This window comes from Mustela putorius, unplaced genomic scaffold, assembly GCF_011764305.1.
Source record: "Mustela putorius furo isolate JIRA1106 unplaced genomic scaffold, ASM1176430v1.1 tig00000450_pilon_pilon_pilon, whole genome shotgun sequence".
NCBI classification, from domain to species: Eukaryota; Metazoa; Chordata; class Mammalia; order Carnivora; family Mustelidae; genus Mustela; species Mustela putorius.
The window spans coordinates 9,572,171-10,000,000 of record NW_025421385.1 but is presented as its reverse complement, the minus strand read 5'-3'; the positions used below and the strand labels follow the sequence as shown (position 1 = coordinate 10,000,000).

The 427,830-nt window shown below is 47.5% G+C and overlaps 5 protein-coding genes and 1 pseudogene across 25 annotated transcripts in view; 3 read left to right on the top strand and 3 right to left on the bottom strand.

Annotated features, from left to right (window-relative positions):
- The window catches only part of ARID1B (AT-rich interaction domain 1B), a 439,186-nt gene extending 427,651 nt beyond the window's left edge, over window positions 1–11,535 (top strand). For all 10 annotated transcript variants that reach the window (XM_045080143.1, XM_045080141.1, XM_045080135.1 and 7 more), the window contains 4 exons: window positions 35–131; window positions 1,705–2,488; window positions 4,485–4,615; window positions 6,906–11,535. In XM_045080143.1, coding sequence (XP_044936078.1) covers window positions 35–131; window positions 1,705–2,488; window positions 4,485–4,615; window positions 6,906–8,630 — 2,737 coding nt within the window. In that variant the 3' untranslated portion in view covers window positions 8,631–11,535. The remainder of the gene's footprint in view (window positions 1–34; window positions 132–1,704; window positions 2,489–4,484; window positions 4,616–6,905) is intronic.
- A 65,880-nt stretch (window positions 11,536–77,415) lies between these two features.
- Window positions 77,416–106,335, bottom strand: TMEM242 (transmembrane protein 242). The gene is made up of 4 exons (XM_004770895.3): window positions 106,182–106,335; window positions 105,495–105,595; window positions 99,963–100,100; window positions 77,416–79,476 (listed from the first exon to the last, which is right to left on the bottom strand). Exons 1-4 carry the CDS (start codon window positions 106,267–106,269, stop codon window positions 79,378–79,380), a joined length of 426 nt encoding a protein of 141 aa, XP_004770952.1. The 5' UTR covers window positions 106,270–106,335; the 3' UTR covers window positions 77,416–79,377.
- LOC101686916 (L-lactate dehydrogenase A-like 6A) lies at window positions 84,718–95,265 on the bottom strand. The gene has a single exon (XM_013044968.2). It carries the CDS (start codon window positions 87,079–87,081, stop codon window positions 85,954–85,956), a length of 1,128 nt encoding a protein of 375 aa, XP_012900422.1. The 5' UTR covers window positions 87,082–95,265; the 3' UTR covers window positions 84,718–85,953.
- A 36,793-nt stretch (window positions 106,336–143,128) lies between the features above and the next one.
- LOC101686625 lies at window positions 143,129–144,050 on the top strand (annotated as a pseudogene).
- Window positions 144,051–145,157: 1,107 nt separating this feature from the next.
- LOC106003611 (translation initiation factor IF-2-like) lies at window positions 145,158–148,706 on the bottom strand (the record flags this gene model as incomplete). The annotated part of the gene is given in 1 exon segment (XM_013044928.2): window positions 145,158–148,706. A coding segment is annotated over 1 exon segment (942 nt), but the record flags the coding sequence as incomplete, so codon positions are not given.
- A 1,250-nt stretch (window positions 148,707–149,956) lies between these two features.
- On the top strand, window positions 149,957–425,969 carry ZDHHC14 (zinc finger DHHC-type palmitoyltransferase 14). 12 transcript variants are annotated; one of them, XM_045080128.1, is made up of 11 exons: window positions 150,185–150,302; window positions 214,236–214,372; window positions 307,183–307,343; window positions 345,831–345,989; window positions 371,171–371,296; window positions 376,469–376,606; window positions 379,889–379,937; window positions 391,015–391,117; window positions 392,195–392,304; window positions 398,080–398,182; window positions 413,997–419,367. In XM_045080128.1, exons 3-11 carry the CDS (start codon window positions 307,253–307,255, stop codon window positions 414,393–414,395), a joined length of 1,278 nt encoding a protein of 425 aa, XP_044936063.1. In that variant the 5' UTR covers window positions 150,185–150,302; window positions 214,236–214,372; window positions 307,183–307,252; the 3' UTR covers window positions 414,396–419,367. The 12 variants fall into 12 exon arrangements, with proteins under 12 accessions (XP_044936067.1, XP_044936061.1, XP_044936059.1 ...); XM_045080131.1 differs by lacking the exon at window positions 214,236–214,372 and adding an exon at window positions 224,594–226,527 and having other exon boundaries at window positions 150,222–150,302; XM_045080129.1 differs by lacking the exon at window positions 150,185–150,302 and adding an exon at window positions 191,585–192,032.
- The last annotated feature ends 1,861 nt before the right edge of the window (window positions 425,970–427,830 follow it).

Here is a 427,830-nt window from a genome sequence, read left to right as displayed (position 1 = left end):
GACAATGAAGTGTTCTTTGAATGCCTCATTCTAGGCATGAACCTTACGGGCAGCAGTACCCAGGCCAAGGCCCTCCCTCAGGACAGCCGCCATATGGAGGACACCAGCCCGGCCTGTATCCGCAGCAGCCGGTGAGTTGGCGAGCGGACACTCATCTCCGTGCTTTCGGTTTAAAACCCAAACTTGTGTTACTTCTGAAGAGTTTCAGGGAGGGGAAGAGAAAGGAGTAGCGCCAGGATCTCCTTGCTTATGCTAGAAAATAGGATTGGGATTTTGAAGTCAGCAAATTTTAAAAAGCTCTGGTGGTATGGTATCCTGAAAGAAATGTAACGTGTTGTAGGAAGTAAAGGACATTCAGCCTTGTCAAGACTAACCAGTCCGAGTAACGAATATCAGATATAACGAATATAGCATGTTCTGTCATGTGTATTGTCTATCAAATGCCTTTTTTTAGAACAGAAATTTGTTCATGTTTTACAGACAATGTGTAGATAAAAACAACTTAAAATATTAAATACCAAGAATGAAAGTTAATCGGTTTTTTAAAAATGAGATACTAACGACCACATATTTTGCCCACCAGGGATGGTTGATGCTGGTTTACACGGCCATAGATCTTGAATTGTATAAGATAACCTTATAGTTGTCACCACTGATGCAGAGACTTGCATGTCGTGCTGGGCTGTTCAGACACAGAAATTTGCTATTTCTTTTTCTTTTTTTTTTCTATTAAGGTTTTATTTATTTGAGAGAGAGAGAGAGAGAGAGAGTGCGTGCACATGCAAGCAGGGGCGGGGCAGAGGGAGAGGGAGGAAGCAGACGGCCCTCTGAGTGTGGAGCCCGATGCAGGGCTCAGTCCCACAACCCCGAGATCATGATCTGAGCTGCAACCAAAGAGTCAGACACTCAACTGACTGAGCCACCCGGGCGCCCGAAGAATTTGCTATTTCTAAACAACTTTTCCAGTGTAAGACCTCTGGTAGCATAGAGGGGGTTTTAAACATTTAAAGTGACTGGAACATGTACATACAGTAAATTCTGTTACTAAACCAGCTGACCTTAAGCAATTTCCGCGGAAGGTAAAAGAGCACTAAATACCACATCCGCATCTTTCTCCCATCAGGAGGATCCCACTCGGATTGGGTGCTGGTACCCGGGGGGTCCACAGGGGGAACCTTGTACACAGGCGATGCGGGCCCTGCTGTCAGAGGCTGGGGCCGGCGGGGCTTTCACTGGAAGTTGAGGTGGGGGCCGGGGTCCGTAGGGTGTCAGGACAGCGGGTCCAGTCTGAGGAGCTGGATGCTGTGTGGAGACACTTCCAGAAAGGTAAGCCTGAGGAATCTCTTGCTGCAGGCCCCTGGCCGGCAGAGCCCATGCAGGGCTCACCAGAGCCTGTGCCCCCTGTACCGCAGCCCTAGGAAATACCAAGGCAGGGGCTACCAGGATAAAGAGAGAGGAAGCCTTTCTTTCCCCACAGAAAATACCAAAGCACGGGCAAACTTCGGGAACCCTCTTCGGAGTACGTGCCACGGCCCTTATAATCCCGAGCGGGGGCCTAGATGGTTAGTCCCAGTTGTTTAGGGAGCTGCCCCTATTCGTTTTGAAATGAGCATCCGGCCAGGTAATAACTGTTTTGCCTAATTTACGTGTGTGATTATACCTGTAAAAGCACATCAGTATGATTTGTCTTGGTGCGAATTTCAGAATTACAAACGCCATATGGACGGCATGTACGGGCCTCCAGCCAAGCGGCACGAGGGAGACGTGTACAACATGCAGTACGGCAGCCAGCAGCAGGAGCTGTACAACCAGTACGGGGGCTCCTACTCGGGCCCGGACAGGAGGCCCATGCAGGGCCAGTATCCGTACCCCTACAACAGGGAGCGGATGCAGGGCCCGGCGCAGATGCAGCCGCACGCCATCCCGCCGCAGATGATGGGCGGCCCGATGCAGTCGTCCTCCAGCGAGGGGCCGCAGCAGAGCATGTGGGCGACGCGCAACGACCTGCCTTACCCCTACCAGAGCCGGCAGGGCCCCGGCGGCCCCGGCCAGGCGCCGCCCTACCCAGGCATGAACCGCACGGATGATATGATGGTACCCGATCAAAGGATCAACCACGAGAGCCAGTGGCCTTCTCACGTCAGCCAACGTCAGCCTTATATGTCCTCTCCCGCCTCCATGCAGCCCATCACGCGCCCGCCTCAGTCATCCTACCAGACGCCGCCGTCACTGCCAAACCACGTCTCCAGAGCCCCCAGCCCCGCCTCCTTCCAGCGCTCCCTGGAGAGCCGCATGTCCCCCAGCAAGTCTCCCTTTCTGCCTTCTCTGAAGATGCAGAAGGTCCTGCCCACCGTCCCCACGGCCCAGGTCACAGGGCCGCCCCCCCAGCCACCCCCCATCCGAAGGGAGATCACCTTTCCCCCTGGCTCCGTCGAGGCATCACAGCCAGTCTTGAAACAAAGGCGAAAGATTACCTCAAAAGATATCGGTAAGCACCCCGGGCCTTGTCCTGAAACGAACCCCCGTTGTGATCTAGAACCGTAGTCATAGTTCTGATGCAGCTCCTGTCCGTCTCCCCGGGGATGAACATCTTGGGCCCACAGGCTGTCAGGACATGTGTCTGCAGAGCCCTGATCTGAGCGAAGAAACAGGGCCGGAGAGGAGCGTGAGCTAAACGGGGATTTTCACCCGTGGGCCTTATTACTCGTGAGAGAATAGGGCTCCAAGCGAGACTGGGGGTCCTTGGTAACCGTGTCCAGTGCCACATGCTGAGCCAACAGGCACTTGGCCTCTGCAGCGAGCCTCTGAGGAGGCTGAGACGCTAATGACATGCTCAGGTGGCCTGAGAAGACTTGAAGGCGAGCCCCTCTGTAATTTGGGGAACCCCAGACAGTGGGCTTCCCTGGGAAGAAGTGGAAGCCTACGTATGATATGTGGATGATTATTAGTATCATACGCGGAGTCCGATACAATGTGATGTGTAGACTTAACGTAAGCCCTGTAGCGGGGGTAGATACAGGCCAACGAACGATTTCGGATGGATGCTGATGTTTGCGCATTCTCTCTGGGATGTTCTGAATACTAACCCCAGATCTGGGATATCTAGGAGGACACGCAGTATTTTTGCATTCTTTTTGACGTACTTGTAATGTAGCAAAGGAAATTACGGACCGTGGTTATATAAAAAACAATTTTTTTCAAAAAACCTCAGAATCACTTGACTTGAAATCATTTACTATAGTGAGTAGGATATCAAAGATATTAAAAGTTTTTTTTTTCAACCCTTGGAATTAAGGACCTACACAGGCAGAGAGGGGGAAGGAAGTAAGGACTTGCAGAGAGGGGTGCTGGAGGTCAGGAGATACAGACACTGAGCACCGTTTATATGCAGAAATATGTATGGAAAAATATGCACGTGTGTTTGTGTGTTTATGTGTGTGCATATGTTTAAATAAATGTATTTAAAGTTTTATAAAATTTCTTTGCACATATTAGATCTGCGTTTGTCCTCAGCCTGGGGAAATTTATGCTCCTTATTTTAAAAAAGAAAGTTTGCTTTTTCTATTACAAAAGTGTAGTATGCCTTTTAGAAAATATGGGAAGTAGATGAAATTACAGTAGAGGTGGACACCCATGGCCCCCTCCAGCGCGTGCAACTGCTGCTGGTGTCCGGTGTGGGCTGCTGTTCTGGTGAGTTCTGATTGCCCGGGCCCGTTCCCGCCAGGTGCTTCTGCCAGTTTGCTGAGATGGAAGTCTCAGACATATAATGGGCCTCTTCTAGCCGCATCTTATGGCAAATCTTGCAAATGTTTGATCTCATCCTTGTGTCTTCTTCAGTAACGGGAAGGGGGAAGAGAAGAGTGCAGCCCTTCTGTTTCCCATCCCCTGGCTCAGACCAAGCTACTGAAATATCTGAACCTCCCACGTGCTAATAATTGTCAACAGCATGTTCTGAGGGCAGGAGCTCAGAGAGAAGGGGACAGCAAGGGAATACCAAGACTGTCTGTCCCAGAATGCGCTGTTTGTGAGTTGACTTTTGCCTGTTTTCTGCGTATTTGCCGACCTTCCAAGGATGCCGCCCTGAGACAGTTGTGAATCGAGCGGGCAAAAGAAGACAAACGCCATTTTTGGTTTGACTCCGTTATTAACACTTCGCTGCGTCATCACGGAGTCTTTTAGGAGCTAAGGGAAAGCAGCCAGGGCTGAGAAAGGGCCGTGGTGCTCAGCACCACCACCTCGAGAAGCGCTTTTGGCTTCTGTTTAACCAACAAAGCCAAGGGAATCTTAAACAGCGGGAAGTGTCTTAGGAAGCCGTCCCCGCCATTTAAAATCTGGAAACGATCATGTTTAAGCATGCCTCAGGACATTTGTTTGAAATCCGTATTTAACTCAACACTCGACTTTTTTCTTACTCTTGTGATATTTTCCTTCCTTTCCTGCACAGACCTGATATTAATTATACCTCATTCTTTCCCCCGTTTTAGTTACTCCTGAGGCCTGGCGTGTGATGATGTCCCTTAAGTCAGGTCTTCTGGCTGAAAGTACTTGGGCTCTGGACACTATTAACATCCTCCTATACGATGACAGCACCGTCGCCACCTTCAGTCTCTCCCAGGTAAGCCGGCACCCGACCCGCCAGGGACCCAGGGAGCGGAGGAACGTTGAGGCGTGTGCAGCGCGGGGGCTAGTGTCGGGGTGACCGCATCCATTGGGCGTGGCCGCCCTTGTGGTTGTTACGGAGGGAGAGCTGAGATTGAGTCGGGAGTAGTAACTCACTTCAGGCTCCAGTGTGCATGCGTGCACGCCTCTGTGTGTGTGTGTGTGTGTGGAACAGATAGTAAAAGTAAGTTGCTGTTGAGAAGGAATGTCAGCAACCGGTAGAGGTGACCGAAATACAACATCGAGCCGGGCCCGTGGTCAGTGTTGGGTCTGCAGGAGCTGGGGGTGGGACATACCCTCCTTTCCAGGGAGACCGAACTGCTTTCTTTCTGTCTTTTTTTTTTTTTAAGATTTTATTTATTTATTTGACAGAGATCCCAAGTAGGCAGAGAGGCAGGCAGAGAGAGAGGAAGGGAAGCAGGCTCCCCGCAGAGCAGAGAGCCCGATGTGGGCCTCGATCCCAGGACCCTGGGATCATGACCCGAGCCGAAGGCAGAGGCTTTAACCCACTGAGCCACCCGGCCGCCTGAGCTTTCTTTTGATTAGAAAGAAACCTTACGGTATAGAAAATGTACACGGGAGAAAGAGGTAGAGAGACCCGTTTAATGAACCCCCATAGCCCCATCATCGGCTGAGATACTGTGACCTCATGGCCAGACTTGGTTCTCGGTCTGTTTCCTTCCTTGCTACCTCTCTCCACCTTATTTTGGAGCAGTCGTTGGAAAGCCTCCGACTTGCGTAATAGAGCTTCAAGCTCTCCTTTGTCCGGCAGTCGGCCTCAAGGGGCCCCCGCGTAATTGCTGGAGGACAGAAGGGAAGCAGAGCATTAGGGAAAATGCCCCAGAGTCAACTGAGCTGCAAACTTTTAAAGAAATATTTAGAAACAAAAATGAAGAGAGGTAATTCTCCCTGCTGTGTATGAACAATTCTCTGCTTTGGGTGAAAAAAGCCAAAACATCTAATTACCTTGCTTCTGCTGAAATCGGATCAGAATCTTCCACTTTGTCTTCTCACATTTAAGTCCTTGTTATAGCCCTGAAAGGCAATTTTTCACTTGATAGGACGCGTATTAATAAGGTTATAAACATCGTGTAAAGCCCATTGTAACAGAAAATACTAAAAAACGTGTAGTGCCCTTTCTAGAATGCCTGCCTTCCATCCTTAGGTGAGCAGGTGAGCGGGCGTTGCTCACACATTTTCATACCAGAATCGCTTTAGTAACTTGCCGCTTTCCCCTACCCTGGGGATAAAAGTTAACTTTAAATCGGGGGACAGACACGCAAGTCTTCACGTGAAAAATTGTGCCTCAATCCCCTAAAAGCGAGTCCTTTAAGGTCCTACTTGATTGGCCCCTTACTTCCTAATAATCGTTCACACCCACTTTCAGGAAACCGATAGGATATGAAAATACGATTGATTTCCAAAACACCTGTCGTTAAAGAATCCTCCAGTCCCTCCTTATCCTCCGTCATCCCTACGTGTGGTGGCGCGGGCACTGGGGGAGGGGCGCTGGGCAGTTGCTAATCATGGACTGTGTCGGCGTTCTCAGCGCAAACTTGGAAGGAAACAAAACTGGTTCTCAGGTGGCTTTTGTCTTTCAGCGGGAGCTGTGGTAGCTGAAATGTAAAAGTGCATTCTCTGAGACACTCTAATTCATTTATCAGGGGCTAAATTGATTTGTTTTTAATTTTCTGTGTTTATGAGCTACTACATTGCTGAAATTATCTTCTCCTGAAGATATACGGGGAATGTAAATTAGAGTAACCTATGGCACCTGAGACAAAAATAACCATAAAATCCCTAAGAATAATAACCGTAAAAATCCAGGCAAGCCCATCGCAGACAAATAGTGGAGGAGAACAGACTCGCTTTGGGTGAAGGAGTCCGTAAGTTCACGTTCCCACTCTGCCCGTACGGAGTGCGGTGGGTCTGAGTCAGAGCAACAGACAAAAGGCAAAGAACTTGATAATATTAAAAAGAAGAAAATACCGGGGAAGTTTCCATATTGACGGAGTAGGAAAGTCAGCAGGAAGGGAGAACACAGTGCGTGTTGATTTATTTAGTTAACGTAAAAGTCAGGAAGCCGCCTCTGAGATGGAGTTTCTCTCTCTGGGCCTGACCGAAAAGGAATCCGAGCTTGAGAAGATCACCCCGACACCGTCTCCGTAGCTCTCGGGGCGGCTGCCCTTCTCCGCCCGGTCCGAGGTTCTGACGTTGTTCCGTTCTTGTTCTTGTCCCCTCTCTAGTTGTCCGGATTTCTCGAACTTTTAGTAGAGTACTTTAGAAAATGCCTAATTGACATTTTTGGGATTCTTATGGAATATGAGGTGGGCGACCCCAGCCAAAAAGCCCTTGACCACAATGCGGTGAAGAGAGACGCCAGCCAGTCGTGGGCCGACGATTCCGGGCAAGAGGAGGAAGAGGCCGCGTGTGTCGAGGAGGAGGAGGCCGACGAGGAGGACGAGGAGGACGACAGCGGGAAGACCGAGACGGAGGAGGAGAGCGGCGCGGCTCTGGCCTCTCCCGGCGCCCCCGCAGACGCCGAGGAGAAGCCCAGGCAAGCGAGTAAGTTCGACAAGCTGCCGATAAAGATCGTCAAGAAGAACAACCTGTTCGTGGTCGACCGGTCCGACAAGCTGGGCCGCGTGCAGGAGTTCAGCAGCGGGCTCCTGCACTGGCAGCTCGGCGGGGGCGACACCACCGAGCACATCCAGACTCACTTTGAGAGCAAGATGGAAATCCCTCCTCGGCGGCGTCCGCCGCCCCCCGGGAGCTCCACGGGCAGGAAGAAGGAGCAGGAAGGCAGAGGCGAGGCTGACGAGCAGCAGGAGAAGAGCATCATCGCGACCATCGACGACGTCCTGTCCGCTCGGCCGGGGGCGCTGCCGGAAGACGCGCACCCCGGTGCCCAGACCGAGAGCAGCAAGTTCCCCTTCGGGATCCACCAAGCCAAAAGTCACCGGAACATCAAGCTGCTGGAGGACGAGCCACGGAGCCGAGACGAGACTCCTCTCTGCACCGTCGCGCACTGGCAGGATTCTCTGGCCAAGCGCTGTATCTGCGTGTCGAATATTGTCCGTAGCTTGTCTTTTGTGCCTGGCAACGACGCCGAAATGTCCAAACATCCAGGCTTGGTGCTGATCCTGGGGAAGCTGATCCTTCTTCACCACGAGCATCCGGAGAGAAAGCGAGCGCCGCAGACCTACGAGAAAGAGGAAGACGAGGACAAGGGGGCGGCCTGCAGCAAGGCTGAGTGGTGGTGGGACTGCCTGGAGGTCTTGAGGGACAACACGCTCGTCACGTTGGCCAACATTTCCGGGCAGCTGGACTTGTCTGCTTACACAGAAAGCATCTGCTTGCCGATTTTGGATGGCTTGCTGCACTGGATGGTTTGCCCGTCGGCAGAGGCACAAGACCCCTTTCCCACGGTGGGACCCAACTCTGTCCTGTCGCCTCAGAGACTCGTGCTGGAGACCCTCTGCAAACTCAGCATCCAGGACAATAACGTGGACCTGATCTTGGCCACGCCTCCATTTAGTCGTCAGGAGAAATTCTATGCTACGTTAGTTAGGTACGTGGGAGATCGCAAAAACCCAGTCTGTCGAGAAATGTCCACGGCGCTCTTATCGAACCTGGCCCAAGGGGACGCGCTGGCAGCACGGGCAATAGCTGTGCAGAAGGGGAGCATTGGAAACTTGATAAGCTTCCTAGAGGACGGGGTCACCATGGCCCAGTACCAGCAGAGCCAGCACAACCTCCTGCACATGCAGCCCCCGCCTCTAGAACCGCCGAGCGTGGACATGATGTGCAGGGCGGCCAAGGCTCTGCTGGCCATGGCCAGGGTGGACGAGAACCGCTCGGAGTTCCTCCTGCACGAGGGCCGGTTGCTGGACATCTCGATATCCGCCGTCCTGAACTCTCTGGTCGCGTCTGTCATCTGTGACGTACTGTTTCAGATCGGGCAGTTATGACACCCGTGAGAAGGCAGCATGTGTGCGTGAAGACTGGAGGCTCCCGTGTAACTGGCTGTTTTCTGTTCTTGTTTATCCGGCGTAGGAAGAAGGAAAAGAAAAGCTCTGCTCCTCTGCCCCATTCACTATTTACCAATTGGGAATTAAAGAAATAATTAATTCGAACAGTTATGAAATTAATATTTGCTGTCTGTGTGTAATAGTACCTCCTTTTGGGGTTTTTTATTTTGGTTTTTGTTTTTTGTTTTTTTTTTTAACCAAAGTTGCTGTCTAATGCATTCAAAGGTCACTTTTTGTTTTTCACAGATTTTCCTTTTAATGTTCTTTTCCATGTTGTATTGCATATTTTCTTTTTTTTTTTTTCCTTTTTTTTGGGGAAGCAAATTGACTTTAATGAAAAAAGTGGCAAAAGATGCTAAGGATGAGAAAATTTCACCACACTGAGGCAAAAAGGTGAAAAATTATCAACTTCCTAGGCATGTTATTCTTCAGATGATGGAAAAAACAAACTGTATCCCATCGCCCAAAGCTCTGTGCAATAGAAACTTCTAGAGATGTAGGGATAGGGGCTCACGGAGGTGTGTCAGTCAGTAGTCAGACTATGAAATGATACTGGTTTCTCCACAGGAAAATGGTTCCATTAGGCTAGGAGCAAAAACAATTTTTTTTTTTTTAAGTTAAGAATGAAAATACATACCTGACAACGATCAGTGGAAACTGCTTCCTCACCACTACCGTCATGTCTGCTGTCTGTCGTCTGACCTTCCACATGACAGTTCTTCACAATTCCTTTAATCATTTTTTAAATATTTTTTTTTTACTGCCTATGGGCTGTGATGTATATAGAAGTTGTACATGAAACATACCCTCATTTTTTCTTTTCTTTTCTCTCTTTTTTTGTTTTTTGGTTTTTTTTGGTTTTTTTTGGTTTTTGTTTTTGTTTTTAGTACAAATTTTTTAGTTTCTTTTTCATGATGTGGTAACTACGAAGTGATGGTAGATTTAAATAATTTTTTATTTTTATTTTATATATTTTTTCATTAGGGCCATATCTCCAAAAAAAAAAAAGAAAAAATACAAAAAACAAAAACAAACAAAAAAAAAAACAAAAAAAGAGGGTAATGTACAAGTTTCTGTATGTATAAAGTCATGCTCTATTTCGGGAGAGCAGCTGATCACAATTTGCTTCATGAATCAAGGTGTGGAAATGGTTGCATATGGATTGATTTAGACTATGGTTACCAGTACAGACAAAAAAGAAACAAATACAACTAAAAAGAAGAAACACAACTTGAAAGATTTTTCAGTGACGAGAATCCACATTTGTATTTCAAGATAATGTAGTTTAAAAAAAAAAAAAAAGAAAAAACTTGATGTAAATTCCTCCTTTTCCTCTGGCTTAATGAATATCATTTATTCAGTATAAAATCTTTATATGTTCCACATGTTAAGAATAAATGTACATTAAATCTTGTTAAGCACTGTGATGAGTGTTCTTGAATACTGTCCTGGTTTCCTTACAGTGGTTTCACAGTAACCAACTTCTTCCCAAGAAATAAGGGAAAGCCCAGCGTGTACTAACTGCGTCCTCATCCTGAAGCCCCGAGGTCTGGAGGGACCTTTAGGGACTACCTGCCTACTTCAGAGTGGGCAGCAACACTTTGATTTTCTCAGATCATTTAGGTAATGAGTCTTTGTTTAAAGCAATCAACCCTAACAACACTGAGGTATGAGAATTTCCGGTGTGTATGGGAGGCGGCGGCTAAGCCCCGGAGCCCGCTGGCCTGATGATGTACACTCTGCCTTTTCCTAACCCTATCTTGATTTGACTCCGTTCAGTCTCGTCCGTGTCTCTTCTGCGTGCCTCGGAGGTATTTTGCATTTAGTTTACTCTGCTGTGTATAACCTTTATATTGTGCAATGTTAAAAAGACGATGTTCTATTATATGTGGTGTACATAGTGCAAAGTGATTATTTCTATTTCAGGGCATATTAATAATCTCGTGTTCCTTCCTACCTGGTGCACAGTAGCTTTTTAAAACCAGTCACTTCAAATTTGAACTTTTTCTTCCTGGGTCTTTGACTGTTCTCGTGTAACACTCCATTTCTTTGAAACTGCTGCAGAATTAAGGTGTTAGCGGACTCCCTTCTGTCGCTACCTCTCCACCACCACCCCGCCAGCCCCGGCCCTCTCGACCCCCCCAGTCCTCTCACCAGACCCGTTGCCCCAGGGGTCGCACCCGGAAGAGTTAGACAAGAGCACACGGCTGCGACCAGCATGTGAAACATGACTCTAATGTCACGCTAAACAGATTTGTCTGCGAGCAGTGCCCTCCTCTGTCAGCCTCACCTTCCTTAGTCCCGCGGTCTTCGTACTTAACAATGCAGCCAAAAAGATGTTGAATTAAAAACCCACGTATAAGTCTACTTTGAGTACATCTGCGTGCTAAGAACAGATTTTAGCGCTCTGAGCTTCAAATGCGAAGATTTGTATGAGGGAACTCGATAGGAATCTTAACCACTCTCTTAACCAGAGCGTGAATAAAAGGTGTACCCAGACCTGAAAGTCCTCTAACATCCCCATTCCTTTGTCACTCGAAAAAGTAAAATCATTACAAAAGACTATTGTTTTCATGGTTTGTGTTGTAATCAGTACCTAGAGTCTGAGCATTGCGCCACAAGTTTTTACATGCTGATATGCAACCTGAATAATCCAGGAAGACTTTAGCATCCTTTCTCCAGTCACCCCAGACCCAAGACCACAGCAGCCCACGAAGAGCGTCCAGCCTGCCTGAGATCAACCTGCCTACAAACTGAGTCATTGCTTTGTCTTAAACATTAGTTGGTTTTTTTCCCCCCATGAGGCTTTTCAGAAATTGACAGGATGCCCGTACTTTAAACGTGTTTTTAAAGGTGCCCCCCATGAGGCTTTCGGCTCAGAATCTCAGGGTCCTGGGACAGGATGCCCGTACTGCTTAAACGTGTACAAAAAAACCTAAAAAATAAATAAATAAAATCTTTAAAAAAAAAAAAAAAAAAAAAAAAAAAATAAAGGTGCAAAGAAAGTTTAGTATTTTGGAATGGTGCTATAAAGTGGAATCTGTTGGTATTTGAGTGCAATTTTTTATTGTCACATAAGAGCTATCGGGTGGCGTGTACCCAGAAATAACTATTCACGTGTTTTGTTTGAGGTTGAGAATGACAGAGAATCCATTTTCATTGGCAAATGTGGCCTCTTCAGAAACTAGTTTCACTGTTTTTGAAAAGTTATAATAGAGAATGGCTTTTTAAGGGGGGGGATGAGCAGTCGGAGGGTACAGTGCGAGCTATTAACTACCTCTTTTATGGAAAGAACCTGGCCTTTGCCCTGAAATCCATCCATTTAAAAACTGTTGGAAATCTTTCATTTCCTGTCAAACCCCATGGACCGATTCCCATTATCTGTTCACCTGCGCGGAAGCAGAGAAGGTATTATAAATGAGCCACAAATGACAATCCAAACAACCCGTTTTCTTCTTGCTGAGCTGTGTTTCACTTCTTTCTCGAAGAGCGAGAAGGCCAGCTGCCCGACGGCCCTGCCCTCCGCCCCGCCCCCGTCAGCCCCACGGAGAAGCTCCTAGTCTGGCGAGCTTTCAGAAATGCCGAGAAATGTCTCTGGTGACAGTGTGTAACACGCTAAGATGTCCCCTTATTCATCAACTCAGCAGAGAGGCGTCGAGCACACGCGGGGCGCCCAGCCCTGTTCTAGGCTCCTAGGAGTCACTTGTGAACAGAGACCCTGTCACAGGACAGGCTTTGGGGTCAGACGGTGACAGAGGGTGACACTGGGTGCATTTTTGTTGACTAAAAATCTAAGGCTCTCACTGTAGCACCTCCGAGTGCGGTGAGAAGAGCTCTGGACTGAAAGTCAAGGGGACCGAGGCGAGGCTCAGCGCCGGGCTGGCCTGCAAACACCAGGAAAACTGGTCTCCAAGGCCCCTCCGGCTCCGGAATGTGAGTCTACAGCCCAGGCCCTTCCCTGCTCACGCTCACGTCAGGTCGTGTGTGTGTTCTGGAGTGGGGGCCACAAAGCCACCACGGGACCCTGGGGTCCAAGGACACCAGGCCGCTGGGTGAGCCCTTGGCAATGTAGGAATCGACCAAAACTCGTGGAAGAACTTATCGAGGCCTTTTTTGTCCTTAAGTCCCGCAGACCCTCCCGCGTGCCCGGGCCCATCTGTCTCCCGTTGCCGCGCTCCCTGCTTCTGTCCCGACTCCCCTGTCCTGCTTTGTTTGATGACACTCCAGGCCTTCCAGAGCACAGCAGTCCCCATTACCGCGTTAATTCACTCTGGGAGGTAAACATGGGAGACCCTGAGGGGAGGCTGGGCGAGACCAGCCGCCACGTTCTTCCCGAGTCTGATTTCAGGGACTTGAAGTTTTACCCCAGCTTCTTCGAGGCATACTCTAAGAAACAGAAGAGCGATCCCAAAAAACAAAAACCACCAAAAACTCCTTACATGTTCCCCTCCGGGCCATCTGTGCTCTGTATGATCGTGGTTAAGACTGAGAAATCCTGCCGAAGGGAAGCCTGTTTTATCCCAAACATTTCCTGACTTAATTAACCTTGGAACCTTCTTTTTTTCCCAATGAACTTGGCCGCTTTGGTAGATTAATCGCGTTCGCCGAAGAGCCCGCCTCCCTCCCCAGGCTCCCGCAGGACGCTATCCCTTACACTGAACTTGCAGGGTCCTCGCTGGGGGAGCTCGTGAAGCCTTCTCTTGCTGTCTTGCTTCTCTTGCTGCCTGGTGTCCTTGAGCAAGGTCCTTAAATTCTTTGAGCCTCCGTTTCCTGACCCATAATACGGGGTAATGCCGACCTCAGGACTGGTGAGGATTGAAGGAGATAATTCTACAAAGAACTGATAACCTGCGTGATCGCTGTGTGTTCACCCTGAATGCACACTCACATTCACACACACACACACACACACACACACACACACTTCCTTTGGTGGGTGCTCTCAAGCATGTTTCACAAAAGTTGAAAATCTCCCCTGAGAGGATGTCTTCCTGTCTTCATACCAGCCACACGGTTTGTGTGACTTTTTTGGTTTCGGTTTTCTCGAAAAACCATAAAGGCTTAGTCGGTCGACAGCCTGTGCCTAGCGGGCAAGGTGATGGTGCTACATTTCTCTAACGCAGGTCAGTTTGGGGTCTCGGACGTCCAGAGGCGGCGGCAGGCCTCACCGGTGGCGTCCCAGGCCCCAGGGGCGGGGAGGCGTATTCGGAGGACAGATGTCCTTTCCTGCCTTCCTCGAATCCGACGGCGGCTAGGACACCTGCCCTCCTCGAATCCGACAGCGGCTAGGAACATCTTCCAGAGGCCGGACGTGGCAGGTGACCAACTGCAACTTTTCTGTTTGCTTTGCTGTTCCTTTTCCTCTGGCGAGGAGGGCTTTTCTCTACAAAAGGAACTTAGTCTTCCCACAGAGCTGGAGACAGGCCAGTTTCTGGGGGCTACCAAAAAGGAATTCGGGACGCTCGTCCTTTCCACGCGGGCTTCAGGTCCCGTCAATAAATGAACCTTGAGCTTTGATCTGCATGAATTTGGCATTCGGATGGCCCAGGATCCGCATGTTCTACACACTGTAGCTCTCTCCAAAGGCTTAAGGAGCCTAAACTTGGATTCAGCCTCTTGAAGATATCCTTGTCCAAACAAAAGCAGTTTCTTAAGGCAAAAACCGGCAGCATTTATAACACCGCTTCCAGGAAGCGGTGATCATTTCACATTTGGATGTTTCTTGCGCTTGAGAGAATGTCGTGGCTATTAGCTGTCTTCACAGAAGCCTTGGTGTAGAACATGAGAACATCCATTCTCCAGAAACAGAAGCATAGGCTGGCGTGCAAAGTAGCTGGAACCAAGCTGAGACCTCCCCTTTCCAAGAACGCGAGTTTGCCCAAGAAACGCTTGCAGCTCTACACAAAATCCAGGGGATCCAGGGACTTCCAAAACAGAAGCCATGTGTACATTGGCCACAGATTAGAAGGGGGGGAGGGGGGGTCCTCTCGTAAAACCTCATCATCAAGACGTGAGGTCAGATGCGCAGTCCACACCTGTTAAAAGGAACATAGGCCAGATTTCAAGCAAAGTCTGGGCAGTCTGGCCAGCGCTCTGTCCTTGTAGGGAACATCTTTCCACGAGTCTCTCCTTCCTGCGGCCTTCGTGATCCGCAAGCCCTTCATCGACAGGTTTTGTGTCGAGAGGCTGGTGTCACTTTCACCCACTGCCACATGTAAGAGCCCGTGGTACAGGCCTCTGACCTCTGGGGCTTTCCTGGGCCTCCCTCCTCATCCTCGCGCCCAAGGGCTCTGTGAATTCCTGCACGCGGCTTCTGATCCCACGCCCGCTGGGAACAAGATATCTACCAAAGCCTAAGATTCCCAGGAGATGTCAGATTTTCTACCCTTCTGGACCTTCAGAGATACTACCAAACTTGTACCGGGATTTAATTCTTCCGAAAGTACCATTGGGCCCATGGGCCTTCACAGATGAGCCTCGGTGAGAGATTGGAATGACGCGAACCCCAGCTAGCTTTTAAAGTTGAAATTCCCAGTCACCCCAGCAAGGGGCCTTTCCAGTAGGAATTGGCATGACCGTCAGCCCCGTTCCCTCAGATGCTCTTGGAAGCTTCCCTGGCTTGGTGGTGGTTAGAAGATTCTGCCTCCCAAATGACCTCGTCGGTGCCCGCGCCAGACATCGTTTCGGATTTTCATTGCATCATCTCTTCTTCCCTGGTTCCCTTTTCCTTCCACTGGGGCGCAGAAGACCCCTGAGGAATGGAAAGTGAGAAGGGGCATCTGGGGAGGACACCAGTCGCCTGTGTTTGGATCATGGCTCCAAAAACGCTGGTCTAAACCGAGAGGCTATTTGTTCCCATGGGGGAAGAAATGACATATCTTCTACACATTAAGGATGAATATACTTTTAGCTTGATTAAAAAAAAAAAAAAGTACCCATAAGTGCAATGCTTGTTTTGTTGGTTCCGTATATTTTTCACCAAATGGTGCGAACATATGGCCAGTGCTTCTCTTGGCCATAAGCTCTGAAGGGAGAAGACTCCTGATGGCGAGAAGCCACAGTGATTTATCGAGATGAGTTTCGATTCCAGAGGGAGCTTCGAGTGAAGGCCTCTCTCAGCCAACTTCTCATGTGCGGGTCCCTCTCCCCACGTGTAACATTTGATGTCTGCTCTGGTGGGTAATCGTAGATCGGGATGCATCTGGGAAAAAAAGCTTGGGTTTTATTAATTAGTGGAATTGCATCTTGGTGGGCCTTGTTTTCAAAAATGTAATTTGATATTCGTGTGGGGGCTCAGAGCTCCGAGCAGTCAGGTCTTGACGTGAGCTGGCATCTCTTCCCGTCCACCCAGAATCTGTCTTTAAGGCCGTTGTTAAATGGTGAGATTTTTAAGTGCCTGTAAATCATGTTCCACGTCTCATGTTCATCTGGGGTATTGAACTTACATTTTTGGAGCCCACTCCTCAAAGCCTCCTGTCTGGCATCTCTTACGGGGACTGGAGGAGCAGTCTGTTTTCTATTTTCTCAAAAGCACTTGGGAAACCCCACTGAGGCGGAGCCCTGATGGGAGGCTTCCCAGCGCTCCCCCTGTCCCTGGGAGAGGCCTGTGATCCTGACTCACAGCAGACCTGCCACCACGTCTATGGCTCACCAGCCGCCCTCACCTCCAGGGCAGAGAGCTTCTGACCCTCCCACCCTGCCCGGGCACGGGGGCATGCCTCACTCCTGTACCTGTCACGGGGGAGAAAGAGCCAGCCTTTTGAGGAGGAGGTTTCTGGGGTTTCCCCAGGACCCATCTAGAGACCCTACCTTTCAGTTTGCACTTCTCCATGCCTCGCCTGTGTCATTCCCATCAGCATAACAGTAGGCAAAAGAGTCTACCATACAATGGGCATTTAATAAACAATGACAATCTCATTCCAAAAACATATGGAGCATCTCATCACACGCCTAAGTGTGGCCACACACCTTGGCAGGTAAGGACCATTCAGTCTGATGCATGTTGCAGAGGATACAGGAGAGGAACCCAGCCCAGGTTGGAAGGGGCACCCTGGGAAGCCTTCCTGTAGGAGACTGCATGAGTGAGACTTAGAAAAGTCCTTCTTTCCCAGACATAGTGCTCATCATATGGGAGAGTTATGAAAAGATCTCCGGGCATTCTGGGACCGAAAAGAAATCTAGAATTGTTCAAGTGCAGGTTTTGAAGTGGTTGTAGGTAGGAGTTGGGGTGGGGGGTGCCAAGAGGAGACTGGGGAGGTAAGCAAGGACAAGACCACAGGAGTCCTGCCTCCACCGAGGAAAGCTGGCCTCGGTGGCTACTTGAACAGTAGTGAGATCCCTAGTTAGAACTGGATGGGAACCTAAGGAGTGAAAGTAGCGGAGAAAAATCATCGGGGATTCAAAGGATTCAGGTAAGGGGTGCTGAGGGCCAAGTGAGAGTCATGGCTGTTGGCTAAGAAGGGTGAGCAATCTTTAAAACATGGGACAGTCCCAATCTTTAAAACTTGGGGACGTGAGGCCTGGTGTTTGTGTGGCCCGAAGAGACGGAAGGGAAAGGCACTTCCTGGTGTGGGTCACTCCCAATGGGGTCTCTAGTCCTCGAGCAGGGGGACCAGCTGGAAGCCTCTGGTATGCGATCTGGGTGCAGAACAGTGGTCTCCAGAGATGTCCAGACTCTCGATGTGGGGGGCTGCAGGCACCGGGGCATCAAGGTTGTCACCAGCTGAACCCGGGGCAAGGAGATAATCTTGGTTCATCCAGGTGGACCCAAGGTAAATGCAAAGGTTTTTTAAAAAACGAAGGAGGAGGCAGAAGAGGATTTGAAGGTGCCACACAGAGGGTCAGGGGGTGCGAGGACCCTGGCCTTGCAGGTGGAGGAAGGGGCCACGGGCAGCCTCCAGAAGCTGGAAAAGGCCAGGACGCTCCCCAGAGCCTTCAGTAGGGAACACAGCCCTGTGCCGCCCGGATTTTAGCCCAAGGAAGACCCCTGTTGGCTCTCCAGCCCACAGGCCTGTCAGATGTTGCCTGACGCACAGTATGTGTGTTGTTTTAAGCCGCTGAGTTTGAGGTGCTTGGTTTCAGCTGCTACGGGAGGCGAGTGCAGGGGCTTTATGAGTTTACGGTGCTGTGGGACACGCAAGGGTGGCCGGTTAGTGGCGGTGGAGCGCGGGGGTGTGCTGGAGGGAGAATCGGGGTGTCTGCGAGGAGGTGGTTCACGAGAAGGGGCCTGAGGGCTCTGCCGGCACGCAGAACGAGGCTGTGGATGGCAGGAGCAGGATCCAGGGGTGAGGGACCCCCGCAGGCGCGCGGTGAGGGCCAAGAGCAGGAAGGACAGAGGCTGCTGGCCCCGCCGTGGCTCTGGGCCCGTCAGGAGGAGACAGAGCACAGAGGGGACAGCTTCATCGTGTGGGGCAGGGTGGCCTCCACCACCTGCAGACCGCTGAGACCCCCCCCCCAGGATGCCGGCCCCTCAGAGGAAATGCTGGGGCCAGATCTCAGCTCGCGGGTCCCCAGCGCACATGCTCCCTGGCAGGCCAGTGTCCTGCCTCTTTGCGTGCAGGCAACACACATCCTACCTGGCTCCAAAAATCCCTGCCCTGGGGAAACGACATTCGCCAGTATTCCGAGTTTTCACCGTCGGAGTTCTCTGGTGGCACATCTGTGTCTGCGTCCTGGACGGGGACATCAGCTGCTCGGATCTTCGAGCACAGGGAGCTGACGGGAGAGCATGGACTACGCGCGGGTCTCGGCGCCCTGGCCATTGGGAGAAGAATGGGGATGCCGGCCCCACCCCATTTGCTCAGGGCGTCCGGTGCCCAGCTGGGAAGCTGACCTTGAACCACAAGCTCCAGCCTTAGGTGAACAGGGCTTCAGACAGATCCCCAGTGGCTGGTGTCCTGCCGCACCCCGCACTCAGGCTGGGGTTCTGGAACCATCGATGGCCTTTCGAGCTGCCGTGGCTGGTGGCCAGTTCATGGTCCATTGGACCCTTAAGGCCAGCTCCCGAGGGAAGCAAGAAGAGGGCCACCCCTCAGTCTCCTTTGTCCTGCCAACTTCCTTCCTGGTGTCTCCATTTCTCTGTAATTACATCTCTTCTGGTCACTGGTGCCTCAAGACCAGCCTTTTCAAGCGATCAGAACAGCCCAAAGTGAGCACCTGGGTCTGCCGTGCCCCTTGTTCGCTCTACATGTGACAGCCACAGCGGGGACAGGGGCCTCGGGCATGGCCTATGGGCCCCCCACAGACAGGCCAAGGCAGGGTCCTGGGGCCCGTGCCCGGCCGTCCACCGCTGGGTTCACCCAAGTTCCTACGAGGATGGACGAAATCGGCTTCCCTCCACTTCCTCCCTCCAGTCCACTGTGTTCTTTATTTTCCAACTCCTACATCGAAACACTTATTTTCATTTGTTTAATTTTGTAAAACACATTCAAGCGCTCGGCTGTGGCTCACGTGGCCTCCGCGCCTCCTTCCGAGAGCTCGGAGAGCTGCGGGAGGCCGTGGTCGCTTGGCTCTCGGTGCCGGCCGGCGCACTGTCCCCGCGTCTGCGGAGCGGAGACACAGTGGGTCGTGCATGTGTCATTTCTACACACGATCCTGTGATCGTTTCCCAGACGCAGGGCTGTCCATGGCTGTCCCCCCGGCCCAGGGTGTCTGCCGATGCCACCACACAGTGGCGGTGACCCCACAGAGGTCCTGCCTCACGGGGTGACCTCAGGCCCTCAGACGTGTCCCGGGGATGAGAAGCCTTATGGGCTGTCCGGGTGCTGGCGGCTGGTCTCTTCTCGGGGGCCCCGCGGCCCACTTGCCGGCAGCCCTCGAGCTCAGGGTGCCGGGACACGGGGGGTAGTGGCTGTGTCAGACGCAGGCGTCGGGGACACGAGTCCATGACACTTTCCCTCCGGAGAGGGCGGCCGCTGGCCCAGACTCCTTGATGAGAGCTGGCAAGTCCGTGTGCCAGACAACCGGGGACAGCGGGTCACCCCGCCCCTGAACCAAGGGCGCCACTTGCCCTCTTTGTGCCCGACGGAAAGGGGGCCCGTGCGGTTCCATCCCCTCAGCAGGGGACCGGTGCCTCCTCGGCGAGATCTACCGACACCTGTAAATGGCAGCTGCTGGCCCTGAAAAGTGGGTCCGTCCCGCAGGGAAAGCCCCTCCCTCCTTCCCAGCCCTGCCCCTGCACGGGGCGCCCTTGACCTGTAGCTGGCGGCCCTCGGGCCCTGGGCCTCGCCCGCCCTGTCGGCCTCGCAGCTCAGGAAACGCAGGAAACGCAGCCACGCTTCCAGCTCGGGGACGGCGACCTCCGTCGTGCTCCGTCCGTCCGTCCCGGGGCCCGCGCTCCTGCGCTCTCTCGGGGCTGGGGGACGCCCGGCTTCGGGCCTGAAACCCGCCCGTCGCCGCGTGTCGCAGCGTCTCTTACCTGAACCGCTTATTCCGCGGCCGGTGGCTCCCTCCGCACGGCCGCCCACCGGCCCATTCTCCCCGCCGGGTCCGGCCCCCACACAGCCGGAGCGCAGGGTCTCCGGGGGCCCCGGGCCTCTCGCCGGCTCGGGTGAGGCCATCAGGGGGCCCGGCCCCTTCTTACCTCTCCCGCGCCCGCAAGGACAGCCCGCAGCCGCCGTCGGAGGGGGCCTCCAGCCACACAGTGACCTGCCGGCTGCCTGTCCCCAGACCCGAGTGAGGAGGGTCCCTGGGAGTCGCAGGTCCCCCTCGGGGGAAACTTGCCAAAAGGAATGTAGGGAAGTGGCTGAGAAAAGGCGGGGCCGCGCTGTAAGACTTTCTCATGAGCTCGTTGCTCCCTATCACCCCCATTCCAGAGCGGGAGAAGCAGTGCTGCTTCTCACCTCCCTGGCATCGTAGGCCCGTCGGTGAGGTGCGGGCTCCCTGCTTCCCCCCAGAACAAGGAGCCTCCTTCCCCGTCCCGCTCAGAGTAGGCGGAAGCACAGGCCGGTCACTGGGAGGACCCCTGGGGGACACCCCCATGGAGAGCCAACGGGGAGCCTAGAGGACGGTCTGAAGTGACCCACGGGAGTGAGCGCCCCTGTGAGGAAGGGTCACTGCCGCATGGAGGGGTGACAGGTGCATCTTTGGGCCATGCACGTAGGACCCCGTCGGCCTTCCAGGACACGTGAGTCTTCAGTCACCCAAACCCACCAGGAGCGTTAACCACCTAATGGTGGGGAGTGCTCGCCCCAGGCCAGCGAAGTTTCCAGAAGCCGTGGGAGGAGCTTCGGTTCCAGCCAGGGCCCTTGGTTGCCACCACAGAACCCAGCGCGGGCTCAGTTGAGCAGGAACAGCATTTATTAGAAGGAGATCGTGTGGCTCACAGAATCAGCAAAAAAAGAAAACAGGCTCGTGAAGTGGGCAGGGACCTGGGGAGGGAGGTGGCCGACGGCACCCCAGCTGGGACTGTCCCCATCTAGACCTTCCTCCTGGAAGCTCACTGAGACCATCGCCATTGAGGACACTGGCCGGCAGATGCAGCTGCTGGGGTGTCGGAGTGGACCGAACGCTGTCCTCTGTGGCTCGCTGTGGCTTCCGCAGCTCAGTGGACGGCGGGTAGTAAGGGGACACGTGTTACAAGTGAGGCCGGAGGGAATTCTCTCTCTGGGGGGTTTCCCACAGCTCCTGGAGTTAGTGCGGCTTCTGGGGGCACTGATGCCTCGTTGGGGAGCAGAGTGGGTGGTAATGGGGTGCAGGGGTGCTCCTGGATGGGATCCGGGACTCTAGGTAGGTGCAGACTGTGTGGAGGACAGAAAACGACAGGGTCCCCTAATAAGGGAGAGAAAGCAAGTTGTCTGGGGAAGGACACGGGTGGGGGGGGGTCCCACAGAAGGGGAGCGCTCTGGCAGGGAGCGAGGACATCACCTGAAGGGCGTGCGGGACAGACAGGTGTTGGATGTCGTGCAAGAATGAGCATGTTGTTTCTGACAAAGTGAGGCAAACACGCAGGCAGTCATTAGAGCAGGTGATGGGCTTGTCACTGCGTTCCCTGACAGCCTTGCCAACTTCTCATTTTCCTGCCCCCCCCCACCAGTCACCTTTGGGGAACAAGCTTGTCCTCATGGCCCAGACTTTCCAGCCCTCAGAACTATGGGAAGACGCGAGATCTCTGATTTTCAGTGTCTCCAAGAGAAGGCTGATGAAAGCCATGAGAATTTTCCGGAAAGGCCTGGACAACAGCAGGTCAGGCCTCAAGGATGAGGACGGAGGCGGGTGCACGCTCAGGAGGAGCCAGGAGGGGACCCCAGTTCCAGCGGGAGGACCTGGTGGAGGCAGGAACCAGCCCTTCCCACTGGGCGCCGGGGGAGGCGGCAGAGCTGCGGTCCCAGGTCGCAGGGACACGTTGGTCTGGTAGTGTCCGGGGCAGGGCGCCCCACACCCTCCGGGCCCACCAGGCTCCCCGAGGGCCTTCAGCTGCCAGAGCCAGGGCCGCAGTCCCCGGGGCAGGAGGGAGGAGGCAGCGCAGGTCTGGCCCCCGCGCATTTCCTGCCTTTGCGGAGCGGGGACTGATACATCGCGTACCTGAAATCAAAGCGAAGAGGAACCTGTTTTAGAGGCGGGAGAGAGCACTCCGAGGAGAGGCCAAAGCCCTGAGCGCGGGGGACATATGGCGTTTGTCAATCAAACACAGCGCAACCTTCAAAAAGCCATTAGAAGGCAGCCCCATGCTGTCTGGGCCATTTGTGCCGGCGGCTGGCTCCCCTGTCCCCAGGCCCACAGACGCTCTGTTTCGGGGACTAATTAGCCTTCCAGAGGGCAATCAAGGGCCTCTGCTGGGGCTTTCGTAGGGACTGAGCCTTTCGATGGCTTCAAACGGACCCCACTGGAAACGGGCAGACGGAGCAGCGGCTCCCACCGCCCCTGGCCGGGGCTGTCCCCGAGCCCGGAGATGCCGCCACCATCTCTCAAAGGCGTTGTCTCCTCCTGCAGCATCCTCCAAATCCTGCCTTCCTCCTCACTGCCGTGTGGAACCTGGAACCAGCATTTCTGTCGGGAATCGTCCTCAGAGCTCCCCGAGGGCACGAACCGGCCTGTCCCGCTCACGGCCGGGTCTTCCCGAGGCTGGGAGGCCGCCGGGCTCGGAACACATTGTTCATGTGGCCAAAAGTGTGTGTTTTGTCCCAGCTGAACTAACTAAGGGGTTTCCTCTGAAGAACAGACTTCTAGTAGGGCAGATGTATGTGTTTCCTCTTGTTTTTAAAGTGATTTAGATTCAGGGAGAATTGGCCCCTGAATTTTCCTTCTCTAAATCTTTTCCGTGTGGTCTTCACCAAAACCTCTAGGAATGGCATCAAAGCGGGTCCATTGGAAACGCCAGCTGCTGCCAAGGCCCAGGCTGCCTGTGTGTGCCTGACCTCACAGGTGCCCTGGGGGTTGTCTACTTCCTACCTGCTTCTGCACTGCTATCTTGCAGATAACAGTGGGGGGCCGTGGGTACCCACCTGGCCCTGGGGGGCCCTGGGGGGCGCCCCCAAGGACAGCAGCTGCCTAGCCCCTGACCCTGCAATTAGGGGCTGACGACGGAAACCAGAGTGAGAAAGTCATCCCACAAATGCTCATTCCGTCCCCCCGGACCATCCCTTCCTCCTTCCAACCTCCTTCCTGGGTCCGCGTCTCACAGTGAGAGGTTGAAGATGGGTCCCTTTGCAGAAATGTTTGGAGGGGATGGAAGCGCAGAGATAAAAATGAAAAATAAAAGTTACCTAGAATCGTGGCACCCAGAAATATCTCTCATAAAGGGTTCGATTTTATAAGCAAATCCTAACATGTATTATATCACGAGCCTTTTCGTGTCATTAATTTTTCCGAAATTTGAATCTTAGTGGCTGCCTCGGGCTCCATTTATCCCACTGATCCCTATGGTCGGACATTTATGACTTCTCCAAATTTGCACCATCATAAAAAATGCTGCAGTGAACATCCTAGGAGGTAAATCTTGGTGACTGGCTCTAATTAATTCATTAAGATAAATTCCTGGGATAAATTCCTGTAAAAACAATGTGTCAAGTGGGATGAGTCTATTTAAAGCTCTTCGGACATGTCACCCGGGGACACCCTGGGGAAGTCAGGTCGCCAGGAACCTCGATGGAAGGGCACAAGAGGACCCAGCCCCTTGAGGCCGGCCAGCAATGGGTGTCCACTCCCCCTCAAATCTGATAGACCAAAAAAAAATTTAGTGTTTTGTTTTCACTTCTTTGTCATCAAAATAGGCCTCTTGAAAAGTACGCTGTTATCTCATCATATTTTGTGTTTTAGAAGATTTCTGTTTATACTCCTTGTTGACTTTTCCACCAGAATATTAGTTTTTCATAAAAATTGAATCTGTTGGAGTTATAGTCACAAGAAAAAAAAAAAAAAAAACCTTGTGTCACTTTTTTTCCCTTTTTCCTCCCTTAGTTTTGTGTTTCTGCCCTCAGTCTCTGTCTGCAAAGGGAATTGCGTGGACCAAATAACCTCTTGACTCCTAAGGTCATGTCAAAAAGCTCAGACCTTCCTCTCTATTGTCACCCTCCCCTTCTTAACAGCCGGCTGGGTCCCCAATCTCATTAGCATAGCTTGGGGGACAAAACTTGAGTTTCAAATGTCTGCCTGGGTGGGCTGTGACGGTTAATAATCCAGGTAGGTCAGTAACGACTCAGGCCCCCGGCTGGGTGAGGAAGCCAGGCACCCCCGTTCCCCGGGAAGGGTCCAGGCTGGGGTGTCCGGTTTGCGCCTGCAGCCTGGGTGTGAGCCGACCGCACCTGGCACAGAGCCGTCATGAAGGCCAAGTCCCCTTGCCACCACCAAGGAAATACTACGGCCGCACAACGGACTCGGATGCTTTGTGACGTGGAAGAATTTCTTTTTCAAGGAGAAAAGTAGATTCCAGAGCAATAAAAGCCCTTTCTCTCTCTCTCTCTCTCTCACACACACACACAAACACACACACATCCATGTACGCACAGAGGTCCGTGTGAGTCCCTGTCCTCGAGCAGCCGCACCTGTCCCCCCGTCTCTCCCTCTCCTTCAGAGGCTGCCTGCGGACACCCTGCTCTGTGACCCACTGGAGTCACGGCCGCTGCCCGCATGTCACTGCCCTCCGGCAGGTTGGGGGAAACCTCGTCACGCTGGCGGCAGGTCGTGTCGGGCCTGTGGGCCCCAGAGCCTGTCTGCAGAGGCACAGGTGCTGCGCGTGGAATGCGGTTTCTTCGGGAGGAATTTCCCCTGTTGGCCGTCTTGTGGATCCGTGGGCCTGGGCTCAGGACGTGCTCAAGTGGGGCTTCGCAAGGGCGCGGGAGCCAGGGTCGCGGCCCTGCTCTTCCAGACGTCGCTCCTCGACCAACAGAAAACGTGGCCTAGGAATTGCACGCGTATCCTGTCCTGACAAACGCCGCGCACACGCGTGTGCACATGCACACTTGTCGCCGCCGAGGGCACGCTGTCTCGGGCCCGGGCCCTGCTCGCTGGCTCCTGCAGCTGGGCTTTGCTGAGGACGCGAGAACAGCTGTTTTGCTGTGACAGGTGAGGCCCAGGCTGCAGCCGAGGTGTCTGGGGGGAAAGAGAAGACGCTGGACCTTCCCGCGGCGCTGTCCTTTGTCTGACACGCCCGGAGCTGCAGCGGGGAGCTGGCTGGAAGGAATGAGCGCCGGCCTGTTTCCGGCTGAAGATGTGGGGACCGCCGTCCTCGGTAATTAAATGCATCAAGGGCTCACAAGCCTGGGCCTGCCGGAGACCAGCCAGGCCACCACCAGCTGCAGGCCCCTCCCTGGGCCCGGGGCCCACCGCAGCCCGGCTCTGGCTGCCTCCATCCCCAGATGAGCTTCCTTCATGCAGGGCCCAAAGTCAGATGCTTCGTGTCAGGCTCAGGGACTGGGTCAAATTCCCCTTCCACATGCCAAGAGGTAGTTCCCTAAATTCCAGAGTGTGGGAGGAAGTGGATCCTTCTGGAGAGAGGCAGGCTCAGGCTGGGGGACCAGGGAGAGCCAGGGCCTCTGGGGAAGGGCCAGGAGCACGGGCGTGGAGGTAGATCTATCCCAGAATGACGGTTCGTTTTACAGACGCATTATCATCAAGGTTCAGAATTGTCGGTTTGGGGATGGCTCTTTTTAATAATTCTTCACATTTAAGAACACGTAGTTTTCCCAGTTTCACATGTGGATAAATGGGAGGGGGGTGGATGCTTTGGAGTCAGAAAGACCTCGAGCAAATGAAACTTTCACCCCCAGGACTCTCCGCCGTGAATGGGAACTCTATAAAGGTCTCGGATTAAATGAAGTGATGTTCTCGAGGCCCTCGGCTCAGGGCCCAGAATGAGAGCGCGGTCACCAGTCCCTCTCTCGTCCCGGGGCCTGCGCACCAGGACCTGGGATGCGCCCCCTGGCATCACCCCCAGGGGTGAGGACAGGTCACCAGGATGGGACAGGACACCTGCCAGGGCCAGCCCCCTGGCGGTGGGCACACAGAGTGGAAGGTTAGCTCCTGGTCTAGTGGGAGAGAATTCAATAAGAAATAGGGCAATTCGTCAAATAATTACAATCATGACAAAATACGATTAGAGACATCCAGGCAAAGTGATCCGGGAGTCCAAGGAGGGAGTCAGCTGTTTATTCATACATTTATAGTGTGTATCTTACAGGTATGACATATTATATAGATATGCCTACACATTGGACTATGTATTATAATAAAGGAAAATATCTCAGTCAACCCAACAGAGAATAACGGGAGGTTCCCATGTTGGTGTATCAGAGAGGGCTTCTCTGAGAAGGGGACCTGGTCAAGCCACCATGGGAAGAGTTGGGGCGTGGTCAGTGGGAGCCGTGAGGTGGGGAAGAGCCAGTCGGGGTGGGGGGGACTGTGGGAGGCGGGCAGACGCCCCGGAGGCTATGAGCCCAGCACCCATTCCTGGAGACTGTTGTGTGTGTCGGGAGAGGCCACCCCCAGAAGATCTAGCTCAGATGCCCCCCAACATGGATCTCAACCCTCTCTGAGCTCCCCCGTCCCCTGGATCCCAGCTGCTGGGCTCCTGGCATGCGGTTCTTCTCCTTCCTCACGGTATGTCTCCTGTGGCTGTCCAGGAGCTCCTCTGCACCCCGAGTCTTCATTCCGCAGCCTTACAGGTGCTCAACTCTCTCACTGTCCTTGATCATCCACCCCTAAGACCCCTTTGTTTCTGCCTCCGTGGGCCGGTTCACCCAGCTGTCTGGTCTCCACGGCAATGAGCACCTCTAATGGATGCCTGGGTCCTCTGAGGTCATGTGCGCTTTCTCTTGTCACCTCCCAGCCTGCACAGACCTCTCTTTCACATACAGTCTCTTCTGCCCCCAAGTCACCAACGCACACGCATGGTCTCGTTTCCCCACTGCTTGTGTCTCCTGATTTCCCGCCCAGGTTTAAGGGCATCAGAGATAGCTTATGTGAACCTGTGCTGATCTGCTCTGGAACCTGGTCTGTTGACAGTGGGGATTGAGGAGGGCCTGGGGTTCTGATCCCCTGTGCATGGGTGCTATGGCCTGACTGGGGACCGTGCTGTCCCATGCGCTATGTGGAGGGGCCCAGCGTGGCACTGAGATCTCTGTGCAGACACTTTCTAGGTGTGTTCAGTCACCCGCTGTGAGCCAGGCCCTGGGAATGCATTGCTGGACCCCACAGTCTCTTTCTTCCTGTGGCTTTTAGCTGGGGGGGAACAGGGTTGCCACATTAAGCAAATAAGCATCCAGGATGCCCAGGTAAGTGTGAATTTCAGATAAAAAACTATTTTTAATGCAAATGTTAATATTTGTTGTTTGTCTGAAATTCACATTTAACTGGGCGTCCTGTATTTTATCTGACAACCCAAAGTGGGAGAGAAGAAAACAAACAAGGAAAATATGAGAATAACATAATTCCAGGATTCTGGTGGGTGCCAGGAAGAAAAAGCCAGCGCTCTGCAAGAGCATTCCAAGGTGCTGACTGGATGGTTAGGGATGGGTTCCCGGAGTCCTGGGGGATGGCAAGAAGCCTCCATATCCAAAGCCCAGGGGGCAGCATTTCAGGCACCCACAATAGCACGTGTAAAGGCCCTGAGGTAGGAAAGAGTCTAATGTGATCCTCAGCTAAAGAGGCTAGTGTGACGGGATGTAGGGGCCAGCAAGCTGGTGTATGCCTCATGAATTGATGACATAACAGACCTGGCCACAAGGAGCAGGTGTTCCATAAATTGTTGCTATTATGTACTGCCATTCATAATTATGGTTTTGAAAATCCAGGCCAAATATGACTTCCAGACATCATGTGAAACACTTCTTCCATCACTCAACTGCCATATTTATCCTGTCTATGAAGAGGCCATTTCAGCACATATGCTGCTGAGTTCCAGCCAGCCATTCCAGTGCAATGTTTGCCTATACATCCAAAACTTATCTGAGAAGAGATAAGATCCAGAATGTTGTCTGTAATTCCTATTTCTCATCATAAGGTGTTAAAATGCCAACCAGAGGGGCACCTGGGTGGCTCAGTCATTAAGCATCTGCCTTCAGCTCAGGTCAGAATCCCCGGTTCCTGGGATCGAACCCCACATTGGGCTCCCTGCTTGATGGGGAGCCTGCTTCTCTCTCTCCCTCTGCCTGCTACTTGTATTTCTGCTCTCGCTGTCTCTCTCTCTGTCACATAAATAAATACAATCTTTTTTTTAAAATGTCAACCAGAAACCCCCAGCCCTGAGTGTCACTGGGAAAGTTGTAGAACACGGGTGTCGGTCCACAGAGACCTTGGGCATCCGCTCCCCCCTTCGCCCTTCCCATTTCTGCTGCGTGATTTGGAGCCTGTCACTCAACTTCTCTGAAAACCAGTCACCCATCTGCAAAGCAGGGGTGGTAATAATATGCAGAGGATCCAGGGAAATAATGTCTAGGAGTGTGGGAGGCACCGGGGGCCGAATGAAGGAAGCAGGTCTGACGGCAGTTTCTATCCTCGGCGTCCCAGGGACCACCTTCCTCACCAGAAAGCTGAGGAAAAGGGGGCCCAGGGTTCCAAGCTGTTCAGGAAAGTCCTCTCCCTGCTTCCTTTTCCCCGGCAGGCTGCTTGCAGCCTGCCGAGGCGGGGCGAGATGATTTAACAAAACCAGTCACAAGCACTGTAGTCAGATTCAGTGCAGGGACAGGTGTCAGGCGAAATGTCAGCAGACAGTGTTGCAGCGAGCCATGACTCACTCCTCACGTGGGGCCAGGCTTGTGTCACAGTGGCCCAGCAACAGGGACAGGGGGTGGCGGGGGTGGGCATCTGTCTCCTGCAGAACCTGCTCGGTGGGACCTGGCAGGCAGCAGCCCAGGGGCTTCCCATCTCCACCCCACCTCCACGGAGTCTCGGCAGAGCCCGCCCGGCACAGTGCAAGGAGCCACTTTCAGCCGTAGCCCAGGGTCAGGTCAACACCAGGCTCAGGCCATCTGCCTTTTGGGGGAAGGGCCGGGCATGACACCAGGATCCCTGAGGGTGAGTGTCTGTGTGCAGCTGGCCACCATCGAGCCCATGTATCTGTGCCATGGCCACGAGTTCCCGATCCCACGGGATCCCCACAGGTGCCCGAGGCCCCAGATCCTTTCTTTCCGAGCTGCAGATGCCTGCCAGTCCAGGTCAGCCGCTCAGTCCTTCGGGCCGTGCTTCTGTCTCTGGTCTTGCCATGGAGCCCCACCGGCTGGAGGCTGGGCCCCCACGAGGACCCCGCCCGCGAGGTGGGGGAGAGCAGCCACTTGCAATTTGAGGTGCAGCCACTCTAGCGGGGAGAGGTAGCCACCCCAGGGAAGGGGGCCACCTCCTATTTTCCCTGCACCTCCACAGAAAACTCTACATTTTAAATTAAGAGCATGCCCACCGCCAGTATTTGTGGTTTCTACCTGTAACGTAAATCTCTTTTAGAGATGTGTGGGAACAGCATACATAATGAAGTATCAACATGTAACTTGATTTAAAGTGGCTTTTCATTAATATAACAAATGAAGTGTACCAAAATTTGAAAGTATATTCCTTTGGGCCTAATTAAAATACTGAACAAAATACATGTATATGTATATTTTAAATGAAGACATTCGGCAGCCAGAATTAGCTACAAAAATGAATTCAAATCGAAAAGTGCACCGTGAGTACACTGTTATTATTAACAGAGCCAGTCCTCCTCCCCGAGAGAGCTCAAATAATGTGGCCCTGATTTAGGGCCCGCATGGGGTGACAAGTGGGCTTTGCTTGAAAAACACCCCATTCCCTGCAGTGGCTTGTCCCGAGGGTGCCATAACGGCGCAGCCTTCTGGTCGGAGAAGTTTCCGTGCCCTTTGGAAGGCAGCCGGGAGCCAGGATCGCCTCCAACCCTGGACAGCTTCCTTGGCCCAACGTCTGCACGCCCGCGGCGGTTGGCCTTTGCCCGGGAAGGAGCAGGCGCTCTTCGGATGGGGACCAGCCCTGGCGGGAACCCCAGCTGTGGTCCAGAAACAGGTCCCCTGAGGGTGCCCTGAGGGGAGGCTGCAGCAGAGCGGTGAGAGGACAGGAGCGGAGGACAAAGTTGTGGCTGGTGGCCGGCGTGGACCAGTTCCTCCGCTGAGCCCACGGGAGAGAGCCACGGCAGCCTGTGCCACGACCCTCATGCCCAGCTCTTTGGTGGCAGTAAACTAAGGGAAACCCAGGGCAGGGGCGCCCCGGGCTCCAGATGGGACTCCAGGAGCTTGGGTGGGGAGTGGCTCCCCTGCTGACAAGTGGAGCTAATGGCAGAGGACACCCCAGAGGCCGGTCACTGGCCAGAGAGACCCCCTTGTCCGTGCACATGACTCCTCAGCTGTGTGGGACAGGGTCTTGTTTCTAGGCCTGGAACAGGACTTTGTACCGTGACCCTCTCGATGTGGAGGGGCCTCTGCGCTTGACAGGAAATCCCTCCTGGCTCATCGAGGGGACCCCAGGACAGGAAGCGGCCAAGTGTGCGTGTGTTAGCACACGCGTGTGAGAAGGAAGCTGGAGAAGGTGGATGTTCCCCAGACAGTGACTGCGTCGATGCTGGTTGACTGGCAACCTTGAACTCCACTGGTGTCGGCCCCTCTGTTGTTGACCTCTACGTGGGGACATCGTGGGGACATCAGTGGTATGTCTTCTCTTAGGACTGATGAGAATGGAATTAAACACCCTGTATGCAGGATTAGTCTTCCGAAGTACTTCATACTCTTACCTCATTATCCTCGTTATTGGGTAAGTTTCTGGCTCAAACCGTGGTCCCCAGGGGGTGGCGGGGGGGGGTGGGGGACATGAAGTACTGTTAACCATAACTGATGGCACAGCTGTGTCCGCTACACCTTACTGTTGCACATCTCATCTCCTGGAAACGTGCAACGACACAGGCCGGGCCCCGGCGCATCATCCCCCCTTAACTGAGGGAACGGGCTCATGGGGTACAGACCTGCCCAGCCCCACGGAGCCACCATTGGACCTTACAAGTCCAATCTGAGTACCTGCGTCTGAAGCCCTCCACCCGGGCGTGGGAGAGGAAGCCCCTCGTGGACTCCAGAGAAAGATCGCTAGAACATCTAGAACTTTCCAGGCTTCATTTCACAGACCGGGGAAGAAGAAACTAGGCCAGGTGGGGCAGGCGCAGATCCCAGGGCCCAGCCTGGCCATGACTGTCTCCTAAAAACACTTAGATTGGGTCAGCAACTGGCTTCTTTAGACTTTTATTTATTTGACACAGAGAGAGCTCATGTGCACGTATACACACAAGTGAGCGGAGCAGCAGAGGGCAAGGGAGAAGCAGGCGCCCTGCTGAGCAAGGAGCCTGATGTGGGACTCAAACCCAGGACCCTAGGGCCATGACCTGAGCCAAAGGCAGACGCTTAACCAACCGAGCCACCCAGGCACCCTAGCTACTGACTTTAATTCCAAGTAGCAACCCCTGTTTGCATGGTGATGGGAGGACCCCAGCCCCCAGGTCAGATGTCTCCATTTCTAGGTGATTTGTTGGAAGGCTGGTGGCTTCCATCAAAAGCTCTTAAAATATTCCACTGGAAGCCTAGTAACAGGCACAGAGTAAGGACTTCTGAGTTCACGGGACTTTTTAGATCTCTAGTTGTCATGCATGGCCTTTTGCATTTGAAGATGCTGCGTCATTTCCCGGGAGCACGAGCCTCGGTAAAAACAGGCTGGCTCCAAGAAGAGGCCTTGCAGGGTGCGGTCGGCCAAGTTCACGGACTTCGCTGGCCGGCTACTGCTTTATTCAACTAACATAAGTGTTCTCCATGAAGAGGCCTAGAGAGCGGTCCTCTCCCGCCTGGCAGCCGTCCCACCTCCCAGCTCAGCAGCGCTCGGGAACACCCCGTGGCTCCAGGAGCACAGTCCCCGAGGAGGCAAGGTCCAGAGATGGGTTCAGATGGGCAACTGGGGTGGGGGACGGAAGGGACAGGAATCTTCCTATCCAAGGAGATTTTGAGGAGATGTCGAAGGTGGAAAACGTTGACTGGGCCCCTTCTGTCCTGAAACAGGGGCCTGATCCCAGCTTTCACAGGCTGGGAGGCACGTGGGGACTAGACTCTGTTCCGCTGTGTGCACAGCAAGTCCCGCTCGCCCCTGGTCAGGGACTTTAGAAGCTCATTTCTCCCCAAGAAGTCGAGGAAACCAAAGACAGAACTGGATGGCAGGGCTCTCAGATCCGCTTCCTGACCCACGAGAGGGCGTGTCCAAAAGGCAGAGGGCCGGAAGGGGTGTGTTGGCTTCTAAATGGCCCGAGGGAAAGGACAGGGAGCCCCCCAGCAGGGGCCTCCAACACCCACGGGTTCCCAACTGTGGGTGCTCTCGCAGCCCCTTGCCTCTGCGTCTGCTGTCCCCTCGCCTAGAGCACCCGTTCCTCTTGCTTGGGGCCTCCAAGACGCAACTTTCTATGAACATAATGTGGATCTGAGTGACACTTCAAGGAGAAGACTGGCAGGACTTGGCTCAGCCCGAATTTGGTGTTGAGAGAGCAAGAAAAAGAAAGATGCCACCCGGGACATCTTTCCAGATGTTTTCACCATCGAAGTGCTTGGGGTTGTAGCTCTTGTAAGTGGTGTGGGTGCCGGAAAGGGGGGTGGGTCTGTGAAGGGGGAGATACACTCCTTTCTTTGTCAACAGGGTACATTTTCCTGTCAGCAATACTCAGTCACGGAAGATGACTGATGTCACCAGGAAAGGACACTCTGTAGACTCAGGCCTGGGGCGAGGACCTGGACGTCACTCCAGGCGCTGGGGCCAGACCCAGGCGGAAGGTGGAGACACTCAGGGTGGGGAAGCAGCTGAGGAGGAAGAAGCAGGCCCCCTGGCCTCTGGCGGTTTCAACCTGGTCACATCAACTCTAGCTTTCTTTACTGCTCTGGAAGGGAACCCAAAGCTCTAGAATTCAAAATCTCATGCCACTGTTCAAATTCAACAGCGGAGGGGGAAAAGGATTGCTTAGCATTTGGAACTTGCTAGTTGATGGCTCTAGGTAGAGCCCAAGAGAGGTGCTGGGATGTGCAGGACGCCGCCGGGCAGGAGGGGAGGGGGTAGGGGAGCGGGGAGGGGGGTGTGGGGCCGGGAGGCCAGCTTGCCGTGACCGGCACAAAACAGGATTCGGCCGAGAACCGAGGCCGGGCTGAGGCCCCGTCTGCCTTAGGCCGCAGCCCGCACTACAGGCCCCACGGATCACCCTTAATCCCGGAGTCCCGGCCGCCTTGAGCGGGGTTACCCGCTGCTCCGAAGCAGGGCGGAAGGCGGGAGAAGGAGTAAAATGCCCCCTTCCCCGGGGTATAAAAGCGGGCAGGGCTGGGGGCGCCGCACAGCAGGGACAGAAGGAGGGAGGCGGAGGCACAGGGTCCGGAGCTGCGGGGAAGCCAGACCTGCGGGGATCGGGAGGGGTCGGGGCGCCGGAGGCGCGACGCTGGGTGCTCCCGGGTCGCTGCGGTGGGTGGCCTGGGGACGACAGACGCGGGCCGGGAGCCCTCTAGCGGGTCCGAGGGTGGTCGGGCTCGGCACCCCCGTCGGGGCGCGGTGGGCGCGGCCGGGGCCCAGCGGAGCGCAGCGGGGCCTCGCGTGGAGCGCGCGTCCCCAGGTCGCCTGCGGGCGAAGAGGCGGCGGCGGAGGGCGAACCCCGCGGCAGGCACGAGGGCTCGTCCCCTCCCGGGGCCCGCGCGCGACTCCGACCTCCGCCCGAGACTGAGCGCGGCGGGTCAGCGGCCCTAAGCAACGCACGCCTCCCGCCCACCGCCCCCCAAGTCCGCGGCTCGCGGCGCAGCGACCCCAGAGCCGCGACCCCGCGGGGTGGCCGCGCGCCTCCGCGCCAAGGACCACGACGGGCGTCCCCGCGCTTCCCTTCCCTCCTCCCTGCGGTCGGCTCTGCGCGGGCCCGGCCCGGACGGCAGGCGACGGACCCAGGCCCTCTCCAATGCGGGTCCCCCGGGTTCAGGGAGCCCAGGCACCACCCGGGTACAGACGCGTCGGGGGAACTCCCGGTCTCCAGCAGAATCGCGGCCGCCCGGGGGCCCAGCACTCGACCACCAGGGGAGCCGCGGGAGGAACGCGCCTTTCAAACCCGCGCCCCCCGCCCCGCGCCCCGCGCCCCGCGCCCTGCCCCCCTCCCCTCACCCACCCCCCGCTCCTCCTCCCGCGCCACAGGCTGGAAATTGGGCGGCGCTGGTTCCACAGGCTGGCGCCCTGTCCTTGGCGCTTTGGTGCACTTTGGAAAAGGTGCCCCTGTGACTGTCACGTCCCAGCGCGGCTGCTGGCGGGCGCCAGGCCCCGTTCGTGGAGCCTCCGCTGGTGCCGGCTGAGCAATGACACTCGGCGGCGTGCAGGGGCGCAGCAAGGTGGGAGCCGTCCCTGGCGGCCTGCGGTCCTAATTGGAAGTGGATGTTAAAGATGAGAAATTCAGTTTTATAAAGTGAAATGTCATGGATTTAGAGTCTCAAGCCCACCCCTAGCCTTTGGTATTTGACTATCTTTATCCTTGGCAGTGTGTGATTCCCATGTTTCAAAGAAAGAACTTTAAAGGTTCATAAAGCTCCAAAGATTTCAAATAGCTCTTTTAAAAGCACTTTGATGGTTTAAATGCAGACACATGAATTACATATCTCTTAAATTACACAGGGTTTTAAATCTAAGGGAAAATGTCTTAGGCAAGATGGATTAGAGTTTTGTCTTGGGCGGGGAGGTTTTTTAAAAAGATGTTCCTAGCATTCAGGTTGATGGTGGGAAGAAGAGAGACAGGGGGTGCCGCGTGGAGGAGGCCCCCAGACTTCCTGTCACTTGGCGCCCATGGAAGATCTCAGCCTTCTTGTTCCGGGCAGGGGCAAGGACCTGCGGCTGGAGGGCCACGGAGGAGCTCCCCCCAGGGAGAGACTGCTCTACCCCTTCACACCCTTCTCCACCCAGCTCAGTGGTGAACAGTGAATGAATGAGTGGGTGATACAAAGAACAAACGGATGTGGTGATCATATCTCCATTCTTGCCACATCAGCAGCTCGCCCATAACCTAAAGGGATTGTTTCAATGTCCCCAGGTCAAGCCTTCAAGAAACCACTAGGAACGGGAGGCCCTAACCTAGGAGAGGAGATAGTCTGGTATACGGTGAGCTCAGGCTATGAAGTGAGGCTGCGGAGACTTGAGTCCTGCTCTGTCCCTTATTATCTGGGTGACCTCTTTAATCTTCAGTGTGCTCGTCTATCAGATGAGATCGTAAGGGCCCTTCCGTCGGTGGGTTGTTGTGAGGATTAGTTTAGATACATGCAAAGCCTTTCGCAAATGGCCTGGCTCACAGGCACCGTTAAGAATGAATGCTAATGGGTGATGGTGATGGTGGTGGTGGTGGTGATGGCGAGGATAGTGGGGATGGTGGTAGTGATGACGGTGGTGGTGACAGTACCAGATGAAGACGGTGGTGATGGTGGGGATGGTGGTGGCAGTGATGGTGGTGGCGATGGTACTGGTGCTGGGGATGGTGGCGGTGGTGATGGTGGCGGTGATGGTGGTGATAGTGAAGATGATGACGGCGGTGACGGCGGTGACGGTGGTGATGGTGGTGATGGCAGTCACCCCTCACTCTCTCTCACCCATACAGCTATGGCAGCTGATAGTCTTGCAGGGTGGTGGGATTACCTCTCTCCCAACCCCAAGAGCCTCCCCTTCTTCCAGGCCTGGGAGATCCCTCTGCTGATGAAGGGGATGGGCAGAGAGAGGCAGACCTTCCTGTCCTGAGTGTGGAAATTCACTGGAGTTTCTACAGCTGCCAAGGAGTCTGGGAACAGACTTGGCCTTGGGCATGTAGGAGAGATGGAAGAAAAGATGAGAGTTCCTGGAACTGTTTCCTAGGACAATAAACTTAGCTGTGAGACTTCCTTAGAACAGAGCGTTTTTGGAAGACAGCTTCTAGAGAGGTCTTCCAGAGAGGCAAAAAATATGGCGAACCGGCCTGGCGGGTGGACCGTGTCTACCCGGCACGTCCTGAAGCCCTTCGCACAGAAAGCAAAGTCCCCTTGAGCACAGCTCACTCCCTCCCGAGAAGTTCTTCTTGGTCACTCTTCCGCACCCTCACGTGACAAGGTGCTTGTTCTTGTGTATTTGGTGCGTGTACCCGCTCCAGATTCTGTTCATTCCTCTCGCTCTTGTGCCCTGCTTGCGGCTGGGATTATAAGGCTCCAGAGGACAAGGTCCCTGATTTGCTTCCTCAGATGTCTCACAAAGCCCGTAGTAGACAGCAGAGGGACCCCCTCACCCCCATATTCAGCATCTCCCACACGCCTAGCACCGTGCAGGGCACACACTGGGCGTTGGCTCCTGCCCACTGAGCAGACAGAAGGCCAGTGACAGAGGAGAGGGTGCGTCTTTTCTTCCAAAGACAAGCTCTGTCCTTGTCCCTCCCCACTCAAGTGGTGCCAGATGCCGTGTGCTCCAGGCCATAGCTACGTCAAGGTGGGACCATCGGAAGCCACCGCACCGCGTGAGGTCCCTCTGGAGGTGGCCCTGCCAGCCACTCCGCCCTTGCTCCCAGAGGTCCTGCCTCCTCCTGCTCACTGAGAAACTGTGTGATTTTAAGCTAATCGATACGATTAGGTTTTTCAAAATGAATCCCTCATGCCGTCAATTTTCATTCCAAGCTGAGAAACACTTCAGCTCTCCAAACCCTCCACATCAGAAGGTGCCGTTCCAAGTGCGAACCCCTGCTTTTCCCACGTGGTTCACCACTGGTTCAGGGCTGCGGGGGTGGGCACGGAGCCAGACGGTCTCCTACAGAGCCACCACCATCACCCTAATATCTCTCCATTACAGAAAGGGATGGCAAGTCGGGCATTACCGCGCCCATAAATCAGTGTTGTGTTCTGGATAATCTAATACATTTTTCAAGGGTTGTTCTCTCGCCAGTTAGCATGCACGGAACTGCTCAGTTGGCACAAAGTTTGCCATCGATCTCTCCTGCCTGCTCCCCACACGGCCTCGCCACCTCCTCTGAACCTCCCTAATATTTTATACATAAACCAGTTTGGGTTCACGGGGCATTCCAGCTAGTAAATGCTCCGAAGATTCATCTTTATGGACCAGCAGCCCAGCCTTGTAGCGTCTCGGCTTCTCAAGATGAAAAGGAATTTTATTTGGTGTGTCACACCACGCGGGGAACGGCTGCTGGCGGGTGGCTGGGTTCTATTATTACCGTGTGTGCGCGCTTCTCCGGGGAGGATGAGACCAGGCCTGAGGGAAGGCCTCCCGGGTGGGGCCCTCGGAAAAATGACGCTTTTCATCCTGGACGCTTCCGGCAGGGCGGCAGGGCCCCCCTGAAAGGCCCCCCAGGATCCGGGGTGACGGGGATGGTGAGCACTGAGCCAGCAGCCTGCAGCTCCGCTGGTCACATGACGCATCCCCGCACCGTGGGAAGAGGGACCAGGGATCCACTAGGTTACCAAACCTTGTGGGGGAGGGGTGAGGCCCCCCAGAGGGAAAGAAAATAGTGCAGTTCCATTTGCTTTCAAGCACAGCCTCATAATAAATGTGTGCAGCGAATGTGCTGAGCAAACAGCTCCGCGTTCATCAATATGCGGGGGCTGTTTATTGCCTCATAAACTTGGAAGCAAGGGATATTGTCTCTTAAATCAATGGTTCTGTGGACAGCCTTGGCGTTCCAGGAGAACAGGACATCCAGGCCACGTGGCGCTTAAATTAATGGCTGAAGCAGTGATGGAAAGATGCTTAGTCACTGCCTGGGGATTAGGAGCCAGTCCAGGGGACACAGGGCATCCTGAGCTCGTATCTGCATCAGGCTGATGGGTCCTGCACCTGGCGTGCCATGGGCAGCCTCCCCTGTGAGCTGAGCTGCCAGAGGGGGCCTGGAAGGGGAGCTGATGACCCCAACCTGGGGGAGGGGGAGAGCCCCTTCTTCTGCCTCTCCAGACTGTGGGTCCTCAAGGGCTGCTCTAGGGCCCTTCCATTCCCGATCCCTGGCACCGGCCTCAGGCCCCGTCTGGGGTAAAGGGTGGAGGAAGAGGGTGGGAGAGAAGGAAGCCAGGCCACCCGGTTTCTAAAGGAGACACAGGACGTGTCCACTGGGGGACGGGCTGCAGCAGAGATAATTCAGGAATGGCCTTGCCACTCCAGGGAGGCACCACTTCCAAGGCTGGGTGGGAACCATGACACCTGCTGCTGAAGAAGACTGGTACTTACGAAGCTGTGGCCTGGTTGAGAGACACCCACCGGACCTTACCAATGGGCCAGGCCCGGGAGGCCTGCTCCCCCAGCCCCCTGCAGGGCCCTGAACGGTGGTCCCCCGAAGAAGAGTCTGTGTCCTACTCTCTGGGACCTGTGAATGCGATCTTATTTGGGAAAAGAGTCTTTGCATATATAATTAGAGGTGACAAGAGTATCCTGAGTCATCCAAAGACAAGTGACTCTGTAAGAGAGAGGCAGAGAGATCCAAGATAAGCCGGAAGCGGTGAAGAGATGCGGGGACAGGAAGGCAACGTGACGCAGGAAGCAGAGATGGGACCATGGGGCAAGCAGCCACGGGACGCCAAGGACTGAAAGCAGACGTCCTAAGTTAGGGGAGAAGCAGGAGCGGATTCCTGTCCCCAGCCCCCAGCCTTGATTGCAGACTTCCGGCCTCCAGACCGTGGGAGAATTCCCTTCTGTCGTTTTGGTCGTTAGTAGCAGCAGCCATAGAGACGAAAGGGCTCCTCTCCCCCAGACTTGGGCTCAGGGTGCAAACCCGGGCAGCAGCAAAGCTCCTGCATGCTGGCGGGTAACTGGTTCTGGCCAGGCGAGCCAGACCCGCAGGGCCAGCGCAGGCCAGCGGCGTGCTGGACAAACTCAGGACCCTTGCTTTCCTTCCCTCGGTCTCCGCAGGTGTCCCCGTAGTAGCACCATTCCAAGCACGGCCGGCTTTGTATGCTCTGTGAACCCGCTCAGGTGTTCCCAAGCTCTGGCCAGGTGAAAGAGTCCATTACAGCAGCAGTCACCCCGAGAACTTTACTGAGATCACAGTCTGGCTCGGAGCCTTTGATGTCAGGCCTGTGGTTTGTGACCTGGTCGCCTTGGGTGGTTTCCACCACCCACCCTCGGATGCTGTTGTCGCCTTGGGTGGTTTCTTTGTCTGGACCCCAGCCACCTTCAAGTTCAGTGTTTCTTCTCACACTCACCCTCAGGAGTGCACATGGACTTTTCTCCTTGGTTTTCCCGGCATCGCCCAACAGCGCTGACCCAACCCCTTCCGCCTGGGAAGAGTGGGCAGTGTCTAAGCCCCGGCAAAGTCATAATTCTGTCATTTTACAAGGGATTGAGTTAATCGACCTACCGATACGGTAGAACTTTATATGGAGGCTGATTCCTTGGGAGAAATTAAAGAAGGGGCCATGGAGGGAAATCTGATATTCTCTCAAGAGCCTTCTATGATGACCTTGATAATTTTCCATGTGGTCTGAAGTTAAACGCTCTACCTGAAAGGATCAGAAATCCCAAATCGTTCACACCCAGAGACAAAGTCCTTCCTACTCATAGTCTCACGGGGGACAGTTATGGGCTCCAGGATGACAATTTATTAATCTACCATGAGAAATAGGCTCGACTATGTGAAATTGCCAATATTCAAATGCTGTTGAACTACAAGAGCGGCAATTTCATCTGATCCGACATTAATATCACCATGGGGATCTGAGAGACTCAGACCTCTCTGCCCACAATTGTCCCCTCCAGGCCCCCTACATGAGACGCCCAATTATCACCAAAGAGGTTCTTGGTGAGTGATGAACTAGAGCGAGGATTCTGGGGCTAGATGGTGAGACACAAAAAAAGCAGGGCCTGGCACTGGCAGCTCGGCCGTGGTGTTCTTTCATTGAACCAACACAAATTTGCTGAATACCAACATCGAACAAGGTCACTCTGTGACCAGGATGGAGAGAGACAAAAACAAGGCCACTCCTGTAATCATGTGTGAACACAGACAAAAAATAAAATAAAATAAACCCCAAGCATACTGTTTCAATGACAAAGTGACTGCATGTCCCTGCCTCCCACCTGGTGTGAAAGACGGCCACTTCTTTGCCAATCACAACCTTAGCCTTCCTCATTCCTCCACCTCCTGGAGAAAATCAGCCATGCCTGGTCATACCCAGGGTCAGTGTTCGGATACCCCACCCAGAGCAGCAGCCCCCAACCTCATCTAACACAAGCCCAAATTCGATAGAAGCTTCCCTCTCCACCTCCTTACTATGATACCCCAAGTTTCCCCATAGTGTGCAATCTCCCTTGGGGTAACAAGTACCAAGAAACGCAACTTTGTTCAACTGCCTGTGTGTTCCTGGTGTCTTTGGCTAGTGCGCACTGATAATGGCATGAGACTCTGCCAGCCAGACCTAGCTAACTCTGCACTGAGGCTAGGTCCACCAAGACCACCACCACCATCATAATCACTCCCACCATTACCAGGAGCCCCATCACTCCCACCACCACCACCATCCATCATAGTCACTCCCACCATTACCATTCCAGTCACCACCACCCCCCTGCTAAGTGATTTATACACGTTTTATCACTATATCCTTCTTCAACACCACAGGGTATGTATTGTTCTCTCCATTTACCCAAATAAGGCTGTTGGGGCTCAGAGAGGTTAACGGCTCAAAGAGACTCAAGCTCACACAGCCAGTAAATGGCAGAGCCGTCGGCCAGGGAGCCTCTGCTGATCCCCACAAGGCAGAACACTGCGGGGCTCGGCCCCGAGGTGTCCTGTGACCTCCCAGCCTGCCCTGCGCGCCGCAGCTCCTCCTTCCCCTGCACTTGGATGGGCGCTGCCGGCAGCTGCTTCCGTGACTCTCCCTGCACTGACCTTCCCCGGACTTCCCAATCGTTCTGTTTCTGGAAGGTGGCTGTGCTCACGCTTGCTCCGGTCTCTTACGTGTGGATTTCATTTCACTTTTCCAGAAAGATCTTCTTTCCCTCATATCCAGGTTCCTGAATCTCTCTCCCTGTTGCCTCCCTGCGCCAAACGCAGGGAATACATAAATTCTTTCCAGAGCCAAGAATAGAAACTAAGATTTATGAGTCCCCATCTATTTCTGTAGCCAGCAGGATCACTTACTCCCCATATCCTTTATTTCATGACCATATTTTTCTTCATAAATGGCACCTTTTTAAGATGTTACATAAAGAGACCCAATTCAAAGTTTTAAATTCAAATTATTTGGGCTGTCCATGCACATACTAAGCATCTGAACTAAGGATGGAAAATACCCTTTTTACATGCTTGAATAAGTCCAAAACAGCTTAGAGGATTTTCTTCAATTTACGGGAGAAAAAAAAAAAAAGAATTCACTTCTGGACTGAGGGGAAAAAATATGATAAATTTCTACACAAAAGCAATGCCTTGAGAGAGAAATAGTTTATGTGGCTGTGACAATCAGAGGCAACCCAGCCTACAAGCAAAGCTTCCTCGCGCTCCTAATGCAGACGTCAAGGGCATTCCAGAGAACCCAGCTCAGGTGGATTTCGGGGCTGTCTGAATTCTGAGATTTCCTCTTCAGATGTGTGTGTGGTGGGGAGAGGGCGAAACGCCTACCCAGGACAAAGATCAGAAGCTGAAATTGGCCTTGCCATACAGAGTTTTAAGTTTTTTCTGATGTTACTGACTGGGAACTGCTCCGGAGGGACAAGTCGAGTCTCAGCTTGGCAAAATCCACACTCATCACAGCGAAGCCCCAGATGCCACGGGGAATTCCCCCTTTCCTTTCTGCTAAGGCTGTGCAGAAGCAACTTCCAAAAATCCTCGAAAGACCCATCACTGCCCCCGGGGGCTGCTCACTTGCTAAGCTCTGCAGAGCACTCCTGGGTCACGGCCATAAACTTGCATGTCTAGCACACGCTGTCTGTGTCCCTGGCACGCCTGTGGCCCTGGCAGGTCTACAGGTGTGCAGCTCCCCAGGTAAGCCAGAGGGAGGGCGACCCTGCTCTCCGGGCTCTGGGTCCCCTCCAGGCTCGCAGACAAGAGGGGTCACCCTGCTTACTAACAACCACGCAGCAAGGGACGCTGTGCCTATGTCTTCCTTGAGAAAAACCTTTCAACCAGATTGGAGGCTTCTCTAATCGTGTGAGCACCTGTTCCTTTTTCTCTTTCCTTCATGCAACATTTTCAAAAGAGAAAAAAGTGTTAAAGTCTCCACAGAACATTCCTCTTACCTGCTTTGCTCACAAACAGTCCCCCTCCTATGCAACAAAACACAAAAACAAACAACAACCAACAACCCATCTCCCCAAAGACCATGGGCAGCCGCCAGCAGAGACCTGCTTTTCAACCATGCCCGGGAGATGATGTTCTGTCGTTTAGTTTTAGTATCTCACAGCGATGAATCCAGCCAGAAAAAAAGGGCTTTACAAGGCGCCCTGTCTCACCGGGGATCAGTGTCACCCTTGATATGGGATCTGGACCCCCCCTCCCCCAACAAAGTGGCAGATTGTCAGCAGTGATCTGCATTTTCCACAGCACGGTCGGAACCTCCAAGCCCCAGGCTGGGGAGCACCAGCCCGCACCTCTCTGCATCTCCCTCTGCCCCATGTGCCCTGAACTTGCACCCTGTGTCCTCCTAGGCAACCCCCACCTCTCCCCTGCCGGCCCTGGCCTATAGGGGACTCGTCCCAGCAGGTGGGAAGAGCCAGGGAGGCATCTGTGGCCCCGGCCCCACAAAGCCAAGGGGCTCCTCTCTGCCGCCGGCCTCCTCTGGCTGCCCGGGAGTGGCGGGGCCAAGTCGGATCAGTGCCTCTGCAGTCGCCCCAGAAATACATTGATTTTGTTACAGCCATGAGGCCCATCCAATTAAAAATAATCACTGGCATGTTCCAAGTCTTTCTTCCTGCCAAGTGCGTTGACTGCTGCTCGCGCACGGAACAATGCTGTTTGTCAAACATGACCTCATCTTCAAAGCTGATCAGAGAAGTCTTGAAGCACGCCTCCCCTGCCCCACCCCCCTCCCCCCCACCCCTCCACCCTCCCCACCCCCCCCACCCCCCACCCCCGCCCGTTAAGGAAGAAGCTCGAGAGGTTTTCCGAGGTGGTGATACTCCATACTGAGGCCGTAAGGGGGCGTGAGGGCAGCTTTCCTCTTCTGGAGTGGATTTAGGTTTTAGGCTTTTTCTCTAGGGTTAGTGCAACAGGCCAAGCTGCTGGAGGAGGGGCAGGCAGTGGGGAGAGGAAGAGCCAACCCCCAGGAAGTATTTAGAAATTGTGGCTGGGGTGGAGCAATGACCACGTAGCCATCAGAGGCTCTGGAACAAACATAAAGGATGAAAGACATAATGACGGAGTCCAAGACGCAGACCTGGGTTTCAGCCCTGGCTCTGCCACTTCCCAGCTATGTGGCCCGGGATGAGTTACTGAGCTCTCTGAAGGCCAGTTGAATCACCTCTAAAATCTGGCTATTCATACCTTCCTTCGGAAACTCAATAACATTATCATTTAAAAAAAAAAAAAAGAACCTCTCTAGGAGTAGGTAAATACTAAGATCTATTCTAAGAGCAGGTAAATATTGGCAAATACTAGGTGATTTATAAACCACTCTCTGCAACTTTTGGCAGTCTTCCTAAGGTCCACACGCACAAATCTTGGAAGTTTATCAAGACTCTGTATTTCACTTTTTCTATTCTGGTTGAGGGTAAGAAAGAAAGAGAAATTACAAGGAAAAAAAAAAAGATTCATCAAAACATCCCTTTTTTTCTTCCTAGAGATACTCTTTATGTTTCCAAACTTTTCAAACATTTTTTATCCAAAATTTCTGTATAGTGAGTGCCTGTACTGATACAGGGATACCAGCTGTGTAGGGGACGGGGGGGGGGGTCATCTTCTTTGTATTGACCCAGGACACTTTTAGATTCCTGATGTCAAATTAACCATTATTCTGTAATACCACACTCTTCCAAAATAACTATTTCTAGAAAGTAACTACATTATTTCTGATTCATGGTCAAGATCCCATTGTTCTGTGTCCTCACCAGAACTTGATATGGTCAGTCTTTTTAACTCAGCCATTTCAATAAGGCTGTAGTGGTATCTCACCATGGTTTTCCTTTGTGTCTCCCTAGCGATGCATTTTTTGAGCATCTTTCATGTGATCATTTGCCATCCATGTATCTTCTTTGGTGTTCTCTGACAATTGGGCAAATTGTTTAGATCGTCTGTCTAGTTTTTAATTGTGTTGTTTATTTTCTTTGTTAGGGGGGTTTGAGAGTTATAACTGGGTATAAGTCCTTTATCCAATAGGTATTTTTCAAATATTTTCTCCCAGTCTATGGCGTGTCTTCATTCTCTTAACATTCTCTTTTGGAGAGCAAAAGTTTTTAATCTTAATGAAATCCAACTTATCTTCTTTATTTCCTCTTATGAGTCCTGCATTCGGTGTTGTTGCTAAGAAATCTTTGCCTAAACCAAGGTCACAGAATTTGTACCTATGTTTTCTTCTGGAAGTTTTATAGCTTTAGGCTTTACATTGAGATCTCTGTCCATTTTCTGAGAATGGTGCTTGGTATAAGGTGTGAGGTTGGATGGAGGTTCATGGTTTGCTTGCGGATAGCCAATTATGCCAACCTCATCTACGGAGAAGACCGTCCCTTCTATGCCCATGGAGTTGCCTTTGCACCTTTGTTGAAAATCAGTTGACCCTCTCTGTGTGGGTCTGTCCTGGAGAGGATCTTGATGCCCATTGGAGGGTCCTCCATTGAAATTCTCGGCTGCCATGATACTTTCCACAAGCAGTGCACACTGGTGGATTCCCACCACAGGCAGACACAGAAGACCACCCTCTTCTACAACCTTGAAGCTTCTTGAGTCTTGCCCTAGCGGGGGCTGGCTTCAGAAGAAAGCACAGATCTCCCAGAAGGCAGGAGTAGGGAACCCTACACCACATTTTCCAGGAAGCCTCTATTGCAAAAGTGCACTCCCCACTCTGGAACATAGCTCTGGGTGCCCAAGAGGGTCTGAAACCCTGGCCAAGCTGGAGGACCCAGCACTCCCCCACATCCTCCCCCTCCCTACCCCAGTACACCCCCCCCCCGCCACCTCCTCGCCTTCTCTTAATTCCCATCAGGCTAGAGAAACTTCAAGAGAAGGATTGATTAGAAGTCCCATCTGCCTTTCCAAAACATGGAAGGTTAACTCCTTGGCAGCCCATCTTGGCCGCCTGTCCTCCCGCAGCTGCATGGGGCGGGCCGCACCAAGAGGGAGGAACAGCAGAAGAGTCCCGCGCTGATTTCCCCAGCAGTTAGGAATTAGATGAAGTCATAACCAGCTCTACACTTGGCAAAGCACCTGGACACAATAGTATGCTTAATGAAATGATTAAATGTCTCTGCAGCGGAGCCCCATTTCATTTATTTAACTTTTATTGACCTCTAATGAATGTCTGCCAAAATCCTAGCATAGCATGGAAAAGCACGAGCGAAGCATGTGCTACCAGGCAACGTTTAGACTGACCTTGGGGTCCCCTGCTTCTTCCCCAGACCAGAGAACTCCATGCCATTGTCCTCAATCTTTAATCCACATCCCCTGTAGACAACTGAATGGGTACTGAACTGAAAAAACAAAAGAAAAAAAAAAACCCCAAACCCCCAAAACAAAAAAACCCCACACACAATAAAAATGTTTCTTTTTCAAAGAAAACTGGTCTTGGCCTAGCAGAAATGCAGAGGACTGTTTTCCTCAACCTTCCCACCTCTCTCAAGGATGAGGCACTGCCTTGAGGACATTCGGCTGGATGAAAACATGTGGTTTGTATCTAGGACAAAACATATTTCCAGAGACTTCTTCCCAAGTATCACACACACACACACACACACACACACACAATTCTTAAAAGGGTGAGTTCTGATGGTAAAATTTGTTTGAGACCCTCATCTGCTTTATCCCTCCTGCAAGATCATATTAAGGGCTTTGAGAAGCCCAGATGCAAATTTACCAAACTTAATGTTAAGAACACTTTTTTTTTTTTTTTCACCGAATACCTATCAACACCAGGGAACTCGGCTGAGAAAAGTTGTTTCCCAAAATGCTATTAGATGTTCTGTGTCTGCTGCCTTAGTCTCTTCTGCTAACTTAGAATCAGTGAAGGGTGAAGACAGTGGGGGTTTTCCGGCGCTCCCTGCCTGCTTCTCCCTGGAGCCCGGCTTGGGCTGTGGGAAGAAGCAGTGACATCTTCCAGCCACGCTGGTGTGCATGGGGTGGGGGTGGGGCTGAGGGAGATGGGTTACAGAAACCCCAACCAGAGCTCTACCAGGGACTAGTTGATTAAGATGGCCAGACACCCCTAGATCAGAAGAGCCCATCTCCCCAAAGTTAGCAGGTATTGACCTATGATGATACAGCTTTTCTAGCACATTGTTTTTCTTCTTTCCTATCACTAGTTTGCCACAGATTTACTTTTTCCAATTATCTCAATTGAATTAAAAACGTGTTTTTTTTTCTTTTTAAGTTTATTTGAGAGAGAGAGAGAGCTCATGCACAAGCAGGGGGAGGGGCAGATGGGGAGGGAGACGGGCGACTCCCCGCTGATCATGGAGCCCCACTTGGGACTCCAACCCACGACCCTCTCTCCCGCCCAGTTCATGACCTGAACCATAATCAAGAGTCGGATACTTAACCAACAGCCACCCAGGCGCCCCTAAAAATATTTTTTCTACCCCCCCTCCACTTCTGCACCACATCCCTATCCTTCTCCAGACTCGTGTTTGGGACTGGGAGGCAGCTGTGGAAAACTGCCAATCTGTCATCTGAGGGCCGTCAGCCACCAAAAAATGGGACGTCTGGAGGAGAGTGGCTTTCCCTCCTTCGCTCAGTGCCTCCGCCCGCACTTGGCGTGGAACTAGATGAAGCGCTGACGGTCCTCGCGCTGCGCTCTGGTCGCGGTCGGGGAAACAGAAACCCCGAGTCAGCAGCGCAGACTCCCGTCCGCCCCCGCCGCCCCGCGCGGGCGCCGCGCCGCCCTCTGGACGTGGGCGCTCGTTCCAATTCTTTATGCCTTGTTATTCTGTCAATGTCTGAATCTATTTATGCTGACTTTATTTTTAGTGTGCCTATTGTGACAGCAAATCCTGAAATTGCCTTGGTTGTTTTCTGGAAATGGCCGTTACCAAACCATAACGCAGACCCCGACTAAAATAATGTCAGCCCCGGGCGGTCTCCGGCGGCCGCGGCAGCCGCTCTGGGAGCCGCGCATCAGTCCCCCTCGGAGGGGCGCGCCCGGGCGCGGCTCGGCAGCGACGCCGTGTCACACTGACATGCGCGGCTCTGGGCCCCGTGAAAACGCTCGCTTGCTCCCCTGTTGGAGAATTTCTTCGAACATTAATAAATTCCCTCCCCTCTCCCGGTCTTTTGTTGGCAAACTATAAAAAATGCAAATGATGCAGAAACCAATTAATTTTTAGACGGTGGCAGCTGTTTTGCTGTCTTCACGAGACATGGTGGCACGTTCGGGGTGTGGGTCTGCGAAAGCACACGCGTGTGGAAGGCGCGACCGCTCATCGCGGGCGCAGCGGGGCTCCGGATGCCCACGAGCCCTGCGGCAGCCTCGTCTACGCGGACAGGATCCGTTTCAAAGTGCATTCGGCATCCAAAGAATCGGGAATTGCTAAGGGGCACGCAGAGACCAGAAAGCAGCCACAAGAGGTTTCCCCGGTCACACAGTAAAGCTTCAATTCCTGGGACCGAGGAAAGGCTCCTGCGGAGGCAGCGGTGCCCGCACCCGCTTTCTTCAGGGCAGCCTGGGGCCCGGCCACCTCCCAAGCCCGGGCGCCACTGTCTTAAGGCCCAGGGACTTTCAGGTCACTAGCTGCTGACCACCCCCATCACCACCCCCAACACCGTGGAACCTGGTTAGATTCTGAGCTCAGAACTCTGAATCAAGTATCTGAGTCTTTTCTGATGATTCTCCGAAGGCCAAAACCCTATTCCTGCTGGAGAACAGCGCCAGTTGCCCTCGACCTTCCACGGCGCCCTCCTGTGCTGCACTCTGCCAGCCTAGAGCCACCCCACCCCCGCTTTTCTTATTTCTCCCCACCAGGAGCAGCTGGATTTAACACTTTTTGTGTGCGGACCTGACGCTGGTGACTTGGCAGTGTCCTGTGACCTTGAGGCGGCAGGTCTGGGATGGGGGGTGGGGCACTGGGAAGCCATAGAGCACCTGCACCCAGCCTGAAACACCCCCGGCCCCCAGGTCCGGACTCCTAGCCCCATGGAATAATGACCTCTCGTCACTGCTCTGTCAGGTGTTCTGTGACTTGTGCTCAGAAGCTATCTGGCTGAAATGAGCTCCTCCAGGTGGAAAGAGACCGCACAGCTCTGTTATCTGGGATCACGGCCATGGGCTGCTTGGCTTCCTGCTCTAACGTGCCCACTGGGGGATCCTCTAAACTGCGCTTAAACAAGCAAAGACAAGGACCTGCATTCTCCAGGAGCTCTTGCGTCACACTGGGCGCCTCTGCCGGGAGCCAGAATCCAGTTTGCTCATGTTCTGGAGGGAGTGGCGCTGGAGAGACGGGCATGGGGGCTGCTCCCACAAGAGATGCTGGGAGGGGGTGCTGAGCCTTTCCATGAAGGGCAGGGGTGATGTCAGGCTTATTGAGATATAATTCACACACCGCACAACTCAACCATTTAAATGCACGATTCAGTGTTGTTTAGTTCATTCAGAGATGTGTGCCACCATTACGAGTCAATTTTAGACAATTTTCATCACTTGAGAAGAAACTCTGTGCCCTTTAGGGTTTGCTCCTCTAGTCTCTACCGCCCCTCCCTCCCCCAGCCCTAAGCAACCACTCATCTTTCTGTCTCTACAGATTTCCCTATTCTGGACATTTTCTAAATCAGAATCCTACAATATATCATCTTTGTGGCTGGTTTCTTTCACTCTGCATCATGTTTTCAAGGTTCATCTATGTTGTAGTATCAGTACTTCATTTCTTTTTATGGCCCCAGACTATTTAGTGGCATAGATATCCAGCCTTGTTATTTTTGGTAGTTAACATTCCATAAAGATATCGCGATCATCAAATTAGCAAACACTGGGCCGTTGCTGCTGGCAGGAATACGGGGTTACGTTTCTGCAAGCCACTGGTCACAACATTTTCATCGATCAATCAATACATAACCTCGTTTTATATGTGTTTCTGCCTAAAGACACCTTATTTCATATATATTATTGGTTCATTAGCATTGATCTCACGGCCAACAACGCTATGACTGAAGAAGTGGGAGATGGGGAGGGGCGGTTGCAGAGAGAACTCTTAGCATAGACACACCTGGGTCCACCCAAAGTCGGCCCTGACAAGGAGGACCAAGGGTCCTGGTGGAACTTTCAGGACTAAGACCAGATAGCCTGGGCAAAGCAGGATGGTCGATTCACGCCACCTGCCTCCCTTCTTCTGTGCATTACAGGTTTTACTCATACCCTTCGGAATGACACAAACAGAGATGAATCTCTCTTTTCACGAGAAGCCCCTTCCGTCCTTTAAAGACACATTTTGGATCCTACAAAGTCTTTTCAGGCTTGATATCCTCGGTTTCTTAGACCTTCTTCTTTTATTTATTTATTTTTTAAAGATTTATTTATTTATTTTAGAGAGAGAGAAAAAAGAGAGCCTGGGTGGGGAGGGGCAGAGGGAAAGGGAAAGACCATCTCAAGCAGACGCCCCTCTGAGCGCAGAGCCGGATGTGGGGCTCAATCTCACAGCCCGAGATCACGACCCAAGCTGAAATCAAGAGCTGGACGCCTCACCCACTGAGCCATCCAGGCGCCCCATCCTGGACGTTCTTCACGCTGTGCACCGTAGCAGAGGTTGCTGGCTGAGGATCGAGCTTCTCTTCTGGTCTCGTAGCCAGGCTGCAGGTCCCACGCTCCCTTGAAGGTCGCTATGGTCATGGGATGCATGGAGCGGAGAGCATGTGGTCACTTCCACACCTGACCCGCACCTACCTTCACAGGCTCCACGCTCTTCACGCAGGCAGGCACCCTGCTCTGCTGCTGGAGGAGGGCTGGCCCCCACTGGGGAACATCTGTTAGGTGAGCAAGTACTAAGCTGTTGTCATCACTAGCGTCGCTTCGATCCACATGCTTCCGAGCCTCTGTATTCCCAGCTCCTGCTCTGCACACATCCCTGCCTGTCTACACTCCTTTTACAGTGGGCACCCCAAATTGGCGCGGGTGTATTTTGTCTGTGTGGGCGAAGGCTAGAGTCCTCCCTCTTCTAATCACCCATATCTAGGGACACAGGGTGAGATGACATAAGCTTTTTTGGGAGGGGAGCCCCTCCGGGGGTTGACTTCTAGGTAACTGACTACTGAGCCATCCCCCAGGTCATTTCTCCCCATACCACTGAGAGACTGTGTCTTTCTCATCCTGCACAGCTGGGGCCTTAGGGACATAACAATCAGCTTCACTGTCAAATTCACCCAACACCGTGACTCAGTGAGACATTCCAGATCCTGTTCCGTCACCCCCAATGCCCCAGCTCCTTGTTACTAACCACCAGGAGAGCTGTGTTAATAACAGCCAACACCCAGATGGTAAATTCTAGATGCTTTGCGAGTCTTGACTCTTAATATGCTCAGTAATTCTAAAGGCAAAATGATCATGATTCCCATTATACAGCTGAGTAAACTGAGGCCCAGAGGAGTTATATGACCTGCCCCACCCAGGACAATTAGCTTGGAGCTAAGCTGGACTTCATTTGCCCCAGCAGTTTGGGACCAGCCCGGATTCTTAACTCCTAGGCTAGTATGTTTCCTATGCCCTGGTCATGTCTGAATCCAGGCGTTACACACGCACAGAACAAGGAGGTGCCAGACAGCGGGGGCCCTCCCCCATCTGCTTCTGGGGCACCTTTTAGAGGCAGTTGTTCAACTAGCTGCTCAGCCTTGAGGTCACAGTTGCCTCCAGCCTGTGTGTCTTATCCATAGGGATTTCGAAGGAGAAAAGGATCTTTGCCCAGAAGAAAAGAAGAATGGACTGAGTTCTGCAAGCTTGCAGCCCCCTGAGCACAGCGGCCCAGACTCCTTAAGGGCTTGCAGCCAAAAGTCAAGGGTACGACCTTGAAGATGGAGGAAAGAGCGAGCTGGCCTTCCTGGGACCAGGACTGTTGAAAGAGGCTGGGCTCAGAGCTACAGAGCTAGAACAGGTTCAGCTCCGAGAGCCTGGCTGTTATTCCAACGGTGTCAAACTGGAAAGAAGTATTTGGAGTGTGTGCTAATAATTTATCTGACGGTATATGGTGAGGACTCAGAAACGTATACTCCCGTAGAAGGATCTATGTTGCTCTCTAAATCACTTACCAAGGGTGTTCTACACTGAGCACCGGCTCAGCTGAGCGGCATGGAGCGATCATTTCCCAGCTTTATGCAAAGTAATAGGCCAAGCATTATACAAAGAAGTATAATCCACAAGCTTGACCCTTGTCGAAATTATTTTCTTATCACTGTAGAGCTTGAGTGTTGGAGAAAGATGAAAGGAAACTGAGAACCTGCTTCTGCCAGTGGCGACGGCAGAGGCCACCAGTGGTGGGACAGTGAGGGGGTTACACTGCCGCCCTGAGCCCGCCGGCCACACGCAGCTCCTGCTGGTTCCTGCGGGCGGTGCCCTCAGCAGGCAAAGGCTGAGGCTGGCCTGAAAGTGGTTGCAGAGCCGGAACACCCATGGGAAAGCTCTTCTTAAAGCTTCCTGACCTTTCTGCTTATCCCAACCTATCCAGCCACGAGCCAGGCAGCCGAGGGCCCGGGGCCTGGCAGGACTGGCCGGGAATCGACCTCAGGGAGGGGCAGTGAGTGAAGGAGTCTCTACCAGGTCAAGGACAGGTTTCAGTAACTGATCGCTTGCAAAGAACAGCAAATCCCACAAAAGAGCCTGGAAATCCAGCAGACTCCCTTGGCATGTTCGGTCCTGGAGTCTGGAGGTGTCAGCGGGCCTCTTCTGAGGGCTGCAGGGGAAAACCTCTTCCAGGCCTTTCTCCTGGGCTGGGAGATGCCAGCTTCTGTCCACATTATGGTCTCCTTGTGTGTGTGTGTGTGTGTGTCTGGGTCTGGACTTCCCTTTTTATAAGGACACCAGTCAGAGTGGCCTGGGGCTCTTCCTACTGAACTCGTGCTAATGCTGTCCCCTCTGTAAAGCCTCAGTCTCCAAATGCAATCACATTCTGAGGTACAAGGGATTAGGACTTCATCATATGAATTTTGGGGTGACACAATTCAACCCCTAACACCCCTTTCCCCACCTCAACATCCTCTTCCCTTTTTTGGGGGGGCTTGCTTTACTTTATTTGAAGCATCTGTTAGTACCTGCAGTCATTTCATTTATGTGGTTGGAAAGTATCTTTCTCACTTGAATGGAACGTCCCTGGGAACAGGGTCGTTTTCTCCCCTGGGGGCCTGGGTCATTTGTGCAGTAAGTCAATCTGGCTCTCTCCGGGCCTCTCGGTGGCCCACTTCGCCTTTTAGTGACCACAGCGGCATCCAACCCACATCGTCCAGGGGAGAGCAGCAGCAGCTGCCTAAGGCTCCAGGAAACCCGCTAGGGATGGAGAGGTGAGGCCTGCACCTGCCCCAGAAGGCCCAGGAGGCGACGAGGGACGAAGGCCTTTGTCTTTCCTCATTAGCACCTCATCATTTCTCGGGTCTTGGCCCCCTGCCAGAAACAACAAGGTGGAAAGTCTATCACACAGCTCATTTTAATCCGCCTTTCTCTGTGATGTCTTCATTGATGATTATTTTCCATAATAATATCATTAATATTTTTGAGGAGTTACCGTCTGTGTTTGCCAGCCAAAATGCCAGAAGCAGGTAAATGCCCGAGAGCCACTGGAGCTGGGGGCCAGCTGCTGTGTGATCAGCCTGAAATCAGGGAAGCGCTGCTCGGGCTGTAAGCCTGAGGCTCTCTGTAGCACCAAGGTCTTTCTGGAAGCAAGTTCTCCTTCTGCGGATGAGCCAGGAGCTCAGGAGTGACCCTGAGCAGCCAGGGTTCTAACCAGTGCCTCAGAGAATTGCCATCACTACCACCATTGTCACCACCATCACTACCACCATCCCCACCACTACCCTTATCACTACCATCAGCCTCATCACCACCATCACCATCCCCACCGCTACCCGCATCACACCACCGTCATCACCATCTCCACCACCATCATCATCTCCATCACTACCACTACCCTCATCACCACCACTACCATTATCGCCGTCACCACCGTCATCACCATCTCCACCATTACCCTCATCACCATCACCACCATCACCATCATCTCCATCACCACCATCAACACCACCACTACCATCAGCAGCAGCAGCCCCACTACCACCATCATCATCATCATCGCCAGCACCAGTGTCACCATCATCATCACTCTATTTACCAAGTGTCTACTCCATACCACGTCCTCTGTGAAGTGCTTTCCCCATAAGATCTAGAGATAGCACTCTAAGGCCAATACAATTCTTTTGTCAAAGAGGGGATAAACCAGTACAAGTTATGAAATACAGGTGCAAACAGAGCACCTAGGATGCTCACGGCCGCGCATGTAGCCAATAGCCCAGAACCTCGGTGACCCCTGATGAGCATGACACTTATAAGCTCAGGGTCTGCACGTGGCTTGGAGTCGCTGCTCTAGGCTGGGCGTGGCTGGGAGCCTCCGCTTCTCCCTGCAGAGCTCGGGGATGACTCTGCTCCAGGGGTGTGCACCCTGGGCCCAGGCTCAAGTGGGAGCGGGTGCTCCGAAGAAGCTTTTTCTCCCAGCAATGGCAGAAGGGCAAGAAATCAAATGGGACAGACTTCTCCTCAGAACCATCACGTGGGACTCTCCCCAGATGCCTGCTTGCCTGAGTGAGTCGCGTGGGACTCTCCCCAGATGCCTGCTTGCCTGAGTGAGTCATGTGGCCAACACGACGCCCGCGGAGCAGGGCTGTCTAGCTCATCATCAGGTGCCACTGAGGACCTTGGCGATTTGTGACACAGTGAGTGCGGCAATGCCACCTGACCTCCCACTCCAACCCTCTTCCTCTACCAGGCGGTGGAGGCCTCCTACGTTCCAGCTCCTGCACAGCGAAGCCAGGTCAGGGGGGCACCAGCTTCGGCCTGCAGGGATCCTGGGCCGTGCGTCCCCACAGAGTCTTGGGAGGAAGGGCAGATCTCAGGGTCTCCCCTGCAGAGCCAGGAAACCAACCTGGCGGAACAGCAGGCCCATCTCTAACCAATCACTGACAGGGGGATGAGCTCGGCCTTGGGCCTGGGCCAATCAGGATGCAGCGCTGGTGCGGGGGGGGGGGGGTGTCCGGAAGGAAAGTGGCAGGGTTGGGGGTCTCCAGGGTGCCCCTGGCGCCGCACAGGGTACCACGGAGTTGTCAGGGCACATGGTTGGGCTGCCGACCCCCTTGTTCAAGGTCAAGCCCCCGGAGCTGTAGGTGTAATTGGGTTTCCCAGCAACCTGGGGAAGTTTTCAGGATGTGAAAACAAAATGGTGGCAGAGACTGTGGGACCCCAATACTGTTAGCCCAGACCCATGGTTCTCTGCACCCAGCTGGCGTTTATTCCCAGGCTTGGGGCCACGGCTGGGGATGGAGAGGTTGGGCATCAGAGGTGGGCCGAGGGAGAGGTGGATCTCAGACCTGGAGGCTCTGGGGTCCCAATTGGCAGGGAAACCCGGGCTGGTCTGGTTCATCTGTAAACCGGTAGGACATCTTCAGTGTGTGCCACTGTGTAACCACCCTTCACAGACCCCTGTGCCAGTGTGGGACGGTGCCAATGCCCCTTCTCCCTAGATATCAGTCACCTTCTCAGGGCTTCTCCAGCACCTAAGCTCCCTTTCTGTCCAGCCTGGGCAGTCTTCATTAAGGGGCATGTGGTGCTCTGACTCCTCTCCCCTTCTCAGCATCCGGTCTGTGGCTCACATGTGTCACTGGCTCCCATCAGAGCTTCGTCTCTCAAATTCCAAATGCGAAACTCTTGCTTTCAAGACAGCTGTCTCTGTGATGAGATTCAAGAACTAGTTTTCGGTCTGAAAAACCAAGAACTCGACACTCTCTACCCACTAACCCTGCTCTGGGTTCTTCTGGGTTCTTTTATTTTCTTGGGCGGGATGTGCTGCTGAATTCATGGGAAGAGGGTGATAACTTGACCCAAGGGGACATGCATGAAAGAAACCTCAGTTAATGACATCAAAGTTTATCCTGTCAGAATGTGGTTAAATTGAGAATTTCTTCTTGATTTGAGATGAGTGGCCAGTCATAGTTTGAGATAAGTTGATAAAGAGTTTGTGTGGAGAGTAAGGAAAAGATACTTGGCTGAGAGCAGCATTCTGGTCTGGGGGCCTCAGGGCAAGTCTTAGCCTCTCATAGGCTCCATATCACCGTCTGTAATATGAGGGTGGACCAGGTGATTGTTCTGGTGTGTTCCAGCTCTGCAGTTCGGTGATGCTAGGATTCATGCCAAGAGTAATGGAGGTCAGAAACGAGATTTCTGATCTTGCTGAATGGACCACCACTCCTTCTTTCCAGTTTCTAAATCTGATTGTTTCTGTAATCGTCAGGCATTAGGTTAACGATGGGCAGTGGAGGACAGCTGGACCCTCACGTAAGCATCGGAGTGTAACAGGAGAAAGCTGATGGGCTTTGAAGTGAGACCAGCCCGGGATTTATGTTAGGAGGTATTCAACTGAGTGACAGTGACTTCAACCATGAAGACATTTCCTGCTTACTCAACAAGAAGTCTGGACACAGGAGGTCCTAGGGTTGGTTTGACAGGCCGGTCACGCATTCCAGACTTTCACTTTGCATCGTCAGGCTTCATGCCTGTCACCTCATGGATCTTAAAAGGCTGCCCGAGCCCACTCACCCGACCTTCCCATAACAAGCCCACAGGCAGGAAGTAGAGGTAGAAGAGTCAATGGGTATTTGTTCAGGCCTTTCTATCAGGGAGAAGCTCTTTCCCAGGAGCTCCTGATCCCATAGCTTTCTCTCCCATCTCATTTGGCCAGAAAGGGTCTCATGCTCAGTCCCAAACCAACCGCTGGCAGAGGACATCAGGATTCTGGTGACCGGCAAAGACCTATTATAATGCTCACAGGATCCGCCAGTTGGTTTTTTAAATTTGGGCTTCATTGAAGGGTCTGTGTGACCATGAACAGGTCGCTCAGCCCCTCTGTGCCCCGTTTTCAGCATCTGGAAAATAGGGGCTGTGGGAAGGACTGAGACAGTGTGTGGAAGGGCTCTGGGGCGTCTGAGCGTCCCACATGAGTGCCGGCGGCTCCGGAAATGTGACTCTTGCGCTTCTTAACCCCGCTTTGGACGACAGTCAGAGCGGGTGGCCTTGCAGAGCTGCCTTGTCCCAGTTTTCAGTTTCGATAAACTCTCTTTCTACGACAAGACACGCGTGAGCTGCCAAAGTCAACATGTCGGCCTCCCGTGTTTACCGCTGCGGCACCTGCTGCTCCAACCGGCTCTGCGCAGTTTGGTACATATTGGTTTTGGGCAGTGGCTGCTGCACGTTTTGTCTTCAGATTTCTTGTGGGGGAGATTTAGCATCTGGCAGCATGGCCTCCGACCGTGACGAGCCTCTGGCAAGCACTGTCGCTGGGCGGGAGCCGGGATGAGGCTTCTGTGAGGAGAGAGGAAGGGCAACCGCAGGAGAGGCGCTGCTTCCCCGCGGTCGGGGGGCACCGGCCGTGGTCCCGCAGGCCTGGTGGGGGCACCTTGCACTGCAGGTCAGGCAGGATTGTGGGGCTTCCGACCCCTCGCTGCCTGCCGCCCATCCCTCTACAATCCGCCCTCCTCTCGCCACCTCTGCTCATCTGGTCCTGGGCCCAGCCGCACCCCTGGACCCCCTGCACCTGCCTGCGCCCCTCAGCCTAGGCTCCTCCCAGCAGCCAGGCCGTGGTTTGAGGACGGGCCCCATGTCACGTCTTGCCCCAGCTTGGCCCTTCCTGTGGCTTCCGCTGCAGGTGGAAGAAAATCCAAAATACCAAGGTCTGGCCCTGCACACGTCTCATTGCCTGCCGTCCTCGCTCAGGGCCTGCTTCATGGAGCCCCGTCTCAAGCACGCAGGGCCCCAGGCTTGCTATTTACCCTGCTGTCACCGTCTGGAAGCTCTTAATAATTTCTGAGCAAGGGTCTACCTTTTCATTTTGCATGAATTATGTCTGGTCCCCACCATCTGCCACACTCAGCTCTCTTGTCCCTAGAACAGCCAGGTGTCCTCGTCCTCCTGGGCCCTGGGGGTTCCGCCAGCGCTCTGTGTGGTCCCTGCGCCCTCAGTGACCAGCCTCAGAGGGGCCCACCCACTCTCCCCGGTAGCCCGCCGTTGTGTTTTCCACCCAGCACCCAGCCTCCCATCAGACCACCTTCTGGGGCTGAGGCCTCCAGGCCCTTCCATGACGTTTGATGCTCAGCTTGTCTCTTTTACACCGGGGTCCCACGACGGTGCCTGGCAGGGAGGGAGCACTCGAGACACATGTGTGCATCTGCTCACTATGTATGTTCATCAGAAGCACTGAGACATGTGTGCGTCTGCTCACTACGTATGTTCATCAGAAGCACTGAGACACATGTGTGCGTCTGCTCACTACGTATGTTCATCAGAAGCACTGAGACATGTGTGCATCTGCTCACTACGTACGTTCATCAGAAGCACTGAGCATGAAACATCATGTGATGACAGAGCCTCGGTTCTGTCTGTGGCTTGGAGGAAGCAAGTAGGGAGTTAAAAAGTGTTGTTCACAGAAAGTGTTAGCTGTTCGATGATGACTTGGGACAGGGTCATCTGAAGGACAGGATCAGTGCCACTGTCCCTTTGGAGGTACCGGCCCCAGCTTCTGCCATGAAGATCTGTGATGATGTAATAAAACTAGGAACTAAAGTGAAGGACAATGCCCGGAAGAAGAGCACCACACACACTCACACACACTCACACACACACTCACACACACTCACACACACTCACACACTCACACACACTCACACACCCACACGTGCATGAACACGCACATAAACACACACATATGGACACACCCCGCATATGCACACATGTATATATGCACGCCATACACACAAACATGCACACACATATAAACAAAGACACGCACAGACACAGAAACATGTACCCCCCATACATGCACACACACACACAGACACATACCCCTGTATGTGCATGCAAACACACAGACACATGTCCCCACACATGCACACACACACGGGCATGTACCCCCATACATGTACACACACAGACATGTACCCCCATATATAACACACACACGTGCACATGTACCCCCATACATGCATGCACACATGGACACGTACCCACTGTGCATGCATGTACACACACAGACATGTACCCCCATACATGCACACGCACCCACAGACACTTATCGTCCACACACACACACACACACGCACACAGTATGCACACATAATTTAAGGCAGTGTGCGTCTCTTTGGGCAGTTGTGAGGTCTCTGCCTGCAGCTGGGTGGTGGACTGAACAAAGGTTCAGAGATCTGATGGGGCTGCCAGGGCAGTGGGCCCTGGGGAGGTACACAGCCCTCCCCAGAAGCCCAGGGCTCCAGCCACGTGCATCCTTGGACCCAGCAGCTTAGGCTGGGGTGCAGATGACCCAGGGATATCCAGTTTGCTCCACACAGCCCAAGGAGCACCTTTGGGAGCCTGGGTAGCTCCAGGGTCCATCTTGGGGTTTCAGTCCCTTCTAGAGAAGATCTGGAGTGCATTTTAGGTTTGAAGACTAAAAATTACTGTCTCCCTTGAAGAGACCCATCACTGGCCCCACATGGCTTGGCCTGAGACTGACACATGAGGCAGCTTGACTCTTGGAAATCAGCAGCTTGTGTCCCCAGGGGATTGTGAGCCTCGGTGGAAAGGTGCCGTCAAGTGCCCAGTGGGAGGTCCTGGCACACAGAGAATACCTGGTAAGTGGTGGCTTATCACTCATTTGGCCCCACGGTGAAGAACAGAAGGCACCTGGGCCAGTTTAAGCTGAAAGGGCATGGTTAGTTGTTGGCTAGCCCATAGAAGCCTCGAGAGGGCGGGCCAAACAGAGCAAGACTGGCCTTCCAACATCGGCACCCAAAGTCCCTGCTCACACCAGATGTCAGGAGCTCAGCCCCACTGCCATCTTGGCTGCCACCTGCTGCCACATCTGCCCTGGGAACCGGGCCTGGTGGCTCAGGGTGGGCTCAGCAGCCCCAGCCACCGTCTTCACCAGAACCCCGGGCATATCAGCCTCGCCAGGACCAGCAAAACAGGAGCCCCCACATGGTTTACCTCTGAATTGAGGTCTTGCATGGTCCTGTCTGATGGGTGGGGCAGGAAACAGGTCCTCCTAGCTGCTGGGGAAGCTGGGAATCGAATCGAGACTCTCAGCATGAAGATTTCCTCCAGTATAGACAAGGGAGTCAGACAACACAGTAGCCACAGGGGAGAGAGATCGCCGCTGCTGGGAGCGTGGGTACCAAAAGCAAAGGAGACTCCAAAAAACAGACTTCACCTAAGCCAAGGTCTCGGTTCCTCTGTCCCAGACCCATTTGGCATCAGTCTTTGTGGCAGCGCTAACATAGTGTCCCGTGGGGAAAGACTGTGGCAGGACTGTGTGATGGCACTGGTCACGTGGACAGCCTCTCCTGCCCAGTGAGGTCTGGGGCTGGGGTCATACTGGGCAAATGTCCCAGTTACCAGGCTTTGAACCCCAATCGAAGTATTAGTGGCGCAATTTCTCCAACAGGCTAGCAGGTCAGTGCATGCCACCCAAAGGAATAGTAATAAAAATGGTCGTCGTCATAATATGCATCATGCCGGGGACGGAACCAAGCACTTTAAATCTCTCATCTGTGTATACTCCCAGTATCTCTGCGAGGGAGGTTTATTACTATCCCCACTTGACAAGTGAAAACACTGATGTGCAGAGAGGCTAAGTAAGTCTCCCAGCCCATATGCAGAAGAGCTGGGATTCGAACCCAGGCTTTCAGCCACTGTGTGGCACTGTCACTTTACAGGCTGTGGATGGGAATTCTCGAAGTCTCACTCCCCACCTAGCCACACAAACTACCACATAAAGACCACAGTGGGTCACATGAATTATTCACAAGGTCCAGAAGTGGTTGTTCTCCAAAGGATGGGGCTATCCCCTTAGGACTCCATGGTGTTCCTCCCACATAGGGGGAGTTGGAAGTGAGGGCAGGCTCCTTAAATCCAAATTGTCTGAGGAAGAGGGTGAACCCCTCCTCTCTCTAAGGACAATTCCTTCCAGAGCTGAATAGGGCCAGAAAGCAACTCTTTCCAACCAGGAGGCCCAGAGGCTTGACATATCAAGTGCAAGGCCCCTTTGGTGGGGGGTGGGGGTGGGTAAGGCAGGTCTCCAGAAAGAGGGCTTGGCCCAAACTGCAGTTTCTGAAGATGGAAAGGCTGCGGTTGATTGTTTTAGCTCAACCAGAACCAGAGCTTGCCTGGTGAACTGGGTCAGCTCCTGGCTGAAGCTCCAAGTGTTTGTTTGTCCATTCATGCTCTGACTTGTTTTTAGAGAAGAATTTGTTGGGGCGCCTGGTTGGTGCAGTCGGTTAAGTGTGGGACTTTTGATCTCAGCTCAGGTCATGATCTCAGGGTCCTGAGTTCAAGCCTTGCCTTGAGCTCCACACTGGGTGTGGAGCCTGTATTAAAAATAAAAAAAGAAAATGAAAAAAAAAAAAGAATTTGCAGTAGAATATAAGAAAACGAAACATAAAATTATATGTATTTAAAAGACCTAGGAGCATAATAAAAACAAAACAAAACAAAACAAAAAACCAAACAAACAGAAAAACAATCCTCAAGACGAAGATAAAATTGGAGCGCAAATATGCAAGCCGGGGGGGGTCGGCCTACGGAGCTCGGTGGTCGGTGGTCGGTGGGGGTTCCCGGATGCCTGCCGGCAGGGGTGAAGAGCCACCTGGCACACACGTTCCCTCCCCGCTCCTGCCGGTGTCTTTCCAGGTCAGAAGTCCTGTTTTTAGTCGGTTCTCACGGGGAACCTTACTCTCGCTCTCTCCCTTTCTGACCTCATTTTCTCGCCCTTCTCTGGGTTTATTTTCAGCCGCGTCGTTTTCCTGAAGCTGCAGGGGCTGCACAAGGGAGAGCCGACTCCTGCCCTCCGGCTCCTCCCGGCCAGGCCTTCGCGGGCTCAGCCCCGCCCCGCGCCCGTGGCCTCGGCCCCAGCGGGCCTCGGGGTCTGGAAGCCCGAGCGGAAGGAGACCCGCACCTCGAAGCGGCGGGCGCGGGACGCAGCGAGCTCCGGCTTCTCCTTCAGAGCTCAGGGACCGCTCTGACCTCCCTCGTTACTCCTGGCTCGTTTATAATCAGCTTTTCCATTATCTTGCAGCGAAGCCCTCCCAGAATCACATTAATTGCCTATAACTACAGCTGGGTGGTTCATTTATTCTTTCTAATTTGGAAGATCCAAATGGTTTAACCCCTATTTTTATTTTAAAAGCTTTAGGGGGTTTGTAAACTTCGGAGGCCCTCCAGCCAAGGCGGCGGGTGCGGGCCCATGTAAGTGCAAGCGCGTGTGCGCCGTCACACCCCGCGGCGCACGCCGGATGCACGCGCGGCGCACCTGCTGGGGAAGGAGAGGGCGGCGGGCAGTGCGACCCGAGGGCCGGCGTGTAAGCAGCCCAGCGCCGTCATCGCCCACACCAAGGACGCCGACAACGCCGACACCTCCTTCCTCCGCCTTCATCATCACCATCATCACCTCCACCAGCAGCCCCACCACGAATACCAACACCACGTTCATTGCCACCACCTGTGTCACCTCACAGCCATCATCACCGTCGCCTCCATGGCCCCGCCACTGGCCCTGGTGCCTGACATTCCACCGCCGCAGCTGTATTCCTCTGACTTCATTCTCGCTTTCCTTCCGCCATCTCTGAAACCATGACCTTGGTGTCAAGCAGGGAGACTCAGACCTGCTTTTCTCAATGGCTAAATATCCCCAGGAGCAGAGCCAGGGGCCGAGGGGGAGGCCTCCCCAGATCCGAGGAGAGTTGGAATGAGTGTGTGCACACACGCGCACATGCACGGGCACATGTATGCCTCTTATCCATTAAAGCATGAACAAAGAAATCTGAAAAAAGACACTACTGACCCCTCTCCAAGGACATCAGAGCTCTTACTATTTACCTATTCGTGTCTTAAGAGACCCCATAGTAAGCTTCTGTCTTAAGCAGATCCTAAAAAAACTGGATTACACGGAGGATCAGTGGGTTCTGTTACAACCGAGACTGCCAGTCCCCCCCCCCCACCCCGCCCCCAGCGTTGCCTGTTCAGTAGATCTGGGGTCAGGCTTGATGATTTGCGTTTCTAACAGGTTCTGAAACCTGTTAGCTGCTGGTTCTGGAACCACACTCGAGAATCAGTGGTTAAAACACACCCATGCTCCCACGGTTCCCACGGGCGCACACACACTGCAAACACACACAGAAACACTTGCATAACGGAGCAATCCTTTTTTATGCCAAAATGCCTGTCAACATAGAGCTTGGAATGTAAGGAAATAAAAATACAATAGACGGACGAGATAGACATATTAAAATCGCTTTAGCCAGCCGAGAAGAGTGTACTAATACTGGCCCAGAGATGTGAATTTGGGGCTTCCACAGAAAATATGAAGGTTTGTTAAAGGAAACAAACTGCCCGAGGAGGGGGATGGAAAATTCTAGAACACCTGGAGCATGGAGGCCAAACGGGCTGGCGGGCAGTGGGCGGGTAGAGGCCGAGGGCAGGAAGGGGCTCCTGCCCAAGTAGGAGGTGTGGAGGGCTGAGCTGCAGGGGTGCAGACCAGGTTGGCCGCGGTACAATACGTTGAACCCGAGGTCAGGCACAAGAAGCACCCCAGGGTTGTGGGTGGACAGGACTACAACTGAGTCAGCAGCCTTCCTGGGGGGCCTCTATTGGCCTGGGCTCCAGCTGCCTCCAGGGTGTTGCCAGGATTAAGTGAGATGACTCAGCTCCCTGTGTCGCGTTAAAGTGCTCTCCTGCTTGAAGGGCAGAAATGCAGATGTCCACAGGTCCAGGGAGGAATAGGCCACTTAAAGTCATATGTAACTGTGTGTTCTGTGGCCCAGACTTGAAAGAAGAGGTGTGGGAGGGCTAGGAGGTCGAAGCCCCTGCCCTACCCAAGTCATCCACCCCCACCCCGCCCCAGCACCTGGGATGCCCCTTCTGGCACACTGTTCATCTGAGGGCCTTTCCATTTCCAGACCTTCTGCTAAAGGTACAAGTGTCCGCAATGCATCGGTAAATGTTGGCCTGTGGCTCCGGGGCCTGTGTCCCCCTGGTGCCCACACCAATCTGTGATGTTGGGGTTAGCCCCCAGCCCGGTGAGCCAGGAGTAGTATTTAAGCTGTTAAATCAACCCTCCAGACATCCAGAGAGCGGCCAGAAAATACAGGTCTCCAAAAAGACCATATTTGGGGACCGCAGTATTCAGATGGAAGGAAACTTCATTCGAAGCCAATCCTAATGTTTCTAGACACACAGAATAGAGGCTTTTACCAAGAAGATATCCTAAAACCTCAACATTTCATGAAACAGACCCTTCCTTGCCCTGACATCATGTCCAGGATGTTAACCCAGGTTAATAACATGGGTTATGGGTCAGAAGGCGTCTGCTTGAGTGGGTTCCATACACCTGCTGCACCTGGACCCCCCACCCCACCCTAGGGAAGGGTTTGAAAATCTCAGTGCCCAGAATGCGTCCCAGACCAATGAAATCAGATCTCTGAGGGGTGACCTGGGCACGTGCATTGCCAAATGCCCCAGATGATTCTAACGGGCAGCCAAATTTGAGAGCCAGAGGCCTGGTCTCGTTCAGGGTGGGAGAACCTTGCTGGGCTTCCCCTTCTCCCCGCTGGCTCTGCAGCTTCCAGGAAGCCATGCGGCTCAGCGCCCTCCCCTGGGAAGTCACGCTTCCATCACAGGTTTGTCGTGGGCCGTGCAGGGAATGTGTGAACGTGCCTGAGGCACAGGTGGTACCTGGCGAAAGGGAGATGCTATTTTTTGTAAATTAAGAAACGGAGCACAGGGGCTTTGTGTACACCTGCGTCTGGGTCCCGTTTCCCGTGTGGAAAGTGAAATGGTTGGATGAGAAAAATGCCTCCAGTTCCTTAGAGCTTCAACACTCTGGGATTCTGCGTCAAAAGGGCTGAAATGAGTCATGTCTTCCTCCCCGCAGCCCGCCCCAAAAAGAGAAAAGGAAAAAAAAAGAAAAAAAAAAAAAGAAAAACAACCCTGAGAAAACAATCTGAATCCTTGCTCAGCAAAATAAAACAAAACAGAGGCGCCTGGGTGGCTCAGTTGTTAAGCGTCTGCCTTTAGCTGAGGTCATGATCCTACAGTCCCTGGATCCCAGGGTCCTAGGATTCAGCACCACATCAGGCTTCCTGCCGAGCAGGGAGCAGCCTGCTTCTCCCTCTCCCACTCCCCCTGCTTGTGTTCCCTTTCTCGCTGTGTCTCTCTTTGTCAAGTAAAAAAATAAAATCTTTAAAAAAAAAAAAAAAAAGCAAAACAGGGCACATTGGCTACCGAGTGATTCTCCCCGCCACCTCCCCGAGTGCTCCGGGCCCGTCACTTCCGTTGTCTCTCCACCTTCCCACCTTGGGGTGAAATGGACAGGGCCTAGGAGTGACCAGTCAAGGCCATGGCCCCTCAGGTAATGTTGCAGGCAGACCAAGGCTGGGAGGCTCTTGGACCCCAAGTGAGGGTGCTGACCAGCATCTGAAGCAGGTGGCTTGGACCTCTGCGCTGTTGACCTTTGCTGTGGCTAATTACTTCGGGGGGCTGTCCTGGGCATCGCAGGTAGTTCAGCAGCATCTCTGCAGACTAGCATCTCTGCACCGGATGCCAGGAGCAATACCTCCTCATGACAATTAAAAATGTCTCTAGACATTGCCAAATGTCCCCCCAGGGGGCAGAAGCACCCCCACCCCCACCCCACCCCCTTCCACGCGGCTGATCTGGAGGCCCATCTTTCCTGTCCCACATGCAGAAAGAATGATGTTCCTTCCCGTGTCAATAAGATTCATTTTGTGTTGCTCATAGTTAAAGTAGCACACAAAGGGCAGAATTGTTTCAACTCAAGGTGGGGGCAGGGAAGACAAGAGCAAAGGTACAGGAATGGGGTGTTCTTCAGAGTGCTCTTGAAAGGGACAGAATGAAGCCTTGGGGGCTGCTGTGGGGAGACCTCGCCAACACAGAGGACCGAGAGTGTGAGCAATGCTGCCCTTGGGGGCCCATGAACCTCCTGCTTCCAGAAACTTACCAGTGAGAGCCCTCAGCTGCACAGGCCTATGCACTCCTGAGTGTGTTTTCCATGGCAGCCCCCTCGTGGAGAGATGTCCCCCCTGCGTTGGGTGGAAAAGCAGGTGACAGGGGCGTCTGGGTGGCTGAGCTGGTTAAGCCCCCGACTCTTCCTGTCAGCTCAGGTCAGGATCTTGGGGTCCTGGGATGGAGCCCCCTGACCGGCTCTGGGCTCAGTGTGGAGTCTGCTAGTTCTTCTCCCACTGCTCCTCCCCCTACGTGTTCTGTCCCTCACTCAAATAAAAAAATAAATAAAAATTAAAAAAAAAAAAGATGACAGGTCAGGGAGAGGATGTGATTCCTATTTTGGAAAAACAATATGCATCTCTGTCCACACACACACACACACACACACACAAGCAGAAGGTGAAATGCGGCAGTACATCCCCCAGTGGGGATAGGGGCAGAGGCTGGGACTTCGGGGTTTTTTTTTTTTTTTTTTCCACTCATTCGCTTGTCTGTCATTTTTCTACATTGAACACTGTAGTAACTGGTCGGAGGCAAAACAATCTCTAAAAGCAGTTGGAAAAAGGCACGTGAAAACCCAAAAGGCCCGAAACACCTCTTGGGACACTAAGAGGGGTCGGCCTGCCCCCTGCAGCTAGGGCCCCTCAAAGCGGAGGCAGCGCGGGGTGCCGCCCCTGCAGGGGTTTGGGGTAGGGGCTGCGGGGGGGGGGAGGTCTGGGGAGGGAGAGTCGGGAGCGGGTCTGAGGGCGCGGAGCGCAGTGTGCTGGGTCGTGTGGTCCCAGGAGCCTTTGGGGGCCACAAGGACCCTGCGCACCTCCGGGGCCTCCATCCCGGCCTCGGGGGGCGGCCGAGGCCTTGCTCTCGTTCCGGCCCATTTCGCGGAGGACCCGGCGGAGACCAGGGCGACAGCGGGGCTCCCCATTCCCCCCACCCCTCCCCAGACTGCGAGGAGCGGCCGCCGGGGCCGCGGAGTCGGAAGAAGCGCGGCCACGCCCCGCCCCGCCCCCCGACGGCGCCGCGGGACAGCCTCACGCAGCGGCCGCGGGGCCCGGGCTCGGCCGCCCTCTGCTGGACGAAGCGCGCAGGGCAGCCTCCCGTCCGTCCCGCGCGCCCCGCACCCGGCGGGCTCCCGAGGGCTGGGAACGCGGAAACGTGGCAAGACGGTGCCTGGGGCTGGGGGCCGGAGCTGGGGGCCGGGGGCCGGGGCCGGGGGGGGGGGTGGTGGAAGTGTGCACCGGTCTGAGAAGGAAAGGGCCTCGCGGTGCATCAGAGGAGGGCAGGAGAGGCTGACCTCGGCGTCCCCAGGGTCCCCCGACAGGAGGACGTTTGCTCAGCCTCCACTGCTTGCAAAGTGCTGAGTGCGTGGGGGTTGCGGGGAGACAAGGAGAGCGTCGTGGACCCCCCTCCTCCGGGAGCTGGCGCACGGCGAGCGGGACGGCCAGGCAAACCCGCTCAGTGGGATGCGGTGGGTAGCGCTGGTGGCTGCACGGAGCGGGCTCTGGGTCAGCCGGTGGGCGTGGAGCCCACGGGGCGTTGCAGCCGCTTCAGCAATGGAAATGCACTTCCTCAAGGAGAAACGGATTCTGGAGGCCGGAAGTCCAATATCAAATTGCCGGCAGGGCCACACTCTCTCTGAGGTCTGCAGGGGGACTCTGTTCCATGCCTTTCTCTTAGCGACGGTGTTCCCAGAAATCCCTGATGTCCAGTGACTTGAAGACTCATCTCCCCCATCTCGGTCTCCAGCCTCATGTGGACGCTTCCTCCTGTGTGCCTGTCTCTTGCCCTCTTAGCACAGCAGTCATACCTGATAACATCGGTGCAGTCTGTTTTTCCTGGGTGTCCAGGAATGTCCAGAGAGAAGCTCTGGGCTCCACTCCAGAGGCAGAGAAAACAGGGAAAGCCAGATGATCTCATCTAATCTGAGCGTTCCTGGTAGTCAGGACTCACAGGGGACACGCTTCCAGCAGGTGGAGGCTACAATTCTGGAAGGAGGCAGTTGGGGTCTGTCTCCTTCCCCAGGAGGGATTGGACTTGGGGACTGTTTGGGGTTTAGATCAACAATATACTCTAGGCAATATTTTATTCTCAAAATAAAATTTAAAAAAAGGTTAATCACCTGTTCTAGTCGGAAGAGTGATCCATGCTCACAGGGGGAAAAAAAATATCAAACAGTACAAAGAGTATGCAGAAGGCTTTAAAAATCACCCAAAGCTCCGCACCCAGTGGCAACTGTATGGAAATAGACAGCACTTTTCACACTGAGAAGAATGCCACTGGCCAGTCTTGCTGGGGCTGCAGCTTTTGCCAGCACTGAATAAATCTGGTTTTGTAGGTTCTTTTTCAGACTATGCTTCTCTCAAAATCTGACCAACAATTAGGACTTGCTTCTGAAGGGGCAAAGTGCTTTGCTCATATAGTCCAGAATATGAGGAGCATACCGTCTTTCCCGGCGAGCCTCGGTGAGATCAGTGGAAGGAGGACCCCGGGGCCAGGAGGCCAGGGACAGAAACAGGAGATACCACCAGCGTGAATAATCAGGGTTATGGCCAGAAAAACCAGTCTGCGACTGAGAGAGAGGGTCCCACTTCAAGTTCAGAGTGTCGAGAGGGGACAGGGATGGTGACAGAGACCCCAGGGTCTAGAGGGTTCGAGCAGGGCCAAATTGGGTGTGGACAGGAGTTGAGGCAAGAAGGTCAGAACCAGGCTCGTGAAAGAATTGTCAGTGGCAAGCTTCCCGCACACACGCACACTTACTACTTCTTTTTAACAACTTTCTATTCTGTGCTATTTTATCATATTTTATGCTGTGCTGCTCTATTCCATTTCATTTCATTATTGCTTCCTGTTACAACTGTGAAATACTGATAACGTAAAATGGTCAAATATCGAATCTCACAGGCTAAGATTTCAAAAACTAAAGCCTGTAACCAAGGCCTATCTGTCCCTCTCTCACTTTCCCCAGACTTAGGTCAGAAGGTGCCTTTGTCCTGACCCTGGGTAGCTCAGAGGTCTCTCCTCAGTCAGAACCGGACGTCCTGTTAACCGGACGTCCCTCCTTCCTTGGGTCCCTCTCAGGGTGGCAGAAAGAGAAGGAATGACATCGAAATCTCTCTGCTACAGTATAAATTCCCCAAACGCTTCCTCTCCGACCAGAAGTGACTCTAGGCTACACCCCTCCTTCAGCCATTCCCAGCTCATTAATAATGATCCCCAAATTTTAAACAATACTTATTAAGATTTAGTTGAGGTGTTGCAAACAGCCACTGCTAAAAGTGACAATGTTTATAAACAGCTTTCCCGTGAAAAATTTTCAGTTGTGAGTCCAGGATGATGGCAACCTAGGGTCTCCTGCAGAAACAGAAATTTTGAAAACGTGTTGGTGGATAAAAGGTTTTACGTTGAATTGATCACAAACGCCATGTCAGGCCTTCAGATAACTCCAGAAGTAAGAAAGCGACAATGGGAAGATTTCAGCTGTATTTATTTTTTATTTATAATTTATACCCTGTCAGCTTCTAAAAAGGATTTGAGGCAGCGTCCAATAAAAGACATGTGCACAACCAGGTTGCTAAAATGAGACTAGAAAATGGAAAAGTCACACGGAAGGAGGAGGAAGTGGGGAAGGTGATAAAATTGCTGTGACCCGGGGCTCCTGGGTGGCTCAGTTGGTGAAGCCACTGCCTTTGGCTCAGGGCATAATCCCAGGTCCTGGGATCCAGCCCCACATCGGGCTCCCTGCTCCTCGGAGAGCCTGCTCTTCCCTCGACCTCTGCCCCTGCCTGCCGCTCTACCTACTTGTGCTCTCTCTCTCTCTTTCTGTCAAATAAATAAATAAAATCCTAAAAAAAATATAATAAAAAATAATAAAATTTTGCTGTGACTCGCGGTTCAGCATCCCACCGAGCTTTCTGGCAGCTAAAGCAAGGATGGAAACATGAAGCCTTTTGTCAGCTTCCTCATCTGAGTAAAGAAAAGAAGGTTGCAAGCGGTGCATTAGCCCTCCGACGGACATCAGCGTCTCCGGTACTGTGTTCGCTTGGTGACAATTACAGGGGCCTGGGAGGGACGTGCCCGGAGGGTCCAGCTGTCACAGCGAGGGGCTGGAGGGGACAGGGTCATGCACGCACAGTGCAAAGCTGAGGGGGGGCCTGGGCTCGGCTGGGGCGCAGGGGACCGCAAGCGGCAACCAGCCCAGCCCTGGGCCCATCTTCTCCCGGAGGCCTCCCCGCAGGTATTCATAGCCCCACGTCAGACGTGAGGGTGGCAGGTGGGGCGCCGGGGGCGCTTGGACGATAGGCTGGGGGTCCACATGCGCATGCGGGTAAGGTGCTGGCATTGAAGGCGTGGATCCGGGACTGGGTAGGGGTCGGGTCCCCGCCCCCTCGAGAATTCTGCATTGGAGCCTGGTTTCCCTACGGCTGTGAAGCTGTGTTTATCCAGCAGAGACTAAATGCATTTCACTTAGCAACTTTCTAGCTTGATTTCTGCTTTCCCGACTGCCTTTACGAAGGCCCCGGGCTCGGTGGACTGGGGATCGCTGGCCTCCTAGTGCCCTGTCCCCAGTCTTTCCCTGCTGGGTGGCCGCCAGGGGAAGGGGAGAGGGGGCTTTGCAGGTCTCACACGCGGTGTAATCCTACCTGTGGCGTCAATTAGATGTGTGACCTTGGGCGGGTTATTTCTCCTGGCTTGACCTCCAGCCTGCGACCCTGGGAACAGTTCCGTCCTCCCAAGGCCCCAGTTTCCTCTCCATCTCCCGGGGCGTTTCTGAGAGTGAAATGAGCTTATACATGCGCGTCTTCAGAACAGTCCCCCCCACACACCCCGTAAATGTCACGCAAGTGCCATGGTTCTCACTATTTGGATCCGTGGCTGTCCCTCCCTGTGGGACCCCGGAGTAGGGAACCGGACCCCATGCTCAGCGGCAGGAACATGCTGGACGGGCGTGCGGCGCCACCGCCTGCGGGACCAGACCCCACCCTCCATGGGCCCCCGGGGAACTCAGACACCTCACCCCAGAGAGACGCAGGGTCCCGCTCGGGTACAGCTCTGCCCGGTGCTCTCACCTTCTCTTTAAAAAGAAGAGTGTTAGGGACACCTGGGTGGCTCAGTGGGTTACAGCCTCTGCCTTCGGCTCAGGTCATGATCCCAGAGTCCTGGGATCGAATCGAGTCCCGTCTCGCGCTCTCTGCTCAGCAGGTAGCCTGCTTCCACCACCCCCACCCACCGCCTCCTTGTGATCTGTCAAATAAATAAATAAAATCTTTTAAAAATAATAAAATAAAAAGAGGAGTGTTAGTGCCAATGAGACCTGTTAACGTGCAGCCCTCAGCCCACACCCGGCCCGGCCCCAGCCCCGGGACTCAGCGGTGTCTCCGGACCCTGGCGCCTCCTGCCGGCCGCCTGGGGGAGGTGCCTCCCGGGTGCGGGCCACAGCTGGCATCCAGTCCAATCTTTTTTTTTTTTTTTTTAAGATTTTATTTATTTATTTGACAGAGAGAAATCACAAGTTAATGGAGAGGCAGGCAGAGAGAGAGAGAGAGAGGGAAGCAGGCTCCCTGCCGAGCAGAAAGCCCGATGCGGGACTCGATCCCATGACCCTGAGATCATGACCTGAGCTGGAGGCAGCGGCTTAACCCACTGAGCCACCCAGGCACCCCCAGTCCAATCTTAAAGGAGAGCCTCTAAACGTGATTATGTCCCCACCCAGCACCCGCCAGCCGCTTAGTAATTGCGCTTTAAGTGAGTTGCATGAATGAATGAGTGGAAGGAAGGAAATGCCAGTTTCCTAACATCACCCGCTCAGGAAATGTCACGGACTTCTCGTTGCTTAGAGGCAAAACCCAAACTTCTCATCTGGTAGTCCAGGCCTTGGGTAAACTGACTCACTTCCCAGGCTCGGGTTCCCGCACCGCAGACCCGCCGGGGCCCGCGTCCTGCAAAGCTCTCTTCCCTCTGCAGCCAGCTCCAAGGCCCTCCCTCCCCTGCCCTCTCCAGGTCCTCCTCCCTGACCAGGCCTGGGGGAAGGGCTCTCCTCCTTCCTGCCCCTTCCCCTTGGGGCTCTCATACCCGTCTCGGCTAGTTGTTCCTTCCCGTGAGCCTGTCTCCTTTCCCAGTTAAAATGGGAATAGTCGGGGACTGAAAATGGTCAGCTGCCAGCTCATTTCCCACGACCCCTGAGCCTGTCCAGGGGTCCGCGTTGCCTGTAATGATGGCTCGCCCGAGGGCAGGGAGTGGAGGAGCCCATGGCACAGGGCGGCTGGAGGACAGTGAGACTCCTGCCAGGCTGCCCAGGAGAGCGATTCTAAGGTGATGAGGGAGGGAAGGGACAGGGACAGGGTTGGGAGGGTGACAGCCACCCGTGTGTTGCAGGCAGGTGGCAGCGGAATCAGGAGGGTGGGACGAGCTGTAGCTTTCGCAGGAGCTTGGGAAGGTGGCCTGTGGATACAAGCGAGGGATTAGCAAAGGTGCTTTCCCGAGGCACCTCTTCTGCCTAGCACGGACCTGAGAGAAAGACAGAATGGGGCCTTGGTTCTCACTGTGGTGCCTGAACCAGCAGGTCAGTGTCCCCTGGAACTAGTTACAGATGCAAGCTCCCAAGCCCCGCCCAGACCACTGAATTGGAGGTTTGGGGGTGGGGCCAGGACCTGGGTTTTCACAAGGACTTGGAGGGAGGTTTGAGGATGTGGGTGTAGGCAGAGTCACGAAGGAGCCCCGAGCCCTTCTTTCCCCAGTCCCAGTCTTTCCCTGCTCCCCCTGTGGCTGCCCAGCGGTCCCTGAGGGCTCAGGGGACGTTCCAGGCTGGAGGGCGGACTCTCTCCTCATGGTGCCTGGTTCACCAGCAGGTGCGGCCCCGGAAGCCCAGGCCCGAGAGGGCTCCCGCCCTCCTCCCGTGGGTGAGATCTGGAGGCAGAGCAGTGGGACAGTGGGGTGAACAAGAGTATCCTGCGGGAGGAGTCCCAGGCTGTCACTGAGGGTCAGATCAAGTGCCCCTGTGACACAGGCTGGCTGCTTTGTGAAGCGCTCCCAGAACACGTGATGTGGACGTGCTTCTGGAACCCATTTTAGAGATGGAGACACTGAGCCTGCGTGGGTCATTTGCCCAAAGTCATCCCAGGTGTAAGTTGGGCTTGGGGTTAAGGTTGGGAGGCTGGAGGAGGGTTGGAGGGGTTTGGAGGGTAGAGTCAGGTGGGGGAGGACCCCACCAGCTCCTGGAGACCCCCTTCAGGGAGGACAGCCTGGTGACTTGGGTACTCCGTGAAGAATTTTTTAAATGTTTATACTGGCATTGATCACAAAGGAGTTTTAGCTGCGGAGAAAATGTTTACTGGCCTATCACTACTGTGACCCTTAGTAACTCACTGTGAACAAGGATGAGGTTCGGGGAGTGACTCCCCAAGACGGGGAAGACCGCGCTAGCTGAGGAAGGGCTCTGGGAGGTGCTCATGGGCCACCCGGGGGATCCCACAATATGAGCCTCCAAAGAGGTTTGCAAAATCTCTCATCCACATCAACCGATCCTTGTTCTGAAAGAAAAAAGGAAAAGAAACACAGGGCAGAGGCTATTTTAACCTGCCAACATGCGGCTCACTTGTCTCCTTTCGGAGAGCTGGGGCTGATCCTGGGGTTGGATCCACCAGAAGCAGCCCCCGAGAAGACAGACGTGAACAGGTCTCCGCAGGGGGTGGTGCAGGACACCTGGGCAACATGAGCAGGGATCCAAAACCCAAGGACTCTGACCACCCCGCCCCTGGCCTTGACCTTGTGCCAGGTGAGGCATTGGGAAGGCTTCCCCAGGCTGGAGTTAATGTTCCTCCGCTTGTGCACAGGATCAGCTCCAGTCTTGTTCCCCAGGTGCTCGTGCAGGGGTGGAGGGGCGCCTGGAAGACAATGGACAGTCCGGGGGAGGCAGCGGACGGTCCGGGGGAGGCAGCATCTTCTTGGCCAACGCCTTGCGGCTGACCAGCCCGGGGGCGAGCACTGACCCGCTGCGCGCACCTCGCTCCTGGGCCAACGGCTGCTCTGAGGGTGACGTCCGCGTCCGGAGCCACCGCGGATCCAGTCACCGCACCGGGTCAGGACGGTGCGGACCCGCTGGGACTCTCGGCTCTCACGTATCTGAGATGCTACTGATTTCCACTGCGGCAGCCACGTCACGCGTGGCGACCCGGAGCGGGGGTACTAGCCTGCCAGCCCGCGCTTGTCTGGTAGTGATCGCGGCCTCCGGGCAGGGGCAACCCAGAGCCGCTGACCCGCGGGGCTGTCACGCGGGGTCATTCGCATGTGACCGACTTAGCGACTGGCTGAGCAGAGAGGGGGCCGCGGGAGCTTACCCCGAAGGCACAAATTGGGTGGATTAGGGAGAATTATTAGACTTCTTGCTAAGTGGGGTTGGGGTCCCGGGGAGGTGGTCTCGGTCTCATTTCTCCGGGGGGCGGGGGTGGGGGGGCAGCCCGCGGGGCGCGTGCGCGTCCTGGGGACTCGGAGCCAAACTTCAGCTCGGGCTCCGGCTACAAAATAAACCTCCTCCGCCCAGAGGTGAGGGGGAGCCTTATGTCTAGAGGCTGTTGCTAGAGAGTGAAGTCTCTAAAATGAAGTGAGAAGCACCAGGAATTTTTCTTTCTTTCTTTCTTTCTTTCCTTTTCTTTATCTTTAGTGTTCAAGGAACGTTCCACTGTCATTACTTCTGGGAGCCCGACTGGGTTCTGCCGGGCCACCCCTGCGGCCCCACACGGGCTCATCCTGAGTAATACTCGTCCTCCGGCTCATCTTCTATTTCTTCTTGCTCCGTGACTCGGAGAAATGCATTAGGATTTTGCTTTTGATTTTTAATTTTTGGACCGTCTGGTCCTGAGACTGGGAATGAGCAACCGCTGTCAGGTCCCAGGACCCGGTGCCGATGCTACTCCTTCCTCATTCTGACGTGACTTTTCTTGTTCTCGAGATTTGGTGGCTGAGGTCGATGTGGTCAGCATGGGTGAGAAGGGGACGGTCATCGGTCCGCTTGGCCAGGAGCTGGACGTGTGGTCTTGGACGTAGGGACCCTCTTCCCAGTGAGGACGTCCCTCCCTCCCCACGCCGGGCCTTTCCTCCTCCGCCTCCTTCCTCTTTTCTTCCTTCCTCCCGCGCTCCCTCACATGCGAGCTCCTGAGGGCCTATTATGGCCTCGGTCGTGCCCCGAAGAGACCATGCAAGGATGACACCCACTTCCTTGTCGTGGAGCAAGTGCTTCTCTAAGGTCTCAAAGAGCCTGTTTTGGTTTTTTTGTTTGTTTGTTTGTTTAAATATTTTACTTATTTAAAAGAGAGATCACAAGTAGGCAGAGAGGCAGGCAGAGAGAGGGGGGAAGCAGGTTCCCCGCTGAGCAGAGAGCCCTACGCAGGGCTCGATCCAAGGACCCCAAGATCATGACCTGAGCTGAAGGCAGAGGCTTAACCCACTGAGCCACCAGGCACCCCCGGGCCTATGTTTTTAACCTCGCCCTTCACCCCCTGCTTCTTCAGTAGCATGTGGGATACTGAGGAATTAAAGCAAAGGTACTCCTGTGATGAATGTGGATCCGTGAAGAATGCGGACCATTCCCATGGGAACGTCTCTGGGAGAGACACCCGGGAAAACACGGGGGAACCGCTCCACATGTTGATCTGTGGAGGGAGACAAAGGCCATTTGCCTCCAACTCTGGGTCAGCCCGGACAAGGCCGGGGCCATATCTCCAGGACCGCTAGGGACTTGCATAAAAAGTCGTCCTCTTAGATGAGGATGTGCTAGGCTTGCTGACATGACGGTCCCACACTTGACTACGATCTTCTGTAATAAATCTATGAGAAGAGAGTTGGGGCTGGCCCACAAGCTAGCTTCAGAGCAAAGGGTTTCCTCAATCATTCGGATCTTTCAATGAGAGCTCTCACATTAGCTTGGCATGAGATTTACCACGCTAGACTTTTCTTAGCTTTGTAACCTCTGTCCCAACGGAGCGACCTCCAAGTCAGTGTGGCCACTTGTGCTCTCTCCGAACAACAGGCCCAGGCTCGCTGGAGCCCCAAGTCTGTGGTCAGGAGCCCCGAGTTCGTGGCACTGGAGGGCCATCTGTCGGGCTGCACACCCGGACTCCTGTGCTAAGCCGGAGGCACCAGGCAGGGGCAGGAGGAAGATGGATTTTGGAGCGTTTTCAGACGAGTGAGTGGGTAGTAGGTGTTGCATCCATGCGCCAAGCTACCTCAGTGTGCCTTCCTAAGAGAGCCCCTTACGAATGGTCTTTACGGGCTCCTGGAAGGCTCCGTCGGTTAAGCCTTTGCCTTCTGCTCAGGTCATGACCTCAGGATCCTGGGATCTAGGCCCACATCAGGGTCCCTGCTCAGTAGGGAATCTCCTTCCCTCTCTGACCCCTCAACCCCCACCCCTACTCATGCTTGCTCCTACTAACAAAATAAAATCTTAAGAAAAAAATGGCCTTTACCCTTCATCTTTGAGAACATTTACATAATCTCTTGCCTGTGTTCACTATTGTTTTGTTTTTTATCACCAAATGATAATGAGGCAAGCTTGTTTGAGAAATGCAAATTAGGTCCTGAGTCACTCCACTGCTTGGGCAGGAAAGTTGAGCTCTATGTGCTTCTTGGTCTAATTTTCTCCCAAACTGAGTTACCTGCCTTCAGACAAAATTTGCTAACAGCCTCACTCATTATTACAGATGAATGTCACTGCCTCCAAGAGATGCTCACTTTCCCCTTATATAAGCGCCGCCTTTGATAATTAATCCTGATAACACCAATATAGAGACCCCTATCCTTGACATATTATTCAATGACTCTTGGCAGAAAGGAAAAGCATCTCACTGGAATATGATAATATACTATAAAAATCTGTATTTTACTGCCTTTCGTGAGAAATTTAACTATTTGGAGAAATAATTTTATAGTTTACCTGGTTGATTTTACTTTACACTTAACTGTTTGCTCTATTTTTAAAGAAGATACATGAAAATTGGTGACAATATACAACATTCTTCATGAACCAAACCTAGGAGAGATTAAATTTTGCCCCCAGTGAGATAGCTAAATTCAGTGGATTTTAATTACTTTTGTCCCCATGGGCTTTTTTTTTTTTCCTTCTTAATTTCTTACATTTTCCCCTTAGGTTGCACGATTAATTTGCAAGTTGAGTCCCATACTGTCCATGAAACAAAGCAATGTATGACAGATGAGGTGATCAGATGCCACCTTTGGACTGAGCACCGAGCGAGGTTTTTCTCATGTCGCCTGAGTCGGTGCGACGGAGCGAGGGTCACCTGCAGTCACGCCTTTGCGCTGCCAGGTCGCACAGTGGTTCATCCCCAACTCCGGATCATCAGAATCCCCGTTTCTTATAGAGAAAGGCAGCTCAGCATCGCATGAGGCCCTTTCCGTGCCTTGTTTTTCATTCTGGGGTTATTTAGAAATCGTATTTTCTTGACTCTGAAGGTAACAGCAGCCCATGGATACATTTTTACAGGGTAGCAATAACCTCTTGGAATACAAGTTGGTTGTTTTTTTTTTTTTTTTTTTCCTGTGAATGAATCCCGAGGCCTGGGAAGTTGCCCCTCCCTGCCCATCACATTTTCTCTATATTGCTTTCTCTAATAGCTCTTTTGGTGCTGAGATTCTAAACGTAAAGCTTAACACTCAACCAGGGTAAGCAACATTCTTAGGGAAAGCCGCCTTAATGTGGGCTTACGCATGAAATGGAAATGGCTTGTGTTATCCGTCCTTTAAAAAATTTCTAGTGCTCAGCCTCCATGAAATGGATTGCTTATGGGGAGATAATGTCTGTTCTATTCCTTTTTAAGTCTGTGAAAAATGTCATCCTGGTTAATAGGGTGATTAAAACTCTTTATGCTCCAGGAGATAAATGTGATTATGTTTGTCATACTCTACCCAAGATAAAGACAGCAAAGAAGGCAAACTTGAAATTCCATAACATTTCCTCTCTTCCATATCCAGGAACGTTCAGAACTCAATACACAGATGGTACTTCACATAAAGAATAACATTATCTGTTCAACATTTTTCCTTTCCATTAACCAATTTAACAATATGCCTCTGGTATAAAAGGAATAGACAAATGACTAAATCTTCTGATATCGGAGTTCTGACTATAGAAAAATACTTCGATCACACTGCTTGTTTTCCTTTCAACTCTCAGTTTCGTTACTCCATTTTTGCTTTTCAAATATGACTGGAGCCTATGCCTGGTGTCTCCTAGGGAGTCTGTCCCCATGTCAACGCTCCCTCAGCAGGTGATTCACGATCATTCTTATGGGGCCGCCCTGCCATGCCTCAAGAACAAAAGACGTACGGAAAGGGTTTGTAAACACGAGTCATGCCTCAGAAGTATGTGTCCAAACATTCATTCCTCAGGCCTCCCATGTGCCAGGACATGGGGGAACAGAGCACACCCACCCTGCTCCTAGACTCAGGCCAGTAACAGGAACACAAACTGTTCAGTTTGGTTCTGTCCTTCCTTCAGCCCATTCAGAGGCTAGGAATCTTTTCTTAGCAGAGATTTAGTTAAAAATGAAAGCTGGGCAAAGAGTTTTTGCTACTCCATACGCCCTGATAAATTCCACGGTTCTTTCCTTTTAGTCCTGGATTTTTAACAGGTTACATATGATCTCAGATGCTGCTTACACCTGTTTAATTAACAATACAGCAACTTTAACAGGGTAACGTGGTCCAGAGAAAAATGTTACATTATGCACTTGACATTTCATTTAAAAATTTTCCTTAGCACTAAAAGGTTTCATTATAACAGAAAAATTTCAAATGTACTTTATTAAACCTGATTGCTAATTAAAGCCTAATTAATTACAAAGAAATTGCACTACTGATCTCCAACCATATTTTTTGGGATATACTGACATATTAAAGTACTTTCTTTAAAAAATGTTCATCTCCAGTAAAAATAATTGCACGTAGACATTTTCCTCTGTTTTCTCTGAGAGGTCAGGAGGACAGGAAAGGGCTGGGCCTGTGTGTAGGAATCCGTCAGGAGGCAGTACTTAATACTGAGACTCAATACCTCAGTAACTTTCTGGTTAAAAATATTTGTTAAGCTAGGTGATAACTGGCCTATTTTTACATGAACAATTGAGGTGAAACTACAAACTATTAGTCAATGTTTAGGAACACAGAACCAACTCCTCAAAAAAGCACAATTTATATCCACAATTATTATTTTAGCATGACTGTCTCTGTGGGTTATCATAATCTGTTCCTGGCTTCTTCTCTATGTCTGAGAATTTCCAGGGTCTTGGGGTGAGCTCATCAGCTAACTGGCAAGCAGGAGCAAACCCAGGGCTGTGTTCCAGACGACGGAGCCACATCCGCTGCCTGACAGACAGGGTTTCCCTGTGAACCTGTCACTGTGGAGTGGGCCTAATAGCAGCAAGCCTTCCATGCCCTGACAATTACATCCAACAAGGAAGGCTGTGGAAACTCATTTAATTAGACACAGTGAAGTACTAGTGCTGTTAGGAGTCTGTCTATAAAGATTTTCCATCATCTGTTACTACACGTTTATTCTTCCCCCAGGTACAAAACTTGGTTTTAGCCCTTGTAAACAGAAGGATTTCCCTTGGGATCTTCTCCACCGAGAGGTTATCCATGTAATTATTTTGCAAGAATCTTCCTAATTTTGGGAAAACCTTCACACACACACACACACACACACACACACACACACACACACACTAAAGTAAAGCACACAGAATATAGGCCTCCTGTGCAGCACTGAACGCCATCCATCCCATGGGTTCGGTCAGCAATGCACATGTCCCTGATGATAAATCAGGGGAGTCCCTTTGCTTCTGTGACATCTCCAAAGCCACCCTTCTCCATGACGTTTGTTTTAGACTTTTCCCACCATGCTCATCTCATTTGGATTTCAATGCTTCCTCCCACTCAAGAGGCGATTCCGAGTTCTTGGGAATTGCTGGAAATATTGACTGCATTTTACTTCGAAAGTCTTTCATCTGAAAGAAGGAAAAGAAATCAGTTATCAAAATTAAAAGAAGGGGAAAGGAGCCAAAGCAATGAGAGAGACCCTGTTGCTGCCCCAATGATACTGCATTGCTTGTGGGTACAATAAAAGGTAAGGACTGTTCTTGCTACCTTAAAAGGAAATGAGAAACCTCTTTTCTTCTTCCTTTAAATAACATAAAATGCCATTCTAAATCTGGAAGGCAACATAATTTAAATTGTCAACTCTCCATAATATTTATTTCCTACCAGAAGAATGCTATGTGTTGTTGGCTTTCATATATAAAGATACAGCTAAGAATGGGAGTTCTGGGTTTTTGCGGGCGGGGGGGGGGGAGGGAGTTCTGTTTATCTTAACTACACCAAGAATTCTGGAGCCAAAAGGAAGAAATGAAGAGAAGAGACTCGGCAGGGTGCTCCATGGATGGAGGGCGCTGCTCTAAGGGAGGGCAGCACTCACTACGGGAGCTCGATCATCTTTCCACTAGATAGTCCGAGCTATACACGGTTTGGTTCATTATTTAATCTATCTGGGCCTGCTGTGAATTCATAGCTTCAGCTCTACAGCATGGCATGGCCTTACGGTATTCTCATCAACCACATCCGAACTGCGTTTCTCAAGGATAAAGACCCCCTGAGAGCTGTGAAGCACCTTGCACTCCTTGACAGCACCAAGTCATCTCTGGGTGGGTTGTTCTGAGAGTCGGCTGATGTTTTCTTACTTCACTTGGTTTTGAAGCTGGTTCCTTCCCTTGTCTCTAAATTTAGCCAGTGTGTCGTGTTCAGGCCTCGTCAAGTGCTAGGCATGCGCTCCAGTCCCTGCAGCACAGACTCTGGTACTGGCTAGACTTCTCTGTTCAAATCCTAACTCCACTACCTGGGGAAACTGCTTCCTGTCTCTAAGCGGTAGATCCCACGTGTATAGAACGGAGATCATCACCTGCTTACACGGTGGTGAGGATGCAAGCACAGCACCGAGCACGTGGTGTTTGGTGATCTACTAGCTATTGTCATGGCAGCATCATCAGTGCTGGGCTGCAAGAACACAGTTCACATGCATAGATATAATATGACAGATCTGTTGAAAACATTATAGTTCAGTGTCATTTTGGTCTAAGTATTCTAACATTGGGAGATCCAGGAGGTTACCTATTCTATGTAGTCTGTAGGAGGTCCGTGCCAACCATCTCAATGCTTGGGTCCCAGACACCAGGACCCAAGACACACACGTCCATGGCAGGTGTGCCTCTCCCTAGCCCAGTCTTCCACGCAACTCTCCAGCTTGTACTGTGGCGCATCCTCCATGAGAGGTTGTCAACCAGAGGTAGTACTGGGGAGGGACTGGAACTGTAGTTCCCAACAGCAGTTCTCAAATCCTGTCATGCCACTTTGGTTGCCAAAACCACAGGGAACTGCTGTTTGCATTGGGGTTGGGGGAAGATTCTAAATAGCTAACGTACTGCTTTGGGGGCACCTAGAGTGCTCAGTCCATTAAGCATGTGCCTTTGGCTCTGATCATGATCCCAGGGTTCTGGGATTGAGCCCTACGTGGAGCTCCCTGCTCAGGGGAGAGCCTGCTTCTCCCTCTCCCTCTCTCTCGAGCTCTCTCTAAAATAAATTAATAAAATCTTCAAAAAAAAATTGCTTTGTCCAAAATACCAACATGGCCCCACTGAGGAATCTTTTGCATACACTTTCTCAGTTCAAAGACATCTCTGGTCAGGGTCTACGATGTGCTGCCTAGTTCTTTCCCTTCGCCGTCACTGGTTGTAACATCTGTCACAACTAAACCTAATGAGTTTTCAAATGGGGTGTCAGAGAGCGAGGACATGAATCATTTACCATTTCACCTTCTCAGGGATGTGGGACATGGGCAGTTGTTGAGAAGGGAGGAGTCGGGGGGAAGCAGCTGAGGTCTGGGGAGGAGTAAAGGTTGGGCGTTCTACTTCAGCATGGGGGCCTGTGTTCCCATTTCCTCCTCTTGGACTGATTTTTTTTCCCCTTGCCTTTAATTTCCCAAGTATTGTATCATTTACTTGCTCCCAGGGTCATAAATGAGTTACTGAGCCACTGCAAGGAATCATTTGAAGAAAGAGCCAATTAGGAATAGACAGGCTTCAAAGAGATATAAAGGAAGAGAGACAAGTGGACCATTCAGGCCTCTTCTTTAATTTTACAGCCGTGGAAATGGAAACCCAGAGTCCACATTTAAGTTATAAACAGGGCCTTATGTTGCTTTAAGCAAGGGTTTCACAGCAGGTTTTAAAGTTCTTACTATTTTTGTTATATGGATAGTAAATGAAAACCTTCAGGGTTTTTGTTGTTGTTGTTATTGCTTTTTTTTTTTATCCTCTGTCAATTTCTGATGCAGTTTAGAGGTGTGGGTCTATCAGTAATACACTATCACAGGCTAACAGAACCTTCTGCTTAAAAATGTGCTTGAAAAACAAAAGGATAAAAAAATGTGCTTGAAAAGATTTAGAGGTTAAATTTTTTTTTTTTAAGATTTTATTTATTTGGCAGAGAGAGAGATCACAAGTAGGCAGAGAGGCAGGCAGAGAGAGAGAGAGAGGAGGAAGCAGGCTCCCTGCTGAGCAGAGAGCCCGACGTGGGGCTCGATCCCAGGACCCTGGGATCACGACCTGAGCCGAAGGCAGCGGCTTAACCCACTGAGCCACCCAGGTGCCCCGGGGTTGAGTTAATTTAAGCAAATTTGATTATAACACCAATGTACTAGATTCCACAATAACATTGACAGCTACTGGCATAAACCCATTCCCTACCCTACATCCCAACAGTCTGGTGAGGCCAGGGCATGCTAGGAACTAGTCTCCATCCAGCAACTCAGTTTTACTCTGCAGCACTTTGCAAACTCTGGGATCTCTTCCCTCTTTCCTCGGACCAGGAAGAATTTGACCTTGGCTAGGGGTCACAGGGCTACCCTTCTAAGCAGGGCCACTGCTCTCCACAAAGACTAAGACAGGAATGGCACCCCCTGGGCAACATGTCCACTGCTCAAGAACCTCATCCTTAAGTTCCAGTGTTTGTGTCCAGCAGTGATGGGTTGTCATATTATTGGAAAGTACAACTTCCTAAAGGCAGTTCTCAAATACAATGTCATGACAATTGGGAAACCTATTGTAAGTACTTCGTCATAATATGGACATTCTAAAGACTGAGTATGAGCAACTTTTCAGACATCAGAACAGATTCAAGATTGTGCCTCTGACAGTGTTACTGTCGTTCACACTGCAACAGCTTTGTAAAGGGCCATAAAGCCAGGATGCCAGCAGGAGACCTGGGACATGGCTGCGCATTCATTATGCGTGTCTTGGCAGGCAAAAAAAAAAAAGACTTTTGGTCATATATGGTGTGCTGAAAAACTCCTTAAAAGCTGCTATCTACCCAATTAATTTTAGAAAATCCTTATAGCATCTATTCTTAAAAAAATAATCAGTTATTGGAATAAAAAGCTCAAGCTGTAAAATGTCTTTGCCATTCACCAGCTCCTTTACTTCAATTACCTCTTGCAGGATGTCAATGCTGGACGTAGCATGACAAAAGCTTTTTAGGAACAAGTGATGAGAAAGCCTTCAGATAGGTCAATAATTATGGTACCAAGAGTAATTCTGAAGAACCTGGAAATTCAGCTTCTCCATAAAATAGAGTAAGACTCTGTTTCTTGAACAGGAATAAAAATGTCTGCCATTTGAGATGACCTGGACGCCAGGCACTGAACCAAGTACGGGGCTATTACTTAGTCTTTACAATTCCATGCAGCAGAAATGAGAGCCGGCACTTTGCATATGAGAAACCAGAGGTCAGAGAGGTTAAACCAGCCATGGTGACATGTTTTCTAAGTACAACTGACTGACGCCCTGGGCTCTTTCACCACAGCCACGCTGGTCCCGTGACCTGGAAAACTTGGTACCTCTAGAACCTCTAATCACATACCAGCTTTCACTAAGAAGGATTTCAAAAGCATACATACTCCTACAATGGCTACCACTTTATTTAAAATGGCATGGCAGGTTATTAGCAATGTTCCCTGATAACCAGAAGTCGTGGACTTCTAGACACAGGGGGTTCAACTTCTCCACCCTCTTGAAGTTAGGTAACCATGTGACTAGTTCTGGCAGAAGAAATGGGCATCACATCCAGGGTGATGCATTTAACCGCAGCTGTTTCCAGGCCACTCTTACCTTGCCACGGAAAAAAGGAAACCTGTGTTACTACAGAGGTGCCTCAAGATCAAAACTGTCCTTGTGTAGGACAGTTCCCTTAGAGAGACACACCTAAACCCACACTGGATTTTACAAGAGAAATAAACCTTTGTTGTTTTAAACCACACATTTGGAGACTGTTTTTCACTGTAGCATAACCCAGCCTATCCTGACTGACATAGTGAAGAGAATTACAAAACAGACCTAGGGCATCCTCTGATCCCCTTCAAAATTATGTTAAACTTGGCTGAAACATGGTTGAATGAAAACTCAAGCACGGGGCTAAGGAGAAGAGGAACTCTGTGCAGTTAAGCTTAAATGGCTCTTAGAATCAGCTGGAACAACCAAACCACCATTCTTCCTACTTTCCAAAAGCCTGGTACATCAATTTGTCCCACTCTATGTACTACTTCCTGGGTAATCAGAACATTTCTAGATGTTTCCAATAAAATAGTATGGGAGCTCTGATCACTAGGGTAAAGGGTCATTTTGGGGGGCAGACTGCTGTCCTAGATCTTCTCGATAAAATTCAACTAAGGAGAACTGGCTTTATTTTTTAAATTTATGTCAGAGAGAGATAGAACAAGCAGGGGGAAGAGTAGGCAGGCTCTCCGCTGAGCAAGCAGCCCAATGCAGGACTCGATCCAGGATCTTAGGATCATGACCTGAGCTGAAGGCAGACGCTTAAGGGAATGAGCCTCCCAGGCCTTCCAGGACTGGCTTTAGAGAGTATTTGCTGGTACCGTTCAATTTTGATTACCCCTGCTGATAGCCACATGGATCTTGAAATATGTTTAAAGACACCGTATTATTTATTTAATATTCAATTGCATTAGGAAGGCTGACATGAATTTAAAAATCTTTCTCAGGGTGCCTGGGTGGCACAGTTGGTTAAGTATCTGACCCTTGGCTTTAGCTCAGGTCGTGATCTCAAGGTCTTGAGGTGGAACCCTGCATCGGGCTCTGTGCTCAGCAGAGTTGGCTTGAGGTCCTCTCTCCCTCTCCCCCTCCTGTGTGCTCGCTCTCTCTAAAATAAAGATATTAACAAAAATTTTTTTTTAATTTTCTAAGTTATTACATCATTTAGGTAAAGGCCTGACAAGCACCTTCACTTTCTCCTAAACCCTCACTGTTATCAGATGCATAAAGTTTAGCACCTATAGTAAAGTCCATTGATCAAGGAATGAAAAGTGAATGTGTAACTTCCTGAGAAATACAATCCTTGAAGTACTCATTAAAATAACCAATTTCTAGGACACTAACAGGGCAAAATTGAAACACAAAAGCTTCCTGCTAGTGAAGTGAACTAGCAGCAGGGACGAGGCGAGCATCTTGGGGTCAGGGCCCAATCTGCTGGTAAGACCCGACCCAACAAGGACAGTCTGTAACACACTTCCTGATTTAACTTGCTAACAGGTCAGGTTCTCAGAGGCAGTTCTAAAATAACGTTAGTCAGGCTTGGTTTTTAACAACTCCAAAATCTAAGTGTATCTCCTTTCCCTGCTGACTAAGTGACAGAAACACTTGCCATCTCTGTTAGGCCTCTTTCTAAAGGCTTTGTATTTTACTGCATTAAACACTTTGTAACAACTGCCAACCAGATCACTCCTCTTTTCACATTTTAACCTAATGATCCTGCTTCCCTGGCATCCATACAAGAGTACGTGTGTGCATGTGCCTCTCTGCCCCCAAATAAACAGGACCTACTTGCAGCTCCCGTTTTATAATGCCTTTTTTTTAAGGCCCAGGTGACAGACTGTCACAGTGGAATGAAGACAGCTCATGGCTTCATTACACAAAGTACTTCTGTAGGTACATTTATTTTTACATTGTAAAGGAAGTTACAACATCTTAAAAATGGTAAATAAACATAGTAAGTATAAGCCATCCAGAATGAAAGAACATGTACTTAATGAAAACTATCATTTCTATAACACAAATGCCTATATCCTAATCCTTTTTGGACCAAAGAGCAAACACACACACACACACACACACAGCACGTGCTGGTACATCTGTGGTACAGAACACCTTCGATGAGGTCACTTAGGAACTACAGGGGGAAAAAGCATCCTGACATCTAGATGCTAAAAAAAAAAGCTTGGGGGCAACTCACTCTACTTCCTTTCCTGTTTCCAACTTGTAGAAATTCAAGCTTATAAAAAAAAAATTTTTTTTTTTTTTGACAAACAAAACCCTGTAACTACTATCCCTTCAGTAACTTCAGAAAGGTAGTTTCCAACAACTTTAAAGCTTGAGCTCCTTCTGAATTTCCCAAAGCGTTTCTGCACTCTTCTTCAGACAAGCCTCTTCTTCTGTGGTCAGCTTTATCTTTATAAGGTCTGTAATACCATTCTCTCCCAAGATACACGGAACACTGAGGAATACTTCTTCATTTATTCCATAGAGACCCTTAACTAATGTGGAAACTGGATGCACTCTTCTAAGATTCTTCAAAATACTTTCTGTTAAATCAGCTACAGATAGGCCAATGGCCCAAGAAGTATAATCTTTCATTCTAATAATCTCATAGGCACTAGCGACCACATCTTTGTGGACATTCTTCCACTGCTCAGGATCTTGATCAGTTCCTATGGCTGAGTTCAGGTTCTTCAGAGGGACACCAGCGACGTTCACTCCACTCCACACAGGCACACTCGAGTCTCCATGCTCTCCCAGGACCCACCCATGACAGCTTTCAGCGTGGATACCGAGCTTCTGCCCAATCAAGAAACGGAAACGGGCCGTGTCCAGACTACAACCACTTCCAGTAACACGGTTTGGGGGAAATTCGCTCAACTTCCAGGCCACGTAAGTTAGTATATCCACTGGGTTGGAAACAACGATCATTTTGCAGCGAGGGCTATACTGGGTAATACTGGAAATCATTAATTTAAAGATGTCCACATTTCGATGGACTAAATTCAGCCGTGTTTCCCCTTTTTCCTGGCGCGCCCCTGCGGTGATGATCACGAGGCTGGAGTTTGCAGTGACGAGGTAATCTGTGCTGGACACAATAGTTGGCATTTTCACGAAGGGGCTGCCATGCTGAAGATCCATCGTCTCCCCCTTCAGTTTGTCTTCATGAACATCCACAAGGGCAAGTTCATCGGTCAAGCCCCTTAACAGGATGCTGATAGCACAGGCCATGCCAACCGATCCGGTTCCGATGATGGAGACCTTGTTGTGAGGCACGGCCTCCTCGGAAGCGAAGTTCTTGAGAAGCTCGCACCTGACGGTTGCCATCTTGCACACGCGGGGGACCGCCCAGGCGCCCGTGAGAGGGAGGCCCGCCGCCCGGCGGGGACACAGCCAATTCACTCTCCCGGCGCCCACTCTCGGGCCGGCCCGCAGGACTCCCACGGCCCGACTCATGGCCACTCACTCGAGAAGTGGAGGGAGAAAGGAGGGAAGCGCCAGACAAGCTCCCAGGCGGGACGGAAAATTGCAGGTGACCCTTAAACGTGCCCTCCTCCTGCAACTGCGGCTGTGCAAGCCCGTGGCGGTTGGGAGCCCCCGCAGTCCACTACAGCGGCTGCGCAAGCCCGTAGCGGTTGGGAGCCCCCGCAGTCCACTACTGCGGCTGCGCAAGGCCGGGGTGTCGGCGGGCCCCGCGGCCCACTACCGCGGCTGCGCAAGGCGGCCGGGCCCCCGGGAATCGCCAGGGCCTCCGGGGAAATTTCTGCGTTGGACTCGGGTGGGAAAAGGACTTCTCTAGCAGATGAATTCTGAAGTGAAAGTTTTATAAACATGAAGTCTCTGCAACTTTTAACGAGAATAATGGACCAACCAAGACCCCCGGGATTACTGATTTTTGCTACAGATGCCAAGTAAAAAAATTCCAATATGTACAGATAAAAATAGGGTTATCTTCTGAAGTGTATCCCTGCCGGGACGAATAAGGTGTGTGCGCCGTCTCCAAATGGCCGCCTTCACCGTTTCTCTGCGTAGGAGAGGTGGGGCTCCTGACTTCGGCTGTACCCCACTTGAGAGCTTTCTATTTGGAAAGGTGCCACTGCCTTCATACAGCCACGACCAGGACCCACCACTGCTGGGAAGTCACAGCAGCGACGACAAGGGGAAGTGGCCGACTGCGCGGGGTCCGGCGCGAAAACTCACGCGGACGCTGTTACTTCCTTCTCACGCCAAAGGCAAGGCTGGGATTCCGAGTCCTGATTAAAAACGACTTCTCGAGTCGAAAGGTGGGGAGATAGCCTTCTATTAAATATTTCATATTTAGGACTGGGAAAGCTATTCTTACCCTTTCTGCCACGGAAATGCAGTCTAGAAAGACAGGAATAATCAGAGGAGGTGGTGAGCGGAGGAAAAGTGTGGCTATTAATGGGGTTCCTGCCATCCTGTTTCGGTGTGATTTAGCACTCTAGCAGGGACCAGACCCCCATGTGGAACGTATGCGGTCACAAGCCCCATGACACACACAACGGTGAGAGCACCACATACCTAAGTTCCATCCACAATAGTGGTCAGATTTATGGTAACCATTTCTCAAAATCAAATTGAAAACTGGAATTGCTCAAATGATCATCTTTATTTAATGGTGGCTAACATCTTCGAGGGATCCTTTTAAAGGACCAACTTTTGATAGTTTCTTTTATCCCAGTCGTAATTGAAATGTTTTAACCTGATGCCTGTTCCCACCTTCTTCCTATAATGATTCCTTTGACCAGTCAAGTCATTTTCCAAGATAAGTGTTCTTGAGGATGAAATTCAAGCACATAAAGACTCGTAGCTAAATGACTTCTTTCTAAAGTAATTTTCTTTCTAGAGTTTGAACCTCTTCAGAAATAAAATCTCTGACAGCTGCCTCTTCAGTTTTTCCCCTTAGCCACAACTAAATCAATTTTGAGAAAATAACACTCTCCAAAATAAAAATACCTCAAACAAAGCAGCTTTTTATTTACAGTAAGTCTTGAGGTAAGAAGGGAATAACTAAGACAAAGAGACGTACATGACCCCCGGAGCAGATTTAGGTCTACTCAAAGATGTGCAAAGCCAAATACAGCCAGATAGCTCCCTAATGATCTGTCTTCAGTGGCTCTTTATTCCTTTTGAATGGAAAACCTAACTCAAATTATCTGTTCAAAATACAGCATAATACAGCTGATGGCAGGATTATGCTGATTATGCTTGACGACATCACTTAGGAGGGAGAAAGCAAGAAATGAAGATGACCAGCAAGTCTTCTGGACCAGCAATGGTTCCAAGTAAGTCATTCTCTTCCTTCTGCCTAGACTCTTCCCGCAGGTCCCCTGCCCTTTTTCTAGCTAGGGGTGCAGTTCAAATATTCCACCCTCTCAGTCTCTACAATCCCCCAAGCAGAAGTGACTTTTAAGAATCCTACGCCACCAATGTCTTTTGTACCTCTCTCCATTGTGGGATTTATCACACACTATTAAATGTAATTACTTAGGAACTTGTCTCTCCAAAGAGATCACCTTTTATTTAGAGCATATCACGACCCTTTAGAACAGAGCTCGGTAAGTGAATTCAGTAAATATTCATGGTAGGAAAGGAGTAAAGAACCCAGTGAAGTTAAGGCCAGAGCGCTGAAAGGTGAGAGAAACAGAAAGGCACAACTGGAGAATCCACCTGGTGCCAAAGTTTTAAATTAAGGGGTGGGTAAAATGTGTAGGTACCTGTTTGCGGTTTCTTAGCAAAGCTGATGTATACAAGTCAGATAAAGATATGGATAAGCTAAAAGATTTCTTAGCCATTTTCAAAGCCAAAGCCAATACCTACCAAGTCAGAACATACAAAAAAGAAATTCTGCAGCACTAGACACACAGTAAAACAAATGCTCAATGGCAGAGAGAATATTTTCATCCTATAAAAAAATGTTTCATTCTTTGGAAAGCTTTTATAAAATAACCACTGCACAAAACCCTTGATATGAGAAAGAGAGAGAAGCTGTGATGAAAGTACTATTAATTAATATTATAAGCTATAAACTTATCAGCAAGTAGAGCATTATATAAACATAATTATTTTAAAAATCTTCTTTCTGATTTAAAAATCATAAATTGCAAATTATAGTTTTAAAACAAATTAGTGGGCTGTGATTCTATTGCTCATATACTAAAATCTATATTTACAAATACCAGCACCTTAGAGCATTTTCCTTTGTCGGTGATATGGGAATGCTGGGGAGGGACAAAAGTAGGGCCACAAAGCTTTTCTCCTAATAAAACAAGGGCAGACTAGACGTCAAGTCAAAACACTGCAATCAACTTGCATTGATGGTATTCAAATATCGTTAACAGGAATTGGCAAGGTCATCTAATAAAGAATCCAAATCTCAATTGTGTTCTTTAAGGGCATTATCGACACATAATTTTTGATGCACTTAGAAGAGCCACATGCATTTATCTTTCAAAAGTGAAATATTTTAACGGAGCACAAATCACGAAAAACAAAGAAACTAAAATTCACTAATAGGTGCTTAAATTTCCCAATTTGTAGCTAAAAACTGACAAAGCTTAATTTTATGGATTTAGGCTCTAAATAGATGTGTTTTTATTAATTCACTGCAATTATTCTCTGTGGTTGGATTAATAGAAATAATACTGTAGTCCCCGATAGCAGTTCTATTCATCTAAAAAAAAAAAAAAATGACATGAAGAATATGTTTGTACATGGAAGTTACCTTCAATTTAGGTAAGAACTTAAATTTACCTAAAACTTAAATTCCACCCAAAGGTGGAAACTTAAGTTATTTTTTACAGTCTCAAAACTGCCAGAATAGATGAACTCCTTATTTGCCTCAAGACCCCATCCAGGCGAAGAACAGAGTCAGCAGCAGAAACAGAAGAGAGGAAGGAATGTTCAGTGGCGACATTAGCAAGGTCAAGGCTCAGAGGCTAGAAGGACATGGCCTTTCAGCAAGGCTAGAACTCTGAGTGCAATAAAGAGAGAACCAGCCAGAGTCTTGAGCGATGCGTTGTGAACATTTGCATCAGATCCTTTTTTCTGGGGCCAGTCCCGTGCAGTGCAGGCCACCGAGTTGCACCCCTGGCCTCTATCCATGGAATGCCAGAACACCTCCACTGTCATGATAATCAGAACTGTCTGTGGATGTTGCCAAGTATCTTTCTTCTGTGGGGAGGGGAAGTCAAAATGCCCCCATTAAGAACCAGTGGATTAAAAATGAGTAGGAGCGAGACCAGAGAGCAACCAAACCATTTCAAGGAACTTGGATTTTATTCTCCAGGGAAGAGTGGGCCATTGAAATGGCAGAAACAGTGATCAGGTTTCATCCAACAGATGTCTCCTGGACACATTCTCCATGCTAGGTACTCTATCAGGTGCTGAGGTTACAACAGTGAACAAGACAAATGAGGTCTCTATCCTCTTAAAATTTACATTCTGTGAGGACAGATAAGACAAGTAAATGGTCAAAAGAACTTCATTTTGCAACAGTGCTGTGAAAAGAAGAAAACAGGATGCCATCCGAGAGGGACTGATGGTCTGGGGAAGCTTCTCGGGGGAGACGAACGCAAACAGGGTTGAAACTCTACAAGCCAACACAGAGCCGCCAGGCCAGCACCTGGGCAAGGAGTCTGCTGGACCAGCAGGAGGAAGGCTGGCGTGCGGTGGGGGGCAGGGGGGTGTCTGCGGGTGGGAGGGGTGACTGGGTGGTCCAAGAGGAGGCCGGCTGGCACGTGGGGCTACATCCCACAAGACTTCTTCACGGGGAGCCTCTGAAGCGTTGTTCAGAGTGACGTCATCTGACACTTTACAAATCTCCAGCTGCTGTGTGGAAGGAGAGTTCGGTGGCGGGGGGGGGGGGGGGGGGGGGTGTAAAGAAGAGGCCGGAAAACTCTGCGAGGCAAAAGATGAATGTAATGGCGAGAGATGAAAGGGGCCAGGCCGTGTCTGGCAGCACAGCCAACAAGCAGGACTTGCCCGTGGATGACATGAAGGGAATGAAGGGAAATGAGAGAAGCCGAGATGATGAGTCTCTGCTGGTTTCCGGGCTTGGGCAGCTGGAGGCACGGGAGGGACGCAGCCCGCACGGGAGCGACGAGAGGCGGTGAGGAGACCGAGAGCTCTGAGTGAGACCCAGGCTGCTGCGTGCCTCTGGGCCACACCACTGCTGATGTGCAACAGGCACGTGCAGGGCAAACCCGACGGCCGACTGCGCAGACTGTGTTCAGATGCCGAGGACCACAGCTGGGGCTGACGGACCAAAGGAGTAGTTGGAGAAAGATGGGGAACATCAAGAGAGAATCTGCAGAGGCGGGAGGAGCTGTACACACAGCTGTACACACAGCAGCGGGGGACTGACAATCAGCAAAGGCTGGGGTACTCCTGGGAGCGAGGTCCTCCGACAGATGGACGTGATGGACCTATGCCCGCGGCACGGACACCTCGCCCACGGTGACATGAAGAAAGGCAGAGTGAGTGGTACAGATGCAGGATGAACCCCGGGGAAGATGAAGGCCAGAGCCCTCTCGCGGTGTGGAGAAAGGACTATGGAGAGACCGGGTGGGAGGCAGGGAGGAGAGGTCCGTCGTGACCATCCTGGGGCAGGGACAGTGGCAGTGGGAGTGTGGAGAAGCAAGACGTGCTGAGTGATTAGATACAGCGGTGAGAAAGAGTGTGGTCATGATGAGAATCCAGCTTTTCCCGGATGACACGGCCACTCACCGTGAGTGACCCAGGAGTAGGATGCTGCGTGGGGACGGGGGCAGGGCAGTAAATAACATTCATGTGGGAACACACGTGAGACCTGCAGGACATGCGAGCATTGGTGTCTAGCAAGTGGGTCCATGAGCAAGGAGCTCAGAAGTCGACTAGAGACGCAGACCTGGCCGCCTTCTGTGTGTGGATGAAGCTAGAGCAGAGGGACCCTCGGAGCAGCAAATTTAAAGGCAAAGTAAGGAACCTAGCATAAAATGTATAAAATAGGCAGCAGCATTTCAGAAGGAAATGGAATAGTGGGAAGGAAAAAATAAGAGCCAAACTAGGATTGAGAAAAATTACAAAAAGAATGAAGAACTATAAAAGGCCAGGATCCATTAGCACAAGAAACAAACAATAACTGATATATATCCGATATATAGATTTGGTTCACCAAAAATTATAGAAATTATGTTCAGCACAGTCTACACTGTGGAAAGATACACAGCACATTAAAAAAAGATTTCTTCTTAGAATCATTTCGGTCAGGAGAATTCAATTTGAGAGACCACTTCATTATCAGATATACTGGGAAACGAAAAGTAATATATAAAAATATATCAACATATACATATAAAAATGTTTTATAGATTCCTAGGTATTTCTAAGTGACCAACCAATAATAGGTACCTTTTAAAACAAAGCGTAAGGAGAAGCATAGGCTATTGGGTCTTCGTTCCACAGTGCCTTATTTAGAGAGATCTGCTCATCTGAGTCCAATTTTCTATGCTCCATATTGAAATAAGGACAAAGAAAAAGAAAACCCAAATGAAATCAAGGATATTTTTCCTCCAGTGGAATAAGGCCAGGAACATTCCTGAGGTGATTAAGCCTGATTTGTGTCAGGCTTTGGAACAAGAAGGCTTTTATGGCAGAGCTTATCTTTTCTAATAATTGTTGCACATTCCCACTTTATAAAATGCTTGGGTCCTATTTTACTTATAAAAGGAAACTGGTGGGTTTTTAGAAGAGGTATTTTGGCAATATGCCAATAAAAAAAGCTGTGGGTTTTTTTTTTTCTTTTCCTGCTCCCTTGGCTTAGGGGGGAAAAAAACCCACCTCAGAAAACAAAATACAACATTGGTCATTATCTCCCATTTTAAACTGAGCAAGTGCCTGTGATTCGGTCTCTCTGTCACCAAATTCCTTTCCACATTACATCGAGTGCCTCTTACCACCGGATGCCAAGCCCATTAGAGCGGCAGTGAGTGGGAAATAAGGGTTATAGAGATGTTCTTGTCACCTCAGACCTAAATTTAAGTGATGCACAGTGCCACTTCCAATTAATTTAAAAATGATTCCAGGAATATATTCCTCAATGCTTACATTGTTTGAAGGCCTTCAGCTTGACAGACAGAACTGCCTGTGTCAGATCATGATGACTCTGTGTTCTAGGCATTCTAGGAAGATCCATCAGGAAGTGGAAGTGAAGCTGTGTGTGCTGATGTTATGGTAATCAGAGTCAGGAACTGAAGTTTGCTTCCTGGGGACAGAAGCTGGTAAAGATGTTCGGAAGCTCTCAAATTAGATTAAGCAAGGATGCAGAAGGGACATATTTTAGTCACTCCTCTGACTTCCCCTGCAGATCCCTCAGAAGTGGTCACCATTAAACAATTTGCCAGGAAATGGATTTGTTTTTAACCTCTGACCGGAACCAAAGCAAAGTACAAAGCATACAGTCTATTTCCTTCTTAAATATCTTAGATATTAAAAACCTCTAAGCTTTTTCATAGTTTTATTTATATATGTGGTCCTAGCGTTCACCTACAATGTTGCTTCATTTGAGACAAATAACTTAAAAATGGTTCAGAATAAACATATTTAATATAAGATCTACCAGATACTGAAATCAGCAAAAAGGCAAAAGAAAGAGATTTTACTGTAATTAGCAAAAGCCCTCAAAGCTGGTCATAAGGCCATTAAGAAATGAGCGTAAACATTAACATTAAAAAGTATACTTAGCAGCAGCTACTAAAAAGAGCTGGAGAAAATACATTTTATTAGAATGAATCCAATATTGTCCTAGAAGAAAGATATTATTACCTCTCTTAAAGAATCTTTCTTAGAATAGGAAAGACAGATGCCAATTTCTGGAGAAATAATTAAGACATGTTTTACTTTTTGATTTTAAGGAAAAGGAAGCCTGGGCTCTTGAGAAAGAAATAAGCTATATCAGATCAAGAGGAAATATGGGGGCTGGAGAGATGTGTAAGACTTCAATCACAGATTATTTGCATAAAAGCCTTTAGAGCAGCGGGACTTTGGAGAGAAACAGTAAAGGAAGAAAGAGATTATTTTCCATTTATCAGATTGGCAAACATTTCAAAGTAATAGAAGCCACTAATGGCGAGGGAGCTAGGAAACCTGTATGCACTGTCAGCATCTTCTAAATGTATCAACTTTGTACTTTGGACATCAAAAACATTTTTAAATGCCCCTGGATTCAACAATAACATTAGTTATCTTTAGGACAAATTTCCTGACTGAGAAAAGTATAAAAAGATGCACACCTACAGAGGTTCACTATGGTGTTTAATAGTGAAAAATTACAGTATAAGTGCTATTGGCAGGAGACTGATTACATAAATTATAATATAATGGAACACCAGGTAGCCATTAAAAGTGATGGAGATTTACACAGTCTATTATGCAAAGATGTTCTTGTGGCTATTCAGTGAGAAAAGGCTCTAGAATAGAACAGTAAAACACTTACATACAATTATATTCACAGACATACAGAAAGTCTGAAGGGATGTTTTTACTGTAATAAGTGATCACAACTAAATAGGATTTCTGGTGATTTTTGTTTCCCTTTTTGTACTTTTCCACCCTTTTTTTTTTTTAAATGGGTACATAATTTTATAAAATAAACACAATATAAAACACAAAATAAACATAAAATATCTGTTTTAAAAAAGATAAGTCCTAAACATGTTTTTCTTTAAAAATAAGCAATATATGTAAATAAAAACAAATACTTCTTATTACCTGGTAAAAGACAAACTAAATGAAAAATTTCCTTTATTTACAAGTTAATTTTTAAATTTAAGTCTCTGGATGATTTAATGTATTCACAATAACTAAAAATGTTTTCATTTGTGGTTTTATTACTATTGAGATTTTAGCTCCTCTGAGGGCAACGACTGTAAATTATCTGTGAATCTAACTACACCAGGTATCATGAATGTATTAACTACAAGGCACAGTAAATGTTAGCAGTGGTGATTCCGACTGGTACTGAGACAGCCTCAAGTCCAACAAATGTTGGAAGAGAAGAGAAGAGTCCAGGCAAAAAAAGCCCCAGGTTTCCCAGTCGTATCAATCAGGAATTATTTATACATCCAACATTTTTCCTTCTAAGGGGAGGGGAAAAGAAGGCAGAATAGTCTAATCGTAATTATGCTCAATCTTTTCAGAAATCCTTTCAAGTATCAATACTTAATATAAATAGGAAAAGGTACAAAAGTGAAGTCTTTGTGCTTGAGTCACAGGTGAATAATTTTAAGTGGCATGGTATTTTTAAGTTTTTTTATTTGTTTGAGAGAGTGTGAGCGAGACAGAGTGAAAGAGAGAGAGAGAGAGAGAGAGCACGCACGTACAAGCAGTGGGGAGGGAATGAGGGAGAGGGAGAAGCAGGCTCCTGGCTGAGCAGGGAGCCCGATGCGGGGCTCCTTCCCAGGACCCTGGGATCATGACCTGACCCGAAGGCGGGCAGTTCACCTACTGAGCCACCCAGGCGCCCTGGCTTGCTTCTTTTGATAACTGGGGAATTACTAGTTGGTATCTCGAGACATCCTTATTTATTCACTGACAAGCATTTATTTCAACTACTCTAAACTTAAAATAATAAAAAGCATCTAATCATACTGCCACAGGGTGAACCTGGCCTGAACATGGCAGTCTCCCAGGATCCTTTGGGATCCTTTGGGATCACTGGGTGCATTAGGAGACCACAGACCCACAGTAAATGTTCATTGTTTCAACAATTAAGTTACTGTTAAAAAGTGAAGGCTGCCTCAATCATAATCAGATGATAAAATGCCGTAATTCAAAGTAATGGATGAATCTATACTGAGCAATGAGGCCTTGCCTGCTGGCCCACGATGCTGTTCATGGCCAGAACAGGTGAGAGGTTCCCAGACTGAATCTGGACTGGCTCAGACATGGAGGGAGGGAAGCTCCCACCTTAAATCCTGGACACACCTACTGGCTTCAGTCCGCTGACAAGATAGCCTCCACTACCTCTGCTTTTGTTAGAATCTCTAATTAATTGATAACACTATTGAGTAAAATGTAAATTTATATCTGATGTATTATACATTTTTTATGTGAAATAAATTCCATAACAACTACGAATAAACTAAGTGTAAATCCAAAATATTTCTAAGAAACTGAAGAGCTTAGCTTCAAGCATTTCAGCATGTCCTGGTTTAGACCAGCAGATGTAGCTGTGAATTAAAACAGGGAATGTGCACTGCTCTCCTTCAGCCAGTAGATGGCACCCTTCTTTTTTTTGAACTGGGTTTATAACGATTTAATAGGATTCAAGGTTGCTACCAACCATTAATTATTTGACAAAGGGACTGATTCTGATTTACCTAATTTACCCAGAATAATCATATCAATTATTTATTGAGTGCATAGATCTGGACCATTTCTGTCCAGCATTTTCTAAGATTTGTTTTCTTTAGTCGTGGAAAGATAAGAGTTCTCAGGAGTTGGGGCAATCTCACAATTATCCTCCAAACTCTCTGAGAACTGAAATGTAGTACTGCTGTCCGCAAGATGCAGAATGGGTCATATAATAAGAATTTGCTTAGAGAGTCTTAAAACCGAAGCCTTCCACAGTAATGGTCTGCTGGGAGCCCTGTCTTGGCATAGTGCCTGGCTCAGGGTAGACCCACAAATGTCTTTTGAATGAACAAATTCATAAACACTACTGCTTTTTAAAAGGTGTGCCCTTGAAAAACTATCAGTGGTTCATTTTTCTGTGAGACTTCTCAGATATGGATAGCAATCTGATATTCCTATTGGTCTATAGGTAGGGGGACAGTACACTCGTATTCTCACGTTTTAAAGACATGAAGATATAAAAAGATTCCAAGGGTCCTTGTATTCAGCAGTGCCAATCAGAAAACAATTTTTCTTGCCCAACCATCTTCTTTAGGCCATAATCCTCCTACAGTTGCCATAAAACAAAGAAGTTCACATTCTAGAAACTAGAATAGCACCAGATAGCCCATAAAGCCCAAGTTCTTGAGCATATAACTTAAACTAAATATCTTAACTTTGTTGGCCTATGAAAGTTTGGATGGATTCATTATGACTCTTCTTGTTCAAAGGTTATTTATATTTTAAAATTTCTTAAAACTTTATTATTCAGCTTATGACCCACATTACTAAGTTCTGGAAACATCCCCTGACAATTCCATCAAGTCAATTTAAAGTGCTAAAAGACCATCATTTTTATAGAAACTACAAGCTTAATAACCTTACTATTAAGTATCCCATTCCCTCAAGTATATTTCACACATGGTCAAAGAAGTTCTGTGAACTTCTAAGCAACTGTGTTTCATTTCTAGCATAAATTAATAAAAATTTAAATGGCAGTATTACTGTTAAAGTAATACATATTTAAGGGACATGCAGAAAAGTGAAATAAAAAAATCGACTCCCACACCCATAACTCATCCACACATTTCTACTGCACATATTTCCCCCCAGTTTTTTCCACTTGTTTTCAAGTAACTGCTCTCATATTATATATACAAATGAATCCTGCTTTACCATTATACCCTAAGCATTTTTCTACTGCAGATGAAGGCTAAAAGGAGGCCTTCTCTTTTATGAGGAAAGAATGGCCCAGTCCTCTACCTAACTGACATTAATTAGAAAGCCGGGAGATGAGGCCCACATTGAAGATACCCAGGAAAACCAGTGAAGTCATCACGAATGTGTGGATCACAGCACAATTAAAACCAAATTTACTCCTTCCCCCTCACTCTGGCCCCTTTCAACTACATCTCTATTTTCCTATCTTAGCTAGGGGAGGTAACATCGGAAAAAAAACCTAGGTTCTAAAGACTATCAGACTTGGATCCAAATCTTGACTCTGTCAGTTATAAGCTGTGTGATCTTGGACAAGTGACTTAACCTCTCTGAGTCCCAATTTCCTCACTTATAAAATGGGGGATATTACTATCTGCTTCATAGTTACTGTGAAGATTAAATAACCCGCTATGTCTAAAAGTCTGGTACGATGCCTGCAACGGAAGGAGAGACTTTATACTGGCCAAAAGCAAAACTGCGGCTGACAACAAAAATCATCCCAAATATTCAGTCATTGGTTTTCTAACTTTTCCGTGTAAACACAACTTAAACAATTACTAGCCAGCAGAGTTACTTTAAAAATAAAGGTTAGTCAGACTAAAAAGCAGCATCTATCTGTCCATCAGTATACTCTAAGTAAAACGTACAATAATGCCTACGTTCAGTTATGATTAAACCAAATGGGAAACCTTCGGTAATGCCTATAGCAGTATTATCACTTAGCACTCCCCCTCCTTGCAATTTCTCCCCCTTTCCGGAATCGCTCCGGTCAGCATACTCACATGCTGACAATTCTCCCAACTTAAACAAAAAACAAAAAACGCCTCTCTTGATCTCAGTCCCCCTTCCAGCTACGACCCCATCTCTTTCTTTACCCGTAGAGCAGAATTTAAGACGTGTCTATACAGACAGTCTCTCTTCTCCGTTCTTTCGGACCCCCTCCACCCAGGCTTTACTCACCAAGGACCGCCACACCGCTGCCTCGGCGAACTGCCGAGTCTCATCTTACATGATTTCACGCCACTATACACCTTCTTCACCTGGCATCCAAGTCACTGTTCTCCCGGGTTTTCTCCTTTGCTAATTTCCTCCATATTTCCCAACCTCTAAACCTTGGGAGTGCCCAGAGCTCTTTCCTTGGACCTCTTTTCTCTCTCTGTTCAGTGCCTTGGTGAGCTCATCTCATCTGGTCTCCTGGCTTTGACTACTATCCACACACTGAAGACTCTCAAACTTACATCTTGACCTTGTACCTCTCCTCTGAACTCCAAACTTCTATATCTAACTGCTTGACTCTCCACTTTGCTATCTAACGGATTATTTCAAACTCACAGGCCCTGTGAGTGACGGGAGCTTCCGACGTTATCCCTGAACATCTGCTCCTCTCACGCTATCCCCATCCATCTTCCAGCTGCTTAGGCCAAAAGCCTTGGAGATCCTTGACTTCATTTTTTCTCTCACCTCTCACATTCGACGTGAAACAAGTCCTAGTTACTCTACCTTCAAAATATATCCAGAACCTCTTCTCTTCAACTCCCTTGCTGCCACCTATACCAAGTCACCGTCAGTTCTCACCTGTCACACACGGCCTGGTCCACATGTGCGTGCACGCGCGCGCGCACACACACACACACACACACACACACACTTCTTGGAAATCAGGCATAGTTAGTCACAGAAAGTAGAATAAACATTCAGACAGCAATTACAGGACCGCAGTTACTTACACTGTGAACTCCTAAAGCTTTCCAGACTGCGAAGCTGATCACACCAACCCCACACCATGCATAAAGTGAGCCCCAGCCCAGGGCTCGCAAGGCAAGGGAAGACCCGCTCTCTGGTAAGGCGGCTGTGGCCATACTTCCCTGCAAAGGAGAAAGAAAGGAAAAAGCATCAGTTCAGAAAGTATAATTATTTTGGGAATGTTTGATGCTCACGACTCTCAGAATGTCACCGTAATTTTGGGATGCCAGACGAACCCAAGTTCAAAAAGCAGCTTTGTTACTTAATAACTACAAGACTTAGGTCACAACTTCTCTGACTGACGGATATTTGAGTAGGCAGGGCATTGCCAGGAGCTGCAGCTGGGTACTAGAGAGAAAAAGACAAATAGAGTAACTTCTTTCTGACTAAAAATTTCGGTCACTGGTGCGGGGGCTGGGGGCTGGACACAGACACATAAAAGTTAACTGTGATCTAAATGGAATGTGCAACAAAAGAACTATACCCAGGGCACCACAGTCCCAGAGGAGGATACATTATCTACTGCTGCAATTAGAGGAAGCTTTAAGGAGGGGTTCCTCAAAGAGGTGAACTATAGAAGTCACTGTGAAGACTTTCTCACATTGAGGTCTTTCATCCATTTTGAGTCTGTTTTTGTGTGTGACTTGTAAATGTATATGCAAAATGTGTGGCACACAGTAGAAACCCAACTTGTGGCGAAACCCAACTTGTGGCAGCTAGTCATGAGAAAGTAGGAAATAAACAATGACTCTCCTTTTGGGTTTTAAGGCCTCTTATTACGGTAAAAAAAAATCTATAACCATAATAACTGAACAACTTTCAGCCTACAGCACACGAACTTGAGAGAAGACTAGGAATGCAATGCATGCTTCAAAAGCATATAACCATCCCATCACTGAAAGCACTGGTTACTGATTATTTTTTTCCAAAACTTTTCTTTGCTCTTTTTGCCTATTAATTATCCCAGAAAAGCCCTAAAACATTCTGTCAGGTTCTCTCTGGGTTCTGTTCACTGGCATCTTCATTAAAATGCCATCAAACTGATCAGCTAATGTAATAAGATAGCAAATTTGTAATGTTTGGTCTTCCTTCTGGAAACAAATTTCCATTTACTTGGGGGAAAAAAGCCCTTCTTCTTAAGAACAACTTCCTTTATATTGCTCAACCCACTGAATTATCAAGGTTTGTATCACGTGCTGTGGTTACGAATGTTATTGGTGGCACATAGAAAAGCTGGGCTTACCTGTATCTTCAGGTCTCACACCGTGCCCTGACCTATTTGTTGACTTACCACTTGTCTGTAATACACCTGAGACCCAACCAGATTTTCAGGAGATGTTTCTTTATTTTCTGTGATCAAATCACTCTCCTCTCCCTTTACTCATGTTGCTGTGATTTCAGACCAGTTCATTTCAGATCAGTTCACCACAGATATCATGTAAATTCACTAACTTCTAACTAGCCTGAATTTTCATCCAAAAGCAATACCATTAACCAAATATTATTAGAAGAGGGTCAATTTAAGTGCCTAAATTTTATTTTAGAAACTTAAGTTAAAAACTCCTTATTTCCTTGGGAAGGACGGAAATTATCTATGTATTATGTATGTATGTGCATGTGTTTTTTAAAAGGGACCTTAGCTTATACCTTCCTCTGTTTATTCAGTAAAGGACAAAGAAAAATCAATGTTCATTCGTTCAGCATTTACTACTCCCTTTCCACTAGTGTGAGACTCAGCTAAGATACTGCGGTTAAGACTTTAAAGAAATGATGACCATCTTCCTGAAATAATAGCAGTGTAGGCTGTCCCCAACTAAAGCTGGTCATTTTTAGAGTCCTGAGTTGCAATCTGTATCTGTATTATAATGAATGCTTCGATTCCAGGCTAGCACACAGAAGGCTATTTAAGTAAAAAATTGCTAAAAATAGTATAATTTCCTCACCAAGAATAAGATGGAAAGAGCGCCATGGTGAGCAAGTTGTTTAATCTGTCTGTGCCTCAGTTTAATGGGGACAGCCTAATAACAGTGTCTCATGGGGCTGTGGTGGGGGTTCAAGGAACAGCAGCAGCCAGCACGTGGTAAAACTCAAATGCTCGATATTATCTTTACTACTAATGTCAGGGAAAACTGCCAGGCGGCGACTCTGAAATAAACTGCCTAAGTGGGATTCTTAAACCGGCACTTGCTAAGTGTAAATGCATTACCTGCTTCAGAACCTCTGAGCCTCTCAGACACAGTCTGGATCAATGGTAATGCTCTAATTCAGATGCTCCCCCAGAGGAGAGGCAGAACTTTACACAACATATTTAACCAGCCAGAACAGTAGTTCTCAAACTTTCCGGTCTCAGGATCCATTTCTACTTGGATCCCAAAGACTTCTGCTTGTGTGGATTATACTTACAAATATTTAATATATTAAAAATTAAAACTAAGAAATTCTTAAATTTTAAGTATTAATTTAAAAATTTTAATTTAAATTTAAAGTATTCATTGAAAAGTATTCATTTAAGTATTCATTTAAAAATCAACCCAGTAGGGGCGCCTGGGTGGCTCAGTGGGTTAAAGCCTCTGCCTTCGGCTCAGGTCATGATCTCAGGGTCCTGAGATCGAGTCCCACGTGGGGCTCTCTGCTCAGCAGGGAGCCTGCCTCCCCCTCTCTCTCTGCCTGCCTCTCTGTGTACTTGTGATCTCTCTCTGTCAAATAAATAAATAAAATCTTAAAAAAAAAAATCAACCCAGTATAGGTGAATAGAAACCTATTCTTATGAAAACAACTGCCTTATAAAACAAAAGAATTTAGTGCCAAGAAGCAATGTTTTACGTTTTGATTAATCTTCTAAATGTTTGGCTTAATAAAGGACAGATGAATTTTCATAAATGCTTCTGTATTCAATCTGTTGCAATATGTTTTTTGATGGAAGAATGTGAATAAAATCCAGTCTTCCAGAGATCTGTGGCTGGAAAAGGGACAAGTATTTTAACAGCCTCCTTTCTCTGACACTCCACCGAAACTTCCCGAATAGCTGCCTGTACTCTGGAATTGGAAGTCAGACCGTTGAGTTTTTTGCACTTTGTTATATTAAAATCCATTTATCTCTTTTGTATTTCGAATGGGCCTTTTATTCATGCATTAGGATCATTCAGGAAATACTGATTTACCAATTTATGCAGATCTTTCCGAGGCTGACACCATTTATTAAATATTTAAAATATCACATTATTATTACCAGCAATCTCATCAGGAGAGCCTTACGTATCGAGCACCTATCATGCTCCCAATGGCACGTTTCCCAAGATCTAATTTTCACTTGCAAGCTTCAATTTTTTTCATTGACAATAAATACCGACAAATGCTTGCTTGAGAGATGACAGGCTCATTTTGTTCATTTTGAAGATAATATCTGCCAAATACCTACTTCTGAATAACTATAGTTTGTCAGTTGCTCTTTCAAATACAATATGATATTACATGAAAAAAAGCAGCTGGTTCAGCATGCAACTTAATCATACAATTGCTTTTCCTAGAGAAAAACGTCTCTGGTATAGATCAGAAGGGCTTTATGATACTTCCCATTTCTTCATGTGGAATAGTAATCAAGTGTTAAGATTTAATAAAATCAACACTTTTACTGCTATAACAAGGACATTCTCATGCAACGAGGTTTTTTTTTTGTTTTGTTTCATTTTGTTTTTGAAACTACAGAGGCATGGTAACAGAGAACACAATGACTGCTAGTACAGTTTGGTGCCACGGCCTTGATTACACTAATGCACCAGCAGTTTTACCCCCGCAAATGACTTGGGATTATTATGAAAATAGTTTTTTTACAGACCCTCAAAAGAGTCTCAAGGATCCTAGGGCTCTGTGGACCACAGCTTGACAACCACATTTGATAGGGCATGTGTGATAATCAAATCTTAGAACCACAAAATAGAATACCAAGTTGTAATTGTGCGTATGTAGTTTTTTTCCCTAAAAATCCGTAACTTTCATGAGATTCTCAGAAAGGTCTGTGACCCAAAAGTTAACTGGTAATTTTGGCTTAGAAATCTATGCAAATTGTACTGTTAAAACTTTGCTATCAGTTAGGCCTTACTGATTCCTTCTACAAGATGTATTTCTGCACGGAAAATATTCTGTAATACAGGGGGAAATGACCACAGTTTCATCACAGTGATTTCTGTAGTTCCATTTAAGTCTCGAGTATGCAGATGGGAAGCAAAAGCATCTTAAATGTGGTCTTTTTCCTTTACGGTATTTGCACTGCTTAAGCATGATATCCAATTATTAACACTGTTCTTCCAAGCAAACATCAAATTATAATTATATAGTTAATTGTGTCAATATTTAGTATCTGTCTCCTGCACCAGATGCTAGCTTCCTGAAAGGCAGATGTTTTGTACATTCTTCTTTCTCCTATACCTAGCTAGCACAGTGCCTGATACATAAAAGATCCCAAGTTAACATCTGAAGCAATGAAATGATGGATAAAGAAGTCATACGGGACGAAGAGGGCAGACAGGACACGTGCAAACAAGTAATGACAAGTCAATGAGAAGAAAAATCCTCCAACTGGGGTATGACCACATGAGTGATTACTTAGTCTTGCTCAGAGAGTAAGAATTTTCTGCCTTAAGTAGCTTGTGGTCATTCACCCCAAACTGAGCCCTTATGTGTCAGGGACTTTTCTGGGGAACGGGGCTGCAGCAGCACAAAGCATGTGTGATCTCTGGGCTCAAGGAGCTGACCCATGTTTTTCATTGATGGTAAGATGCACTTTATTTCAACAATTGAACATTTCTGAAACAGAAATGCCTCTGGTGGGGTGCCTGGCTGGCTTAGTCAGTAGAATATGAGACTCCTGGTCTTGGGATCATATTAAGCCCCAGGCCGGGTGTAAAGCTTAAATAAATAAGTAAATAGAAATGCTTCTGGGAATCAGTATTGTGTCAAGAATTTAACTGGCATCATTTTTTCCCCCAGAGGTGTATAAAATACTGGGCCTCTTACAACTGATAGGGAATTACCCCAATTTAGACTTAGTCATGTTGTGAACAGGAAATGTACTGGATAGCTTTCCAAGTCTTGTGCTGCTAAAATTTAAGAAAAAGAAATCACATAACTAAGTACTTCTCTTTTCTTTTCTTTTTAAATAAAGATTTCATTTATGATTGAGAGAGAGAGAAGGCACAGAGGGAGGAGAAGCAGGCTCTCCACTGGGAAGAGAGCCAGCCCCACATGGGGCTCTTGATCCCAGGACTCCAAGATCATGACCCCAGTTGAAGGCAGACACTTAACCAACTGAACCCCCCCGGGTCTCCCTAAATACTTCTTTCTAAATGAAAATAAAGACCATTGGTTAATTTGTACACTTCTTGAATCTAGGTATATAGGTTTACTTCTTAAAACAACATGAAAGTCCACCAACATTTTCTTTACTTCTCCCATGCAAAACAGCTGCCAATTATGTGTAAACAATAACAATGCTATGAATGGATTTCCGGGTCACAAACCTTGTTGAACCATTCAGGGCTTTTCTTTTTAGCCAATGATAATGTTGTAACAAATCCCGCTAGCATTCCTGCCGCAGCCACTGTACCAAGGAAAACTCCACCTGCCAAGAGTTTTGGGGGTAAGGCGAGGAGAGATATTAAAGAGAAAGAGAGAAAGAGGAAAAAAAACCACCTTAAGAAGATGTACCCAAGTTAAGTTCAGACACTATTTCAATTTTAAGTCACTTTGAAATGTGAGAACGAAAGCTAGTTGGCTCTGGCCAAAGGTAAACCAGAGGGGTGCGAAACCTGCGTGACCTCACGACCTCTGGTTCCTGAGATCATTCTGCGGGGTCGTTTCCAAGTGCTGGGAAGTGGCCCAGGGTCCCTTTCCCTCTTCCCAGGGACGGTTTGGGAGTTTCTCCCGGGGAGGAAAACAAGCTAGTGGAAGGTAGGACAAGGGACGGGAGAAACTGCAGAGCGGATGGGGAAAATGCAGCACACAGGACACCTCACGGGCCCAGCCCCCCAGCCCAGGGGAGTCTCCACCCTGCACCGCGCACGACCCCTGACCGGCCGATCCCCACCGGCTAAACTCAGGGGCAACCCAAGGTTAGGTCTCCCAGGGCGGGGTGTGTGTGGGAATGGCGGCTCCAGCGCAGGCCCGGGAGGAGCTCGCCCCGACACCAGCACCTCACCACACCACACCTTTCACCAGGAAAAGCCGATCGTCTGTGGAACCCCGAGCCTCGAGGCCTGAGGACGGCGGCCCATGCTCAGCACCTGCCGTCTCCATGTTCGTAAGACTCCACGGCTGGGTCCGACGCCAACTGAGGTCGGGGGGAAGCGCGAGCGAAGCGGAGGAGAAAGGTTCCGCTACCGGCTCTCCCTGTGCGTTCAGAATACCGGTCCGGGGACCGGCCGAGGGTCCCAAACCCTCTCACCTCTCCCCGCGGCGTGGTGGCTGCACGTGGTGTCCCCACCCCAACCTCGGGGTCGGGGCGGAGGGGCGCGGGCCGCCTCCAGCTCGGGCCTTTAGCCCGAAAGCCGCACTTGAACAGGACAGCGTCTTACCGGCCGCAGTGCTCGGCTCGGGCTCTGGGAGGCAGTGAGCGGTCGCAGATGGCGCGGCGCGCCCAGGGCCGGCGGGTTCGAGACCCTGGAGCTCCGTCTCCCGGATCGGCCTTCGTTCCACCCAGGGATTTAACCAGCGCTAATATTTCACGATTCTAAAAAGCAGGTCTATGTCTTCTCTTTGTATTTTTCCGGGAAATTTCGTAGCAGTGCTCACGTGAGGTGTAAGGGGCAGGTTTTATCGCTGGAAGAGAGCCAGCCCCAGCTCCGCTGCGATCACCTCCGTCCCGTGCTTTGATTGATGGACCTACCGAGCAGGGCGGGCGGCTGTCCTGCTGAACTGGCGTTAGACAAGCCAACGGGGACAGCAGAGGACCACCCTGAGAACTTGCTAACGCAGATGTCCAGGTTGCACCAGAGCCCTTCTTGCGGGGCGACACTGGTGCTGGCCGCCCCCAGATGGGCTTGGGCTTCTGTCTAGGAGGCTGATCTGCAACGGTTGTGGATTCTATAAATGGTCACCGAGAGGAAGAGGCTGGAAGTCGTAGAAAATCTCTTCAGCCTCTCAAACACCGACGCATGACATCATCTTTTAAAATGAGACAATCTGTCATTTGTTCATTCTGAACACTCGCACAAAGGCCATGAACTTCTTCAGGATGGGGATGGAGATTTTTATTCAATTTTAGATTCCCTGGCTCTCAACTCCTTACCTGGTTACACATAATAAATTCTGGATGAATGAGTAAATGAATGCATTAGTTAATTACAATTAGTAGCTCAAATCTGGGCTCAGGTCCTAAGTCACTTCTCTGTTAGGTGAACTTGGCTGAGTTATTTAGGCTCTTTGCCTCAGTTTCCTCATATATAAAAGAAACTGACATTACCTGCCTTAGAAGTTGCTGTGAGAATTAAAGGAAGCAATAAAAATAAAGAAGTTAGCGTAGTGCCTGGCACAGATAGATACTCAATACATGTTAACGCTAGCTATCATAACTTTCAATTCCCACAGCTATTTCACAGCATTACCTATGGAAATTTTTAAATTATAGATGCCCAGGGCCTACTGCTGAAGATGATTGCTCTGAAGGTCCATGCAGGGCAGTTTAAAAGCTCCACTGGGGGCTCTCTCTACCGCTCTAAAAAAAAATTTAAAAATAAATAAATAAATTTTAAAAATTAGGGGTGCCTGCTCAGTCAGTTAGGGGTCTGACTCTTGATTTCTGCTCAGGTCATGATTTCATGGTCCTGAGATTGTGCCCCGCCCCATGCAGAGCCTGCTTAGGATTCTCCCTCTCCCTCTGGCCCTCTCCCCCCAAAATAAAAAAAAATATTTTTTATAAAAGCCCATGGGGTTTCAGATGATCAGTCGGGTTGAGAACTACGGCTCTGTTGGTGCCTTGGAAATACAAGGCCAGAGTCTGAAAGTCCCCTTTAAACTGGTAAATACTGGGCTCACTTGTTGAAGGTATTAAGGACTCATCTTTTCTCCTTTCCCTCATACAAAAAGGTGATCCCAGCAGCTAATATTTATTGAGTGCTTTCTATATGCCTGGCTTTGTGCTAAGTGCTTCAAATATGTTATCTCATTTAATTTTCTTCATAAACTCAGACCAATTAACTTGCTCAACTCACACAGCTGTTAAAAAGCCGAGCCAGGAAGCAGCTCTATTTTTAAAAGCAACAAAAGCAAAAGAAATAAGTGGGACTATCACAGGCCCAAAAGCTTCTGCACGGTAGAGGCACCATCAACAAAATGAAAAGACAACCTACTGCATGGGAGCGAATATTTGCAAATTGTATAGCTGACACGGAGCTAATACCCAATATATAAGGAACTCATACAACTCAAAGGCAAAAAGAAAAAAAATCACATGGGCAGAGGATCTGAATAGACGTTTTTCTGAAGAAGACAAATAGCTGGCCAACAGAGCCATGAAAAGATGCTCTACATCATTAACCATCAAGGAAATACAAATCAAAACCACAGTAAGAATCACCTGACACCTGTTAGAATGGCCCTTATGAAAAAGACAAGTGATAAGTGTCTCTGAAGATGTGGAGAGAAGAGAACTCTTCTACACTGTTGGTGGGAAAAGACTGATGCGGCTGCAATGGAAAACAGTACAGATGCTCCTCAAAAAATTAAAAATAGACCTACCATATGATCTAGCAATTCCACTCTGAATATTTATCTGAAGAAAGTGAAAACACTATCTTGGAAAGCTGTACCCATGTTCATTGTAACGTTATCTATAATAGCCAAGGTATGGAAGCCACCTAAATGTCCATCAATGGACGAATGGATAAAGAAATTGCAGTATACATATTTAATGGAATATTCAGCCATAAAACGAATGAAACCTTGCCATTTGCAACAGCATGGATGAGCCTCGAGGACATTATGTTAAGTGAAATAAGTCACACAAAGAAAGACAAATACTGTGTGACCTCTCCTGTGTGTGCGATCTAAACGAACAAACAAACAAAATAAAAATGAAAAAAAGAACAAGCAAACAAAAAAGAAGACCACAGATACAGACATCGATACAACGGTGGTTGCCAGAGGCAAGGAAGGGGTGGAGAGTAGGAGAAATAGGTGAAGGGGGCCAAAAGTAAGTAGAAAACAAACAAACAAATAAGTAAAAGCAATTCTGTCCGAGTCCTTATCCACTACCCAGTGGTCCCTAAGCTTGAGCTTGGTAACTGGAATTTCCCCGAAGGGCCTCACTCCCAGAGTTTCTGATTCAGTGGGTCTGCATGGGGCCTGGGAACTTTCATGTCTAACGAGTTCACAAGTGGTGCTGCTGGTTAGAGAGATCCTCTCTCTGCTTCACTCTTACGGTTTATACCTCTTAAAGCCACACCGTCCACTTCAGCACTTGGAATTGTCTTCTCCCAAGACGGCTCAGAGAGGACATGTCCAGGCTACCTAGTTCCCCATCTTTGCCGCCCCCCACCCGTCCCTGCCAAACCACAGACATTTTTTATTTTAAGACTTATATTACTATTTACTGTAAGGAATAGAAGAGAGAGAAGTCATGTTTAAATGTAGGGACATTACAGCACCCTGTCGTCTAGAGCCTGTTTTCATTCTGAGGCAATATCAACCATCCCTGCTGGACCCGTTTCTGCTTCTGTTCCAAGGGCTGCTGCTCACAAACGTCTGTCTTCATTCTAATTCCCCAAAGCAGAGGACAGCGTTCCTCCTTCCTACCCTTAAGTTCAGTTTCCCAGGATACAGAGGGTGAAGAGCAATAAAGGCAAACCCCTGGGTAATCTTTGCCGTGGTGAGAAATGTGCACTTTGAAGATCCTTGTCAGACACACGCCTTGAGAGGAGAGACTGGGAGCCCCTTGGATGAGGCGACCTTATCGTGTGAGGAGCTCCCAAACCCCATTCCTCACTGGCCCTAGGCTCCTGTCCTTTGCTCGGTTCCAGATTCCAGAAGGTGGTGATCCCAAGACCTGGGAAGCCTACATGAAACCAGGATGGGGAGTCCCTGGCCTTGAGATTAGAACCACAGTCCAGGCATCCCAATTAGGACACTTAAAGAAAATGCATTTTAAAGACAATGTTAACCAAGATCTCCCATTTCTGCGGTTTGCACAGTTAGGGACTTCGGGTGCCGTCAAATTAACTGGCCTGCTCTCCAATCCTACCTAGACTGGGTTCTACAAGAATGAGTGATGCGATCTCCAAACAGGTGATTCGCAGATATTTGGAACACAGTGTCTCTGCGAGACAGGCTCTGCTGGTTCTGAAACAGCAAGGTGGGGCATATGCTGAGCATGGGTCCCTGTGGTCAGACATTTACAGAAGTTTGGTGCTCCGTGTGATGGGAGCAGGACTGGTGTTTCAGTGGAAGCGTGATTCCCTTTTAGGAAAATGTAATAGAAATGTCTTGCAAGCAAAGAAGCTGCTGGGAAAGCAAGCTCATCTGAGACCGACTCTGTTGCTATTTTGGTGTTTGTTTTAGTCAGCTGAAAGTCCATACCATCTATGCATCTGACCACATTCTTATTTCAAACCTTTGGGCCCCTGTGGATTCTATTTCAAGTTTCAATGGCTAGAAAACCTGTTAGCATTATGGTTTCCCAGAACGTGGGTACCCTCGCTCTCTCTAGTTCCAAACACTGACAGGCTTTTTTCCCCCATCTATTTTTAAAACATTTCTTTTGGAGCTTTACTTTCTCCCTGTTTAAAATATGAGGGTGAATTCTTTTTTAAAACCTGATAAACGTCACATATTGGTCATTCTTCTCACTGCTTCTTGATATAAGATAGTTGTCAGAAATAGAGCCCAGAGATCTTTAAAAGCTGTTGCCTAATTAAATGTGTTCCTAGGAAAACGGTTCTGCTGGGCTTTATGTGGAATTATTAACAAAGGTTACCTTGAGGGAAGAGGGGAGGTGAAACTTTCTAATCATATTTCATCTGTCTGTCCTAATAAGCAAAATGCTGACCAAAGCAACAGTTTTACAAATTCCTATAATGTTTCCAAAAAAAATTTAGCAAGAAACTTGTATTACTTTTACGAAAGGGAGGAAACAAGGAAGAAAAACAATGAAAATCCTTTAAAAATGTATCACATCATTTAAAGGGATTTTTTTTTTTCTGTGTAAGTAGAAATATTATGTAGGTTTCCAGAGTAATTCACCAAACTCTTTAGCAGGTATCCAGTGACAACACTTGGATAGCGAGGGAGTAAGAGTGAGAAGCGTATGTCCCCTGGAGAGACTTTCGGCTGGTGGAGAGCCCTTGCCAAGTGTATATCCCCCAGCTTGATGTTCTCAGAGTCTCTTGAATTCTTCCCAGTCTCTGCTCCAGACTCCCAGAGTTATAGCTGCCTTGAAGTGCACTACAGTCAATACCATGCAGCGGAAGTGCTAAGAAGGGTAATGATTCCTCTGCAGTGAGCTGAAACTTGACTTTCAAAGGTTGTATCTCATCACTCACTTCCGGCCTCTCTTTACTTACCTCTTAGAATAGTATCTCTAACTGCCCCAGGCTGAATAATAGAAGTCTGTCTTCATCACAGTAAATGGAAGTTGCCATTACAGGTAGTCTCCTCTCAATTTGTCTTCCTGGTAGAGAGTATCTTTCCTACCTCCTTCTATGCTCACAGCTGGATTGTTACTGTTAACGAGAGACCAGAAATCATTTTGAAAGCTGTTCTGTTTCACGAGCCACAGATCTTTCCTTATAAAAGATCGATGCATATAATTTCCTTTAATGATAGTCCTCGATCTTTTGAGGATCAAATATGCTCACATGTGTTCAAGCATTTTGTAAATTGTCAAGTTTTCTGGCAATAAAAGGCATTCTTAATTTTAGTCCCATGTGTGTCCCAGTCAGAGAAAAACCCTTTAACACTGCCAAAAGTAAAATATATTTCCATCTGTGCATTTCATTTTGCCAGTATTTCGTACACAGGCACACACATTTCATTAGTGCTTATTGTATTTTTTGGTGAATTATTCTCTCCTGATGGATTAAAGTTAATAAACTACAAAGTGACTGAAAACAGGTTCTATGACATATGTGATGAGGAGTGATAAATTACTTTTTGAACAAATTCTGTGGTCAGATTGATTTTAATTCTCATTCATTGAGAGGTTTAATTGAATTGATTGAATTGAATTAATTGAATTGAATTGAATTGATTGTGACGGTCTGAGGGGCTGGGTTTACTCTGGTGAAGGAAAGAGGCCCTTGGCTCATTGGGAGCTTAGAGTTCCAGGATCCTCCATTTTCTAATTTACTGGCAATTTCATCACAGCGTCTTTCCATTTCCGCCTTCAGGGAAGGTGGAACTTCATTTCCTAACTTCATGTCTTCTACTTTGTGCCTTAACAAGTTCAGTATGATCTAAAGCAATTTTTATTTCCTGTTTGAGACCCCTGCGGTGCTTCAGGTCAATTGTTGTTGCATAACGTGGGTCTAGAACACCTAGGAGATTGTTATGCGTCTGTGCTGAGCCTGGATGGTCCAGGTCTTGGAACTTAGAGGGTAGGGGCTGTTTCCCAGAATTAGGCTCAGCAACTGAAGCCTCACAAATGATTCAGAAGCAAGTAGGCTTGTCCTGGGGAACAAAGCCCATGCTTATGGGGTCCTGGCAATAGAGGGCTGTAGTCCTGGTGGTCTGGTTGTGAGATGAAGTAGCTGTCAAAGCAATTAACATGGTGTTCCAGAATTCAGGGCAGAGGAGGGAGTTCAGAACTTCAGGTGAGAAGGTCAGTGTCATCAAGAGACTTGCCCATGGATAACAGCATCCTGACCTTCCACAGAACCCAAGACCTAGAGGTTGTAACTCCTAAATGCAAAGGCACAGCCCAGGCAAAGTGAAGAGCCCGTGACCAGGATCCCAGCTGTGACAGAGTCAGTGGGCTTTTGGTGCTGAGTCGGTGAGGAGACTTGAGAGGTCCGCAATCCATAAATAGAGTCCATGAAGTCAGGTCAAGGTGAAGGCTGGGTCTCTAGGTAGGTCTAGAAGTGGGTCTAGAGGTAGAGGACTGGAGGAGAAGGATGGAAGCAGACAGGGCCCCTGCCTTTGGTTGTGTGATGTGTTCACATGCACACGGGCCTCCAACCCAGAGGACAGGGGCTGGAAACTAGCCTGTGTTCTGCTCACAAGCCTGGTACTCTGGTGCAGGTCACCCACTGCACCTGGAAAGGGCTGCCTTTTCTGGTGCACAAAATGGTACCACCTGGGCCAGTATTGGATTGGCAAACATGATGTTCAGAGGCTAGGAGCCAATTTTAAAAATATCCCAACTAAAGGTAGTCTACCTTGTATTAAGACAGAAAAAGAAATATGAGAAAGATTTCAAAGTATCCAGGGCTGGAATGTCAGAAAGAACTGTGTGGCCCTAAAATGCATTGAGATTCACCGTGCCTCTGGAATTCGGAGAATAAGTCAGAAAAATGTCGCCTTTGAAGAGTGCTAGCATGCTTCAACTCCTTGAATTTACTTTTAAAGAATACATCTGTGGCCTTTGAACAATTTTTCTTTTGTAATTCTGGCTCACCGACTGTTCTCTCTGTGTTACAAAAGCAGTGTCTACAGTTACTTCTCACTGGACAGTATACTTTCAATTTAGTAACGTATTTTACTGAGATTTGACCCCTTTGATTTATTCTTGCTTGTAAAAATAATAACCTCTTAAAATGTGATTATATAGTGTGATAAAATATTTCACAGTATAGTAAATTACATGCCACTTAAAAGATGATGTCTTTTTTAGGTCAAATGTACCAGGACCCAATACCCTTTTTAAAACATTCAAAGCATTTGATGGATTCATTGTGGAATGCACTATAAATAAATACAACCTCCAAATTCCAGACAATGAAAATATGCTAGGGGATACATCAAAGCTACGACCAAGGTAGAAAGGTAGAAAGAGCCTGGATGGGTTGTCTGGAAGCCAGCCCTGCCAGTAACGGGGCATCATTGTCTCCATATCTCTTAATATGGGCTTCATTTGCCTTCTCCATAAAAGGGAGGACTGCATAGATCAGCACTCTTCAGCACTGTTTAGCACTAAGAAAGTAGCTTTGATAGCATGCCAGTTCCAGAAGGCTGCTAGGTGTTACCTGGGGAAAAAACGTTTTGTCATCAAATAAGTTTGGCAAACAAAATATAACAGGTTTCTTTGCTTTGGGGCTTCTCAGAGTCCTCCAGAGGACCTAGTAAGCAGCGATTCTCTAACTAATTTGGCCAAAGAAATCCCTGTTGACGAATATCTTTTGTGCCTTAAGACTATAGTTTGAGAAAGACTGACCTAGTTGGTCACTAGGATTGTTTCTACTCCCCCCAAAATCTGATTCTAGCTCAGTTTGGAGAAACGAGGTTATTCCGTTTAGAGCGTAGAAAACAACTCCCCGCCTTCCTTTTGCAGCTCAAGGGCAGATCTAAAATTTAATGTCTCCGCTCTGCAGCTCATCTGAACCCTCTGGGTGGTCGGAAGAGCGAAGACCAGATTTCATGGAGGGGTCGAAGCTTCCATTAGACTCAAGCCAGAAATAATGTCTCACTTTCCCATGTCAAATTTAAAGCTGTTCTTCACATTCTAAAAGAGAAGAAAGAGAGAGCTATGTGTGTGTGTGGTTGGGGGGGCGGTTTGGGGAAGCCAAAATGGTCATGAAGAATCTACTTCATTCCAGTCAATTAGGAAGAAAAATGCAGTCCCCAAAGCATATTTCTGAATTGGTATAGTGGAGAAACCAAAAATACACTGACTTACAGTAGAATTAGATTTACTATTTCAAGCCCTGCTATATATTTATCCTTATTTGGTTGCTTTTCTCAGAGTTGCAGGACTCTGAGAAAAGTCACGGAGTCATCTTGCGTCCAGGAAGGATTTCACTCAAATGCTCCTCATGACAGATCCCGCAGGGGGTCTCCTCTTGATTTCAGATCCTAGAGCAACCAGTGGGCTGAAGCACATCCTATCTCCCACGTGATTTTTCTTAAAGGAGCTCAGTGTGCTGGGGGCCTGGGAGCCACTGGTCCTGGAGGACTTCAGTCTGCCCGTCACATCCTCAAGCTTCTCAGAACACTAGCTCTAGGCGGTTCCATTTGTGGAAGTTTCTGTGTTCCACGTCACATGGTCCAGTGGTGCTGGCCAAAGCCAAGGGGACCGGGATCACCATTAGACCCAAAGACAGTCTTCTGGGGGCCAGCTACTCTGCCCAGGAGGAGCCCCTTGCTGCCGGCTTCACCCCATCTGTAGCATGTGTTTCAGCTTCTCTCTCTCTCTGTCTCAACTCTGCTTCTCCCTCCTTGTCCTGAAGCTGTCCTCTGTGGTGTCCTCCTCAGCCACCCTTGCTCTGGCTGCCATACTGTCCCTAGAGGGGTCTTTCACAGTGCAGGTGCTACCTCTTATGCCTCTTTGCCCAAATGGAAAAAAACTCACCCTCTCTCACAGAAAATTGTCCCCCATAACCACTGAACACTTGCCCACCCGGCACCACATGCTTCCTGCTCACACACCGTCTGGAAGCCAAGGCCTTCATGGTTGCCAGGAGCTGAGCAGCTGGCTATTCCTCCCATTTTTCTTTTCTTTTCTTCTTAAAATTTATTTATTTATTTTAAAGAGGGAAAGAGAGAACATGAGTGTGGTAAGGGAGAGAAGCAGACTCCGCCTGCCTGGGAGCCTGGAGCAGGATACAGGACTTGATCTCACCACCCTGAGATCACAACCTGGGCTGTAACCAAAAGGTGGACACTTAACCAACTGCAGACCCAGGCCCCCCAATTATTCCCATTTTTATTTGTGGTGCATTCTGAGGCTCCCGCCCCAGCCTCAGCCTGTCATGCAGGTCACTCCAGGGGCCATATCCTAGTCTAGGTCGGGGCTTCTCCCCATCTGCCCTACTCCCCTGCAGCACTGTGCCCGTAAGCAACCAGGTCAACCAGAACTCTGGACACTATTGTACTGGTATTTCAGAAGACTTTTGACAAAACCCCTCATTTCGTAACTTTATTACTAAGGTTGGTTGTTTTTGAAGTTGGCTGAGCACCTGTGCCCAAAGAGTCTTAATTTACATACCACTTGGAAGGAAACCCCCGAGGCCATGCTGCAGGCTATTCAACATTTGTAAGCAACTTGAACCTAGACCCTGGAAGGAATGACTATTACATTTTACAGATGGCACAAAACAGGAAGCTTTAATTACTGAATGAGTGAGATGAAAGAGAAATGCCTTAAGATGGCTTAGGCAGACTCCACAAAAGTCGGACTTGAACAGACTTTAACGAAGACAAATCAAATTTGCAGAAAATAACCAAGTGCAGGATGGGGGAAATTTGGCCTGGAGTGCTTCCTGTGAAAAAGACATGGATCGTTTAGTTGGTCTGTGTGAGGACTGGCCACTCAGCATCCTCAGAGAGCAGGGAAGATGTAGGGGACAGTGGCTTGGAAACAGGAAGAACTTCTCAAACTCAACACCCAAAAAACAAGTCATCAAGTCAAAAAATGGGCAGAAGACATGAACAGATACTTCTCTAAAGAAGACATACAGGGGCGCCTGGGTGGCTCAGTGGGTTAAAGCCTCTGCCTTCGGCTCAGGTCGTGGGCCTGGGGTCCTGGGATCAAGCCCCATGTTGGGTTCTCTGCTCCGTAGGGAGCCTGTTTCCCCCTCTCTCTCTGCCTGCCTCTCTGCCTACTTGGATCTCTGTCTGTCAAATAAATAAATAAATATGAAGAAGACATATAAATGGCCAACAGACACATGAAAAAACACTCAATATCATTAGCCATCACGGAAATTCAAATCAAAATCACAGTGAGATACCACCTTACACCAGCTTAGAATGGCAAAAATTGACAAGGCAGGAAACAACATGTGTTGGAGAGGATGTGGAGAAACTGCATTCACACTGTTGGTGGGAATGCAAGTCGGTGCAGCCACTTTGGAAAACAGTGTGGAAATTCCTTTAGAAATTAAAAATAGAGCTACCCTATGACCTGGCAATTGCACTACTGGGTATTTACGCCAAAGATACAGATGTAGTGAAAGAACGGGCAACTGCACTCCAATGTTCATAGTGACAATGTCCATAATAGCCAACCTGTGGAAAGAGCCAAGATGCCCTTCAACAGACAAATGGATAAAGAAGATGTGACCCATATGTACAATGGAATATTACTCAACCTTCAGAAAGGATGAATACCCACCATTTGCATCGACAACTGGAGGGGACTGTGCTAAGGAAATAAGTCAAGCAGAGAAAGACAGTTATTATATGGTTTCACTTATGCGTGGAACATAAAGAATTGCAGGGAGGACATTCGGAGAAGGAAGGGAAAAATGAAGGGGGGGAATCAGAGTGGGAAACAAATCATGAGAGATAATAATCTCTGGGAAACAAACTGAGGGTTTCAGAGGGGAGCGGAGGTGGTTGGGGGGATGGTGAGCCTGGTGATGGGTATTAAGGAGGGCACAGATTGCTTGGAGCTCTGGCTGTTTCACGCAAACAATGAATCATGGAACACTACATCAAAAGCTAATGAGGTACTGTATGGTGACTCACATAACATAAAAATAATAATTACAAAAGGAAATCTTAACCATGTTGTCTCAGAAAAAAGAGCTGAGGGTAAGTGCTAGAGAAAGAGGTAGAGTCTCTCAGGAACCATGGGGGAAAGAAAGACTAGGTAGATTTTGTTTCAAATAAAAACATTTAAAAAATCTGAAAAGTCCCCCGAATGGAATGAGGAACTTGAATTATATTGTTTCCTATCACTAGGACTTTCTGAGTGGAAGCCGGATTAACATCTAATGGAGATGGTGTAGAAGAAATTCATGCCTGAGCGACAAGGAAGAAACTCCAAGAAGGCTTTTGTTGCAGCTCTGCTAACTCAGCTCTGCTGTCTCCGAAACTTGGTTTTGTCCGCAGGGCAAGAGCAGATTTATCTCTCTGGGAAAGATCACATTAATCAGGCTCATGAGTTCAAATGCCAATTTAATACTGTGTAAATATGGTAAGAACCATAACCAGAAGTCAGGTAACAGTCAGAAAGTTGCATGTGACACCTCTCTTTTAGGCTCTGGCAGGTAAAGTAGATAAAAACAAGTAAGGAAAACTTCTAGAAAGAACTGAGGGTTCTATAAGGTGGTCAGCTGTGAAATCAATATTATAAAAATCATTAGCTTTCCTATATATTAGCTAAACTGATTAAAATTCAAAACAGGGGAAAAAAAGATGCCACACATGAAAGAAGTCTTGACGATGGCATATCTCTGGTTCCCCCAAACTTACCTGTCCGGTTGTCAGTTCTTCTCAGCTTACAAATATCATGCAATTCCTGCTGAAATCAAACTAGAATCATTTAAAAAACTTGACAGAATGTGGGGCACCTGGGTGGCTCAGTTGGTTAAGCGTCAACTCTTGATTTCAGTTTAGGTCATGATCACAGGGTTGTGGGATCGAGGCTTGACGTTCAGCCGGGAGTCTGCTTGTCCCTCTCCCTCTGCTCCTTCCTTGTGCATGCTCTCTCTCTCTCTCTCTCTCTCTCAAATAAACAAACAAATAAAGTCTTAAAGAAAACTTGACAGAGCTATTAAAAACTCATCTGAATAATAAACATTCAAAAAAGTCAAGAAATTTTGGAAAAGCCTTATGGGAGGGATTGCCCTGCAATGTTAAAGGCATAATGTTACCTTAATTGAAGCACTAACCATAGACAGGAACAGCCGACTGGATCCATGGGATGGTGAACAAACATATTTCAAATTAGTAGAGAAAGCCCCCGAAACAATATGGGGACAACTAACTGATTATTTGGAAAAAATGTCTTTGATTTCTATCTCCTATTACAATGAAAACTTAAAAGCAATGTAAGAATAACTGCCTAGTGGGAAACTTCCTTGGGTTGAGGAACAACTTTCAAAGCATGAACCAAAAAATAAATGTAGATATTGGTCCACTTACAATGGGGTTATGCCCCGGTAACTCATTGTGAGTCAAAAATGCATTCGATACACCCAGCCTACCAAATACCACAGCTTCGCCTGGGCTGTCTCCACCGTGCTCAGAATACTTACAAAATCATGGAACACACAGACTGTTTTATAACAGTGTTGAGTAGCCCATATAATGTATTGAATTACTATATCAAAAGTGAAAAACAGAATTCTGTATGGGTACAGAATGGTTGTTAGTGTGTGTCCTCAGGTCTCAGGCTGACTGGAGCTGCCTAGCATCATGAAAGAGTTTGCCTGCATGTCTCTAGCCCTGGAAAAGATCCGACGTAAAAATTTGACATATGTTTTCTACAGAGTGCCCATCACTTTCACACCACCGCAAAATTGAAAAATCTCAAGTTGAACCATGGTAAGTCAGGGTGGTCTATATAGATCAATTTGACCACATAAATCTGGAAACTGCTCTGTGGCAGGTAGTGTAAATTTGCTCACATACTCCCATCTCCAGTTCTTTGTGTTGCCTCCCCTCATCTACTGCTCGGAGTGGCCATGTGACCAGTTCTGGCCAATGGGGAATGCAAGTTGGTGCAACCTCTTTGGAGAACAGTGTGGAGATTCCTCAAGAAACTAAAAATAGAACTTCCCTATGACCCTGCCATTGCACTGCTGGGTATTTACCCCAAAGATACAGATGTTGTGAAAAGAAGGGCCATCTGTACCCCAATGTTTATAGCAGCAATGGCCATGGTCGTCAAACTGTGGAAAGAACCAAGATGCCCTTCAACGGATGCATTCATCCGTTGGAAGATGTGGTCCATATACACTATGGAGTTATGCCTCCACCAGAAAGGACGAATACCCAACTTTTGTAGCAACATGGACGGGACTGGAAGAGATGATGCTGAGTGAAATAAGTCAAGCAGAGAGAGTCAATTATCATATGGTTTCACTTATTTGTGGAGCATAACAAATAGCATGGAGGACAAGGGGTGTTAGAGAGGAGAATGGAGTTGGGAGAAATTGGAAGAGGAGGTGAACCATGAGAGACTATGGACTCCGAAAAACAATCTGAGGGGTGTGAAGTGGGAGGATGGGAGGTTAGGGTACCAGGTGGTGGGTATTATGGAGGGCACGGATTGCATGGAGCACTGGGTGTGGTGAAAAAATAATGAATACTGTATTTCTGAAAATAAATAAATTAATTTATAAAAACAAAAAGAGTCAGCTGGCATTGTCTCTTCCTCTACCCTCTTCCTGCCTGGAACACAGATCTGATGGCTAGCGCTGCAGCAGCCATTTAGTGACCATAAGATAATAAGCAGAAGGAGGCAAGAGGGGCAGGAGTGTTAGCCAGATTCATTCCAAAGTCAAACTCATTCCTAACTGAGTCTGAGCTCAAGGCAAAACACCGTATTTCAATAAAAGGTAAATAAAAAGCTGGGATAAAGATCTGCAATATATATCACAAAAGTTAATATCCCTATTAATACAAAAACTTCTAAAATAAGAGATCCCCAATAAAAATGGGCAATGAAGATGAACAGGAAGATAGATACAAAACTCAAATGCCTAATAAATCCATGAAAAAAATTTTAGCTGCATTAGTAATCAGAAAAATACATATTAAAATAATGGTCTAATGATTTATCAGCTATAAAAATTGGCAAACACTGTAACAATTATAATATTTTCTGGAAAGCAATCTGGCAAAATGTATCAGAAGTCTTGGAATGCCCATGCCCTTTGGGAGTCTGTGCAGAGAAATGGTTAATGAGGTGCAAAGATTTGCACACAAGTCTGTCTCCTGTAGTGCTTTTGGTAATTGAAAAATGACGGAAATGGCAGAAATGTGCAATAACAGATCTCTGGCTAAAGAAAAGATAGGATTGCCTACCTAAAAAATATGTATTCATTAATCTGTGGTAGAGATATATTTGTCAACACACAAAGATGCTCATTATTTTTCAGTGAAGTCGAAAAACACCTCAGTAAGGATGAAATATTTCTATTTTTGTTACTATGTATGCTTGTGTATTTATATGTGTGAAAAATGGCACCGGAGAAAATAAATCAAGGTATTAACGTCATCCCTGAGCTTGGTCCACATTTTCTGATTATTTTTGTAATTAATGTATTGTGGGGCTGGGTGGCTCAGTTGGTTAAGTGTCTGCCTTCAGCTCAGGTCATGACCCAGGGTCCTGGGGTCCAGCCCCGCATCAGGCAGTCTCTGCTCAGCGTGGAGCCTGTGTCTCCCTCTGCCTGCCTCTGTCTCTCTCTGACAAATAAATAAAATCTTTAAAAAAAAAAAAAACACCCACATGTATTGAAATAAGAAAATCATTACTCTAAAAACAATTCTTGGTGAGCACAGAGTTGAAACATAGGGAATGAAAAGAATTGATGATTTAATGGTATTTGGCAGAGATAAGCTGAGGCGTTTGTCTCACGGAGAAGGATATCAGCACATTCTCAGTTCTTCGCGGTTGTTCTTCTGGAAGCTAATTCATGGAACACAGCTGACGTCTGTTTCTGTGCTTCTCCTTTTCCTGGTCTCTTCTGACTGATAGATTTTTGCTTTAGGTAGTTTAATATATTCAGGTCTGTTTTTTTTTTTTTTTAAAGGTTTTTATTTATTTATTTGACAGAGATCACAAGTAGGCAGAGAGGCAGGCAGAGAGAGAGGGGAAAGCAGGCTTCCTGCTGAGCAGAGAGCCGGATGTGAGGCTTGATCCCAGGACTCTGGGATCATGACCTGAGCCGAAGGCAGAGGCTTCACCCACTGAGCCACCCAGGAGCCCCTAATATATTCAGTTCTGCTAAAGCCGAGCCTTCCAGTTCTAAAGGCCCTTCAACACATAAGGTGACTTGGAATTTCTCTGTTCTGATCCAGGACATGACTTAAAGTCGAGCCCTCTGAGATTAATTTTAGTTTCCTGATTTCCAAGATCTGGGGAGGGGGAATGATGCGGGTGCGCCTCATGGTAATTCCTATAAATGTTGACTGAGCCTATACGAGTCCAATTCCTCCTGAAAGACAATTAGTACTTTGCCTTAAAGGGAGGGAGCTCTGAGAAGGCAGAAGGAGTAACGACAGCACAGTCTTCTGACAGCTTGACTCTGAACTCCTGTGCTGACTTCTAACTTCTCATTTTTCCTATTTCTTAATACACCAGCCATGTATCAGACCGGCAAGGACTGTATTTCCTTTACTGAACTCCTCCACTTCACTTCCAAGTAATCCTAAAAATGGCTGTTTCCCTCAAGGCAATTATCATCATGACCTTGCAAAAGCTACATGTGCCAATTGGAAATTCTTTAGAAGTTCTTTTTTTAATGACGACAAGTATTTTATTAAGCTAAGAGCATGACTGAGAAGAAAGTAGGCTGTATGGAAAAATATTGAAATGTATGATAATTACATCAATCAACCAGGGTCCCCGCAGGAGATGAGAAACCTCTCAGGTAGTTCCAACAGAAGATTCTTTAATGAAGGGGCTCTTTGCACAGGAATGCACAGGGTTACAGAACCGCTAGGAGAGGTGGAGGCACCCAGAGACTACAGCAGTAGGAAGCTGTGATGAACCCTAGGCCTGAAGGGAGATAGGGGTCCTGGTGAGATTTGGAGCTGGGCAGAAGGTGTGATTGTGGAAGGGTGTTGCCACCCCCTGAACCACCACATCATGAAAGGAACAGGGAAACACTACCCTGCTTCCTGCCCTCAATGTCCTCTGGGGTCATCTGTTGGCCACATCCTAACAGAAATCAGCTGAAAGGGACCCCACACAAGGTTTTTGGAGCACAAAGAAGATCGGAAGGGTGAGAAATGTATCTGAGGGCACATGTGGAGAATGACTGGCTCACTTCCTGAAGGAACGTTTTGTTCCTTGAAAGGAGATAACACACCAAGGATGATTTTGGCAATGCTTTCCACTCAGAAAGTTATGGTTCCTCAAGGGTCATCTGTGCATGGCCTCAGGAATGTATCATTTTCAAGAGATTAAAACAAAACCCAAAAAAAGAAAACCCCACAAAAAACAAAAAAACCCCAAACTCAAGCTCAGTGGAGTTAAGGATTGAATATTGTTAAGGATTGAATGTGTCCCCTTGATATTTATATGTGAAACCCTAACCCCCAAGGTGAGGGTTTTTGGAGGTGAAGCCTTTGGGAGGTGATGAGGTGATGAGGTGTAGAGGAAGTCATGGGGGTGGGCCCTCAGGATGGGACCAGTGTCCTTATAAGAGGATGAAGAGACTAGAGCTTGCTCGCTCGCTCTCTCTCTGTCTCTCTGTCACGCAGACACAGTGACAGGGTAGCTGTCTGCAAGCCAGGAAGAGAATCGTCACCGGAACCCCACCATGCTGGCACCCTAATCTTGGAAGTCCAGCCTCCAGAACTGTGAGAAATAAATTCCTGTTGTTCCATCTACTCCATCTGTGGTATTCCATGATGGCAGCCTGAGCTGACGAAGACACATACCTAAAGTTAAATATGCTTATATTGAAGATGGTACTAGCTATCATTTACCAAGCACACGCACTGTGTGAAGTTTTATACCGAGTGCTTTACCTGAATGAGTTTATTTAATAAATAAACCTGCAGGGTAGGTCCCATTATTTCTCTTTGGCACAGGAGGAAACTGTTGCCCAAGGAATTGGTCATCTCTCACTCCAGGTCACTTAGCCATTTGGGCAGAAACCTTCTATTTTTGGAGGGTAGACTGTTGGAACAGTGTGTGCCATCACAAAGTGGGCCCCAGGGCGCAAATGCCCGGGGTACAGAGGGTAGATGTTGGGGTTCTCAGTTACGCGGGGGCTGTGTGGATCTTGGAGACGTTTGGGGTTCCGGTTGTGTGCTTATGTATTTGCGGGGTTTCTCTCACTGGGATGAGCATAGGGACCTGCTGGGTCTCGTTCGTCACTGTATCTGTACTTCCTGGTATACAGTCAGTCAGTGCTCAATGGTATTTGAGATGTTAATACAGGGCTGTCATCTGATAGAATCAATGTTTATAGCTTACCTTCAGTTTATTTATTTCTCCAGTCACTTGGTGGTGACTCTCATAGGAAGCCTACCTGTTTTTATTTGTATTTATTTATTTATTTAGTAGGCACTACACCTAGTGTGGACCCCAACATGGGGCTTAAACTCCCAACCCTGAGATCGAGACCTGAGCTGAGATCAAGAGTCGGAAAGCTTAACTGACTGAGCTGCTAGGCACCTCGAAGCCTACTTGTTTGTAGATCAGTGGTTTACAGGGGGTATTCGAAAGAGAAAGGTTGCCACTTCCGGTCTGCATTAGCAAGGCCCACTGGAGAAGGCACTATGAGGGGACACTGGCATCATCAGCATGATCACAGAGCCAGGTGGAGTAGACACATGCGTACAAAAGTAGAACAATCAGATGTCACTTAAATGTCCATAAGCATTGTGGCCTGGCCCCTGGGGAAGATGAACAGAATCCAAATTCAAACAGGCAGTGTGGGGTTAGATAAGGTTAGTTGAAATTTTAATGGGAATGTGGGTTTCCATCAGGCCCCATCAGGTAGCAATGTTGAAAGACGTTTTGGAAGATCATGCCATCTCGTGAACCCAGATGTCAAGGGCTTTAAGATTAATCCCCTAGGCAAGATGAGGACTTGGAGTCCCTTGTTGTCTGGCTACAAGAAAGACTCACGAGTCCATCATTGACACAGGTAGGATTGACCGGGACAAGTGAACTCTTGTCTGGGACCCAACTGCCTGAGCAGTAGTGATTCCAAAACCTTGAGAAGACAACTCAAGTTGTTTTGGGGTGATGAAATTGTTCCCTCAATGGGAAGACTGTATTTCTAGCCCCAGGAATGTTTAGAATTAGATGTTGAAGGAAATCAAACCATAATATTCATACCTTTGTGTAGTTCAGGAATACATTTGAAATCATTGAGAAAATCTGGGTATAGTCGGGTTTCATTGTAATAATAGAATTGGATGTATTGGAACAAAGACAGACTAGCCTTGTGATCCCAATTTAAAATGTGTAATTAAGTAATTGATTTTAGACTTGTGATTTATATAAAGTATAAAAATTTGATTAAATTTATAAACAGTATTTGGATGTTTAAGTGAACTGGAGAGTCACAGTATTAATAGGTTTAATTTAATAGATTTATTAAAGTTGTATAAGTACTTGGAAAGGTTTTGCTGCTTAAGGTAGGCATTTGAAGTAGTTCAAAAGAAAATTGAGTGTGTTAAATTTGTACTCGCAGTTTAACATATTTGAGGGGATTTAATTAACCAAGATGTAAATGGGCGTGATTGTTTAAGGGAGTTTAGTCTGTTTAACTTGATATAGTTGGTGATTAATGAAAGAAAATGTGAACTTATTCTGGTTTTACTAGATAGTATAAGTAGACTAAGTGTTGTAATTTGAACTTGGAGGCCCAAGGAAAACTCAGCTTGAAAATCCAGCATGCCTTTCTCCTTTTCAGTCCCTAAAGCCTTTGCGTAGGAGGCTCTGGGGTCCCTGTGGGTTTGTGAGATCGGTGGAAGGGCTGCCCACACAACCTTGGGGACGAGCAGTGATCTGTGTTTCTGCCTCTTTAGAAGGAACCAGGGACTTGCCCTGCTTCAAAGATCAAAAGGAGATCTGGTTCCGCCTCTGGGGGAGGTGCAATGCCAGAAAGACAAGTGGACTTTTCTGAAAAAAAGAGGGCCTCAGAGACAGGGGCCAGTATGGGATAAAACCAGACCACACTTTACGGACTCCGTAATACCACCCTCTCACCCCCAAAGTTTTTCTAACTTAAGTTTGCCTTTAGCTACTAAGACTGATGAGTGAGTTCTTGCACAAGATTTTTATTTAGGTGGAATGGAAGATCTATTTCAGAGAGAGGAATTGATGTTATCAAAGACTCAGAAATATGGTTGAGCCCCTTCCAAGAAAGCTTCCTATTCCTCCTAGCTGAGATAAAAGCATCTTTTCCATATTCTCCAAGTGCAGCTGCCCAAACTTCACACATCCCTTCCCTGCTCTGTCTTGGGATCATTGGTTGTTAGGCTTCTATTCCTTTCTAGACCAAGAGCTCCCCAAGGGCAGGAACTATGTATTTTTTTGGTAGTCCCAGCACCTACTTCAATCCCAGATACTCAGCAGACCCTGGGTAGATGCCTGTTGTATGACAAAAGGAATAGTCCAGATGTAAGAGATAGGGGCTTGAATGTCCAATGGACATGGTGGATGGACCCTTAGTACCTATTTCAATTTCCTTCCAGTGGCCTTCCTGTACTACAGAGGCCAGAAAGCCAAGGCTGCATTCCCCGACTCCGATGCAGCCAGTGTTCTGCATGTAGATTACATTCTACAAAATGAATGTGCTCCAGTGAAGTGGGAAGAGAGATGAGGACCATCTTCACTGGAGATCTACCTGAGTATTCTTGCTTCTCAGAGCCATTCCTGGAAGTCAGCCTGAAGAAGGTTTCTCCAGCCTCCCAATAATTCTTTAAGCCTTGGATTTCCTGTATTAAATCTCTTCCTGCTCAAGGTAACTGCAGTGGTTTCTGTCTCCTGCCTCCAAACTCTGATTGACATAATAGAAAGGAGAGAGGGACCAAGTTGAAGGAAAAATTCAAAGGAAGACTCAACAGGACTTGACAATTTGATCTGGAGAACAAGGAAGTAAGGTGATGAGAGGTGCCATGAAAGGCATTTGGAAATGAGAAGCACACAAGGCCAGATATGTGGGGTAAGTGAGTTGTTGAGTTTGGGTCTGCAATCACCATGCTAGTGGATCATGTGAGTACAGGTGTGTCTACTAGGATTGGAGAATGAAATCAGCAAATATCCAGGAAAAATCATGTCCCTAAAATTGTGTGGGGCTAGATAAGCTCCCTGCAAAAGACATTGTAGAATATAGAACCAGGAACCACTTCTTACTAATTTTTACACTTTTAAAATAGAAGTACAATACACAGTAAAGGGCACACATCTTGGATACTCAGTTCAATTAATTTTTACCCAGAGGACACAAATGGGTAGATCAAAACAAGAAATATTGCTGGCACCCAGAAATCTCCTTCATACTTCCTTCTGGACAAAAACCTATTCTGATTTTTCCTAGTTTTTGAACTTTCTATAAATGAAACCATACAGTATACATTTTTTTGTGCTGTGTCTGTTTTGTTAAACTTAACATGGTATTTGTAAGATTCATCTGTTGCTGAGCATTTACCAATAGGTTGTTTGTTTTCATTGCTGTATAGTACTCTGTTTCACAGTTTTCGTATTCTATTCTTGCTAGATATCTATGCTACTTTTAGTTTGGGGCTATTATGAATAGTGCTACAATGAACATTCTTCTTGTGTATGTCTTTTGATCCACTTCTGTTTGGTATATACCTAAGAGTGGAATTGTTCAGGAGTAGTGTATGTGTTTAACAGATTCTACCAAATCATTCTCCCAAAGTGGTTTATTCAGTTAGCTTTTGTTGCATAACAAACCACCTGAAATGCAATGGCTTAAAGTAATAACTCATTTTTCCCTGGATCAGTGCAGTGGGCCTGTCGTCAACTGGGATGGTTCTTTTGTGCTCATATGTATGTCAGCTGGATTCGGTCCTTCATTAGCAATCAGCTGGGGGCTGGTGGCTCCATTCACTTGTCTGGAAGCTGGCTGGTCATCAGTAGGAGCAATGGGGCTAACTTAGCAAAGGGGCAGCCATAATCCAGCAAGCTGGTCTGGGTTCATTCCCATGGTGATGGTGGCAGTTTTCCAGGAGCATAAAAGGGAACAAATTCCAACATGCCAGGTCTTTTCAAGTCTTTCCTGGTGTCACATTTGCTAATGTCCCATTGGCCAAGGCATGTCACATGGCCAAACCAAGATTCAAGGAATGAATGGAGAAAGAGACCTTTTGGAGGGAGGAATTGCAAAGTCAGATGCAAATTGTATGTGTCAATTGCAAATGCATACACAGATGGATATAGCATGTGGCCATTTTTAAATAAGCCACAGCATTGCCCTGACTTATGTCCCCACCAGCAAGGATGAGAGATCAGGTGTTCGTGTCCTCACCAATACTTGGGATTGTTGGTCCTTTTTGTTTTAACCACTCTGCTGGGTGAGTGGTGGTATTTTAGTGTGTTTTAAAATTTTTATTTTCCTGATAACTACAGATACCAAATATCTTTCTCATACTGATTGTCCATTTGGTTGTACTTTTTTTGGGAAAAGCCTATTCAAGACTTTTGTCCATTTTAAATTAGACATTAAATTTGCCTTCTCATTTTTTTACAGGAACCACACACACACATATGCATACAGATTCATTACTTATATATGCTCACATCTTATCACTTGCCTTTTCATTATTTAATAGTGTCTTTTGATAAAAGACACTATTAATTGTAATAAAAGACACTATTAATTTTAATAAAGTCCAATTTTCACCTTTTATTTTTACTTTAGGTGCCTTTTATGTCCTGTTTGAGAAATCTTTGCCTACCTCAGGTGGTGAAGATATTGCCCTAGGTTATCTTAGAGTAGCTGTATCATTTTACCTTTCCCATTTAGGTTTAATGATCCATCTGGTATTGATTTTGGGGTGTAGATAGGGGATTAAGGTTAAATTTGTCCTATGTTGATATACTACCATTTATTGAAAAGGCCACCTGATTCACTTAACTCTGTTATATTGCAGTGACCAATTTTACTCCGTTATTTAATTTACCTTTCCAATCAATCTTGAGATCTGGTAGTGTAAGTCTTCCAACTTTTTTTTCTTCACCAAGTTTGGTTTTCCTTTCCTTTTCTTTTCTTTTTTTTCTTTTTCTTTTCTTTTCTTTTTTTGGGGGGGCGGGGGGCTCTTGCATTTCTGTATAAATTTTAAAATCAATTTGTCAATTTCTAATTTGTTAGCCACCTTCAAGCATTTTTTAAAATGGAGATTGCTTTGAGCATTGAGTCTATTCATTAGTTTGAGTAGAATTAACCCTTAAAATATCGGGTCTTCTAATCCATGAACTTGGTATATTCTTTCATTTATTAAGGTCTATTTAAAATTCTCTCAGGAATGATTTATAGTTTCCAGCAAAGGGAGTTCACACATCTTCTGTTGGATTTATTCCTAGCTATTTGACAAGTTTTGCTGTTATTGTAAGTGATGTTGTGTTTTAAATTTCTTTTCTTTTCTTTCTTTTTTTTTTTTTTTTTTGGCCAATGCACAGAAATACAGTGTTTGCCTCCAAGATGTCTTATTGTTGTCCTTTTGAATTTTTTTTAGATTTTATTTATTTATTTGAGAGAGAGAGACAGAGACAGAGAACATGAGCAGGGGAAGTGGGAGGGGGAGAGGGAGATGCAGACCCCAGGGAGCAGGGAGCCTTATTCAGGGCTCCATCCTGGAAATCTGGATCATGATCTGAGCTGAAGACAGACACTTAACTGACTGAGCTACCCAGATCCCCCTATTGTTGCCCTTTTGAGAGTAATATGTCTTTTTTCTCTATTTATTATATGATTTTTCCCTTTGAGCTCTTGTTTTCTGCAGTCTTACTATGACATGTTTTGGTGTGGTTTCCTTCTGTATTTATCCTGTTTCGAGGTCATAAAACTTATTGAATCTGCAGCTTTATGTCTTCTGTCAGTTTTGGGAAATAGTTTCTGCCCTGTTCTTTCTTGTCTCCGGAGGCTTTAATTACACATGTATTCAGGTTTTCCACTATCTACTTACTGTATATCTCTTTCATTCTTCCCAGGCTTTGCTTCTTTGTGCTTCAATCTGAGTTTTTGTTTGGTTTGTTTGTTTGTTTGTTTTCTAATGGATCTATCTTTCAGTTTGCTAACTCTCTCTTCTGCTTATAGTCCATCATTAAATCCAGTTCTAGAGTTATCAATTCAGTCACTGCATTTTTCAGCTCTAGAATTGCCATTTAATGCTTTTAAAAAATAGATTGCTGTTCTTGGTGAAACCCTCCATATGTTTATCTATTTCCATAACCATTTCAATCACAGTTATTTTAAAGTCAGGGTTTGAGAATCTTAATATCTAGATCACATGTATTTCTCTTTCTGTTGTCTTGGCTTTTTTCCCCCCTTAAATCTTTGTCATTGGTCATATTTTCTGGTATGCCTGGTAATTTGGATTGAATGATGGGAATTTTATATAACAAATCATAGAGACTCTAGATGATGACCACCTTCCTACAGAGATGATTTAATTTGATTTTAATAAACAGATCCCCATGACACAATCAGGAATTGAGCTGAGTGGAGATGAGTTTCAGTATTCACAAGGACTCTTCTATACCTGAATTATTGCACCTTTTCCTAGGGTACGGTCCTTCAGCAGTCTTAGCTGAAAGTTTGGAACGTGTGCCAGGACTCCTGAACTCCACAGACCACCAAAGTCCCTGAGGACCTTCCAGTCTAAGAAGTTGTCTGTTGCGTGGTTGCTTGGTTTCTTCCTCTGGGGCCATGTCTAATTAGCTTAGGGAGAAATTGATACCTTGAGGGGAAATTGCAGAGGGAATGTGGGATTCACTTCTCTAGGATGCTGGATCCCCACATCCTTTGAGTTTCATAGCCCTGGATTCTGCTTTTCTTCTCCCTAGCCCAGTGAGACTCCTACAACACTTGATCACTTATGCACGTACACACATATGCGTGTGTGTGTGTGTGTGTGTGTCTTTCTGGCCTCTACACTTCAGCAAATTCCCTGGAGAACAGCAGTGGTAACAATCTGGCTCACTTTTGCATATTTCATTTCTCTATAGCATCGTGACCCCTTAAGTCCCAGCTGTTTTGGTTACTCTCCATTGTTTTAATAGCTGTTTAAGTGAGAGGCAGTGTTTTTATGGATGTTTTTCTGGGAGAGTTAGTCTGATACAAGCTACTCATTCATAGGTGCAAATAGAAGTTTCCCGTTCTTTAATGTTTAGCGAAGAATAATACGTTGTCAGAAATACGTTTTAGGCAAAAGGAATGTTCTTTCTCTCCTGTGCAAGCATGGAGATCTTCTTGGGATTCTTATGTACTTTCTGAGCACCATGTATTTGACATTTGACCTCAGATAGATTTGGAGAGTTCTCGTCACAGCTGCTGTAACTTTCCATTAGTCCCCGAGGACCTGAAGTTCCTCAAACTGATCTCTGGGGAACAGAATGGTTCTCCTTGGCTGCTTAGCAGCTGGGAGTGTGGCAGCATTAGATGATTCTCCAAGAGTATGCAGAGATTAATCTTGAAGGATCCGCTGGGATAAAATATGGGTTTCTGTCATCCAAAGTGCAACAAGAAAAACCAGCTTAAGTAAATAATCCTCTGTTACGACATGGCTGTTGCCATGCCTAGGGAAACGGTTTCCATAGGGAACAATAATAAAAATAGCATTATTTTTAAACTGGGGGGAAAATGACACTTTAGGTATCCAGATTTTAAAATAATATAACAGAGGATATGTTTGAAGATTCAGCTATTTTGGTTTTACAGACTTCTTGCTACATTCTTTAGATTATATTACTTGGAACTGCAAAGTGGATCATACCTCTGGTGGCCACTAGATGCATTCTGGGAGGGTTGAGAGTAAGAACTGTCAGTGGGCAGTGACCTAGCCTACTCTTAGGAACAATTAAAGCCACAATCATCTTAGTATCTTATTTTGTTGTCATTCTACATAGAAGTTCCCCCCAATTATATCATCTAAACTGTTCTTAAAACTAAACTCCTCAAGAGATGGGGAAGGGGGACCCCTGAGTGGTGCAGGCAGTTGAATGCGTGACTCTTGGTTTTGGATCAGGTCCTGATTGCAGGGTCGTGAGCTCGAGCCCTGCGTTGGGCTCTGTGCTCAGCGTGGAGTCTGCTTGAGATTCTGTCTCTCTCCCTCTCCCTCTTCCCTCCTGCTTGTGTGCTTTCTTTCCCAAATAAAGAAATAAATCTTAAGGAAGAGATGGAGAAGATCTAGTTCTTCATACTGTGCATATGCCTGAAAGAGTTATTCAAGCATCTTCAGCCTTTCCTTTGGGTCAAAAATCTGAGACTCTGGCACTGTGATCAAACCTATGTTTCTTTCTTTCTTTCATCCTTTTTTTTAATTCCAGGTCTAATGAGAGCTTTTTTTTCTTCAGTTGTTGAGGAATCTTTCAACAGAATGAATTACCAATGGTCAAAGACTTTTCTTCTCATAAGAGATAATTTGCTTTTGATAAGAGCAAATAACTCTTTCCTATTCTTCTTCAATATCTTTGGCTTATTTTCTGTAGGTATCCAGAAATTATTCTGGGCTTAAGAAACCCTTACTAGGGATGCCTGCTTGGCTCAGTTGTTAAGCATCTGCCTTTGGTTAAGCTCATGATCCCAGAGTCCTGGGATCGAGTTCCACATCAGGCTTCCTGCTTCTACCTCTCCTACTGCCCCTGCTTGTGTTCCCTCTCTGGCTGTATCTCCTCTCTCTGTCAAATAAATAAATAAAATCTAAAAAAAGAAAAGAAAAGAATGAAAGAAAGAAAAGAAACACTTCCTTAAAAGCAGGTCCTCTCTCTTCTGATTATGAAAAGGGAGACATCTGATTGTGAATAATGTGAAAAGTGCTATTAATATTTTAAAAGCTAATTTATTTTAACTATCACTTTCTGCTTTCTGGTGGAGCAGCTCAGCCTGTTAGAAACAGATTCTAAGGTTAGATGTGGGTGTTAGAGAGTTCTGGGACTTTCCCAACAATGCCCTGGCTCACGATGTGAACCTGACTACTCCATTCCTTTATCCTCCAACTTTTGGGACACGAAGAATTTTAGGGTTTTGTTTTCCAGATGACAATTAAAGGTGAATTTGCTAACATAGGATGGAGCTGTACTCAGAAGGGCCTCCAGGGAATGCTGGCTGGCTCGGTCAGAAGAGCATCCAACTCTTGACCTCGGGGTCATGAGTTCGAGCCCCACACTGGATGCAGAGACTATTTTAATGATACCTGCCCTAGCAGCCAGTCCACACAGCGCTCAGAGATACCGATCCAAAGGCCAGAGGCTAGCTAGGGTCCTTTACTAGAGTCCCCCTCGGCAGGTTATCCTTGCCGCGGCCGGCTGGCCATGACGACAGCTCCGGCCTCTGAGCATGGGAGCATGCGCAGCTCGGCGGGCGGCGGCTAGGAAGTTTAGTGTTTGGAAGGGAGGGAGGACCACGGCTATCAACAGATGGTGGTGCCAGCGCAGCCTGGCCGGTTAGAGCCAGCCTGGAAAGAGCTGGGAAGGAAGAAGACAAAGGAAGAAAGGTAGAGAAGGCAGATGATGTTTTGATTTTATGGTAAAAGGAAGCTCCGCTTGTGAACTCTTCTCAGAAACCTTCTGATCGCCCAGCCGTGAGGGGACACCCAGCCGCCAGCGGACACCCCTCTCCTACAGCATCTAGATTCTCCTTTTAAGTGTTGTTCAGTCTGTTCAGTCTTGTGTCTGATGGTGGGACCCGGGTGCGGGGTCCTCAGTGAGAGACCTAATGTCAAAGGTCACTTTGTGCCCTGAGTAGTAGCCAAGAAGTGATGTTAAATCAAGGAGTCTGTGTCATCTCAAGTACATAACACAACTTTTCTTAGCCTCAGGCCCCTCCTCCATAGACAGGAGATAACAATAACAGCCACCTAAGTGGAATTGTGTAAAAATGAAATTAACCATTTCCAGTAAAGTATGTGGTATGCTGCTTGGCCCACAACAGTTAACTACGTGTATTAGTTAACTAAATGTTACATAATATGATGTAAATACGATATATATGATATCTTTGTCATAGCACTGACGAAATGTCACGCCCGAGCTACCTGGCTAAAAGGAAGGGAGAAACCTCAGTGCCTCGCACACTTTCTAAGCACAGACCCTCGCACTCCCTCTCTCCTTCTATCTTTACTTCGCTTTATTGTGCTCTCATCCCAAGGGAACCTGGCTAAGAGGTACAGAAACTAGACAAGAAAGCATGTTCCTCAAAGTCATAACAGTTTAGAAACGCTTTCTTGTCACATTATGGGACCTTTCTAATTACCAAGTGCTTATTATTTTAGAGAGGCTACTAAGCGATCTCATTGTCAAGGCCTTTAGTCTATAGAAGTATCTTTGCCATTAAGCAAAGACTCCGGGCTAATTGACAGATCACACCAGAGTGGGGCCAGGAACATCTTCAGGTACCCTGCCGAATACAGCAGCTTGGTACAGTTGCTAAGGTATTCTTCTCTGGGTTTCTAGGGTAACTGGCATTTCAGCATCTCCGGGTTTGAATTCAGACTATTCCTGGCATGATAATGACAGTCTGCTTCTATACCTGAAGGTCTGTAATTCTTCTCACTATTCATGGCTTTGCCACCTTCCTCCTCACTGCCAATTTTCTCCGCAAACCCTTACAAACTGGCCTCACCACAGGTCTCCGAGGACAGCATGACTTTCTGGTTTCCAGATGCAGTGTTGTCCTGCCAGGGTCCACGAGGCTCGTTGCACCCTTGAACCCTGGTTAGAAGGTTGTTCCTTCTAAAACCTTGCCCTCCATTGGTTTCTTTGGAATATACTCTGGGTTTTTCTCCTCTCTGACCAATTTTTCTTTGTGCTTTGGCTTGCTTCTACCTTCTGTCCCTTAAATAACAGCATTCCCCAAGGTTCTGCCCTGAGCTACATTTCTTTTTCTTGCTCTATATATTTATTCCCACTCGAATTCATCCACTCACGTACTTATTAAAATAATGGACCAATGCAGAAAAGCCTAACGGAGAAAGTTTTTTAAAAAATAACACACAACATCAGAGAGAACATTTGTCATCTTTCTAGCTATATTTATGCATTTAGTTGCACAGTTTTATAAAAATTGGATCATTCTATACACCTGTCTGCATTTTTTAACTAGATATTATGATTTGAATATCACAGGTCACCACAGGATTTTTACCATCATTTTAGGTATACTATGTTATATCAGTTTGCTAGTTCTGCCATAACAAAGTACTATAGACTGGGTGGTCTAAACAATAAAAATTTATTTTCTCCCAAGTCTGGAGGCAAGAAGTTCGAGGTCAAAGTGTCAGCAAGGTTGGTTTCTTTTGAGGTCTTTCTCCTTGCCTTGTAGATGGCTGTCTTCTCTGTGTTGATGACCTTCATCTTTGTATGTCATTGAAAGTGGATTATAGCCCACTGTCTTTGAAAGCGTTCCCTCCAAATACAGTCACATTCTGAGGTACTGGGAATTTAGAACTTCAATGAATGAATTTTTGGGGTAGGGACATACTTCAGCCCATAACACATGTATTTTAAAAAATAATCCTTCATTCGTGACATTTTTTTAAAAAATGCCATGATTGTTGTCTTTCATCTTGGTTTTGGAACTTTCTTTTTATTCCGTTGGTTGAGGAGTAAAGTTCCCATAAAGGTCCAGATCAAATGTCAGCTTGCCCATGAAACTGTCCACAAGTAAGTTATTCCTTTATTTGTGGCGGATGCTCTGCTGAGGGCACCATCATTGTGGCACATGTCTGCCCTATGGGGGTGTCCACTTATCTTTTGGTTACTATACCTAACATCCAGGACTAGAGCTTGTGCATTTCTGCTTCCCCATCACCTATGGCACATGCCTGGGACTCTGGGAATGATGGATGAGATATAGTTCACCAACAATCCTGGAATTCTTGGCTACCCAATGTTTTTAAGGATCAGACCTTACAATTTTCATATCATTCAGACTCTTTTGTCTCCTTTTTTCTTCTCAGTTCTCCCTTTGTTTTGTTTTCCCAGCCAACAAGAAATTTTTTAACTCTGCCTTGAGCTCACTGAACATCTGTGTTGATCTAAATAGATTGGTTTCACTGTTAAGATACCCAAGCTAAGAAAATGGACTTTTTTCTTTTTATCCACTTTCCCTTTTCCTAAGGGGATAGTAAATATTTATCAGATAAGAGCTGTTGAGATTGAGTATAATGTTAAGATTTTCTTGCAGTAATGATTTTTTGTGTGGACAGAGCCGTTCACGGGGCCTGTCAACATTAATGTGTAACTTAACAGTAGACCTTATTTACATTGTTCTAGTAAACTAAATATGCCTTTCTTCTTTTTCAAGTATTTCTTTTAACCTGTATTTGGCAGCTCCTGTCTTTTGCCGAGACCTCAATTATTAATCCTGTGAATAAAATGCTGTTTTCTATCTCAATACTGTGGATGCTGACTTCCCTTATCAAAGAGGACAAGGTCAGAAAGAGACTAAATATTTGGTGGTTTCTGGAAGATAGATTTTTACCTGAGAAAATATATTATTTGGAAATTCTTCTATGTATTTCTAAATAAGTTGGGGTATGAGGTAAAAAGGCAATCCTGTTATTCCAAAAAATAATCAAGAAATAATGGGTACAAAAAAGCTTAGATAGTAACGTAACAAAAATATAATAATCTCCCCTGTATCAACTACACAGCTTAAACTCTTGATCCTCATTTTCTTTTTTCTTCACTCCTTCCCTTGCTTAAAAAAATACACTGAATTTTGTGTTTACTGTCCCTTTGGGTTTCTTTGGAATTTTAGTATCCATGTATATAACCATAAACAAAATATCTTGTTATAATTAATATAAAAGCCACCATATATATGTAAACTCCAGCAACTTTCTTTTTCATTTAATATCATTTTAAAAACTTATGTTTATCCTTATACTTCTAATTATTCCATCTCACTCTGTATAATATGCTATTGTACAAATAGTTCACTGTTTTTTGTTTTTTGGTTTTTTTTAGAGAGAGAGAGAGAGTGAGTGTGTGTGTGTGCGCGCGCGCGCCTGCGAGCAAGCTGGGGGAAGGGGGAAAGGAGAGGCAGAGGGAGAGGGAGAGAGAGAGTCTCTCTTTCTTTAAAGGTCTGAGGATAAAACACCCATCAACCCAGAATTCTAAATGCAATCAAAATAGCCTTAAAAAGTGAAAGTAAACTAAAATAATACCAGATAAAGAAAAGTTTTCTTTCACATTTCTTTAGGCTGAAATAAATTGACATCATGTGGAAGTTTGTTTCTACAGAGAGGAATAAAGAGAATCAGAAATGTTAAGTATGTAGCTAAATATAAAAGTCTGCTTTTTTCTTCTCTTGATGTCTTTAAGCACCATATGGTTATTTAAAGCAAAAATTAGGTCATCATATATTTTGTGGCTTGTAAAGCATACAGTTATAATAAATCTCATCAAATGTACGAAACAGAGGTTAAGAGCATTATACTACTTCAAGATTTTAAAATGTACATTATACTAACTCTAAAGACTGTGATGAGTATATGTATTTTAATCCCCAGAGAAAGCACTAATAAATAAGACAAAGAGGTATATCTGAAAAGCCTATAGAGGAACTAAAATGGAATGTTATAAAGGTTCTTTTTTGACAAAACCAAAAAGAGGCAGGAAGAGAGTAGCAAAGAAGCAAAAGATCAGCTCAGACAAATATAAAACAAATAAAATGGTAGACCCAAACCCAATCATATCAATAATTATATTAAATGTAAATGTACTAAACACTCCCACTAAAAACAGGAATTGCCAGGCTAGATAACAAAGCAAAACCTAACCACATGCTATTTTAAAAAATTAGGCTTTCATAAAGTATCCAAGGGGTTGAAAGCTAAATAATGGGAAAAAGATTTACCATAAAAACAGTACACATCAGAAAGGTGTGCCAGATAAATTAACACTAGACAATATTGACTTCAACAGGAATATAACTAGAGAAAAGAATTATATTTGTGACAATAAAGTGGTGAATTCATTGAGAATACAAAACAATTAAATAATCATACATATTTATGCTTCTAATAACAAGGCTTCCAATAACATGAAGCAAAAACCAAGAAATAAAGGGAAAATCCACAAATCCACAATCATAGTTGGAGATTTTAACACCTCTCCCTCAATAAATGAGAGAACAACTAGAGTAAAAATTCCTAAGGATGTAAAAGACCTGACAAAATTATCAACTACCTTAACATAATTGACACTTCAAGGACACTGTACCCAAGAACTGCAGAAACACATTCTTTCTCAGTGTACCTGGGATCATGACATACTGACCATATGCTGGAAAATAAAACCAGTTGTAATAAATTTTAAAAAGCTCAAATCTTACAGAGTATGTTCTCTGACCACAAAAAAATATCAGGAATCAGGTGCCTGGGTGGCTCAGTTGGTTAAGCGGGTCATGATCCTGGAGTCCCAGGATTGAGTCCAGCATCAGGCTTCCTGCTCAGTGGGGAGTCTGCTTCTCCCTCTAACCTCTCCACTCTGACACTCTCTCTCTCTCTCTCAAATAAATAAATAAGAAAATATTTTCAAAAATATTAGGAATCAATAACAATAAGATATGTAGAAATTGAACAACTCACTTCTTAATAAAACATGGATAGACAAAAAAAAAAAAAAATCACCAGGAAAATTAGAAAACACTTAGAGCTCTGATAATGAAAATATAACAGATTAAAATTTGTGGGATGCAGTTAAGGTGGTTTTTAGGGGGGATCCCAGAGTTTTAAATATTTATATTAGGAAAGAAAAAAGATGTAAAATTAAGATTCTGACTTAAGAATCTAGAAACAGGGGTGCCTGTGTGGCTCAGTGGGTTAAAGCCTCTGCCTTCAGCTCAGGTCATGATCTCAGGGTCTGGGATAGAGCCCCGCATCAGGCTCTCTGCTCAGCGGGGAGCCCATTTCCCCCTCTTTCTGCCTGCCTCTCTTCCTACTTGTGATCTCTCTCTGTTTCAAATAAATACATAAAATCTTAAAAAAAAAAAGAATCTAGAAACAAATCTAGAAACCTAAAGTAAACAAATGGAAGATAATTATAAAGATAAGAGCAGATACAAATGAAATAGGAAAATAACAAGGCAAAAATTCATTTTTCTGAAAAAAATTAATAAACTGGTAAACACTTAGCAAAGCTGATTGAGAAAATTGCCAATATTTACAATAAATGATCTTACAGACATTAAATGGATAACAGGAGAATGTCATGAACAATCCTATGCCATGATATCCAATAACTTAAATGAAAGAGAAAAATTCCTTGAAAAGCATAATTTGTCCAAATGGAAACAAGATAAAATAGAAACTAGAGTCATTTTATATCTTTTGAAGACGTTGAATTTGCTGTCATAACCTTTCCCTCAAATAGAATTCCAGGACCAAAAAAATTGGCTGATGAGTTCTGTCAAACATTTATTTTTGTGTTTTTTGTTTGTTTGTTTGTTTGTTTTTTGTCAGAGAGAGAGAGAGAGCGAGAGCGTGAACACAGGCAAACAGAATGGCAGGCAGAGGCCGAGGGAGAAGCAGACTCCCTGCTGAGCAAGGAGCCGGATGTGGGACTTGATCCCAGGACGCTGGGATCATGACCTGAGCTGAAATCAAGAGTCAGATGCTTAACTGCCCGAGTCACCCAGGTGCCCCACTATCAAACATTGAACAGAGAAATAATAGCAGCCTTATAAAACCCTTTTGGAAAAAAAATATAGATGAGTGAATAATTGCGTCTTTTTTGATGAGGCCAGGAGAAGAATCCTGAAACAAAACATGACAAAGACATAACAGAATAAACAAATGAAAATCACTAAACAATTAACCCTCATAACCTAGATGCAATTTATTTTCCACAAAATATTGTTAATTCAAATCTAGCAATATAGGAAAAGGATAATGCATTTTAAACAAGTGAGGATTGTCTCAGAAATGTATATATATATATATTTTAAGCAGTTATCAGTCGATGGGATTATCATCATATTAACAGAATCAAGGAGAAAACTATCTCAATAGGTATAGAAAGAACATCTTACAAAATTCAACGTCTCTGTATGTATAAACTCATCAAACCAGAAATAGAAGGAAACTTCTCAATGAAATATTTGATGCTTTCTCCTAAGGTTAAAAACAATGCAAAGATGGCCCATCTTTATTTATTTGTTTACTTATTTATTTTATCTAAAATAAAAAAGAAAGAGCTGTAAATACTTACTCAATCTAGATTGTTGGTTTGCTTTTCTTGGTGGTGTGGGCTAGCAGTTCTGAAATCTTTTTTGGATTCTAGGCTTGAGGAAAGGAACAAATATGTTGAGGATAATGGTGCTGGTCTTCAAGTATGGAAAGTAGAAGAACATGCAATATAGCCTATAGTTCTTAAATAGAATTGCATGTATCAGTTTAAAAACATGGATTTTAACATTGAGAAAAATAAATGTACATGTCTATACCTGCCTATGTTTTTATGGAGATGGCAAGAGATAGAGGTATACAAGCACATTTATATCTTCCGCTAAAACGAACGAGGACCCCTTGGAGAAGTGACTGGCAGGACCAAGACAGGGGAAGGACAAGATGAGCTCTCATAGGTGATGGAGTCAGTTAGTGGGGGAGCCAGGAATGATCAGTTCACATCACATTATTCAGGACTTAGCCTGAAGCAGCCAAATCTGGAACAATCCGAATATTAAAATAACTATTGATAATAACCTATTGAACAATATAAATATCTATGAGGCCATTCTGATAGAAATAGATGAGTGAACAGATACAGAAATGGGGAGGAAGGGGAAATTCTTCCTTACTGCGAAAATCCAAGAAAGGGGGGGAGAGGTGGGGAGAGGGAGAAATAGGGAGAGAGGGGAGAGAGTTGGGGAGGGAGAAGGAGAGGAAGAGAGAGAGGGAAAGAAGGAAGGTAGGAAGAAGAATAAAATTAGGAAATCATCAAGTGGTTTACTAATTTTAATTAGTGTGAGAGTTTGGTGAAGAATAAGATATTTACATGCTTTATAATTATTAATTAGGAAGGAAAAATAACTTTATTTTTTAAAAAAGATTTTATTTATTTATTTGCTAGAGAGATAGAGCACAAGTAGGGGGAGCAGCAGGCAGGGAGAGAAGTAGGCTCCCAGCTGAACAAGGAGCCTGATGTAGGACTCGATCTCAGGACCGAGGGATCATGACCTGAGCGGAAGGCAGAGGCTTAACCAGCTGGGCCACCCACATATCCCCAAAATAATAACTTTAAATGGGAAAAATATGGTGGAACTATCTTATCCTAATGATCAAAATGAACATCACCAGTATTGGATAAACCAACATCATTTGACCTGATTTGAGAAGGGCACAAGGTAATTTCACTGATACTTCTACTGAAATGTGTAATCTGATTTTTTCAACATATCTAAATAGGCTAATAGAAAGCTGAAATAATACTGCCTATTTAAAAAAACAACGACAATAATTTAGGGGTGCCTGGGTGGCTCAGTAGGTTAAGTGTCTGCCTTCAGCTCAGGTCATGATCCCAGGGTCCTATGATAGAGACCTGCATGTGATGGAGACTTGCCCAGGGTCCTATGATGGAGTCCTATGATGGAGACCTGCTTAGCAGGGAGCCTGCTTCCCCCTCTGCCTCTCCCCCTGCTCCTGCTCTCACCCTCTTGCTCACTCTCTCTCTCAAGTAGATTAAAAAAACAAAAACAAAAAACCAATAACTTATATCTATGTCATTCCAGAAAAGATGTAAGAGGGGTAAAGCATAACTTACTATGTTATATTGTGAAATGATTTTAAACCTAAAATAAGTCTGTACTAGAACAAATTAAAATGCCTCTTAAGGTGAAATATTATTACAGGAACATAGAAAGTTACAAAAATGAAAATTTCTGGAAATAGATTTGCACTCTTTATCTCATTGAATTACCTATATCTAAGAATATCCCTGATATTTTTACAGCCCAAACAGGAATAAGTTTCAGAATTTACAAATGTATTGTTATGCAGGTGTTTTGGGGAGGACAAAGACATATTTTTTTTCCCCTTTTCAATTAGGAGTTAAGCTACTGACCAAAGAAAACCAAATGAGTAGAAGTAGATGCTTTATACAGGTCTCAATTGCCTTTTGAAAGAAAACAATACAAAAAAAAAAAAAAAAAGGAAAGAAAGCAAGAAAACAATATAAACAGCAAAAATCGGAGAAAAGGGGAAAATAATAAAAATACAGTTAATACTTGCACATGCATTTACTACTTACAAGGCACTTTTGTATGTATTTTTTGACCTCGCAACCAACCTTCGAGGTAGGTAGGTTTCAGTTTTTCATTCCAATGAGATTTTTATTTCCCAGAAATGCAGAGGATGCCAAGAAAAGTTTGTTCCCAACTCGGTTTCCATCTATTCAGAGAATAAATACACGGCCCGCAAGCTGTTGCACTGGCTAGCTTTCATTCAGAAATAGCCTTAGACATTCCTCAAAACCCCTTCTTTACAGAGGAGACAAAAAAATTTCTGAAATCCGCTTTGGATTCTTCTGGAACTCTTACTGACTAAGCAGCACGTTCTGTTGAGAGAAGTGTCTGTCACACTCTCGTCCTCCCCCGAGCGGCAGACGGGCTGCGGCGGCAGGTGCAGGTGCTCTGCACACCCGGGCTGGCCTCGCGCTGGAACCGCTTGCAGAGCTCGGAGCTTCTCTCTCCCCTGTGCTCCGGCAGGTGGTGGTCGCCGTGCGAGCCGGAGAACTGAGAACTCCTGTTTCTCATGGCCAGTAGGAAACTTCTCCTTTCGCCATCATGCTCACTGCTCTGTTGCATGGTGGTTTTTTGTTTTTTTTTTTTAAGTTTGTATTTATTTGACACAGAGAGAGGGAGAGGAGAGAGAGAGAGAGAGAGAGCGAGAGAGCGAGCGCATAAGCAGGGGGAGCGGCCGAGGAGAGGGAGAAGTAGGCTTCCTGCTGAGCGGGGAGCCCAACGTGGGGCTCAATCCCAGGACTCCGGGATCATGACCCCAGCCGAAGCAGATGCTTAGCCAACTGTGCTACCCAGGCGCCCCTATTCTATTGCATGTTTTAAGAGTAATTAGCAAAGGAGTTTGGGAGACTTTGTCCCTCTTCATAACTCTTGCTGCTTTAAAACTGCCTGCATACGCTTCGGCTTCTCGGCTAACAAGTGTCTATATTTTGGGGGTCAGTTTTGGCCTGGGCTTGCGGCACATTTCGGCTCTATCCAGTACCTGTGCTTCTTAAAAGGGTGCTTAAAAGCACCACGTGCTTCTTAAAAGGGTGCAAGGAGCGGGGCCTGGCTGCTCAGCTGGTAGAGCATAGGACTCTTGATCTCAGGGTGGTGAGTTCAAGCCCCACCTTGGGCATGGATCCTACTTTAAAACAAACAGCTCTTTCCCGTCGCGGCTTGCATGGAGTTAGCTCATGGGTGTGGGAGATCCGAAAACTGAGATCTTGTTTGCGCCCCGACAGCTGCACCCCACAGCTCTGCAGCCGTCACCATGCCACAAAATGAATATATTGAGTTACACCGGAAGCGCTATGGCTATCGTTTGGATTACCATGAGAAAAAGAGAAAGAAAGAAGGTGGAGAGGCTCATGAACGTTCAAAGAAGGCAAAAAAGATGATTGGTCTGAAAGCTAAGCTCTACCATAAACAGCGCCATGCTGAGAAAATACAGATGAAAAAGACTATCAAGATGCATGAAAAGAGAAACACCAAACAAAAGAATGATGAAAAGACTCCACAAGGAGCAGTACCTGCATATCTACTGGACAGGGAGGGACAGTCTCAAGCTAAAGTACTTTCTAATATGATTAAACAAAAACGAAAAGAGAAAGTGGGAAAATGGGAAGTTCCTTTACCCAAAGTTCGAGCCCAGGGAGAAACAGAAGTATTAAAAGTTATTCGAACAGGAAAGAGAAAGAAGAAAGCATGGAAAAGAATAGTTACTAAAGTCTGCTTTGTTGGAGATGGCTTTACTCGAAAACCACCTAAATATGAAATATTCATTAGGCCCATGTAACACATCCTGAATTGAAAGCCACCTTTTGCCTGCCAATACTTGGTGTAAAAAAAAATCCTTCATCCCCACTATATACAACTTTGGGTGTTATTACCAAAGGTACTGTAATTGAGGTGAACGTGAGCGAGTTGGGCCTTGTGACACAAGGAGGCAAAGTTATTTGGGGAAAATATGCCCAGGTTACCAACAATCCTGAAAATGATGGATGCATAAATGCAGTCCTGCTGGTTTGACAGCAGTTCGAGACAAGTAATTCCTTATAATTACTGAAGACTACACACCAATCAGGAAAACAACTGTTCCTGTGGTGGTTCTGGATACTACCAAACAGCCTTATGTATCTGCAGTCATCAAGAGAAGCATTTATTCTATTGTGAAAAACATTAAAATAGACATTTATTAAAATAAAAACAAACAAACAAACAAACAAATCCGGGCCTGAAGGAGGCAGGTTCAGCTATGTTGCCTGTGTGCACAAGCCGAGTGCTGGTGAGGGTCCTCAGCTGGATTTTATCGTGAAGAAACACCAGACAAACCCAAACTGAATGACACTGTACAAAAATAAATGGCCTATACTCTTCTGAAATGTCAATATCAATAAACAAAAGGCAGAAAGTAATGTGGCTATCCCACCCGGAAGAAGACTCTTAGAGAGCTCATGCAAAGCGCCATGTATGAGCCTGGGCGGGGACAAATTAACTGTAAAGAACATTATGAGGACAACAGATGAAAGTGGAATGCGGACTGTATCTGTGTCTTTGCCCATAGCGATATGAGTCTGGAGAAAGATAGATATTGTAAACAGTGGTTACTTAAGGAAGAGTGGGGGTTGGCAATGAAAGAAAAAAAAAACACCACAATTTGAAAAAAAAAGCATACAGGATGCAAATAGCATGCAGGATATGATTCCATTTTTGTTAAATGATACGGATGTACGTGTGTAAAATGACTTCTATAAGGATGGCTAACAAAATGTTAAAAGACTATCTTAAGGTGATGGGAATTTGAACAACTTTTACATTTTGTGTATTTGTGTCCAATATATTTTTTCTTTTTTGTAATAAAATAAAAATAATTTTTTTTCTTTTTTGTAATAAAATTTTGTAATAAAATAAAATAAAAATTTTTCAATGCACATGCATTATTTTTATGAAAATACCGGAAAAAAAAATATATATTTTAGTGTTAAAAGGCAAGCAAGGCTCACTTGCAGGCAATTACAAGAATATATTTTTTTATTAACATATAATGTGTTATTCATTTCAGGGGTACAGGTCTGTGATTCATCAGTCTTACACAATTCACAGCTCTCACCATAGCACATACCTCCCCAGTGTCCATCACCCGCCACCTCCCTCCCCTCCAGCAGCCCTCAGTTTGTTTCCTGAGATGAAGACTCTTTTATGGTTGTCTCCCTCTGTTTTTGCCTATTATAAGAAAATTTTGGATTATGTTTTTTCTGCATCATCCACTTTTTTCCTATAGCCCTAAGTTTATTACTTTAAACATCTTATGTGTTTTGACCCTTGATGTTCCCAGAGGTGCTGAGCACATGTAAAAATTGCGAGCCAACCCTCTGGGTTGGAAGGGATTAGGGTGTCTGATTTTCTGGAGAATTCTGTTTAATACAGGAGTTTCAGCAGTTACTTCCTGCCATCCTAGAGTTCTCGGAAGAAAGCCCTTTCGGGATGACTTCAAAGTTCTCCTTAGAGGACCTTGTCCCTTTGACCTCCATAGGAAGCACTTCATCCTGGACCGCCCTGGAAGCACTTCATCCTGACCTCAAAAGGTATATAAGATATATAATGTCCTGGATCTGAATGTTCTTTCCTTAAACCATACTTAAGACCATTCTTCCTTTCCGCTACCTGGAGGTAAATTCTGAGAATGACCGAGGTGGGTCTGCGGAATGCTTTGAGCTGCTCGGATGAAAGGACCAAAGCTCTAATCTTGTTAATAACAGAACCTTGTTGTCGGTGGGCCCACTGAGTCAGGTGGAAACAGGGAAAGGCCCACTGGAATCAACGATATCCCCAACAATCCAGGGAGGCCCAGCTTGGTGTTCTGAGTGCCCACGGCAGTGCTGACTAGATCAGCTTCAGAAGGGTTGATCAGGTGTTAAGAAGGTAGAGTAAGGCTCTCAGTTCTCAACTAGCAGCTGCTAGGTTGGTGAGCAAAGGTCAGCTTCCTCACAAACCCCCCGCGCCCCACCCCCTGCAGTGGGGACCTATGAGGTGGATTCTGCACCACTCCCCAGTGCCCCCTGGAGGATCTGAGCCTCAGTCCCCTGTGCTGGTAACTTGCTTCATAATGCATGCTCTAGAAGCTTCTTCCCCTCTATTTCACTTCACTGTCACCGGTGTTTTCTGGAATCCTTTCCTAAGTAAACTACTTGCTCTCGAATTTTGTCAGTTCTAGTCCAACTAGAATCGCCATGTGTTTCCCCCACCATTCCCACTGTCTCGAGTTCCTTGCCCCCTTGGTTCTGCATATCCAAATGGCCACAGCCCCCAGCCGCACTTTGAGCAAAGTCTACTCAGCAGGCAGCTAGTCAGACACAGTATACTCTTTTCATTGTGCAGTGGGCTGGAGTAGAAAGGGTTGGAACCCCACACACGTGCCTGGCTGGAGAATCCTGACTTGGTTACTTACTAGCTATGAGCCCCTGGGCTCATCACCCCACTTCTCTGAGCTTGTTTACGCCCCTGTGAAATACTGATAAGAATCCTTGCCTCCTTGGATTGTCCTCTGGATCTAGTGAGCTAAATGTCTCAAGAACCAGGATTCTACCTAATAAAGAAGATACTTCCGAAAAGATAGTTATTTTTATCGCATCAGGAAGAAATTCATTATCTACTTTCTACGTGTCTCCATCTTGTTTCTCAAACAAAAACCTGCTTCTAACCAACAGAGTATGTCAATTTGATATCGCCCTTGTGTGATTACTTATGTTGTATAAGATTCCATCTTGCTAACAAACTTACTCTGGGGACTCTCCATGCTGGCTTGATGAAGTCAGTGGCCATGTTAGGAAAGGGCACATGACAATGAACTCCAGGTGCCCTCCAGGAGCTGACAGCAGTCTCCAGTGGACAGCCAGAAAAAGCCAGGGTCTTCCATCCTACAGCTGCAAGGAAATGAAATCTGCCAGGCCCTGAGTGAGGAAGCTGACACTTTCCTAGCTGAGCCCCCAGATAAAACACAGCCTTGTCAACACCTTGATGGTAGGTTAAGACCCGAAGCAGAGGACCCTACGTCCCTGGACACCTGACCCATAAAAAGTGTGAGATATTAAACTGTTATTGAGTTTCTTAATTTGTGATAATTTGCAACAATACATTACTAATTCACATGTACCACCCAATGTAACAATTTTCCATAGGTTGCCAGTATTGTTTCATCAATATGGTCATGGTTTTGGAGATGGATGGGCTGGAGTATTTTAAAGCACTTGCAAATACTTTAGTGTCTCTAACAGAGAAGGACTTTTTAAAAGTACAACAGTGATACCAGAAAAACTAAGACTTCACTGAGAACCAAGATAGAAGTCTTTTTAAAGCCAGATAGTTGTTGGAGCTAGTATACTAATTGGACACAGGGAGAAAAGGTATGTTCTATACATTGAGTAAGAATAACATCCCCTTGATCCCATGAGCTAAAGAACAGGTAAGCATATGAGACTTTTCACTTGAAATGTCTAAGCTTTGCTAGTTGTTGTCTTTGTCATTTTAAAATACTGCAGTCACAAAGTACTTAATTGTTCCTATCATACGCGCATAGATCATACAAAACCTAAAATCACTGAATCCCGATTCTGACCCATACCCCTAACCTGCTCTGGAATGGACCCTTGTGAATTCCACTTTTTCCATAACTCCTTATGACTTCATGTCCCACTATAATTGCCATCCTTACCACTTTTCCCTTACTGCAGGAAGTTCTTTCCAACTGATCCCACCCAGTTCTTTTCTACCTTTGACAAGGCTTACCGAGGCAGCGCTTTTTAAAAAAGGAAATTCTCAGGGCTCTGGGTTCAATCTCATCTCCACCACAGGGGCACTCTGAGATCTCTGGCAAGTAGAGCGTTCTCTAAACTGCACACAGTAGTGCCTCGCAGCGTTGCAGCAAAGATCAGATAAAGAATGTGTGTAACGTGTAAAGTACCCAGCCCCGGGAAGCCACAGCCGCCCCCAACCATTCCCTTTGTTAGTTCGCATCTCCAGTCTCCGAGCACCAGAACGCCCCGCACCGCGCCTCTCCCGCTTTCGTCGCGGGGGATGCAGGGATTTGTAGTTTTTTGGTCCCTAAATCGTATTTCCTCTCGGAGCCAGTGGGCGAGAGGAAGAACTACACATCCCAGTGGGCGGCGAAAGGAAAGTGGGGCTCGGAAAACCGAGCGTCCCCGCCCGGGCGCCTTTGCTTTCCGCTGCCCACTGGTTGTTCCCACCACGCGAGGGCTCCGGCCCCGCCGCAAACCCAGCGAGCGCGCGAGCGCACGGGCGGATCGGCCGGGACGGTGGGGCGGGGCGGGCAGGGGAGTCGCGGGCTCTAGAGGAGATCGGTCGGTCCCTCTGCTGCCCTGGGCGCTCGCAGGAGAAAAGGGAGCAATAAAGCGAGTAAATCGCGAGCGCCCGTGTCCGAGAAGTGAGAAAGGGCTGGGGAGGCAGCAACCTCCGCAGAGCCTGGCCGCCACGGGCTTGTCCTCCGGGATAGAGGCAGGGATCCGGGGCCGGAGGGGACCCAGACCGCTCCGCTCTCCCCGCGGGAAACCTGGGAAACGTTCGGGCCCCGAGACCCCGGCCCGCAGCCCTCCTCCCAGACTCAGGCCTGCCCCGTACCCCCTCTCCCCATCCCGTCGCCGGGCACCCCTGCCCACTCCCGGGCAGCCCTAGAGCTCCCCGCAAGTCGACCACGCGCCCCGCTGGGGGTTGGAAGAGGACGAGCCGGGGCAGGCCCGGGGAGGGTCACCTCTCCGCGCGGGTTCCTCAGGTCCCCGGGAGCGGCAAGAAGGGCTTTACGTGTAGCAGCGTGAATGTGTGTGTGTGAGTGTGTGTGTGCGCGCGCGCCGAAGCGGCAGCGGCGGCCGGGAATAAACCGGAGAAGCCGGGAGGCGGCGGCCCGAGTCTGCGGGCGAGTGCGCGCCCCGGCCAGCGGGCACCGACCCGAGCCGTCCGCGAGCGATGCCGGCGGGGAGCCCAGCGCCTTCCCCCGGGTAGTGGAGGGGACGGCGCCCGGCCCGCCCGAGGGGCCTGGGGCGGGGACCCCGCGGGGCCGGTGCAGGGCTCCGCGGGCGAAAAGGAGGAGCGGGAGGAGGAGCCGGGCTGGCTCGGCGAGGGCCGCCGCCCACCCGGTTGGGAGGAGGCGGACCCGCTCCGAGCACCGCGCGCGCGCCGGAGCTGAGCCTTGCAAACAAGTGTCTGTGGCGCTCGCCCCGCGGCCGCGAGACGCGCTCCGCCGCCCCCCCCCGCCCCCGCCCCCGCGGTCCTCCTCGCGCCCCGCCCGGCCCCTATGGGGCAGGAGGGAGCCAGGGATCCGCTGGCCGTGCAGCCCACCAGCCGCCGCCGCGACCCTCTGCCCGGGCGGCCGCGGCAGCCCCGCGCGGGGCCCGCGGTCTGGACTCGGCTGCCAGGCGCGCCGGCGCGGGGTCGCCAAGCGAGCAGCGCCCGGGCTGTCGCCGAGCCCGCTCCTGACAGAAGAACGTGCTCGGTTTCCCCACCCACCCCTGGGAGGGGTTGCCGGTGCCGCGAGCGGCCTCCCAGTTTCCATCGCTCTCTCCTGGGGAGGATCCGCCGCCGGGAGGAAGGATTGGAATAAACCTGGCCGCGGCGCCGAAGTGGCTCCCGAGGAAGCCGGCGCCGGGGCCGCCGCCTCGTGTCCCCTCGGGGCGCAGCGCTCGGGGGTCGACGGGCCGGAGCCGAGGCGCGGCCGGCGGGCCGGGGGCGGCGGGGCCGAGCGAGCGGCGGTGCGAGGGGGCGGGCGCGCGGCGAGCCGGGGACCGGCCGGGCGGCCCCTCGCGCCCCGCGGGGCCCCGGAGCCCCGGTACGCGGGCTGGAAGCGACTGAGGACCGCCGCCGCGGGCTGCAAGCGAGCACCGTCCCTCCCGGAGGGGGACCCGGCTATGACAGCTGGGCTCCCGCAAGGGTTAACCTGGGTGTCCTCGGCAAAGTTGTCGCCGAGCCGGGAGCCGGCGTAGGGGTCGCGGCGCCGCGGCTCGGGGGGCGGCCGGGCGGCCGGCGGCGGTCGTGGCTCGGCGGGGCCCGCGCGGCCGGGGGGCTTTTGGGGGCGTGCGCCCCCCGCCGGCTGCCCTCGTGGATGCCTCCCGGCGGCGGCGGGCCCATGAAAGACTGCGAGTACAGTCAGATCAGCACCCACAGCTCCTCCCCCATGGAGTCGCCCCACAAGAAGAAGAAAATCGCGGCCCGGAGGAAATGGGAGGTTTTCCCGGGAAGAAACAAGTTCTTCTGCAACGGCAGGATCATGATGGCCCGGCAGACGGGCGTCTTCTACCTGACGCTCGTCCTCATCCTGGTCACTAGCGGACTCTTCTTCGCCTTCGAGTAAGTGGCTGCGGAAGCTCCGCGACGCCCCGCTCCCCTCGCCTCCCCCGACCCCTGCCCCTCCTTCCGCTACTTTCGTTTTCTAGAAGCCTTATTTGCTGTACACTGTTATATAATGCAAACCCACTTCTCCCTCTCTTTCTTCGGGAGGTCCGTTTGCTCTTTGGTCCCCAGAGATCAGGCAGCCCTGGGTCGGGCTCTGGGAGGGGAGAGGGGAGAGGGCACGCCGGGAAGGTGTGCCGGCCTCGGTGCTCCCAGGGGTTGGGTGGCACCTCTCAGGTGACTGATTCTTGGTGCTGTCTCGGCTGAGTTTGGAGACGAGCAAGCCAGCCCAGATGTAGCCTTGTGTGCGAAGGGAGGATGAGGCTGACTGCTCAGGCAGTCAGGGGTAAATGCAATGACTCCTTCCTCACCAGCATAGGGCATTTTGTTAATCTCATTTACTAAGTCTTATAGGTACCTTAACTACAGAGTGAAGAATCTTGGTTATTTCAGGGTTCCAAGTGTAGGCCACCCGATGTAGCCTGGAAGGATATTTTCATTTTTTGTTCTCCTTAAATGGTCACTCTTGATCAACAATTTCTGATTTACCGTGAGCTTTCCAAACTCTTTGCTTTTAAAAAAAATTTCAATAAAAAACGTTGAAAATACACACTTTCCCCTCCCCCCTCCCCCAGTGTTGGGGGAACAGGTGAGAGGAAACTTTCTCAGTCTGTTCAGGAAAAGTATGACACTGCGTGGTAACTTCTGTTTCCGGAACCAGTACTTTGGGACTTTGGGGCTTTTATTTGAAGAAAAGCACATGCAAGTCTTCGCCGTTTTCAGGAAAATCAAGTTGGCCAGTAGCAACTGTCCTCCTGCCAACTAATGAAAGATCTTTTTATTTATGAATAGGTTAGATAAAGTCCTTTAACCACATTCCAGAATCAATTTCAATTGCTTTTATTAGGTCCAACATTTGCAATGTAGCTTCTTATGTAATTGCTGGTATCCTATGTCTGATCAAAGTTGTGGCCACTCCCCCACTACACTCTCCCACCCCCAGAATACATTTATTGGGTTTTTTTTTGCGTGTTCCATATCCTGCTTATTATGGGGCATGGTACCCATTCAGTCTCCATCTTCTGTTGCATAGGGTTAATTAAACCTTTGTGTTTATTTACTTTTGTCTCTGGTAAGTCTTAATAGGCTCTTATTTTGCGCCCAGGGTTTGGTATTCCAAATGCTGTGTCAGTCAGAAATGAATGATCTCTTGACAGTGTAATACCTTTCTTGTAAAGCCCTCTGACTCTGAGGGGAAACATTTTGCGTCTGAACATTGTGCTATGATGAACAGGATTGAGTTAGAGCAGGTGAGGAGAGATATCTCAGAGGTAAGCCATGCAGTGCCCCCAGGCCTCACACACAGCCCCTTCCTTTCTGACTAGGTACATTTCCCAGGTCTCTTCCAGAAATTTAACTTTGGGGCACATTTGCAACTAGGGTGGAGCCTGTTGAGGGCCTTGGGGATGGGAGAGGGAGGGTGTGAAACAGCTTTGGCAATGGCAAGAGAAATGTTCTTTCCCTCCTGTGTTGCTCGCCTTGTCCCCTTCCAGAGGCAGCCACTCGTCCTTACAGACCAGGGTCTGAGTCATGATAGGTTCAGGCCCCGAGGTGAGGATGCCATGTGATTGAACACAGATGCCATGCTTCTAATGGTGGCTTCTATGACAGGTGGCCTTCTAGATAGATAGGCTTCACTATGTTCCTAATGTTAAAAAAGTTTTGAACTGATCTGTATTGGCATTTTTGCTCTCTTTTTAGCCATTTTAAGAGTGGGGGAAAACGGGTTAGTTTTGTGAGCTTCAGCCACAGGTGTGTTTCATCCGGGATGATGAATGTTTCATTTTTTGTGTACACCCAGACCCCCACTGGATGGTTGGAGATCCCCTCTAGTGGTACTTACTGCTATTTTCTTTATTCAAATACTCCTTCGTGCAAACCATCATAAATTCATTTGTGCCTCTTAAGCTCTGTGTATGTTTCTTCCAAGACTTCCCCAAAGTCCTCACTGGTGGGTTGTTAGGGATCCTTCTCTGCATCGGCATTGTGCTAACCAATGGCTGGAGGGATAAACACGTGTGCTGGGATTTTATTAGCTACCATTGGTAGCTTCAGTTTTAGATAAGCTCTTTGTGTGTGTGTGTGTGTGTTTGGTCTCCGTGAGTGTTGCTTCAATTAGGCAATTTGAAATTTCAAGAAAATAGGCCAGTCCTGGCCTGATGCCTCAGTTGGGAAAAACCACAGGGCTGTTCAAACTATAGAATATAATGGTTTGGCTAAGAATATTGTCACTGTGTTGCTTTTAAGTTCTTTATCATTGCTAATGACAAAGTGAAATTAAATGACTTCGGCCAAATTAATCTGATAGACTCAGAGAAGCAGTTAGTTCAATTAGAAGCATGCATAGGATATGAAATGCCAACAGCCTAAAAGAGATCAAGAGAAAGTGCCAGTTTTGTCTGCTCACTGCCTGCTTTCCTTCTGCCTGTTCTTTACTTATTTATTGAGCACATACTATGTGTTTGCCTACTTGGATTAATTTCATGTCTAGATAATTTTAATATTAGTAGAGTTCGTGTTCAAATATTAGAGTCCATGTTTCCCCATGGGTGAGTACAACATTTGAAAGGAAGTCACAGGGCTTAGCTTCGGACCTCCTTTTCCTGCAACTCTTCACCTGCCCTTCCTCTCAGTCCCAACCTTGAACAGAGGACAAGGAAGTTCGTGCAAGAGAAAGGGACTTACTTATTAGAGCAGAGCAACAGGTGTTGATACTGCCTCTGACCCTGGGCAAACGGCAGGGCGGGAATGACTGTTCCCCCATGGCAGGTGAAGTGACAGAGGCAGAGAGAAGTGAAATAACCAAGGGTCACACACTAACTAGTGGCAGGGCTTCTGACTGCAAAGCCAGTGCCTTTTCTGCCCCCCAGTGCTGCCCTCCCTCCAAGCATAGATTGGTGCTTAAAGGTATGGACTTTGGAAGGACAGATCCCAAGAGTCTAACCAGAAATATAACCCTGGGCACATAATGTGACTTTTCTAAGCCTCGGTTTCCCAGTCTGTTAAATGGGATTAATAATAACTACCTTAAAGTGTTACGAAGATTGGATTAAAAAGTATAGTTAGTGCCGTGTCTCATACATAGTCAATACTCAATGAATAGCACATATCATTAGCGCAAACCTTAGAAGTAGCTTCCCCAGGACTCCCTTTTCTGAGAGCCTTTGAAGTAGGGAGTAAGTGGATTAATTGTATAACAGTGATAGCATGTTGGGCTGGAAAAAAAAAATGTGGAACTGTGTAGTTTGCAGTTGAAATAAAGACCTTTGTATGAGTCTGAGATGTGGCTTCACTCTTGCCCCTTCGGAGTGGGATTCCCGGCAAGAGGTCTGGGACCCCGCCTCCCCTTGTCCAGACCTGAGTGGGAGCACTGAGAAGGCCTCCAAGAAGCCGGGACTGGATTTCATTTCCATTTTCAGACCTACCATCTTAGCACCATGAAGACAGGAAAAAAAGCTACTGGAAGCTACACGATGCAACTCTGCTTGTTTGCAAGTAGGGTGGGGCTGTGTATTTTGGGGTACCTTGTTTTCAGCATATGTACTGATATGTACTGATAGAGAGTGCTAGCATTTTGTTAGCCGTATTCGGGATGGAAGGAAGCTGCTCACAGCGCTGTCCACACTTGTCACCGCTCTTCGCAGTTACTGAGGGCCTGGTTCATCTGAGCCTCACAGCGATGTCCTCGTTCTCACGTCCTCAGAAGCACAATTGGAGAAGATCGGTGAGCTTGATCAATTTCTGTGTCTCTTCTTCTCTGTCATACACATACTTACAGCCTGCTCTTGTTTCGGTGTGAAATTTTGAAAAGAAAAAGTCTTTGGTCTCATCTTGGTCATAGTCTCCGATCCAAGAAGGAAATGAACCAGGAGGCCAGGAGCTTCTGTGAGGTGTGGGGAAGCCCATCCTGATCATGGACTCGATGGTCTCCCAGTTCCATGCTGTGGTCACAGACAGTTCAGAGGTGTGACTGGGGCGGAAACCCTTGGGAATGTGGATGCTTTCTTAAATTTCTCATCACTAGAAGTACACTGATTTTTTTAAAAATGTTTCCTTCTCCTCCTCTCCCTCCCCTTTTCTCCGACCCTCCTTCCCTTTGTTTCTTCTTCCTCCTCCCCCTCCTTCTTTCCTTGGCCGATCCCCTCTGAAATACTTGATGACTAATTGGTCATGGGGTGATGTTTGCTTTGAAGATGGAACAAGGGCCTGTCCCCCATAAACAAAGGTGCTATTTCTAATAATAATTTCTCCCTTATAGATTGGAAATCCTTTATTATTTAGTAGAAGATGCTACCCTTATAACATAGAAGGACCCTCTCTTTTCTCAACTGTCCTATTCAGAACTGCATCAAGTTTTCCCCCATCAAGAAAACCTCGGGGAGGTGTCCTGTCTTCTAGCCAGATGCTGGTCAAGGGATGCATCATAGAACAGTGAGAGGGCATAATGGTACATGATAGTGGATGACCATCAGGATGTTACCCTCAACATTTCCTATTAACCATGTAACCTTATTATTGACCTCTTGACTTGAGGGCACTAACCCATTCATTTGTGTGCGAGATCAACACATGTATATTTCATGAGCTTAGGGAATGCGTTAGTTTTGCTCACCGTTGTGCTCCAGTACCTAAAGCAGTATCTGTTACATCGCAGGCTCTCTGTGAATATTTGTAGTTTATAGAATAATGGCAATATGGAAACACTCTGAAAAGATAACTTCCTTGTGCTTTAGTTTTTCATCTTGGAAAGCGGTCAACATTAATAAAATTTATAATTAATAGAGCCTTCTAGAGCACATTTCCCTTAAAAGCTTTGATTATTAGATGTAATTCTTCTGATTTTAGAATCAGGTCTCATCCCCTTTCAAGTGTGTTAATTGAAGCAGAGGAAATAAAAGGTTTTCTTAGTTACTGAGAAACCAGTGATAGAGTTGAGATGTTCACTTGGCTAACTAAGACTTCTTTCAAATTTTTATTTATTTTTTAACTAAATGCTTTAAGCATATGAAGTACTCTGTGATATATAAGAATGTTACCCAACTACCACCAGTACCTGGAATAATTTCACATTTGATGGGTTCTTGACTTTGGATACTTGAATTTATTTAATAAAACTCTTAAGGATTCTGTTGACTCTCAGCTAATGGGAAGTGATACCAAGTTATACAGAAAGGATGCCTGTGGGTGCCTGAAATAGGTAATGATGCTCAATTATTTAATGGGTCATATCTACATAACCTGAAGATTTTTCCTTTGCAGAGCAATGTTGCACGTAATTTATTCATTGCAGAGTTGCTCTGTCTTAGCAAGAGAATTTAAATTAAGTGTTTTAATGAAGTGTGTTCATTTCTTCACAGCTGAGGTTGTTGGGAAAGGGAAAACACTGGTAGTCAACAGATACTTCTAATAAGTTATATCCAGGAATTTGGATCTGATAAAAAAAAATGGGCTCAGATAAAGGCTGGGGACCATCTTAATGCTTTTGTTTAGTTCTTTAGTAAATATAAAAGTTGGTCCCAATTCATACTAATTTTTATAAACTGGATGATCTACCTCCTCAATTTCTGCCCTTTAAAAAATGTAAAAAAAAAAAAAAAAAAAAGAAACCCAAACGTAATATTAGACTCATGCAGAAGAGTCTGTGTACCAGACATGCAAGTTTGGAAATAAACTACTGTAAAGAGTGCCTGTGGAGCTACCACTCAACTCCGGAACTACCTGGATATGGGGGCTTTGAGTCTACTCACACCCTCTGGGTTTCAGCTCTGATCCATCTCCCTGCCCCTCCCTGAGATCTTCAACACTTGTGTTCAGCAATTATTAATGTTTGCCTCTTTTCCCTCTAGGTTTCTTCTTCTTCTTTTTTTTTTTTTTCTTAAAGATTTTATTTATTTTTTTGACAGAGATCACAAGTAGGCAGAGAGGCAGGCAGAGAGAGAGGAGGAAACAGGTTCCCCGCTGAGCAGAGACCCCAATGCGGGGCTCGATCCCAGAACCCTGAGATCATGACCTGAACCGAAGGCAGAGGCTTAACCCACTGAGCCACCCAGGTGCCCCTTCCCTCTAGGTTTCTTAATGTATGCATTCCCAAACAGTAGATTGTTTCTATATAAAAAATATAAAGAAAACATTCTTATATATATAAAGAAGTAAAGGAATCTTTTGTAGAAACAAAAAAAACCCCACAACAAACAACCCCAGCCTCCATCTCTGTCCCTTTCCCTCCCTCTGTCTGGACTGTCAAAGAGTAAACTGCAGACACCATGTCCTTTTATATCCAAAATTTTCAGCATTTAATTCTTAAGAAGAAGACATTCTCTTATGTAAGCACTGTATCATTAAACCTTGAACAATACAAGTGTGAGCTGTGTGGGTCCATTTAAGTATGGATTTTTTTCATAGTACAGTACTGTGAATGTATTTGCTCTTCCTTATGGTTTTCTTCCTTGTTTTTTTTTTTTTTAAAGATTTTATTTCTTTATTTGACAGACAGAGATCACAAGTAGGCAGAGAAGCAGGCAGAGAGAGAGGGGGAAGCAGGATCCCCACTGAGCAGAGAACCCAATGTGGGGCTCGATCCCAGGACCCTGAGATCAGGACCTGAGCCAAAGGCAGAGGCTTAACCCACTGAGCCCCCAGGTGCCCCTCTTTCTTTCTTTCTTTCTTTTTTTCAAGATTTTATTTATTTGACAGAGAGAGACACAGCGAGAGAGGGAACACAGGGAACACAAACAGGGGAGTGGGAGAGGGAAAAGCAGTTTTCCTGCAGAGTGGGGAACCTGATGTCGGACTTGATCCCAGGACTCTGGGATCATGACCAAAGACAAATGCTTAATGACTGAGCCACCCCGGCACCCTCCTTATGGTTTCCTTGATAACATTTTCTTTTTTCTAGCTTACTTTATTGTGGGAATACAGTGTGTAATACATGTAACATACAAAATATGTATTTGGACTATTTATTTTATCTGTAAGGCTGCTGGTCAGTAGGCTATTAGTAGTTAAAGATTTTGAAGGTGTTGAAAGTTATACACCAATTTTCAACTGATGGAGTGGGGGTGGAGTGGGGCTGGCATCCAAACCCGTTTTGTTCAAGAGTCAGCTATGATAATATCAATTTCAGTAAATTTAATGTGGCTACAACAGTCCATATTTAAATTTTACTACATTTAAGTTTATGATCTTGGTATTTGTTTTGTGCTTATCTAATATATATTATTTCTCATTTCTCCTTCTACCTTCATTTAGATGAACTGCATATTTTTAATATACCATTTTATTTTTTAAAAAATATTTAAACTATTTCTTTGTATTTTTTTAATAGTTATTTAAGAGATCAGAATATGCATCTTTACCCTGTGATAGTCTACCTCCAAATAGTGATACTATATTTCACAAATAATGTAGAAAAACTAAAACATTATAATTCTACTTACTTCTCCTACCCTTTATAACTCTGTTGTCATATATTATATACTGTGTGTGTGCTATCAACCCATTAATGTTACTGCTTTAAAACTATCAATAGTATGTAAGAGAAACATAAATACATATATCTATATGAAACAAAGATAATTTAAAGTAAAATATATGCCCATATGTAAAAGCTAAAATAATACATTTATACATGTATAAAATAGAGACTATTTTAAATGAGATTTTATATTTATATTTACATATTTACTATTTCTAGTACTATTTATTTCTTCCATCTCTATCATTTCGCTTTGGCAAAAGTACTTTTAGCATTTCTTGATGCAGGTCTGCTGGTGACAAGTTCTTTTAGATTTTGCTTTTTCTGAAAATGGTTGCCTTCATTTTTTAAAAGATAGAAGATATTTTCACTGGATAGGATAATGGCCCATTGTCTTCTGTTCTCTTGTTTCTGATGAGAAGTTAATTTTTTTTTTTTTTTTTTAGCATTTTCCCCTGTGGCATGATAGGTGAGTTTTTCCCCAGTTGATTTTTCTGTTTATCTTTTGTTTTTAACAGCTGAACTACAACATGCCCAGGTGTAGTTTTCTTTCTACTTACATGACTCAGGGTTTGCTAAGACTTCTGGGATCTGTGGGTTGATATCTTTCATCAGTTTTAGAGCTTCTTCATCCATTATTTCTTCAGTTATTTCTTTTCTCTGTCTCTTGTCCCATTTTTTTAATACTCTATGTGTGTATATGTGTGTATGTGTGTGCATATGCTTCAATTTCAATAATTCCTCTTGGTCTGACTTTATATTTAGTGATTCTTACTTCTGCTGTGTTAAAACATCTATGATGTCAGGCACCTGGGTGGCTCAGATGGTTAAGCCTCTGCCTTTGGCTCTAGGCATGATTGCAGGGTCCTGGGATTGAGTTCCACATTGGGCTCCCTCCTCATTGGGAAGCCTGCTTCTCCCTCCGCCTCTCTCTCTCTCTCTCTGTCTCTCATGAATAAATAAATAAAATCTTTTTAAAAAAATCTGTGAAATTTTTTAAAAATTTTGAGCATTTCTACATTTAAAAAACAGCTTTTTATATAATTAAAACAATAATTTCTATTCTTCTGAAATTCTCCATCCATTCATGTCCATATTTTCCTCTGGATCCCTTAACATATTTTCTTGTAGTTTTTTTATTTTATTATTTTATTATTTTTTAAAGATTTTATTTATTTATTTGACAGAGACAGTGAGAGAGGGAACACAAGCAGGGGGAGTGGGAGAGGGAGAAGCAGTCTTCCTGCTGAGCAGGTAGCCTGATGCAGGGCTTGATCCCAGGACCCTGGGACCATGACCTGAGCTGAAGGCAGGCACTTAACGACCGAGCCATCCTGGTGCCCCGTAGTTATTTTAAACTCCCAGCCTAATGATTCCAACAGCTGTATCATTTCTGGGTCTACTTCTTTTGGCTATTTCTTCTCTTGCCTGTGGGTTGTATTTTCTCTCTTCTTTGTGTGTCTCATAATTTTTGATCGCATGTCAGATATTGTGTGTAAAAGAATTGTAGAGGATGCAGCAATTTAAAAGTGTGTGCCTTTTATCAGGTCACTGGTGTGTGTGCTGAGTCAGTTTAATCTGTTATTGAAATGGGTATGGTCTTTTCTGAAGCTTTAGTTAGACCTGTTTCATCATTGAGTTCAAATGTTTCAAGGGCAGAGACTTTTCCTTTAGCAGGAATTGGGATTTGAATTCTTAAGATTTCTTTATGCTTCATAGCCCAGCACCAGCTTACCCAACTGTGGAAGTTTTCTGAGCCAGTCCATTAGCATTTTGGGTTACTGGGGAGTTTTCTTTGCTTTTAGCCCTGTCCCAGCCTTCTTGATCTCAGCCCATCTCTCTTGGTCTAGATGTCTGGCCTCAGCTTTTGGAGAGCTGCTGAAGTGCCTAGGATGAAGACCCGAAGCACATTAGGGAGATTTTTTTCAGTTTGAATGCTCTGACCCTTCCCTTAGCCTTGGGAAGGTCTCAGAGTCCCCAGGGCAGTTGCTTATGAACTCTCCTGCTCTACCCCCAGCCTTTGGTGTATTCTTGCTGTCTTTTTGGTAAGGATCTATGGGAAAGAGTTGGCTGGTGGTGCAGATTGGCTGGTGGTGCAGACTTACTCTGTGGCTTAGGCTCTTTGTATTCTTACCCATGCAACCACCCATATAGCCATTAAAATTGCCTAAAAATTTGCCTGTTTTCTCCTTACTCCTGGATATGGTGTATTCCTGTTCCTCCTGAGACTTCACTAGGAATGAAAGGAGCTGTTGGCCTTTTATCTTTTGGGAAGGGCTCAATGCATTTAAACTTCTTTGCATCCTCAGCTCCCTGATATATTTTTAAAAAAAACTGCTTTGTAGCTAATCTGGCTTGTTCTCATTGTCAGAGTGGGAGCGATTGCTCTTACAATTTTCAACTTGTATTTTTCTAACTTAATGTGTTCCTCAGATCCATGTATGTTGTTGCATATATATATAATTAACTTTTATTGCTATAATATTTTGTTTGTATAAATACACTAAATTTATTCTTCATACTATTTCTAATCTTTCTTTTTTGGACTTCTTGCTGATTCTTGGCATTTACTATCATTTTAAGGGGTAGAATATGCAAGGCTGCCTCTTCATAGGTTTTGATTTAAGTGTGTCCTGGCAATGACTATGACATCTCGGTTCAAATGCTTAGGCCTGGGTAACAGAATTTAGCATAAGATTCAGTCTGTTATGCTTTTATATGATGGTGAATTAGTTTTCAAAAGATAAATCATAACTATCATCTAATCATTGAAGTTACATACAATTAAGAGTAAGGTTTATGGAACTATATGTCCTTATCATAAGTGAGATACTTTATCACAAATCTTCATCTGTTTAATTTGATGCTAGTTTTTCATTGATTTTTTTTTTTAAAAAGCTTAACTTTTTATCCCCCACTTATAATACTTTGAGTGTGGAGTCTCTTCTCTGATCCCATGCTAGCTTAGATACAAACCCCCAGGTACTTGTAATGGTCATGAAGGTTTGTTACTGACCTTTTCTCATGTAGCTGGCTTTGGGTGAAAGTCCTGATAGAAGGGATTTATGATTGAACCAGCCAGCCCTCAGCTCTTGTAGACTCTTCAGACTCTGGTCATCTACATGAGAAAGAAAATCTCTTCCTCTGACATGAGCAGTCCCAGAATAAAGGAGACATGACAGGTCTCTGTGTGTGTATTTTTCCCCCCGACTCCATTCTTCTAATCTGTAGAAGCTGTGCTCTCCTTAATTTAGGCCTATTTTTGCCTCTACTTCCTTGACCCTTCACAGCTGGGAGCCAACACACCATTGGAATAGGCTTCCCTGTCTCCCTCTAGAGATTTTTGAGGTAGACTTTCTTTCAACTGTAATGAGACCTTTTCATTTTAGAATATTTTAAGCACATCTGGACAGAGCACACCATTTTTAAAAATAGGAATGCAGTAATTTCCATATATCCTCAAACGGAGTTTTAAAAATTGCTGACCTCAAAGTCCATGGGAACTTGGTCTTGCTGTTGAAAGCCATCAAGTATGATAAGGCTGGTGGTTGATAGAGAAGGGTGTAGCCAATGGCCATCCGGGGCTGTATGTGGTTTGCCTTGAGGTAGTCTTATCCGTGGAGGAATGGCTGTCTAACTCACTTGGGAAAGGATTTAAGCTCCCTAAGTCTGGTATCTTTGCAGGCACTTCTCAAGAATACAGAGAAAAAGCTTATTTTAACACAATACCCTGGAGTCTATTAGAGGTGTCAGTTCTACTTGCTGAGATGAGAAATTATTGCCTCCCTCGTACAGATAGTAAAAAATAAAATGGGTCCCCAAAATGTGCGTTCCTGATTACTTTCTTGACAGAATCTGATATCCTTCTTTCTTGTTTTTATTTTTCCTTTCTCTCAGTGCTGTAGGTGTTTGTGACTACTTTCTCTTTACTGTTTATTTTATTTTATTTTATTTATTTGACACAGAGAGCATGCTCAAGAGAGCACAAGCTGGGGGAGCAGCAGAGGGAGAGGGAGAACCAGGTTACCTGCTGAGCAGGGAGCCTGACATGGGGCTCCATCCCAGGACCCTGGGATTGTGACCTGAGTGGTAGGCAGGCGCTTAACTGACCGGGCCACCCAAGTGTCCCTACTGTCTCTTTACATGAAACTTCTACTTCCTATAGTTTCTAGGATGGTCATCTGCTTCCACTTTCTTTTTCTTTTTCTCCTGTATTATATCTCATTTCCTGCTTGCCCTGAATTCACTTTGCTCATTCCTCTTCTCCCTTTCTTCCTCTCTCGAGCAAGTCTGAATCATCTTGGTGATCACTCTTGCCTCTTCCAAGGTGACTTTTCATCTCTTGCTCTCTTTCTCCTTGCTTAGAGCACTTGTCTTCTAGTCGTAAATTACTCCTGTCTGTGGAGATCTCTTACCCAGGTGTCCTCTGCGGCCCAGGGAGCAAGGTATTGAGCCCCACATGTGCTGTTCCTGGATTCACCACTGTGAGTGAAGAGAACCCCTCCCTGGTCCCCCCAGCACTGCAGTTTCCCCTTTTCTCACGTACTTGAGTCCTTCTTCCTCTACTGATCCTTTCCTTTAATGTCTCTTAGGCTGTACTCTTCTTCTCTTTCCATACTGATGTGGTGGTTTTCAAACATATTCATAACATCTTAAATTCTCTTTCCATTAAGAAATGGAGTCTAATTCTTTACCCTTTGAATATGAGTCTGCCTTAATACTCTGTTCTAAAGAACAGAACATGGCAGAAGTGGTGCTGTGTAATTTCTGAGGCTAGGTTAGACATGTGATGAAACTTTTATCTAGGGCATGATTTCTCTCTCTCTCACTTGGGACATGTACCTTTAGAGCTCTGAGCTACCATGTGAGAAGTCTAGCTACATCACATAGAGACTCCCCATAGTACAGAGACCACATGGAGTGAGTCTGGACCATAGAGAGGTGCCCATGGATCCCCCAGCTCTTCCCACCCAGCTGTTTGAGTCTTCCTGGCACAGCAGCAGACATGCAAGCTAGTTAACCTTCATAAGATTCCGTTCCCCCTCTTCCCCTGGTCTTTGAGCCACCCCAGCGGAAGCCAATGGAGCAGACATGAACTATTCCCACCATGTTCTCTCCACAGTGAGGATTTGTGAATGAACAATGTTGTTGTTTTAAGCCACTACGTTTTTGGGAGGTTTATTACACTGGAAAACTTAACTTTCAGAAATTCTCAAATGAAGTGTTTAGACTGCTCTGGAATATGCAGCAATAAATGTGCCAATAATACTAAAGTTATAGTGCTGTCACTTGAGAAGGAAGAAAATTTTTTCTGGTAACATCAAGGTTAGCTTTTCTCACTCACTGCTTCCATTCCAACGTGTCCTTGAGTAGGAGAGAGAGGAGTTGCTGTTCAATAATGTATCCACAATTGTGCCAAACCCTGGGTCTCCCTTGGGAGAGGTGTTTGTGTTGGTAAAGTAGTTTGAGTTCAGTGGTGTAGGTCCTCACCAGCCCATGCCTGGACCACAGTCCCAGCCTTCTTTCTCGAATTTTCTTCCATGCTGTGCTTGTTACGTTTGTAACAAGTGATAGACTTACACTCCCATTGCATGGAAAAGTAAATCCACACAGAGGTGTTGAAATCAATTGTTCAAGACCTTTCTATTTTTCTCACAACTATTAAGCTAGATGACAATCTCTGTATTCTTTGAGATCTCTGTGTAGAGTTATCCATCTGTTGATTCTGGAAAGGGCTGAATGTGGAAACGTGGGGATGCCTCTTCAATAGTGCGGTGTGCTAGGATGCTCCTTCTTCCTGGGATATTGAGACCAGGAACCTGGCTTACCAATCTGCCATACCTTGGACCCACTGAGGCCTTTCTGGTAACAGCCTGTGGTTACTTTGGGTCTGCTGAGCTATGCTTCCCCAGAAGTGGGCAGCTAGAAGGCTAGCGACTCCCAGTGATCTGATCTTTCCTGCAGGCCTCAGATTTGCATAATTGATGCACTTTATCATCTTGAATGGTACTATTTTGGGGTCTTTTAATGCCATGAATTTCCCATACACACATTCTTGATGACAGATAAGAACGTTGTGGACATATAAGCCAAAGTCAAGTTAAATTCTGCAGCTATATATAGCTTATTTGTCTTTCTGACGAGGGAGAAAAATCCTTTGCTTGGCTCTTAGACTTACTAACTCAGATAAATTTTCCTGCTCCTCTGTAAGATAGCAATCCATGCAAATCAAATGCCAGAATGGTCCCTACGTAAATGCAAGTGGTGCTTACAACTCTAGGAGATGTGCGGGTTTGTGTTTCTGTTTCTATTCCATTAGCTTTATGCATGTTTTATGCAGATATTTCAAAAGGTACCATCTTGGATTTATTTTTATTTATTCATTTTTAAAGATGCATTCATTTATTTGAGAGAGAGCATGTGCACGGGGGAGGGCAGAGGGAGAGAATCTTCCAGCTGACTCCCTGCTGAGCGCGGAGCAGGGAGCCTGACCTGGGGCTCGAGCTCAGGACCCAGGAGATCATGACCTGAGCCAAAACCAAGAGTGATGCTCAACCGACTGAGCTGTCCAGGTGCCCCAAAAAGAATGGTCTTGTCTTGTACAGATAAAGAGCTACTGAAAGTTAGAGAAGCCTACTCTTTGTCATTAAATTATTCTTTAATCTGGATTAACATTGAGTAAGATTGTGTACAGGAATTATTTCTTCTCTGGCTCACAACAAAAAAAATAAAGGTGAGAAGTATTATTTTTAAGCTATATGCCTTTACTGAGCTAGAAAACAATTAGCATTCTATTTTTTATTTAAGAGTTGAGGTGGCAACCAATGAAGGGTGCCATTCATTCCTTCCTCTTGGCTGTGGATGGTTATAGTGATACAAGAAATGGTGGGTTTGTTCTCTAGAACATGAGCTTAATATTCTTGACTCTAAAGAGGATGTGAGCTTTTGGGCTTGGTCTGATCACCCAGAGTTGACCCTAGTTGGTATTTTCGAGGAAGATCTCAAGCTTTCCTGAATGCAAGCCCTGATCATGCATAATAGGGAGATTGAAAGTGTAGACATATACGGAATTGTTTTCCTGTCTCCTCATTCTTTCTTTCCTCCGGATAAGTTTTCTATTGCTGCCATAAGGGATTGCCACATACTTTGTGACTTAAAATCACACACATTCATGATCTGATCTACAATTCTGTAGATTAGAAAAGTGGGACATTGGTCCCCCAGAAGGGGCAGGACCTTGGGCCGGATGTCTTTCTCCAGTTACAGATGGCCTTCTGAGAGGGGCTTGGCTGGAAGCGGACCGATGCCAGGATTCCAGCAGCTGGCTGGGGGAGCAAATGCTTCTGTCCTAAAAGAACAGACAGTGGGGTGGAGGTGGGGCGGGGGGCGGGTAATCTGCATGGCCAATGACAGCCTCCACCGCAGGCAGTTTGTGGCAGGGAGAGGGAATCCAGCTGGGCAGGCCACAGATGGGATCAAGGTGGCCCCAGTGACCTGAAGGTGTCAGGCAGCTCTCCAGCTCTGGAGAGCCACAGAACAGAGCCTCAGGGACCTGAGGCATCCAGGGCGGGGATGTGCTGCTGGGAGTGGACACAGTGTGAAGCTGGAGCAGCAGCCCACGGGCAGGAGAGAGTCCCTCCCTGACCCCGGCTCTGTCCCCTCCGGGTCTGCATCTTAGGGCCTGCCAAGCCAGCCTGCATTTGTGTGGAGGAAGGGGAAGGCAAGGCTGGGATTCAGGCTGAACCTGACCTTTCACTAAATTTTCTTCTCGGTGTGAGATAGATCTTTGTCGTCTGAAGATTTTTTTAAAATTTAAATTCATTTAGCCAAGGGGTGCCTGGGTGGCTCAGTGGGCTTAGCCTCTGCCTTCGGCTCAGGTCATGATCTCAGGGTTCTGGGATCAAGCCCCGTCATGGGGCTCTTTGCTCAGCAGGGAGCCTGCCTCCCAACCCCCTCTCTCTGCCTGCCCCTCTGCCTACTTGTGATCTCTCTCTCTCTGTCAAATAAATAGATAAAATTAAAAAAAAATTCATTAAACCAACATATAGTACATGATTAATTTCAGATGTAGTATTCAATAATTCATCAGTTGCATGTAACACCCGGTGCTCATCACATCCCGTGCCTCCTTCATGCCCATCACCTGGTTAGCCCCGCCCACCGCCCCCCTCCCCTCCAGTGACCCTCAGTTTGTTTCCCAGAGTTAAGAGTCTCCTGTGGTTTTTCTTCCTCTCTGATGACTTCCCATTCAGTTTGCCCTCTCCTCTCCCATGATCCTCTGTGCTGTTTCCTATAGTCCACATAGGAGTGAAATTGTATGATAATTCTTCCTCTGAAGGACTTTCTCACTCAGAATAGTACCCTCCAGTTCCATCCATGATGGTGTAAATGGTTAAAGAAGATGTGGGATACACACACACATACAGACACACTCACAATGGAATATTACTCAGCCATCAGAAAGGATGAATGCTTACTGAAGGAGATTTTATAATTGTCATTATTTTCTTCCCTGTCTTCACCAAAGAGAATATGGGAGTAATTAGTGATGCTCTAGAAAAAGCTTAAAGAAGCACTCTCTCTTCTGAATCAGAGGGGAAACTATGGAGATGTTTTATAGGAAACCAGTAGGTTGTATCAAATGGAAGTATTTCTTCTGTGTTTTAGAAGAAATATTGTCATTATTATTTATTTTCCTTTTTTTGTTTTGTTTTGTTTTTTTGTTTTTTTGTTAGGGAAAGCCATTCTCTAGTCCTAATGGTTCTTCTACCAGTAAGGCTGCTCTTGGCAGCAACGCTGACTAGCACAGGGGAAGGGGAAGAGTTTGGCTATGCGTGTGGTAGACATGGAGGGCCTCCTTCGTTCCAGAATCTCTGTAGTCCGTTCAGTTCATTCAGCCTCTGGAGAAAAGTGGTTTTACTTGAAGCATCTGGTGGACTACATTGGTCAACGCAAGGAAGACATCTACCGACCGAGGCGATGTTCTGGAGAGACACTGAGATGTCTGCTTCCAGACTGCTTGATCAGACTGCGCTTTCCTGATGCCCACACTTAGACTGAGAGGAAATGCCATCCTTCTGAATGGGGGGACTCCATCCTGTCCCTTTAGGTCATTTGTTTTTTCCAACACTTTCCCCATATCTTTCTTCATGAGATTTTCACTCTTCTTTTACTTCTGCTAATATTTCTTTACTCGAGGAGTATCTGTTGAGTATTTACCACGTGCCAAACACAAGGGGCCCCGTCCGGAGGATTGTATGCATATCACGTGGTGACCGTGCTGTGAAATTGAGGGGCTGTGCTCTGCTGTCAGGGCCCAGGTCAATATTTTCTGAGCCTCCGAATAAGCACCGGGCCATGAGATAAGAAATAAAGGTGTTTGTAGCATCTTTGAGAAGTATTTGCACGTAAATGCCTTTTCTTCAGACAGGTGAAGAGCTCTTCATAACTTGTGCCTTTTTCCCTCTTAAGATTCTTGTTTCAAAGGTACAAAAGCAGTTTTTGTTATTATCATTCCTACGGACTCCCCAGAAGGTTAATGGTTTTGTGAAGAAGAAAGATCTGGAACCGGAAACTGCCTTCCACGCTCTTCCTGCTCGGGGAACCGGGCTTCTCTGCTGGGCGGAAGCCAACCCAGACACTAGCTCTCCCCACGTACATTTTTTTGCATGACGCAGCTTTCCTTGAGGCTGTGCCTGATCTTCCCCATGCTTTGTGGACCCCCTCCCAGGGCCCTGATCATGATGCCCACACTGTGCCCACCGTAGGCGCAGGCCTCGGGTGGGCCCCCAGCAGACGGGTCGGGCCATTCTGCAAAAGGGCCCGGGCTGAGGCCGTCTGCTTTAGGGGAATTTTGCTCAGAATCAGTTGGGTCATCACGACCAGGGCTGGATGAAGCCCTTTCAAAAGCTATAAACACAAAGAAGTTTCTGGGCCCAATGCCTTTCCCCAGCACTTTTGGTAACTTATATACAAAACATACTTTTGTATATAAGTATACAAAAAGTATTACCTTTGTAACTTGTATACAAAAATAAATTGCAAATCACAAAACTTACCTCCTAACAATGGCAGAATTCTGAATAAACTCCCTGAAGTGGGACTCTTCTCATCTGCATGCCCTGGCAGCACCGATGTCCTAAGCCGACCTGTGGTCTGCCCTGGGGGTAATTCATGGAGGTGTCCCCCCGGAGCTGCTGGGCTAGAGCCAGTGTGCCGGCCACAGCCCTGAGCCTTTGTCTGGTCCCACCCAGCCTGTCACGGAACTGCCCCACTGTCTCCAGTCCTGCCGTCACCACCGGGCTCCATGGAGGGAGGCCTTGGTGTGGACAACGGGGTAGCTCCCAACATCCCCCACACCCTTAACAGCATTGTTTTTAAATATTTTACTTAGTGAATTATTTCAGAAAGAGAGAAAGTGGGCAGAGGGAGAGGGAGAAGCAGACTCCGCAGACTCCGCACTCAGTGTGGAGCCCGACCCAGGATTCCATCTCACAACCCTACATCACGACCTGAGCTGCAATCAGGAGTTGGACCCTTAACCGACTGAGCCACCCAGGCGCCCCTGAACAGGATCTTTTTTTAAACTTTGAGAGCTAGCAGCACATCATAGAGATCCACGCACACACCCACGTCTACACACACTTGCACACATGCTCTCGCCAACAGAAACGGAAATTTCACGTTGAACTATGTGCCGGGAGCTCTCTTCTCATCAACTCTTGTTTTACTCTAGGTTATTACAGTAGAAAAACACTTATGACCCTCCAGTTTGATTCAGTGACCCATAACCTGCAAACTGAGAACCCCTGAGCCAGAACCTGGCAGCCAGGGCACATTGCTGCCCACCGAGGCCGGGTCCCCACCCCTCTCCCGTCTTCATCCCCGTGTGTCCTCTGCCCACACTCCTCCCCTCGCTTCCAGCCATGCACCTGTGAGATGTGCAACAGCCCATTTGTCCTGGTTTTACTCAAATATACTGTTTCATGCAGCCTTTTTGAAACCCGAGGTGAGGACGTAGCTGTGTGACGGCAGCGCCCTTCTTCCCGTGTCTCTGGCACTGGCTGGTGGCCTTAGCCAGCTGTGCGTGCCTTTCTCCTCTGCTGCTTGTGAGCTCACCAAACCTGTGGCCTGTCCTGCTGCTCTCTGGCTCCTGTGCATTTGAGGCCAGTGTGTGGCACACAGTGGACACCGAATCAATGACTCTGGAACCACATTAAAAGAATGATGCCCTCGAGTGGGAGGGCCAAGCAAAACCTGCTTTTCTGGCCACATATGTCTTCATCCAGATTCCCATACATGATTGCCAACCATCTGCAAAAGCCTTTTCGTAAGAGGCAGTGAAATAACCATTCTCAGGAACCCAGTGTCAAGACATAGAGGTTAAAGATGAATAGAAATGCTGGTGTTTCAAATAATGGACTTCAAAAAACTTTTTTTTAGAAGCATGAAAATTTGTGAAAATAGGTGCTTCTTAAAATAATGACTTTTTCATGATCAGTGTTGACTCTTGTCAATCTTTTGGCCAAATGTGTTCTAGAGTTTTGTTGGCTCTATACAGGAATCCTTTTCTCTTACTTTTCATCTTGTAATAGTAGAATGGGTAGAATTTCCCCCCCATTTGACAGGTGAGGAACCGGGCCCAGGAGGCTAGGTGATTGGCGGTCACACAGAAGCATCCTGTCAAAGGCAGGGCGAGAATGTGCCCCTTCTGATGGCCGGTGTGAGGCTTCCCCTCTGTGACCTCCCTTTTTGACATCAGGAAGGTAAGGCAGATAGCAAAAGGGAGTGTGATGGTCTCTCTCCGTCCTCCTAACCGTCAATACAACTTGTTTTTGATGTGAAATTCTTCTGACCATTTCTTGTTTCAAACTATTTCTTCCTTGAAAAAGGTGAGAAGTAGGGAGCTATTTCATCTTTATTGGAAGATATTAATATTCTCAAGCTGGTGATGTGTATATGCTATTGCTTTCTGGGCTGGGTGTGTTGCACCGTACAATAAAAAGTCATGCTAGGGGCTCTGGGGTGGCTCAGTCGGTGAAGCGGCCCACTCTTGATCCCAGCTCACCTCCTGATCTTGGGGTCATGAGTTCAAGCCCAGGGTTGGGCTGAAAGTCATGCTCATCTTCACTGGAGTTCATGGATTTGACCTTGGATCTTATATATACAAAGAAACACAAACAGAATTCCCAATGAGCACCCTTGGATGGGAAAGGGGTTTTAATATAATTTCTTTGGTGTGTTCATTTCAGCACATACCATTTTGATTTGTCACAAGCCATAGTGACAGTAAATAACCTTCGAGGTGAGGAGCCAGATTACACTTGGTGAAACCTGTGGTCATCTAGTTGGGTTAGGATGGAGTTGTCACTTATGTTTATTTTCTTCTTCCATTTTTGACCTGCATGCAACCTGTGCACCTGGAAGAAGGAAAGCCAGTTTCTTTCTTCCCTGTACTATACACCCACAGCTCCTAGAACCCAGAATTCCTGTGCTAATATTCCCTTCCTTAAGGAATAAAAGGGGTGTGGGGCTGGCCTGAGAACTCTGCCTTCTTTTGCCACTTTTCTATGGGGAAACGTATTCCCAATTTCAAATGACTTCGGGGGCTGCCTGTTCACCAAAAAAAGAAAGCTCATTTCTCTGGAGCTGATTAGCTAAGCAGAGCTCATTAGCTTAGCTTAGTTTAGCAAGTATGATCTCATTAGCTAATGTGACACCATAACACAGACACTGTCAACCACCAGCGTCGGGGAGAATGAAGGGCGGCCGAGGAAGGTGGCTTGCCTGTTACAGGAGCGCCCATCTCCCCGGCCCTGGGCTCCCGCTAGACCAGCACCAGGTTGCGCCGGGACAGGCGCCCGGACAGATGGCACAGAGCAGCGTTCCGCCTGAGGACATTTCCCAGCGGGGCCTGCCTGGGAGGGCCGGGAGCCCACGAGGGGCTTTTGCGGATCATCTTACTGAATCAGCACATTGCCTCGGTAGTAGTTACTGCTGTCAGTCGGGATTACACATGAGAAAACATCCTGTTATGGATCTTTAGAGCATGTTGTGCATAAAAGCTGAAAGTGGCCAATGGGGGTTTTCTAAAAAGAAGTTTATGCTCTCCTGTCCTAATCGGGAGGGCCATTGGTCCGTGTTTGTTGCTTTGTTAAGAAGACATCCCTGTGCTGACCGAAACCTGAGTGGATATTTGTGTGTTGCTTTTTTGAAAGTCTCTCCATTGTTTCCCTCGAAAGTGTAGCTGTCTGGTCCTCAGTTTTGTCCTCTGACAATGGGACGGTGGTAGTTTCTGGCAGTTTCCTGGCAGTGATCCAGGAGGGGAAGGTATGTGGAACCATTCGCACTGTGCGTGGCTCACAGACACTCTTGAAGTTGGCGTCTTTTCTTTGGTTATATAGCTTTTATTTATGTATTTATTTAAGGATTCTTTTTTTTTTTGAGATTTTATTTATTTATTTGACAGAGAGAGGAAGAGATCCCAAGTAGGCAGAGAGGCAGGCAGAGAGAGAAGGGGAAGCAGGCTCCCCTATGAGCAGAGAGCCCGATGCGGGGCTTGATCCCAGGACCCTGAGATCATGACACGAGCCGAAGGCAGAGGCTTTAACCCACTGAGCCACCCAGGCACTCTGGTAGCTTGCTTTTAAATACGCTTTTTATTTTAGCGTATTTAAATTTACAGAAAAATGGGGCAAATGGTCTTAGGTAACTTCCTAGCTCATTGGTTCATGGCTCACCTCTTCCTCATATGCTCGTTGCCCTTGATGGATTTTCTCATCAGGAGTTAAGAGTTAATAAATGAATTCCTTAGGCACTACTGACATTTCTGAAAATGAGATATACAAACAAATTAGAAGCAGTGGGTACAAAACCGATTCTCCCAAGTCAGTCAGTGCAGAGTGTTCATACAACTATGGCTTCAGAAAGGGTGGAGTCCAACCTCCGTGAGGCTGAATCTCCAACTTTTATTTGTTTTCCTGGCTTATTAAACAACAGACTCTGAGCGGCTCAGAAATATGTTAGGGTCTGAACCTAGAAACGTGAAACAAGGAGAGATACCCATCTGTGAACATTTTTGATTATTGAGATTCAGTACAAAACCTTCCCCAAGTATGAGGTGCTGGGGTGGCTCAGTTGGTTAAGTGTCTGCCTTCAGCTCAGGTCATGATCTTGGGATCCTGAGATGGAGCCCCACATTGAGCCCTGCATCGGGCTCCCGGCTCACTGGGGAGTCTGCCTCTCACTCTGCCTCCCCCTGCCCCTTGCTATCTCTTTGTCTCAAATAAATAAATAAAATCTTTTTTTTTTTTTTTAAAGGAAAGAAAAACCTTCTCCAAGTAGACTAAAAAAAAGAAAAAAAATTTTTAATGTTCTTTTTTCTTTGGGACTGCGGGAATTTTGCCAGTAAACCGATAGTCTTGAGAGTGATAATGAGGAGAAGGAGGGACATACGTTGTGTTGTTAATGACCATAATATGTACATATTTGCACAAGGAACTGAATCTTGACCATGATTTACTCAAACATAAGCGATGATGATGATGATGATTATTTTTAAGTAGTCTCCACAGCCAGCATGGAGCCCAACGTAAGACGTGAACTCATGGTCCCAAGATCAAGACCTGAGCTGAGATCAGAGTTGGATGCTTAACGGACTGAGCCACCCAGGCGTCTCAACGATTGTTTTTAATAACAACGTGGCATTGCTTACATTTTACAAGCGAGGCCATAGTTCAGTGTTTGGACAGAATGATCGGCCTTATAAATAAAACAGTGTACAAGCAAAGACATTTGGCCATGGTTCTGTAATAAGTCAGTGCTATGGAGAGGGCCATGCACTGCTCGGTGAGGATGAAGGCATCAGTTGAGAATTCCGGATAACTGTTCCCCAGCCCCACCCACCCTGACCACCACCATCTTTTCCTCTTTGCTTCCTCCTTCGGACTGGGATAATAACACCCTTGGTGTCTTTTGTTGAGCTAAGCCTTATCCTTTTGAGGTCACGCTTTTTAAAATAGTAATTGCCCACGGGAGAGATAGTGCATTAGTGTGTATCAAGCCAGCTCAGAGTGTGTATGAGCTTATCGCTTTCTTACCAGGCCTGAGGCTTTAAGCAGGAAGCTGTGTTTGGGGACTTCGAGGGAAGGTAGAGACCGGGATCCAGAGGTTGGGCGTGAGAAGGAGAAAGACGGTTGAAGGGGTTCCACAGTCACAGGGACCCATGTGTCTGTTCAGCCCTTCTTGAACCAGTGACAGTCCATAAGTATTGCTGTAAGTAGGATCATAGTTGTCATGTTGGGTTTATGAAGGTTGACCGCCTAGGACACTGAATTAACATGGCTTTGGTTGAATATGGTTTCAGAAAAATTTTGCTCCAAGAATTAGATGGAATTTGGCTTGCTCAGTTAGGAGAGGGCATAGTTCCAGACTCAGAAGTAGTATCTCTTCTAGCCAGGGGTTCCCCAGTAGAGTCCTGATTGCTTCATCACTAATTCATATGGCACCTTTGTGTAAATTTGAGAGTCTTTCCTTCTTTAAGATGGTTTATTTCCAGCTGTCAGATAATTATCATATAAATATTTTTATGAAAACAAAGATATTTCTCTCTGCTGGAATATTATCAAAATAAAGACATAATTCAATGATGTTTATGATATAAATAGTGCCTCTTACTTGAAATGCTCTTGTTCAGTGCACAAACTGTGTAACTGAACATGCAGCTCTGCTTCCCATTTCTCTAGTTCTTTGCTCTGTCCATCTCTCTGGAAGTGCTCAGTCCCCACTGAATTAACTGCCTGAGGTGCAGAAGGTCTTGCGCCTGTCTGCAAGTCACAAAGGGATACAGGGAGAAAGGAGATGAGTCTTGTTTGTATAGTATCTGAGTATTAGGCATTAATACATGCATTAGCTTTTCATTGTAGCAGTGCCATTCTCAACCTTGGATTAGCTGTGCCCTGGATATATAATAGTATTTCCATAAATGTAATGTGCACTCATTATGGGCCAGGAATTCTGATATCTATCATTAATCCCTGTAACAAGTGGCCTTATAACGTAGGCAGTTCTGTTGCCCAGGGTGGACACCTAGCCTGCAGCCAGCTTTCTAGTAAGTGGCAGAATTGGATGTGAACTCAGACCCCGGGGGCTGCAGAGTTGTTCTCATCCCCTATGGACCTCAGCCTCCCCACTGCCTCCAGCCAGATCCACAAGTCTGGGCTGCCCTGGGGCTCCCCTCCGACACTGGGGTGGTGCCCTGCCTTCCCCTGCCCCGCTCCCCCTGTGTGTACAGACAGCAGTCCAGGGGTGGTCTCTGGATAGGGAACCTTCTGCCTTATAGGCTCATTTGGATCAACGTTCAGCCATGTTGTATCCTTCCTAGGATTTGCGGGCCTTCATTAAGCCAGAATTGCCTGGAGTCCAGAAAGCTTCCCAGCAATGTACCATGTGAGGAAAGTGAACTCTTAGTGTTCTTTTCATTATGAGATTAAATTCCTCAAATAATGGTAGACCACCCAAACCAAGTCATTTGTCCTCTGAGAAGACACGGTAGCTGTCTCAGCCCTAGCAGAAAAGGAAGGGTGGTCTCCTTTAAAACTTACTCCTGGCGCTTTGGCTGCACGATGATGATGAAATCACTGTGCCTTCACCCTCGAGGAAGGCAGAACGGGGTGCTTCAGCATTCATTTAATCACAGTCTGATGGGCCGGCACTTCTTTTTGCCTGTCGCCATGTCTGTGTTTATTTCAGCTTGATTAGGATGACGTGTGGACCGAGAGCTGAATAAACTTCGGTTGGGTGAGCCACCTGGCTAAGTAAACTCATTGCTCGCTCTCAGGAGTCAGATCATCAGGAAGCAGGTGGTTTTTATGTGTGTCCTCGATGCTCTTGCAAGTACTGTCATGTTGCTAGGAAATAGCAACATGTTTGTTTGAGAAACGATAAAGGTCAAATGCAGAAATAGGCCCAGGAAGGAGTCAGATGTAGTGATGGTGACCAGTCTTTAGGAAGTCATGTTGTTCTGTGGATGTGATGTGTCGGGTGTATCTCTGTCTTATACATCAGTTTTAGCCAGGATTCGGTCTGCTGTGGGTACAAGAAAGCCCCCACTAACAGTGGGATAATTAAGATAAGAGTTTGTATTTCCCCCATAGAAAATGTCAGAGGTTGGCTGTGCAGGCGGGCACAGTGGCCCCTTGCCACAAGGTCTTCTGAGAGCCCCCCGCCCCCACCTTGCTCATCCATCCTTATTCCCTAGGGTATGACCCCTGTTCTTGGGATCCCGGTGACAGCCAGAGCACCAGCTATTGCATCCGAGTCCCAGGCACAAGGATGGGAGAGAGAAGAAGGGGCAAAGAGGAGCCCTTCCCTGCCTTCTTTAGGAGCCGCTGCATGGCAGCCCGCTTGCATCCCATTTGCCGGGTCAGAGTCCTACCTCGCTGCAAAAGCAATTGAGAAATGAGTCTTTGCTCTGTGCTTCTGCATGACCCGTCAAACCCTCTTGTATTACATAAGAGGAGGCAAACAGTTACTGAGGAACAGCTAGCACTTTCTGCCTCTGTGTCCCGGGGGAGGTGGGTGTGTTGAATCCACACCGAGGGTGGGGGTGCCACCATCTGGGCTGGGCTGGGTGGCACCTGGTGAGGGAAGATGACTCTGTGGCATCGAGGTGACAGCTCATCAGGGATCTGGTTCTGGAAGCTCTGTGTAGACCCACCTTCCAGAGGCAAGCAGCAGTAGGTTATCCCACATGGCGGTTTGTGCAGCGAACCCTGCTCCCTTGGGCTCCTTTCTCTAGAAAGCAGGGCGGGTAGTGTTCTCTGAGGTGACCTGTTCTCTTCTGGGGAGGCTAATGCTAGCTTATGGGAAAGCGTTTGCATCAGGCCCATCCGGTTCTCTCGGGAGTCCTGTGTGATATGGCAGAAGAAGCAAGTGTTGGCTGTACTGTGTCCTGCTTTTAGCAAGGTATTGGAATCCATCTTTAACACCTTGGCCATCCAAATGCCAGGAGAAATGGCCCAGGCCTGTCCACCACAGGTGATAAGGATTCCCTGGGAAGCTTTGTAAAATGCTATCTTTGGGGTCCCCCCTGAGATGTAGTGAATCAGGATCCCAGGCTTGGGTTGGGAGTTGGGAGGGGGTAAATCTCAGGAGAGGCCATTATTAAAAGCTACCAAAGAGTGAAAGAAGCCAGTTGCCAAAGGTTACATTCTGTCCGATGCCATTTCATATGTGGGAGTCTTCCAATAACAACACTGCAGAGATGGAGACCAGACACCTGGTTGCCAGGGGTTAGGGACCTGGAGGGCAGGTGTGACTGTAACAGGAAGTACCAGCTATTCCTTTGTGCGGCTGCAACAGTTCTGTGTCTTGGTTGATCTGTTTAAGAGATGAAGTGTCATAAAATTATATAGATAGATCAAATAAAAGAATGTGTGCAAAAAATAGTGCAGTGTGAGTAAGGCCTGTGGTTTAGCTCATTGCACTATGCTGACTGTCTTTTAGTTTTGTGTGGTGTCACTCTTGGGGTGGGTTGAGTGATCGGTACATTCTTACGTAGAAAGGAAGACCTGTGCCAAGAAGATTAAAGTTGGAGAGTAAGAAAGGAAAGTAGAGAGACGTGGAAACATCAAATTTTCTCTGCACTATTTTTCCAACTTTTTTTTTGAGCCCAAAACTATTGCAAAAGGAAAAGTTAAGAAGAACTTTCCAGGTACCTCTGATGTGCAGCCACTGGTTGAGATGGCACAGTCTTTGGATGTGTGCGCACTGGGTGCCTGTTGGGGCTCGTGTGGAAGCGGGCAGGGGCGCGCACTCGCGTGGGAAGACTGGCCTGCATCTGAATGCGTTCAGTATTTATCAGCGACTACGTGATGAAGTACACTTGGGAATCAGGATTCTCTCAGCTGGGAGATTCAGGGGGCGGGGCCCGTACAGCTGCCAGGACTTTGGTGATTGGGGGAGGGGAGCGGGCCCAGTGAGATCCACGGTCCAGAGTCAGAGCACAACAACATGTTTAAAAAAAAAGATTTTATTTATTTATTTGACAGTTAGAGATCACAATCAGGCAGAGAAGCAGGCAGAGAGAGGGGGAAGGAGGCTCCCTGCTGAGCAGAGAGCCCGATTCGGGGCTCAGTCCAAGTACTCTGGGATCATGACCCCAGCCAAAGGCAGAGGATTTAACCCACTGAGCCACCCAGGCGCCCCAATGTGTCAGATTTTAGACAGGCAGTTCTGCAAGTGACCTTGAAGGAGAGCACCCAGCACCCTCAAGGACTTGAAGAATCAGATCTAGAGGAAGGACAGGGGCTACAGATAGCAGCTTTCAGATGTATGGGTTTGAGAGAGCCCACGGGGGTAGCTATTTGGGATTGTCACCAAAGTGAAAGGTGGTTAGCTCACACTTCTGAATGACAGATTGAAGTGGGACTTGAGATCAGCCTTGGAAGGGTGACAGTGAATGAGGGCGAGTGATAAGCCATCTCAGAGGCTGCGAACAGAGGCTGGTCCAGCAAGGAGACACATTACATGTTTGTAGAACAATGTGGACTCGGGACCCTAGTGGCCGATCACTTCCCCATCTCTCTGCCTATCAGGTCAAGACATCATCTTTATGATCTCGCTCGTGGAGAGGCCAGCTCTCTAAGCCACAGAGGTTTTGCTTATGAGATGCCCCTAAAGACGGCTGTTTCAAGAAGGCTGACGAACAGCACCTCTCATTCCATTTGGTGTGCGCGGTGCTCACAGTTTCTCTGACTCTGTTTTAACCAGTACGCGGAGGCGTGATGTCACTGCCTTAGACAATTTGCCTCGGGAAGGGGAATTTCTTATTTCATGGTTTTAAAATTACCTGAAGCAACAGACAGCATTCTTTCAGAATGATGATTTTTTTTTCTTTTTAAGGTATCTCTCTTTTAGAGCATTTTTTTAAGTCAGAAGGCAGCCAAAAATTTCTCACATTCAGATACTTAGTGGGAAGGATGCATGTGTGCTAAAAATCTTTCTGCACTGCATTTTCTAAAATGTCTTTTTCTGTCTAAAGCAAGTCTCCATGGAACCTCAAAACTCTTCTGAACCCATGGTGTATTCTTTTCTTTCTCTAGAAATATTGTTCGGGCTTCCACCTGTGTCTCATGGGCCCTCCTTCTGCTATGGGTTACAAGTTGTCTACTAAATGCCAATGTATTTCTTCCACTCCAGAAAGGTAGTGTGGAGAACACTGAAAAGGGTACCCAATGCATTTCTTTCTGTACTTACTTACTATTCATAGAAGTTAGTGCATCACTCATGTTGGAACAGGCTAGATTGCACTGTGACTTCCTGCCAGTCACTTGGGAACTTGCCCTAACTCAGTGACTGCCTTGAGAATTTACTCAGTATTTTATGTCAATATAGGTGACACTAAGTAAGGAGCATAAAATCAATAAGAGATTCTGGATGTGTTTGTCTTCTATGTTCCTTCAAAAATTATATATTAATTGATTCTTTCATTTATTCCGCAAATATGCATTCAGCATGGCTGCATTAGGTGTTGGAAACTAACTGGCGACCCAAGCAGACAAGGTTCCTGCACTTGTGGGGCTTCTCGTTTGAGGGTTTTGTTAGTTTGGGTCTTTGGAGAAGAGATGTGAAGGGCTCAGATGTGCAAGGATTTTATTAGGGGAAATGCCCTAAGAGGGAAGAAGATGGGGAGGAAATTGGAAACTTGGGGAGAGCCTTTATACCATGCAGATGGACCCCCAGTGAAGGTGAGAGGGAGAGAAGTTTGTATAGAAGCATCCTGCATGGTCTAGGGAGGTTTGGCAAAGCCGTTGGGAATCCTTGAGTCAAATTCAGAGGACAGAGACAGAGTGCCTGGGACAGTCAGAGGAACGGGTGTGTCTGAGTATTTTCGCTGCATTCAGTCATTGACTAGACAACCCTCTCGGAGCCATGGCTTCCAGCGTGCACAGGCACGGAAATGGAAATCCATCCACCCTCTGGGGCTTGCCTCTGTCCATTATGCTCCCTGTAGCAGGGGGTGTGGGAAGCGCATTCTCATGTCTGACATAGCAGTAGGGATGGGCGAAGATATTAACCAGAAAATCACATGAGCAACTATAAAATTAGAGCTGTGAAGACCTCTAATAAATGCCAAGTATACAGTGCTAGGAGAGCATAGTGAGGCGATCTTCCCTGCCTGCAGGGAACAGGTCAGGGCAGGCTTCTCCAGGGGGCTGAGGTCTGAGGACTGTGGAGGAATGAAGTAGGCAGATTCGGGGTGAGGGGAGGCTCTCCTGGTGGCACTGGAGAAGGGGGTGTGCAGGCCTTTATGTAGGCAGCAGGCTGCCCTCAGATGGGGGATAGAGCACTATTGGAAGTGTGCTTTGCAGTGGTGATTCTGGTTTAAGGATGGGGAGCTGAGTAGAGGGGGCAGGAGTTGGGGGGCAGAATTAGGAGCCTTTTGAGGAAGACCCGGTGGCATATGGACCAGGCGCGGCAGCAGAGATTGTGAGAAGTGGACAGTGTGAGACACCTTGGAGAAGGTAGAGCTGACTGTGCTTAGGCTGCGTTCAGGTTGGGGTGAAGGACGGTCGTGGATGACCTGGGTTCTTGGTTTGCAGCGTCGAATTGGGGGGGTAGGGGAGGGAGGAGGAGAGAGAGCAACTATGGGCTTGCTTGGACTTGTTGAGTTTGAGGAGCTTCTCTCAGACCTTGTGAGTTCTCTGTGCATTACAAGCAGGCATTGCATCTACAGAGAGAGTTTAGGATGAAGGAGAAGCCTCCAGGGACACATAGAGGCAGGGCAGAGGACGATGTCACATATACGGAGAAGTGGCAGAGAGCGAGAAGGAGTAGGACTGCTGGCAGGGCACAGACAGTGGATCGGGTAGGGCGGTAGGCAGAATTGAACGCCATCGCTAAAAAGGACTGCTGGATTTGGTGACATGGAGGTCATTGGTGACCTTGATGGGGGCCAGTGTGGTGGAGGACGCCAGATTGGAGTAAGCTGAGGAAAGAGTGGTAGTAGGCAGGAAGTGACCACCTCTTTAAGAGTTTGGCCAGGAGGGAAGGAACAGGTCAGGCAGCGGGGTATGAGGCTGGGAGGCCTTTTTCTTTTCTTTTAAAATTTTTAAAAACATTTTTATTTTATTTTATTTTTTTCAGTATTCCAAAATTCATTGTTTATGTACCACACCCAGTGCTCCACGCCTTTTAAAAAAGTAGACGCCTAAGTAAATTTCCAAGGATCTGGTTGACTCTAAGAGAAAGTTTATTTGACAGTGCAGGGTTCTTGAGAAGGCAGCAAGGGTGGGTTCTACAGCCCAGGCGGAGGGCTTGGCCTTGGGATAGGGAATCCTTCTCCACGTGGCCTGTGGGGGAACCTGGGGAGGGGGGAAGGCAGGTTCTCCATATGGAAGTCCAGAATGTAGCCGGCCGTGGTCAAAATGCTTACTTGAAAATTCCTGATGTTCTCATTTGACCTCTCTGGATTTTGGCTTGCATAGTGATATCATATCCTATTTAGTACTTCAGACCCCACTGCTTATGGGTAAACTATCCTAGGCTTTTTGGAAACTTCCATAAGTAAACAGTATTTCCCGAAGCATTTAACATTGGTGATGATGTGTTAGACAAAATTAAACTCCACAGCTAGATCTTTAAACAGTGTTTACAAGGACGGGGCACATAAGACAAAGGAGAAAAAAAAGAATGTCGTCAACCCTGTCAGGCGACTGAGCGAAGAGAGCAGAAACACTGAGAAGGAACATCTGTTTTCATCGGTAATTTCTCTCTCCACCAGCCCGGTTTGAAGCCAGCGGAGCCCGCAGGTGGGGGTCCCTGTTGAGTTTTCAATGAACCCGGTGCGGAGGCTGAATTTCCCTCACACCTGCTAGAATCTTCTCCTGTGAAGGAATTCCATGCAGGTGCTGCCCATAATGGCAGCCAGGCCCCATCCACTGCCTTTGGCAAGGGTCTTCTTTGTGGAAACAGCCAGTCCTGTTCTCCTGGGCTGGCTCGCCTGAATGACAAGAAGTGGTCACCCGGGAGGCAAGCCACCAGCTGCCTCGATCAGCCCAGTGATTTCCAAGACCTGGGTTGTCAAGAGGACAGGACTTTGAGCTGTACTTCTTGGCCTTCGTTCACAAGTAAGGGAGAAGGTCTGAAGTTTATTTGGTAAGTCGGACGGCAAGCCACTGTGCATGAAACACGGAGTGTCTGGTTTCTCTGACAAAATCCAAAGTGAATTTCGACACTCGGGTGTCGGGAGCATAACAGGTTCATGGAGAGAACCCTGGGCTCTGGTCGTCCCTCTGCTGCTCTTGAACTGTGTGCCTTTGGCCAGCTCCCTTTCCCTCTCTGGGCTCTCCTTTCTCCACCTGTAACACTGCTGAATGACCTCAAAGCTTTCCTCCAGCCCCGACGTTCCGAGAATCTAGAAAATGCGGCTAGCCAGCTTCTTTGGTGACTGGAGCCAGTTTCTCCTGCTGCCAGTTCTTCTCTTCCCAGCTTTGAAATGAAACCCAAGTGGGTATTTTGCACTGGTTCGTGTTCTGCTGGGGAGCTGGGGTAATCCTTTGGGAAGGGCTGAGACTGCTGGTTTGAGTTACTGGGAAGACGATTTTTGGCAGTGAAAGGCTACTGGGCTGCGGTTGGAGCCTGAAATTTCCAGCCAGGCTGAGGAGCCCACAGGCTGTATCTGCGAGGATGGTTGTACCCAACCCCCAGAAACCACTCAGCGTCCGCACTGGTCAGTTGGCGGTATTTCTTTCGGCGTTCAGCTGACACCCATATGAGATTCCTTCACGACTTCTTTCCATTGTTAACATGCTGTTTGGGAAGACTCTGTTCATGTCTCCGTCCCTCTGGGTCAAGCGCGCAGCTTGTTCATACATCTCTGAACTGCCTGACCGAATCCTGAATTCTTTTCATTCTTCTTATCAGAGCCACAAGTTTTGTCTGTGACTTGATAACATTCGACTGGCTTCCCCTCATTTCTGTACTTTGGTTTGGCTCTCTAGTTACAGCACCCAAATTGCTCTTGTGGGGATTCAAGGACAGAAGGGCCAGGCTCCGTGGAGAGGGTAAGAGGAGGTGTGGGCAGAGACGGTGGGGTGCCGGTCTGGCCCCACTCACTGCCAAGAGAATGATACCGGTGATGTTTCGGACTCATCCAGATCTTCCATTAATACGCAATTCACTGAATTACTACGCAATTCACTGAATTACTACTTTTATTTTATTTTTTTATTTAAGGGAGAGAAATCACGAGCAGGCAGAGAGGAGGCAGAAAAGGTGGGTGGGGGGGGAAGCAGGCTTCCCGCTGAGCAGAGAGCCCGACACGGGGCTCGATCCCAGGACCCTGGGCTTCGGCTCAGGAGCTGAGCCGAAGGCAGGGGCTTAACCCACTGAGCTGCCCAGGTGCCCCACTACTTTTATTTTTAAAGCCCTTCTTTGTTCTGGTCTGTGCTAGGCCCTAGAGAGCTTTAAATAATATTAGTAAGCAACACTGTTGTAACAGTTCATTGATACCGTCTTGATGGCCAGTATGTCAAAGAGCTTTGCAAGGGATAGGAAAGTATTAGAAAAACAACAACAACAAAACAATCACACGCTCAGACGAACTGACAGAAGCCGGAAGCATAGGGTAGTGTTATGTAAGAAGATGCTTCATGAGAGCAAAGCTTATTAGAAAAGAGCTCAGAAATATGATGTCCATTCTTACGATATGTTGATATGCTTTAGGGTCGATTAAAAGTTGGTGGCAGCCTTCCCTGGTGAGAGAGAGAGAGAGCGAGAGAGAGCAAGTGGGATAAAGGGCAGAGGGAGAAGCAGACTCCCCACTAAGCAAGGAGCGCAATGCGGGGTTCAATCCCGGGACTCCAGGATCATGACCTGAGCTGAAGGCAACCGCTTAACCGACTGAGCCACCCAGGCACCCTGATGTTGGGGGTCTCCCATGTTACCATTTTGGTGACCTCATTCTGTATGCATATACCTTAAGGTGTCATATTTCTGTTTTTTGGTTCAAAATATTTTCTGTTTTCTATTAAAAAAAAATTGGTGGCAGGAAGAACTCCAAGGAGGTATAATTTTTTAACCTGAAACATTACCAAGACAACATATTCTTTCTGTCAGAATCTGAGACAATGGGCCAGGAGGGGAGGTTGTTCCGGTCCCCAGGGAGCCTGCATCTGGGCCCCACAGGGCGGTGGGGGCAAGAGCTGAAAACCTCAGGCCCTGGCAGGGTGGATGATGGGGCGGTTAAAAGGAAGTGTGTTTTGCTATTGCTTTTCATTCTTCCCAATGCCTCTTCCCCTCTTTAACGTTAAAAACATTCTTGTTTCCCTGGGAGAGGTTTTTTCTTTATATATATTTAGGTACACGATTTTCAGTTTTTCAGAACTGTTTATTTTCCTTGGATCACTCAAAGGTACTGTGAGGAGTCAGGTCAGCGCTTCGTACCGCGAACCTAGATAAAGCCTGAAAGTAGGTCACTCTGGTGTGTCTGGACGTCGCTGCCTGCCTTTTCTGATAGGGAAATCATTGATCTAGAAGGACTCAAGAAGAGTTTTAAGGATTGTTTCTTCTCTTTTCAAAGATCCTGTAAGTTAAATAATTCCACTTGGATGGGAGATGGAGTGATAGGAGAGGGGAAGGGCTCAGGGGATAGAGCTTTCAAATGAGCTCCCTTGAGCCTCGGCCCCCATTCTCAGACTATGGTGAGGGAAGCAGTTATTGCCTGCTAGGATTTTGACGCTAAAACCAATGCCAGAAAACCCAAAACCTGTTCTGAGCTCCATGCAAAGTGGAATGTGTGGCCCAGAGAACTCGCCTCTCTGCCTTGTCTCCTCTCCCTCTGTGCACCACTGTGGAACCTGCTGGAATCCTGGTGCTCCGGAAGACTGAGCCTACAGCTCCCCAGGCAGTACATGTTTGAGAGACAGTGTGTCTTGGAGAAGGGCAGGCCTTCTGCACCCGACACTGGGGTGGGGTGGGGGGGTTGGGTAGCGGGTTATTTGCTTGTCATGTGGCCAGGGCCATTCATTTAAGGAATAAGTGAGATGGTGGCGCCCAGCTGTGCCAGGTGACGGGACTATTCAGGCTGATTTATGCATTGAGCATCTATTATTATCATAATTATGACTTTTACTACCACTGTCTCCACCTGGACCAACTGGAAACAGTGCCTGATTACCTCTGTTTGGTAACTGAGGAGATCCAGGCTCACACTGTCCCACAGGAGCTCATCCCATTTCCAGGGCTTGTGAGGGGCAGGATCAGAACCCCCTTATGGATTTCTCTCCCCCCAAAATACCACACCCGGTGCCGGCTTCCAGGGAACCACAGGGAACAAAACAAGTGCTGGCCGCCAGTGGACCAGGGTGGGGTAGTGGAAGCTGATGGAGATGCAGACACGTGAACAGGGCCGCCAGTGACATAGCGGTGGGCGGGGCAGGGGCGGGGCAGTGAAATAGCCATGGGAGGGGGCAGCTCCAGGGAGGAGGAAACGAGCAAGGGAAGGCGCAGAGTCAGTATCTGGAGACCAGGTATAGTGTCAAAGGAGATGAGAGAGAGTCTCAGGACCCAAGAGACTCATCAGAAAGCCTCAGTCAGCCAAGTCCCCTACAAAGTGGGGACCACAGCCTCCCCAAAGCACAGCGTTTCTGGAATGTTACTTCACATTGGGATGAGACTACTTTTTTGGTAGTGAGTTGAACCACAGGTCTTTCTGTTTAATAACGACACTGGGACATAATTCAACATTGGTATCTCTGCTGAGTGAATATAGTTATAAATGCCCCATGTATAAGCTAGGCTCCAAAAGTAAGTCTGGAAAGATAATAAAACTGGATTTTCTTAAAGTTATTCTTTTTTTTTAAAGATTTTATTTATTTGACAGACAGAGATTGCAAGTAGGCAGAGAGGCAGGCAGAGAGAGAGGAAGGAAGCAGGCTCCCCGCTGAGCAGAGAGCCCGATGCGGGGCTTGATCCCAGAACCCTGGAATCATGACCGCAGCAGAAGGCAGAGACTTTAACCCACTGAGCCACCCACGCGCCCCTCTTAGTTATTCTTAAAATATTATAGGCAGCTCTGGTTTCACAGCGATTCACAGAGGTGTGGATCGTTGGGAAGACTTATATTTGGCTTTAGGCTATCTCTGTGTGCATTTGGACTGTCTATTTTAAATTTATTTTGCTCAGGCTATATGACAATGAGTTTATAGTTCCCTAATTCATACTGACAGCCAGTAGCTAGGAAGATGATAAGGTTTTAGAGGAAATGGAGCAAGAGGGCTAAAAAGCAAACATCTTTTTGGGGCTAACCTACAAATCAGACATAAAGTTTAACTTGGATGAATTTCTAGGCGTCAGTTTTGTTATATGTATATTTTCCATTTGAAGTCTGTGAATCGTCTGATTTTTTTTGCTCTTTTTGAAAGTATTTTTCATCTTAATTTAAGAAATTATAAGAGTAATTCATCCTGTGCTGAAAATCCAGACAGTACAGAGACTATTAAGTGAAAACTAGCTCACCTCCGTTTGCTGCCCTGCCAGCAGCCGTAACCATTACCAATTTCACAGTGTCTTCCAGAAACTTCTATGCAAGCGTGTGTGTGTGCATGCATATATAGAAAATATGTATGTGTGTATATATTATGCAGATGAGATCATGTCATTTACACACCATTCTGTACCTTTTTTGTTCAACTAATCTTATACCTTGGGTATCTTAACATATTACCACATACAGAGCCTCTCTCTCTTTTTAGGGGCTGCACTATGTTCCATACTATGGATGGGCCATGATTTACTGAGCCAGGATGAACTTTTAGGTTTCCAGGTTTTAGCTGTTACTAACTAGGCAGCAGTAAACATTCTTGTACACACATGTTGACATAAACATGTGATTTTAGCTGTAGAGTTGTATCGGATGACTTCGGCTGTAAGTTACAGACAATGGTGACCTACACTGGGCTTATATGATAAAGACACTATCTCTGCAGGAGAAGCCCAAGGTCAGGCAGGCTCCGGGAAGTGCTGGTTCATGAACTCAGGTCTCGAGGCCACAGGTCCTTTCCTCCCTTGTACTCACTGTCCGTGTGGTCACAGGTTGACGGTACAGAATCCTGGGGGCACGTCAGGCCTGACGACATCCGGGAGAAGAATGAGACCACTGCTTTCGGCATGTCCTTCCCAGAAGACGCCCTCGCCTGTCCTGTTACTCATTCTGAAACCACTCATGGGCCAGTGGTGGAATGTATGTTGAGAAGTCAACTTTCATACTTGCTAAAAGGATAAAGCCCCACAAATGGGGTTACTGGGTCAGCAGTTATAAAGTTGAACTTTAAAATTTGCAGTTCATTCCCAGATTGCCTTATGGAGATCTAGCACCAGGTTGTAATTCTGTAGGCATGAATGGGAAAGGAGTGTTGAGCAGTTGTTCCAGAAATGACTTGGAGGCCGACCGTGTTGCACTTTGCTTTTGGGGCTGGTTAATGGGGCATAAGATGGGTGTGTGTGTACGTTGTCTAGAAGGTATGATCAAGGCAGTGGAGAAAACAGTAGGTTTAAAAAAGTAGGGCTGCAACGGTGAGTAGACAGGACTTGTTCGTGTTTTGAGGGCAGAAAGAGGCTTTTAAATGATGAAGTTGCTTCATGACTTTGTGCCTTTTTACTCACAGTGAAAACCAGAGAATTGGGTCTTGCTCCCCGCCACCTACCCTACCTCCCAGAAGCATTTAGTGAATGTGTGTGCTGCCAAACTTCTTCAAAGTGGTCTCTTTCCAAATAATTTCGCAGGTGTGCGTTTCCTTGTCAGACCGAGTCTGACACATATGGACCAAGAGGGAAGCACTGGGTGAGACCTTTGGTGATCAGATTACTGCAGTGGACTCTTGAGGAATTTGAGTAATTGGACTACGAACCGCCCCAGTGTCAGACATAGCGTAGTCCTTGCGCTAAATTTAAAGTGTTCTCATGGGGATGGAGGCCAATTTGTGGAGCAGCAGGCTTGGAACAGGACTGGAGATTCAAGTGTGTCTCTGTTTAGGGGCCAAGGGCTCCCCAGGTGGGCCAAAGTAAGGGGCTTTGATTTTTTGATTCCTTCCTCTTGGGGTTGTTCCTCTGATCTCTGGCCTTGTTGATAGGGCAGTACGTTTGTTACAGCTGGTCAGCCGACCTGCCTGTCTTAACACATTATTTTTAACCAAAGTCTGCCGTGTATTTTGGGGTTCCCCTTTTGTGCTGCGCAGGTCTGTGGATTGTGACAAATGCACAGCGTCACACACCCGCCGTGACCGTCCCCTTCGGTAGTTCTTGCTGCTCCCACTGTAGAGCCCAGGGTAGAAACTGAGACTTTTACCAACAATTTGAGTCCAAAAGTGAAATCGAGATTAAAAACAACTGCCTGCTTAGTGAACTGTGAATTACCGGAGTACTGTGTGCTTTGAGAACCTTGATGGAAAAGTATGAAAAGAATAATAAGAAGTAACATTTGGGATATATGTTTGGCATACTTATCTCATCTGAGAATTCAGTCCGTGTTCATTGAACCCCTTCCAGGTTTCAGGGGCCTCATTACACAACCTTTGGAGGCCGATACAACCTATATCTCGACTGGGCAGGTAAGAAAATTGACAAGAACTAGGAGTACCTTGAACCTGTGTGTCTGGTTCAGTAAAGAGCCCTTTCCAATGGGTCACACCATAGCCTCATAGTAAGAGTGTTTCCCGGGCATGTGGGGACTCCCCTCGGGTATAGTTCCTTCGGCTTCCTTAATCAAAGGGTCAGCAATAGCACAGGAATGTGGAATGGGAGTGGAGCTCAGCGAACTCCATGTTGTGAAGATAAATGTCGGTCCAAGTGTTCCCAGCAGAGAAGCCATGCAAACTCTGTTTTTTGTCTTCCAGAGGTTTCCCATACCTGTCCTGTGAGTATCCACACTTTTCAAAACCCCATCCTGATGTCCGGATTCTCTGCCTCCATCCTACCCACCCCAGATTTAAATGAGTTAGAGGGGACCAGTCTGTCCTTGTGGAGCTAAGCTCATTTATCATTTGGTGCAGGGTTACCCGGGCAGGCAGTTAGAGCTCATCGTATGGTAGAAAGATGATCAATGGAGGGTTACTAGCCTTTAAAAATATATATATATTTATTTATCTTTATTTATTTATAGAGAGTGTGTGAGTAGGGGGAGGAGTAGAGGGGGAGGGGGAGAGAGAATCTCAAGCAGACTCCTCACTGAACCTGATGTGGGGCTTGATCTCATGACCCTGAGATCATGACCTGAGCTGAAATCAAGAGTCGGACACTCAACCAGCTGAGCCACCCAGATGCCCCAAAGGTTACTAGACTTAATAAAACCCAGGTTAATTGAAAATTTCTCATGGGTCATTAATATTTGGGAATAGTATAAATTCCATTTTCATTTCATGGCTTTTAAAGATGCCTCATGTTTTTAAGGCACACCTCCCACCCCCTTGATCGGGACAGGCAGGGTAAGCACTCGTCATCATAGCCAGGGAAAAGACAGTATGTGTAAGGCATTTGCATAGACTTACTCTGTGCTTTTTTTTAGTATTTTTAGTATGTACCTTTTAATTCTGTATTTTGCATATTTCCTTGCAAAACAGTAGTTCTTTCCACAATATGACTACCCCGTGGCCTTTTGTATTCAGGAGCCGAGATCTGTGTAGTTACAGGAAAAACAGCTTAAATGAGTGTACTTTGTTTACTTTTCTTCTTTTAAAAAAGCCGTTAATGCACTCTTCTGTACGCATTCTGCTTCTCAGTGGATAAGGAGAATGTTTTCCAAGGCCAAACAACTAGACTGTGAGATTATGTGTTTGTAGAGAGCCACATGTACATTCCCTCAAGGCAGCTGGTACTTAAGTGGGTAGGATTTACCGCAATTGACATTCCTTTGTTTAATAAGGTCCTGAAGATAACATTGACCTTGAATTATATGGACTTTTTTTTTAGGCCTTAGTTTTTCTATCTCAAAAATGGGCTAACTGAAGCCCACTGACAAGCATGGATTTTGAAGGAACTGAGAGTGACAGTTAAGTTTTAGAGGCTTTTCATTTTAGATATAGGATGACTTTTGAAACTCTATTTCCTTTTATTGAGAGTCTGTGATAATTTGTGTAGGGTCTTGGAAGACTCAGTGTTTTCTTTTTTCATAGATCGCGTAAATGAAACAGGGTCACCATGATCCATAGGGAAGTATATGAAAAATTTAAAAGAGCAGACTATTTCCAAACCCCTGAAGCTTTTTTACCCTTTGAAATTGAAAGTAATAAACCTGCTTATGTTTTTAAAATCTCATCATTAAAGTTTCCCTTTTATTTAATCCAAATTGGTGAGGTTTCACTGAGTATTGCAGGATTTTGTCAGTATGGATTTTTTTAAAAATTTTATTTATTTATTTGTCAGAGAGAGAGCACAAGGCAGGGGAGCCACAGGGAGAGGGAGAAGCAGGCTCAATGTGGTACTCGATCCCAGGACCCCGGGATCATAACCTGAACCAAAGGCAGATGCTTAACCGACCGAGCCACCCAGGCACCCTAATTTTTTTTTAAGCAAATATAACATCTGGATTAGATTGGGATGGGGTATTCTGACCTCCAGATGTTTGAAGTCTGAAGAGACTCTGAAAAACATTCACTGGTTGCAGCTGAGGGTCATTGACATAAGATAGCAGCAAAGTCTCTGTTTCATAAATCAGGAGAATGCGTCCCAATCTGCAGGTTAACTCTAGAGAAATGTAGCTTGGGAGTTGCCGAGCTCATTGAAACTCTTGCTCCCCTTCAGTGCCATCTGTGCACTTGTAGGATGGCATGACCTGGGAGCCATTAAAAATGCAGACTCTCAGGCCCCAGCCTCCACCTGCAGACCAGACTGAAGTAAGACCCCAGGCAGTCTGGTTCAGGGCAAGTTTCAAAGCCCTGGTTCGGCGAGCACCTCACTCGAGCTTTGTGTAGACACTGCAGAAAAGCTAAGCCGGGTCTACACTGGTCCCACCCAAAGCACTGGCTTATTTCACCTGAGTTTTAACAGACCCATGCCTTGTACCGAAAGCAAACACCCTTCTTTTTCATATCAAACAATGCATTCACTGAAATCGTTTCTGTCAAGCTTCGAGAGGCGAGCACTGTGTGACATATTTAAACTCACTTTGTTCTGTTTGAAAATCCGTTGGAAGGATTTCTGGACAGGGGAGAAAGCCAGCCTCAGGGGGAAGCAGCCACTGACGGAACGTCAGGTCATGGAGGTGAGGGGTTTTTTTTTTTTTGACCGTGAGGGATTTGTTTGTTTGTTAAATATGAAATTCAGGATTCTGCGGGGACATTGTCCAGCCCCAGCTAAATCAACACCGAGTCTGCTTAGGTCAAACTCTAACATCATCATTGCCCTATTTTTTTTTTTTCTTGCACAGTTTTGAATCACAGGGGGAAAAGAAGCATCAGGAGGGAAAGAACAAGGGTCAGCAGGCTTTCTGAAGCTGAAACCGTTCTGTGCCTAACCAAAGATCTGTGCCTAACACCTAATTAATGGAGTCAGGAAGCAACATTGGTATTTCACTTTGCTCTGACCAAACAGTTGGATAACAAGCCTTTGTGGGGGCCTTGCCAAATCCTTTGCCCAGCCCCCAGCCCAGAAACACTGCATGAACAGTGATTTTAGGAAAGAGGGGGAATCCGTTGGTCAGAGGTTTGATTCACTATTAAATATACAAACCTGAAACCAGGAGCCATCATTGGAGAACTCTCTCTCATCTCCCAGGTCCAGCCAGCCACCATGTCTTACGAATTTCACCAAGTAAGTATCTCTCAAATGCATGCCTTTCTCGGCATTCCAGCCCCAGACCCCTGGCCAGGCCCTGGGCCCGGCTCTCTTAGCTCTCACTGGGGACCACTGCCACAGCCTGGCTGGTCCCCCAGCCCCCTCCACTTTCACTCTTTAATGCACGGCTACACGGCAGCCAGAGGGATCCTTTCATTAGGAACTCTAAGACAAGACTGTCCTGAGTATTTTAAAAAATCGCATTATTTTTATTGGGATTGCACTAACATTTATAGATTAGATTAGGAACAATTGACATCATTATATTGTTGAACCTTCCTGCCCATAGACTTTACAAGCTCTTCCCCTGCATCTTGCCGGTTAATTTAAATTTTCTTCCTATGGCTCTTGTCCAGTTCTTGTTACATTTATTCTTAACAATTTCACTCTGTTGTTCCTTTTATAGAGGGAGGCCTTTTCTTCTAATACGTCTTTTAACTGGTTATTGTTTATATACAAGCTAGTTATTGATTTCTTTTTTTTTTCAGATTTTATTTATTTTTTTGACAGAGAGAGAAATCACAAGTAGGCAGGGAGGCAGGCAGAGAGAGAGGGGGAAGCAGGCTCCCTGCTGAGCAGAGAGCCCGATGCAGGGCTCAATCCCAGGACCCTGGGATCATGACCTGAGCTGAAAGCAGAGGCATGAGCCCCACAGGCACCCCAAGTTATTGATTTCTACATAGGAGTTTTCTCCTACCACTTTAGTGAATTCTCTTATGGTTTGCATAGTTTCTTAATGGATTCTTCAGAGTTTTTTTTATCTGTATGAGAATATCATATGCAAATAGTGACAGTTTTACCTCTTTTGTTTTGTTTGTTTGTTTTTTTAGAGAGAGAGAGAATATGCATGCGTGCCTGGGGAGGCTCCGTGCCCAGCACAGAGCTTGATGCAGGCTCTGTCTCACTACCCTGAGATCATGACCTCTAAGCCGAAATGAAGAACCAGACATTCAACCGATTGAGCCACCCCCATGCCCCTTTACCTCTTTTTGCTGATTTTTAAATCTCTAACTTCTTTCTTTGACTCAAGTGTATTTGCCATCTCTTCAAAGAACCATGACAGTGGACATCGTCTTACTCCTGAGTAGCAAAATGTTTCTAGAGTTCCTGTTATAAATGCTGTTTTCCGTTTAGTGAGATCTGTTTTATCACTTTGGGAAGTATCCATCATTGCTTCACTAATTAGCATTTTTTACAGAGGGATTTTGTAAAAATTCAGACCTGATCATGTCACCCCCGGCTTCTCATTGCTTTGAAGTGGAAACTGTCCTCACCTGCGTCCCAAGGTCCCAGGCGGTCTTACCCCTGGTCCTCCTCCGCCTCAGGTGAGACTATGTTTTGCTTCCTGGTTCCAGCCACACTGGCTTCTAGAGCATGCCATGCCCCTTCCCTCCTTAGCATGCTGGACACCTGCCCCTTCTGTCCCTTTGTCACTCCGCCTCCCCCTCCACTCCAAATGGCCTTCCCTGGGCAGCCCCTACTCTTTCCGAGCTCTTCTTCATGGGAGGCTCCTTGACCCCTTGACCAGAGTGGATCTCCACCCAGTGTCCTGCTTCTTCTTAGAGAGCCAGGAAAAGTCAGACTGCAAGGTGCCAAGGCTGTGAATCCCAGGTGGCCAGACCAGGCACAGAAGGTCCAAAGGAGGCCCTCGGCCTGGTTCATGTTCAAGTGATGAGAACCAGGTGTCAGATGATGGTCCCAGGGTTAGGAAGTAGGGAAGAGACACAAGCGACATTATGTAGGTAAAAGCTCTATGGCTTGACCACTGAGTGGAGGTAGGGGGTGAGAGACCCGAAAGGAACATGGAGGGTGCTCTGAGGGGGCACCCTTCTTGGGTGGTTTGCTGGTACCATTCATTGAGGTGGGGATTCCAGAAAGAGGAGCAAGTTTGAGGGCCGGGGTGGGGGAAGCAATTAATTTGGTTCGGGACTTTCATTTAGCCATCATTTATGGAAAAAGGAGATGATGGGGACAGGGAATCCATGTGACAAGGAGGGGGTTTCAGGAATCGGGGAGTGGGAGCCAGAGTCAGAGCTCACAGAGGTGGTAAGTGAGAAGAGGATTGAAATGGTTTACTGTGTTTGGCAATTTGGGGCTCATTGGACCCCCAAACAAGAACGTTGAACAAGACCCTTGAACAGGAGCATTTTTAGTAGAAGTGAGGATATCAGTGGAGGAGGTTGATGAGTAAAAGCTGTGTTTCGAGGGGGCGGAAGTGTAGACTTCCTATGCTGAAGACTTCCTGTTCATGAACCAGAAGGAGAAATTAAGTCATCTGTATTTGGGGGCGCCTGGGTGGCTCAGTGGGTTAAAGCCTCTTCCTTTGTCTCAGGTCATGATCTCAGTGTCCTGGGATCGAGCCCCACGTCGGGCTCTCTGCTCAGTGGGGAGCCTGTTTCCCCCTCTTTCTCTCTGCCTGCCTCTCTGCCTACTTGTGATCTCTGTCTGTCAAATAAATAAATAAATAAATAAATCTTTAAAAAAATAGACAGTATCTGGAGGAGAAGATATGGGAATAGTCAGTCTACAGAGAAAGGTAGAAAATATTAGTGAGAAAGGGAGTTGTTAGGGAGAGGCGTCCCAAGAAGGAAAGGAGGGACACGTTAGCCTTATATAGGGCAGCACCACCTGCCACGTGACATGGGGAAACAGAGAAAGGAGAAAGGTGGGGTGGAAAGGCAACTGAGGGGCACTCTCTCCTGATTGCCTTGATCTTCTCGGTGTTGTCAGAGGCCAAATGAGAAGACATGGGAGGGTTGAGAGTTCAAGGTTTACAGGTGTTACTCTGTGAAGTAGGAAGTGAACCTGTCTACGGGGTGAGGCAGGATTCCTGAGTCTCTGGGACAGGAGACCATTCATGTCTCGGAAAATCTGCTCCCTGCTCTGTGCTTTCCCACAGCAGGGCTTCAGAGCGTTGAGCTGGTGGGTCACTGGGCATGGTTGGCTCCATTCATTCAAGGTGGAGATTCAGCAGGGAAAAATGCGGAACCTGGTGGCTGGAAAGCCAAAGCCAATGGTAAGAGAGAAACCAGTGGTGAACCAGGGGGTCCAGGCTTGTAGAGGGAGATGAGAGCTGGGGGTCCACGGGCATGGGGAGGATGCGTGGTGGGCTATCACAGTGAGGGCTGCCTTGGATTGTACTTCAGAGGAAGTATATCTCCCAGGGTTTTTAATCCTGTAGGAGTAAGAGACAAAAATAAGATATGATGTTGATCTCCCTTCCTTTGAATATGGTAACAACTCTTTTTTTTCTTTTTTTTTTGGTAACAGTTCTTAATCAGGATTCTGTTTATGACTTTGGCCTCTAAGGACAATAGTTGATGGGCCTCTAGGCTTCATCTTTTCTCTCTGGCCTTGCCGGCTCTTCTGTCATAGGAATCTGCCAGGGGGAGTGGACTGGGTTGGCAAAGCAGGGTGGTGTTTTTCCAAACTAGCGATCTGTGAATTGGTATCAGACTAAAATTAGCCTGTGGAAAGATAAGCTTTAATATGTGTCATTAGGTGGGATGACAAGTAATCGAGGGTGAAATTTCCCATTTTTACAGCAAGTCTCTGTGCAGATTAGGCACTCCTACGTACAGGGATGCCGTGACCGTCTCAGCTGCTGCTCGCAGTGTGCCCTCTGCCACTGGCTGATGGCCGTGGCCCCATGGGTGAGCTTGGGAGGAGGCCCAGGCCCTGCCCACTGGCCCTTCAGCAAGGGCTTGCTGGGGACTGAGACCAGATCTTCCGCAGGTTCACTAGCAACCTTCCCGAGTATGCTGGGGGATCATCGAAGTTAGTCCCAGCACATTCTTAGTCCCGTGGTGTTCTGTTCAAGTGTTTCTAGTGCTTCTCCTCACCTCAGATCTCGCCTGCTTACTTGGTTCTGTGTGGACGTCCAGAGGCCTCAGCGCCCAGCCCGTGCTGTCCTCCGTGGCTCTGTGCTCCTTGCTGTGGTCTCACTTGAGTGACATTCTTAGCCATGTACCTGGCTGACAGGAGCAGTGAGTCACAGTCTTCCACATTCGGTACCACCTATTCCTTCCCTTCGAGGGGCAAAGAGATTGTGTGTGTGCACTTGGGAGAGGCGTGGGGGAGGTGGGTGACTGTTATTATCAAAATGCCTGGAATCTAAATGTTGAATCTGAGTCATCTTAGCCTGTGTGGATGGTGGTGGGCCGGAGAAAAGAACGGTCTGGGGTTGACTAATGCCTTGAGGAAGTTTCTGAGGATGGGCCTCCTTGGATCTGTACGCCGAGCATCCAGGTACAGGTGCGAAGACTTCCGGCTCATCATTTTCCAGACCGACAGGTGTAATCGATTACTAAGTCATGAAACAATTTAATAGATTGCTGGTCAGAATTTAGAGTAGAATAGAATACAATAGAATACAATAGAATGTCGAGTATATCTCCTTTGGCAAGTTTGATTATTGTTTTGTAGAATTTCTTTTTCAGTTGTATGTGTATGTGTGTGCATTTTAGACTGTGATGCAAATATGCATTTGTTGCAAATATGGGTAATGGTATACAAAGTTTGAAAAACACTGCTCTAGGTGGGTGGTGAGTCTTTAATGAACTCTTTGGGTAAGAGCTGAGGACTCTCTATTCATTCCTGTATTCCCCTGTCCCTCGCAGTATGTACCATCGGTATTAGGTGCTTGATAGCTATTTGTGGAAGGCAGGCAGGCAGGGAGGAAAGAGGGAGGCGGGAGAGAGGGAAGGAAGAGAAAGGGAGGGAGGAGAGGGGGAGGGGGGCCGCAGGAGGGCAGGTGATACTTCATTTCTCATCATCAACATCATCCAGGATCCCAAAAACCATCTCTCCGTTTCCAAAAGAGCTTCCTGAATGATTTGGAAAGTGAAATCAGTGAAGACACCCCTAAGACAGATAGAGGTAACCAACTTCAAACCAAAAAGGTCGGAATGGTAGAGACTCCTCATGGGTAAAGGAGAGTGTCTGAGAGAATGCTCTCCTGAAGGGTTTGTGTGGTCTCTGCTCAGAAGATCTCGATGGGGTGATACGGGACATCAGACTTCTATTGCCACTGCACCAAAATCGCTACAAATGGAGTGGTTTGAAACAGCTCAAATTATTATCTTACAGTTCTAGAGGTCAGGAGTCCAAAATGGGTGTTGCTGGGCTAAATTAAGATGTTGGCAGGCTTTAGTCCTTCTGGAACTCCTCAGGGAGAATGTTTCTTTGACCTCTCCAGTGTCTAGAGGCTGTCCTTGGCTTATGGTCCCTTCCTGTATTTTTGGAGCCAGCAACATTGGACCTAGTCCTTCTAGTGCTCCCTCCTCTGTCTTCTGATTTTCCCTTCCACTTCTAAGGACCTTTGAGATTACCTTGGGTCCACTGGGATAATCCAGGATAATCTCCCTAGTTTAAGGTCAGCTGATTAGCAACCTTAATCCTGTCTGCAGTCTTCATTCCCCATTGCCACATAACCTAACGGGTCACGGGGCATGGACATCCTGTGGAGCCATCATTCTGTCCACCACATGTGGCTTATTCTAAGATTGCCAATCATTAGTAGCCCCTGCTAAAACTTTGGTATTTGTGTAGAGTACAGTTGGGTAGGGCATGTGTGCTGTGACTATCTCATGGATATGATAAATTATTCCATTTATACTGAGCTGGGTAGTGGTCCCAGGAGGAAGACTGACCTAACAGCTGATCTGGCAAGGTTAATTGGACACCCAGGTTGCGCTGCGCTCTTGTGTGGTACTTCTGCAGAGCTGTTGTCATGTTGCTGATCTACTTGATGAAGTTGTCTGTAAATAGCAGCTGTCTTCAGCTGGCTTACCTACTCCCATCTACCAGATTATATATGGAACAGAGGCTGAAAGGAGTGTGAGCATGGGTAGTAGTGACTGAGTGCCTGCATCAGGCTCTGTGTAGTATTATCTGAATTTAATCTTCAGAACGGCTGTCCGAGGGAGGTGTCATTACTATTCCTGTCTAGAGTTGAAGCAAGCAAGGCTGGGGGCGGGGGCAAGCAATTTGTCCAACAGATGACTCAGCTGGTCTAACAGGCAGAGCCTGGATTCCAGCCCCGAGTTCCCCTCTCAGGAACCACGCAGAGAGGGGAGATCAGTGCCAGGGCCCCAGTACTGGATGAGAATTTTTGTTGAGTCAGCTGTGTGCTCAGGTTTCTCACCTCCGCAACCAAGATGGTAGCACCAGAATCCACATCCAGTGCGAAGGCATATGTCGGTGATAGGAAAGAGCAAAGAAGCTGCTCTGTGGACGAGGATTCTGTTTTCATGATTGGGGATTAATGATCTTAGTATATCTGTTGGGATTAGAGAGCAAGTTTCTACATTATTACTAGTGTGAGTTATGTTAAAATCTCTTAACTATTGAAGTTATCCAAGGTTACCTCAACTCCTTAGGAAATTTCGTCTGAACTGCTGGTCACAATAAATCAAACCAGTTACCTGACACATTCCCTTTGGCTTTTTAAAGAAATGTTGCTTTAATTTTTTTTTTTAACCCCTTGGACTTCTGGAAATGCTCAGCCGGTAACAATCTACTGAAGTAAAGGACCTCATGAGTTGGCCTCATAAAAGTCCATGGGAAGGAGCAGAGTTCACTACAGCTTCTTAGTATATTTTTTTCTTTTTGGTGAAATTTGTGTAAGATGCACCGTGAGCTCTCTTCCGCTGCATATATTTAATTTTTTAAGTAAGTAGAAAACATGTCATGCAAACAAAAGAACTCCGTCTTACTCATCTTGGTATCTTCAGTACCTGATAGAGTGGATGCTCGGCAATTGTGTTTAATGAATAATGAGATTATGCATTCCTTTATTAATAAAACGTCATTTAAGTAAGAGACTGTGTGGAGCAAAAGAGAACAGGGTAGAGTCCTCACTTCAGGGAGCTTCTGGTCTAGCAGATGCATTTGCCCAATGCTTTTTCCTAAGGATGTTAGTAGTTGCATAGGAGGTGTGAAGCTTACGGAAGAGTTCCTAAGTCAGCTGATTCGCCTGCACTGCTGCGAAAGCTCCTGAGTATTTATTTTCTTTGGGAGCCTTCCAATAGGAGGTAGAGTCCTGGATAATTCCCATTATCATTTAATTTAAAATTTTATTTCCTCTGAGATAGAATAAAAGGTGTTAAGATTGCACGGAAGCAGACCTGTTTTGTACTAGAAATCTAATTAGAGCTATTTCTACATGATTTTATGAATGAAAAAATGGCTTTCATGCCACCGAAGCCACTGACATGAGCCAACTGTTTCAACCTATGGTGACTCAAATAATGTAGAATAATGTAGTAGGAAAAGCAGCTTTTCTGAGCATCTTGAAGTTGCTATATAGTCTTGACATTTAAGCATGTGCAATTTCGGGGAACCGTTTTTTATGTTTTCGGATCCAGATGGTTGTTCCAAAAGGAGCACTGTCCCTGCTGATCAAGTGGGAAGTAAAGAAAAAAGTTTCCTTCTACAGTCGGGCTCCCTGCTCAGCGGGAAGCCGGCTTCTCCCTCTCCCACTCCCCCTGCTTGTGTTCCCTCTCTCACTTTGTCTCTCTCTGTCAAATAAATAAATACAATCTTTTTTTTTTTTTTTTTTAAGTTTCCTTCTGCATAAGAATCCACTTTGGAGGGTAGCCCTACTGTTGCTGTCATGGGGCTGGAACTCCTCACCTCCCAAGATGGAGTGTGTCTGTCCTGATGAAGATTTTAAATGGCCTGTGGTCACTTTTCTTTGAAAACCTTGTCATGTGCCTTGGCAGGTGGCAGGTTTGCATTTGCGCATGAAATCTAACACACTGCTGGCAAGTTCCCTCTATTTCTTGAGACTTACTTGGGTAATAAGAATTTATAATTGAATTAAGTTGGCCCTCAGAACTAATAATTTTAATTTTACGTGAGCACATGGTTGCAAACTAAATACCAAATACCGTTATGTGTCTTTCCTGATACTGGAGAGGAGGCTAGTTTTCTTGGAATAATGATAGCCCCTCTTGGATAAGGCTTATTTGCCTAAACACAGAAACTCATAGAGGTTTTCTGAATAAAGAAAGAAAAGGTTTAAAAGTCATGGATAAGGCAAGAATCCTTTGGCTCCCCGAGAGGTCGGCCAGGCTGAGCTGTTCCGGAACCGCTGTTCAACCGCAGACTCCCGGACAAACCGCTTAACCTCCTTGGGAATATTTTGTTTTGGTTTCGAAGTGGGAGGGTGGGAGGGCGAGGGGAGGTGACAGGTGAGCACTGGTCCTGGAGAGTCTCCCTTTGCGTGACTGTGCCACTTGGAAGGACAGACTCTGGTAACAGCAGCCGGACGGAGTGGCTGGCGTGTGCAAACACGTGCACAGATGCCCCTGCTCATGACTCAGAGCACAGCTGGTGGCCCTCGGTGACCTTGACAAGTGTCCTTTTCCGATGGAGATGTTAACAGACTGTGACATGACATGGGCTGTGGAGATGGAGGGTGCTTTGATGTCTTCCAGTCGGCTGGCTCACATCTTTCCTGAGGGAGCACTGGATTTTTGGGCAAAGGAAATAGCAGGGACTTGGGAAAACCAGATCCAGTCCTCTGCACACCTGCGCTCTGTTCCCAGTAATTATAGCAGCGTGTGACTGGGCCGCGGACGCCATCATAAATAGCCGTGAGCCCAGTGATGCCAGGGGTGATGCCACGGCATGTGGCTTTTGCCACTGCTGGAAGATAAGCCAAAGGAGTATTAAAAAAAAAAAAAATCCAGCTCTGAGATTTCATAGCTTTGAAGAACAAAAAGAAAATTGGAAAGAAAATCAGTATTATGTCTACTATGTAATTAATCCCTGGTCACCTAAAAGTTAGAGAAGCTTGCTTATAAATTGTGTATTTCTATACAGTAGTTCCATTGCATTTGAGTTCAGGGTCAGGGTGCTCTTCCGGTGCTCTAAACAGAGGCTGGAGGGCATGGAGTCGGGGCATGAACAGTCCCTCCTATGGGGGCCCCCTGGCCGGTAAGAACCCCACTGGGAGCTGACACCTGTTCTCACAGGGCTGGTTGGTGTATTGTTTCAGCCCCATCCATGGCTGGAGTGACCCCAGCATGCTCCTTTCTCCCGCTCTGAAAGTCCCCATGAGGACTTCATGTGATCCGATCATTTCAGCTTGGTGGCGACCTCCTACTAGTGTCCCTTGTAACGCTTCTAGGTGCCCTGAAACATTGTATTTGGGTCACTGAAAACACAACTCTATGAATCATTTAGGCCACAGTAATAGCAGTAATCGCATTTTCTTTTACTGTCCTCTGGGTGCTTTCAAAATGGATCTCACCCAATTTTATCTGGTTTATCAAACTTTTGCCTGTGTGGCTTGGGCCCTGAGAGGACAACCACTCACCAGGCTTTACATTATAGGGAGGAGCTAGGTTACAGAGGAAAGGCAGCTTGGGTCTCCCTCACTTGTTGTGGGCATGGAGCTAGCATTTGCCTGATGAAACTGACCCGCCCTGTGGTGAAGAGAATCCTGGTGTGACATGTGTCGTGAGAGCCCTGTCTGGGTTGGCCATGGTCTCGGGAGAGGGGACCAGCTCAGGACATCCATTCCTGGGCTGCCGGCAGAGCCTTTAGAGAACAAGCTTCGGGGTTTCTCCCACAGCTTATTTGTTTTGACCGTCACCTAGAGACATGCTGCAAGCCATTGGACTCTCACTGAGCACCCACGACCCCTGCCACCAAGCTGGGAGTAGTTCGTGGTCCCACAGGAAGGTCCTCAGGGGTTGGAGACTTTGATCCCACTTAATCCTCATGTTGACCTTAAGTACTTTATGGGTGGAGGAGCTGAGGCTCTGGGAAGTCACCAGTCACACCTAGGGTGTGCCAATGCACGTCCTGCCTGTGGGGTGCTGCCTCCTAGTCCAGGGTAAGCGTGTGCATTGGAAAGAAGGCAAGAGTGAAGGGGCACCATGGGGAAAATGCTAGCACGCGGAGGTGTGAGGGATCGGGGGGTAAGGGGACGGCGTGTTCCGGAAAGTTTTCATGGAGTAGATGCACTTTCATTTTTCGATGCACCCAGAGGACTGGCCCGCGGCAGATGTGTGCTCAGTGTGCGCTGTTTGAACGGATGCTTGGGCGAGGTGTGGATTTGGAGATACACGAGGCAGTGAGAATAGCATGGGTGCAAAGGACCGGGCCAGGGTCTTGGGCAAGGAGTGGTAGCCAACAAGGCAGGACAGGCTGGTGGCACCGTGGGAGGCCTCTGGACACTAGGCAAAGGGACTGTAGAGGCCTGGTGTTAGCTGTGGGGCCTTGGCTCACTTGTGTACTATTTCTGTCCTCCAGAACATCCTTATTTGTCAAATGGAGATTATGAAGGTGTAACCTTCTGAGATCGCTTGGGAGATGAATGTGAGACCTGTCGAGGGTTCAGCATTGTGCTGGTAACTCAAGGGCCTCGTGCCGTCTCGCTCGCACCATTCTTAATTTGCTAGCCCCGGGGACAGTGTGGCTCTCCTGTGGGGAAGGGTGAAATTGGGCTGAGCTTTTAGGTAAATTAATCTGGCGGCAGTAGGATAGTTTGGAGTGGAGGCAGAGACCCCCGGGAGGTGCCAGGAGGGGTGAGCAGGTTCTGGGGCACGCAGGTGAGCGGTTGTGAGGACTTGAGCTGGGGGCAGTGGCAAGTACGTCGTGGTGGGCCCAGGTGCCAGGCAGCTCACGGAGGCTGGGTCTGCAGGCCTCCGTGACTCTCTAAAGGGGAGGGGAAGGGTTTGAATCTGAGCTCCTAAGGGCATCACTTTCTGTTCCTGGGAAAGGGGGAGCGAGGCAGGTCTGCTTTGGAAAAATGATGAGCTCAGTGTGGGTTGTGTTGATTCCATGGGCCTGTGGAATTTCCAGATGGAGAAGTTCTAGTGAGTTTGGAGACTGCATTCTAGAACTCTGGAGGGAAGTCAGGCAGGCGAGTCCCCCGGAACAGAGCACCCGCACAGAGCCGTCCGGAGGGAGGGCAGAGAGGGGGCAGAAGACTAAGCTGGCAAGGAGGAGCCGGTGTGGCAGGTGGTGGGCTTGGGGGAGGCAGAGGAGGCTTCCCCTGCCCCGGGAGTTTCGTAATGAGACGTGGCAGCTGCCGACAAAGAGCAGGGAGCTGTGGCCATGCGTGGGACGTGGCAACCGCAGCTGGCCCCGCGTGGTGGCCCTGCCCTGGAACCGCAGGTCTTCCTGGGGTTCCCTAGCTCTTTCCCATAAAAGCTGTGGTCGGAAAGAGGGTCAGGGAGCCTGGGGCGCTGCACCAGGGGCCTTTTGCTGAAGGCTCATTGGTTGTCAGGCCCACGAAGCCCTCCTCCGGACAGCGCCTTGTCGTTTTCAAACGGCGCAGATGGAGGCAGTGCCGGAATGATGAATTAGGTTAATGGATGTGTCCTTTTATAAGGAGGCCACGTGTCCTTTAGAGGATACCGGGGTTCTCTGGATGGTGGTGTCGGGAGAATGAACGGCGGGCGTCGTGCTGTGCTCACGAGCCTTGAGGACAGGCTCCTTCTGTGCTTGCCCCAGGCCTCAATGGGCTGTCTCCAAAGTGAGGTTTAGGTCCTTCATCATTTTGAAAGGAAGGTCGTCAGCCCTCTTCCCAGAAAAATCCCTGCTCATGTTTATGAACAGCTCTTGGGTCAGTTCAGTGCTAAATGGATCCCCGGAAGCCCTCAGGTTAAGAATCCTCCCCTTAAAGGCTCAGCCTGAGAGCTTTCCTCTTATTAATAAAATGACCTTCTATGTCAAGGTGAAATCTCTTCAGATATGTAGGCTGCTAGCTCTTCTTGGTAACTATATACTTTTAAAATTAATTTTTTATTGACGTGTAATGTATTATCTGTTTCAGAATCGGTAACTATATTGTTGATTGCTGTAGGACAACAAATTTCTGTCTTTAAAACTGGGAAAAAAACAAACAGTCCTGTGAATGCTAGGATTCATTCTTTCCCATAGGAAATTATGGGGTCATATAGGTCAGATTTTTGTAGAAGAAGGGAAAGCACAAGTTGATTAAATTTACAGATGTTCCTGTTGCTGTGGGATGGAAGAATAAAATAAGAAATACATGCAGGTCTGTTTTTTCTTTACCATTTGTTTGATTTTCTAAATAGGGATTTAGCTAGTTAGAAGTTATGTGTACTCAACTATCAGGTAATCTTTGAATTGAGGTGAAATAGAATTACAAAATGTTCCATTTTAAGTGTACAGTTCCAGATCCGAGACATTATCCTTAATGTATCCTTAATGTATCTCATGTAGTTTTAACTACGCCCATGGTGCAAAATTTCTAAATCTCCAAAAAGAAATGAGAAAGCACAAAAGACTGTAAGAAAGTATTTACCTGGAAAGATATAAATCTTGAACTAAATTCCAAGGTGTCTCAAATTGGGGCTTTCCTGGGCAAGAAGACCATAGGCATTTAACAATGCTTTCTGGAAAGTTCTCATAGGTTTTAGCAGCAGAATTTTTTAAAAAATAAGGTGATTATTTTTATTTTGCTAGAGGACTCAGGAAATCCACAAGGTAGCCAGATTCAGAGAATCTTAGAGACGGTATGATTAAAATATGGACTTTGAGTTGCATTTGCAGAGTTTGGAAAATCAACAAGACCCTTAAAAGCAAGTGTCAGGTATAGACCGAGCTCTGTATTTTCCATTAGCTGAAGTTAACATATTTTCACACGTACCTGCAGTGCAACACGTTGCTAACATCTCATGTGGATTTGCAAATGGGAGCATCACCATAGTAACATCTATGTTAACCTTTACATTTAACATTGTTATCAAAAGACGTTTGTGCCTTTGTGAAAAGCATTTTCTCCCGGAATAAAACGATATTTTTCTTTCTGTTATGCCACAGGATGTTCCTCCTTTGTCCCAGGCATTGTTTTTGAAATTCAAAAGACTGGATGTCATATTAGAAGCAGCCAAAATATTAGTGTTGGTGTCAGGAAGTTAGAATACTATTTCTAAAAGCAGTTTGAGCCAAAGCTGTGGAATTTATGGATGTACTTGGCTACAGGGGATCAGAGGGAAGGCTTTGGACAAATGTATCTTATAAGTAATAAATTCAGGGTATTGTCCAGACTGTGGTGAGTTCCAAGGGCCGAATTCATCTAGAATTGGGCATTCATGCTGACTTAGCCGCTTCACTGCTTAGAGAATCATATTGTCAGACAAAGGGTCTTTGTGGCAGTGAGGGCGAGGGTCGCTGAGTGACTTGAACACTCTGTCACTTCGGGTTGGGATGGTCCCCTGGCCAAAGGAAACGTCATTGCCCCCCGTCTCGTGCAGCCATTTCCATGTCTTATTTCCTAATAAAACATTTCCTTTCTTCATTCCCAAAATATATGGGGGCCCTTCAGAAACTGACAGCTACCACTGCAGAGCGCGTGCAAATAGTTTTGAGAACTGGAAGAAGATAGGGGAGGATTTCTAAGGACTGGGTGAGGCGTTGATTTATGGCTTCGGATTAGAGCAATACACCATTTACACGCAGGCAGGAAGTACCCAGGGTCCCGAGGCAGGACCACCAGGGCTCCAGGAGGGGCTGAAGGGGCCGACCGAGCAAGCCTGTCTTAGGAGCAGCTTGTAGACATTCATCTCAGAAAGTGCTGCTCGCTGGACGAGGCCTTGTGGAAGCAGCAGGAAAAGTGAAAGCAGGAGCCTCTCCTAGTCCGCCCACGGAGCCGTTAGAGAACAAGGTATCCACGCACGAGCGCTTAAGTGATGACAGCTAACCTCCGTGAGATCAGACAGAGCTACGTGAGAAGGAGAAGCAGGAGTCCACTCGGGGTTCATTAGGTGTTTCTAGAGAGGCAAGAGGAGGAGTGGTGAGGGGTATGAGCTCTGCCGCCAGGCTGCCTGGGTTCAAATCCCACCTTTCCCGCTTACCAGTTGTGTGACTTCAGGTGACCTACTTAACCTCTCTGTGCCTCAGTTTCCCATATGGAATCTGGAGATGATGAAGGGCATCTGGGGAGCTCAGTTGGTTGAGTGTCCGACTCTTGGTTTTTGGCTCAGGTCACGTTCTCATGGGTGGTGAGATTGAGCCCCGTGTCTGGCTCCTTGCTCTGTGACGAGCCCGCTTGAAGGCTCTCTCCCTCTACCCCACCTCCCACTAGCTCGCTCACTCACTTTCTCTAGAATAAATAAATAAATCTTTTTAAAAATAAGAAATAAAATGGAGAGATGATAGGATGTACCTAAGAGGGATGTTGAGGGGTTAGGTCATACATGTAAAGTCCTTGGCTCATAGTATGTGGTGTATAAATGTTTGTTGCTGTGACATCGTGTTGATCAGGAAATCCTGACCACCTGCCTAAGAGTCCCTGTTACTAGGAGAGTGTTTAGCTTATTGGACTTCAGGGTTCAGGGGCTTCTCCCAGAGAACCTCTGCAGATCTTGGCTCCAAGTAGATGGAGGGGCCCCGAGAAACCTGTCACTGAGGGTTTGCTCCCCAAACGCCTCTTTGCCAGATAGGAGTTATTTTGTTTCTTGAGGGGTAGTCTCTTGTGCCTCGCGTTTGCACAGAGGAAGAGCTGTCCAAGTGGGCAAGCTGCATCAGAGCAAGCGAGCCCATGCCCTTCTCCCTGCCCCCGCCTTTCCCGTCCTCCACAGGTGCTGCGATCTGGCTGGTGACTGAGAGTGTAGCTTCTGGAATCCCACTGATTACTAGCTGTGTGATGCAGAGCAAGTCATCTAACTGCTATGAACCTTAGTTGCTTTATCTGTGCGAAGGGGCCAGTAGGGATATTTGCCTCATAAAATGTGATGATTAAAAAAGATAAGGCTTGAAAACGATGTTACCATTGGGAGAAACAGGGTGAAATGGACTTGGAACCTCTTTCTACACTTTTTGCACCTTCCTGTGAGCCTATGATTGTTTTTTATTTTATTCTTTATTTTTAAAGATTTTATTTATTTATTTGAGAGAGAGCGAGCACAAGTAGGCAGAGTGGTGGCAGAGGCAGAGAGAGAAGCAGGCTCCCCGCTGAGCAAGGAGCCCAACTTGGGACTTGATCCCATGACCCTGGAATCATGACCTGGGCCGAAGGCAAATGCTCAACTGACGGAGCTACCCAGGCGCCCCAGACTATTTTTTCTAAAGTGAAAATAAAAGCACACAAAGAGCTTAGCCTTGCTCCTGGCCCACAAATGCTGAGAAATTTACTGAGTATGTGTACAAACTAGTGAGTACAGGTGGCCTCTATTAAATATTTTATATGCACAAATTGATTTCATCCTCAGAACACTGCTCTGAGGTGCATCTGAGGGTTAGCCCCATTTTACAGATAGAGGATCTGAGTCTCGGAGAGACTAAGCCGCTTATCCCGAGTCCCCCTCATATCAGCACCAGAGCTGCGGGTCTGCCGCAGGGCCCCACGCTTTAAGCACAGTGCTGTGCCTGCTTCTCCCAGTGGAAGCTCAGAGCAGGGGTAGAGCCCTCCATTTCAGCAGCTCTGCTGAGCCTCGTTTGTGTAATTCCTGAAGGCGAAGAGAGCCTTTCTCCGTGCCCTAGAATTTGTGCCCTCAATGACTAGTATTATTTAATGTATTTTGGGTAGCCTAGATGCCTAAAGGTGAGTCTACTTGTGACATTTACAGATAACACCAAATTTGGTGCGTTAGAACGATGCAAACATTGAGAACCATGTCTTAGAAACTTCCATCAGAAGAGCAGAGGCTGGACAGAGACTGCACACACCTGTCCTACATGGGGAGACAGCCATGGTCATCGTCAAGGGTGCTCGGGAGATCTGGGCATCTCCCTAGATGCAGAGGGTACGACTGTGGCATAGCCTTGAAACAGGCAGGCTTTCACGGCGGCGGGATATGGCCAGACCAGGGAGTTAGCTACTCGCTGGCTGTTTATCAGACGCCTGTCCGAATACTGTGTCCACGTTTGCTGTTCCATTTCAGAGGTAACATGGAATTGTCTGGAGCTGGCCCTCATGGCCGGGGGCCCTGGAGGCCTGCTTTTTCTCTGGGGTGTGAAGACTTTTTCAGTTCATGCCTTGAGCTTTTCTAGAAAAGAAAAAAAAGTTTTCCTTTAAAGAGCATCTTAGTGTTGGCAACACGGCCCCTTGAGATTGTAGTTATCTTGAAGTTTGGCCTCTAGAAGGATCCTCCCTGTTTCTCGGGGCTCATCATCAGGCTGCTGTATCTGCAAACGTGGGCTGTGATCAGGGGTCATTTCTAGCAGCCTCTATGGCATTCATGGCTGCCCAGGTCTGAGCGTGACTCTCACAGTGCCCACTTTGTACGTGAGGAAAGGGATTCCCAGGTGCCTTACCCATCTCCATGTCTCCAGACGGCCTTTCCCACGATTAAACTCCGGCACACGCTCCGGTCCCAGCTTTGGAGAGTGATGGCTGATTGGTTCCCCTCATGTACTTGTGCTACTTTGCCCGTGTTAGAGAACGTGCACGTGTCCGTGATGGGACGGTATTCCCCACCTCCATGGCCACCTCACCCCCAGGCCTGCACCGTCATTCCTGTCATTACCTCCCATTACCACGGTCATTACCTCCCGATGTCATTACCTCCTGATGGGGCTCCCGGCTCTCCGCACCCCACGTCCAACCCTGTTGTCAACACAGTGATGAGTTAGAGTGATCTTTTCGGACAGAAGTCAGGTCATGCCCCTGAGGGCTGGGAAGCCTTAGCTGTCTGACCTGCCCCAATCGGCCTAAGCTCCCCCCGCCCTTGTTCCTTTACATGGGCTTCCCTGGCTTCCTAGCTGCTCCTCCAACACTGGGCCACTCTTCTAGGCACTTGCTGTTCCCTTTGTGGGGTATTCTTTTCCCCCAGATGTACACGCAGCTGGCTTATTCCCTCTCTTCCTTCACGTGTGAGTCAGGGCCCACCTCTGGTTATGCCCAAATCCTAAGGCTGTCCCATCTAAAGTGGAAATTCCATATACTTTGTAACCTCCCTTCTTTACTTTGTTTTTGTTTTTCAAAGATTTATTTTCTTATTTTAGAGCATGAGCTGGGGGGAGGGCCAAGGGAGAGGGTGAGCAGCAAGCACTTCACACTCAACCTTGCTGAGTGTGAAGCCCAACATGGGGCTCGATCTCAGGACTCTGAGATCATGACCTGAGCCAAAACCAAGAGTCCCATGTTTAACCAACTGAGCCACCCAGGTGCCACTCCCTCCTCTGTTTTAATCCTTTCCTCTGAATACTAATACATGTTTTACTTTCTAATCCTGCTTATAACCTCTTTCTTCCATTAAAGTGTATGCTTCTTGAGGGCAGAATTTTATCTTTTTTTTTTTTTTTAGATCTTATTTCCTTATCCATCAGATAGAGAGAGAGCACAAGCAGGGGGAACAGCAGAGGGGGAGAGAGAGAAGCAGGTTCCCTCCTGAGCAGGGAGCCCGATGCAGAACTCGATCCCAGGATCCTAGGACCATGACCTGAGCTGAAGGAAGACACTTAACAACTGAGCCACCCAGGCATCCCTTGAGAGCAGAATTTTAAAGTATGTTTTATCCTCTACTGGAATCTTCAGGGTCAAGAATAGGGTCTAGGTAGGGGCGTTGAGGGTGACTCAGTGAAGTGACAACCTTCAGCTCAGGTCATGATCCTGGCGTCCTCAAATCGAGCCCCACGTTGGGTTCCCTGCTCAGCAGGGAGTCTCCCTCTCCCTTGGGTCCTCCTCATTCCCTCCTCCTCCCTCTCCCTCAGGCCCTCCCCTCTACTTGTGTGCTCTCTCTCTTTCTCAAATAAATCTTTAAAACAAAGAATAGGTTCTAGGTATAGTAGGTGCTTAATAAATATTTGTTGAATGAATGAATGATGAGTAATACTGCTCAGAATCAGTCTAAGTTCTCGGAAGGCAGGGGATACAGTCTGTCCTCAATAAAATATTTGGTATCCTCAAACTGCAAGCAGGAGAGCGAATCTCCTATTTCAGAAGTTGAACCGTTTGCAGGGAGAGAAGTGGCTGTGTAACCTATTAAGGTCTTTTCTAGAAGACTCTAGAGTCTCCAGCCATTTCCGTGCTAACACGGAGTGAACCTAACAGTTCCCCAGATTTCTATTTCTGCCTCTTTTTTGTATCTGTATTAATTTTGTGTCTGCAAGGAAGTCACTAGCAGAAGTCGAAAAGAGGGGCCTAGCTCACCTTTTAGGAGGTGGAGGTCAAGGTGGAGATGGCAAATGGATGTTACACTTGTCTAAAAGGATTGCATGTGGCTCGGATCTTTCCAGAATTTGCAAATCCTGCGTTCTGTCCCGGCAGGTTTCTAATCTTTGAGAAGAGAGCTCTTTAGCTGCGGGTTGTTTCCAGGCTGACACCAAATACTTGTTCGTATTTCCAAAGTTCTGTTAATTTGGTTATTTGTTCTCTGAGGCTGTAGCCTCCTCGTGGCTCACTGCGTCTGTAAGTGTTAGATTGGCAGATGTGTTGCGTGGGAGTAAGGAAGGAAAATTTCCTATGTTAATTTATCTCTGACAAGCACATTGGCAAATGAAGACACAGTCTCTTGTATAAAAAAGTACAGGATAAAAGAGGAAGAAAAGAAGTGTCCATTCTTTAGTGTGTGTGTGTGCTATTTCCATATAGGAAAGACCCCTTGTTTCTTGGAAACCCACATTCAAAACATGGATGGGTTTCATTTACTTCTTCCTCCCGTGTAGGATTTAATTAGGAAGAGAAAGTCCTGCAATATCTCAACCACAGGAGTTTATTTATGAATGGAGACCACTCACTGAAGTAAAACTGTTAAATGAGAAGTGAGGTGAATCCGCTGTCCCTGATGGTCACGGGCACAGACGAGTGAGACTCCAGAATGCAGTTCTGAGTTCTTGCTCAGCGCAGGATCCAGGTCTGAAGCTTTGTGTGCTCGTCTCCCTTCTTCCTCAGGACCAGCCAGTGAGATCCATGTTCTCAGATGGAGACTCTGAGGCTCGGAGAGGGTTTGCTCAAAGTCCCCTCCCCCCCAACCGAGTGGTAGACCCAGAGGTTCAGACCTGACGATCTGATTTCGGAGGCTGGGTTCTTTACTGCACTCCACTGCCTCTCCAGGAGATCGAGGGCAGAGCCCGAGTGGTGTACTTGGGCACATCTCTCCCTCTGCCTCCTCAGCCTCCTCTACCCCCTGCACACCTAAATGCAGATAGTAATAATACTGAGTACTCTGCGTGAAAGTGAAATCACCTTGGACGGCAGTGAAATTTTATGTAGTTTACAGCTGGCCTGACATGGGTCCTGGCATACGTGTGGTACCTAGTAAATGCTTACAGGATGAATTTTTGCAGGAATGAGGTTTGATACTGGCTGAATACCAGAATGTCCAGATTCAACTAGAAAGGAACTCAGATGCCTCAATTTGATTTAGCGTAGATCAGTCCCAACAATCCAGCAGTGGGCCTGTTTAAAGAATATCTTAAATCCAGGACACCTGGGTGGCTAGTGGGTTAAAGCCTCTGCCTTCGGCTCAGGTCATGATCCCAGGGTCCTGGGATCGAGCCCCGCATCGGGCTCTCTGCTCAGTGGGGAGCCTGCTTCCTACTCTCTCTCTCTGCCTGCCTCTCTGCCTACTTGTGATTTGTCTGTCAAATAAATAAATAAAAATCTTTAAGAAAAAAAAGAATATCTTAAATCCAAATATATATCAGTTATTGACCATCATTAAGTCCTGATGACTGTCTGGTTTTCTGTGTGATTGAAAATAGCCCAAGCATGTTGATTGTCACTGTTGGTCACCACATTCGTATGTGCAGGGAAGTCGAAGATCAAACCCACTAGTTATGCAACTTGGATGACAAAGGGCAGGGTATTAAGTTTGCTACTCTAACACACAATTCCAGACATTTTGTGGCTTTCAACAACCAGTGGCTTGCTCAGATAGCATGGGTCTGCTCTTTAGGCTACGGGCCCTGCGTGGATGGGTTTTCCCTTCCCTGGAGGAGCAGTGGTGTGGACATGCTGTTCTCCTGGTAGAAGGCAGAAGCGAGACTGCACTGAACCACAGTGTTGAATGCAAAGCTTCTCTGATGTGGCAGGCGTCTCATTTGTTCACACTGGCCACGGCCACTTCCATGGCCAGTTTGGACAGTGGGGCTGGAGGTCTACTGAGGCTACCAGGACCCATTGCAGGTCACATGACAAAGGGCAAGAGTGTGTGGGCTTTTTTGGGGTTGGGCATGGTGGGAGGTGGGAGTCCACCTCTGGAGAAGCCGGAGGTCTAACCTCTGTCTTGGGCCATGTAAGATAAGAAAGGACGATCTGTATAGTGGCGTCACCACTGTTGACATGGTGACATCACTACCACTAACGTCAAGTATGTTAGGTATTTGATCTTGGTTTGCAAATATGCTCTGTGCAACCAAGTTTGCAATTCCTTGCTCTCACTTCCAGTGCTGAACCGTCTCTGGGGACTGCTGTAGGAACCATAGGAAATGGCAAAGTGGTTGATTCTCTTGTGTAAGAAGCTCTGAGAACTGTCTTGACTTGAGCAGTGTGACCATGACTTTCAGAGTTGTTGGGCTTGTGTTTTTGGACAAGTGCGCTCTCCCATCACATGGCCCTGAGCTAAGAGAGAGGCCAGAGGCTGGGTAAAAGGAGGTGACAGTGGGTTGACAGGAGTGTCCATGAGCACCTGCCTGGACAGAAGCTCGTGGCTGCCGAGCAGGGTCCATGGCCGTGATGTAGGATCTCTGTGTCACATTCGCGGTACTGAAGTTCATCAGGTCACTGATAGCCACAGGATTAAATAGGGAGGGTGGGAAGTGAGCGCATCCTAGGAGTCACGGCCCTGGTGTGCGGATCTTGGTTGCAGATTTTGTGGGGAATAAAGCTGCAAGGCACATTGCTATTTAACTTCAGATAAATTTTTTAGAGATATTTGGAGACACCTTCTTATTTAAAAAAATGTTAATAGCATCATTTATTCAACAGGTACTAGATTCACAATGTTCAAAATTTGAAACAAAAGTCTCCATTCTCACCCTGACTCATGACTTCAGCTCTGCTTAAGAGGCCTTTGTTAGTTTCTTGTGGGTCTGTCCTTCCGCAGACCCTCCCTGCATAGTGTAAGACACATCCTTTGTTGCTGGAACACTTGGAAGACTTCCTACAGAATGAAAACTAAATTAGAAATTACTTGTGCTGGGGGTGACTGGGTGGCTCAGTCAGTTAAGTGTCTGACTTGATTCGGGCTAAGGTCACGATCTCAGGGTCCTGAATCCAGCCCCAAGTTGGGTGTGTGCCAGGTGCGGAGCCTGCTTAACATTCTCCCGCTCGCTCTCCCTCTGCCTCTCCCTGCCCTTCCCTTCTCTCTTAAAACAAAAAATAAATTGTGCTTCAAACTTATTTGGAATCTTCCAATAGGTGTTACATTTGAACGTGTTTGTTCCTCAGTATATTTTTTTTTTTAAAGATTTTATTTTTTTATTTGACAGAGAGAGAGAGAGAGAGAGAGAGATCGATCACAAGTAGGCAGAGAGGCAGGCAGAGAGAGAGAGAGAGAGAGAGAGGAGGAAGCAGGCTCCCCACTGAGCAGAGAGCCCTATATGGGGCTCCATCCCAGGACCCTGGGATCACGACCTGAGCCGAAGGCAGAGTCTTTAACCCACTGAGCCACCCAGGTGCCCCAGTATATAAGATTTTTATCACTCAGTATCCTATAGGAAAAGTATTTTTTGTCAGTATAATTGTCTTTGCTCTCAAGTTGAATATTTTAAGAAGAGAAAGGCTTTTTTTTTTTTTTTAAGATTTTATTTATGTATTTGACAGAGAGATCACAAGTAGGTGGGGGGGGAGGTGGAGGGAGTGGAAAGCAGGCTCCCTGCTGAGCAGAGAGCCCGATGCAGGGCTTGATCCCAGGACCCTGAGATCATGACCTGAGCTGAAGGCAGAGGCTTAACCCACTGAGTCACCTAGGCACCCCAAAGAGAAAGTTTTTAAAGGGAGTTAGTATAGGTCCAAGTACTGGGTATTTTAAAATTTAGCATTAGCAATACAGTTAACTCATTACAGAAATCTTTTCATTTTTTGCTGTTGAACTTCTTTTAAATTTATTTTTGTATCATTTTATTTTTTTCGTCATGACGGTGCACTCTCTAGTCCCTATCCCCTGTTGCCCTCCCCCCCTGCCACCCTCGGTGACCTTATCAGTTCGTTCTCTATAGTTAAGAGTCTGTTTCTTGGAGTACCTGGGGGGCTCCGTCAGTTAAACACCTGACTCTTGATCTCAACTCAGGTCTTGATCTCAGGGTCATGAGTTCAAACCCCACACTGGGCACCACACTGGGTGTGGAGCCTGCTTGAAAAAAAAAAAAGAGTCTGTTTCTTGGTTTGTCTCTCTCTCTCTTCTTTTTTCCTTCATTTGTTTTATTTTTTAAATTCCACATATGAATGAGATCATACGACGTTTGTCTTTCTCTGACTGACTTATTTTACTGAGCATTATACTCTCTAGCTCCATCCATGTTGTTGCAAATGGCAAGATTTCCTTTTTAACGGCTGAATAATATTCTACCGTGTACCCACCCCTATACCACATCTTCTTTATCCATTTATCTATCTCTGGACTTAGGCTAATGGGGATGCATGTATCCTTCTGAGTTAGCATTTTGTATTTTGGGGGTAAATACCCAGTAGTGTGGATTTCCAGATCATAGGGTAATTCTAGATTTAACTTTCTGAGGACCCTCCGTACTGTTTTCCAGAGCGGCCGCACCAGCGCGCATTCCCACCAACAGTACACGAGCAGTCCCCTTTCTCCAGATCCTCGCCAACACCTGTTGTTTCTTTATGATGCAAATCTTTTATCCTCATGGTGCTTCAGCTTTATTAATTAGAAAATTGATAGATGGATGCTTATTATCCAGCCTCAGAATAGTAGAAGCTGCGCTCTATGGAAGGCACACAAATATTCAGAAAGTTACCTGAAAACTTCTGCCCCAGCTGTTGTTACAGAATGAGCTGGCAGAAGGAAGAGTAGATCAGTAGCAGAGTAGGAGAGCCCTCTTTCCCCGGCTTTCAGAACTCGTCTCAGGCATCTAAGCCCCTTTCTCTGAGAGCGCCTGTTTGTCGGTGGCTAAGTAAATATTATTTCCATTAACCAAAGAGAAAGAAAAAAATGTTTGCAATACATCATTTCCCTGGCAGTTTGCCTAGGGCTCTTTTTTTCCCCGAAGCAGAAAGCGTCCCTGGTGGGCACCGAACAATATGCTTGTGCTGCCTGCAGATGTAGCTCGTTGCCCAAGCCCGAGGCCCTGGCCACATGCCTCCCGAAGAGTCACAGCCCCCCTTTCTGCCTTTTACACAGCAGGCGAGCCCTTGGAGGCGCCCTCTGCCACGGGCAGTGCTCTGGGTGGGGTTTTCGTTTTTTTTTAAAGCAACAATCCTAGGACGTTTTCCCAGGAAGATGTATCCAGAACTCGATCAAAGAACATCATTAGCAAAACCGAGGCAGTCATTTCCTGTTAGTAGTCTGAAGCCAACCTTAGGTTTGTTTGTCCCCAGGTCACTTGGGTTGGGGGCCCCCTGCCAGAGAGAAGGGGGGGCACTGGGGTCATGCCTGGGTGATCCTGTCCCTGACCCCACCGCTTCCACTCTGCTCCAGCCCCTGTGCCTGAACCTAGGAATTCACTGGAGGAAGAGGAAAGACCCCAGGATTCGGACTTCCAGTAAGACCAAAAACAGCAGCCGGAGAACCACCGAAGCTGTTCTTCATTGACCCACCGTGACTGCTGTCCTTGGGTATGAAGCTTGTCTATGTGCCGGGGATTAGCACCCCTGTGAGCCACCCAGGCACCCCGTGCGAAGTTTTTATGTGATATCTCATTTGTTCCTTGCAATGATCTCGTGAGCTTCGTATTTTAGGAGTAAGGAGAATGAGGACCAGGCACTTGTCCAAAGTCTGTTAAAAAGTTAAAAGTCAGTTAAAAAATAAAAGTTTTAACTTTATTCTGTCTGGTTCCAAATTCTGCACTTCCACAATATTATTACAGACAGTCTGCACGACCACGGTGAAGCCCACCATGGGTAAGCATGACATAGGTAACGGCCCGATCCCAGGCTCTAGGTTCAAATTCCACCTTGTGTCACGGCATTTGATATTTGCTTGTGGACTCTGGGAAACTACTGTTGTTGGTCAAGAAATTTTGAGGATGGAAGAAGCTCTAAGATAACCCTCTAGTAAGATGACCTTTTTTTTTTTTTCCCCCCTTTCTAAATCTAAGAAAGTCAGTGAGAAGTTTTCTACTTCAGTTGCAGGAGACATTTCGTGGGCAGCCTTTGACATAAAGTCATTCATAGGCCATCACTTCCCCCACTGAGAGGCTGGGCAGAGGGTCTGCCAGAGTGTGGTCAGTCAATCAAGGCCATCCGTGGTCAGAGGACGGTGAGGCAGGACAACCTGTGGAATGACCAAGGCAAATTCTGAAGTGAACACGTGGCCAGAAGTTGGATTCAGTGTGGAGGGAACAAGGACCGCAGTGGGGAGAGTCTCCGTGGAAGCCAGAGTTGGGGGCGGCAACTCTGAGTCTGCTGACAGGGCTGGGGGCTGGGCTGGGGGGTCCCAGGGACATTCCCAGTGACTCCTAGGGAAGGGTTTTAGCCTTGTCACCCCTGCCCACAGTTTGTATACATCGTTTGTGTAAATCTGTGAAACCACTGGAAATATTAACTCCGAATTAGTGGAGACAAACCAATATTACCCAAAGGGACAGAAGGATTCTAGGAGTTAATTTTGCCTGTCTTCTGCCTGCTGCTTGTGGCATTTTTGATTAGACAAGGGTCGTCATAGTTTATTAAAAATAAACTAGAAATAGATGGAACCTTGTCCTGCCCCTGTCTTCTTCCTGTTACATCTCCATTTCATGTGGTTGTCTGGCCAGAACAGTGTCTATTTTTAAAGCAACAGAGAATGCTTTCAGGCTTGGGTGAGAAAGGCCGGCGTTAGTGAACCTCGCTTCGGCCCAGCGGCTCCTCGCAGTGAGTCACAAATCTCTTCCACCATCTTGGGATGGTGACTGGGCCACAAGGGAGCAGGACCGGGGAGACGTCCTTCTAACCTTTTGTACAAGTTATTGGGGAATAGAATAGAATAGAATCTGGTCTGAAAGGGAAACATCCCCCTTCCATGTTTTTTCATTCCAGGCCTTTAATGCTGTTGGTTTTTTTTTTTTTTTTTAAAAACTATATTTAGATCCAGAAACAAAACAAAACAGAACACGCAACTGAAGCGAGATGGTTTTAGTTTGGAAAAAGCCTGAGAGAGAGAAAGGTGGTGGGGGGGTAGGGGGCTAGGGTGTCAAACTAAATGATTCCAAATGCCAAGAGTTGAATCGTTATAAAACCAAGATGTCAGAGTTCATATTCTCTGCACCCCGGTTGCCTCCACTCAGAGCCCTGTCTGGGGCCCGCGCCTTTCCACCCGCTCAGGCACGGCTCACAGTGTCAGCCCGAAAGAGTGAGTCACTCAGTGGCACGGAGGGCACTGGGCCAATTGCAGGTTTTAGCAATTCCCTGTGATTTTAATTTGATCATATTTCTCTGTTTATAACCTTTTTCTAAAAAGAATTCCAAGTGCCCATGCTTCCCTCTTATTTCCGGCAAGCAGAGCTGTATTTGGTGATATTATCTTAGGGACACTTGGCGGCTAGGTCTGTTCTTCCCTGGATCTAGATATTTTCTCTTCTAGACACCACCTCCAGAAAGTCCTCTCTTAATACTTCACGCACACAGGGCCTCCTTCCAGCCTCCTCTTTGCAGCCATATGCACCGCTTCTAAAACCCCAACTCGGGGGGCACCTACGTGGCTCAGTGGGTTAAAGCGTCTGCCTTCAGCTTAGGTCATGATCCCAGGGTTCTGGGGGCTTGATCCTCAAGCTGAGCTTGAGGCTGAGTCCTGGGCTGAGCTCTCTGCTCAGCGGGGAGCCTGCTTCCTCCTCTCTCTCTCTCTGCCTGCCTCTCTGCCTGCTTGTGATCTCTGTCTGTCAAATAAATAAATAAAATCTTAAAAAAAAAAAAAAAATAAAACCCCAGCTCAATGCCTGCCCCATCCCAAATGTTTTCCTTGACCCTTCATTTAGTCTGTGTCTCTTCCTTTTCTGACTCTTCTTTGACACATTCTCTGTATCACAGGGTTAGTAACTCGCTACATACGAGTCAGACGCTGGTATGTTTGTGTATGTGTGTATTATATGTACGTATGCACACGTAGGTATATGCATTTATGAATCTGTGTTGTCGGAATGTAATACTGTTTTATCCATCGAAGGTTTAGTCATACATTTAGCTTCCAGTGTAGACAAGAGAGTCCCAGTTCTGGGCTTTACGGGGCCTTGTTCAGGTCCTTCCATTGCTGTGTCTCCCCATGGGGCCAAATGGACTCACCTCTGCCTTCTTATAGGCTTTGCTCTGGGTACCTGAGACTCAGAATTCCTTGTCCAAATGACCCCAAACCCACGTACAGAGGCTGTGCAGGTTCTTGCCCGTGTTTGTGGGGCTGTGCACTCCAGGCCTGAGGGAAGGGATAGGGAACCGAGGCAGGGTGGGAAGGCCAGGGCTGAGGTCTGGGTGCAGAATGCTGGGGAGTCCAAGAATCCTATATAGAACTTGGCCTTCCAAGCCCTTATGGAATACATTTTGTCAAGGAAGTGGGATGGGGTCATGCCTGGCCCACTCAGTCTGGAGAGCATGCAACTCTTGATCTTAGGGCTGTGAGTTCGAACCCTATGTTGTGTGTAGAGATTGCTAAAAATAAAATCTTTTTTTTTTTTTTTTTTTAAAGGAGGGGATAAACCCATTTTGTTTAAGTTTTTACCTTGATTCATGACGTTTACATATGTAGGTTAGGGTAAGTGGCCTCTTTTGTCCTCTTGCCCTCATGCCACAAAGTTTGGGGCTTTTGTCCCCAGCACAACTATTCATGTCTTGTCAGCAGTGTTTCAAAAATATTTTTGTTTGATTTCTTTGTAACTGGGGTGCTTAAGTCTGACTTTGAGTAGCTGAAAGGATATATTTTGGTTAATTACGAAACTTTGTTCTACCATGAAGCTTATCCCTGTACCAAGTGAATATTTTTCCTGCCTGTAACATGTATGGGGGTGGATAACATATCTACTAAATGAGTGAAGTTGAATATACAACCCCACAAATAATCGTAAAAAATAATTTATGGCAACAAATACTATTTTTTTCATCTATATTGCATTCACCCCCTACCCGCATGTACCAAGCCTCCCCTTCTTCCCTTCTATTGTTAATTGTCCAGAAATCGTTATTGAGTGTGCTGAGCCTGTGGCCAGGCACAATGAAAAATACATGAGGTCCCTATAGAAATTCTGTGCTTGGAACAAAGAAAGGACAAATAAGAAACTCTAATAAAACTTCAGATTTTATGGCTTTAACTGCAAGTGCTATGGTAGACTGTTGGTGTCTTGAAGAGAATATTTTCCTATTTTTAAAAAATGAGACCTTTTTGGCATTTTAAAATAATAAAAATGGAAGTGCTTTCATTTATCAGTAGCCCTTTTAGTTCTCATAATGTACTGGAAGGCAGACATGATCATTCCCATTTTACAAAGGAGAAAATCAGGCTCAGAGAAGTTCAGTGACTTCCCCAAGGCTACTCAGCTGTGACCCAGAAGGGCCAGGCTTAGTGAAGCTGCTTTGTGCGTATCTGGCACCTTCCAGACACCCAGGATCTCATCACAGTCACAAACAGTTGTCATTTAGAGCAGGATACATTGCCTGTGGGGTGAGATCAGGTTTGTGAAGAAATGAGAAGCTTCAAAGCATGAAAGATTTTGGTTCTTCAAATACAAATTTCCCACTGAGTATAGGTTTATCTGAAAGATTTAAAAAAAGGAAAAGAGAGGGATGCCTGCGTGGCTCAGTTGGCTGGGCGTCTGCCTTCGGCTCAGCCATTGGGCTCCTTGCTCAGCAGGGAGCCTGCTTCTCCCTCTCCCTCTGCCTGCTTGTGTTCTCTCCCTCTCTCTCTCTGCCAAATGAATAAGTAAGATCTTTTAAAAAATGGAATAGAGAGGAGCGCCTGGGTGGCTCAGTGGGTTAAAGCTTCTGCCTTCGGCTCAGTCATGATCCCAGGGTCCTGGGTTTGAGCCCCGCATAGGGCTCTCTGCTCAGCAGGGAGTCTGCTTCCTCCTCTCTCTCTGCTTGCCTCTCTGCCTACCTGTGATCTCTGTCTGTCAAATAAATAAATAAAATCTTTTAAAAAAATGGAATAGAGAGTATCCATTGTATATTATATGAGTATTATTCAATTTCTTTTAAAGTCACTTTAAAATAATCAGATTTTTTGAGGTATAATTGACAGAAAATAAAATTCACCTGTGTTAACTGTGCCATGGGATGAGTTGGACAGATGTGTTCAGTCGTGAAAACATCTCCACAGTCATAATAAGGAACTGCTCTGATCCTCCGGGCCGCTTTGCTGTCACCAGTTTCTGGCAACCACAGATCTGCTGTCATGATAGTTGGGTTTTTCCTAGTATTTCATATAAATGGAATCATACGGTTTGTAGTCTTCTGTGTCCGGCTTCTTTTATTTACTTTGGGCCCACTTTTAATTATTTCTGCTTTTCCTCTTTCAGTCCTCAGGGCACACGAACGAGGCTTTACTCTCCAAGTGAAATCATGTGGTTCCCTAATTCCCTGCGACTTACTGTTGATGGGATGATTCACTCATAGACTTGGGCGCCCCAGGGCAAACCACCGCTCTGAAATTTCCCACCCTTACTTTAATTGGCTTTAACTGGGCATCGACCCTGATGGCTTGAATGGCAGCTTTTCTGCTTTCTAACTATGTGATCTTGAGCTGATGTACTTTCTCCCCAGTTTTCTCACCATGGAGTGGGGATGATAACTGGATACCCCTCATTGGTTCTGCTTTCTTTCTAATTAGAGGCCTGTGCTAGGGACCCACGAGGTAGGATGAAGGACTTTACCCATTTATGGTATTTTCAAGCCAAACTAATCTTGCAGATTTTTCTGTAACGGATCATGGTGATCCTTATCTGATGGTGCCTTTGAGACACATGGTAACCACTTCAGTAAATATTTATAAATGTCAGCAAATAAGTGTATTTAAGGAGGAATATTTCCAAGCCCATGGAATACACAGCGTTCAGAACTAAAGAGAAGTAAATCACCAAACTGTTTCATGAACCAGGGAATTCCTGGATACTCAATTTTCTTCTTTCACTTTTGCGTAGAGTATTTTCTTTGCAAGCTGAAGGGCCTGGAACTAACCAGCCCTTGAATGGATCAATTTTATGACTTCAAGAGATAAATAAAAAGCCAAACCTGTTTCTGAAAAGGTCGTGTCTTTATTGCAAATCTATTATGCCTTTTGACAATTGAATTTTAGCACCCCTCCTCGAATCTATAAATTGGGCTCCAGTCAGCTAAGGCAGGTGTGCACATGGCAATAAAGCAGGAGACAGCTTGTGCTTCCCAGAAATATTAACAAGTTGATTCCCAAGTCAGATTTCCTCAAGGTGTGTGTCCATACTCAGCATTTTGTCCCGATTTTAACTTCTTTTTTTAAAAAAATATTTTATTTATTTGACAGAGATCACAAGTAGGCAGAGAGGTAGGCGGTTGGGGGTGGGGGAAGCAGGCTCCCTGCTGAGCAGAGAGCCCAATGTGGAGCTCTATCCCAGGACCCTGAGATCATGACCTGAGCCCAAGGCAGAGGCTTAACCCACAGAGCCATCCAGGCGATTTTAACTTCTTACAATTTATAGATCTCTACAAACAGAAACACGTTGGTGTTTTTAAGTAATAATTGTTGCTAACTGTGGGACAGGTTTGAATGTCAAAAATCTCGTCTTGTGTTTATGCGCATTTGCAGAGGCTGGTTGTGTCCTTCTGGATGGGCGAGATCTGACCCCTGTCAGGGTGGAAGGTTGAGATGGAAGGACAGGCATGCCTACACTACGCTTCTGATTTCCAAAGAAACCAATTAACCTTTGCTATGATCTTGACCTTCATCAGAGCTTACAAATGTTAATCCTCGCCACATCTTCCTTTGATAAATTTAGCACAAATCAATATCAGAAATAATAACAAGTTTTGAGGTATTTGGAGAAGTGGCCAATGGAAGAACGATGACCTTGCACATTGTCCATGTCACGTGTTGCTGTCTGGGACAGAGAAAGGTGAAGTCTGGACCTGCTCCTTAGAGATCAGAGCAGAGTCATTCTATGAGTCGGGCTATAAGCTCAAAAAAGCAGGGTAGCACAATGCCTGGCACATGATAGGTCTTCTACTCAATAAACATATAGGGAATAAATTTGTATTCCTTCAATAAGCATCTGCTAATAAATGAATACATGGGATACTGAAATAATAGGTTAATCTACTTCTAGACTATGGTAAAAAGAATCATGTAAGATAGCATTTGGTTCAGACAGATCAAATTCGATTTTGGGGGGGGGGTAAAAAGCATTTTATAGACATTAAAACACAAAAACCTCTCTTACTCGGATTATTTTCCTGGAAGCCTTGTTTCCTAGATATTAGGAAGATGGCATGTACTTTAAGGGGAAACAAAAAAACAGGGAACAGAGAGTGCCTGTTGAGGTCTCAAGGGATACACGGGTCCCCAGGATTGTGGAGGATGACAGTCTTGTGGTCCTATGAGCTCTGGAGAGTGGCCCAGAAAGCTGGGATGGCCCGGGGTGCTGGCCTGACTTAGTGCTGTACTGATACTGGTCTGCGAGTTCTGAGGCTGAGGTCATGGTACCCCGCCAGCCTGTCCCTCCAACCAAACCTGACCTTGGACTGGACAGATTTCCCGTCTCTGACCTAGGTTTTATGTTTCTGAACTGCCTGCCACGTGGACTATTAATTTCCAAATGTGCTTAGTATTTTTTTTTTTTTTTACAAGTGGACTTACTTGAAAGGACTTAAGTTTGTCCATGAACCACTTAAACCATCTGCTTTCTGAGTCACCCTTTGGGGGACACTGGCTTACCCATTTATAGCCTGAAATAGATCACCTTTGCTTATACTCCTTTGTCTCCAAGCAGTAAAATTGCCCAGGTAGGAATTTTTGTGAAGGAGGGGGAAGTGTGTGTGTGTGTGTGTGTGTGTGTGTGTGTGTGTGTGTGTGTGTGTTGTGTATGTTTGGTATGAAATTGCCTAATACAATTAAGGATTTTTAAAAAATACTCAGAGCCTGATGGCTAATGATGATGAACATTTTTTCATGTGTCTGTTAGCCATTTGTATGTCTTTTTTGGAGAAGTGTCTGTTCACGTCTTCTGCCCATTTTTTGACATGATTATCTGTTTTTTGGATGTTTACTTTGAGGAGTTCTTTATAGATCTTGCATATGGGCCCTTTGTACTGTCGTTTGCGAATATCTTCTCCCATTCCGTGGGTTTCCTCTTTGTTTTGTTGACTGTTTCCTTTGCTGTGAAGAAGCTTTTGATCTTGACAAAGTCCCAAAAGTTTATTTTCACTTTTGTTTCCTTTGCCTTTGGAGACATATCTTAAAAGAAGTTGCTGTGGCTGATGTCGAAGAGGTTACTGCCTATGTTCTCCTCTATGATTTTGATAGATTCCTGCCTCCTGTTGAGGTCTTTTATCCATTTCGAGTTTGTCTTTGTGTATGGTGTAAGAGAATGGTAGAGTTTCATTCTTCTATACATAGCTGTCCAATTTTCCCAGCACCATTTTTTGAAGAGACTGTCTTTTTTCTGCTGGATATTTTTTTCTACTTTGCTGAAGATTATTTGACCACAGAGTTGCAGGTCCATATCTGGACTCTCTACTCTATTCCACTGGTGTGTGTGTCTGTTTTGTGCCAGTACCATGCTGTCTTGGTGATCACAGCTTTGTAGTAAAGCTTGAAATCAGGTAACATGATGCCCCCAGTTTTGTTTTTCTTTTTCAACATTTCCTTAGCAATTCGGGTTCTCTTCTGGTTCCATACAAATTTTAGGATTGTTTGTTTTAGCACTTATACAGTGGAACATTGGGCAGCCATCAGAAAGGATGAATACCCAACTTTTGTATCAACATGGACAGGACTGGAGGAGATTATGCTTAGAGAATAAGTCAAGCAGAGAGAGTCAATTATCATATGCTTCCACTTACTTGTGGAGCATAAGGAATAACATGGGGGACATTAGGAGAAGGAAAGGAAAGGTGAATTGGGGGGAATCAGACAGGGAGATGAACCATGAGAGACTGTGGACTCTGGAGAAACAAACCGAGGGTTTTGGGGGTGTTGGGGGGTTAGGAGGGCCTGGTGGTGGGTATTAAGGAGGGCACGTATTGCATGGAGCACTGGGTGTGGTGCATAAACAATGAATCTAGGAATACTGAAAAAATAAAATTAAATGAAAAAAATAAAAATACTCAGAACCTTACTCTTAATTTTAAAATCTGATAGGCCCCATGTTCTGCTCAATTCTATAATTTCAACCTTTACCTTTAATAGACCTTATGACACCTTAATTTTCTGTACTGTCACGGAAAGTTGGGCTTAGATTTTATAATATAAGTTAGAAAGAAAGATGTTTGACAAATCTAAAGATCACTAAGACATGGGTAATGTTCTGTTTAATCAAGAAACTGTGGTTGATCCTCTAGAGGAGGGTAATAAATACACTATCCTTGTTTTTCATCCACCCCCACTACCTGTTACATTTAGCTCTTTTACATGATAGAAGTCTCCCATCTGACAAAACTTCTGCTCTGAGCTGGATTGATTTAGGATGACTGTCGTTGTTATGGATCTTGGTATTTCCAGATTCTCTGCAGCATTTTCTTCAGACAGGAATTCCAAAGGGATCTCTACTTTTCACCTCTGTTCTTTAGATTCAAAAGACGTTCTGTGTGTTGATCTTTTATCTTGAAGCTTTATGAAATCGGAATGACAGTGTATCAATACCCAACAACCCTGAATCCTAAATTCACTCTTCTCAGATCCTGCAGAATAAAGCGTTACCTTCTCATGAACTCTTACATTTTCTTCTCTCTCGTGCCTCTCTACAGCAAAACTGGAGCCATCAAAGGGACTTAATTCTAAGACACATTTTCTACACAAACTTGAGAGTCTCTCATTTTATTATTTTGTTCTATACTAAAAAGGATATCCTTTAATAATCGGACCCTGCACATAGGTTGAGCTGCTATCCTGACTTTAAATTCATTTATTCATAGGTGTTTATTGAACTTTCTTGACTTTAATGTCATTCATTCATTCGGTAGGTATTTACTGACCATCTACTCTGTCCCAAAATCAATGTGAGGGGCAAGGGATGCAGCATCTTTCCTCCAGAGACCAGATGGGTGATTGGCTGGTCCACCTGAACTTGTATTAGATCTCATTCATTCTAAGGCTTTTTTTGTTTTGTTTTGTTTTGTTTTGTTTCGGACCACACACGACCCCACATATATACTTACTTCTGGTGGCAAATGCATTTCTTTTGTTTCTGCCTCTGCAAATAGCTCTGCTTATTCATTGGTAGCTTTCATTCCAAACCTTATGCTTATTTCAAGTGCTTTAGTTATGGGGTATATAACTTAGGTCAAGGTTTCTTGGAGAGCAATAGGAAAAACTATCCTCTACTTAGACAAACATCTCTTACAGGATAGGACTGGTGTGGCAGTATTGCTCCTCAGAGTTCTCAAGGCCGCAGGCTCCTTTTTGTCACTAGCTGTAGCTGGCCTACATTTCCAAGATTACCTCATAGTCCAGAATGGCTGCTCTAGCTCCAGCCATCATATCTGCATTTCAGCCACCCAAAAGGTCAAAGGACAAAGAAATAAGGTTAAAAGATTTGCATCAGATGTTCTTTAAACATTGTACACTTAGGTTTCCAGTCCTGTCCTCAAGCGTTGATACTTGTGAATGCACTTTTCTTCTAATATGAAAGAGTAAATCTCTGTCATCTCTCTAAATACTTTATGGTAATGGATCATGCTCTTTAATTCCAGAAGATCCCTGGCTGTGAAACGTGTTTACCCATAAAAGAAAGAGGAAAAGCACAGCACAACACTACTGATTTTAAAAATGCTTCTAATGCATCTTTAAAAATGAACTCACAAAATTAAAAGCAAATAGAGATTAATGCTCCTATTCTTCTTCCGGCACGTTAAAAAGCCTCTGAAAGCAGTGATGGTTTTCTCCATATTCACAAAGGAGTATTTGATTGCACCTGTGGGCCCAGGGAGCGCTCACTCTTGTTAATTCTGTATATGACGTTGACATCACATCTGAATGCCCCCTAAGCCACAGTGTAAGCACAATATCGATTTCCATCAGACAAGGAGCATCCCTCTGTGAGTGCCTTTGACAGCCCTGGGAACTGTGCTGTTGGGTACCTCAGGCCGAGAACAGGCCTCCATTCGGCTGTCGTGCATTTTAACAGTGTTACTTACTGCAAATGAAGAGCTTCTTCCATGCTTTTTTCCAGCAGCACGTCTGTGGCCTAACATTTCTTGGGAGGTGCTGCCAGGCCACTTTGAAAGGCAGCAGTAAGCCTCTAGAAGTCAGCTGAGCTAAGCATTTACTGCAGTATGATTTCTCCCCCAAGTTCTCCAAGCATTTCCCAGTCTGCATCGCAGGATGGGGGAGGCCCATGGGTGTAGCAGTGGCTACTTGATACAGTCTGGATCTTTCTGAAGATGCGGCGTCTACATGGGCAGCGGAATGTGTGTCAGAGGTGCCTGAAGAGGGCCAAGTGACGGATCATCGTGTCCCAGGGGAGAAGAGCTCTGGAACAAAAACAGACAAAAGCCAGGGAGAAAAGCCCAAAGGCCTCCAAGGGCTATGTTAGCATGGAAGGTTCGTGGTGAGCTGCAGCCCCATCTCAGTCCTGCCCTCCTCCCAAATGAAGCAAGTAAACCCCACCTGAGATCTGCAGTGGGCTGGTGGTAGACCCAGAAGCTTTTTCTTAAATCCGGAGGCCCCAGTGATGCTGCTGGGTTTTGTGGGCTTTTGTTCCGTCCTGCAGCTCCTGGAGTTTGGGTGAAGTGGGTGGGGTCAGGATCTAAGAGCCCCTGGGTTGCAGGCTCGGACACCGCCTTTTCTACAGGACTCGGGCCACGGAGGGACCATTGTCATTTTCTTCATGAGGCACAGAATGGAATCTTTCTTCCAGTCAGCTGCGGATACAAGCGGCTCTTGTTAGAAAGCAAATGCTGTGGGACATGGCGTTTCCCCTCAGAGAAGGCGGTTCATTTTCCACGGGGAATCGGAGAAACACGTTGGCCTATTGTGTGCCTGAGCAGCGCTCTCCTGGCACTGATCTCAGTGTCAAGTGACACTCTTTGACAGCTGCCACGTACTGCCACGCCCACTTAATCTGACTTGGGGGACAGAGGCGAAGGAGCTGTTGGCATCAGAGAGGGAACAGAGGAAATGGGAGTTTTGCTTTTTTTGGCAATGGCTTGGTTTCATTGGAGCTGGTTGATGTTTGCAGACTGCTGCCACCGACGTGAAAACACATGGCCTGTGGGAGACCGGCTGCCGGCTTCTGCTGACTCCTGCTCCCCGAGGACGCCGGGCAGGCGTGTGGCCCCCATGCCCAATGGGGGGGCTGAGTCAGGGCTCTGCAAAGACCCTTCTGAAAGCGTGTCTGGCCTCCGAGCCTTTCGATGTTGTAGTTTCAAAGACCTAAAAATAATCTTGATGTTTTCAGTTGCTCAAACACAGGCTGCATTGGGCAGTTAGTGGCCCAGGTGGCCGTCTCCCTGCTTGTCCCGCAGTTGGAAGAGTGGCAGGTGGACCAGCAGGCCAAGCCACTCCAGCCTGGGCTCTCCTGAGTCAGGGCCACAAAACTGAGTGTCAGTTCCCACACCATGGAAACTTGGACTTTGAGAAGTGGGGAAGGACTGTAGCTGTCTGATGCGGTGCCCAGCTGTTTCAGGTATGCCATGATGTGACTTATTTGAGGGTACTTTTAAAATAGTAAGGAATTGGGGCACCTGGGTGGTTTAGTGGGTTAAAGCCTCTGCCTTTGGCTCAGGTCATGGTCTCAGGGTCCTGGGATCGGGCCCCGCATTGGGCTCTCTGCTTGGTGGGGAGCCTGCTTCCCTTCCTCTCTCTCTGTCTGCCTCTCTGCCTACTTGTGAATGAATAGATAAAATCTTTAAAAAATAATAGTAAGGAATTAAAGGCAAAGCCCCATCAACCCTCCCCTTGGCAGTTTGTTCTTCTGTGGTATACAGATGTGGGTCCATAAAGGCAAGGATCCCTATCAGGCTGCGCTTTTAATCTATCTATCTATCGTCCTTCCTTTCTTTCTTTTTTAATTTGGAACTTTGCCAAGGAAGGGTGAGGTTTCAGAGGAGTTTTGCAGTTATTCAGAGAGTTTGCCTAACCATTTGGTGCTTTCCACCTCTACTTTAAATTGCTGTGAAATGACGTCATCATCAGCAATCTGTTCCACATCCTGAGCTGTCACGGACACTGATCTGGCCCCTGAGTTGGCCCGATCAAGTTGGCCCACCAAGTCGGGACTTGGTGGTGAGGTGTTCATCACGACTCAGTCTTGGCTTCCAGGGGACTTCATTTGTTTGCCTGCAGCAAACAGATGCGGTCCAGAGTCATTCCTGGAGCTTGGAGCAGGAATGTTAGTTGGTATGGTTTTGTGGATTGGGTTGCTGCAAGTCACTTGGGAATGGTATTCTGTGCAACCGGAATATGAAATGGGCAACCTGGTCCAAGAAGTCTGGAGAGGAACTATCCTATCATGTCTTAAAATGGACAATAATGCCCGTGCCATTCTCCGTTTTGCCCTTGCCTTTGTCAGTGAGTAAGAATACATGGAAATTAAGATATCCCATTGTTCTCTGGAAGCTTTACCAGTCAATTCAGTGTTATGTTCTTTGTTTTCTTCACAAATCTGAAATTACAGAAATGTGGTTTTTCTGTCAACTGCTGATCCGTGATATCCACGTTAGAGGTGATGCCTGGAAGTGAGTTGCCCTGGGCACAGGAATCTCTCTGAGATCTGAGCTGTCGGTTCGGCATAGATTCTGTGTTCTCAGTTTTGGTTGCTCCGAGGGGGGTCTCATCCAGCCACCACTGCCTGGCCCCTTTGGTTTCATCTCAACAAAAGGCAACATTGAGAGTCCACCCCCACCCCCATGCCAGCCTCGACCGCCAAGCTGAGGTTTTCGCTGTGGGCTGATTGTTTCTGTCCTGGTGGCAAAGAAGAACTAGTTTGGACAAATTAAAACACAAGACCAAAGAAACCAACACATAAAACAGCCACAAGGACATGGGCTTACACTGGCTTTGCAGACAAGATGAATAAACAGCTGCTTCTGTTCCCCCACCCCTACCTCACGCACTTGAGGCTGTTTCTTCTCAATCTGTAGTAAGGATCTATGAGAGTCAGGTTATTGACATTTATTTATGTTTAAGCCTAGAGGAGTGTTTTTGTCGGGGGATAGGATGAGGGAGGATTACTCAGGGTAATTTTATGTGATTGCTAACAAAAGTCTTTTTTTTTACTCTTCATAGTTCCCATGGTGATTTTTTTCATTTGGCGCAGCATTGATCTTGTGGGTTTTAATTAGACTGTAAGAGCCACTCGGAGCAGCAAGTGTGGTGATTCGTTAGTATCTTCTCTTGTTTAATGTTTGTTGATGGTTAGACAACAAAAAGTGGTGCAAAATCTATTCTGTTGCTATCAGTTTCATTGCTTGATACCATAATAGGAATATAAAGGTGTCATGAAAGGGAGAAAAAATTAACAGTAAATGCTTTTGCCTTTTTTCCTCTTGACAGTGTCAACTCAAAATTCCTTTGAAATCACCTGGTAAAATTATGGTTTTCAGAATTCACAGAAGTGGTTAGACCCCAGAGGTTCTGAGTCTGAGGGCCTTGGCCTAGGGGAGGCTTGTGGTGGCGGGGTCACAGCAAGGGGTCAAGAAACCAGTACAGTTTGTGGATAGTAAGTAGCACACCTTATGTATAATGTTATGTTAGAGTTTTTCAAGTGTGTGTAGATGCTGTTGTGACTAATCAAACATAAATTCAATTTAAAAGCATAGCTGAGGGGCGCCTGGGTGGTTCAGTGGGTTAAGCCTCTGCCTTCAGCTCAGGTCATATTCCCAGGGTCCTGGGATCGAACCCCGCATCGGGCTCTCTGCTCAGCAGAGAGCTGGCTTCCTCCTCTCTCTCTGCCTGTCTCTCTGCCTACTTGTGATCTCTGTCTGTCAAATAAATAAATAAAATCTTTAAAAAAAAAGCATAGCTGAATTCACGATAGCCTTCTGTCATTAGTATTTTCTCAATAATCAAAAGATATGAAGTACAACTACTTCCACACAGGGATGCACATGATTTTTTTTAATTTAAATTCAGTTAGCCACAGTATGAGCACACTATTAGTTTTTGATATAATGTTCAATGATCCATTAGCACATAATTTTTTAACATTAAAAAATAGTCCCTATCTTTGAAATGGAAAGGGACCACTGTTCTGAACGATTTATCAGAGTAGTGTTGATCCATTTATGAACATATATGTTGATAAAGGTATTCCTCCAAAAGTGTCTATGAAAGAACTTTCTGGAAAACAGATGACTGACATTCATTACAATGTAGAAAATGTGTCCTATAGCTTCTGCCATTTCTCAGTGATAACACTCCGAATTACTGTTTGATGGTGACACCAGCCTTAGGAACAGAATAAGTCAGCCTCCCTTTGGCTTCTCTCTATATCCCCTTCCCTCTTAGCCTTTACAGTTTCCTCAGCTGTTAGGAAGGGGATGAATTCATTGCTTCTGTGTCGGTGGCTGGAAATTTGGGAACACTGTTGGAGAGGCACTGTGAATTGCAGAATAGGACACCTTCCATTCTGTGACCATGAAGTTTGGCCAAGGTTTTACTATGTCTAGGTGCCACTCACTAATGAACACTGCCTGTCAGCTGACATGGGAAGGGTTGGGGTTTCTGGGGAGCTCAAATAGAGGCACATGAAGAGAGCCTCAGGATTAGAATCTCCTAGATGAGTAAGCCTAAAGAGCCCGGCGGGGGTTGCTGGGAAAGGGGCACAGTTGACAAACAAATTCTCTACTTCCTTCCTCTCAGTTGCTGGGTCTACATGGAACTGGGATGTCTTCCCGTGTCTACTTCCCCAGAGATCATTGTTGATACCTACATAGCAATTCTTGAATTTCCATGATGAGGAGTTTTGAAGAAACGTGCTTCTGAGGAAAAAAGAAACTCTCTGAATTAGAGACATCAGTAGAAGTCTTAGACATCACTCATCCCAATTTCCCACTCCATGCAAGAATCCTTTTATAGAGAAGCTTCCTAGAAGTCTAGAATACAAGAGTTCTGGTCATCTGGAATCAAGAGTGCTGGCCGGTTCTTACTTGCACACTTAAATTATATGGAGGCAGAAAATAAGACGGCTAACCTGAGCCTGTGTGTAAACATCCCATTTGGCAGTGAGTGCAGATGTGTTAGGGGGAAGGAGCAAGGTAGGGTTGCAAAGGGCAGTGGGGGGTGGGGTGGGGGGTAGCAGAAATGCATGCAGGGACATGGAGTGCTTGCATGTGACTTCTGACCACAGTCTCCCGGTCTATTGTGTTTCTCCCCAGCACAGGTTGGTAACCACAGGAGCTAAGCAAATAATTCCTGTATCTATTTTTTCCTGTTTGGACAATGAATGCAATGTTTGTGTGCTCAAAAAGGCCCCTTTTCCTGCCTGCTAGCCACAGTGATCTGCTTAGGAAGAAGCAAAGTTAAGAGCCGGTTAAAACGCACATGCACTTTGCCGTGGAGCACCTGACATCATTGCTGGGTACTTTCGGTTTTGGAGTCTGAAATAACACACATTCCAGGGGCCTGGGAAATTCCCGGGTGGCCATTGCCAGAAGTCATCTCATTGAATCTCATTAAATTGTGGTGGAGGTCCCAGGCTTCTAATCTTGAATGGTTCAAAGGGAAAAAAGAGGTCTCTGTGGGGAAAGATGCCTTTGAAAGGCAGTCCACCTGTGGGCAGAGTCTCCTGTGCCTTTATGAATACTTCTAATGTTCTCTTTCTCCTCCTTAAATAATGACTGCTACTAAAAATAGCTTTCAGAGGGATATCAGAATATAGCTGTGCATAGCAGGACCTTAGGCATCAGACAGATCACCGTCGAGTTTGGAACTTTGATTTCCCACACTCTTATGTGCAGGTCATTACCAGCCCAAGCCTCGTTGCCCATGTAATTCCCAAAGGCAAAGGCATTTGGATGATAACAAGCATGTTTCCTAGACATGCGTCCTAGTTCCTACTTATTTTTGCCACAGTAGCTATATTTTGGGTTCAGGTCTTTACATTAGTAGCTGCCATTCCCACCCTTCCAGACACTTCATCCTTCTGGATGAAATTAAAATGACGATGCTTAGCCAAAGTCTAAGGGCATGGCAGGGAAACACTGGCCATGGGTGGGTGAACATCCCCCACTGTGAAAGATGGATAAGGGGAGCAGAGGTGGAGGAACAGGAGAGGGGCAGTGGTGGGTGGGGTGAGCAGATACTCCATGATCCTGTCCTCTACCTGGTAAAGAGGATGCTGGGCAGTGCAGTTCCAGCACTTTCTTATTACCATTGTCGGGACTTCTGGAATTAGCAATTTGTCACTTTGGGAAGGCATCCATTGGAGCACCCAGCCCATGACAGAGGTAGAGCAGTCTGCGTCTTGAGGTCCTCACGTGTGAAGAGCCTGCCCTTAATTTAGGATCATTTTCCTGCTCTGGAAAAAATTTTAAAAAGCCCTGTTGTGTCAGATCCTGGTCCAGCAGGCGGCATGACACCAAATGAGGTTCTGTGGGTGGGCACTGGGCAGCCTCATTTCCCTAGATACAAGTCCCACATTTATTGCAGCACTGCTCACAACAGCCAAGATGGAGACACAACCCAGGTGTCCACCAATGGATGAATGAATGAACAAGAAAATGTAGTATATACACGTGATGGAACATTATTCTGCCACCAAAAAGAAAGAAATCCTGCCATCTGGCAACAACACTGATGAAATTGGAGGCCATTATACTACAAGAAATAAGAGGGTCATGTCCAACAGGTATCACCTGACACTGCATATTTGAAGAATCTAAAAAAATAGTTGAACTTCGAGAAGCAGAGAGAAGCCTGGTGGTTGCCAGGGGCTGGGAGGAGGAGGGAATGGGGAGTCGTTCTTCACCATATCAAGTTTCAGTCTTGCAGGATGAATGAGTTCTAGAAGTCCGCTGTGCAGAGTGGTTCAGCGGGAAGCTCATGTGTTGTGTTCCTACCACAAATAAAAAAAGAAAATCAGACAAAACAAAACAAAACAAAACAAAAAAACAAAAAACACCAAGATGCAACTCACTGTCCAGCCACGACTTTAAACCTTCTCTGAGCTTCCTTGGAGTTTTCTGCCTGTTCTGGCCCCTTTGGCACGAGTCTCAGGGTTTTTCTGCCACCGTGTGAAGCGAGCTCTTCCTTCTGTTTCTCCAAATGTACCTCCTTCAGCTCCAAGTGGCCTCCTCAGCTCTGTGACTGCGGAGGAGATGGGCAGGCCTGTTCGACCTTTCTGTGCTTTTCCCTACCCTGTGTTCTGGCGCCGTTCACCCTAGGTTTCCTCAAGATCTCTGTGGTTACACGGGCAGCCGTGGCTCCTCTCAGAACTTCCACAGCCAAATCCCCTCAAAGCCAGAAGCCCGGGTTATATCCGGACTTCAAGGCCGACTGTGATTTCCGTTCCCTTTGCTGTTGCTGCTCTGTTCTACCCGAGCAGGGGAAAAGCCGGGCCGCCTCCTGTTCTCGCAGCTTTTCCTGACCAGGTGCAGAGTCCCAGGACTTTTTTGTGTAAGTCTCTGGCTCTTTTTGGTGAGGGAAAGCAGCGTCGTAGCCTCTGGCTTGGAAAGATCTCTCGGAGGAGAACGCCTCTGGAGGAGAAGCATGTCCTTGTGTCGCCGCGCATTGCAAGTCTCAGAAACAGAAGTGGCTGTGGTTGTAAGTCACCCCTGGGTGTCGTTCTCTGACTCCGCCCCTCACAAAAGGGAGAGAAGAGGAGGCACCCAGGCTCTAGGGCTTAGTTCGGGGCCCGCCAGCCCTGCCCTGCTCTGGGGAGGCCTCCCTCCCCGCCCGCCATTCCTCCCCTAGCGGGTTCAAGCTGGCGTCGCCCACGGAGAAGGGCCGGCTGGGCGTCGTACAGAACGGCTTCGGCTGGTGCTGTCTCGGCTGTTTAACTGTGACCCTCACACAATTATTAAGAAGAAAATGGCCTCATTTCATTACTAATGAAATTTCCTGAAAGCCCATAGAAACAGGGGCTTGAGGGGAGCCACGTCTGCTTGTGTGAGAGCCGAACTGCAGGGCGTAAGCGCGCCTGACGCGATGGGGCGTGTCTCACGTGCGTCCGGGAGTCGCGGACATGCGCAGAGAGCACGTGGTGGGGGGCTGCAGACCCACCCGGAAGTGCTTAGTTTGGAACGTCGACACCCAAGGCAGTAAGAAAACAAGAAGAGGTCACAGTCCGGTGCTTCTCTTGTCTCTTGGGTGTTTGCGATGTGGCCGAGGCGGGGATGTTGACTGCTGGAAGCTGTTTCTGGAGCCCACAGCCTCGGTCTTACCCCTGTGAGTATTGACAGTGATGTGTTACTAGACACCCCCGCCCCCCGCCGGCACCTTACCGGAGGGAACAGACACTGAGCCTGGAGGGAGGATCATGTCAAAGGAAAACAACCCAGCGGGTCCACCCAGCCCTCCCGCTCAAGAAGGTCCTTCCAGGTGAAGACGGCCATTGACTGATCTACTCTTTGATGTAAAACAATCCTCAAAAAGTGAGATTTGCTGAGGTTTGTCCCACTGTCCACTCCCCACAGCTCTGATTGATCGGATTTAAAAATGATACTGATATAAAATTTTAAAAATGATAGTAAGTAAAAGTTCCTTCTTCCTCTTCTTTCTTTTTCCTTCTTTCTTCTTCTTCTTCCTCCTCCTCCTTCCTCCTTCTCCTCCTCTTCTTCTTTTCTTTTCTTTTAAAAAAAACAGTAATAGAGAGACACCAGGGTGACTCACTCAGTGAAGCGCCCCGCTCCTGATCTCTGCTCAGTTCTTGATCTCAGGATAGTGAGTTCAAGCCCCGCGTTGGGCTCCACACCCAATTTAAAAACCAAATAAATAAAATTAAATTAAAAAGTATTAATTAATTTTAAAAAACTGTAATAGAAATTCAGTCCATGCTTAAGTATTTCATTGCTCTAGCCATAAATACATGTTGAAAACCCTTCCTTAACGTGGAGGTTTGGAAGTCCTAAAGAGTGATGAGAATCATTACCTGCTGTTGAGAAGATTGCAACCTGGAATATTCTGTTTGTGTGTTTATTTTAGTACATGTAGTGTTGTAACATTGTTCTTCTGTATATGTGCTGAGTAATTCCTTTCACTGTAGGACTTTGAACTAATTCATTTCTGTGCCCTTTTCTACTCCTATGACTGCAGATAGTTCATTCAGGCCACATCTTAGTTTTATATGTAACGGGTGTTTAATAAACACTTGACTAATTTAATGGTTACTTCTGGTCTTCGAATGACATCTGTAACTTATGAAGTAGATATTGGGGTGAATATGAGGAACTATCATTTGTCCAAATTCACCATTTTTTCCTTTTATTGTAAATTAAGTAATTATAAAATTACTACATGAAGGATTATGAAAAATAATCGCATTCTCTTTTCCTGCCTGTTGCAAGAATCTGTTCTCCTTTAAGAAACCATCCCAAAACTTAGGGCTCAACACATATTTCAGCGTACCATCGCGTGGTTCTTTGGGTTGACTTGGTTCAGCTGGCAGTTTTGGGTCAGGGTGTTCTGGGTTAGGGTGTGATGCTGACTGGGCTAGGAGACATCGCTTCTTCACATGTGTAAACGGCTCCTTTGTGAGCGTGGCTGGAGTCGAGAAGGCTAGCTGAGCATCTCGTCTTTCTGTGTGGTTAACTTTGGCTTCCTCATAGCATGGGGTCCTGGGTGTTCCAGAGAAGCAAGGCTAAAGCTGTAAGACTTTTTTGAGCTAGTCTTGGAAATTCCAGAATAGCACTTGGGTCACGTTTACTCAGGCAAGTCACTAAGATCAGCCCAGATTCAAGCGGAGGGCACTTAGATTGAATTTCTCAGTGGTAGGAGTAGCAAGGAATCTGCAGCCATCTTTAATCTGCCACATGACGTATGACGTATTAAAAAGTAGCCTTTTTTTTTTTAAACATTTAAAGATTGCTTATTGAGTTGGACCCATTAATAAAGAGAGACTTATTTTTGTTTTAGAAAAGCACAGATATGGTCAGTTCTCTCACTGAGCAATTAAATTTTAGATGATGGTAATTTTATATTCTCCCTAAGTTGTCATAGGCCAAGTAGAGTATACTGTAGGTGCCCACTTGGAAACTGGTACCAGCATATCAGTTCTGAGGTCCTGATTCACTGGGCCTCTCTGAGAATGTTCTTGAGAACAGAACTTCTGGGGGAACAGAACGTCACAACGACCGCAGGACAAATACCCAAGCCCATTAAGACAATAACCACCCTTGTAACAAAACATTTTCCCCGGGAACCATGAACATTGTGAAATTAAATAAAACAGGCTAGTTCGAGCCCTTTCCGGGGGGAGCTGCTTTGAACCACAACAGCCAGACAGAGTCATTCTGTTTAACAAGAGAGGGTAAGAAAAACAGACATTTCCCAAGGTTGGCCCACTTCACGAAGTGCCATGAGGCTCTCGTTAAAATGTGATGTACTGAGATCCCCGAGGGCAGGTTGGCCTCTGTGCATCAGCCTGGCTCCAGAAGCCTGCGCTGGGGCATTCAGGCTTGTTCTGCCCTGGTCTGGTCTCACGGCCACCTCTGAGTACACTCGGGCCTCTCTTAGGAAGACCTGAGACCCCACAGGGAGGGTCCTGCGCCAGCTTCCGGGCCACCAGCCCCATCTACCTGTGTGTTTTGCCAATGCTGGTTCCCATGGCAACTCAGGGTCTCAGTTTGCCATGCTCTTGGGAGCTCAGTGTACTTGGTACAGCCCCATTGGCCCCACAATAGCACCGTCTGCACAGAAAGAAAGGGAGCTGCTTCCTTGAGGCCCCGACGCTGGGATGGTGCTTGGCACACAGTAGGCTTTCGGGCAGCATTTGTTGACTCAGCAGTGAAAGGCAGAAGTCAGTCTGTGCTTTTTCAAAATATTGAGTTAGTTACAGACACCGAAATAGGGAAATTTCGATGACGACTCAAGTGTTTGGCTTTTCCTGAAAACCGTGGAAAACCTGGTGATATTGGGCCCAAGGGGCAGTAATTGGAGGGAGCAGTATGGCTGTCCTCTCCAGGTCGGCGCGTGTTCTAGGGGCCAGTGGCCACCTGCCCCCAGCCACATGTTCACCCACCTCTTCCCTCCTTGAGCCCTGGAAAGCATATCCCACAAGGCTTGTCATCTCTGACTTGCAAACACTCTCATGGTGTTTCAGAAATTCCTGTACCTGGAGGTTTGTTTTTGTTGTTGTTGTTGTTGTTGTTTTTAAATAATTGCCTTGTTGAGATATGATTCACATATCGTGAGAGTTATCCTTTTAAGGCCTACAAACCAGTGGCTTTTAGTCTGTTCAGAGCGGGGTGTTCATCAGAACTAATTTTGGAACATTTTCATCACCCCCAAGAGAAACCCAGTGCCCATCAGCCGTCACTCCCCATGTCTTGCCTACTCCAGGCCCAGGGAACCGCTCATCTGCTTTCTCTCCCTATAGACTGGCCTATTCTGGATACTTTGGATCAGTGGGGTAATATAATTTGTGACCTTTTGTGCCTCCCTTCTCTCATTTAGGGTACGTTTTAAAGGCTCATCCTGTTGTAGCCTGTGTCTGTGTTTCTCCACTGAATCATATTCCATTGTCTGGAGAGGCCCCATTGTGTTTATTCATTCTTAGGTTGATGGATGTTGGATTGTTTCCCTTTGGTGGCTGTTACAAATAATGTCCAGAAGATTGTCAACCCCACTAAGTAACTACGTTATGCAGCACATCAGAGATGAGAGGGGAAAACTCCACACCGGAAAAACAAGGATGGGTTATCAACGTACCAAAAACTTCGGAAAATCACTCTTGTAAGAAGGAAGGATATAATGTAGCGGCTCCTGAGTTCCTGAGAGCAAAAGGCATGCCCGGGAAAGTGTGGTGGTGGCAGAGTGGTGGCTGGTGAGGGGGTGATCCTCACCAGGAGGCACAGTGAGCGGGGCCAGAGGCCACGTGTGACCTGCAGAGGCCTCTCCGAGCTAAGTCACCTGGGGAAGCTGTCTGGTGCCAGTGGAAAGGACTCGCCTGCGCTATCGTTGCCAGCTGAAAACAGACTCTGTCTTTTAGGGCAACTGAGGTCAGGGAAGCCTCTGGCCATCAGGGAGCTGTCCAAGGGCAGCATTGTTTGCTGTAGTAGCCAATATCAAGGCCATGTAGCTTGCAGGCCTGGATAAAAACCAGTGGTGCCAGTGGAAAGGACTCGCCTGCGCTGTCGTTGCCAGCTCTGGTCATCTGCTGTCACGGCCTGCTCAGGTTGGGGGCCTGCCTAGGGAGGAAGAGGGTTTTTATCCAGGCCTGCAAGCTACATGGCCTTGATATTGGCTACTACAGCAAATAATGCTGCCCTTGGACAGTTCCCTGATGGCCAGAGGCTTCCCTGACCTCAGTTGCCCTAAAAGACAGAGTCTGTTTTCAGAGTGACTAGTTTTAAGATAAAGCCAGTTGAAGGAGGCCTTGCCCTTCTGGGACTTCATTTTGCTAAACTAGTGCGAGGATTCTGCCCATTTTCCTGTGTTCTGAAGAGGATGAGCCTGGGAGGAAACTTGCTTCATAATAAAAACAATAGGTACAGTATATTGAAGACCTACTGTGTTGTAAGTCCATTCTTCCTCTTTTAATTAGCCCAACATCTTATGAAAATGTTTTTATTCCCATTTCCTAGATGAGAATTTGATGCTCAGATACAGAAAAGAACCAAGGTCATTTGACTTGGAGTAACAGCTTGTATCTGAGCCCTGGACAGATAATGCCAGGTCTCTGTTCCCCTGAGCCCATCTTTCCAGAAGGTAGTAGTTTGGGGAGGGAAGACTTTTTTTTTTTAAGATTTTATTTATTTGTGAGAGAGTGAGCAGGGGGAGAGGCAGAGGAACCGAGAGAGAGAGAGCTAGGAGTGGGAGAGGTAGAGGGAGAGGGAGAGAGAATTCCAAGCACATTCCCTGCTGAGCAGGTAGCAGAGGCGGGGCTCAATCCCAAGACCCTGAGATCATGACCTGAGCTGAAATCAAGGGCCAGACGATCAACTGACTGAGCACCACAGATGCCCCGGGAAGAGGTTTCACTATGAATGATAGCTCGTGTCTTTCTAGGGCACACTTGTTTGGTAGGTGAGTCTGACAGCAAGGTCTACCCCTTTTGGCCAATTAGCCAGGGCTCTCCTCCGCAGCAACCTGAGCCTGTCCTCTGTCCGGCACCCCAGCTCCCAGGCTTTCTTCACCCCGCCGCCCTCACCCCATACGGCGCACAAAGCGCTGCCCTCCCTTGTGCGAGCTGACAGGCCTATGTCTGGAAAGGTACGAATGCCCCGGGGGTGGCTCACAGTGTTAGCTTCACTCCTGCCCCCCACCCTACCCCATGAAGTCCTTCTCAGTCAGTTTTTCAGGCTGTGCTTCTGTCTAGGCCAGGATAAGTGAGCTTATGCTAAGGTAACAAATAGCTTCAAAGTCTTGGTGACTTGTGACAACAAAAGTATATTTCCTGCTCAAGCTGCGGGAGCGCTGATGCCCGCTGGGGATTCTGCCCAGAATAAGCATCTCAGTTGGGGACCTGGGATGAAGGAGTAACATCCCCTCACTCGTTGACACCATCAATTAGATGTTCTGACCTGGAAGTGATGCAGGACTGCCACTCAACAGCCCACTGGCTCCATCCAACCTTAGGGGCCAGAGGGACGGTCCCTCCAGGTGCCTGGAAGTGGGGGAGAGCTGGAAACGACAGGCAAACAGCGCCGATGTCCACCACACATGTCTTGGTGCCCTCGTCCCTGGACCCTCCCCCCCCCAATCATGAATTACAACAGGGGTGGGCCTTCGGCCCCCACTCCACATTGAGACCCAGACCCCCCCTCTGTACACTAGAGAGTAACATTACTTTTAAGTGTGTTAAGAGGATTAGGTGGGCCGGCACACAGTAGGTGTTTGGTAAATGACAACTTGTAAGATGCTATGTAGAAAAAGTTAGTTTTTCAATAGCTAAAAAAAGGGGGTGGGCTGATATTCCACTGTCTTTCAATTCTGTTTTCCTTAGATAAGCCAATGTTTGGGATTCTAGTCTAAGGGTAGGAAGAAAACACATTTTTAAAAATGCTATTATTTATACTTTTGAAGAACTGGTAGGAATCCAAATTAAACATTCAACCATAAGAGAATGATTAAGTAAATAATGACACCTAGACTTCACAAAATGTAATGCAGCCACAAAAATAATAGGAGAAATTATATAACAAGATGGAAATTGCTCAGGATAGTATATTGGTCAAAAATGTGTTACGATGTTGTAGATATTCATCAAGCATAACTGCGTTCAAATAAGTACAGATGAAAAAAGATTGGAAATGAAAATACTCAAAATGACAGTTCTGTTAGAGTTGTAGAATTATGAATATTTTTCAGTGTTGCTTATGTTGTTTAAAAAACTATTACCTTACAGATAGAAAAACTTCAGAAAAATATCCTAAATGCATTTTTTTGGTATGTTAGTCACCATACAGTACATCATTAGTTTTTGATGTAGTGTTCCAGGATTCATTGTTTATGTATAAGCCCAGTGCTCCATGCAGTGCATGCCCTCCTGAATACCCATCACCAGGCTCACCAAACCCCCAACACCCTTCCCTTCCAAAACTCTCAGTTTGTTTCTCAGAGTCCACAGTCTCTCTTGGTTCGTCTCCCCCCTCCAATTTCCCCCAACTCACCTTTCCTTTCCTTCTCCCAATGTCCTCCATGTCATTCCTTACGTTCCACAAGTAAGTGAAACCGTATGATGATTGACTTTCTGTGCTTGACTTTTTTCACTCAGCATAATCCCCTCCAATTCCGTGCATGTCGATGCAAATGGTGGGTGTTCATCTTTTATGATGGCTGAGTAATACTCCATTGTATATATGGACCACATCTTCTTTATCCATTCATCTGTTGAAGGGCATCTTGGTTCTTTCCACAGTTTGGCTATTGTAGCCATTGCTGCTATGAACATTGAGGTACAGATGGTCCTTCTTTTCACTACATCTGTATCTTTGGGGTAAATACTCAGTGGTGCAGTTGCTGGGTCATAGGGTATCTCTATTTTTAATTTTTTGAGGAATCTCCACACTGTTTTCCAAAATGGCTGCACCAACTTGCATTCCCATCAGTAGTGTAAGAGGGTTGGTTCCCCTTTCTCCACGTCCTCTCTGACACTTGTTGTTTCTTGCCTTTAATTTTTGCCATTCTAACTGGTATAAGGTGGTATTTCAATGTGTTTTTGATTTGAATTTCCCTGATGGCTAATGATGACGAATATTTTTCCATATGTCTGTTAGCCATTCTTATGTCGTCATTGGAGAAATCTCTATTAAATGCATTTGTTGATCTACTCAGAGTCTATGAAGAAATTATCAAGTTAGAAACATTAGTATCTTAGTGGACATAGATGAAAATACTACATAGATGATCTCTGGTTCACAAACCCAGTGGAAGAAATTGGGCCCGAGGTAAAGGAAGATGTTTTTAGAAAACAAAAACCATAGAATGTCTCAGGAAAGCGTGCACACACAGATATTATGATGCCTTCCAAATATGAGTGGGACTTGTCAAGTTTGCAACCCGCAGAATTCTTGAGGAGTAGGAAACTCCCCAGACCATGCCTGGAGAGCTGGTTTAGCAGCCCACCACTTGGCTTCCATACTTAGTTGTGGGTGGCCATGTCAGCTCCCACTGCACACACACCCCTGACCTGTGAAGGCCTTATATGTCAGAAATGTGTCTTTTCTATTTCTATAATGGGTGGGTCTGTTTCAGCACCTAACCCAGGGTTGCTCCATGGTCTTCAGAATCTCCAGGTCCTTGTTTAAAGCTCAGCTTCCTGTATCCCTACCCCCAGGAGTTTGATTCTGAAGGTCTGGAGTGGAGCCCAGGAATCTGCTTCCCTGCTCTCCGGGCCTTCCGAAGCAGGTGCCTGAGGACGATACTATGTCGTTCCCTGATGCCACCCCCCAGGAGGCCTTTGAGATATGTTCGTAAGATGAACAAACTAACAAGACTTGTGAGGGGTCCAGCTTTAAATACAGTCTGCAGCTCTATTCTCGCATTTTCCTGGCGATTTCTGTGTCAATGGACTCCCAGCCTCTGAGCTTCCCCTGCCGGGAACCCCCACCCCCGGATGCACCTGCTTCTCCCCTGGGGCTCCCTGCAGAAAGGGGTTTATACTGCACAACTGGCTTCCATGGAGGGTTCCGCGTGTGCTCAGAAGTGGTTTGTGTTGGTAACTGCCATCTTAGAAGAGAAGGAAGCGATTATCACAGGAGGGAGTTGTCTAAGATGAAGAGTGTGCGGGCTGGAAATAGCTGGGAAAGTGGCTGCCTTTGTGGAGGAAACTGAACCTGTTTTGCTGAGCACAGTGGTTATTAGGCAGCCGGGGAGAGAAGATGGTCGTGGAAGGCGGAAAGGGAGGAATGAAACAGAAGTTTCCTTGTTTCCGCTTTGAGAGCGCCGTCTGGCCCAATGCAGGAGAGCTTATCTTGGAGATAGGCAAGAGGCCTCTGTGTCTGTTCCCTCATCTGTAAAATGGGCTTCATGGTGGGGTCCACTTCATGGCTTGGCATGAGAGTTAAATGAAAGGCCGTAGATAAAAGGCTCAGGTTGGTACTAGGATGTTCTCATGGGAGAGCACGTGTGGCCTTCTCGCAGGTGGGCATGGTCTCCACCAGCAGGAAGGAGCCTCTGGTCACAGCAGCTGCTGTCTGCAGCTGGGGAGGGTGGGCATCAGGAGGTGGGACATAAGTGTGTGTCCCTGGCAGCCTTGGAGGAGGGGGGCCGGGGAGAGGTTAATACAGGCCTTGAAATCATCGTCGCTTTACCTAGGGGTGTGGAGAGCATGGGGAGGGGACCCAGTCGGACCTCGCGTGGAGAGGTGAATATTTATTGAGTAGTTGCATGTGTTTCCAGGACCAAGAGCTGTGGTTCCTGCTTTGACTTCAGACTCCGTTGCTTGGCCCTTCAAACAAGTAGAGTGGGGGCTTGCTTCTGGGAATAGAAAACACAGCTTTACCCGCATCGGGCTCTCTGCTCAGTGGGGAGCCTGCTTCCCCCCTCTCTCTCTCTGCCTCTCTGCCTACTTGTGATCTCTTTCTCTGTCAAATAAATAAATAAAATCTTTAAAAAAAAGGAAAGAAAGAAAGAAAGAAAACACAGCTTTAATGCCTGAATCCGCATTTACCCTGTGAATGAAAAAGGAAATCAGTGTAGAGGTGATTTTCTCCTTTTGTCATTCCCGGTACTTTTCTCTGAAAGACAATTATAAACACACACTTTCTGGCCATTGCCTGTTACACAAACGTCTTACAGGAAAGTGCTGAAGGCTCTGATTGGAGACAGCTTACTTGGTTCTTAACAGGTGTACACAAAGGGCAGCTTTGCTCTTAGGCACTTACCGAGCTTCTAGCCCTTACCAGACCATGGACAGACCAAGCCTGGGCACCCTTTGTGCCTCACAGCACTGATTGGAGGCACTGTATCACGCTACATGTCCCTTTTCTAAACAAAATCAGTATTTGGGGGGCGCTGTGCTTTGAAGAGTAAAAAGGACAAGATAATTGGTGCTTTTGAAAATCTGTGGCTCATTTTAAGCATGGTAGTCACTTTTGATTTTTTATTATATTTCCATGAATCCATAAATGCAGAAACGCCCCCAAACCATTTGTGTTTTGTTTTCCTTGGCTGATGCTGGGGAAGTCTCTGGTATTTTGTTCAATCCATACACGTCTTTTTCTTTTAAATGTATCATTATAAGAAAAATTGATTTGGCTCAATGGTCTTTATTAGGCTTCCATTGGCAAAGATCAATTACAAAGAAGATAACTTTCTAGTAATTACTTGACATTTGTCTCACTTTCAGGCCTGCGTGGAACCGTACAGCACAGCCCTGGGTCACAGAGCTGTGCCGTTTATTTCCATGTAGGGAGTTGTAACACTGTATTTTGTCTCTAGGATCTTTGTCATTTATTTATGTTGCTGGAACAAAAGAATAAGAAAGGCTTTTCCCGCTGTTTTCATGAATATGTTAGGACCTTTATCATACTGTTGTATGTATGAGGGTATCTTTCTTTAGACATTAGCAATTTCTGGCTGCATTTTGGTGCTAGGGTTTTTATCCGGGTAGACTTTAATTAAATGCCCTTTACTGTTCAGTTAATACTACTGTCTATTTAACTCAATTGGACTTTAACACAGAGCTGCTGGGTAATTAAAACAGTTCATTGCCACATCCTGGATGGAATGAGAAGGTCCCTATTTCGGAGCACACGCTGGAGAACTTCACATTAATGTGTGCTCAGGAGTTTGCTACAGTAAGTTTTCAGTAACATCTACTTGGAAGCAATCATGAGTTAGAAGAGTCTGACAATCATAGAGTTTTGTGACGATCATAGAGTGTATTATTTGGGGGCATGTCTGGAAATTAGGAAGCCGAGGGATACGGTGACCATTCAGAAACAGATCAGGAGATCTAAGAACTGGGACAAGCCTCACACCTCACAAGCTTGCTTATTTCCTTCCCCCAGACTTCACCACAAAACTAATTTTGTGGTTGGTTTGTCGTCATTGTTGTTGTTGCTGCTGTTTTTTAAGAAGGTAATTGTAGATTTGGGTTTGAGTCTCCTGTTCTCACATTTCATTCTCCCCTTGTCCGAATCATTTCGCTGAAAGCAACCTTCCATGACGTCAGGTATACTCACATTGTTTGGGCTGGTTTTCCCTGGCCGCCCCACAAGTGACACAGCCAGAGGGGTCCCTTCGCTGTGTCTCAAGAGGTTTCCCCAGGACACCAGCAGTCCAGGTGCAGTGATGCTCCTGTCTACCCAAGTTGGCTGTTAGTCACTATTCAAAGTATCTGAACCACCAGAAAGTGTATCTTTGTATCCCTAACCCTTAGACTAGTGCTTGTGGCTCGGTACATGCTCAGGAAATGTTTGTTATATTTAATCATTTAGGAAATGCCCTTAGGAAAAATTTAGGTAGAACATCATTTTCTTTTTTATTTTAATTTTATCTATTGACAGAGAGAGGTCACAAGTAGGCAGAGAGGCAGGCAGAGAGAGGGGGGAAGCAGTCTCCCCGCTGAGCAAAGAGCCCAGTGAGGGGCTTGATCCCAGAACCCTGGGATCACTACCTGAGCTGAAGGCAGAGGCTTAACCCACTGAGCCACCCAGGCGCCCCAGAAGATCATTTCAGTATCCTCTCATTTAAGAGCAGCTTTGGCGGGGCACCTGGGTGGCCAGTTAGTGAAGCGATGACTCTTGCTTTCAGCTGAGATTGTGGTCTTGGGGTCATGAGATGGAGCCCAGTGTCAGCCTCCACGTTCAGTGCAGAGTCCGCTTGAGATGTTCTCTTCCTCTCCCTCTGCCCCTCCCCCATGTGTGTGTGCACTCTCTCTCTGTAACAGATCTTTTTAAAAAAATCAGTTTTAGCATTTGAACTCAAATATACATATATGTATATGTGTATATATATATATATATATATATATATGTTATACTATATATATATATGAAACAATGAATTCTAAAGGCTCTAGCGAGTGAGTCAGATCCACGACCCTCCCAAACCAGCGGCACCGGGGGATGGTATAATGGCCCTGAGCTGGAGATCTCTTCTTTGGTAAATCCTGCATAATCCGCCTGTCAGAAAAGTAGCATGGTGTTGGGATTAAGAACACGGACCTTGGAGCACAACTTCCCAGGTTCAGGTCCTTTCTTTGCTACTAACCAGCTCTGTGATCTCGGGCAAATGACCTGTCTGTGCCCTTGTTTCCTCTCATGGGGAATGGGGATACAGCACCTGCCTCAGAGGGTGTTTGAGGATTAAGTGAGTACAGGGGCTCCTGGTTGGCACAGCTGGTTAAGCATCTGACTCTTGGTTTCTGCTCAGGTTGTGATCTCAGGGTTACGAGATCGAGCCCTGAGTCAGGCTCTGCGCTCAGCATGGAGTCTGCTGGAGACACTCTCTCCCTCTCCCTCTGCCCCTTCTTGAGAGCTCGTGCTCTCTCTCTTTCTCAGATAAGCAAATAAATCTTAAAAAACAGAAAATGAATGAGTACAGGTAGGTAAAACTCTCAGAAGAGTGACTGGCCTGTCATAAGGGCAGTGAAAGGAATTGGCTATGACTCTGTGTACCTCAAGACTTTTTTAAAAAACGTACTCACATTTTTAGTTGGCCGTCACCAGTCTTTAGGAGCTGGCCTCCTCACGCCCACCCCCCGGGGGGAATGGAGGGGTTCTTTATTTCTGGCAGCCGCGGGGGCCTTTCGCAGGGCGCCGGCGGGCCTTCCTACACACTCCAGCGTAAGGAATTTGCTTCTCTCTTGCTCTTTCAGGGAAGGCCCCTCAGAGTTGAAATAGATTTTTAGCTACTGCTTTCACCTAAGGCTTCTGAGCTCATAGAAGGTTGGGTTTTGTTTTTGAAGATGTGAACAGAAGTGGCAAAGAGATGTTTGCCTTTGAACCCGAGCACCTCGTCGTGAGGGCAACTCCTCATGGAGAGGGTTCACTCACGCCCAAATACGTTAAGTAGATCGCACCGGGCCTGCTGAGCTGGGCGCCTCGGCCTCGCCCGCCCAGCCCAGACTGAGCAGGAAGCTCAGCGGCCGGGAGGCTGTAGAGTAAGTTTGGGGATTTCGACAGGAGTCTGATAAGCAGAGCTTTGCCCGCCCACCCCCCCCCACCATGAGAGAGAGTAGACAGGCCCCTAGCAAGTGCTCACGAGAGGAGAAGAAAAGAGAAGCAGCGGTGTTAGGGAGGGGTCCAGGGAGTTTGGCTTTGCTGACAGCTGCAGAACTCTTCCCCCCTCCCCCAACCACCACCAACCTGGGCAGGTGCAGCCTGGCTCCTGCGGGCCAGAAGCAGCAAGAAATGGCAGTGGGAAGGCCACCTGGACCTGCCCTGATGCCCCGGGGCTGCACGAGGGAGAACCTTCTCCCAGGGGCCAGCACTGTGGCATCCTGCTTGATAGAGAGCCAGCGAGGTGTGGTGGGAGAAGCCACGGCAGGAGTCTGCGGCTCCCAGCTTGCGGACGCACCTGCTCTGGGACCCGGAGCAAGCCTCTCGCAGCCTGTGGCTCGGTCAGATGGGGTTTGTTCTGAAGCCTCCTTCTCTGCCTCTGTCACAGATCGTGTGAAGAGCCAATGAACTATTTTATTATTATTTTTTAAGATTTTATTTATTTATTTGACAGACAGAGATCACAAGTGGGCAGAGAGGCAGGCAGAAAGAGAGGAGGAAGCAGGCTCCCTGCTGAGCAGAGAGCCTGATGTGGGGCTCGATCCCAGGACCCCGGGATCATGACCTGAGCTGAAGGCAGCTGCTTAACCCACTGAGCCACAGAGGTGCCCCACAAATGAACTATTTTAAAAGTGACAGGCTCTTGAGTTCCGTGGTGCACCAAGGTTGGGCATCGGGAGAGTCCCAAGGAAGGGGAGCTTTTAGCACGGACACTCTCGAATTGTCTGCACTGGGTGCTGCTGGACAGCGGACAGACTTTGGGTTAGGCTAGGGGTGATTTTAGATTTCTCTGTGATGATGAATCTGCCTGTGGCCTCACTCCCGTGAGGACTGCCAGGTTTGTGGCCACCCTCCTGCCGTTCCCCGAGGTTCACCCCGAGATTTGGCTCAGCGGTTCTGGAGGAACCCTTTTTGGGTCGTGAGCCCTCTCTGAGGGGAGTGGTACTGTCATGGGCCACATCGGCTCTCTCAGAATGCAGACAGCCCACTTGGTACTTCTGATGCTACATTAGGTGCTCTGATACAGGAGACTCATGTTTGAACAGGCTTCCCCATCACTTTTGTGAGATAAAATAGACCACTGTCATAGTACAAGAAGAAAGGTGTAAATATCATGTCATTCTTATCCTCAGGCTTGAAAACAAACATTTCCTGGGGGTTCTAACATACCTGTTTTGCACTGTTCATTTTTATCGGTTAGATTGTTAGGAAAGAGAGAGGATCGTGAACTTGTTCTGTGTGAGGTCCAAGAGGCTGGTGAAGGACTCTGGCATGGGAGTGTTCCGTCGGCGGCATTCTTGTCTGTCTCTGCCTGGAGCTCACCCATCTCATCCCCAAACACCCGCTCTGAAATCCTGTGTGTGCACAGGCCTCAGCTCTCCCACTAAGTCTTTCTGTGTAAACTATGGAGAGAGAGTTGATATTTTTATTGTGTTTTTGGAAATGAGAGGCAATAGTTTCTGTAGATGAGCAGCTTGTGTCTCTTAAGATAGTGTTTTTTTATCTTACTTTTCCTCCTTGTTTTTGGAAAGTCTGCAGAGAATGGACAGTCAGCTAGAGGGAGGTTGAGGAGCTACAAGCGAGTTCCACGGTGAAGTGCTGTTCGGGGACAGGGCCAGGCCTGCCTCCTGCCCTTCCGTCCTGCACTCCCACAGACCCCATGGGGGTTCCCATCACTGCATGGTGAACATTCGTACCTTCCCACCTTTGCTCATGCTGTTCCTGCGTCCAGAACCGTTTATTCTATTGCTTTCCTTTTCCTGCCCAAACCTCGCTACCTCCATCTGCAGAAATTTACCTCTAGTAATTATACCCAACACAAATGTCACTTCTTCCAGGAAGTCCTTACTACTCCCTCCAGTCGAGAGTCAGTGAACGTAACTCATCCCTGATACTCCTTTATTACCTATTTTTTTTCCTTTTGTACCATTCTTAAAGCACTGAGTACCCAGTGCTTGGAATCGTTACCATCATATCCATCTATCATCTGTGTCTGTTTCCTTTATGCTTGTCGGTCCGACTGTCTCTCTTATGAGATCATCAGCACTGAGAGGGGCATAGCATGGTCCTAGAAGAGTTATCCTTGATAACTCTGGGACAGGACTGGGGCATGCCTAGCAGCAGGTGTCCAGTCTAAGGGATCCTGCAGGAGTTGCTGCTAGCTTCTAATCCAGAGTAAAAGCAGCAGAGCCTATAGGAACCCTGGGGGACAGGCAGGCAGGACCCAAGTCCACAGGGTGTGGATGAACTTTTCAGGGGTTGGTAGCTGCACTCAGACAGGTGGGGAGAAAGCACTCATGCCAGGGAGTCAAAATGATTTGGGGTGTCCCCAGTAGGTGTCAGCCGCAGTGGCTTTTCTCTTGGGGCAGCTCAGGGTGTTGTGGTTTCCCATCCATACCTGACCTCTGTGCCTTCTGCCTTAGTGCCTGTCCCTTCATCCGGCACCTGACGGCAGGTCTGCTGTGGATGAGCGAGGGGCCTCGGGTCTTAGCGGAGGCCTCAGTGTCTGGCTCTTTCCCATCCCAGGCAGCTGGGCTTTGGGAAAGCTCCCCTGTCCTACTTCTTCCCATAACTCCGTGGCCTCTAGCGCAGTTCAGGCACGGGCTAGTTGAGTTACTACGTTTGCTTACTGGATTGGCACATTTGTCTCTGAGGCGTGTCTTAGATTCTGTTAACTGTGATTGCTCGTCACCACAGTACCTTGTGCTGTAGGTTTAACTCTGAGCCACCTTGTCACGGAAGAAACAGTTTTCATTCCCTTTGCTTCTCTCCTGTTTGTGTATTCATGTGTCTTCCTTCGCAATAATGGTCCAGGCTGGGTGGGGTTCTAATTATGAAGAAGATCCAGGTCCCTGATGGTCCCCTGAGCACAGTCAGCAGGCTTTACACTCTCTTGGGTGTCATCTCTGGGTCCTTTCTTGTCCCGTCCTGCTGGGTGGCCCTCACTGGCAGTGTCCCTCTCTGTGAACCCCTCATCTGAGGGCAAGGGGAGGCCAGATTGTGCATATGGGTTCAGAGGGCTGCCCCTTGATGAAAGCCACTGGGCTGGAGAACCTCCAGAACATTACCTACTGGAGCCAACTGTGGGTGACTTATGGGTGACCCCTTTCTGCTCTTTTTGGATGAAGTGAAATGCATTTTGAAGGTTGGTGGTGGCTTATTGGGGGTAATGACAAGTGACTGTCTCTCCAGGACAGGCAGGAAAACTTTGGGAATGTTTGGTCTCTGGCCTTGACTTCTGATGGAACCACCTCCTCTTCCTACACTGTATCAGCACATGCGTTCCTGTCCTGCTGCTGTCCTCTGCCCTTGAGCCTGGCGCCACGATTCCTTGGGGTACCAGACATGTCCGCACATCCTTGAGGCTCTTGTGTGGACCTGTCTTTCCACACAGCATTATTTCGAGTGCTATTCAAATGGCTTTTAATTAATCTCATTGTTTTAAAATAAGAGGGGTGGGAAGAACCATGTTCCCAGGTTTGGCATAAGGTTTATATGGCTTGTGCAAGTGAGGGCTGCCCGTCACGGAATTCTCCTGCCTTTTTAATTTCCCGTTGCGCACGTTGGCTATTCCCAGTCACTTCCGTCATTGTAATTGAACTAGTCCTCTAGGTCACTTGTTGGGACCCTGTGAGGGCGAGGACCTTATTTGTCTTATCCATTGTTTCAGGGCCAGTCCCTGGGACTGTGTCTGCCATAGGATGGGGGCCCCCAAAATATTCTGTGACTACGTGTATAAATGAGTTGGCCATGAAGCATCCTTTTAAAGGGGGTTGGTGTCCTGTTTTTGGTAATGCTCAGACGGCGGTGAAGCTGGCTCGCTGGCCAAGAAGGGCACCGCCTTATAACCAGCGTCCTGGGATCAGGTGACCATAACCTGGCCAGCTCCTGCCCTGTGACATTCCCATGGATGCTGCTTCACATAGAGAAGACTCACAGAAAAGTGGTCTCACCATCTTCCTGTTCTGGCAGTTCGTTGAGGTTTCCTGGGAAACTATGGCCCCCTATAAACTTGGCCTCTGATAGTGGCCAGTTGGAAACGTCCAGTTCAAACACCTGAACTAGAGGGAGGATGTCTCACAAATGGAGAACATTCTAATGTCTGCACGCCGCTTGCTGTTTCTCCCTTCAAATAATCTACCTTACGTTCAAGCTAATCAACACGCTCTTCACAGCTCTTCAGCGCCCCAGCTTAATTGGCCTGAATTGTTGCTCTCAGTGTGAACAGTTGGCTCTGTTCTCCAGGCTGGGTCTGATGACATCTAATTATCCTCGCAGAGCAGCCAGGCAAGACTAGGCGGAGGGCGTGAATGGCTGCAGCCGGCTGCCATCAGCGTGCTGATTGCGTGTGCTGTCACCCTCTGCTCCCCCGGGGCAGCATTGCCAGTGTGACTGTCCTCCGGGGCCCACCCAGCCGTCCTGAGATCCAGTGTGTTGTTGCACAGAAGCAAGGCAAAGCGTGCCGTCTCAGCCCTTCTCCTGTCAACTCGGTTCTAGAAATGCCCCTTTTCCACCTGCTGACGCTTTGCAAGCATTTCGGTGGAAGCCTTGTTCTTTACAGGGGATCTTGCTTAACAAAACACCGGTTCTGATATGCGGCATCTGGCTGGGAGCTGTGGGTAGTATATTATATTTGTAGGGTATTATCTTCATAGGAGAAAGACCCTTAAAATCAGATGAAATGTGTTCTGCAAACTTTTTTTTTCTTACCTAGTAATTTACTTTCTTTTTATACAAAATCAGTGGGAAAATGCCAAAGAGAATGGAAGCTCATTATTTGTAATAATAATGATGCCGGACCTTGATGGAAAGCTTTAGTACAATCTGTGAACCATTTTGTGATTGTTGCCAGCTAATGCCTAGCTCTCCTTCTGCTGTAGGGTGATTATTACCGTTCCTGCCAGCATGACCTAGAAGAAGGGTGGGTCAGGAGGTGAGGCTGTGGGTAAAGCCTTGTGCATCCCCTTCCGCTTCCGTGTGTGTGTGGGTGACACACGTGCTCCACCAGGAGGCTAGCCTTCCTCATTTTGGAGGATTTTAAGATGCCTGATTCAGGGTTCTCTTTATTTATGTCTCTTTGTAATCTGCTGCAGTCTTTCTGTGTCATGAAAAATACAACGACATCCAAGGACTTCCGGGGTACAGGCACAATTGCATGAAACTGTGGCCAGAAACCCTCCCTTTGAAGATTTCCCACGATGTGAAGATTAGGGAAAGTGAAGCTGATAGAAGGGGAGGATTTGGTTTATTTTGAAGTAAGGTAGGTTTTGGAATCATAGACTCTCGGACCCAGTGGTGAATGTGAGGCCCTCACACCTGACCGATGGTGACCTTGTTCCATAGCACTGGGGAGTTTGGGCCGGGGCAGACCCCGGGGCCGGAGTACTGCAGCGTGACCTCTGTTTGTCGAAGGATTTCTACGAGGAAATAGAGGAGAAAGAAAGTTTGGAAAATCATTTCCCTTGCCCTGCTGGTATCTTACCTTTTATTTAAAAGCTTCCTTTCTGAGCTTTGGCCAAAGTGTTATTTCTTTGTACTTTTATCACTCATTTATGTGGCTAGGTTTTTGGTTTTGTTTTTGGTTTTTTTAAGTTTTTTTTTTTTTTTTTAAGATTTTATTTATTTGTCAGAGAGAGAGCGCGAGCGAAAGTGAGCACAGGCAGACAGAGTGGAAGGCAGAGTCAGAGGGAGAAGCAGGCTCCCTGCGGAGCAAGGAGCCAGATGTGGGACTCGATCCCAGGACGCTGGGATCATGACCTGAGCCGAAGGCAGCTGCTTAACCAACTGAGCCACCCAGGCGTCCCTTTTGGTTTTGTTTTAGTTCTGCGTTTCTGGCTCTCCCTGTCCTGAACTGAAACACATGTTTGTCCCACATCGATTTCGTGTCTCTGGCTGTGACGTACACGGCTTCAGCAACTGAATATTCAAAAGCAAAACCTTTTTAAAAAATTGTAATTTAAAAATCCACACCTGTATTTCTCTCCTGTTTCTTTCTTTCTTTTTTTAAAAGATTTTATTTATTTATTTGACAGAGAGATCACAAGGAGGCAGAGATGCAGGCAGAGAGAGAGGGGGGGGAAGCAGGCTCCCTGCTGAGCAGAGAGCCCTATGCTCAGGGCTCCATCCCAGGACCCTGGAACCATGATTCCAGCCGAAGGCAGAAGCTTTAATCCACTGAGCCACCCAGGTACCCCTACTCTCCTGTTTCTGATGTTATTTCCATTTCAGGAAATGGAAATGAGGGGACTCTATTTGTATTCCAGTCCATGGTATTGATTCCTGGGTCCCATCAGTTATGTGAGTGGCCGGGGTCTGTGCCTCCCAGTATGTCCTTGGTGACGCTGGAAGAAAACATAGCTTTCCTGTGTAAGAGAGTCATTACATCACTGTACCCCATGACGTCACTAAGCTCGTGCCCCCATGGCCACATAAGGATACTCAGCTGTTTCTTGAGTATTCCCTGTCCTGGTTAATCTTGCCAGACCAAGGATCGCCTACCTGCGTTATCTTGGGCAGCCGGCAAACTGTGATTGACATCCCTTCACTTCAAATGAAGGCAACGGCCAAGGTGAATATGCATATTCCTTCCAGCTCTGAAATCCTGTGATTCTGATCATCGTTCCTGTATGTTTCAGGTCTCTGACTGAGAGCCTGAGTCCCTTATGTAAGTTTCCGTTCTCGCCTCAGCGAGCACACAGAGAGTGCTTATGAAGTGCTAAGAACTGGTGTCCAGAAATGGGAGATGCCCACTGTGCTCTTAAGAACACAGTCCAGTGGTGGAGATGGGAGCAAAAATCTCTAGAATAAGGCCATATAGTCAGTCTTCGGAGAGTGGTGTGCAGTGGACGCTCTGGGACTCCCAGGGAGCTGGATGCCCAGAGGAGCTCGTGCTAGAGAGGAATCTTGAAAGAGAAATATGATTGAGCCCCACAGACGGTAGTACAGGGGTGGGAGGGGTGGGGAAGACTCAAGGGACAGGATACATAAATGGGAGAAAACAGGGGAGATGCGGGGTGCTGGGGAGTTGTCCCCATTTCTGGGTGAGGTGACCGTGGGCCAATGGCAGAAGATGGGGCTGGGAAGTGGTCCTAACGTGGCTGCTATTTACTGCACTCCTTGGCCAAGTTAAATCGGTGTTAGATCTTTTCTGCAAGTGAAGACGTAGAAGTAACTTTCAGAAGGGCACATAAATAGTAAGTTAAAAAAAAAAAAAAAAAAAGCAAAATTTGAACGTAGGTCATTGTGAAACCAAACGTCAAGCTCTTCCCTCCGTGCAAACTTCTGCTGCTGCTCTCTCTGATGGGGGATGCCGAAACACCCCGCTGCCCTGCTGCTGAGTGTGCGTTTCATCCCGGAGGTGATGGGCTTGAGCTCAGAAGGACTTCAGGTGGGAGGGCAACACGATTCGGTGCGGAGGTTGACGGGAAAATGGCAGCCGATCTGGGTTGGCTGGTCCCTCCGTTTCAGCACCACCCTGGGCCATCACGAGTGGCCGCTGGAGTCCCACAGACCCCGTCTTCTGTCTCCCTTTCATTGTTAGCCTTTCTCGTGACATTGGACCTGAGTTTCTTTGCAAACCTGTGAAGGTTAAAGAAAATCCAAAGTAAAAATTAAAAAAAAAAAAGTAATATCCACTTGCAGTTATTGAACCTTTACTGCCTGCCTTTGCTAAGCCTCTCGCTGTTTGAACGTCACCGGGCTCCAAGAGGCAGAAAGGACCAGCATCCCCAGCCTATAGACCCGGGCTAGCCTAAGGCCACATAGTTTGTAAATGGTGGAGCCGGGAATACGCCCCAATCAGAGCGTTTGAACTCAAAACCTACTGTTTCCTAGACGTTCAGTTCCTGGTGCGTGGTTGGGAGTCAGGTATGGTTATAGTGGTTTATTGTGTTAATTACTCTCAGACAGGGCCTGGGAGCCAGGCAGGAGCTGAAGGAAGACGGCAGAACCCAGGCCCACAGGCTTGGTACTTGATGTATTTCCCTGAGCCCTCTCCCAGCCAGGCGGGTGCACAGAGGCTGTTTTCCCCACCCCATTGCGGCTCTCAGAGGCTCTCGCAGGCCTGAGCTGTACCAACTCCCTGGAACCCTTTCCTCTGTCAGTGAGATTCCCTGGGTCTCACGCAGCCCCGAGATGCCCTGAGCAGGGGCCACGTGCTGGAGGCCCATCGCTTCTGCTTCCTGATGGACTTACCCACATGGGGTCTGAGAAACTACACCATCCCTTCTAGGGGGAGGCAGCTAGCCCCAGCGTGCCTCCCCCTCCCACTTCCAGGGGCCCTCAGCACCCAATCCCGTTTTAACAGCCAGACCCTGCCTGGCCTTTGTAGCTGACTTGGATCTTGATTTCTGGGGAAAGGAGTGAGGTTTTGCTTTGGAGACAACATTCACTGACCTTTGCTTTAGTGGAATATGACTTCAGGCCTGGGAGTCTCCTACCTGAGACCCCACGGGGCCAGGCTCTGCCTTGACTTGAAATCCTAGTCAAGGATTTCAGGACATTTGCATCTGAAATCCACTTTCCCTGGGATTCAAACCTCCCCCCCACCAACTTTGTGTTGGGTCTGAGAGAGGGTGTGGAACCCGAGTGTTTATTTCTTTGTTATTGTCAACCTGTAGACAAAGCCAGAAAGTTTTCTCTGAACCTCAAGCTGTCAGAATAGCGTACCTTTTTAGGGGGACTTAAGAGCTTTAATTTCAAATGCTGGGTCATGTTTTCCCTGGCCTTCCTTCTATGGGGCTTTCTGTATTCACTGTGGTGCCGTCGTTAGCTGCCTGTAGGCAGAGCACGACTGTCCACAGGGTTCACTGGACCTGGGGTACATTCGTTACCTGGGTTGTGCTTTAAAAATAGCCCACACTTGTGCCTGGACGGACTTGTCTGCCGGGCTCAGGGCAGCTCGTCCCCTGCCTGGAAGTTTGCATTCTGAGCATCTGGGTGGAAGCACCTTCTTGTGGCTGGTGCAACAGCAGCAACTATGTCACCTGTTTCACTCCCATAAATTGAGGATGTGTATTTTGTGAGTGTGGGAGGAATAACTGCTCCTTTCTTTTATGAGGTAACCTGCATCCGCATTCAGTGGTAGTTCTGTGGTGGTTGCGCAAGAGGGTGGACTTGCTGTCTGCAGAAGTCTGTCTCAGATGCTCAAGATGTCTACCAACACAGCCGGCTTCATCCAGTTACAACGCTTTCTGCAAACTTGGCGGGAATCTCACATTGCTCTTTCTACTTTTCTTCTTACTCTTCTCAAGGAGGAATATTTAGAGTTGAAATTTTAAGAAAATGAACAGGTTGTTGGAGACAAGTTGTAACATTAACCTGGTACATGGAGTGCACTCAAGTGTAACTGCTTTCTTTGTAAAAGTGGTCATAGCTTAAAGCTACAAGGAGCAACCCACCCCCCCCACCCCATCAGGAAGTGTTGGTTTTGAAATTTGCTCGAAGACTATGGGCAGGTTTTTACCCCCACCCCCCCACCACTTCAATTGCTCTCATTGAATAGTTTAAAAACGTTGTAACCTTATTCTTGTTTCTTAGACTTTTCCCCTTTAAATAGCATTTTCAGGATGAGTCTTGTGAAGGCATCCGAGTACTGGTGCCCTCTGGATTTTAAAACGGAGAGTGGTGTTTATTCTTACAGAGGGGGATAAATTTGGTAAGACTAGAACCCAGAGCCCTGCCTAGTTAAGCCAGACTCCACCAGGCACGCAAGAGTGCTTTGCGATGTAAAGGCAGTGCGTATTTCCAAGCATTGTCCCAGACAGTTTTTCTCCAGTCCTTATAACATCCTTGTGAAGCTGACAGAGCAGATGTCTCTGTTCTGCTTGTCTGTGTACCAGATATCTGGCTCAAAGACGCTCGATTGCTTGCTTATACTCCCCAGCACGAGAAGTCACAAAGCTTGGGCACACGGGTGCTTTTCCCACATTCATTCAACGAACATGTATGGAGCATTTGGTGTGCCGGGAAGTGGGCTTGTAAACAAAGTGGGCCTGTCAGAAAATAATGAGTCCCAGGGATGAAGAGTACAGCCTAGGGAATATAGGTGGTAATACTGTGCGAGGGCTGTAGGGTGTCCGATGGGGACAGCACAGATCATGGTGAGCACTGCGGAGCGTATGAACTGTCGAACCACTCTGTTGTGCACCTGAAACTAATATGACACTGCGTGTCAACTAAACTTCACTAATTAAAAAAGGAAGAAAGACTATGTGGGTCTGTCTAAAATTGGGTCTGGAGGTTACAGTCTAGTGAGCAAGTAAGCCAACACAGTGTTAGACTGTGAGGAAGGAAGCTCACTGGGCATTGAGATGGAGAAAAATATGTGGGGGGGGGGCACCTCGGATAATCGGATAATCAATGGATGATCGGATAATCCATGAGAAAGACCTGAAGCCCACAGGAGGAGAGGGGGCCGGGCAATGTGTGGCTGGGGTGGGGGAGGGGATAGGAGATGAAGATTTGTGAGGGTCTCAAAAATTACTTTCAGAGTTTCTGTAATCATTGCACATTCAGTTTTCCAATCCTGTTTTAATGCTTGATTTTGAATTAGGAAAATTACTTGGGTAATTTTATCCATGTACTATTCTGTCTCGGGATTCGTGTCATTATTCAGTAGATTGGGGTCTGTGCGTAATAAAAAAGCAGCAAATATGATCCTTGGCCTTCAAAAGCTTTCAATTTAATTAGGAAGACAAGGTGTATCTCCATGAAACCAACAAGTAATTGCCACTTGTAGTTATCTAGAAAATTCTAAAGGCAGCATATAATCAAGCCTGTAATGTAACATGAATTATATAAAAAATGCTGCAAGAGGGGCGCCTGGGTGGCTCAGTGGGTTAAGCCGCTGCCTTCAGCTCAGGTCATGATCTCGGGATCCTGGGATCGAGTCCCGCATCGGGCTCTCTGCTCAGCAGGGAGCCTGCTTCCCTTCCTCTCTCTCTCTGCCTGCCTCTCCGTCTACTTGTGATTTCTCTCTGTCAAATAAATAAATAAAATATTAAAAAAAAAATGCTGCAAGAACACACAGAGGATGGTTTCAGGCACATTCATGAAGTCAAGAAGAGTCTCTCAGAAGAGTTGTCAGGAGTTGGACCCTGAAGGAAGTGTTGGCTGTTGCCTCGTACCAGAGCACCAGAAAGATAAGACACTTGGATGGGGCTGTATAGACCAGAGCGAAAGTGCATGAATAAAGCCACAGAGGAGAGGAACAAGCCAAAGGGAGGGTAGGAATGGTGAAAATAATACCAATAACTACCGGTTATCGAATTCCTATGAAGAACAAGCACTTTGGTGGGAGCCTTACAAAAATGGTCTTATTTAAGTCTTTTCCTTTCCTTTCCTTTTTCCTTCTTTCCTCCTTTCTTTTTCCTGCCTTCCTACCTTTCTTTCTTTCTTTCTTTCTTTCTTTCTTTCTTTCTTTCGTAGGAGTGGGTGTAGGAGAAGAGGGAGAGGGAAAGAGAGAATCCCAAGCAAGCTCTGCCCTGAGCTTGCAACCTGACTCAAGGCTCGATCTCACAACCCTGAGATCACGACCTGAGCCAACATCAAGAGCTGGACTCTTAACTGACTGAGCCACTCAGACACCCCAGTCAGCTTCATAAATTTTTTTTGATTTTTAATTTTTAATTTTTTAAAAACATTATAATATATTTTTATCCCCCGGGGTACAGGTCTGTGAATCGCCAGGTTTACACACTTCACAGCACTCACCATAGCACATACCCTCCCCAATGTGCATAACCCCACCCCCCTTCTTCCAAACCCCCTCCCCCCAGCAACCCTCAGTTTGTTTTGTGAGATTAAGAGTCACTTATGGTTTGTCTCCCTCCCAACCCCATCTTGTTTCATTGATTGTTCTCCTACCCCCTTAACCCCCCATGTTGCATCACCACTTCCTCATTTCATAATTTTTTAAAAATAAGTTTTCTTTTTTTTTATTTTTGAAGATTATCTATTTATTTATTTATTTGACACAGAGAGAGAGATCACAAGTAGGCAGAGAGGCAGGCGGAGCAGGGGTGACGGTGTGGGGAGAGAAGCAGGCACCCCGCTGAGCAGAGAACCCGATGCAGGGCTCCATCCCTGGACCCTGAGCTCATGACCTGAGTCGAAAGCAGAGGCTTAACCCACTGAGCCACCCAGGTACCCCCAGCTTCATTCTTAAGGTCAGAACATTCTCAATAAATTTAAGAGCAAAACACAGATGTTCCTGTGAGCATTACCACTTAAAATTCTTCTGGAGGTGATAACCTGTTCAATTAAATGGGAACATAAAGGTATGTTATAGAGGAAAGAAGATGCAAAATTACCTTGACTTGCCAACATGTGATTGTCTGCCTTTTTCCAGGAAGAGAAAGAAAACTCAGGAGAACCAAAAGTATTAGAAATAATGTAAGAGCTGTCTCAGACAGAGCATTACAGATTTTTAAAAAAATGCTTTCTCAGGACAATGACCAACTGAAACTATAATAAAAATCATTCAGATTTTTAACCCAATACCTAAGTAGTTCACACGTAGGAATAAAGTTTAAGGAAATATGCGGTATTCATAGGGAAAAAGTATAAGACCGAGAGATACAAAACTTTTTTTAATAAATGGAAGATCATGTTAAATATCTAGATAGAAAATGCAATATAGTAAAGATGTCTATCCTACCCCAAATTAGTTTATAAATTTAACACAATTCTGGCTGAATTATAGTTGTGATTTTTGGGGAGAAAGTTTTGAAATAACTCGAGTTCATCTGAAAGAAAAAAAGTATGTGTATATTTGGTAAAACTCTGAAAAGTAAATAATGAGGGGTGGGAGGATGAGGCATTTTTGTTTATAAATAATAAATTATTGGGACGCCTGGGTGGCTCAGTCAGATAAGTGTCTGTCCTCCAGGTCATTATCTCAGGGTTCCGGGGTAGAGCCCTGCACCAGGCTCCTTGCTCCTGCGTCTCTCTCTGCCTGCCACTCCCCCTGCTTGTGCACACACACATACTCTCTCTCTCTCTCTGACAAGTAAATAAAAATCTTTAAAAAAATAAGTTATTAATTTAATAATAATTAAAGCTGTGTGTGTCCTGATCCCAGGACAGCCAGAGGAGTTAATAACACAGAATAAGACCTAAGACTATATAAGAATTTAATGTACTATGTACTTATATGGATCTTTGAGAAACTTTACGTCAAATCTAGACAGATTGATACTTTAAATAAGTGATCATATAAAAGCAGTAGAGAAATGTCTGTGGCTGTTATAAAATTGGGTGAAGAAGGCACTCACAAGCATCCCACAAAAAGCCAGGAAAGTTTGGTAGATGACCCAAATTCAAAATTGGGTCAAAGCAAAGCCTCTTAAATTTAAAGACCACAAAGATGGAAAAGTATTTGCAAGGTACTTGTTACACAAAAGATTAATACAGAACAAAGGACAAAAATATTGACTCAGTAGAAAGGCAAGTTTAAGAACATGTATGGATAATTCACAAAAGAAGAAATATAAATGATAAACAGCGGAAACTATTTAACCTCATTCACTTCCTTTTCTGTAAATAAAATGGTGCGGCTCTTTTGGTGAGCAGTTCGGCAATGTAAATAAAAAGTTACTGGCAAAAAAAGAAAGAAAAAGCATCTCCTTGACCCTAATGTTCTTTTCCAGGAATTTACCCTTAGAAAAATACTGTAATTTGATGAGTGAGCAAAGAGATGCGGACAAGTCTTTTCACTGAAGTATTACTGTTCATAGTAGTAAAAATGCCTCCAAAGTCCAAACCCTGGTCTGGTATTTAAATTGTAAGTTCAAGAGCAATATAGACAGTGTGACCCCCTGCTGGGTTTCCTCCATGTTTCTGAAAGTCTCTTTGCCTGGTGCCCGCCTCTATCCTGGAGCCCCCAGCGGGGAACCTGCCCAAGGCAGTCCTCTGTAAATGGTAGCGGAGCAAACCCTGCTTGGGCTGGCCAGGCCCTTCGGTGCCAGGCACTGAGTGTGGCTGCTCCTTGAAATCATGTTTATGCTGTTGGCAGGCCTGCAGCTCCCTGCCTCTCCCCCGCCCCCACCCCTCCCTGCTTTATCACCCCGCAGTAGTGGCCGGTTCCCCTGGTCTTTTAGCACTTTGTTGGAACCTGCCTTGCTCAGGTTCCAAAAAGATGGATGGGTGAGGCAGGAATTAGGGATTTGTGAGGGGAGAGGTGGGATGGGCGAGAGGAGGCTGGGGGCGAGGGACAGGGGAGGGGCAGGGCATTCCCGGAGCGTGTGTCCTGAGGGTCAGAGCCACTCTCAGCCATGACCTTGGTCACGGTCGTTCGCAGTGAGGGTGCCAGGTCACCATAGTCCCATCAGAATGTCTCCCCGTCCACGCCCCATCCTCCCTGACGCCTTCAGGACTGCAGGGGGATGTGTGAATGGATGGAGGACCGGGACACAGAGGGTCCTGTCACCTCTTCTCGGTGAGTTTTTATCTTGTGAGTGTAGGGTCCACGTGTGCAGCTTTTTCTATGTTCCTCGAGTCAAGGGCGGGAAGCACATTCATTCTCTGATCCCCCCCAGCACCTGGCCCACTGCTCCACGTCTAGTGGGGATTCACTAAAACGTTCCGGTGTGTTGATTCAAAAGTTGGGTATTCATCCTTTATGCTGAGTGAAGTAAGTCAAGCAGAGAGAGTCAATTATCATATGGTTTCACTTACTTGTGGAGCATAAGGAATAACACGGGGGACACTAGGAGAAGGAAAGGAAAAGTAAATTGGAGAGAAATCAGATGGGGAGATGAAGCATGAGAGACTGTGGACTCCGGGAAACAAACTGATGGTTTTGGAGGGGAGGGAGGTTGGGGGTTGGATGAGCCTGGTGGTGGGTATTAAGGAGGGCACGGATGGCATGGAGCACTGGGTGGTTGGAGCATAAACTGAATCTTGGATCACTGAAAAGATAAAATAAAATTTAAAAAATGTATGGTGTGGTGGATTGGACTAAGTTAGTGTCCCTGGAAATGGAAAGAAGATGAATTGAGAGACTTTGTAAATGGAAAGACTAGGACGTGATTAATACATTTCCAATGAGATCATATAGGTTTCCTCTTTTACTTTTTAAAATCAAGTTCTACAAATGAGCCGAATGTATAATTCTGTATTCAAATTTAATTTGTTGAACTGAGAAACCAAAGGCTCCAAGCCACCGGGTTGGTGGGGCATCCCCAGGCCTCGGGCCCCCGTCATCTGGCCCCAGTTTGGTAGCAAGGCGCCTTAGGGACATGTGGCCTTCGCTGTCACCCCTTTAACAGTTCTGACTCCATAAACTGGCAGCTAGAAGGGAGTGGAATGGACCAGGAAGAGGCTGCGAGGGATTGTAATGATAGAGTCGCTAAGTGACTAGCATTTCAATTGTAATCCTGAGGATTAATTATTTTGATTATCGAATTATCTCTTGTGCTGATTTGCCATTTTCAGAAGCGCCCGGAGCTCACCCGCTCGCATAGGCGCAGAGGCTCCCCGTCTGAGCACAGGGGCTGCCTCAGAGAAGTCGGGGCGCTCCTCCCTACCTGAACCACCCTCCCCTTTGTCGTAATCCTAGGGCGCTCTGGGCTGGGGGCCACCTCCCCCCATCACACGGCTCTCCAGGCCGGTAGCAGCATAACCCCACTTCACTGGAGCAAAAACCCGGCCCCTGGCTTCCCTCCTCGCCCACCACCTTCGTCTAAACCACCACCACCTCCTTCCCAAGCACAGGTGTCCTCTACACCCACCCTGGGGCCAGACAGGTTCTTTCCACATGAAGCCCAACCTGTCACCGCCCAGATCAGAACCAGCAATGGCTCTTCCTGAGAGGGGCCGGGTCCCTCCTGGGGCCCCTCTGCAGCCTCCTACTGCCCCCTACCCTCACTCTGAGCTCCAGCACTGCCTCCCACCCCCCCATCCATCTTGTGTTTCAGAAACCTTCCGGCTTGACTGCCCACCCTGCTTGTCCCCTGCCCTGCGGCTGTCCCCTCCCAGGGAGGCACGGCCAGTTCTGGATTTGAGGGAATGGGCTTGGGGGGCAGATTCTGCTCTTTGTGTGTGGGGGTAGCTGACACATAGAGGTGCTGTCATTTCTCCCTGGTTCTAGGGCGTCAGCTGCAGGGGAACAGGGGCTCTGCCCCCCTCACTGCAGTCTTCCCAGCAGCTGGAGCAGCCCGAACATCACAGACACTCAGCGCATAAATTAAATGCATGAACAATGGGTAAAGCAAGTGAGAAGCTTAAGAGTCGGGGTCGGGAGACTTGTATTTTAGCTCACGAAAAGGCATGTGGGAGGCCTCAAGTATGGACCTCTGTGGCGTGGGGGCATGGTCTGGGGAAGACATTCTGGGCACAGTGCTTTGTCGGAACAAAGGCCTAGCAAGGAAGGCAGTGGGAAGGGCAGCAGTGGGGGTGATGGGGGCGGTAAAAGGACAGAGGACATTATGGCAGAAGAGGGCCCTGTGGGTCAGAGGTTTGGTTTGGGATTTTATTCTGAGTGGGATGGGAAGCTGTCAGAGGATTTTAAGCAGAGGGAGTTACCTTGCAGGCTTTAAAGGTCCCACCATTCCTGCACTTGTAAAGGGCAGAAGCAGGAGATTGACTGAGGTGCTACTGCACCAGTCCAGGCAAAGATGGCAGTACTTGGACCAGGCCCTGTTGGGGGAAGCGCAGAAGGGCTCAGACCTGAGATGGGGCTCTGATTAGGGACTGGATGTGGAGGAGAGGAGTCCAGGAGGACAGGAATCCAGATCAATGTTTGATCATTTCAGTCTTTCATCTGGAAACAAGCCTTCGTAGAGAAGGTGCTCAGCCCCCTGTTCCCCGAGCCTCCTGGTCTGGGTGACTTCCTTGGTTTCACCCTCTGAAGAAAACATGCCTTTCCTTGGGGTGTTTATTGCAGGGTTTGTTCCTCTGTTAATTAGTGTGATTACTTGATGAAGTCACCAAGCTCGTCAGAGCGGAGGCTCCTCCGCTACTGCTACTGCCTTCTCTCCTCCTCCTCGACCTCTCCCCTTCCTTCCCCCTCCCTCTTCCTCCCTTCCTTCCCTTCCCTCCTCCCCCCTCCTCCCCCCTCCCCCTCCTCTTTCTTTCCTCCTCTCCCCTCTCCCTCCCCTCCCCTTCTCCTTTGCTGTTCCTCATCTTTCTCTCCTCCTCTTCTCACCTCCTTTCTCCGCCCCCCACACCCTCCTTCATGGCCTGGCTTTATCTCTAGTGCCCAAAGCAGTGTTAGGCCCATAGTAGGAATATAGCTTATGCCTGAATGAATGAATGAATCAATGAAACCAAGAGAGGTGAAGGATTTCACCCAAGTCACATATCTGGTCAGTGGCTTTTGACACCACGATTCACCCAGGGAGCTCTCCTTCCCTCCCAGTCATGCTTCAGCCGTGGGACCTCCACGTTCCACAGATACTCTCTCCACCTCCCCTCCCCCCTCCCTCCTTCCCCCATGTCCGCCCCTCCCCCCAGGTTATTTTCTGGAACTCGAATGATGGCGGTGTTTGTATTCCTGTGTCACTTTGTGACGTGCGATTGCTCTCTGCTTTCAGGAAATCTGTCTTGTGTGTCATGAGCCTGTCAGGGTTGGAGCCTGAATTAGACCTTCCAGCTGTGTTTGGGTCTCAGGCACATCCGTGGCTCCTCCTGTTCCTTTTGCTCCATGTTGGAGAGAGGAATTGGCTTTCCTGAACTCTCAGTGCATGGACCTCTCCCTGTTTCTCTTACCCCTCCGAGGACAGGACCACAACCTTGGGGAACTAGAACACCCATTGTCAGGGGAGGGGTCCACAGAAGGTGACAAGCAGGGAGGAAGCTCATTGTCAGGGTGAGTGAACCAGCCCTGCAGCAGAGATCATGCAGGGGGAGGCAGGGGGAGGCGGGAGGTGGGCACCAGAACCCTCGGGGGAGGACCCATGTGCGAGCAGGTGGAGAATAATCTTCCAGCGCCCCTGGACTGAGAGGACAGGCTGGGGCCTGCTGGGACGCGGTCAGGGCCAAGAGAGAATGGAATCGGACCTGTGACCCCGAGTGGGGAGTTCTGGAGGCCCAGGCGCAGGGGAGGAGGAGCTTTGCCCTGTGTGCCTTAGGGTCACCATTCTCTTCAAGCAACTGATGGCTTCAAAGACCGCGGAAGCCAAAAGCAAGCCCATCAGGCATGTTTACTGGGGCAGACAGTCAACAGTCCTGACAGACCTCAGACCCCGTGGGCCCACAGCTGTGAGAGATGGCCCAGAAGAGCTGGGGCTGTGGTCGTGACCCCGTGCCTGAGGAGTGCTGTGGAGTGCTGTGGGGGCGTGGCTCTGGAAGTTCACGGCCTTCTGTCAGGAACTCACCTCCAGCCTAGTGACGTTGTCCTGTGGGTCTTGGGCACTGGGGGTGGAAAAGCCTCTCCCTGGAGGTGGCCTCTTGGTCCCAGCTGTGCAGTAGACGAGCACACACGCATGGTAGACCCCTGCCCTCCAGCTGGTGGCTTCCACAAGCTATCCTTGTCCCTGCACCTCTCTGTGACACCAGTGGCTCCCCTTAGCCAGCTGTGGCAACCCGCTTAGATGGCAAAGCTTTTGGGACTGGAAAAGCATGGCATTGAGGAGCACTGCATGTGGCTTTGCTTGCCCTTGTTTGTAAAGAAGCGTGGTTCCCGGAGGGGTCCCGCAGGGTCCTGGCTCAGCCACTGACTCTCGGTTGTCCTTGGGCATTTATTTCCTTGGTTGCTTCAGCTTTACCACAGGGGGGTTGAACTTGGTCCTCTCTGAGGTACCATAAAGTCCCTAAGCTTTTGAAAGGTCGGGGCCAGAGGGAGATCACTTTCGGGCCATTTGACTGTGGAGAGCCGGGCTCTGCCTGCGAGCTGTGTGATGCAAGATGGGGGGAGCCTGTCGCTGGATGCCCACCCCACCCTCGGCCTCCCTGCCCCGTCCATGCGGACTCCTCAAGGCTAGACATCCTGATGGCAATGACAGCAATGACGGGCCTGTCCTCTGTCATCTGGATCTATCAGTCTGGAGGGGGAGATTATTTGCATTGGAAAGACGGTGACCTGAATTTGAGGGGACAGCCAGGCAACACGTGGATTGTCTAATCCCAGGCTCCCGCAGTGCCTTCCGTGTCCACGCAAGAGACGGAAGACTGTAGGTGGATTCTTATAAAGACGAACATAACACTTTTCTTGGAGATTGTGGCCCTTCTGAGGAAACCCATTCTCATAAAATCTTTCATTCCAGGGTAGTTCACTTTGCTTCATTAAGGCAGTTTAAAAAGAAATAACGCTCTAAAAATCTAATAAATTCAAAGAGAGAAAAATGTTAAATTGCATTCTGTAGGCTCTAAGGTCTCAAATCCATTTCATTTCCTGAATGTGTAATCTCAAATCCGTTGCATATCCTGAATACATATTCTACATTTAAACAACACCAGAGACAGCCAAACCAATAGGCAAGTGATAAAATGCTCATTGACAACCTCGAGGTTTCTTCTTATCTTCTTGGCCATAAGCAGACTGCATTTTCCTGCCTCATGTTTCTCTAGAAATGACGGCACTTGGAAGGGAGAATCTTTCTGTTAAAGCAGTTTTAGGCTATGAAATGGGAATAGGGCCTCCTAAGTTCCTCTTTGGGTTTGTTTTTCATTCCTTTTAACATAGATGGAGAAAAGCACGCCCCAAGGAGACAGAGTTTTTGCAAAGCTCTCCCCTCAAAGCTTCCATTTGTAGATTCCTTGCCAAGCACTGAACACATGCAAGCTTCCATATTTTGGAGCATTTAAATAAGCTCTAATTTTGTTGTCCCATGTAACTGAAATTTTTTTTTAAACTAGTCCAAAATTGTAATGGAATACAAGCCTTCGGCACTTCCTGTTTCATTCACTTAACCAGCATTTATGATGTACGGGGACGGAGGTGTGGTGTTTGCGGAGGTAGACAGTGGACGTGCGCTCACAGGGGTCTCAGGATTTTATCAGGGGGAGGAAGCAGGAAAGGACAGCAGTGATGAAGGCAGAGGGAAGACTATGCAAAGCACTTGAGGGAAATGTTGAGGGGTTCACGTTAAGGATTACACCTTAATTGTGTGCACAGTACTGGGAAGCAAGTGGGGTATAAGAAAAGCCAAGGAGGGGTGCCTGGGTGGCTCAGTTGGTTAAGCAACTGCCTTCAGCTCAGGTCATGAGCATAGGGTCCTGGGATCGAGCCCCACTTCGGGCTCTCTGCTCAGCGGGGAGTCTGTTTCTCCCTCTGCCTGCAGCTCCCCCTGCTTGTGTTCTCTCTCTCTGAAAAATAACTGAATAAAATCTTAAAAAAAAAAAAATGTCTTACTTGGGGTGAGCTCTAAGTTTGCATTATTATTATAAACTTTCTATAGTGAATCCACAAAGCGATGTTTGAATGGCTTCATCTTAATTTGCATATGGTGAGTGGATATGCAATAGATGTCTATTGAGTTTTTTAATATGAGGTATTTTAAGAACAATTTACATTTATCGGCATCTTTCAGCAAGCTTGCACGATCTCAGCAAAAAAAATACCGAACATTCTTATTATTAACATCTGTAATATTCTTACGCTTGTAAAGACCGCACTTTGAGAAGACAGAACAAGCTTGGGGCTCTCTCCTTGCCATTTGGACAGTTCCCCACCAGCCAGGCAGTGTGTAGGAGGAGGATGTTTTAGACATTCCTACTCACAGCAGGGAGTGTTGACAAGAGGGAAGAAGCCACACGGATCACCACGATGCCCACTGACTCGGAACGATGCAGTGAGGGACAGTATAGGATGGCTTCGGTATGAGGGCAGGAGCTAACAGCTGGACCAGGCCAAGGATAAGGACACATGCAAAACCACTGCGGTCCTTTCACGGCTACACCTTTCACGTTCTCCTGATAAAGCCAACTCCTCCTCCTGCCATATTTTCTCTTAGTTGCAAGAGCTTCTGGGACTCCTGGGCCTCCAGCTCCATCTCCCCAGTATAGTTCGGAGAGAAGAAAGGTCAAGTCAAGCACGGTGGCTACATGGACTCACCTAAGATGATGTCGAGGGCCTGGGTAGGTAGACCTTGTGTGGTTCATACAGTCTGTGAGTATAAGAGTTCTGTCAAGGGCTGGTCCACTGCCCCCCTGGAAAGTAAGGCATCCTTTCCCATGCTCTTGCGGTTGAATTGTGCCCCCCCCCCCCGCAAAAAGGTATATTGAAGTCCTAACTCTCAGAACATGATCTTATTTGGCAATAGGGTTTTCATAAAGATAATCAAGTGAGGATTGAGACATTAGCATGAGGGCTAATCCACTGTGATTGGTATCCTAGAAAGGGGACATTTGGACACTGATACAAACATACACAGAGTGTAGGCTGTGTGAAAGTATACAAGGGTCTATGGTCTATTTGTTGCCCCACTCTACCCAAATTCCCGTGTTAAAATCTTAACATTTATTGTAATAGTAGTAGAAGGTAGAGCTTTGGGCAGATATGTAGGACTTGAAGGTAGAACCTTCATGAATGGGATTGGTGCCCTTATAAAAGGCTCCAGGGAGCTCCCGAGTCCCTTCTACCATGTGTAGACAGCAACAAGGTGCAATCCATGAGCCAGGAAGCGGGTCCCCACTAGAGTGTGCCCGTGCTGGCACCTTGATCCTGGACTTCCCAGCCTCCAGAGCCTTGAGAAATACATTTCTGTTGATGATAAGGTACTTTTTGTTCTAGAAGCCCAAAGAGACTGAGACACAGGGAGAAGGTGCCATCGGAGGGTAGAGACGCATCTCCAAGCCGAGCAAACCCAAGGATAGCTGGCAGACACCAGAAGTATTCTCTCCTAGAACATTCAGAGAAAGCATGGCCCTTCTAGTTCCTGAATGTCAGACTTCTAGTATCCAGACCGCCAGACAAGACATTTCTGGTTTTTTCTGTCACCTGGCTTGTGCTACTTTGTTATGTCAGCTCAGGAAACAGCTACCCACGCCAACTTGCATAACAGGGCTTCAGAGGAGTTCCTTCCACACAGGTCACAGAAACCAGACTCGTGATTTCCCTCCTTCATCACTTCCTCTTGATCTCTTCTACTTATCTGCCCTTCTTGTGAACACAGTGACGAAACGAAATGTTCTGTGGGTGTCGAGGGAGGGTGGAGTAGCAGAGCAGAGATCCCAGGACTATTCTGTCTGCTCTGGGTGGGATGGATTGGAGAAAGGGGGGAAGGTTTCTGGAAGCCTGTGCCTCAGGGAGACCAGGCACTAGGGACCGTGGCAGATGGAGGCCAGGCGGAGGGAACATGGGAGGAAACCATGTTCGCCTTGAGCAGGATAAGGAAGGGGATTGAGGGCAAAATACAAAATGACTTGAAGATTTTGAGCTTCAAGCCTCTCTGATTTTGAGAATTACTCCTTGCTTGAGAGAGTGAGTGTGGCGGCTAGGATGAGATGAGTAGGAAGGAGTTTTCATTTTAGGAATACCTCTAGGTTCCACTGCCAGCGTGATCAGCTTCAGTAATTGGGAAAGGTGGAATCTTGGGGGTTCTCTGGCAGTTCAGTTGTTCTAGATTGCTTGGAAAGTATGGCCCTGAAGAGACAGTGAAATGTTGGCATTCACAGATTCGGTCTAAGAGTTTTAATGTTCTATGCGTATTCCCCAAGGGCTGTGGTCTACACGAAGGGCTGATGGGTCTAATAACACCACCTCATGTCAAGTGTGGTGAGGGTCCCATGTGTAATGCGTGTCCCACAACATGAATCCCGTGAAGATTTGGTTCCAGTGGACACATGGCAGCCTAGAAGCTCTAGCACATTTACAAGAGTACTTGAATTGGGGGACTTGACAACTTGGGATTTGTGATACTGGCAGAAGGAGTCAACCAAGGGGAAGCCATGTCTGTGGGCATGTTGCTCACGAATTCTAGGACCAGAGGGTTAACACTAGCATTCAACCCAAACCCTTCAGTTCAGCAGCTGGGGGATCTGAATGGAATCTCAGTGACTTGCCACCAATCAGACAACTGAAGATAGTGAGTCAGCACCAAAATCCCATTCTCCTTGTTTCTCTCCAGTATCCCAGTCAACAAGTATCTTAAAGTAATGATCATTTGTCCAGCGCTGTGAGGCGTACCCGCCTTCTTCTCATAGCCTGTAATCGACCAGACGAACCCAATGTCCTAGCATTGTTTGATGAAGCAGGGAAGTGGAAGGCCTCAGGGCCTCCTGTGGGTCCTTGAACTTGGAATACTCCCCTTTTCTTCATCCATGTCCTGGAATAATAATATTAAGAATATTTGTGGGGCACCTGGGTGGCTCAGTGGGTTACCTCTGCCTTTGGCTCAGGTGATGGTCCCAGGGTTCCAGGGTCCTGCATCACGCTCTCTGCTCGGTGGGGAGCCTGCTCCCCCGACCCTTGCCTGCTTCTCTGCCTATTCGTGATCTCTGTCAAATAAATAAATAAAATGTTAAAAAAAAAAAAGAATATTTGTCTTCTGAACAAGTTATGTGAAAATATTTTGAAGACCATAAGGCACACTACAAAGGGAGTGTTAGAAGCAATGAGGAGTTTGGACGTGAGAGATTAAGGTAGATTTGCTGAAGGGAAGACTGAGAAGAGCCCCCGTAGGGGGTAGAACATTGACAGAGACACTGGTAGCTGAAGTGCATGTCCAGGAAGAAGGGAGCATGAGCAGAGGTGGGAAAGTGTGACTCAGGGGCAGATTGGTCCCAGGGGCTAGGATGGGAACTTGTTATGTCTCCTCCAGCCCATATTTGGGGTCAAGTCCAAACCTGGGTGGCTCAAGGGATTTGGTGCAGGCAAGTATCAATATAGATATCATTGTGCAGATATTATTATTTTTATTTTGGGGAGGCCTTTAAGGCACATTATCTCTGGAATCTGCTAGCAAATGTCTATCCCATTGAGCAGAGAGGAAAAAGCAGCTTATTGGAACAGATGTTAGCACTTTATTCATTCTCCCTTTTGTCCCATTTAGTTTATTTCTTTTGCCTATATAAAAGTTAAAATAAAAACCAGCAGATTCAGATAAAGGTGGTAGTGTGTCCAAAAAGTGATTCCCAAACATCTGTTCACTTAAACTTAGGACTTTTTTAATAGATTAAAGCCACCCATCATTTCTGTCTGTGTCTACTTGACATTGACTTCCACGGCTCTTACTCAGGAAGAACCGAGCAGATTTTGACCCCCTCTGCTTAATATTAATTCCATTCCTATGGGCTCCTAATGGCTTTGGTAAAGCAGAACCGTGTTTAATGCTATTTTTGTTTGGGGTTAGATGATATATTCTATTCTGAAAACTGGAATGAAAAAAAAGCAAACGGAAAATGCTGACAATATGCCTGATTTTAATCCCACTCGCTTTCTGCAGCGCATAAAACTCTTAGCTTCTACAGGGGATCAGAGAACATTTTTGGTGTGTGGCCCCTGCTGTGGTGTCTGCCGTAGAGCAGCACTTGGTCTTCCTCCATCCATCCAGACCTACCTCACTAGGAGGGGTAAGTTCCTGACATTTCCCAGGGACAGCTTTGAGGTGGGCTCATGGGATGAGAGCGACAGGAAGATTGTGCCCATGTTATACCAAGTACTGGTTTTGCTACTTGGATCCTCCTAAGCATATAATTTCCATCATAATTATGGTTTAATATAATGTTTAAGAAGTAGGGATTTGTTAGGTCTGCACTTTTTAGGAAACCAATGAATCCGTTCATGTATTCATTCAACAAACATTTGATGAGGATTGGGATTGTTCTAGCAATGAATAATGTAATGTCCCTGCCTTCAATGAACCTACATTCTAATAGGGGGAACAGACCATAAACAAAGCCACAAATACGTGTGTAATGTAATATCACATGATAATTCCGACTGTTGGGAGAAAACTGAGAAGGATAAGGCTGGAGATCTGGGGAGATTATGCTGTTTCGTTTATTTATTTATTTTTTTACATTTGAATGTAGTTGACACAATGTGACATTAGTTTCTGGTGTACAACTTAATGATTTGACAAGTTTATGCATTGCGCTGTGTTTACTGTAAGTATAGCTACTGTCTGCCCTATTACATCGATTTATAATATCAGTGTATTCCTTCTTATGCTCTGCTTTCTTTCCTGTGACTCACTCACTCCATAACCAGAGGTTGGTATCTCCCACTCCCCTTCGCCCATTTGGCCCAAGCCTCCCCCCTCCCTCCTGGCAGCCATCAAGTTTTGTTCTCTGTATTTATGGTTCTGACTCTGCTTTTTTTTGTTTGCTCATTCAGATTGTTTGTCTTTGTGGTGTTGAGTTGTGTAAGTTCTTTATATATATTTGGATGTCAACCCCGTATTGGATCTGGCATTTGCTGATATCTTCTCCCATTCAGTAGGTCATCTTTTTTGTTTTTTTTGTTTTGTTTTTTTTTTAATTTCTTTTCAGTGTAACAGTATTCATTGTTTATGCACCACACCCAGTACTCCATGCAGTACGTACCCTCCTTAATACTCACCATCTTTTTGTTTTCTTGATGGTTTCCTTTGCAGTTTTTTCTTTTTGGTCTATTTTTGATCTTATCTTTGGTTTATTTTTGGTCTATTCCCATTAGTTTATTTTTGCTTTTGTTTTCTTTGCCTCAGGAGACATATCTAGAAGAATATTGCTATGGCTGATGTTAGAGAAATTACCATGTCTTCTCTCTTCTAGGATGTTTATGGTTTCGGGTCTCAGGTTAGATTGTTAATCCATTTTGAGTTTATTTTTGTGGCTGGTGTGAGAAGGTGGTCCAGTTTCCTGTCCAGTGTTCCCAGCACCATTTGTTGATGAGGTTGTCTTTTTCCCATTTTCATCTTGCCTCCTTTGTCATAGATTAATTGACCATATATATGTGGATTTAATTCTGGGCTCTCTACTCTGCTCTATTGATCTATGAGTCTGTTTTTGTGCCAGTACCATGCTGTTTGGCTTGAAATCTGGAATTGTAGTACCTCTGATTTTGTTCTTCCTCAAGATTGCTTTGGCTGTTTGGGGTCTTCTGTGTGTCCCTAAAATTTTAGTATTATATTTTCTAGTTTTGTGAAAAATGCTATTGATATTTTGATAGGGATTTCATTGAATCTGCAGATTGCTTTGGGCAGTATGGACACTTTGACATTGTTAATTTTTCCAGTCCATGATCATTGAATCTCTTTCCATTTATTTGTGTTATTTTCAGGTGCTTTTATCAGTGTTTTATAGTTTTCAGAGTACAGGTTATTTATTTCTTTGGTTATGTTTGTTCCTAAGTATTGAGATTAGGTTGTCTTAGGCAACATATTAGGAAAGGCATCTTTGAAGAGATGACACCTCTTTCTGCTTTGAAGAGTGGAAATATGAAAGAAGCAAGGAACTGAGGCTTCCAAATATCTGGTAAAATGCGTTTGTGGGGAGAGAGATCAGCTAGTACAAAAGCCCTGTGGTAGGATGAAATTGGCCTATTTGAGGAATGGTAAGAAGTGTGGTGTGACTGGAATGCATTGAACAAGAGGAAAAATGGTAGCAGATGAGGCCAGCGAGATAGCCAGGCACCAGATCAGGCAAGCCTCATAGACTACATTGAGGGCATTAGATTATGTTCTAAGTACAACAGGAAGTCACTTTTACATAATCACTTTAGCAGTGGTAGGCAGAATGGAATGTTAGAACATGGGAGCAAGTAGAGAAATGCAGAAGTCATTTCCAGATACGGACTAGTGTGGATCAGATTGGGGTCATTAATGGACTCATAGGAAGCAACTAGGATGAACAGGAATTTGACAGTTGATGTGATTTGCTAATGGGTGAATTTGGGATGTGGCTATCAGGGGAATAGCTCTGTTCCTATTTTCCAGTTAGAGATGCCCATAGGTCACTGTCACTAACCCCAACCCTGGCCCCATCACCCCAGAATGAATGTGACCCGTGGCAGCGGAGTCCATGGCCCCTTCATGAAGGTGAAGAACCATCAAAACCTTAAATGGTTTTCATAATTTAGAATACAAGTTTAAATTTTAAATGTGCTGCATTTTTTGGTGAAGAATAGGATAAAGAAGTCGCTTGCTTTGTATCACCTTTTCTTAAACCCTTCTTAGCAACCTTTCAAAACCATAGCAGATGTTCCTTAGAAAAATAAACTAAATTGCAGCTTCCAGCAAAAAAAAGACCCATTATCATGGGTTCATTACGAACTTCATTATTTAGTGTATTGGAAAGATGGGGCTTAATTTACAGTTTCTTCTGTAGGAGAAGATGCTAGACAAAATCAGTACAGTTAATGGTGGAAAGAAGGCAAACAATAAAAATTCAGGGTTTCCTCTTCTCAGTGCTGGTATTTGAAATTTTAACTAATTTTCTTGTAGAAATAATACTCAGGGTTGGGTAGACTCATTTTGGTTCTTCTGTTTGCTTTCCTTGTGTTGTGCTATCATTTTTTACTTCCTCTAAGGCTATTTACCAGATTTTTCCCCTGCAAAAAAAAAAAAAAAAAATAGTTCGACATACTTTGTATGGTGTCTAATTTTTTCTAAGGCAATTATGCTATTGCAACTAGGATATTGCTGTAAAAAATTGTGCAAAATTGGAATAATGTGATTTTTTGGGGGTGTCAATCATTTCTCGATCTTTTCCTGAACTAAATAATTATTCCAGGAATCTGTTCTACTCTAAATTAGCTGTATTACTGGGTATTTTCTTGTTCTCTAAGATTACATTTAGAGCCTGTGATTAGTATTGCATTGCACTGAAATTTAAACTTTGATATTAAAACTGTGTCAGCTCTTGTTTTGTGTCTATGAGCACACGGAGTTATTAAAAAGTGTATTCATGTTCAGAGTGTTTCTACATTTCTAAAGCCAGTATGGTTTTATTTTGGAATACAAAAACAAGACCATCACCCTGGTGACTGATTTCCTCCTATGAAGATGAAACGTTTCGCTGGTTCGTGGAACCGGTAGCAGTGTCAGTGGTTGGTTTTACAGTTTGATAATAAGACCCTCACTCTTCACAAGTTGCTCTGCTTCTCCCTTATTGATAAGGATATGATAACATTTTCCTTCTCCCCAAAGGGAGAAGTTTTCTAGACTCTTTAGGATATAGGACTCTCCTGTTCCAGGCTGGAAGAGATTCTGTGGCTAAAAGGCACCTTTGGACCACACGGCGTCATCCTGAATGTTGGGCATTTGTGCACTTAACCCAACGTCATTAACAGTAATGGCTGCCAGTTGTCAACCACGTGATATGCACTGTCGTCATCCAATCAGCGGTCTTGCAGTGTTGTTCTTGTAACAAAGAAGGAAACTGAGATCAGAGATGGCTGTCTCAGGGCGCACCGGTTGAAGTAACAGAAAGCCAGGTGCAGACTGGTTTAAGCAACAAGGAAATTTATCAGTTTGCCTAAGTTGGCACCTTGAGTCAGAGTGGATCAGTGTTGGTTCACCTGGCCAGCTCAGCAGTGTGATCAAGGACCCGGGCTGTTCCATCTGTCTGCTCTGCCTTCCATGACGATAACGTCGTTCTACCATCGTCCTCCTTGTGGACTTAGGACGACTGCTGTTTGTGGACCTGCCTGCTGCCTCCCTCACTTCTAGGGTCAGCCAAATCCTGGCTTGCTGTGCTGCCTGTAAGAATAGGGAAGGATCTTCCCAGAAGCCTCTGGTGGGCCTTTCTTTGCCTCTTTTTAAACAGATTTCACACTGCCAGTCCTGCGCCCCTAACCGGCCGGAGAGTTTTCCCTTCTATCGTGCGTACCTACCTTCTAAGCTGAGCTCAAGTCCCCCAGCCACAGGCTGCTGATTAGTGTGGGCAGAGTTTAATGACCTGCAGAGCCAAAGTATCTATTATCTCTATTACCTAGGACTCAGAACCACCCGTGTTTTGTAAGATACTGTGCGTCTTCTTTTCCAACCCCTTCCCTCTCCCAAGCAGGATTTGGGGCCGGTGAATAGTTTGACACTCAGTGCTACAAAATGAATTGCGTAAAATTATTAGGAGCCAGGTGGTAGACAATCTGAAAACATGAAAACATGCTCAGCCTCATTAGTAATCAGGGAAATGTAAATTAGGATCACAATGACATACTATTCTACTCCCACTAAACTTGAAAGGATTTAAGACATCTGACAGCACAAGTGTCAGGGGTAATGGGTGTATGGAAACAGGACTTTTCAGGCACTGCTGGGGGGGTGGGGGGTCATTTGGTCTCAACACTTGGATAAAAAGTTGGTATTATCTTGTAAAGCAGAACATGCCTACACCCTTCAAAGCAAGAAAAATATGTATTTTATGAGTTCTTCAAGAGACATGCTTGAGAATGTTCTTGATAATAATGTTCATTGTAACAAAAACCTGGAGACAATCTTAATGTCCTATAACAGAATAAATACACTGGTGTATTTGCACAATGGATGGCCATACAGCAGTGAAAATGGAGGAACTACAGCCACACACAATGACATGGATATATCTTCAAAACTGAATATTCAATTTAAGGAAAAAAAAGCAAGTTTGGGCACCTGGGTGGCTCAGTGGGTTAAGCCTCTGCCTTCAGCTCAGGTCATGATCCCAGGGTCCTGGGATCGAGCCCCACATTGGGCTCCCTGCTCAGCCGGGAGCCTGCTTCCTCCTCTCTCTCTGCCTGTCTCTCTGCCTGCTTGTGATCTCCATCTGTCAAATAAATAAAATCTTTATTAAAAAAAAAAAAGCAAGTTCCCAAAGACCACATACAGTAAAATGCCATGTTTATGAATCTCAAAAGCAAGTAGATTAAAACAATATATTGTTAGGACGCATCCATATATGGTAAACATACATGTTTAAAAGCAAGGGTGGTTGGGGTGCCTGTGTGGCACATTAAGTTAAGCATCCGACTCTTGATTTCAGCTTAGGTCATGATCTTACAGTCGTGAGATCACACCTCGAGTCAGGCTCCGCACTCAGTGGGAAGTCTGCTTGGGGTTCTTTCTCTCCCTCTCTCTCTGCTCCTCCCCCCACTCTCTCTCTCCCATGTAAATAAATAAAATCTTTAAAATCAAGAGTGTTTATCTAGGGAGGGTTAGTCTAGAAGGCGGGATCAGGGAAAAGCACCAAGTTGACTCCAGTGATAATCAGTAATAAGTTCTGATGTTTATTTGGATGGTAGGGTTGGGTTGGGAGGGATGTTTTCTTTGGGCCCTCATAACCTGTCTATCCACCCATCACCCATATCAAATACCACATGATAATTTTTAAAGTAGAGGCTCACTGAGCTCTTAAGTGAATGTGACTCATTGCCTTTGGGTGACAAAGTAACAGGATTCTTGTAAGAGGAAGCTGTGTCAGATGGATCAATTAATATCCCATCAGGGAACAAATCATCATATGGTTGGGGGAACTAGTGGCTGAAATCTATTTAGACCTTGAAAAAGTCTCTGATTAACGACTCTATTGAAAGTTATTAAAACCCTGACGTCATTGTGGCTTGGGGAAATATTTCCTCCTGGATAGGGAGGCAGCCATCAGAAGTGATACGTGAATAGGAGTTCAGTGAGCCTTCATCTATGTGGAGAGGTGTAACCTTGTCATGTCTGTAGTGATTGGGCAATATTTGCCTCATCGCATATTTTTAACGAGTGATTTGGAAAAGGCACGCACCAGCAAGAGAATCCCCTGGTGAGAGGGAATGCCATGAGCACATGAGGTTGAAGGTCAAGATCAGGACTTGTGTGACTCAGAAACACAGCGGAGGAGCTTTAGTGTAGACTGCACACCTGTTTGGTGATTTCCACCTCTGGTTACATTCCCCTCTGGGCATTGATGCTTGGTGGGAAGACCTGGCTGCTCCTGTAATTACTTTTGTGATAAAGGGAGGACTTCTGGTGTCATTTGCTTGATTCAGCATAATCTTTTAAAGCCCCATGAGAAACTTGCTGTGTCTCACTCAAAACGTAAAGACAGACAGAGCCCAGTATGGAACCACCAGTGACTACATTGAACAATTGTGATTTTGTCAGCCTCTTTCAGTTTCTGCTTTCATAAAAGGAAAAGGTGAAGAGTTCTGATGTCTCTTTCAGATCCCATGTTCTGTGACTCTGGGCGTCTCTTCATAAAGAACCACTTGTGCCTGCCCTCTGACTTACACTGTTACTTGTGCTTCAGTTGGGTGGGAACCCCCAGTCTGTGAGTTATAATGCAAACCTCTACAATACCCTACAACCTTATTTCTCAGTTGTATTATATTCCAGGTACCTCTTCCCAGACCATGCAAAGGATAGTAAACTTAGCAATGACAAGCTAGAACTTTCCAGAGTCTTTCCAGGACAAATTAGATATAGTCCTTAGATGGTGTGTGAAAAAGCCCACACCATCTCATTTTAGTGAGCTCACTTATGCAAAACTTATCAATAGATACGTCTTACACGGGTCTGAGGGAAATGTTAGCATGAGCTATTGACTACAGCTAAGGGAGAACCACCTCTCTGGATATTGTGGAATGGATACCACTGTGTCTGCCCAGAGCTTCCTAAACACGGATCTTAGACCCAGAGCGAGTGAGGCCATTGAGGTCTGGTCTGCCCTGGGTAGCCTACTCTTCAAAAGTCCCCATTTCTCCCTGTCCAAAGTCCTGCAGGTCTGGGCACGAACCCACACACAGGCATGGATCTGCTGAACCAATTTTCTTTCTTCGTCCCCCTCCGGATACCGCTAGGCCACATGTAAGGTAACCCCTCAGCCTTGACAGTCAGTAGAGACACTGCCCTGCTCCGGAACTTTCTCCTCTTGGCTTTCTGCTGTTGGATTCTCTTCCTACTTTCTGATTCCTCTTCCGTAGGCAGTTCTGATCTTCCCGCAACACCTGCCTTCCGGGGTCTGCTGTTCCTCGGCCACAGGCCCTCTCTGCAGTCTGCAAGAGGAGGAGAACATGTACCTGTTCAGAAGGGGCCTCGCCTGAAGTGCGGATGAGCAGGAGGTGCTCATCTACAACATGACTTGGAGCGCTGTCAAGTGGCCACGCCCATCTGTGGGCGGGGCCACCAGATTCTACAGGTGTTTTGGGGGCTTTGGTTCCACCCCTAGGCTGCCGCCTGCTGCTGTTTTGCCATTTCCTTGAAAACTTTCTCTCCTTGCTGTATTTTTCAAAAATGCTACAAATGAGGGGACACCTGGGTGGCTCAGGTCATGATCCCAGCCAGGGTTCTGGGATGGAGTCCCCCATTGGGCTCCCTGCTCTGTGGAGAGCCTGCATCTCCCTCTGGCTGCTGCTCCCCCTGCTTATGCGCTGTCTCTCTGACAAATAAATAAAATCTTTTATAAATGATACAAATAAAATAAATTTTTTTAAATCAAAAGTGACCTTTATGGTTTAGAAATAAAAGCATGGAAAGCCATTGTCTCTAATTCCACCCTGGCCAATCCCAGTCTCCCCTCAGTGCCAAGGCCATTTGCCTCTTTTAAAGCAAAGTTGTCTATGTCTGTTTCTAAAGTGCAGATTCTTTGTGTGTCTGAGTTCCAGAGCCACAGCGTGGGGACAAATGGCCAGGATTGCTTACCTCATGTTTCCACCTGGAAGGTGGTTCCATGTTTTGCTGGAGTCAGAAAGGATTTTTCAGGTGCAAAGCAGGGAGAGGAATCGCCCTGGGCCTGCTACTTGTCTCAGGATATTTGCTTCACCGTGTCATTCTCTGTGAAATACAGCCAACCGTTGAGGAGAGTGGATCAGCTTGTGGGGACTAGTGGTGGGGGCGGGCGTGCACCGGGAGAGGATTTTCACGTAAACGACGTCCGCTTGCTCATAAGGTCAGTGCCTAGCAGGTTTCGTTTCCGTGTTGGTTTAGCGCCTGTCCTGAGTGTTGTTGTCCTTTATCTCCGTACTGTGCATAAACAAATGATACTTAATGATGCTTATGCTGTTGATTGGATCATGAGAACTGGTAGAGAAGGTATCAGTTTTGCCTTTTAGTCATCTTGATTTACTAGAAACAGATGCATAGACAGCAAGCTCTAGATCAGGGAGTGGTGAACTAGAGTGTTTCCAAAGGTAATGATAAGCTACCTTGAATAAGAAAGTGACAGACACTATCCCAATGCCCCGTGCGTGTGAAATAGTGCCCGGATAATAATACACTGCTCCTTCCTGCAGCTATTACCTTCATTTCAGAGTAGACCCAAGCAGGGGGAGGTTAAGGAATTTGAAGTCACATAGCAAGTAAGCATCCAGCAGGATGTTAATGGAGGCGTGCGGACGCGAGGTCCAGGCCACTGGCCGCCAGCCATCTCAAGGGGGCTCGTGGCCAGGCCACCTTGCCCATTCCAGAGCCTTCTCCACTCACAGCTCTCCATCCCTCTGGAATGTCAGTGGCTCTGCTCCTGATCTGGTCATTTCCTCCTTCAGGATCTCTGTGACCTGCCTTTCAAAGACAGTGCCATGTTCCTGCTCGACGTGGGACACAGTCTGTGTGGTTCATAACACTCCCAAGCACATACACACCATGGGCTTCCTTGGGGGAACGAGAGCAATAATAAATAAATGGCTTATTTAGAAATGAGTGAACTTTTTGGAACAGATGAAAACATAGCTGTCTCTCAGTACTTCTATTTTCTAATTCCTAAGCTCATCAGAATTTAGGACTGGGCTACTCTTAAGTATTCTTGAAACATTCTTCTCCTCTTTATTGAAGAATGAAATACTTTACGTATGCCAGTTAAACATTTTTCCTTACCTCAGGAAAAGTTTGTGTTTCTGCCTTTGTAAGCAATTACTATTTTTTTTTTTTAGATTTTTATTTATTTGAGAGAGAGAGAGAGCACAAGCAGGATGAGGGATGAGGGGGAAAGAGAGAAAATCTCAAACAGATTCCACATTAAGTGTGGAACTTGATAGGGGACTCGATCTTACGACCCTGAGATTGTGACCTGAGCTAAAATCAAGAGGCAGACACTTAACTGACTGAGCTCCCCCAGGTACCCCCTGTATGAACTGGTAGGTCGTTAACAGTGAGAGAAAGCTCAAAAGAACCCAGAAGAGAAATGAAATCCTAATACTGGAGAACATTGAACAAGACATGTGTGTACCCGTCAGATCAGTGTCCTAAAATTGTTTCTGCCGTACTTCGTTAAACAAAGCAGCCACTTCTAAATGAAGTGTGGCTGGTGCTGTTATCCTTAAGGACATCCTTCAGCCGAGGACGTCAGGAGAGACACCCCAGCTGGCTGGTTACATTGCGCTCTTAAGCACAGATTGCTCTTAATGGCTCAGTGTTCTCTGTAAGATGTAAACAAAATTGACTATTCAGCACCATTCTCCTCTCTTTCTGGCATTAGCTTCCATAAATGCGCACTAAAACCTCAGGAGTTGTCATCCATGTGCCTATAGACGAGATGTTTCGCAGCTGTGAGTGCGGTGGGAGCTCGCCGGAACTTGCTAGTTAAGGCTGGAGATGGTCGTTTGAAGAGTCGGGGTTGGATCGGGTGGTAATTCAGTCGTTTCTGAACATCTCGCACCCTTACCTAAGCCGCTACCGTTCCTCACAGCAGACTGTGTCTCATCTGGGCTTCTGTGAATGGAAATGCAGACTAACACTCTTTTTTTTTTTGCTATTTATTTTTTACTTTTTTTTTTTTTGCTATTTATTATTTACGCGGAAGGGATGCCTGACTTAATGCTGCACGTACATTTACTTCACTTGTATTATTCTTATTATTTTTGTATATTATATACCATATCATCATTCTTTATGATTGGCATCATGTTATTATGGGATGATTATTACTGTGGTTTTACACATTAACAAACAGAGGCTGAGAGAGGCTGGGTAACTTGCCTGAGTCACACAGCTAGTGGTGAAATTAGAGATCAGAATCCAGGCCTGATCTGAAGAAGAGGCTGCTTAGCCACTCATCGTGGATCTTGAAGGGAACTTAGAAACATTGATTTCCAGCCCCTCATTTTATGGCTGAGCAAGTTGCAGCTCAGAGAGGGGGACTGACCCACCCAGGGGCTCAGTGCCGTCAGTGGTCTTCAGCCCACTATGCTCCTCCTACTGTGACCGTGACTGTGACCCACCGCCTCTCAGTCCTCACCCTTCCTCTCTGACAGTGGCTGATGACTCACATAGGTCGTCCTGAATGAGTTTACTTGCCTGAAATTGGTTCTGTCTAGAGAAACAAAATGAGTTGAGTTTTCATTAGCAAGTTTGTGAAATGTAGATTCAGAGATTGAAAGAAAAAGACAGCCAGGAAAAGACATGTTGAAGGCAAGCAGGTAGAGATTCTGGGCTCTCCAGTTCCCCTTGGGATGAGCAAACCAGCAAGCTCAGGGCCAAGCACTGCCTGCCACTGTCCTGCCATGCCGGGGGTCAGCATGGAATCACTGGCCTGAGCAAGGAGGTGCCCCTTGCCATGTCCTAGAGGGATTCACTTCCACATCCAAAAGTCTGGTATGACATGAATTTTCCTTCCTCTCCTTGCACACCTGTGGTCACTGTCAGCTGTGCAGAGAGCAGGCCCCAGACCAAAACTAAAATACAGTAGTCCCCCCTCCTTATCCACGGGGAACACCTTCCAAAACCTCCCCTGTGGCTGTCAGGCTCTGGGGTTCCTATCAGTAGCAGGAATGTAAGACTCTGCTGAAGGGGACAATAGAGCAAAAATGTCCCCCGATGAGACTGTTGTTTGGTATTTAGACCTCATCAAGGCGTAGGATCAGGAAGGGTCCCCAGGACCCCCAGTGTAGACAGTAGTCTCCCCTTATCTGCAGTCTCAATTACCTGAGTTCAGCTGGGGTCTAAAAGCAGACAATCCTCCTTCTGACCTGTCATCAAGGTCAATGGTAGCCCAACACTACATCACAATGCCTACAGCGGTCCCCGCATGTCACCTCATCATGGAGGCATTTGATTCTCTCCCGTTATCATCATCAGGAGAGTATAGTACAAGAGGATAGTCTGAGAGAACAGAACACATTCACATAACCTGTGTTACAGTATATGGTTGCTATTTTCCTCTTTGATTATTGTTGTTAATTTCTTACTGTGCCTAATTTATAAAATTAAACTTGATCGCAGGTAGAAAGGATAGGAGAAAACATAGTATATGCCGGGGTCAACCCACAGTTGAGGTGGAACCCCTGTACTTCACTTGTGTGTTAATTAGTGGGCAGCGAGGAAGGACAGAGAGGAGCGAGTTAAGACAGATGTCACACAACTTGAAGGAACCCCCGAGACAAGGAACAGACCACTAATTCTGACTGATCCCTGAAGCCTCTTGCCTCCTGGAAAGTCTTGCTGGCCTTGACCTCCGGAAGGCCAACCAGGCTCTCTTCCTATGGTACAGGCACTGAACACATGCCCAAGTAGCCCATTCCAAGAGCATGGGAGATCTGGGGCTGTGGGTCAGGGGAACTGCGCTCTGGGGGTGCTCCTGCAGTTCAAGGTCTAGTTCCCAACTTGGCAAGTGCAGGGACTCAGTGTTGTCCCAGTGTTTTCCGAAGTGTTTGTAGCCGGGGCCTTGCAGGTGTCTGCAGTAGGATGTGGGTGGGTTTAGTGCAGCCATTTTGTAGTGACCAGAATATTATTTTTGCAACTCTAGGGTGTCCTGGGCTGGGGAGATTCGATTTGTGGTTGGAAGGCTGTTTGTGAGTGGGGAACAAGAATGAAGGGAGAAATGACCTTAAACGACATGTCAGCTGAGAATGGCAAGGCCTGATGAATCACCCACAGTTGAGCGTATCTCTAGTAGCCAGAATATTCCTGCCTTCCTGATGGAGCACCTCTCTGGGGGATGGTGAGGACAGACACTACAAACTTGTCCCTCTCCAAATCTTTTTCACTATCTTTTGAGCAGAGCACAGTGTAACTGATCACATTCTGGCTTATATGATTATAATCACATTTAGGCCTTCTTTTCTGAGCTCATGCCAAATCATGCATGATGAACTGGGAGCAGCCCAGGTTTCTTGAGCTGCACATTTCCAGACATTGTACATTTCCAGACATTGTGTCCTACACTCACCCCTGCACATATATATGTACCTTTCATTGATATATAACATATACAGAAAGAGGTACAGGGTGCCTGGGTGGTTAAGCGTCTGCCTTCAGCTCAGGTCATGATCTCCAGGTCCTGGGATCGAGCCCCGAACCGGGCTCCTTGCTCAGCGGGGAGTCGGCTTCACCCCCTGCCCCTGCCCCACCACAAGTACACTTTTTCTCTCTCCTTCTCTCTTTCCCTCCCCCTACCTCTCAAATAAAAAATAAAATCTTTTTTAAAAAGTGTACAAATTATGGATACAGCTTGATAAATTTTCACAGATTTATTGGAGCCATGAAGCCGGCACTCAGAGGAAGAAATAGAGCCTAGCCAGCCCCCCATGATCCCCCTTTAAGCCACCAGCCCCTCAAAAGGAACTGCTGTCCTCTAACGTTATAGGTTTTAACTTGGCCTGTTTTTGAGCTTTATATAAATGAAACTCACAGTGTACTTTCTGCTTCACATTAGATTTGTAAGATGTGTGTATGTTGTATGCAGCAAATACTACCTTTTTATATTATATATATTATATTATATTATATTATACAGTGCTGTATAATATTCCATTATAGTAATGAATAATTTATTAATACATTCTACTTGTGATGACATTTGGCTTGTTTTCAGTTTCGCACTATTCTAAGTAGTGCTGCTTGAACATCTTGTATACGGTGTTAGGTATATTTTGAATCAGCTACATTTTGAATCTCTCTAGGTTTGCTCTCTTAAGACAATCTGCTGTCAGAGTTCTGGGAGTATGTCCTTGTCGTTCCCATGGACAGGCAGGCTCTAGGACCCCGAGGGCACAGTCTGTGCTCTTTCTGTCATACCGGGATGTTATTTGCGGACTTGGCCAATCTTCTTTAGCCCCACTGTAAATCCACCTGCTAAGTAATCCATATTTATTAGTGGATTGAATGTAGTGATAAGGGACGGGAACCAAGATTTTGGGACTGCAGTCATATATAAAATTGTGCAAGGAGGGACAAAGGTTGCAGACAGAAGGTCAAGTCTGAGATGAAATCAAATGAGAACTGAAGGGCTAGTAAATGCCGACCCTCTGTGGTCCTTCCTGGGCGTGTTTGTCGCTAGACACAATGAGATGCATTCCGTTGATAAGTATGTAAACCATTCCAGCTGCATCTGTCATTTTCCAGAAGAAACCTGTTCTCACCGCGCCCATCCCATCTGTAGTACCTAGACTCTGCACCATGGCTGCACCGAGGGGAGGGGCAGGGGCAGGGTTTCTTCTGTGTTCCTTTTGGAAAGCTCTAGCAAAGCAGTGAGAACAAGTACTGAGAGTTCCGATGGGAAGGTAGTGGGATATCTGGCCACAGCACTGAAGTGAGCGTCAGGCCCGTGGACATCTTTGTTGCCTTGAGCGTTCCTCCACTGAACCCTTCCTTCCTCAGGAGCCATGAACTCTTCCCCAAAATGGGAGAACTGGTTTTCCTAGTGGAGTTGGCTACTTTCTTTTCTTCTTATTTTTTATTTAAAAAGAAAAATTTTTTTTTGAGATTTATTTGTTTGGGAGAAAAAGAGAGAGGGAGCATAAGCAGGGGAGGGGCAGAAGGAGAGAGAGAATCTCCGCTGAGCACAGAGCCTGCTGCGGGCTCGATCCCAGGAACCCAGGATCATGACATGAGCCAAACCAAGAGCTTAATTGGCTGAGCCACCCAGCCCCTGGCTGCTTTCTCCACAGTGTGTGGGGGATGGGTGTGCCCCAGAGAACCTTCCACCCTGAGCATCTCCCCAGCAGTCAGCCACACGGGGCATCTGAACACTGCCAGGTACACCCAGACTGCTCCCGAGCTCAGACAGCAGCTTGGCTCACAGCTGAACGAGGGCCGGTCGGGAGCGTCTGCCTTACCCCAGGCCGGATCCTTGGTCCACGGAGCTGCCTGTGGTCTTGGTCCTTACTGCGTTTCAAAAGCAGTGCTGGCATTTGCTTTTCCTTTTTTATTTATCAAGAACATAATGTCATCACCAAGAGAGGGTGGATTTTTTGAAGTGTTGCTGGAGGCAGTGCCTGTGTTCTTTATCAAAGCCCCATGTCGGCCACTGCTTCAGCTGGTGGCTGAGAAAGGGTCAGCGGGGTGAGTTGCCTGTGAACAACTTGAAAAGGAGTGTGTGTGCGCACATGTATTGTGCAAGCATATGTGTATACCGCGTGTGTGCACTTGTGTGTATGTGTGAGCATGCGCGTGTGTAATGTGTGTGTGCACATGTGTGAGAACACGCACATATGCCTGTGTGAGCACGCATGTGCGCACGTGTGAGCATGTGTGTATGTGTGAATGCATGCATGTACACATGTGAGCATGGACGTGCATGTGTGTACAAGTGCACACATGTGTGTGTGCACCCAAGCACCTGTGGGTGTGGACACACAGCCAGGCAGGAGGATGGCAAAGGCAGAGACCCTGCTGGCTTCTTCACACAGGGCAGGCTGCCCGCAGCTCTGTTTGTTTTCCTGCAGTCTGAGGCTGGGGCCGGATCCCCGTGCGGAGGCCTACAGCAACAAAGACCACCCACCTGCCATCGCAGTTTCTTTCTTTTCTTTTTTTTTTTTTTTAAATCTCCAGAAACCCTGAGTCTAGTTGTGCTTCAGTGTGAAAGAAGTGGCACTTGGGGTGCCTGGGGGAGTTATTCCGTTGAGCGTCTGCCTTCAGCTCCCGTCATGATCTCAGGGTCCTAGGATCGAGGCCCGTGTTGGGCTCCCTGCTCAGCAGGAAGCCTAGTTCTCCCTCACCCTCTGCCTGCTGCTCACCCTGCTTGTAATCTCTCTCTGCCAAATAAAATCTTTAAAAAAAAAAAAAAGAAAGAAAGAAAGAAAGGAGGAGGAGAAGAAGGAAAAGAGAAGAAGAAGACGCGGCACTTGCTAGATCTTCCCCAGGCCACGGTGATGTTTGCCACTAGTTAAGTTTGGGACTCAAGCAAGTGGTTCCTAACAGCAGTAACTTACAAGCAACAGAAGGCCAGGTGTGTGGTCGCGAGCTTCTTGGGGCAGCAGGGACTTAGGGTGTGTTTGACAAACAACCCGAAACAAGCTGGTGGTGGGCTCAGTGCCTGGGGAGTAAAGGCTGGCAAAGCCTTGACGAGGAATGAGCTACAACTCACAGGAGGCGCGGAAAAGGAACTAGAGGCATCACAGCTGCTGAGAGGCCCTCCCGTGTGTGCTCTTGTGCCCCGGCCCCCAGCTCTGCAAACCCGTCCCCTGTCTCTCCTGCTGTCCCTTCCATCTCCAGTTCCAGGCCCCAAACCTCCTCCCATCCCCGGGCTTCTCCCCTGTGGCTGCTGGGGACTTTGGAATCTGCCTCCACACGCATGTCCTGGGGCTTGGGTGGGAGCCCGAGACACCTGGCATTCGCACCCCACCCCCACCCTGTACTGGTCCCCCTAGTTATTTCCACAGAAGACTCCAGGCCCGAGCTCTGTGATCGGCGCAGTCATTTCACTCCGGTGGCCTGGGCCCTCCCCTGCACTTGGGGGACACTTACCAGGAGGTATGCTACTGGCCACCCTGTAGCTGTTATGAGCCAACCCAGACAGGTGACAGCCATGGTGGGAGAGGGAGAGCCACGTAGAAGTCACTGCTGTTGCTCTGTGGAGACCCCAGCCCCCCTGCGGGGCCCCTGGTGTTTGGTGCTGGGTTCTGGAGGGTTCGCACGATTCGCTCATGCTGCTAGCCACAAGAGCATGAGCCCTCCCAGAGTCATCGTGGAACGGGGAGCTGGTTTTTGATTTTTGTCCTGGAGCATAGGGATCCAAACACAGAGAAGTAGCAACTAAGCTTCAGGCCTATCGTATATATTGCATTTTTCCAACCCTGGTATTAAAGGTATGATAATGTCTTCAGGTTAGAAGCAAAGAGACAAAGTTTGGTATTTATTTATTTATTCATTCATTCATTCATTCATGCATGCATGCGTGCATGCTTTGAAGCAACTGCAAGGAATAATACATAATTTTAATAAACCCAAAGGCAAGTAGGACATCACATGGAAAAAACGAGATACTTTCCTTATGTGACTACTTATCTTAAGATGCTCAGTGTGTGCCCAGCGGCGGGTATCTTCTTGTCCAGAGAGGTGTGCTCATGGGGAAGAGAAGGTCTAAGTGAAATAACTTTCTAAAAGGCGCAGGCTTGGTGGTTCTAGAAGCACAATTGCCTTATAAGGTTTCTGGAAGCAATGTAAGCTTCCCACATGATGCATGTCCCAGATGACCGGCAGGTAAGGGCCTTGGAGCCTTGAGTCCTAGTCTCAGTGCTGGCCCTCGGGAGCTGTGTGGCCCTGGGCAAGTCCCTTCCCTCTTGGCTCTTCCCCTGCAGAAGGAAAGGGTTCAGCTGGTTGGCTTTGTCTGGCAGACATCTATAGTGTGGCCCCTGGAGTTTGTTCGCTTTGCTAGGTCCTGGGAATAAAAAGCTGACCAGCTGGTCACTGTCCCCAAGGGACTCAGTGTCCCTTTGAGTAAGAGGAGTGACAAAACCCGCAATTGGAGCCCAGCAGGGGAGTGAACGGATGCGCAGGGTGCTTGGGTGACACAGAGGTAGACACTAAAGGGCTGGGAGGGTAGCTCAGGAAGGACTTCTCGGGAGTGGGTGGCACTTGAGCCAAGTAGAGAGGAAGGGAAGGGCATTTGCAGGACAAGCAATGATTTCCAGGGTCACTTCCAGATCTAAAGGTTGAGTCTAACTGGAGTGCATGATTTATGCCGAACTCTGGGCAGATGGGTTTCTGTTTGCATCCCAGCTGTGTCCTTGCCTGGGGCAGTGGCCCTGGAAAGAGTCCCTTTCCCATTATGACTGGTGGCGGAACCTGCAGGGAGACTCGGCTGTTTCCCCCCTGCATTCCTGCCTTTACGCACTTTGGCTGCCCATGCTTCTAGGTCTTTCTTCCCCAGCTGTCATGGCACAGAAGTTCTACTGGAACATATTTATTTATTTATTTTTAAAGATTTTATTTATTTATTTGACAGAGAGAGATCACAAGTAGGCAGAGAGGCAGGCAGAGAGAGAGAGGAGGAAGCAGGCTCCCCGCTGAGCAGAGAGCCCGATGCAGGGCTCAATCCCAGGACCCTGAGATCATGACCTGAGCCGAAGACAGAGGCTTAACCCGCTGAGCCACCCAGGCGCCACTACTGGAACATATTTAATTAGAGATTACCTGGTAGTCTTAGTTTATGCAAGAAGCAAGTTCCTGAAGATCTCATATGAGTTAAAACACATAATCTGAGACTAGTTTTCCTTAGAAGTAAGTAAGGATGTGCTCTTCAAAGACATAATCTGCAACCATTAAAAGGATATTTGTGCTTGTTTTGAGCAAAATGTTTGAAAAGCATAATTATACACACATAATAGTGTTTTACAATCTTTCTTTCCAAAGTTATTACATTTTTAGTGTTTTCCAGTATCAGCACTAGCACTTACCTCTTAATGATCACGTCAATGACATTTCTATAGGACATTTTCCAAAGATTTTAAATTATGTCCAGTAGATATTTAAATAACACAATCGTCACTAAAATCCTGTACATGTGTTCTGAGACACGGAGCAAAAGTGTTGGCCATAGGATGCTGGTACAAGGGATGGCTGGTGTGTCCACTGACCTGGGGAATAGCACTGAATACTCCTTCTTACGAGGGGACTGAGACAGTAGTGTGACATAGTTGACCATTCACTTCTTGCTATTGGTTGACAATTCACTTTAAAATGACATGGTTCTTGATAATTCCTTTAATTCAGAGGGCTTTGGAGTTTTGCACATAAAATGAAGCTTTATCAATACTTCTATAATCTTACTATTTCCAATTCACATAAATTGAAATCATATAAAATGTAGCTGTACTCTGCCAATATGTCTGTGGGGGAGGAAAGGTGAAATGTGCGTGCAGATACGTATTTAAAACCATGGAATGTTCGAGCTGAAAGGCTCATTTGGGGGTTTAATCCAACTTCATTGACAGATGATGAAATAGGGACCCAGGTAGGTAGAGTCAGGAGTTCACACAAGTGAGTCAGATCTTTGCTTTGCATTATAGTTTGGAGTCTGACATATTAGCTAACTCTGAACTCCGACTCAGTGCCCACCATGTAATTTAGCTCAGAAAATTCTGGAGGTCAGCCTTGAATAATGGACTCCTGCATTTTCCGCTCTGAACCTTAGCTTTAGAGCAAGGGGTTACTTAGGGATCGGGAGAGGCCTGTCTGTTTCCTGGAAGGACAGTGCTCAGGAGCAGCGGGGGAGGGAAGGTGCCGACCCTAAATTCCTGGCTGGGCCTCCAGACCCCCAGCCACAGCCCTCCCCTATCAGCAGCACAAGGAGCAGCTTTGATTCTTTCATTGAGGGTTGATGGCATCAAGCCTCCCAGTCCACAGGGAGGAGCATAAGGCCCCAGAATATAGGGGCAGCCTTTGAGATGGTTGCCTTAATTAACCTAATGAACCTGTAAATTGCTCAAGTATGTAATAAATTGTGTTTAAAAAGCCACAAAGCCAGGCTGCACAAAGATACCCAACTCTGGCCTGAAGGGGTCCTAGATTTGCCCTTTACACTCACTGCTTGGATGACCTTTGCCAGGTTGCTTGAGCAGCTCTGTGTGTTCCTCTGGTCCAGCAGCTACCACGGGATTGTCGGAAGATTGGGTGCGGACTTTGTTTCAGGCTCCTGGACCTGTCCGTGCAGCTCGTTCCCGCCAGGCTTTATGAATGCAGATGTTATGTCAAAAGCCAAACAGATAAAAATGGCTTTCACAACGAAAAAGGGGAAATCCTGCCATCACATAATTAGAGTTAAGACTCGATGCATCCTCTCAAATTCAATTCAGACATTAGCGAGAAGCTCGTAAATCTGAGTCACAGACAGGAATGGATTTGACAGTGTGTCACTGGTTTTCACACTGACTCTTCCATTAAGTGTGGGGGTGTTGGCTTGTTTATGGGCCTGTTGGCTTCCCCTCCCCCATTTCCTGCCCCTGAGATCTTGAGGAAGTAACTGGCACAGGAAGCATGGGCATAGGAAACGAGATTCCAGGAGTCTACTTCCTAGTGGTATGGATTTTAAGGAAATTATTTCTTTTCTGGTCCCCAAAAGTTACCAAACCTATTTTTTTAAAGATTTATTTATTTATTTGAGAGAGCGAGAGAGTGTGAGCGAGCATAGAGGGAGAGAATCTCAAGTGGACCCCCTGCTGAGCGAGGAGCCCGCTTTGGGGGCTCCTGACCCTGAGATCACAAGCCTGAGATCCTGAGCAGAAACCAGGAGTCAGACACTTAGATGCTCCCGAAAACCGTTTTTAATCATTTTTTTTTATTTGACAAGTTATTTAGAAGTAATTTTTAATGATTTTTAGAAATCTCACTGTAAATTCTGTTTTTCTTTTCTTCCCTTTATTCTTTTCCTTTCCTTTCCTCCCTCCACCCGCTTCCTTCTCTCCAGACAGACCAGGTTTAAAAGAGCTGAGGCCTTACACCATCAGGCTCTGGCCCTGGCAGGACCGCTGGCCTGCTGTCTGTCCTCCCAGGGGCAGACAGGGGGTGGGGGGGGATGGATAGTTCTGCCCGCCTTCTCCCAGGCTCTCTCTCTCTTTCTCTTTCTCTCTTGAGCCTTGGGGGCGTTTGTCAATATGAATCTACAAATGGTATTTTCAATTTGCCCTTCTTCCATCACTAGTGAGATTGATGCCATCTTCATTTCTTCTGTGTTAAGGTCTTTCCCTGCCCTTTGGGGGTGGGGGCATCTGCTTTGTTTGGTTTCACGGCTTATGTAATAGGTGACGTGTGATCTAGAAATGCCTTTCTCGGCTTGTCCTCATCCACGGTATGTTAATGGAACCCCCTGGACTTTGGCCCGTGCTGTTCCTCTCTTGAATCTTCACTGCCTTTGACATTCTTGTGCTTCTTGTGGTGTCCCTGTGGGGGTTCTAGTGGGAGGCTGGGACCAGGGATACCAGACATGTCTGGTCAGTGGCTATGCAGACCCCACCAAGAGACTTCTGACTTTAAATTTTTTTTTTATTTTTTATTTTTTTTTAAAGATTTTATTTATTTATTTGACAGAGAGATTACAAGTAGGCAGAGAGGCAGGCAGAGAGAGAGAGGAGGAAGCAGGCTCCCTGCTGAGCAGAGAGCCCAATGCAGGACTCGATCCCAGGACCCTGAGATCATGACCTGAGCCGAAGGCAGCGGCTTAACCCACTGAGCCACCCAGGCGCCCCCTGACTTTAAATTTTATGCCTCTCACAGTCCTGTCAAACTCCGGGGGCACAAAGGTTGGCATAGTCAGATTCCAGAAAAAATATTCTTTGAACTTATTAAGAAACAAAGACTCATTGGTAATTGTGTATCCCTTACAATTTTGTATAAAAGATGGAACTAAAATGGGGAGGGAAACAAAATGTTTGGTGATCTGTAGCACTGCAGTTTTTTCCCCACATCCCAAGGGAGTCCCGAATATCACTCAGCCAGTCAGACAAAATCTCAGGTTGGAAGGATTTCAGGATTTATTCCATTAAGTGATTCTGTTCTAGTCACTCTAGGAAGAAGAATATTCCATTTTATTCGGCAGATGTAACTTCTGAATGTAGTGTGTGCCTGATGGAGCTCTGTGTGTGTGAGTGAGCTATTGCTGTGTAACTATCATCCCACAGTTTTGTAGCTTAGAACAACAAACATTTATTATCTCAAAGCATCTGGGTCAGAAATCCCACACAGCTTAGCTGTGGCCTCTGGCTCAGGTGTCCCGCCAGGTTGCGGTCATCTCAGGGCTCAGCTGGGGGCAGACCTGCCTCTAAGTTCACTCCTGGGCCCGTTGGCCAGTGGCCCCCTTTGTGAACCTTGTCCCCGGAGCCTCTCCATAGACTGCTCACAGCATGACACCAGCCAGGCCTCCCCACAAGAGAGCGAGAAAGTGAGCAAGAGGGAAGTCGCCATCTTTTTTTGTGACCTAATCTTGGAAGTGAGAACTCATCACTTCTCTGGCCATTTTCCAGAAGTCACCAAGGCCAGCCTCCACTCCAGGTGGGGCTGAACACCAGGAGGCCAGGATCGCCAGAGCCATCTGGTTGGCTGCCCACCGTCCTATGAAAGGACTTTCTTCTATGGTGTTGCAATTGAATGATTTGGGGCATCCAACAGCATGACAGCCGAACCTCCTTTGGTCCCATTGCTGTTCCATGGCTGTGGGGGACCGGTCTTCATAGCCAGCGAATCGCACAGAGCCAGTTCCTGGTTTCAACCTCCATTCTCCACCACACTTCTCTTTCACAGACTGCTTACTCACCCTCTTTTCCAGTGGCTTCCGATCACTTCTTGAGTTCCTCTCCGAGCTTTGAAGCCATACTTCTTCCCAACTCGCTGGCCTCTGAAACAAACACACAACCTCATGGGCTTTAACTTTAAACCGCAGGGAGGCCACTGGACCAGACTCAAACCAGGAACAACAAGGAAGTATGGAAAATTACGAGAAATCCACACAAGTGCCAGACTAGCTCCTGTAGGAGGAATGGAATAATATTAAGGGAGTACACAGTATATATCCAGGGCTTTGTGGAAGGTCTTCCAAACAGTAACCTGCCAGCTCTCAAGCCAGCACTACACTGGGCATGTCAGTACCTGTAATTTACAATTGTTCCAGCTCAAACAGGTGGAAACGAAGACTCAGCAAGAATGAGTAGCTTCCTCAAGTTCATAGACTAAGTGCCAGATTTAAGATTTGAAGGCACTTGTTCTGATTCCAGTACCTAAGGCCTTCCCGCATACCATGCAACTTGTCACATGCCCTCTGGACCCAGTCCTCGGATTCTGGGGTAGAAGTGAATCAGGTTCTTATCTTAACTGTCAGTCTACTTGGTCTTGTCAGGGTGAAGTTCTCAGACGCCAGACAAGGCTAGGGATAAGATGGTACCCCTCCTCAGTCTCTTCTAGAACCTTCTTACACTCCTGCGTTTGCCAAAGGTGAAGTATTTTATCATTCAGGCATCTTGCCCACCTTTGGCCTTGTGAATGAGGAAGGAGCTTCACTGCTTGTCCCCACATTGGCACTAACCTTGAAGTGGCCCCCGTGTCTCCCCCCTACTTCAGAATTTGTGAACCCGTCTTCCGCTGGACCAATGTGTATGCCCCAAGTGTCAGTTGGTCAGGCTGGTTCCACTCTTCAGACCTGTGGGCAGAGCTGATAACCATGTAATTTACCAACTGCCGGAGCAAGACTTGGAGGACTATAACATGGGCAGACATTAGCTTTATTTCCTGGCTCATGGAGAGGTCTGCAGGGTGTGGGGAGAAGGGCTAAGGTGGTGAATGGTGGCTGGGGAACACAGACACTTGGGAAGCATTTTTAGCAGTGCAGAAATGTACTTTCTGTGTAGGTACATGGGTTTATATCTCCCTTCCTAGTAATTTGAAATACTTTGGGGGTCACAAACCCCTTAAAGAACCCACAGATCTTCTCCTAGTAGACTGCGAAGCCCATAACCTCCAGATTAAGACATGGCTGAAGGTACGGCTTGGCCTCTTCCTGACCACCTGAGAGCAGGTTCCCATGGGCAGGCCTGGCTCCCTGAGAGCCCCTACTCCCTTCCAGACTTATGGCTCCCCTTAAGGAGAGGCAGACTTCTCAGCTCACTTATAGAACAGCACTGATTAATACTCCTTGTCCAGTTTACCCATTCTCCTAGGTTCTGACCCAGATGTCCTATCCAATAACTCCTCTCTTTGAAAAAACAGTTTTGCAAAGCTTGCTGTTATATTTAGACAACATTAAAGTCCTGTCTTCTTGCTCAGGGCAGCAGCAGACACACATTCCTCTGAGGAAGAAGGAGAGGGGAAACCCAAACTGATGGAAACTTCTGCTTGAAAAAGTCTTCCTCAAGAACTGTCCAGAATGAGCCTTAGAGCCACAAGATTTTGTCACTGAGCCCACAGACACAGCTAGAGCATCAGGGGCCAGCTGGGTGGACGTCTGCTTCTTGACATCATAGAGTCTCACAAGTGCTTAAAACATGAAGTGGTTTTCCTTGGCAGTCACATGACCGCCCTCTCAGGTAGTTGTTTCTGGAAATGTAAAAGGTCACCCTCCAGACATGGCAGTTCTTTGGACTTCTTTAATCCTACAGACTGTTTGAACCAAGTGAATGATGCCTGGCCCAAGCCCCAGATGAATGAGCACTCGGTTCCGTGGGAGACGCTTTCTGATCTCTCCCCCAGTCTTCTGTATCGTTCTCCAGCTTCCTGGTTGGATCTCCAGCTTTGCCATCTGCTCAGCAAAATTCAAGGAATGTGTGGCAGTGATTTAATTTATTGTGCTTTTCATGACAGTAACACCTTCCAAAAATTCCATCCGGATAGCCAGGCATAACTTCCTTTGCCTAAACCCGTGTTGTTGGGCTCTCGTTAAATATGCTTTTCCCAGATGTCTTCCCATCATATGCTATAAGGTTATTTCTGTGATTTTCTCTAGAACTACTGAACACCATTTGCCTTTTGACCTCCCCTTTTAAGAAATTAAGAGTCATGTTTGCCACCAGGCTGTCCTTAGGAACCTGTTCTATTTTGAAATGAACTGAGAAGATCCTTATCTCAGAAGTGCACAGCTGGAAAGAGACAGCATGAAAGTTGAGCCACAGAAGAACACAGAAGAAAGTTGAGCCATAGAAATGAACAAGGGGTCTAATGGAGTGGTTGAGGCATTAATTGGTCAATACGATATTTTTCAGTTTTTTTTTCCAGTGAGTTCAAAGAGTTTCATAAAAAGTCCATCACTGTACTCAGCACTGTACTCAGTAATGTAAAGTACTATACTCAGTACTATCTAGTAAGAATACCCAGGCTCCTGGGTGATACCTGGCACCTTCCACCTGTTCTCACCTGAGGTTCATTGTCTTGTCTGCTTGACAGAAGTCTAAATCAGAGCCTTAGACTCAGTCCCACTCTGGCTTCTGGGAAGTAGGGGCTCTGGACTTTCTGTACCCCATCCTCTTCTTAAGAGAAGCAAGTTACTCCTTGGGTATAGCCTGGGAACTTTAGGAAGCTTTGCTTTTTTTCATAAATGAGAGTTTTGCTTTAGCACTATACCCCTCAGAATCCCCCAATACTGAGGCAGTACTAACCAGGGCTGTGTGTGTATGGCACAAGTAGAAATAGCAGGAGTGTTTTCATCATTCGGTGTCAAAGCCTGTTTCACAGGGACTCTGGGGATACAGGCACTCTTCTAGGCAGAAATTATGGAGCTGGTTACATATCAATGGAACTGAGAAGCAGAGCCCAAGAGCAGTGTTCTTGACCTTGGAGCAGTAAGATTCTCTCCCTCATTAGTCTTCCCTGAAGCTTAGGGGGCACCCTAAGCAGTTAAAGATCTGTGTGTCCAAAATATGGCTGTACCCCTTTCCCGTGTCCCACGCATTAGTGGCTCTGGCTCTCCGCCCCCTCACAGCGGCCCTCTTCACCCCACGGTTTGGGCCTCCAGCCAGTGCTCACAGCACAGGATCCTGGGCTCAGCTGCCTTTTTGGCAGGTCTGTGAATTGTTTCCTTTCCTATCCATCTGCTGGTGATCCATCATTGGGAGGTGCTATCTCTCATGACCTGGGCCTCTCCTCTCTCCAAATGGGGCAAGGCACCTACCAGCGGAACCAAGTTTCAGGTTTTCTAGGCATTCTTAATTGCACATGATCAGGGTAATTGGGATCATGATAAGAAGGTAAAAACAAGTACAACAGTTACTATATCTTACTAAGAAGGCATAGAGGGTGCAGATCAGAACTGGAAGTAGCCAGGGCAGGGGGGGCAGTAGGATTGGGGTGAGGGGTTGGGTGAAATAGATGAAGGGGATTATGAGGTACCATCTTCCAGTTATAAAAGAAAGAAGACAAGGCAATGTGATGTGCAGCATAGGGAACATAGTCAATAATATTGCAACAACTTTGGTGACCGAAGGTAACTAGTCTTATTGTAGTGATCATTTTGAAATACAGATAAATATCAAATCACACTGTTTTACACCAGAAACCAATACAATATTGTATGTCAATTATTCTTAGATTAAAAATAAAAAAATGCAGACCTCATGGTGGTGTAATTGAGAGAATGTGCCCTGGGCATGTGGGCTTTGAAGACAGCCTCATCTGATATGATTTCTTGTTCTGAAATGTATGGGCTGGATGTCTTTAGTCAATTCCGTGAACCTCTTATGACTTAGTTTCCTCATCTGTAAAATGCCAAGGTCATAGACTTTTCATAGGGAGTTCATGAAATATGATATGCGAGACTGTTTGAAATGTAGGTTCTCGATCAAAAACTGGAAAATTCCATCCTCTCCCTGCAGTCTCCCTCCCTAGTTGACTGTTCCTTTAAAAGCCCTGTGACCACATCTGTGTGCCTTGCAAGGGCGGACTTCCCCTCTGTATCTGTCTGATCTGACCTCGCCTTCTAACGGGCTGGATAATTACATGGTAGGAGTCTTCCCCACCATCAAGGAAGAGAGAAGCCTTCACCATTTTTTTAGTGGAAAAGCACTTTATACAGTAGAATAACCAGTAGCATGGGCAGTGTTTAGGGGGTAGCAAAAGAAATCGTCTGTTCATGAACAGTAAGTGCTGTCCCTTTAGACTAGGGAAAAATTAATCTGCAGCCCCCAACAGCACCCCGTATCCAAAAACTATTGGTAAATTGCATTTTTCCCATTTTAAATTTCATTTTGTTTTTATTTCTACCAAATATGTCCTTCTAAAATTGTCCTTACCCAATGGGCTCCCATTTGGTGTCAAAATGTTCATGGGCTTGTTAAGTTGGTTACCTTGCTTTGTTGTTATTTCTCTCTTTTGGGGAAATAGAACTTTTTTCCTTAAATACATGTGTAGACTTTTTCTTCTCCCCTCAAAAACACCGTATTTCCATTCTGAGTAAGTGTCATGTACTCTTTTTCAAACAATGGTGTCTGCTATGGACAAGAACATCGTTCTATAAGTGCATGAGTGAAGTTGCTTTGCCATCCAAAGTCATGTGCATTCTTGGTCCCAATGATTGGCGATTTCTCAACTGTATTTATCCTCCATTGTCTTACTTCTGAGACATTTATAAGGATGGGTATGTTAAAAACCAAATCTTCTCTCCTTGATCTTAGAGAAATACTATAAAGGAAATTTGCTTGGTAATTCTTCTGCAAAAGGAAGCATGTGGCCCTCCTTCTCCCCTCAGGAATAGGAGAAAATTAACTGTGACATCTGGGTGAGTGGAACGTTAGCAGGATAGGAGAGAGCTATCAGCAGAAGTAGGGAATATATCGAGATGGAGGTCTGCTCATCTTCACGCATGGTTTCCTTAACATTGAACTCCATGACTCCATGAACATTGAACTCTTTGCGATACCTTGCTTTGCAGCTCCAGCCACAGTGTGGACCTCGAGCTTGCGGGTTTGCTCTGATGATTCTATTAAACTCAATTTGGCAAATACTTGCAGAGTGCCTGCCCTGTGGCGGGAAGTGTCTGGGGTACTGGGAATAGAGGAGTGGACCAATAGCCTGCAAAGGCCCCTTCCTGCTGGACTTGTCCCTGCAGGGGAGTCCAGTCCAGGTAGGTCTTAGAAGGCCCCACCTTCTTGCTTGGTGGTCGACCACGGAAGGCCAGGATACAGTGAACACAGTTGGGGGTTCTGTGGCTCCAAGTTCTTGTAGGTGCTATTCTAACCTTTGCTTAGCTTAGCTGTCAATACCCACTCTTCGCCAGTCCTATCCAGGCCCAGGTCAGCTGGTCCCTTTCAGTGTTCCCCCAACGTACTCTGTACTGCTGTCACCAGACTTGCTATTGTGTGTGTAGTTACCTAATTTGGGGGTCTGTCTCGAGAGCAAGGATCTGGTCTTGATTTTCTTGTATCCCTGGCATTTGGCCTCGTGTGTTGGCATGTAGTATGGGCTCGCTGCAAGTGTGAGGAGCGATTGGATGAAAGAAGGTGACGTAGGACGTCCCACAGTATCCACAGGGCTTGCTCTCCATTTGTAGAAACTTCCTGAAACTCACACAAAGGTCGAATGGTTATGGTTCTGAGGTGGTCTTCATAACACTCAAGTCCACTTTCCTATATCAGTGGCTTCTAGAGTCTGGAAGGAGATGCCATCCCCCAGTGTAATGGAGGTTGGGGCCACACTGTGGCAGAGGTCTCAGTGCTATGCTTCCTGATTTCACATACCCCGGGGTGGGGTTGCTGCGGACAAGGGCTAGCAGGAGGGAGGAGAGAACAGACCACATAAACAACAATTATATGCTGAGTGGTACCAGCAGGCATCGTAGGGTCACTTTCCAGCAGAGAACCCGACGTTCCCCAGTGTCTTGGGAAAGAAGACAAGGCCCATTGGTGTCCACCGTGCAGTCTAAAACAAGGCAGAGAATTTTCATCCTGGGAAAGGTTCTCCTGAACATATAATGATTACACTAAATTGTGTTCTGTTGAAAATGTCTCTGTGTTGAACGGTCTGTTCAGCCATGATGCTTCTAACAGAGCCGTCCACCATTTGGGTTCAACTCCAAGAACATGGCCAGTGTATGAAAAATTTAATTTACTAGCTTTTCATCCCTTCTCATTCCAGAAGGCCTCTTTCCCCGTCCTGCCATCCTCGGACCCAGCCCCAACCCAAGAATAGGAAGAGGTACACGACAATGAGTCCGGGACCCCAGATCCCCAGAGGGCTTACCGGGCCATGATGGCGCCCGTGTCCCGGTGCACATGGGTCTACACCTCCAGCCTCCTTCTCAGCTGTCTCTTGGGTTTGGTTTTGTTTCTCACTGTGACATAGGAAGACCAGGGCATAGTTGTCTCTGCTGTTGATATATAAATGTTCAGTTTAAGGTGAAAACCCATGAGGGCAAGAAAAGGAGAACTTTCTTCTGTCACATGCCTGTGACAGTCTGTACAGAGCAATGATGTGAGGCTCTTGTATCTTTAAATAGATGCTACCCCGTACCTCGTACCACACTGACCTCATTAGATGTACCTGCAGAAATCAGGGGCTTTAGCCATTTGAGGTTTTGCTCTAACCTCGAATATGCATTATTGTCTATATCTATATCTATATTGTCTATATCTATATCTTCTTTATAGATAGTTGGAGTTTTTTTTTTTATGACAGCAGAGAAAGATTTTAATATTTGACAATTCCCCCTTTTTTTCAGTTCAAGGAGAATTTATGCATTTATTTTTAATCATCTATTTTCTACTGCAAAAATAAGCCATGTTTAGAAACTCCTAGGATCTGAGCAGCCACACTGGCATTCTGGGTAGGGCCAGGGCGGAGGCTAACTGTCCTCCAGCCACCTGGTCTAAGTCCCCACGTCCCACTGTGGCTCTCAGCATGTCCCCGGGGCAGATAGCTTCCTCTCTGGTCTTGTCATTTCTTCTGGCCTAGGACACAAGGGGAGCTCGGCGATGGCGTTACCGTGGCCTGGTACTTTAGTAACCATACTCTGCCCGAAAATGACAGGTCATCTGAGTTAGGACTCTAACAGAAAACTGGGATGTATGGTCGCCTTGCCTAAGTAATCACGTGGGTCATGAAAGAGCCGGTCTTTAGGGCAGAGAAATCCTGGCTTTCCTCCCTGTGGTTCACACACTAGCCCGAAGCCTTCGACTTCCTGGAATTTTAAATCAAATTCAAAATCACTCAGCAGAAACTTCGAAATGCCACCATTCTCCCGACAAGCTCTTGACCTTCTCAACAGAGGCGCAGGTGACGGGCTGCTTATACCCTGTGCATTGAAACCTCCATTTTAAACTACAGACTCCCACGTTCTGGGTCTATAATTTGACCTCTTAGGGTACCGGGGGAGGCCCTTTTAGAATCATGAAACAGATTTTGTCACCAAGGAGCTGTAGAGGCTTTAGGGACGACGGTGCTATCTGGGGACATCTAGGCAGAGACACTCCCGGCTGGGAGGCCAGCAGGAAGAAGACAGCCAGGTTCCTCAGGGACGGTCCTCTTCTTGGTCTCTGGGTTTCACCTGCCTCCTACCCCTCAGAAAGCCTGAAAGCTTCAGTTCTCAGATCAGAAAGTAGACACATGTCAGAATGAGCCTGCGGGGACTCTGATGACTCTGTGAGCCACATTTACAGTTGACAAATGTGTGTGTGGATTTCTCCTCTCTCCCAGCCTTTCTCTCTGGCTTTGAGCTTTTCCTCCCAGTTTTCTCTTGTTATGTGCACCCCCTTTGTCCCTGGATTCATTTAATTAAATTCCCTCCTTCCAAGGATGCTTGGATGGCTCAGTCGGTTAAGCATCTGCCTTTGGCTCAGGTCATGATCCCAGGGTCCTGGGATCGAGCCCCACATCGGGATCCCTGCTCAGGGGGAAATCTACTTCTCCCTCTGCCTCTCCCCCTGCTTATGCATTTGCACCCTCTCTCTCTCTCTCTCTTGCTGTCAAATAATTGAATAAAATAATCTTTTTTTTTAATATGCTTTGAGGTTTTTGGGGGGGCTTTTTTGTTTTTTTAGATTTTGTTTATTTATTTGACAGACAGAGATCACAAGTAGCCAGAGAGGCAGGCAGAGAGAGAAGAGGGGAAGCAGGCTCCCTGCTGAGCAGAGAGCCTGATGCAGGGCTTGATCCCAGGACCCTGGGATCACAACCTGAGCCGAAGGCAGATGCTTTAAACCACTGAGCCACCCAGGCACCCCTGAATAAAATCTTTTTTTTTTTTTTTTAAGATTTTCTTTACTTTTTTGACAGAGAGAGATACACAGCAAGAGAGGGAACATAAGCAGGGCGAGTGGGAGAAGGAGAAGCAGGCTTTCCACCAAGCAGGGAGCCCCATGCAGGACTCAATCCCAGGACCCTGGGATCATGACCTGAGCTGAAGGCAGACGCTTAACGACTATGCCACCCAGGTGTCCCTGAATAAAATTCTTTAAAAAAAAAAAAAAAAAAAAAAACTCCCTCCTTCCAGATCATATTATGTGCAATGAGCAAGTAGGGGGCTTTCTAGACCTGGAGTTCTCTTACAGGGAAATGATAGTCTTAAGGGTTAATGAAATCATCACTTTTCCCCCATTCTAGAGTTGTGAGCGGATGTTATTTCTGAATCCACTTTTTTCTCTATTTGTCTCTAGGTAATGTGCTTATCTTTGCCCTGTGGTGGTCCATTTACTTCTAAGTAGGTGATTAAGGAACAAATCATACAATTAATGGTGTTTATGTCCCTGCCTATAAATGAAGACTACACTTCTTTTACAGTGACTCATATGAAGAGGAAAAGATCATTTTTATCACAACCCTCGCGACCTCCATTCCTCATAAGGCTACTCTGTCATTATTTCAGACATGTGAGTCATTGGCTCAGATTATTTCATTTTATGATCATTTGCCCTAGCTATCCATTACCAAAATGCATTGCAATCAGGGTTCTGGAATGTAAAATAATAGGTTCACTTTGTGATTTCCGAAACACAGAAATGTCTTTTGTTGGTGTATAGCGTCACAGAGCCAAGGCTGTCTCCCCCCTCCTGTATGGACTTTCACGGTGGGCCTCATTTCTCTGTAAAGAATAGTGATTCTGGTGTTTACTTGTCCATACGTACAGGACAGGACGCAAACATCAAATGTAGGCTGTGTTGTGTCGGGGTCATGAGCCACAAAACAGAATTTCTTTTTTGTTTTCCTGTGTATGTGTACCCATTTACAAGTGAAAAATTAAAAGATGACTCAAATTGCTTTGATATAAGAAAAGATTCTTTACTTTCTGTTCCAAAGGCCACCTGGTTTTAATGCCTTTGCCACATCTTGTTAATATTTTATTTTGTTTTGTTTTTCTTTTTAAGTAAAGCTAATCTCCGCCCGCCTGCCCACCCCGCCACTGCCCAAAAAATGTCCCGTGGAGAAACAGAGAAATCTGGCTACCCAGTAATGAAATCCAGATTTCCTCTCTGAAATGTCTCTGAAACTAACATGGCCCAAGGAGTTTTGTCCAAGGAATTGGTTGTATGTCACATTCAAACCGGTGAGCCATCCTCTAAGTAGGAATGCTGAATTAAGGACGGCACTGATTCTGGGATGTCAGTATCTGTTTGATGATAAAACAATGTTGTAGGAATTAAGGTATGGGCTCGGGTAACAAGAGCACCCAGAAAACTACCCTATCCCATCAATAAACACCAAAGAACAAGTCATTATTTTGTATACAGATTTGAGAAGATTGCTGGTAGAATTGAAAACATTCTTTCTCGGGGCACCTGGGTGGCTCAGTCAGTTGAGCATCTGACTCTTGATTTCAGCCCAAGTTGTGATGGAGTTTGCTTAGGATTCTTTCTCTCTCTTCCTCCATTTGGGATTCTCTTTCTCCCTCTCCCCCTACTGCTCTCCCTCTCTCTTTTAAAGATTTTATTCATTTATTTAAGAGAGAGAAACGGAGATAATAACAGAGAGCACGAATGGGGAGAAGTGGGAGAAGCAGCCTCCCCGCTGAGCAGAGAGCCTGGTGCAGGGCTTGATCCCAGGACCCTAGGATCATGACCTGAGCTGAAGGCTCAGGTCATTTAACCGACTGAGCCACCCGGGCATCCCTCTCTCAGGAAGGAAGGAGGGAAGGAAGAATAGGAGGGAGAAAGGGAGGAAAGAAAAGAAGGAAGGAGGGAGAGAAAAATATCCCTTTTACCTTTTTGATAATGCTACATTTTCTAATTTTTACCTGGAAAAATTTTACCTCTGGCATCCAACGAGGTAACAGTCTGTTGTGGGTATTCATTCACCACAAGCCAGAGCCTACCGACCACCACTGACGCGCACCATTGAGGGGGAAGGGCCCTGGCATGGCTTCTTATCAGGTTATCATTTCTTTGGTCTGGTGCTAAATTAGCTCATTACTTTCATGTTATGAAAACACATGCTTTCAGATTCTTTGCAATTTTTTTCCCCTTTCCTGACACTTTCCCATTGAGCTTTATGTAGACTAAATCGCTTAGAGCCTGTTTTCCACAGGCCCTGGGCTGTATGTAGGTCACAATTTGGCTAGAGAGAGGCCTCCATTTAGGTTTGTGTCTTTGGCAGCTGCATCATCTTGTATCAGATCCAGGCCCTCGGGGGAAGGAGTCTTCCTCCTCACAGATGGCTCTCAGAGTTGGAGATCCCAGCCACAGTTGCTCAGAAATGTGAAGGAAACATTTTCCAGTTGTCTGAGCTCGGGCTAAGAATTTTCTCTGCTCCTTGCCGTGGCTGGGCTATGAAGCCGTGCTGGCCACGGGGGCTTGGCTGGGATTTCCCGTTAGCCTTGCCTCCTTCCGGAGGGAGGTCTAGCGAGCTCTGTCGGGGGCGGGGTCTGCTGATTGCCTTGTCTTTACCAGAGGGACTTCATACGTTCTCCACTCTCTCCAAGCAGCAGTGGGAAGGTGCCCTGATCTTGTCGTGCACTTAGGGGTGTGAATTCTGCTGCTTCTTATAAAGAGTGTTGTCCAAGATTTCAAAGAGAAACTGGACATTGTGCTTTGTCTCACAGAGGTAGGTTGGACAGGGAGATGGTCTGTCCAAAGTTGTACCAAAATAAGGAGTTTTATCTGCTAGGACTTCAGGCTGTGAAGGGGTTAGAGGTTCTAGTTAATGTTCACAGGTGCAAACCTATTTCACACTCAGCTCTGTGAACTGGGGAGAACCTACCCTTCTCCTGGCCAGGGAAGCTTCCTGGGTGAAATCTTCTCAGCACCTGTTAGGAGGAAATTAAGCTCGTACCTAGCAGGCTTAGAAGACAGAGGATCTCTCTGACCTTTGAATGTCACGTGTTAGCCAATGAGGGCAGTGGGCATCGTTGGCGGGAGATGAGGAGAGGCAGGTGGAGGTAAGGGGAGGCTTCTGGAGCTGTCAGCCTGGAGAAGTGGCCAGAAGTGTCCCGTAAAGATACCAGTGCACTTGGGACAACAAGAAACTTTTTAGGACATGGCTTACTCATCAGTGGCATCTTGCTCGAAGGAGGCACTCTGTGAGACCTGGAGCACATCAAGTTTGAGGTCAAGCAAGTAAAAGGAAAGACAAGTACACTGTCACCTAAGATCAACTAAACCACCTTCGCAAGGGGGTTTCCAGCAGGACTGAAGTAGGCTCCAACCTTGGAGAAGCCAGAGGGACCTAAATACATCACAGCTCGTGACACCCATTAAGATCATGTCCTACTGCCCGGTCTGCCCCAACATCCTGTCCAGCTCTGCCCTGGGTGCTGCTGCGTAATGACTCTTCCAACTCTTTCCTATCCAAACTCATTAATGATGAGAAAGAGGAGAAAACTTGGCCTGCACTTTGAATTCTGGGAAATCATCTTCTATACAATCATTTCTCTAACCATTTTTATGAAATACATACACACACACAAACACACACACATTCACACACACACAGAGTCCACCTAGAGTAGATTCTTTTAGGCTACAAAAAATATTTTAGGGCTACTGATTGAAAGGGGACATGCCCCTGATATTTATTGCAATGTTACTAACAGTAGCCAAATTATGGTAAGAGCCCAAATGTCCATCAACAGATGAATGAATAAAGATGATGTATGTGTACACACACACACACAGAGTAATACTACTCAGCTATCAAAAAAAATAAAATCTTGCCATTTGCAGTGACATGGATGTAGCTAGAGGGTTTCATGCTAAATGAAATGAGTTGGTCAGAGAAAGACAAATACGTATGATCTCACTCTTATGTGGGAATATGTGGGATTAAGAAACAAAACAGATGGACATAGGGGAAGGGGAAGAAAAAGAGAGAGAGAAGCAAACCATAAAAGACTCCTAGTGATAGGGGTTGATGGAGGGAAGAAGTGGGGATGGGCTAGAGGGGCAACAGGCATTAAGGAGGGCACAGGATGTGATGCGCACGGGTGTTGTATGTAAAGGATGAATCACTAAGTTCTACATCTGACACCAATTTTACCATATATGTTAACTAACTAGAATTTAAATAAAAACTTGAAAAAAATATTTTAAGACTATTATAAATAGAGGTCTATTAGGACTAAGTTCAGTTTTATGCCTTCAATAGGGACTGTGTTTATTTCTGATTGTGGTACCTAACGCATTTTCAAGTTTTAATACAATGGGGGAGGTTATTTTTTATTTGATAATAAGTGTAGTAAAGATAACATCATTTTTATGACACAAATACCTTTTAAGGACCCTCTGGAGTCTACGTTCCTTGCTCTTAGCTCCAGGTTGATGTGACAGATTTACTCGGCAGACTTGCAGCAATGAATTTTTATTACAAGTTCTTCACAGAAGCTTCACATCACAGTCCAAATGTGCCAAACGTAACATCGTAGACATGAGGTGCCCAAGAGGCACCCATCCCCAGAGCCCATCGCATCACCCTGTACCATGAGCTGGGATTCAGCCCCATACAAACATTAGGATTCCAACTTTGATTCCGTCGTTAATGTGATTTTGATTGTCACTTTATACTGAATCCCTCAGTGGGGCCATCTTTTAAAACCTTCTAATTGTTTAAATCTTATTGCAAGAAAATGTTCCCTTCACAATCCAGGATTAGACAGTAAGTGCCATTTACCAGATTATGGTGTCCCCAGTCTCTTAAATGTTTGTTTATTTGACCTGAAGCTTTTCACATTTTCTAAGGAAAACTGGAACCCCATTAAAGGGTATTAATTATGTCAGGATTTGCCAGACTACACTTGAGGAAAGCAACGTTGGTTTTTTTTTTTTTTAATTTAATGCAGAGCAAAATCAGTTGGATTAAAAACATCCTTTCCATTATTTAACGGAATACTTCCACCAAGTGGATGTCTTTAGGTTAGACGGTCTTGTATTCCTTTTTTCCACAGCAAGTTCTTTATATCTGCTGGCTTTTTTTTTTTTTTTTTCCAAATTCGCTTTCCTACAAGAAACCCTGAGGATGTTTAAAAAGGCTCTAAGTGTCTGGGAGTTTGGACAGGGTCATAGTGATGCAGGAAGGACAATGGACTGTTTTCCCGTGAGTCCCATGAAGGGAAGTCACAATGACAACCCAGCAAGTTAAGTGTGACATGATATCGGTGATGGTGGTTTTGTTCTGTTTCTGCAGAGCAGTTGGTGTGGGAGAGATGAAAGAGATATTAGAAATGTCATATATTTTGTTCCCAGGTGATTTTCCTGGAGGCCACGGGCCTAGTCCTGTTGGGGGGTCACTCCTCTACCTTCTTAAAGTTGTAGGAAATTCTGTGGGTTCCTTTCAAACAGGGCACTCTGGAGAGGCCTTTGGTCTTCAGATCGCAGTAACCGTCCCACAGAGACCTGTCCAATTTTCCAGGTGTCTAGAAGACCAGATGTTCTCACGGGCCTGAGGCTGACCATCATGCCTGAGGCCATCATGCCCTGTGGTCTTTGAGTCCTGGGACTCTTGGCGAGATCCCCTTACCAACCTGTCAGTGACCTTACCATTTGCTCTGCAAACACTGCACAGGAATGGGGTGCTGGTCGCTAGCATTCCCAGGATGGAGCCCCTTGTCTTGACCAGATCTTTCCACCCCACTCCCTCTCTTTGTTTCTTCTCGAGTATGGACACGAGCATCGGCCAACGGGGTGGACCATCTTGGAGGTGCTTCCCATTCCAGATATGACAGTTCTTTGATTCCATCTTGTGTCCCTTGGTGCCCATGATGTGACTGAACGTGGTGACAACAGACTGATCGTGGTCATGGCAGATCCCACTCAGCTCACTCACCTCCAGGCATCGAGGTCATTCTCACTCTGCTTCTCGCCACCTCCATGGAATCAAGGGACCTTGACAGTGGGCCCGGCGCTTGAAGCTGTCCCGGAGCCCACTGGCACAGATGTTAGTCTGCCCGACTCATCCCAGTCCTCGCTGCACATCAGCTCCCAGGACTGAAGGACAGTGAGGACGTTTTGTAGAACTGAGTTGGGCCATGTTCTTTAGTTGGTAGCTCACATGCCTTCTGGAAAGCAGGAGTGTATCATATCCCAGCTGCCTAAATCCTTTTAGCCTCTTCAGACGCCTGCTTGCAAGTTCATTTCCATTGCTCATTAACCTCTTTGGGAGAGCTTAGTTCCAAAAGATTGAAAAATGTTTTCTTGCCTTTGAAGGATGAATTTACCATTCTTAGCTTTTTCATGCCATGAATGTGTTTGACTCAGGAAGGAGAGGCTGGGTCTGTTGAAGATGGCTCTAAGCTGGTGTCTTCTTTTACGATGCAGTTCCAGGGAAGGGCAGGCAGGTCACACAAATTCGCGTGCTATATTGACCACAAAGCATCCAAGCCCAACATGTCCTATGATGATTACGGAGCACAGTGACTGTCCCTTGCCTGCCCGTGTCTTTCCCAAGGAGCACCATGGGAGCAGAGGGCCTGGGTTACTGCGGCCGGAAAGGGAGGGTTCGATTATCCACAAGAGAGAACTGTGGACCTCCCCAAATGGAAATGCTTAACATAGATGAATTTTTAATGGAAATCAATTTTGCTCCTCTAATAAGCCTTTCGGCTTCTTGGAAGATACAGACCGTGCCCTGTTGATTACTGACATTGTATTTCCTTTCTTTTCCCCCTCCCCGCTTCCCCTCCTGGCCTTTCCAACCTGTTGGCAGCTGCCCGTATCTAGCAGTGAAAATCACCCCCGCCATCCCCGTGGTTGGTGGCATCCTCTTCTTCTTTGTGATGGGGACCCTGCTTCGCACCAGCTTCAGTGACCCAGGAGTCCTTCCGCGAGCCACGCCCGATGAAGCCGCTGACCTGGAGCGACAAATAGGTAACCTTGATGGGCTGCCCTTAGCCTTGGGTCCCTTCCCACTGGGGCTCAGCTGCCATGTGGGAGGACAGGCCCAGGTGCCGGTGCAGGACGGGCACTGGACAGTGGCGCGGAACCAGGGAGGCGTCCGGGAAGTCCTCATTTCCTCGGTGGCAGGACGGGCTGAGTAGGAGGTGGGATGTGAAGTGGTTGGAGGTCAGCCCAGGGGCTGGTGGTGCCACCAAGCAGCGGTGCCTCCCTCATGATGCTCTGGGTCCTGATGTGTCTTTGAAACCCAAGCCCGGCTGAGGAAGAGCCTCTGTCCTGTAAGACCCGTCGTTATTAGGGGCAACTCTCTGTTCCCTTTACGAGCGTCCTTCTTGTTCCTGGTTTCCCAGAAGCCTGGGGAGGTTACGTCTTCCCCTGCTGTCTCATTGATCCAGCCTAGGACCCAGAACTTTCTTTATTAAGGCAACAAAGATATATGTTCATGGTATATGCGAAGATGAAGAGCTTTCATTTTTCCTTAGATATTGGAACCCTGTATTGAAATGTAAAAAGTTTACAGGGACCCGTTTTAAACATATTAAAACAAATCCTAATCCCCTGCAGGGTAAACTTTTAATGTTCCCTTTTTAGTTAAAAAGAGAACTTCTCGCTCTTAAAAGTTTGCATTTGTGAATTCGTAGCTTTGCAGTGACACTATGATAATTTGACAAGTGTGGCTGAGGGGTTGTGGTGACTCTGTGTGAATGTAAAGCTTAGCATGAAAACCCATCTGACACTTCCCTCCTGCTGTTCCTCTTACCCTGTGGGCTTCTCTTCCCAGCCTCACTCAGCCAAAAGCCCCGGCTTTCCGGTGTCAAGAGATAGGAGCGTGGGTTCTGAGAGGCAACATGTGCTGTGGACTGCCCTCTCCAGGTACCAAAGCATGGCTATGTCCTCTGGGCATCTGCCTCCATCCTTCATTCCGGCTGTGCAGAAGGGGAGCAGTAAAGGAGTTCATGACGGGAGTGTATGGTGGTGGTCCTCTGGCTGCAGCCTTCTTGTGTCCCGAGGCAGGCAAGCAGAGGAAGGAAGAATCAGCAGTGGAGAGACAGTCTCTTTCTTAGCCAGTGCATCTTGGGATTTCAAGACATTAATTATATATTAATTCATAATTTAAAGGCTTACATTTATAGCATGTAAATCCTCTGTAAAGGCCATCCACAGTTATCACTGAATTAACCATACCCAAGTAAGTTTGGGAAGAAGACTTGATTATGACATTCATTTTGCAAATAAGGAAACGGAGAGCCCCATGGAGGTTAACTGGGAGGAAGTGGCAGAGCCAGAGGCTTGAACCCAGGTCTCCTGGGTCTCAGCCTTTATTCTTTCCAGGGTGTCATGTCTTGGGGAGGAGACTGGTCCAGTTTCCTTCAGAAACAGAACTGGGCCTCTGGAAACTGCATAGCCTGTACCCACATCACCTTAGCACACAGCTTGAAAACCCTCTACTCAAGCAGTGTGTTGAGTACCTTGGTCTTTACACTGGCCTTGAAGCATTTTCCTGCTGCAATCCTATTTTCTTTCCCACCTCTCAGATAGTGCAAGGAGCATCTGTGAAATCAGCAAGATTGGGAACTGGGGATGACAAGGAGTGCCACTGAAATTCTCTATCATAAATGCAGATTCTAAGAGGCACAGAGTTTCTGTTCATCCCTGTTAATATTGAGGAAGTTGAGTGATCTACTAAAGTGCTTTTTTTTTCCTTTGGCTTTAAGTTGATAACTCAAGAGTAGTTTTTTCAACATGAGTATTTTTAACACCAGCTCTGCCCTACCCACATTCTGAGACACAGAATCTGTGAAAGTACTAGATGGGGTAAAGGATGAAACCAAATCTTGTTTCAAAGGAGGGAGAGGGGAGGGTCTTTAAAGACAGGAGGCAGACTTGAGTGGCTCTGCATATCCTATCACCAAGAGACAACAAGAAAACTGGACAAAACAATCACAGCCATTTCATGGGTCTAGAATTCAACTGTATTGAGGGACAGTTATTCATGAAAATCTAGTGGACTTTGGATAAGAATACTGGGTGTCTGTGATAGTCTCACCCAGGGCTGGTCTAGTGCCCACCTGAATTCCAAAGGTAAGGAAGTTCTAGCTGGACAGGGAAGACACTGAAAATCAGCAGCTTACCTGCCTGAGGGGCTAATTTGCTTTGGAGTGAAATACGGAAAAAAAGTCAGTAACTGAAGTTTCCCCTTAAGAAACTAGAAAAAGGGCAAACTAAGAGTAAGACATATTGAAGGTGAGAGTGAAGGGGCGCCTGGGTAGCTCCACTGGTTAAGCATCTCCCTTTGGCTCAGGTCATGATCCCAGGGTCCTGGGGTCAAGTCCTTTATCAGTCCTCAGTTCGGCACTTTGCTCAGGGGGGATCCTGCTTCTCACCCTGCCTGCTGCTACCCCTGCTTGTGCACTCACTCTCTCTCTCTCTCTGACAAGTAAATAAATAAAATCTTTAAAAGAAAAAAAAAAAGATGAGAGTGGAAATCAATGAAATAGAATACAGAAAACACAGAGAAAAATCAGTGAGACCAAGAGTTAGTTCTAGAAGATTAACAAAATTGATAAATATTGAACTATACCATTCACCACTCCTTCCAAAAAAAGACATAGAGAAGATACAAAGTACCAAAATCTGGAAGGGAAGCAGAGGCATCACTATTGACCCTAGCACATTAAAAGGATTTTAACTTTACGCCACAGATTAGACAACTTAGATGAATGGACAAATTCTCAGCAAGCCACAATTACCTAAAGAATGACTCAAAAAGAAATAGAAAAGCTGAAGAAAGCCATAACAAATAAAGAAATCAGCCATCCATATGTAGAAAGATGAATTTGAATCCTTACCTCACACCATACACAAAATTTAATTCTAAATGGATCATAGACCTCAGTGTAAGAGCTTAAGTTCTAAAACTTCTGAACAGAACTTAGAGAAAATTCTCATGACCTTGGGTTAGGCAAAGCATTCTTACAAAGGGGTGCCTGTGTGGTTCAGTAAGTTAAGGGACCAACTCTTGATTTCAGCTCATGTCATGATCTCAGCATCCTGGAATTGAGCCCTCTTGGGCTCCATGCTCAGCACAGAGTTTGCTTGAGGATTCTCTCTCTCCCTGTCCCTCTGTCCCTGCACCTCCCCCACCCATGCACATGCATGCTCTCTCTCTTTCTAAAATAAATAAATATTTTTTTTTAAAAAGAGTTCTTACATAGATACCAAAAGCATGATCTGTAGAAAGAAAAAGATAATACATTGAAGTTCATCAAATTAAGACCTTTTGTGCTTCAAAAGATACCATTAAGAAAATAGAAAAACAAGCCACAGACTGGGAAAAAGTATTTGCACATCATATGTCTGATAAAAGGATCTTGTACTTGTATTTAGAATATATTAAGATCTCTTACAACACAATAATAAGAAAAACAACCCAATCAAAAATGAGTAAAGGATTTGAACATTTTTTCAAAAAAGATCTATGAATGGCCAATGAACACAAGAAAAGAAGGAAATGCAAATCAAGACCGCAGTGATGTACCACTGCACACCCAATGGAACAGCTCTAACCGTCAGTGACGGCCTGGAGAAATGGGAACCTTCGTGCATCACCAGTGGGGTAAAATGCTGCAGCCACTTTGGAAAACATGTCCTCAGAATTCCTCAAGACTTTAAGCATAGATTACCATATAACCTGACAAGTCTGTTTCTAAGTATATACTCAAGAGAAACGAAAACCTACGTTCCTGATGTGCATTGTACCTAATACCCTCAATTGGAAATAACTCGAATGTCCATCATTGGGCAAACTGATGAACCATATGTGGTATAGCCACACGGTCGGTAAGTGATGAAAAGGAGCCCCGTGCGGACATATGCTACAACACGGATTAGTGGTAAAAACACGCCAAATGGAAGAAGCCAGATCAGAAGGCTGCCTATTGTGTAGTTCCGTGTATATGAAATGGCTTTAGAGACAGAAAGCAGAGAAGTGATTGCCTGGGGTGGGGGCACAGGTGAGGGTCACCACACTTGGACGTGAGAGAACTTGCTGGAATAGTGAAAACGGTGTAAGAGTGGACTGGGGTACTGGTGGCACAGCCCGATGCATTTATGAAAGGTCATGTTACTGCATGCTTCCAGAGGATAACTGCTAGGGTGGTAAGTTACAGCACAAGAAACTGTCCAAAAAAGAGGAGAGGAAGGAGAGAGGAGGAAGACGGGGTAGCAGAAGAAGGCCCACTCGCCTCTGGTTGTATGGCGTTAGGCTAGTTTTAAAATGGGAATAATAACCCTTATCCTATAAGGTTCTTCTCGGGATCAGCTCAGTAAATGGTTGCGGGCTTTTGTTTTTGTGGTCTTTGTTTTGTTTTTTAAGATTTTATTTATTTATTTGACAGAGAGAAATCATAAGTAGACAGAGAGACAGGCAGAGAGAGAGAGAGGCGAGCAGGCTCCCTGCTGAGCAGAGAGCCTGAGGCGAGACTCGATCCCAGGACCCTGAGATCATGACCTGAGCTGAAGGCAGCGGACTAACCCACTGAGCCACCCAGGCACCCCTGTTTTTGTGTTTTTAAAAAGAAAAATTCTTCTCTTTTCCCAGCCAGTTCTCTCCTCACCTCCCACATACATAGACTGTCATAAAAGAATTCTCCACCTGCCACGTGATAGGACGAAATGGCTGAGCCAGTCTAATTCTTTATTAGGAGTCCTTCCGTGTGTTACTTGGCCGTGGAGAATAAGATTATGTCTCAATGAAGTCTTAGCACATTGGCTTTGTGCTATCTAACTGAAGAAGGAAAAAATGAAAATGAGATTTGGAAACTTATTATTATTAGTTATTAATTCTAATTGTCTATAGAGCTCTCCTTACAGAAGCCCACGGTAGCCACTTGAAACCAGCCGTCTAAGTAACTGAATGAAGCTGTGCCAAGGGGTTGGGGGGGACCAGCTTCCCTGTCTTCAGGTTTCGGGAGGGGAGGAGGTGGTGAGGAAGAGGGGGACGCTCTGCGTCTCAGAGTCTGTTACCGTTTCTTAAAAGGCCTTACCCTTATTTTTTTCTGAAAGAGCTTTCCTGGTTCATTACCTTACAGCTAAAATGACATCGCAGGATGGCAGTGGTGGGGCGGGGTGGGGGAGGGGTGAGGGAGGTCTCACTTGGTCACTGGAGTCCTGCTTGGAAACGTGACACTTGGGAAACTCCGTTTTTTCGGTTCACTCAGGGAGGATAAGATACTACGCAGTGGATTTGGGGCTTGAAAGAAATAATGAGACTGTGTTGTAAGTCACTGGGTCAAAGCATTTCAAGTAGTGATAGACCTTTCCAGGGATCAAAATGGGGGAGAGCGGCGGGTCTGCCTCTCTGTTTTTCATTATGCGTCTTTCCTCTTCCCACGCCTCGACAGTCCGACAGTCCAGAGGGACCCCAAGAGAGGGAATCCGGGAGGAGCCGAAATGCGAACTCAGCTTGTCGGGATCCCAAAGCGAGGCTGGTTCCTTCGGAAAATCTCTCCCTGTGTCACCGTAACCGTGACACCCGGAGTTCTTAGGTACAACACCAAAGGCAGGATCCGTAAAAGGCAGAGAGATAAATTGATCAAAGATCTTATGGTTGCTTGGGGAGTGTCAAATCCGATCCAAGGAAGCAGGGTGTTCTTTAGAAAACTCACCTGGGCTGTGGCAGGAGCAGAATCTGAAGAATTACTGCCTCGCTCTGCCCCTTTTATTGGGCAGTTAGAGTTGGTGGGACACAGTGGGCACACGAGTCTCCCTTCTCTCTCTGTCTCCTTCTGTCTGTCTCCCTCTGTCTCTTTCTCCCTCTCTCTCCTTTCCCCTCTCTCTTCCTCTGTCCCCTCTTGGTCCCCCTCCTCCTTTCCCGCTCCTTCCCCTAGATCTCTTTCTCCCCCTTCCCCTCCCCCTACTTCTATTTCTCTTCTTCCCCTACCCCCTACTCTCCCGCCAGACTCCCATCAACAACTTTTCTTGAAGTGTACAGAACCAACCACCATTTCTAAGATGAAAGTTTCCCTTTCATTATTTCTCAAATTAGTCCTTGGTCTGGACATCCTTTAGATGAGATGTTTAGGAAGCAGGATGGTTTCCTGACCCGAGGAAACACTGGCCAACCAGCCTCGGTTATGCCCAATGCCACAGAGTGTGATTCCTGGGAAGAGTTTCATGGGAACAGGATGTCTTCACCCGCCAACTTGACTTGCTGGAGTTTTTTTTCCCCCCCTTGAGACATTTTAATTCTGTGTTTAAGAGGTGAAACACTTAATTGGATTTTAACAACACTGATGGATTTTTGTTGAAGAAAATACTTTCTGAGATTACTCTAAGCCAATTGAAGACTTTTATCAATGTTCTGTATTGTAAAGCTCCACTATTTCCAATTTTCTCCCATCTCGATGTTTTACTAAAATCATTTTAATTGGAGTAATTTTTTTCTGCATAAAATTTATAACTAAGAGTTTTTTTCTTGTTCAGGTCTTTTTTATATCCTGAAAGTTGCCATTAGGAATTTTCTTACAGAACTATGACTTCTACTAAGATAGATTTTCCTGGTGATTGCATGTTTTGCAGTCAATACTGGTTTCTTTTTGGTTATTTCTACTGGTAATATTCACCATAAAATTGCTTTAAAATGTGATGGTTCCATTCATTTTTGGCCTTGGGCTACATCTGTTATCTTTGATGGATATGTGATTAAACCTACCTGACACTTGGATTCACTTTGGGTAATGCATACTAGATGCCCACAGTATAGAACATCCAGAAAGAGAAGGGGCAGGATCCTGGTGGTTAATTTGATTGGGTTTTGCCAGTTTTCTTTCCAGAAGGTGATATTTTCTGCTCCTTTCTCCCGAATCCTGTTTGAATCTCTCTGCTCACCTCCAAAATCTTCCCAGTATATCTGTATAATCGTTCTCTGCTATGGACATTTCGGCTTTTCACGAACATTCGGCCAGCCCTAGGAACTCTGTTCAGACTTGAACTACACCTGCCTGGGTGGGATTCCTTCTGCCTTTGCCATCCTCTCTCCCCAGCTGCTTGCTTCCTGCTCTGTTCATTTCCTGTTTTATTCACAGGAAAGCCAGGGCTCAGAAAGGAAAGTGATTGGCCAGAGGTCATTTGACCAGAGCTAGGAACGCAGGCCTGTCTCCCATTACCCCGCCCCACCAAGTGCTTTTAACCACGGCCCACCATCTCACTGCTCTGGGGAGCCAGGCCCCGAGCAACAGATTTCTGGTCTTACTGGAACAAGTAGCACTTCCCATTCCCCCTAAGTTATTTTCTCTCCCCCAGACTGTCGACATCATCCAGCTTTCCCGTCCTGTTGGCTGACTCCTCCGTCACCCGTGGCCTAGAAATAGAGAGCTGTGTCCAGCACGTTGTGGCCATAGGGCCTGCTTCTCAAATCCCAGTTCGGTGGAGAGAGTAGAAACACAGGGAAAGTCCAGACAACCTAACGCCCCTCTTGAAACCGCCTGCAGATCCAGGCACCTCCTGTCCATTGGGACTCGTGATGCTCATGAAGGAGTTAAGGGGAGGGAGAGCAGGGTGTCCCAGCACATCTGAAATACAGTCTGGAAGAGACAAGACATTTGAAGAAAATGGCATCCAAGGATGAAAACAAAAAGTAGATATCCTTGTTTGAGGGAAAATGCTAGAATCATCTAGAGCATACGGATGCCAGGGAAGGGTGGGCAGTGATTCTCCCACACCAACTCGGGGTGGCAACTCAGAATGTCAAAATTCCTGATTGTCTCTTTAAAAAAAAAAAAAAAAGAAAGAAAGAAAGAAAAAGAAAATCCAGGCCTGGGAGAGCTGGGAACCAGATGTCACAATTCAAAATTGTGGTATTTGGGGAAATACCACAAGATTTTGAAGGCTCTAGTTCTGAGGGAAGGAAGGAGCCAGAGATTTTTGTTTTTCCAAAGGATCTGGGAGGCTGGGTGTTTCTCATCCAGGATGTTCACTGAAGCCTATGTTATTCCTTCTTCCTGTAGAAACGCGAACTTGGGGGAGTGTACCATGTGTTGGACCCGAGGCCAGTTTCAGATATAAATGCATTTGCTTGTTTGTGAGGTTAGGACAGTTTCCTGTGATGGTTGGAGTGGAGAATTAGGACGACGGGGAAAAGCACCCAGCAGCTCCCCTCCTGTGCGGGTGCGCGTTACAGAACCGCCTGCCTCGGTGTCCTCCAGACAGCTTTGTGGGAAGCCAGTGGTATTTTCCTCCCTTGGACAGGAGGGAAAACCGAGCCAGGGGCACTTGCTGAGGTCACACTTTCTTGTCCCCACTGTCTTGAGCCTCTGAATCTGAATTCCTAAATCCACACGGGTATTTTAGTGACCTGAAGCCACTGGGTGTCTCTTTTAATATAATAAGTCTTAACAAGTTGAAGGTTCGACTTACTTACATAAGTGTCCACACGTACAGGTTTGGAATCTATTCTAGAGAATTAATGAAACTGCCCTCGAAGCAAAGGTATCGCTTCATGACAGATGAGGGGACTCTCTCTCACCGCATGAATGTCCCATTCTTTAGAGTCTGTTAGATCAGCAAAATGATGGCACACAGCAGTACTGACACACATTGCCGGGAGGGAGGGAAGAAGGAAGGAAGGAAGGAAGGGGAAAAAGGAAAAGAAAAACGAGAGGAAAGAAGAACCGTGCTGTAATTATAATCTGCTCTCATATACAAGGCTGTGCCGCAGGGAAGATGAGCGAACCAGGGTGAGGAACAGGTCAGCTGCAAGAGGGCAGAGGAAGCCAGAAGCTGTAAGGAGGGGATGGAAAGGTCCAGGTGGCACCAAAACGATGGAGGAATCGGGACCCCATGGTTTAAGAACAGGCCTAGAGGAAAGAGCAAGAGTCGGGTGTGTGTTCGTGGAATGCCCTTCTCCAGCCAGGGGCACTGACCTGGGCAGATCCTGTCAGTGAAAGAGCTTGGGGAACCCACTTCCCGGACTCCAGGTAGGCCTGTCCTCAGCAGTGCTCTGAGTCATAGAACATTCCAGCTTCAAGGGGCCTCGGCAATCGTGGAGATCACCCTGGACCACTCCTTTGGTTTGCAGAGTGAGCTGAGGCTCAGAGGGAGACAACTGCAGATACCTATTGTTTGCCCTTTCTCTTCTGAAACTGAGTCCCTAAATCCTTGCTACAACATCTCCCGGGAGCTTATTAGAAATGCAGAGCCTCAGGCTGCACCACACTTAGCGACTCTGAATCTAAATTTTTAACAGGACCCTTGAAAGCCAAGAAGCACAGCCCTGGTGCCTCTCGCTCTCAGCCGGGGACGGCGCCCAGAGTCTTCCATCCTCCACCCCCCCCCCCCCCCCAGTCAGTGTTTACTTCCTCTCCTCCTAAGCTCCCCGGACTGCCAGGATTTCAGGAATGTGGCTAACTACAAATTCACTGACTTTGAGCATTCGGTGTAGAAGTCTCCTGGCAGTGCCTGTGAGTGGTATCTTTTCCCTTATTATTACTGACTAATGATAACTGTATGACAAATACCTTCTCTTTTGATGGTGCTTTACAGATTCCAAAGTCCCTGTGTGCTTTTGTTATCAGTGAAGCGTATGGTTATGAGCCCAGGCTCTTGAGCTACGTTGCCTGAGTCGGCATCCCAGCTCTTCCACTTGCTGTGTGACCCTGAGAAGTGTTTTAACTTCTCTGAGCCTCGATTTTAGTGCATATCAAATAGACCCTCTGAGTGCAAAGATCCATTCCAATGTTATCACCCTATGAGTCTAGAAATAAATCCTTCCTCCTCCTTGGCTTGACCATGAAAATCCAAGAACCTGAATATTCTAGGTCATTTAGCCTGTGAACTACTTAAACAAGAAGAATGACATATTCTGGGAATAATTTTAGATTGCAAAGCTGCACGCACACCTGTGTAAACCCTGCAAGCGAACTGTAGGTGCATGAAACAGGAGATAAGTTGATTCCCAGGAATAGGACTGTCATTCTTCCTTTAACTGGCCGTCCCTGGGAGGGTGACGTAAAATGATGGAACAATGGCTCTTCTGACTGAGGGAATGAGTCAGTCGATCGGTTTTAGGGGGAGTCCAAGATACCGCGCTTCATCCAAGAACGGGCAGGGCGTGTTGGGCAAAACGGGCTCTGGAACGGCAAGGCGGCCGCCCTGGTGAGCGTGCAAGGCACGAGGAGGAGGGGAGAGCGAGAATGGCTTTTCAGGAAAGAAATCCCGCTGGAGGAGGTTAATCAGAAGAGTGGGAAGGCTCTTTGTGCCTGGAAGTGGGAGGCATTTTCTCATTAAAGTGTAGAGTAGCATGAAAGGCGGCTCAGGAATCAAAGGAAACAAAGCACCCAGTGAGGAGAGAGGAAATGGACCAGGGCCGGGAGGCGGGCTGGTTCGGGGCTGGGAGGAGATGGGCTGAGCAGGTGCAGGGCTGGCCCAGGATTAGGGGCCCAGCAGGGCAGGAGAGGACACTTAGAGAACGCTGCTCTGGTCAAAGAAGCAGTAGGCACTCCCTGAAGTTTTCTTGGGAAGAGCTTTTCTCTCTTTCTCTCTTTTTCCCCCCTTCCTGTCTCTTTCTTTCTTTTTTTCTTTCTTTCCTTCTTTCCTTCCTTCCTTCTTTTTTTTTAAAGTCTAGGGAACCCTCCCACATTCTGCTTCATAAAATATCTGCATGTTTTGTCTTTTGTGGCTGGAGTCTATGCTAGGGCCCCTTGTTGCGTAACCTACTCTTAGTGTCTCTGCTTATCCCTTACCTGGCCTTGATGCCCCTATGTCGTTTATAAGCTTTCGTGCTCTGTGATGTCGGTGGGGTCTGCGAGTCAATGAAACTTTGCCACAGGGGCACCTACCTGGGTGGCTCAGTGGGTTAAAGCCACATGGCTCAGGGCATGATCCCAGGGTCCTGGGATCGAGCCCTACATAGGGCTCTCTGCTCAGCGGGGAGCCTGCTTCCTCCTCTTTCTCTCTCTCTCTCTGCCTGCCTCTCTGCCTACTTGTGATCTCCGTCTGTCAAATAAATATGTAAAATCTTTAAAAAAACAAACAAACTTTGCCACAATGATCTTCCTCCAAAACTTTGTTATAATCAAACCAACTCACTGTTGGCTTTCCAAGTGATCTTTCTCCCACCTCCTTTAGAATCTAATGCTGGAGGGTAGGGACTGACAGCCAGTTTTGGCGGTGGGGTGGACGTGTGCTCTAGCTCCCTTCCCTTCTGTGCCTGGGGAAACTCAAGAGTAACCTATGGGAGGTAGATAAACTGTAATTTTGTGTTTCTGGTGGACAAGTTCTGAGGCTCCAAATGTATGCCTAAGACTAGGAATAGATTAACATCTGCTGATTTGTCCAGAGTTTGGGACAGGTGTAGGGCCTTACTTATAGCCAGCACTCAGACAGAAGGAGGCATACAGTGGGAGAATGGGGGAGCCTCTCTTGTGAGGGAAAAATTCCTCACATTTTTCATTTATCCAGATTTACTTGCATAAGCCCCCAAAGGAAAACTCTTAACTTACAGAGGTGGGCAGAAGTGAAGACCATTTATTCTGAGACTGTAGATGAAGACTGTCTAGGAGAAAACAAGACAAGTGGATGAATGCCACATTACCATCAAAATTTGGAGTGTGCACTTCAGAAAAATCTCTTTATTTTCTTCTAAGGATGGAAACTTGAAATCCAAGGGTCCTTGAGTGAGTGATAGATGGGTTGCTCCTTATACTCAAGAGAAAGCAGTAGAGTAGAAGTGGACTGAAGCCTCCTGCGGCTCTCACACAGCTAGATGTAACACACTTGGAGGAATGCGGAGCAGCCCAGGGGCGCCCAGGTGGCTCAGCTGGTGATGCGTCCGACTCTCAGATTTCAGCTCAGGTCATGATCTCAGGGTTGTGAGATCGAGCCCTGCGGTGGGCTCCACGCTCTGCTCAGCGTCTACTGGAGATTCTCTCCCTCTCCCTTTGTGCCTCCCCTCACTCTTTCTCTCTCTCTAAAATAAATAAATCAATAAAATCTTAAAAAAAAAAAAAAAAACTGAGCAGCACATCCAATAGAGATAAAATGCAAGCCAAATGTGTAATTGTCAGTTTTCCAGTAATAACATTTAAAAAATGAAAAGGAACAGATACAGTTAATTTTAATACTATATTAGCTTTAACCAGGGTATCCAAAATATTATCATTTCAACATGCATTCAATATCAAAAAGTACTAATAAAAAATTTTACATTCCTCTTTAAAAAAATGTTTGGCATTGAATCTTCCCAGTGTTATTTTGCATTCATAGCATCTTTAGTGTAGACTACTCACATTCAGTGTAGACTACTCATATTCCTGGGGCTCACACGTGTCTGTTGGCTAGCATATTAGGCATCACAGATTTAAAGGATCCAGAACTGGACCTAAATAGTTGTTAGAATCTCTCAGAGGTATTGGTATTGTCTATCTTGCTTCGGATCACTTCGGAGTAAAGCTTGAGAGAATGGCTCTTAATGTCACCATTTCTTCAAAGAACCTCGTACATGCATTCATTTTTCACATATTCAACATATACTTGAGTCCTTACTCAGCACAAGCCACTATAATAATGGAAATTGTACTCTTAGCAGAGTTCTTTTCATTTCTATCAAGGTCATTGTAAAGTTGTAAGTGATGGAATCATCTGGAATACCTGAGCAGAATCATTTTTGTTTTTAATGATATTTAAGTTTTTTTTTTTAAGATTTTATTTATTTATTTGACAAGAGATCACAAGTAGCCAGAGAGGCAGGCAGAGAGAGAGGAGGAAGCAGGTTCCCTGCTGAGCAGAGAGCCCGATGTGGGGCTCGATCCCAGGACCCCCGAGATCATGACCTGAACCGAAGGCAGAGGCTTAACCCACTGAGTCACCCAGATGCCCCAGCATTAAAGTTTTTAATACAGTGAGATTCTGTGCTATGGATAAGGCCACCGGTTCTGACACCTGAACACATAGCAGAATCACTGAAGGGCCTGTTCAGACAGATGCCACACCCCGCATCCCAGAGTGTCCGAATCAGGGGACCGCGACAGAGCCTGTGACTTGGCAGGACACAGGCTTTCCTTCTGGTGCCTCATGGGACAAGTTTGCCTTTCACCTCCTATCAAAGGATTGCTGACGCTTTTGAACCAGTGGGAACTGCTGTCTGTCCCCCACAGCATGAGATTACCCTCCTCATGTATGTCTGTCCCACGCTCCTCCAGAGCCAAAAGTCCTAGCAGGAGGACCCCCCTCACCCAGGGCTCTGTTTTACAAGATGTAAATCTTCGACCCTCACTCCGGTGTAATGGACCATTTGAGAGGGTGAGAGCGGGCCAGGCTGGGGGTCAGCCAGGCCACAGCTTCCTGACTGGATTCCATCAGATGGCTGATGACAGGGTTGATTTAGAAGCTCGCAAACACCCAGAGAAAAGGCCTGCTCGGAATGGTAGCCTCTGATCCTTAATGAGTTTCTTTTTCAGTTTGTGTAACTTCCCGGTGGTCCAGGCCCGCCTTACTGAACTTGGAGTGTCGTCTGGGCGTCGTCTGGAAGGACAGCACTCCTCTCGCCAAGTCAGAGAGCTTTTGTCTAATCATTCTTACACATCCCACCCCAGATGCGTGCAGCTCTCTGTAATAGACTGGAATTCTAGGCTTTTCGAGCCAACAAGTGAAGTATGGGAATTTGGGCTGGGGCTGCCCTCGGTTTTGCTGTCTGCACAGAGAGGTTTGTTACGAGTTACAAGGATGCCTACGGCTCTCACTGCCTTTTCTCTGTTCCTCACCTTGGGCAGGAATGGGTCAGGGGCTTGGTCATTGGGCTCCACAGAAACCCCCCACCCAGTTACGGGGCTGCCCCAGGAAGTGCTGGTGGGAAGGAAGGTCTTTTCTTCCCACTCTGTTTAGTTGTCATCTTTGCAGGAAAGCCCTGTGGCAGAGTAGGGAACAGTTGCCAGGCGTCCTGTTTACCTGTGCCTTGAACAACTCGACATCAATTTTATTTATTTCTTTAGACAGAGAGCATGAGCCGGGGGTGAAGGGGCAGAGGGAGAGGGAAAGGAAGAATCTTAAGCAGCCTCCATGCTCAGTGTGGAGCCAGACGTGGGACTCGATCTCACGACCCTGAGATCATGACCTGAGCCCACATCTAGAGTCAGACGTGTCACCAACCGAGCCATCCAGGCATCCCTCGACATCAGTTTTAGATCCCCGATGCACCTTCCTGGCTGCCACTTCCATTGTAGAAAAGAGACACGTTTTCTCTTAGATTTGGATGACCAGGTTTGGCTGTCTTCTAGCATATTAATCCCATGAATACCAACCAAACGGTCAAGTTCTCAGAAAAGAACACAGATAAGAAACAGGTCACGAAGAGGTGACCTGTGTAATTGTGTCTGATGTTGACGGGTGGAGGGAGGGGGCTCTCTGACTCCCCCAGCCCCTCCTGTGATGGGACAGACTTGGCTTGGTGACTAGACTTCTGCATTTTTCTTGACCAGCACAGGATGTTTCAAACATTTATGTGGCTTTTTTTCATCCTGTGATGCCATACTCCACACCTTCGATGAAAAATATTCCTGGCTCACTGTTTAGTTAGAAAATTGATCATGATCAATTAATCAGTCTATTTTAAGCACAGCAGTGTCTTAGGTTCTGTGGAAGAATCAGAAGAAACCCAGCGGGAGGCTGGCATGCATCAGTGAAACCACCGAAGGGTTTTTTTTTTCTTTTTCTTTTTAACAACATAAATTTACTTTTTCACACTTCTGGAGGCTACAAGCTCAAGATCTAGGTGTTACCAGGCTTAGTTCCTCCTGAGGCATCTCTCCTTGGCTTCAGACAGCCAGGAAGGCTGTTGTTGTTGTCGTTAAACAGGAACATCAACACGGACCGATGACTTTAGTGCGGGGTGACGGTCTTTGCACTGTTGACGTTTCGGGGCCAGAGAATTCTCTGTGGGGTGAGAGTGGGGGATGTCCTGTATTGGCAGGGGTTCGGCACCCCATCCCAAGCAAATTGTCTCCTGACAGGGCCAAGTGTCCCTGGGGGGAGTGGCAAAAACCACCCCGGGCTTGAGCACCACAGATGGGACAGAACAGAGGAAACCATGGGCCGGGGAGAGAAATCAAGAGAGAGTTTGTAGGGAGAACAAGTCTGAACTGCATCTCAGAAGACAGGAGGACCCCAGCTGACGGAGGAGATGGCGGAGTGGAGGGCCAGAGAGTGGGAGGGAGGTGCTGTTTCAGAATCTTAGGACGGGAAAGAGAAATACAGGGACACGAGCTAGCTTTCTGTGGCTAATTCGCTTCTCTCAGCCGAAGTACCTCTCAGATGCTGTTCTTGTTTTACCACTTTACAGCTGGAGAAACTGAGGCTCGAAGGAGACCAGGAACTTCCCAGATTCTCTCAGCTAGTAAACAGCAGAGCCAGGAGTTAGGCCACGCCTGGGACCTGAGGCCACGCATGTACCCACTGCGCAGGGGACGTGGGTTCCTTGAGGCAGAGCTGGGTGATGGTGTTCTCCTCACCGCCAGGCGGGGGTGGTCTGGAATCCAGGGGGTCAGTCAGGGTTGGGAAGGAGTAAAAACATTTGCCCTCCTTTGTGAAAACATCAGGGATTCCTATGAGGAGTCCAAGAGGTTCTCAGATTTCAAAGGGAAGCTGCAGATGAAGAGTCCCAAGCAGGCAGGTCAGTCCCTTCAGCCCCACGGATGGGGATGGTGGGTGCCAGGCTGCGAACAGAGCAGGGGCTTTGAGCAGGAGGTGACAGCTGAGGTCTTCGGGCACGCCTGGGCTTGGCGGAGGGTGTTGGGAGAGGAAGGTCACCCAGAGGGGGAACGGGCCAAGGGTGGGTCCAGGTGGGTTCCAGGTGAGCTGAAGCCAGCACGATGTCAGGGTGGGGCAAAAGGAGTATTGAGGTGGGGGGAGGCTTGCACTGGAGGGGAGGCTGGTCTGTGCCAGGGAAGTGGGTGTGGAGGGATTGCTGCCTGAGAGACGTGAAGCTGAGCCGCATGCAAAGGCCTAAAGGCAGGCGGCCAGGACCCTGACGCTGCCCCTCACTGCCACGATCTGGGCTGAGTGCTCGGCCCTCTGGCCTCGGGGTCCCCTTCTCTGGATCAGAGACGCAATAATACTGTCTGTCCTCAAGTGTAGGGGAGGGCTGAATGCGGTGCAGTAAGTGTGGGGTCTAGTAGAGCTCTGAGCTCCCTGTAGCCAGGACAGAAATTTCTCCAGCGGCGAGCGAAGGGGTTCTGGAGAGGGGGAAGCTGAAGCCAGACATCCTGAGGAGGCTGCGGCAGGTGTACAGTTGAGGAGAGGGGGTCAGACTGTGGCTCTGAGAGAGAAGCCTGGCGCTCTTAGAACTCACAGGGGCTGCTCTGATAAGAGACAAAAGAAACTTGATTTTTGCCATCTTCGGATTTTAGTCTCTAGTGAATCATCTGATATGTGAGAGTTTTTATATAAATGGACAGAAATTGAGCGGTCAGGGCTGAAGTGTGGAATTTCACATTTGTTGGAGCTGTGCGGTTAGATGTGTGTCCAGATTGTGTTAGGCCGAAGACTGAGAAAAAAGCAAAATTTTATTCCAGGGGCAGGGCTGTGGTGGTTCTTACTTGTGAAGTTAGCTCTAAAAATAACTTGAGCGTCAAGATACTTGAAGGGTGTGTGGTACGCCTCTGGGCGCTGGACCCGTCCCTGCAGACTTCCTACTTTCATTCCCACACCACTGAGAAAAGCGAGAACATTAGACAGATCTGAGAGCAGAGAGAGAGAGAGAGACCAGGAGTGAAGGGTCCACACCAGCATGAGGGCTGGTGCTGTGCACATCCAGGCAGAGTCCTGGGACCAGCCCTCCCCCCTGCCACCCCAATAAATAACATATGGGGAGATTCTCCACTAAATTCCAGTAGATATTTTCGACCGCCCAAACCAGCACCATATCACAGAAATATACTGTGAGCTACAAACCCAAGGATGCTGATTTGCATTCTCTAGTAGCCGCTGTATACTGTAAAAAGAAACAGTGCAATGGATTTTAATAATTTTTTTAGTTCACCCAGTTCTTCAGAGAATTCTCATTTGAACAGGTAATCAGAACTTAGTACTGAGATATATTATACTCTCCTTTTTGTACTAAGTCTTTCAAATCTGGTGTGTATTTTTTACACTCACAAAGCATCCTAATTCAGACTAGCTACATTTGAGTGCTCGGAAACTACAGGTGATGGCGGCCATCATATTGGACAGCAGGTCTAAAACTCCCAACTGTGGTATCGGCATTCCAGAAAAAGTCTGGTAATTACTCTGAGCTTGGTGATGGCTGTGTCACTCTCGTTCCCATAAGACGGATGCCTGGTGTGCACGAATGTGAGTCTGTGGTTCATTTCGCGCCTCGGCTGGTTTGCATTACCAGAGGGAAACTGTTTAAGAGCCATCCATCACCCAGAGAGCCCCCGATGAACCATTTAGTGACAAGAACGGCCCGTCCAGAAGGCTCTCACATCCAGCCGTTACCAATTCCACAGGAAAACAAAACTAATAACTTCGGTGCTGAAATGGAATCCAAGTTGGTGGGAAGGAGGAATTTCTAATATAAGAAAAGCAACAGCCCATCAATAAAGAAAGATTGAATTCAGGCTAAAGCAATGGAAGACTCAGAATTGTGTTTTGGGCTTTATTTCTTCTGCCTCAGATCCTCATTTCAGGTGTTTATGATTCCATTTCTCCAGTTGACAGTGCACAGGGTAGTTCTAGGGAGTCGTTACTAAAATAAAAATTATTGGTCTGGCATTTTGCAAAAGTCACCAACTGAACTTTGGGGGTATAAAACAACATTGCTGAGTTCCAGTAATGTAGAGTGGAGAGTTCTCTTCCCTGCTGGAGGTTCCTTTTCTTTCCTGGCCAAACATACACCAGAGTGAAAACATCTGGAAATGTGACCTTGGGGGAGGGCCACCTAGGTCCCGGTCCCCAGATGCTGGCTTTCTCCTCCAGCTCTTTGAGAGAAATGCAGGTGGGCTTTTCAGATTCTGGTCACCCTTCAGGACGATTACAGCCCCAAACACACAAATAGCGTGATGATGGAGAGGTTTTTCAGGCTTCCCACGAAGCTCTCCAGAGATAAAAGCAGTTAACAACTGCTCTTCTGTGATGATCAATGGTTGTGGGTTTTCTTTCATCAATATTTTAATGACTATTTGCATGTTTTGGCAATTATGAACACAGAGAGTCTGATGGTAATTACAGAAGCAGACAGCAGAGGTGATTCACTGGACAGAGTTGGCCAGCAGAGGCAAGGCCATCCCTCTGTGACCAGCGGGTACCAGCCCGGTGTCTGGCTGCCTGAGAGCCTTCTGAAGCAGGTATGCCATCGGGGCTGGGCGGCTGACCTGGTAGCAGCTGGCTGCCCTCCACTCTGATGCTCTTTTCCCCAAGACAGCGTGGCTCCCTTGCCAGAGTGATGAAAAACCCTACCCCAGAATTGGCCACCTGCCTCTTTCTGTAGGTACGATTGGCCACCAAACACAGAGCTGCTTTGGTGGCCTCTTTATGCCCGTGCTGGTGGCAGGAATCCGACAGAGGAGGATTTGACTAAACCTGTAGGATCCGACAAATGCCTCTGCCCCCGTACAAGGAACCTGCTTTGGAAGGAAAATGGTGTTCATGTTCCACGGTCACTTCCTAATTTCTCAGTAAAATACCCTTTACATAATTTTTTTCCCTCTTTTGTCTTTCCTGGTCTCAAGCTCCAGAGAGCCATGAATAGTATTTTGTAGAAGACCAGTTCCAAATGGTTTGCCCACCGAAGAGTCTGGAAGAAAAGCTCTCAGAGGGGCGCCTGGGTGGCTCAATGGGTTAAAAGAAAAGCTCTCAGAGACCTGGAATCAGTGGAAGGAACATGACGAGCTGTCTTTCCACTTTGTATCAAGTTTTAGAAATTAATGTTAGGGCCAAAATAACAAAGTGATGGAAGAAATCCATTAAAAAGAAATTAAAATAGGTACCCACTTCATAGAGCTTTGAGGAACAAAATTGAAACTTGACTTGAAAAATAAATATGAAGATGTTCATTGCAGGGTTATTTATAATAGTGTAAAAAATTGGGGCACCAGGGTGGCTCAGTCAGTTAAGCATCTGCCTTTGGCTCAGGTCATGGTTCTGGGGTCCTAGGATTGAGCCCCACGATGGGCTTCCCACTGCTTCTCTCTCTCCCTCTGCCACTCCCCCTGCTTGTGCTTGCTCTCTCTCTCTCTCTAATAAATAAACAAAATCTTTAAAAGAAATTTTTAAAATTGTAAAAACTTAGGGGCGATTTAAATGTACAATAGTAGAAAATGGATAAATGAACAACTGTGTACTTCTGCAATTACTGCTAGGAAGGAAGTCATGAAAATGCTGATTTCAAAAATATTTAATAACTGGGGCACCTGGATGGCTCAGTTGGTTGAGCATCGAAAGCTTGGTTTTTCTCAGGCCATGATTCAGGGTCCTGAGATGGAGCCCGGTGACCAGCTCTGGGCTCAGCACAGAGTCGGCTTGAATCCTCTCCCTCTATATATTAATATATTTAATATATTAAATATTTAAAGACTTATGAAAATGACCTTGCCACAACATCAAATGAAAATAAGCAAAATGCAAAAATGTGCATAAATGACAGTCTTCATATATGCATAACCCTAGAAAAATGGGAAGAAACATAAAGAGGTTTTTCCCTATGGTTAGACTGACAAGTGATCTTACTTTTTCTCTGTATATTCTGATATTCCGAATTCTCTACGATGATCACGTATTAGTTTTATAATCAGAAAAAAGCCGTATCATTACATGAACTCACAACCTTTATTAAGCTTGCTTACTGGTGGCTTGCTAGTTGCCTGGACCGAGCAAATCTGTCTCTTGGGGCTTCCTGTCCTCGCCTGGGTCATGGGATCCAGTGGCCTCGCTTGCCTCACGGAAGTGGGATGAGGAGCCCGCGCGTTTAACCTGCAGAAAGTGAAGCTATTTATACAAGCAAGATCTAGAACACTGTGTTGGCTGCTACGTCTCGCTGTAAATCTGCTAAAACACAAGAAGCAGGAAATTGAACAAGCTTGAATGATAAGTTGAATCGCAGCCAGAAAGGAACTAAAACTTAAAGGTGGGCACATAGCAGGGGGGCTCGGGTGCGTTAGCTGGCCCCGTGCAAGGTCTGTCCCTGAGAGAGCCCCATTTCCCAGTGATGATGGGAGTGGCCCTGAGATTTGCTGTTTATTGTGCTTGGCTCAGACCGTGAATGGGAGAAGCGTGCCTTAGACAGATGGGGCAGGCGGGGTTCGAAGGCTCTATTGTCCGAGTTTCCATCCAGCACCTACTGAGCAGCTGTCCAGTGCCACGGGTTTGTCTAGGCCAAGGGTTTCCATGTCCGTGCAGATTAGAGTTCCTGTAGAGGTTTTAAAATTTTACATGATACTTTTTTTTTTAACCATTGGTATATTACTTTTTTAAAAAAAAGATTTTATTTCTTTGTCAGAGAGAGAACACAAGCAGGAGGAGGGGCAGAGGGAGAGAAAGCAGCAGGCTCCCGGCTCAGCGGGGGTGCAGGGCTCGATCCCAGGACCTCGGGATCATGAACTGAGTGGAAGGCAGATGCTTAACCACTGAGCCACTCAGGCATCCCCGTGTGTCACTTTTTGACCATAAAATGTATTAACACACAGGTCAGAGACTTCTGGAGATTCTGATTCAGCCATTAGGGTCCCCACTTAGAGCCCCCAATGTGAGACCCACTCTCTTATGCTAGGATAACTATGGGGAATGCAGGTGACACAGCTGTTGCCCTCGCTTTGTTGTCGAAGAGGACACGAACTGTACGCACCCGCCTGGTATGGAGCTCTACGACATTGGCCTTGAACTGTTGGGTTGAATTTGAAAGTTAAACATGGAATGTATAGAGATTCTTGGGGTCTTACTTTTTTCTCTCAGTATCTGAGGTTCTGCGGGCTGAGTGAGAAACATGGGGGTTTATAATACATCAAACAAAACCGTTTTGCTTCCTCCGCTCAGAGAGCTGCTTACCAGGAAGGGTCGGATGGTTTAGTGTGAGCAGGTCGCCAAGGTGTGTGGCCACGAGGCCGTGCAGGTGCAGCTGGGGCCCTGAAGCCTGAAGCCAGCCGCAGAACCCCATAAGAAGAGCCTGTGAGTCCGCGATGACCATGAAACCCACGGGCCACGGCAGCGAGGAAAGGAAGCAGGGCCCTGGAGCCCCAAACTGTGAGAAGGGCCAGCAGAGCTCCTGGGGTTGGCTCCTAACTACTGGATGGGAAGTTCTACAAGAAGGGGCCCTGCCCTTGTGTACTCTGGGCGGACCCCCAGTTTCCATTAGCCGCTCGGGTGTAGAGACCCCAGGAGCTATGCCTAGGGCTCCCTGGGCAGTGTCTCTAGGGAGATGTGGGGTGGGGGCTCCCAGGAGAGGGTCTGGGAGCAGATACTTACCCAGCGGGAGGGAGGGGGAGTCCTGAAGCCACTGTCATCCTTAGGTCTGCAGAGCTGTCATTAAAATGCAGATCCTCAGGCCCCAACCTAAACCCACAGAGCATCTCTAGGAAGTAGGGCCTGCCAGTCTTCTTCCAGCACACTCCCCAAGGTCCCACCCTGAGGTAGAGGAAGAGCTGGGACTGGTCTGGAGGACATGCGGACACCCAGGAGTGGCTGGTTTCTGCATCGCTCTGTTCTGACTATGTGTATGGTGGGGTGGGGGTGTTCCTTCCCCAATCCCCCCACAGAACTGCTTCTGTCTGAAGGAGGAGCATGTATTCTTCTTGTTTGCAGGACCTGCGTCTTGGAAGACACTTATTAGACAAATGTCCTAGCAAGGAGTTGTCCAGGTGGACCATCATTGCTCAGCTCCATGTGCGTCCAGAACAAATCTGGTCGTTTCTCTCCTTCACATACAAAACCATGGGGTGGGGGTTGGACCCGCCTCCGGCCAGCAGAGACGGGCTGATGAGACACTGTCCAAGACTGAAGGCTAACAAGGACTCAGAGCCTCAGGCCAAAAATCTGTCACCCAGACCTGCGGGGAAGGGAGTAGGCAGCAGGGGAGGGGAAGGTTTCAGAAACAAGCAGCTAATGGCCTCTGAAGGCCGCCCTTTTGGAGGAGTCTGGGCCCTAGGGCTGCACTGAAGTTCTAGGACTTCAAGAAGCCTAAACAAAAGTGAAACACAAGGTACTTTGGTTGGGCCATTCCGAGCATCTCTGTGACATGGAGACCATTAGCCTACGGGCCGAGAATAGAAAGAATGTCCGGGAATATCAGATTCCTAAGAACATCGGGGCCCTTGCCCAGATGAAATCGGGCTGGAAACCCAAAGAATGTCTCAGTCGTATTTCTTCCAAGTTAATTGACAAAGGAACAGAGACATTCCTACCCAGCTGACAAGAAGATTTCGTAAAAAATCAAACATTGTATCCTTTGCAGTTAAAAACATCCTTCTGTGGTGGTCTCCGTTGGCGTCTGCAGACTGTCACATGATGAGATAATCAGAAGCAAAAGGCATAAGGACTCAGATTTCTAATTCACGCTTTATGCCAACAACCTTGGGACCCGAGCGAGATACTTTATTTGCCAAAAGGGACCCAAAAAAGAAAAAAAAAAAAACATAATCACATTCAGGAGGATCAGTGTGTCCACGTGACTGGAGGGAGACTTGTAGGCATTTAGGTGCTGTCTTTTGTATTATGTGTACGTTTTTTTTTTTTTTAAACTTGTGGAAGTTGGTGACCATTAAATGCTAATCTCAAGAACTGGAAACTCAATTTTCTTTGCCTCCAGTCCAAACAGCACAGTTTTGACTCTCGTTGCAAGTTACGCTGTGAGTGAGGAAGAGAACAAAGGAAAAATGAAATTGTTTTGTTTCTGTCAAAGCTAGCCTGCACTGTTATTGATCACAAGGTGTGTGCTGTTAAATAATTTATCTGAGTTCTGTTCCGCCCCAACACATTTTATTCAGAGATCTTACAGCCCTTTATTAAAGTATGGATGAGCACCAGTAAGGCAGACAAAATCACCATTGCCTGCCTTAGAAGTAAGTTGAGATGCAACTCGTTCTTGCCTGATTTGCCATGACCTTGGCCTTTTTTCAGATCTGGTACCAGAGAACATTGGGGACTGCCGTGGGCCCACTAAGGGAGGTGTGGGGCTCTAGGAGCTAGATGCAGAGATCCACTGGGGGTGGGCAGGCCGGGGGGCTCTTCCATGCTGCTCTTGTCAAGAAGGAGCATGTCCTCGGGATGCAGTCCAAAGCAAAAGTATTTGGACAATTTCATGGAATCACTGTAAGTGGAAAGGTGTTGCATGGAGGAGATCGATTTAATGGAGGGCTGGTTAACGAGCATTTATTAAGTACCTACCAGCAGTGTGCCTTCAACCCATTCACCATCTGCTTGTGGGACTAAAGCGAAAATACAAGAACTGATTTCATGGAGAACACAAGCACATTATTCAGTATGATCCAGACTTAGTCGCACGCATGATGCAAAGCACAAAGCCAAGTGGAATCAGAAAGCTGGGGGGCATGCATCCATACGGACTCCTACACCCGGAAAGAGCCAAGAGCCTTCTGGCTCATCTCTCCGGCTCCTGGTTCTACAGACCTGGGTAGACCAGTAGACCTCAATCACTCAAGGGCGGCAGTGCAGACAAGAGAACTGGGTCTCCTGGCTCCTGGGAAAATTCTCTGTTCCCCTTGCTTTCTCTTGGTGCACAGTCTGGGTGATACTGTGGCAGCAGAAAGAACACAGTGCCCAGTAGCGGGAAAGGCAGTGTTCCTAGAGATCAATGTTGTGCTGAGATAATCTGCGGTAAGTGAGCTAATTGTATGACTTGGCCCCAGTCAGCACCATGTGTGCCAGAGAGCTAGGAGGAGGATTCAAATTCCAAGAGTGACAAGTGGCCCCAATGAGTGGAGCAGACTCCTTCTCACATCGTTTCAGGAATGAAAAAGGAATCTGAAAAGCATCTAGCTCACAACCAGTCCTTAGGCGGAGCGGAGAACATCTTTCTAAAATTATTGATGAATATCCACTCTGCTCAAAACCTTTCTGGTCCTCACGTACAAAATGTCAGTTGCCCGAAAGCAGAGAGGTTTGGTGTGTTTTGTTCGTTGCTTTATCTTTAGTGCCTAGAACGGTTCCTTGTACACAGTAGATGCCGCAAAATGGTCACTAAGTAAAAATAAAACAATTGCTGAAATCTATGAATTTAAAGTATTTTTCTGAAGCAGCAGAACTATTTCTGTTGACGTCTGAATTTATGAATTAGAGGGAACCCAGACTATCTCAACCCTTTTTGCAAGTGTTTTATGCCTCTTGCCAGATGTTTTAAAAGTCACAGTTTTTTTGTTCCTTACAAAATAACACATACTGATTGTAGAACCCATGAGGGACATAAAGGACTTATTTAGTTCTTTTTTTTTTTTTTTTTAGCAAATGAATTAATCCGACCAATCAGAGATATCCTTGGTAAACATTTTTAAAAGATTTTATTTATTTGAGAGAGAGTGAGCGAGAGAGACAGCATAAGAGGGGGGAGGGTCAGATGGAGAAACAGGCTCTCCACTGAGGAGGGAGTCCGACATGGGACTCGATCCTGGGACTCTGAGATCGTGACCTGAGCCGAAGGCAGTCACTTAACCAACTGAGCCACCCAGGCGCCCCATGGTAAACATTTTGATGTATCCTTTCAGTATCTTTTCTCTGCATAATATATTTTTACACAAATATGGGCTCATGTCATGTGTAACTCTTTTGAAAACAGACTTTTTTCCCCTGCTCTGTACTATGAACCATTCCACTCCATCTTTAATAGGTTTATGGCTGTCCATTGTAGAATCACGATCACAAGTCATTTAACCAATTCTGTTTTCTTGACACTTCAGTTTTTAATACTAAAAAACAGTGTCGCAATCAACATTCATGGAAATTTTCCAAAGCAGATGTCTAAAGATGCTCTTGCTTTGCCAAAGGTATATATAGGTTGTTAATGTTTTGAGATATATTATGTTAATGTTTTGAGATCCTCGAAGGGTTATGCTAATTTATATTCTCACCGAAAGTGCACGAGCATGCCTGTCCTCCCTGCTCTCCCCAATACTAAATATCACCATTTAAAACTAACCCGGGCCTTTGTTTGAGATTGGGGGCAGCCAAGTGGCGAACTCCTTCAGTAGATTTACTGACCTAGTTCTCCCTTGTGTGTGAGTTACCTGTTCACGTCTTTTCCCTATTTTAATTGCAATATTTGTCTTTTTCTTAATCGTTTGTAAGAGCTCTTTGAAGATACGACTCTTCGTTATGTGTGTACCAATGTTTCTACTTTATCATTTGCACTTTATGGAGTTTTTGACATACAGTTTTTCAAATTTTTGTGTAGTCGGAGTCCTCTGTCTTTTCTTTACATATGCTGCCTTGGCTTGTGTGTTTAGAAAGCGCTTTCCTGCCCCTGGACTCTTAACTTTATGCACGTTTTTCTAGTTCCTGTAAGGTTTTATGTTTATGTATCTTGGTATAAGATACGGTTCTAGATTTGGGGTTTTTTCCTTCTAAACAAACAGGCATTTATCCCATTTCCATTTATTGAATGGCTCTTGTTTTCCCCACTGATTTGAAAAGCTGCGTTTATCAAATACTGAATCTTACAGAGTTTTTATTTCTCTGGGAATGTTCTATTCTGCTTCAACGTTTCACTTTTTTCCTGGGACAATTATTTCCCCCCTTTCTTTTCTTTTTTTTTTTTGCAAATATTCTCACCTGTTTAATTTTTCCAGATGAAGCTTTAGAATCATTTTTTCCAGTTCGTCAGAATTTCCCCAAATAATATTGGACTTTTGATTGTCCTTGTAACAGATGCATAAAGTGTTCTGGTAAGAGCAGACATGTTTAAAATACAGAATCATGCACTCCAGGATGCGGAATGCTCCTCTGTTTTTCGAAACCTCCTTAAAGTCTCAGTGTTGTTTTGTAGAGCTCTGCCTTTGAAACCCACCAACTATTTTTTTTTTTTTTTTGGTTAGATTTATTCCTAGTCTTGCGATTACTTTTTCTGAAGTAAATGGGATTTTTTCCCTTTATAGTTTCCAACTGGTTATTATTATTTTTTAAAGATTTTATTTATTTGATAGAGGTCACAAGTAGGCAGAGAGGCAGGCAGAGAGAGAGGAGGAAGCAGGCTCCCTGCTGAGCAGAGAGCCTGACGCGGGGCTCAATCCCGATGTGGGGCTCAATCCCAGGACCCTGAGATCATGACCTGAGCCAAAAGCAGAGGCTTAACCCACTGAGCCACCCAGGCGTCCCTCCAACTGGTTATTGCTAATATTATATATATACTTGTGTGTGTGTGTGTGTGTGTGTGTGTGTGTGTGTAGGCTTTTGACATTTAGATAGATACATAGATACCCAGATATGGATTTATACCTGTGATCTTATTAAAGATTCTTTTTTTTTTTTTAAAGATTTTATTTATTTATTTGACAGACAGAGATCACAAGTAGGCAGGGAGGCAGGCAGAGAGAGAGAGAGGAGGAAGCAGTCTCCCCACAGAGCAGAGAGCCGGATGTGGGGCTTGATCCCAGGACCCTGGGATCATGACCTGAGCCGAAGGCAGAGGCTTAACCCACTGAGCCACCCAGGCGCCCCATCTTATTAAAGATTCTTATTAATTTTCTCAATCAGTATTGATTAGAAGCAAAAGGGAAAATATTATAGGACCACCATAGATGGACATTTTTTCCAGTAAAGTACACAATGCATTTATAAATAACATCCACTAGTCGTCCAGTGGCATCCTTAATTCTCTTTTTCTCAGTGTTAAAGATGCAATCTTGTGACATTGCTGGACAGAATGAGATAGAAGCTGGTCCTTGCTAATGTCCTCCTGTTGATGCCACTCAACCATCAATAAAAGCACGTCAGATTCCCTCGTGATAATGAGGAAGTACAGCCCCGCTCTCACGTGGCATGCAGCGCCCAGGTGCTTTTTAAAAGATTGTATTTATTTATTTGACAGAGGGAGAGAGCACAAGCAGGGAGAGCAGCAGAGGGAGAGGCAGGCTCTCCTCTGAACAGGGATCCCGACACGGGGCTCCATCCCAGGACCCAGGCATCCTGACCAGGGCTGAAGGCAGACACTTCACCGACTGAGCCACTGAGGTGCCCTCGTGACCAGTTTTTAACCTTGTTTTCCCCTCCTTGTCATATAATACTCCAAACACCGATAACCCAGACTGAGCTCTATCATTGTCCAATATTTAGTAGCTTCTAATGATGCAGGGACTGTCCCCATGGATTAGAAATGCACACAAATACTTCTAGCTTTGGCCTTCAGTGAAAGAATTTATTTTCATATACGCAGCTCAGCAGTTTGGTGAGAGAAATTAAAATGTTGCAAGGACAAATGACCTTTATTTCTTTTATATTTAAGGGTGAGTCTTTGGCATGCATGTGGGGGAAAAAAGTATGGCAAAAAATAAGATCGTCATTAATTTTCATTTTGCCAGAAGCATGTTTTAGAGGAACTCAGTTAAACTAAAAAGGTCACAGCTACTAAGCACTTTCTTTTTCTTGTTTTTAATTGTATTAGTTAGTGATACAGATATATATATATATATATATATATATTGCCCTAGAGGATCTGGGCAGGCCCCCAAAAGATAAGTGTTGATAGCTCTGAACATCATAGCATCTGACAGTCAAGGTCTTTCAATGAATTACATTGCCCCTGAACTGTGGGCACTCGAAGGGTCATAGTTAAATGTGGAGAAACTGAGGCCTGTTTTCTCCACCAGATTAAAAAAAAAATCACACTTCTCTCACCAATGCCATCCTGTTTTCTGGAACATATGCTTCAGCACTATTTTTAGGAATATTTGGGCTTATATTCGTGGGATTATTTTTGCGACAGTGAAGAATGATGTTTACCATTCCATGGTCATAGTTAAAATTCACGCTCATAGCCACCTCCTTAATTCTGTGAGCACACAGAAATGTGGACAGGGACTCTCCTTTAACTTAACAGGGCCCTTCTTCCCTCAGACAGCTGTTGTCTTTTGCAAACTGCGTCCCCTGGAAGCAGGGCATGAAACAAACAGGCCCAGTCACAGAAACCAGAGCCACTTCATTCTCTCCCATTGTGGATATTCAGATTCTCTTAAGATCGTCTTTGAACAAAAAAGACTGTTAGAAAGGCAACCAAAAAAGCACCATTTGAACACCTGGTCAGGCATCTTCATTGGGGCCCACTTTCCATTTTCCATAATTAAGTAGATAAAATCAGCTCTTCGGGTAACGTTAACATCTTTACAAATGGCACACATCAATAATATTAATAATAATAAAATAAAGTAAAGTAAATGGCACACATCTCTCTCGTGCGCGTCCCCAGGCCAGCTCCTGCGGTTCTCCAGCTAGTGCTAGAAACTCGGCTGAGTTTAACTGTTGCCCGCGTCCTGTTTGCCTTGTATCCCAAGCCTCTTCATCTGCTGTCCACAGGGAGCTTTTCTAAACATACTGGACCTAAGACCTAAACATACTGGACTTAAGACCTTCAGGAGCAAGGAATCTTTGCATTTTAAAAGGCTCCCAAGTGAGCAAACCTTCACGGGTGGTGCTTGTCACCTTACCTGAAAAAATGCACCTAGGAACTCCCCCACCCCCAACCCTTAGCTTTTGTCCTGCTTGCTAATGAGTGTTTGCCTCTGGACAGAGTGCTTCTCGAACTGTCACATGCCTCCAAGGACCTGGCGTTACTCATTTCTAACAAGCTTCCTAGTGCCCCTGCTATCACGGGTCCACAGAACACACTTTGAGCAGCAAACCCCCAGGCCCAGGTGCCGCATCCTTGGCCCCACTGACATCTTGGGCTGGGTGGTTCTTTGCTGTGAGGGCTGTCTTGTCCATTATAGGATGTTCGGCAGCATCTCTGGGCCTAACTTCCTAGATGCGATAGCATTCTCTCCTGCTTGTGACAACCAAAAAAGTCATCAGACATGTTTGACCGTAGCCAGATTTTCCCTAGGGCACGAAATCACCCCTGGTTGAGAATCACTGCCCTAGGTGACCTTGACCCTCAGTCAAGAGTAAGAGATATTGCTAAAGGCGATTTGTTTGTACATTTCAAAATCTGTACTCTGGGTTTATCAGCCTTCCCTCGAGTGTAAAGGGATAGAGGACTTAACTTGTTCACCGTTATCTCCAGAACACCTGGAAGGCTGCTTAGCACACAGTCGGGGCCTAGTAAATATTGGACAGGAATAACAAATGAATGCATGAAGCTAGCACCGAGCAGCATTGGAGGCTCATTCTCTAAGGTTTCCTTTCCCTATGTTCTATGAAGCATACAGAGGAAAGTGGCTTTGCCCAATTCTCTACAACTATTTCCTTGTGTTTTCTCAGTTCCTGGTTAAAGCCATAAGTGGTCGAGCGGCTGTGGGACTGAAGCGTGACTGTTGCAGTTCTCATCTGACGAATGCTTTTTCCTTGGCACGTTCTCCCCTAAGGGAGATCCAACCTACGAGCCCTTTGATGACCAAGTCTGGAGGAAGCCCAAAGCCTTCGTGGTTTCTAAGCGCCGTGACCTCCCATGACCAAAGCCAGCTGCATGTTCAGGAGAGGCGAGATCCAGCCTGGGCTGCTCTGTGCACCGTGGGTTTGCTGTCTGCACTTGTCATCTCCCTCTTTCTTAGGCTCCTGCTGCCTGCTGCGCTGTCATTGTTCCCCCAACTTCCACCCTCTTATGGGGCTGGGAGGGCCACGGGCCGCACCATGAGTGGGAAGGGTACATGTACATCACTGCCCCTCAGAGCCAGAAAGCAGCAGCGCCTGTCTCCTTCCGTTCCTCCTCTTGAGTGGTTCACAGGCAGCCGCGGTGTGTGAGCAGCACACCTCAAGTCCCTGGTCCCTGCAGCAGACCTCAAGTGCCCTGCTTTGTTCATGAAGGCCAGACAGCCAGCATGGGTGTGAGACTCCGTGGGAACAAGGATCCCCTCTGCACCGCCCTTCATGCCTCCAGCAAGGGCAGGCAGCTAGTCTCCTTATATGGGATCTGCCCCAGGTCCCCTGCCGGGTCCCCATCCCCAGGAGTCTGCATTAGCTCCCCACCACTGCACTCTTCACCCCTTCTCCAACTCTCTGCCTCCTTCAATGACTCTGCTGGTTTGAGGGCAGCCCAGGGACTCACAGTCTCAGCTCCTTGCTCTCCTGTCTCTGGGCCTGCGGGCTGAGCCCGGGGTGGGGGCGGAGGGGGAGGCATTGATCCCTTCGCCCTCGTGGCGTCCTGGCTGTGCTTTGACTCCCCTGCTTTCTGTCCAGCCCCGAGGGAGCACCGTTCCTTCCTGCTCCACCCGCCATCCACTCTGCAACCGTCCCAGCCGTGTCCCCTTCATCCGGAGGGAAACTTGCTTGCCCTGCCAGCCTCCCCCTCCTACACCAGCATGTTCACCTCTAGCAGGTCCCATCATGCTCCTTGTCCCACAGGACAGGAATTTCCTTGGAAGGGAGGAGAACCGAGTTCACTGGGGGAAACCCTGGGTTTTTCCTTTGTACTTTTTTATTCCTAGCACCTTTGTGGTGCTGATGTCGCAGTCCATCTCCCAGAGGGAATCCAGCCTCAGTGACTCAGCAACACTGTGCCCTCCTTCTGCCTCTCCAGTGCTCCTGGCTTTTGGAGACGTAGGAGTGCCTTGGGGCTCAGCCCTTGGCCCCACGCCTTGTGATGCTGTCATGGTCAAGGGATGTTTCTCTGCAGCCTCGGCCCTTCCACTTAGTCCTGCTCTGTGTTGCATCCACCTGCATATGCCCTCCCACTCACTGCTAGCAGGTGCGCTCCCCTCCTTCCCCCGTCCCCATGTGCCAGCCAGAGCCTGAGACTCAACCCCGACACCCACCTGACTCTCATTTATCGCAGCCGCTAGTAACTGATGTTACCATTTTCACGTTTCTGGAATGTCTACTCCTCTCCATCGCCACAGTCCCCATCCTCTTCTGAGCTAACATCATTCCTGGCTTGTATTCCAAGTCCCTCCTACCGGGCTGTCTTGCTTCCCTCTGTCCCTAGCCCATCTCTGGGACTGTAGTCAACTGATATTTTTTACATGTTACCTACATTTGTATTACATATACATTTTAATCCTCCTTGGATTCTGTGTTAGGGTTCTCCAGAGAAAGAGAACCAATAGGAGTATCTAAGTTTATTTTTAAGGGGTTATGGGACCTGGCAAGTGAAGTTTGTGGGGCCGGCCTGCAGGCTGGAAAATTGGAAAGAGTCAAGGTCGAAGTCTTGAGTCCAGATTTCACAGGCTGGATTTCTGTGTTGCAGTCTTGAAGAGAATTTCTTATACTCTGGAGAACCTCGGTCTTTGCTCTTAAGGCCTTCAAGTGATTGCACGAGGCCCACACACAGGATGGAGCATTATCTGCTTTACTCAAAATCTGATTTAAATCTTAATCTCATCTAGAAACACCACAGCAACATCTCTCCTGGGGTTTGACCAGGCAACTGGGCACACAACTTAGCCAAGTTGTCACAAAAAATTAACAGTGAAGCTTCCTCTTGCACTTAGGATGAAGGCCAACATCCCAAACATGACCACAAGGCTCTGTGTCATCAAGCCGCTGCCGCCTTCCTCTCTGACCGTCTCCCAGGCACTGTGTCCTGGTCACACTAACCTCCTCTCCCCTCTTGAATATACTGTCTGCCTCCTGTCCTGGGGCCAGGGCACAAGTCATTATTCCCTTTGCCTAAAATACCCAGTTCCTAACTCCAGTAGACCAGCCGCTTGCACACGCGTGCACAGGCATTGCCTAAGGAAGTCCCCCCTCCATCATCCTTCAGATCCTGGGTCACGTACAGTTTCTTCTGGAGAGAGCCCCCACACCAGAAGGATGTCCTTGCTTCTCTGACTCAAAAAGGCAGAATGTATAGCGACACATTAAGTTGATTAGTTAATATCCATGTCCTCCTCTAGACCGTAAACTTCCTGAAGGCAGGAACCAGGTCTGTGCTTCCAACCAGGGTACCTCCAACACTCACAGATGCTGACAGTCTGAGGGGAGGATCTGGGCAAGCCTCACTGGGCCATGAGGACCACATGTCTTCCTTCCTGGTAGGACCCCTTCGGTCCCACGTGGGACCCATGCTTGCCCACGGGTTCCCCGCTCCTGCTTTCCTTGTTCTCTTGCTCCCAGCTTTGCAGGCCATCTCTGCTCTGCCTTGAGATGTGCCCCACAGAGCAGAAGGGGCTCACCTGTCTGCCCACCCGCCTGTGTGGCTCAGGCTTGAACTCAGCCTGCGTGAGCCTCACCTCAGGCATCAGTTCCAGTCTTTGAAGATAAACATTTAAGACAAACTGACAGAACAGAGATTTCATCTGGAGGGAGAAGGCTAGGGGACCGTGACCCATTCGTGAGCCTTCAAATGCACATTTGTATCTAAGCATTTGCAGGAGCAAAGCTACTGCCCTCCAGTAGAGCAGCGAGAAAATATTCACATTTTACCCTCCAGTGGAAACCCAACCAATGTCTGTGGACAGATCAGCATTTGCTCTACCTTCCCCCCTGATGCTCTAATAGTTGAGTTGTCTAAGGTCGAATCATGTGAATATTTTCCTACGGACTTGGAAGCTTAGCCAAGAGTCTGTGTTAATTGGCTCTTAGCCATATGCCTTCATGATAGATAACCATTTCAAGGTTGGGTAGTCTGTGGTCCAAATGCTGCAGAGCACCAAAGAAATGAGCCTTATGAAATTTCAGGGGTATCAAACCCACCAGCTGTCCTCCAGCTCATGCAGAGACATAATGTAATGACCTGCATATACAGCGAATTATACTTCCCCTACGACTTGTATCCTAGTTCAGAGAAGCTTTGCCTTCGTTCCAGTTAAACATTTATTAGTAGAGGTTCCTCCCTTTCTCCAGGACACTGTCAGTGCCGAATGGTCTATAAAGGTTCAATGCGTCAGGTAATCCCAGTGTTCCGAATCCTTTGGGTAAAGAAAAAGAATCTTAATGTGCTCCTTTTGTGAGTTTGGATGTTTCCCTTCGCATTTTTTTAAAAAGATCTTATTTATTTATTTGAGACAGAGAGAGAGAGAGAATGAGCAGGAGTGGGGAGAGCAGCAGAGGGAGAGCGAGAAGCAGGCTCTTCACTGAGCTGGGGTCATGACCTGAGCAGAAGGCAGCCGCTTAACTGACTGAGCCACCCAGGTGCCCCTCCCTTTGCGTTTCTTTTTTTGAGATTTTATTTATTTATTTTAGATAAGAGAGCATGTGAACAGGGGGAGGGGCAAAGGGAGAAGGAGAGAATCTCAAGCAGACTCCCCGCTGAGCACAGAGCCCAAGGTAGGACTCCATCTCATGACCCTGAGATCATGACCTGAGCTGGAATCAAGAGTCAGATGCCCAACCAACTGAGCCACCCCGGTGCCCCCATTCCCTTTGCATTTCAAAAAAGCAGAGTTCAGTTATTTTATATGGTGAAGTTCAACAGTTTTAAAAGTTCAACCATTTTCTCCCTGAATTTGGAGCAGGAATAAATGAGATGCTACACAAGTGGGTCTCCTAGGATGTGAGTGCCCTATTTATTATTTGCCTCAAGAAGAGAACAAGATTTATTCAGAGAGTGGCTTTAAAATAGACATGTATTAACAGCTTACTTAAGACTTCTGCTAAGCCCGGGCCTCCTGTCCAAGTGAGAACATTTGCGTCCCCGGATCCACACTGTGCGCACGGCGCCCCCCCCCCCAGACCCCCTTTTCTTTGCTGGTCGTGAGGTTGCGGCAAAATGGGATTCTGTCACTGTTTCTGCCTCCACAGCCACAGCTACCGACAATTTGCAAGGCAGGGGAGGGGTGGTTCTTCATGAAGAAAAAAACCCATTTCAGTCTTTTAAGCTCTTTCAAAACGCTTGTTTATAAAAGTGTCCTTAAGAAATACAGACTCATATAAACTTGAAGTACTGTTAGAGCTTTATCCCCCCAAATTCGAGATTTCTCTACCCATTAGGTATTACAGATTCCAATTACTCTTTTTTCCACAGCTGTGCTTAAACCACAAAGAGCAGCCCCAAGAAGCAGAGGCACAGTTGTTGCCAACAACAAAAACCCAACTCCAAAAACACAGAGTCAGAGAATTCAAGCAGGAGAACCACCTTCTGTGCCTCATGATGCGGGGTGGGCCACGGGGCTTCATCATCTCCAGGGATGAGGAACAGAGTCTCTGACCAGCCATTGACATCTGTCTGAATGCGGAGGAGAAACTTCCTTTGTGTTCAGGGGGTATTTGAAGCCCTGGGTTTCAAGCCCGTATTATTCACATCTATCCTGGACCCAGGTGTGCCTGAAAGCTGTTGGCTGGGGTGGCTATTGAATTTGTGATGTGAAATAAAATGGCCCCTTTGGGGTGCCCTGAGGTGCTCAGCTGTCCGTGTCGCCCGGCCCTCTCTGGTGGTTCAGACAAGCTGGGTGAGATGGGCCTCCGGACCAGCAGTGGCCAGGGATGTATTTGAGAGGAGCAACAGCTGGAGGAAGATGTTGAGAGAGGCGTTCCCAGGGAGGAGGGTGGGTCACAGGGCACAGGGACTCACACATCAGACTGATGTGTGCCTACGGAGGACACAAATCCTGGGCATCCAGACATCTTTGGTGCCCACCTTCCAGAACGATCAGCCTTCCATACAACATGTACCTTGAAGAGCTACTGTGTGCTGGGAGCTTTGCTGGATGGTGGGAATATGCAAGTGGGCACAGCCCGGTCTCCGCCCTCCAGCAGCATCTGGGGGAAGACACAAAAGCAGATCCTGGTCTCATTGCCCTAGCCAGGTCCTCCCTCTGACCTGTAAGAACCACCAGCAGAGGAGGTGTCTCCCCCTGCTCCCAGCACAGGACCTGACCTTGCACAACACGACCTACTGATTGAATATCATATATATATATACAGGAACCGCATGGTAGAAGTCTAAAGGAGGAAACAGCTCAGCTTACAAAGAGAACTTCAAACTGGTCCTTTAAGAAGGACGGGTATCTATGCAGACAGCAGGAAAGGGAGGCCCAGGGGGAGAAGGCATCGTGCCTGGAAGTAGGAAACAGCATCGCCTGGTCAAGGGGGCGCAAGGAAGCAACTGTGCTGTGAGCTCGGGCTCTCTGTAAGACTGAGCAGCAAGAGAAGGTCAGGTGCGTGGAAGACCATGTGGGTAGCCAGGAGACTCACTGCTCACCAGACTGCCCAGCAACACCCTCTCGCTGCCCCCTCTGCACCCATGTCTGTCTTTGGTCATGGGACCTCCATGGCCTCTGGCGTGGTATTTTGCTTAGGGTCCCTACAGTTGACCAGAACAATGTGGGTTTGAATTGCACGGGGCCACTTACACATGTGTTGTTGATATTTTTTTTTTCAATAAATACAGAACAGTGTTGTAAATGTGTATTCCCTTTATGATTTTCTTAATAACATTTCTTTTCTCTAGCTTCCTTTATTTAAGGAACACGGTACCTAATACATAGAATATACCAAATACATCTTCATCGACTTTATGTTATTTGTAAGGCTTCTGGTCAACAACAGACTATTCATAATTAAGTTTTGGGGAAGCCAAAAGTTATACTTGGATTTTCAGCTGTGCAAGGGGTTTGCCCCCCAAACCCAACGTTGTTCACAGGTCAACCATATATCCTGAATGTCAGTTGACTTTTTGGTTTTTATTTTAGTTCTGTGGACTTTCAGTCAGTTAATGATGGCACAGCTGGTCCTGAATCTAGGTCTTCTGATTTTTCCATTTCTTTTAGATAAAAAGCTCTCCAGATATTAAGTCAAAGAATTTTGGGGTTTAGCCTCGGTCTTAAGCTTCAGTTGACCGTGTCTGTTGAATTATAGCCTTCAGTTCACATTGTGTCAAAGCTTTAATCTTTCCAGAATATACTAGGGAACTACAGGGTCATTAGTTTGTCTTAAGAAGTGCAAGCAGATCCTTCTCCAAGCCACTGGTACTCAGACCAGGCCTTTTTTTAGTAGTTCTAGTGTGGGTGAGTTTATCATTCCCACTTTTTAAAACACTGCACTTGACAATCCAGTTTTTAAACTTTTCTGATTAAATCAACACAAATCTTACTGATTGGATTATTATTTTAAAGTCTATATCTGGCTTTCTAGTGTTTCTTCCCATGTTTTCATGAGCTGAATTGATACAGTAGATTTCGGGCTGACATAAGACCAGGAAGGCACCAAGTCATAATTAATCGAGGCCTCAGTGGCATCCAGTTGGCATGGTCTCTGGAGAGCTGACCTTATCCTTGATCTATTCAAAGCAAGTTATTTTTACCCAGATGCTTAGGGAAGTACACAGCCATGTCCTCTCTTTGCTTTCTCCTTATTGGAAAAGCTGTTGAGATGTCCCATGGGGCAGCCATAGGAGGCCAGGCAGGTGGGACACATGCCAAGAGAGGGTATCCTACTTGGCAAGGCCACCCAGGCTCTTTAGGATGACTCCACGGCTGTTTAATTATTCTAAGTAGAAGGGTTGTTTTCAGCCCAGGGGTGGATCAGAGGGCTGCTCCTTACTTTTCCCGTTTCCCTGTCTCCCACCACCTCCTCTCCTTCAGGTGTTCCAGAACTCTCTGTCCTCTCCTCCCATAACCTGCTTAAGAGAACTTTCATTTTCCGTGAATAGAAAATGGCTAACTGCTCAATATGCTTGTCTTACCGCTGCGGTTGGTATTTTCACAAATTCCAACACTAAGGCCAAAGGGCTGGAGGAGATTTTCCAGCCTCTGTCTTCCTCTTACAGAAGATTGGGGTGAAGGGTGAGGGGCCCCTGATAATCACGACGCGTGCATGGTGGGTGCTGTGCGTGCAGGGCGGCGGGCAGAGGGTACAGCTCTGCAAGTACCACCATCCCCGGGGAATTTTTACCACGCTGATGCCAGACTCTACCCCGCCAATGAAATCAGACTGTCTGAGGGCAGGACGGAAAGACCAGTAGTTTCAGAAGCTCTTCCCGTAACTCTCTTCCCAGCTGTTTGGGGGCGGGGCTCTGTGGGTGGTGGGACTCCCCACTACCCCTTGGCAAATTTGCCAAATGTTTCAACTGTTGCTGTCTGATCGTGTGTACTTTCAGTGTGTATGAATTAAAAGGGACAGCTACCTTTCATGCTCCTGGCTCTGTTTCCAGAACACCATGAAGTTTCCCAAGATTTCCTCCAGCCCCTAGGGTCTGTCCTGACTGTTTATTGGCTGCAGAGTCTCTGCCGAAGCCCTTAGATATTCTCGCTATTTATCCCCGGTGGCCTCCTGCTCTTGGCTGCGCGGCGAGCTGCCTGCCCCAAATTCTTTCTGGCAGCACTTACAGGGCTGGGAGAGGTCTAGATGAGAATAAAACTCCCATGTTTTATCTTCCTGTAGAGCAGGCTTCTCAACCCTGCAGCACATTGGAACTATCCTGGGGGCGATTCTGATGTAATGGGTCTGGGCCCGGGGTCCATGCATTAGGGGAATTTTAAAAGCTCCCTGGGTGATTTTAATGTGAACTCAGGGACCAGAACGAGATTGTAAGATAAAATGAAACTTAAAAAAATATACATATTTGTATTTTTTTCAACATTTAAAAAACTGGCCAGACAACAAACAAAATAGGGAAATTATTTCTTAAATATCAGTTTAACGTATATGTTTTTGAATATATATAATATGCCTTTAAACGTATATTTAAATGTATATACATGTATATTTTTGAATACATATAAACACACACGTATATATGACTTACGTTCCCTCCATCCAATACCTGGGATTTTTGAGGAGGCCAGTATACACGGTGGGAGATTCTCAAACTGGATTTGGGATGCACCAGGGGAGAAAGATCTTAATGACTGAGCCAGTCAGGTGCCCCTGGAGAAAGATCTTGATACCAGTATCACCCACTGTACTAAATAGGTCAACACTACCTGCTGTAACAAAGCCCAGACCTTCAGCAATTTAACTCGGTGGGGATTTGGTGTCCATGTAAGAGTGTGGAGGGCGAAGAGGTCAGAGAGGCAGCTCTACTGTGCACAGTCATCCAGGGTCCCCAGTTTGCTGGGGTTCTAAAGTGCCCTGGCCGGGAGCGAGAGAGTGGGCGGGGCTCCACTGGGGAGGTACCCACTGGCAGCAGTGCACCGGAAGTGCTGGAATCCCATTGGCCAGAGCTCAGTCACGTGGCCGCTCCCACCTGTGTGAAACAGTCCCAGCATCCCGCTCCCCCGCCCAAGTCCTGGCAAGGCCCAGGAAGTCTGTGGCACAGCAGTTCCTCAGCGCCTCAGGAACATTCGTGTGTCACGTGCCTCCCAGAACGGCGTAGGTGTCCCAAGGCCAAGGGTGGCCACTGCCCTTAGACATGCAGACTCCACGCCTCCCTTCTAGACGCGGGAGCCTGCAGGGCACCGGGGACCGTGTGACGAGCGTGCGCTCTTTGTCTTCTTTTCTCCACAGATATCGCAAACGGCACCAGTTCAGGGGGGTACCGCCCGCCTCCCAGAACCAAAGAAGTCATCATCAATGGACAGACTGTGAAACTTAAGTATTGTTTCACCTGCAAGATTTTCCGGCCCCCTCGTGCCTCTCATTGTAGCCTTTGCGATAACTGCGTAGGTGAGTAGCCGCGGAGACAGCCTCGGTTGGGCCGGTCACGCGGGGGGTCAGGTGTCTGCTGCACTGGGGGGGCTCGTTTCCTCGGAGGACTCGCTTCAGCACAGCCGAAGAGAGCACGTGCGTTTCTCTCTTCCTGCGGGACTGAACTCAGTACTAGCCGTATTCCAAGCGCCTCCTGCCGCCGATCCCATTGACCAAGCCTAGTGTTACCAAATCTCTCTCTTTTTTTTACTTTTTCATTTTTCCTTCTTCCACCACCTCCGCTCCGGGTACAGCGCCCTAGACCTTCTCCTCCCGGAGCGCACACACCAGAGTGAGGTTCTTTGCTCCTGGAGCTTCCAGATCGGCAGGCACTAGAAGTAAAACCCTGTTACCCCGAGGTCCCTCGGTTGCCTAAATGTGGCCGGGTGGACTTTGTCTAGTTCTCCCAACTCCTCAGAGAAGCACTTAGTGGGGGGAACTGGAGGCCCCACGAAGTCCAAGGAGAGGAAAAGAGGCAGAGGCGGGAGGACTTCCAGGCCCCTAGTTAGGATGGTTGCTCTCCCCAGAGACCACCAGGACCTTGCCTCTGTGTCCCCTTGCTTTCTCCAGGACAGACTGGAGGAACAGCAGAGGGAATGGGTAGCACAGAGGTCCTCCGTTGTAAGACATGGCTCTACTGTTTGGCCACCATTGGCCCAACAGGGGATTTTTACAGCTGACCTGGGTCTCAGGCCCTTGGAATTACTTGGCAAGCACTTCCTGTCACTTCAGCCAGAGAACTGCTAGTCACACCCACAGACCATCTTCCTTCCCAGTCTGAAGCTTCTTAGAGAATGAAGTTGGCAAGGAGATGGTAGAAGACCCAAGTCACAGGAAGGGTGGGTAACACAGAGGCTCTGCCCACTGGGAAAGACCCACATTTCTCCAGTCCCATAACCTGCCATGGATAACTCTGGGCATTAGGCCCGGGAATCCTCTATGAGGATGAGCTGGGAAGGAAGTTTTAAAATTCTCTTTGGATTATTGTAAAACGCCTTCTTAAAGGTCATATCATCGTCTTATTCATTCCCTCCAACACCGGGAGGTGTACATACATGTCCCTTAAAGAACCCTGATGAATAGATGTAAAATCCCTTTACCAAAATTATATATCAGCCGCAGTTAATGGTGTGCTTCTTGAGTATAACTGTCTACGATTCTACAGTGTCTTGTGGAAAGTACCAGCTAAAAAAATAGGAGCCATCAGTCCACAGTGTCTAGGGGCCTTCTGCAACCTTTCTGATGAATCCAAGTCACAGTAGCAATCCAGCACCCCCCCCACACACACACACACCACCAATAAGCATAGTGGTGTCCTATATTTGGGAGACACAGAACAGCAAAGGAGAAGGCAAGGAAAGGGGAAAGTTTGGGAGGGGGCTCAAGGGGAGGAGAACTGGCCAAAGAGCACATTGCCAACATCTGCCTCAAAGCAGCATCTGCTGGTCCTGGGGCTGGAGTGTGGCAAAGCTTGGCCAGGGCCCCAGTGTACAAGTGACAGGTGAGACAAGTAGCATACAGCTGATTAAAAATAAAACTACTCACAGCACTCCTGGAACAACCACACAGTGATTCAAGCCTACATAGCTTTTGTTTTCCAGTCCATGATGCTACATTTGGGCCTTTGGGGTGACCCGTGAGCAGACCAGCAAATTGGACCTTTTTCCACATTCGGGAAAACAGAACAGAAAGCAAATGTCTCCAACTGAGAATTGTAATTGCAGAGTTTGCCATGATTTTATTTGTAGGAAGAAAATTTTTATTGAAAGAATTATACTTTTTGCAGCCAGGGAGAAATGTACAATGATGTGCTGAAAGCCAGGGTTAGCACACGCGCCTTCCCTTCCTTTGTAATGAATGGGTTTGGGTTGGTTCTTCCTACGTACACGGCTTAGTGTTGCTTTACACTGGGAGAGGAGAGAGGAAAAATGCAGTTTCCCAGGTGGTCCAGAAAAGTATTTTTCTTTGTTAACTAAGTTTGAAATGAGAGCATACTGGGAGGGGCTCTGTATTTTGAGTTGAGAACTGAGGGACAAAGCTTCCATGGAGAGCAGACTCTGGTGCAAATACAGAACAGGTTAGCAGAGCCTAGTGGTTGGCAGTGTGGGTGTAATGCACAAGATCAGATCGAGGTCCTGTCATTGGATGCTATCAGTACCTGGGTAGGTTATCTGACTGTCCCCAACTGTTACCACCTCTCTAAAATGGGATGCCCCTAGTACTTCCTCAGAGGTTTCTTTTAAGGATTAAGTGAGACAGTGTCCAGCAAAGACCACAGGTAGACGTGGTGCACACTGGGGGCTCAGTGTGTGCTTGCCATCAGTGTCGTCACGGGTGACCAGGGAAATGCTACCATGATGCTTCAAGGTAACTGCACAGAACAAGATTCATCTTCACGGCGTGATAAGAATCACCTTGTTTTCCTGTAATCTGGTGGGCTTTAGAGGACCTGCAGTAGTAGAAGAGAACATATGCCTCTCCGCTCTGGTTTTGACTGTTTACCTCTCTTTCTGTCTGTCTCTCAGAACCTTTCTTTATCTTCTCTCTAGTTCTTTTTCTCTGTTGCCATCCATTGTTTCTGCACAGACAGAACAGAGTATTCTGGCTTATTGGTTAATCCAGGTGATCTTTGAAGTTATACGGTATTTTTAAATGGCCCAACATCTGGGGCCATGGAGCCCCTTCTGCTGTCTCTGATCCTCAGGATCCCTCAGATCATGATTAAAGTGAGACTAACTGAAGGTGCTGGAAAGCACACTGCGTGCTTGGGAGGTCCTCTCCAACTCACTGTATACATACTGGAGCCCCCACGTGAGTCTGCTCCACATTTTAGGGAAATCTGTCCTTTGGTGGTCTCTGGTCTCCTGTCAAAAAAGCCAGCAGCTTTCACCGGAATTGGGTATTCTGAACACAATCTAAGCCTGTAATTAAAAGGGACTTACTTGAAAGTAGCTTAATCACACCCTGTGGACGAAGTTGAGTTGGCTAAACAATGAGACCGCGCATGCGTTTGTAAGCCTGCTCTACCTCGAGTTAGTCGAGTTCTGACCAGGCAGAAGCAGCTTAGCCTGAGGCCCAGAAGTGGCCTTTGGAGGCAGCAGCCCCCTGGGTCCCAGACCTGCTGCCCTGTGTGGGCAAAGAGGACACTCTCTGCCTATGCAGTGCCGCATCCGAAAGTGCTATGAAGACAAAGAAAAGGGCACGTGAAGCCCTCAGGCTGTGTCAGCCCCTGGGTTGCACTCAGTGCTGCTAGCCTCTTTCCTTACATAGGGGGTGCCCTGGTCCCATTTTGTTCTGTCCTCTATTGGTTCTGGTGTAGGTGGCACAAAGCACCTCTAGAGGCCCTCCACTTGGTGTTCAGTGACTCTTGTTTTGAGTAGGGCTGTACCACCATCTTTAAAAATCCTTATAAACTCCTTTTCTCATTCCCCTGCCTCTTTTTTGCTGTGCTCTCGCTCTCCTGAGAGGAGTGCACACTCCCCTTCTCACCCCACACCATAGTGTCTCCGTCCCATTGATCCGGCAGCTTCCTGTGTGATGTGGTTTTCTGAGCTCAGCTGCTGATATTTTGTCTGTTGTGTATACTCTGTGTATATTAGAGCTCACGCATTAGAGCTACTGCTTCACTGTTGGGCTCAATCTTAAAAGGTTTAGAATATCTGAGATTTGGAATTGCAGGTGCCTTCTGGTGTAAAGTTGCATTCTGGAATTTCTTTTTAACTATTAGGTATGGGGAGAGGGCTATTAATCTCCCAAGAAAGTGTATCATTTGAGGGGAATGGAGAGAGATGGCATTTGCATTCTCCCAAGAACCAAAACAAACAGGGGTTTACTGTACCCCCCAGTTTCAAATATCTTTCCTTTTCAGTTGTATTTAATAAGGACCTATGTGTCAGACCCTGTGCTAGTGGCTAGATACATCCAAGTAAAAGACAGTCCTCAACGATCATTACTAAGAACAGATTAAGAAGAATTCAATATAGAAAGAAATCATTATATTTATTATGGTGCATAGGCCAAAGAGAGTAATTTTAAACACTGGTAAAGAGTACAATTAACAATTCAGTCATCAACATATATGCACCCAGTAATATTGTGTCAAAATATATAAAGTAAAAATTGTTAGAGGAAGCAAGGATAATTTCGTATAAACATAATGCTAATGAGAAACAATTGTATAATTCTAGTTTTGATGGTTCAGGTAAATAAAATAGAAGTAAGGAAATAAAGAATATTAATATATAATTAATAAGTATATGCTGAACTTTGTTTCTACAAAGTATACTTACCTTTTTTTAAATGGTATGTGGAATATTTACAAATATTAATCATACTAGGCCACAAAAAATTCCTAGCTTTCTAAGAACAGATATTGCACAGACCATAATACCTGATGGCACAACAGTAAAACTAGAAATCAGTCACAAAGAGATAAATACACAAACCTGACCAGTTGTGATATTTAAAAAAACAAACAACAAAAAAACAACTTTTTAAACTTCCAACACAAACCTCAAAATCACAATTGTGGACCAGTTAGAAAATGACAATAAGAAACAGGCAAAAGAAAACTGTATGCAGGTTAGAATTCTACATTTTAAACACACACAAGAGTTGACCTAAGCAGGAGAGAGTTCTTTGGAAAGCTGTCAGGTAGCCCATAGGAATGAAGGAGAAGCCTGAGAACCAGGCTCGAAAACCAGGAAGAGCCAGGGAGGGCTGCGTGACTGAGTGCAGTCACGGCTGCAAAAGGATGTCACAGGAGGCACGAGCACCACAAGCAAAATGCTTGTTGCACCACCACCAAGTTCTAATTCTGCTGCTGCTCTCAACTTAAAACTGACTCCGTCCGTCTGCAAGGACTGTGGGTTCAGACATCTGGATGGGAGCCCCTGGGCCTGTTTCACTTCCCCACCCGTGAGCTAGCAAGGTGGGAGAAGTTAACTACCCACTTTCAGCTTCTATATTGGGGGGTGGAAGGGTGGGGTCCTGTCTCCCACCTATTTTGGGATTCTCCCCAAAACAGGAAATTTACTTGGATGGTGAATGGCCAATAAAATAAAAAGTTTTTAAAAATCTAGTGCAAAAAGACCCTGAATTTAGAAACCAAAAAACAAACATAGCATCCATCTCAAGAGGATAGAAAAAGAATAGCAAAATAAGCTTAAGAAAAACAGGAAGAAAATGATTAGTGACCTTGAAAACAGAAGAATAAATATGATCCCACCTCTGATTCTTTGGAAAATAAGCAATGTAAAGATAAACTTCTGGTAAGACTGAAAGAGAAAATAAAAAGAAAGTAGAAATAACAGATTCAAATAAGACAAATACAGGTGAATTTTTAGTTATTAGAAAATAATTACATTAGTTTGCATATTATATAATATGCTGATTGCTTTGAAAATCTCAGTGAAACATGACTTTATGGAAAATGAGTCAAAGAATTAGTAGAAACTTAAGTAGACTAATAATAATGAAAGACTGAGTAATTTACTAAAGAAACATCCAAGAAAGATGCCAGAACCAAACAATCTTACTTCCAGTGCTCTGAATAGCGTTTCAGATCTTAGAGCAGCTTGGACAGCTTTTCTGTTCATTTCTCCAAGACGGCATAGACCTAACACTAAAATCTAACAAAATAACATGAGAAAAAGAAGACTCTCTTTAATAAATATATGTAAAAGTCAACATGATAACATAGCAAATTCAATCTAACATAGCAAATTTAATCTAACAGCATAATAAGAAAATTCGTCATTTTGACTTAGAAGGGCCTATCCCAGGAATGCAATTTTTAAAATGTTAATAAGTCTCTTCCTATATCAATACGTCAAAGGCCAAAAGGTATATGATCATGATAATAGATAAGAAAAGGAGATTTAATAAAATCTGGCACCCATTTCTAACTCTAAAACTTGGCAAACCAAGATTGGGTGGTCTGATAGGCTGAATTTGGGCCCCATGATCTCCATACTATGGTATTACTCCCACAGTTAGATCACCTCACATGACAAAGAGGTTTTCCAGATGCCAGTAAGGTTCCTAATTAACTGACTCCAAGTAATGATCCAAGTGGGCCCACTGTAATCATAAGAGCCCTTCAGAGCAAACAGCAGAGATTCCAAGTAGGAGAAAGATTCATCCTGCATGGTTGGCCTGAAGATGGAGGGGACCATGTGGAAAAGGCGAGAAAGAAATGAATGCTGTCAGCCGCACTAGGCTTGGAAGGAAGAGGACCCAAGCCCAATGGCACCTGCACCCCCGACCTTTACCTTGATCCTAGCCTTGGGAGACCCTGAGCCAACCTCCAGACCTGTTAAAATTTCAAGACACTAAATTTGTGTTTTTTAAAGCCACTGCATTTTGAAGAGCTATCTTCACCCCCATGTTCATTGCAGCTTTACTCACAATAGCCAAGAAATGGAAGCAATCTAGTGCCTGTCAGCTGATGAATGGATAAGGATGGCGGTATAGGCATGCAATGGAATATTATTCCTCCACGTGAGAGAAGGAAATCCTGTCATTTGTTTCAACATGGATGTATCTCAAGGACATTGTGCTAAGTGAAATAAATCAGACAAAGACAAATTGTGTATGGTACCATTTATATGCAGAATCTAGAAAAGCTGTACTCATAAAAACAGAGTAAAATGGGGGATAGGGGACCGAAGGAGATGTTGTTTAAATGTACAAATTGCTAGGCACTTAAAAAAAACTAACAAAAAGAATATCCTTTAACACAATTGTAAAGATTAAAAAAAGCTAACATTTTCTTTATGGCAAAATGCTAGAGTTATTTTACATTAAAGTTAGACACAGATTAGGATGTTCACGATCATGGCTAGCATTTAACATTTTTCTAGCTTTTTTAAACTAACGCAGGAAGATGAGATAAAATAAATATGCACTGTCAAAAAGAAGCAGGCAAAATAATCCCTTCGTTGCAGGTGACAAGAAAACCAACAATAACATTAGAACTAGTACCAGCAAATATCAGAGCTCATTTAAAGTTCAGTAGGGTTATTAGTTACCAAATTAATACATTAAAGTAAGTGGTCATAGATCAGTTAGGAATCACAATAGAAATCAAAATACATTCTCTCCACAATATTCTTTTTATTAAGATTTTATTTATTTATTTGAAGGACAGAGATCACAAGTAGGCAGAGAGGCAGGCAGAGAGAGAGAGGAGGAAGCAGGCTCCCTGCTGAGCAGAGAGCCCCATGCGGGGCTAGATCCCAGGACCCTGGGATCATGACCTGAGCTGAAGGCAGAGGCTTTAACCCACTGAGCCACCCTGGCGCCCTCTCTCCACAATATTCTTTATAAAATTAACCAATGTAAGGCAGGGGATGAGATAAAACAATTACACAGTTAGGTCAAAAGAATAAGCTAGCCATTAATAACCAGTAACACTGTGGGGAAAAAGCAATGCAAGGAGACCTGTACTGTTGGATATCATGAGGTCTAACGCATGTCCCTGACCCACAGACCAGGTGCAGAAAGTGACTTGAGGGCTGCCTACTCATGTGTATATGTGTGTGTGAATACTTTCTTCATTGTCACTTCTAATTTTCCAAATCTCTGAAACGATCATTAGAATGCACAGTCCTTGTTTAGAAGGATCTCACCGTCTGGAGAGAACGGCAGAGGTCATCAAGACAGTGTAGGGCTGGTACCACAGGGAGGGGTCTTCTGGAACCCAGACTTCTCATTGGGGGGGGTCCCTTTGCCAAGTTGTACAGTGTCAGGAGGGGGTTACTGCATTACTGAAGGCAAGAGACCCAGTGGGTCAACATACTGGGCAGACCAGACAGGACAGAAGCTCGGAGACTTGTGCGAATGCTTGAAAACAGTCCAAGAGGCTTGTCCCCTGAGATTTGGGGGAGCTGTTTACTCTACGACTCCTGTGGGGCCGGCCTCTAAGCTTTCTGCGGTTGCACACGGCTGGGTTTTTCTGCTCCTCGGGACATCTAGTCCCTTCCAATAGCCTGTCAGTTTTTCCTCAGTGTCCGGAGTTTTGTCCTTTTTCCTTGGTTGAAGCAACAGGTCCTGTCACTAAACTTCAAACTCTATCAATCATCTTAATGCTTTTGGATCCAAGCCACCAGCCCTGTTTTCACCTTCATGGACCTCTGGAAAGTTCCTGCGTGCCTCCCCTAATTGTGTGCCTACCTCCAACTCTAAGTGAATACCTGCAGTCATGAGCTCCTACAGCTAAAAACAAACTTGGAGGTGGTTTTTTTCTTTTTTCTTTTTTTTTTTTTTTCCTTTTTTCTCTGATCACCTATTATAGTGGACTGAAGGCTGAAGGGGGTTTTTGAAATGAAGAGAAAGTCAGGGACTGTCACCGTTGTTGTGATGTAACTCACACTTTGCAGACGGGAGAGAGGGCCAGAATTCAGTTCATGGCTGTGCAGAACACTGCCATGTGTTCCTTAATGGTTTTAGTCATATCAGAAGTTCAGAGCCAAATTTACCCACCTCTGAGCATATAAATAAGACCTCGGGGCATGTATTTTTGGCACTGACTTCTTCCTGATTTGTTTATAGGCAGCTCAAGTCCTTTTTCAGAAAGAGAGGGGAGTTTTAATGAAGTCACTCATTAGCAGTGATTCAGTGTTATTAGCTTAAGTGACAGATGACAGAATTCCAAGTAACCTTCCTGACTCACTTGATGGTAAGATGACATTCTTTCCTGGAAGTCTTTTCACCTCCTCTTGCGTCAAATGAAAACCATTTCTGGTTGCCTCCATGCCGTTTGCTGTCTCTTCCTGCCAGCTCTCCTGTCCCGAACATCATGCCCGCTCCCCTTCTCCTGGGTCCCCGGCTGGCCCCAGCTTGTCTCTTGGCTCTGCACTGTCCGTGGAGTCTTCACACCATTGCCCCGTCCCTGGCAATCTCTTTCTCAACATGCTCTCCCCACAATGAGGTCTTCTGTGTTCTGCTTCCAGGAGTTTCTTCTAAAAAGGACATTAACATTGAGGGTCTAGAGGTGCTTTTGAGGCTATAACCAAAATAAAATGAAACTCCTCGAAGGCTTTCCTCTTGCAGAAGAATCTACTTCACAACGTATTTGTGAAGTAGACTCACAAATCACAACACATTTGTTCTAGGTGTCAGTGCATGTAAGTCCGTATAAATGTCTTAAGATGGACTACGTGGGCCCAGGAGTCTGCATTTTAGCACAGTTCCCAGCGGGTTCCTAGTCGCAGTCAAGGTTGAGAGCCAGGGGATCGGCAAGGGTTCCAGCCCGGAGGTCAGGCCATGTGGAAGCCTCAGGAATTGCTCATTTCTTCTGACAGGAGGCAGCCACTTCTAGAAGAAAAACTGCTCACGGTGATTAGCCACTTTGAGATTTTAATATTAATAAGTAACCACCATCTTTTGGAGGCTGCTGGAAACCATGCATAGGAAATGTTGAAAACTCATCAAAAAGGCTGTCTTTCTCCTCCAGCTCCCCTTAGGGCCATCTTTTCTCTGGGTGTCTGAGGTGGATGTAGACACAGTTTGCCAACAGGGGAAGTAACGTAAGCATTTGTAATGAAATCAAACGTACGTATACGTCATGCTGTTGACTTGAGCGGCCTAGAATTGGAGCTGGCCTCCAGCAGCAGATGGTTACGTGGGTGGAGAGGGCAAAGAAGTACAGGACAGGACTCCTGCCCTCGAGAAGTTTTCTGCCTACGTATGAAAAGTTCACTAACACCATAAAGAATATTTGACAAGTTTTTAACACTCGGGATAGCTAGTCTGACCTGAGAATGGTCATTTTAGCTGAATTCTCACAAAGGGATGAGATGGGAGGAAAGTCTTGAAAAATTAGATGGCAGCCACCCTGAGGCTCCGGATGTGGCCCAAGAAGGAGGGACCAGACTCAGCCACTAGCAGGAATTGCTGGAACAAGATCAAAATCTGGCCTTAGGAGGGCTAATCTCACAGTGTAAAGTGAGTCGATGAGACGTATCTGTTAGCTACTATCCAGCGATGCTGTCTGACAAACATCCTCTGATATCTCCATGGCTTTTAATAAATAGCACTTCTCCTTCTCGTGTGGCTGTGGGTCACGGGCAGTTCTGAGAACTGGCTGGGCTTGGCTCCGGGCATTGAGGAGGGTGAGTCTTCTCCAGTTTGATTCTGAGGACCCGGGATGGAGGGACTGCAGCCAGCAGGGATGTCTTCTTCTCCCAGTGTGCATCACTGGACCAGGTGATGGGACACCAAAGCAAGCAGTATCTCTTAAGGCACCTGCTTAGGAGCACATGTGCTAAGCCTCCATTGGCCAAACAAGTCAGATGGCCATATGCCCATGACTGTGATCTGTCAGTGGCACAGGGAAGGATATTCTATCTCAAGAGGGAAGAAAGTGAGTATTTGCTGCAATTAACCAATCTGTCACCTGCAGCGAGACTCGAAGACTGAAGACCAGTCACTTTCTAAGGCTGTGTGTCTATTCATCTTTTTATAGTATAGAGTGTCTTATAGTCCAGCCATCTGTTGTTTTCTTGAGTTGCCTAGAGGTGAAATTGTCCTCCAGCAATGGATTTGGGAGTTAGGGAAGCAAAGGATAAAATATACATCACCAGCTATGAAGTTCTTTCTTCCAACATATCTGTGGTCGACCAGCTGATCCCGCTGCTCGCTGTTGGGTGTTAAACGATAAAGGTTTCACAGAATTCCACCTACTGTCAGCAGCAGTCGGGCAGGACTGAGCTCTTAAAGGCTGGCCACTGGGATAGTGACCAGTAACCTGTGTGCTTTTGTTTTGAAAGCTTAGTATAAGTTTGTACATTGAAAAGGAAAAGCTCTGGAAATAATTGGGTTTTTTAGAATATGTTAAGTTTTATTTTACTTTCAAAAGGTTGGAAAGTATTTTAAATAAAAGACTCATTGACATGGAAAGATTAAGTTGGGAAAAGGGGAAGAAGAATCACTTATTTAAAAATTAGTAACGTGGAGCATTAGGTTAAGTATCCAACTCTTGATCTGGGCTCAGGTCACAATCTCAGGGTCGTGGGATTGAGCTGTGTCTGGCTCCCCACTCAGTGGGGTGTCTGCTTGTCTCCCTCTCCCACTGCCCCTGCTTGCACGCATGCTCGCTTGCTCTCTAAAAATAAATAAATCTTTAAAAAAATGAAAATTAATAATGTAAAAAAAGTTACTACTGTGCCTGTAACATGAGATTGCTACATTTTTTATTAAGGACAGGAAATGAATACACAGAAACAATGTACGCTCAAATAGTTCCTGGGTTTTTATGATATCATCATATATTTAGGGAAGGCTTTTTACTTTAGGAGGTGATTCTATATCTTATCTCATCTGTTGCTCACAACCAGCCTGTGCATTAGGGGGGGTAGAGAGTATCACCCCCATTTGATAGAGAACTCCGGGTCAGAGAGGGCAGGAACTTGCAAATGGTCACACAGCAGGACTCCAGTAGCCTGGGTAAGAAGCCGTCCTCCCAAGCCCTGTGGGAAAGCTCTAATGCACAGCTGCATAGCAGGGAGAAACTCAGCTGGGCCAGAAGGTGAGCAGGAGGCAGACAGTAGGATTTAACTTGTGTGGAAAGACCATAACCTCTATCCCACTGTAGCAGAAACACGCCATTCATCCAACACTGAATGAGGCTCTGTGCCTGGGTCCTGGGCAGGGCTGCAGTTTGCAGGGAGAATAGGAAGTCACAGGCATTCACAAACCTCTAAGAGCTTCTGAAGGCTCCAGGATGAGTAGAGAAGGTGAGCGTCTGCCACAAACTCGCTGGACCCATGCAAAGTCTTACGTAAACTCATCACACTGCTTATTGTCCTGGGATTATTGAGAGGTTAGCAAGACAAGGGACATGTGTAAGTGATTCAGATTGTTAGAATCCTCTCATGTGTGCAATTGACATGCATATTACCCTCTTGAGTTGACATAATATAGGCTTTTTGTACTTGGATTGGGCCTTCTTCTCAGGGCTCCCATGGGTCTGTTAAGATCCAAGAGGAGAGTTTAATGAGGTGAGCTGTGTACTTGAATCAGAAGGTACCAGCAACTTGAGTGGAAGCCGTGGGCCCCACATGGGAGAGAGCTCCATGATCTACCCCAGCGACCTGGACAGAGCAAGGCTCCAACAGCCTCAGAGCCGGAGCTCAGTTGCCATGAGGATAGGTAGACTGTGGCCCCTGCTAGAGAAATGCAGCTAAGTCACCGGGCCTGGCTCCCTCCAAGGACATGGCCTGACCAGGGACCAAACACCTTGCTTCTAGAGTTTGCTTTGAGCAGGGATTCCTGATCTGGGCACCGTGGATGAAATTCAGGGATCCATGAGCTTGGATAGGAAAAACAATCCCATCTTTATTCTCAGGAACCTCTCAATGAAATTTAATATATCCTTCAATTATATATACAGGCCACAAACCACACAAATAGGATTAGTCACCACGAGAAACCACAGACATTTCTGATGCCTTGCAGATATGTAGACCAACCTTTCCACTTGTCACTGCTTCACAATTACAACAACTGATAAAATCTAACTTCTGTTATTTGGCATATGAATAAACAAGCATGCATTTTGTTGTGTCGCAACTTTTTAATTATTTTGAAAATAATACTGATTTTTGGTTTCTTTTGTCCTCTCATGTGTTTTATAAATTTAAAAACACATAGGGAAGGGGAGGCCAGTAAGCTTCAGGAGGCTCCTGGCAGGGGTCACGGCACACCCAAGAAGTTAAGAACCCCGCTTAAATCTTGTTTAGACTCTTCACTTGTTAGAAAATAAACTTCTGAAGATGACAGGTAACATCTCTCCACCCCACCACCCACCAGATGGACTGTATTCATTTTTTTTTTCAAGTAATACCCAGTAACTTTTTTTTCCCCCCCAAGAATGCCATTTGTTTTTTGGTTGTTTGGTGTATTTTTTTTTTAAGGTTTTATTTATTTATTTGAGATAGAGAGCAGGTGCACAAGTGGGGGGAGGGACAAAGGGAGAAGCAGGGTCCCCATCGAGCAGGGAGCCCGATGTGGGGCTGGATCCAGGACCCCAAGCTCATGACCTGAGTCAAAGGCAGACGCTTAACCAACTGAGCCACCCAGACACCCAAGAATGCCATTTTTACAAGCTCTTTTTTTTTTTTTTTTAAGAAGACCAATGACACTGGGCTCATTCTTCTTCCTTCCCCTTTTTCTTCCTCTTTCTCTCTCAAGAAATGCAGGTGTGCAGCACACAGACACATAGCTTCCTGGAGGTGGGTGGGCGGTCTCAGTGGCGGGATGAGTGTCTGAGCTTGTCTTCACCACCTCTCTGGGTTCTTGGGTAAACAGAATCCTTCTTGAAAGTTCCTTAAAAGTTGTTGAGAATCTCTTCCTCCCCACTGTCCTTGTCTCAATCTCTTTATGCCACTGAGAAATACTGGGAAGAAAAGAACCCTTGGTGTAGTTAAAGAAATTAAGGCTTTCCCGCAAAGGCTCACTGGGTGTCATCTTAGATTTGAAGCAAAGATCATTTCCCAGCCCCACCCCACCCCCGCCGTGGTTTGTATAATGGTTTGTGCCACATGTCTTTCCCCTGGAAGCAGGCAAAAATAAGGTGGTATTATAGAGCATATTCTTGACGCTTAGGAGTTAAATTTACAACGATATCATAATAGAGGAGTATGCCTTTTATCACATGATAAAAGTAACTGGTTTTCCACCAGCGGTTTGTGCCTGAAAAACCATTATTAGTAATTGATTTGTAGGTTTATTTTTCAGTCCAGTTAGCTGAACAACAACAACAACAACAACAAAAAAGCACCTGCATTTTTTCCATCTTTGATCATGCTGATGCTTTGCTGGAGGACAGAAAGTCCCCAGCATGTGTGTCTGGGATTCTTAAAACCCCGTGCTCAGGGAAGCAGGGGGCTTGTAGGCTATTGATCCTCTAGGGCTGGACGTGTGACTCTGTAAGCACCTCTCTCAGCTGTTGGAGGGATGTCTACCAACTGTCGATTGTCAGGCCCCATGCAAGGCAGGCACTGGGGAGACAGCGATGAATGGGGTTGATTGGGTCCCACCTGCAAGCTTGCAGGTACCCGCCCAGTAACGCAGGGCCGCATCCATGGAATGGGGAGGCAGATGAACAATTCAAAAGTACACAGGTGGGAACACGCAGGAGAGGTTCCTAACCCAGGGGAAGGAGCACCCAATCTGAGAACCGCAGGATAAGCACGGGTTGTCAGGCAGAGGGAGGGACCCGAGGAAGAGGCTGACGTGAAAAGCCCAGGCAGTCAGGGAGGAGGTAAATGAGAGGCAGAAGGTAAACACGCACCTTCCAAGCCCACTGAGGATCCTCCGTCTTACCCTGAGAGCAGGAGACAACACAGTGACCCTACTGTGTTTCAGAAAGTGGCCTCTGTCCACCTTACAGACAGTGAGTGGATGGTGGCAAGACAGAGCCATGTAGATGAGTGGGAGGGATGCTGCCCTGGCAGGTTCCCTTGGCGCAGGCTAGGGAAGGGACCATGGAGGTGGAAAGACAATGTGGATGGATTCCAGAAATATTTCAGGGAAAGAGCCAGCAGGAGTCCGTGCTTCACTGAATTCATGGTGTTGGGATAGGGGAATGAGGGTTTGAGCCCTTTATCTCTTGGAAGCATGATTATATCCCCATGTTAAAAATTAATGTTTTTAGGGGCGCCTGGGTGGCTCAGTGGGTTAAAGCCTCTGCCTTCAGCAAAGGTCATGATCCCTGGGTCATGGGATCGAGCCCCACATCAGGCTGTCTGCTCAGCAGGGAGCCTGCTTCCTCCTCTCTCTCTGCCTGCCTCTCTGCCTACTTGTGATCTCTGTCTGTCAAATAAGTAAATAAAATCTTTAAATTAAAAAAAAAATTAATGTTTTTAAAGGAAAATGGAGTTCACGTATTTTAAGTGAATCATGGCACGCTGACCTGTCTGTATGGCACATAACTCAGCTTGACTGCCCGGAAGCCTCTGGCCCTTGTTCCAGAACTCCATCCATAGCCACTTAAACCTGAGGACCTAGAAACGATGGGACCAGCTGCAGAGAGCCAGAGCTACAATGTCAAGCCGGAGTGGTTAGTTGGTGTCCGTGAAGTCGGACACATAGAGGGAAGAAAAGAAGGGGGGTGGGGAAGCACTAGAAAAATCACAGCAAGAGAATGAAGAGAGCAAAAAAGACAAACACGGGGAAAGGGAGGGTAGCGAGTGGTGGGGTCAGGAGCTTGCAGGGGGCTGAGAGCAGATGGTGCTAGGACAGGACCCGCCACCCTGGGAGCTGCCAAGGATGCTAGCTTGAGGGCAGACCCCACAGTAACTCTGCTCCCTTCCCCCAGAACGGCCCCCACGGCCGGCATGCTCACACTGCCCAGGCCTCGCTCTTTACAGTTCACGCAGTGAGCTCCGAGCTTCCTGCTGAGTGGGTAGGTTGTTCTTAGTTGCCGCTAATGAGGAGTCCATTTCCAGTCCTGCCACAAGCAGAGTCTGTCCCCCGTGCTGGAGCCACAGGATAGAGCATGAGAAGAAGCTAGTCCTTCAAGAGCACCCAGGAGTCCCAAGGGACGGGCCATGGGCAGGCATGCAAGCGAGCCCGGGAGGAGAGGGAGCCTTGCCTCTGGGCGTCAGGGGCAAGCAAGGGGCCTCCTGAGGTAGATCCTAGCCGGACTGGGGTCCCATCTGTCCTTGACTCTCTGTCTAAAAGTCATCAGCAGTTTCTTGGAGAGAAAATTGGGAAACAACATCCTAAAACACCTTTTTAGAACATTTGTCTGTGACTTTGTAGGGTGAGCCCTCATCGTCCTCATCCCGGGAGCTTCAGATTCCAACAGGGTCCTTTGGTGGCATCATCGCTGCCCAAGGAGAGGCCCTAGCTGCCTTACAACCTGTTGTCCGCAGATAGCTGACCTGGGTCAATCTGAGACCACCTGGACCTAAGAGCGGGAGTAATCAAGTAACACGCCCAGCCCCCCAAGTCTGACAGAGGTCACACATGTCATGTTCTCGTCATTCACCATGGGTGAGGCTGGGATGGCAGGAGGGCTCATGCCCCAAATGAGACAAGGCAGGGGAAGTGAGTGGCCTTGGTCTTAGAGCCTGCACTTGGCAGGAGTGAGGTCAGGGCTCTGCCGGTGTAGGAGGGCAGAAACATCCCTTTGTGACAGACCTTGTGGGCCCAGCTCCCACACTGAATGAGCAAAGCCAGGATGCCCCCGTGTTCATTTTCAGCAAATGACTGTGACTTCCTGTACCAGGGGCTAGAGTTCTCCCACCATACAAAACCAGCCCTTTCTCTTCTGGGCAGCCAATGCATAAACAGGACTCCAGTTTCTAACTGTGGAATGGAAAATACAACCACGGTAGGAAGCAGAAGCCTGCACAGGCCCCGCCCTGTGCGGCTTTCTGGATGATGGGGTCAGATGCTCTCACAGCAGAATGGGGCTCGTTGATAGGTGCACTTGACAAAAAAATGCTTTGTTAGAGGATTCTGTTCATTCAAAATAATGCCTTTAAAATAATTTTTGAACATTTCTTTTTTTATTCTGCACATTCATTTAAAAATGGTTTTCAAAAAAAGAGAGACCGTGTGTCTGATGAGATGGTTTGGAAAGCACATCCCCCAGCAACAGGGAGGATTCAAGGACAGAATTTCTGGGGGCCCCGGGGCCCGTTCTCTGCCCGTCTTGGGTGGGCGCCATGGGACTACAGCCCAGTGTCTGTGTGTGCTGCTCCAAGGCCTCCTTCTGAGCCAAAGGTAGATTGGACCTCCGGCCGTGGGTTTTATTTTTATCTGGCTAAGAAGTGCTTGCCTCATTTCTGCCTATAATCGTCAAACTGCAACTCTGCTTTAAAAATACTTTTTTTCAACACCCAGGAAAGCCACAAGCAAGTACCTCGTGAAAGTCTGTTTCTATTGGTCTCCCTGTCCACCCTCTATCCCCCTAGCCCCTTCCCTAAGTGTCCTTCTGACTTGCTGTCTCCCTTGATGCGTGTGTGGTTCCTGGCTTTGTCCCTGGGGAGTCTGTGCTGGGCTTTGTCCCTGTGAAGTGTGTTGGCTCCCTTTGTCTTCCTGAAATCTTGCCCTCCAGTTTATGGCTCTAGCTCAGACCTCTGCTCAGAGCTCAGAGTTCAGAGCTCCAGACCAGCAGCTGCCCCCTGTTTTTCTGACATCTCCACTTGGGGAGCAGAGACATCCCACATCAGCATTTCCCATGACCTTCACCTTGCTGAGAGCCAAACTGTTTGTGGGTCACACTTGGAGTGGCAAGCACTTAAGAGTCACTTTTGACTCTTTCCTTCTCCATCACAGGGCTCTGTCTTACTCGGGGGGTCCCAGCTCCACTCACGTACCCCCCCTACCTTTGCTCTGCCAGGGCCAGCGACAAGCTGCCGTCACCTCTCATCATGACCAGGCAGGGGTCTCTTGGTGGCCTCTTCCATCCGTCTCTTCTCCCCATCTGATCCCCCCTCTACGACTCCAGACAGAACGCGATCGTCCAACCCTTCTTGAAAGTGCTTTCCTGCTGGTGGCTCCTAGGAAGGAGGCCGACATCCTTAACCCAGTCAAACATGAGGATGTGTGCCCTGCCCACCTCTCCGGCTTGGCCTCCCTGTCTTCGCCTGTCCTGGAACAAGCCACAGTCTCCTCTGTGAACTCCTGCCTGCCTTTCGGGGAGGGACCTGGGAAGCCTCTCCTGGCTTTCTGAACTCTGCCTGCATGCACGAGGCTGTCCTGATAGAAGGCTCATTTGGAGTGGGTGCTCCAGGAGGGCAGGCGGTATCTCTTTCCCTCGTTCCGTGTTCCCAGCCGCCGGCACCTTACCTGGCATGAAGCTGCTCCGTTAATATTTGGGAATAGAGGGAGCAAAAAGAAGGAGGCAAGGAAAGGAAAAAGAAAGATTAAACATTCCTCTGGCTATATCTACCTTCATCTCTCCACCTCACCTTCCTCTCTTTAAAAAAAAAAAAAAAAAGGTATATTGCTTTTTTAGTTCTCTCACTATGTTAGTGCTCTCAACTGAAACAAAAACATTTCCTTCCCAAAATTTACACTAAATAAAACTCACCACCCCACCCACAAACTCTCAAAGTTCAAGAAGTACAAATAACATCTTCAGACTCCCAAGAGAAAAGATAAAAAGTTATAAAATAGAAGTTTGATCAGAAGCTAATACCCCTGATAACAGCTCTGGGAGCATGGAAATGGCATGATTGAGAATGCATTTTGGCCTCTTACAGATAGGATACCTACATCCGTTTATTCACTGGGCAAGTATCTGAGGGCCTGCCCTGTGCCAGCTACAGATGTGAATAAAGCAGTAGCTGCTTTCCAACTCTTTTCTTTCCTGCAACTCACAGGAAGAAATGCATATTCGCTGGTACTTGATGTATATAAATGTTTCGTGAAGCAGTAACTTGATTACATGAGATGCCTTGGTATTTTCCAGGCTATTTGTCTTCCTTTTTTAAAATCGGAATGCTGGTCGTGGCCAACTAAATTAATTTCATGACCCACTACTTAATCACAGCCCTTAGTTTGAAAGACCCTGAATAAAACATAGGCCCTTCCGGTAAGGAAAGCCGCTCACGCTCTGTGTGGGTGCACGGCAGCTGGAAGTTACGCGGGGTGAGCAGAGAGCGTCCTCCAGCTGTGTTAAATCCTTTATTAACGTGTAATGAGTTTACACTGTTTTGTATAGTGAAAGTGTATTTTCAGTGCTACCGCTAGCTAATTTGAACTTTAGGAATAAAATTAGATTTTAAGAAGAAAAAAAAAAAAAAAAGAGGTGGGGCTCTAGGACGCTGTTCCTCAGGACCCGAGGGCGGCACATTGAACAGACCCATCTGCCTGCCTTCTTAGAACAACTCAACTTGAAAATTTGTTGTTTGAAGTGAGTTGCTTCATTTTCAGCAAGGGAAACCATCGATCAACCATTCTTAACCCCAGGGTCTAAGAACAGGCTTGGGGTGGTTGTATGGAAACTGCTGTGTATGAGGGCGTGGAGGGGATGGGGTACAGTTTTCATCAGATTTTCAAAGCATTTGGGAATAAAAAGCATTAAGAACCACTGCCCTAGAGGTCAGAAACCTGAGTTTCTTTTTTTTGTTGTTGTTGTTTAAGATTTTTTATTTATTCATTTGACTGAAGGATAGAGAGAGAGCAGAAGCAGGGGGGGCAGCGGAGGGAAAGGGAGAAGGCGGCTCTCTGCGGAGCAGGGAACACAACGTGGGGCTCGATCCCAGGACCTGGATCATGATCTGAGCCGAAGGCAGACGCTTCACTGACTGAGCCACCCAGGCGCCGCCAGAAACCTGAGTTTCTGATATTGGTGGGAAACTGTAGCCAAGAGGATGGGTTTTAGCCTTCGCTTCCTCCTGCGCCCTCCCTGTCATCCTTCTTCTCTCATTAACCTCACCCCTATCATGCCGTCCTCAGTCACACCTCCAGCAGCCCCGGGCCAGCAGCAGGAGCCTCCCCTGGCCTGGCCGCTGGACCTGAGCTCCGTAGCTCTGGCCTTGTCAGCAGCGAGGCATTTTCCACTTGCTCTCCACAAGGGATGGGACGTCAGCCTCCTGCAGGTTTAATAGTCCATCACCATGTCCCTGCTGTACTTCTCTCTTAGATGCCCTTTGTAAATCCTTTCAGACAATCCGATGGAATTTCTAGCCATTAATTGTCCTCGATAGAAAATCACTTTCCCAGACCATAAACCCTTGGCAGTTAGCAGGTCTGGCTTCATGGCTGTGCAGGACCCAAGGTCGATTTAATGCTCTGCTGTCGCTGTCTTGAAATTCTTGCGAATTTTCTTTTTTTTTAAGAGAGAAAAAGAGAGTGCCCTTGCGTGTGCCAAGGGTGGGTGGGGAGGAACAGAAGAAGAGGGAGAGAGAGAATGTTAAGCAGGTCCCACATCCAGCACAGAGGTGACCCAGGGCTCGGCTTGGGGCTTGATCTCACAACTCTGAGATCATGACCTGAGCCAAAATCAAGAGTCGGATGCTTAACCGACTGAGCTATCCAGGCACCCATCTTATGAATTTTTCTATAAGATGCCCTATAGGGTCATTTTGCAGTGGACCCCGCAAATTATGTTGGTAATCCTGACCACTAGAGAGAACCTTGACCTCTTCTTTTGAGTGCCTTGTTTTAAAACAGTAATTGACGATCCACTGGCTAGACCAGAGTGACTCAGGGATGTGCTGGCACACTTCTCGTGAACAACAGCCACCAACGAGAAGACAACCCACTATATTTAGCTTCTGAGAAATCAGTGCTGATCTGATTCTGGTGGGAGGGGGAGTATTTATGTAGCACTTTGTAGTCTGAAGGCTTTACAGCCTCTGGTTCCTTCTGGGCCTACCCTGGGTCTATAAGAGGACCAGTTCTTATCAATTATTTATAGTTCCTGCTGCTGAAGCCTGCCAGCACTTCCTAATTTTGTGCAAGACAGACTCAGTTGACTTCAATCTCTGACATTTGTATTCAGCCCTATGATCTTAATATTTGAATTGGAAAGAACCTTGACAGTAGTATATCCAGCTACTGGGACCCACAGACCTGCCTAGGGGACATTGCTTAATCAGCCTTTAGGGTTAGGTCACAGGTCCTTTCTCCTGAGAACCCAGTGGCCTTTCAACAAGGCTCCCCCAAGCTGTCACTTGACAAGAGCGGGATACCATACATACTGGGATCTTAACTTGGGACTGCTCGGAATAATTACAGGGAACATTTACTAGCTGGTTGTAGTATGTGGGGGTGACAGGGGGGTTGTAAGCAGTGGGCCATTTTAGAAAATGCAATATAACGGGGAAACTCAATATATAAAACCAATAGAGGTCTGTCTCCTCTAGTTGAAAGGGAAGAAAAGGTGAATGACTAGAGAGAGGGACCTCCCAGCACCCAAGGAGCTCATTCTGGAAACGCAGCAGTTCTATGTCCCATCAAGGCTGCACCCAATGGGGAGGCTCCAGCAGCGGGAGCCGCACAGGGAGTACAAGCACAGGGCTCATGGGATCTTATTTGCTTTGGGTGGTCCTTCTAGCAGCCATGTGGAGCACACACGGATGGGGTGCCCCCGGAAGGTTTGACAGTGGTTCACAGAAGAGCTGATAAAGGCATATGCACTGCAATGGCCTTCAGAGACGGGGGCAGAAGCATGAACAAGACAGCAGGATACAGCGGGCACTCCTGTTGGCCAGCTGCATATGAGGAATGGGCAGAAAGTACATTCTCCACCTTGGGCAGCCAGATGCCTCGAGGGCACCATTTGCTAAGACGAAGGCAGTGGTGAGGAGAAGAGTGAACAGGGAAGCATAATGAATGTAGCTTTGGACCACTGAAGGTGAGGTGTCTACAAGACCGGTAGGTAGGAATGCCTAGTGGGCCGTTGGAAGGATAGCAAGAGCTCAGTCAAGGTGAATGTATCAGTAAGAGAAGTAAAGGAGCTTGGGGTGAGTGACATCCAAACACACCCTCAGTTCCTTGTGCTCAATAGGAATGACTGGGTTACCTACCCTCAACGGTACCCTCCCAAACCTGGATGTTTGCACCAGATCACCAAGCCTTGAATCAAAGGGACAAAGGGACTGTGGAATCTCAGGCACATGTCCCGGAATGCCAATCACACAAGCAGCTGGGGACGCAGATACTTGAGGGGCCGAACATCTGCGCAGAGTGACAGCAGCTGTGAGGATTTGGGAAAACCCTACAGGGGACTTCTGAGCATCAAATATCCCTTCAGCCCATCTGAGTCTGGCTTTTCTTCTATTCTGTATTGCAAAGTAGGGCAGCCGGGACTATCCAGTAGGATAACTGCACTGAGCCTCCAGAAGGCCTTAACTCTGAGTGTGCTAGGCAGGGTGGGTGCCTCAGGGTCCCACCTTTTCGAAATGCAAAATTGGGGACAATTACGAATATTACAGATATGAATATTGGCCACATGACTAAAGAACGGTTACAGGGGGAGCACGGGCCCCTGTCACTCTCCGGTCCCACATCTGTGTTCATCATCTCGTAACACATAGTCATTAGTGGTAGCCACGAGACACAGCTATATTACTGGATGAGCTATTACATGGGAAAGCACCCTAAAATATATAAAGCACAGTACATATTTGCCATCCTTTCCTTGCACTGGTCTTCTGTTTTAGCTCTACTCGTCATAAAGTTGGGTCTACAATTTCAACTTAAGAGAAATAAAATGTCTCAGAACCTTTGCAAAAAGATTTCATTCTGGGTAAATTTTTTAAGATTATTACTTTGAACACATCAGAGTTTGTTATGCAAGGGATTCATCATCAATTCCACTGAGTTATTGTATCCTGCTCATCGACACAGCTCTGTGCCCGAGACGACATCAGGTCTTTGCTACAAGATCGTAGAAGGGCTTACTCCAGAAAAGCATTCCCATCAGGAGCACAGGCTTCCAACCATATATGTCCATAGTCAAATTGACAGCTTTTGAAGAGCCTTAGAATCATCAGCTTTACGTGTGTTATGTGCCCACAAGATAAACCACTTCTGAAACCCTTGTTCTCAAACCTTCATTTTGGGCTTCAAAACCACAGTGATGGGACATGAAAGAACGTGACTGAAGTGTGGAAACGTGAGGAAATCAGCAACAGGACATCAAAAGGGGTTCTTGACCCAGACCCAGCATGGAGCAACCAGGGCCTTGGCAATTCCACCTGCTCCCGGCTTCACTCTCCTCACCTGTACCCGGGCACCTGGGCTGCCTCTCTCCCAGGGCCGGTGTAAGATAAGCGAACACTAACAAGGACTAAAAATCAGAAAGCCCTACAGATGTTCAAGTCATTCCGATGTCAGGTGATGTTGATATTGATTTCAAGGCCTGGAATTACTAGAGAGGCATGGAGAAGTTTCTGAGGGGTGTTGGTTGATAGCACAAGCTTGTTTTTTCAGACTCAGAAGAGAGTTTTATTCTGTGGAGAATGAAGAGGAATTCCCAGACAGCGTTTCTGGCCCTGCAGACCCACAGACAGTGGGGAGCCAAGGCTGAGAGGGGTCTGGGCAGGCTCATAGAATGACTGCCAGGAAGTAAGACTTCCTGAATGCCCAGGCACTGGCTTATTTCAGAGTTTCACCACACAGCAGGGACCACCCATGCCTCAAGACTGTTGTCTTGAGAATATGCAAATTTGAACTTACATTACTGATTTTGTCAAAATGAGCCAGAGCTCTAATCCAGCAACTAAATTCCAGGAAGCTCAAAGAGCTCAATAGTGGGGCTCTCATCTGAGTCTTCCCGAGGCCAGAGATGCTGGGACAGCGAGACCGGAGAAGGCAGTGCCATTTGCCTGCCTCATTGGAACTGACACTTCCTAGGATGCCCCCCTAGGATCCCAAATTTAAGAATTCTTTCCTTCTACCTCATAATGGGCTGATTCACTTTTTAAAGTCATCGTATTTCTATTACCTTTCTTATATCTCTTTTCAAAAACTATTTGTATTACAAACTAAATTGTCTTTTCCTGCCTTCCTCCCCATTTTGGGGAGATACTATTTCTCTTTGCTTCTCTGGAAAGACATTCATTTTCCCCCCTCTTTTCAAGTTTTGTTGTCATCTTTGTTTCTCAGCCATGGTCTCCCTCATGGCACAGCTGCTTCCAAAGGCTGGCTTCTCCCCTGCGTGCTTCCCCTCCTTCTAGAAGCAGAAAATTCCCCCAGCATTGGAAACCAGCCTTACAAACAGAAGTTAAGCAAACTGAGACAATTCAAGGAAATAGAAATGTGTACAGATTGCCATTGGGGGAGCTAAAGGCACCTTAGTTTTGTGTTGTCAAGTTCCCTCCCTCAATGCCCAAAAAGACTCAGTACTTTGCCAGTTAATGGAGAAGCTAGAGCAGGGGTGGGGGTCGGGTGCAAATGAGACCATGCTTTGATTCCACATCACTGCCCAAGGTGACGTTAAATTGCATTGTAAAGTTTACAACAACTCTACATTTACTTGTTGGTTTTACATGGGAAATTTTAGTTTTTTAACCAATAGAGCTAAAAGCTGTAGAATCTTAATTTATAGGCCATTTGCAAGGGCTCAAGACTGGAAAAAATCCATACAGGGACTAAGAAAACAGAGTCATTTTGCATTTTACTTTATAGCTCACAGGGGCCTTGGAGCTTATCGAATTCAACTTTTTACACGTGAAGAAATTGAGTCCCCATGTAGAGATGATAAATGAAGGCCACAAGATTAGTCAATATGATATTACAGGTAGAATTCATCTTCAGGTAAGGAGCCTTACTCCTTAGCAGTGGGGTAGAAGACCTTCCCTGATACGTCCCTTTGCCCCAAATAACCCCCAAAGCCCACAGTCGCGATAGATTTGTCAAATCCATATGTCTCCAAAGGAGACCCCTCTTGTGATTTTCCCTCTGCTGGCAATGTGGTCATCATTTGATACATTGGAGGACTTCCTGATTGAGGGCAGGCATCCCCAGACTTGAGCTAGCTAGGTCTTGCTGGGTTGCGGGTGCCCAAGTTTGCTGCTCTAGGAGGCAAGGGCCGGGCCTTTAGGCCCATCTGATACAGCAACCAGCCCAGGAGTCAGGAACAGGTGGTGGTTTAGGGTTCGGGTTAACACCTGGACTCTAGTGCCAACTTCTCCAGCTGCACTTTCTCATCTGTAAAATGGGCATAATAGTGTCAACCTTACTAGGTTGCCTGAGAAGTAAAGGACACATTCATGTGAAGTACTGAGCACAGTGGCTGGCAAGGACTCGTGGGGATAAAAGTGGGTAAGAGTGAGAGAAGGAGGAGGAAGTGGAGTGAGCATCCCAGGCTGTTTTCCAGAAACCTAACCAGTCCTTGAACATAGCAGCAAAGCTGTTTTAACTTGGGCCTTACCAAAAGTTTAGAACGGTATGAATTATTTAGTGTCTAAGAAGTGCATGGGAATCATAAAGGCCAGATAACAATATGTACCACTCTAATATTTCATCAATTAAAAAAACAAACAAACAAACAAACAAAAACAGTATCTCATAAGGCAAGATTTTTCTAATTTGGGATGTTGAAAAAAAAAAGCCCTAGGTTTAAAGAAAAAATAATTTCCCATTTCATATATTTGAAAACATTTAACTTAATTTAGAGGTAACATTTAAATTAGGAGTTTTAAATTTCAGTTGTATATTTCCATCTATTTTTTCACATGATTCCCAAGATGCTCTTGGGGGAAGAAATTGGGATTATTTCCCTTCCGACCAAGCTGAGATGCAGCCCAACCAGAGCCCAGAACCATTGTCTGGAAAATGCACAATTTTCTGGTCTGCAGCTGCCTGGACTGAGGGTACGGTCTTCCTCTATCTTTGGATTGATTCCACTCTTGAGGGCCTATATTAGAGCCAGACTTTGAGGAGATTTTAACCTCTTAAACTTTAAAGCATTGTATTTCTTTCTCTGGCAGCCTTCAAGTACAACTTCTGCAAATATTTTTGCCTTAATGTTTCAGTGGATTGTTCTATCCTTGCGCAGTTTTAATACCGCTCCTGTTTTCCTTGTGTTTGGGGTCTTTTTCCTATTCCATTCCTTCCCCTGATCTTCCTTTAGTTGGAGGAGAGACACAGTCTCCCCTCCAAACCTGCGGCTCTCGATGGGCAGAGTGTCTCTGGGTGATTCCCTCCTCTGTAAAGTGTGGGCATAGCACCTACAATGGGGCTGTTATTCAGGATAAATGACAAATGACAAGGTAATCCTAACAACACATAATACATCATGACGTAACAGGCAGCCGATAAACGGTACCTTCAATCATCACTAATAATACTGTGTTCATTATTATTTTGAGTTTTGAGCTAACAAAGTAAGACCATAATTCGTTTTTCTGGGGCCTCCTTCCCCCACTAAAGATCTCAGGGCAGGTGACTTTTTGAAGTTGGCCTGCCTCCCAGCCATAGCATCTGGGTCTCCCAGTCCATCCTCTGGAGCTTTTGATAAAACCTCCCCGCCTCCGTCTGTTAGTGGGAGAAGCCAGAGGCCCCTTCTCGCCATGCGATGACTCACACTGACTGTCCAGTTGGTGCTCTGGTCGACAGCTGCCACCCCTCAGGCTTGTCTGAGTGCTTTCAGATCTCACGGACCCCTGCCTTTTCCTCAGGTTGGCTCGCCCAAAATCTTCTCTTTCACCAGCATATTCCATGTCTGCACCTGGCAACCAGCGATCGCTTGGATACCTACCAAAAGCCATTAAAGGCATCTCTTCATTGGCTTGATGCCTGTGTGTTGAGTGTCTGCCAGGCTGTTTGGGTAGCTAGAAATGGTTTCTTGCTGCACACTCACCTGGGGAAGGAGGAGAGGACAATTCACAGATGATTACAGGGCAGCGTGGTGCTAACAGCGCTGAGGTCAGGGTGCCCCAGCTAGCTCCTCAGATCTCCAGTCTTTTCAGAGAACCTTCCATGTTTGTCTGCACCTACTGCCCCTCTGTGCTGTCCCCCTCCCGTCAGGCTCTGTTCCGGTGTGCAGGGAAGGCTGAGCACAGATCCAGGACAGTGCGACAGCACAGGAATAGCTCCTGGTGCTTTGGAAAGGAACCCTCCAGAAATGCCACGGTGTAGAGACCACTCCCTTCTGGCAGGGTCCAAACTTGAGAATCAAGGGCTGTGGCAGCAGCTCCAAAAAATTTATTCTTAAAAGACTCTCCCAAAACACCCCATACACCCACCGCCACCCCCAACCCCAGGACAGACGACACTCCATTTAACTTTTCCCTGCAGGAAATACACAAACTGACCTCTAGTGACAGCTGTTCGAAACGTCCCAGATGTTGCGGACGCATGCAGCTACCTTTGCCAGCTGTTGGGTCCCCCTTCTCCTCCCTCAGATGACCTCTTGCCCAGGCAGTTCCTGCTTCCCACAGGCTCCCCGAGGGCATGTCATGCACACTTCCTCTTGCTCCAGCTCGGCCTGTACCCAATTCCTGTCTGCTCCTCTCCCTGGAAACTGAGTCACAGGAGTCTTCCCATTCAGAACAGCCCCAGGTGCCCCCTGAGCTTCCTCCACTCCGAGCAAGGGCACATGTGTTCTGAGCAGAGCCATGCAGGACGGGGTGAGCACCCCTTGTCCTGCTTTTATCCCCTACCCGTAAAGGGAGGACGCGGTGTGCTTGCCAGCACTGGCGAGAGAGAGCAGACTGCGTGAGATGCTAAAGTAGCTTTTCTCGGCGAGGAGTTCACTCCTTAAGTGCAAGAAAAGTTAGGAGTCTGAAAATAAAGCATCGCATCCAATAAGATGAGGAGCATCTTGAAGCCACGGAGTGTTGTTGTTGCTGTTGTGTTCCTTCCTGGCACTTGGCATGGCACGGGGCACCTGCAGAATACTCAGGAAGGGCCACGTGCATTTCATGGCCAGGAGTCCCGGAGGCAGATGGAGCGGGCTTCGTGCCAGCTTTGCTGTGCACCAACTGAGCGCAGTGTTGGGCAACACGCTTGCTGGTGTGGACGTCCTCTTGGGAGTATGAGCGTTTATGCAGCCATTTGACAAACATGTATTAAAGACTTAGCGTAGCGCTGGCAAACACAAGCAAAAAATGAATGATTGTGGAGAAAAGTGGGGGTAGAGTGGACAGGACCTGTTGAAGGTGGCCCATGCCATTTTGGCATCACCAGTGTGTGGTTGGATGAAGAGAGACGGGACGAAGAGAGACTTCCCCGTGGTGGAGAATCCATGGAGAGGAGAAGGGGCCCAAGCTGAGCCCCAGCGGGCAGGCCACCGCCGCTAGTCGGGCAGAGAGGGACGTGGAGGAAGGGGCTGGGAGGAGGGCGCCGGGAGAGCCGGCGTTCCCGCCATTCCTGGTTTTGTAGGACCCTCCCAGACGCCATGAGCAAGGGTCTCCTGCCCCTCACCTTCCCCAGCTGCTCTGCCTCCCGCCGGAAGAGCAGAGTTCCCGCTTAGCTAAGACTTCTCAGCTAGAAAGAAAACAGCCGCCTGCCCCGCTAGCCATGGTCTACCGTGGGCTACAAAGACCCTGGTGCTTCGAGGGGCCGTGTCCACAGTGCTAGTTACACCTCCCAAGCCCTGATAGATACTTGAGGCAGAGGCTCAGTCCACATCGTATCTGGGGTTTGGAAATCGGCTTTCACAGCTGGAATCAGAAGTTCCAATCTAGCATGTCCTCCTGTGCCCCCGGGTGTCTACCTCCCATTCCCCTGTTCGGTCCTCATGGATCAAGAAAAAGAGGCTTCTCAAAATGACAGACTCAAAGTCTTAGGAATATCTGGTTGGTTCAGATTTTTTTTCCTTTTTTTGCCTTTCTTTGTGTAGACGTCTTCTCGTATAGTCTGGGAGAAATGAGGTGGTTTTGGCACAGGAGTTAACTTTTCCAGCTGTGTGGACTCGGCAGCCCACGTTAACACAGGACAGGGGACTGCCACCAGAGATCCCTTCGCGCAAGTGTCAGCTTCGTACCGGCCAGCAGCTTGTCACTAGGCCAGTGAGCTCTGAAATCTCTCTTTGGCTCCTCTGTTCACACTGGCCGTTTCTCCATAACGCACCTTGAGAGCTAGGATGGATATTACAGTTCCTTTACCACCACTGTTCCGAATGACCCTTGTGCCCTTTTCAAGAAGCAATCTTGCAGGAGACATAAAATGGGAGATGAGTGATTTATGACAGGTGACCAGAAAGAAAGGACCCTCTGCCTTTCCTGGCTTTGGACTGGCTTACTTACATAGTCGCACCTCCCAAAAGCCTCTCTGTATGTTTTTAAAACATAGATATTTAAAATCTGAAAACTGGGTAGAAGATAAGCTTGGGGAAGACCCCAAATGAAAAGCTAAGGTGTCCCCCGCCCCCCAGTGTTTTTGGCCCCCGTGGGCGGCAGGCGGTGTAATCAGGGTGAGTGTGTTAGTAGGACACTCCACATAGTCCTTCTGGAAGGAAGATCTGCTGAGCCGCGAGAAGAGAAGCCCTTGGCCATGACTTGCAAGGGGAGGGACAAATCACAATGGCATTACAGAATTTGTGTGAAATTCCTGCAGTGAGAAGATGTGAATTTGTCCGCGGGCTTCCAGGGGAGACAGTGTTAGAGCACCCAGTGTCAACCCTCAGGCGTCCGCAGGGCACCAGGGCCAGCGTATGGGGGCGGGGCTGGCCTCAGCTTCTGGCCCCCCTGCTCCTGAGGGGTCTCCTCTCCTCTTTCTAGGACTCAGTTTGCTCCTCTAGAAAAGGCAACGTCATTTTTCCTCCTAGAAATGGCTCAAGGCCAGGGGTATCAAGACATGCAACTTCTCTCGACAAACCACAAAACACCGTGTACTTTTTTTTTTTTTTTAAGATTTTATTTATTTATTTGACAGAGATGACAAGTAGGCAGAGACACAGGCAGAGAGGAGGCAGAGAGGAGGAAGCAGGCCCCCTGCCGAGCAGAGAGCCCGATGTGGGGCTCGATCCCAGGACCCTGAGATCATGACCTGAGCCGAAAGCAGAGGATTAACCCACTGAGCCACCCAGGCGCCCCAACACCGTGTACTTTTAAAAATGCGCTCCCAGATATTAGGTAACCCCTCAACAAGCCTGTAAGAGCATCTTCCCTTTACAAGTAACTTAGCTGAGAATTGCGGACTAAAAAATCTAGTGTGTTACATTGGACGTGAAGATCACAGTTTGATTTTTAAAATACAGTTTTCCTACAACTATTGAAATAGTGGAGACATTCCTTGGGAAATGGTTGTTATGGGATGTGAGAACAAGAGGAGGACCCCTCTGTCCTACCGCCCCTGTGACCTCTGTCTGTGGCTACTCGCACGCACACACGCACCCCCGTGCACGCATGCGTGCACACAAACAAGACAGAAGACTGTTGTGTGAATCTCGGAGGCTTTTGCAGAAGAAGGAAATCTTTTCTCATCATGATAAGAATTTGAGTTCCCATTCCTTTAAGTTACTGCTTGAGAGGAAGGTGTGTTCCTTGTTTTTTCAAAACAGCTAAGTTCTGTTGGAAGAATGATTCTGTTCTGGAAACATCTTCATGTTAAGCATTTCCCTGAGTGGTGCATTTGGAAATATGCGGTTGGATGTAATTTTGTGGTACAGTTGACCTTGACCAGCACAGGCCAGGACCTCGTTGGGCCGGTGATTCCTGGACAGTCCTCCATAAACACAGCGCAGTGCTGTGAATGTATTATCTTTTCCTTACAGTTTCCTTCATAACATTTTCTTTGCTCTAGCTTACTTTATTGCCAGAGTAGAGTATATAATAATATAACGTGTAAAACGTGTGTTACCCGACTGTGTATGTGATCGCTGAGGCTTCCAAGCAACAGAAGGCTATCAGTAGTTCCATTTCAGGGGAGTCAAAGTTAGATGGGGTGTGCAGCTGTGCGGAGGCCAGCATCCCAAACCCCGGCACCGTTCAAGGGTCGATGGTTTGTCAGAGTATTGGGGGGCAGGGAGGGGCTCCCTCGAGTAAAAAGACATTCTATTAACTGATTTCCTTTTTTTTTTTTTCTGCCTCTCATTTCAGAACGGTTTGATCACCACTGTCCCTGGGTAGGCAACTGTGTGGGGAAAAGAAACTACAGATTTTTTTATATGTTTATTTTATCTCTGTCTTTTCTGACAGTCTTTATATTTGCATTCGTTATCACCCACGTCATTCTTCGTAAGTATGCTGGCGAAATCAGATGATGTATGTAACCATGTGCCTGCCTTTGGTTTTCTGATTTAATTTTGAGTTAGTATTTTGATCATTTCGGGCTCTTTCTTCTCTTTTCCCCTCTCCTGTTCCTCTCCTCACGTCCAGCCTGCCCCTTCGTGTACGCCCCTTCCTCCCTCCCTGTCTCCCCTCCCTCCCCGCCCTCCCTCCCCGTCCCCCCTCTCTGTCACCCCCCAGCCTCTTTCTCTGCCCTTCTTCCTACCCCTTGTTCCTCCTACTCCCATTCCTCATCTTTCCAGCCACAGCTACCAGATCACCCAGATCAAGCTCTCTTTGCACTTACAAGATTTTTTCCTTCATAGGCTTGCCCCTGTTCCAACCTCAGTGACCTCACTTTCTCTTTGGCTCAGGGATCCCCTGGAAGACTCATTCCCACATTTTGCACAAAGGATAATGTGCTGTAATGATAAGCATCAAACAGTAGTTTTGTTTTACTTTTAACATGATACTGGCTTATGTAAGAACAGTCCCCATCCTGAGAAAACAATGTCTAGGGAATGAAGACTGGGTTTCCACACACACACACACACACACACTCTAAAGATACACAATCAAAAAGATTTCCAGTTATCAGGTGACCATTAGTAAATCCCTGGTATACGAAGGAAGCAACTTTATTAAAAATGAGATTGGGATATTAAGGAGATTAATATGTATTTGCCTAGGCAGATGACATTTTTCATTTCCCATTCTGAAGGTCATAACTTTGAATTTCTTTTGACTTCTGGTTATCCACTTTCCAACAACAGGGAATGATGAGAAGGAAGGAAATTGGCTTTGAACTATAAACTTAAGCTTTTAAATTTCCGTTCCAGTGCCATTAGCAACATTAAAGTCGAGCACTGCTTCTTGTCCACATTCCAGAAATGGAACCGCCCATTAGCAAATGCAGAGCTCCCTTTTGCCCTGTTTCTGGGAGCATCTGAACACGGCCTCCCTTTCTCCCCGTGGGGCAGTGCTGAAACGCAGAGGGTGTGCTAAGGCTAGAGTTACTCTCGGCCTCTCTTTTAGTGGGGCGGGGGCTTAAGCCAAGGAGGCAGTATGGAGAATTTCACATGGATGTGTTGGTCAAATTCAGACATGAAGTAGAATCTCCCAAATTTTCATGACATTTTAAAACTTAGGTCCCCTTCTTTGGGCTGAAATCCCTTCATGCCAACGGGACTCGGGCTGGGCTTCTATGCTTGAGGGCCGAGACCCCGTGCGCTCCCAAGAAGGGGCTAGCCATTTGTTAGAGGCCCTTTCCACACTCACCATGGCTCTGCAAAGGCACCTTTTCCCTCTCATTTCAGAGTTGAAAAGTGGTAAAAATGCAGCCAGGGTCCTCTCTGCATCTTAAGAGGCAAAAGAATCAGAAACAACTCGAGAAGAAATAAACACCGAGACCTCAGTGCATTTAGGACATTAAAAAATAGAATTTAAACTTGACATTTTTGGATCATCTTTAGCAACTTCAGAATGCTTTTCTATGTATATTATCGGGACATATCTATGACCTTGCCCCTGTGTTCTGGACACCAAGGGCCAGTTTTTGCTTGCACACCTGCACACGTGAGCTTCGGGAGCACACGCACACACACACAGTGAAACTGGCCACTGCCCCCACAGTTGGGTGATGTACACTGCGCTTTATCTCCCTTCAGGTTTTAGTCACCCTAGACCCAACAAAATGGAGTTTGCTGTCATTTACGCTTATATATTTTAATCCCATCAAAATAAAACAACAACAACAAAAAAACCCCAAAAACATTCAGAATTTATCTGCTTGCAAGTTACCCGAATATGTTGAACAAGAGCAAATAAGGATTTTCCTCTCCTCTTATTCTGCACCCACCCAACGCCCCCCCCCCAACAACCCCACCTCCCCCTGACTTGGCTCGGCACTCAGTGCTCTCAGGAAGGGTATGTTTTTACATGGCTCCCATGATCCCCCAATATTCTGAAAACATTGGCCAAGGCAGGACACTGAGAGCAGCTGGAGAACTGTCCTGAGTTTTCCCTGCCAGGTAACAGGCTCCGGGGGTTGGGGAGGAGGGGGTTGGAGGCCATGACAGGAAGGGGAGCCAGGGCGGAATCCTGTGGCAGCAGAGATTCTGAGGAAGCGGACAGCCAGACTTCCTCATTGAGAATAGAAAGTTTGGGAAAGCGGGCCAGTTTAGATTCAGTAGGGAAAGAGAATTCATTTCTTTTAATGTCCTCATTTTACTTCTCTAAGATCTGTCCCAGCCCACTTGCTGGTTTTGCCCCCCTGGCCTCACAGAGACGGAAGCGACAACCTTAAGCTTTCCTTATTCATCTTCCCACCTTTGGGCATCCTAGCCCCGGGCACATCTTTGTGCCTCGGTAATGGCCACTGGGGAAGACAGCACAGAGGAAACGGGACTTTGGGGACAAATGCTTAGCCCTCCCGTGGCCAGCCACAGTTCCCTCTTACACAGAGGGGTGTGGGACCCTGCCTCTCACTCCCCCGTGCAGCTGCGGCAGCACGGGACACTGTGCCCAGCCCAGCTGTTCCTCTGCTGCTGCTCCAGGCCGGATTCCATTCCCCACATACACAGCTTCACCCAGCACAGCAGGAACCGCTCAGGGATGGGAGCTCCAAGCATTCCTCCTCTTGGGCTTTTGTGTTTAAAAACCATGACGACAACATGTAAAAGACAAAATGTTTCTTGTCAGATGCATCTTTCCTCAAGCCCCTAAAGAAAGTATTTTTTGCACCAGCAATTCACTCCTAAAGGAGTGAATAATAAATTGTCACTTTATGAGCTATGTTGTACTCCGGGTGCAGATAAAGACATCTTTTAGACGCAGCCTAATTTATAGGATGTCCGAGGTCAACAGTTAATGAACTTTGGAAAAACAGTCTTTCATAAGAGAAGAGGAAGAAAATAACATCCCATATTCTGTTTTCCTATTAAAATGAGGAAAACAAAGGAGTAATCAGAACTATAATTTATGGGAAAGTATGCAGACATCCATCTGCTTTTATTGAAAAAATATCCTGCAGATGTTGGGCCTAATTATGAATCTGCCATTTTCTTGTTAAATAACTTGAGTTGGATCTCGGTCCCGGATCAGCATCCTGGGAGCCGTAGCACAACAAAATGTAATTATTTAATTGATCTTTAGACACCTATTATTTTTATGTAGATGAGGGAACTTCCAACTTAAGGGCTGTTTCTCTGGAGGTGAATGTTTGAATACTAAATTTTTTTTTCATTTCCACAGGTTCACAGCAGACAGGATTCCTAAACGCACTTAAGGACAGTCCTGCAAGATATCCTTTGGGGTTGCCCTGGTTCCCACAATGCTAACGTGCTAAGTATTGGGCTGACCTTCTACTCAACTACCTCTTCCTCTGTGCCTTCACTTTTCTTCTCAGAAATTGTATTCTCCTTTGTTCCTTCTAAAAAAGTATGTTCACGTGACAAGCAGTAGCGTCCAAAGGTTTGAACCTGGGCATGACTCGTTTAGGCATGTATTAAGTTGAGGTGCTCTCGAACTAGGAAGCTAAGTGTAAATCCTTTCTCACTCTCAAAACATGCATTGATTTTTGTTAAATCAGGTTGGTATGGGCAGGAGTCCAGTGGACTTCATTTTGATGAGCAGGGGGTCCATGCGAAGTGTTTACAGACACCCTTGGTGGGTGGCCTGCTTGCTATGAGGTCACCAGATGGGAATCCTCGGACCCCCTTTATGGATTCCTTCTGGGAGTGCTGTTGGGCACACCTTCAAGCAGTCCAGATAACCTAGATTATTCCCAGGCTCAGAACACCTTTTCACAGTCTTGAATGGACTAACTGAAAGATGGTCAATCTCAAGACATTTGGATTGATCCCACCCTGCCAAGCAGTTTGTATGGGCATGTGCTATTGTATTTTGAACTTCTTGAAAGAAAATGTTCACCCATGATGGGCTTGAATGGGCTCCTTGCCTCACCTGTCCCCCTAGATTTCCCATTCATTAGTGTAGGGTTGGCCCCCTGGACCCACTGACCTGGCTCCATCTGGGACCGCCTCTCTTCCTTCTCCGTATAACCAAGTAGACTGCACTTGAACTTCTCATTTCTCCCAAAAGTCATCTTCATCTTGTGGTAGAGGATTCTTAAACAATGAATGAAGAAGTTTGCTAAGACGTATATATCATTTATATCATTTCGTTATTAAAATGAACCAGCTCGTGTTTGGGGGCATGTGTGTGTGTGTGTGTGTGTGTGTGTGTGTGGTGTTACTTAGGTATTTGAAAACAAATGTGGTCCTGTATATATTTTCATTCTATAAAGTATCTCCATTTTGGTACTTCTGTATTTAAAGCACAGAATGTTGGTTACAAGTACAGAGTCTATAGTCAGCTGATCTCCCAGAAAGGGGGCAGGGGCATATGGAAGATCTACAAAGCCGACTTGAAGAATACATTTTACAGGTACATCTGTCTTCTATGAAGGATCTGGGAGGCAAGAGTTAGCTAGAAGTTATCCAGAAGGAAAGGTGGTCCTGAGATCAAAATTGTCAATGTCCGTGGCCGCTAAGAACAGGTCCCACGGGAAGGGTCATTCTTTGTCTCTCTTCCCAGTGCTGTCAGCGGCGACTCCGTCCACCATCATCTCCTCTGTGCCCTTCTGTTGTCACATGTTGCTTGGGTATATCTTATAGTCAAGACTTGTCTTGAAGAAGAGGCTCATCTGTCTTTCAGAAAACTGGTTGCATCATGAAAACATGCCGGTCTCATGAAGTTTTATAAATGCACCTGAGAACCAGAACTGAGGACTGGGCTGCAGCCGGAACGCCTTCTGAAGCCTCGAGAGGGTGGCAGCCTAAGCCACCGCCCCTCCTCTGTCCCTGGCACCTGTGATTTCTCCGACAGTGTGTGCCTGTATGGATGCCTGTGGAGCTTTCCAGACAATGAATGGGCATCAGTGATGGGGACTCTTCTGCACGGGGAGGGGAGGTGAAAGCCTGACCTGGGACCTGGGGGATCTCAGGTGCTCCAATCCCTGGGGACAGCAGGCTCCTTCCTGCTCGCTGGGGCTCACCTCCATACCCCCTTCGTGCACAGCTGTCCCCCTGGAGCAGAGCACACGCACTTCTTGTGTGTGGTTGGTCTGTTGCTGACGGGTCTTCCTGATAGCTGTTACAGACCTCCCAACGCATGGATCTTATCATATCCCAAGGAAGGACCAAAGAGCGAGATCTGGATTCCTGCTTACCCTCACAGTTATGATGTTTAGGGTCATTTCTTTGAACCCTTTTGTGTCTCAAGTTGTTGACCTGCTAGAGTTAGCCATTCCGTACTTGACATGCTGTGGCGACAAAGTCAGTTATACGAAATATAAGTGAGAACACCCAGCACCAGAATATTGTTTATGTGCATGACAGGAGTGATTTCAAAGAAGCATCTTTTGTGGCAAGATGTCCAATGGGCGGTCTCTTCCAGAACCTTCTTTTAGAGCACATGTCTGCTCATTCTCATGATTTGGCTGTGCTCTTGTGTATAATCAAGAGCATTGCGTTCCTCGGGAAGGGAAGCAGACAGATGCTGCTGGTGGAAAGAGCGGCCCGCTGACTTTGCAGGAGAAACCGTCCACACAGAAAGGAGAGGAGAGAGAGAAATGCTCTTGTCAGGTTCCGAGCAAATTTTAGCTTGTTTTCCCTCCAAATAACATTCTCAGGTAGAAGTAAAGAGTCTTAGCTATGGCCCAGATTTTGAAAACACGCAGGCATCTCAGTCACTGCCTTTCCAGATGGTGTTGCGGGATCTAGGGGCTGAGGTATATCCCTTCTTGTGTGTCACCTGGACATGTCCACTACGTCAGGAGCTGGGCAGCCACCTAGCCCAGTCAAGAGCCTGTGGCGGCCACGACCTGCTTGTGATTGTGGGACCCCAACATGCGCCTGCTGTATTTTGGAGGCTTCAAGCAACATAAAGTCATTGCTGTGCTGTTCTGTAGGTCAGAAGGCCGCAGGCTTGGCTCATTTTTGCTCTGGGTCCCACAGCGCTGAAATCAAGGCATCACCAGCCTCGACTCTCATCTGGAAGCTCCAGGGGAGAACCCTTTCTTGGGCTCATTGGGTTCTTGACCATGTCCATGGGATGTAGGATGAAGGCCCCTTTCTCCGTTTTCAGATTCAGGACTTCCTTACTCTTCAGAGAGAGCAGCAGCGGGCCGGGTCCCTCCCACACTTTGAAACTCTCCCGCCGGTCCTCCGCCCACCTCTCCCACCTCATCCAGAAAGGCTCTCCGCTTCTGAAGCGCGGCCGCAACCTGAGAATTCAGGACGATCTGCCCATCTCAAGGTCTGTGCCCTTCCATCTGTCTGATGCCCTGCCAGAGGACATCAGGGACCAAGAGCAGGCCCCCAGGGGAATGTGACAGCACAGCGGCCCAGCGGGGACAAGACGGGCAGGGAGATGACAGGAGCTGTGTGAGCAGCATCTTTCTTTACTCTTTCGGAAACAGTGGGGAACTTCAGGAACATCAGACTTGCCCATGCTAAGAAGTGAGGTGCTGGGTTTTTTTAGTTACAAAGAACATAAATGAATTGAACACCGAACGCCCCCTCCCCCGTCGGTTTGACTCCCGCCAGGCTCTGGGTGCTGACGCGTCTTCTCAGTTTGGAGAAGAATCCCTCCTTCTATCGAGTGAATCTATTAAAAGGGTTGAGGTCTGATGATTTATCATGAATTGTTATTCCAGAAGGAAAAGCATGCCTTAGGTCTGTGGGGCTGTGATGTGTTTTTGAGAAAATCCGAAGTTCTGGTTCGGAGTGATTACATGTGTGTGGTAAGTCAGGCCAGTTCCCATTCAGTTATCTGTTCAGTATATCCGGCTCCTGCCTTTCCTGTGGACACATGTGTGGCTTTGGGAGGGGCACGGGAATGGCCAGGTGGTACCAGTGAGGGGCTGTTCTCAGCTCGCAGGGGAAGGTGTGCTCACCGCTGGGGCAGCAACCCCAGGTCACAGGGACAGGGGCGGTCCCAAAGATGATGGATCATGCTGCTGGGATGGTAGAAGCTTCTAACATCAGATCATGTTAATGCTCCCAGGCTCCCTTCCATCGCTGAGGCCCTGGGAGTCCGGGCCTCTTTGGAGGTGGCTGGTTTCTGACGGATGAGACGGATCTGGGAATTTCACCCTCATGGAAACGGCTGCCTGGCTGCCGGCCTTGCTGCCCTCAGCTCATCCTCTCCAGCCCCGCAGTCCCGACAGGGCCAGAGTCTGTCCCGCGCCAAGTTCTTAGAACAAGAGGTTTTCTGGGGCGTTGCCTGAGCGCAGAACTGAAGTCCCCTGTTGCCTCTGCCTGTGACCCAGCCGAGAGTTCTCGGGCAAGAAAATAACTCAAATTTATGTTTTCCGTGGCCTCCAATCTGATCTCCGGACCATGATATCAAAACATCGTGGCAAGGAATCAGGGCACCGGCAAAGGTTTCTCTCTCGGTGGATTTACCGCAGACTATCCAACTGGGAGCCGTGTCGTTGATGAAACAAGAGAAATGAGAAGCACAGATGGCGAATTAACAGCGAGCTGAGACACCTTATCAGAGATACTGGCGCGAATGAGGGAACCACCAATGCCGAAGCGCATTCTATCCAAGGGGGCAGACAGCGAGGGTGGGCGGGGTGGTTCATGCTTCTCTTCAGCGAGCATCTGTTGATGCCAAGATCTGGTGGAGGACTCTGATTTCTCAAAAGCAGAATAAATCTTAAGTGGCATCAGAAATCATAGAGAGCTTGCGCTGGGGCCGAAGGGTGGGGGCTGGTTCCAGAAGGGCATCGCGCAGGGGAATCAGGAAAGGCTTTGGCAGGTGGTGTTTGCACAGGGCTTGGAAAGATTTGGGGGGGGCTTGCTAACAGGGGACATGGAGGGGAGAGGTCCCCAGCAGAACTGAGAGCCTGAGCAAAGCCTGGTGGTTGGGGAGGGGGCGGGGGTTGGCATCTCAGCACGTGTCAGGGAAGAACAGGGAACATGTAGGGCCGGAGCTGGGTTTGTGTTCATTCGTTCCCTCAACAAGGTTTGCGGGGTGCTGGCTCCCAGTCAGCCGGCCTTCTGCCCTCATGGTGGAAGCCCACAGATGCCCTTGGGCTCATACACGTGGTCGGCAGGGGCAGGGAGGCCGGGACGGCTACCCCAGTTGAGGGTAGGGGTCAGGAGTGACTGCTCCCAGGAAGGGAGGGCCCTGAATAGCTTGGAGTGGGACCACCTTCCTCCCCTGGAGGCTAGGGAACCAGCTTAGATTTTTGCCAGGCGATGACATCCCCAGAGCTGGGTTTTGGTGTTGCCTTAATAACACTCACCTTGCAGCAGGGAATTACAGGGAAGGAGGGAGGACATGCTTATAGGGGAAAGGCCCCCAAAATTGAATGAGTGACTAGGGGACAGCTTAGCCAGCAGCTCGGCAGTCAGATCAGTATTGCTGGGAGGGGACGGGGTGGGGGGTCAGAGCCAACTCTGAGGGTTCAGCCCTGGGTGTCCAGGAGAGAGGGCACAGCAGAAAAGGGAGACTGCCAGCACTGGTTTCGGGGGAAATAAGTCCTATTTGCAGTCTACTGAGGAGCAGAACCTAAACGATGACACCTCCCCCCTGCCCCAGGAACCGCTGTGTGAGACTAGAAATACCTTCAGGATCCTCTGTAGTTCCTTGCATGAAATACAGAAGGAGGAAGAAGTCAAGAGCCTGCGGTGATCATGCTCCAACCTCACAGGAAATGGGGCCCGTCACACGGTGCCTGGGGAGCCATATGGCCACGCCCTTGGCTCCCCAGCTTCGAGGTTCCACGAGGTGGAACCCCACAGGGACAGGACCCCAGGGCGGGCGGTGTCATTTGAGGAGGAGCCAGAGAAGGGAAGCTCTGTGATCAGCGGGTCGTTGCAATGAAATGGCATTAACATCCAATTAAAAGGATTACAGTCATTTTTAATCATGACTTATTATTCGGTGCTCCCAAACGAAGAGTTTCCAGTGGTTGCTAAATCAAATGGTAATTGATTCTGCGTGGGTGGAGGCTTCTGACAGAAAGCCTTTTTATCCCCAGTTTGCATTCATTTCGAGGCGCAATGTCTGAAAGGCACCAGTGGCCTAATGGACATGGTTCTGTTTGAATGGAATGTGGTAGAAGGCTTAGAGTTGGCTCAGCGCCCCCAGGAAGGAGGGACACCGTACTGCCTGTTGCAAAATTAATGAAGGCAGCACAAGCCTTTGCTAAACTCAGCTTTTAGGACGGACCCTTCTGTCCCAGTATCTGTGGATCCTCAAAGGGACCCCAGAAAATCAGTAGGACAGGCGCCCTGAGGTCCCTTACAGCTGAGTCAGCACTGAAGGGTCATGTGCCCCCAATTTCTGCTCAACAGTGTCGCCAGAACTAGGGGCCGGATCTTCTCACCGCCAGTCCCTCTCTCCACGCAGGGAGTGGAGATGCTTTCCCGGTGCCTTGACCAGTCTGACTGGGGAAGTCCCGTGAAGAAGCAGCATCAGATTACATCTCATGAGGGCACAGAGTCGGGGAGGATGGTGTTGGGTTTCTTAAATCACCCAAGTACTACAAGAACATACTCTCATTGTAAGAGATTTCAAATGGTCAGAAAGAGAAGCATTAAAAAAAGGAGCACTGCTCTTGACCTTGTCAGTGTTTGTGGGTCTTTCCAGATGGTATTCTGGTATGTCCGTGCACATACCAATGAGCCATTGCAGGGGCAGTATCTGCCACGTGAATCACCGGGACGTGAAGGGCCTGCACCCCCGACGCAGGGTGGCGCTCTGGTGACAGTGGCACGAGCTGCGTTTCCCATCTCTGTCTAAGGACTATAGGGTCATCCAGTAGATGTGGAAAACATGCTGACAGATTCCTGACCCCAAATATCCACAAGCATCCAATGCTGACGTAGACACTGAGTCGAGAGAAGAGAGGGCAGCTTCGCTGAAGGCCGCCCTTCCACAGAAACCCTTCCTGGGGGGGCGCGCTGCCGAGTTTACTGTAATTTTTAAGGGGGAAAAGAAAAGATGACCAAGAACATTTGTTTCTTACATTTTAAACATCAGAACTCGCAACAGAGACCTGAAGCAGATTAAAATTCGTGAGGGCTGTGGCTGCAGAGAGAAGTGCCCCTCAGCCCCGTAGGCCACCCAGAGCCTGGGTCACCCAGTGCTCAGGAAGGAAAGCGCCCGAGCCAGAGCCCAGACTCGGCATTCCCCGGCCACTCTCGAACCCAGAGGATTTGGGTCAATGAGGAAACGGACATGAAACACATACTTTTAAAAAATAAACTATTACCCCAATTTGGTGCTGGGCAAAAAACACTATTGCCAGTCTGATTGACGGAAACTGGAAAGGTGGCTGGCGACATGCTAAGGAAGACAAGACTGTGGGACAGATGGGTCAGGTTCCAGATCACAGGTGGCCTTGCTGCTGTAAGTGGCAGCCTGTCCTGGGACATTGCCATCGCGTGGGGTCTTGGGAAGGGTTCTTTCTGTCCTAGAAGTCTGGAGACCAAGTTCTAGTTCTGTTCTACCGTGAACTGCTGTGTGAGCTTCTAAAAGTGGCTTGACCCCTCTGGGCCTCAGCTTCCTAGCTATAAAATTAAGGGATTATAATAAATCGGGACCTCTTAACTTGAGGTCTGTGTGTATCTGTGGAGAGGTATCAGAGAAGTTTCCAAAACTCCTGAAATTATAAGGGGGAAAAAAAACATGTGTGCATATTTTTATGAGAAAAGAGTGGGGACCCAGGAAGGTTAAAAATCTTTGGCTCCATGATCTCTCGCCTTCTGTGATTTTCCAGATACTGAGATGCCCTCGCTAGGCTATCCAGCACCCTGCCCACATGTCTGCATTGCTTACCTGTCATGGGCATACAGACCCCTACTCCCGTTGAGCAGGGAGGGAATCCCTCCCCACCTCTGCTGGCCTCAGTGCAGGGCTGGCTGCACACACAGAAAGGCCCCGAGCCGGCGCTCCTGGGATGGCGCGGGAACCCAGTGGGACGGTGTCTGCCCATCAGCATTTTCCAGGCTTTTGCATTCCCACAGTCATCTAGTGATTACCTCGATGTGCACTATCCTGGGCTAGAAGCTACAGAGAATAGAATGCCAACACCCCCCCCCCACCTCCACCCTGGCCACACAAGGGGCTCCCTGTCTTACTGGAGGCCAGAGGGAGACAGAGGCTGGCTGTGGTAACTGCTGTAATTTGGAGCCATCTCTGAGGCAGTAAACATCCAACTCTTATTAAATTAGCTCTCAGTGGAATTGGCATGTTTTTTTTCCCTCATTTCCCCTTTTAAAACTCTCAGTAAATAGGTTTGATACATTTAAGAGAAATTTTTTTCAAGATTTTATTTATTTATTCGTGAGAAGCAGAGGAAAGGGGAGAAGCAGGCTCCCCACGGAGCAGGGAGCCTGATGCGGAGCTCGATCCCAGAACCCTGGGATCATGACCTGTTGCCAAAGGCAGATGCTTAACCGTCTGAGCCACCCAGACACCCAAGAGAAATTTATACTGATCTTATCATGGCATAGGTATTTTCATCATCTGGCTATCAAGTCGGTGAGAAGATGTGTTCAGTTATTTGTCCCCCTGCCTGAAAGTGAAGTTGAAGGGGAGTGGTCTACTTAGGCTGCCACAGGGTCACAAATCCGTGACAAGGAGTGTCCCCATCTCCCCCAGGGGGATGCGGTCAGCGTAGAGCCATCAGGGCCTTCGCAGGAATAGGAAAGGAACCAGCCCACGGCTTTTCTGTCCTAGTGGCCCAGCCACACATCCAGGAGTCCATTCCCAGCTCTACTATTTCTCAAGCAAAGTACTGAACTTCTCCCTGCCTCAGTTTCCCTATTGGGTAATTGGGAATCCCATTTCTCACTGGGTCTCTGACTGAGCATCAAGTGAACTCATCCATGTGAAGCCTCTGGAGTGCCACCTGCCGCGTAGCCAGAAACACCAGCCACAAGTTGTTAGGAATGGCGATGACGGCTCCTTACCATGCGCAGTGGTGGGGGGTGTCCGCCGGGAGGGGCTAGCGCAGGGGGCTGCGTCTGGCGTCCTGCCTTGTCTTCATGTCATTCGGACCCAGCTCTGAGCTAACCATGCCGTATGCTATTTATAAAACATCTCTAAAGCTCATGAGATACTAATACAGAAAACTGCAAGCTTATTTTTGGAGCTGTAAGCCTTGAATGTTACATGTCCGCTGGTAACAATGCCTCCTCCGACGAGTGGTCATGTTAGGTGGCGCTGCAAATGGGGCAGCAGCCAGAAGCTGGGCAGAAGCCACTTGAAATGCTGTGATCCTCCTGCATGGGCATGCCTGTTTTTAGATGGTTCATGCATTAGCATTTGTGTCTGTTACGACGCCACCATCGTTCTAACCGACTGTAAACTTTTGGCAACACCGAAGTGTTCCTGAGACAGAAGTTTGGCTCTTCATGTATTATTCAGCAAATAAGTCCTTTGCCTTCATTCTGTATTCTCTTCTCTACCCTGACCATTGCTTGTTTCCGTGTCATGGGTCCTCTCCTCTCTGACCTTTCTAGCTCTTGTCTTTTCCTTCCAGTTGCGCAAATTCATTGCCAGGGTCACCTGCCTTAATGCAACCCCCTTTTCCTTGAATCAGCCTTCCCACTGCTCACCTCCATCATTTTCCCTGGGCTCCGCTTCACCTCTGCCTTTACACCCTACGGGGTTTGCTTGCCCCGTCTGTCCCGGGAGGGGCCGGGGATGGAGGAGGGGCATCTGTGAGCCCCCACCTGTGAGAAGGCAGCTGAGAATGAGACCATCTTTGCTACAAGGGCTACCATCCGTGTGTCCCCAGGTGCACCCGAAGCCTCCCCTCATCACCATTTGCCCCATCTGGACAACCCTGGGAGAAATGAAAGGGGGTGCCCAGGCTGGTGGTCCCCCTGGCATGGGGTCTGCTTTTCTGCATCTCTCTCTTACCCCCACCGGTCCTCCCCATGTGTCCATACCTACCTGCTTTTCCAAAGCGGTGCCTTAGTTTCCCTTCTCAAAATATGTAGCTACTCCTCACTTCTGTCTGCCTCCTGCCTGTCTCTGTGAGGAACGGACAAGGCCCGCTGGGAACCCCCAGATGTTGGCATCTGGAAGACTGGGTACCTGGGGCTGTTCCCTCTTAGCTAGCTGGCAGAAGAACGTTCTCCTCTTCACGTGTCCATCTAACAGCAGAGTAGTGTTTTTCTGAGTGCTTGCGGTTTCTAGAAATTCAAACCTTCGAAGAGTAAAGCATATCTCTCCGTCACACAGAGCACAGCCCTTGTTTCATCCTGGTGCCGAAAGGCAGTCAGGCAGGAGCCTGGTGGCTTCTCCCGTTTCGCATGCCACCCCATGTGCGTGGACGATGGTATTTGTTAATAATGACATGGCAGATTCTGACACCACACTGAATACTGTGTTCATTTCTCTGGCCTAAAGATGAATTATTTCCAATCCTGGAAAAAAAAAAAATCAATGATGGTCTACTACAGCATTCTATGGCTTCTGTCCTTGGGAGCATAAAGAAAGCACGGGATTTGCTCTCTCCAAGCCTGATATGACTTATCGATGGGGGATGCATGGTGTGTATTTCAACTCCCAGACCTAGGATGGATATTTTTGGTTTTCCCTGTGAAATGTTTATATCTTGTAAATAGAATTTCATGAACATTCGTGGGAAGGAAGACACTCTAGGTTGTTTTGTGTCATCTGTTGAGGGACACCACACTTTCCTCTGGCTATGGCACATCTTGTGGAATTCTGGACTCCCCCTCCCTCAATGTCTGGAGAGCATCCGCATTTCCTAGTCACCCGTCGACTAGCTGAAAATGGCCCCATGTGTCAGCATGGGTTAAGGGGCTGGAAAGAAGTCCCCTGACTTAGAAATACCCCTCCCCCGATGCCACTCTGAGAAACGGCCCCCTGACTCAGAAGCCCACTCATAGTGGGGGGCGGGCAGCCACCGTTGGGTGAAGGGACCGTCAGGGAGAGAGAAAACATGACGAGAAGGCCTGCCCAGGCTCCCAGGTACCAGTGTCCAGACCTGTGCCCAACTGTCAACTGTTGTTTTGTGACAATTCACTCCTACCCTTGACACCAGACTGGGGGAGAGAAGTAACTGTCGATGTGACAGCTCAGGGAGCCCACTGATGGTTCACTGAGCATGAACGAGGTGAGGTTAGAAGAGAAGGGGACACATTGCCAGCCTGAAGGACGCCGCTCTGACTAGGCATGGCCCTGACGCGAAGCAAGACAAGCTCAAAGGCCTTAGGGAGTGTCTGTGGGTGTTTCCCATCCAAACCTCATGTCATCCTGGCTCCTCGGGCACCCTGAGAGTCCCCCTGCCTTCCCCGTTCTGCTCCTTGACTCCAGGCCACTGTGCTGGAGGCCGTGGTGTGCTTCTTCTCCGTCTGGTCTATTGTCGGCCTCTCGGGTTTCCACACGTACCTGATCAGCTCCAACCAGACGACGAATGAAGATGTAAGTTCCTGGCAGGCTGCGGTGCTGGGTGTAGGCGTCTGTGTCCAGAGGCAGAGGGGGAAAGGAGACGAGCTTGGGGGCCAAGGCCTTCTGCATATCCCAGTCCAGGTGTGAGCCTCTGGGAGCCAAGAATGTTGTGGAAGCATCTTCATACATCAGCCTCCACGATTCCCAGCTGGGGATCTCCGAATTGTCCTACTTTCTGACCATGTCAGTCAGATTCTGAGGTTGGCTAAGGGACACCCAATTCCAGACGCTGAGGGAGGAGATTCTCTTCCTTTTCAGTAGTTTTGTGAGCAACCTGTTACACGTCCCCTGAAAGGACACCGTGGCCGGCTGACAGGGTGAACGAATGAATCCACCTCTCAGGTTTACCACATGAGAGTTCCGTTTCTGGAGGAGACCACCCTGACCCAGAGTTTCACTTTCTGTCCAGGATTGCCTGTGTGTCCTTAATGAGGCCAGAGAGGAGGTATACAAAGAGAAATCCTGATGGTGAGGTTCCTCACAGCCTGGTCCTCTCTGCTCTGAATATTTAGCTTCTGACAGTTTCTGTTAGTACCACGATTAACTACCTCAGATTCGGTCAGATCACCTTAAAGCCTGGAGAGATACGTGAGTTAAGAGAATATTAACAGTTACGTGTATTTGGTAGCTGTGGATATTCGCATCTGTGAGATTATTTGGGCAACACTGTGAGGCCAGATTCCGTTAGGCTGTAAGTTGGCAGGGGAGCCGTGTTAACCATCAGCCACCATTCATTCATTTAACTATTGCTGAGCTCGCCAACTGTGGGTCTGAAAAACCCTCCACAGGCTTATGTGAGCTGACCTTCTGGAGCCATGTAATAGAAACAAGAGATTATTGTCCCCAAAGAATGTTACTTTCTCTCTAATGTGACCCAGGTTTGGTTCACATTAGAGAGAAAAAAACATTTGCCTGTTTTTCTGGAGAAAGTGTCTCGGCTTCTCCTGGCAAAGAAATGAGTAAAGATGACTTCGCATTCTTTATGGCCTTCCTCCAATCCAGTTTCCCTCAGCTGTGGCGTTGGTGTTATTGTCTCCCTTTTTCTTTCAGATTAAAGGATCTTGGTCAAATAAAAGAGGCAAAGAAAATTACAATCCCTACAGCTACGGGAACATCTTCACCAATTGCTGTGTTGCCCTGTGCGGGCCCATCTCTCCGAGGTGAGATTCGGAAAGCGTCAGGCGCTTTTGCAGACCTCGGAAAAGCCAACAACGTGTGTGTGGCAGCACAGGCCTTGTGAGGTAGAGACCCAGCCACAAAACCCGCTGTTAGATTTGATAGCACCCTCTGGGTGATCGCCAGGCCAGGGGTCGGCTTTGTGCCACGGAGACGTGGCGTTGGGGCAGTAGAGATCTGGCTCTGCTTATGGTGCTGTTCCTGTCATCTTTTTGGTTCTTTCACTGAATGCTTGTCAAGGATGAGGAAAATCTCCGAAGGATCAAGATGGGGAAACTGGGGCATGTGACTCCCATTAACTGTGGCGTCATCTTGAGCATCCGTGCTGAAGAGAGAGTGGTGGTTAGACGAGTAGGGGGTCCAGGACGCAATGGAGGAAGCAGTTAGGAAAGCTGTAGAAGTGGGTGCTGAGAGCTGAGTTTCCATGGCGGTGGTAACGCGCCAGCACTGTGATGGCAGCCGCTGACGTTCATGAGCAGTGTTTGATCCGCTCTAAGTGCTTTATGTGTGTTGGCTTTTAAAGATTTCATTCATTTAGAGAGAGAGCCCGTGCACCCGAGTGGGGGGAGAGTTTCAAGCAGAGGCGGCACTGAGTGTGGAGCCCTATGCAGGGCTCGATCTCACAATCCAGAGATCACGACCTGAGCCAAAATCAAGAATCTACTGCCCAACCAACTGAGCCGCTCAGGCGTCCCTATATGTATCAGCTTTTAAAACCTCACTCTGGGGCACCTGGGTGGCTCAGTGGTTAAAGCCTCTGCCTTCGGCTCAGGTCATGATCCCAGGGTCCTGGGGTCGAGCCTCACATCAGGCTGTCTGCTCAGCAGGGAGCCTGCTTCCTCCTCTCTCTCTGCCTGCCTCTCTGCCTACTTGTGATCTGTCTGTCAAATAAATAAAAATCTTTAAAAAACAAAACAAAACAAAATTAAAAAAACAAAACAAAACAAAAAACATTGCTCTGTACCTAAGAGGTAGGGACAATTCTATCCCATTTTGTGGACGAGGAAATTGGCCCAGGGAGGTTCCAACATGTGCCCACATTTGCCGAGCTAGTAAATGCCCCCTGGTCAGGACCCAAACCCAGGCTCTGGCATCAGAAGGAGTGCGAGTGAGGGATGTACGTGCTGCCCCCCGCACCCCCTGGGGAAGCTACCCAAGTACAAAATGCAGTCGGCTCCTCATTATTTGTGAGTCGACTGTCAGGTAGAGCATTTCCAACAGAGTCATTGGATAATCATCCAATGTATTTATTAAGCACATATTCCGAGTCTCTAGAATGAGTTTCCAAAACATGCTACTTCCTCCCTTTTGGCCTCTTAATGCATAAATGCACTGCACGAGAGCCGCGGGTGGTCTCCGAGGTGGCCCCACTCTGTGCTTGGACCTCCGTGGCCAGTCATGGTCAATGTGTGCTCGTGGAAGGCACACTCGATTTTATCATCAGGCTCACTGAAATATCATTAGGGCAGTAAGAGTGTTGCCCTCCCCCCAGAAATAAACCTGAGGCCTCGTACTAACGGGTTATATAACTGGCACTACTGGGTAATTAGCAGTTGATCGTTTTCTAGTTTGGGCCTAGAAAGTTGGGAGCCTACTGTGCCACTCTCCCCCCAAACTGCGGCCCCTCAAGAGCCCCCTGGCTTGTCCCTCGGGGGTCTCTTCCGAGGAAGGGCTGCAGGCAGGGACAGCCAAGGCTCTGGATGGAAGGTCGCCTTGGGCTGGGGCGTCAGACGTGCCTGGGAAGGTGCGAGGCTTTCCCCAGGAGACCTCCAGACCCACCCAGGAGCCCTGTTCGGGCTCTTTGGGCCAGAAAACCCCTCAGGATATGCTTGTTTCTTTACAATTGGCTTTGCTTCCTACTGGCTTGTATTTGTGGATCATGGGGCCAGGCCGTGAGGTCCAAGTGAGGGGCCTCGGAGGAGCGTAATAGACAAAGGACAGCGGAACAGGCCTCCTTCCCCAAATCTGAAACGCATCTGAACCCAGGAAAGGAATTTCGAAGTCTCCCATTTGGAACAAATCTGTTTTCTTGTTCCCCGTTCTTCGATTTGCCTTTGGCGCTGCTTTGTTGTCACGGCCGGTGCGACAAATCGACCAGGAACGTGAGGGTAAGAGGACGGTGAAAAGAAATGAAGAGACAAAGAGACGGGGGCAGCAGGAGGAGCACGGAGGAGGATGTCCCATAGAGCCGATTGTGCTCAAGGCTGCGAGGCATTATAGAGCTAACAGAAACAATCATAAGAAAGTATCTATTCTTAGCTGATTACTAAAGAGTTTGCAACATGCACAGAAAATCCTTCAAGCTTTCCCATTATCTATTTCCCAAGCCCCAATAGCAGACCTTTTAGCGCCAGAGGTATTGACTTCAAGGCCACTCAAGACATAGTTTGTGTAAGCACAGCTCAGTCTTACAGTGGTGTGGTCTAGAGCCCGCGCAAGGGCAGCAAGGTCCGGCCAAGAATTTCTGACCCCGGCCCAGTCGTCTCTAGCTGACTAGCCAACGTGTGGGAAGTCACGTGGGCGAGCGCGCGCAACGCACAGCACAGACCCTTTCTCAGTGCTGCTCGACCTCATCGACCTAAGCCTTTTGTGCGGCTATTCAGCCTGTAAAGGAGGCGCACGTCAGGGCCTGGTTTGGTCCTCGTCTCAAGCCTTCCCGTGGCCTCCCCCACTTTGTATCATTTATTTATCAAATCTCATCACCAAATCTACTGCTTCCACAACTGGATAAAATTTCCTACTGTGGCTGAGCTGGGGCTGTATTCTTTCCCGAGCCCAAGTCCCTCTGGATGGGGCGCTTCTTGAGGACGGCCCTCCCCTCGGAACTACGTGACCTGCTCCTGGATTTGTGCAGGGAAAATGGGCCCCTGGCCTCTCCCACTGTGCCCACCGGCTCCCGGAACTGGCCCTGGACAGAAATGGCAGGGGGAGGGCGCTTGTCTTTGCTTCTCCCTCCTGTCGCCTTCTCTGCCCCTTCTCTCTCTGCCCTACCTCACCCACCCCAATGCCCTAAGAGGGCCAGTACCCTCCACGGGCATCCCAGCCAAGCCTCTGCAGTGGGGACTACGAACCACAGCGGGCCTAACCTCACGCACCTGAATTTCCCGAGGTCTTCCGAAACGGTGTAACGACATACTTGGGAGATGTCTTCATGTTTCCATCTGAGAACTAGGAACCATGAGGACAAAGACCCACGTTTGGTTCCCTGCACGGGTCCCGTCCCCAGGACTGTGCATGGCTGCGGGGTGGAAATGGCCAGGTTTGGGAAAGGGGTTTCTCCTACAAGTGTAGCAGAGGGAATGGAAAATTGGAACAGCAGAAGGTCCCAAGGTGTGATCAGTCAGGCCCTGTGGGCCAGTGCTAAGGGTCATCCTGTCACTGACAGGTTGAACAGAACACAGTCTACACAGTCCAAGAGTGGCTGTGACAGAGGGCGGGGTGCAGGTTCCATGGGACACCCAGGAGGGCTTCCCAGAGGAGGGGGCCAAAGTTGTCGTCTGTTGTAAGGATGCGTAGGAATTGGGGGAAGGAATCTGGGGGAGGACGCACAGGAGCAGCACGTGCCATAGCCCTGGGGTGAGAGGAGAGCAGGGCCTGTTCGAGGAAGCCCTGAGAGAGCTCCCGTGGAGGAGTGCGGGCACCACAGAAGGCACAGCAAGAGGGGAGGGCAAGGAGGCGTCCAGATTAGAGGGGTTCCCGGCCACCGTGAGGGCTGAAAGGAGACTTGAGGCAGAGTGTTACGGTGTTGAGTGTGTGCTTGGTCCACGAAACAGGCTGAGCACAGAGGATGCTGAACACAGAGGATGCTGAACACAGAGGATGCAGGCCGAGACGAAGTTCATTTTGTTGTCCCTTCTGTCCTTTCAGACTCTTTTGAGGACCTCGTTCTTTTTTTTTTTTTTTTTTCTGCTCCTGAATGAAACCCCCTGCAAGCCCCTTAATTTCTCTGTGACCTAAAAATAAAACAAAGGGCTCGGGGCACTTCCGTGTCCTGGAGCACGGTGTCACTTCCGTGAGTAGGGACCCCAGAGTTCACTGAAAGGCAGACTCTCCTCCCCTTCACCTGTAGCCGGGTTAGGATTTCAGCACAGCTTTTGGAAAGTCGCAGTTCACCCCCACTGCACACGGGTCCGTCCCAGGGGACCTGCAAGGCTCCTGTCCACCGTGGGCTGCAGATGACCGCTGTCCACCCTTCTGTGCTCTTCCCACTTGATCTTCTGTGCCCTTGCAGGGGGTCACACACTCGGTGTGAGCGGCATGGGGCTCCAGCACCCGCCCCCCACCTTTGGAAGATGGAGGTCCTTGTCGCTCGCCTCTTGGTTTTTCCAAACCTCTGGGAATCCAACCGAAACTGGAAGCAGAGAGAATCCCATTGTCACAAGTATTTTTCCAGGCCTTGTGACTGTGCAGTCTGGAGACCCGCTGGTGCTCGTTAGAAAAACTCATGTCTCCTGAGAGGCAACCTGACAAGGAGGGGGGCGGCCTCAGGGGACCGGCCAGCCACCCTCGGGAGGAGGAGGGGGCGCGCAGGCACCGGGACGCATCTGCAGCATCTTGCGGAGGCTGCGGGGCCAGCGGCCGAGCCCCACGCGGCGGGGGCCGCACAAGGAGCGGCCACTCCTCAGCCCAACCTCCCCGCTTGCCCTTTGCAGTCCTGCCCTTAGACTCAAGGAACACTGAGCCTTCTCTTGGGAAGCAAAAAAGGCGGCTCTTTTGATGGCTGCATAAAGCTTCCCGTTTCTTCCGTCTGGGCCACAGCTCCCGGGGCCACAGAAGAGACGGTTTTACTGTTCTCTGGGCACTTGCCAGCGAGAGACAGGGACGCGCTTCTCCTCGTTCAGCCACCAAGCTTCTGCGCAGCTCCTACTGGGCGTCCGTGGCGGGGCTCCGTGATTAACACCTGGCTCTTGCCCTCGTGATGCTTACAGGCCACGACAGATGCAAATCGGCCAGCGGGGGACCCCCCCAACAGGACGTGACCAACAGGGCGCGTTGGGGGACCGCGGAGGGGCCTGGTCCGGGATGGGGGTGGGCGTGGGGTCGGGGTAGGTGCTTTTGGGGGAAGATGAAGGCCGTGGTCTGGAGCTGGCAGGCCGCTAGATGGGGGGGGCTGCGGATAAACCCTGGCGACACCAGGCGGAAAGGGGTGTGTGCCACTACAGGGGTCCCGTGCAGGGCCCAGAGAATCCAGAGAAGGGGCAAGAGCAAGATTTGGGGGCTTTGGACAGTGGAGTGGAAGGGAGAGTGACTGGGGAAGAAAACCCAGAGCCGGAGCAGTGCAGGGACCGCAGACACCGGTGCGAGCAGGCGGGGCTGGGGCTGCGGTGTCACACACTCAAGGAAGGACCTGGGGACATGGTGCCTGTCCTAAGAAGGCACAGACTGAGGCCGGGGTGGGAAGTGGGGACAAGTAGTAGGAGTGTTGGCGGGTGGTGGAGTGACCCCAGAGCAGGGCAAGCAGGCGGAGAGACCTTATGAGGACTGGGCGCTAGACGAACCTTAGGGGGACGGGGTGGGAGACCATGGGAGCCCGCAGCAGGTGACAGGGAGGGAACAGATGCTACGGGCATTTTTTAAAGGCCGAGGTGACAGAATCAGTCCCTGACTGGATGTGAAGGTTAAGTGGGGGTGTACCCCCAGGGGCCTGCACTGGGGCCAGACAGAAACAGGGAGTCCCAAATGGGAATGAAAATAGGGTTGATGACGCCTTTGGCTTTTTGTTCCCTCTTCCGATGTTTGGTTTGGTTTTTCTCTGGCAGCCTCATCGACAGAAGAGGCTACATCCAGTCCGACACGCCGCAGCCAGCCGCACCGTCCAACGGGATGGCCGCGTACGGGGCCACGCAGTCACAGAGCGACATGGTAGGGGTGCCTGCGGCAGGCCCAGTGCTCCCGCAAAGGCTTCTCTTCTGCTTCTGTGTCACTAACCCAGTAACAAATCAAGCACTGCTAGAAAACTTTCCCGGACGCCCACTGAAAGTCTCACTGGGGGGAAGGAAGCGTGAAGTGAAGGCTGTGCCCAGCAAAGGATGAGGGCCGTTGAGTGGTTGGTGTGTTCCAGGTCGGGTCGTGTAAGGGGACGTACACGTGCAAAAAGTCCTCCAGGAGCAGGACGTGGCACCTTGTGATGGGAAACCCCCTTACACAGAACCAGGGCGTTGTCTAGGGAATGAGATAGCAGTGCTGGCAGCAGGGCCGGCCGGGTGGTCCCTTTCCGTGCCTTCGCCTCACTCTATGCATTGGGTGGCCAGTTCACCTGTCTCTCAGCCCAAACCCTAGATCAGCCATGCACAGCTTAATGCTCATAATCAGACAAGGTTTTCTTCATTCGGAGCCCAAACTGAGTAAGTCTCGCCAAAGAAGGCTCCCAGGTGTCCTGCGAGGTGGGGCATACGGACAGGCTTTGTTTCCAGTCTGCAGGTGGAGACTTGGGGCCAGGGCGGGAGTCCCTCCATAGGCGCCTAAAAGCACCGTCAGCTCTGGCTCTGACCGTCAGTCTCTTAAAAACCCTTAGGTGTCTGGAAGACCATGGCTTTCCTCTGTTGGAATGGATTTCCCTAAAGAAACTCAGTGTTTCAGGAGGGAACCCGATGTGACCCCACTTGGAGCTATTTATTCTTTATAGTTGGGAATCACCCAAAACAGAGTTTCTGTAACAAGCAGATCAAAGACCTGTCTTCTGGGGGAGACTGGGAAAACCAGAGCCTCTTGGACACTTTGTTTCCGCTTAGAAAGAACTGTTTTAGAAGCAACAGTCTCAAAGCTGTCTCAATAAGCGCTCAGGGAAACCGCTTCCTCCCCGAGACCCATGAGAATGGGCTTGGACCCCCAGGACAAGCTTGCGGGGGCTTGTTTGTCGGCGGCAGGGGCGTCTAGTTCGAGCTCTGGTGCTTTGCTTTGCTGATCAAGTGTCTCCTTTAGAGGCAAGTGTGCGCAGCACGGTCCTTGCCACCCCACTCTGAGAGCGGCCGCAGGACATCTTGTTCTGTCCGCACTCACCCACACAAGAGGCCCTTAAGGGGCACCGCCTTGTTTTTAGAGGAGGGAAATGAGGACTAAGAGCGCAAGGAGCGAGGCCCACAGGAAAGGAGACTGCATTTATGTGACACCAACTGCGTGCAAAGTACTTGAGCAGAATCTTACTGAATCCAAACCAACAATGCAAAGGGGCCTGCTTGTCTCTCGCTTTTTTTTCTTTTTAAGCTAAGAGAGGGGATTCATCTGCCCCAGGGCACATAGCCACAAGTTCATGGATCCAAAACCAGTCTGATGGCTAATGCCCGTGTCTATTTCGTATACTGCCTCCTTTCCGTGAACAGGCACCATGGACAACAGTATCCATGTCCCGAAGTCTTTCTCAGAGATCGGCAGGTGCACAACAAAAGCCCTGTAAGGAGAAAGTTCCTGTTTGCCATCCTGACCATGGTTCCCACCGATAACTCCTGGGATGTGTGCTCGAACTTTCACACACTGTGTCTCTAGTTCATTCGGTAACTGAGTCCCCGCTGTGTGCTGAGGACTCGACTCGGGGGTAGAGATGTGCGGTCTCTGGAGAGCAGTCCCTCTGTCCTCGAGGAGGCAGAGGTCTGGGGACAGGACACACACACATACCTGAAGGATGCAGGAGGAGCCCTCATTAGACGCTGCCTCTGAGGGCAGGGGTCCTTACCAGACTCAATGAACTTAGGTTTGTTTCATACCCTGACTCCCGTGGTACTGAGCTCGCCCTGCTCTGCACTCTCTTTAGATTTAAGAAGTAAACAAGGCCCCCTTCGGGGTGTTGACACTGTTAAGCCACTTTATGTTAAGACGGGATGAGAGCACACTTTGTTAATTCCACAAACATTTACTGAGCACCTACTGTGTGCCTCCATGCTAGACCGAGAGGGCAGGTTTGACAAAGGGGACATGGTGGTTATTTTGCTTCGTACGGTTAATCAGAGTCATCAGAATTGCCCTTGTGCCTCTGGGGTCCAGGCCATCTAGACCCGCACCATGCCCCCAGTTAAGGACATACTCCCGAGGGCACTGGCCTGGCAGGAATGGTTAGGGTACATGCCTGAAGGGCCAGTCAGATCGGGGGCTTGGGCAGAGCTCTGACCTGCATCAGAGCTTCTTCAGGCCCAACCTGGTAACCGTGGCGTCCTGAGTGATGACCGGGGGCACTGAGTGAGGCCCCATGACCCCAGGCGACTTGCCAAGGCTGACAGCACTTGGACTTCATGCCCTGTCTACCTCGCTCACCCAAGTGGAGGTGGAAGACGCCACGTCCCACAGCCCTGCGTCGCCACCAGCACACAGAAAGGGGAAGAGCTTCATTCATTTCTTTGTCCAAGCGTGCACTGATCTTTCCAGAAAAGCGTACAAGCTCTTCTGGACAAGGCACTGAAAGTGCCATGGGATGTAAAGGAATGATCAAGGCACAGGTCAGCCTGGGGAGCCTTCCGGGATCGTTAACACTCCAGCTGCCACAACCCTAATGACATGTGCAGACCGTAAGTTCAGATACATGACATTCTGCATATGCTTTCTGGACCAGCTGCTCCCCCTGACTCCCGTGGACTCCACAGTAAAGAAATTCCACATCGCTGAGTTCCATGGTCCACCTTCTCCCTATCAGAGACAAAATCTAAAAATCCGGCAAAGTACGCTCCAGATTTGGTAAATAGTGCACAGGTCCCTGGGCCGGGCTGTTCCAGCAGTGATTTAAAAATGTGCAGGGATGTGTCTTCGACATGGGGTGCACTTCACAGTCAGGCACCAGGCTTGAAAGAGGCCTTCCTTCTTCTCCCCAAGAGGAGATAGGGATTAATTGTGCAAAGAGCCAGGCTTCTGCCGCTTGCTGGGTAAATGACCTTGACAAGTTGCTTAACCTCTCTGCCTCAGTGTTTTCATCCATAATATGGGAACATTGATATCCTTTGTAAGGTTTCTATGGGGATTAGGTGAGTTAATGCATGTTAAGCACTTAAAACCTTGCCTGGCACAGGGTGAGTGTTATATAAGTATTAGCTCTATTATTATTACTGTCATCATCTCCCTGATATCCATGATGATAAGATCAACCCTGCATCTATGCTGAGTAACTTGAACAACAATGGACATGACCCAGGTGAGGGAAGGAGCCTCGATGGAAGCAGAGAGTGAGAGCTCCAGTCCTGGCTCTCACCAGTTAACTCCCCCTGACTATTAGCAAGTCACTCTGCTTCTGTGGTCCTCAGTTTTCCCCACCTGCAAAATGCGACCTGAAACTAATTTGTCTCTAAAGTCCCATCTAGCTAGAAACTCTTTGCGAAGCTCTGATCTTTGCAGCTTGACAGGTCAGAAGAGCAGAGAACAACTTCTCAGTCCCCATACACCGGAAAGGGAGCCAGCTCCTCCCAGAAAAGGGTAAACACTGTGACCCTTGGTTCCTCCCACTCCTCCTACCCACCTTGACCCAGACTCGAGACCCTGCTGCAGTCTGGGCTTTATACCAAAACTTCCCCTTATTTGTCTCATACTTCTCAGATTTCTAGGATAAATCCTACTTAGCCGTGATGTATAATCCCTCTTATATGTTGCTGGCTTTAGCTTGCTGGGTGTTCTGTTGAGGATTTCTACATCTATATTCATAAAAGATTTTCGTCTGCAGTTTCCTTTTCTTGTTTTGTCTGGCGTTGGGATCAGGATAATATTAGCTTCATAGACTGAGTTGAGAAGTGTTTCTTCCTCTCTGTTTTTTGGAAGAATTTATGAAGAACTGGGATTAATTCCATTTAAAAGATGTGGTAGAATTCACCAGTGAGGCTCTCTGGTCCTGAGCTTTTCTTTGTGGATAGTTTTTTGATTATGAATTCACTTACTACTTTTCACAGGTCTGTTGAGATTTTTTACTTCGTCTTGCGTCAGTTTCAAGAGCACTTGTCTTTCTAGGAATTTATTTTACAAAGTTACCTAATCTGTTGCCGTTGTCTCTTCAGTCATATCATTACTGCTTTATTATGGAAATAGATGAAAGGAAGGAAAGTTAAGGACTGAAAAAGTAAAAACAAATAAGAAGAGTAATTTGTAGACGTGAAAAGAGAGGGAATGTGGTGGGAGGGAAGGAACATAGGTAAACTGAGCCCTGAAGGGGGTAATTGGTGATTTGTGTGCCGCGGGCTGTGAAATGCTTGTAAGTCCCCCGGAGGAGAGAGCGGGGGTCCCTACCAGAGTGACTTCCAGCGTGGGCTGCAGGTCCTGCTCTGGGTAATGTTAGGACCAGGAGAAATACACAAGCATTTTCCAGAAATTGTCAGAATATGGAAAAAGGAGCTTAAATATTTCAAGACTGACCATAATTCCTTGAGGCAGATTATGACATCTCTTTCTTTTGACTTGCTTCGTCTGCCTCCAACAGACACCCCAACCAAGACCACCTCAAACCGAGCCAACACATCAGGCCCAGCAGCGCTTGGCCAGAAAGAACCCCAATCCCTGCAGGTTTTCCAGTTCTGAGAGCCCAGTGGACATCCAGGCACTTACCTTCTGCCATGCAAGAGCCATGCATCATTGCTAGGAGCGATTTGTCCACAAGCAACCCACCGTCTTCCTTTTTATTTATTTATTTCATTTATTAGATGTAATTAGAGCACACGATCAATAAAAAATGTTCTTGTGTCCCAGTCCCCAATGAGACAGATGTGAAAACTAGCTTCAAGTCCTTTAAAGTTGAATTTAAATCACAACGTGATCTAACAATAACAAACAAGGTGCATTTCAGGCAGTTCTAAAAGTGGAACCAAGTTTATTTAATACAGAATTATACTGTGGCCAGGGGGTCTCCGCTGGGGCAAAAGTCAATTCACGCTGCAGTCAACAGAGTGTGGACAGTGTGGATACTATTACTGCAGGGATCATCTCATTTAACCCCCACAGCAACCTACAAGGTATTCCCTGTTCGGTCTGTTATTAAACGAAACGAGACTGAGACAAAGTGAAAGTTATTTGAAGTTTTATTTTATGATAAGTATTAGAAGTCAGACTGATTGGCCAGAGGAACGAGACTGAAACAAAGTGAAAGTTATCCAAAGCTCTATTCTATGCTAAGCATTAGAAGTCAGACTGACCAGTCAGGGCCGCCTCCGAAGACAGCGACCCCTCCCCATCTTACAGGCTACCTTTTATAGAGCAAAAGCCTGGCCACACAGAGGTGGCCAATGAGATTGTAACACACAGAGAAAGTTGCATAGTCATGTTAGGTCACACGCAGGTGGCCAATTGAATTACAATTTACCCTATAGTAGTTGTTCGAACTGACCGATTACTCTGGTCAGAATTGGTGCTCAAGTTTGGCACCCAAAAGGTGGAGTTCACATTCTTTGGTGGTTAGGGAGACAATATGTGTGCTTTACTGATTGGATGTCTCCACCTGGCCTGACTCGTCCTTGTGTTCTGGGCTCTGTTATTAGGAACTGGCCGACCATATTTTACTGGTTTCCCAGACTTGCTTCTAAGTAAGCTTCTTGGGGTGGGCGGGCAGGGTCAGTTTGAGTTTTCCTGCACAAACAACAAAACGGCTTTTAACCAAGGTGGATTCGCTCTGGCTAAATAGGTCCTTACATTCCCATTTTGCAAAACATGAAACTGAGGCTTTAGAATAATGCCTGGCTTGCTCAGAGTCACAAAGCCGGGCTGCTTTCTGCGAATTCAACTCCAGAAGCCCTCAAATCGGTGTCAGCTGAACCTCTTCAGAGCTGGCCCTTACATCTGGCAGCCGAGCTCATTACAACCCAGTGGGCCTCAGCCCTGGGTGAACGTTAGGATCCCAACGCTGAAATCCCGAGCCCAGCTCAGTCGGAATCCCCAGGTGGTGGTGCAACCACTGGCATTTTAATGACCCCGGAGGTGATTTGAACCGTCAGCTAGCGTTGGAAACCATCACCTTCAAATTCTCTTGAATTCTCCAAGACTTTTGGGTTAAAAGGAGTGATTTTTGAGCCATATTTTGCTCTGACACAAAGAACGTTTTTCTTGAAAAACCTTAGCTGAATTGACTCAACTAAGACATGCTCTGTTCAGAAAATATTCATACTCAGGTGTACGGAGGATTTCAGCAGAATGTGCTAGCAAACGAGAGGCCGGGCAGTTGTGGGACTCCAAACAGAGGTACTTGGGTTTCAGGAGAAGCTTTCTGGAGGAGATGACATCGGAGCCAAATAGTAAGAGGTTCGTTAAAACGCATTAGCCACCCAGGGATGGGAGAAACACGCCACACAAAGCACGGACAGGTCACAGGTGCAAGTGGGGTGGCCCTGCATGCCGGTGCGGGAGCCGGACAACTGAGTTACCAGACTGTGGGCTGCAAAGCAGGTGTTGGAGGGAGCATGTGAAGAGCCTTGCGTGCCTTAGAAGCAGCATGGATTTCTCCACAAGGCAGGGAGCTGTTGCAGAGAGCAATATCATCAGGTTTTCTTGGGGTGAATGGAGCCCCGGAGGTCCCATGCGGTGCCGAGGGAAGCATGTTAATACGGAGATGGGGAAAACAGAAGAAGACCTTCACAGTAGACCTTGCGGCAGTGGGGCTGCTCGGGACAGCCGAGGTGGGTTTCGAAAAGAAGCAGCAGCTGTCAGGGGTGGAGTCTCTGTGGAGGGTTGGGGACAAGGAGCCAGGGATGCGCCCCCCCACACCCCCCGCCTTTCAGCTTGGAAACACAGGGAGAGGGGGAGGGGGAAGCTGAAGGTGCCCATTGATAGCTGGGGGTGACGGGGGGTACCCTGCCGGTAGTGGGGGAAACTTACAGATGGCTCCCTCCCCGTGCTTATGAAGGAATGATGTGGTTTGTAGAAATTCACTTTGAAATATTAGAGACGTGGGCCAATTTTATTAGTTGTCCTAGAAATAACAGCCGATCGGCATTGTTAACAAAGCATGAGCTGCTGGTTTGTCCTCTATTAACCTGATTTCGTTTCTCCTGCTGGAAGAGTCTTTTCTCGAAAATCAACATTTAATATCTTTTCCTGACTCTCTCTCCACCCACCCCTGTCAACTCTGCCCTCACCAAGTCAAATCAGGTCTCTTGACCGAATTAGACACTATCGAGGATGAGCGAATAAAGCTGAAATATGAGGAGGGGGAAATGCAGACGGACAGATTTCAGGACTCAGCACAGTGTGGAAAGGTAGAGCGAGAGCTCCGTGCGGCATCACAGCCCCTGGGCTTGTACTTGCCAGTCCTCACCCTGGGGCTGGGACAGCAGGGACATCAAGTCCTTTAGTCCCAAGAGCCTCCCATTCCTAGCCCGTGAAGGGAAGAAGTGGGGAGTCGTGAACGGAGGCCATTAGAACCGACTGAGCCCCTGTGTGCCCCGTCCTCCCAGCCCCAGCCGATGACACAGCCAGGAACGCAGGAGGGGCTCATTAGACGTTCAGCTGAGTGTGCGTGAACGTCCCCGTCTCGGGGCCTTGCTCCTGGGGGCTCTGCACAAACACTGGTGTGTTCCTGTCTTTATTTCTCCACCTCATTCCTTCCTCTCCCCAGTTTTGTCACATCTGCAAAAGGCTCCCCTATGAATATGAAACTAGGAACCAGAGGGACGGAGTTCTCTTTGGTGCAGGGATAGCCTTGGTACGATCAAATCAGTCCATGGGCTGAGAAACCAGAGGTCACGGCTAGTCTACCCACTGGACACTGTAAGCCAAGTGCCTGTGTGCTTTTCCAGGGATGGTGACAATTTTTAAGACTTGAAAACACATGATGAGCTCTAAAACGTGTGAACTACAAAATCGGAATTAATGCATGTTTAATGTCTACAAGACATCTGATGTCAACTTCATTCATTGTTAATTTTATTAATTAAACTAAACCCAGCACTTATGTGATTTATTCAGCTAGTCTTGCAGAATTCTTCGTGCATCATCTGAAAAAAATAGATTAAACAATAATGGTAAATCACAGGACAAGAAGGAAGCTCTCCTCCTAACCTACATTTTAAGTGTGTTTTAGAAGTATAGAGTATTTCTGGAACCGTAATTGAGCACTCATAGACCCCCAGAAGACGGCTTCATGGCCAAGCAGACATAAACAATGCCCAATGCTAATACTTTTGATAAGAATTGGAGCAGAAGCCATAAATAATTTCACTCGCCCTTCATTTGTATACAAGACCATCTAGAAAACTCCCAGCTTTGCTTTTAACAGCATTGAATTTGTGTGCTAGGTTTATTTCAAACAAGAAGTCAGCGAGAGTAAAATAAAATGTATCCCAACATGAGCAATTTTATTTGAAAATCTGCAGAAACAGAAAGTAAATTATCGCTGCACTGTTTTCCCCTCGTAACTTTAAGTGACAATGTGTGTGACATCTGAACATCTGAAACCATCAGTTCGTTTGTACGTTAAATGACAGTGCTTTGTCCCAGCAGTAAATCAGCCAGCCCTCACACAGCAAACACAGCGGTCCGCGCTCCTGCCCCCACTGTTTCTCCTGCTGCCAACACGAGGGTCTTTTCGTAGATACTCTTCCAAGAGATCGGGTTTCTATTCCAGTGGTCTTCCGCATTTGGATGATTTTTTACTTTTTTATTTTTTTAAGATTTTATTTATTTATTTATCAGAGAGAGCGAGAGCGAGCAGGAGAGTACAAGCAGGCAGAGTGGCAGGCAGAAGCAGAGAGAGAAGCAGCCTCCTTGCTAAGCAAGGAGTCCCATGCAGGGCTTGATCCTAGAACCCTGGGATCACGACCTGAGCCCAAGGCAGTGGCTTAACCCACGAGACACCCAGGCTTCCCTGATTTTTTTACGTTTAGAATGGCAGTTTCATAGAATTCAACCCAATATTTGAGAGATAGTAACCTTTAAAGGCTTGTTTTGGAATGATAGCACAAGTCTCTCAATTTCCCGTTTGTACTGGGTGGATTGTACTGCCCAGTATCCAGGTGCTTGATTGGTTTTTCTTAAGATTATGTGAGTGGTTAGATCTCTAAAAGACACCTAAGGGTGTTTTGGTGTTAGTGCTGGAGCCTTAAGCCCTGGACCAAGTTGTCAGAGAAGTAAGCAGTGATGTCGCCCCCTACTGGTTGAAGAGAGGAGTCCGCTCATGAAAAGGCGAGAAGGTGGGGGGTGGCTTGAGAAAGGCTGAGCTTTTCTCGAGAAGTGTCTGTTCATGTCTTCTGCCCATTTTTTGACTGGGTTATTAGTTTTGAGTATTGAGTTTGAGAATTTCTTTATAGATCTTGAATATCAGCCCTTTGTCTGTACTGTCATTTGCAAATATCTTCTCCCATTCCTGGGTTGCCTCTTAGTTTTGTTGACTGTTTCCTTTGCTGTGCAGAAGCTTTTGATCTTGTTGAAGTCCCAAAAGTTCATTTTCGCTTGTCTTTGGCGACATGTGTTGAAAGTTGCTGTGGCCAGTGTCGAAGAGGTTACTGCCTGTGTTCTCCTCTAGGATTTTGATGGATTCCTGTCTCTCATTGAGGTCTTTCATCCATTTTTGAGTCTATTTTTGTGTCTGGTGTAAGAGAATGGTCCGGTTTCATTCTTCTGTATGTAGCTGTCCAATTTTCCCAGCACCTTGTATTGAAGAAACTGTCTTTTGTCTATTGGATATTTTTTTCCTGATTTGTCAAAGATTAGTTAACCATGGAGTTGAGAGTCCATTTCTGGAGTCCTTATTCTGTTCCATTGGTCTGTTCCATTGTGTGTCTGTTTTTGTGCCAGTACAATGCTGTCTTGGTGATCACAGCTTTGTAATACAGCTCGAAGACATGCAACGGGGTGCCCCCAGCTTTGTTTGTTTGTTTCATCCTTAACTTGGCAATTCGGGATCTTTCCCAGTTCCATACAGATTTTAGGATTTTTTTGTTCCAGCTCTTTGAAAAATGTCAATGGTATTTTAATAGTGATGGCATTGTAAGTATAAATTGCTCTGGGGAGGATAGACATTTAGATGTTTATTCTTCCAATATATGAGCATGGAATATTTTTCCATCTTTTTGTTTCTTCAGTTTCTTTCATGAGTGTTTTGTAGTTTCTAGAGTATAGATCCTTTACCTCTTTAGTTAGGTTTATTTCCTTTGGATCTTGTGGTTTTTGTTGCTGTTGTGAACGGAATTGATTCCTTAATTTCTCTTTCTATAGTTACATTGTTAATGTATAGAAAAACAGCTGATTTCTGTGCATTGATTTTGTCTCCTGCCACATTGCTGAATTGCCGTATGAGTTCTAGTAATTTGGGGGTGGAGTCTTTTGGTTTTTCCACATATAGTATCATGTCATCTGCAAAGAGGGAGAATTTGACTTCTTCTTTGCCAATTTGGTTGTTAAGAATAGAGCTACGCTAGGACCCAGCAACGACACGACTGGGTATTTACCCCAAAGATACAGATGTAGTGAAAAGAAGGGGCACATGCACACCAATGTTCATAGCAGCAATGTCCTTGATAGCCAACCTGTGGAAGGAGCTGAGATGCCCTTCAACAGATGAATGAATGGATAAAGAAGATGTGGCTCTTATACACAAGGGAATATTACTCAGCCATCAGAAAGGACAAATAGCCACCATTTGCATCAACATGGATGGAACTGGAGGGGATTATGTTAAGCAAAGTAAATCAAGCAGAGAAAGACAATTATCATATGGTTTCACTCATCTGTGGAACATAAGCAATAGCACAGAGGACCATAGAGGAAGGGAGGGAAATCCAAAGGGGAGAGAAATCAGAGAGGGAGATGAACCATGAGAAACTATGGATCCCGAGAAACAATCTGGGGGGTTCGGAGGAGGAGGGTGTAGGGAGGGGGTCACAGAGCAATGGGCATTGAGGAGGCACCTGCTGTGATGAGCGCTGGGTGTTACACTTAACTAACGAATCACTGAAAACTACATCAAAAACTAATTATGTACTATACAGTGGCTAGCTGAATATAATAAAAAATAAATAGATAAATAAGAAAAGAAAGGCTGACCTTTAAGAAGAGAGAGGTGGGAAGGAAGACAGGGAAGGAAAAAGAGGAAGAAGAAAGAAGAAATGGGCAAATAAAAATCAGAAGCAGAGGTGAAAAGGAGGAGGTATAAGTACATCGTTTCATGGATCCCCTCCACAGTGACCTTGAAAATATCAGCTGAGTTATCAAATGGGATCGCAACCATGAAGGTTTATCAACCCATCCTCCTGGGAATTTTGGCATTGTGCAAAATGAGGGAATGCTAACTTTAAAAACAAAACAACAACAACAAAAAAGGAGCTTCCCAATCATTGAATCTTTTCTAAGAAGGAGATGTTCAATTTTAGTATATGTGCTGCCGAAGCGAGCACTAAGAAGGAGATGTTCAAAACATGCGAAGTTAATGTGAGAATTATAGTCCCTTGTTGGAATCCAATAAAGTCCATTGTCACGTGGAACCAATAAGAGATTTATATGGGCAAACTCCAGTAGAACAAATCCTGGTCCCTGGGTTCGTCCATATGGGGTTGTTTGTCTAAAGGAAAATCAGTTCAAATGGGACAAATTCTTTTCAAAGTTTTGGGTCAGCAGGATTTGGACACTTAGGTTCATCGTCCCGGTAACTGTGCTCACGGACGTCACGGCCGCAAGTTAAACTGGCGGGAAGCCATGCACGGCAGAGAGTAGGTTAATTATTAATATGAAAGCAGGCCCTATGATGAAAGAAATATCCATAACTATACTCAGAAAGATAGTCATCTTTTTAAATGTTTGAAGAAATCAATGTAGGAGAGAGGCTTGAAGTCAGTTAATACAAGCTAGGGTTCAAAATACTCATTTTGAAAATATTTCTGAGTCACTTATATTTAGACTTTTTTTTTTTTAAAGCAATAGTTCAGGGTCAATTGTTTTTCATGTGTTCAAGCTCTTAGGCTTTACCTCTGGTAATCGGAACACTGTTTTTCATAGTCCTGACCGGGAGGCTGAGCACGGATTTGTTACCGTTTTAATGAATTGTCAGTTTGGCCACAGGAAAGCTCTGTAATGTGTACAGGAGTGGACCCTGGTTTGGAGGGGGCTTTCTCTTTAAGAGAAAGAAAACAATTTGCCAGGAGCTGGGACTTGATCTCAAGCCTCATAGCTTCAGGATAAACCCACCTCCAGGTACGGGTGGTCCTGTTAGAGGCAGCAGTGATGTTGGTCATACAAAGCCTTCCAGACCACATCCAGCTCCACGTGAAGTCCCCAGTGATCACAAGGTCTAAGGAACTAACTGATCACTTCCTCCAGGGGAATCTGGCTCTGCAGTGGGCATGGCTGGAGGGGAGTGACCAGGGAAGAGGACCAGGGAAGTGAGCTGGAGACAGGAGGGGGGGCTACCTCTCCCCTTGCCCTGGTGCCCCTGACCTCGAAAATCTCCAGCTCTGCCCTCTCACATAAGCCTCTGTGAGTCTGCAAACGTCAGTCTTGCACCGATCCCTAAAATAGAATTTGCCAATTAGTGTTCAATAAAAAGGAAGTCTTTCTGCAGGCAACAGAGACAAGCAAGTCTGATTTGCAGTTTTATCTTTCCTTAGAGCCCAGGGTGCTGGGTAGACTGAAGGTATGAGACATGGGGGGAGCTCCAGGAGGGAAGATTTGAGAACAGGATCCTGGCCTCCAGGCACGGCTCAGCCCCAGGGTCACTCACCGGCCTGCTCCCAGGCTGCACCGAGCCCGAGCCCCGGAAAGTGGAGGAGGCAGTGAGGGAACCCAGCTGTCGTGATCATCAAGGAGACCAAACCGCGCTTTTCACAACACGTTCATTGCAAAGCACAATATATCCAAAGCCCTAGGACGGTTTCCAGAAGATGAATGTTTAATCAGGAAGGTTGCTCTTCTCTGCCTCTGCCCTGTCAAGACCAAGCCGGTGTGTTGGACCAGCCTGACCATACGGGAGAGCGTGAGCAACACCTGCCGGCACCAGCCCGCCCGCGGCCCCCGCCTCACTGCGCAGCATCTCCGCCAGAAAGCAACGCCCCGGCCCCCCACCAGCAGCTGGAACCCGGTGTCGGACCAGCCCTCGGGAAAGCACTGCGGTGGCAGAAACCACGGGGTGGTGATGGGAAAAATGAGAACAGGAGATCCCAGCCCTTGCCCAGGGCCCTCCGTGTTCCTGAGCTCCCTGGACTGGGAGGAAGGTGATGGAGAGTGAGGGTCCCCCCGAGACTTGCTTTCCTTCGGTAAAGAACTCTATTCTTGCCTGAAATTGGGTCTTTCACCTTTGAAAGCCTGTGCATTCGCAGAGACTGCAGCCCTCCCTCCTCCTCAGTGGGCTGGGGCGGGCCTGCCCCTTGCGGTTGTAGAAAGAAACCCTCTGGCCAAAGGACGCACACACTGGAGCGAATGAAAGAAAAGCCGAGTGTCCACTGACAGATGAATGGACGGAGAAGATGCGGTGTAGATCCACTACGGAGTACTACGCCGCCTTCCAAAAGAATGAGATCTTGCCATGTGCGATGATGTGGACGGACCTAGAGGCTATTAGGCTAAATGAAGTCAGTCGGTCAGAGAAAGACAAATGCCGTGTGATTTCACTCCTTTGTGGAATTTGAGAAACAAAATGGATGAACATAGAGGAAGGGAAGGAAAAATAAAATAAGAAGAAAACAGAGAGGGAAGCAAACCATGAGACCCTCCACGACAGGAAACAAACTGAGGGTTGCTGGAGGGGAGGTGAGTGGGTAACTGGTGACGGGCACTGAGGAGGGCACGTGATGTAACGAGGTCTGGGTGTTATGTGCAACTGACGAAGCACTGAGCTCTGCCTCTGAAAGTAATAACACGCTCTGTGTTAACTGAATTTAAATAAAAAGATTTTTTAAAAGAAAGGAAGGAAGAGAAAGAAAGAATGGAAGGAAGGAAGAGAGAAAGAGAGGGAGAGAGAAAGGAAGGAAGAAAGACCTCGTAAGTCGGAACTTCGATGAACTCTCTCTCCTCCCAAAAGTGTGCGTGGTGCGTGGTTCCTTCTGTTCCCTGCACGGAGGTGGGGGAGTGATGACAGCTCTAGGTATCCCCTGGGCAGGACAGTGAGCCAACTCCACCACAAAACCGCTGGGACAGGTTCTACAAGAACTCGGGAGTTCTGAAAAAGAGAGGAGGGGATAGTAAGACAAGGTTTATGAAGTACCTACTATGTGTCGCGCGCAGTAGTAGAAAGAGCTTCATGGTCAAGCAAACCCAGCCCCAAACGCTGGGTCCTTGCCTTACTCTTATCCGTAAGGGCTTAAACAAGCCACTCGTTCACTTCAGCCTCAGGGGGGAAATGTGTTTGTTCTAAGAACTTCTGAAGAAACAGTGCAGTGCCTCGCTTACTGCTCGAACCTAAAGTCACACCCGTTCTTCTTCCTCCTGGTTGAAGAGCAGTTCCTGAAACTCTCGAAGGACTGAACGCACACACTCAAGTTCAAGATCTCTGAAGGCTGCCGAGGCGTCTTCTGGCTGATCCACACCTGCTCCATCGCTCGAGGGAGGGCTCCACGCTCCACGTCCCATGGCCCACGTTCCACATGCCACGTTCCAGCAGCTCAAAATATGTTTACACCATTTCTTCGCCCAGTGAGCGAAATGAGGGAAAGGACATAAGGTGCGACATGACGTAAGGACACTTAGAAGAAAAGGAAACATCTTGTGAAATGTTGGCATTCTCTTTCACGGATTAAAAAAAACACAGAAGCTCAAGGGTTCTCGAAGCAGATGGAAATTTAGCAGTGGGGAATTCTGGGGCTTTGTGAACAACAGTCTGACCAGACCCTGAGGGCCCTTTCTTTCTCTTTCTTTCTTTCTTCCTTCCTTCCTTCCTTCCTTGTAGTAAAATATACAAAACACAAAATTTACCCTTTCAACCATCTTTCAGTGTCCAGTTCGGTGGCAGTAAGTTCACTCGCAGGGTTGTACAAAGATGGCTACTGTCCATCTCCAGGCCTCTTCGTGTCTCAAAACTGAGACTCTATACCCAGGCACACTGGCTTCCTCTTCCCTCCCCCCAGGCCCGGGCACCCACCCTTCTCTCTACTTTGTGTCACTGGGAAGTTAATTCTTGCGGGTACCGCGTGTGTTATGGAATACTCGCCCACTTGTGACTGGCTCACCTCACTGAGCACGATGTCCTCAGGGTTCATCCGTGTGATGGGCTGTGTCAGGATGTCCTTCCTGTCCACGGCTCAGCTGTGGCGGACCGTCTGTCTAGACCACGTTTTGTGGATCTGTTTATCTGCAGACGGACCCCTGCTTCCACCTCTTGGCTCTTGTGACTGATGCTGCTGTGAGCGTGGGTGCGGGCCCCTGTATTTGTAAAACAATCAAGTAAAAGTGGTTTCCAGCCTGCAAGCAGCGGCCACTGATCACCAGAGACAACTCTGGGTGGTGAAGCCTGTGACTGTCTCCAGGGGATTTTTCCTTAATTAGGTCGTGTCTGGGGGTCAAGGGCCAGGAGGCTGCCGGTAACTGCCTCTGGCTGCCCGTAACTCCCTGGGCACCTGTGGGTGCTGTGGGCACCTGTGGATCCCCCCCCCCCAGCAGCTTATTTCGGTGCACATGTTTTCCAGGTGCGGGCGTCCCTGGCTGGTACCAGGCCCCTGTGCATGCTCTCTGCCTGTCTCACTGAGCATCACTAACGGGTTTCTCTCTCTCTCTCACATCCCGCCCTTCCCCTTCCTGTGCCCCCCCTCCTCCCCACCCCATGCCCGTCGCCTCTCCGCCTTCGGGTTGCCGGCTCCCTCCTGCTGCCCAGTGCGACCAGGACCAGTGCATTCAGAGCACCAAATTCGTTTTGCAGGCCGCGGCCACGCCCCTGCTGCAGAGCGAGCCCAGCCTCACCAGCGACGAGCTGCACCTGCCCGGGAAGCCGGGCCTGGGCACACCCTGCGCCAGCCTGACACTTGGGCAGCCCACGCCGCCCTCCTCCATGCCCAACCTCACCGCCGAGGCGGCGCTCACAGACATCCTGCCCCTGAAAGACGAGCACGTGGGCCACCAGTTCCTGACCCCGGAGGAAGCACCCTCGCCGCCGCGGATGCTGGCGGGCAGCCCCCTGGCCCACAGCCGCACCATGCACGTGCTGGGGCTGGCCAGCCAGGACTCCCTGCACGAGGACTCGGTGCGCGGGCTGGTGAAGCTCAGCTCCGTGTGACCGCAGCCCAGGGACAAGGGCCGCAGACCACGGGAGCTTGGCCGTGACCCGGTTCCATGGCGGCGAGGACAACTCCGGGTCCTGGGGCGCCCAGACCCCTCAGAGCGCAAACGGATGGCCCTTCCAGGGCAGAAGAGGGCAGGGCCCAAATGCCTACAGCTTGGGTTGATGGAACTTTCTTCCTCACCCTGACTGCTTTGATCACCGTGAAAATGGAGAAGTGGCTGTTTCCAGGCGGCTGGCATTTGAGGGGTGGGCCTGGGGAGAGAGGAGCAGCCTCCGGGGCTGCGGGCTGAGCCCAGGAGGAACGGACCCGGCCCGGATGGCTGCTCTGCGGTCCGCCCGCTGCTCTGGGGACAGACACACGGGAAGGTTGAGGACGCTGGTGGCCAGACTGAATTTGCACTTACATGTTATGCTACTAATATTTGAACTAGACATACCATTCCATTTGTTAATTTAAAAACAAAAACAAAAACCTAAAGGGGATTAAAAAAAAAAAAAAAAAAGACCAGGTCTGGATTTGCATGCCACGCTACGTCTGTTTCCAAGTGGTGTTGGTATTCAAACGGAAATGCTGCTTGCTTGCTTTCTTTCTTTCTTCTAATTTGGTGAATTTTCAAGTGCTGTTTTAGGGGAAGCCAGTGCAGCACAGCGAGGCTCATGGACATTGCCGACACGCGCCAGCTTCTCGAGCTTCGCTAGACAGGGGCAGGTGGCGCCCGGGCTGCGGGGCTGCCGGCTTGTGCCCTGTCAAGTATCAGTTCACCTTCTGTTGGGTAGTTAGACGAGCTTTGTGTCGTACCACGCCTGCCACAGTCTCCACCTCCTTGTGTGACCAAACGTCCTGTGGGCAGCCAATAAAATGACGTCCTCTGTTATTTCGGATCTGCGTACAGTTATCCTTAACAGCTTCAATGACGACACAGTCATCTGGCTGACCTATGGAGAGTGTGGTTTCACCGAAGTATCCCTAGCGAGGAACGGTCCCCAAACAGCCAAAAGTAAAGTCTTGGAATGGGGTAGGGGGGATTTACGGGATGATTTCTCAGGTAAGCGGGTAGCTTTCCAACAGTGTTTCTCTCTCTCTCTCTCTCTCTCTCTCTCTCTCTTTTTTTTTTTTCTTTGTCTTTCTGATACGATCTCAGCAGAATTTGTTCCACATTGACCGATTGCCACAGGGCGATTAATCCACGGGTGGCGGGAGAGGGCCCGCGGGAAAGGCCACCGTGAGGCGGTCTTCTACGTCCTATTCCAGAAGGTCAGTGCTTGGAAAGGGCAGCGCGAGGTTCTCCTCGGGTATCAGAATATGAGGAGAAACTGGCTTCACGTCTGGGCCCTGAGCATGTAGCTGATCATTCTCACCCAGACATGAAGCAGAGTGGAATTAAGAAAATTACTGCTTCATTCGTTCATTTATCATCGAGAAGGACGCGGGCTCTGTATTTAAGGAGTAAGTCATTTCGGAGGCAGCTGCGGGGACTCAGCAGGCTCTGTCCAGGCTTCTCTCCAGACAATAAATTCAACCGCCCAATCGACTCAAGTTCAAAATCAAGTTGGGGCTCCTCACAACCGTGTGAAACACCAGCCACCCCCAGCGATTTGCATTTATGGAAAAAGGCTGTTTCTCCCACGAAAGAGTTGCCATTTTATAGAAAAGGAAAGCAGAAAAGGAAAAGAAAAGCACAATTTAAAGTCTCATCTGGAATAAAGCCCATTCTTTGTTGGTGGAGAATCTCCTGTGCTGAAAATAACCCCACAATTCTGGCTGGGTGGTGTCTTGGAACCACCGTAACTGTTCATGCTGTCTATACAGATAGAAAACAGGAAAGGCAGATGGTGTGTAGCCATTACTGACCTCCCGGACCTCCTAGCTCCTTGTGCTCGCTTGGAATTTATAATAAGGGGGACAGAACTCTTCCTTACACAGCCACACACACACACACACACACACACACACACACACTCACGGTCACGAACCCATAGGGATTCTCTCCTTGCCTGCACTGCCTGGGAGCAAAAAGCAATAGCCCCACGATGTGCCTTCCAGAACTTTCCTAACCCTCTGCCCTCTGCCTCCTTCCATCTGCTGCCCTGAGACCCTGGGAGAGTGTTGGCCCCGGGGAGAAGATGGGTCACTTCTCACTCCAGTGTCTGTGTCTCCGTCCACTCCCAGTTTCTTCACCTGCAAGATGAAGACAATGAACTTTTGAGTCTTTCCATTTCTATCATCTAATTCAGTGGTTGCTGATTTCCCAGGATTGGTCCCTCTTTCCACCTCCTTATGATAAAATCCAAGAAGTAAGGATCTTTCATGTCTTTAATAACCAATACTTACAGAATATATATTACTGATCCTCCACACACCCCCGGCCTTATCTCCTGTACCCACTGACATCACGGATTGGAAAGGGGATTGGGAATTTCAGTGAGACAAATCAAAGCTATCAAGCCCATTCCGGGTCCAGGAGGGTGATTAACTTGAATAGGCCCATTTGCTATAACAATGAACTTCTTCAAGCCCCAGACCAGAGAGATACTCACAGCCCTTTAGTCTGTGGCTTAGCAAAGAGGGGGGAGTCTGTGGAATGAAGGACTATGAGCCGGGGAGCTCCCAACTTCCCCTGATCTCAGGAAAGGAACTTCTGGTGATGGATCTGCATTTCCCATTAACTGATAAATACAAATATTTTTAAATGCTGGGTGGTTTCATCAAGCTGTGGCTGCATATAGACCTTGATCTTTCTAAATTCTGTCGGTGTGTTATGGAGCGATTGCATGCTGGCTATGAAAATAAGATTAATATTTTACCGTGCTATTAAAGCTTGGACCATTATCAAACCTATGCACATGCATACACACACACACACTCACTCACTTTGTTATCTAAAAATCCATCTGCTTTCCTCCTCCCAGAAGTGCTTCAGGCACCGCAGGCTTCCCAGGCACTCAGAGGCTGAGTTGAGCCTGAGTGCCCTGGTCCTGGGGAGGATGTTGGCTGGAGAGTCAGGGCGGCTGCTAGTGTGCCCACTGAAAGGGCAGGATGACATGACATTCCGTGCCTAGGGAGAATCGGCTGGCATTTGTGCTGACGCACTTGAAAAAATGCTCATTCCAGCGTTCAGCCTGGGAGGGTGATGCCATAGCCCCAGCCTGGGCCAGCAAAATGCCAAATACCTGTTCTGGCCCAGAATAACACCGGGGAAGACCCTTGTGCTCAGCTCAGCCCCCTGCAAGGACCCCGTAACCCCCCCCACCCATTATGTTTAGGATTACTGACTGGGATTCAAAACAAGAGACAAACCCCATTTTATGAGCCATGCTTCTGCTGGACCTAAATGGGTTTTCAGAAGTCCCCTAGCTTTTCACTGCCTGGGCTTGGGCCTGGCTTTCTTGTCGGATTCAACAGCAAGTCTATGAATTTGCCTAAAATGATAGGAAGTGTCCCTGGCACTGGGGGCTGTAATAGCATCTCCGGGAAAATGCCAGAATCCAAGCCATTCGGGGACCACCATCACAGGTTTCTGAGGGGCACAGCCTGATGGGCTCCTCTGTGGGTCTCAGAGCCTCCTTGCTCCCCAAAGGGGGGAACTGTAACTCGATGCCCCCTTCCTGAGCTCCACAAACAGTCAGCCTCTTCACCAGAAACCCAGGGCTTTCCCACCTTGGCTGGTGGTTTTGAGTTAGCCAGAAGGCATCAGGAACTCGCATTCATTGTTTAAGGAACATTTTGAAGTGCGTTGTCTGTCATTCGTCCACAGGACCACTGCCTCACCTGTTTAGGTCTTGATCGTGTAAGAAAAGAGACTAAAGGGAACAAATGTCAGATATACTTTTCTGATTAATGCCTTAAACTGTTTTGAAGCTGAGCCTAAGTCAAATCGATGTTTACATTTTTTATTGAGTACCTATAAGTTGTGGAAGTCAAGCATATTCTTATCCAAAGGAGAGAGCCTTTCAAATGAAGTCTGATTCCCCGGTCCCCTCCACAGGTCCTGGAGCTCTGCGTATGGCCTCGTATGCCATTTTCCATGTGCCTGCATCAAAAACCACCCCCCCCCATTTGTTCCCTCGAGATGCAACACCCCCTTGTCTCTGTCTTCTAACAATAAGTTATTGAAATATTAAATAAGCTGAAAGTCGTTTTCTTTCATATGAATGTCAAAGATACTCATGGCTTTTTGTACCTGGGGAAATCCTCCATCTAGTTGCCCACTGTAAGGTCCTCACCATACAGCCAGGATGGATTTTCAGACGAGGCATCAGGACATTAATCCAGCCATGGAAAATAATTGGGAGGCTGAAGATTAGATTGTTTCTGGAGCAACTGAATTTGCAGCTGCCACAAAACTAGATAAATGGCCTTCACTGGAATTATTCTCTAAATCTCATAAACCTTAGGAATCACGTACAGAATGGGCTGGAAACACGAAGACTTTTCTTCCATCTTGCGCAACATGAAGACTTTTCTTCCATCCGCTGTTGACTTTTTAAGAGACACTTGGTATTGCTGATGAAGACATGAATGGACGGCTCTCTGTTTGCCCTAGATATGTTAAGATGGAGAGTTACACCGAGAAGCCATATGGCCTATCCAAGGAGACATGTTTTCTGGGTTCTACATGAATGGACATGGTTTTAGCCTGCAATTAAAAAAAGGGGGGGAGGGGGAGATTACATCCTCACTTACTATTTGCCCAGGGCATTCTGTGTTGGTATTTCACATGAGTCAAACATTTTGGTGTGAAAGGGTGGGAAAAAAGGCCTTTTAAACTCTTAGTGGATTCAAAGCCCTGAATCGGAACAATGGTGAACACACTATAATACAGAGCGTTGCATGTTTTCCAAGATACTTATGCTTATTAAAGTGCCTTTCATGTTTTAATGTTTGCAGAATCTATCTTAAACCTGAAATGAATTAAGAAAGTATTTTCCTCCTTCAATAAAAACTGCTAATGGCATCAAATGTAAACCTCAGTCTTTATAAGATTTTCAAGGTCAACAAGGTGTAGGGAAGAATCAGATCGATTTGCATTCAGTGAGTTTTCACTGTGTAGACACTCCTCTGAAGAGTACTGGATTTTCTGGTCACAGATACCTAGATTGGTTTCTTACAGCTGTGATTCTCAACTTTTTTAAATTCGCAAATGACTTTAGAGCAACTAAGAACTTCAAACCCTGTAATCTACTTGCTCTGTGTTCCACCTTCTAACACACACATACCCCAGCCAGATAAGAATTGTGTTTGGCTACTAATAACAAAATCTCCAAGTAACAGTGGCTTAACAAAGAGATGTGTTTTCTGTCATGCAAAATAAGCCCAGGGGCAGGCAATCCAGAGTCAGTGATGGCTCCATAATGTCATCAGTGTCCTGAACCCTTTCTTTCTGTTCCGCCATTCTTAGCATTGACTTTCATCCTCAGGCTCACTTCATGGCCACAAGATAGCTCCTGCAGCTCCAGCCATCAAAGCCGTATTCCAGGAAGGAAACAAAGGAAAAGAGCAAAATGGGTACAAGACACTTAAGATGGCTCCCTTCAGAGAGCCATTTCCAAATCTTACTCAGATTTCTCCATTGCCAATGTCGAGTCACATGACAACCCCTGAGCACAAAAGAGGCAGGAATTATGGTGTGTTAGCTGGACACATTATTGCCCCAAATAATGTCAAGTTCTGTAAGGAAGAAGGACAAAATGAGTATTGACTAGATCATCACAATGGATAACCTCATCTCCTTACTGAAAAAGAGACCTGCTAGTTGAGTTTCTCCATTCTCCGCTCCACCAGAAAAGCTTTGTCTTCACCCACTTTTTCTCTCTTTGGAGAGAGTTCCTATTTCCTAAAGTAGGCTTGACCTAGGCTGTTCCATGACCTCTAGGATCCAGCCCTTTCTCTTGCATCTTCAGTTTCTCTCTTTTCATTAGTTGCTTTTTCTAGGTCACCACGCTTTTCTTCTATCAAAAAAAAGGAAAAACAAAAACAAAAAAAATCCTCTTCCTTGCCCTTCATCCCTGGCATTCCCTCGTGCCACACTCATGAGACTGGCGCTCCAAGGTCTCCAATGGCCAAATCCAGCAGGATTGGTCTACCATCTCATTTGCATCTCGGAAGCATCTGGCACCATGGTGTTGCCTGGGTGGGCCATGGGGGCATGGAAGGCAAGCTGTGGTTGAATGGCCTCGAGGCTCCTCAGGCAAACTCTCTGTGCTTCACCACTGTGCTTCTGTCCTCTGGCTCAGTGACATTGTTTTTCCAGTTGGCACCTCCTTGCATTCTGCTTCCTTCTCACACCCCCTAAAAGAGGACACATCCTCTGCCCTTCGCTTTCCTGGTTCTCCTCCCCTGCAGAGACTTTTCCACTCCCAGTGCCTTCTCGTCTATCCTCTATAGTGAACTCCAGCCTCTCTCTCTCCTGGATCACCTCCTTCCCCAGTGCCAGCCCACATCTGAACCAGCTGTCCAGGAGGAGAAAGTTTTCAGACAGGATTCTGGCTCTGGCTTGGGGGAAACTAGCTCTCCAACACTTGGGTGATGGGTAGAGCCTCTGCTCCTAGTTTCCTTACCTGTTTATGAGTGGCTTCTGATGCACCATGCTACTCTTGGCTCAGTGTCCATTTAGATGTTCCATCATCACCCTAAACTCAGAATACCTAAAATTGAATTCCACATCTTTTCCCCCAAACCAGTCCTTATTTTAGTTGCTGCTTCCCTAGTAGAGTCCTTGGCTGAAAATTCTGGAATGGTCTTTGACTCTTCATTACTCTCCATATCCATTCAGGTGTCCAATCCCTTCTAGTCTTGCTTTATAATATCCATCAAATCTGTCCTTCTTTTCTACTGGATTGCTGTCTTCACTGTCTTCCCCAGAGTGTTATGGTGGCTCCAAGAAGTCTCCTTCCAAAGCTTTTCCTAAGCCTGTCCATCCCATGTAACCCAGACAAATTGGTCTTCCCCCAACCATGCTAGGTGCATGTCAGACCCTAGGCAGGAGACGGTCAAAGGCTTTTTCTTGCCCATATGCTGCTTAAACCAACATCAAAGCCTCTATTCTCTGGCCTCAACTAGTATTTCTGTCCTCTTTCCCTTTCTTCCTGTGCTCCCCTCTCTGACCATCTGGCCTCCTCACCTTCTGGTAGGAGTCATGCACTTCCTACCCTCCCCATCTTCCCTCTGCTCTTCCTGACTCTCCCCATAGTCCTTCCTAGCTTTCAAGGCCTTGCTCAAGGGCCAACACTTCCATAAGCTCTCTGACAGACCGAGGGACTGCTTTCCTCAGAATTCTTAAATTGGTCTGTCAGGTAGTTTCTTAAATTGAGGTATAATTCACATACCATAAGTTTACCATAAGTTCACCTTTTTAAAATGTACGACTCAGTGGTTTTTTAGTATATTTACAAGATTACACCACCAGCACATCTGAAACATGTCTATCACACATTTGATGCTCTTTCTAGAATACCTGTTACTCACATTCTCATGCAAAGGTTCTCTCTCCCCATAAAACATGGGGGCATGCCAGGCAGGACAATTCACTCGGGCACGGAATCCTCAAATGCTCAGGAAGACGGGGGTTCAGGTGAGGAGGGTACAGTGGCAACAGTTCAAGAAACAGAGACCCAAACTTCCTAAGGGGACCCCATCCTGAGACCTCACAGCCTCAGCAGAAAGCCGAGCCATCTTCTCTTTTAACCCCTTTGGTGTCCATTGTAAGGAAAAGTGGTTGTTGAGATGCAAGGCGCTGTGTGGAGGGAGCCTGAGCGGGGGCAGTCTTGGTCTGCTCCTCAAACCCAGAACATCTGTGCTCCCTCCACAAGCCCACCTGAGGCTTCCCTTCCATTCCTTGTGGCATATATTCTACTTTGGGATAAAATTGCGGTCATCAATCATCATTTTATAAAATTCCAATAGAAAAAAGTTAACTTTGGGGGTGCCTGGGTGGCTCAGTCGGTTAAGCGTCTGCCTTCGGCTCAGGTCATGATCCCAGGGTGCTGGGATTGAGTCCCGCATCAGGATCCCCGTTCAGCAAGGAGTCTGCTTCTCCCTCTTCCTCTGCCCCTCCCCCCTGTGCTCCATCTCTCTCTCTGCTCTCTCTTTCAAATAAATAAAATCTTAAAAAATAGTTAATCTTCTAAATATATAATTTGTGATCAATAGTAAGGTAACTTAGATTATTTGGGGACTGCATGCTTTAAAAAATCTTGTTTAATAAAAATCTATTAACCAGTTTCATTGACAAGCATTGTTGGCTACATGACACAGGGTTAGTTCCTGAAAAATGTGTCTCGCTTCCCATATCATAGAATGTGTACACCGTATACTCATATATTGTAATTATTTATTTCTGGACTACAGATATTTAATAAAAGAGGCCTTGAAATAAGACATAAAATAAACATTCATACGCCGCTTTGCTAAAATCCCATTTTTGCACCGTGCACGCACATCGCGGCGCTGATGCTAACATCCGTGTGTGGGCTCCAGACAAGCATCCGCAGAGCCAATGGTTTGATGAGATGCCGGATGACTGATAAAGGGATGGTAGCTCCCTCTTATGTCACAAACAAGGCTGACTGTAATGAAGAACGGAGAAAGAAATGAGCGATGGCATATACTCACGTATGAAGGCATATACCATACACTCTAATATATTAGACTCTTACATGTTTGTACACACTACTGCTTTTTATATAGATATATTTTCTATACTTTTCATTGATGGATTGTATTCCAGAAATTAGCGTGGAATTTGAAATGTGTTTTCTCATGGAAGCAAACATCTTAAATGACATTTAGAACCTAGGTCAGTTGCAAAATAATCAGTAACTGACCAGAAATAATGCAAGCAACAAACCTGGGCTCTAAACTTCCCAAAGGTCTCTAAGTTCTGAGTCCTGAGCCTGGCGCTCTGACCTGGGGACCCCCAGGCCCCCTCGAGAGTAGACCACCCCTTTCTTTTATTTCTACCCCACCACCAAAGAGTAAATCCATCTTAAGAAACACATGCACCTCAGATTTTTTTAAAATCTGTATTAGGGACAAACAAAACAGTGGAAAGGAAGCCTTACATATTCTACTTCCAGAGATTCAAAATAGTGAAACCCCTCATAATACATTTAAGGTACCTCTTAGAAACAAGCTTTTCCTTTATATTTAGAGCCTTCAGGAACATCAGCTGAGATGATTCTCCAGCAGAAATTCTAGATGATTCCACAGCTGGATCCAACTTGACCAAACATGTACAGCTCACTGGAGATTGAGAATTTATTTTTTTGTTTGTTAATACCCTGAATCAAAACACACATTCTGTCTTGAGGCATGCCTAGCTGTCATTGATCATTGTGATGAAAAAAATAGTGATTATTTTGTAAAGCCTTTTAAAAATGTTTCTTTGAAACCTAGTCAACACTCTGGAAATGGATAGAGGTGAAGACTCTATGCAAGATTTCTTCTTAGTGTCCTTTTTTGAGAAATTTGGTAGGCAAACATCTGTTGGTGGCACCTGTTTTCTGATTGAAATCTAGCCTGAGTATTGAAACTTAATTAGTTAGGTCAGTCTGGAAGCTGCACCAGAAAACACAATTTCTTGGCATAATGCGAACAGATGGATTCAGAAGCCACCAAGGATTATTCCAAACCCACTGTTCTCATGGAAATATCAAATAAGATTTCCCATGTCCCTAAGTAATAGCTTTAGACCAGCTCTGTTGAGGTCATAGGAGGGCCCTGTGAAGTGATGCTCTATTATCTTACTGAAATCTTCGGGTGCCTTGCCTTCCATAGGCATCTGCCCAAGATCTGGATAAAAATTAACTTTCTGCCATAAAATCTAACCCAAGAGCATGATAGAAGGTAATTGAAAACATGACCCTTTCAGGAAGCTCAGAACCACCTCGAGTTCTCCTTTTACCCTGGTTTGGAGCTCTCCATGTGCCCCCTCCTCTTCACAAAAACACCCCTTCACTTCTGCTTCTGTCTTATACAGGATCCAAGCTAGGGACCTCGTAATACAAACCCGGTCACCTCTGGACATGGCATCTTCCCTGTGACGTGGCACTTCCTTGGGACCCACAGACTTCTCTGTCTCTCCAGGACTGAACTTCCAGCTGCGATGGCTGATCTACTTTTAAAGTCTAGCATTTCTTTCTTCCAGACACCTCCTTATCAGTTCATCGGCAGGTGGGATCTGTCCTAGAAAGAATTCCTTAACTCTTTCCTCAGCATCCCTCACCTGCCAGGGGCAAGGCTGAGCCGCAGAGCTGCAGAGGAGAGTAGTGCTCTTTCTAAGAAGGGAGCAGATTTTCTCTCTCTCTGTCTCTCTCTCTCTCCCTCTCTTTCTTTCTTTCTAATGTCTATCAAGGCATCAGCTGCTTTGCTGAGTTGTCTAAACCTGGATCAACCCAACCTCAAGTTCAGGGTGAACGGAACTTACAAGTCAGGCATTTGTGCCCCATTCCTTTCTAGGAAACCTTACAGCAAGATCAAAGGGATCAAGGGTGATCTGTAGGATGGAAACGGGTTTCCTCTCCGTTCTTTGTGGGGCCACCACCCTCCACTCACTGAGTCCGTGGCCTATCCAAGGGGTCCTGGCCCTGCCCAGAAGACAGAAGTCAGTTCTTATCCCAGAGTGTCTATGTAGAGTTTTCTACGGCCAGGCCAGAGACCATGACATGAAAAGAAAATACCAACTGAGTAGAGCTTAAACAGAGATTTGTAAGGAGAGCAACTGGCGTTTTTTTTCTGTACCACAGGGAGAAGAGTGGAGAACTCTGGATTGAGGGAAGACTTTGGAGCAGTGGAGGGCTCCCCTGCCCCCCACTCCGTGGGGTCTTGGTGAGGGAAGTCTGCTGTTCTCCATAGCTTTGCGGGGAACCTGAGGGCAGACGGCACTAGGGCCTCACTTCTTGGGTCAAGTCTAAGGAGACACGCCGTCTGCGGGCCGGCATGTGAATGCCTAGTGGAAATCATAGCAGGTCAGTAAAAGCAGAGAGACGGAGGCAGCCCATCTCCCTGGCTCCAAGACCAGGCTAGGAAGAGCCGCTGGATGTGTCCTGGGTGCAGAGCTACATGGAGCCCCTCTGCACAAATCAGGAAAAGGGTCCTCAAGACCCATTACTTCCATCCATTGGGGAAACTCATCATAGACTGATTTTTATAAGAAGACCGCACTTTACTGACATTCAATACAAGATCCTCTGGGCAAACACACAGATCTGTGAGGTTTACGATATGAGCAGCACCCTAGCGGGGCAGGAACCCTGCCTGTGGTCAGATGGGGTCCCTCGAGCAGATGCCCTAAGTCCCAGCCCCCCGCAGTCCATGCAGATGCCGAAGATGCCTTGAGAGGAGTCGCGTCTCTGTGGCGGCCACTGGGCAGAGAGAGTGATGGAGAACCAGAGGCTCGTTCCCAAAGGACACCGTGACCAGCACCACACAGATTCTGAAGAAGCTCCCAGGTCAGGCCAAGAGGGAACTCTCACCTGACCAAGGAAATCCCGGATTTCAACTGAGTTTACCTAGACCAGTTTTTCCTTTTTTTCTGAGGTTCAGAGTTGGAAATGAAGTAGTTCTCAAAATGTGGCTTTTTTTTATAACCCAGTTTGTGACTATGACATTTGTACCCATCACAAAGAGGGGCTTGGTCCTTGGCCAGGTCGTGTTCCTACCTTGGCAGCATGAGCGGCCGACACGGGCATGAAATCAACCCCTTTTTCCCACCCTCTGGCCTTGTTCTAGCTACTGTGGCTTCTCCTACACACAGAGAGAGGCTTCTCCTCAGTCCTATACCAGCCACCCTCTCCTCCACAGTCACAACACACCCGCCTCTCCTCCCTACACACACACACACACACACACACACAGAGAAAGATTTGTCCTCACACACAAGCAGGCCCCTCAGCTCGCTGCCTAGAAATATCCTTCGGGCACCACAGGACGCACTTGGCTCAAACCGTCTCTAAAACAGCCACCCATCCCCCCATCGGTCTCCTGCCCCTTTCCTTGCTTTTAAAGTTTTTCGTTGCAGTTTTTGCTTCTCAACATTATCTACAATATTGAAGTTGTTTATAATGTTTCCGCAAATAGAACATAAATCCCGTAATAAGCAGGGACCCTGTCGCGCTCACTCCTGTACTCCCAGTGCCTGGAGCCATGCCCGGCACATAGTAGGTGTTCAGGGTCTTTTGAACGGCTGAAAGAGCTTAATTTAGGGGGGACTCAACACTGCAGGAAGCAGGTGGCCACTCCCCAGTGCCTGTCCTTGGGAAGCCGCACTTGCCCAATTATCCTGCCGCTCTTGGCTCCAGCTTCAGAAGGCCCATCAACGCCTAATTTCCCTACTGGCTTCAGGCGAGTCGGAGAAATACCAGTATCCCGTGTCTGCGGGAAAGATCTATTTTTCTCGTTGATGGATTTTTCGTACAGTCATCGTAACTGCTCGGGCTTAATGGTGTGTGTGCAAATGCTGCTGGTTTGAGCCCCTTAAAAAATAAACTGAAAAAAAAGAAAAAAAAAGAAAAAACAGAAGGCAGTGAGGGAGTATTAAAAAAAAAAACAAGGTCGTCACCCATTTTCTAAAACAGGATGAAGCCCCTTTAGCATCATCCCCACAAGCGAACTTCGCGCGGACTCTCACGGGGAGGCTGAGCGGACTCCGCAGTTGAGGGGGGGGGGGTGGTGCTGTTAATTTCACAGCCACCTGTCATGGCTTCAACGGCACTGACCGCCCGTGTGAGTCCCTGCCGGCACCCCCCCCCCCTCCTGACTTCTGCCCCTCTGTTCATGGCCATTTCATGACTCATTGAGCCTCCCCTGAAGGAGTAAAGGAGAGGAGAATCAATAACCTGAACCAGCCTTCTAGAATTCCTTTGTCAGCAGAAGTGGTTCCAGCTCGAGGATTAAAGAGAAGAGGTCAAAACTGTCCCTAAAGCTAGATTCGGGGTAATCCAGCACAAGAACAGAGGATGGCTAGGAAAGCGCTAGCTCTGGAGACCTGCGGACTGTACCCTCTACCCTCCATGGCCCCCTCCCTTCTCATCACTCCCTCCTGTGTGTCCACCCCCTGCGAGCACGTGATCTAGGGGTCCCCCCCCCAGAAGCAAACCCAGTCATGCCCCTATCCTGTTTGAATCCTTGCTTCCTCATCTTCAAACCCCACACTCCAGTGGCCCTAAAATCGTAACCTCTAATCTCCAAGTTCCTACCGGATGCCCACCAGGCCCTTCTCTCTGAATCAGAGCCCCCTTTAGAGACTTCCTTCCACAGGAGCACTGAACCGCCCCCTCCCCCGCCACCGCCGCTACGTACCCCTGGGTGCTAATCGCTCTCCAATCTGGTCATTATCTCCCCAACTCCACTGTGAGGCCTTCGAAGACAAGGAGAGCATTTTCCTCTAAGAATCCCCAGTGTCTGGACCATTGGAGCTTCCAAAAAAAAAAT

Coding starts and splice junctions, on each gene's coding strand:
- LOC101686916 (XM_013044968.2), bottom strand. CDS start 87,081: ATGAGTCGGGCCGTGGGAGTCCTGCGGGCCGGCCCGAGAGTGGGCGCC.
- TMEM242 (XM_004770895.3), bottom strand. CDS start 106,269: ATGGAGACGGCAGGTGCTGAGCATGGGCCGCCGTCCTCAGGCCTCGAG. Junction 100,101..105,494: donor GCCCTGAATGGTTCAACAAG/GTTTGTGACCCG, acceptor TCTCCTTTGCAG/GGAAGTATGGCCACAGCCGC. Junction 79,477..99,962: donor AAGCTTTAGGAGTTCACAGT/GTAAGTAACTGC, acceptor TCCTTCTTTCAG/ATGAAAGACTTTCGAAGTAA.
- ZDHHC14 (XM_045080124.1), top strand. CDS start 150,058: ATGCCTCCCGGCGGCGGCGGGCCCATGAAAGACTGCGAGTACAGTCAG. Junction 150,303..307,182: donor GGACTCTTCTTCGCCTTCGA/GTAAGTGGCTGC, acceptor ACCTGTTGGCAG/CTGCCCGTATCTAGCAGTGA. Junction 391,118..392,194: donor ACCAGACGACGAATGAAGAT/GTAAGTTCCTGG, acceptor TTTTTCTTTCAG/ATTAAAGGATCTTGGTCAAA.